A 576716-nucleotide genomic window follows, 5' to 3' on the forward strand; every position below is an offset into this window, starting at 1 on the left:
AATTCATTGCCAGAAGATATGGTTAAGGCAGTTAGTGTAGGTAGGTTTAAAAAGGTTTGGACAAGTTCCTGGAAAAGAAATCCATAAACTACTATTAATCAAGTTGATTTAGGGATTAGCCATTGCTTACCACCAACAAAAGTAGCATGGGATTTATTTAATGTTTGGCTACTTGCCAGGTACTTGTATCTTGGATTGGCCACTGTTGGAAACAGAATGCTGGACTTGATAGACCCTTGGTCTGACCAAGTATGGCAATGTTTATGTTCTTAAGAAGCCCCCAAAGTGTGTACCTCTTGAAGTAATGCCAAGAACTCCCTTCTTCCTCTCCTGCCCTCTTGGAAAAATTGAACAACTTGACCTAAGAAACTTACATTCATATATTTAAAATAAGATTGCATAACAGTACTTAAATATTGTTCAGAAACAAAGGGCACTTAACAGGCCAGGCCGATGCAATACCATGAGCTCAGGCTAGGGCAAAGGTTAATCCATAGTTGGACGAGCGTCCATAACCCCTTATGCAATAAAGGGATTAGCGTGTCCAAAACGAATGTCCAAACTTGAACGTAGCCATTAGCGCTCATCACATGTAAATACCATGTTGATGAGGCTGTTAGCTAGTACCCCCTTATGTAAAAAATAATGTGCGCCTGACGTGCACATTTTTACACTCATAATTTAACACCAGCCCCATCACTGGTGTTAAGTCTTGAGGAGCCCCAAAAGTTACAGAAAATTAGAAAATACTGCTTTTCTGTGATTCCTCTGACTTAATATTGTGGCAATATTAAGTCGAAGGAACCACAGAAAGCAGCATGAAAAAAAGCATTAAAAAATATCTCTTGCCATCAGACAGGATAAGAACATAAGAAATTGCCATGCTGGGTCAGACCAAGGGTCCCATCAAGCCCAGCATCCTGTTTCCAACAGAGGCCAAACCAGGCCACAAGAATCTGGCAATTACCCAAACACTAAAAGATCCCATGTACTGATGCAATTAATAGCAGTGGCTATTCCCTAAGTAAACTTGATTAATAGCAGTTAAAGGACTTCTCCGCAAAGAACTTATCCAAACCTTTTTTGAACCCAGCTACACTAACTGCACTAATCACATTCTCTGGCAAAAAATTCCAGAGCTTAATTGTGCGTTGAGTGAAAAAGAATTTTCTATGATTAGTCTTATATATGCTACTTGCTAACTTCATGGAGTGCCCCCTAGTCCTTCCATTATTCAAAAGTGTAAATAACCAATTCACATCTTCTCGTTCAAGACCTCTCATAACCTTAAAGACCTCTATCACATCCCCCTGTGTGCGCAATTTAGGATTGTCCATGTTCCTAACCCTTAGCTGTTCACTGGTTAGGAAAACGGACACTCGTAAAATTGAGGGCCCATTTTCCTAACCCACGGAAAACCACTTCTCCTGGGCACCCGATTGCATGGATGCACTAGGGCCGCACAATTTAGCCATAGCACATCCTTTTTAGTGCGGCGGCTCATTTGCCTATTGCATCGAGCACCCAGTGGAGGTGATTGTGCGAGCATTAAAAAAAATGCATCCCGTTTGGACACACATTTTTAGTGCGTCTGTATTGCATCAGTCTGCATTAGCTTAGCCCTTTCACATATCTCGGGAGTAGAAGCTCCCAAAAAGGCAGTCAGATTCAACACATCTAATGGAGATTGCACATTCATGTTTTGCTATGCTCTCAAGTATGTACCAGAAAGCAAGAAATGCACCCTATCAAAGGAAGGCATAACATCTCATGACATATGTAAAACCTTCCATTAAATATTTCCTTAAATTCATATGTGGCAATGCCCCCTATCATTCTGGGAAAATTCAAACAATGGACATTTAAATCTCAATCCATTTTCAATAAACTTCAGTCTCCTAGAAAGAAAACCTCACCCCTGAATAATAGCAGTCTTAACAGAATGTGTAGTTTTGACTTCACTATACAAAACTTGAATTCTTCCAGAATATTCATAAGAACATAAGAACATAAGAAATTCCTGCAATTGCACCTCATAATTCCTAGTAAGGGATTCCCGCCTATCAGACACCCTATTACTCCTATTAGAACAGCCTGAGAAAGAAATAAAAAATTTAGCCATTAGCTCCAAAAGAAAATTGAGAATCACTACTGCCGGTTTAACCAATGATGAAAAACTCTCAGCAAAAATGAAATTGGTCCTGGATTGGAGCATCTCAGAGGGTGAAATGCCTGTAGCTTCCAAAACAACTCTCTTATCAGTTTGCCTAGGACTCAGCTGATGCTGACCTGAGAGCTCTGCTCCAAGCCTCAGAAATGCATTTTGCCTGGGGCCACATCCTTCTGCAGCAACCTCTAATGCGACAGCACCAATGACTTCATCAGCCGGTACCACAGCAACACTAGAAAGAAGTTAGCTCCATTCAGCCAGTGGTAGACAGATGTCCAACATCCAGAACAGAGTTTGTGACCTTCCATTCAAGAGTGTGGGTCACAAAGCCCTTGATGGACACCTGGCCATGAAGGTGAGCCTCAGGAGGATAGACCCACACTTTTCTCTTCCTTTTAGGAGGCATAACTATAGAAGAAACCAGGTAAAAAGAATATAGCCCAGCTCCGTGGCCACCTCATACCAACCTGATTCCTCCCCCCTTCATTTTTTTAAAACCTATAAATGTAACTAACAATAATAATGGCTGGTGGCCAAATATTTTAAAGTTGAGATACCAGTTTTGCAATCTTATTAGACATTGAATATTGCACCAGAAAGATAATCGATTCTGCTTGTGTAGCATACAGAAAATCATGTGTTAATAGCAAACCTCTCATGGGGGTAATTTTCAAAAGCATGTACATGCATAAAATGCAGATTTATGTGCATAAATTTGAAACAGTTTTAATGTGTTTCAAATTAAACTATTATGCATCACAGCATAGCACAATCATTAAACAAACCATAGCAATAAAGGAAATAATAAAATGGTCCTGTTCAAAAGTTTACATACCCTTGGAATGTTTGGCCTGATAATATACACTCAAGTTGACCCACACAGGTTGAGATGGCAATGAATGGTAGTATCCACACCTGTGCCTTCATTGTAATTAGTGTCTGTGTATAAATTGTCAACGAGTTTCTTAGCTCTTTAGAAACCCTTGTGCATTTCATCCAGGGCTGCACTGACTTTGGTGGTTACTGAAGCCTGGGGAAAGTAATAGAACTGTCAAAGGATCTGCAAGCAAAAGTAGGAAAAAGATATCCAAAGATTTGAAAATGCCAAGAAGTGGAAAGTTATGGGTTCTGTTATTACCAAGGTAAATCAAGAAAGATTTCAGACAACTGCCAGGAAAATGTGATCAGATGCAAAGAAAAACCCATAAGCAACTTCTACTGAAATACAGGCTTCTCTGAAACAAAGTGGTGTGGGTGTTTCAGCATGCACAATAAGGAGATACTTGAATAAAAATGGGCTGCATGGTAGAGTTGCCAGAAAATAGCCATTGCTGCATCAACACCATGGAACAACCCACTTACAATACACCAAACAGCATCTAGAGAAGACTCAAAACTTCTGAAACAAAATAATTTGGAGTGATGAGACCAAAATTGAACTTTATGGTCACGGCCATAAATGCTGTTTGGAGAAGAGTCAACCCCATCCCTTCCATGAAGCATGGAGGTGGATCTCTGCTGTTTTGGGGATGCATGAGCAACAGCAGCACAGGAAATTTAGTCACAATTGATGGCAGGACGAATACAGTATCTTAATGGAAAATACTGGAGAATTTGCATTCAGCTGCCAGGAAGCTGCACATGGGGCACACTTGGGACTTTCCAACATGACAATGATCCAAAACTCAAGGACAAGTCGACCATTCAGTGGCTGCAGCAAAAAAGTGAAAGTTCTGGAGTCGCCCTTACAGTCTCTTGAACCACTTTAGGGAGAACTCAAACATGCAGTTCATGCTAAACAACCAAAGAATTTACAGAATCTGGATGGAGGCTTTTTGCCAAGAGGAATGAGCAGCTTTACCACATGAGAAAATAAAGGGCCTCATTCACAACTGCCACAAAAAACTGCAAGCTGTCATTGATGCAAAAGGGGGCAATACATGATATTAATAACTAAGGGTATGCAAACTTTTGAACAGGACCATTTATTATTTCTTTTATTGCTATGGTTTAATGATTGTGCTATTCAGTAATGTATAATTTGAAACACATTAAAACTAAACAGATGTGTTTTGTTTGATCACTTGTTTTCTTAAAATACTACGCAACTTACCAATTCTGCTAGAGGTATGTAAACTTATAAGCACAACTGTTAATTACATACTTTTAACTTTAAAAAAGATGTGCAAATTAACTTGCACAAATTACATACTGCAAAAAACAAAGTGTATTCATGTGCATAAGTTGGGTTTCAAAGTTGGCATAACTTACGCATTTTGGCAAGGCCTACGTTACACTGGTTGTTATAAAATTATCCTCCCTAAAGCATGATTGTTTTCTTTTCACATCACTCCCCTAATAGTCTGCCTGCAGTGATGGACAATACAACAAGAAGCGCCAGACAAGAAGAGCCTGAAATCCTCACACCGGAATTCTTCAGAATCCAGTTAGCCATCACATCCTCCTCCTTCTTCTTGGATACGTTGACCAGCCTTCCTCTGCTCTGCACAATCATTAGAAGTGCAGAGCTACGCCATCAGCTCAAATTCATTCTCCTGGTTCACCTCCTTCTCTCTGGTGCTCTTCTGCTCTTTATTATGGTGATGTACTCCTTTGTCCGTGTCTGCTGTTCTAGCAGAGTTGTTAAGGTGATGTGTTTACTATATCTAGCCTTATTGGAAGGTGCAATAATTGTACAAATATTTATAGTGGTAGCTATTGCTGTAGACAGGTGTGTTGCCATCCGATGGCCTCTAAGATATGAGGCAATCTTCAGCTCCAGGGTTAAAAAGACTATTGTGATCATCATCTGGACCTTTGCATGTTTGCTTTCAATGACTGTTTTTTTTGTAGCTGTATTCATTGTAGATGCAGGTATTTCTATTAACAATTGTAATCTACATGTCTTAACCAATATGCAGACTGTCCCCATTGCACTGAGGATCACTGCCTCTCTATTAGAAATTGTCCTAATTCCAGGTAGCTTACTATGCATCATTTGCTGTTTTGTAATTGTTTGCTGGGACATTAGATACTCAAGAACAGTTAGCCTAAGAACCAGTCATGCCAGAGTCACCATACTGCTGCAGGGATTGCATGTGACATTGTATTTTGTACCACTGATGGCTGATGCTTATTTGTACTCCTGTGTGAAATGGAAAGATACCTTTCAGTTGATGAATGTGGCTTTAGCTAGTTTAGGTTTATGCATGGTACCTCTGATTTATGGCTATCGCTCACAGGATCTTCAGCTACGACTTTGGTACCATTTACCTACCTTTCATTGCAAAATATGGCCAAATATTTAGAATACAATCCCACAACCAAACCAGTTAAACAACAATTGAGAGTATATGGCATTACAGATTCCTTAAAAAAACCCACATGACTTTGCCAACAAAAATGTAGACAAAAAAAAAAAACTCTTCCAGTGTGGTTTTATCAATGGGAAAACATCTTCCTTCACATTTGAGCATCCCAAATGGAAACTAGCTCAACCCAGACCACTATCATGTATGAGAGGTCTGAAACTGAGGCACTATGGCCCCTTCATGCGTAGCTATTAACAAATTCTCTTCAATTAGGCTCCAACCACCTTCCTCTCTAATCCATCTATCCCAGCAATCATTCTCAGGAGTGGGCCATAGACCATAATGCCCTTCAGAAACCTGTATACTTTTAACACTGAATACCATATGTAAGTGTTATTGTGTTGTGCAATGGCTGGGATCTCTGCCCCCTGTGACTGTGAACATTATTTCCAATGACACTCCAGCATCTGCCAAGTCAATAGAAATGAATAAGTAGTAATGAGCATAAATCAGCTTTTTTTCTTTTATTAATTGAGTGAATTTTTACTTGAGAAGGTTGTTGGACTGAAAATACTCCATAATCATCAGTTATCTACAACTTAGGTACAGCATGGAGACTAGCACTGCACGTTTCCCTGTTAGTAAAGATCATACCTCTTCAGAAAGCCCACTTTAAAAGGAGGGAGTTGCCTAAGTTTCAAGCTATGGCACATGTGGTTGTGTCTGTTAAGAGCACCAACTAAGGTGCCAAATGCTATAGCAGTTTGTGTAGTGCTGACACTTGTCCACAAATTTTACAATGACTAAACGCGTTCCTAGTGTCCTTGTCACTAATTGGTGGCTATACAGGACAGCTTTTTGAAGGTAATTGCAGTCAGGCAGTTGAAGCCAATTTGCACCAGCAAGAAATTACAGACTCCTATAATAGCAGCATTCTAATGGTAACAATGTGCATAAATAAATATGTACAGAAAATAAGGTACCGTGGACCCTCAAGTTACAACCGGCTTGACATACGAACAACTTGGGTTGCAACCAAAATTTTAGTTTTGAGTTACAACCTGAATGCCGGCAAGGCCATGTGTATCTGCTCGTGTGTGCGGTTGCTTCTAATTGGGCATTTTTTCCTGTCAATCGTGTTTTTTTGGGCTTGGTGGATGGGACTTCTGCTCTGCTGCTGCTGCCGATGAGGCCTGTCTATCGCAGGTGAACCCAGAGCTGCAAATGTTCACAGGAGCACATAGGCAGACCCGGCACGGCATTGCAGCAAGCAACTGCATCACTGGTGACCAAGGAAGCTTCTGTGCAGCAGCAGCAGCAGAAAGGGAGTGAAGCACTCAGCTGCCTAGAGCAAGGTATCAGGAGGGGAGGAATGAGTATGCTGGGGAAATGAGTGTTTGGGGGCCAGAGATGTGCTCTGAGGGGGTGGGGAGGGAGGGAATCCTCCCTTCCTGCAAGCCAAAGATGTCAACTTGAATGGTGAGTATAGCATGAAACTGTTGTTTCTGGTAGGCTAGGCACATTTTATAACTTTTTGGTGAGTACACTAGGAAAATTATAGGTGTTTCTGGTAATTACACACATTATACAACCCTTTTTTTTATTATGGAAATGTTAGGTAAGAGGTGCTTTGGGAGGTTCGGAATGCATTATAGGTATTTCCATTATTTCTTATGGAAAAAATAGTCTTGACTTACTACCAACTTGAGTTACTACCAGCCTTCATGAACCAATTGAGTTCGCAAGTCAAGGATCCACTGTACATCTCATTGAGAAGGATCAAGTCTTGAATAATTACAAATCCCTATCATTCTTCTTTTGGTGTAGTGCCAGTTCTTCCCTGTGTCTGGTTTGCTTACATTGCCCACAACGATATAAGACCATAAAATAAAACTGTTTAAGATTTATGACACTTATAACAACTGTATTATAACAGTTTACAAATTATTCAAATTTAATATGCATCAGCTGGTCAGAATCTGTTATATTGTTTTAACAGGACAATGCTCAATTACAATAACAAGGTTGAAATATCACATTAAGAAAAACAAAACACAGGAACAGTCATGCAACAAAAAACAGTCACCACTTTTCTTCCAGCTGCCAGTGAACCGTTGGAATCACAACACAGCACAACTTGCAAAGCAAACCTTGATGAGCCTCTCGGTCCTCAAAAGGATCAAAGTAGCAGGAGATCTGGAAAAGCATGGGGCCAAGTAGTATCATAAAGAGACAATCCCACCTCAAGATTAGTTTATTCAGAGACAGTCCATGGCACCAACTGGAGAAGCCCAAATACCGGAAGCAGCAATTTTTCCTCTCCAGTCTTCTCCTCTTTCCCTTGCACACAAGGGCTGAACACATCCTTTGTTGAAAACATTGGTTCTGGCATTAGAATTTAAAACAAATAGATTCCCTGCCCATATCACGTAAATTTAAAAACTGAGGTTTAAACCCTATCAGTTAAACAGTTTTAACAAAATTATTTTGTAAGGTTAAAAAAAGGACTATATTTTTTTTTAATCATGGTAGACTGTGTATAAATGTAGCTTGTGTAGTCACCCAGCACAATACAAGCATGGACTATATAGTCACATCCATTTTTTGTTAATTTACTCCAAATAAGCCCAAATATAGTTGCTGACAAATGGCATGTAACTGAAAGGAAAAAAAATCACAAATATACAAAAATCCATTGCACAAAAGATGTCAGCCATACTAGGTTTCACCCTATTTCACTATGTACATATTAAAACATTGAGAAATGCTTCACACTAAGAAAAAGCAGCCAGTAGTACAACTGCACCTTTCACTTTTGCTTTCTCAGGAAATCAAACTTTGACACAGTATACAGGATATGTGCACTTTGCAGCCTAGAAACGAATGATGTGCATTTAGTTCAAATATATGGAAACTTTTTTTTTTTTTTAAACCCACATACATCCCCAATACTGATCTGACTTTAAGAAAATAAGTAACATGTCCTTACCACATAACTTTTAAGCAATTCTGTAAACAAAACAAAGGACTAGATAACAATGCAAGACAGAAGACATACATATACACATCCGGTATACAAATGTTCCTCCTATTAGCTGTCTCCTTGGGAAGGAGGACTGGTTTAATGGTATCACCGCAGGATACCATTTAACCATTCCAGCACTCAGCAGACCATTCCAGCACTCAGCAGACAGGAAAACACTGAGCTCAGACAAAGTGTGTAAGAACACTAATCTAGGGAGTGGTTTAACATTTACTAGCACTTCCTGGAACTTACAGCCATGCAGAAGGACCCTAGCACAACCATTTGGCAGCCAAGGGTGGGAAGTTGGATTCACCTGTCTATCAGGTAAGTAGTAATGTCCCCTTTCTTAGCATACAGACAGGTGAATCCAAAACCAGTGGGAAACTACTCCCAAACAGGGCGTGAGGCTGTCCACGGTCCAGACAAAACCGTACGTGCTTCCTCCTGGGCCTCCACATCCAGGCGATGCTGCCTGGAAAAGGTGTGTAAGGAGGACCGCACTGCAGCTCAGCAAATGTCAACGGGAGAAAAACAATCTAACTTCCGCCCATGACACTGCCTGAGCCCCAGTGGAATGAGCTCTAACCTGACTAAGCAATGGCTGCTCAGTGTCCACATACGTGGCCGTGACTAGTTCCTTAATCCAGCGGGCTTTGTAGCCTACAACGCGAGCTCACCCTGTTTACTCCCACCATGGAGAATAAACAGGCGGTCTGTCTTTCTGAGAGGTTCAGAAAAAACTCGAAATACCTCAAGATTATGCCTTTTGACATCCAAGGGCCGTAACAGGCGATATTCCCCCGCATTTCTTGTCCTGTCCAGAGATGGCAGGGAAATGGATTTTCACTTGAATCAGTCTAAGACCACTTTTAGCAAAAAGGAAGGAACAGTACGCAGCAGTATCACCCTTTGAGTCATTTGAAGAAATGGCTCCTGGCAAGACAAGGCCTGTAGTTCGGATTCTTGACACTCAGAACAAATTGACACAAGAAACACCATTTTTAATGTCGAAAGTTACGCGTTGGTCAAAAGGTAGCGCCCGCTAAAAAATCCAAAACTAGATTAAGACTCCACAAGAGCACCAGTAACCACAAGGGAGGACTAAGATGCTTCACTCCTTTCAAGATAGAGGCCACGTCTGGATAAGCCAACAGGGGTCCATTATTCACCTGAGCTCAGAAACAGGCAAGAGCCACCACCTGTACCTTTTAGGAATTAAGGACCAACCCTTTATTCAATCCATCCTGCAAAACTTCCAAAATGAGCGGAATCTTAACCGAACAAGGAAGAATCCCTCGATCTTCACACCAAGCCTCAAACGCTCACCAAACCCACACAAAGGCTAAGGAAGTGGAGACCTTTCTCGCTTCTAGCAAGGAGGCAATCACTGCAGCATAATATCCTCGCTTCAGCAAACGAGCCCTCTCAAGGGCCATACTGTAAGACAAAATAGATTCGGATCTTCTTGAAGAATAGGCCCCTGCTGTAGCAGATTCCTGTGTGCTGGAAGCGGGAGGGGAGAGTCCACTACAAGCCTTCACAGATCTGCATACCACGGTCTCCTGGGCCATTCTGGTGCCACCAGAAGGCCTATCGAACTGTGACTCTCGACCCTCTGAACCATTCTGTCCAACATGGGCCACAGAGGAAAAGCATACAGCAATTGCCCTCCGGCCAGTCCTGCATGCGAGCATCGATGTCCAAGGACTTTGGGTCTCTCCTGAGACTGAAGAATCGAGGAACCTTCACATTGCAATAAGTTGCTAGCAGGTCCAGGAAAGAAAGGCCCCAGCAATCCACAATTAGCTGAAACGCCTCGTTTGACAACTCCCATTCTCCTGGATCCAGTTTGCTGAGAAAGTCTGCTCCTACATTGTCTTTCCTGCCGTGTGCGAACCTGAGATCTCCTGAAGATGCACTTCTGCCCATTTAATAAGTTGGTCTATTTCCTGCAACACTTGCTGGCTCTTGATTCCTCCCTGCCGATTGATGAAAGCCACTGTCGTTGCATTGTCCGACATTATCTGGACCACTCGACGCTGCAATCAATCAAACCGCAAGCATGCCAACCAGACCGCACGGGCTTCCAGCTTGATGTTCAAGAGAGACTCTTCTGCACTCCAGCGCCCTTACACCGTTAGCTCTTAACAGTGAGCTCCCCAACCCTGGAGGCTCATGTCTATCATAAGCACTTGCCAGACCGGTAATCTTAGGGAAACCCCCTTTCTGAGATGATCCGCTTTTAACCATCACTGTAGTTGAGAACAGACCTCCATTGGTAGGTGTAGCCGAATCGAATAGTCTTGAGACTGTGGGTTCCTACGAGACAGCAGAGTATGCTGAAGTAGACACATACGGGGCCTTGCCCATGGCACCAACTCCAAGGTTACTGTCATCAATCCGAGCACCTGAAGATAGGACCACCCTGTCGGGTGTATCGTGGGAAAGACCATAAGGTATCACCACAGGAGAGGAGGGCAAATTAAATTTCCTTCTTTTCCCCTTCAAAACTTTAAAGCAATCCCCAGTAGGGAGATATATGTCCACCATCTGCTGGAGATGGAGAATACTGGGGCTGATGTCACTACAGGGATATATATACTGTGATGTCAGCTTTGCTCTGTCTCCATCTTCTGGCAGAAGTGCATAACCCACTGGTTTTGGATCCACCTGTCTGTATGCTAAGAAAAATAATGTGTAACCCAGTACTGAATGTATAGAGAAGAAGCAGCATTCCAGGGGGTGGAGCTGCAATTTTCATGCCTACACCTAAGTTACCCTGCACAAGTTGCACCCAGGTTGGAGCAGATATGACTTTGGGTGAGGTAATCCAAGCATGCACCTGGCCAATTATCCCAAGATTTTCAAAACAAACTGATGCATATCAATTTGCTATGAAAATATTCGACAAAGTCTGTGCACAACACGCATGCAGACATTGCTGCCATGCAGGCTGTTAGAATATTACCCTCCCTATGACTATTGAAAGAAACATTCAGACTGTCCAAATAGCACTTCATCGTGTAATAACAGTTTCTTTTAAAGATAAGTATACCCTCAGTAAATGATGTAATATTCCAGAAGTACATAGCTATACCCACCATCAATTAAAAATGGATTGCATTACATATACCGAATACATCTGATCCAATGAATAATGAAATTTTAAAAATATCACATATGTGCCTCATGAACTGTAGTATAGCCAAGTTACATAAAACAGCAGCAAAAATATTGCTTGCTGTACAGAAAAGGAATGAGAGACTGGGATGCAAAAAATCTTATTTATGTTAGCTCTACTAACACAGTCTAATTGGATTACATGGTATTTGACCAACTAGCACTCATGGTGATTTACAAAGGCATACAGAACGAGGCTAAAAAAACAGTCAGTCCCTTGAGAAAGCAAGGATCCTCATGAGTCATGCTGGGAGTATTCTCATAGCAAGCAGTTTTCTATTCTGTTTGATCTTTTGTTGAATAAAATTGTTTGTACTTTTTACCCACTCTTTGCCTTGCACTTTTATGTGGTTATTTCTGAAACCATTCAGAACATGACCACTTTCAGGAACACTGCTGAGAGAAACACCATACAAAGCACAAACTTTGAGTTGATACACAGTAGGTAGTGCTTATAATTCCAGAAGCTAGCCAACTAGTCAAAGGCCAAGACAAAAAGCCTCCCACTCAAATGATGCTATTCTATTATTACAAACCAAGATGGCTGAAAAACTATGAATGGATTATAGAACAACTTCCTTGTCCTTATAAGACAGGCAGCCCTAGCATCCAGGCAGCTAACAATCTGCTCTTGGCTGGCCACTAATTATACATAGAAAGATAAATAATTTGTTAGTAAATCAGCTGGAAAAATTGCTGCTCTCATCCATTTTGTGTCCAGCAGCACAAGGTATCCAAGACATCAGCTCAGTACTCATTCAATAGAAGAGAGCATAAGACCAACATCACTGACCCTGGTGCTCAGAAGTGCAACTTTAGTAGCATACTAATAACCTTTTTAGTATCTAGATTCAAACTTAAAATATATTCTCACTGGTAGGATACTAGGGCTGCCCATTAGAAGGCCATATAAATTATTCTTTACATTTAACTAAAAAAAAATTTAAATTCCAGCTGCTGCCTTTGTATCTTCAAAAACCATCAAAAAAATCAAAGGGCTACGATATACATTTTCTAAATTCTCTGCACATGGAAGAAAATGGTCAAATTCACTGCAACAGAGCTCAAGAAAAGCATTTACCACAGTTTGGTATACTAGGGGTTCTACATCCATTCCCAGAAGCTATCATATGGAATGGGTCCTACTAACAAAGTAGCCTTATTACAATTACTTATGTTACATTTAACGTTGCATCTACTTTAGCAGAAAAATGGTCCCATAATACAACAAATCTTACTTTATATACTAAAGACACAAGTTTCTGATCAAAACTAGGAATTTAGCAATAAGCAAGTCACAATAATGTATCACAAGAGAGGCACTAGTTTAAATAGTCTTCAAAAAAATTCCTTCTAGCTTTACACTACTCAAATAACTTGCAATATGCACATGGTAGTGCATCAGATAAAACATCCCTCTTTTGGGTGCAGTTATATTTACTAACTGCTTAACATGCCTTTTTTTCCCCCCCCCCAAAGTCTATTCCTCACTAACCTTTTGGTCCTTAGCCCCTAAAACATTTGGGGGTAGATATTCAAAATCCATTTAGATGGATAACTGAAATGTTATTCATCTAAATGGCTAATCTGCTATTTTAAAAAGTTTACCCGGCTATATTCTAGCCGGATAAAGAGTTATCCGGCTAAAAATACAACTGGTTAAGTTGGGAGAGTTCCGGGGGGGGGGCAGGCAATAGCATAGTTAAGCAGTTAATCGGCTAACTGGTGTATCCGGCTAACTTAACTAGCCGCTCAGTGGCTGAATATGGACCCCCCTTGGCATCTTCCTTGTGTACCTTATGCTGCTGACTGAGGAATTACAATCCCAAATCCAGAATGAAGGAGTTGGGAATGCTGCTAGTGCCCATGAACAGGAGCTTTCTGAACTCTGGCGCAAAAATTAAATTAAATGAAGCCTTCTGCTGGGCACATGTTATGTCAGGGAATCTACAGTTATTCTAGCAACATTAAACCTGCCGAGATTCTACAAGAACAAATGAGGCCTAAACAGTACTATTCAAAGTTCTGACACAAACTAATCTAGCATACATCAAGCTGCATGGCAAGCCTACGCAAAGAAGTAACACTTTGTCTACATCCAGAACACTTAACAGTCTGAATTATGTACACTACATCAGGAAACATTTACAGATACTCAGTGATGTGTTAGAAGACAAACCCCTATATCCGAACAGCAGCCTGAATAGAATTAGAGGAAAATGTTCCCATTTGTCATTTTTGCTAACAAACAAGGAGGAAGCCTGCTGTTCCTAGCAGAACATAGCAAGTAGATGTCAAAGACATGCAAGAAACCGCTGCTCAGTAAAGGCTGGTCTTCTTCATAATTCGGAGGAATTCCTGCTCACTGACTTCCCCGTCACCATCCCGGTCTGCTTCATCAATCATTTCCTGTAAGAACAGCAGCAATCCAATAAGAGCTAGTTGGACATGATCCAGCGACAAGATCATCGACTGGCTCGCTATTCCTACAAATTACATTCTGAAAGAAGTCAGCCCATACTCTGAAAGCACAGTGAGCTGTCTTGGATTGCTTATACATCTGAGAGACAGCACTAGCTATCACTCTTTACTTTTCAGTTTCCAGTGAAGGGAAGGGAGGAGAAATGGCCTAGTAGTTATAGCAGTGGACTACAATTCAGGAAACGTTTTAGGATATGAGTTAAAGATGTGCTTCTACCACTGAGCCCATCACTAATTTCTTGTTCTTCTGGTACCCAAATGAAAGAAAGGCACTTAACTTTCCCAGCAAACAAATTAGCTTTTCTTTTTTCAGTGCTTATTAAATATAGCAAACAAAGAAACTCCAAAGCCTTCTATTCATCCAGAAAAATGACTGGCAGAGGCAGCAACAGTACAAGCTTCACCGTATCTGTAAACCATGCTCTAGATGGGCACTGTTTGGAATAGAGGTCACCAAATCTGGTCTTTAAGGGCCAAAAAAACCAGTCTGGTTTTCAGGATTTCCACAAAGAACATTTATGAACTTTCATGCAAATCTAACTCATGTATAGTCATTGTGAAAATCCTGAAAACCAGACTGGTTTATGACTATCGAGAACCAGATTTGGGAACCTCCAGTATAGGACATTATAACATTCCAATAAGCAAATCTGTACTTTCAAAATACTGAACCACCCTGAAAGAACACAGGTCCATGATCAACAACGTATAGCGGATAGCTTGTAAGTGATCCAGCTCAATGCTGAATATTTCTGCCACTTATCCGAAAAAATATCAGCAAAATAACCTAGAGGCATTTCAAGGCAGAGTTAGGTTAGCAGATAAGTTATGGAGATAGGGATATACCTACAGTACCTGAATGCAATCCGCTTTGAAAAGCAGAATATAAATAATAATGCAAATAAAAAATCTCTCTCTCAAATCTGGCCAACTTCAATATTCAGAGTTAGCCAAATAACTTATCTAGCTAACTTTGGTTGGGCCCAAAATGTAAAAACACCAACAGCTCCCCGTTAAATATCAAACACAAAAAGAGAGGTGCAAGGAAAATATCTTAACAATAATCATTTAAATATTATATTATAAACTCTATCATTACCAACTCTCTATGGAGAAATATGGTGCAAGGGTTTAATCCACTATCTCTTGCCAACAATGGACTTCAATATAGAAGCACCAATGGAAAATCATTTGCCATAAATGCACCCTTTTTTTGCACTCATAGCAATTGGAGAAATTACTTACCTGATAATTTTGTTTCCCTTAGTGTAGACAGATGGACTCAGGACCAGCTTGTTTATGCTCCCCTGCCAACAGATGGAGACTGAGCAAGATGATGTCACAGTATATATAGCCCTGCAGTGATCCCAGCCTGTCAGTATTCTCTTCAAAAGCAACTGTGGACAGACGATTAATAACAGGCAACCATAACTGTACTCAACCAACAAAAAACACCGAACTCGTGTAAGAACCTAGGTACCCCAATCTAGGGACTGGATGAATACTTACCAGTAATCCCTTGGGACCCAGAGCCCCACAGGAGGACTATCGACACATGCATGCAGCAGCAGAGAGTGGGATGCAGAGTCCATTTATCTACACTAAGGAAAACAAAATTATCAGGTAAGTAATTTCTCCATTTTCTAGCATGTAGACAAATGGACTCAGGACCAGTGGGATGTAGCTTTGGAGGCTGTGCCAGCTGACCAATTTCACAACCAGAGTTGACACCTGGCCGCTATCACTGAAGCCATTCCTCTGGCCGAGGTATAGACCAAATTGCAGCTCGTGTCTGCCAAAAAGGCGGCAGCGGGCTCAATAACCGCTCTGAAATTCCCTCCAGAATCATCAACCTCCTGAGAGAGAAGCAGACAAGATCATGCCACAAGGGTGCAACAGGAAGTGATCTGTAAAGTCATCGCTACTGCCTCAAAGGCTTAAGGATAGCCTCAATCCTCCTATCATATGCATCCTTCAAGGCCGCTCCTCCCTCCACAGGGATAGTTGCCCACTTAGAGACGACACATATCACAGCATCCACTTTGGGAAAACACAAATGCTCTCTCACAGCCGGATCCAGGGGGTACAGGCCTTCCAATGTCAGACTCCCTTTAAAATTTGCCTCTGGGGCATCCCACTCAAGATCAATCAATTCCTGAATGGCATTCAGCACAAGGAAAAAACAAAAGGCTTTACACAAGGAAACTAAAATGGGATTCTTCTTCAGCTCCGACATGGCATCCGAACCAGGAACTCCCAGTTCAAAGTATGGGAAATCAGGGTCGGCAGTTCATCCCTATGAAAAAACCACAAAATGACTCGATACGGTTCCAGTCCTGGAGGAATTTCTCAATCCTACAGGGAATCAGGATCTGCCTAATCATCAATGCAATCTGAATTCCTGTTGGGAATACCCACAGGGAGCCGAGGCGAGCTCTGGTGCTTTAGCATAGGAGTGGAAAAGGGAGGAACTACCAGCTGAGGGTTGAACCTGATAGAATTGGGTGAAGCAGAGGACCGCACCTGTAAGCCTTGAAAAAAAATTCCAGCCAAGAAAAAGCAGCTGGATCCAGACTCAGCCCGGAAGGAACTTTAGCAGGGTCCACAGAACTTCCCTCTCCTACAGAAGAGCCAGTCAAGGGAGAACCAAGATCTGGCATCCCTCCAGCCAAAGCTGTAACCAACCTAGCATCAGAATGGGAGAAGCCAGGCATAGCAAAATCTGAGGAAGACAATTCTCCCTGAGCTTCTGAACAGTACTAACACATTAGAAGACAGGTCAGGCTGAGAAGCCCTAATATAACAGGCCACACAAAGAGAAAGGCGCTTAGGCTTCTTCTTTACCAGTGCCATCAGAGGAGTAAGCGCAGCAAGGCACACGCACAACTTGTGTGCCAAGCTAAAAAGTGTTTAAAAAAGTTCAAAAGTTGTGCACGCAAAGGTGCGCCCAAAAATCAAGTGCACAACGTGTGCACAGAGCCGGTGCACTGCGCACAGCAATGGCCTGTAGAGGGCAGCAAAGTACGCACAAGAACACGAAAAAACACTGCTGCGGCCTAATCACGCAGTGTGCAAGCAAAAAGCCTAGCTGCTCTAGCCCACCAAGGCTGCTCAACCCGCCGTGCTGCCCAGTTCCCCAACCGGAGCAGGAACGAACACTGGGATGGAGCAATGAGCACGGAGGCCAGAGGAAGTCCTAAAAACCCCTCTGTCTCTATTTCTAAAGGTAAAACTTTTCTTTTGTTTTTAAACCTTACCTGATCTCAGCGCTTTCTGACAGAGTACAGAGATGGTCTCCGTCTGCGAGGGGGGTGGGGAAGAGGAAGGAAGTGGGCATCTACTGTCACCACCAAGCTTGGCCTCCTGCACCAGCTGCCTTTCAGCTGAATGAGCAGCTAAGTCCACGCTGGGAAACCCAGCTACCGGATCAAGGCACACCTCTGAGGGACCACAGAAATCACCTCAGGAATTCTCAACCGGGGGAGGGACCATTTAGTATCACCGCAGAAGAGCGAGGCTCTCTTTTCCTTATGTCAAATTTCTCCTTCCAAAAACCCGAAGTACTCCCCACAGGGAGATGCACGTCCACCATCTGCTAGACGCGAAGAATACTGGCAAGCTGCAGGAATATATATATTGTGACGTCAGCTTGCTCAGTCTCCATCTGCTGGCAGGGTAGCACAATTCACTAGTCCCGAGTTCATCTGAATACACGCTAGGAAAGCAAAAATCGCGTGTACTTCCATATACTCCACAGTGGCAGGTTTGCATAAAAAAATCTTTGATAATGGTCATATGTTTGCTTTTCATTGGGGACGTAGCATAAAAGATCAAGGGGTTTATTCTGAATTTCGTGAAAATCATTTCTGAGTTTGGTCACTTCTCTTGTGGTAGTTGTTCTGTTTCTCAGCAACAACTTTGCCCTTTTCTAGGAATGGAAATTTTGTATTGAACCAGTTAACATCTTGTGCTTCAGTTGAGGTGATTTATTGTATATGGTGCCCGTGTCATCTTTTTATATTGGTAAAACCAAGCGATCTTTGAGGTTACGCGTGATCGAGCGCACTGAAGTGCAATTAATCGTGAGCAATTGGAAGCCCCGCCAGTTCAACATTCTAATTCTAGTAAACATACATTTACGGACTTTATTTTTGCAGTGACAGAACCGAAATTTTCTTCCACAGGGGGTGATTTTGATTTATTACAGAAGGAACAGAAATGAATACATTATTTCAATATGACAGAACCCAATGGTTTAAATAAAGAAATTCATTGGTCAGTTTTCCTTTAAACTGACGTCATTGTATTTGAAAACAGTGGTCCTTTGTTTAAAGTCTTGCCCCCAGAACGTTTTTGATTGCTGTGTTTGCTCTTTAAATACGGACCATATGAGGTCCTGACGTGAACATGTCAATAATCTGATTGTTATGCATCTGCTATTTAGATATGGACCAGATAGGTCTTGGTGTAAATACGCTGGTACTATAACACGCAAGTTTAACCGAGGATTGGTGTGTGCATGATTTGTATTTTACTCTTGGTTAAATAACGCAGTCTGAAAGATTTCATTGATGTTTTACATATATAATTTTTTTCTTGTAGATAATAGTTAAAAGAACTCCTGAAGGCGGCATGTCTTGCCAAAACATGGGCCATATCAGGAGTCAAAGCCAAGTATAATTCTTGGCAGCCATGTTGTGCGATTGAGACTAATAGTGGAAGACTGGTTTCTAGATTTCTAATTTTTGAGAAATGTGGAGTTGAATTTTGGATTACAATAATAAAAGAAAAATGTGTTTATTGCTATGAGTGCAAAAATAGGGAGAATTTTTGGTAAATGATTTGTTTCATTGGTGCTTCTATACTGAAAATGCCTGAAGCCCATTGCGGGCAAGAGACAGTGGATTAAACTCTTGTACCTTATTTGTTCTGATACCATATTTATCCGTTCCATGTAAATCGATGTGATGTCCTTACGAACTTCGATATATAAAAGTATTAAATAAATAAATATTTCTCCATAGAGAGCTGATAATGATAGCATTTATAATATTTAAAGGATTATTGCTATTAAGATATTTTCCTTTAACTTTGGTTGTGCCACAGATTAGTCCTAAAGTTAGCCAGATAAAGGTAACCAACTATCTTTAAGACAGTCGGGTATACTCAGTGACAACTTTGCAAGCTGGCCTGTGGCTGAATATTGCTCTCATGAAGTCTGGAAACTGTCTTTCCAGCCCAGTTTTCTAAACCAGTGAATCTCAAGCCCTCTGGCCAGACTGGTTTTTGAGCTATTCACAATGAATATACATGAGACAGAGTTGCATGCACTGCCTCCATTGCATTCAGATCTATGCCATGCATATGGATTAACTTAAAAGCCAGACTGGCTGAAAGGGGTGGGGGAGGGGGTCGTACTGCAGAACCAGCTTGAGATACTGTTCTAAACCATGTTTTGCTGTTAACTGGGCACACAATCCGTACAGGTGAATACAGATAAGATCCCCTCATTTTTACTGAGTCAGACCTTCAACTATAGGTAAAAACTCCATTTGCATAAATGTACAATTCACACGGGCAGAGTAATTTTTCCAAACCTGTAGTTCTTCATCTGTTAGATTTTCACCAAGCTCTTTGGCAACCCGTTTTAGGTTTTTAAATGAGATTTTTCCAGTTTCATCATCATCAAACAGTCTGAAAGCTTTCAGAATTTCCTCTTTGGAATCTTTGTCAGCCTTAACAATAAAAAAAAAAAACAAAAAAAACCCCCATACATTATACTGCACAATCTTTTTGAATTTTTTAGAATATATCCACATAGGAAAGTTAGCCACTCAGGGATAGGAAAATTAGTTCTTACCTGATAATTTTTGTTCCTGTAGTACCACGGATCAGTCCAGACTGTTGGGTTTTGCCTCCTTTCCAGCAGATGGAGTCAGAGAAAAACTTTGAGAGCACCCCCCCTCCCCCTTAACCGGTGTGCCACCTGCAGCTCCTCATTATGAAGAATTGCCAAGCAGAAATATGTAACAATTGAACAGGCATGTCACATGAACTCTGCGTAGGATAAGGAAAACCTGTACCCTCCTTCGGTCTGAAAAATAACCAGAAGAAAAGAATGCGGCGATAGCTTGAATGGACTCTCTCTTAACACTGAACACCCTTACGGGCGGGCATCTGAACTGATCCATGTTACCAAAGGAACAAAAATTATCAGATAAGAACTAATTTTCCTTTCCCTGTACGTACCCTGATCAGTCCAGACTGCTGGGATGTACCCAAGCTCCCCTAACTAGGGTGGGACTTCGAGAGTCCCACTCGGATGACGCTGGCACCGAAGTTGTTGACGTCCGAAGCCTGAACGTCCAAACGGTAATGTCTGGAAAAGATATGCAGTGACTTCTAGGTCACCGCCCTGCAAATTTCCTGTGGCGAAACCAAATGACTTTCCACCCAGGAAGCCGCTTGCAACCTAGTCGAATGCGCTTTCAAACCCTCTGGGACAGGCCGCCCCCGACAAATGTATGTGGAAGCAATGGCCTCTTTCAATCCGCGGGCTATAGATGATTTGGTTGCTTTCTGGCCCTTCTTAAGGCCGCTCCATAAGACAAATAGATGATCTGAGAGACGAAAGGTGTTAACGCCAAAGAACCCTCTTGACATCTAGATGCCACAACTCTCGCACATGAGGCGTCTCCAAGTCGGCATCAGTAAAAGCCGGGAGCTCCACAGACGGATTCAGATGGAAAGCTGAAACAACCTTCGGCAGAAAGGATGGAACTGTTCAGAGAGAGACCCCTGAATCCGAAAAGCGTAGGAAAGGTTCCCGGCAAGAAAGGGCCTGCAAATCCAACACTCGCCTAGAGGAACAGATTGTCACCAAAAACACCCTCTTCAGAGTTAAGTCCTTCAAAGAGGCCTTCTTAAGGGGTTCGAAAGGGGCCTCACACAAACGAGCACCAAATTAAGACTCCATGACGGACATACAGGCCGGACTGGGGGATTTAAATGCTTCACCCCATGGAGAAAAAACGGACCACATCCGGAAGAGCTGCCAGAGTCGCCCCCTGAACTTTGCCTCTAAGGCACCCCAAGGCCGCCACCTGCACCCGGAGGGAATTAAAGGACAATCCCTTTGTGAGACCGTTCTGCAAGAAAGCCAAAATCTGAGCCCACTGAGAACTGATGAGGGAGGACTCCCCGCTCATGACACCAAGTTCAAAAACCCTCCAAACCCTGACGTAAGTTAAAGAAGTAGATGTCTTCCTTGCTTGAAGCAGGGATGTAATGACATCATCAGGATAGCCTTTCTTCCTCAACTGCCACCTTTCAAAAGTCAAGCCGTAAGACAAAAACGATCTGCCCTGTCAAAAAATATAGGGCCTTGATGCAGAACGTTCTGAAGACGATTCAGGTGCAGGGGGCGGTCCACTGCTAGATTGACTAGCTCTGCTAACCAGGGTCTTCATGCCACTCCAGAGCCACCAAGATTACCTTTCCGGGATGAATTTCTACCCTCCGGAGAATCTTGCCTATTAGAGGCCATGGAGGAAACACAGAGCAGTATGTGCGTCGAATCCTTCTGCTCCATGTTCTCTCTTGCGACTGAAGAAGTATGAAGCCTTGGCATTCCCTTGAGTCGCCATCAAGTCCAGATGGGGAGGACCCCATCTACGAGAGATGAGGCTCATTGCTTCATCGGAGAGCTCTCGGATAAGAAAATTATTACTTACCTGCTAATTTTCGTTCCTGTAGTACCATGGATCAGTCCAGACCATGGGTTATGTCCCCAATCCAGCAGATGGAGTCAGCACAAGCTTCGAGGGGGCGTCACCATATATACTACTACCCCCTCTGCAGGAGTTCAGTATCGAGTATATCAAAGCCCGAGTAGAAATAGAACCCCTTTAGTGGATCAAGTTTATAAGAACCGGCAACAATAAACCGTGTAACCGTAACAGAAAACTGGAACCGTCCTACCAACGGGTAGGACGCTGCGTAAACAGCACGCCAACGTGAAGGGGGCTGTGAGAAACAGTGCGACTGAGGAGCCGGGAAAGCCCTATCACACTACAGTCCCGTAGAGAAGAGTCGAGCAGGAAGGAAAAAGACCCAAGTGCGGTGGGCGTCTGGACTGATCCATGGTACTACAGGAACGAAAATTAGCAGGTAAGTAATAATTTTCTTTTCCCTGTACGTACCTGGATCAGTCCAGACCATGGGATGTACCCAAGCTTCCCTAAATCGGGTGGGGTCCTGCGAGGCCTGCTCGGAGAACCTGTTCGCCAAAATGTCCCGTGACTGAGGAGGCGAGGTGCAGACGATAGTGCCTCGAGAACGTGTGTAACGATTTCCAGGTAGCTGCTCTGCAGATTTCCTGAGTAGAGACCGAACGAGCCTCCGCCCAGGAAGCCGCCTGAGAACGAGTAGAATGAGCTACAATGCCGGGCGGGGGAGACCGCCCCGCCCCAATGTATGAAGCAGCAATGCCCGCCTTCAACCACCTCGCAATGGTCGCTTTCGAGGCCTGAGACCCTTTCCTGGGACCAGACCAAAGCACGAAGAGATGATCCGAAGTCCGGAACTCATTGGTAGCCTCCAGATAGAGACGCAGCGTGCGCCTGACATCCAATAGTCGGAGAGCCTTCGGCTCGGAGGAAGAAAAAGACGGCAATTCCACCGTCTGGTTCACATGGAATGCAGACACCACCTTTGGAAGGAAGGAAGGCACTGTGCGAAGCGACACTCCAGAGTCGGAGAAACGCAGGTAAGGCTCTCTACACGACAGAGCCTGCAGCTCCGAGATGCGGCGAGCGGAACAGATGGCCACCAGGAATACCGCTTTGAGGGTGAGATCCTTGATCGTAGCAGTGCTCAGCGGCTCGAACGGTGGTCCCGACAGGGAGCGAAGCACCAGGTTGAGACTCCAGGAGGGACACGGGTCCCGTACTGGAGGCCGCAAATGCTTGACCCCCTTGAGGAAACGCGCAATGTCCGGATGCTGTAGCAGGGAACCGCCATCACGCAACAGCGAACCCAGGGCGGCCACCTGCACCCGCAGAGAATTATAGGCGAGTCCTTTGTCCACCCCCGCCTGTAAAAACTGCAGGATCTGAGGTACCGAAGCCTTCGTAGGTCTCGTGTCCTGACTAGCACACCACAGCTCGAACACCTTCCAGACACGAACATAGGCCACCGACGTCGATGTCTTACGAGCCCGCAGTAGAGTGGACACTACCGCCTCCGGGTATCCCCGGCGCCGAAGGCGGCGCCTCTCAAAAGCCAGGCCGCAAGACAGAAGAGTTCTGCCTGATCGAAAAATACCGGGCCCTGACGTAAGAGACGGGGGAGGTGCCCCAGTCTGACTGGCCCGTCGATCACCAGTTGTATCAGGTCCGCGAACCAAGGCCGCCTGGGCCATTCCGGAGCGACGAAGATTACGGTCCCCTGATGACTTTCTATTCTGCGAAGCATTCTGCCCACCAGGGGCCATGGTGGAAACGCGTATAGAAGAAGATGAGACGGCCACGGAAGGGCCAGCGCATCCACTCCCTCCGCGCCGCGCTCTCTCCGGCGACTGAAGAAGCGAGGAGCCTTGGCGTTGAGAGCGGAGGCCATCAAATCCAAGTGGGGGGCACCCCAACGCCGGACTAGAAGTTGCATCGCTTCCTCGGACAGAGACCACTCTCCGGGGTCCAGCAGCTGACGACTGAGGAAGTCCGCCTGCACGTTGTCCACTCCGGCGATGTGCGAGGCCGCTAGTCGAACGAGATGACGCTCCGCCCATTGCATCAGCAGCGCCGCCTCTAGCGCTACTTGCGGGCTGCGCGTGCCGCCTTGGCGGTTGATGTAGGCCACGGTGGTAGCATTGTCTGATAGGATTCTGACCTCCCGGTTCCGAAGGAGCGGCAGAAAATGTCGCAGAGCTAGCCTGACCGCTCTGGTTTCCAGACGGTTGATGGACCACTTCGCCTCCACCGCGGACCACGTCCCCTGCGTGGCGCTTCGATCGCAGACCGCCCCCCAGCCCAGCAGACTGGCATCGGTGGTTACTATCACCCAATTGGGCAAGTCGAGAGACACTCCGTGGGCTAGACTCGACGGCTCCAGCCACCAGCCCAGGCTGTCCCTGGCCTTTTGTGGAAGTGGGAGAATCATCTGGTAGTCCTGCGAAACCGGTTTCCAACGGGAGAGGAGCGCCCACTGCAAGGGCCTGAGATGCGCAAACGCCCAGGGGACCATGTCGATGGTGGAACCCATCACCCCCAGGAGCTGGAGGTAGTCCCAGGAGGTGGGATCTTGCAAGGCAGAGAACCGCAGTACATGCTCCCGCAACGATTGCGCCTTGTCCTGACGCAGGAAGACTTTGCCCAGCCGGGTGTCGAAGGACGCTCCCAAAAAATCCAAGCGCTGCGAGGGTACGAGGGAGCTCTTGGAGAAGTTCACCACCCAGCCCAGGGACTGTAGAAACTGGACCACCCTGCGCACCGCTGCCTGTCCCTGGTTGAAGGACTTCGCCCGAATGAGCCAATCGTCCAAGTAGGGATGGACCAGCACGCCCTCCTTTCGAAGGGCTGCCGCCACAACGACCATGATCTTGGTAAAGGTACGCGGTGCCGTCGCCAATCCGAACGGGAGCGCTATGAACTGAAAGTGCTGGTCCAGGATCTTGAACCGGAGGAGACTGTGATGGTCCCGGCGGATGGGAATGTGCAGGTAGGCCTCCGTGAGGTCCAGAGAGGCGAGGAACTCCCCCCGATGTACCGCCGCAATCACGGACCGCAGTGTTTCCATGCGAAACCGGACCACTCGGAGGCACTTGTTGATTTCCTTGAGATCCAGGATGGGCCGGAAGGACCCGTCCTTCTTTGGCACGACGAAATAAATGGAATAGTGGCCCGAGCCCACCTCTCCGGAGGGCACGGGGGCGATAGCCCCTATTTCCCGAAGTCTGTCCAACGTCGCCTGCACCGCCCGTCTCTTGAGCACCGACCCGCAGGGGGAGAAAATGAACCTTGCCTGTGGAGGACGGACAAATTCCAATGCGTAGCCGTGCTCTATGGTGTCTAGGACCCACTGGTCCGAGGTGATCTGCGCCCACTCCTGGTAGAAAAACGCCAGCCGTCCCCCAATTCTGGGACTGGCGGAGTGGGCGAGCCTGACATCATTGCGAAGGCTTAGGAGGGGGGTTACCTGCTCCGGGGGTGGTGCGGGCGGGCCTCCGTCCACGAAAGGAACGTGACCAGGTCTGTGGCCTGGAGGCGGCGGGCCTAGAGCCCGATGGCCTGTAGCTCCTGTAGCGCCGTTGCGCCCTGGCCCTGGTCCGGGAAGAGGCATATGCTCGCGAAGGCCGATATCTGTCCTCCGGCAGCCGATGAACCGCGTTGTCCCCCAGAGACTTGATGATCTGATCCAGGTCCTCCCCGAAGAGGAACTTACCTCTGAATGGAAGGGAGCCCAGACTCGACTTGGAGGACGTATCCGCCGCCCAGTTGCGAAGCCACAGGAGGCGCCGTGCCGCCACTACCGACACCATGGCTCTTGCTAGGATCCGAAACAGGTCGTACGAGGCATCCGCCCCATACGCCACCGCCGCTTCTAGCCTGTCCGCCTGGGCGGCCTCCTCCGCGGGCAGTTCCTGCGACGTGAGCAGCTGTTGTACCCAGAGAAGGCTCGCCCTCTGGGCCAGGGAACTGCACATTGCTGCCCGCATACCCAGAGCGGAGACCTCGAAGACCCTCTTCAGGAAAACCTCCAATTTGCGATCTTGCGTATCCCGCAAGGCCGCACCTCCTGTCACCGGTATCGTCGTCCTCTTCGTGACCGCCGACACCGCGGAGTCCACCTTCGGAGCCCTAATGAGGTCCAGGAAATCCTCCGGCAGGGGGTAGAGCTTTTCCATGGCCCGGCTGCCCTTCAGAGCAGCCTCCGGGGTATCCCATTCCCCAGTGAGGAGCTGCAGGAACGATTCGTGAATGGGAAAAGCTCGAGCCCTGGGCCGCCGGGCCGCCAGGACCGGGTCCCCCTTCTTTGAAGAAATGACGACTGCCGGCGCCACTGGAGCAGGCGGGTCCGGCGGTGGGTCCAGATCCAATTCCTGAATTATAAGTGGAATGAGGTCATCCAACTCGTCCCTCTGGAAGAGGCGCCGCGTGCGCGGGTCGTCACCCTCAGGCATGGAGTCTCCTTGTCCGCCATCCGGAGGATCAGACCCCGGATCCGCTGGTCCTGACACCGCTCCCACAGCCGCAGCCGAAAAGCGGGCCCGAGCTGGAGGGTGAACATGAGGGGCCCCCGCGCCCGCCGGGGCGGGGGGGGGGCCTGTGCCGGGGGGGACGTCCGTGGGATCTTGGGAGGGGGAGGCCCCGCAGGAGTCTCCAACCCCTGGAGGTAGGCTGTGTGCATCAGCAAAACAAACTCCGGGGAAAACCCCGGCCTGCCCGAGGGGGCTCCGGGGGGGGAACCCCCGTTGGACCCTGCCCCTGCGGGCCTTGCTCCGGCAATAAGAACGGCGGAGAAACCGCATCGCAATCCCCCTCCTCCAGCGCCTCTGGATCCTCCTCAGGGCGCTGTGCCTGCAAAATGGCCGCCGTTCCCGCCAGGAATGGGGGAGGGGCCGGCCCGCGCCTCCCGGGCATCGAAGAGAGCAACACCAAATCGGCGATGGACCGCGAGGTGCCTTCCCCCCCGGGAAGGCACCGGGCGCAGACGCCCTCGCGGGAGATCCTGGATCCCGGTTCGCCGCAGGCCGAGCAACGCGACGGCCGCGGCATCGGGAGCACCCCGCGAGAGCAACGCCGGCTGAGAGAGAAAAAAAAAAATAAATAAATTGAGGCTCGGGAGGGTGGCCGCGCGAAAAACCGCCGCTGCGGGGGGGCCAGAAAGCCTGCACTGCCCGCTGAAGAAATCGGCGCGGGGGGGCCTTCCTGGCCTCACAACCCGGCAGAAGAAAAACTTTTCTGTGTGTCCCAGCAGCCCACGAGGCTGCCCGAGACACCAGCGCTGAAAGACTGTCACCACCGGCAGCCGCGAGGCCCCGGGGTTGGGGAGAGCTGCAAAGAAAAATGAACAACAAAATATATAATATCACTTACCCCGTCCTAACTACTAGCATTCAGCACCGGGAGGGGAAACAAACACAGGGGGTAAGCCACGCCTCCCCACAGCCTGCCTTTGAATAAGATTTTTTTTTTTTTTTTTTTTTAAAAGAGAAAAACTTGATCCACCAGACAAACTAGGCAGAAGCCCAGAAAAGGAGGAAGCAAAAAGGGAAAAGATTAATTTACAACCACAGGGAGAGAAACCCTGAGTCCCCTACTCGCATCTGCTGGAGTCAGAAGATACTGAACTCCTGCAGAGGGGGTAGTAGTATATATGGTGACGCCCCCTCGAAGCTTGTGCTGACTCCATCTGCTGGATTGGGGACATAACCCATGGTCTGGACTGATCCAGGTACGTACAGGGAACTACCGTATTTTTCGGACTATAAGGCGCATTATCAAAAAGCGCCTGCTAATGCATCCTGGTTCATATATAAGCCGCACCGGATTATAAGGCGCAGCAGTGGCGTAGCGAGGGGTGGGCGGCCGCCAAGAAAAAAATTGCGTTTAAACACGCTGATGCTCCTCCTCCTTCCTGTCTGTGCGTCCCCGGAAGTAAACGTTGCCGGAGCCGCGAGGGAAGGAGGGGAAGCATCAGCGCGTGCAGATGTGGAGCAGCACTTGCGTTTATGGACCGCTGCGAATCTCAAGTCGCAGCGGCCCGAGAAGAAGAGGAGGCCCGGTAGCAGGGCCACTGCAGAGCCCATCCTGCGGCGACCCGCGAAGAGGAGGCCTAGAGGTGAGTGAGAGCCTGTGCTTGAGCAAGACAGCATGTGGGAGTGAGAGACTGAGTGTATGAATGATTGTATGAGACACAGCATGTGACAGTGAGAGCCTGTGTGTGTGTGAGAGAGAGAAATGCCTGTGTGTTTGAGGGAAGAAGATGGAGAGAAAACCAGAAAAAAAGACAATATAAAAGGAGTGGCAGCAGAAAAATTCATATATAAGGCGCACCGGATTATAAGGCGCACTTCCGATTTCTGAGAAAATCGTAGGTTTTTATGTGCGCCTTATAGTCCGAAAAATACGGTAACCTCTGATGGCTCAGAAAATCCGCCTGCACGTTGTCGATCCCTGCTATGTACGAGGCCGCCAGCTGCTCCGCTTCCAAGGCCACTGGATGACTCTTGGTCCCCCCTTGACAATTGATATAGGCCACTGTTATCGCATTGACAGACAGGACGCGACTGCCCGATTAAGCAAGAGCAGAAAAAAAGACTAACAAAAAAATACCTCTGTAACGCTAACCGCACCGCTCTCGTTTCCAGGCGATTGATGGACCATGATGCTTCCTCCTGAGACCATCAACCCTGGACCGACTGTGACTGGCACACTGCCCCCCCCAACCAGAGAGACTGGCATCTGTAGCCACTATTTTTTATTTATTTAATAATTTTTATATATCGAATTTTCATGCGAGCATATTAAATCAGTTTACAGTTGTTAGCAGATATGTATTTAAAAATATTTGCATTTCCAAAGGAAGAAAGGAAGTAGATAGTTTCATAATGTACATAAATAAAATAGTAAATTAAAATAGTAGGCTAAATAATCCTAAAATGTAATCAATTAGATAGCAGTTTGAACTCATTGTGTTAACAGCTCTTGGAAGGCTTGTTTAAAAAGCCAAGTTTTAATGCCCTTTTAAATAGTTTGATATCTGCTTCTAATTGTAATTCCTGTGGAATAGAGTTCCATAGTTGGGGTCCAGCAATAGAGATAGTTCTTTCTCTTACATTATTTAAATTCGCAATTTTAGGGGAAGGAATTGGCAACATCCCTGTTCTGGTTGATCTGGTAGTTCTAGAAGGGATGTGAAAATGAAGTGATGAAGTTAGCCATTCAATGTTTTCATTGTAGAGTGTTTTATGAATTAGGGACAAGATTTTATGCTGGGCCCTGTATTTGACTGGTAGCCAGTGAAGTTCTTTCAATATGGGGTGATATGTTCGGATCTTCTAGTTCCTGTCAATAGTCTAGCTGCTGAATTTTGTAGAAGTTACAATGATCTTGTAATATTTGTGGGTAGGCCTAAAAATAGTAAGTTGCAGTAGTCTAATTTTGACAGGACAAGTGCCTGTAAAACAGTTCTAAAATATTTTGGGAATAGGAGTGGTTTTAATCTTTTGAGGATATTTAATTTAAAGTAACCATCGCTTATGATTTTTTTTAAACGCAAGATTTCATTGAGAATTCGCAATCTATGAGGATCCAGAGATCTCGTACTTCTAGGGGAGATGGGGTAATTTTTTGCTGCTTCTTGAATTTCAAGCTCTTTAATCTTGCTTAATTTGGCTGAGATGTATAGAATTTCAGTTTTATTACTGTTTAGGGAAAGATTCATTTGGGTTAATACCTTTTCAATGGCGGACTGGTATATATCCCAGAGCTTAAGAGTTTGGTCGATAGATTTTTGGATCGGTATTAAAATCTGAACATCGTCAGCATAGACAAAATGTGTTAGACCGAGGCCTGATAGAATTCTGCACAAAGGGAGCATATAAATATTAAAAAGGGTTGAGGATAACGAGGATCCCTGAGGTACTCCATAGTAGAGATCGATTGGTTCTGATTCGTTAAGAAATTTTACTTTGAAGGTTCTATTTTTTAAGTAAGAGTTAAACCATTTCAGTGTGGAGTCTTTAATGCCTATTTCATTTAGTCTATCAAGGAGGATTTTATGATTAACTGTGTCAAAGGCTGCTGAAATATCTAGCATGCCTAGGAAGTAAGTTTGGCTGTTTTCAGCTCCTCTGAAGACAATATCTTGTAGTGAAGTTACAAGGGTCTCAGTACTAAAATATTTTTGGAAACCATGTTGTGCAGGATACAGGGTACTGTGTTTTTCAAAATAATCTCTTTGAGATCCATCCGTGCCTCAGGTGGTCCTGAATAAGCCACCAGCCAAGACTTGACCTGGCAGATTCGGTGAGAGGCAAGGGGACGTGAAACTCCTCTGACATTGGATCCTAACAGGACAGCAACGCTCTCTGCAAGGGCCTCATATGAGCAAAGGCCCACGGAACCAACTCCAGTATGGATGCCATGGAGCCAAGGACCTGCAAATAATCTCAGACTCTGGGCAGCAATGCTACTAGGAGCCGCCGAACTTGTGCCTGCAGCTTGATGGCTCTCTTCCAGCAGGAAGACCTTGCCCACATGTGTATCGAACTGCGCCCCTAAGAAATTCAGGACTTGAGCAGGATGAAGATGACTCTTGGACTAATTGACAACCCAACCGAGGGACTGCAGACGTTGCAAGATTTATCCACCGCTTGCTTGCAGAGGGCCTCTAACTTCGCCCGAAAGAGACAGCTGTCCAGGTATGGGTGGACCAGAATCCCTTCCTTGCGAAGGGCTGCCGCTACCACCACCATCACGTTGGTGAAAGTGCACAGAGCCGTCGCCAAGCCGAAAGAAAGGGTGCATAACTGGAAATGCAAGCCAAGGGCCGTGAACCGAAGAAATCTCTGGTGAGCCCTGTGGATACTTATGTGCAGATATGCTTCCGTCAGATCGAGGGAAGCTAAGAACTCCCCTCTGCGCACAGCTGCAATGACTGAGTAGAGGATCTCCATCCAAAAATGTGAGACTAAGGAACCTGTTTACCTTTTTCAGATCCAGTATTGGACGGAAGGAACCCACCTTTTTCGGCACCACAAAATAAATGGAATAATGTCCCATGCCCGACTCTTCCTGGAGAATGGGAACTATGGCCCCCAGGCATTCCAGCTTGTGGATGGTCTGCTTGATTATTCCCCTCTTTACCGGCGAGCCGCATGGGGAGAATACAAAGAGGTCCCGGAGAGGCCTAGCAAATTCTAAAGCGTAACCGGTTGCAATGATATCTAGAACCCACTGGTCCGATGTTGTCTTGACCCATTCCTCGTAAAAGAGGGACAACCGTCCGCCTGTAACTGGGATGGAGGAATGGGTCAGCCACATCTCATTGAAAGGATTTGGCCACGAGGGATCCCTGGCCGGCTGCATCTCGGCCCGCTCGTCAGCCACAAAAGGACTGAGACCAAGGTTGAGACCTCCCCGGGGTTTGCTTTTGGCCCATACCAGGCAGTCTATTCTGATGGAATCGCCTCTGACCCCGAAACCAAGAGTGGGTCGGCTGAAAAGATCTAGGTCCTTTAGGTTTGTTTTCTGGTTTCTTATGTAACCTGGTTATCTCCCAGAGACTTGATCAGCTGTTCCAAGTCCTAACCAAAGAGGAACTTTCCTTTGAAGGGAAGCGCTGAGCTTGGCCTTGGAGGAAACATCCACAATCCAATTGCGCAACCACAAAAGCCTCCGAGCAGAAATGGCAGACACCATAGTCCTGGAGGAGGTTCGCGGGAGATCATACAGTGTATCCACCCCATAGGCTACTGCTGCCTCCAAGCACTCCGACTGTGTCGCCTCTTGTGAGGGAAGGTCTCTGGAACTCAGAAGCTGTTGCACCCATCACAGACTTGCCTGAAGCATCAAGCTACTGAAGACTGCCGCTCTAATACCAAGCGCCGAGACCTCAAAAATGCGCTTAAGGAGAACCTCGACCTTTCGATCTTGGAGGTCCTTGAGAGCTGCCACCCTGGCCCTACGGAATGGTTGTTCTCTTGGTGAAAGCTGACACAAAAGCATCCACCTTAGGTACCTTTAAGTTCCAAAGTCTCCTCCGCCAACGGGTAGAGCTTGTCCATCGGTCTCCCTACCCGCAGGCCCGCTTCTGGAGTATCCCATTCCCGGACCATCAGTTACTGAACCAAAGCAAGAAAGGGAAAGGTTTTCGCTGGACTTCGCAGCCCCGGCAAAACCTGGTCCACAGTCGAGATCCTCTGGAGGGACGACGATTCTCTGGAGATCCTCTGGAGGGACTGGTCGAGATCCTCTGGAGGGACGACGATTCCCAGCTCCGCCAGGACATGTGGGATAAGAGGATTAAGTTCATCCTGTTGAAAAAAACGAACGACCATAGGATCATCCCCATATCCACCTCATCCAGGTCTGCTCCTGAGGAATGAGGGGGGCAGAGGAAGAATCATCCTCCAAGGCAACCACGTGATCATGCTCTACCAGAGCTTGAACCTCCGGAGGGCCCCTGACTTTCCGTACCCAGATAGACCCCTGTGGCTCCAGCTGCCTGGGGATTTTCCTTGGCGGCCCCTTGGGAAGCTGAGGCCTAAGACAACCCCCGGGCTGGGCCTGGCTGTCCAAAAAGGCCTGGTACATAAAGAGTACAAAATCTGCCAAGAAACCGGTTGGGACCCTGGAATCCACACCTCCCCCCCCCCCCGGGGGACAAGGGCCATCGCCTGGGAGCTCAAAGGGCTCCTGGACCACCCAGGGTCAAATCCGCCAGCGACAGCATGGGAGGAAGATCCCCTCCTCCACGGCAGCTGAAAAGGTATTCAAAATGGCCGCCGTTCCCGTACTCAGCGGGAACGGGTTGGCCTCGCTCTCCCTGCTAGAAATCCTGCGGCTCGCACCCTGGAGCCTGAACACCATCGCTGCCACCGTGACAGAGGAGCCCTCCCCGCCGGGGAGGCACCGCGAGCAGAGGCCCAAGCAGGAGAGCCACAAAGTCGGCTCTCCGCAGGCCTCACAGCACACACCACATGGCATGCCGGCCGCCAGAAAAGCGTGCAAGCAAAAGAAGCTAACCACCCCCAGCAGCCATGGGGCCTGGGAACCTCCTCCAAACTCTGCCCCACCGCCAGAGCTCAAGCCGCGATGCTCAGTGCCCCGAGCCACCCGCAACTGCACCTCCACTGCTTTTTTTTTTTTTAAACAGTACTGGCTACGAGAGCAAGGGTAGTCCCGGATCCTCACTGGGGCAGGGGAGGGAACTGGACCACTGGCTATCACCCTTGGCACTACAAACCTGGAGCAAGCAGGGTCAACAACCCAAGCTCCTGAAGAGCCTACAACCAGGAGGGATGATCCCCCTAGGACCAGCCAACCCCCGGGGAGGACGGAGTGATGTTCCTGTCCTGCTTGACAGCCACTGCTCTTTATGAGAGATTCTCCTTTTCAATATTATTATTAAAAAAAATTTTTATATATATATATATATAGATTTTTTTTTCTTTTTTGAGAACCTAAAAGTGATTCAGGACCACAAGTTTTGCACCACCTCCATCTGCTGGAGACAGAGAAATACTGAGGAGCTGCAGATGGCACACCGGTTAAGAGGGGGTGCCCTCAAAGTTTTTCACTGTCTCCCAGCTGCTGGAAGGGAGGAAAAACCCAGCAGACTGAACTGATCCGGGTATGTTCAGGGAACTGTATCAAGAAAGCTAATGCACAAAAAAGTTAATGAGGGTAAGTTACCTAGATAACTGTAATCAGATATTCAGTGGAACTTAACTTCTGCTAAATATATTCAGCTAAAGTAATCCAGTTAACTTTTCCACACACCAGCTTACTCTATGTTACCAATACGCAAGGAGGCCTGACAGACCCCTATGGGATCACCCTCCTTTCTATCCCAAAACTATGAGAAAATGTGCAGTGCATGGACCTCCTCCCCTTCCGCCCATCCCCTCTAATGTAAAATATGTGTATCCTAGTTTCCCCCCCAAGATATATTTTAATAAAGTCCCCTTCTGCCCTTCACCCCCACCCGCTCAATCCATCCAGAACCCCAAGCCCAAACTGGGAGACAGTTTTAATGCAGTCCCAGCATTCAGTGTTGCAACACTTGACACCACCAGAAACACTAAGCTGGTGTCCTCCCAGCAGCATCCAGCATAGCACTGGCAGAGAAACACTGGACACCCGGAATGTGGTAAAATTCTATCACATCCTGGCTAAGGCTTGAAGGCTCTAAACCCTAATCCTAGAGTCTGCATACACCAGGTACCAACTTAGATTGCAAGAGTGTTCAAGGGCAGGGGTCTACCTACTGTACCTGAACTGTAATTCATTTGAATACAGGTTTGGAAAGGTTAGAAATGTAATCCACATCTACATTACCTTAGACCCATACTCACTTATTTCTCATTCAGCTGGCACTGAAGTATTTAAGAACATAAGAAAATGCCATACTGGGTCAGACCAAGGGTCCATCAAGCCCAGGATCCTGTTTCCAACAGTGGCCAATCCAGGCCATAAGAACCTGGCAAGTACCCAAAAACTAAGTCTATTCCATGTTACCATTGCTAATGGCAGTGGCTATTCTCTAAGTGAACTTAATAGCAGGTAATGGACCCACCTCCTTGTGAACATCAGAAATCTGATGTTCACAAGGAGGTGGGTGAAGGATCAGGCCACTGTACTGGCAAGCACTGCCAGGAGTTGCCAACCCTTGGTATAAGCTTAGTTAGGAAGGGAAGGCAAAGCTGTTCACCATGAAATATCCAGCCCAAAGATATCAGATATCATGAGCTGTCTTAGGGATGATAATATTCATGGACAGGGCCACAGTTCTGTTGCACCTGATTTTTAAGAACAGTCCCGATTTTTACTTATAAATTTTTCTAAGATTCAAATCTTTCTAAGATTCAATTTATAAAAACAATGCATCTAAAATTGTGAAAAATTATTAGAAACTGTTCTTTAAACTAATTACAATTAGTCTTGTAAACTTCGTAAAACATTGTAGCTGATTTTTCAACTTACTGTGCTATAGGTCCATGGAGGAAATATTGAGTTACTCTCAGTCCCCTTTGCTATTGTTTACTATTGGGTTATTTAGTCTGGTTCAGTATTCTAATCTAGAAAAGTCTATAATCTCACCTGGGATAAACCTTGGCAACCCTTGGAGTAACCAACTGGCCACAGAACAAACACAATACTTAATATGCATTTTTAAATCTTATAGATATCCTATAGTTACTTGATGTAGATCTCTCTTCATATATATATATGCGCGTGTGCATGTGTGCGTATATATATTCTATTCTTCCACTTATATATCACCTTATTCACCCACACAGGCAGACTACATACTATTTGCTATCTCAATCTCCTTACCTAGACAACATGGATGAAGTATTCCAAGATTACTCACCAATGCTCTTTGCATGGAGAAGAGAAGTGGCTGCCCTCTTGTGTTGAGCCTGTTCTTGATGAACAGGAGACATGAATATAGATCTCTTAAGCTGCAGCCCACACCATAACTGAATCACAGGGCTCATCCAGTAAATGCAGTTTTAAAAGTATTCCAAATACTTTCACAGTGCTTCACCTACCATTTTCTGTGTCATCACCGACAGGAAATCATTGAAGCTAATCTTCCCAGACCCTTCTTTATCAATTTCTGAAATCATTTTCTTAATCTCTTCCTTCTTGGGTTCAAACCCCAGTGCTCTCATGGCGACCTGTGGATGTTTAGAGAAGACTGGTAATTTTCATGGCTCAACTATGGTTTACACGGACTATAAACAGATGAGAGCTTTCAGGTTTTTTGCCAGAAAGCTAAAAAGGAAAAACAAAAGGATAAAATAGGAATAGAAAAACAAGTGAAGAATATAATACCTGTTTTGAGCAATCAGACACATAAGATCATAGAGAAAAAGGCATCTCAGATAGAGTTTAAACAAGGATTTTGGCTCTTAAAATAGGTCACAAGAAGAAAACTAATCAGGCTACCCTCAAGAATTAAGAACAAATTCAGATTGCATGCCATGAGCTTCCACTCCTTTCCCACTGATCGGCACTCCAACAGAGATGAGATTGTGAAGCAGAGCCTTCAAAGACCCTGCAATAGTTTTAAACCCTTCTTCCCCGAAACAGAACAAAAGGGCAGAGCTGCCACAGTTCTGTCACCTAGTAGGCAGCTGCAATCACAAAGCAAGAATATTACATTTGGTAAGCGCTATTCTCAAGGGTTACTATTAGGGATCAACAAATAAAAATGTATAGTAAATGACAAGACAGAAAAATAGAATCAGAAATATTTACAATATCAAAGCACAGCTTGAAAAACATATCATCATGTGTGAATTCTGAAGCAAAGTTACGACGAGGAGGGTCTGTGATTTTGGCATAGCTCTTAAATGGGGAAATTTTTACTAACCACGGAGTTTTGGTACTGACCAAAGGGAATAAAGAACTCTGGTCCTCCTGGTTCTCAGAATAACCAAAAGTATGTAATCAAAATCAAATTGCTGCAGGCACATAAGTTGTCATGGTCATTTCTAGTGGGTATGCTGAAACCCACTGCCCATTAAACTCTCCTGGTTTAATGCGCAGTGTACCTCTCTTCTAAAGAAAAAAAAATAAAAATAAAGTAGGAAGCAGAACTCCTGCACCCATCCTACAAAAAGCTCTATAATCGTAGAAGTGATACGCTCAGTTCAAGGAAGAATATACATTGCATTACTCTTTAAGACCAATATTTATTTAAAATTAATAAGAGAAAATGTTTTTTTACTCAATGCATAATTAAGCTCTGGAATTTATTGCCAGAGGATGTGGTAAAAGTTAATAGTGTAGCTGTTTTAAAAAAGATTTGAACAAGTTCCTGGAGGAAGAGTCCATTAACCATTATTAAGGTAGAGTTGCAAAAATCCACTACTTATTCTTGGAATAAGCAGCTTGGAATCTACCCCTTGGGATCCTGCCAGGTACTTGTGACCTGGCTTGGCCATTGTTGGAAACAGGATATTGGGTTGATTGACCCTTGCTCTGAGTGAGTATGGCAAGCCTTATGTCCTAATAAAGGGTAGTATGATCTTGAAAGTTCTACCAAGACCGAGACTTAAGTGCTTATGTTTTTCTAAAACTTTCTGTGGCCGAATACACCAGCCTTTAACCAAGCAGAGCTTAGTTCAAGGACAACCACAGCACCTTAATCTACTCTTTGGGCTCTACCAGGTACTTATGACTCAGGCTGCACTGTCAAGACTGATCTGACCCAGCATGGTACACCTTATATTCTAACACACAAATGCACTAAAAGGCATGAAATTATCTGTTTCTGAAAACTGCAAATTGCTTCCTCAAACTAGTTCATTTTGTCTATAGAATTATAAGATTGTGCTTTTAATGATCTGTTATTGACAGCTCTTGTGATTTCCCCTTGCCTTCAGCTCCTTCACATCGATTGTGCCAATGCCATCGGTATCAAACAGATCAAAGGCCTCTCGGATCTCCTGTTTTTGCTCTTCTGTCAGTTCAAGCTTAGGACCAGTTTTCTTTCTCTGGGACGCCGTGCTTGATGATAGTTTCCTATAGCCAGAAGCCTTAAAGTATTAAAAAAATATATATATTAATTCAGAATAGTTCACTAGTGGCTGTTGTAACAAATTAAAAAAAAATGTATGATCACATCTTGCTTGCTCAAATAAGGTACTTGCACTCTTTAAAGCATGGTCTTCATTGTAGCCTCTCTTTTACTTTGCTTTGCCTTCTGTCTCATCATTTTAAGTTTTACTAGACACCATAGTGCCATTACAATCTGAAGAGCTTATACTGTGTTAAAACTGGCTATTAATATACATTTATAGCTTGTTTTAAAGTAGGTATTATCTTCCACAAAACACCATGTTAAATGCCCAATGTACTAATGAGCATTAAATGTGTTTTGTAGGAGAGCATGCTGATGATTTCTGCTGCCGGTTATTTATTTATTTTAAAATACTTATTACCCGCCCTACCTACGTTTAGGGCTGGGTACGAGAAAACGCACATAATAAAATGACATAAAATTGCCTAAGAATCAATCAATGACAAAAATCAAATAAAATCGCAGGCGCTGAAAGATGCAACTATCGCAATGCTCACTCACCCTGGGACACAATTTACCACAGCCTCCTGAGCTGCCCAACCAGAATCCCCCACTTACATTATCGCAACTGTAGATAAGTTGAAGAGAACAAGAGAGCATTTCTGCCTCCTACACTGCCATGCAAAATGGATTCAGTCGATCTCATGTACTGGGGATGGCTTCCCTAACTACTGGGGGAGGAGGGGGTATGAAGTCAGCCAGCCAGGGGGATTATCGAAGTCCACAGTGGGCCTTGCATTAGCCCCTAGAGACTAATGCAAAATCTCATCTAAACCTCGGGGAGCTATAGTTACATTTTTAAATTACCTGCATTTTTCGGTCCATAAGACGCACTTTTTTCCCCCAAAAGTGGTGGGGCGGGGGGATGTCCGTGCGTCTTATGGAGCGAATATTAAAAAAAATATAATTAACCACAGTCCTCCCACCCCAGACTTGCCAAAAGTCCCTGGTGGTCCAGCGGGGGTCCCGGGAGCGTTCTCCCCCTCTCGGACATTCGGCTGCCAGTAATCAAAATGGCGCCGGTGGCCCTTTGCCCTTACCATGTGACAGGGGCTACCGATGCTATTGGTCGATCCCTGTCACATGAAAGGAGCAATGGACGGCCGGCACCATCTTAAAAAATGGCGTGGCCATCCAGTGCTCCTACCATGTGACAGGGGCCGACCAATGGCACCGGAAGCCTCTGTCACATGGTAAGGGCAAAGGGCCACCGGCGCCATTTTGATTACTGGCAGCCGATGGCCCAAGGGCAGGAGATCGTTCCCGGGACCCCCGCTGGACCACCAGGGACTTTTGGTAAGTCTTGGGGGTCAGGAGGGTCGGGGGTTGTAGCTAATTAAATTTGAAGAGTTGTGGGTGTTGTTTTGGGGGGTTTTTTTCACGAAATAGCGCGATAAACGATTTCCGATCCGGGAAAGTGGACCGAAATGGTCCTCCCCAGACCCGAAAACGAAACTGGGATGAAAGAAAATTGTATGAACACCCTAATGCCAGAAACGGACGCTCCATAAGATGCCCAGGAACGGAGCTGGTTTAGCACACCTTTTTTAATTCCCCTTCTCTGATCCCTGGGTACGTCTTATGGAGCGAAAAATATAGTAACTATGGGTTAATGCGATCTGGTTTAGCTTCATTTGATTGTTAAGCTGCTTTGCATGTAATGCAGCTCTAAGTTTTATGAAGAAAGCCCACATTAATGTTATCATGGATCAACACATAAGTATATCAAGGCTAATGCATTTTTGTACATTGTTGTGTGTACACTTTGGGGACAGCTTTACTTATTTGCTTTTACAATTTTTAAAATCCATTTACACACAATGGAGAAGGATCAAAAAAACAAGAAAAAAGAAAAAGAACCAGTGACAAAAAACTAGATACCTCAGAACATTATCGTTGGAGGAAAGAAAAAGCGCAATGAAATAGGTCTGCTGAAAAGCCCTCTTCAATAGTTCTCTGGAAACAGGAGTGGTACTTCATAAAATTGTTAGAGTTGCATCACATTGGAAAACTGGAAAAAAAAAGCAGTCCTGTTGTGGGTGGTAGCAGAGAGAAGGGAAAGTTCAGAAGTGAGTGGAGAGAAAATTTAATGGAAATTCTGCTGAAGGACCGAAAAGGGAACTATTTAAAATTCAATGTTTTGCTGTACTTGAAGTAACATGATTACACCAGAAGAAAGTCCTGGAAAATGAATCTGATTGATTTTTTTGATTGGGTGACCAGAGAATTAGATCAAGAAAGAGCACTTGAAATAATTTATTTGGATTTCAGCAAAGCTTTAGATAACAGTCCCACATAGAAGGCTAATGAATAAAATGAGCAGCTTGGGAGTGGATGCCAAATTGGTTGACAGACAGGAGAACACATGCAATGGTAAATGGAACCTACTCTGAAGAGAATATTAAGTGTTGTGCCTCAAGGATCAGTTTTGGAACCAGTTCTGTTCCATATCTTTGTGAGCCACGTTGCAACGGGTTTAGAGGGAAAACTTTGTCTTTCTGCAGCAGTTACTGTGGACATGCCTGAAGGAGTGGAAAAAAATGAAGAATGATTTAAGAAAGCTTGAAGATAGGGTCATGCATTTGGTGTGCAGTAATCCAAAGGAGCTGTATGCAATGGGGCGTGAAAGACTAATTTGCATGAACCAGGGGAGGAACACTGTCTGGAGATCTGAAAGCAGAGAAGCAATGTGTCAAGGCGGTAGCTAAAGCCAGAGGCGATCTGGCGGCATATAGAGAGGAATAACCAGCCGGAAAAAGGAGGTAATAACGCCCTTGTACCGGTCTTTGATGAGGCCTCACCTGGAATACTGTGTTCAGTTCTGGTGATTGTATCTCAAAAAGGCTAGAGACAGGATGGAAGCATTCTAGAAAAGGTGACCAAAATGGTATGGGGTCTGTATCGGAAGATCTATGAGGAAAGATGAAGGTGCAGGGGAGCTATGAAACAGACCTTTGGTTACCTGCGAAGTATTAATGAGACGCAAACATCAAATTGTTTCTGCTGGAAAGGAAAGTGTACAATTAGGGGTCATGACTCTGCATCAACATCAGAACACATTTCTTCACAGAGAGGTGGTGGTTGTCGCCTGGAATGCCCTCCCAGAAGATGCGGTGAAGACAAGAAGAGTAATAGAGTTCAAGAGGGCATGAGATAATCTCTGCAGATCCCTGGAAGCTAGAGGATGAAAATGAAGAAATGGGGTAATCTTTGTTTAACTTCAGGTGTAACATTTCTGCAAGGGGTAACCTGTATTGAGCAACAGTTACTATCATAAATAACTTGCTGGGCAGATTAAATGGACCACCTGCCGGCATTTACAATGTTAAAAATCTCCAATAGTCTGGACCAGGTGAAAGACAGCTTTCACACCCATCAAAACAACAGCCACCCTAGCAGTCAGGCAGGAGGGAATGCCTCCCTTATCAGGGTGTATCTATTCAGGACATCATCTGCCACTCAAAGAGAAGATAACAGACTGACATCTCCACTCCCTAATTCAGACTGCAACTCTGCATTCCATCTGGAATGCTAAAAATTATGTAAGAGCCTCTTTCTGTCCGTCTGAAGGCAGCATAACTTTTCAAAGGCAAGACAGATCACCACCAAATTAGGCTTGCTGAAAGAAAAAGGAAATATCTTGGATAAGACTGAAAATCAGAAACACTGGGTCAGTATTTTCAGAGAACAAAACATTTCTTTACTCTGACAGGGAGGTAGAAGGTGCAACGTTGGCAGATGACAGGGGGAATCCGAACAAAACTGACAAAGGATGGCAGATTTCAAGCTGCCTCCCTCCATACTTATCAAATCAATATCCCGTGCATACACCCAACACATCGGAGATTTCCCACCCTTCATGCGTAATCGGTGGCATAGCCCAGGTGGGCCTTGGGGTCTGTGCCCCCTCACTTATTGCTCAGGGTCCTAATCCTCCCCCCAACACTTGTGATCAGCTATGTTCCTGCCCACCTCTTAGCCCATCCACCACAGGTTTTCTTTCCGGGCAGTAGTGATCCTCAGTTGCTCCTGCCTCGCTTCTGCTGTTTCCCTTGGGAGGCCGATACTGTTTTGCAGAATGATGCTGTTTCGAGAGAGAGAGAACCATAGGGGCATAGGCAACTGCAGCTCTCTCCTGCTTTGTGAAGCCAATCCATAATGGATAAGGGAAGAGGTGGATGGGGAGCTTGCAACGGTGCTCTCTCCCCAAGAAATTAGGTTCTGGCTATGCCACTGCTCTGGAGGGATGAATAGTTAAAACAGTTCTGAATGGCAACTCGTATGAAAGCAGACAGTTGGGAAGGGGTTTTTTTGGCAATGAAAAAACATTAATCATGGTCTGAAAAAATTTATTTGGAGCACCAGGAAACAATTTTTCCCCAAAACAGCAGTAGAAAAAACTGGTAAAGCTTCCAGCTGAAGCACTTTGTTATGCAGGAAAAAAAAAAAAAAAAAAGAAAAGGAGAGAGAGACTAAATATACTCTATACCTGCAAAAGATTTATAACCATCAATTTTAAATTTTTTAAATTTATTTTAAATATTTACCCATCAAATGACAATATCATAGATCTTATCGATATTATCATTTGATGGGTAAATATTTAAAAGATTTAAAATAATTAAAAAAATTTAAAATTGATGGTTATAAATCTTTTGCAGGTATAGAGTATATTTAGTCTCCTCTCTCCTTTTTCTTTTGTGATTAATTGGAGAGGTAGCTGCTTCATTGTTGTGAAAAAACCAAAACATGATTTGACATACTATTGTGGGAAGATTGACAAAGCTTCGGAATCTCTTTCTTTTGGGCTAGGAAAATGCTGTGTTTGTTGGGATTGCCAGTAGAAAGTGAACAAGTGGGGGGGGGGAAAGAATGCAGACATAGCTTTGGGGGGATGCTTTCCGACATAGCTTTGTAGGAGGCGGTGATGAGGTACGTACATTGATATTAAGTGCAAGCTTTAGTGCAATGCGTTTTTGTTCCCCTTGATACAACCATCGGGGTGAGAGGGAGAGAAGAGCAGAGCAGTTTGGATGGTGCTGGGGGGGGGGGGAGGGGGGGTGTGCCTGCGGCCTCAGGTAGGACGGGGGTTGGTACGGGAGGCAGTTAGATCCCGCAGAATGTTGGCAAGTGCTCCATTCTAAACACCCCCCCCCCCCCCCCCCCCCCCCCCCCGGAAGCTTGGCTCGGAGCAGAACCGCAGTGGTGTTCCAATGTGCGCGGCAGCCACAGAATATTCTACTGTAAATCCAAACTTTGAAAAGCAAGCACGCTCAGCATCACATCAATCATCACTTGTGGGGCCCCTTTCCCTGAAACAGACAGCACCCCACCTCCACCCCTCCCACACCCAGTGTGCTCATGCAACAACCACACACACACACACACATCCAGTGCTCTCACCCCACGTTTATCCCCCTCCCTCCCACCCAAGGCCATGCCCCAGGCTTTCGCCCCACACTGTCCCCACTCCCAGTGACCAGGGTTCTTCCCTTCCCCTCCCCCAAGGACTCGCTCCATACTGCCCCCCCCCCCTACCCACTCTTCTGACTCCCAGCTGCCCAGGGGTCTCTCCCCCCCCCCTCTCTCTCTCTCTCCTTCCTCCCCACACTCCCTTCTACCCGGTTCTATCAATCCACCCTCCTCCCTCTACTAACCAGCACACTCATTCCACGTCGTCGTCCCCCCCCCCCCTTCCCAGGGCTCTCACGCCACATTCCCAGCCACACCACTCCCCACCCACTGCTCTCACCTCACACTCTCCCTCCCTGATGCTTTCATTACTCCCGGGACTCTCACCACTCTCTATCCCATGCCTTTTTCCTTTTCTCCCCAGTGCATTCCTTTCTGTGTTTTCTCCACCCCCCCCCCCCCCCCCAATACAGCGCTTTCCCCTTGCTCCTACCTCCTGCTGGACCTATACCAGTAGTGGGATGAAGCCCTGACCAGCACCAGGCACCTTCTCCAACACCCAACAGCTGATCGGCTTATTCTGTTCAAGAGAATCAATCGGGTGTAAAAGGCTGGGCAGCCACTCAAATGCCTTTCCTCTCCTTTCCACGGGCAAAAAAAAAAAAAAAAAAGCAAACACCAGGGGCGATGGGGGAAGGAGCCCAGCCCTGCCTCTCTTTCTGCCGGGAGCCCCACAGGTCCACGGGCAGTGCTGTCCCCGAGTACTTTCCCTCCCAGTACCTCTTAGACACGAACTCATGAACGGTGATGCCTCTCGTGTGTGAGGGTTTGGGTAGGAGGATTGGGCGAGTGTAGGGTGTTTCTAGGTGCATGCGGTCTTAGGCAGGATTGTGGTACTTATGGGTCGGAGACGCTGCAGGCTGTGGGCAGATGCTCCCTTCCAAAAGACCCCCCACTCCCATCACAGCAACTCTGGCCCGGAGCAAAACTGAAGCAGTATCCCCAATATGCTCAAGTTACAAGACGTTATGGTATTAAATCCAAACATTAAAAACCAAGCACGGAACGACGGGCTATGTAAGCAAGCATGCACAAACAGAATTTGGGTGACTGGAGTCCAGCGATAACCGAGAGCGAAGCGCCTCCTACTGGCCTGACGTATTTATATCCACCCCATATAACAAGGTTGCCTTATTACCGCTTACCATAGCAAACCCTCAGCAGCAGCAGCTTCAAGCAAGAATCAGCGTATCCAATGGGATTTCGTCCCGCTCCCCCGCTAAACTCGAAAGAGTAAATCCTTTAAAGCTGCTCCCAGACTCGCTGACCGCGGCTGCTCTCCGACCTCTTGATACCTGACAGCGGTAAGACAAATCCACTGCTCACGAAGAAACAAGAGTCTAACTTGCCGGGGGTCTCATTCTGAGAGGTTCTCTCTTGTGAACTAGGCAATTGGATTCTTCCTTTCCAAGCTTACAGCCGAACGTCCGCCCTGAGTTGTGTTGTTTTTTCCCCCCCCCTCCCAGTCCGTACAAGAGAGAAATAGCCGTTAGTAGAAGCAGGAAAGAGAAGGCGTTCCAGAACGAGGCTTGCACAACCGTTGCTATTGCCGACGATGGCACACGCACGCGGTCTTTTCCTACAGCACCGATTGGCTGAGGTGATGAGCAGGGGGAGCCAATCGTGTTTGGTCGCGGGGCTCTGACGATTGTCAGGCCAGCAAGGGCCGTGAGCGCGCAGAGGAGGAGCGAGGGTGAGGATCAGACTGGTAAGGTGCGCTTCGTTCTTAGGGAACTTTTGAGGACTCGAGAGGATAAAGTTGTACGCTGACCGGGGTGAGAAGTGCGCTCCTGGTCTGGGCAGAGAGCTGCCTGGGGTTTCAGGTATAAGCAAACATCAGCCGCAACCGGCTGATGTTTGCTTATACCTGGGTCTGCATAGTGAAAGGTGAGGGTCAAACTTACTAAGGCTTTTCTCACATTCTGTGTCTATGGGAAGGAAATAAAATTAAAAGCTTAGTAAATGGGGAATAAGTATAACGCCCCCTTGACCGCTTACCTCCTGGGTCTGGGCCTGTCCTGGCGGGAGCCCCCCAGGGCAGACTCCGTCAGTCCTCATGTTCTTGGCGCCTGGTGCCTCCACCTGGGGAAAAAGGTGTTTGTGGGATTTCTCTCCCTTCACCCCAGGAAAACAAGTGGGACTGTGAACAAGGTTGACAGTATGTACAAATATATACAGGTTTATTAGATTATACAAGCCTATAAATTTCTACATAACTATGTACATGGCTAATAGGATGTCAAGCAGCACACGTATATGCTGTGATTAGTAGTCTCAATCTTCACAACTATATACATTTTTTACAAGGTCCAAAACACGATTCCAAGTGCGTGTAAAGCCGTGCGCTCAGTTGAGCGCACTGTATTGCATCGGCCTGTCTGTGCTAGGGTTGTTGCCGCCATGGCCATTTTGAATGTACACCTCAATGCACTGTGGTCTTTCTGGTTTGCCAATTGCATTTGAAACAAATATCTGGAGGCTGCATGGAATGTAAACCGACATGATGTGTCCTACGAATGCCGGTATAAAAAAAGTGTTAAATAAATAAATAAATAAATATGTTGGAGCCGACCTTGAACATACTGAGTATGATAAAAGTTATAAATCTGACTTTTTTTCTATTCTAGGACTAGTTTAGCCAATGATAATTGTAAAACTATATTGTTTGTCTTCATGCATATGTTTTTTAACTAATTATGTTGTGCTCTGAGATTACGTACTAACTTCAGTAAGTTTTCTTTCCACAGCAGAAACTGATTTGTACCCGTTTCACAAGAAAGAAATGACAACACGACTCAGACCTGTAGGTTTGGATATCACACAGCATTTGCTTTTTCTCAGTAATATTCTGTTTCTCATTTGCTGTAGGGAGGAGCTAAAGATTCTTGGTTAGTCTTTGGCTACTCGAAAGATTTAGTCTTTACATTTTAGTCCTACCGTGATTCATTCTTTTCTTTTCCCTCACAGTCTAGTAAAAAATGCACTGTGATAGGTGGCTCAGGCTTTCTGGGACAGCACATGGTGGAGGGACTGCTGGAGAAAGGATACACTGTTAATGTGTTTGATATCCGAAAGGGTTTTGAAAACGAAAAGGCACAGTTTTACATTGGTGACCTCTGCAATAAACAGGTAATGGAATAACTAGCACCTTCGTGTTTTTTTCACTTGGTGTGGGCATGTTTAAAACTTAAGTCCTGCTCGTCTTGTCGATATCTAATTGTACTGTGAGCTTGTCCACGAGAGACTTTCCCATTCCTAATACATAATGGTTTTCACAGTTAAGCTGATGTATTAGGCATTTTGGGGGCAGATATGTTAAGTGGACTTTCTGGGATTGAAAAGATTGGATGTGTGATTGGATATAATTGTTTACATTTCATATATCTGCTTTTTTTTTTTTTTCACTCCTTTTTCTTTTTTTGCTTGCCCGTCGTCATGTTTGTATGTATTGCATTTTGAAAAGGTAATTTGAAGTACTCTATTCCTATAAGAAAGCTGTATTCGGTTAATACATGGTACACCAGTCCAGACAAGTGGGTTTTGTCCCTGTACCAGCAGGTGGAGGTAGCACACAGGTTTCTTTTTTTGTTTTTTAATTTTTTATTCAACAAAAATGCATATGTACACGCCATATAACAAGAAAAGCAGGAATGAAATTACATGTACTGAGGGCAAGCAACATAAAAAAAAAAAAGCGTAACACATTCCATCCCCAAAGCAAACAGCAAATTTACATCCTATTTTAACACTATCCTCCTCATTTACACCGAGTCCCTCAGAAATCCTACTCCTCCCCCCTCCCAGCCCCATCAGTTACCAAAAAGTGTTGTTACAAACCCCTTCTCATGACAGACATCCCCACATACTCCCAGCAGTCACTCATACCTGCATAGACACCCCTAACAAACCCCTTCTCACGACAGACATCCCCACATACTCACAGCAGTCACTCATACCTGCATAGACACCTCCACAAACCCCTTCTCACGACAGACATCCCCACATACTCCCAGCAGTCACTCATACCTGCATACACACCTCCACAAAGCTCCATTACTTCCAGCCTCCAACCCACATACATGCCTTACAAACATTCCTCTCCGAGGAGAAGGATATCATGTTTTCATATGCATATTACTGTTGCACAGCTACCAAACCCTGCTCAAGAATTGATTTCTGCAACTCATTTAGAAGTTGATATAAAAAATGTGCCCATGCTTGGACGTATGCTTCCAGCATCGTACGATGTGCATATTTAACGTTAATACATTCCAGTACCATAGAAGCAGGCATTCTACGTTGCCATAAAGCTATAGTAGGTGGGCTTTCTTCTGTCCATTTAAGCAGCACACACTTGTATGCCACTATCAGAGCCATAGCAAGAAAGTGATCAACCCCTTTCTTAATATCCCCAGCTTGTGAAAAGTCTCCCAACAGTAACATGGTCCCTGACATGTAAGCAACACCCCAGTACGCTAGTTAACTGCTTTAATAACCTGTTCCCAAAAAGTAGTTATTTTGCTGCAGTATAAAAATCTGTGAACCATGCTGCTGTTTACCTCCTTACATCTTATACAAATCTACAAATGTCATGTGGTATTGTCATAAATCATCTATATAAGCATGATGCAGTATCTTAAATTGAGTTTCTCTCAGCATCACATCGGTTTGTAGTTTGTGCAAGGAGCAAAATCATTCCTTCATCATACTTTGCGGGATGTCGGTAACAAGCTCCTTGGACCAAAACTCTCTCATAGTTAAAATGGTCTATTTTGTTTACGAAGCAAATACCATTGTGAAATAGAATTTTTGGACTTGCCCACTGATTGAAATTCAGCCAGGACCTCCTACTTGGCTTTAATCTCTGCATCACCGCGGTTATTCCAGATAATGGCATGCTTGTAAAGATGCAAAAAAGTAAGACCTAGGCATATCGTACTAGGATTGTAGGGATTGAAATGTCCCACATTTCCATGATTCTTCCTCAAGAAGATGGCCCACTCGTTTGGCAGCCTGCGCCCACCTTGAAAAAATGGCCTCATATTCTGTCCCCAAAAAGTTCCCCAGAAAGGGCAATGAAAGTGAGGTGGTTCTCTTTTTTTAGACCCTCAGCATCGAAACCATCGCCAGGCCAACATCACAGGCCACAGCAATGTTTAGCTATTTTGTAAATCTACCATCTCTAGAGTGCAGTAAAAAATAAAGGTGTCCATGGAGCCACTAATTCCAGCCACCATATTTGGTTCAGAGAAATTGAACTTCCCTGTGAGCCATTCCCCCAAAAAGCACAACTGACATGCCGCGCGTTATAACATTGCAGGTTAGGAACATCCAGTCCCCTGTTTTCTTATTTGCCTAGCAATTTGTGGTATGCCACCCTAGCCCACTTCCCACGCCACAGAAATTTCAAATATAAAGATTTTAAGCAAAGAGAGGTCTTTTTTAGATAACTAATAGGGGAGCATATGCAATCTATACAGTAAATTGGGCAATATCATCGTCTTCAGTAAGGCACATCGGCCCATAAGGGAAATGGGCAGTTCCTGCCAGGTAGCAAATTGGGCTCGTATTATCAGTAATATTAAGCGCATAAAGTTTTTAGTAAGGTTCCAGGAAACTCACACACCCAAATATTTAATCTTATCAGTTGCCCATTTAAAAGGAAAAGATCCCACCCAATTGTGCATAAAATTAGGGTCCACAGCTAGAGCCTCAGATATATCACAATTAAATTTTAGCCCTGCAAAGGAATAAAACTTCAACTCTTCCCTGTATGTACTCAGATCAAATCAGACTCCTGGGTTTTGCCTCCCTTACAGCAGAAAGAGAGAGAGAAAGTTTTGCCGCCATTGCCATATAACCTGGTGCGCCACCTGCAGTCCATCAGTATTTCTCTGTCTCCAGCAGATGGTAGAGGTGCAGAACCTGCAGCCTGGAAACTTAAGTTTTGAAAAAAAGGAATATATAGTTTTCTTTGGCGATGTCTTCCCAGGAGGTCGGCAGCTCCTGGTGGGGCTATCCCTCCTTGTTCTGAGATGGACAAGCAGGGGGTTGGGGACCCTTACATTGCTCAGTCCTTCACTGCCGGGGTAGACATCTGTTGGGGGCCAGTTCCCTCTCCCCAGGAGGACTTGCGGAGCCTACTGCCACTCTTCTTCTGAGAGGGAAGTAGTTTTGTCTATTTCTTTAAAGTTTAAAAAAAAAAAGGAGTTTGCTTTCTTTTTTTCTACCGGTCGGCTCGGAGGGAAGGGAGAGGAGCTGAAACCCGGCAGGGGCTCTGCTGCAGCTGCTCTCATGTCTCAGGTTAGGATCCTCTGGTGGCTGACTGCATTCGTGATCCAGGCAGGCTGAGAGCAGGCTGCGTGACAGTAAGTTCACCACGTGCAGCGATGCATGTGCATGGGCTCTCTCGTGCCAGCTTTTGTTCCCACTGCCTGTCTGGGGGAGAGGGCGGCTTGGGGATGACAGTGGGTGCATCAGGTGTGAAGCAGTGGGCCTCTTCCAGATTAGCATGAGAACAGTGGCCATTTTGTCTTCATTCTCAGCTGCTTCAGAAGCTGGGGGGGGGGGGGGGGGGGAATCTCCCTCCGCCGCTGTCCCTGGCTGATTGGAGCCCAGTCGAGGGCCAGGAAGCCTGGGGAATTGTCTGGTGAGGACAAGGACCTCCTGGGGGAGGACTCTGGTGATTCTGCAACCTTCTCATCGGATTTTGTCCTTTTGTTGCACAAGGCTTATTTGGCCAGGAAAGCCCTGGGGTGGCATTCCAAGCAGGAGGGGTCGGTAGGTTTGCAACCCAGGAAGAGGTCCAGGGTTTCACGGGCTACTGGGCTACAAAGGTTTGGCAAGTCCGTGGTATGCCCACACAGTCAAACACTGCAGATGAACTCTCTGAAGATGCAGAGGCCGGAGATCCATCAGAAGAGGACCCTCTTGAGGTGGATCCTTCTTCAGCGGAGCAGGATCCAAAAGAGGGGCCAGGACAAGCCCCGGTTGTTGAGGGGGATGATCTGAAGATGATTCATCTTTTCCACAGGGAAGAGTTGGGGTCCCTGATCCCTATGTCCTTATGGAGCTAGGGATAAAGGTTCCACAAGAGGAATCTAATCAGGAAGAGGTGGATCTGATCATGGATGGCTTAAGAGGTCCAGTGAAGGCTTTTCCTTTCCGTAAGTCAGTTAAGTTAGTGGACAGGGAGTGAGATACTCCGGAGACCGGCTTGAAGGTCGGTAGAGCAATGGATAAATTATATCCTTTGCTAGAAGACACGCTTGAGTTGTTGAGGGTTCCAAAGGTGAATGCCTCAGTGTCTGCGGTTACTAAGAAGCCAACCATTCCGGTAGCCGGTTCTGCAGTGCTGAAGGATATGCAGGATAGGAAGCTGGAAGTCCATCCCAAAAAGATTTTTGAGGTGCCTGCCTTAGGCATACATGCTGCATTGTGCAGCAGTTTTGTGCTTTGGGCTTGGCTGCAATGGGTGCAGCAGTTGCAGGCGGATAAAGCAATGTCTACATTAAAGATGGAGCGGCTAGAGGCTGTGGTGGCTTATGGAGCCAATGTGATTATATGACCTCATTAGGACTTCTTCTAGAACAATGATGTTAGCGGTCTCGGCCAGACAACGTCTTTGGTTGCAAAACTAGTCAATAGATGTTTCGTCTAAGTCTCAGGAGCGTTATTTCAAAGCAAAGCTGCTTTATGGAGAAGACTTGGAGGAGCTGATAAAACATCTGGGAGAGAATAAAGGACATAAATTGCCTGAGGATAAGCTGAAAGGCAGAAAAGGATCTTTTCCTATGTGTTCTCAATTCAGAGGGAAGAGGCATTTTTGGCAGAATAAGGCTTCAGGAGGAGCCCAAAGGCAGACCATTGGGAGGCAGCAGTCCTTGAGCCAGTCTTTTCGAGGGCGAAAGCCGAACAGAGATGGTTTCAGCCAGAGTGCTAGTGGAGCCAAGACCACCCAATGAAGTGAGGCCAATCCACTCCTCAGTTCCAATTATAGGAGGTCAGTTGGCTCTTTTTTACGAGGAGTGGGCCAAGATCACGTCTGATCAATGGGTGTTAAGCGTGATGAGAAAAGGTTACACTTTAGAATTTGCTCATCCATTAAAGCACTTCTTCATGGTCTTCTCTTGCACTTCTGTGACCAAAATGCGAGTGATACAGGAAACCATCAGCCACCTACAGATGCTGGGGGGCCATTGTGCCGTCCCCCTAGAGGAGCAAGGGACAGGAAGGTATTCCATTTATTTCATGGTTCCAAAAAAAAGGAGGAAATCTTTCACCCAATTTTGGCTTAAAGAAAGTAAACATGGCTCTTAAAGTTCCTCGTTTTTGGATGGAGATTCTGCGCTTGGTCATTGCAGTGGTGCGCAAGGGAGAGTTCTTAGCTTCCCTGGATTTGACTGAGGCTTACATCAGAGGTTCCTGTGGTTCATGATCTTAGGAGCATATTTTAAATTTTGTGCCCTTCCATTCAGATTGGCAATGACTCCGAGGATCTTCACCAAGGTGTGATGGTTGTGGTAGTGGCGGCTCTCAGATAGGAGAGCATCCTAGTTCACCCATATCTGGATGGTTAGCTTATTCGAGCAAAGTCAGAGCACCTTGGCAGGCAGGCAGGCAGGCAGTGGAGTTGGTGGTGCAGCAGTTGAGATCCCTGGGTTGGGTAATAAATCTGTCAGTCATCTTTCCCCTTCTCAGGTATTAGAGTTTCTGGGGGCACGTTTTGATACCAAGGTGGGGAAGGTGCAGAGGCAAGTTCATAATTTGGTAGAGAAAGCTGTGCCCAAGGTCTTGGATTACTTGCAGTTTCTTGGTTCCATGGCTTCTACTTTGCAACTGGTTCCTTGGCCGTTTGCTCATATGAGGCCTCTGCAGTTGCCATTGCTCTCACGATGGAACCCTTTGTCAGAGCAGTTTCATTGTCCACTACCTCTTACAGAGCTAGCCAGGCCCAGTCTCTCATGTTGGGACCAGTTATGTCTCAGAAAGGACATAGAAGTTCTGAAGTGGATAGTAGTTATCACAGATGCCAGTCTCTCCGGATGGGGAGCTGTATGCCAGGCTCAGTTGGCACAGGGCCAATGGTTGGCGGAGGAAGTGTTGTGGTCTATCAATCGCTTAGAGACGAGAGTGGTTTGGTTCGCATTGCATGCCTTTCTACACCTCTTGCACTATCAGCCAGTAAGGATCTTTACAGATAATGTAATGACAGTGGCTTACATCAACCTACAGGGTGGTACCCAAAGTCAAGCAGTGGCTCAGGAAATCCAGGAGTTAATTTGCTGGGCAGAGTTACATCTGGTGTTACTAGCGGCATCTCACATAGTCGGGATAGACAATGTGCAAGCGGATTTTCTCAGTCAACAGTAGCTGGATCCCAGGGAATGGGAGTTGTCGGAGGAAGCAATGCATCTCATATGTTGCAGATGGGGCAGGCTCCACATGGACTTGATGGCATCTCAGCGAAATGCCAAGGCGCCGTCCTTCTTCATCGCAGAAGGGAATATGGAGCAGAAGGGGTCAATGCCTTGGTTCTTCCTTGGCCGCAAGGTATTCTCCTGTATGTGTTTCCGCCATGGCTGCTGGTGGGCAAAATATTGTGGCGAATAGAGATTCATCCGGGAGAGGTTATTTGAGTGGCGCCAGAGTGGCCTCGGCGGCCATGGTTTGCAGATGTGCTCAATCTAGCGGTGGACAGGCTGTTGCGACTTGCTCAACTATCAAAGCTTCGTCACCAAGATCCCATAGTTTCAGATTAGGTGGCTCGCATCTGTCTCGTAACTTGGCTTTGAGAGGAAATGCTTAAGAAGGAAGGGATATTCCATGGACATCATTTCCACTCTGCTGCAAGCTAGAAAGACTTCCACCTCCTTGGCTTATGTAAAGGTCTGGAGAGTTTTTGAGGTTTGGTGCGCAGAGCAAGGGGTTGAACCTACTCAAGCATAGATAGTGCATATTTTGAACTGCTTGCAAAGAGGATTGGTGAAGGATCTAGCCTTTAACTCCCTCAGAGTTCAGGTGGCAACTTTAGGCTATCTTGGAGGCAAGGTGCAGGGAGGGATTCTTGCTGCACATCTAGATGTGGTGTGTTTTCTCCAGGGGGGCGAAGCATTTGTACCCTCCAGTGCGGAAGTTGTGTCCCTCCTGGAGCCTTAACTCGGACCTTAAGGGGATGTGTGCGGCTCCATTTGAGCCTCTTAGAAGGGCAACTTTGAAAGGTTGTGTTTCTGATGGTGAGTTGTTCTTCAAGAAGGAATTTGGAACTTTAGGCTTTTTCCTGTAGGGATCCTTTTTTGAGGATTATGGAGTCTCGTTGCTTGCAGTTCCTTCCTTCCTTCCGAAGGTGGTATCTTTCCATTTAAGTCAATCGGTAGAGCTTCCGGCTTTTCCAAATTCAGATTCTACAGCACCTCATGAGAGGGAGTTTCGACTCTTGGATGTAAAGCGGGCAATTTTGCGGTATCTTAAGGTCACTAATAGTTTCCGGTTGTCGGAGCATCTTTTTGTGCTATGAAGTGCTGCAAGAAAGGGTGATTTAAAGCTTCAAAATCCACCATAATGCGGTGGTTGAAGGAAGCCATAGGTTCGGCGTAAAGTCGTCCTATCCCTGAGGGGTTTAAGGGCTCACTCTGCTCAATCTCAGGTGGCATCCTGGGCCGAATGTGAACATGTATTGCCACAAGTGAATTGTCGGGTGCTACTTGGAAATCATTGCACACTTTCACCAGGCATTATTGTTTGGATGTCCAGGCTCCGGAAGCCATGGGCTTTGGTGAAAGTGTACTTCGAGCAGGACTCTCGCAGTCCCACACTGTTTAGGGAAGCTTGGATATATCCCAGGAGTCTGGACTGATCTCGGTACATACAGGGAAAGGAAAATTGGTTCTTACCTGCTAATTTTCGTTCCTGTAGTGCCACAGATAGTCCAGAGTCCCGCCCAGTGTGGGGAGAATTGGAGAGTCCTCTCGATCTGTTATTGTAATTAGTCTGAAGAATGGCACAGGTTTTGTTTTAGTTTCTCACATTTTTAAGGTTGGAAAGATTTATCCATTATAAGTTTCTGCTTCCTACTGCTCTTTCAGGGGGGGATATGATTACGTTATTTGTGGTTGTGTTCATTAGTTCATTGGCTTGGGTACTTGTCAATACTGAGGGACTGCAGGTGGCACACCAGATTGTGGCAGTGTCAGCAAAACTTTCTCTGTCTCCATCTGCTGGAAGGGAGGCAAAACACTGGACTGATCTGAGATACTACAGGAACGAAAATTAGCAGGTAAGAACCAATTTTCTTTTGACAGATAATGCTTCTCTGCGGTCTGCCCACAATTAACAAAACATCATCCATGAATAATGAAACTTTTACCTCCTCTACGCCTAACTGGATCTCTGTAAACACTTCCTCCTGTTGTAAATTTCAAGGTATTGGTTCAAGTGCTAGCACAAATAATAGAGGAGAAAGGGGGTACCTTGCCAAACACCCCGCCCCAATAAAATACTTTTTGAAATAGAACGATTCCTAGCAGCTGGGTAGATGGACAACAGCTCCCTGAAATCCATATTTTTCTAATACCCAAAATAAATATTCCTGCATACAAACTGAAAATGAGAGCTTGGCTATTATTTTTTTTGCAACAAAGCCATAATTAGCCACAAACGTTCTGAACCCCATGACTTCCCTTAACAAATCCTGTTTGGTCCCTACCTATTAACCGAGATAGCACTTCATTGATACGTGCAGCCAGAATAGATGCAAAAAGCTTTAAACCTACATTAATCAATGATATCAGTCTATATGACGTAATGTCCATAGGGTCCTTACCCTTTTTTGGTAACACTACAACTAAAGTGATTCATTTCTGGAGAAATTGCTCTTGATATCAAAAGTGAATTATAAAATTTCACCAAAGGGGATAAAAGACCAAACTATAATATTTTATAATATTCAGACCCCAAACAATTAAGGCCCGATGCTTTTCCTAACTTTAGCTTCTTTATGGCTGCATATACTTCCACATCTACAATTGATGCGTTAAGAACAGCCGTCTGCTTCTCGGAGAGAAGGGGCCATGCGGCATTCTGAAAACCTCTCCCGAGCTTTCCTATCTTCAAGGTGTGTACCATATAGAGCTATATAAAAAGCTATATCTCTAAGCGAATGCCCTACTTATCCAGCTTCATCCCTAATACATGTGATTACTGAGTTTTGCCCTTTAACTTTAACCAAATTAGCTAAAAGTTTGCTAACTTTATTACCATACTTATAAAGTTTGTTTGAAAAAATTTAAAGACTTTCAAGTCTGTTGATATAGCAAGCTATTAAGTGAGTCCCTAGCCTGATCCCATAAGCACTTATCCATATCATCGAATATAGTAGCATGCCTAGCCTGCGCCTCCTTAACCTTAAACAATCGCAAAATTTCAGCAACTCTCATTTTGTTTGGCTATATAAGCTATCACATGCCCTCTCATTACCGCTTTTCCAGCTTCCCATAATAAAGCTGGAGAAGTGCCTTCTTTATCATTGAAAGAAAGAGATTCTCGCCATTAACCATGCAAATAATCTCGAAAAGAGTGTTCTTGATAAAGTCTCGGACTCATCCTCCAATTCAAAGCCCGCTGGCCCTTGTCTCCAATTTCCAAGCTCAAAGAAATGGGCGAATGATCTGAAACTGAAATAATCCCAATCTCTACTTCCCTTACTTAAGAAAACAAACTCTACGAGATTAGTACATAGTCCAATCTCGAGTAACTGTTAGGATTTGAATAAAAAGTATAATCCCTTTCTCCATGATGAAGTACCCTCCAGATATCCAAAAGGCCCGCCTCAGCTGCAACAAAATTAATTCCCAATGTATCTTGATTTGATTTATTTTCCTGTTGTGGCTGGCAATATGTTCACCATCTGCTAAAATATTAAAATCTCCACCCAGGACCAATTGGTATTAAGGAAAATGAAGTAAAACATCCAAGCCATCCGCAAAAAGCTGATGCGAGTAGGCATTGGGGCATAGAAAGTACACAATGCAAGTTTCTGTCGTTGCAGACTGCCAAATACCATAACATACCTACCCTCCTTATCTGTTACTTGATGTTCCAATTGAAAAGACAATTTTTTATGAATTAGAAAAGCTACCTCCATTGCCTTCTGGAGAAAGAAGAGTAATAACATTGGTCTACCCAATCCTTCTTTAATTTAAGATACTCCAAATCAGAAAGATGAATCTTCTGCAGCATAGCAATGAGTGTATTTTATTTGTGGAACATAGCCAGTAATATTGTGCACGTTATCGGGGCATGTATACCATCAACATTTAGGGTGCAAACCTGTATCTTACCCATGACTTAATGCAAAAATATATATCAACCATACCATTAAGGCAGAATGCACCCAAAAAATGAGTGCAACCCAGACACCACTCAGCCTCAGCATCCAGGCTAATCCACACATGAAAACAGAATGCAGGGTCCTGAAAGTGAATGTTAGAAAACTGTCACCTTCCCTTCTTGAACCCCATTGTTTCTCCTCGAATTGAAGCCCAACCAACCATACATCCTTCCATGCATACCCAAACACATTCACCCTCCCCAGACACACAACACACCATACCACAGAGTCAGCCAAAGACTCCAAACCACACCCTGTATCACCGCCGCCACTCATCCCGGGGTGCAGCCATTCAAGCTCCTCGCAAGAATGTAAGAGAGCAAAATCCTTTTCCCCATATTGCCATACATTATCAAAGGAAAGTAAGATATGACAACAGCAAACAGTGTTAATTAAGCCCATGTAACACATTGTAACAAGGATCAAACTAATAAGCTAACTTATAAACATAGAATATTCCCAGTTAACTCCCCCAAGCACCATTACCATTAGAGTGCAAAGAATCAAAAATATTGTAATGGAAATAGAAAAAAATCCATGAAAAGTCAACATCCAATGCTGAGCGAACTAGGTGATAAGACACCACCCTTCACAAAGAACTGTGCCCACAGGAACAAGCCGCAAACAATACATAAACCCTTTTCACAGTTGTTAAAACTTGCTTGCATTTTTCCAAAAATCAGCTTCACTTCACCACTCCATTCAATTGTTGCAAAAACGCCTTGACCTCTGCTTTCGTTGAAAATGGTTGCATTGATCCATTGTGATAAACTCGCAATTTCACCAAATACAGTAGGGCAAATCGTATTCCTCGCTGATGGAATGTGGAATAAACCATTTCTTTGCACATCATTGCCACATGCATCGAGAAATCATTAGAGTATAATGCTTCTGACCATTGTATTCCAGTGTTTTCACTTTGCAAAACACTTGCATAATCTTGACTTTGTGTGTCCAATTTAAAATACAGGCAATAGCAGGCAGAGGTCTACCTCTAGTATCCCTGCGAGGGCCCACTTGATCAGCACATTCACAAACAATCGGGAAACCGTCAGTGCCTGTGCCCAGCTCACATGGTAACCATGTTCCAACCAAATCTCTACTCGTTCTCTTCACCGAATCCAATAATTCTCAAATTATTTCTTTGGTTCCTGTTTTCTTGGTCATTGAGTTATTCCCTCAATCAAGTGTTAACCTGCAATTCACATATCTTTTTCTCGGCCTGTGTGTCACGAACGTCTTGCTCAGCTATTCTCAGCTCTGCATCATCCATACGTTTAGTATGAGACTCCAGGCCATCCTTAATATCATCCATTGCCATCTGTAGCTTAAGGAGCCGTGCCTCAAAATCATCGGAAGCCATTTTGTGATTATATTGGAGCATTTCTGCAGACATTGCTGCCCTGGGTTTTTCCGCGTTTGTGCTTGTCATGATGGAGGACTCACTTGTTAAGTTTTTCTAGAGTGCGCCTTGCTAGCTTGACGCTCATTCTTCCATCCCACGAGCAGTGAAGCTCTGTCCCTTTGTTTCCAGACTGCCCAAAATTGCAAAATGTAAGCCTTACACTGCTTTGCCAGACCTATTAAAGACTATATAGAGCTCGTGGTTGCTGCTTTGTGAGGAGCTTCTTCCTCGTGCATCCGTCTAGCAAGCAGCCATAACCGGAAGTCAGCATACAGGTTTATATGACAGCATTGTCGTTGGTGCAGGACAAAGAGAACCAATATTCTCTGTCTCCAGCAGATAGTAGGATGTTTGTGTCTGGTGCAGCAAGATCTTTGGCTTCCACTTTTGGTTTATCCGGCCTAGTATAGTATTTTGAGCAGTTTTGGCTCAAACTACAGGCCAGGCTGCTGGTTGTTGCCAGTTTAGCGAGCACAACCATTGAGACTCCTGGTCCCAAAGAGGACTTGGTAGAGTAGAGCATTGGCAGCAGTTATAGCTTGAGCTGTGGGCCAGGCTGCTGGTTTTTACCAGTTTAGTAAGCTCGGGGATTAAGACTCCCGGTCCCAGAAGGGATTTGGTGGAGCAGAGGGAGGGCCCTTGGGCTTGTGTGGATTCGCATATGATCTTCACCTGCCCCCACCCATAATCTGCCTAGTATTTCCTTCTCAGTGAAGCATATTAAAAGTTTTTGGGGGGTTTTTTCTTAAAGAAAGAAATGCAGACGAGTAAAAAGCTTTAAACAATCTCTATCAGGGGATTGCATCCATGTTCTTGGAAAGTTTCAACATTTTGGGGGAAGGTGCTTCAGCCATCTAGGTCCTGATCCCCCCCCCCCCCCCCAAACCAGCCTCAAGACTTGATCTCCCTGTTCTGCTATTCATTTGGGATAGATGATCACACTCGGAATAGCAGGTCTGGTAGGATCCCACATCCATCGTCTCCTACTTCCCCCTCACAGGGCGAGCATTGCCATTTCCAGGAAGTCTGGTTTAGTCATAGAGATCTTCTAGGCCAAGTGCATGTCCTGAAAATTTAATAAAATTAATTAGCATCCTTGATACATACTTTATTGGTGGCGTGGGTCAGGCAGAATTGATGGGGCCCTCTTTTTTCAGCATGGCTTGATGTACCACTCTGACTCTCATTCTCTGAGACTCTTTTTCTTGGTGTGATTAGCTGCCATATTGCGTCCCTACTGTGCATCTTCCTGCCCTCAACTGCTGGCCTGGGAGGGCCCCCATTAGCATTTCCCATGGGAGATACTGTACCTTATCCTCTGTCTTGATTGCAGGCAGTGGTTTTCTTCTCTGGATTTTTTTTGTATATGCTGTCTAGGGGCCCAGTGAGGAATTAGGAGCCGCTTTTTCATGCAGCACAAGATTCACTATTGGGTTCTTCAGCCATACGCCAAGTTTTCTCCTGCAATTCCAAGAAGAAAATAACAGTGCTAAAGCAAAGCTCTAGTATGTCTCATTGCTTTCCTTTTTGATGTCTGTTCCCAGGACCTGTTGCCAGCCTTACAAGGGGTGAGTGTTGTGTTTCACTGTGCATCTCCAGCCCCTTCCAGTGACAACCGAAAGCTCTTCTATGAGGTCAATTATATAGGCACCCGAACTGTCATTGAAGCTTGCAGGGATGCTCACGTGCAGGTATGTGTGTGTGCCAGAGGGAGAGGGAATGTATCCAAGATGTCTGATTAAAGGGATGTGTAGATATATGTGAGAATATCATAGCACATTTCCAATTATATGATGAGAGCAATGCAAACACGCCATGGGCTATATGTACTGAGCAGTTTTCCCATAGAGGCACAAAGAGGGAGGAATCCTATGGCACATCTAGTCCTAGGTCTTGAGCTTCATTAGTAGAGGTGTGTGAGAAATAAAACTTATTGTCCTGGTGCAGCCTAGGTTAAAAAAAAAAAGGCAGCACAGAATTCAGCACTAGGAAGGGAAGCTTCATACAGTAGACATTGCTAGAATTATAAAACATTTTACAAGGGGTCCAACATTTTTTTGCAGTTCATTAAGCACATTATTATGTGTATCCAGTGTTTAGAAAACAGGTTTCTCGTCTTTCCTCAGAAACTGGTCTTGACAAGTAGTGCCAGTGTGGTCTTTGATGGTACAGATATCAAGAATGGAATCGAAGACCTTCCTTATGCCAAGAAACCCATTGACTACTACACAGAGACCAAAATCTTACAAGAGAAGGTACAGTCCATGCTGCAGTTACGTATCGAGTATTTACATAACTGATGCAGATGTTGGACCGCTAGCTCTTGCACCTGTTTTGGCTTGGATGGTGTGTGGTGTTGATTACATAAAGATAGTTTGCAGAATTCAGAGCTATGAGCACTGGGGATCGTGCTACTACTAAACAGTAAAGCCTCTGCAGTTTTGAATCTAAAAGAGCATTACAGAAGTAACAAAACTAAACCACATGGGAAGAGCAAGACCAATAGACCAGGGTTGCTGATGTCTAAACCTTAAACTCAGAAAATGTTGTCAGCTAATTATTATGTGATCTGAAAATTGTGAGGTTTTTAGTTTTACAATGTTTATGATATTAATGGTGGGGGAAAGTGAAGGAAAGTTGTAATTTCGAATAACTTCATTCTAAGGTGAAAGTCCCATGATTCTGCCAGAGGTTTCCTTTGAATAAGGGAGGGCAGAATCTTTGTCCATATTGAAAAAGGATGTTCCCCTATTGTCGGCTTGTGAATAAAATCTCTACTAAAGAATGCTCCCAACGTACTGCAGAGTGCTAGGCAAAGGCAAGGAGAGCAGAACACACACACTGAATTGGTGAGAAACAAGTTTGTATTGTGATTGTGGCTTTCCTTTTGCCATCGTGTTTCCTTCTGTCTTGCAGGAAGTGCTGGGTGCAAATGATCCTGAAAACAATTTCTTAACTACTGCAATTCGTCCCCATGGGATTTTTGGCCCGAGAGATCCTCAGCTTGTCCCTATTCTAGTGGAAACAGCAAAGTGTGGCAAGATGAAATTCATGATTGGGTAAACAAACATTTGCTTCACTGTTCACACAAAGTTTCTTGCCACCATTCCTTGGCCACTGGAGAAAATCCTTTTTTTTTTTGTTTGTTTGTTTGTTTGTTTGTTTAGGGATGGAAAGAATTTAGTGGATTTTACCTATGTGCAAAATGTGGTTCATGGACACATACTTGCTGCAGAACATCTTAGGAAAGACTCTCCTTTATGCGGGAAGGTAAGATCATTTCAGTATTTATATGATACTGCCAGTTGGCATTTATGGTATGAGAGTGCAATATCACGCTCATCTTTAGACTTTTTTTTACCAGGTCAAAGTTGTAGTGAAATAAAGTCCAATATAATTGGCTATATTTTTCTAGTGAGATAATGGAGCCAGATTTTAATTTGCACAAAACTTTTGCTATCAGCATTATGAAGCCAAGCTGACTTTATTCCTAGAAAAGAGCTAGATGAGGAATGCAGCTTTTTTTTTGTGGTAGACTTTTAAAAAAGGGACTTGGGAATAAAGGAGTGTCATTTTTTTCATTATGAGTTTCTTAATTAATTTTCTGAAGAAGCATAGTGGTTGCAAATTTGAAATTTTGCTAGTAATATCTGGGAATACAGCTAATAGATCCTGCTAAAATCCAACATAAACTAATTTTCATCTTTTTGGTTTGCGTTCAAAGCTCAAAGGCCCAGGGGCAGCACAAGACCTTGCTTATGTTTCTATTATATGAATATACAGATTTTTAAATAAGAAATCCATGGTAAAATAGGAATTGTATTATTTGCATCCTAGAAGTTTTTTTTCTTTTTTTTTTTTTTTTCAGGCATATCACATCACCAATGATGAGCCAGTCCCTTTCTGGAAGTTCCTGTCACGCATCCTAGTTAATCTGAACTATGAAGCACCCAAGTACCACATCCCCTACTGGCTGGCTTATTATCTGGCTTTTCTCCTGTCACTTGTGGTGCTGGTGCTAAGTCCGCTTGTCAAGATCAAACCCACCTTTACCCCGATGCGAGTGGCTCTGGCTGGGACATTTCACTATTACAGCTGTGAGCGGGCCAAGAAAGACATGGGATATCGGCCAGTGGTCAGCTTGGATGAGGCAGTGAAACGAACAATCCTAAGCTTTTCCCACTTGAGCAGGTCCAGCGAAGGGACAAAGAAACCTATCTGAGGCTTTGAAGATTTACCTTAAAATGATGAAACTGAACAGGCTTTAACTTATTTCCTCTGCACATCTTCATACAGCGGGAGCCTTGTGTGAATAGCCAGCTTGAAATGGTTAAAGTATGTTATCCTGCAAGTAAGCAAAATGCTCAGTGTTAACTTTTAACTTTCTGTCCTTTGACTCCCACCGGCTAACCTGATATGTCTGGTAGTAAGTGTTATCAGGGACGTATTTCTGAGCATCATGCTACTTGGGAAAACAAGCTTCAGCTGGAATTGGAGGGAGGGACTCATTCCTCAGCTCTTCAGGCTCGTGCAGATCCACATTCTTTGTCCCTGCTTTTGTGTTGTTATTGATCTGCTTTTTCCAAACTGTAACACATTCCGTAACACTAACACATTCCATAACCCATAACAGTTTAGTTAGCATTCAGGGACTGATAGCTGTGAGAAGCAAAAAGCATTGTCGGGCCCTACCGCCCTGCCCTACAGAAGCTGCCTGCTGCAGAGGAAGAAAAGCCGTGGGTTCCAGGAGCCAGTTTTTTGGTTCCTGAGGTGCAACCTGCTTAGTGGTGGTAGCAGCAGTCACCAGAGTTCCTCCATCCTAGACTTCATGTTGGATATGACCCTGATTACAAATACAAAAAAAGATAGGTTCTTTGCATCAATGATTTCTGCCTTTATTTGGTTCTGAATCTAACTTTTTAATACAGTGGAGGGCACAGGTTCTATGGCTCTGAGAGAAACAGAATGCAATAAAGCCCCCCAGGCCCATATAGTCTTCCTGTTGTAATATAACCTTTGCTTGATCTCCGGTTTTATTCTTTCTTCCTTACCCCCAAGGATTCTGTTTACCCCCTGAAACTGTCTCCGGTTGATCTTAATGGTGCTAGACTGCCTCGGCTGCAGTACTGAAATTAAAGAGATGCACTTGTTTCTCCAGTAAAGGCGCTGCAGTACTGGTCTTATGGGACGAAGACTGCATGGATCAGGGCGAGACACAGTGCGTGTGAATAAACGCACATTCGTTCCCATGGGAACCTAAGCCAGGACTTTCACTTTTTATTTATTCATTCCCCCAGCCTGTACATGCCAGTGGAAATGACATTCACTGCTGCCTGAGGCCTAGAAGGAAAGTCTTTTCCAAAGCTTAAACCTTCAACGTTCGTTTGCTGGCAAATATTTCTTCTCCAGCATCTAGCCATCTCCTCTTTTTTTTAATTATTATTTTCAGTACATCATCTCTGCTGTGCTACACTAGAACCCTGGCTGGCCTGGAGCCAAACTCACCTTTCCTTTTGAAAGATCTGATTCATCTTACTGTACGGAATAGGAAGGAAGCCAAAACTGATTCCCTGTCGAAAGATCCAGCCAATCTGAGGAACCGAAACCAAGCACGGGTATATAAATTGGATCCCCTGCACTGAGCCATCTGATGGGCTCAGTTGATTTCTGACATTTGCTAATTTTCTATGGATGTAATAATTCTGGATAAATCAACTACATAAGAACATAAGAAATTGCCATGCTGGGTTAGACCAAGGGTCCATCAAGCCCAGCATCATTGTTTCGAACAGAGGCCAAACCAGGCCACAAGAACCTGACAATTACCCAAACACTAAGAAGATCCCATGCTACTGATGCAATTAATAGCAGTGGCTATTCCCTAAGTATAATTGATTAATAGTCATTAATGGATTTCTCCTCCAAGAACTTATCCAAACCTTTTTTGAACCCAACTACACTAACTGCACTAACCACATCCTCTGGCAACAAATTCCAGAGCTTAATTGTGCATTGAGTGAAAAAGAATTTTCTCTGATTAGTCTTAAATGTGCTACTTGCTAACTTCATGGAATGCCCCCTAGTACTTAGAAAAAAATCTGGTGTTCTTAAGGAATGTTAAAACATAAACATGTTTGTGTTTTGCATAATAAAAATGCTGACTGGAAAGAGATTTTAAAAATTACCAGCTTGTGTTAGATCTTATCAAGATATTGCAGTTGAGACCTGCATTACTAGAATTTCATTATCAATACACTTGTGACATTTTCTACTGTGGAGCCGGATGTAGAAAGGTTTCTATGGGGGAAATGCTAGGCACACCTGATCCTTGGGTTGTAAGAACATCTTTTAAGTGTTAACATTTTTAAGGGCCTATTCTAATTATTTTTTTCCCCCATTTTGTTTTTGTGGGGGGGGGGGTTTAGGGAAAAGCCTGTGGTCACCCAGATACTGGCCATTAGCTCAAAAGCTCTAATGGCCATTGACTCATGAATGTATCTTGTTAGTAAGTTTAGTATTTTAATTTATTGCTGAAACTGAAAGGGGGAGTCAGCCTGAAAAGAAGCAGCAGAGTGGGTTCAGTGATGGCAGCACATCTCCCCAGCACCCACAGTATCTTTGCCACATTTGAGGTGTATTACTGTGCTGGGAGGGTAATGCCTTGTCATTGAGTGCATAGGGAATTAATGTATGGTCTGTTTGTCTAAATATAGTTTTATTCTCATTGTAAACTTGAACTCTACTGTATCATGCTTAATACTTACAAAAAAATCAGCATCGGGTAAGGAGAAAGCAGGAGGAAGAAACTGAAATGTGAATGACATTTCTGTAGCAGGGAGCTGTTGTACCTTGCTTTAATACAAGCTGCCTTTCAAGAAAAAAAAACAAAAAACCAGGGTCTTGGTCCCAAAGGTCATGCACCAGTGTTAGAAACAACAGCCTTTGAGTTAGATCACAGATAATTTAGGAAGTATTTCAGAGCTGATGCTGGCATTCTGTTCAAATAGCTTTGGTATTATATATTTTATTATATGTTAAAAAGAAGATTTTGGAGTGCCTATTTTGACTTAAAATGGGTGTATTTAATCCTTTTTTTTTGTTTTTTACTTTAAATCTGTCTATCTTCTAATGTACCTATTTTTCTTGTCCTTATTCACAGTAGATTTTAAAAAAATAGTTGGTTAAATCTACTGTTGTAAAAGAAGGCTACCATAATTGTTTTTAAGAACGTTATGGTAAATGAGTGCTTATCACCATATGAGTCTGTAATTTTAGGAACCATATTGGTTTAAAAGCAAGAAAGCTAGGAAATCACCGTGTGTGGGTGCGGGTCTGTGCCCCCACCGCCACTACTATTGACATTTGTGTTTTGATTCCTGTCCCCTTTATAATTTTTCTTGCCCGTTTCTGTACTTTTTTTTTTTTTTGGTTCACCTATATCTTTTTAAAGATGGGGTGACCAGCACTGCACATAGTACTCAAGGTTCTAGCTGCTCTAATGCTATTGGGATCATTTATAAACACCCTGTTACACAATACACAAAACGGAGGCCTTACACAATGGAGGTCATTCCCAAAATTACAAATTCCTAGGAAAAGCGATTACAGCGTTCATTTATAGTAACATTCACTCCAAAAACTAGACAGTGGTCCTGCTGGATTAGTTTAGTTTTAATCTGTGCCCAGAGAGTTTCAAATGGATTGAAATGCTATAACATAGAAATATAATATTGACAGCAAAAAAACAAATGGTCCAGCCAGTCTTCCCATCAAGTTACTTATGTTAATAACCTCCACTTGGGCTTTACCCCAAGTCTAATGTTGAGGGTAGTAATATTTACAGTCAGGTCCAAACACTGTCAAACCCAAAACAAAATTGCTGCTGCTAACATTTTTTTTTTTTTTTACAGAGTGAACAGCCTCTTGCTAATTCAGACAATGCTGCTTGAATGTGCTTTGCTTTTGGACTTGACCGCAGAAGCAGTTCTGCGCCTTTTCCCTAATGTCTACATATCAGTACCCCAGACCATAAAATTCAGGGCCCAGTGTTGGCTGTCGTCTGAATCCTATTTCCCCTTTTTTTTCCCCCTGCCATCAAAGCAGAGAGTAATATTGCAGTTGCATCAAAATCATTAAAGCTAATTGGTTAAGGGTGGTAATCCCCTTACCTTCTCTTAGGGAGAAGTAGCTGTTGCTCCTCTATGCAGGTTAATCCTTGCCCCCTTTCCTTCATTTCTGGCTCTAGCATTTTGGGATCCACAGTGTTTATCCCATGCCTTTTTGAATTCATTTACTGTTTTTATCTTCACCACCTCTTCCAGAAGGGTATTCCAGGCATCCAGCACACTCTCTGTGAAGAAATATTTGATGATGTTGGTTCTGAGTTGTTCCCCATTTCGTGACCCCTAGTTCTACTGTTTGTTTTCCAATTTTAAGTCTTGTACATCATGCTATAATTGTGTCACAGGACCCTCAAGCATACCAGGAACTATAGCATGAAACTATTATTAGAATCCTTTACAAATAATACAGTATAGAATATTAAGAAAATTACAGAGAATGATTAACTGGCTCAATTGATAGGGTAAAATAGACTGCATCTTACTGTTTAAATGGGTGAAAGCAGCAAGGGTAGATTTTATTTCTCACATTTAATACTGTCCCTCTAAAAAGCTCAGGGTGTTGTATAACAACCAAAGATCACAATAAAATCATATAAATGCAGACAAATGAACTGCAAGAATAAGAGGCTGAATTTCTAATGTATTTTCCCATAGATGCAGAAAGCACAGTTGCTTACCTGTAACAGGTGTTCTCTTAGAACAGCAGGATGTTAGTCCTCACAGGTGGGTGACATCATCAGATGAAGCCCAGCACGGAAAACCTTTGTCAAAATTTCTAGAAGCTTTGACTGGCACACTGATTATGCCCAGCATGCCACTATCCCCACATCTCGTACTATAGAAAAATATGAGCGATAAAATAAAATCGAAGGAGAAAACCAACTTTGTGGGGTGGAAGGCGGGTTTCCTGGGGACTAACATCCCGCTGTCCTAGGTGAATACCTGTTGCAGGTAAGCAACTGCGCGTTCTTCTAGGACAAGCAGGATGGTAGTCCTCATAGATGAGTGAATACCAAGCTCCAGGCTGTTCCTGGCAACAACTAAGACCAACAGGTACCGAATAAGGTGCCAACAGGCACAATAACAACTGAGGTACTGTTGGACGGTAGGGAAACAGCTTGGTTTCAGCTTCCAGGCATCCTTGATAGGAAGATTTGGGTTTAAGTGTGGAAGAGATTATACAGGACAGATTGGCTGAATCTACCGTCTTGTCGACCATCCTTGTCCAAGCAGTAATGGGCGGTGAATATGTGTAGGGAGCTCCTTGTCGCAGCCCTGCAGATTTCAACTTCAGGGGACTGCCTGTAAGTGGGCTACCTACATCGCCATAGCCCTTTCAGAGTGAGCTTTAGCTCTGCCATCTAGATGAAGATCTGATTGTGCATAGGAGAATGAGATACAGTCTGCTGGCCAGTTGAATAATGTCTGTTTGCCTACCACAACCCTCTTTCTATTCTTGTCAAAAGATATGAACAGTTTGGAGGACTGGCTATGGCCTGATGAGCATTCTAAATAGAAGGCCAGAGCTCTTTTGCAGTCCAATGTATATAGAGTCCGCTCCCCTTTGACGGAAAAGGGGGGGGGGGGGGGCGGCAACTCAATGGACTGATTGATATGAAAATCATTCACAACCTTTGGCAGGAACTTGAAATGTGTTCGCAGGACCCCACAATCATGAAAGAATTTTGTGTAGGGTAGGTATGTGACCAAGGCCTGAAGCTCACTTACCCTATGAGCCAAAGTAACAGCCACCAGGAAAAACACTTTCCGGGTGAGGAATTTATTTATTTATATATACTGACATTTGATCTGAGATACCTACAGTACCTGAATGTAAACCGATGTGATATTTCCCTGTCCCCAGAGGGATTACAATCTAAGTTTGTACCTGAGGCAATGGAGGGTAAAGTGACTTGCCAAAGGTCACAAGGACTGACAGCGGGACTCAAACCCTGGTCTCCTGCTCTAACCACTAGGCTTTTCCTCCTCCCTGAGGAATAGCAAAGGCTCAAACGGAGGACACATGTCAACACAATGTTAAGGTCCCAGGACACAACAGGATGCCACAGAGGGGGCTTTAGCTGAATCAGGCCCCAGCTAAAGCGACCTACTAAGGGCTGAACTGAGACAGGTGCATCAGCTACCCCACTATGGTAAGCACTGACTGCACTCAAATGGACCCTGACCGAGGTGGTTTTGAGTCCAGTCTCGGAAAGGTGCCACAGGTAACCAAGAAATCGTGGCACTGGGCAAGTGAACAGATTCAGGTCCTGTTACCCACAGCAGGCTGAGAACCTCTTCCATTTCAACTTATAAGACTTCCTGTGGAAGGCTTCTTGGAGGCCACCAGCGCCTGGGACTCATCAGACAGGTTCAGGGACTGAAGTACTAGGTGCTCAACATCAAAGCCAACGCTCGAAGGTTTGGATGGCGCAGCATGCCCTGGTCCTGAGTTATCAGGTCAGGCGCAGTTCCCAGGTTGATGGGAGTCCTTTTCGACATATCTTGGAGGAGAGGGAACAGACTTGCCTGGGCCAGTACGGCACCAGTAGAATTATGGTCCTCTGGTCCCGTTGGTGCTTCAGGAGAGTCTTCATGAAAAGCGGAAAAGGAGGATACACGAGGAGGAGACCTGTGCCCCAATGGAGAGCAAAAGCATTGAAGGCTGGCCACCCGTCTGTCCTGAAGAGGGAGCAGAAGTTGCTCACTTTGCAATTGTAATAGGAGGCGAAGAGATCCACATCCGGAGTTCCCCAGAAGCGGAAAATCCGGGCTGCTACTGCCAGATTTAAGGACCTCTCATGTGGCTGGAAAGAATGGCTCAGGTGGTCCACTAGTACACTGAACGCCCCAGCCAGGTATGTCACTCGGAGGGACATACTCTGCAACAGAACCCAAGCCCAGATCTGCACCTCCTGACAGAAGAGGTACGATCCTGTGCCTCCCTGATTATTGATATACCACATTGCTACCTGATTGTCTGTCCAAATCAGGACTGCTTTGTGGAACAGCCAATCCTGAAACGCCCAAAAAGTGTAGTGGATCGCCCGAAGCTGCAGGAAGTTTATCTGATATCGAGCATCCTGAGCTATCCAGATCCCCTGTGTATAGAGGCCATCCACATGCGCCCCCAGCCGTGGGGCGAGGCATCGGTAGTAAAGACTACTTGAGGTAGTGCAGGTTGGAAAGGACCCCCCTGTTCAAGATTGGAGAGATTCTTCCACCAGAACAGGGAAATCCTCAGTGGCTGTGTGATGGAGACATGAGCTCCGAGGTTTTGGGATGCCTGCTGCCACTGCGACCGCAGAGTCCATTGTGCCCTGCGCATGCAGAGGCAGGCCGAGGGGCTGACATGGACAGAAGTTGCCTTGTAGCCTAGCAGTCGAAGCAGTAGACGAACAGTTACCTACTGACTGCTAGCCATCAAGGCTGCTAGCGAGGACAGGGCAAGAGCCCGATCGTGGAGCAAAAATGCCTTCGCCTGAGTCGTGACCAACTTGGCTCCTATGAAGTCCAGCTGGGGCGACGGGTAGATGCTGGACTTCAGGTAGTTGATAACAAACCCCAGAAAGTGCAGCACCAGCATGGTAAGGGTCAAAGCATTCAATGCTCCTTCGTGGGAGTTGCTTTTGACCAACCAGTTGTCTAGGAAGGGGAACACATGTACCTCTCAACATCTGAGGTATGCTGCAACCACTGCCAGGCACTTGGTGAAGATTTGAGGGGCTGATGCCAAGCCAAATGGCAATACACTGTACTGGTAGAGTTTGCCATCCTCCCGAGGCACAGGAAGTACCTCTGCTTCGTGGTGGGGCAATGTGAGCGTAGACATCTTTGAGATCGAGGGAACAGAGCCAGTCTCCTCGCCAGAGGAGCAGTATCAAGAGTGCTCAGAGAGACCATCTTGAACTTTTCCATGTGGAGGAATTTGTTCAAGGCCCTGAGATTGAGAATGGGGTGTCAGCCCCCATTTATTTTGGTATCAGGAAGTACCTCAAATAAAGCCCTCACCCTTACGACAGGGAATGGATTCTACCGCTCCTGCTGCTTGAAGACCAGAGAGTTCTGTTAGAAGTACATCCTGTGGGACGGACAAACCCCACGATGGACATGGGGGAAAGTCTGTCAGGACCTCTTTGAAGTTCGGGTGATACCCCTGATGAATAATGACAAGGACCCACCTGTCCAATGTGATGAGCGGCCAGCGGTAGGTGAAGCCAAGAAGCCTGCCCCCCACTGGGGGATTGTGTGTGTCAGGTGATGCACTGACTCGTGCTCTCTTGCCTCCAGTCAAAACCCCATAGCCAGGGTCTGCTTGGGGGCCGGCTGGGCCCTGGGCGTTTGCTGCTGACAAGAGTAACCTCTGGAACCAGTATGGGATGTGCGAGTCCGGGTGGCTGGAGGATAATACTTCCGCTGCTGATAAAAGGACTTACTGGAACTTGGTTGGGAAGGCGGGTCAGAAGCACTAGTGGATAGCTGCTGAAGGGTTTCCTAGTGATCCTTCAACTGGGCTACTGCATCCCTGACCTTATCCCCGAAGAGATTTTCCCCAGTACAAGGGAGGTCAGCCAACTTCTCTTGGACCTCTGAACAAAAGTTGGAAACATGGAGCCAGGCCATCCTACAGGTGCCGATGCCCATGGTGGTCACCCAGGCTGCTGTTTCAAAAACATTGTAGGTGGATCACACCTCATGTTTTCTGGCTACCAGGCCCTGTTATACAACAGCAGAGAACGACTCCTGTTGCTGCAGCAGCAATTCTGCAAGCTCTTGGACCTAGTTCCACAGGTTCCGGTTGTACTGGGTCATGTATAACAGATAGGAAGCAATACGAGTGATGAACATAGTGCCATGAAAGACCTTCCTACCTAAGGCATCCAGCTCACGATGTTCTTGCCCCGGGGGGAGGAATGGGTACAGGAATGCTTGGCCTTTTTGAGAGCTGACTCCATCACCACAGATTTGTGTGGGAGATGGTGTTTGTCAAACCCTAAGGCCTATTGCACCAGGTAAGTGGCGTCCGCCTTCCTGTTTGTGGGAGAAATTGATATCAGGTGTTCCCACATCCTAAGGAGAAGATCCTTAAAGATGTCGTGGATAGGAACAGTCACTATCTCCTTAAGTGCATCAACAAACTGGAGCACTTCCAGCATCTTAGGTCGTGCATACTCTCATTTGGGAGCTGGAAGGGAATGGCTTTGGCCATGGCCTTGACAAACCCTGCAAAGGAAAGGTTTTCTGGGGGAAACCAAACCTTTCCTCTGGTGGCAAAGGTTCTGAGAGGAGGTCACCAGAGTCTTCAGAAGAAGACTCTGAAGCGTCATCTCCCCATGGATCGTACGGGCCTTCCTCCTGACTTAGGTCACCAAGGGTCCTGCGTGGGTGAGGTCTGGGCACCGAGGGAAAACAGCGCCAGGGAGGGTGCCAATGGCTGTGGTAAACCTGATTGGCCAAGCACATGTTCAGGAAATTGTGTCCTCTGGACCAAGGCACCAGACGGCGCCAGCAGTCAGTGCATGTTTTCCTCCTCGGAAGACCCAATGATGGGAATCACTCCCGAGGAGGGTATCGGTAGCCATTGGGGAACCAACGGTCCCCCGGGCATCGGCTGCGTCTGAAGGGCACCAAGAAGGATGTCCAAATGCTCGAGCAGGGGTGACAATAGAGAAAGTGTGGCTCTGCACCTTCCACCCTGCAGTCCAACCCCTCCTGGAAGTCCAGTGAAAACAGGACTGTTGCAGGGGGATGAGGCATCACCAGTGCCTCCTCTGAGCCCTGAGGAGGTTCAGTGTTGGTGGGGAATGCCTAGAACTCCCGGCTGTGCCCTCCTCACCACGGGGCCTCTTTAGTGGCACCACGGCAGCTGCCAGTGCTGCACCAGACCCGGAACCATGAGCCGATGGTGACTGTTGCTGATGCTTTTTAGGTTTTCCCATTGTGCTTTATCCAGCCCCGGGCACCAAGGAAGTGGAAAAACCCAATGTCCAAGAAAGCAGCGAGTGCCAATCACCGGTTCCCCGATCCTTGGAAGTAGTTGCCGGCGGTGTAGAGAGGGACAGCATATCCAGCAGTTCCCTGCTACGCCCAGGCATCGGCAATACCGAAGCCGGCGTAGATGGAGTGGACTTTTTGGGGCACAAGGGCCGTTGGGCATCATCTGATCACACAGCTGACACCCTTTGATGTCATGCAATGCCCCAAGGCAGAGGATACAAACCTCATGTGGGTCCATGTTGGACATGGTCCGCGGGCACTGGGGCCATCAGTGAAAACTGGATGCCACCATGAAAATGAGCCGGCACACGGTCGATGGTCGGTGGTCACTGAGAATCAAGCTGCTGGGAATCAACTGCGAAAAAGATTGAATGCTAAACTAACCTGCTGCGCCAAGGGGACACCGTCCGGAGGAAGCAAGACCCGATGTGAAACGGGAGAAAAAAATGCTCAAAAGCTGGAAAAAGAGAGAACTAGAGAGCTCCAAGCACCCTGGAAAAAAAAGACTGAAGGGGGACCTCGGGTGGACACGTGGATAGTGGCATGCGCAGGGTCCCAGTCCAAGCTTCTAGCAACTTTGATAAACATTTTCCAGGCCGGGTTCCATCTGATGATGTCACCTATCTGTGAGGACTACCATCCTGCTTGTCCTAGGAGAATAAGAGAAACTTGTCTGAGAAATTAACCACAATATTCTTGCTTTTTTTTACATGCACATATATGTACATTATGAAACAAAGAAATGTGTGAGCATTTCATTGGCAACTTTAAAAACTCTTGGACATTCCAGCATGTGCCACTCACAATGGGATTGCAACTGAACTAGCCTGTCTCCCTTCTATGAAACAAAAAAAAAACCCAAAAAAAACCAAGAACAGAGAGTGGTTCTGAGCCCTGTGGGGGTCGAGCCACATAAAAAGCATATGCCAGGTGTCAATGACTACTCGCTGTAGCAGAAATTTGAATGAAATTGGATGAATGGTTCAAACAATATGGGGTGGGAGATTAGCCGTGGTTTTATAAGACCAGTTTCACAGTAGGAAACAGCTAAAGTATAGGAAAATGCATGTGCTGAATTGAGGCTGAATATTGTATTCACATTTTGTCTTCGGGCATCGCTATCTCTGAGTGCAATTTGGGATGCTGCCTGCAGGTGGCACACTCTTATATAATGTGACCAAATTTCTCCCCCCAGCCCTCAGTCTTGGAAAAATTGAGGATGACAGATTATCTAATTGGTCAGACTTGTGACTTGTGTTTGTATGTAGTGCTGTATATAAATGAGTCTGAGTCTGTGAAAGATGGGATGGAAAGTTTACCCCTCCTTTTAGTGAAGTTACTAATATGGGTGGAGCACCAGTAACAAACCCTTCAATAAAATCATTAAATGCTTAGAAAAAAAAACCTCCCACACTAGGATGAGTGCAGCAACTTGAACCTCGTAAGAAGTCCCTTTACATTATAACTGATTACTGAACACCTTGTGAGTAAAATGAGTTATTTTATTGTTTTGGAAAATGATCAAATACATAACTACTGGTATTGTGGAAAAATAACACTCCTAACATCCTCTTCTATTTTTACTCCACCTTACTACATGCTGTATAACAGCCAAAGTGGCTCACAAGGATACAAGGTAAACAATTCAAAGGCAGGTTTATTTTAGGTAAGAGATGACATCTTAACTTAAAACAGTTGTTCATAGGTGTGAAACTAAACATTTCCCTATCAATTATTGTTTTTTCTTTTGAGTATGCTGTGTTTATTTTATTTTGAAACTTGTATCCAGGATAAAACAATAAGGTGGCATACTAACTGTCATTTTCAAGCAAGCTTTAAACATCAAGAATGAATTAAAGTAGGATTTTGGTTTGCTTAATTTATGAAGCAGAAAATGGAATATCTACAATAAAATACAGACATTTTATCTGTAAGAAAAATAAATGCAATTGCAAGCATAGTTAATCTGCCCCAGTACCATTATCAGTTTAGCAGCATTTTGAATGTTCTCTTATTTCAGCTAACCATAAACAGCTGAACCCCAATGTGTTTTCTTTATCAGCCTTTTCTTTCTGGCAGCGAAAATAGGTCTAACTTTCGAAACTTCTCCTACAGGGCTTGCTGTTGTGCCAGGGTCAATCTAGCCAGGACATTTTATAATTCAAGCACTGCAAGAGGAATGGAATGAGAAGTTGCTTAACCTATGAAAAGAATGTAGGGAATGCTATGAAAGCCACATTTAAGGCCTAGCCATTGTGAAGGTAAAGACACGTAGATGGAAGTAAATAGTGATCTTCATGCTGCCCACTAAAGGTAGGGCACACATTACTAGGTCTGTAGAAAGAGACAGGGGACTGGACATTTGCTCCCTGGAAAATTTCAAGCTAAATTTTCTTACTGTTCACTTCCACTGAAGGCAACCCTTATAACAGTAACACTTTTATGTGTTTTTTTCCAAAAGAAAATGAGCATTTACAATGTATGGCCCAATCAAATATTATGCACATCACCATAAATAAAAACTACTTAATATTCTTAGAATTGGTGGAAAGCATCTACTTAATTTATTCCAAAAATAAATATAATGAGAGGATGGTAGTCTAAGCCTCCACGGAAGTAGATTAACAAAGGAGTGGTTTACCCACGTGGCATACCTCAAATTATTTTTAAAAAATGAAATATTAAGCATGATTTTATATTTTTCTATTGTTTTAGTGGGGGCTGTATAGCAGATCCTTTGACTGGGAACTATATTCATGGCATTTGAGGTCCTACTGGAGGGATCCTACATCTCATGAACTAAAATCCAAGGGCAATGATCAAGTTTAGTGCCTGGCATGCAACTGCTTTTGTTTTAAAGAAGTGAAACATTTACTCTGACTGTGAAAAAAAGTTTTTAGAAGGACATAGTTTTGCAGTTATTGTCTTTCGGTCTGTAATGTCCTGGAAGCAAAAAGGTGGGGACTGGATTCTGAGTCATGGCATAGATGTGTGCTGGAAGTTTCAGGGACCACAATGCAATAGGATTCTGTTTTTTGTTAGTCCTCACTGTATGATTTCTTCCTATTCCTGCCTATGGGGCTATTGGATTTTGTAGTTCACACAATAAATCTAAGCAAAAACTTAATCTTTCTGAACCCAGGTTGTAACTTTTGTTTGAATATCTTGCATAAAGTACAAGATCCATAGGCCTGGGCCTAATGTCTAATTATTCCTATGTTTCTTTGAAAAAACACACTTGAAGAAAGAATTATATTCTTTATTTCTGACTGTGTAAGGAGTAAGGGGATTACAGTAAGAAGTGTGGATTCTGGTCCATCTTTACCTGTACAATATTGGGCCCTGGATTGTAGTGTCTAGAGTCATCTATAAAATATATTAAGCCTGCTTTGTCAAAGATTTTTCCCATAGGTACAAGACATCAGAAACTGATGGTCAGACCCTTTTATTCCCTATAATTGCAAGCAGAAGCTAACAGAAAAAATTTGATTCATTTTGGTGTGCTTTCAAATCTGGTGGAATAAAACTACCTTGCATGTCTTTTTTTTTTTTTTTTCCATAAAATCTTCTTTCATTTCTGTTCTTTGCTTTTCAAAACTGTATGCTGCAGATACTGATTAAAAGCTCATAACTAATAGAAGCCTTTCATAACAGTTCAAATATACCTCAACTGGTGTGGGGAGCTGGACAGCATTCCTCAGGTTCCTCAGCTGCTTATTCTTCCCTCAGCCCTTGCCCACCTCTACTGCTGCAGCCACCAACCTGGCTCCTTGCCACTGAACAACTGTCATTCCTCTGGAAGGGCATTCCAGGCATCCACCACCCTGTCTTGAAAATCCAGAGCCAGTTGGCAATTATATTCTATATGCTGATTTTGCAGAGCATATAGAGTATTGGCAAAATCCCGGTAACTTCCGCCATAATGAATTCTGTTATTCTTTTATTATGGTGGAAGGTTCTGGGATTTTGCAAATATTAAAAACATGCTCTGCAAAATTAACATATATAGAACAGGATTGCCAACTAGGTCTGGATTTTCAAGACAGGTTAATCTAATCCCCATTGCATGTAGGATATCCACAATAAATATGCATGAGATAAATGTCCATGTATTGTCCATTGTATTTCTCATGCATATTCATTATGGATATCCTGAAAACCTGGCCTGTTTGTGGCTCTTGAGGACCAAAGTTAGCCACCCCTGCCCTATAGCATTCCCTATGACAGGGGTACTCAAACTGGTCCTACGGGCCCCCCTCCTAGCCAGTTGAGTTTTCAGGATATCCCTAATAAATATACATGAGAAATATTTTTGCATTTACAGGAGGTAATGCATGCAAATAAAGCTCATGTATATTCATTAGGGATATCCTGAAAACCTGACTGGCGGGGGGGGGGGGGAGGTCCCATAGGACCAGTTTTTGAACCCCTGCCCAATGAAATACAAGACTACAGTGAAGTATGCATGAGAGTGCAATATAACAGGACCAGATCAGCCTGTCTTAAAAATCTGGAGTCAACTGACAACTATAAATAAAAAAAAAGCAGGCAGAAAGTCCCCTCAATTTTTGTTATACAAACCTTTGATAAGAACATAAGAAATTGCCATGCTGGGTCAAACCAAGGGTCCATCAAGCCCAGCATCCTGTTTCCAACAGAGGCCAATCCAGGCCATAAGAGCCTGGCAATTGCCCAAAAACTAAGTCTATTCCATGTTACTGATGCAATTAATAGCAGTGGCTATTTTCTAAGTCAACTTAATTAATAGCAGGTAATGGACTTCTCCTCCAAGAACTTATCCAAACCTTTTTTGAACCCAGCTACACTAACTGCACTAACCACATCCTCTGGCAACAAATTCCAGAGCTTTATTGTGCGTTGAGTGAAAAAGAATTTTCTCCGATTAGTCTTAAATGTGCTACTTGCTAACTTCATGGAATGCCCCCTAGTCCTCCTATTATTCGAAGGTGTAAATAACCGAGTCACATCTACTCGTTCAAGACCTCTCATGATCTTAAAGACCTCTATCACATCCCCCCTCAGACTTCTCTTCTCCAAGCTGAACAGCCCTAACCTCTTCAGCCTTTCCTCATAGGGGAGCTGTTCCAGCCCCTTTATCATTTTGGTTGCCCTTCTCTGTACCTTCTCCATTGCAACTATATCTTTTTTGAGATGCGGTGACCAGATAAGGAAAATAACATGGTGATGAAATGAAATTTTCATTAATTATCTCATCTTTAAAAGTGCCTGGAAGGCAATTAGGTATGATCACTATTTACTGACGACTACAGAAATCCATAGACTTGCTCACAAAGGGCTGCTTGTAGAAAGAAATAAAGTGACAATGCATGAAATGCATAAGGGTTAGACATGTTGGTGCAATTTATACAGTGATGCATCTCTGGGTTGTCAATTCAGTTTTCTAATTACTGGTATTTGTCACTGTTTGGAGCCTATTTGCTGATTTATGCACAAAAACATGGAGGACTTAATCTAGTTCATAGATGACAGTAAGGATATGCTGTCCTTTTAAAATGACATGAAAACCTCAACAGTATTTGTTTTGTCATTCCCATCTGAAACTGCACAAAAAAATTATAAAACATTATTTATGATATTTGTCTTTTTAGTGCACATCGAAGCATTTCAGTGCACTATTTGCAAAATGTAGTAAATATCCCCATTAAAACCAACAGGGAAACCTAGAGCAGTCAGAAAGTGTACACATTGTAAAAATATAATGCATGCCAAAACAAAGCAAATGGCACAAATGAAATAATAACACCATTTTTTTTCCCTATGCACCCCTAGATGACAGATATTCAGAGCATAAATGGAAAACTAGTTGGCAACCTTCATATACCTAGACCACAATTGAAAAGTACTGATTCTAACTTTTCTAACCCCAAGATCGGCCCTTTCCATAGCAGGGGTGTGAGGTACTCACTGCATAGATGTAGGACTTTGGTTTTAGTCCTATCTGTCACCTGTTAGAAACACTGCATTCACAGAAGTGTCCAGACTGCAAACTTAGGGGGTTATTTTCCAGCCCTATCGCACGCGAAAAGGGACTTTTCGCGTGCGATACCTAGGTCGGGGCGGCGTCAGCACCGGAAGAGGAGGAGTCGGGGGCGGCACTGGGGCAGATGTACCGGAAGCATCGCTGGCGGCGAAAAGGTAATCACCCTTATCGCCGCCAGTACCACGCCCAATAGCGCCACCTTTCACGGTGGCGCTATTGGGTGCGAAAGCCGGCAGCGATTACACCGCGGTGGTGCGATCGCTACCGGTTTTCGCAGGCCCCCCCCCCCCCGCTTCACCTCCTGTTACCGCGCGATTCAAAGAGCTCTGCGCCGTAGGAAAATCCAGGTCTTATAGTTTATAGTTTATTAGGTTTTTTATACCGCCGTATTGGCATTAGCCTTCACAGCGGTTTACAATATACATATTGGGGCGGATTTTCAGAGCCCTGCTCACGTAAATCCGCCCAAAACCGGGCGGATTTACGCGAGCAGGGCCCTGCGCGCCGGGAAGCCTATTTTACATAGGCCTCCCGGCGCGCGCAGAGCCCCGGGACTCGCGTAAGTCCCGGGGTTTTCGGAGGGGGCGTGTCGAGGGGCGGGCCCGAACCGCGCGGCGTTTTCGGGGCATGTCGGGAGCGTTCCGGGGGCGTGGCTACGGCCCGGGGCGGCCCGGGGGCGTGGCCGCGCCCTCCGGACCCGCCCCCAGGTCGCGTCCCGGCGCGCAGGAGGCCCGCTGACGCGCGGGGATTTACGCCTCCCTCCGGAGGCGTAAATCCCCCGACAAAGGTAAGGGGGGGGTTTAGACAGGGCCGGGCGGGTGGGTTAGGTAGGGGAAGGGAGGGGAAGGTGAGGGGAGGGCAAAGGAAAGTTCCCTCCGAGGCCGCTCCGATTTCGGAGCGGCCTTGGAGGGAATGGGGGTAGGCTGCGCGGCTCGGCGCGCGCCGGCTATACGAAATCGATAGCCTTGCGCGCGCGCCGATCCAGGATTTTAGCGGATACGCGCGGCTCCGCGCGTATCTACTAAAATCCAGCGTACTTTGTTTGCGCCTGGAGCGCAAACAAAAGTAGGCTATTCGCGCGCCTTTTAAAATCCGCCCCATTAGAAATAATACAATAAATCAGTTCAATAAAAGATGACAGCTAAAATTAATTAAAAGCACGTAAAAGTATTTTAACTGTACAAGTAGAAATAAAGTTATAGATTGCTATTCTTCAGTATGGTATTCAAGGGTAAAGTTAAAACAAATTAAAACAAAATAATACAATCAACATAAATAAAATATCACACTCATAAAACATAGACGTGTGTGTAATGTAGTAGGTGAAGGAAGATTGACTTGGCAAAGTAGTGTCTTTTTACATTTAGCATTAATGCTTTTCAAAATAAATTGCTGCTGTACAGTATGTATTAGGCTTGTACAACATAATGCTGCTTGTTCCTAATGAGGTCATTCAGTGGCATTCTTTTAGACAAGCTTCAAAAATGAGAGACTCTGTCCAAGAAATCATTTGAGTTATGTTCTTGAGTCAGTTTTCCCCTTCACTCTGCGGGTAGTATTTCTTCACAGAAAGAGCAATGAATGCGTGGAGTTAAAAACAGCAGAGAGGAGTAGAGGTAAAGACAATAGAGGAGGTACCTGGTGACGGTAATGATATTAACAGAATTCTAGAAGGCAAAGGGTAAGCACAGAGGATGCTTAAGTGCAAAGAAGTGAAAGGGAAACAAGTGATCACCTGAAGCCTAGGGAATTGCAACAGGTGCCTCAGCTTCCACTGATTGGCTCTGCTTCCTTTTCTCTCACATTCTCAGTTATCAATTGATCCTTTTTTTTTTTTTTTTTTGAATGCTCTGATGTCATGACTATTCCTTTAATTCTACACATTGTAAAAAGAACTGTAAGTCTGCACATGTTTGAGAGCACGGGCAGTCTCATCTGTTCTTCAAGGCTTAGATGCTGCATGCCCTGCAGCCCTCCCAATTTACTCTAATATTAAGACTCCCCTTTATTGTATGTGTCTTAACAAAATGATGTTGCTCATTAACATTTCCATTAAAACTATTCTATATTTTACCTTTATGTTTAGATTTTAAAAAAAACTTAGCACATCGCTTTTATTAGTGAGTCAGCGGATAAGAAAATTTGCACTTGTCTCTTAATGCTCACAAACATAAACTTTATCAGATAAGAAACCCCAGCCAGCAGTATCTCCTTGATTTTAACATGACTTATTTTCTCAATTTTGTTTAGTAAGGGACTTCTACTGAAAACACCAGGATATTTTTCAGTATCAGAATGCTAAATTTGTCATTCTGACACTTGATTGGCTCTCAGAATTTCTGATATCCAATCAAATGAAGCCCATTAACAAGTGCAGCAGGATCATGGAAGAGAAATGTCTGTCCACACACCTAAAGCTGAGGCATTATCACTGGGAGATCCCCTCATCCCACCCTGCCTCAAAATTTAATTCATTCTCCTTGAAATACAAAATTTGAAATTTTACTTGGGAGCTGAGAGAGACTCCTGACACTTTCAGCTTTAATCCTTAGAGGTAGCACAACCAATTTAATGTTAGGGATCAGATCTGGTAATGTCATAGTAAATGGGACCTATACAAGATCTCACTAAATTGAATATCTGTTAAAGGTTAGGGGTATGCATTCTGATTTTTATTTTTTTTCATTTAGCTTGGAGGGTTTCAGTTTTGTTTTAATTTTTATTTTATTTTGTGTTCTGTTTTAGCATTTCCTGTTTGCAAATAGTACACACTAAATACAAACAGCATCCACTGGAAATGAAAATGAACATTTAATTTGCAATTTTTTGTTTTGCTTTGAAATAATATGAAATCAAATAGCCTATTTCACTATATTTTTTGTCATATCAAAATGAATTGACATCCCTATTAAAGACAAGAGACTTGCAGTTGAGCACGTAGATTTTCTTTGTTTACATACTGAGGGACAAGGGACTCAGTGGTTTGTTAGTATGCTAGTAAATTCAGGAGCCCTTTTAATCTTTAAGGACTGAATTTTCAAAGCCCTTTATGTGCACAAAATATGTTTTTATGTGTATAAATGACTGTGAAGTTTATTAAATTTGAATAAATTGCCTTTCATGCAATATGTCAAGGTGATTTACAAATAAAATATAAAACAAAATATATCAATAAAACATAGATAACTTCAATGTCAAAACATATCAATGTTAAAAAACAAATATTAAAAAACATAAAAGCACCATAAATGTTCCTCATATAATGTAAAAACATTGAATAATATGTTCTTTCATCACCCAAGGCTCTGTGTGTAAAGGTATACACATAACCCCAGTTACTTTTACGCAAACTGGGAAGAGGCAGTCAGAAGGCACAGAGTTGGGATTTTTGTGCATACTTTTTGATTTTCAAAATTATGCGAAAGTTAAACTACACAGGTTATGCTTTGAAGAACAGACATACTTTGTATGCGTACGGGATCAATTACCCACACATTTTCAAAATGAACTTATGCGCATAAGTTAATTAAGGTTAAAGTCTGCACATATAAGATACATGCGCACTTTGATAATGCACAGTTATTATTTTACCCTTCCTATTGATCTGCCTCTTCTCTTGTTGACATTTAGAGTTTGTTGTAATGCATGATCCCACACAAGCATAAAGGAAATGCCAATGCAGAGACAAAATATGTAAGGGCTTGCATGATGGCAGAGAACAAGAATAGTCTCATCCCCTTCAACCTCCACCTCCCTATGCAAGGAAAAAATAAACATTCCAGTCTTCCAATGCCATGCCCTACTGCAAGGGGTAATTTACAGGCAGCTGGGGTGTGCCCTTTAGGTGTAGGCTGTGCAGCTGGAAGAGCTGGGTGAACAAGAGAAAGGAGTAAGCTTTATGAGTGATAATAAAATAAAAAAAATAAGATACTCTGACCTCTTACCAGAACAGGTGTTTATAGAAATACAGTATGTAATGTGTATTTATCACATGATGTAAAAACAGTGGAACCACTTGTAAGGAATGCCTGTTGAGAAAATAAAACTGCTACAGGAAGTTATGGATTTCCTTTGTACTCATTAGCACAACACTTGACCACTAGAGAGCTTTGCTGAAAAAAATGCAGCAGTACAATAACATTGTCAAGAAAACCCGTGAACTCTCTGACATGGAGATCAATTCTTGTTTAGTCATAAGAAAAGAATAGCAAGGGAAGGGCTCACAACTGCATGGAACACTTGTATTTGCAAAGCTCTAGCATGTATCATGCTCTTCCACATGGCAACATGTTGAGTTCAATTTTTGTTGTAACTTCAAAAAACACCCAAATCTGATTGCAAGGGAAAGGGTGTATACACTTTAATATCTGAAAGGCGGAAGTGTTGGAATCATGGCGCGTAAGATAAATACAGTGGAGAAATTGTGGCACCTTGAAGGAAAGTTGGTCATTTTTATATTATGAATGATTGTTCAGGAGTTCCAGACTACCACTTGTAACTTTTTCTTTCCCCCTTCACTCTCCGTTATCAGGCTCAAGCTTTCCACAATACTGCCTCTCTGATGAGCATGAATAGCAGCTCCTTTTGGATTCCAGTATAAGCAAACACTTGACTTAAAAGTTGCTGTGTCTGTAGAGCACTGCCAGGTCGAATAGGGCTATGAGAATCAACCCTGTGTCCTTCAATTCAACTGGGTTAGAGTCAGGATGCATACTGGCACCTCCCATATAGCCTTTTTAGCATTTGCATTTCTGAAAGGTTTGTTAATGGCATAATTTACTACATTTGACTGTGCAGCCGCTGTTTGAATAATGCCAACACTTAGAAACTCTTTTTTTTTTGGCCCCAGCAGTTGTCTCCAACTCCTTTTGGGCTGCCACGAAACTTCATTCACAAGAACATGGAGGTTTTCCCCCATTTGTATGCCTCCCCTCCTCCCATCTGGCCCAGCTAGTGCAATGGCAGTCCTCAGGCCAGGCATCCTCCCAGAAGCCATGCGCTGGTACCCTCTCTGGCCTAGAGGTGCCACTCCCCTTCGAGGGCTGCCAAAAGCTGCCTGCATAGCATCTCTCAGCCCTAGTCCACTATCACTGGCTTTATTTGATGTTCTATAGTATATTTATATGGCACACCTTAAGTTCATGTAGCATGCATGTTGCAGAAGGGAATAATGATAATCCTGATAATGTAATATAAAACCAATGTAGACAAAACCAAATATTAGACAAAATAGAGTGTTAACTAATTCTAAAACTATAATGATTTCCCCCCCTGTGGGCCCTGTGCCTTTTCATTGTAAATTCAAAGTTGAACTTAACATACATCAACTAGTGTTTATGAGAATTCCTAGTATAAAGAACTTACAATACAATACAATTTTATTGCTTGAAAAAACATTAACTGTAACCATGCAAAAATACCAAAACATAGCACGTGAGTGTGCCATGCTTCCTCATATCTGTGTTGCATAGAAACTTTTGGCTGATCCTGCAACAGCATGCAGACCAGTAGGTTTCATTCATTCTTGGTATTACCTTCTATTTTATTTTATTTTACAAACACAAGTATTATGTTTTCAGTTGGCACTAACTGCTCTTAGTGACAGTCATCTAGTACTGGTCTTTCTGTAAAATAGAAGAAACAGCTGATTAGTAACACCCTACTTAAATCTCTATTTTATGGAAAATGTGGATCTCGCAATATTGGGACACTACTGCAATTTAAATAGATCCTAGTTATTGTTTGTAACAGTCACTGATCAAAATGAGCTTTACAAATCTTTAATACATAGTGATCTCTCAGTCTGAATTACACACAGCCATAGTGAAGTGATTAGAAACTGAAGACTAGATTTGTGCTTGCCATAGGGAATGAAACTGAGTCTGTGTAAAGTCAGAGAGATGACTTAATTAACCTGTAAGGATATTTGGTACATTGTGCATTTCTTTTCTCTGTTCCCTGATAAAATGAAGCATTCGGTGAGTGTGGTTAAGTACTTCTGATGATGTTTATTTGGTCTACCAGCAAATAATGTGTCAAGCTGAATCTTTTAGTGATCATATGCCACCTGTCAGGTGAAATTACAAGAACCTTCATTTTTATTGCTATCATGATTGCAATACTTTACTTTGATGCCAATTCTTTAAAACTTAGACACACAACTGAACTGTCAACCAACTAAAATATTGATGAGGAAAGACTGCGAGTGAGGAGTAAAGTAATGATCTTCTGTTGAAGATTTCTGAGCTGTCGAGCTTTCATCACTGAATAATCGGGACTCACCAATTTATTTTAGAAATAGAATTCTGTATTCTGGGAATGCTACTTAACACAATTTAGGGGTGATTCTTTGGTGCCTGGAGATGCCAGTTAGAATGCATGGTTGAATATATGAAGCCCACCGCCAGGCTAAATTTTCTATTGGATTCCTTTGACGTTTGTTGTCTAATCGGACTATTATTTACTTATTTGTACCCAGCATTAAGCTACCCAACCTGCTGGATGAGTGGCCCAGGTGATATCAGATGGATAATTAAAGTGATTTGCATGTCCCAATTGTTTTGGGCTCCACCCTTTTAACAGCACCAGGGCAGATTTGTTTTTAGTACTTTCCACATTCTTTCAAGAAGAGACCGAACTGTGATAACAAGGGTGCCTTAAAACTCTTGCCTTCATAAATCAGAAAAATTAAGCGCTTTGGTGCTTATATGTGGATATATCCCTTGACATATTAATTAATTCCCTCCTAGATAGAAGAGGCATGAGACTCCCCAGAACATCAGGGTGAGGTACCTATAATTGGGTGGAACTGGAATTAATTTTACAATGGAAAGGAAGATAGCCTGGTGTTTCATAGCATGCATTTTGCTTGCAGCCCTTCCTTCTTTCTGTAGTTACAGGTTAATATGTATGAGCATTGCCCTGTTTATTCATACCTTTATCACAATTTTCATAGGCAGTTGGTAGTAACTAAATATGTCACATATTAGGGCCTAAAAGTCACACTAAATTCTTTTAAATGTATATGTCGCTAAAATGTAACACACGCGCACACTAAAATGATACTTGGGAGGTAATTTTCAAAGGAGTTGTTGCGGTCCTGGCCACGAGCACCGCGGCCGGGCCCTTACCTCTTGATTCCTGGACCTGCTCCCGCCTCCGGAGTCCTGGCTTGCGGCCTGTTTGGCGGCTTCCCCGCTGGGGCAGCGCCGCCGTAAAAGTGCCGGTGGAGGCCCTGTTCCTAGGCGCGTGTGTGCGCCACTTGGGCACCTTTGTAGCCAGTTTCCACCAGTGCCAACTCCGCCCAATTCCTGACGTTAGACGCCGTGGCCTTGATAAGCCATCCAGCCTTTGCCTTGCAATGGGTTAGCATTCTGGTTTCCTGTTGCGTTGCGCCCCGGAGTGACCTGCTTGGCTATGTTGCTCCTTTCCTGCTACAGTACCTGCTACAGTTCCTGCCTGGTTCCAGTACCCGAGTCCTGCTACAGTTCCTGCCTGGTTCCAGTACCCGAGTCCTGCTACAGTTCCTGCCTGGTTCCAGACCCCGTACCCAGTTACAGTAACTCTACTGTTCTAGTCTGGTTCCAGTTCCCAGTCCTGATCCACAGCCCGCCTAAGTCCCAGCGGTTGGGCTCCTACGGGCTCCTCCCGGGGGAGCACCAGCTTCCAGGGTGAAGAGCATCTACGTCCCGCCTGAATATCTGCCTCCGGGCCCGCTGTTCATCAGAGACATTGTCCATCTCTTCCTAGTCTCCAGCAGGTCGGCCCAAGGGTCCACTAAACTGAGACTCCCACAACATGAGTTATACACAAAAATGTAACTTATTATCATAGCAATTTCAAAAGCCATGTAAAGCATTTATGTACAATCATGGTAATGGCTAAAATGTTAACTCCTTGTCTGAGGCAGGTGTTAAAAATTAGGTGCTAAACACTGCATGGAGGATAGGATACCACAAGACTTATCCTAGTTTGCATATCGCATTCCTTTATTTGCACATCCACATTAAGGTGAGTCTGTACTTGTTAGCATCTTTTCAAACCAGTTTAACATGCACGCTAATAGGTGAATTTTAAAAGTCTTTCACACACCAAAGCCAGGAGATACACGCACAAGTTGGGCCGGCACGTGCCATGCGGATTTTAATAGGTGCCCATGTACACACACATATCTCCCGGAACACGCACAAGTGAGGGAGCTCAAAAAAGGGGAGGGTGTGTGCGGGACAAGGGCATTCTGGGACTTTAACATGAAATATGCAAGTAACTATTTACACGCACTGGCGCGCGCTGGGGTCCCCTGCTGTGTAACTTTACCACTGCATGTAAGTCATAAAACAAAAAAACTAGACTGGTCAGTGGGATTTTAAGAATTGGTGCTAACAGGGGGAAAGGGAGGCTAACAACCTAGGGGGGATTGGAAGTTCTATTCCTTAACTGGCTTAACTGGGAACAAACTGGGGGAATTAATAATGGCATTGGTGCATGTCCCTTATAAAATTCCCCCTTTTATGCGGTTGAGGTGCCATTTACGCGCATATGCGTGCATCCATATAAAATTATGTGCACGTGTACGGTGATCAGCCTATTTTATACCGTGCATGCATATACGCATGTGTGTTATATAAAATGGCTGCATCTTTTGGTGCGAGCCAGCCTGCACAGCTGCTGAAAAGTTACCATCTAAGCTGTCAATGCATAGCATGCTACTTTTAATGTGCACTCAATGGCCTCAGTGTGCATGCTAACTAATAAGTGAATTTTCATTGGAATTATGCACGTAAATGTAACTAATATCATAGCAATTTTCAAAGCCATTTAAGTGCCTAAAGTGCACTTACATGGGTAAATCCTATGGACAATTCAATAGAATGTATTGTAGCAATTTTCAAAAGTCCATTTACTTGGGTAAAAGGCATTTACATGTGTAAAATCCAGTTATTAGCATGTAAATGCTTCTGAAAACCAGGCCCTTAGTATATAGGCCTTTTTGTAAAAACAACACACAAAATTGAGAGAAACAGAATTTCTGTTCTTCCAGCACATGATATAACAAGAACGTGTTTCTAATGATGGCAAGAATGTTTATAGTTTATTATTTTTTATATACCGACATTTCGGGGTTCCATCATATCGGTTAACAATAAATAAACTTAAAAAATAATAAAATCACAATCAAAAAACACAGCTAAGCAATTAATACTAAAATTGGAACAACATCAGTTTCAACAATATGAATAAAATTTAAAATTCAATAAAATACATAGACTAAGATGAAATTACATTAATATACACTAGAATCATAGTAAAATGAACATTTACATTCTAGATAAAACAAAGCATTAAAGCTCTAGCTGCTATCCACGTAAGCACATTGGAAAAGCCAGGTTTTTAACTTTGCTTTAAATTTTTTAATATCGTCCTGGAGTCTCAATTCTACAGTAAGGAGTTCCACAATTTCGGGCCTGTGACTGATACTGCTCGTTCTTAATGATGACATTGCATTGTGAAAACTGAAGGTACAATGCTGGAAGTGAAAGAATTAGATCTGGTTTCTTATCAGAATGATAGTTTGCATCAAATGTTCAACGTAATCCTGTTATTCCTGTTATAATTTGTATAATTTGTTATATTTATTACAATGTTACAATTTATTATTTTTATTACAATGTTATAATGTAAAATAGGGCTGTTACTACCCTATTCTTTGAGTTATCTGGAAACCGATGTGATATCTCGATCGAACGTCGGTATATAAAATAAATAAATAAATAAATAAATCTTTCCCAGTACAGGTGAGAGCCAGGCTTGAGCAGTTTCTGTCATTGGCACAGTTATTACAAGCTACTATAGTTAAGAATGCATTGTGTTCTAGTATTGTCTTTTGCAGTACTCCAGTTAAACATGGTATATGATTACAAAGAGGTTTCATTAAAAAACAGAATTTGCATTACTGTAGTATCACATGGAATTAGGTGTCTAGAAAAAAGAAATACATCACATTACTTAACAGAAAGTCTTACAAAGAGGAAAGTGTCTGACACAGAGGGGGAAAAAAGGGGAAGGGAATGCTGGATGATTTGCTGCATAATGTGATTTTCATTCAACTATTTATTTGGGGGAGAGGAAGATATAGGGCTGGCACATCATATAGACTGGGCTCCAGTAGAGATACTGTGTCACATTTGGACAAGGGCTAATAATAGAGTTTTGAAGAAGAGATGGGACTGACAGGAACACTCTCTCTTTTTTTTTTTTTTTTAATACTTGCTGTGCTTTCACGGAAAGGGAGAGATACACTGCAGTTTACATGTCACTTCCCTTCAAATGAGTTTAATAGGTACTCCATTTGAGCTTCAACTATATTTAATGCTTTTGAAACCTAAATGCATTGCCAATTTATTTGTGGAAAACGTAAGCCAGGGCTGTACTCTATAGTTAAATAGTGGTAACACAAACTGGAACAATGTATTTCCCTCTGGCCCCATACATTTATTCACAATTTTTAACTAGGAAGAGTTATACAAAACCATCTTCTGGGCTGATATTCAATTCATGCCCTAGAACCGTATAGATGCTGCCCTTCTCTCTGATAGAGAGCAGCCAGACACCCACCTGGGGAAGAGAGCGTCTGTCAAAGCACCTGGCTGACTCAGAAACTGAGATCCACACCCAGCAGCATCTTTGATCTGTGAACAACATTCAGCAGGGCTACAGAGCAGCACTGGTTTGATTGTCTCTGATGTCGTTTCATTGTATCAGGCTTTCAGGCAGGTAAGATGTTAAAGTGACCTTATTGATGAAAAAAGTAACTGCAATGGAATGCAAAGCCCAGGATCATCGTTTTAAGGAATGAAAGCAACAGACAATGGAATGTCAGCTCCTGATTTTTGAAGTCCTAATACAGGTTTTATGAAGCAGTGACTGAATGCTTTTCTAAGAGACTTATATCAGAAAACTCTAATGACTGGATTGGATCCAATAAGAGTAGCCAGGACTTGATGTTGTACCCTTATGACCTGGCCTTAAATTGTCCAGTGTTTTGTTAGAACAAAGCACTATGTAGAATTAGGTCCATTAAAACTATGTTAAAAAAAAACCCCATTAAATTGTAATCTCTAATCTTTGTTCCTATGGGGCCTCATCTCTGTCCCCAACAATAAAGCTGCTGGCGGCTGTCCAGCAAGTGCCTTGTGATCACTTGAATCCTATTTTGCCTGTCAACCGAAAGGAGCAGAAAAGAGGCAAACAAGCCTGTGACTCTCCCCCCCCCCCCCAAAAAAAAAAAACGTTTAGAGGGGAAGTCGTGTAAGTGTTCACAGGCTGGCAAACTGCTCCTTGAAAAGGGCTGTAGAATAATTTCGCCAAAAAGCTGGAGAGGATCAATTAAGTTTCCACAACCGTGTGGTGGTCAAGGCTGTAAGTGACGTCTGGCAGGGAATGCGAGGAATGCGTAAAAGCAGAGCCACCTACTGCGAGAGGGAGAATGAAGCAACTGAGAGAGAGGAAGCAAGCAGAGAAACCTGTTTCGTTCCTGAAGGGCACAGCACACCTTACTCAGGAGTCTCCTCCTCGCCAAAACAGGGTGTGATTTGTGGACCGAGCTTCAGCCCAGGCAGGCTAGAGCAGTGGGGGGGAGAGCGCCAGAAGACACCTGCAAAGGGACTGCCAGGGCACTCGGCCTTAAGGGACAGCGCTGGGTTCAGAAAGCGGCTGCAGGTAAGGCTGGGAGGACTAAGGGGATTCCCACCAAATGGGACGTGGTTTCCTTTTTTTCCACCGAGTTCCTATCACCTACGTGAACCCTGCAAGGATTTAAGGCAAAGATTTGTTTTTATTCTTTGCTCCCTGCCTCTCTGTCCTAGCTGTTTATTTAGCCTGCTAGCTTCTGTAGGTTTTCATTGGCTGTCAAATTATTTTTGTCTACTGTCAAGTGTCAACAGCAGATCCTACGTTTAAGTTCACCCTTTATGCCTGTAACTCTTTCCATGTACACATTCAATGCTGGGGCAGGGAACTCACCTAGCTTCATATTCTCGCTCCCTTCTACTTCACCCCATCAAAAAGTTGGCATACTAGGTGGGGCTTATGTGTTAAGCATTCCCCCCCCCCCCCCCCCCCTAGCCACGAACTGGGAGACAACCTTTAGGACACCTGGCGGATTCGAAAACCAAAAAATGAACTATTATAAATGAAAAGAATGGTTGCGCTTAGCAATGAAGCGAGGCTGTTCAGCTGCTACTGCCGTACTTTGTTGGCATAAGTTATTCCTTTTCGTCACTGGTCCGTCCTGATCCAGCCTCACTGACCCCACACAAGCAGAGTCTAATCCCCATGCAGTCTGTGCCCTTGCCATCTCCTTGTCATCCTGTAAAATGAAAGAAACGCTGATTGAAGCTTTAACTTTTCTCCCAGCTAGAGCAGAGGGTTTGCAAGATGTTCCCTCTTCTCTGAATGATGCATAATGGGGTATTACTATGGTTTTACCATTGCCTTTACTTATGGCTGTGATAATGTGTTGAGCTGACATATCCCTGTACTGTGCAGATTCAAGTTTTACTAAGGATTTGTTGAACCATTCTTTGCTATTATTGTTGTTAGAAATGCTACGAATTTGTCTCACCATAGTTTGGAATTATTGTAATGTTCTTGTGGTGATGGAGTTGTCACACTATGGTCAGTAGGTAATGCTATGAATTTAACAAGCCATACTTTTGTTATGCCATGATATCCCTCTAGTAATGCTTTAAAATTACTATAGCACACTGCGTGTGCCACTTTTGCTTGTTTTTGTGGAAATGGGAAGAACTTAACTACAGTCTGGTGGTTTGAAGGAATAAGTTTGGAAATTTTGCAGAAAGCTTGGTGAGAGTTGACCTGCGAGCTTTTCTCATCAGGATGTTGCCACAGTGTGCTAGTGAAGGCTGCCCACCTGTTCCCAGTGACTCCTTCAGAGCAATTCTGCTGTTTTGTTTAGCAACTGCAATTTTCTCAACCTGCTAGTCTAGTCATGCCATTTTACACAAGATAACATCTTTTATTTGTATGAGATGGAGTTCTTCCCGTGCTGCAGATTTAACTTGTAAATACAACACTTTGCTTTGTCCTACCTATTCTTTGACTACGGAAAAATGTCCTCACGTCTAGGATGCAATAAAACTCTGCCCTAATGAATTCAGTTATAGTAATTTTCCTGATACAATAAACATTTTATGGCATTCCATTGTTTCTAATTCATTAACTTGTAATTTTTGGTGCAGTGTTTCAGGTTTTCTACTTCTCAGTGGACTGAGACTCTGCATTATGGTGATTTGGATATCTGAGAGGACCCAATAAGATAGAGAACTGCCACAGAGAGAAGATATTCTATCAACAGCAGAGAAAGTCATAGAGGTACAATAAATTATATCCTAAAGTTATTTATTCTTCTATAAGTAGGTGAACTCGTAATATAGTATCCAGATAATTTCCATTATATTAGCTTGCTTCAAGTTATGGTAAAAAAGAACTGCTTTCTTGCAGGTCAATACAGTAAAGTGCGGCCGCGGTTACCCTGCTCCTAACCCGCTTTCTACCCACTTTTTGGCCGCGTTAGCCCTTCCTGCGATACACAATCCCCTTTAACCTACTCTTACTGCGTCCTTAAATCCCCGGGTGACCCCTTCCGCCCGCGGCATGTAGATTACATGTAAACGATCGAATTAGCTATTCCCTCCCATACAGTAACGCGCGCCCCGACTATAGCTTTTTTACCCTGCCGTTTTCCACGCGTTTAACCTGCTAACTTACCGCCTACCCTTACCCCTGCGTTAGAGGCAGGGGTAAGGGTAGGCGGCAAACGTTCCCCCAGCCCCCGCTCACCTGCCCCGGCCGCGTCCATGGGTGCTGGTTTCTGGAGCAGCCCCAGTCCTCTCCCCTCCTCCCGAAGCAACAAAAGCGGGAAAAAAAAAAAAGCAAAAAAGCAAAAAAAAAAAAGTTGCAAGAGAGAGAGGGGAGAGAGGACGGGCAATCCTACGCTCGGGATTGCCAGTCCTCTCTCCCCTCCTCCCGAAGCAAGGCGCGAAAAGCAGCCTTGCTTTTCGGGAGGAGGGGAGAGAGGACTGGCAGTGAAAAGCAACGAAGCGACTTACTTTTTTTGCAGCCCCCCTCCGGAGATGGACATCGGCGACGAGGACCATGGCTCCCCTCCCCTGCCTCCAGCTGCCCGTGAAGATAGACGCATCGCACGGGCGAAAGCGGCCCCTGTGCGTGCAATTGGGCCACTCAAGGCGTGATGTCACGACGTTTGGTGTCACGGCATGTGACGTCAAGTCTTGAGCGGCCAATTGCATGCACAGGGGCCGCTTTCGCCCGTGCAATGCGTCTATCTTCGCGTGCAGCTGGAGGCAGGGGAGGGGAGCCGTGGTCCCTCATCGTCAATGTCCGTCTCTGGAGAGGGGCTGCAAAAAAAGTAAGTCGCTTCATTGCTTTTCTCTGCCAGTCCTCTCTCCCCTCTCTCTCTCTTGCTACTTTTTTTTTCGCTTTTTTTTTTTTTCCGTTTTTTCCACTTTCGTTGCTTGCTTCGGGAGGAGAGGAGAGAGGACTGGCAATCCTGAGCGTAGGAGAACCGTCCACTTCCTGGTACCTGTCATTTCAAATGTCATTTGAAATGACATTTGAAATGACAGATACCAGCGTGTCCGTGAAGCGTTAGGCCAGCGCACCCAGGATACTGTATAGCGCTCTATACAGTAAAATGGGTTACGCGGGCCTAACACTTCATGGACGCTTCTTAGACGCAGCTTGCATTTGCAAGCTATTTACATACAGTATCGAGCGGTAGGTGAGCTGGACTGTGCGTGCGGCAACCGCGGGTGCGCCCGGCACTAATGCAGCTCTCCCTACCACTCCTTACTGTATTGGTTTGCAAAGCATGTGAGTTCTACTTAGGGAAAATTGCTACTGCTTAATAAACATTTAAAAAAGTAAAAGCTATTGCTGCATTAAACAAATATATTGTATATATTGTAGAAAAAAGACCACCCGCATCAAAGGTCAATGAGATAGTATTAGCATGAAGCATTTTGATCTGAGTAACGTGGATACCTCTCTACAGGATATAATGTAAAGAAATCCTATTTCCATTAGCCGGCTTCCTTTAGCCTCCATTCCAAACCCTGACTGGGAATTTGCTGAACATTAGGCATTGCCCTGGTATCTGGTCATTACACAATAATGACCAGATACCAGTGGGGAAAATTAGATAAAGAGAAATGAATTTGATGCACTTTTTTTTATAGGACTTGTCTTTACTGACTTACTAGTGGTGGGTTTTGTTTTTTTTGTTTGTTTGTTTATGTGCTCATTTGTAATTCATAAAAATAAAACGTTTATTGTGTAACTAATGGGCACTATGGTCCCATTACCAGTAAGCCCTGGGTACTTCATAGGTTAGCTTGTGCATGCCAATTAGTGAATAAGGCGAGGAACCATTCATTTGCAGCTCCTCCCTTTGAGGGAGCTGGAATGGCCATCCCTTTTGAAAGGTTATACCGCATCTCTCTACGAAGGGCTCTGGGGCAGTGTAGCTTGTGTTTTGAAGTTATTGGAGGTGTTAGGCAATTTTTCCTTTATTGGATTTTTTGGCCTCCCCTTAGGACTCCAGCAAACCCTGCTGGGAGTCTGTGAATTGGGTCGAAGATCTGCCCTGCCTATCCACTCCCTGGAGGATAGGGTCAGCGTCTCGGGGAATAGTTTGGTCTTGATTTGGACTTTAATTTGTGGAAACCCTGTGCGTCACCTGGTTTCGGGGCATGGGGAACCTGGTGCTGCCCAGGTTAGGGAAGATCTGCCCCTCCACATCCTCAACGAAGACAGAGAAGGTGGTGACCCAACTCTGAGGTTTATCTCTTTTTTTTTTTTTATTGCAAAAAAAAAGATTTCTGTAAGAAGGTCTGGGAGGAAGTTTGGACTGCCCCTCTTCCTGCCCATCAGAAAGAGCCATTAGACTTGTTTGTTCCAGCCTGGATCCCTCACACGAGGGACTTGTTTAAACCAAGAGAACACTGAAACCCAGGTAACTGAGTCGGAAATCATGCAGAATGCTGGGGACCCCCAGCTGGAGCCTTCACTCTGGGGAGAGAGAGAGGTTTGGACTCTCTGTGCAGAGACTGTGGCTTTCCTTTTACCAGTTAGGGGAAAGGGGATCCTGCCCATCCAAAGGACTCTTTGCCCACTTGGGGACTCTATTTTCTTCCAAGCCCTGGAGGGTAGAAGTCTCCCTTGCCCTGGTTTAGAGATTCCTGTACAAACTGAGGAAAGAGACTGCAACAGACAGAGAAACCTGTGGTGCTGTGGACTGAGTTTAACTCTGCCATTCTCATCTGACCTTTCGCCACAGTGAAGACTTTTAATTTTTGGGCACTAACCGATTGAGTCCAGTGTGGTTATCGGCATGTTCTGCATCCACAGTGAAGCAAAGTGCCCCTCTCCCAGAGACAAGAATGAAGCTACAAAGGGGTCACCCCTAGCACTCTGGGCCAAGAAAGTAACTCTTCCCCCCCCCCCCCCCCCAACAAAAGATCCCGACCCTGGGGGAAAGAGAACAATGCTAAAGCTAGCCAGGAGGGATTCCAGCCCCGAAGAAACGGTTCAATCTTTTATGGCCCCACTGGAGTGTAGTAAGCTCCCCAGGGTGGGATTAGAATTGTATCTCACCTCACAACATATTTTCCCTCATATATGCTGCACTGTATGTATCTGCATGTTCACGGAGGGAATGTGTTTCACTGAATATGCCTTTAAGATTAGGTGACTCTAACACATGATGAGAACCCCCTCGGTATTATGGGATGAATGCAGCATGTCATTGTGCTTAGATCTGTAATTTAATTATGCAGAGAACCAGCTAACCGCTCAGTACAAATCAGCCCAACTCTAGGATTAAAATATTTATAGGCTGTACCAACCACCCAGTGTCCTAGAATTCAAATGCCCTGCATGTTTACCACACATACTGTAAGCCTCTTAATATTTTGCACAAGACATGCATGCTGCAGGTATAAAACATATTTTTATAAGGAATAATTAATTCATTCCATGTGTAGATTATATCAGCTCTGGTCATTGTTGGCATCTGTTTCTGAATTATGCTTTACTTTGTCTGTGGAAGGATACAGTTTTGTTAGCAGTGTTATGGCTTGTTTGTTGCTTACTTAAAATTGTCACTAAACTAAATGTTTGTGAAAGGTGCCAAATGGAGAGCGTTGAAAAGTGAAGACTTCCAGCTATTCACAGAGCAGATGCATGATTCTCACCAATGTGTTTTAGATGTGTAAGTAGTAAGGATTTCCTCTCTCTGATGAGACTGTCAATTAGGGTACAAAATAGATGATTAGTGACAGGTTTTGGAGGAGGATTTTTTTAACACATGTGGGTACCTTTCCATTGTGAACCAGCCAGTAGCAGCCGACTCATTACATAGAGGCAATCCAAGAGCTGTCAGACGATGAGTTATGCTTTGGCAGCAGGATTTGCAAGTAACCCTTCTCCCCCTCAGGCAGATAGAGGGGGAGATCCAGCCACAACATCTAGTGGTCTGGCACTGGTTCTGGAACCATGCTCTGTGACCCCCTTGCAAAGGACTGGATCCGTGGTGACTGGGCTGGGTGAGTGGTGGGTAGGATAAAAATAAATATATATATTTAAAAATAAATTCCAAGTAGCTGCAAAGTAAAGTTCCTGGTAAATCCAGTAAAGACCAGTCTTGATTGATCTGTAAGTCCAAGAAAACAGAAGACCAGTAACATGCCAAAAGAAAATGTGGCTTATGTACCTAACCGATGGGATTCTATATTAAGATACTATCATCACATTATAAATATGGTTATGAGGCCCTAAATTCACATAGCACATTCACATACCAGTTTGAGAACTTAAATTCACATACCACATTTTCATATTCACTGGGAAAGCTGTTATCATTTTTATCCTAATGTTTGAGGCCAGGTGGAGAGAAGCAGTCCAGACGAGGAATACTTGGTAGCTTCGAACATTTGTATGGTAATGAATTGCGGAATACAAATACAGATAAATAAATAAGTAGCTGCCTCTTTGTTTTATACTTTTTATTTATGATAAGGGAGTGGGCAGTGGAGTGCCTCAGGGATCTGTATTGGGACCCGTACGTTTCAATATATTTATAAAAGATCTGGAAAGAAATACAACAAGTGAGGTAATCAAATTTGCAGATGAATCAAAGTTGTTCAGAGTAGTTAAATCACAAGCAGATTGTGATAAATTGCAGGAAGACATTGTGAGACTAGAACACTGGGCATTCAAATGGCAGATGAAATTTAATGTGGATAAGTGTAAGGTGATGCATATAGGGAAAAATAACCCATGCTATAGTTACACAATGTTGGGTTCCAGATTAGGTGCTAAAACCCAAGAAAGAGATCTAGGCGTCATAGTGGATAACACATTGAAATTGTCAGTTCAGTGTGCTGCGGCAGTCAAAAAAGCAAACAGAATGTTGGGAATTATTAGAAAGGGAATGGTGAATAAAACGGAAAATATCATAATGCCATGGTGAGACTGCACCTTGAATACTGTGTACAATTCTGGGCGCCGCATCTCAAAAAAGATATAATTGCGATGGAGAAGGAACAGAGAAGGGCAACCAAAATGGTAAGGGGAATGGATCAGCTCCTCTATGAGGAAAGACTAAAGAGGTACCACCCATGAAAGAGATCTAGGCCTCATAGTGGATAACACATTGAAACATTCGGTTCAGTGTGCTGCGGCAGTCAAAAAAGCAAACAGAATGTTGGGAATTATTAGAAAGAGAATGGTGATTAAAACGGAAAATGTCATAATGCCTCTGTATTGCTCCATGGTGAAGACTGCACCTTGAATACTGTGTACAGTTCTGGTCGCTGCATCTCAAAAAAAATATAGTTGTGATGGAGAAGGTACAGAGAAGGGCGACCAAAATGATAAAGGGAATGGAACAGCTCCCCTATGAGGAAAGACTAAAGAGGTTAGGACTTTTCAGCTTGGAGAAGAGACGGCTGAGGGGGGATATGATAGAGGTGTTTAAAATCATGAGAGGTCTAGAATGGGTTATTGTGAATCAGTTATTTACTCTTTCGGATAATAGAAAGACTAGGGGGCACTCCATGAAATTAGCATGTGGCACATTTAAAACTAATCAGAGAAAGTTCTTTTTCAGTCAACGCACAATTAAACTCTGGAATTTGTTGCCAGAGGATGTGGTTAGTGCAGTTAGTGTAGCTGTGTTTAAAGTTCTTGGAGGACAAGTCCATTACCTGCTATTAATTAAGTTGACTTAGAAAATAGCCACTGCTATTACTAGCAACAGTAGCATAGAATAGACTTAGTTTTTGGGTACTTGCCAGGTTCTTATGGCCTGGATTGGCCACTTTTGGAAACAGGATGCTGGGCTTGATGGACCCTTGGTCTGACCCAGTATGGCATGTTCTTATGTTCTTATGGCAAGCAATGCTGAGCATTAGTCACCATAGGAACAACATCGCATCAAGAATAAGGAGAGGTCTAAACAGGGGAGAATAACTGAACAAATTGCTGTCATCAAGTCTTGTGGAGTACCGTCACCCAGAGACCTCATTATAGAACATCTAGACCAAATCTTGGCAAGGCAACTATTGTTACTGAAGTAGAACAGGAAGGAAAAAGAAACATTCATACTAGCCACACATCACCCAGGATAAAATGGTGCCCTTCCTTATCCTGAGCACTAGGGCTAATGATGGTGGTAGTGATAGTGCAAATCCTTCAGGTGAAGAGAACACTACTAGTGCAGTTCTAGGCCATGGTGAACCTGTTCATGGACCCACTGCAGCAGAAGACAGATCACAGAAGCTAATGAAAAAAATTAACTAAAGTTAGGTCGCTCAGTTTGAAAGCAGAAATTCAATCTAATTTTGATTTCAGGGAAATATTTCACAGCTGGTTTATATTTAAAAATATAAACATTGTGCACACATCAAGGAAACAAACAAGTTGCTTTGGTTGGGACATTTTGTTAGTTGGGGTGGATTAGAAATATTGGTACTGTTTGTCAGCACCGTACTGGGTTTGTTATCATCATAGGGATACCTGGGAACTCTCTGGATTTGACCAAGAGACTCGGGGTTTCTGGGAGAGCACCTGAATCGCTGGGTTCTAGAAATCCCTCTCGCTTCTCAGCTTAAGTCTCTTTCCTCTGTCTGTGTTAAGAAGATGGTAGGTAACAGCAGGAGGAAGCTCTGCTACCAATTTTCTGCCTCTGGCTGCTGATTGGTTCTAGCTATCACAACAATGAGCCAATCAGCAGCGAGAGGCAGGGATGAAGCACTTTCTTGTTGCCAATCCTGCATGGATCAGGATAAAGGAGACGGAGAGGAGATGGCATGTGTGATGTGATATGAGTGAATAAGAGAAATCTGGAGGGGAGAAAAATTGTGTGGGTTGGGGGCTAAAAAGAGGAGAGGTGTGGGTGTGGGTGTATGTGTGTGTGTGTGTGTGTGTGTATGTGATGTGGGGTGTGTGTATGTGTGTGTATGTGTATTGTGTGTGGGGACGACGACAGTGAGGAGAGCACAGGAGTAAGTGCATAAGTTTAGCTTCAGATATATGAATAAAGAGATGAGATGAACAGTCTTTTTCCTTTGGCAAAGCTAAAATGAAATTTCAAATAAAGAAACTGGTGTGGTATTTCCCTCTGGTGCAGTGCTTTATCCCCGACAAAGGCCCTTGTTTCACCAATAGCAGCTTCCTGCTATTGGTGAAACAAGGGCTTATAATAGTCAAGGCACCGCTGACAATTGTACTTTAAAAAAAGCATCTTTTTTTTTCTTTTTTACTTTTTTTCTGTCATGCTTCACAGTACAGACTCAGCGATTAATTCTTATTACATCTCAAACTCTACCTTCCTCTGTCTTGTTTAACCTTTCAAAGAACCAAAATGAGCTACATATGCACAGTATATGTAGCTAGGGCTGTGTACACGTGAATGAAGCTGTATGGTAAATAGGGCTGCATGTGTGTGCGTCTGTGTGTGAGGCTGCATCTGTTCTGTAATAATTAAACAATGTCTCACATCACAGTCTGAGCCTGATTTACTCACCTTTTCTTCCATAGATACAGAATGGGAGAAAAGCTTTAGTAAACAGGCCCCAAAGCTGGTGTTATCAGAGATGCTAATACAACAGCATTTTTCCACCTAATCCTGCAACTGCTACTTGCATTAAAATGGAAAAAAAAACTTTGTAATCGTATTGATGGTGTGTTCTCTAGGAATAAGGGTAATTGGGTGAAAAGAGTATATGAGCCATGACCCAGACTACAGATTTGAAAGAGAAGGGCATGCATCCTTTAGGCAGGCTATGACTCTGCATGAGCCGTAATAGGGTTGCCAACTCCCCTGGACTGTTCTGGAGTCTCTGGAAATTCAGGGTCAACCTGCAGGACAATCTGCCTGAACAAAACTCCTTGGTCATTCTTGAAGAATTATCTAATGGCAAATTAGATCCCTCTCGTTATCAGCTTCTATTTTTTTTTAAATCAGTATTTTAGTGATGCATTTAGACACTTACAGTATACAAAAGCATCTTGCATCATTCAACTTTTATGGTGAGAATACAAACAAATGTAACAAATCGTAGCCATTAAGAATTACCAAGGAGTTTTGTTCAGGCTGATTGTCCTGCAGGTTGACCCTGAATTTCCAGAGACTCCAGAGCAGTCCAGGAGAGCTGGCAACCCTCTTCCGGCTCATGCAGAGGCAGAGCCTGCCTAAAGGATGCATGCACTTCTCTTTCAAATCTATACTAGTTGCCTCTTCTCTGGGTCAAAAAATAAAACAAAACCCCAAACCTCCTCTATTTCTCCTCACCACTAGGCGTGTGTAGCAAAGAATATTTTGTTGCGTTTCACTTTTTTAATGTTGTTATGTTTTGCTTTTTTTTTCCCAAAGAGAGAAGTTTGTTTTGTTTGATGCTTATTTCTGTTCATTTAATTTATCAGAAATAAAATAAAATAAAAAAGAAAAGAGAAAAAATAACAGAAACAAAAGGAAACTAAGGGACCGGGCCCCTCCCTTCCTCCACCAAAACAAAACTCAGTCTAATACCATCCCCCCCCCCCCCCCCCCCCCCCCACTACCTCTTCCTCTATGTCCTCCACATTTCTCTCACCCCAACCAATGGGGTCTCCAACGTTGAAATACGGCAGGAGAGATTCCCGGTGGCTCCTGCCCCACTGGGTCCTGATTTGAAAGTGGCATCAGCTGGCCCTGAGATCAGAGGCATTTTGCCATCTGGCCTTACAATAAAATATGCTGTGCAGCCGTACAAGGAAATGATGACAGCTTCAGGACCCAGTGGGGCAAGAGCAACTGAGAATCACTTCTTCCCTCTTTGGGCATTGGAGCCGCGTGAAAGGGGATGGAAGGGTCCCAGGAGGGTGTTCAGTTTTTCAGTTTCAGGGATGCTGAGGTTTTTTGTGGTAGTGGAGGGGAGACCAGGCTGGGGGCAAATGCCTGCTATTTTTCAAATGGTATGAAAAAAACAAATTTCATTGAGGGCTTTGTTTCATTTCATTTTGAAATAACACAACAAAACAGGTTATTTTTTTTTGCATTTTTCATGTTGTTTCAAAATGAATGCGCATCCCTACTGTCCATGCCCCATCCCACAATCCCCAGCAGTCTGGCCCACTCCCGCGCTCTCCTCACTGCTCCGGTGAATAAATTCTGAATGCCACTGGCTAGGTTGCAGATGAAAATTAGTGAGCTGTAGCATATCTGGGTAAGGTGAGAGGGTTTTCACTGTCCCTAAAATAGCTTCTAAAGTTTCTTCCACAAAGTACGTATAATTATATTTTAGTACAGGAAAGTAAAAGCATCGTTTCTTTTGTGACGCTTCCCTGTAAGTGTACAGTGCTATTAGAAAGCGTTGCACACACTCCAGGAGTAAATATAACCTTTTTTTTTTTAATAGAATATATTATTCTCAGTTATAAGTCCATTACTAGTTCTAAATATTTATAAATCACTTGGGAATTCATATTGAACGTAACCTTGTTACATTTACTGATGAAAGAATAATGGGATACATAGGAAAGGTCATAGACTGATTTGGATAGGTTCGTGTCTAGGGCACCCAAATAGCACCCGAGCTAGCATATGGACCAATGTAAGGTTATGTGCCTTAGCAATGCTGCCAAACCTGCTATAGATATGCTGGAGTGCGAGGAATTTGGTAGTAGGGTAGTAATGTTACAAAAGAATGTTGCACTATCGATGACACAATCGATGACAGTGTTAAGCCACACCAAGTAAGGCATGAAAGGCACTTGGTGGCATAAACATTTGGAGGGGAAAGCACTTCTTTCCCATTCCACTGTAATATGAAGGCTTTATGTGCTCAAGAAATTGTCATTTTGACATTGATATTTCTATTTTCTCATACTTGTTTTAAGACATTATTGTTTTCCTAGTTTCAGTATCTATGCTGTGGCCCTTCCTATATGGACTAGATTTTTTTTTGGTAATAAACAGAGGATGACATGCATCAGTTGTGCTCTTATTCTACAACTGTGTCAGGTCCAAGCAAACCCAAGCATGAATATGGCTTACAGAGCTGGACCCCCAGTTGTTCAAATGATATTCATGCAAAAGATCTGAAAACAAGAAGTTCCACCCTGCACGCACAATCCCAGCAGATCCTAATAGGAAAGTCTATTTTATGTTGCTAAGTCCTTCCTAAAAGTAAAGGTGGAGACATCAAAATATATCTGCCTAATAACTGTTGATAACCTGTCCTTCAGGAACTTGTCCAAACCTTTTTTAAACTCTGCTGTACGATTGTCCTTGACTACGGTTCTCTGGCAGCAGATTCCATAGTTTCATTGTGCATTGTCTGAAAAAAATATTTTCCTAAATTTGTTTTAAATCTGCTACTAGTTAGTTGCATGAAGTCTCCCTTAGTCCTGATATTATTTGAAAGAGTAAATAACCATTCCCTAGTTACTTGTTCTACATTATACAGAATTTTATAAACTTCTTTCACATCCCCTCTGTCACCACTTTTCCAAGCTGAAGAGCAGTAAACCTATGTAGTCTTCCTTTATAAGGGAGCCATTCCATCCTCTTAATCTGCTTTGTTGCGCTTATATCTTTTTTGAGATGGGGCAACCAGAACTGCACACAATACTCAAAGTACAGCTGCACCATGGATCTATACAGAGGCTTTTACTATTTTCCCTGTTTTGTTTTCTGTTTCTTTTCAAATAGTCCCTCACATGTACAGGCTGATACAGTACAGTGCACTCCAGTGGAGCGCACTGTTAACCGGCATTTGGACGCGCGTTTTTGACGCGCTAGCTTTACTCCTTATTCAGTAAGAGGTAATAGCATGTCGAAAATTCATGTCCAACCCCCCCCCCCCCCCCCCCCGAGACTAATAGTGCCCGCAACATGCAAATGCATGTTGATGGCCCTATTAGTCATTCCCGCGTGATACAGTAATGGTGATATTAAGTCGGAGGTCCCAAAAATTAAAAAAAGTAAAAAATAAAAAATTTAAAATCAGCCCGCGGCTCGTGGGTTGAAAACCGGACGCTCACTTTTGCCAACGTCCGGTTTCCGAATCCGTGGTTGTCAGCGGGCTCGAGAACCGATGCCGGCAAAATTGAGCGTTGGCTGTCAAACCCGCTGACAGCCGTCACTCCTGTCCAAAAAGAGGCGCTAGAGATGCGCTAGTGTCCCTAGCGCCTCTTTTTACCGCCAGCCCTAATTTAAATATTTTGGTTTACTGAATCGCACACACAGGACACTGGCCTGTGCGCGCGCCGGGAGAGCAGCGCTCTCCCGTGAACTTTACTGTATCGGCCTGTTTATTTGCTTTTTTTCCTGCTACTGCACACTGAGTTGAAGATTTCATTGTATTATGAATCTAAGATCCACTGGATGAGGGATACCTCCTAATAGGGATGTGAATCGTGTCCTCGATCGTCTTAACGATCGATTTCGGCTGGGAGGGGGAGGGAATCGTATTGTTGCCGTTTGGGGGGGTAAAATATCGTGAAAAATCGTGAAAAATCGTGAAAAATCAAAAAAACGTAAAATCGCAAAACCGGCACATTAAAACCCCCTAAAACCCACCCCCGACCCTTTAAATTAAATCCCCCACCCAAATGACTTAAATAACCTGCGGGTCCAGCGGCGGTCCGGAACGGCAGCGGTCCGGAACGGGCTCCTGCTACTGAATCTTGTTGTCTTCAGCTGGCGCCATTTTCCAAAATGGCGCCGAAAAATGGCGGCGGCCATAGACGAACACGATTGGACGGCAGGAGGTCCTTCCGGACCCCCGCTGGACTTTTTGCAAGTCTTGTGGGGGTCAGGAGGCCCCCCCCCAAGCTGGCCAAAAGTTCCTGGAGGTCCAGCGGGGGTCAGGGAGCGGTTTCCCGCCGCGAATCGTTTTCGTACGGAAAATGGCGCCGGCAGGAGATCGACTGCAGGAGGTCATTCAGCGAGGGCTCCGGCGCCTCGCTGAACGACCTCCTGCAGTCGATCTCCTGCCGGCGCCATTTTCCGTACGAAAACGATTCGCGGCGGGAAATCGCTCCCTGACCCCCGCTGGACCTCCAGGAACTTTTGGCCAGCTTGGGGGGGGCCTCCTGACCCCCACAAGACTTGCCAAAAGTCCAGCGGGGGTCCGGAAGGACCTCCTGCCGTCCAATCGTGTTCGTCTATGGCCGCCGCCATTTTTCGGCGCCATTTTGGAAAATGGCGCCGGCTGAAGACAACAAGATTCAGTAGCAGGAGCCCGTTCCGGACCGCTGCCGTTCCGGACCGCCGCTGGACCCGCAGGTTATTTAAGTCATTGGGGGGGGGGGTTCGGGAGGGTGGGGGATTTAATTTAAAGGGTCGGGGGTGGGTTTTAGGGGGTTTTAGTGTGCCGGCTCACGATTCTAATGATTTATAACGATAAATCGTTAGAATCTCTATTGTATTGTGTTCCATAACGGTTTAAGACGATATTAAAATTATCGGACGATAATTTTAATCGTCCTAAAACGATTCACATCCCTACCTCCTAATACGAATCCCAGCATTGTTTAACTATAGTCAGGGCCCCTAGCTTCCTGTGGTAGCTCTGTGGCAATAGTTAGGAAATTCTGTGGCAAATCCATGGCACATTTGCACAAATTTGAATCATTTTGCATATTCAATAGTATTACTTTATATTTGCATACAAAACAATAAAGTAGTTTTCCAGACTTGCTTTGGGGGTATAACATTTATTTTCATCTCCTAAAAAGACATTTTATGGAATTAGGAGTTTTATGGATGAAAGATCTTGGGTCTGGATTTGGGGGAAGACAGAAAGGAGATCTCAAGGATGAGGGGAGGAGAGCAAGAGATGATTGGGATGGGGAGAAGAGAGGGATAGAAGGAGGAAAAAACAGGTTAGGACAAGGAGGCCAGAGGTTGGGGAATGGGAAGGAGGTGAGAATATTGGGAATAAGGAGCGGGAAAGAGTAGGTAAATGAGGTTATGGAAACTTGCGTGGGAGATTTGGAGAGGGAGTTGTTTTTCTCCAGACTTCAGCCCTTCTCTTCCTCACATCTCTACTCTCCACATCCTCAGTCCTTTATTTCTTCTCCCCATCACAAATGCAAATGTATACACAACCAAAGACCTATTCTCCCCTTAGCCCCTCTTTCACACAAACCATGATTTCACTTACCCCCCCCCCCCCCATTCATTCGGCCCCTCTTTCACACAACTCCCCTGCACCACTTTCATAACCCCCTACCCCAAATCCCTATCCCCAGCTCCTTTCACAGCCCATCCCCTCACCCCAACAAAAACATTATCAAATCATGCTCTTTCACAATGCTCCCCCCCCAAAAAATTTCCCATTCCCCAGCTCCACTTCCACAAGCCCCCCCCTCCAGCTTTTGATCCTAACTCCCCATTCCTCCAAGCTCTAGCACTGATCAGGCAGCAGGAGGAAGAGAGTAGTGGCAGGTTTTCAGGCTTTGTCCTCCTTATTGGTCTCCTGAGCCAAACTGCTGCTTTGAACCGCGTGGCTGTAACGTCACCGCACGTTCAAAGCAGCAATCAGCCCTGGGTGGCAGAGGAGGAGGGCATGGCCTTGATAACTGCCACTGCTCTCCTACTCCTACTGCCCAAATCAGTGCTGGATGGAGGGAAAGAATCAGCCAGGGGAAGGGAGGAGGAAGTGATATACAGCCTCTAACAGCCTCTACCTCACATGGACCTGGCTCAGCCCCAGTCTCTCATGACAATTCCGGGGGAACCAGTCAACTTCACAAAATGAATTATGCCTATAGTCAGGGTTATTTTTCCCCTATGTGCATCACTTTGCATTTGTCCATGTTAAATTCCATCTGCCATTTAGATGCCCAGCTCCCAAATCTTTGAAGGTTCTCCAGCAATTCCTCCCAATAAGTGCAGGTTTTAATGGCTTTGAATAATGTTATGCCATCTGCAAATTTGCTCACCTCAATCATTGTTCCTTTTCCAGGTCATTATTGAATACATGAATTAACATATTCCCTGGAGCATGCCTCTGTTCACCTCTCTCCATTTGTAAAACTAACCATTTAGTGCTATTCTCCGTTTCCTATCTTTTAATCAGTTACAGTATCAAGCCACAACAGGACAATGTCTCCTGTCCCATGACTTTTTAAGTTCTTGAGGAGTCTCTCATGAGGGACTTTATCAAATGCCTTCTGAAAATTAAAATACACTATATTATTTATTTGTTTTATTATGTATTTATTTATAGACACATGCTATTCTGCCTTTTTCCACGCGTGGCCTCAAAGCAGATTACAAAACAAGTTGTAAGTAACTGTTACAGTACATTGGTCAAAGGTCATTTACAATCACAGATGAATCAAATTTACAGTGGATAGCAGCTCACCTTTATTCATATGTTTATACTTTCAGAATATTCTAAAATATCAGTAAGGCATGACTTCAACTTTCCTAAATCTGTCTTGGCTCTTCCCTAAGCAATGTCTATTCATACGTCTAGTAATTCTGTTCATAACATTAGCTTCTACCATTTTGTCTGGCACCAGCATCAGGCTCCGACATCAGGCACTAGTGTTAAGTATTTGAAAAGGTCAACATATGAGTACTATGAAAAAAACAACAAAATCTGAAACTATAACCTGTAGAAAGTAAGATTCTAGATAGTCTTGGCTCAACCCCCTGCATTACTTATGGAAAAATTGCCAACTTTTCCCCCATCCGCTCAAATTACTCACCAACTTTGTAAAGTAGAAAAGTCTGATGGCACTTTGGTGGTGCTAGATCCAGCCATTGCAAAGTTATAAGGCACACACATGCCACAACACAACACACACACCACAACACAACACACACACAGATTTTCAGAGCCATCTGATAAAGTTTCTGATCATATTGAACTGAGGATAATAAAGAGGGAATTTCAGTTGGATTTAAGGCAGATTTATTTTACTATAAGAGTGATCAAATGTGTCTGTTTGGACAAACAGTGATCTGCTGCACAGTATATCCAAACACTGTATCTCAGTTTCAATCTAAGAAGATCATTATCATAGAGCCATAATGGCAAAAACCATAGACGCATCTTGTCTGCCAGTCGTTGCCATTATCTCTGTCCCTTTTCTGAAATCTACATGCATTGCTAGAAATAGCTTTGCAAAGCTCTACTGCAAGATTTCTCTTTCTTAATCTATCTATATGCCTATGGTGGTTGTTTTCATGATTTGTATAGCACGTACCAGATGTATGTTGTGCTATACATAGACACATAATGGACAGTCCCTGTTTTTGGAGCTTGCAATCTAGTCAGGACAGATAGAAAGACAGACAAGTAGGGATGTGCTTATGTTTGCAACGAAATAGGAAATAGAGACGATATTTCCTATTTCGTTGCGTTTCAGGGAGTCGAAGAAATGATAGGAAAACCCACGAAATTTCATGTGGTTTTCTTATTGTTTTCTGGGGGGGGGGGGGGGGGGGGGGAGAAAGGGCACATTAAAAAAAAAACAAAAAAAACCCAAACCCACCCCAACCCTTCAAATTTAATTAATTGCAATACCTCACCCTCCTGACCCCCAGGACTTGCCAAAAGTCCCTAGTGGTCCAGCAGGGTCCCGGCAGCGATCTCCCCCTCTTGGGCCATCGGCTGCCACTAATCAAAATGGCGCCGGTGGCTCTTTGTCCTTACCATGTGACAGAGATTACCGGTGCCATTGGTCGGCCCCTGTCACATGGTAGGAGCAATGGGTGGCCCGTGACATTTTTTAAGATGGTGCCGGCCGTCCATTGCTCCTACCATGTGACAGAAGCTGGCCAATGGCACCGATAGCCCCTGTCACATGGTAAGGGCAAAGGGCCATCGGCACCATTTTGATTACTGGCAGCCGATGGCCCAAGAGGGGGAGACCACCAGGGACTTTCGGCAAGTTTTGGAGGGGTGGGGAAGGTGGGGGTTTGTAATTAATTAAATTTGAAGGGTTCATTTCAAGATAGCCGAACCACAGGAAAATGAAATTTCCCACGGCGGGCCAATAACGAAGGCCGAACCAAAAGGTTCAGCTGAATCACATCTCTACAGACAAGACAAAATTTAAAAAAAACAAAAACAAATAGAAGGCCTTAGGTAAGAAAACAAAGTCATGACTAAGAAAATTTAAGATAAATGGGATTAAATTCTGGAGAGGCAGTTTACAAGCAGTGAAAGTGGAAAATAAAGTTTCCTTTTCATTATCCATCAAGGAAATCTGTACTTAATTGGGGTATATCGCACAAGAGTGCAGAATCCTTCAAAGTCTTGCATATAAATTCAAGTATTGGATCATTACAAAAGCAGTCTGTAGAAGAGGCTAGAGGAAGAAGGAATATGGAGTATTTTGCCTAAGGCCCAGGGAAGACAACTTGCAAAGTCATGTTCACAGGCAAATAGTGATTTATCCAGGTAAACTGGCTGATGGAATATTTCCCTCCCTTGATTTGGCTACAAGTACAACTGATGTCCTTTTAGCCGCCATGGGAGAGGGGTTCCCGGGCGTTGGTGTTTTGGGTGACTGCATGTTATTTTCCACAGAAATTCTACCTGCAGAAAAAGTAGGTGCAAAATTGCACAGATCCTTTATACCTATGTTGGTTTATAAAGGGAAAACACAGACACAGATTGCCTTTGAAATCTGGTGCAACATCTGCAGATAAAAAAATTCTGCAGATTTATCCCCAAAGTGGAATATTTGAAACTTGCCCCTTCTGTGGGTGGATGCAAGGAGCTGCCCCTTTATCAGCCCTGCCAAAGTATGAAAAGGAATTTGCCTGGATAGGAATGGGGAGGGTAATTTTAATCATCAATGCTAGGTAACTAGCATTGATATATTTATGTATTTATTTTTGTATTTTTTATTTTCAGAATTTTTCATAATTACAAGTATAGAAAACAGACATCTAGAATTCAGATATATAAAAGAAGTAATACAATATGTATATAAGAGAAATCAAGAAACAAATAAGAAATGTTATCCGATAAGAACAATATTGGGGACCAATATTATAATAAATCAATACCAGAAAAAGCATATCATTCTAGAAATGGAGTGAATTATGTATTTAATTATATAATGGATTTTTAAATTATATATTGATTTGTATTATGTATTTATGATGGATTCAATCCATTTGAATGTGTGTGTGTGTGCATTTCATTCTGTACTTTTATTGCTATAAACCACCACATTGAGTGATCCTTTGATGAACCAGAATGACTGTTAATAAGGGTTAGGTTAGGTTAGATTTGCATCGTATTCAAATTCTCAGTTTAGAATTTGGAATGGTTTTTGCAGTACCTTGAACAGTTTAGCACTAGTGTCTTTTGCCTGGTTTTTTTTTTTGTTTTTTTTTCCGGAAACAATTTGATTTCACTTCCCCATCCTCTTCAGGACATACAGTTTCTAGGTTTTATTTTCTTAGGAAATGACATCATCAAAAAACAAAGCCACAAATGATTTAATGTTGTTTATCTTAAAGGTAGTATAGTTTGTCTTAATTCTAGCACTATGGGGAGGGAACCAAATTTGTCACAGACATTCAGTGAGAGACTGCACAATTAATTTAATGAATGAGTCAGAATGCTCAGCTAGATCACAGATGACCATTTCAGGCACGGAACATCTTTTTAGCTAACTGTGACATTAGGGGCATCATTCAATAAAGATTTTGTTTAGATAAACACATTATGGGAACATTTCCTTTATGAATGATACCCAAGGTGCCATATTTTTTCAAGGATTTGGTATATTTTTTGTTTTGTTTTTAACCTACTTTCCAAGGTGAAGAAGATTTTCTGAGAACACCATATCTGTGTGTGTGTGTGTGTGCGTACGCGTATGCGTGTCCATGTATCCTAATAATTTTTGTGATTAGTGTACTATCTTCCAGGTGGGCCTGGGTGGGCAGTTGCCCACGCAATTTGGACCCAGGCCCACCCAACCGGAAGAGGCTTGTTAGAGCAATGCCATCATGGGATCCCATCCCTGTGATGGCGAAGAGGAGCGCCAGAGCTGCAAGGGCATCGCGGGATCCCATCCCCACGATGGCAAAGAGGAGCACCAGAGCTGCAAGGCCAGGCCCAGTGTGACTGGGTGTGCATGGCACACCTGGGGAATCAGCAGGCCGGTGGCAGCAGGAGAGGCTGCGGGTCACCGGCGGAGCCTAACCAGCCAACGGTCTACAGCGTTGCCTGCTGCAGTATGGCCCACCGATCTTCCTGCTTCCATGCCCCATGCACAGCTTCTGCTCCCCCTCCCCCCATGCAAGAAGATCAGAGAGCCGAATGGCCCGAAGATAGCAGACCCTCGGGGCCATGGTGAAGCTCATCTCACTATGGCCCGATGGTAACACCTGTGTGGGTGGGTAAGAGGGGAGCTCGAATGTGTGGGTGGGTGGGTGAGAATGGGAGCTTGAATGTGTGTTATGTGTGGGTGAGAATGGGTGCCTTGGTGTGCAAATCTGTGTGCCTAAGAATGAGATTCTGGGGGAGAAGCTTTTGTGTGTGTGTGTGTGTGTGTCTGTATGACAGAGTATGTAGAGTGAGAGCTTGTGTGTGTGTGTAGAGAATGTGAACTTGTAGAGAGAAAGCTTGTGTGTGTGAGGGAGTCTGTGAGAGAAAGTGTGTGTGTGAGTGTGAGGGAGGAAAGGAAGAAGACAGAAGGAGAAGAGAGATACTAAAAAGGAATTAGGAAATAAGCGACAAGAGAAAAATGGGAAAAAGACCAATACCAACTGATTAGAAAAATACAAAGATCAGCAACAAAGATAAACAAAAAAATTATTTTGAGATTTTAGCAATTTGAATAAGCAATCTTTGGGAATATGCATTTCTTATATTTTTGTATTTTGCTCTTCAGTATTCCACTATTCAGAGTCTAGTTTCTCAGGCTTTCTATTTTGGTTTTATCTGCATGTTTCTGTTTTTAATTTGTAGTCTCTTATTTCTATATTATGTAAAGGTTGGTCTCTGTTTTGCCTGTGTGTGTGTGACTGAAGTGCAGTATTTCTGCTTGCATGTAGTTTTTCTGTAGCAGTTCAGTTTGTTTTGTTATTCCTGTAGGTGATTTATTAATGTTCTAGGCCCTGGTGTAGTATTTGCATTGCTGCTTTTTCATAAGGTTGCTGTTATTTGAATCCTGAGAGTCGGTGCTGTGACTGAATGATATGGAAAAGTTCTAGATGTCTCTTTCTCTGCAGGAATTTGTGTTACTTCACAACATAGCAGTGGAGGGATATTTTTTGTTGAGGTGACACCAGAATTTGAATTTTTTTTTCAAGTTAGTTGTAATGTGAATTGTCCTAGCTCTGCTCTGCATCTGTTCTGATGACTAATGATATTTTATTGTAGTTATGATGATTTCTGGCTTTCTGCAAAGAGGATTAATGAAAGAATGCATTCATTTTTGTTTTATTGCATGATTGATTGGATCTGATTGTTTTCTTTGCTTTTTACTTGATATACTTGTACATTTATAAACTACAAGAAATATAAAATAAATTAATACATATTAATAAGGAATTTTTAATGCTGGTATATGCTTGAAATAATTGAGCTAAAATATTTTAAACTTTCATGCATGATGCATAATGGCTGTTGCAAACTACTTAGAAAGCCATTCTAGGGTGCAGTGTATGGCATTATTTATCAATAAGAATACAACTAGTAGGTCTCAGATCTGCATGCCTACAGCCTACCCATGTTAACCTTGTGCCCACCCAAACAATAAATTCTGACTACATCACTGCTATCCTCACCAAATATTTAGGACACATCAGAGGATCCAAAGGGATCTTGAGAGAGGAATTATTTATACACTTGGATGTGTGTGTGAATGCATGCATTCATTCTGTTAGTTCTGCATAGAACTTCTTATTGCTGTGGCAGTTTTCTCCTGCTACTGTGCTTTGGTCCTTCAACGTTCCTGGAGATTTTTCTCCACTTTTAACTCCCTCCCATGTAGACTGATCATTATGGCAACAGTCCTCTGGTTAAGAAGCTTAGACCAGAGCACAAGCAGTGCGCTCTTGAATCAGACTGTAGGTGTCACTGTGGTACGATGGCTATAATACCCTCCCTTTGGAGATTTCAAACACAATCTCTCCCTAACCCCCAGCCAGCCAAAGGAGTTGGAATCCAGTTCAGTAATCAAACCCAGATCTCCTCCACAGAAGGCACGCAGCACTGAACAAAGCTTCTTTATAATTTATTTAATATATCCCTGGAGAAATGAGAGCAGCAGGCACACCACATCTCTCTAAAGGGACACTCGTTATTCAAGAATGTTTCAACAAATGGCATTAGCTCTTGAAAAGTGATGAATGCATATCTGGATCCTGTACAATAATACCTTATAAATTCAGGCACAATTTTAAATATAATGTGATGGTATGACTGGAATCCAATAAGAACTACATGGTGTATGCTTTGAATTTGAAGCAGCATAGCTATGTTTGACAATCCATCGAGGCCTCTAGATCAGTTAGTTCATCCATGTAACCCATTTTAAAAATCTACTTGTAGCTGAATTTATAAATCATGGGCAGTTTGCATTTGCAAAATAATAACTTACAAAGAGCCTCAAAATCACTCCATTTTTGCAAGAGGCAGGTCAACAAGCAGGTCTGTGGGGAGTTGGTGGAGTTGTCTGATTTGAGGTTTACCATCTATCTCCCCCCAAGATAAGCCTGGCCCTTACCCTGGACACTCTCCTGCCCATCATTAGCTGAGCCCTGCCCCTTCTGGTGATGTCATTTTGGGCCATCCAGAAGAAGAAAAGGCCCACTGAGGGGGCAGGTCACCCTTGACTTGGTCACTCATGAAGAGGCAAATCAAAGGGAGTTGCCCCTTTAGAGGTTCCATCAAAAGCAATCAGTGATTTCAGTAATAATTTGCTTGGGTCACATAGGAAATTTATGCTGTTATTAATTTGACGTTTTTTGGGGAGGAGTGTATTGATATATTTATTTTAGGCCCAGTTTTATAAAAATGCTATAAATATAGGGGAAATAATGCCTGTGATAAAAAAGGGGGGCGTGGTTAGGATAATTTCCCTGCCCCTGCATTGCATAGGTAATTTCCACGAGGTGCTATAAATATATTGCACCTGTCCTATTACTCACTTTATGCACTGATCAATGAGGGAGAGAGTGAGAGAGACTCTCTAGAGAGTGATATGTCACTCTACTATTTATACCACTGTAAGAGGGGGCATGTTTAACTCGGAGTGGGTTGAGGTAGGTTTGGGGGCAGTTTTACATACACAGTAGGAGGTACGGACAGCAAAGTTGACATCACTGAAGAATTTCTGCTATTTGAATTGATGAAAGGTACAAGAGGAGTTGATTTGTACAATGTGCTGAGAGCGCATTGTACAAATCAACTCTTCTTGTACCTTTCATCGATTCAGAAATTCTTTAGTGATGACAACTTTGCTGTTCGTACCTCCTACTCTGTATGTAAAACTGCCCCCCAAACCTACCCATTCAGCCCCAAACCCCACTGAGTTAAAAGTGCCCCCTCTTACAGTGACATATTGGTCTCCTCAGAGTCTCTCTCTTTATAGCTGGCATTAGAAAGGCAGGGGCAACAAGAAGGGGGGGAAAGGGAGATGTGGAGGATGAGAATGGTAACAAGCAATATGATGATCTTCAGTGAAGCATCAAACTAAACTAAAATGCAGGCACTTGACTTTAAAAAAACGAATTTGAATTCATATGAAGCCAACATTTCACTTCTATAAGGGAACAAAATGTTAGATTTATAAGAAAAGGATACAATTTTTTCACTTTTAAAGTTTCCACTTCCTTAGCTGGTTATCTCACTGGTCAAAGCCTCAGTAATTGCCTCAGCATTTTTTCTTAAAGAATGCCACAACCTGCTTGTCACGGTTTCATTCATTTATATCTTACAAAAACTGAATGTGGAGAAAGAGCTTCACCAGAAAAAAAGAATACGGTACCTTCTGCCAGCTTTTTGTTCATAAATAATATAGAGTGAATTCCCCTCAAAAGTCTGCTTAGAGCAAAAAGCATCTCCTGGCATCTCAGAGACAAAGGTAGAGAAGAATGATGAACAATTGGCTATTTATTTCTTTATGGTTTATTAGCAGCCTTTTGGAAGAGATTCAACCAAGGTGGTGGTCAGCATTATCAAACTGGACAATCAGCAAATTAAATTGTAATAACATAACAATGATTTAGTACAATGTCAGCCACAGTACACATTGCAACAATATGCAATGAATTAATAGTCAGAGTGGACATATAGAGGTAGAACATATAAATATACAAAGTATAATAAAAGAGTTACAATATTAAATAATATACATTTACAGAAGTAAAACATTAGGAAATATAATGAATAATTTATGTATACAAACGTCAAACTATTTCAGGTTTCTGGCTAGCATCAGAATCAGTCAGGGTGTGTGCGGCTACTATTAGCTAGTCAGTTGCATCACCCATTAAAGGTCTGGTAGGAAAATCAGGCTTTCACCTGATTCCTGAATAAGACTTTGTGTTGCCAAGGATTTTCTTTACTGTTGAATTCTTTTCCCTATTTCTATTATCCAAGAAGGCAGGGGATCACGCTTAGTCCTGGGGATATGTTCTCGCGTGGTCCCAACTGCCCCCAGGGTGTGAATTCTTTGCATGGGGGGAGGATAGACCTCCAGGGCCAAAGGCTGCTGTGGGTGCTGTAGCAAAAGAAGTAAGCAGGATACGTGTGGGTACCATAATAAACAGGCTGGGCATTCTGGATGGGTGCTCCAGTTTAAAACGTTACTGCCGAAAATCTTCAGATGAAATTAAGTGCATCATACACATTTATTCCTTTACATTCAATTCCAGATTCCGATTTCCCAAACTTTTCATCAGCCATGCAAGTGTCCCTCAGTATTTGGGATCCCAGGAATCTCATATCCTCCAGGGCATGGAAATGTAAGAATACCAGGAAGGCAGGGATCTCCTATATATGACCAGAATTCCCTTTTCAAAAATACCTGAGGCACGTTTCTTCTCCAGACAATCCAGTTCTCTCAACTTCTCTTTTCCCAAGGTCAAAACTCCAGTGAGAGTCTCCAGAAAAAAAAAACCCCCAACAGCTCATACTCACAGTTCTCCTTTCTAAATGTTCCGAAACCTTTGGATGAAGAGTCTCTCATAGAAAAGCTGGAAAACCTCCTCACTTCCACACTCTTGGGCTGGAAGTACAGCAGACAATACTTCCTCTCAAATCAAAAGATAGAATTTGCAGCAAAAATACGCAGCCACTCAAACAGAAAAACCACTGTCTATCCACTGAGTGTGAGAGGGAGCAGGCGATCTTCTCTCCAAAACACAGAGTCACCACTTTCGATATGCTGGACGTGAGATGGCATAGCAGGTTTCCTTATCCTGGATAGCCAGGGGTGTAATGTAGCACATGGTTTGCTCCTACACCTATCCAGGTCTGTTATTAGGGTCATCTAGTGAAGAAACCAAAGGATCTCTATAGATATATACATACCAGTGAAAAGTGCCTAATGTTGCATGAGTAGTCTGGTATATAATAGCCTGTGTGCGTGTGGTATGTGCCTGTGTCATTGGATGTGGGAACCTATGCCTGTGTATCTGGGTGTCTGCTTATGTGTGTTTGGGAGAGCCTAATCTGTGTGTGTGTGTATCTGCCTGTGTGCATCTCTATATGTGTCAGTCTGCATATGCATGTGCCTGTCTCTGTGTGAGCCTGTGTGTATAAGGGCCTGTGCCTGTGTTGTGGGGGTGCCTGTGCTTTGTATGTATGTGCATTTGTCTTCCTGGCCTGTATATGTCTGCCTGTGTGTGTAATTGCATTTGCATGTGCGAGCCAGTGTAAGCATGTTTGCAAGCCTGTGTGCATTCATGAGAGCTTGTGCATGCCTGTGCACACCTATATTTGTGTGTGCTTATGCCTTCCTGTCCCTGTGTGAGGGAGCGTGAAAGACAGATCATATTAGCAAATAGTGTCTGGCATTGCTCGGAATTTCTGGTCAATAACAGGCCTGTGTGTGTGTGTGCACCTCTGTCTATATGCGTTGGACGGGCAATGTGTACCAGTATGTGTATGAATACCTGCATGTGTATGAGGAGGGTTCCTCTGAGTGTGGCTTTGCCTGTGTGGCCTGCCTGTAAATATGTTTGCGTGTGTGCGTGTCAGTGCATTGCAGACAGACCATATTGTCTTTGCACAGTGCACCTTCCATTGGTGGCCACAGACAAACATGACTGTGGCCAAGCAACTGACACAAACCTTTCAGATAGATAGTTAGATAGATAGATAGATAGATAGATAAAAAGAGTCTTTTATTTATGCTTCCCTCCTTCAGGCTAACTACAGACCAGTTAGCCTGACTTCAGTGCCAGGAAAAATATTGGAAAGTATTCTAAATATCAAAATCACAGAACATATAGAAAGACATGGTTTAATGGAACAAAGTCAGCATGGCTTTACCCAAGGCAAGTCTTGCCTCACAAATCTGCTTCACTTTCTTGAAGGAGTTAATAAACATGTGGATAAAGGTGAACCGGTAGATGTAGTGTATTTGGATTTTCAGAAGGCATTTCACATAGTTCCTCATGAGAGGCTTCTAGGAAAAGTGAAAAGTCATGGGATAGGTGGCAATGTCCTTTCATGGATTACAAACTGGCTAAAAGACAGTAAACAGAGATTAGGATTAAATAGACAATTTTCTCAGTGGAAGGGTGTGGGCAGTGGAGTGCCTCAGGGATCTGTATTGGGACCCGTACTTTTCAATATATTTATAAATGATCTGGAAAGAAATACGACAAGTGAGGTAATCAAATTTGCAGATGATACAAAATTGTTCAGAGTAGTTAAATCACAAGCAGATTGTGATAAATTGCCGGAAGTCCTTCTGAGATTGGAAAATTGGGCATCCAAATGGCAGATGAAATTTAATGTGGATAAGTGCAAGGTGATGCATATAGGGAAAAATAACCCATGCTATATTTACACAATGTTAGGTTCCATATTAGGAGCTAGCTCCCAAGAAAGAGATCTAGGCATCATAGTGGATAACACATTGAAATCATCAGTTCAGTGTGCTGCGGCAGACAAAAAAGCAAACACAATGTTGGGAATTATTAGAAAGGGAATGGTGAATAAAACGGAAAATGTCATAATGCCTCGCTACATGGTGAGACCACACCATGAATACTGTGTACAATTCTGTTTGCTGCATCTCAAAAAAGATATAGTTGCAACGGAGAAGGTACAGAGAAGGGCGACCAAAATGATAAAGGGAATGGAACAGCTCCCCTATGAGGAAAGACTAAAGAGGTTAGGACTTTTTAGCTTGGAGAAGAGATGGCTGAGGGGGGATATGATAGAAGTGTTTAAAATCATGAGAGGTCTAGAATGGGTTAATGTGAATCAGTTATTTATTCTTTTGGATAATAGAAAGACTATGGGGCATTCCATGAAGTTAGCATGTGGCACATTTAAAACTAATCGGAGAAACCTCTTTTTCAATCAACGCACAATTAAATTCTGGAATTTGTTGCCAGAGGATGTGGTTAGTTTTCTTAGTGTAGCTGTGTTTAAAAAAGGATTGGATAAGTTCTTGGAGAAGTCCATTTCCTGCTATTAATGAAGTTGACTTAGAAAATAGTCACTGCTATTACTAGCAACAGTAGCATAGAATAGACTTAGATTTTGGGTACTTGCCAGGTTCTTATGGCCTGGATTGGCCACTGTTGGAAACAGGATGCTGGGCTTGATGGACCCTTGGTCTGACCCAGTATGGCATGTTCTTACGTTCTTATGGTCCACTTAAGGCTGTAACACCCACATGAGGCAGCTAGGATATTCTTACAATGTATTCAGCTTATAACTCCTTTGATGCTCTATGTAACTTCCCTGCCTTCCTCACAGGGAAGTCCACACTGATGATAAATTTGAACTCCCAAGTTTGTTTTCCACTAATCAAACTTCTCCATGAGATTTCTGCTCTTCCAGCTTTCTCCCAGATATGGCATTCCAGGGAACTCTGGAAAAGCACTCCTTACTCCTCACTGACAGGCCGATTCAGTAAAAGTTGCGGGAGAGCAGGCGAGCGCCCGCTCTCCTGTGCGCACAATTCAGTATTTAAACGACAGCCGATGCTCAATTTTGCTGGCGTCGGTTCTCAAACCCGCTGACAGCCACTAGTTCGGAAACCAGACACCGGCAAAATTGAGCGTCCGGTTTTCAACCCGCGAGCCGCTGGCTGATTTTAAATTTTTTTTTTTTAATTTTAAATTATTTTTTACTTTGGGGCCTCCGACTTAATATCGCCATGATATTAAGTCGGAGGGTGTACAGAAAAGCAGAAAAAGTTGCGTATCCCTTTCCGCCCGCCGCTTGTATATGATATGTTAATGATCGGATTAGCTATTCCCTCCGATACAGTAATGTGTGCCCAAATTATCGCCTTTTTAACCCGCTTATTTACCGCGTCTTTAACCTGCATATTTACCGCCTACCCTGACATTAGTGTGGTGTTCAGTCAGCTTTGTACCGGACAGCGCCATGGACAACATGCATATATTGGCTCTGGCGCTATTTTTTCATTCGGTTGAGAAGCAGAATGAGAGATGGGAGGCTTGCCAGGCCTTCATCCGTCTGCTAGGCGTCCTGAGGTTCCGGGGTCCAGCGGAGGCATGGACGCCTATACGGACCTTGGACATCCATGAACGGTAGCCACGACTTTGGACGTCGGCCTACGATCATGGACGCCAGATACAGGCGGGAAGGTCCATGAATGGAAACCCTGACTTTGGACGTCCATGAACGGCACTCAAGGCAGCGGGGCCTCCGATCATAAGAACATAAGAACATAAGAAAATGCCATACTGGGTCAGACCAAGGGTCCATCAAGCCCAGCATCCTGTTTCCAACAGTGGCCAATCCAGGCCACAAGAACCTGGCAAGTACCCAAAAACTAAGTCTATTCCATGTAACCATTGCTAATGGCAGTGGCTATTCTCTAAGTGAACTTAATAGCAGGTAATGGACTTCTCCTCCAAGAACTTATCCAATCCTTTTTTAAACACAGCTATACTAATTGCACGAACCACATTCTCTGGCAACAAATTCCAGAGTTTAATTGTGCGTTGAGTAAAAAAGAACTTTCTCCGATTAGTTTTAAATGTGCCCCCATGCTAACTTCATGGAGTGTCCCCTAGTCTTTCTACTATCCGAAAGAGTAAATAACCGATTCACATCTACCCGTTCTAGACCTCTCATGATTTTAAACACCTCTATCATATCCCCCCTCAGTCGTCTCTTCTCCAAGCTGAAAAGTCCTAACCTCTTTAGTCTTTCCTCATAGGGGAGTTGTTCCATTCCTTTTATCATTTTGGTAGCCCTTCTCTGTACCTTCTCCATCGCAATTATATCTTTTTTGAGATGCGGCGACCAGAATTGTACACAGTATTCAAGGTGCGGTCTCACCATGGAGCGATACAGAGGCATTATGACATTTTCCGTTTTATTCATCATTCCTTTTCTAATAATTCCCAACATTCTGTTTGCTTTTTTGACTGCCGCAGCACACTGCACCAACGATTTCAATGAGTTATCCACTATGACACCTAGATCTCTTTCTTGGGTTGTAGCACCTAATATGGAACCCAACATTGTGTAATTATTAGGGATGTGAATCGTGTCCTCGATCGTCTTAACGATCGATTTCGGCTGGGAGGGGGAGGGAATCGTATTGTTGCCGTTTGGGGGGGGTAAAATATCGTGAAAAATCGTGAAAAATCGTGAAAAATCTAAAAATCTAAAAATCGCAAAACCGGCACATTAAAACCCCCTAAAACCCACCCCCGACCCTTTAAATTAAATCCCCCACCCTCCCGAACCCCCCCCAAATGAGTTAAATAACCTGTGGGTCCAGCGGCGGTCCGGAACGGGCTCCTGCTCCTGAATCTTGTTGTCTTCAGCCGGCGCCATTTTCCAAAATGGCACCGAAAAATGGCGGCGGCCATAGACGAACACGATTGGACGGCAGGAGGTCCTTCTGGACCCCCGCTGGACTTTTGGCAAGTGTCGTGGGGGTCAGGAGGCCCCCCACAAGCTGGCCAAAAGTTCCTGGAGGTCCAGCGGGGGTCAGGGAGCGATTTCCCGCCGCGAATCGTTTTCGTACGGAAAATGGCGCCGGCAGGAGATCAACTGCAGGAGGTCGTTCAGCGAGGGTTCCGGCGCCTCGCTGAACAACCTCCTGCAGTCGATCTCCTGCCGGCGCCATTTTCCGTACGAAAACGATTCGCGGCGGGAAATCGCTCCCTGACCCCCGCTGGACCTCCAGGAACTTTTGGCCAGCTTGTGGGGGGCCTCCTGACCCCCACGAGACTTGCCAAAAGTCCAGCGGGGGTCCGGAAGGACCTCCTGCCGTCCAATCGTGTTCGTCTATGGCCGCCGCCATTTTTCGGCGCCATTTTGGAAAATGGCGCCGGCTGAAGACAACAAGATTCAGGAGCAGGAGCCCGTTCCGGACCGCTGCCGTTCCGGACCGCCGCTGGACCCGCAGGTTATTTAACTCATTTGGGGGGGGTTCGGGAGGGTGGGGGATTTAATTTAAAGGGTCGGGGGTGGGTTTTAGGGGGTTTTAGTGTGCCGGCTCACGATTCTAACGATTTATAACGATAAATCGTTAGAATCTCTATTGTATTGTGTTCCATAACGGTTTAAGACGATATTAAAATTATCGGACGATAATTTTAATCGTCCTAAAACGATTCACATCCCTAGTAATTATAGCATGGGTTATTTTTCCCTATATGCATCACCTTGCACTTATCCACATCATGTAGAAAAGAACCATCCACCTACCTGGTGGAATGACATTTGAAATGACATTTGAAATGACAGGTACCAGCGCACCCTGGATATTGTATAGGCGCTGTATACCACTCTATAGAGTAAAATGGACTGCGAACGCCTACCGCTTCATTGACCCGCTTTGGACGCTCGTTTACCATCGCTTGGATTTGCGTCTAATTTGAATACTGAATCGAGAGGCTTGTGAACCAAAGTGTGCATGCATCAAACAAGCGGGCGCCCGACACTGCTGCACTTTTTCTTACGTGTCCTTACTGTATCGGCCCGAAAGTAAGAAAAATAAAATAATTACTAATATTGTGACCCTACAGTCATCTGTTATAAGGTGTAGTAATAGCAGGGAAATAGTGTAAGTGCGTTCTTGAAACTTATGGTGGGGGGCTAGTACAATCTGGACCTTCTTTCCTATAGTATAAGAATAGGGAGACTACAGTACAAAATGTGTGAGCCAACCCTGCTGTTTTCATTGGAATCCCATTGTATTCTGGCGCTCAGAGTCCTGTTTTATTACCTTACAGTATTATGACAGCTATCAGAATGCAGCTGTACAGACACAAAACTGGCCTATCTGGTCAGAAAAGACAGTTACTGACTTCATAATAAGATTGGATCAGCACACACATGGTGCTCTGTTAACTGTTTCTAAACATTAAAAGATTCTGTCAACGTGTGCAGTACATAAATTGAAGAAGTACTTTGGTCTATTAACAAAATCCAGAAGCGAATGGATAGGATCTAGATTTCCCACTCAAGCCCAGGGGCATCGGGATGAAAGGGGGTGCCTCCTCTCTATCCCAGGGGTACTTTTCTGATCAGGAGTGCACCATCATTTGCCTTTGTAAAGGCCCAAGGACAGCAGCATTAGGACTGCAAAATACGATTGTAGTTGACCCATACCTGTGCTTTTAAGGAAAGTACAGCCAGAAGGGAGGAGGAGGGCACTGCTTTCGGGGCCTCATGATGCCTCTCTGTCCAGCTCTTGCATGCTCGGGGAGGGGACTCCCCTGCATCCAGGAGCACCTTTAAGGTAAATCTGGCCCTGCAGGCTAGGCATTGCTGCTGATTCACTACCTAATTCCAAACAAATGTCTTCATATGAAACTACAGCACTTCATCTTGCCCTAATGGTCCACCACCCACCCAGCTGCTAGGCAGGCCTGACCCTGCTTACTTTCCAAAATCTTCTGTACCAGTGATGCAGAGGACATGCCTGGTATCTTACTGAATCAAGGAGTTTCAGTTATGTCCCTATCCTCAGGGACCCAGACTATCTTAGTTACCAAAGGAAATGCAAAAGATCCCTTTGACATTCACTTAAAGTATTATAGCAGAGGAGAGGCAAGAAAGAATTGAACATTAGTCATAATGTTAATTTGGTTTTATACAGCATACAAGATCTAAACTGCATGCCTGTGTTCTTTATAACGATCTCAGCTCTCTAGGATCAACAATAGATTCTGAAGAGGAGAGGGGAGAAAGAGCAGTGTTTCTGTATTTATTACCCCATTACGGGTTAGAAAGAGGTAGACAAAAGAGAAATGAATTGCAACTAAAGTTTGCATGGACATAGTGAAGAACCAGGACTAGAAACCAATACTCCAGTGCAGATTTCTTAGCTGTAAGCTTTGCTCATGTGAATAATAATAAAGCAAAGCTCTTTAGCAGGAAAGCATGTAATCCTTGACTTTCCTTGGCCTATGTTCTGAAGTCTGTTTATGGAAAAAGTGCTAAGCTGATGGAGAGACAGATGTGCCCTTACATGGACGGAGCTGTAATTATTTCAATTTGTGTCTGAAAACACCTCCCATATCACTATCAGCATGGCAATCTTTTGGGTTGTGGCCTTGGATCTGACTGGAGATTTGTCAAGAAATGACACACAGAGGAGAGGCTTGTGGTTCCAGAGTTTTCTTTGTTCCAGCTGTGTCTGGAGCGAAAGCATGTCCTGTCCTGCATGGCCTGGCTTGCCTAGCTAAGCTGTTTCACTTGTCACGATGGCAGAATGTAGTTGGGCTGGTTTGGTGAGACCTTACGAAGTGATTGGGTTGACAGCAAACTACTGTTTCTCCACCCTCACTGCTCGGTGCTAGTTTCCGATCAAGAAAGCAGGGCAGGGGAGCCCAGAAGGCCTCTGGAAGGGAGTTGAAAATAAATGAGATAGAAATGTTACAGTAAATATGAAATCTTTTGATCACTCTGCTGCTGAACATTAGAGGAAGTTAATGCTTATTTGTTATGTTTCCCTGTAATGCAGAGTCATGGAATCTTCCCTGAATAAAGCAGAAACACAGATGTGCATTTGCGAGTACAGAGCATGCCTTGGAGTTGCTGTGCTAGCAGTTACTTTAGAAGTGGGCAATAACTTTATACCAGTTGTGTAGCCATTTCACAACTTCTGAAACACAAAGAGAAGTTTGTAGGTCATTTCTAAGAAAGCAAGCAAATAAAAATAATGGGTTAAAGGTGTGACTTCAGGACACCTTCCAAATGTTTACGACCTTTAAATAAGTCTCTGAAGAGTTGAAAACCCTCATAATGTGCACAAAACACGCTCACCTCACTTCCACAAGAGAACGAGCTATTTCCATAGCTGGACCCACTTATTGGAACTCCCTACCCTCTAACCTACGGCTCGAAGCTTGTCCTTCTAAATTCCATGCCAACCTTAAGACCTGGCTATTTAAACAAGCGTACCCCCAATAACTTCTACTCTGACATCCCGATCAAAAGGGACTGGTTGCCCTGGTGTACATCCCCACACACATCTCTGACAGTCAAATCACCTCACTCACCCTCCCATAACCCACCAGGTAAAGGTCCCTCTCATTTATCCCATGTGTATTTGCCAAGATGATGATGGGGCAAGAGATAGTTTGATTCTCTTCTGGCCTGTTGGCTCCAAAATGGCACCAGTTAACTTTACAAGGTCCCACACATGCACACATACATATACGCACTAATATGTTGGAGGACTGGTTAAGCATGCACACCAAGCATTAGTGCACAGCACGGTATTTTTTTGTGCATGTTAACTTGCCTTAGCATGCATACTAAGCTTTAGAGCTTATGGTCCTTATCTACAATAATTATCCTGTGTTTCATCATTAGCATTTCATGATGGATTTGTAACACTGTCACATTGTAAAGCGAAAGTTATTCCTAGTCTTGATGGATTTAGGTCCTGAAAACAGTCAGCTCTTTTGTAAGCATTTCTGCCACTATCAGCCCAGCAAAAGTGAAAAGGTCATATGCCGCAGAAGTTATCTTCATTAGAAGCCTGTTTGCTTCTTTTTCTAACCACAGGTTACTTTGAGTAATAGAGATTCTCACATTTATGATTTGTTTTTATACCATGCAAGGTCGCAGTATGCCTTAGACTATAGGACATAGAGCCATAAATGACCAAAGTAGTAGCAATTGTTACCCACCTAAACTATAGGCGCATGTTTGATATTCAGTGTTAGCTGGATAAGTTTAGGACAGCTTCAGAGCAATCCTAAAGTTATCCGGAAATGTACAGTATACCTGAATAAGTTGAACCTTAACCAGATATATTCAGAATATTGCCAGCTAATTAAGAAAAAAAAATTCCTTCCAGGCCAGCAGGCCCAATTGCCCAACCTGTCCCCCCCCCCCCCCCAAAAAAAAAAATGTAAAAATCATATTGGGACATAGCACCCAATCCCACTCCCCAGCCTCACCAAAAAAAATGTTTTTAAGTTATGGGCCACCGCTGCCTGATGAGCCTCTCCTGTCCAGCCTGATATAAAAATCTCACGCACATTCCAGTCTCTCCCGTTCCCCACCCGCTCTGACACTATCCTGTCCCGCTCCACATGGAGTCCCCAAGGTGACCGGGAACATGGTACATTCCTACTGCTCCCAGCAGCATCAGCATTGCTCTGACTGCAACGCTAGCAGTGCACGCTACCACCATTCCTCTCAGAATATAACCTGACAGCAATGTGGTAGTGTTCACTGCCAGTGTCGCTGTCCGAGCGACGCTAGATACCACCGGGATCGGTACAAATGCACCATGTTCTCAACAGCATAGGAGATATGAGGGGATTCTGAGTGGTATGGGAGGGTGGGATGGAATTTAGGAATCCTTATGGGATCTTCCATATCAGGTGTTGGGGGGGGGGGGGGGGGGAGGGGGGAGAGGCTCTTCAGGCCACTATGGCCTGCAATTGCTTAAAATTCATTTTGGGGAGGTTAGTGGCAGGGGGCTCAGGAGCTATGCTGCAATAGGATTTTTACCTATTTGGGGGTTAGGGAAGAAGGATTGCTGGCCTGAAATGTTTTTCCTTAAAGATACCCGATTATAACCTGAATATAGCAAAGTAGAGTTAAAGTTATGCACATAAACTATCCCTGATCTCTTAAACCTAACTGGTTATATTCAGAATATAGTTAGATAGATTTAAAGTTAATCCAGCTAATTTAATCTGGATAACTGTAGTCAAATATTTTCAGCTGAAGACTTATTCTGTTAAATAAATAAATAAATAAATAAACAAACAAATAAATAAATATTCAGCTGAAGTCATCTAGTTAAATTTATCGCTCGCCAGCCTACTGGATATGTACCTCATTTGTTTTTCTAATACTCTTGCATCAATTTTATTTATATTTATATTATATTCTTTTCTATACCGAAGTATAGCAGAAAGCCTTCACTCCGGTTTACAGTTGAACAACTTCATACATGGAAACGGTTTTGTTTTGTTTTTTTTATAACATATCAACCTAACCATTAAACAATTAAACAGGATTAGCATAAACATTCAACATTAGAATCATAATTGATCTTTCAGTGAGCGCAGATTAGTATAGAGAGGTACATAATTATAGGGAGCATCTTATAAGTTCAGCTTGCTGACAAATAGTGGGAGAATTTAGTTATAGTGGGCACAAGAATCAGATTAGTATTGAAGGGGAGTGTGAGGGCAAAAGATAAAGTAAAGGCTGGGTGGGAGAAAGGAAGAGAAGGTGAGGTAAAGTGGAGAAAAAAGAGGGGTTGGAATTGAAAGGGGGAGTAGTTAAGTGGATTTGAAGGAAGGAGAGAGGCTTAATGTTCATACATGAGGATGAATTCAATGAGCCGAGAGTGTAAATCCAGTTTAGGTAGTGAATGATTGTCTAAAAAGCCAAGTCTTGATTTCTTTTCTGAAGGATTTGTTGTCTCTAATAGAGCTTAAATGTGATGGTAAGGAGTTCCATTCTTTTGGTCCTGCTATAGAGAATGCTCGATTCCTGGTATTGGTAAGTTTTGCATCGGAGAGTTGGGGGTATGATTAGCTGCAATTTGTTGGAGATTCGAGTAGATCTTGGTGGTCTGAAAAGTTTTATCATGTGATCAAGTGAAGCGTTGTTATCATTGTAGATTTCATTATGGAGAATAGATAATGATTTGTGTTTGATTCTTTGAGTGATGGGTAGCCAATGTAGATTCATCAGTGTTGGAGTGATATGATCGAATTTTTATGATTTTCAAATAAGGAAATAAGAAACAAGTTGGAGAAGTGTAGTTTAACACAAGGAAAGCATGTTTCATAGCCTTCTTGTGTTTTATGCTAGTTTTCCTTCCTGCTTCTCCCAGTTCACGGATGGTCCTGGTACTCCGGCACATGGATCAGGAATCCTTCTCCTGGATGGAGTTTTACTAAAATACATCAGGAGTGTTGGCGCCACAGTAAAAGACTTCCCTACCGAATTTCAGCCAAATCCATCGATGGAGAGAGCCCTAGATACATGCATACAGATAGAAAGATGGACGGAGGGACAGGCATGGCAACAGCTACTTCCTGTTTTCATTGAAGCCTCAAATGAAAACTAAAGGAAGCAGAAGTAGATGAAACAAGTATAACAGCTAGCACTGTGCTTTCAGAAAATAGGACAATTTGTTACCGTATACTGCAGTTTCCTTGATTGGAAATACTATGCAGGCACGACAACTGGTAAAAGAAACAGGTTGTTGAGCTCTTTGGAGCAGCAGCTTCATCACAGATGCAGACCATCACCCTTTTTTTAATATAATACTCTCTTTTCCATTCGGAAAGCTGTACTGATAAATTGTTCTTATTCTAGGGTAGTTATCTGCACAACTCAAGAACTATATTTTTCTCTGAATGTTTAGTATATTCAGCTGTTTAGATTTTATTTCATTTCCAATGCTACCTCTTAACAGAAACATTATAGGTTCTCCTTGCCATGATGACCACATCCTTCTTCTGTGTACAAATTCTAAAATGATATAGGACAGTGACACTAAAACCAATCCTCAAAACCCCCCCCCCCTTCCCCAGCCAGTTGAATTTTCAGGATATAAATAATGAATATACATGAGCTATATATGTATACATTGGAGGCAGTGCATGCAAATATATCTCATGCATATTAATTAGGGCTATCCTGAAAACCCAGCTGGCTAGAAGGGCCCAAGGACCAGTATGAGTACCACAGATATAGGATAATGGTACTTCTTCACAATGGGTGTCAGTGCAAGCCACTATAGCAGCCTTGCATTAGCCAATAGCTTGCCTTTTACCAGTCAGCAGTTTATAAAATCCCAGCAAGACACACATAATATTCTGGCATCTAGCAACTTTGTCGTTATTACTGGTGACATAAGAGTGAAAGTTCCTTATATATCATCTCCTCCTCCATCTCCATTTCAGGGGGCTATCATTTTTAGAAAGAATCACAGCTCAGAACAAAAAAACTGGGGAGGTCGTTTAAGGTACAACTTTTTAGTGGCTGCCATTAAGGTGACCATCCAGAAGAATATAAATTAAGGAACATTCCAGGCAAGTAGCAGCATCCACATATACACCTGTATCATCATTAACCTGAAGCCATGTCCCTTTTTTCCAATATGCAAATCCAGTCTAAAAATACAACCCTGCCCCCCTTTCTCAAGGACAGAAATCTGATAGCCCAAACTGACAAATAGTTTTTATTCTCTCTCTTCATTTATATGCAGCTCACTCTCTGTCTTCACAGTAATATTAAACCATATAGAGTGCAATATAAATGAAGCAGACATGCCAGGGCACAGCTGGAATGTCTGATACAAGGATGATAAAAATAAAAAGACTTCAGAACCAAAACTGAGAACCAGCAACATGCCTGCACAAAGTAAGACATTTCCAAAAAACAAAAACCAAGTGTTGGGAATGTTGGGAGGTGCACACAAAATAAATCTTCATTGCAAATGATGAGTAAGTTTATCAGATATATAGAGGTCCATATTCAAAAGCCATTTAGATGGATAACTCAAAAATTATCCTTCTATATGGCTAAACTGGCATATGAAAAGACTTATGCACCTGAATTCTAGCTGGACAATGAGTTACAATTTAGGTGCATAAGTCAAGTGCATTCCAGAGATGGGCAGAGGAGTTTTTTGGGTGGAGTGGAGTTAGCTGCTTAACATATACATCTAAGTCTGGTCCAGCCGCTGACCTGTCCATAAACAAATGCAGCTAACTTTAAGATAGCTGAGTATATTCAGTGACACAACTATACCTCTGAATATATATCCTGCTAGTTAGCTGGATAGGTTTATCCCTCTAGCTAGCCAAGCCACTGAATATTGCCCCCACAGTATACTCTCTTCATAGCACCATTTCCTATAATAATCCCATCTGCTAGGATCCAATGCTTTCCTAAACTACAAGTCAACCAATAAACAGAAATCTGTTTTCTTATAAAGTCACAGGTGCATAGCATCCAAGATAGCAGTATAGTCATGGCAGGTTATTGTACCTCCAAGTGAGTGAATTACACATTTATAAATCAAAGTTTAATGAGATATAAGAAACTATAGGGCACATTGTGGATTGTTAGGATTCCTTTCACTTGACTGGATGCTGTAGGCAGGGGTCCCCAAATCCGGTCCTGGAGGGCTGCAAACCAGTCTGGTTTTCAGGAGTTTGGCAGTGTAAATGCATAAAATGTTTACATACCTTCCCTCTAAATATCCCATGCATATTTATTATGGATATCCTAAAATACAGACTGTTTTATGACCCTCAAGGACTGGATTATCACTGGTGTAGCAGATAAGAATGACCTGAAATTTCCCACTACAGCAGTGTACATGCGCAATCTGTTCTTTGTAAACATTCCAAACTATCAACACAAAAAGAGGTCATTTTTAATACTGACCTTTCTTGAAAGCCATACTGTGTTTCTGAGTAGGCAAGATCCTGTGAAATAATATCATGCACATTAGTTCTTCATGCACATGGTTCTCTATCTTGTTCATAGTTAAAGATTATATATGAGTAGTCAGATCTGAATTTGGCAGACCCTCAGCCAATCCAGTACACAACTAGTAAGCTGATTGAATGAAGCCCAGCCCCCTTCAAGATAATGAATGGGGCATTTGTTTGTAACATAAGAACATAAGAACATGCCATACTGGGTCAGACCAAGGGTCCATCAAGCCCAGCATCCTGTTTCTAACAGTGGCCAATCCAGGCCATAAGAATCTGGCAAGTACCCAAAAACTAAGTCTATTCCATGTTACTTAAGTGGCTATTTTCTAAGTCAACTTAATTAATAACAGGTAATGGACTTCTCCTCCAAGAACTTATCCAATCCTTTTTAAACACAGCTACACTAACTGCACTAACCACATCCTCTGGCAACAAATTCCAGAGTTTAATTGTGCGTTGAGTGAAAAAGAACTTTCTCCGATTAGTTTTAAATGTGCCACATGCTAACTTCATGGAGTGCCCCCTAGTCTTTCTATTATCCGAAAGAGTAAAAAACCGATTCACATCTACCCGTTCTAGACCTCTCATGATTTTAAACCCCTCTATCATATTCCCCCCTCAGCCGTCTCTTCTCCAAGCTGAAAAGTCATAACCTCTTTAGTCTTTCCTCGTAGGGGAGCTGTTCCATTCCCCCCTTATCATTTTGGTCGCCCTTCTCTGTACCTTCTCCATTGCAACTACATCTTTTTTGAGATGTGGCGACCAGAATTGTACACAGTATTCAAGGTGCGGTCTCACCATGGAGGGATACAGAGGCATTATGACATTTTCCATTTTCTTCACCATTCCCTTTCTAATAATTCCCAACATTCTGTTTGCCGCAGCACACTGAACCGACAATTTCAATGTGTTATTCACTATGACACCTAGATCTCTTTCTTGGGTTGTAGCACCTAATATGGAACCTAACATTGTGTAACTATAGCATGGGTTATTTTTCCCTATATGCATTACCTTGCACTTATCCACATTAAATTTCATCTGCCATTTTGATGCCAAATTTTCCAGCCTCACAAGGTCTTCCTGCAATTATCACAATCTGCTTGTGATTTAACTACTCTGAACAATTTTGTATCATCTGCAAATTTGATTACCTCACTCGTTGTATTTCTTTCCAGATCATTTATAAATATATTGAAAATTAAGGGTCCCAGTACAGATCCCTGAGGCACTCCACTGCCCACTCCCTTCCACTGAGAAAATTGTCCATTTAATCCTACTCTCTGTTTCCTGTCTTTTAGCCATTCCCGGTAACTTTTGATTTCTAGTCACCCTGAGATTATTGTGGATTAATGGGGGATGGGGGGTGCACAAATGTTCACCTCACTCTCACACGTACACAATACACACACACACACTTTCACACATAATCTCTCTCTCACTCTCCCATATATCTCACATAAACCCTCTCACAGACAAGCGCACATATTCTCTCTTGTTCTCACACCAAATGTTCCCTCTTTTTCACACATGCACACTTGCTGTCTCACATGCTCACACATTTGCTATCATAAATGATCTCACATATACATGCACTCTCACACATGCATTCACACATGCTCACAAACACACAGTATTGTAAAAGCTCTCACATGCATGCGCTCTCGTACATGTTCTCACAGGCCCATGCATTCACAATATCTCTCGCTCTCTCCCTCCCCTCCCCCAGAAGATGCAGGCAGCAGCAGCAGCAGCCTCCTTCTTTGGCCCCCATGGCATCATGATGCCTTCTCTCTTTCCCTTTTGTGGGGCTGCTCCTCTCTTCAGCCATGCAGGCCCAGCTGCTATTCATGTTCTTTGGCTGCACAGCCCGGTGGCTGCTTCTTCTATTCTTCGGCTCCTTCTCTTCTTTGACTGCCCAGTCCATCCCCGGCTGAGTGCTAATGCTATTCCTACTCTTTGGCCCTTCTCTTCTTTTTTGGCCACATGGCCCAGCGGGTGTTCCTGCTCTTCTTCGGCTCCTGCTCTTCCCTTCCACTGGGAGGGCCTGCCAAAATGACAATGCTGCTTCCTTTCCTCCGAGCCACAAGGGCTCAGCCGATGCTACTCTGCCAGAGCCTCCTATTTTCTTCTGGCCCCGCAGGTCCCACCTCTCCTGCTTCTTCTGGCCATGTGATTGGGTCTCCTTATTCTCTGACCTGTGCAGGTTTATCATCTATTTCCCAGTCCACATGGGTGGAAAGAAGGAAGCCCAATTGCCACGGGCTTGCCACCAGGAACAGTTGGAGTGTTTCTTACACATCTGAGCAGGGCCAGTGAAAGCACTAGAATGCTACCCCCAAATTTATGGCACTCTGGGTGGCTGCCTAGTTTGCCTAGTGCTTCCACGGGCCTTGCTTTCTCCTTCCCTCACTTTTCTTCCCCATTAGTTCCTGCTTGGTAAGCTGTATTTTCTGTGTACTTAAAATCTTAATTGAAGGTTTGTGAATCACTCAAAAGGAAAATATCTCATTTTCACACCAAAATAATCCTCCTTCCCAGTCACCCACTCACCCTTCCTACACATATACATGAGCACCCAATGGGGGCTGATGCAAAACAGTGCGCTAGCCCACAGTTGGACGCACGATTTGGATGCACATCCACAGCCCCTTATGCTCTAAGTGCATCCAAAACGCGCGTCCAACCGTGGCGAAACTAATAGCGTTCATCACATGCAAATAGTTATTCACCTCGATCTAAAAGAAAATGTGCGCCCGACCCACACATTTTTACACTCAGAAATTAACGCCTGCCCAGAGCAGGCGTTAATTTCTGAGCAGCCCAAAACGTTGTATAGAAAAGCATAAAATACTGCTTTCTATACATCCTCCGACTTAATATCATGGTGAAATTAAGTAAGAGGAACCAAAAGTTTAAAAAAAAATATTTTTATTTTTTTTTTTAAAATGTCTGTGGCCAGGTTAGGAAACAGACGCTTAATTAACCAGTGTCTGTTTTCCTGACCTTTGGCTGTACACCAGTTAGGAAACGGACGATTGTAAATTGAGCGTCTGTTTTCCTATCCCGCTGACAGCCGACCTCTCCTGGGCGCCCGCTGCCAAGGAGGCACTTGGGATGCGCAATTGGCAGCGTGACCCCCCTCATTTAAATATTGCATCGCGTGCACAGGAGAGGTGCCTGGGCGCTCGTTAAGAACGCAGGCGCTCAACACTGAGCGTCCGTTTTCCTCACTCATTTATGTCATCGGCCCCAATGTAAATCGTTTATGACTTTTAAAAATCTTAAATTAATATGATTTTGATGGTGAAATTATAGGAATTAATACTGTATGCTACAGAATGGAATTAAAGTAGAAATATCTACCAAAAATCTTTTTTGGCTTATCTAGCTCGCCTTTATCTGTGTCCCCAAATAACTTTTGAACTATCCATCTAATTTCATTCAAACTCCTGTCACAGATTGTAGAGAACCCAGAGACTTTCAGCTCACACTTTTCATGCGCCTTTGATGCCCCTGGCACTTACAATCCCTATTTCTTTTTCTTTCCAGTTGGGAAAGAGGCCGGTTCAGTTCAGCAGATTTCTCAGGGAGGTCAGAGTACCTTGTGATGTTAACAAGCAGATTGAAAGCTGCCCTGCCATTGGTTAATGCCTGTGGTTAAAGAAGGAAACTAGGAATCCTGTTCAAACATCTCCTTGTTTAAAAAAAATTCAGCAGTTAAAATAAATACATTTGATTTTTATTTTGTTCCTGAGGTGAAATAAGTCTTTATAGATCAACAAAGCAATTCACAGACCCTTCAAATTGTTTGACAAACCTAGTTGGAAACCACACATTTCAATTCAGGACTTACTGGCATGAGAACAGTTTTTAAAATGAGTTTTTTAAATGAGTTGTAGTGTTTTACTTACTGAGTAAATAATATTGTAAGAAATAAAAGGTAAATTGAAAAAGTACATATGGTGATCGAGTGAAGAAGAGGTAAATGAGCCACCAGCCTATAATAGATACTGTATATTGTTTGTTGAGCTATACTGCAGCATTCTAGGAGCCATATTGCCCCTGAAAAAAACTGGATTCTTTGCAGGTTGTGATACCGTTAACTGGACCAAGATAATAATCATATAAAGATGTCCTATGTGATATCTTGAGGTTCAATGTGATATCTTGAGGTGATATCTTGCATCAGTTCTGGCTTCCCAAATCACTCCCAGTGACCCTGCAAGCTCTTTGGGTTTTCAAGAGATCACAATGAATATGCATGAGATAATTTTGCATATACTAAGTTTTCCACTGTATGCAAATTTATTTCATGCATATCTTGAAAAACCGAGTGGCGGTGGGGTACACCAGGTTAGGTTTAGGGAAGCCCTGTGCTAAAAGCTTTCACGGTTTGCAAAAAAATTAAATGAATTATGGAAACTATTTCCTTAGCACAGTAACCATGTTTACTATAATAAATATGCTTTCTGATACCTATTTCTCTTGTCTGTGTGTCCTGACTAGATTGTAAACTCCATGGAGCATGGACTATTTATTATGAATATCTGTCAACAGCTGCATATGGCAAGCAGCAATATAGAAATGCCTTTGGTTTGAGATTTCTGAGTTATAAGTTTGATTCCAGAGTTAATTTATAGCTTATGGTTGATTCCTAGGATATCAGTAATAATTGCAGCTTCACCCATCATATCAGCACCTTCAGTAGGGTTCTAATAATAGAAGCCACTGCGCTACTTATGTTCTAAAGCAACCTACTTATTATTAAGCAATAGCTAGAGCACATACTCAATAACAATTTCCTTCAGTTGTAATTATACAGTATAGTAATGATTATAGACTAGCATTCAAAGCCAATGAGCCAAACCCTTCTTACAGTATCTGTTGTCAACCTGAGGGTCCATTATATATTGATATCATACCAGGTTAGTAAATCTAGATATTCTTTTCAACTGGCATCACTATTTACTATTTAACAGGTAGATTTTTATTCAGCCACGCGCATAAATTCCAGCCTTTACACGTATGGCCGAGCCTTGCACGCTCCATGCCAATTTTCAACAATGTCCGGCCACACACGTAAAGGTCAGAATGCGCACAAGTGCCGACCTTCCTGCAAGGGGCGGGCCCGGGTGTGTGTTCTGGATGGGGCAGGCCGGGACAGCGCCATTGTTCGCTCTTACTTACTTCAGGTTGGGCCTTGATATAAGTACTGAAACAAAAAAAAAAAAGGAATAGGTAGGGTTTGGGGGTGGGGAGGAGAGGAGAGGAGAGGAGAGGGGAAGGGAAGGGAAAGAGAGATTAGGTAGGAGGGAAGGCCGGGATGCATCGCCACGCGGAAATTCCATAAGTCCTCCCCCCCATGCATGCACAGATTATAACGTGCGCGCTGGCGCATGCATGTTATAAAATCGGCACATCCATGTGTGTGTGCCGGGAAGCAAGTGCACATGGACATGCGCACTCTTCTTTTAAAATCTACCCCTAAGCTGGTAAGCAGCAAAGTTAGCCAGGTCTAATTATCTGGATAACTTTAATCAAATATTCGGGCGTAACAAGTCTCCTGCTGAATATACTTGGCTAGAATTATCTGGGTAAGGTTATCCAGATAACTCTAACCTGTCCATGTATATGCTGAATATAACCAGATATGTTTAAAAAACTAGTGTGCAAAGCAGATGTCGATATCCCCATCCCCCATTCCTTATCTTAAAAAAGATGTTGACCAAATCCCAAGCCCCACACCCATCCCCACCCTAATCCCCTAAACCCCCAAAAGTAACACCCTGGACTGAATGCTAAAGGTGAAAGCTCCTGGCATAGTAATATTAATTTATTCACTTTACTTCACTCTGGGGGGCCAATATTAAAATATATCCAGCTATGTAAGTTTGCTGAATAAGACTTTTCTGGCTAATTTACACAGGATATTCAGCGGTAGTACAGTGCCACCGAATATACCTGGATAAGAATTAGAGTTAGCAGGAAAGGCTTATCTGGCTAACTTTAGACCCGCTATGAGCCAAGTCTTAATTGTCCACTTAACTTAACCAGATAATGCTCCATATCTCTACTTATCTGGCTAAGTTAACTATATGGTAGCACCGCGCAGTTACGCCCACTGCCTGCCCACTGACTATATGGATAAGTTTCACCAGAGAAATTACTTATCTGGCTATGTAGTATAGCTGAATATTCAGCAGCAGCCACTTAGTCAGATAAGTCCGATTTATCCGACTAAGTAGCATTTGAATATCTACCCCTGGGTGAAAAGCTGTCAGTGAAGGGACCAATCAGAACTGGATAATTTTAGTGAAACTGAACGAGACTATGAAACAAACCAGGTTAGCAAAAGCTCAAGAGGAAGAAAGAATTGACAAGGAGGTAAGGTCTGAAGACAAAAGTTTTTTTCACATAATCACAGAAAGGAGGAAAGCAAGAGGTAGCATTGTAAGATTGAAAGGTACAAGGGATGGAGAAGTTGGCTGACTTACAGACGACAGCGAGGATTGGTAAATGGAGAGAAGTGGGACCGGTTCTGTTCAATATCTTTCTGAGCACTATTGTGGAGGGTTTAGAAGGTAAAATTTGTCTTTATGCAGACAACACCAAGATTTGCCACAAAGTGGACATGCCTGAAGAGGTAGAATGAGAAGCAATCTAAGAAAGCTTGAGGAGTAGTTGAAAGTTTGGCAGCTGGGATTAAATACTAAGATGTGCGGAGTCATGCATATGGGGAGCAGTAATCCCAAGGAACTGCTTATGGTGGTGGGTGAAAGACTGATGTGCATGGACCAGGAAAGAGACCTTGGGGTGATGTTGTCCAGCAATCTGAAGGTGGCAAAATAATGTGACAAGGCAGAGGGATGCTGGGCTGCTTAGAGAGAGGCATAACCAGCAGGAAAAAGGAGGTAATAATGCCTCACCTGGAGTATTCTGTTCCCTTCTGGAGACTGTATCTCAAAAAGGGTAAAAGCAAGACAGAAGCAGTCCAGAGGAAAGGCAACCAGAATGGAATGGGGTCTGCACCAGAAGACATGAGAGGACATAATTAAATATGTATATCCTGGAGGTGAAGAAGGATAGGAGAGAAATGGTACAGACTTTCAAATCACGGAAAGAAATTCAAGATGCACAAAAGTTAAACTTTCTCCGATGGAGAGGAATTTGTAGATCTAGGGGTCATGATATGAAATTCCAAGGGATAGCCTCAGGATTAATGTCAGGAAGTGCTTCTTCACAGAACAGGTAGTGGATGTATGCAATGCCCTCCCACAGGAAGTAGTGAAGACAAGAACAGTAATGGAATTCAAAAGGGCATTGGATAAACACAGAAGTTCCCTTTTGGCTAGAGGATGGAAATCAAGAAATAGGATAATTGTAAACTGTAAGTGTAATATTTCTGCATGTAGGGTTACCTACATGGAGCAACGGATACTACCCTTACAGAAGGCAGAGGGGGCAACTTACAAAGAGCACATGTTACTATCCTAAGCAAATTTCTGGGCTGACTGGATGGACTATCTGTGTCATAACCTGTCATCATTTACTATGTTACCCTGGTAACTTTATCTGCCAAAAGTTGGGCAGATAAATTGATCTGGCTAACTTAGGGATGATAACGTTAACTGCTTAACTTTAGGAAGATAAAGTTACTCAGTTCTGATTGATCCCTTCACTAACAGTGAATGGACAGTCATTGGTCTTTTCACCTGCAGTGAAGTGAATAAATGAATATTAACATGCCGGGAGCTGCCAGCTCTATTTCACTTACTATTCAGCCCAGTTCACCACTTTTGGAGGCTCAGAGTGTGGGGATGGGGTGAGGATTTGGCCAACTCCTTTTGTAAGGTATGGGATCAGGGGGTGAGTGGGAAGGGGGATCAGCACTCTCTCTGCATGCCAGCTTTTTTTGTTTTGTTATCTTTAGGATGTTATTTTTCTGACCACAGTCAGTCAGAATGGAGATGGAAGAAGAAATGAGAAGGAAGGAACTTTGCACTCTTATGACACCTCCCATAACCACAAAGTTGCTAGATACCAGAATACTAACTGCATGTTGTTGGACTTTTATAAACTGCTAACTTGAATTGAAACCTATTGTGATGAAGTACTATTATCCTATTATCAGTGGTACTCATGATTAGAACTGACTTTAGGACGGAGATATGGCCTAGTATGGTAAATGAAATGTGAGGTTTTTCATAGGCCCCCACGCTCACTGACAAACTGCTGTCACCATTTTCTCCTAGCAGATGGGCCCTGAAATGACACCAGCAGCTCCCTGACTGTCCCCACTACCACACACTCATACACAAAAGCACACACACTTTGGGAGAGATCAAGTGTAGAAAAGCAAAAGGCCTATGTGCTTGACTCAACTCCCTCCTATTATCACTAGCCCATGCTACAGGGCCATCTTTAGGCTTGTGTGATGCAAACATCAAAGGGCCTGGTGAGGTTGCATCTTTTGCAGCTGCCTGAAGACAGCACTGGTCTCAACTCTGCTTTGGAGAGACCACCTCTAAGGCTAAGCGAGTAATTCTTATGCAATCTTTTGCTCTTTACTAAGACTACCAGTTAGTAGCAAATTAAAGGGGTGTGAATCGTGTGATCAATCGTCTTAACGATCGATTTTGGCTGGGGGGGGGGAGGGAAATCTGATCGTCGTGGGTTTTTTTGTTTTTTTTTAAATCGTTAAAAATCGTAAATCGGGGGAGGGCGGGAAAACCGGCACACCAAAAAAACCCTAAAACCCACCCCAAACCTTTAAAACAAATTCCCCACCCTCCTGAACCCCCCCAAAATGTTTTAAATTACCTGGGGTCCAGTGGGAGGGTCCCAGCACGATCTCCCTCTCTCTGGCCATGGCTGCATTAAGAGAAATGGCGCCGGTGGCCCTTTGCCCTTATCATGTGACAGGGCAAAGGTAGCGCTGGCGCCATTTTGGTTCCTGGCTCCCGACGTCATGCGTGGAGATCACCCCGGACCCCCGCTGGACCCCCAGGGACTTTTGGCCAGCTTGGGGGGGCCTCCTGACCCCCACAAGACTTGCCAAAAGTCCAGCGGGGGTCCGGGAGCGACCTCCTGCACGCGGGCCGTATTGCCAATCTTCAAAATGGCGCCGGCGCTACCTTTGCCCTGTCACATGATAAGGGCAAAGGGCCACCGGTGCCATTTCTCTTAACGCAGCCGTGGCCAGAGAGCTGGAGATGGCGCCGGGACTCCCCCCCCCCCCCCCCCACTGGACCCCAGGTAATTTAAAACATTTTGGGGGGGTTCGGGAGGGTGGAGGATTTGTTTTAAAGGTTCGGGGTGGGTTTTAGGGTTTTTTTGGTGTGCCGGTTTTCCCGCGCCCTATTTAACGATACAATACAAATGCCCCTGACGATAAATCGGGGGTATTTGTATTGTATCGTGCACTCTAACGATTTTGGACGATTTTAAAATTATCTGACAATAATTTTAATCGTTCAAAAACAATTCACATCCCTAGCAAATTATGATGGTTGATATTTTTAGGGATATAAGCACTTGTTCACTGAAAACTGTATATTACACTATCGACTCATTTCCCATAGGCCACGGAGTGGCAGTTACTACCATTAAAAAATAAATTGCTAGGCAAATTGGATGGAACACTTGTGTCTTTTTCTGCTGATATTTACTGTTTCTAAACAGAGTAGAGTGCTGCAGGGGGCATCTGTTCCCATCTTCCTTGCACACATTTTAGGGATATGCATGGGAAAATATTTGATTTGATTTGTTTTTGGTTCAAACTAAATTGTAACATTATGCAAAATTAAAACTTGATTATTTAAATATTGCAGCAGTTTTTGTTGTTCTCATCTTTACACTTCTTTAGTTTCCCATTGGCTTGATTCTCACGATTGTTATAGCAAACGAGAAAAACAGCATTGAAATTCCTAGGAAAAAAATAAAATGCAAACTGAAATCAAACATTCCTACATTTTTGTTACAAAATATCCATTTGATCTGTTTGTTGTCATAAGTTTATGCATGTAAATTTGTACTTCCGCACAAAGAATCAAATCTTATGCACATGCACAAACCGCTGAATACGATGAGAATGAATGAACATCCCTAATACATATCTGATATATTGCTGGATTTATGGGTATTAAAATCAGTTTCCATCCATGTGATTATTTTCCTTCCTCCTCCACTGCAGCACATAATCTCTAATTCTGTGGTTTTTTTTTCTCTGTGGTTCAGGTGTACCTGTTGCAAGTTTGAATCAAAGCAAGATGTATGCACAGAAAGGTAAGTACCTGGCATGTACAATGGTCACTACACAAGTAAAAGGGGCTGCTCTTCACTGAAATAACCCAGGGGGCACTGCCAGTTTTCAAAATGTTAAAATAGGACTTTCTAGACTTAAGTGGCAATTTTTCAGAAACCCACTGAGTGGGTAAGATTGTTTAGCCAGATGTTCATCCAACATCAACCAGCTAGTATTCAGGCTAGATATTCAGCATAATCTAGCCAGACAAAATTTGTCCTAGTAGATATAGGCCTGCCTCTTGATAAGCCAGGACTGAGCAGTTAAAATTAGACGTCAGTGCTGATAATTTGTGCTAACCAGCTAAATGAAAAAGCCGCCCCTGGAAAGCCCCTGGCCCCGCCCCTTTGTATGCCTCCATTTATGACCTGCTCCATTTGTGTACCAGTCAAAGGGGGGAATTTTAAACAGGATAGATTTATCCAGCCAAGTCCCGAAGTTCACTGCATAAATCTTTTGAAAATCCAAATTCAGTTTATTTGTTGTATGCTTCAACATCTAACAAACATTCAAAGCAAGTTACAAAATTAAAATCAATATATGTATAATTCCATAAAGCCACATATTATAAAATCATAAATGTAAACATTCCTAGTAAACACAAAGAAATAAAACCCAACAGTTCTATCTCAGAAATATTTAAATTAGTATAAAAAAACATCAAGTCAAAATGCTAAAAACAGAAAATGAAACAGTCCTATAGGATAACCCTGCCCCATCAAATGTCCCCATCAATTCCTGCTCTCTCCCCTCTCTCATCCACTCCTTATGGAGCATTAGAAGGCACCTGGGCTTAAAGAATTGACATTACATCTACATTTCTGCTCCAGATGAGCCTGATCCAATTTGGCCTAAATAAAAACAGCAGCTGTAATGTGGCACAAAATTGAAACTGACCTACAGGTAAATCTGTAGAAGGAATATCATGCTTTAGCTGCACCTGTCTTTTCACCAACAAAGCATGCACATTATACTGTGCTGCCAATTTCCATATTTGAGCACCTCCCACCTATTCTATATAGATGTTCCCCACATGTTTGAACTGAGATCAGACCAGAATAAACTTTTATTTTTCTCTTGGAGTCAAACCAGAAAAAATAGTTGATACTGGGTACATCATCTCATATTTTATTTGGTGAGATATGCAGAGCTTTCTGGACAGATTTCTTTAAGATCATGGTGCTTATCATTTTTACAGTGCCTCTAGATTAAATAATAGACAGCACACCTCTATGAATCTTTGGGATATATATTACTTTATATATTACATCCAGAGTATACAGTGTATTTAGTTAGAACAGTAGTATTATCTAAAGAGGAATTGTAGATAATTCAGTTAGGAGACAAAAAAATCCTTAGAATTCTTTTTTTTCTTTATGATTTTCATTTTATTCCTAAGGAGATAATAGTGTTCAAAGTGTTTGAATGCTCTTAGCCACCACCTCTGTTATGAATCGAAGTAAACTGGGGTGCTGCTTATGCAGCCCTTGAGACATCAGACTGATGCAAGTTGTCTGATGTCTCACCACAAACAGCTGAAGAAAGGACATGCTATAAAACAGTGGGCATTACTGTAAAATAAAATTAGGAAATTGTAAGAAGTAACATATTTAGAAAAAAAAAGAAAGAAGACTTCAGTATAAGACCAAAAGAACAAGTAATACAGTCACCACACTAGCAAGCTGATATTTTCAAGAATCCACTTAATACTGGTGCTCTGATGCCACTGCAGCATACAACAGCAATGACTGATCCAAGGGTAAATCTCAATCCATTCCACTTTGCCTTCGCAGGTGGTTCAAAATCCGGAGAAGTGGAAAGGCAAAGCATCCTCCAACAAATGAAAGTGCGAAACACATTAAAGAAGGACAAGAGCTGGATCCATGAGCAGCAGAGCTTAGAAGAGCAGAAGGATGAGAACACTAGTCCAATGTAAGGAGTAAGCAAAAAGAGCATAAGAAGGGTCATGCTGGGTCAGACAAAAGGTCCATCAAGACAATGGCCAGTCCAGATCACTAGGAAGTACCCAACAGATCCCAAAGAGAAGATCCATGCCTTGTTGCTCCCTCTCAGGGATAAGCTGTGGCTTTCTCCCAAGACCACCAGGCTAATCATTGTTTATGGACTTTTCCTCCAGGAACTTGTCCAAACCCCTTTTAAATCTGGCTAGGCCAGATGCTTCGCCAACAAATTCCACAGCTTGGTTGTGCACCCACAGCTTGATTAAGCAGTGAAAAATATACTTTCTCAGGTTTGTTTTAAATCTGCTACAATGGTCTAGTCTCAGTACTATTTGACAGCATAAATAACTGTTCTCTATTTACATATTCCATGCCACACATGATTTTATAAAACTCTATCTTATCCCCTCTCAGTCGCCCCCACCAAATTGAAGAACTTTAACCTGCCTAACCTTTCCTCATAAGGGAGCCGTTCCATCCCCTTTATCATTTTTCTTGCTCTTCTTCGTACCTTTTCCAGTTCTGCTATGTTTTCACTGATGGGGCAACCAGAACAGCACACAATATGCAAGGTGCGATCACACCATAAATTAATACAGAGGACATTATGTTATTCTTCATTTATTCTCCATTGCTTTCTGAATAATTTTGAATATTCTATTTGCTTTTCTAACCACCTTGTCCCACACTGAGCTGAAAATGTCAACGTATTATCCACAATGACTCCAAGATCCTTTTCCTGTACAATTTATTTATTTATTTATTTATTTGACTTTTTTTTATATACCGATGTTCGTTTGCACATCACATCAGTTTACATATCAACAGTTTATTTATTTATTTATTAGTTTTATATACCGTCATTCAGAAAAGCCATCATAACTGTTTACAAAAGTTCAAAATGCAAGAATTTTAACAATTGAACAAAAGCTATAACAGGAAGCATACTAAATAAGAAGAGAGACAATCAATTGCAAAGATATTAACTGGAACTTGCACAACGGATTGCATGAAGGGGTGTGCCCCTTTGTTGCGCCCCTTCAGCGCGCGACGCATGGCACGCGGCACCTGGTGGCAAGGCGCTTTTCAACAGTCAGCGTTGCCCTTGGTGACGTCAGGGGGACGGGGCTCCCGATTGGAACTCTGTCCATCATCATTGTTCACTTTTCTTGATGTTTTTCTCTTGTTTCTTTCTCATGGCGGTGGAGAGGTGCTGCCAGGTGCCCCAAGATGGTGGGGCGGCACTCATTTCGAGGGCACCAGTGGCAAGGCGCCTTTCAATGGTCAGATAACGAAAAGTTGGATAATGAAAGGAAAATACATCGAACAGTTTAAGTAACTATTAGGCCGATACAATAAAGAGCGGCCACGGTTACCCTGTTTCTAACCCGCTTTCTACCCACAATTTGGCCGCGTAAGTCTAACCCGCGATTCACTATCCATTTTTACCAATCTTTACCGCTTCTTTAAATCGACGTGTATCCCTTTCCGCCCACGGCATGTATATGATATGTAAACGATCAGATTAGCTATTCCCTCCTATACAGTAACGTGCGGCCCCGATTATCGCCTTTTTAACCAACTGTTTTGCCGCATCTTTAACCCGCTAATTTACCACCTACCCTGACCTTGGCATTAGAGAGATGTGACAGCAATAGGCAGGCTCCGGTGTAATAAGTGGGTGAGTTGGAGCAAGCGAGTAACATGGTGTGGCCTGGTTCTCCTACGCTCGGGCATCAGGGATTGCCAGTCCTCTCTCCCCCCCCCCTCCCGAAGCAAAGCGCAGGGCGAAAATCGACTCGACATGTTATTAAAGCAAATAGAAATTGTAACAAAAGTAAACTTACTGCATGCTTCCAGCAGCCCCAGTCCTCTCTCCCCTCCTCCCGAGGTGCCCACCGCGGCTCCCCTGCCTCCCGGGGGCAGCCGGCGGCAAAAGCGGCTTCCAGCAGCCCCGCCGGCGAAGGTGTATTAACGCACGTCCAATTTGGGTGTTCAAGCAGCGAAGGCGCATGAGCGCACGTCGTGACCTGAGCGCCCGGATGGACGTCCGAGGTCATGGCGTGCGCTCATGCGCCTTCGCTGCTTGAGCACCCAAATTGGACGTGCGTTCATGCACCTTCACCGACGGGGCTGCTGGAAGCCGCTTTCGCCGCCGGCTGCCCCCTGGAGGCAGAGGAGCCACGGTGGGCGCCTCGGGAGGAGGGGAGATGCATGAATGCACATCCAATTTGGGTGTTCAAGCAGCGAAGGCACATGAGCGCACGCCATGACCTCGGACATCCATCCGGGCGCTCAGGTCACGGCGTGCGCTCATGCGCTTTCGCTGCTTGAGTGCCCAAATTGGACGTGCGTTCATGCACCTTCACCAGCGGGGCTGCTGGAAGCCGCTTTCGCCGCCGGCTGCCCCTGGGAGGTAGGGGAGCCGCGGTGGGCGCCTCAGGAAGAGGGGAGAGAGGACTGGGGCTGCTGGAAGCATGCAGTAAGTTTACTTTTGTTACAATTTCTATTTGCTTTAATAGCATGTCGAGTCGATTTTCGCCCTGCACCTTGCTTCGGGAGTGGGGGAGAGAGGACTGGCAATCCCCGATGCCCGAGCGTAGGAGAACCATCCACTTCCTGGTACCTGTCATTTCAAATGACATTTGAAATGACAGGTAACAGCGCACCCAGGTTACTGTATAAGCGCTGTATAGCGCTTATACAGTAAAATGGATTGCGCTTCATGGACGCTTCATGAATGCGTTTTGGACGCGGCTTGCATTTGCATGCCATTTAAATACTTTATCAAGCGGTATGTGATCCGAACTGTGCGTGGGGCAAACAAGCGGGCGCCCGGCACTGCCGCACTTTTTCTTACGCGCCCTTACTGTATTGGCCTGTATGGGATTAACAATGTGTAACATATATGTAACAAAAAAAGGGGGGGGGAAGAGCATGAAGGAACTAAAGGAGAACAAAGGCTGAGAGGAACAAGTTACGATAATTCTTGAAGTAGTGGGAGCTTGTGTGTTGCGGGGGAACCACATGAGCTGTAACGTGCTCGAGGGGGTGGGGAAGAGGGAGAAGGGCTGTGGGAGGAGAAAAGTGTTATTGGTAGGCTTGCTCAAAGAGCCAAGTTTTAAGTTTCTTTTTGAAATTGTGTGTGCTAGGTTCAAGTCTTAAGTCGATGGGCATTGTGTTTCATATAGTGGGACTGGCCAGGGAGAGAGTTCATTCCCGTGTTGCTGCTAGGTTAGTGAGTTTGGGGGAGATCATAGGTAAGGTGCCGTTGTTGGCAGATCATGTGGGTCTTTGGGGGAGTTGGAAATGGAGGGAGGTGTTGAACCAGTTTATTGATTGATTGTATAGTGTTTTGTGAATTAGCGTGAGACATTTGAAGCGTATTCTGAAGTGTATGGGGAGCCAGTGGATGTTTCTTAGTATAGGGGTGATGTGTTCATTCCTTCTGGTGTTTGTGAGGATTCTGGCAGCTGCATTTTGGAGCATTTGTAGAGGCTTTATGGAGGTGGCAGAGCGTCCTAGGAGTAGGGAATTGCATATTTTGGATTGAATGAGCGCTTGAAGGACTGTTCTGAAGTTGTTTTGATGGAGAAGGGGCCTTAGTTTTTTAACATGTGGAGTTTGTAGAAGCAGTCTTTTGGGGTTGTGTTTCTGAATTTCTTTAGGTTTAATTCATTATCTATGGTGATGCCTAGGTTTCTGAATTCTTTTGATAAAGGTGGTTTTGCTTGGAGGGATGATGTTGGGAGGGGGATTATGTCTTTGTGTTTGAGGTTTAGTATTAATAATTCAGTTTTGTCCGTGTTGAGGGAGAGTCTCATTTGATTCAAAAGTTGTTTGATGGACGTGAGGTGGTTTTCCCAGGTGTGTAGGGATTTAATGATGGATTCGGGGATGGGAATGAGAATTTGAACATCGTTGGCATATATGAAGAAGGTGAGATGAAGGTCGGTTAGGAGTTTGCATAGTGGGAGCGCATATATATGTTGAAGAGCGTGGATGAAAGAGAAGAGCCTTGTGGGACGCCTTGGGATAGTTTGATGGGTTTGGATTAGGTCTTGCCAATTTTAACTTTGTATTGTCTGTTCTCTAGGTATGAGATGAACCATTGCAGGGCAATGCCTGATATTCCAATTTCCATTAGTCAGTCGATGAGGAGTTTTGACTAATGGTATCGAAGGCTGCTGAGATGTCTAGCATAGCTAGAATGAAGGATTGTCTTTGTCTAGGCTTTTGAGTATGGAATCGGTGAAGGAGAATAATAGTGTTTCCGTGCTGAAGAATTTGCGGAAACTGAATTGGGAAGGGTGTAGTATATTGTATTTCTCTAGGTGATCCGTTGGTTGATTGTTTACTACTTTTTCTAGAATTTTTTGCGAGGAAGGGGAGGATGAATATGGGTCTGAAGTTGTTAAGCTCAGAGGTTATTAACTAAATTTTTGTGGAAGAATAAAGCATCTAGGATTGCCTTAAACAAATTGAAAGGTACTAAGCGATATGATAGAGGTGTTTAAAATCATGAGAGGTCTAGAACGGGTAGATGTGACTCGGCTATTTACTCTTTCAGATAATAGAAAGACTAGAGGGCACTCCATGAAGTTAGCATGTGGCACATTTAAAACTAATCAGAGAAAGTTCTTTTTTACTCAACACACAAACTCTAGAATTTGTTGCCAGAGGATGTGGTTAGTGCAGTTAGTATAGCTGTGTTTAAAAAAGGACTGGATAATTTCTTGGAGGAGAAGTCCATTACCTGCTATTAATTAAGTTGACTTAGAAAATAGCCACTGCTATTACTAGCAATGGTAACATGGAATAGACTTAGTTTTTGGGTACTTGCCAGGTTCTTATGGCCTGGATTGACCACTGTTGGAAACAGGATTCTGGGCTTGATGGACCCTTGGTCTGACCCAGTATGGCATGTTCTTATGTTCTTAAGTTCTTAAGGTAGATGGGGGTGTTAATTTTCCTGATTTTTATGCCTTCCATCAGGCTTTTCTATTACAACAAGGCTTTCCTCTTTTTACTTTAGATATCTCCCACATGGAACAACCCCGATGGGCCATTATAGAACGCTCTCTCATTTCTCCTTATCCTATCCATAGCTTCCCTGGCATGACACCTCTCCCCAGCTTAAAATCCAATCAGATATTAAGATCCTTGCATAGAGCTTTGAAGGAATTTGATGCACTCTGTCCTCCAGGTACTCCCCTGTGGAGGAATTCACAAATGACTCCTCTTTGGAACAACCCCTTGATTAAAATTGGTGACCACCCCCTCAACTGGGCTCATAGGCAAAGTAAAGGGATCTGGTTTATTTCTTCTATTAAACCAGCTGGTCACTTATTAGCGTTCAATCGAATGAGAGAGCGTTTCCACCTTTCACCCACTCAGTTTTATGCCTGGCTGCAACTGAAGCAACATACTATGCAAGAACATAAGAACATGCCAAACTGGGTCAGACCAAGGGTCCATTAAGCCCAGCATCCTATTTCCAACAGTGGCCAATCCAGGCCATAAGAACCTGGCAAGTACCCAAAAACTGAGTCTATTCCATGTTACCGTTGCTAGTAATAGCAGTGGCTATTTTCTAAGTCAACTTAATTAATAGCAGGTAATGGACTTCTCCTCCAAGAACTTACCCAATCCTTTTTTAAACACAGCTACACTAACTGCACTAACCACATCCTCTGGCAACAAATTCCAGAGTTTAATTGTGCATTGAGTGAAAGAGAACTTTCTCCGATTAGTTTTAAATGTGCCACATGCTAACTTCATGGAGTTCCCCCTAGTCTTTCTATTATCCGAAAGAGTAAATAACCGATTCACATCTACCCGTTCTAGACCTCTCATGATTTTAAACACCTCTATCATATCCCCCCTCAGCCGTTTCTTCTCCAAGCTGAAAAGTCCTAACCTCTTTAGTCTTTCATCATAGGAGAGCTGTTCTATTCCCCTTATCATTTTGGTAGCCCTTCTCTGCACCTTCTCCATCGCAATTATATCTTTTTTGAGATGCGGCGACCAGAATTGTACACAGTATTCAAGGTGCGGTCTCACCATGGAGTGATACAGAGGCATTATGACATTTTCTGTTTTATTCACCATTCCCTTTCTAATAATTCCCAACATTCTGTTTGCTTTTTTGACTGCCGCAGCACACTGAACTGACGATTTCAATGTGTTATCCACTATGACGCCTAACATTGTGTAACTAGAGCATGGGTTATTTTTCCCTATATGCATCACCTTGCACTTATCCACATTGAATTTCATCTGCCATTTTGATGCCCAATTTTCCAGTCTTACAAGGTCTTCCTGCAATTTATCACAATCTGCTTGTGATTTAACTACTCTGAACAATTTTGTATCATCTGCAAATTTGATTATCTCACTCGTCGTATTTCTTTCCAGATCATTTATAAATATATTGAACAGTAAGGGTCCCAATACAGATCCCTGAGGCACTCCACTGCCCACTCCCTTCCACTGAGAAAATTGTCCATTTAATCCTACTCTGTTTCCTGTCTTTTAGCCAGTTTGCAATCCACGAAAGGACATCACCACCTATCCCATGACTTTTTAATTTTCCTAGAAGCCTCTCATGAGGAACTTTGTCAAACGCCTTCTGAAAATCCAAGTACACTATATCTACTGGTTCACCTTTTATCCACATGTTTATTAACTACTTCAAAAAAGTGAAGCAGATTTGTGAGGCAAGACTTGCCTTGGGTAAAGCCATGCTGACTTTGTTCCATTAAACCATGTCTTTCTATATGTTCTGTGATTTTGATGTTTAGAACACTTTCCACTCTTTTTCCTGGCACTGAAGTCAGGCTAACTGGCCTGTAGTTTCCAGGATCGCCCCTGGAGCCCTTTTTAAATATTGGGGTTACATTAGCTATCCGCCAGTCTTCAGGTACAATGGATGATTTTAATGATAGCTTACAAATTTTTACTAATAGGTCTGAAATTTCATTTTTTAGTTCCTTCAGAACTCTGGGGTGTATACCATCTGGTCCAGGTGATTTACTGCTCTTCAGTTTGTCAATCAGGTCTACCACATCTTCTAGGTTCATCTTCTAGGTTCTTCAGTTTGTCAATCAGGTCTACCACATTTTCTAGGTTCATCTTCTAGGTTCACCGTGATTTGATTATCCTCATTGCTTCTTGATAAATTGCCTTACCTTCTTATGATATATTTAGAACATGGGCCTAAGGACCACCTGGCTTCCAGATTATATAAAATTATAAAGAGCTTCTCGCTGTGTCAGACTATTAAGAAATTATATCCCATCTGGTGCTCCGATATTAACATGACTCCTTCTGACAAGATGTAGGAGTATATATGGGCATCATCTATTCGCACATCGCTTTCAACTAGTATTATGCAAACCTCCTTTTTCATTATCCATAGGGCTATTTGGACCCCTTGGAAACTACATCGGGCCGGACTTCTTCCTACACACAATTGTTGGTCCTGCTCCTAAAGCTACTATAGATCATATGCTCTTTTCTTGACCTTTTGTATATACGTTTTGGCAACACATTTAGACCACGATTTCTTCTATATTGGCCCTTAAAATACCGATCTCCTATTCTATGATAATACTTAAAGGTGCCCATCCAGCCTTACAACTTCCCCTCCCTCATAGACGACTATTGGACTTCTTCCTAATTATTGCATTGCATAATATAATGTCGAATTGGAAAAGCAGTGAGCTGCTCTCTGAACATTTATGGTGGAACGCGGTGTGTTTATATAGTAAATATGAAAAAAACATGGCAATTAAATCCAATAGGCTTGCCCAATGGTTCCAGATGTGGAAAACTCTTGAAAACTATACTGTTTCATAATTCTGGTCTGAGCACATATTCTGGCCTCTGGTTTCTCGGTCTTTGCTTCATTAGGATCCTCTCCTCCTTTTTTCCTTCTCCTGTTTCCTATTCTCCTTTTCTCCTCCCTCTTTTCTTTCTTTTCCTCCTCTCTTCTCTCTCTTTTCTTTCTCTTCTTTTCTCCATCTCTTTTCTCTTCTTTTTTCTGCTCTTCTTTATTGGCACGATGATTACACTATGTGATATGGTTGATATAGATGTACTTTTTTGGTTCTCGCTTGTTTTTCCTGATGCAAAGATGTTTTATTTTTTCTCTGTAACTTTCGTGTTTGTTATATGAAAATTAATTTAAAAAATGTAAACAAAAAAACCCAGTATGATGACTTATTGTTTAAAGGTAGTAACCACCACACCAGCAAGTTACCCCCATGCACTGTTTTCTTCATTTCCATCCTCTAGCCTTTAGAGATCCACAGTGTTTATCTCATGCCCCTTTGAAATATTTCACTGTTTTTGTCTTCACCTCCTCCGAGAGGGCATTCCAGGCATCTACCACCCTCTCCTTGAAGAAATATTGCCTGACATTGGTTCTGAGCCATCTTTCCTGGAGTTTCATTATGTGACCCCTAAGTTCTACTTAGGGGTCACATAATGTTTGTCGATTGTGCATCATTAAAACATTTCAGGTATCTGAAGGTCTGTATCATATCCCCTCTGCAACTCCTCTCCTCCAGGGTATACATATTTAGGACCTTCAACCTCTCCTCATAAATCATTTGATGGAACCCCCCCACCATTTTTGTTGCTCTTCTCTGGACCGCCTCCATCCTGTCTCTGTCCCTTTTGAGATAAGTTCTCTAGAACTGAACACAATACTCCAGGTAAGGCCTCACCAAGGACTTTACAAGGGGATTATCACCTCTTTTTTTTTTTTACTGGTCAGTGGTTATTCCTCTATGCAGCCCAGAATTCTTTTGGCTTTAGCTATCATCTTGTCACATTGCTTCACCGTCTTCAGATCGCTAGACACTATCACCCCAAGGTAGAGATGTGAATCGGAACCAGAATCGGATCCGATTTCAGTTCCGATTCACATCTCTATAGATGTGAATCGGAACCAGAATCGGATCCGATTTCAGTTCCGATTCACATCTCTACCCCAAGGTCCCTCTCTTGCTCTGTGCACAACAGCTCTTTTGGATTACCACACAACAGATGCATGATTCTGCACTTCTTGGCATTGAATCCTAGTTGCCATTTCTTCAATCACTGCGCAAGCTTCCTTAAATCACATTTCATTCTCTCTACTCCTTCTGGCATGTTCACTTTGTTGCAGATCTTAGTATCATCTGCAAATAGACAAACTTTAACTTCTATCCTTTTTGCAATGTCGCTTACAAAGATATTGAACAGAACCATTCCCAACACCGATCCTTGCGGCACTCCACTTAACACTGTTCTCTCTTCAGAGTAGGTTCCATTTACCATCACACACTGTTTTCTTTCCGTCAACCAGTTTGTAATCCATGCCACCACCTTGGCGCCTGTCACCCGTGGATAAGTCATTGTCAATAAGTTAACAATTACCAAGAATGCCGCCGGCGGTCGGAGTCCGATCACAAAGGAGTTAGATATTGCTCTACCCATCTTCACATCAACTTCTGGACCACCAATTTATTCATTTTTAAAAAAAGAAAGGCTTCATCCTGAGAATCAATCACAGGTGTTTACACGCTGATGGTGTCTGCTCGGGTTTCTGCACAGATGTCTACGTAGTTTACTACATAGGGCCATGAGCACGTGTTACTGTGTGCATTATGGTGCATTTGTTTGTTGTGCATGGATTTTATACATGTATCTAATTAGCATACGTGGCCATTATTAAGAACATAAGAACATGCCATACTGGGTCAGACCAAGGGTCCATCAAGCCCAGCATCCTGTCTCCAACAATGGCCAATCCAGGTCATAAGAACCTGTGCTTCCACTAGTTTTTGCTACGCATGCCAAAAAAGCTGCGCAAAAAAAAAAGACATGGGTCTTATTACATCAGCTCATTTGTGCGCACAAAATTTATCTGGCTATGAAAAGATGACATTGGGGGCGTTCCAGGGACAGGGTTGAACATTAGCCTGTGAGCGCACCTATCAAACGCTGTCCAGCTGAATTTATCTGTGGAAGTTTATTCAGAAAAATAGTTGTCCTAAAGCTATGCACGTAACTTTATTCGGGTATATTCCGCAGCACACTTATCCAGGTAAATCCCCCTGAATAGTCAGAGACAGTTACACACATAACTTTTCAAAGATAATGTACCTGCTCATCAGCTCTCTGAATATTGATCTTAGAATTTTAAGTTTTAGCTGTTAAGTGGGTTGTTTGTTTCTCTTGAAGAAGTTCTCATGCTTTAGGGAGCATCTGTTTCATATGACAGAAATAAACTCCTGTAATTCCATTGCTCTACATTGTCTAACTACTTTATCATGTCAATTCAGTTTGCCATCATGTTAAAGTCTGCTGTTGTGCCTTATCTGTGGCACCTAGAAGCTTCTTTATTTGCTTTCTTTTTAATCTAAACTAATCCACTTGATTAAGTTGCTTTCTCTTTCACAGAATTATCACCATTCTGGTTTGTGTCGTTTTCAGCATTTATCCTCTAGTGATTCAATGTTTTATTTCAGGCATCAGGTTAACATTTATCCCTTGTGCTAAACTCTTCTTGGGCTAAAGTCTCTTCAGTGGCATTCCACTAAGAAGAGAGGGCAGTTGTGGAGAACAGTCAGACATCACTATGTGTAGAGATAACTTAGGAAGAATGGATCCTTTTTTAAAATGAGCACACATTTATATAATGACTTAATGAGTCACACTTGCAAGCTTGTTTTGGGTCACCATGAACTGCTATTTTCTTGTAAGTTGTTTTAACCTCTAGATCCACCTTAGAACATTTTTGCCTTTGTAGAATTCTATATGTGCTAATGCATTTCCCATAGCAATAAAAATTAATATTTTCTCTGCTTTCCCTAGGGACTCACCATTGGGATCATCCAAGGCTTACAACATCTCCTCTTCTCCTGGCAATAGGCCCAAAAGTAACAGGTAACATGGCCGCTCAGCACACCTAGTCTCTTAGTTTTGCTCATTTATTTTAATTTTAATAGCAATATTAGCAATTGAAATCCATGTGGCTCTAAACTTTTATTATTAATTGTTAATTAGTTTTATAAAGCATTAAGAGCTTGTAAAGTTCACATACAAAGTATAACAGATCAGTCAATTCAGATCCATGAGGGAAGTTACATAGTTTACAGGTGTATTAGGCAAAAAAGTTGTCATCCCTGAAAATCATGTTGTCTGTGTGATTTGCCTGTGTTAACTAGATTGCAAGCTCCAAAGAATAGAGATTGCCCATTATGGACCTGATATTCAGCGCCTTTTAGCTGACTAACTGCCTCAATTACTTAGGCTTTTCTTCCATTCTATGATTATAGGAAAATGAATCAGGCCCTAAGTTTGGACTTAGCTGGCTAAATGGCACCATTTGAAAACCCAGCTGTAGTCAGAGGCTGATATTTAGCCAGCTAAGGGCCTCATTTTTCCCATAGACACAGAATGGGGAAAAAGCCTTAGTAAATTAAGCCCTTAGCCAAATAAATGCCAGCATTATCTGGCTTAAACCTAAATTTATCATTTTGCAAGAGAGAGAGAGAGAGACTTTATAAGAGTTGCATATAAGTCAACTAATAACTCAAGGTGAGGTTCTGGTGGTGGTCTAGGATTTGGGGAGCAGTTTTACTTGGACAGTCAGACTTACGAACAGCCCAGTACACATCAGTGAAGATTTTATGTGATTTGGAGTGAGATGAGTACACAGAGATGAGATTTGTACAATGTGTTCTCGACCTAACTTGATAGCAGCTAGGCCCTAACGCGATTTGATAAATGACCCTGTTTGCTAGTTGGATAAGTGTAGAGCAGCTATTTAGTTGTCCTAAAGTTAGCCAGATAAACTGGTCCAGCTAACTTTATTCAGTGACGCAACCACGCTGCTGAATATCTTGGAAAAGTTAGCCAGATGAGTTTATCGGGCTAATGTAGGGCCTCATTAACAAAGCATTTTTCCCATAGACATAGGATGGAAGAAAAGCCTTAGTAAATCAAGCCCTTAGGTAGCCATGTAGCATCTTAGTATCAGTCAGTAGCTCTGTACAGAACTGCATACACCTAGTATGCACTATAAAAATGATGATGATAATATTAATAATAATTAATTTCAATCCTGCTTTGCTTTATTGTAACAGAAAGAACCTAAATACATCAGAGTTAGAAAGCCAGTACTAGATGGGAATTTCATGGTGTTATATAGTTGATTTTTCAACACTGTGATAAAATAAATCCTTCCATTTTCCCCTAGAGGCCTTCTCCATATTTACAGGATGTAAGGTAGTAAACATCTTGTTTACAATTAAGTTTACAGATGTGACCCTGGTCGCAAATGGTCAGTTTTTAAACTCTTCCTGTATAATACTTAAACTCTACATCCATTGACCATTGAGTTGTATGTGTCAGCATGCAAAGGTAAACTGAAGGTTGATTCCTTAAGAGCTGATAATGTCAGCTTTGCCCATGTATGAGTATATAAGGCGATGCAGTTAGTGTTGTTGAGATGGCATGTGCACAAGGGATAGACAACAGATCTGAGATTCCAGAACTGTCCAAGAAGATTATGTGAGTACTGCAGGCATGTACTGGGCTTGTGATGCAACTTTTTTCATGGAGGGAGAGATTTTAGTCATATGCTTCTAGGCTTGTGGCCTAGCTTCTTGACTATAGTAGTAAATTGAAATTGCTGTTCGAATGAACAGTACTAGTTTTGTCAGGAGATGAAGGGTTTCCTTTCGTGCCAAGTAGATTTTATTGCTGCTGTTCTTTTTATACCTGTCTGTAATATGAACTGTGGAGCCTGTGATTTGATTTTTGTTAAAGAAACTCTGCTTTTAGTTTTGGCAAGTGGAAACTGCCAATCTGGTTTGGACAGAGCTCTTTTCCAGGGTTTTGGTTCACCTGAGGTAATAATTATCTTTTGTCTGGTGTTCAGAGAAGCCACACTCTTAGGGGGCTATGTTAATCAGCCACAGAGAGATATTTCTCCATGTCCAGTAGAGAAATAATTTAGAAGCTTGATACTTTACATAACGACTCAATAACAACCTTTTCCAAGAACCCAGCAGCCAGAGAATGTGTTTGGACTTTTCCTTCATCAATAACTAGTTCCACTTTTTGGACCGCAAACAATACGGAGACAGCAAAAAATATATGTCCAACCATCAAAAAAGAAATAAGTACCTCAGCAAAATGCGAAGCACCTTGGTATAACCAGGAGCTAAAAAACATAAAATGCCTGTTAAGGCAAGCAGAAAAAACCTGGAGAAAAATCCCTACAAACCAATTATGTGACCGATACAGAACACTGCTCTACATATATACAACAAAGCCAAATGGAATTTCTACACTAAAAGAATTCATGACTACCAATGCAACCCGAGAGTCCTATTTGATTATGTCACTCAACTGACTCGGCCCATCAATAACGCCCCTCAAAAAGATAACACAACAATATCCAGTCAAAAATTTGCCCAATACCTTAAAAACAGAACATCCGAACTAAGTTCAAATAGCCCACCAATCAACCTTGAACCCCCTACACCATCATCCCTTACTACATCAAAATGGTCACAATTTGAGATCATTGCCTCCACCGAGATGGAAACTATTGTCCGGAAGATCAACCCAGTGGCATACCCACTCAGCCCCATTCCAACGAAAACCCTCAAACTAATCCTGAACTGCCTAGCAAGGCCCATCGCGGACATCATCAACCTTTCCCTCAAACAAGGTCTCCTCCCGGATTTCCTTAAAAGTGCCATGGTTAAACCTATTCTAAAGAAACCTCAACTGGATCCGACCATCCTGTCCAACTACTGACTCATCTCTAACCTGCCTTTCCTGGCCAAGGTCATCGAGAAAACAGTTAACCACCAACTTTCAGAATTCCTAGAAAACCAAAATATACTTGTTCCTGTTCAACACGATTTCAAGAAATTTCACAGCACTGAATCACTACTACTCACCCTCACAGATATAATACTTCGAGGGTTTGACAAAGGTATTTCCTTCCTCCTAATACTTCTTGATATTTCTGCTGCATTTGACATTGTCAACCATGAGATCTTAATTCACAGACTAAGAGAAATTGGTCTCAATGGCACCATCCTCCAATGGTTTCAATCATTCTTCTCTAACAGATCCTTTAAGGTAACCTACAATAGTACAACATCAGAACTAATACCCCTCTCACAGGGAGTCCCACAAGGCTCATCCCTATCCCCTGCCCTCTTCAATGTTTATATGCTGCCATATGCAACTATTTGGGCAAAGCAAGCCTGTCCTATTTCCTATATGCTGATGATGTACAGATTCTGCTTCCCATCAGAGATAGCATCAATAATACACTAAGCCGATGGGAAACATACCTTACTGATATGAAATGTATCCTCACCCAAATGGCACTCACGCTCAACCAGAGCAAAACGGCAGTTCTTCACCTTTCCAGCAAAACTTCAACACCCCCCACTAACCCTACAACATCGCTCAAATATAAATCGTTCACAATGGTTAGAGTCCTCGGAGTCACCTTGGACAAGGAATTACATTTTAAATATCATATCAACACACTGATAAAAGAAGGTTTCTACAAACTACAAATCCTTAAGAAACTCCAACCCCTGCTACATCCTCCAGATTACCGGACAGTACTACAATCCCTCCTCTTCGCCAAGTTAGATTACTGCAACACCCTCCTAATAGGCCTGCCTGCTACCACCCTCAAGCCTCTCTAGCTCCTTCAGAATGCAGCCACAAGATCACTAACAAATAGCAAAAAAAACAGATCACATCACGCCCCTACTCAAACAACTCTACTGGCTACCCGTCCCATTCAGATCTCAATATAAGATCCTCATGCTCATCCACAAAGCAATCCACAATGACAAGGCCAGATGGTTACAAGGACCACTGCACCCCTGCAACCCTACAAGGAACCTCCGCTCAACCAACACAGGTTTACTTACAACTCCCTCCATTAAGGAAATTCATCAAGTCTCCACAAGAGAACATGCTGCATCAATAGCAGGCCCCCACATCTGGAACAACCTCCCAGCTCCTCTCAGAACTGACCCCTCTACACCTTCCTTCAGAAAGAATCTCAAAACTTGGCTCTTTTAGAAAGCATTCCCTCCAGAAAATTAATCCCTGGCTCCCTGTCCCCCCTCCCTCCCACCCAGCTCCCCCCCCCCCCCCACACACTTTTTGTTACCCTCCCTTGGCACAGCCAGTTCCCCCCCTCTCTGCCATTGTACATAGTAAGTTAAAGTCAGAACATATTTACAAAAAAAGTTACCAAATACCAACACAACCCGAAGATGCTCTTCAACAAAGCAAAAAGCTTAACAAAATCCTCTCAAGACGATCAAACACTTTCATCATCGAAGATTAAACTGCAATGACTTCGCCAACTTCTTTAATGAAAAAATCAAATTACTCATAAAAAAACAACCTAAACAATGAATCTCAAGACCAGAAATTACTGAACATTCAATCAAAAACCTGGTCCAACTTTGAAACAGCATCTTCCTTAGAAATCCAAATGTGCATTAAAAAAATGAACCCAACTAAACACCCCATTGACGCCATTCCCATCACAACAATAAAAAATCTCGATCCATCAATTACCAAAACACTAACTAAAATTGTAAACCTTTCCCCTCACTGAAGGAAACTACCCAAAATGCCTAAAATCAGCTATCATTAAACCCATTCTAAAAAAGAATAATCTAGATCCAGAAAATCCACTGAACTACAGACCCATATCAAACCTCCCATTCATTGCCAAAATCATTGAGAAAATTGTCCACACTCAACTCACTGACCATCTAGATGATAATAACATCCTCCTACCTTCTCAATTTGGCTTCAGAAAGCAACTTAACACAGAAACACTACTACTTGCTATGAATGATTTCGTACTCAAAGGATTCAAAAAAGGCCAAAGTTACCTTCTAATCCTGCTCAACCTATCGGCAGCATTTGATACTGTAAACCACTCTATACTGATTAATCGTCTATCTGAAATTGGTACTAACAAAACAACCCTTCAATGGTTCTCCTCTTACTTGTCACAAAGATCCTACCAAGTACTACGTAATGATTCCCTATCAAAGAAAATCAACTTAGACACTGGAGTTCCCCAAGAATCCGCCCTTTCAGCAACACTCTTTAACATATATCTTCTCCCACTATGCCACTTCCTTGCAAATCTGAATCTAACCAACTTCATCTATGCTGATGATATTCAAATATTAATTCCAATAAAAAATTGATTGAAGAAACATACAAATTAACTGCCAATTACCTAATCAGCATTAAGGAAATACTAGCCAACATAAAACTCATCCTCAACTGTGACAAAACTGAAATAATATTACTTGACAGAAAGAACAACTCTCTGCAAACACCGCCACTCAATCTCATAGAACAAAATTCAATCTTATCTCCAATAACCATGCCCGCAACCTCGGAGTAATAATCAACAAAGAACTTTCATTCAAAAATCATATATCAGCAAAAATCAAAGACGGTTATCATAAACTACTCACACTTCGTCATCTAAAACCTTTTCTCCCAAATAATGACTTCAGAACAGTCCTACAATTATAATTTTCTCCAATATAGACTACTGCAACTCTCTACTTCTCAACTTACCTCTAAACACCATTCGCCCTCTCCAGATCCTGCAGGATGCAGCTGCAAGAATCCTCACAGGAGCCAAAAAGCATGACCACATCACCCCAACCCTTATTTCACTTCATTGGCTACCAATAAAATACAGGATTGAATATAAGGTCCTTTCTATCCTACATAAAATTATATATGAAGAACAAGAAAATTGGCTAAGCCCCTACATACATCTACATACCCCAAGTAGAAACCTGAGGTCAGCAAATAAAGGACTCCTAAAAACACCACCAATGCACTCAAATCAACTCACCTCTACCCAAAATAGAGCAATCTCCCTTGGTAGCCCAAAACTTTGGAACTCCCTCCCGACTAAGCTAAGAATTCAAGAAAACCTAAAAACCTTTAAAAAAGAGTTAAAAACTTGGATGTTCAACAAAGCATACCAATCTACCCAAAGGATCATCTAAACATCACCACTCTCCAATACAACCTCATGACTAATTGAAATTCATCACATCTATGCTTTTCGTAAATAAGAAAGAACTCATAAACTGAACGTAATCATTACTTATGTTACCTCCTAAGCCTAATAACAGTTTGTACTTTACAACTCTTGTTAACCCCCCATTTCCCTATAACCTATTTTGTAAACTGTTATGATGGCGTTATTTTGACTTTTCCAAATGACGGTATATAAAACGCATTAAATAAATAAATAAATAAATACTGTTAGAAAAGTTATTATGTAAAGCAAGTTTTCTTTATATTTACTTGGTTAATCTGTTATACTGTATCATGTCATCAAAAGGCTTGCCTTTAGACATCCTGTTGTATGTAAACCAGTGTGATATTTCGAATCGAATATCGGTATAGAAAAATAAATACATACCCTAAGCTAACATTACATGCATATTCTCCATTTTCCTCTAGAGAGCCATTCTGGAATACTGAAGACTCTGACAGACTTTCTTTATCACCACCCAGTGCACCCACTCTTCTCAAGGGTAGCAGGTAACACTTAGTTACTCTGGAATTAGATTTTATGGGGGTTTCAGATCAAAAGGGACTGGCAGGCCAAATTGCCACCTTCTCACATTGGCATTGTCGTACCATGAGCAGTCTGTGGCTGGCCATGGAATAGACCCACGCTATACTCTGGCTTGTCTTTCAACTGTATTAATAAACAGCAGAAAAACAGATCTACTTACCGTAGTAGTTCTTTAAAAAAAGAAAAACAACAATGTAGTTTACTCCTGGGGGAATTCTGTGCACAAAAACTTAAAATTCTGCAAAATCCTGCATACATTATATTGGTCAAAATAGCACAATATACATGACAGTCTTTAAGTAATTAATTTAAAATATAATACAGAAGAAAGTTTTTACTTAAGGATGCAGAGTTTGAGCAGAATTTCCCTAGAAGTTCACTGTAAGAGTGTCTCTTCCACCCTCTCTCCCTATTCCCCTGGCCACTCTCTTTTCACTTTGCCCTCTCAGGCCCCAAATCCTCCACCTGCCACTCTCTCTCTCCCCTCCCCTCTAGATTCAATACCTTCCACTATCTCCACTCCCAGAATTGAACCCCTCTCTCTCAGTACTGCCCCTCACACAGGCTCCCTCTCTCTCTCTCTCACTCACTCACACACACACACAGAGGCATGGAATGCATGGCAAAAATTACATAAGAACATAAGGCTTGCCATACTGGGTCATGCCAAGGGTCTATCAGGCCCAGTCCATCAAGTTGCTTATCTTCTTGGAATTTATCTACTACTTGGGGTCCTGCCAGGTACTTGTGACCTGGCTTGGCCACTGTTGGAAACAGGATGCTGGGCATGATGGACCCTTGGTCTGACCCAGCATGGCATGTTCTTATGTTCTTAGATAATTTGTGCCATGCATACCACCAAATTGTTTAGTGTTATTGGAAATGCTCATGCAAATGCTTAATTTGTAATTTAACATGCGTTCATGCATTAACAAAGCATAATATAAAGGTGCCTCTGAAGTGGCATACAGGAGAAAACACCAGAACACCTTAAGGGACTGGCTCCAGAGATCTGGTCCAGTCCACTTTATACCCGATTGAGCAGGGAATCCTGGTCCTGGGCAGTGATCCCCTAGGAAAGAAGTATAAGTAGCCAGGCCCAGGAGAAAAGAGGAGGCCTCTGGGAAGAAAAGGAACTTAATTAAGGCCCAGATTGCAAAGCTGCAAACTACATTGCTGTTTTTCTTGTTTAAAGAACTGCTACGGTAAGTAGAGCTGTTTTTCTGTTGTTAACTAATGAGCTGCGTTGCATGCAAAACCATTCAAAGCAGTTCATTAGTATTAAAATGGCTTAACACTATCCATGATAAGCCTTGAAAACTTACCTACAAGTTCCCATACAGCTAAGCCCAAGGCATTCCCCTCCTCCAACATATATCTCCCCCAACCCCGAAGATTTCCCTCCCTCAAGCAGAAAACTCGCACACTGTCACTAAGCCCCACCCCCTGTCTATAAACCTCAATCCCCCCACCAAGAATTCCTAAAAAGACAACCTCCCCATGCACAAACCCTCCCACCCCTAGAACCCTCTTCTTTCCCAAGCCTCACTCTTTAGGGCAGTCTCAGGTCTCCAGGAGCAGGAACGATACCCATTTGCTCCTATTCCACCCATGCAGTCTATCAACATTGTGTCGGCTGATCCAAGGCTTCCCTTTTTGCCATACATGAAGAGAAAAGGAGAGCCTCGGGTCAGCCAGTGCCATTTTGAATTTTGATGTTGGCATGGCAGGAGGGCATAGCTCCTGCCCCTGAAGACCTGAGACTGTACTGGGAAAAGGGGTGTCGGGAGGTACTTTAAGAGGTATGGGATGGCATTCATAATTTTAGTAGGGGTGGGTTTATGGAAAGTTCTGCTTGTGGGGTGTATAGGGGAATCTCCAGGGTAGGATGTGCTGGATGAGGAGGAATATTCAGGTTCAGCTGCCCCTATCTCCATGGTGGGCTGGGTGCCCACTAATAGGCATTAGTATGACCAATATCACGCCTATATTTCCATGCTGGTAATGTACCTCCATGGAAAGGAACATAAGAACATTACTGCAATCACAGGATTCACAAAGGGCTTAATGCCCTTTAGTAAATTCCACATAACTGGAGAAGCTGAAGTATGTTAAAGTGCATTAACACACTTTAATAAATAGGCCCCATTCTGAGCCCCTTCTGAGCAGGACTACAAATCCCATAATTCAGTGGGATGAAAGTTATACAGCCAGGTCTAGCATAGTATTATCTGGAGTTATCTGGTAACTTTAGTTAACCTGGAATTTTTTTAGGGATGTGTGCATTCACTTTTTTTTTCTAGTTTTATTGTGACTAGTACTTGCTAATTTTTTTAATGCACACAAAATGGAAATTAGTATACACTAAAAAGACACAAAAGGAAAAAGTAATGAAAATAGAAAAAAAAACTAAACTAAAAACCTTTTAGCTGCACATTGACATCCCTATAGTTTTAATATGAATTTCCAAACATTTTGTGGCTGTATAATTATCTTGTTAATAATATCTCACAACTTTTCCTAGGGATTCACTGGCTAAATCTATTGAGAATGATACGGCAACTCCATCACCTCCTGGTCCACAAAACAAGTAACTGGATCTTTATTCCTTTTTGTTTTTCTTACCTTCTTGGCTTTAGGTTGTCTCTTGCGCTTTCACTACCAGATGCACTAACATTTTGCTTAATTTTAAACTGTGTTCACTGTGCAGCATAGGAGTGCTGTTCAGGATGTGGACTTTGGATGTACATATTGGAGACAATTTTCAGCAGCCTGCCTAGGTGCAAAGTCCTTTACCCCTGGACCTGGTAGACAATTTTCAAAAAAAACTGCACATGTGGGTTTTGTTTTGAAAGTTTGCTCAGGCAGCTTCCCAATGACAAATGTATCGCTGGGCTTTGCATCTCCTTTTCCTGTAGGTGAAGGAAAGGGGGAATAAGTGCATGCACAGATTTGGAAATTCCACTCTGGGCCTGCACTTTTACTCACCTGGCCTAAACATATACTCTGGGGAATGTTTCTTTCTAATGCTGCTAAAAGCTTGCACAATGGGCACACATTTTAGCCATTCTGAGGCCAGCAGTTTTCAGACAGTTTAATTTATCCAGGTAAGCGACTATTGACTTGAGTACATGGCTTTGAAAGTTGTCCTACTCATGTATTCCCCATGGGTACACACTAAGGGGCTAATTAAGAGTCCTGCAAAACCGTTTAAACATGAAAATCAAACTGAGGAAAATGCAGCCTGAGGTAAATAATGCACATTTTTCATATTAAAACGATACCACAACTTCGTGAATCATCCCCTCAATGAGGAGTAAAGTTAAATACATGAGTTGGGGTGGAGAAGTTGAATTAAAAACATTGATGTACACTACAACTCAATAATCAAATAACTAATACTTTGTATGATTATGCTTGAGACTGTTTTAATTTGGAGGCTAGGAAAGGCAGATTAAGACACATGACTTATTTTCAACTGGATCCTGGAGACAAAGGGAGTTGAAGTGATTTCACAAATGTCACAGACTGAGACAGTGGCATAATGTTTAACTCATGACCCAGAAATTTTGTTGACTCGTAATACAATGCCATAATCAGTAGTCCATTCCTCCCATTGAAGTTTGGGTTTCGTCTCAAGCTCTGACTCTATCCCTCTGACAAACCAAGACTGAGGAATACCAAGAATGTTTTGATCAGACTTCCCTGTTGGTTTCCCATTACAAATTCATAATTCAGTCTTCTCTATTTATTTCATAGGTCTAGCTCATCTACAGGATACAGGTCAGTACTATATGCCGAATCTAAACTTAATTCTTAAGGAAGATGACTTGTGGTTTGTAAAAGGTCTATGGTGAAAGACAGGGGAGAAACAACTGAAGAGCATTTACCTCACTCTGTTGGCACTTTTATTTATTTTTCAAAAAGTGATGCAGACTGATGCAGGAAGAGAAAACATAATTGAGATCTCATATGCAGTATTCTGGTACATCCTGCACTGTGATCATGAGTATTGACAAGACCATTTAGGACTGTGAACATTTCCTTGGGGTGCTGAATGGAAGAAAAAATTTGTAATTTACAGCTTCATAACATAAGGAGAATAGATAAAATAGCATAGTAGATGACAGCAGGTAAGGACCAAATGGCCTATTCAATCTCTCTGATTCTTGGGTAAATGGGTGTATATAGTCTCATAATTAAATCAACACCAACTCTCTACCCTCTGTGCACCCACTCCCCTCCTTTTCAACCCAGGCCTTTTACCCAACCTCCCAACCTTGTTCCTACCACTGCCTTCTTTATATGTAATGTCTAAAGGGTCAATTTTAAAAGGTGCGAGCGGGTATCCATGTGCTCGTGGTTCCCGGCACGCGCACATGGACGCACCGATTTTATAAGATGTGCTCATGTTATAAAATATGATACCCGCGTGCACATGAGCGCATGATTTTTATAGCGGCGTGCACATGGGCGCACGGGTGCCGACTCGGGCCACAAGGGGGGGATTTTATTTAGAAACACACGGCAACGCAATCGGGCCTTCCCCAGTTCCCTCCAAGTCCATGCCAATAAAAGGGGTGGCCCTCCCCAGCCTGCCCCTTTTTACAAACCCAGCTCTTCCACGAGTACAGGGAGATACGTGCGTGGCTGGGCTGCTTGGAAAATGCGCGCAGTGCATGCACAACCCGGCCTCGCACATATCTCCCAGTATTGGCGCGAGCCAGGTTTTAAAAATTCACCCTTAAGTGTAATAAAGATTGCATAATTTACTTATTTATTTATTTATTTATTTTGCACGTTTATATACCGATATTCAAGTAACAGAGTTACCAATCAAGTCGGTTTACATTCCAACAATAACCTTGACAAGAGAATGTCTTACAATAAACAGGATGTTCGAACTTGGATACATAAAACTGGGTAAAAAGCCAGTGCAATTAACATTACATATTTTCAAACATTCTTGTTGCAATTAACATTACAGATTTTCAAAGGGGTACGCGCGTACCCCCCAAAAACCTGGCCCAAATAATCCCTGCGTGTGCCGAGCCTATGTTGAGTAGGCTTGGTGGCGCGCGCAAGTCCTGGGGCGTTCCGGGGGGCGTGTCTCGGCAGCGTGTCATTTGGGGGCGTGGCTGCGGGGCGTGGTTCCGGCCCGGGGGCATGGCCGAGGCCTCCGAAACGGCTCCGGGCCTGGGAATCACGCGCCGGCAGTTGGCCCGGCGCGCGCAAGTTACGCCTGCTTCAAGCAGGCGTAACTTGTTCAACAAGAGGTAGGGGGGGGGGGGTTTAGATAGGGCCAGGGGGTGGGTTAGGTAGGGGAAGGGAGGGGAAGGTGCGGAGGGGTGGAAAGAAAGTTCCCTCCGAGGCCGCTCCGATTTCGGAGCGGCCTCGGAGGGAACGAAGGCAGGCTGCACGGCTTGGCGCGCGCAGGCTGCCAATTTTGGGCAGCCTTGCGCGCGCCAACCCCGGATTTTAATGGATACGCGCGGCTACACGCATATCTATTGAAATCCCGCGTACTCTTGTTCACGCCTGGTGCGAGAACAAAAGTACGCGTGTGCGCAAGTTTCTAAAATCTACCCCAATGTATTCTCCCCGACCTAACCCTGCCCTGGGAACACCTTCACTACAATGCAGGTAAAAGTGTGCCCCTTGTGGAACTTAGTGCCTTCGTTTACCCGTGCACAGGGTGGGCAATTTTCAGTGAGAATTGGCTTTGAAAATTGCCCTCTTGAACTTTCTTTAAGCTCAGCTGCACATTCTAGTAGTTTCTCAACAAGAATGACTATGACTGTGCTATGTAAATTGATCAAAAATTTCCATATTTGCTGGGAAATATTTGAACAGTAATTAAGAAGATGATTTTCAGCCTTACTTCCATGGGCAAAATAGTGCTTTACCCGCGGTAAGGGCCTGTGATAAAATTGCCCCCGCTGTGTCCAATATGTGCATGCTTACCCAGACTGAGTGGAGGTATTCCTGTGGGAGGGGCTGGAGAGGGACGTACACGTACATGCTTTTTGTGGTTCTCTGCGTGTAAATTTAGTGGGATACTTTTCAATGCATGTAAGTTATTCTTTGAAAAATGGTTTAACTTGCAGGCTGTTACAAAATTACCACTTTAAAATACTCAGGGCTAAACAAATAATAATAATGTTCCAGACAGCACAAAGGCATTGCACGACCCTGCTCTTCAGCATCACAAAAAACATTTACTAAGTGTGATTGATGGGTAACCGAAAATTAGGATCATTATTCATTGCAACCGCATCTGAGACTTTTCTAACTCCTCTCTCTCTCTCTCTCTTTCTTGCAGAGGGATGTACACCATACCTCTAGAGCCCAGCTCAAAAGTCCATCAGCCCCTGCCTGCTAATGGATACCCAACAAAAAGGTGTGTGCGAGACCCGAGCCTTGTAGCTTGGAGATCATAGGAAGAGGGCAGATAAGGACCAGTCTGCCCAGTCCAGCAACTCCCAGCTGATCTCAGGTTTTCCCCTCATTTCTTTGCAAGCGGGGAGCCCCCATATTTATCCCAGCTTTCTTGGATTCCTTTACCATTCTGATTTCCACCACCTCCACGGGAAAGGCTGTTCCGTGCACCTTCCCCTCCCATGAAGAAATATTTTCTGCTGCTGATTTGATTTTAAGCATCGTAGGCCCTGGTTTTAGAACATTACCCACGCAGGTGACTGGCTGCCTTGCTCATTTTTCTCAGTCAGCGGTACAAGCTCTATGAGAACTGCCACAGGTTGCATTAAGTGTGCAAAATGGTTTGCATGTGCACGGGGAAGAGGAGAGGTTTGGAGGTGTTCTGTCTCTGTTAGTTACATCCCAATTGCTGCAAAGTGCATGAAAGCAGAAAACCCAGGGAAGGTGGAACATTTCCTGATTAAGTTCGAAATCAGAAGAAAAAAAAAGGGATGTCAATTACACATGCTAATCAACAGCAAGATGTGATTTAAGTGAAGGAAACTGCAAAATAAGGAAAGGTGTTTTAATAAAAAGTAAAAATAAGTTTTAAAATACCCCAAAGACCAACCTGGGACTGGAAACCATTTATTTTGGTCTTGTACCTGTCATAGGGCCTGATTCACTAAGGCGTTTCTTCCATTCTGTGTCAATGAGAAAATGCCTTGATGAATCAGGCCCGAATAGTCTGAAATTTCTCCAAGGAGCAGTTTGAATTAAGAAGAGTCAGGCTCTGTGTAAGTGCACAGTGTTGTTGGAGACCGGAGGCTCTAAAGGCCTGATTTTCCCCATTTTAAGGGTGACAATACAATGTTTTTACATGTGTTTATCCGTGTAAAACTGCAGTTTGATTATTGCATTTAAGGGTAAGAGTACGTGTGCCATTACCCACAGAAATAAAGGGTCTGGAGTTAGGTTGGAAGAGTGAAAGCATGCGCCGAAATTTCAGTTTGAAGTTGCATACATTTTTACATACATATTTCGAACCTGCTCCCACGCGGGTGCAAAGGTCACGGGTACTCTTGTGCCTACAAGGAATTTCCATTTGAAAAAGAGAAACATTGCCATGAGTGCCCACGGGATAGAGGGGGAATGTGAGGGCTGGGGGGGGGGGAGGGGGCGGTCATTTACCTTCCCTCCTCCCAGAGTTTAATGACTAATTGTTTTTAGAACTATTTCTCTGATTTTGTTTTTATACATCCCTATTTTTCTTTTAATACCCAACAGCCATCCCTCCCCCAACCCTGAAAAAGTTGCTGTGGGCACCCCTGATCATTGTCTTCCCTGTGTCCATGGAAAGAAAGCTTAGTAAATCAGGCCCTCAGGTAGTTATGTGCCTTCAGATTTTCATACACATGCACTACCTGAGTCTTTAAAGGGAAAAAAAAGTGCAATTCCTTCTTAAAAACACAGCTTAGGATATGTATTGCAGGCCTACTAGAAATATTTTTCAGATGAACTTTAATGATATGTAACTCTATTGGATATATAACAAAACATATCTGTCTTTTCTTTTGGCTTTTTAATTATATTTGATAACAGGGGGCTTTGCCATTTATATTTAGGTCTCCTAGCACTTTTGAGGTATAGAAATAGAGGGCGACTTATCCCATGCCCTACTGCCAAAGCTGGACACGTATGGCAGGAGCAAAAAATACAGTCCCATTGTATGACCAAAAGTAATTAGTTGCACCTTTTATTAACCAAGGCAGAACAGAAATTAGAGAGATTAATAAACTACTCAAAAAAGGAGTCGCCAATAAATAACTATTATTTTTCAACATAGTCCCTATCTGGCAAGCAGGGTAAATTCAAGCTAGTTTTTATTAAATGCAAACTAATACACACTAAAATTCAAGCTCCGATGGCTTTCCCCGTTCCCTCCAAGGCCGCTCCAAAATCGGAGCGGCCTTGAAGGGAACTTTTCTTTCACTCCCCCCACCTTCCCCTCCCTTCCCCTGTCTAACCTACCCCCCCAGCCCTACCTAAATCCCCCCCCCCTAACCTTATTTTATTTTTTACGCCTGCCTCTTGCAGGGATATCTTGCGCGCGCTGGCTGGCTGCCGGCGCGCGAACCTCTGGCAAGGCCACTGTGCTGGAGGACTTGGGACCGCCCCCTTCCCGCCCCTTTTTCAAAGCCCCCGGACATACGCGCTTCCTGGGGCTTGCATGCACCACCGAGCCTATGTAAAATAGGCTCGGTGGTGCAGGGGCGGGTTTTCAAGGTTACGCGCGTAACCCTTTGAAAATCTACCCCAATGTGTACAAATGCTGGGCTCTGTTTGCCATACACCAAGAGGAAGCTAAGCTCTGATTTAAAATCCAAAACAATGTTGTTTATACATTTCCAAAAACCTCAAACTAAGGGGCCAATGGACTAACCTGTGGGATTTTCTGCAGATTAGCAGGGCTTTTCTGTGCAATTTTTCTCCAGATGCAAATAAACTCCCCGGAGAAAATTTGCCAACAAAATTATGGTACAGGTTCCAATAAGTGTAAAAATGCTAAAAAAATAATAATTACACCTCCCTCTATTTCTGCTGTTTCTTCACAGCTCTCTCATAGCTTCCTAAAATTGACTAGAGAAGAGACTCAGCCCCTGTACTTTCCATCCTCATTCCTTGTCTTTCTATTTCATTCCCACTTCATTCTGCACCCTTCATTTCTCTCCTGCTCGCAATCTCAGCCTTCTCTCACTGAGGTGTACTTATGTTTTTTGCGAAAACCAGCATGAAAAGATATTTTCGCATACTGGTTTTCATGAAAAACAAAATCATTGAGTTGCTTTGCTTTTTTTTTTTTTTTGCATCGTAGCAGCTCATTAATTTTGAATCGAAATAAACTTTCACGCATTGCAGAGTATGCAAAAATGTTTATTATTTGTGACGTGGCAAACTTGGAAATTTTTCATAAATGGGGTTTCATAAAAAAAAAAAAAAAAGGTACCAAACCCTGAAATGTTGGTGTTTTCATGCATTTATGGGCATTTTTGCATGTTTAGTCATATAGGGGTAGATTTTCAAACAAGGCGCGTTGGCGTACTTTTGTTGGCGCTCCAGGCGCCAACAAAAGTACGCGGGATTTTAGTAGATACGCGCGGAGCCGCACGTATCTGCTAAAAACCTGGATCGGCGCGCGCAAGGCTATTGATTTTGTATAGCCGGCGCGCGCCGAGCCGCGCAGCCTACCCCCGTCCCCTCCAAGGCCGCTCCGAAATCGGAGCGGCCTTGGAGGGAATCCTCTAACGCCCTCCCCTCACCTTCCCCTCCCTTCCTCTACCTAACCCACCCGCCCGGCCCTGTCTACACCCCCCCTTACCTTTCTCCGGGGATTTACGCCTCCCGGAGGGAGAAGTAAATCCCCACGCGCCAGCGGGCCTGTTGCGCGCCGGGACGCGACCTGGGGGCGGGTACGGAGGGCGCGGCCACGCCCCCGGACCGCCCCGGGCCGTAGCCACACCCCCGTACCCGCCCCAAAATGCTGCCGACACGCCCCCTGAACGCAGCGACGACCGGGCCCGCCCCGACACGCCCCCCTCGGAGAACCCCGGGACTTACGCGAGTCCCGGGGCTCTGCGCGCGCCGGTAGGCCTATGTAAAATAGGCTCACCGGCGCGCAGGGCCCTGCTCGCCTAAATCCGCACGGTTTTGGGCGGATTTAGGCGAGCAGGGCTCTGAAAATCCGCCCCATAAAGCTCAGTTGTGAAAAAAAAAAGTAAGTTAGTACATAGGCCTCTAACAGGGATGGAAAAAAAATAACTTCTACAAATTGTTCCTTTATATTTGGGAATGGACCTTTTTTAATATTGGACTTCCAAAAAATATTTTAATGCTTCTGAAGTTGGATAAGGGAATGTTGTTTGATGCCCAAAATTTAAATATTCACAGTCCTGAAAGGAGGTGAAATAATCGAGCCCTTTTACTGTTTCCAGCTTCAAAGGTCAGAAGACCAAAAGTGCTAGTCTACCACGTGTGCCAACAGCCAGCGGATATAAGATGACAACTGAGGATTACAAGAAACTGTGAGTCCTGACAAGAAACCTGCTCTTCCCTTCTCCACAGAATGATCCAGCCCTTTTCTGTTTCCATCATTCCTCAGATCCGTTCTGTTCTCTTTTCCTACTCTATTACTCTCCCTCTTTTATTGCCAGCATTGACCTAGTTGGTTTCTGGAGAGTGGGAGCCTGCTGGTTCCAAGCTAACACCACATATTATTTTCTAGTTTCTTACTTACAGGCCTATGTACTAAACTGAGGAATATTTTTACAAAGGGGGTGTTCATGAAAAAAAAAATGCATAAAACTCCAATCCGTGTACAAAAAAGTCAAAATTTTGGCATCTTGCATGGTTTTTTTTTTGCAAATACTGCTTCTGTAAAAAAAAATGTGCTACTTTATGTTGTGTAGCAGTCGGAATGGCCTCTAAAGGCCTTGCATTCTGATGTGTAGGGAGGCCTCAAAAGGCCTTGCATTCTGTTACACTCTGGTGGTTTAGTGTGCCCTTTGGCCTCAGCCCAGGCCCAGACCTTCAGGGCCGAGCTGAAGGTTGACGGTGGCTCCGCATGGCTGACGGGCTGACCCTCTGCCAGGCCTGCAAGCTCCCAAGGCCAACATCCAAGGATGTTGGAAGTTGAATGGTCATCCGACCATTCCGAGCCCTTTCGGACCTGCTGTGGAACAGCATGGAGCAGCAGGCCTGGCCTGAGGTTGAGGGCAGACGGAGGCCTTGACATGAAGACAGGACTATGGTCGATGCGACGGCATCGCTGACACAACACTTAGTTGATGCGACGGCATCCTTGATGAAGACACTTGGCTGATGCGACGGCATCCTTGACAAAGACAGTTGGCTGATGCAGCGGCATCACTGACGAAGACACTTGGCTGATTCGGCGGCATCACTGACAAAGACACTTGGTACTTGACAACAGCTGGGCGGAAGGACATTTGCACTGTCTCTCAGGGCGCCCTACTCAGGCCACCCGCGGGACTGAGTCGCGGACCACCCTGTCCCACTTCGCACCCTACACAGTCCTTGGGGGCTGGTTACGGACCACGAAGAGAACGGGACAAGCACAGGGAAAGTCCAGGCAAAGAGGAACTCCAATGACGAAGCCGGTGTCATCCGAAACTCCCTCTATGGCTGGCGGGAACGGAGGCTCAACAGCACCAGGGCAATCCCACCTGCAGGCCACCTCATTCCCGGGCACACATCATCCGAGAGAACAGGCCTACAGGATCGAAAGGCTCAGGAGCACCAGATGAAGACGCAGGGAAGAACATCCTGGAAGGCAGGCACATCAGGAGGTAGACGATCATGGCGAGATATCAAACATGGACCAGGACCTCAGGCAAAACACCAAGACATGAAGACATGGTAGAAGGCAGATGAGACGAGGAGCTCCATGAAGAACAGAAGACCTTACAAGACTCTGGTAGGTAGGAGCCTCTAGAGGGATGTCGCTCAGATGCAAGGCGAGGAACAGACTGACGAAGCAGCCCTTTATAGGGCTAAAGCAGGAAGTCCCATTAAAGGTGGGGCCAGCACACTTCCTGTGCCTGGCCCTTTAAATCAGGTAGAGAGGCGCGCGCTGGCGCCTAGGAAGCAAACAGGAGCAGCAGAGAGCTGTGCAGGACCGCGGACAGCGGCCTGCACCGACGTCAACGCGTATAGACGCAAGCAGGGCCTGAGGAGCAGGCCCTGACGTCGGCAGTGGCTCCAGCCGCTGCGGGAACCCCGGGGGTGGCTCCAGCTGCCGGACCAGCCTGGGGATGCAGCCTTAGCGCCACGAAGATGGAATTGACATCAGGGGCAGCCCCGGCCCCGCGGGGAGGGGCAGAAAGGCCGCGGCTCCGACCGCGGTGAAGATGAAGATCTGGGGCAGCCTCTGGGCCGCTTGGGGCAGGCAAGACCGCGGCTCCAGCCGCGTAAAAGGCCCGACGGCGGCATCCTGCCGCGTCGGGTGAAGAAGAGCAGCGAGACGGTGAGTGCCTGCTCACGGGGAAGCCCGCGGGCAGAGCAATTCATAACACTTTAGGCCAGTCTCTGTACCAAACTTTTGCAAAAAGTCTGCTACATGCAAAAGTTTATTTAAATTCATAATTGAGCTGCTGTGATGAAAAAACAGGCAAAGCATCTCCTTATTTATGAATATTCTGAAAACCAGCACACAAAAACACCTTCACAGACTGTTTTTCCAAAAAAGACAGCTACACCTCAGTGAGCTGTAGTTGTTTTTCTTTGGCTCTCCCAGGAGCTCAAGTTTATGTTCAACTTTTCAACCCATCTCATTTGCATGAGTAGAAAATCTGTGCATAAACAAGGCTGCTAACCAACAGGAAATCCCAAGGTATAGTACAATATCTTCTTAATAAGATAACCTCAATAAAATTGATATCTCAACTACCAGTATGATGATAATAATGATGTCTCTTTTCTCCCTCATTCATGTATCCAATAGAGCTCCATTTAATATAAGACCTAGCTCAACAGGTGATATTGAAGAAGATGATGATGAACCTTTTTCACCAGAGGAACATTCAAAGAGGTAACAAAAACTTACTAATATGAGGTGAGGTTAGGTATCATCCCATGAAAGCGTTTCACTCCTTGAACACTAAGGATCTTTCACAGTGGAGGGGATCATTAAGAGTTCAGAGGTATTCTGGAGAGTTTCTATGAATATTATTGGGAACCTTCTAGCACAGGAGGTTCAGAGGGAGTTCATAGGGTCTGTATATGTGTTATGGGAGTGATCGGGTGGTTCTTTCCCCAGATGGGATGGGATAAATTTAGGAAGTATAAAAATGCCTCCCTCAAGGCACCAGAGAATTGCTCAAGATTTAAGTCTGATAAACATCTGTGTAGTGTTGAAGAATAAAGAACTTCAGGGAAGGGAGAACAATAAGGAGAAGTTGTCCTTGCCTGACTTGCCAGCTCTTGGATAGTGTTTTAAAGGAAGATAGCCCACCTCTGGATTGTCCAAAATCTCATCCTAGGAAGTCTGCCACTAGAAGAATGTGGAATCATTTTCATAGGTCCATCTGCTGAAGTGTGAGTTCTGTGTTCAAGATCAAGAGAAACTCTGTAACCTTTGTGGGGCCTGCAGCAGACCTGGGGAAGAAGGAGCAGAGGGTGACCTGGGGCCATTTACTTTTTTTGCTATTGATATTTCTTTGTGCTAGCTGAAATCTGGTTAATTTTTCTAAGTAAATTGCTTTCTGTTTGGAGCACAGTACTGGTGTGGACATTATCTTTTGAGGTAACCTCTACTCAGTTTGGCCTTGCAGGTGAGCTGGTCACCGTTCCATAGGACCCAGAGAACTCTTTCCCCCACCCTGGTTGAGTGAATTCCCAGCTCTCTAGGGCTGGGAAAGTGACCTCAGCCAAGGGGAGGGTACACAAGATTTTAGTACATGCACCACGCACATGAATGCTTTATCCTGAAAAGACAATAAAATACGCCCATTTATATGGTAAGCAGAATGGTTAGCCTGTATTCTGATTACTTTTCTTAAATTAGAATCTGCCATACAGCATAATGGCACTGGCCTCAGACCATTTTGTTAAGCTAGAGGACTTGAGCAGAAGCTACTGGAGATGATGATTCACTTCAGAAGTCTCACAGACATGTAATTTGGGCAGGACTGGGGCTGGGAAAATTCCTAGCAGTACCTGAGGAGTGGAGGGATTTTCACAAAATCAGGTTTGGTGGGCAAGGTACTTTAATTTCCTTGGGTTTTTAAGGAGGGGGTTGGATATTCAGTGGTTCTTTGTTTTCAGTAATGGGAGAGGAGCAGAGTGTGCCGGTGTCAGGTGGGGGAGAGTGTACTGATCCTGGCTTGCGGAGGGGTTCGGAAGTGTGTGCTGGGTTTAAGTTAGGGAGGGAAGTCAGGAATGAGCTGGGTCACACTGGGCAGTGCAAAAGGGAGTGCTGGAACTGAGCTATGGCAGGGAGTCAGGATGTGCTGGGGGGGGGAAGTATGCTGGAGGTGGGGAAAGGGAGTCAGAATATGCTGAGGCAAAGCTGTGGCGGGAAGAGTGTGCTGGCGTTGAGGGGGGGAGGGGGGGAGTGAATCTGCAGGGGTCCAGCTGGGAAGAGGGGGGGGGGAGTGTGCTAGGGTCAAACTGGGGAGGATGGAGGGAGTGTGCTGAGGTCAAGCTGAGAAGGAGTGGCCGATTGTGCAGGGGTTGAGCTGAGGAGGGGGAGCTGAGTGCCTACAATCAAGCTGAAGAGGGAAGGGCCAAATGTGCTGGGTACAGCTGCTAAGAGGGGGGCAGAGTGTCCTGGGTACAGCTGGGCAAGGAGGAGACAGAGCGTGTGGGGGGGATCAGCCGGGGGGGGGCAGAGTATGCTGTGTTCAAGCTGGGGTGGGGGGTAACAGTGTGCTGGGTCTAGTGGGATATGCTGGGCAAATGAGTGCTGGGAGCGGGCAGGCGCAGGATGTGCTGGGGTCAGGCTTGAGAAGGGAGTAAAGGTGTGTGCTGGGGTCAGGTTATGGAGTGGAGCGTTAGAGCGTGCTGGGTCGGGTCTGGGCAGGGAAACGGACGTGAACGTTGTTGTGCTGGAGGTCGGGTTATGGAGGGTGATTGGGAGAGTGTTGGTCCCAGGTTGGGCAGGGGACATGAGAGTGCTGGGATCAAGAGGGGACAGGTAATTAGGGTGCACTGGGGAGAGCTGGAGAGGAGGGGATCAGTGTTTTGGGGGTGGGCTGACGTCAAGCTAAGAAGGAAAGGAAGTGCTGGGGGTAGGACTGGGGAGCAGAACAGTAAACAGGAGCCTCCAGGAAATGTCAGCTACAAATGTTTTCAATCTGATCTATTCAATTAACAATCTTATAATCTGACAAAAGATTTCTATAACTGCAGAAAAGTTCTATAGAAATAATAATAGAAATCTTGCAGATGATGTGCAGGATTATTAGAAGTTTACAGCTGACTTCTACTCTTGAGAACACTCAAGAATATTATTTATTTTTTTTATTTGGAGTTTCTTATATACCGATAGCCGTTTGCACATCGTATCGGTTTACATACAACTGAGAACTTGTGGGCGTAGCCCTTACAACGAACAGTAAAAAGAATGTGGAAAACAAATATACAAGAGATATATGTGTAAGTAATAGATCTATGCAACAATATACAAGGGATATATATGTATATAATAACAGGGAGTATAAAAGAGGGTTTCTTAGACAACTATAATAATAAATATATCTTAAGGAGAACAATTTTGATGTAGGGGTCATGATACTAGCAAAACCATAACCTTAAACTATACAAGGTTGTCATGAGAAAGTGTAAAAACAGCGGTGTTGAGCTGAGTAAGTCAGAGATTCAAAGGGTAAAGGTATTAAAGGTGTAGTGCAGGAATGCTGCAGAAAATGGCAATATAGACTTCTTTTGGATATCCAAGGAGATGTCAGAATTTGTTAGCTGAATATTATGCCTGACATGGTTTTTGTTATCTTTTGCCTTCAGTTGGGGTCAAGCTGGGGTAATATAATAGCAAGCAGGCTAAGGTCAATATGGGGTTCCTCCTACTAACTCAACTAGGAGAGTTTCTCCATTTCCTTAAGCGCAGAGTTCTGGGACTGTAACTTTCAAAGGGGTGCACAGGTGCGCTGAGATGCATGTGTGTCAGTGCACTCCCCCAGTTACCCCAGGCCCTTTAAACCCTTCAGGAATGGCTTTTTTGTTTTTGGTTTTTACCCTTACATCTCCATAGCAGAGGTAAAGTTAAGCGGCACTAGACCTGGGTACACGCCCAAACGCATAAGTATTTGCACATACATCTCTTGGCCCCGCCCTGGAACACCCAGGCCCCGCCCACACCATTCCCCTTTTTGATTCTGAGTGAGATGTGTGCACAGCAGGAGATATGTGTACATATAGGTAGCTTTAAAAATACGGCAGGCACGTGTAAGCCCTACATGTGCATGCATCTCCTGATTTTGGCGCACGCCTGGCTTTTAAAATTCACCCTTATTTTTGTAGCCAATAGGTTGCAAGTCCAACTCTTGAGATCCCCAGATGGTGTAACAGAATACTGCACCACAGTATGCTGCAGTGAATATAGCACCTTCACATAGGATTATTTAATTCAATACAACAGCAACATGCCAACATATCAACTGATTTCACAAACATACTACATGCTTCTCTACCATCTTCCACATTTTCTTTTTCCTGTAGGTCAGAGGCAGCCAGTAGTATCCTGAAGGGCACAGCTTCCAAACAGCGGTCCTATGTCTTGTCAGCTGCAAAGAGGAGCAACGGGTAAGTCTGAAAGCAATACAACAAGAGCAAAACATTTGAAGCAGGAAAAATGTAATGATCAAAGCCAAAACAATATCATTTTTCATAAAGCTATGTGACAGAGATTTTGCAGGATTCTTCAGCTACCAAAAAATCTATTTCATTAAGATCTGTATACACAGAATTTCCCTGTATGCGCCACAAATGATGTTGTTCATTGGCCTTTGTGTCTTACAGCAGTCCAACGCAAGATATACCTACACCCTTCCTGGCTAAGAGGTAAGAGTGGTATTTCAGGAATTAGATTGAATGGAGGTGATTTCCAAACCAAGCTTCATTTCATTGATTAAATCTAAATCCTTGACATAACCTGAAGCATTCAGCATTCAAAGCCATGACTAGTGTGGAATAATTCTGTCTGAAAGGTAACCCTTTTCCCTCCTGGAAAAAGGTGAATTGATGGAGGAAAGGTGAGTGCAGGGTAGAGAAGACAAAATTGGTTCATTCCAAATGGTCATTTTATTTCTTGTCCCATCTCTAGAAGAATGATTCCTTTCTCAAAGGCCAGTTGAGAATTATGTAGAAGTAAATTGAAGGGCGTCTTGTACAAAAAGACTGTGGACTTTCAAAAGAAACCTTAAAGATTACACATAATCTAAGGGCCAGAGCACATGCTAAAGCCATACGATACAGCAGCCTTTATTAACTCCACAAACATGTACTGCTGCCTCTGGCTCATTTTTGTAGTGGAAGGCAGGAGGATATCCACTCTGATTATGCACACTTAACCAACCAACTAACCATTAAAAGCTTAAGAATATGAAATAAATCATTTCATCATTTCATTTAATATCACCTAAAAACTGACAAACTTTCTTATCAAGAAACTCAAGAAAGAAAAGTATCATTTCCTTCTTTACATTACCTTGTTTACAAATTTTATTAGCCTGACACTTGGGGGCAAGAAACATTTAAGATCATTTATGTGGGTCTCCTTAGGGCTATCCTTCAGTGGGACAAAGATAGGTATTGTGCTATATGAAAGGACATTTTGTTTCATTTATTGAAGCTGATTTGTCCATTTTGCCATTACCTCCCCCCCCCCCCAAAAGTGATTTACAATAAAATATATATTTAAAAAAACCCAGTATCAACAGCATCAAGCATAAAACAACAGTGCCCCCATTTAACAACATCAAAACTCCCCCAGTCCTATCCACCAGGAATCCCCCAATAATAAAATCATAAATCATCAGCAATAGAAATTGAAACAAAAATAGAAGATTCTAGCACCTCCACCCAACCCAATATAAAATACTTCTCAGCAGCAAAAAGACCAATCTATAACATACCTACTACCTAACTGGTGCTAGCCCATATAATAGTATTTATAGCCAAGTTTTTCATTTATCTGGAATGACAATAAGTTCTGAACAAATTCCAAGAAGCAACATGTTCCATAATATTGAACTAAAGCATGAAAAAGCTTGTTTCATTGTGTCAGAGAATTTCACCACAGGAAATGTAGGAATTCCCAACAGTGACTGCTATGAGGATTGCAAAGTCTTCAGAGAGACATATTGGTTTAGTAACTTTGTCAGGTACTGGAGGATGCCTTGATGAAGGCATTTAATATTAAACATTTATTTTTATATATATCTAACATACTTAGAAGGAAGTGCTATCTGTCTACAACAGAGAATTGAAGGGATCATTTGCATACTTTTCCCAGCAGTCTCAGAAGAGGACTCCAGAGGCCACTGTGAGCCATCTAGATTTCTGCTATCACAGCCTCTTTACTGTTTCCAGCAGCAAAGAACCTGATGACTCATTTGCATATTTCCCCCAGCAGTGACACTAGAGGACACCATGTCCTATCTAGGCATAAGCATACACAGTGCCTACAATCTGTCTAGCAGCAGAGGTCCTGAATACTCATTTGTGTAGTTTTCCTAGCAGCCCTAGTAGAAGTAGATGCTAGAGAACTTTATGAGACAGCTGGATTTGAGCTTTCATAGTTTCTCCACTGTTTCTTGTAGCAGAGACCCTGAAGGCTCAAGTGTATATTTCTCCTAACAGCTCTAGTAGAAAACTCTAGAGGACCCTACATGCTGCCTAGGTTTCAACTTCCACAACTCCCAAACTATTTCCAGTAGAATTAAACTAGAAGACTCATTTGCCTGCTTTTCCAGTAGCCCCAGCAGAGGACTCTCTGAGGTATCTGGGTTTGAGCTTTTACAGCTTCTCCACTGTTTCCTGCAGCAAAAAACCTGAAGGATCATTTGCATAATTTTCCCAGCAGCCTCCAGTAAAGGATTCCAGGAGATATTGTGTGCTGCCTAGGTTTCAGCTTTCACAGCTTTTCCACTGTTTTCTGCTACTTGTCCTAGCAAAGGATATCAAAAGCTGTCTAGGCTTCAATTTTATAGCTTCCACATTGTTTCCAGCAGCAAAGAACTATAAGACTCATTTGCAAACTTTTCCCAGCAGCCCCAGCAGATGATTCCAGAGAACACAGTGTGCATTCTAGACTTCAGCTCCCACAGTTCAGCTTCTACATCCCCCCCTACTTTTGCAGTAGATGATCAGAAGACATTTGCCAAAATACTACATCCTATACAATTTCAACAACAGATGTATTTATTTGATACAATAACAGGGAATTAATTCAAAACAATCATCAATAAGGTGTGTAACCAGGTAGTTATAAGTAGATCTGGAGGATGACTCACAAGCAAATATAAAATAAATCAATTGATTAAAAGTAATTTAGAATAGTTTGAACATCTCTGCTCCCTTAGACATTTTAAATTGCTAACAACTAAATAAAATCAAGATGCAGACAGTAGTCTAGCAGTGAGAGGGGAGCTAGCCAGTCGTTTGCATTGAGTGACACATGTATGATTATTATCTACCAGTTGGTGAGCGGTTGTAGGTGTGCACTTGGTGGAAAGAGCTTCTAACCCTCAGAGGATGAATCCAATATCTAGAAGCTAGAGCTGGGGCTCGGGCTGGTGAGGGCACACTGCACTGCAGCTGGGGGGAGGTGCTCAGCTTGGAGAGGCAGGTTGTGCTGGGGGTGGGAGGAGCTTGGCCTATGGGGGCTGGCTGAGCTTGTGCTGGGAGAGTTCAGACTAGCCTTGGGGGAGGTGATGACAGGCTATGCTTGGGCTGGGGCTGTGGGGGCAGGCTGGGCTGGAGGGGGAAGGGCAGGCTGCTGGGGCTGGAGAGGGGGAAGACATTAAATAAGACCCACTGGGGAATTTCCATGGGTGGCTAAGCTGCAGCTGGAGCTAGGAGGGATAACCTGAGCTGTGCTTCTCCTGGAACTGTCAGGGGAAGGGCAGGCTGGGGATCTGAGTGGGAGGGCAGGCTGTGCTGGGGCTGGGAGGAAAGCAATTAATAGAGGCCTCCTGGGAATTTCCATGGGTGTCAGCTAATTTAAAATTATCTTAGCTCCTTAAATAAAATGGGAAGCCATGTAACCCACAGTTAGTGGGTATAAGTCCTACTTGACTAAAGTCAGAGAAGGCAATTTTCAAAAGTTATTTACCCATATAAATGGCTATTTGCCAATGTAAATTGCCTGTCTGAAAATTTCTCACCCATTTTCCCAGGTAGAAATTATGTGCTGGGATCAGCAACGCATGTACATTTACCCGTGAGAAAAGTAAGCAGGATTGGAGGCATGGATAGACTGGGGGAGGCAACAACACACTTAGTTTTACATATTCAGACCTACACAGATTGTTTCACAGGGAAAAAGTACCGAGAGAAAAAGTACAGGTCTCTGTGGTTACTTCGTCCCTACGCAGTTTTCAGAAAGAAAGCACATGCATACTTTTCTTTTCAGAGCTGGTGCAAAGTCTGTGGATAAAAGCGTCTGTGGACTTTGCAACTGCACGCTGATATTTTGAAAATTGCCCCTTCATGTACAATTAAGACCCCCCATGTTTGCAACAAACTCATACATATCAGAAGGGCCTGCTATTCAAATGTTGTGTGACCACATTAGTGTTCATTGAGCGCTCCCAGAAACTGCAGGTCAAGATCTGTCTGGAGTGAATAATCAAACTTCCATTTGTTTCTGTTTTCCTTGAAGAGTCGAGATTCAAGAGGACTACAATGGAGATAATAAGAACCACACTCTGCCTGCTAAAATGTCCCCGCAATTCAGTACTGGACTTAACAGGTGATGCTTTCTACACAATTAACATATGTAGATCTCTGTGTGCTCCTACAGACATAACAACCACACAGGCCGATTCAGAAAAACGCGCGGGAGAGCTGGCGAGCGCCCGTTCTCCCAGCGCGCGCAGAGGTCACTCTCCTGGGTGCGCGATTCAGGAGGGTGGCCTATGCAAATTAGGGCGCATCCCTAGTGCCTCCTTTTTGACAGGAGCAGCGGCTGTCAGTGGGTTTGACAGCCGACGCTCAATTTTGCTGGCATCGGTTCTCGGACCCGCTGACAGCCATGGGTTCGGAAACCGGACGCCGGCATAATTGAGCGTCCGGTTTTCAAGCCACGGGCCGATTTTTAATTTTTTTTTTAATTTTTGCTTTTTTTTTACTTTTGGGGCCTCTGACTTAATATCGCTATGATATTAAGTAGAAAGGTGTACAGAAAAGCAGTTTTTTCTGCTTTTCTGTACACTTCCCCGGCACCGGCAGAAATTAACACCAGCCTTTGTAAAATGTGCGGCTTGGCTGCACATTTTACTTTCTGTATCGCGCAGGAATAACTAATAGGGCCATCAACATGCATTTGCATGTTGCGGGCGCTATTAGTTTCGGGGGGGTTGGACACACGTTTTCAAAGCGCTATTACCCCTTACTGTATAAGGGGTAAAGCTTCCAAACCTGGGCTAGCAGTGCGCTCCGCTGGAGTGCACTGTACTGTATCGGCCTGACAATGCATTACATGTAAATAACATTTCTCATTGATAGACATGTAGGAGGAAATTGTCAGCAGGTCAGGTAAGTGGAAGGTCCACGCGTGGACCTTCAAGCAGTTTCTCCTTGAAAATTGCAAGCACCATGGACTCTGAACTTGCTTTAAATGCAGGCAGACTGTGCAGGAAAGTCCATGTGGGGATCTGAAAATGAAATCCTTGTGCTTATTCTCTCTCCCCCAACCTTCCCAGGAATGCCCCTTTTTCCCTACAACTAAATCTAGCCACCTTATGAAACTCAGCAACTAGATTTAACCACTGGGGAAGGAGACAATTTTCAGCCCCAGGGATTTACCCAGGTAACTCACTGGTTATCTAAGTAAATTCCTTTGAAATGTGCCCTTGTAATGTAATAAGGCGTGGGTCTGTAGGAGCCCAAAGAGTAAGGTGGAAAACCAGAGTTTTTGTGTAAGGCCAAACCTCTGATAAATCTTCCCTATCCTCATAGCACCTACTCTGTGAAAGACAACTCCATTACTTTAGGCATGGGCACAGAATCGGAGAAATCATTTGGTAGACCAGACCCTTAAATATTGATTAGTGATTAATTCCTGGCGCATGCTAGCAGAACAGCATTAGGGATTTATTGTTTCAAATCCCGACCTTTCACTAACTCCATATGACTTCATTGTATTCTCCAGATCCTTTACCTTAGTTTACATAAGCATGGAAATAAGTTATTGATGTTGTGACTGCTCAATTTATAAAGTGTCCCCTTTCTGTGTCCTACTTCCATTCAATGTAATGAATGAATGAATCCTAAATTATAATGAATTAATTCAAACTGTTGGAGACCATTGTGATTTAATTTTTGTTTCTATTCAGTAATGAAGAAAGCAAAAAGATCCCTGATAAATCACCTACAATGGAAACTACGACAAGAACAACTTTTACCAGTAAAGAAAGGTAATCTATCAGCCTTTTCCCGCACTATAATCCATTTAAAGACAATAGAATTGTGTGCCAAAGATCCATTATAAAACGTACACCAGTGCAATGCAACCAAACATACTGTTAGCTTCTCCAGTTGCTTTATTAAATTGATTGAGTGGGCAGCAGCAGAGCAACATGGGCAATTCCTAAACAAATGAAATGTTTTGGATAGATGTCAGTCTGGTTTTCGCAATAGTAGTAGGAACACTGAGACCTCACATCTAACCCTGACTGATGATTTACACAGGAGTTTGGATAAAGGCTCAGATGCATTGGTGGTCTCCATAGATCAGTCCACCACATTTGACTCAGTGGACCATGACATTCTTAATGATAGATTCAGGATCCTGATGTTGAGGGTGCCGTGGTTCAGTGGTTTACCTCTGAACCACAGATCACAATGGGTTAAAACTTAGCAGGATCTTTCAGAATCTTGGGATTTAAAATGGCAGATACCCCAAAGTTCCATACTCTCTCTGTTGTTAAGACATATGGGGCAGATTTTCAAAGGTACGCGCGCGGCCTACATTTGTGCACGCTACCCGGCACACTAGTGCACCTTGCGAATGCCGAGCCCTCGGGGAGACCAGCTGGCTTTCCCCATTCCCCCCCCTCCACCTTCCCCTCCCTTCCCCTACCTGTCCCACCCCCAGCCCGAAACTCCCCCCGTACCTTTATTACACAAGTTATGCCTGCCAGCCAACTGCTGGCACACAATCCCCTAGCCCAGCGGCCATGGAGAGGCCTCTGGCCACGCCCCATCCTGCCCCTGGACTGCCCCGCCCCACCCATGCCCCCGGACCGCCCATTTTTCAAGCCCCGGGACTTACACGCGTCTCGGGGCTTTACGCGAGCCGCCGGGCCTTTTGAAAATAGGCCTGGCATGTATAACCTCCCTACACATGTAAAGCCTCCTGGATTTACACACGTAGAGCTTTGAAAATCTGCTCCTATTTGTCAAGCCTTAGGGGAGTCTAATTAGAAATATAGGGTTCCAATTCCAACCCTATGACAATGGCTTCCAAATTTACATCAAGCGGGGTATAGACCATGATAAGAAGTTAGATCTTTCCAGTTGCCTAGACGAAATATCTGTATGGATGCTTAATCCTAAAAAATCAGAGGTACTTTGGATTAAGAGGTCTATTATGAAATTTCAACCACCTCAAATTGGAAGGAAAAATCCTTGAGATTATCATAAATAGAGCTTCTCAATCCAGTCCTTGGGGCACACCTAACCAGTCAGATTTTTAGGATATTCACAATGAATATGCATGAGATAGATTTGTATACAACTGAAGCAATGCATGCAAAACTATCTCATGCATATCCTGATTGGTTAAGTGTGCCCCGAGGACTGGGTTGAGAAGTACTGCCATAGATGCTGATCTCAGCTTGCAACAATATATTAACAACATGGTTAGAAGCTGTTTTGCACAAATGTGAATCATTTGTAATCTGTACCCTTAATCTTTCTAGAGAAAACAGCATGACAGTGATCCACACTCTGGTTAGAGGACAACTAGACTACTATAGTTCTCTTCATATGTTTCTGAATAAGAAACAGCTTCACAGATTGCAATTTGTACAGAATATAATAGCATATATTTTATTAGGAGTTAAAACTTTACAACCATGTTACTCCAGCATTATATCAGTCGCATTGTCTACCTGTAGTGGCAAGGATTGATTTTAATGTCCTTGTATTCATTTTTAAGGTCATGTCCAAATCAGTCCCATAATATGTGTGAGATTAGCTCTTAATGATGATCCACTAATTAATAACACTAGTATATCCTGGTTAGTATCAATTTTACAAATCTGAGTTCATTACATAAAAGTTTTCTGGAAATTCCTACAATACGCCACACACACCTGGGAGAAACCAGAGACCATGCGATCTCAGTAGCCAGACAATGCCTGAACATCAAAGAATGATGTCAGAAACTGGTAGTTTTAAAAAGGGATTGAAAACATGGATGTTTCAGCAGAGTTTTGTTTAAAACTAACCAGTTGGCCTATTAGGTTATTCAATATATATACTGTATTTCTTAAGAAATTACAAAATTGCATTATTAATTACATATAATTGTATATATGATAATCATCACAGCAAAAGAGGCATAATCTCATTCATTTCATGTTTTATATTGTTCTTTTATTATGTCTGTTTTATTTTGTAAGCTACAGACCCAATATGGCAAACAAGCAATCTGGCTATAATAGTAACCACCACCCCAAAGAAATATAATATAACATAAAACAAGGGGTAAGTCCATCAACATAATCAACTATTTAATATTGCATATCAAAGACATTTGGTATAAAGCTTAGAAAAATAATTTTAATATTTTATTATAATTAAATACATAATGAAAATATTCTTGTTCACAGAAGCTACCAAAAAAATCACAACTGCTTCAGGGGAACATCCATTCTCATATCATAAAAACAACCTTCCTATTTATCACAGCACTGCTGTGGAAAGTTTGGCGTTAGAACGGTGAGTGTGTGTTTTGATTATATATGACAAAAGGTTTCTGATTTTAGTGAAACATTCTGATGGCCCTTGCGGTGCTGTGATAAATAGGAAGGTTGTTTTTAGGATACAAGAACGGATGTTCCCCTGAAGCAGCCCCTTGTATGAAGCGAAACATGGGCCCCTGTTGGGATACAAGGATATCTTTTTAAATTTAGAAGCCCTTCTTGAAGAGGGATATCAGGACACCATTTTGAATTTAGAAGCATGTTTGAAGATTAGGAATAATATGTGAATTTGGAAGACTCTGAACATCACTCAGTGTCGGCATTTCTGTAAACTGGAGCTTTAGAAGTTGTTAGAATATTGTCTGAAGTGGTTCAAGGATGGGATAGGGTTATTTTTCCATCTCTGAAGCTCTGAAATACTAGTTTTTTTCAATGAATATTGTTTTTTTCGATTATAGTAGGTTAAATATGTGTGACATATGAATGGGATGGCTTGAGCCTTCATATGAGTATGAGTATGTCTGGCAGAATGTTGATTTCACTGTTTTTATGATGGGATTGTTAATTTGCAGTGACCTTTGTGTGAATGCTGTATTTTTTGGTAGCTTTTGCAAACAAGGATATTTCTGTTATGTATTTGATTGTAATAAAATATTAAAATGATTTTTCTAAGCTGAATACCAAATGTCTTTGATATGCAATATCAAATAGTTGATTATATTGATACTTACCTCTTGTTTTAGGTTATATTATTTTGTAAGCTGCCACATCATTGGCGTGTGCAGTATAGAAATAAGTTTAAATAAATAAATAAATGAATCGCTCCATTTTTTAATTTCCATCCTGTAGTCACTAGAGATCCTATGGCCCTCTTAGGTCTACAGTCCTGGGGTATGTTTTGCCCACAGGCTTTAGCACTTAAGCCTGAATTTTCAAAGCAGATTTATGCACATAAATCTAAATTGAAAGTTTGTGGGTGTGTGTGGAACTTGGCCCAGCAGCACACACACACACAGTTCCACCTTTGCAAAAACAGGTGAATTTACCTGCATATGTTCGAAAATCTAAAGTATGCATGGAAATCCTTCCCACACTCTGGAAAGGATGCATGAAATTGTGTTCTCAGGAAACAAAATGGAAGCCGATCCAAAGTGGCACAGTAGCAATCAGGAAACAAAGATCAGTAGAAACAAAGATTCCTTTATTGATCTAGTAGAAATTGTGTTCTCTGCACATACTTTTATGTGCATAGACCCCCAAGTTTGGTTTTCAAACAGCAATTTGCATGCAAAAACTGGGGTTTCTGTACATAAATCCTTTTGAAACTCTGACTCTGTATGCCATCAATGGTGCTCTGTAAATCAGAAGAAAGCTAATCAATATGAATCTTTCTTGAATCTGGAAAAACAATGTAATTTATTTGTGCAGTTTGCTAAAACAAAAAAAAAAAAACCTTACATAATGCAGAGCATGTATGGCTTACAAAAAGTATGCTCTATGGGGTAGATTTTAAAAAGTATGCCCGCGCGTACTTTTTTTGCGCGACTGGCGCAAACAAAAGTATGCCGGATTTTAATAGATATGCACGTAGCCGCGCATATCTTTTAAAATCCGGAGTCGGTGCGCACAAGGCTGCACAAAATCAGCAGCCTACGTGCGCCGAGCCGCACAGCCGGCCTCGGAGGGAACTTTCCTTCCACCCCCCTCCCCCGCACCTTCCCCTCCCTAACCCACCCCCCAACCCTATCTAAACCCCCCCTACCTTTGTTGGAAAAGTTACACCTGCCTGAGGCAGGCGTAACTTGCATGCGCCGGGCCAGCTGCCGGCGCGCCATGTTCCGGTCTGGGGGCTGGTCTGGAGGCCACGGCCCCACCCCCGGGCCAGAACCATGCCCGCGGCCCCGCCCCCGAAATGCCCCTGATGACGCGCCGGCCGCGACATGCCCCCTGACACTCCCCCCCAGGAAAGCCCCGGGACTTACCAATGTCCTGGGTCTTTGTGCGCACCGGTAGCCTATGCAACATAGGCTCGGCGTGCGCAGGGGGAGCTTGGGGCAGGTTTTCGAGGGGTACGCACGTATCTTTGAAAATCTGCCCCATGTGTTTCTCTTTCCCATACCAGCAAACAGTTGAAGCAAGACTCTGACTGAGGATTTTTGTTAACAAAGATGGTCCATAATGATGGAAGTTATCATGCCCTACTGCAGCCATGTTAATATGAGATATAGTGGCCAATTTGGCAACCTCTAAAATTACTAAGAAGGAAGACATCAGGGGTTAATTTTGTAATATTATCCTTGAAAGAAATCAGCAAATATTTACACCAAGTTATGTGCATAAGTCTGCTTTGGAAGTTATCCCAACAATCTACCCATACAATTTACAGCTGCTAAAACTTCAACGCAAATTGTTTCAGCAAATTAATGTGCATGCAAATCTAAGCTCTTAAACATCTTCACCCCCAGGATAAACTTACACATGAACTTGACATATGCACATAGATTTAGCCATATATTAGGAAGATAACTTTGTAAAAGGCCATTTCTGCACAGAAGTCCCTTCGAAAATTACTCTCCTTATGACTAACAAAGAAAATAGAGTTCTCATAGCCCATAAAGCTGGAAAGCTCATGCCTCAATAAATTGGTTAGTCTTGGGATGTGAATCGTTTTTCTAACGGATGAAAATATTGTACGATATTTTCTCATCCATCAGGTATCGGGGAGTCCCCGAAAGCGATAGCAAAACCCCACGAAATTTTCTTATTGTTTTTTTTGGGGGGGGAAGAAAGGGCACACAGAAAAAAGAAAAAACCAAACCCACCCCGACCCTTTAAATTGAATTATTTAGCATCCCCCACTCTCCCGACCCCCCAAAAAACTTTCCTAAAGTACCTGGTGGTTCAGCGGGGGTCCCAGGAGTGATCTCCCGCTCTCGGGCTGTCGGCTGCCACTAATCAAAATTGGAGTCTAATCTCTATTATAACAATAAATTATCTTTATTGAAAAATCATACAAAAATTTTTTAGAAATTCTTCATCTATTACAAACCCTCCTAATACTGAAGAATACCATCAAGCTAAAACACATTCATCCATCATACATTATTACTAATTAAAAAACTATAATCACTTACTAGCACAAACCAACTTGCTAATTTAAATTATGTAGACAAAAATATCCAGCACAAGTGCTTCAAAATTCCAATTAGAAATAATTTCACATTCCAACACAAATGAACTTGCTATCATAGAATTCACTAACTCCATTATAATATATGAAATAATTTCTCCTTAACCATGAATTCCCTATTTTTTAATTGTTACAATGATTCCTTGAAAAATAATAATCCTTAGATTGACTTCCTGGATTCTGATCTCTGCTTTGGCCTTTGACCTTCCTTGCTTGCTGCCTGGACCTGATGTTCTGTCTTGGAACCATCTCTGCAGTCTGCTCTGACCTTTGGCCTGTTTTCGGTTACTCCTACCTGCTGCCAGCTCTCACCTTAGTCTGTCTCTGAACTTGCATCTGCCTGATCGCTCTAGGGACCCACCCAAGTCCTGACGGCCTCCAGAACCCAAGGGCTCAGCCTGCAGGGGAGACGGCTATTATAAGCGAAGCTCCAGCCTGTCCCGCCGCAGGTTGCATCTGCCAACTGTCGGTGTGGGCCCAGTGGGCTTGTCCACTAAGTGGTACCAACCACCCACAACTCTAAGGGGGCCACCAATACCGAGCTTGTTACAAAATGCCAATTCCTTTCATTTATAAACTAAGCTTACTGTCATCAAGCAAATCAAAGAGAATGAGCAGCCCTCATTTATATACGAGTCACCATCTTTAGTAGCTCAGCTGCTATGCAGAATTAGAAAGGTTACCAGAAAGATTATGAATGAATACACGTGATATTATTGGGTTGCTAAATTAGCCTGGACAAAAATACCCTTTCATAGTTTAAGAATATTTATCATCTGAATCAAGGGTTTATCTGTGTCCATTTTGCTTGCAGCAGTAATACATACACAAAGGATCCTGAATGGAAGTCCAAGCTGAACCCTTTCAGTTCTGCAGAGATGAGGTAACAGTGGGAAAGGATGGAGGGAATGCAGTAGTGTGACCCTCTTTGTTTCAGCTTTAAAAGTACTTCACAACCTGAGTGATCGCTGCATGTAAGGGTCAGGGCTGGTGCTGGTTCCATGTCAGTCCAAGGGTCTCAATGTTGTACATGAAAAAGTTGATTCTATATGAGCTTTCTGTCTACTGCCTATGGGCTTCCTATTGTTATGTCTCTGCTATTGTATTGAACTGTATTATGGCTTCATTAGGTGAAATTTAACTAGCAGAAATCCTTACTTATACAGTGGCTGACATCACATGCATAATTTAGGTACATGACGTTTTAGACTGGAATATAGTTTCTAGCCTTAGAATATTGCCATTTAGGACAGGTGTAGCCAACTCCTCAAGAGCTACAAACAGGCCTGGTTTTGAAGAGAATCCTAATGAATATGCATAAAATATATTTGCATAGCATGAAGGAAATTAGTACAAATCTATCTAATCCATATTCATTGTGGATATCCTGAAATCAGATCTGTTTGTGTCACTTGAGGAGTGAACGTGACCACCCGTGATTTAGGATCTGAACACTCTGTATAGGTTTCAAAAAAGGAGTAAGAAAATAGACTTAGATTTACACTGGAATCCTAAGAATTAAAAGAACAAGTATTTATATTATTGAATTCCATCTCTGGCACTGTGTCCATTTTGCTTGCAGCAGTAATACATACACAAAGGATCCTGAATGGAAGTCCAAGCCCTATCACACGGCTTTACGCTAATGAAATAGGTGTAGTTAAAATTCACATTAAAGCCATGTGATACAACTTCGCAGAACTGTGAGCCCAGCCCACTTGGCCAAAATTCCCACCCCAATATCCTCCCCTTTTTCTCATTTGCACTGCACCAAACGTTATGGTGCTTTCGCATGTGTTAATGGTGTTTTCGCATGCGTTAAAGGCATTTTTTGCATGTGAAAACGCCATGTAGCACTTTGATAAATGACCCCCTTAGTTTCCAAGATTAGCTGAGCAATAGTTGTTACCTCAATTGCTTAGAGGAGCCACTTCTGATAATTCTCTTTCTTTCTTTTTGATGTTGTCATAATGTTGCTGTTATCTATGATGTCAGTTTGTAAAATTGGATTATTAATCTATTTTTATGTTAGTCTTGTCAATTGCATTGTCAGTTCACCTTTGTTTTTACTTGTACTTGTCTCTATGTTGTGTTTAAGATTGTGTACGTATTTTTTTATCCAACAAGAGTAGTGGATTGAAGGAATACCAATAATTTTAAATAAATTAATTAATTTCCAAATAAGTCATGAAACATAGTGCATGCTACTTTACACAGAGTAGCTATAGTTGGTAAAGGAGACATGAAGAGTTCTTGAAATGACATTATTCATCAGTATCATCTTTTATTTTTGTGTGTTTATCAGCATGGAAACAACTAAGAAGCCCTTTGAACCACTCGTCCAGAATGAAACCAAACCAAAAGTCATCAGCTCATCTGAGAAAAGGTAAACTGCAACACAATCCAGTCTCCAAGACCTAGAAATATCTCAGAAACAGGAAGTATATTAGTCTTCCCATTTTAGTGGTATTTACTTTTCTGAATTAATGTTCTTGGTCTTGATTTTAAAAATTATATAAAATGAGAAACCTCAATGCAAATGTTACAAAAACTGAAGTTTTGAAACACCAACAGCCCCCAAAATAAACTCCTGTATAACCTGAATTCTTAAAGCAAATATTAGATAACTTTGAGCCAATAAAGAATATCCTACAACATGGAGTTCTAATTGTTCATCAGGACTATGAGACAGGGATGTAGACATTGTGAGGAAGTGGCTTAGGTTTAGGAAATGAATCAACAAATGGCTGATGTTAAAGTAGCACTTCTAGCAATTTAGTCAATATCTCTTCATTCGTTAGAATGGGGGTCACCAGTTTTTATGTCAAAATGTCTAACAGTCTGTAACAAACATCCCTAAAACAAACAGGGGTGGATTTATGATTTTGCCACCTATAGGCACATTTGGTGCTTTCAACCCTCACCTACTGTTAAGTGTCTGTTACAGGGTACTAGAGGGCTGTTCTCTGCTGAATCTTATTCAGCAGAGCTAGAAGGCAGCAAATCATAGCCAGGCTGCTGCCCCTAAATATTTGCAGCCCTAGGCACAGGCATAATGGGTACCTATTGACAAATCCAGGGCTGGCAACAAAATCAACTTTTCTTTACAAAGTCAGCCTCAATCACCAGTGAAAATCAGTGGTGGAGGGTAAGATCATCCCTCCTGATGAAATCCACCCAACAAAACCATACCTCATCCTGGCTACCACCAACAAAATTATGGTATACTAGATAGAGAGATTGTCTATGTTATGTTTGGTACTAGTGAACCCCTGGGCCAAGGTGAGAGGTGTCTCTGCCCACAGGGAGGAGCCCTGTGAGCTTCACCGCCAGCAGGCATGGTCTCAGCGACGTCAGACACAGCTGTAGAATAGAGTCTTTATTGATAGCAGAAAGAGACACAACCCGGGGAGCGGGAAGTGCAGAAAGTAAAGTTCAGAGCAGGGGGTATACCCAACAATGATGTCTCAGTAGTGGCCCGCGGAGCGGGGTATGCCAGGAAGTCTTGCAGTTGTGGAGAACACTCGGAGGTGCAGATCCAGTAGTGGCCCACGAAGCGGGGTACACCAGGGATGAATCTCAGAGATGAAATAAGAAAGCTATCCGAGGTGCAGCAATAACCTGTAGGCAGGGTATACCGGAGTAGCGGTAGTGGCCCGAAGCACAGTAGTGGCCCGAAGCACAGGGTACACTGCAGGGAATCCCAGAATGAGGCTTAGACAGTAGAAGTCCGTGGAATTAGGTACTCACAGAAAGTAGTTCCAGGAGAGGTTCCGGGGAAACCGATAGCAGTTCAAGGCAGAGGGTCCTCTGAAAAGTGGATAACTAGAGATGATATAGGGCCCCTAAGGAGCGGGTACCCAGATTGTGTCACGCCAATGTAGAAACTGGAACCGGAAGTCCAAGGAGCGGAATTCTGCAAGAGGTAACTCCTTGCTAACTCGTAGAAGTGAAAGGCCAACTAGCTTAAGTACCGAAGATGGGAGATGTCATCCAGGAGGGATACCTCCGAGCTTCCCGCCATGACGTGTACAAGAGTGGCCCATGTGCGTGTGCACCTAAGTGATTCCTGGACCAAGATGGTGGTCGGCAGCACCCACGCCATCCCGGGAACACCAGGCTGGTCTGTGGTGGTTGGCGGAGGCTGCCATTCATCCAAAGGATAACGATGTAGTAGCAAAAGAGGTGAGCATTAGTGGTCACAGCCATCTGCAACCATCAGGCATAACAGTCTACAACCAGATACAGCTGAAAAGTCATCATCCCCCAAATGGAAATAGAATACAGTTCAGCATCTTATATCCAAAGTCCTATTATCTGAAAACTCTATCCACAAAAAAAAACAAACCCATGACCTTCAGTCTGTTTTCTGTTAACCAGAAAAACCTGATTGGCTTCATGCTTTCCATTTTCTGGCAGAATTCCTATAATCTGATCAGAAAATTCCCATGCTAGTATGGAATGTGTATTATCCAGAAAAGTTATATATATCGAACAATACTGGTCCCAGCCATTCCAAATAAAAGGTATTCTATTGTATATGTAACTAAATGCCAGATCTTTTCATTTATAAATTAAATTTACTGTCATCAAGGATTAATTACTGCAAATCAGAGACTGAGCAGCCTGCATTTAATACCTGAGATCCCATCTTTAATATCTCATCTGCTATGCAGAATTTGAAAAGTTACCAGAACGATTATAAATGAATATACGTGATATTATTGGGTTGCTAAATTAACCTGGATAAAAATACCCTTTCATAGTTTAAGAATATTTATCATCTGAATCAAGGCTTTATCTGTGTCCATTTTGCTTGCAGCAGTAATACATATACAAAGGATCCTGAATGGAAGTCCAAGCTGAACCCTTTCAGTTCTGCAGAGATGAGGTAACAGTGGGAAAGGATGGAGGGAATGCAGCAGTTATTGACTTGGGTGTGACCCTCTTTGTTTCAGCTTTAAAAGTATTTTCCATCCTGATTCAGAGTGATCACTGCATGTAAGGGTCAGGGCTGGTGCTGGCTCCATGTCAGTCCAAGGCTCTCAATGTTGTACGTGAAAAAGTTGATTCTATATGAGCTTTCTGTCTACTGCCTATGGGCTTCCTATTATTGTGTCTCTGCTATTTTCTTACATGATTGCATAAATTGTGTTGTCATGAACTGTATTATGGATTCATTCGCTCAAATATAACTAACAGGAATCTCTGCTTATACAGTGCTTGACATGACATGCATAATTTGTGCAGATAACTTCTTAGACAAGAATGAAGTTTCTAGCATTAGAATATGGTCATTTAAGGCAGAAGCAGCCAACTCATAATACCTCTGTATCGCTCAATGGTGAGACTGCACCTTGAATACTGTGTACAATTCTGGTCGCCGCACCTCAAAAAAGATATCATTGCGATGGAGAAAGTACAGAGAAGGGCGACCAAAATGATAAGGGGACTGGAACAGCTCCCCTATGAGGAAAGGCTAAAGAGGTTAGGACTTTTCAGATTGGAGAAAAGACAGCTGAGGGGGGATATGATAGAGGTGTTTAAAATCATGAGAGGTCTAGAATGGGTAAATGTGATTCAGTTATTTACTCTTTCAGATAACAGAAAGACTAGGAGGCACTCCATGAAGTTAGCATGTGGCACATTTAAAACCAATCGGAGAAAGTTCTTTTTCACTCAACGCACAATTAAACTCTGGAATTTGTTGCCAGAGGATGTGGTTAGTGTTACGGCTGTGGCTGCTGTGCAACCGCCTCACCACCAGGGGTCCCTCTAGAGCTGGCTTTCCTGACAGGCCCAGTCCATCTCCTCTGTCCACTCTATGCTCTGGGTGTGCCCTTATAACCCTGCCTGACAGTTGCCTCGGTGCTTCGGCATCGAGCTCACCTGGGCTCCCTGCTCTAGCCTGCCTTGCGTGGCCTTCGGGCCTTCTACCTTGTCTTGCCTTGCCCTGCCTTCGGGCCTTTCCTTTCCTTGCCTTGCGTGGCCTTCGGGCCTTTCCTTTCCTTGCCTTGCGTGGCCTTCGGGCCTTTCCTTGCCTTGCCTTGCGCGGCCTTCGGGCCTTCTGTCTTGCCTTGCCTTGCACGGCCTTCGGGCCTTCTGTCTTGCCTTGCCTTGCGCGGCCTTCGGGCCTTCTGTCTTGCCTTGCCTTGCGCGGCCTTCGGGCCTTCTGTCTTGTCTTGCCTTGCCTTGCGCGGCCTCCAGGCCTTTTACCTTGCCTTGCCTTGCGCGGCCTTCGGGCCTTCTACCTTGTCTTGTCTAGCCTAGTCTTGGTGGCCTTCGGGCCTTCGGTCTTGCCTTGCCTTGCGCGGCCTTCGGGCCTTCTACCTTGTCTTGTCTTGCCTTGCCCTGCGCGGCCTTCGGGCCTTCTACCTTGTGCTGTGTATGGTCTTCGGACCTTCTGCCCTGCCCTGCCTTGCTTACTGTGCATGCGGTCCTACGGGCCCTCTGCTCTATTGTCTGTGTGTGTGTGTGGCCTACGGGCCTACTGACCTGCCTTGCCCCGCTTACGGTGTGTGGCCTACGGGCCTTCTGTGTGTGTGTGTGGCCTACGGGCCTTCTGACCTGCCTTGCCCCGCTTACAGGTGTGTGGCCTACGGGCCTTCTGTGTGGGTGTGGCCTACGGGCCTTCTGGCCTGCCTTGCCCCGCTCACGGTGTGTGGCCTACGGGCCTTCTGACCTGCCTTGCCCCGCTTACGGTGTCTGGCCTACGGGCCGTCTGTGTGTGTGTGGCCTACGGGCCTTCTGACCTGCCTTGCTCTGCCGCCTGCCCTGACCCAGCCTAGACCCAGACACTGCTTCTTGCTGTCTGCCCTGACCCAGCCACGGTTTCCAGCCATCCCTGTCTCTCTCCACCTGGAGCCACCCCTTTGGGTGGTGTTCACTACCCCTGAACTCAGCCCAAGCGTAACAGTTAGTGCAGTTAGTGTAGCTGTGTTTAAAAAAGGATTGGATAAGTTCTTGGACGAGAAGTCCATTACCTGCTATTAATTAAGTTGACTTAGATAATAACCACTGCTATTACTAGCAACAGTAACATGAAATAGACTTAGTTTTTGGGTACTTGCCAGGTTCTTATGGCCTGGATTGGCCACTGTTGGAAACAGGATGCTGGGCTTGATGGACTCTTGGTCTGACCCAGTATGGCATGTTCTTACGTTCTTATGTTCTTCTTCCTCAAGAGCAACAAAAAGGCATATGCAGAATGAATATTCATTAAATATATTTGCATAGAGTGAAGGCGGTGCTTACAAATCTATTTCATGCATATTCGATATGAATAACCTGAATTCAGATCTATTTGTAGCTCTTGAGGACTAAACTTGATCTCTGATTTAGGATCTGAACACTCTGTATGGGTTTCAAAAAAGGAGTAAGAACTATTGGAATCACAAGAATTAAAAGAACTAATATTTATATTATAGAATCCTATTTCTGTATGAGTCCTTGGAAAGCTCCTGGATGTCCCGGTACTGATATCACCCTGGCATTCCTCTTCCCATCATTCCAGTTCTCCGGATGTATGACAGCATCCTGGTGCACAAGTCACTGTAGCTTTATTCACACCCCTGAAATGGCAGTACCTGAGCCCTTTTAGGAGCTTCAAAAACACAAAGATGCTCTTTGAATCTCAGTTCCTTTCCAAATAAGTTATGAAACATAGTCCATGCTACTTTACATAGAGTAACTATAGTTGGTAAATTCATGAGACATGAAGGGTTCTTGCAATGGAATTATTCATCAGAATTATCTTTTATTTTTGTGTGTTTATCAGCATGGAAACAACTAAGAAGCCCCTTCAACCACTTGTCGAGAATGAAACCAAGCCAAAAGTCATCGGCTCATCTGAGAAAAGGTAAACCGCAACACAATCCAGTCTCCAAGACCTAGAAATATTAGTGCTCCTACTTTTGTGATATTTACTTTCCTGCATGAAAGTCCTGTGATCTTGATTTTAAACATTAAAACCTGTAATTAAGACATCTCAATGATAATATTACAAAAACTGAAGCTTTGAAACACAAACAGCCCCCAAAATAAACCCAGGCCTGCTTAGTGGATCACTTATCTGATTCTGTTACAATGAATATCCGGGGAACATTACCCAAGCAATTGTCCTGCTCATCGTCCCACTGAAAATCAACCTCAAAGCCTCTAAAAGACTTACACCAGCAACTCCTGAATTACTTGGCAGGATCCTTCCTAAAAACTTTATCCCAGAGAAAAGCTCGTAAATGTTTGGGATCAAACAAAACATATTAATTACCTATAAACTTGGCAATCCACCTTTATGAACATGTTCCTTTTGCATTGAATAGTAACATTACATCATACTTTACACAGTTACTAGTGGTTTCTTGTTAAATCCACCTTTATGGACATTTGAAAAAAGATTCTGCTCCAAGGTCCAGCAGCTGTTGCCAAAATCCTATATTGTGAATTTTCATTTTATTTTGTTTGTATTCCATTTAAACAAACCATCCAAAGAAATTATACTAGTTACCAGAGCAATATTTAAAAAATCCAAGACTTATCTCAAAACAAAGAAAACATAACATTCCAGAATATCCTCAAACAAAACTTAGGGATTTCTTGTATCAAGCCCCCAATCAGTAAGGGGAAGGAATATATACTGTAAAAGGAAATATAAATCAGAAAAAAAAAGAGAGAAGCAATATCTGAGCAGATAATCCCTAGATTGCCCTAATAGATTCTCAGACACTCCCCAGAACAGATTCCCCATCTTCCAGCTTCACAAGAGAGGGTCTCACATGTACCCACAAGAGATTTACCCAACTGAAAAGACTTTAATTGACCTGGATCAGCAAAAATACAAACTGTTACCTGCATATTTACCCAGTTAGAAGGGAATTTCCTACATTGTGAACTTTGAAAACAGTTGTGGTGCTCACCTTCAGGAAAGAGGAGAGGGTCAAGAAGAAGGGCAGAGCCATACGTGCCAGGGATTGCTGTTATTGCTCATCATCTGTAGCTCGTTCCTCTTGCCAGAGGAGCAGAGATGAAGACAGCTTATTGCACAGGTCCTGGACCCCTCATGAATTCACATTTTCCTTAAAGTGTAATTTTTAAAGTTCATATTTACCGGCTTCAAATTGAAATTAAGCTTTGCCCTTGACAGCTTAGTCTTCAGCCTCTAATATTATAAATTTCCATAGCAAAAAGGTTACGTTGTTACAAGCAAACTAGATTATAAATGAAGATAAGGGATTCCTACAAGAGAAGGATTCTGATATCATGCATAATGATAGTAATTACACAATGAAAATGAAAAATTGTATAAAAAATATGAAATGTGAGAAAAATTATGTCCAGAGATTCGGTCGAAGCTATTCTATCGAGGCATTTTTATGGGGAGGAAGGGGAAGAGTTAGACTCAGCAATTCCTCCTACTCTGATTCCGCTTCTAGGTCAATCAAAAATGGCCTTCTTCTGGCTATGGCACCATGACCCTTTATTCTCAACTACAAGGGAATTTTTTTCCCTCTTTTATATTCCTTCCCAACTCACTTAGCTCAGTCATTGCAATAACAGTCCTTGACCAGGAGCTACACACCAGAGATCCTTCGGGAACTCTATAATAGATCCTAAATCCATCCACTAGGTGTTGCTGTTACACGATAACTGGAAATCCCTCTCTCCATGGACTGTGAATGTTGTCTCCACAGCATCTCCAGTCCTGGCTGACACGTTATTTGTGCTCTATCGGCCCGATTTTAAAAGGCCCGTGATATAAAAAATGGGGGTTATGTGTGTGGCCAGGCCCTGCGCGCATTGCGCACATTTTACAAAAGACCCAATCACACACGTAACCCCCATTACATGCCAAAGTGCTGGGCCCAAAGAGTTGGGCGGGGGGCTGGGCCAGGACAGAGCCATTACCTGCTGCCCAGGGAAATGCGTGCCGGCCGGCTACTACTGCTCAGAAGGAGCAGTAAGGTAAAAAATAAAAAGAATTCTAATAGGTAGGGGGTAGGGGTCGGGGAGGAGAGGAGAGGGGAAAAGGTAGGAAGGTTAGATGGGGTATAGGGAATTAAGGAAGCCCTACTCGCGTTGCTTTGTAAAATTAACCCCCTGTGTGCGTGATTCGTGGGCCGCCCGCCCGCCCATGTGTGTGCAGATTTTAAAATCTTTGATATATTATCTACAACCAGCAGTAGCTAAAATGTCATCACCAAAATGGAAAGATAATACAACAGAGCAAGGCTTCCCAAACCTTTCCTCAGGTTCCCAAACCCAGACAGATTTTCAGGATATTCACAATGAATATGCATGAGATAAATCTGCATATATTGAATCTCCAGTATATGTAAATTTATCTCGTGCTTACTGAGTCTCTAGTATATGCAAATTTAAGAACATAAGAACATGCCATATTGGGTCAGACCAAGGGTCCATCAAGCCCAGCATCCTGTTTCCAACAGTGACCAATCCAGGTCATAAGAACCTGGCAAGTACCCAAAAACTAGAGATGTGAATCGTGTGCCAGATCGTCTTAACGATCAGGTTCGGCTGGGGGGGGGGGGGAAAATCTGATCGTTAAGATATGTGAATTGGAATTGTTTCTGATTCCAATTCACCGCTAATTTTTTTTTAGGGAGGCCTGTGCCGCTAAAAAAAACCCCACCTGACCCTTTAAATCGACCCCCCACCCTCCCGACCCCCCCAAAACCTTTTAAAATTCCCTGGTGGTCCAGGGGGGCCTCGGGGAGCAATTTCCCATTCCCGTTCCCAGGCATCAGCTGCGCTAAAAAAAATGGCGCCGATGCCCCTTTGCCCTTACCATGTGACAGGGTATCCGTGCCATTGGCCGGCCCCTGTCACATGGTAGGAGCACTGGATGGCCGGTGCCTGGGAACAGGAAATCACTCCCCGAGGCCCCCCTGGACCACCAGGTAATTTTAAAAGGTTTTGGGGGGGGGTCGGGAGGGTGGGGGAGGCTAAGGGGGGTCGATTTAAAGGGTCGGGTGGGTTTGTTTTTTTTTATCGGGCCATCGGCGACATTTTAATTAGTGGCAGCCAAAATGGCACCGATGGCCCGAGAGCGGGAGATCGTGCCGGGCCCCCCCCCCCCCCCCCCCACTGGACCACCAGGTAATTTAACATTTTGGGGGGGTTTAGGAGGGTGGGGGAGGGTAAGGAATTGGTTTTAAAGGGTCGGGTAGGTTTAGGGGTTGTTTTGGTGTGCCGGTTTTCCCGCCCTCCCCCAAATAATTTTCGTGCCCTATTTAACCATTTAGGACGATTTATGACGATAAATCGGGGGCAGTTGTTTTGTATCTTGCACTCTAACGATTTAGGACAATTTTAAAATTATCTGACGATAATTTTAATCGTTCAAAAACGATTCACATCCCTACCAAAAACTAAGTCTATTCCATGTTACCATTGCTAGTAATAGCGGTGACTATTTTCTAAGTCAACTTAATAGTAGGTAATGGACCTCTCCTCCAAGAACATATCCAATCCTTTTTTAAACACAGCTATACTAACTGCATTAACCACATCCTCTGGCAACAAATTCCAGAGTTTAATTGTGCGTTGCGTGAAGAAGAACTTTCTCTGATTAGTTTTAAATGTGCCACATGCTAACTTCATGGAGTGCCCCCTAGTCTTCCTATTATCTGAAAGACTAAATAACCGATTCACGTCTACCCGTTCTAGACCTCTCATACCTTTAAACACCTCTATCATATCCCCCCTCAGCCGATTCTTCTTCAAGCTGAAAAGTCCTAACCTCTTTAGTCTTTCCTCATAGGGGAGCTGTTCCATTCCCCTTATCGTTTTGGTAGCCCTCCTCTGTATCTTCTCCATCACAATTATATCTTTTTTTAGATGCAGCGACCAGAAGTGTACACAGTATTCAAGGTGCGGTCTCACCATGGAGTGATACAGAGGCATTATGATATTTTCCGTTTTATTCACCATTCCTTTCCTAATAATTCCCAACATTCTGTTTGCTTTTTTGACTGCCGCAGCACCCTGAACCGACGATTTCAATGTGTTATCCACTATGACACTTAGATCTCTTTCTTGGGTGGTAGCACCTAATATGGAACCTAACATTGTGTAACTATAGCATGGGTTATTTTTCCTTATATGCAGCACCTTGCACTTATCCATAATAAATTTCATCTGCCATTTCGATGCCCAATTTTCCAGTCTCACAAGGTCTTCCTGCAATTTATCACAATCTGCTTGTGATTTAACTAATCTGAACAATTTTGTATCATCTGCAAATTTGATTACCTCACTCGTCATATTTCTTTCCAGATCGTTTAAAAATATATTGAAAAGTAAAGGTCCCAATACAGATCCCTGAGGCATCCATTGCCCACTCCCTTCCACTGAGAAAATTGTCCATTTAATCCTACTCTCTGTTTCCTGTCTTTTAGCCAGTTTGTAATCCACGAAAGGACATCGCCACCTATACCATGACTTTTTACTTTTCCTAGAAGCCTCTCATGAGGAACTTTATCAAACGCCTTCTGAAAATCCAAGTACACAACATCTACCAGTTCACCTTTATCCACGTTTATTAACTCCTTCAAAAAAGTGAAACAGATTTGTAAGGCAAGACTTGCCTTGGGTAAAGCCATGCTGACTTTGTTCCATTAAACTATGTCTTTCTATATGTTCTGTGATTTTGATGTTTAGAACACTTTCCACTATTTTTCCTGGCACTGAAGTCAGGCTAACCTGTCTGTAGTTTCCTGGATCGCCCCTGGAGCCCTTTTTAAATATTGGGGTTACATTAGCTATCCTCCATGCATATTCATTGTGGATATCCTGAAAACCTAACTGGCTGTGGAGTCCCTAGGGCAGGTTTGGGAAGCCCTAAAATAAAGCATCTTATATTCAAAATCCTATTAACTAAAAACTCTCATTATCTGTGTTCCATTAGCCAGAAAAACTTGGTTAGCTTCATACATTCCATTTTCTAGAAAAATTCCTATAATCTGAATTTTTTAGATCAGAAAATTCCCATACTAGAATGGAATGTCCGTTATCCATAAAAATTATGTTCATGGAAGATGGTGTCTTGCTGAGAGGTTTGGTTTGGAACTTCCTCAGTTTAATTTTCCTTTTACTTATACCTCATATGAAACGAAAAGGTCGAGTTCGGGGGAGTTCTCCAGTTTCCTCCCCCAGTGACCTGCTACATCCAAGAATTGATGGGTTTCTTACCCCCACATCTGAACTTTCGGGTACCGGTTCCTTGATGGCTAATGTCAGGGAGTGAACCGCATTGCTGCCGGACTTTCAAACAACTCTCAGCCCCGGAGAACCTACTACTCTCCTCCTCCATCCTGTTTAATTTTAGTGGAAGAAGACTTGCATATTCCTTGCCCTGTTATCCAATCGAGCTCTGATGCATCTGGAGTCACTTCCTCCACTGCTACCATGAGATCTGTGATTCAGGAGACCACACAGAGCGATCTGCTGTCATCGAACGAGGCGACTGCATCTTTGGGTGAAGTAGTCTTGTCAGAATCCAGCTTCAGGCTTCAACTCTGGTGAACTTTAGGGAGGTGGTTGCAACTGAAGCCGCCACAGGAGAGCTGTCATTGAGTGCCCCTGTTAAAGTTATTCACAGAATTATCTTGGACAAACCACAAGTAATAACCTTAGAAACTGTTTGGACTGCAATTAAGTCTTTGGAGAAGTCTATATCTTCCTTAGTGGATGTTTCTTCAGATATGCTCCGATGCATTCAGGACTTAGAAGTTGTAGTTGCCTCAGATGTTAAGAAATTTGAGGTTAAGGATAATCAGATTGCTTTGATTCAATGTTCAATCCAATTTAGTTCAAGGTGGTCCAAGCCAAGACATTTGAAAATGTGGAAAATGCCTTAAGATACTTAAAATTTAGGGGATCATTTTGTAAAGCTTATCATGTGCGATAATCCGCTATCGCATGCGAAAAGTCCCTTTCCACGTGCGATAGCTTGCTAGGAGTGGAGTCGGGGCGGCGAGGGAGGAGTCGGGCGGACTCCACGGTCTTCACTGGCAGCGATAAGGTAAACCATGTTATCGTCGCCAGTAGCGCGCCCAATAGCACCACCTTTCACGGTGGTGCTATTGGGTGCGAAAGCCGGCAGCGATAACACCGTGATGGTGCGATGGCTGCCAGCTTTCACAGGCCTGCCCCCCACCCCCCGTTTTTGCTGGATTCACCATTCTGCGATAGAATGGTGAATCCAGGCCTTAGACTGGTGAATTTTCCTATTCTTTCACCTTTTGATGTGTTTAAAAGATATGCTTCTGAGATTTAAAAAATTTACCCTGAAGCTATGCCAATGTTAGCCAAGCTTATTTTCTTCCAACCGAATCTCGTGCTTAAGATATGGCCAAGGAGAACCTCTCGATCTGACTAATTTCCACAAAATTTCTTCTGATACTCATGTCACATCTAGAGGGACATTTTGGTTTCTTTTGTCTTCTCCGAAGACCGTGATTATATATTAAGATTGTTTTTTCATGATCGAGTTACTCTCTTTTTTGGTCAAAAAGTTTGGATTTATCCAGACATAACTCATGTGACTCAAGAACGCAGGAAAAAGTTTCTTGCCATGCACCAAGAAGTTTTGGCTTCTGGTGCTTCATTATTCATGTAAATGTGCGGTGAAATATTCATCTAGGAAGTATTTATATTTTGAACCATCTCAATTTTGATTTTTTTGGACTCTCATGCAGATAGTGGCTAATTTTGTTGATCTATGTTTAAATTGTATAAAATGTGCATACCTCTCAGTTTAATACTTTTTACCAATTCCTGTGTTTCGCTCCTAACTTCCTCCACTTCCCCTATTTTTCTTGTATATTTGAGGGTTATTTCTTTGTTATTTTTGGAATTTATACCTTAATGTTATGTTGTATCTCTCAAGTTACTGTACAAGATTTTCTTGTGTTATTTAAATAGCATAAATAAAAAATAAAAAAAAAATGATGTACATGGAACCATCCTGGTCTCAACCATTCTAAATAAAAGGTACTCTGCTATAACTAAATGCCAGTTCCTTTCATTTATAAACATTTACTGTCATCAAGGATTAATAGCAGGAAATTAAAGAGACTGAGCAGAATCACAAAAGTTACCAGAATGATTATGAATTGATTATGATTATGTGATATTGAGTTGCTAAATTAGTCTGGACAAAAATACTCTTTCATAGTTTATTTATATCTATCAAGTAATTCTAGGCTTTATCAGCACCTGGACATACAACAGCTTTCCAAGTTCTCATGCAGTGTGTAGTGCCAGAGACAGAATTCAATAATGTAAATATTAGTAATTTTAATTCTTAGGATTCCAGTGTAAATCTTACTCTAATTTCTTACTGCTTTTTTGAAACCCATATAGAGTGTTCTGATCCTAAATCAGGGATGGTCAACTCCAGTCCTCAAGGGCCACAAACAGGTCTGGTTTTCAGAATATCCAGAATGAATATGCATCAGATAGTTTTGCATGCGCTGTCTTCACTCTCTGTGAATATATTTCATGCAGCTTCAGTTTGTGGTTCATGAGGAGTTGGGCCACCCCTGTCCTAAATGACCATATTCTAATGCTAGAACTATGAGGTCCATATTCAAAAGCATTTAGCCAGCTAACTCAGAGGTTATCCAGCTATATGAACATTTGGGCACTTATCCAGCTAAATTCTAGCTGGCTAAGAAGAAAGCCGGATGGAATGTAGCCAGCCAAAGGCATGACAAGAATCTCTGGTGCCTGGGGGCCAATGCATTTGTGTTGTCTCCCCTGCAACTCCCACCTTCTCCACCACCATTACCTGCCAGCGCATCACCACATGACACCACTGCGCGGGGGTCTCTTTTCACTGGGGAGGGTAATGCCAATTTCTTTCCAAATAAATCATGAAATATAGTCCATGCTGTTCTATACAGAGTAGCTCTAGTTGGTAAAGGCATAAGACATGACGAGTTCTTGCAATGATATCATTCTTCAGAATCATCTTTTATTTTTGTGTGTTTTATCAGTGTGGACACAGCTAGGAAGCCCCTTGAACCACTCGTCCAGAATGAAACCAAATCAAAAGTCATCAGCTCGTCTGAGAAAAGGTAAACTGCAACACAGTCCAGCCTCCAAGACCTAGAAATATCTCGGAAACAGAAGCATATTTGTGCAGCCACTTTAGTGAGATTTTCTTTTCTGCATCAAAGTTCTGTGATCTTTGTTTTAAGCACTGTATAAGTGAGACCCCCTCCGTGCAAATGTTTCAAAAACTAGAAATCAGACGTGGCCAAGTTCAATCCTCAAGAACCCCCAAATTAAGCTGCTATAAAAACATGGATTCTTAAAGCAAATACTACACAATAACTGTTCATACTTTAAACATATTCATAGTAAAATAGTAAATGGCTACAGATAAAGTCCAAATGGTCCAGCCAATTATTCACATAATAAAATTTAAATATACAGCTTCATAAAAATATGCAATTTAAATGGACCAAAAAATTATTTAGCACTCACATACTCTTAATATGTTCACTTTTTTAAAATCTTCAGCATTCTTTTAACATTTGTTTTAGCTAGAATTTTAATGAAAAATACTCTCCAGCTGGGCGATAAAGGCACAATCGCTTCATGATGAAATGGGTTAGATATTAAACTCAAAGATGAACTCCACTTGATCATTGGGGCACCAATCAAACCACACTCATATAACTGAGCTGAAACTGGTCACAGTGGTGTGCTCTTAAGCAAACCAATTGCATTGTTAGACACATTACAACTAAAATCCATTTGAAAAGAAAGCTCCCATTCCCATAATATCTAAATTATGTGTTTTAGAGCCCTTCTATATATAAATAAAGTTTGGAAGTATTCACCCAAATTACTGTAGTGTTACTTTATAATTTTAAAGAGCGTTTTTAAATTTGTATTTTGTGGATATTAAATGGCTAACAGTATGTTTTCCTGATATTCTAATGTAAGATTATTAAACTGTGGGGGTAATTTTGTAACATTGCGCATAAGTTAGCCAGAAAATGTGTAAGTTTCACCAATGTTCAAAGCTGTCCTGTGCACACAAGTCTGCGTTGAAAATTATCCCGGAAAACCTGCAAGCACACACTCACACACACACACTCACACACACACACACACACACACACTCCCCTGCTTTTTGGTGCAAGTAGCTTTGCTGAGAGAATATACAAGCAAACTTTTTAAAATCAAAAAGTGTGCATATAAGTCCCAGCCCTGCCAAGACTCCACCCCCTGAAACCTCTGTCCTCTAAGCACATCAAAGTATGAGGGTGCAGTGTGTTTGTGCATAATTTTATGCTTGTATTGGTTGCCCAATTTTCTAAAGGTCCATTGTTCAAAATGATGTAAATTAAAATCATACCGATACATAAGATAGAGACATTTAAATGCATGTAAGGTATCAATGCACAGGAGGTGAGCCTCGTTCAAAGGAAAGGAGACACTAGAATGAAGGGTCATGGGATGAGGATGAAGTGGGTAAACTCATGAGTAAGCTAAAGAAATATTTCATTACAGAGAGGATAGTGATTGCATACTACAGCCTCCACATGGAGGTGATAAAGATAAGGACAGTAGCTGAATTCAAGAAAGCATGGAATAAATAGAGGATCTCCGAGGGAGTGGTAGGGATTGTAAAGTTGGATAGCTGGTGTGGCTGGTAAACTATATAGGCCGTAATGGCCTTTTTCTGCCGTCATGTGTCTATGTCTATTCCTTACTGTATTTAGGTTAATGAGACATAGTAGCCAATATGGCCGTCTCCAGAACTTCTACAAATGCAAAATTGTGAACGTAATTTTAAAATCCATTTTCTTGGATAGAACAGTGCTTTACCTGTGGAAATGGGCTTTAAGAAAACTGCCCACCCTATATGCAGATAAAATTACATGCATAGGGCTTCTGTACTTTTACCTGTAGTAGGAAGAGGTGATCCTTGGGGTGGAGCTTGAAACCATGCATATAATTTTGCATTTTCAAATGTATACATGCACATCGTTTTTGCTGTGAAAAGTACCCGATAAATTAGCAATTAGCAGGGCTCCTACTTCATGCCCCCCACTCACATCTCCATGGACACTCACCATTCTGCTTAGTCCTTCCAGCAGCCTGCAGGTATTCCCTGGTCTCCTTCATGCTCTGGCCATCTGGGGGATACTTCTCAGTCCTTCTCCTAACTTTTAGCCATTTCCCCAGCGGAAGGAATCACCTCTTCTCCTACCTCTCATCCACAGACCTCCTTCCTTGAGGGAAGGCTTCCTGAAGGGCCTCACACCATACTTGCGGGGGGGGGGGGGGGTGTCTCAGGTCCACCAGTCCACGGGACGGCCATTCCAGACTCCCTCCATCTCTTCCTCAACTCCATACTCAGAAAGGGCAATTCCCACCAATTTGAGCAAGAATTTATACTTTCCTAGGCTACTCCCTAACCAGTCATCTCCTTTCCTCTCTCTCTTAAGGGGACACCTCTCTAAACTCTTTAGCACACCAACAGGTTACCATAACTGAAAACAAAAACAAAAAAATCAGTTGCATGTTCACTATCACGCCAAAGGCCATCCAGTGGCCACCTAATGGTACTACAGATAAAAAACAACAGCATTTATTTCCCAAATGCTTCACAACCAGGACAATCTCTGGGGCTCCCCCACCCAAAATGTCTTCTTCTACTAAACAGGAATGGGAACATAATTGGGAACACAACCTTCTCTATCCACCCCCTCCCCCAACACACTCACCCACACACAGTTTAGGAAGGATTTTGTCAACTTGCAGTTTTCAGACAGCTTTGTCCATTTTTACATCAATCTGACCTTAGATCAGCGATCCTCTCTTGATTATTCCAATGCAGCGTATTCAGGGCTTCCCACGTGATTACTCGCCTGATTGGAACCGGTACAAAATTCTGCCGCCAAGATCATGACTGGACAAAAAAGATAGGAAAGGGCCCACCAATTAAACTATGTGTGGATGCTAAAATTCTCACTATTACTTTCAGATTACCGAAGGTATGTGCGCCAAACTAGCTAGCTGAATTGCTCAGAACGTTCAGTGTTCCAGCTCTGTGCTCCAGCTAAGACTGCCATGTGGATGGTTATACCCTCTGTTCAAAAACTCAGACTTGCCAGCTCAGTTCTTGAAAGATCAATCACTGGCAAGGCTCCACAGTAGTGGAATTTGCTGCCAGTGGGCTTGAGACTTGAGACAAATTCTCTCTCAGTCCTGAGCAGAGTTTGGCCCTTCAGCTGACAGTGAAGGAGTGAAGGATATAAAGTAATATATCAGTGCTGGGAACTGGTAGCGTGCATGGCAGTCATGTATTAAGCAAGTGAGAGGAGGTCCAAGACCCTACTCCTTCCACTTTAGACTGGGGAACCTTTTAGGGATTCTGGAGTGGAAACGGAAAGGTGAGAATTTTCTCTGATATTGTAAGTTAGGTGGGGAGGGGGGGTGGGTGATCAGCCCTGCTCGGACTCCACTTTTCTGAAGAGATTGGGCAGAGCAGGAGGGGGTTTCCGCTATATATTTTTTTTTTTTTAAACATCAGAGAACCAGGAGGGGATGTGGGGCTCCATCGCTCCACCAATTTTTTTTAACTACTATTCAGTAAACCAGTAAGCAACAAAGTTACCCAAGTAACTTTATCTGGCTAACTTTAGCCAAGTATAATCAGCGAAAAATTGAGCCAAAATTATCTGGGTAAATTTCCCATTTACCGTCTTACTGAATGTTGACCTGTAAAAGTGTTAATAATTATATTAACCAGGCCAGATTTAGACATAAGGCAACATGGGAATGGGCCTAGGGTGTCAAATTGTGAAGGCTCTTTGATTTCCTGGGAGCAAATCCCCCCCCTGCCTCTAGTCATTGGCCTATGGGTGCCATAATCTTAAATCTGGCCCTGTTTATTAATGAATCCCATCTGGCACTGACAAACTGGAAAGTTCCTGCACGTTCAGGTGCTGATAGTCCTCCTTTTATTCTTCATTCCATCATTGCTATTCTCCAGTGCACAAACCTTTGAAATGGTGCCGCCTGAGTATCCCTTTCTCTGTCTCTTAGGAGCTTTTAAAGTAGAAAGATGCACTGTGAATCCTCAATTCTCTTCCAAATAAGTCATGAATTACAGTCCATGCTACTTTACATAGAGTTAATTTAGTTGGTAAAGGCATGAGACATGAAGAGTTCTTGCAGTGGCGTTATTCATTAGAACTATCTTTTATTTTTGTATATTTTATCAGCATGGAAACCGTTAAGAAGCCCCTTGAACCATTCGTCCAGAATGAAACCAAACCAAAAGTCATCAGCTCGTCTGAGAAAAGGTAATCGTCTCTCCAAGATCTAGAAATATCTCAGAAACAGAAGCATGTTAGTGCTCCTACTTTTGTGAGATTTACTTTTCTGCATGAAAGTCCTGTGGTCTTCATTTTAGACATTATATTTTAAGTATATAATGTAAATATAATGTGAATGAGAATCCTCCCTGTTAATGTTACAAAAACTCAAGATCTGAATTACCAAGAGCCCCCAAAATAGATTACTATAAAAATCTGGATGCTTAAAGCAAATACTAGATCATTTATACTTTAAAAATAGTCACACATTAAATGATAAATATACAGCCTCACAAAATATGTAATTTTAAATGGCTAAAATATAACTCAGGACTTACAAACACTTAACATGTACACTTTCTAAATCTTCAGTGTTCTTTTAACATTTGTTTTAATTAGCTTTTCAATAAAAACTGTTCTCCAACTGGAATCCAAAAGCACAATTGCTACATGGTTAATAGAATTAGAAGGAAGATTGGTTAGTAGGGTGGATGTACCACTGGTGGAGGGATGATTATTAGTTGATGGTCTGCCTGCCTGCCTGCTTTATCGATGTATTTATCAATGTACATTCATTCTGGATTTATTTCTGGATGTATTTCCTTAATTTATGGCTATTTTATTACCTACATAATCCCCCTTTATTTAAGGACTTGAATTTCTGACTGGCTATTTTTTGTTTGCATTTTTCTGTTTTCTTTATTATATTGTTTGCTTGTAGTCATGAAGATTAATTTCCTGTCAGAAGAAGATATTTTTCCGTTTAAGTTGTAAAATTTTATAAATAAATTTTTTAAAGGGTTAGATTTTTAACGCAAAGATGAAACCCACATGATCATTGGGGCAGCAGTCAAACTAAACTCATATAACTGAGTTGAAACTAGTCAGGGTGGCAGTAGTTTTATGCAAGTAAATTGTGTTGTTACACACACTACAAATATAATCCAATTGAAAAGAAAGTTCCATGTAAATTATGTATTATACAGCCTTTTTATATAAAAATAAAGCCTGGAAGTATTCACCCAAATGTTTTAACCATTTCTATCTTATTACTTTATAATTTTAAATCTTTTTTGGGGGGGTTGTTACATTTGTTGATATTAAAGTGACTATTAACGTCAGTTTTTTTAATATTCTAAAATACCATTATTGCACTGTGGGTGTAATTTTGTAGTTTCACGCATAAGTTAGCCAAAAAATATATGAAAAATTTACATCCATGTGCAAAGCAAACATATCCACATAAGCCCGCTTTGAAAATGATCCAAGCAAAAGTACACGCACACAATCACACTTGCGGTTTGGTGCGCGTAGGTTTGCCAAGGGAATCTACGTGTACTTTATACACTCAAAAAGTAGGGAAGTAAGTCACAATCCTGCTAAGGCTCCCCCCCTTGGAGCACCTCTCCCCTCTGCATGGAAAAATACATGTGTACAGTGAATGTGTGCATAATTTTACGTTTGTCACACAATTTTCTGAAAGGGCCATTTCTGCAGGTAAAGCACCAGTTTACCCTCAGAAATACTTTGGAAAATTACCCTTCCTACGTCCTGATATATTAAGCATGATAGCATGCCATTGATTTTGCCCGGATAAATTGGTTGAAAGCCGATCAACATGAATCTTTCTTGAGTCCGAAATAAATATGGAAATTGTTTCCTCAGTTTACTAACCAAAGCTCAGACAATGCACAATACTTACAGCTAACACCAATGAAAAGAGGATGCAAGACTCTGATTGTGGATTCTTTATTAATGAAGGGTGCCCAGATTGATGCATACTAACTTCATGCCCTACTGCAATCAAGTTAATGTGAGACATGCTGGCCAATATGGCAGCCTCCAGAGCTGCTAAGAATGCAAACATTGGGGTAGATTTTGATACCTACGTGCGCACATCCATGTGCGCATGCTACCCGGCGCACACACATGGATGTGCGATTTTATAACATGTTTGCTTGGGCAGTCCACCAGGGAGCGGAAAGACCCCCTCTTGATCAATCTTCAGGGCTGGAGAAAAGACCATCACTTTGCAGTATCTCCTAACCCTCTGACTCTGAGCATGCTCAAGAGGCAATTTATACCCCAGAGCCACAGCCCAAAAAAAGCAAGGGAAGGACCCCAAAAATGCAAAATCCCCTAAATGCTGAAACAGGGCAAAATTATTAGTGACAGACGACACCAGGTCACACTTACAACATGACAAAGATTCCAAAAAGGGGGGTAGTTGTTACAGTTTAGCAGAATCCAAGAATTGCCAGTACCTCCAATGATATTCATTTTGTCTCATGCAATCTGATCATCCACATCAGGCAAGCTACTCAAATTACTGAGATTTCACTAAACAGTGGACTAATGCAATCCCTTGGACTCACGAAAAGATGGTTTGCCCCATGCCTCAGCAAGAGGAAGCCAGTTAAATCAGTTGGCATTTCCATCCCTGAAGTTTACAAATACTCCAGCTCTCCCAAGAGTGACTCATCTAAAGTTAGAGCATGCTCAGATAAAGCAACATGAAATAATAACAATTCTACAAGGGGTGCTAGAGCCCTTGGGTTACAGTCACACCACACCAGCTACCGATTAAACTGCATGTGCTCTTTAAAAGTCTCGCTACTGCTTTCAAAGTACCGAAGATATGCACCCAAAACTATTTAGCTAGTCGAGCTGCTCAGTATTCGCCACGATGGACTTTATGTTCCAGGTAAGACTGACAATTGATTATACCTTCTGTTCAAAAATATTGAGACTTAGCTCCTTGGAAAACTCATGCAGTGGAAAGGCTCCACAGGTGTGGAATTTGCTGCCGGTAGTCTTAAAACTTGAGACAAACTCTCTCTCAGTTCTGAACAGACTTCTAAATGGAGATTGGGCCCTTCAGCTATCAGTAAAGGGCCAATTAGTGAAGGAGTGAAGGATATACTTGAGTGAAGGATAGTGAAGGATATTGAAGGATAGTGAAGGATTGAGTGAAGTGATAGTGAAGGAGTGAAGGATATACTTGAGCCACCCCTCCTTTTCTCCCCCGCTCCTTTCCGCCCCGTTCTCCCTGTCCCCCCCCCCACCCTCCCCCCGCCCCCAGGTCCCTTCTTAAACCCCTCTCTTAACTCCCCTCATTGTATTACTATTGTACATAAGCTATATTTGCATTTAATTATGTTTTTGCCTTGAATTTACGTGTTCAGCATATCCTTGGTTTCCCTTATCCCTCTACCCCCCCCTTCCCAGTTCTCCTAATATTTTCATTGTAAAGCCCTTACCCCCTCCCCCTCTCCCCCCACCCTCTCTAGTTACTTTATTCAGTTTCTATGTAAAGCCCTGTTGGCTATTTTTTTGTTATATGGAAACCGATGTGATGTTCTCTAAACGAATGTCGGTATACAAAAATTTTAAATAATAAATAAAATAAAATAAATATAAATGTATAAGTGCCAAGAACAGTCAGAGAGCATGGCAGTTATGTATTAAGCAAATGAGAGGAGGTCAAAGACTCTTTATCCATGGTGTACATTGGGGAAACTCTCGGGGGTTCTGGAGTGGGGTGAAGAGGTGGGCTCTTTCTCAAATATTATAAGTTAGAGGAAAGGGTAGGATCAGCTCTTCTTGGGCTTCTATTATTTTCAAGAAATTGGAGGAGATGGGGAGGCTTCACCAATTTTTGTATCCAATATTCAGTAAAACCGCTGAGCAGCAAAGTTACACAGATCACTTTATCTGGGTAATTGAGCCCGGTATAATCAGTGGTATATTTGGCTAAGGTTATCTGGGAAACCTTTTGCCTGGATAACTGTGTTGCTTGCCGGCTTACTGAATATCGACCTGTAAAAGAGAAACTACTATTAATATTATTGAATCCCATCTGGCACTGACACACTGTGTGAGACCTTGGAAAGCTCTTGCAACTCCAGGTGCTGATATTCTTCTTCTCATCCCTCTTTCCATTATTCCTGGTCTCCAAATATACAGCAGCGTCACACTGTACAAACCTCTGCGGCATCATCTGCAACCCTGAAATGGCAGCACCGGAGCTTTGAAAGATGCTCCATGAATCTCAGTTCCTTTCCAAATAAGTCATGAAACATAGTCCACACTACTTTACACAGAGTAACTATTTTTGGTAAAAGCATGAGACATGAAGGGTTCTTACAATGATGTTGTTCATCAAACTCATATTTTATATTTCTGTATTTTAGCAGCATGGAAACAGCTAGGAAGCCCCTTGAACCCTTGGTCCAGAATGAAACCAAGCTGAAAGTCATCAGCTTGTCTGAGAAAAGGTAAACTGCAAAAAGACCTAGAACAATCTCAGATACAGAAACACATTAGGGTACCCATTTTAGTGATATTTGCTTTTCTGCATTAAAGTTCTGTGGGTTTTATTTTAAACATTATTATGTGACTTTTCAATAGGTTTACACATGTAAAATTGCAAATTACTCATGTAAGTAGCAAGTACACAAGCGACGTATTTTGCAAAAGTCTGAAGTCTGCACATACTAGCACTGTCGCATGGCGGTAGTTTAGGGGTGTTGCAGGGTGGGATTCAGAAAGTTTTTCACAAGTTGCTATTTTATTTATTTATTTGATTTATATTCCCGCTTTTCAGACACTTCAAAGCGGATTACATTCAGGTACTGCAGGTATTATAAGTGCTATACGCACATATATTACTGAACTTGTCCGTACAACTTTACGACCTTCCAGTTGGCTTGTGCAATTGAAATCACACTTGCCTTTTGTCTGTAGATTTTGGGTGGGAGGACTGGGTGAATTGGTGGGAGTTCAGGGTGAAGTGCAGGAGGGTCTGGTTGAACTGGTGAAGGTCTGGGTGAACTGGGGGAGGTATCGGCAAATACGCATCCAAGTAAATATTTTCATAAACAGAATGCTTCTGCATATAAGTAACGCTTATTACATGAATACCTTGTCAAATATAATGCATATAAATTATATGCATGTAATTCTATAAATTGGTAGAGAAAATATGTTTCCCTGCATTACAAATATGTATGCACATGTATTTTCAGGATAGAGATATGCGCTATATTATAAACTTTATGGCTGCTGCTGCACAGTTTGTAAAATAATGCTGTAAATGTATAGGCACCAACTTATGTGTATATATGTTGATAATTGGAATCTCTGAGGGTAATTTAATAACAGCCCACATAGGACTGAAGTCTGCGTGTAGAAAGTACACATGGACTTTAGTTCTAATTTTCTAAGCATATTTACTCATGTAAGTCCACTTTGAAACTAACTAGGGTTGCCAACTGGCTCCAGATTTTTCAACCTGTCCTGAAAATCTGGAGCCAGTTGGCAACCCTAAAACTGGCGGGTGTATTAGAATCCTGCGCAGCACAGGTTCACACATTTACACTTGTGCCTGCATACATTTATGCGTGTACTTTTGAAAATCAAAAGTATATGTATCCCTCCTTGGTCCAGACTATGAATTACCCCTATGCTTGGGATAAGGAGTACTGCATGAGAAATTATATTTACTATTATAATTTATCTTCAGGTTCATAGCCTGAGTGAGAGATAAGACAGGGTCCCAATCATCCCAATACCACAATTCTGTGCCCTTCCTGAACAACTTCTCTCTTGTGGCACGGCAGACCAGATAAAGTCATCACACCAGAATAAAACAGTAATTAACCCTTTTACTAGTATTGTGTAAGTAGACAGTAAATCCAACCAGAACATTAAATGGGAACAGTACAGAGTGAAGTATAATATAAACTTGCAGTTTTCTTATTTTAAATCAAGCAATGCAAAAATAACACTGGGTATGGCCTGTTAGCCAGGGCAACCATCATACTCATAAGGATAGTACAAAACAGTTTTTCGTTTTATGTAAACCGGAGTGATTTGTAGTCTCTACAAGAATTTCGGTATATAAAAATTAAAAATAAATAAATAAATAAATAAGGAAGGCTAATAGAGAGAAGTTGGGGGAGAAAGGCAGTGAAGTACACAACTTTCAAAAATTGTCTTTACCTTGAGTACTCAAAAAGGGGGGGAACAGATCCACCCCAATGTCACCAGTTTGCAAAGGGTGCACCCTGTCCAAAACACAAAAATGTATGGAAAAAAATACAATCAAGAAAATGAAGAAGTCTCTCTTGATGGTGGAGCTGGCTAGGTGACAAATCAAATAGATGAGCACTGCAGTGTAGAGATGTGTATCGTGTGATCGATCGTCTTAACGATCGATTTCGGCTGGGGGGGGAGGGAATAGGATCGTCGCGGTTTTGTTTTTCTAAATATCGTGTAAATCGTGAATCAGGGGAGGGCGGGAAAACCGGCACATTAAAACATCCCTAAAACCCACCCTGACCCTTTAAAATAAATCCCCCACCCTCCAGAACCCCCCCCCAAAATGTCTTAAATTACCTGGGGTCCAGTGGGGGGGTCCCGTTGTGATCTTCCACTCTCGGGCGTCGGGCACGTTGATAGAAAATGGCGCCGGCGCTACCTTTGCCCTGTCATATGACAGGGCAAAGGTAGCACCGGCGCCATTTTGGTTCGTGTTCCCCGACGTCACGAGCGTAGAAGATCGCTCCCGGACCCCCGCTGGACCCCCAGGGACTTTTGGCCAGCTTGGGGGGGCCTCCTGACCCCCACAAGACTTGCCAAAAGTCCAGCGGGGGTCTGGGAACGACCTCCTGCGCTCGAATCGTGTTGCCGTACGGCCGGCACCATTTTGCTTTGCCGTACAGCAAAATGGCGCTGGCCGTACGGCAACACGATTCGAGCGCAGGAGGTCGTTCCCGGACCCCCGCTGGACCCCCAGGGACTTTTGGCCAGCTTGGGGGGGCCTCCTGACCCCCAGAAGACTTGCCAAAAGTCCAGCGGGGGTCCGGGAACGACCTCCTGCGCTCAAATCGTGTTGCCGTACGGCCGGCGCCATTTTGCTGTACGGCAAAGCAAAATGTGAGTAAAAAGCGGCTTAGGAGCAGGGTAAACGCGGCCGCACTTTACAGGATACACCCGACAGTCTCCATCGTTTACCCCCACTCATAGCAAAGGTTCGAGGCACAGTACAAAAGTAAAGCATTCATATTAAAACCATAAACAAAGACACAAAATATGTTAAACAAATTGACAAAAAAATCAATGTCTGCAATTTGATACTGGCATTGCTTCTTCCCATGGATGAGTGAAGAAGCAGGTATATCTTTACCATCTTTTTAAAAGATTTTAATCAAGGCTAGCGTTCTCAGAGTCTCTGGTAGGGAAGTCCAAAAACTGGTCCTGCTACTGAGGAGACAGAACACAATTTATGTGCATAAATACTTTTGAAAATTATCCCCTAAATAAGTGAAATTCCTCAAAGCTCGTGTTATGAAAACTGAACCTCTGAAACAAGAAGAGCTACAAAAATAAACTATTAAATCAAATACTGAATATCTCTGAGCCAATAAAGAATATCATCAAACCAGAGTCCTAAATGTTCTTCAGGGCTGTGAGACAGGGATGTAGATGGCATGAGGAAATGGATGAAGTTCAGGACAAGAAATAGCAATTGGATAATCTTAAAGCAGTAGTTCTAGTAAAGTAGTCAAGATCTGGCCATAAGCTAGAACGGGGCTTGCCAACATTTTTTTGTCAAAATGTCTCAATGCCAGTAACATAAGAACATAAGAAAATGCCATACTGGGTCAGACCAAGGGTCCATCAAGCCCAGCATCCTGTTTCCAACAGTGGCCAATCCAGGCCATAAGAACCTGGCAAGTACCCAAAAACTAAGTCTATTCCATGTAACCATTGCTAATGGCAGTGGCTATTCTCTAAGTGAACTTAATAGCAGGTAATGGACTTCTCCTCCAAGAACTTATCCAATCCTTTTTTAAACACAGCTATACTAACTGCACGAACCACATTCTCTGGCAACAAATTCCAGTGTTTAATTGTGCGTTGAGTAAAAAAGAACTTTCTCCGATTAGTTTTAAATGTGCCCCATGCTAACTTCATGGAGTGTCCCCTAGTCTTTCTACTATCCGAAAGAGTAAATAACCGATTCACATCTACCCGTTCTAGACCTCTCATGATTTTAAACACCTCTATCATATCCCCCCTCAGTCGTCTCTTCTCCAAGCTGAAAAGTCCTAACCTCTTTAGTCTTTCCTCATAGGGGAGTTGTTCCATTCCCCTTATCATTTTGGTAGCCCTTCTCTGTACCTTGGTAGCCCTTCTCTGTACCTTCTCCATCACAATTAACAAACACCCTCGCTGCAAAATCATACCTTCTCCGCAATGTCTGCGCCAACCACCTGTGAAAATCAGTAGGAGGCTGGGGGTTGGGGAGGAAGGGAGGGAGAAGGCTACCTGATGAGATCTGCCCAACAAAATCACATTTCCTCCTGAATGACCCGCCAAAAAGCTGCCATACCAATGCACAATTGCCCTCCTATAAGGCACACTGCTCCTTCCTGTAGCTTTGCAAAACTCATGGGCTGGCTGTGATCCATTGCTAATGGCAGTGGCTATTCTCTAAGTGAACTTAATAGCAGGTAATGGACTTCTCCTCCAAGAACTTATCCAATCCTTTTTTAAACACAGCTATACTAACTGCACGAACCACATTCTCTGGCAACAAATTCCAGAGTTTAATTGTGCGTTGAGTAAAAAAGAACTTTCTCCGATTAGTTTTAAATGTGCCCCATGCTAACTTCATGGAGTGTCCCCTAGTCTTTCTACTATCCGAAAGAGTAAATAACCGATTCACATCTACCCGTTCTAGACCTCTCATGATTTTAAACACCTCTATCATATCCCCCCTCAGTCTTCTCTTCTCCAAGCTGAAAAGTCCTAACCTCTTTAGTCTTTCCTCATAGGGGAGTTGTTCCATTCCCCTTATCATTTTGGTAGCCCTTCTCTGTACCTTGGTAGCCCTTCTCTGTACCTTCTCCATCGCAATTAACAAACACCCTCGCAGCAAAATCATACCTTCTCCGCAATGTCTGCGCCAACCACCTGTGAAAATCAGTAGGAGGCTGGGGGTTGGGGAGGAAGGGAGGGAGAAGGCTACCTGATGAGATCTGCCCAACAAAATCACATTTCCTCCTGAATGACCCGCCAAGAAGCTGCCATACCAATGCACAATTGCCCTCCTATAAGGCACACTGCTCCTTCCTGTAGCTTTGCAAAACTCATGGGCTGGCTGTGATCCTCTCAATGGATTGTAGATTGTGAAAATTATTGCAGTGCTGGCCTATAGGAAGGAGCAGTGTGCCAGGAGGATGAGCAGTGCCATGCAGGCCAGGAGTTCCTGTAATCTTCTGTAGTTCATTCCTCTTACCACCAGAGGGGGCTGATTGCAAACGTCTAGGATTCCTCATGAATTCACATTTTCCCCAGACTATAACTCTTACTTTCCAGATTTAGGGGATCCTTATTTCATTGAACCTTTGTCCTTAACATCCTAATCCTCTGCTATAATATCATAATTTCCAGAGGAAGAGGTTATGATGTTTCAAGCAAAGTGAGATGTCTTCAAATGAAAATGATTGGCAGAACGAGATGACTCCTTAAAGAGAAGGGTTCTGATATCATGCAAAATGGATTAGCAATAACTAATTAGAAAATGAAACATTGCATAAAAATATGAAGTGCAAAATAAATTGTACCCAGGCACCCTGATGAAGCAACTTTCTTTTGAGGCATCGTATTTGCCACTTCCAGCTCCATCAGACATGGCCTCCTTTCAGCTAGGGCTCCTTGAGTCTCATTCACAAACACCAGGGGATTTTTCTCCCTATTTTATATTCCCTCCAACTCATTTAGCTCATTCATTGCAACAACAGACATAGAACACAAGGGATCCTTCTGGAACCCTGCAATCATGGGTCCTAAATCCGATGACTAGGTTTTGCCATTTTACAATCACTGGCACTCCCTCTCTCTAAGGACTATAAATACTACCTGCACAGCGTCCCCAGCATCATTTGGGTGTTCTGAGGGTGCAACACGTGTATGTGTGCAATATTTCATACATGCAACTAGTTTCATATCCTACAAAGCCAGCTGAAACTTTTTAGTTAGCGCTCTGGGAAGCTCTGAGGTAGCCATAGTCAGTTTGCATGTAAGCCCATGGTGTTGTTTGGGAGTGCCCACAGATCTGCAACTTCACCATAGCTTGAGCAATACCACTGAATCAGCATTGTTTGCCATTTCCAATGAATTTCAAATTCCGTCAAGGAAAAATTACACCAGGACTAGGCTGTTTTGTTTTTGTAACATAAACTGTGCTAAAGCCATGCATATAGGCCCCCTTTGCTTATAGAAGTGAGTAAGGAGATGAACTGTCCTTTTCTGAGACCCATGGAGTGCCAACAAATGATCGGTTTGTGCCCTGGAAAAACAAAAGCTCTGGAGACTTTTCAAACAGAAAGTTGTTTCTTGGTGATCAGTTGTCCATGTCTGGGAGTTCTCTGCACGCTCCATAACAGGTCTGCGTGCCCAATTTCATTTTAGCAGTGCTAACTAAACTTGCCATTTCTTTCTGCAAACTTTGTAAGTGCTTTATTATAAAATAATGTCACTACTGCTAGTGTTTCTTTCTGATTTAAAGGAGACAAGAAAAATGTATCATCCCAGGAATATTTCTGCATTCACTGAAAGGCAAAAGAGCTCTAACTTAACAGTGAGAGATTGCACACAACCTTGATAGCAAAAGACAATTTGTGTACGAGGAGAAAATGTATTTACTAAATTCTACTAACCTACTGACTATCTTTAGCCAGATGCTTGGAGCTCCCATGGCGATTTCTGTTCCTAATCTTCAATGCACTTTATGTGCATAAAACCCTGTTTTACTTTTCCATGCATCAACCTGGGGGTTTGTGCATGTGAAAGCCAATTTTGCATGTACATTAAACCTCACCACGAGTAGGCATTCCCGGGGGCAGTGCTGCTGGGGAGTCCAGCCGGGGAAATAATTTATCTGCATGCTTTTCATTTTCAAAAGTATGCACGTAAACCTACACGCCGAACGTTATACCTGCTCGGAGCAGGATGTAGCTTTCTGTGTGTAAGTGCATGTGCGGAACAGCCAAACCCTCAAACTATCAAAGTGGTTTTATGCACAGGTGGGCAAAGTACCTGCAGACTTTGGCTTCATGCAAGCTGTTTGAAAAATGTCTTCTAAATGTTGATCAGGAGAGATACAGGAAATGTCTTCTAAATGTTGATCAGGAGAGATACAGGAAATGTCTTCTAAATGTTGACTCAAGGAGAGAGAGACACCCTAGATTAAAATTCATCTCTATTCCCATTTAAAATCACAATTCTTCCGATTAAATTGAAACCATCACTAATTATTAGTTTAGCTTGCCAGAACCATCTGCCTTGCTCCTATCATCCCACAGTCAAAAAGACACTAAGAGGTCGGTATTCAAAAGGAGTTATATGCACAAAAGCAGACTTTCCACTATTTTCCCCTGCCAAATGCTTACCTTTTGTGTGTGCAAATTTTATCTGGACATAAAGGGGCACCAGTGGAGGCTTTCCCAAAATGAGTCTTAACATTATCCATGTTAATTCATATTCAGCACTATCTGGGTAAACTTGTGTGTGTATATCTGCTGGGAAATATAGCATGCCCAACTTTATCCACGCATTTTCACAGGGAGACTTGTACATGGCAAGTCCTGCTGAACATCCGGCACAAGTTGCATGCATAGCTTTCCCTGGATACATTTGCTATTCGCTGTATTATTGACTATTGACTTCTTAGAATTTAGAGTCATATTTATATTTGAATCCTAAAAATTGAAAGTAGCTTTTTATATTATAGAATCCCATCTCTGTATGAGACCTTGGAAAGCTCCTGCTTGTCCAGGTGCTGATGCTGTTATTCTTCCTCCCATTCCTCTTCCCCTTCCTCCTGGTCACCAGACGTATGACAGCGTCCCAGTGCACAAATCACTGCAGCTTCATTCACACCCCTGAAATGGCAGCACCTGAGTCCTGTTAGGAGCTTCAGTAGCACTAGGGAATCTCAGTTTCATTCCAAAGAAAACAGAAAACATAGTCCATGCTACTTTACACAGAGTAACTGTAATTGGTAAAGTCATGAGACATGAAGGGTTCTTGCAATGGAATTATTCATCAGAATCATCTTTTATTTTTGTGGGTTTATCAGCATGGAAACAACTAAGAAGCCCCTTCAACCACTCGTCCAGAATGAAACCAAACCAAAAGTCGTCAGCTCATCTGAGAAAAGGTAAACTGCAACACAATCAAGTCTCCAAGACCTAGAAATATCTCAGAAACAGAAGCATATTAGTGCTCCTACTTTTGTGAGATTTACTTTTCTGTGTCAAAGTTCTGTGGTCTTTATTTTAAATATTATATAAGTAAGAGTGCTACTGTTACAAACATTGGAGCTCTGAAAAACCCAAAGCCACAAAAATAAACTTCTGTAAAAACTTGGATTCTTAACACAAATCCTAGATAACTTTGAACCAACATCCCAAAGCTGAGTCTTAATTTTTCATCAAGGCAGCAGCACAAGAGAAATGTAGGCGGTGTGAAGACATGGCTTACGCTAAGGACAAGAACCATGAGTTGGTTGATCTTAATCCAGGGGCAGCAGAGTGTCATTTTGGTTGGGGAGAGGGGGGAGGGCATGCAAATTGCCTGCAATGTTAATGTCCCGGAGAGCGATGAAGGTACTGGGGGTTATGAAGAAAGGAAGGGGCTGAGGATCAGCAGCCCCAACAATATTAACCTCCCCCACACTGAAAAACAAGCACAAGGCCTTGCTTTTCTTTCCTTAGTCCCCTCCTCTTTCTTCCTGTCCCCTGTCCCCTCCTCTCTCCCCTTCTGCACCTCACCTCTGTCTCCCATTCCCACCCCCACTGGCTGTCACCCCTCCCCCATCCTCTCCTCTGAGCCCTCCATGTCGCCTTCACTTCTCCCATTCCCTCTCCTCTCTTCTTCTCTCCCCTCACCCAATCCCCCCTTCTGTCCCTTCAGCCTCCCTCCTTTTTTTCCCCTTCTTCCACCCTCTCTTCATGCTCCTTCTCTTTCCTGTTGCTCTTCTCCAGCCTCTGTCCCCTGCTCCCTAGATCTCCAGCTCTCCCAATCTTCCCCATTCTCCACTTTACCTTGCAACACCCCTGCTCCCACCCCGGGTCTCGTGGAAGCAGTGAAGAAAATGCAGGTCCCATGTCTACTGATGGGCCAGTCCAGGCAGCCATGGTGGTGCTCCTGCTTGTTCAGGTGCTGATGCTGTTATTCTTCCTCCCATTCCTCTTCCCCTTCCTCCTGGTCACCAGACGTATGACAGCGTTCCGGTGCACAAATCACTGCAGCTTCATTCACACCCTTGATATGGCAGCACCTGAGTCCTGTTAGGAGCTTCAATAGCACTAGGGAATCTCAGTTTCATTCCAAAGAAAACAGAAAACATAGTCCATGCTACTTTACACAGAGTAACTATAATTGGTAAAGTCATGAGACATGAAGGGTTCTTGCAATTGAATTATTCATCAGAATCATCTTTTATTTTTGTGTGTTTATCAGCATGGAAACAACTAAGAAGCCCCTTCAACCACTCGTCCAGAATGAAACCAAACCAAAAGTCATCAGCTCATCTGAGAAAAGGTAAACTGCAACACAATCAAGTCTCCAAGACCTAGAAATATCTTGGAAACAGAAGCATATTAGTGTACCTATTTTAGGGAGATTTACCTTTCTGTATCAAAGATCTATGGTCTTTATTTTAAGTACTGTGTAAGTGAGAGTCCTTAGTGCTCCTGTCACAAAAATTGGAGTTCTGGAACTCCAAAAGCCACAAAAGTAAACTACAATAAAACCTAGAGGTCCATATTCAGTCATTGTCTGGATAGCAAAGTTAATCAGATAAACTTATCCAGCTAACTTTAGAGGTACATTGAATAGTGCAGCCTCAATATAGAATATAGCTGGCTAAATTTAACCGCCCTAACTTTAGACTGTCTGCCCCGCCCCCGTCCTGGTCCCGAGATATTTTGCCTGTAGTTTAAAAAGAAACATTTTTTTCTAGTCCATTGTATAGTTCAACTCAATGTATGGAATCCATTTGATTCAGATTTTAAATGATTTTCGTTTTTTTCTATATTATAATTGCAGTGATGACATCAGCAGAAGGTCTCCCACTAGTTCCTCTTCCACAGTGACCAGGACAACAACCACCATCACTAAAAATGAAAGGTAATAATACAAGAATAATAATTTCCAGCAAGTGAAGGGTAGGATCCATATTGAAAATTCTATTCATATCCTCTATTCTGGCAAATGTAAGCCAGTTTACAACAGCCAAAATGCTTTCAAAACAGAGTTCCAAATATCAAACAGCCACAGGGTTGCTCCTGAGTGGTCCAGGTAGCAACAGTGAGATCTCTTGCTAGTCTGCCTACCCAATCCTAGCTCAGTCATGGATTTACCCACTGATTTTTTATTTTTTTTGAAGAATTAGATGACTAAATGCATAAGTAACTGGAATGTACTATAGGGGTATATTTTTAAACATACACGCACACGTCCATGTGTTCGCGCTACCCAGCGTGCGCATATGGATCTGTGATTTTATAACATGCGCGCGCGTAAAAAGGGGGTGGAATACTGCAAAATTTGTGCAGCGCTGTATCGCGGCCTTCCCCAGTTTCCTGTCCCCCTGTCCATGCTCCTTCCCTCTTCCCCTGTCCTCCTCGACCCCTGAAAACTGCCTGCCTTTTTTATTTTCCTTTGTTTCAGAACTTACACCAGCTCCTGAGCTGGCGTGAGTTGCACGTGCCGGCAGCCTGCCGGCGTGCGATCCCCCGGCACAGCAGTAAATGGCCTTTGTACCGGCGCCTCAAGCCCCGCTCCTCCCCACCCCCGGACCGCCCCATTTCTTCAGCCCGGCTCTTGTGCACGTAACAAGGGTTATGCGTGCGGCTGGGCCCCTTCTAAAATGAGCGCGGCACGCACAAGACCAGGCCACGCGCATAATCCCCGTATTTTTCACGCGCAGGCAATTTAAAATTCGCCCGTAAGCCTCCTATCCACATTTTCTGATCTCTCCTAATTATAATGCATTTATTAATGTGCAATTCCTAAGTGAATTATAACAGAAATAATGAGTGATTATAAGAGCAGTGTAATGAATGACTTCAGTTTTTATGATGCCAATTTGTTCTGAGGTTGACAGACATATATAATTGCTCAGCAACATGAGACTCTTACCCAACTGGAGTCTTGTGTCTCTTATTTTGAGTTTTCTGTTCCTCCTCTAATTCTATATTCTTCTTCTGTTTATGTGTATACTCACAATTTACCCATATTCATCAGTTTGGTCTGTGGCATATTTACTACTCCCTAACTCAACTTGTTTGTCCTCCCGAATCTTGAATTATTGTATTGTGATCCTGAGATACAATAAATCCAGTCTATGTGTATAGGATAGAGTAATATATCTGTTAAATCTAAAATAAAAAGACCTGCTCTGATTAATGAACAAACATGCATGGCAAGGAGTTATATTTCTCCTAAAATCCATTGTCTGCTGAAATTCCACCCTTACTCACACTACTCCTTGGTCAAAACTCCTTGTTCCTGAACTGGATATTATAAATATTACTGGAAGGCAAATCTTCTGGTACCCATTTCTGGAAAAGTTCTGGAATAATCCATGTAAACCGGCCAGTGAAAACCCAAGTTGTTATGGGGTATGGCTCCCTATTAGAATGTAGCATTAACAGAACTCTTTGAGGTCAATATTTAAAGCTGGCCGTTTAAGTAACTTACCATTTTTAATGCGGATCGCATGCGATAGCTAAATCAGGGTGGAGTCGGGGTGGCGTCAGAACCGGAAGGGGAGAAGTTGGAGTGGCACCGGGGCGGACGCGGCAGAGATATCGCTGGCGGCGAAAAGGTAAGAACCCTTATCGCAGCCAGTAACGCACCCAATAGCACCACCTTTCACGGTGGCGCTATTGGTTTGCGGAAGCCAGCAGTGATAACACCGCAGTGGTGCGATTGCTGTCGGCTTTCGCAGGCCTGCCCCCCCGCTTCGCCACCTCGCCCCCGGTACCATGCGATTCAGAAAGGCCTGCGAACTTAGAAAATCCAGGCCTAAGTTTGACCTAGCTGGTTAACTTATGTGGCTTTAGATCAACTATCGCTATTTAGGCGCATAAGTTATGTGGCTAAGTCGCTCTGCTCCAGTCTGCCCACTACAAGCCCACAACTTATGCAGCTACCTTTATATTCGTATAAGGGACAGATTCATTAAGGCCTTTCTCCCATTTTGTGTCTATGGGAAAACCCTTAGTGAATCCGGTCCTAAATGACTTTTGCAGCTAAGTGACAGCCGCTGAACATTGTATATTCGCACTTTCATGTTATTATTTGTGTGATAAATTTGTCTTTGTTTCCTACATTCCCATTAAAGTCAATAATCATATGCAGTGTAATATTTAATTCACTTACCTTTACTATTTTAAATGCAATTGCATTAATAAGGAGGTCTTTTAGGGTACAAATATATCTTTCATTACCCACATAAAAGGATACTCTGGAATGGGAGATATTTGTGTAATTTACGCTATGAGGTAGAAATGATCATGAATTTTGATGAATAAAAGGCAATATTTTGCTTCCATATACTGTTAGAAAATTTGATGTGATCTGTTTTCTTATGTGCATGGCCCCTCAATTGTTCATAGAAGCAAAAAATATGTATACGATTTTAATCCAGTTTTTCATGTGGAGTCCAATCTTTTTTTTTTTTTTTTTGTGTAGTGGAGAGGACGGCAAAATGATTTCATCTGTAACAGAATCCAGAACCATTGTCACCAATAAGGAAAGGTAAAAATAAATGAAGGAAAACGAAAGCAATGTTATCTGGAAAGTGCTGTGATTGCATTCTGCGATCTATGGCACCCCCCATCCTCTTCCTGCAGGGGGGAAAGGAGCCTGCACAGACCCAGAGGAATCCCTCCCCCTTCTCAGCAGGAGAGAGAGAGGTGCACACAGGTCCTAGGGGAAATCCATTTTCTCACCTGGAGAGTGGCTTGTGCGCACCTGTAGGGGAATCCCTCCGCCTTCACATTATGAGAGAAGCATGTGCATGAGCCACCGGGAATCCTTCCCCCATATCCCCAGAAAATAGGAGGGCATGTGCACGTAGGAAGAGATTCCCTTGAAGTCCATAGAAAGAGCATACAATAGGCTTGGGAAGGCTAAACTTCCCTAAAGCAGCTTTCCAGAAGGGGGCAGGGCCCATCATGGCTTTACAGGACTTGTAGTTGAGAAGAGAAGGTTCCTTCCTGACTCGCTCTATCTGCACCAGCAGTCATCAGCTCAATACCCATTTGCTACCTATTTATAACTGAGGAGAAGAGGGAGGTCTGAACTTGGGAGGTCCTGGACCATAATTTGCAATCACTAGAGCAAGCTGGCCAACTCTGTTCTCCAAAACCACACACACACACACACACACACACACACACCTGGCTTTCCGGATATCCACAACGAATATGCATGCGATAGATTTATATACAAGAGGCAGTGCACAAGTGTGGTTGTAGCTCTTGAGGACCGGAGTCGGCCATGCCCTCTACTTGAGGGTTTTCCCCAGTTAGGTTCTACCCTCAATAACCCAACCATTACGGCAACAATCCTCTGCTGGTCAGGTGAGCGGAAGTCAGGTGCAAGAAATAAATCCCAGTCTCCCGCATGGCAACACCCAGCACTGCCACTGGGCTGACTCCACTAAGTTACAGCTTTAGAGGGCAATTAGCAAAGTGATTTATGCGTGGAAGTGAGGTCTTTGAACATTTCCTACCCTGTGCATGTAGTGCCAGTAGATGCCTACTTTGATGCCCAGAGAGAAGAAGCATTCCAGAACATGGAGTCTGGGCGAGGTTAGCATATATGTGCGCTCTCATACATGCCTAATTTTGCAGGAAATGGGGCACGTATGGGAGGTGCAGGTCTGTGTGCACTCGATTTTCAAAGGGAACATTTTATCTTTGGAAACTGACATTAAGAGTCTGCAGGTTTAAAGTAGCCGCTGGCTTTACACTACTGCATATAGTTTGAAAGTTGCCCTCATGGGGGCAGTTTTGTAACATCATGCATACCTTAGCTGGAAAATATGCGCATTGGTTACACCAATTTTCAAAAGCAGGCTTATGCATATAAGTGTGCTAGGAAACTTATCCCAGCAAAACTACACATACACACAATGACACCTGCTATTTGATGCACATGGTTTTGCAGAGGGAATTTACATACATAATTTTTAAAATGGAAAAGTATGTGCGTAAGTCCCACCCCACCCAGACTCAACCCTCTGGAACACCTCTCCCTATGCATGTGATATTATGCACATAATTGTATGCGTGTATTGGTTGCATGGTTTTCTAAAGGTCTACTTCTGTGAGTAAAGATATACTTCACCTGCAAGTCCCTTTGAAAATGGCCCTCTTTATGCATATAAGTCTACATTCCTGACCAGTTTTTATTCATCAGTGATGAAAAAAGAAAACCGCCGGAGAGTTCACCCATAACAGAAGCACGGACAAGGACCACCATTACCAGCAAAGAAAGGTAATAACTGAGCATAGGTTCATGAATGAAACAGTTTTTTTTTTAGGGTGGGAAGGCACATCCTACAGAGAAAGAGGGAAAAGATGCTGGAAATAAAGATTCAGGCCTTTCTATAGTCTGAGAAATCCAAATAAGTCCCCGCCAATAAATAAGGACATCATGCTTATGTGTGATGCCAAGAAATAAATCACAGTTTTTGATGTGATGTCACATATATTTACAAGTGTTCAAACTCTAAACAGTTTATTATTTATTTATTAAAATTGTCTTTTAGGTGCTAAGTGGATTATAATATATAGTAAGATACAATGTCATGTAAAATTACATAAAAAATCTAACCATGCTGAACATGGATATCAAAGTTAACCATAAACCTCTCGAAATGCTTATAACTGTTTTCAAAAGAGGATTATGTCATCAAGCTCCCGCACTGAATCTGGAAGAGTGTTTCAAAGCGCCAGGCCCACTGAAAAAAAAGGCACGACATTTGGCTCCTAATAGGCAGCCACTTTTATGGAGGGAGATCACTAGCAAAAGTTTCCCTGAAAACCTCAGCTCCTATGATGGAACTTAATAGTCTAGAAGACTCCTAAAATAACATGGACCACTTTGTTTTAGAATTTTAAAACTCAAAGTTAAGATATCAAATTTAATACGCTTTCTTATAGGGAGCCAGTGTAACTCCATCAGGACTGGGGAGATTTGCTCCCTTCTTGGTATAAAGCCCCCTTGACCGCTTACCTCATGGGCATTCCTGGGCTTGGCACCAACCTGGGGGGAGCCTCCCTAGGGCAGACTCAGTCAGTCCTCACATTCTTAGTGCCTCCACCTGGGAAAGAAGCTGTTAGTGGGTGGGATTTCCCTCCCTTCACCCAAGAAAAACATGATAGGAAGGTTTTCCTTAGCTTGCTCTGAATCTCCACAGCTTTCAATAATCTTAGCTCTGCTAAACTCATGACCAGTCATGTGCTGTAACCCAGCCTGGATAAGTCATCTTTTTTCAGCCTGGTTTTTGAGTTATCTGTTGTCTGACCCTGTATGGGTAACATCTTCTTAGCCAAAACCCAGACCCAGACCCAGACCCACCATGGAGAGAGAACATGTATACACTTCTCCATCCTGCCTGGTTAACCCCTGCTATTGTCTGGGAACTCGGTACCCTCATGTCTGAATACCCTTGTTAGTCAGGGTGAAAATCTGTTTGCTTCCTAGGACAGATTTCCAGTACATTTCTCTCATAATTCCCTTTCCCAGTCATGGTTCTGTAATTTAAGAGTTTGAAGCCTCTGATTTTTAGTGATATTTCCTACAAAATTTCCAGCAGAAGTCCAGGGGGCTGTTACATGCAAATTCCCTACCTTAATTTCAGCCTCACCTATTCAGTGGTCTTTTAAGTACCTTCACAGTTAGGAGTCTCATGATCTTTTCAATTTCCTGGGCTGACGGCTCAAGTTACATAGCTGCATTGTCTTCTCTTTTTTTTTCTGCTACAGTTCACCTAAATAATATGATCAAACCAAACCTCCATCTCTTGTGAGGGGGGAGGGGGGGGTTCATTGGCTTTTCCAATGTTCAAGCAGACTGCAAAATTCTGCAATACCTGCAGTGCTTTTAAATAGCTGACAGGCAATCTGATATACAAGGAGTTACGGTAATCCGTAGTTGTTAATAATACATAAGACTGTACAAGTGTCCTGAAATTCCCTTGATCTAAATTGTATTTCAAGTGCCCAAGTCATCACAGCTTATAAAAGCCTGATCATAAGGCTTGCTGAAGTTGGGGGCTTAAATTATTATTGACATTTATTATAGTGCTACCGGGTGTCTGCAGATGTTTACAGGGATACACAAGGGACAATTTGGAAAGGTATCCATTTGTAAAATGTCATTCCCATTAACACCATACTTCTGAGTACAGGCACAGAGGACACCAATCTGCTCAGTGCCAAGCAACAGGTCTTGATTTCAAGAATATCCAAATTATATAAATGAACCATTTATTAAAGCCACTCTATATGCATAGAGCAGTTGAATAATCACTGTGTATATTATATAAATTAGGCTTGTTGGCCACACCCAAGTAGGTGAACTTGCCATCCTTTGCTTCATGTAAGATAACTATGGCAAAAAAAAAATGTGTTTTTTCAAACAAAATGCCACTACATTCAACACATGCTGCACCCCAAAAAGCCACAATTCCCAGGAGACAAACTTTTTACTAGCTTTAAGCAGGAAGGATTAGGACAATGGAACAAAAGCATTAAGATTCCTCTTTCTTCGTGATTTAATTTGTATCAGAAAATAAGTGTTCAGCTGACACAAAGGCAAAAAATGTGCTTCCAAAACTCAGAAAATAAAAGTATTTGAGCTCCAAAAATTGTTTTCTTTCTTTAAAATGTTATGTCTAGAAATATGATTCCTTCAGAATTTGGTTGCATGCATGAAATTTGTTTTTGGCTTCCAAAATGTAAAATTTAAGTGAAGAGTTCAGAAGTTCCCCTGATCAGCCACTCCTATGATTTTGTGGCTGCAGGAAATCAAAGTGCTGCTGTATAGATTATTATCAGAAAACTGTGCTAGAGTGACTGGTAGAGGTGTCATGGTATGTGTGGAATATGAATAGGGGAATAAACAGCTCAGCCAAGGTTGCTGAGCTATAACATTTGTATAATACAATGGTATTCACTCCCAGCCACCAATAGACCAGGTTTTCAGGATATCCCTAATGAATATGCTTGAGATTGATTTGCATGCAAACTGCCTCCATTGTGTGCAAATCTAGCTCATGCATATTCATTAAGGAAATCCTGAAAACTCAAACTGTTGGCAGTCTTTCAGGGCTGGAAGTGAATACCACTGGTGTAACAGATGGAGATGACCATAAAATAAGTAGCAAGGTGTTTGTTTTCCTCCCTAGAATTAACTTACCATTGGGCTCCATTTCTTTAAAACAACTTATCATGTCCTAGTTTTATCTCATTACATGAATAGACTTAAAATGCTGATGTCCCTAAAAAAAAAAACAAAAATCTAAATGAAAAGTAAGACCACAAGTCCATGTATGCAGCAGTGTAAAACCAGGACTGGATTTGCCTGTGCTAAAGAAATGGAGGACGATGCTGGTGCATTAACTCTAGGGAGGAAATCAAATAGGTCTGGTTTTCAGGATATGCCCCAATGAATGTGCATGAGGTATATTTGCATGCACTGCCTTCACTGTATGAAATATATTTCATGTATATTTATTGTGGATGCCCTGTGAAAACCAGACCTGTTTGTGGCAGTCCAGAACTGGAGTTGCCTACTCTTGTTCTAGAGCTATAAAGTTTTCAGAAATATAATACTATGTGCAAAAAATGAGGAGACCTAGGATTAAGATCAGTAAAGGAATGAGTCAATAGCATGACAAGTTGGTATGTAGGCCAGTGTCTTCCAGCCCTGTCCTGGAGGCACACTTATCTGATCGGATTTTCAGCATTGCCACAATAAATATGCATTGATAGATTTGCATACACTGGGTCGCCAGTGTCTGCAAATCATTCTCATGCATATTTATTAAGGATATCTTAAAAACCCAACTAAGTAAGTATGTCTCCAGGAGACAGTTGGGAAACACTTATGTAGCCTATATTACTGATATATTAGATGTGAATGTATACAGTACTACTGCATGTAATTTTCCTGTCACCAGATGTCTCTCTGTCAGTTCTGCAATACAATATTTTATACATTATATATTTATATCAAGGTTTCCCAAACTTGGTAACTCCACATTCAGTCAGGTTTTCAGGATATCTGCTATGAAATTCATCTCATGCATATTCTTTGTGGATATCTTGAAACCCAGTTGGCAGTGGGGTCACCAGGACAGATTTGGGAAGCCCTGATTTATATATTCTCTAATCCTAATTATGTTTCATTCTGTCTTTATCAGTATAGAGTCAGATAAAAGGATTCCAGAGCCTATACCTAGGAATGATATAAAACCAAAAGCTGGAAACCTGCCAGAGAAAAGGTAGGATCCAAATAGAGTTGTCCCTCATACAGGTTAACACAAACAGGCTGATCCAGTGCTTTTTGTGTCCCATTGCATGCATTGACGTGGTTCACTGAAATAAAAATTCTTAAAGCCAGTAGCTATGGAGAAAACAAACTTCTTTTATTAAAATGCGATAAAATAATATAAGCTATACTTTGGAGAGAGAGGCAGCATGCTATAAAAAGCATCAGTATAACTCTCATATGATTTTACTGATAGCAAGACTATATAAAGGATTTCTGCATTTGTTTCAGCCACCCCTAAATTAAGTTACATAATTGTCAAAATTTCTATGATTGGTTTTCTATTATAAAGAAATAATCTGAATGCACATATGGTAATTTGGTCTCAGCCTTCATGCTAATTATCTTCACCTCATATGTAAATGAGGTTATCTATGGTTTGTAATTAGATGGAATGTCAACTGGCCATGTCTCTGTTCAAAATGTTCTATAAATTTAGATGGAATGTCACCTGGCCTTGCATCTGTTCAAAAATATTCTATAACCTTGTAGCTTATCATCTTTATCTAACTTACAGCATCTGTTTTTCTAGGAAAGCAAGTACAAGGCTGAATGTTGTTAATAAAAACTGTATATGATCAAAAATAAAAAATTTAGGAGAACAAGAATAATGACTTCAAAAAGTCAAAAAATGTTTCACTGCCTCTTCACTGCTGTCCTTTATAAGTTATGTCTGAAATGGGGCTGTAAGCACCTCAACAATCCCCCCTTTTTGTCATTTTCATGACAACATATCATAATATGCTCCAACCACTGGTCTCCCATCCGTGGCTTGGGGTGGAATCAGAGCATGTCTATCCTAGTAACTATAGATAGACTGGACCTTACCAGTCATAGGACAGAGGAGACAGCATATATCTTGAGGCCTATTAATTAGGGATGTGAATCGTTTTTGAATGATTAAAATTATCATCAGATAATTTTAAAATCGTCCAAAATCGTTAGAGTGCACGATACAATACAAATGCCCCCGATTTATCATCAGGGGCATTTGTATTGTATCGTTAAATAGGGCACAGGAATTATTTGGGGGAGGGCGGGAAAACCGGCACACCAAAACAACCCCTAAACCCACCCCGACCCTTTAAAACCAATTCCTTACCCTCCCGAACCCCCCCAAAATGTTACCTGGTGGTCCAGTGGGAGGGGTCCCGGTGCGATCTCCCGCTCTCAGGCCATCGGCGCCATTTTGGCTGCCACTAATTAAAATGGCACCGATGGCCCGATAATAAAAAACCCACCCGACCCTTTAAATCAACCCCCCACCCTCCCGACCCTCCCGATCCAATTCACATCGCTAGGGAGGCCCGCGCTGCTAAAAAAACAAAACACCCGACCCTTTAAATCGACCCCCCCCAAAACCTTTTAAACTTACCTGGTGGTCCAGGGGGGCCTCGGGGAGAGGAGAGATCCAGGGGGGCCTCGGGGAGAGATTTCGCGGCATCAGCTGTTCTAAAAAAAAAAAAAAAAATGGCGCCGATGCCCCTTTGCCCTTACCATGTGACAGGGTATCCGTGCCATTGGCCGGCCCCTGTCACATGGTAGGAGCACTGGATGGCCGGCGCCATCTTATGGCGCCGGCCATCCAGTGCTCCTACCATGTGACAGGGGCCGGCCAATGGCTATTGCAACCCAAATCAGAAGGAAGGCATTCCTGGCTTACCGTCAGGAAGTCCTTTCACTTGGATATAACTTTGTATTAAAGTTCCCTTGTAAATGTTTGATAAAGAAACAAGATGAATTATACCTATTTGTAGATCCAGATCAGTTAAAAGTATTTCTTGAACAAACTAGAATGCCGACATCTTCCCCTGTGTCCATTTAAAAGAAAAAGATATGGTTTGGGTAGTTGGAGAGAATTCTTATATCATTTATTCTTAAAATGACTCCCAATTGATAAATGTATCACCCTCCTGTTGGCAGTTAAAGTAATGATGAGAGATATGTAAAGTCTATTGTTGTCTTATACAATGTTTTACTTAGTATTTCTAGTTATACTCTATCTCTCTCATGTTGTTTTCTTATAAATAATATTTGTGGAATGATATTATTTTGAAAATTGAAAATAAAGAATTAAAAAAATATATATATTTTCTCTTACTAGTTTTAAATGTATTACCCAGTAACTTCATTGTATGTCCCCTGGTCTTTCTTCTTTTTGAAAGAGTAAGCAACTGATTAACATTTACTTGTTCCATTCCAGTCATTATTTTATAGACCTCTATCATATCTTCCCTCAGTTGTCTCTCTTCCAAGCTGAAGAGTCCTAACCTCTTTAGCCTTTCTTCATAGGGGAATTGTTCCATCCCATTTATCATCTTGGTCACCCTTCTCTGTACCTTTTCTAATTCTGCTATATCTTTCTTGAGATTGGTGACCAGAACTGAACACAATACTCAAGATGAGGTCACACCATGGAGCAATACAGAGGCATTATGATATTCTCTGTTTTATTTTCACTTCCTTTCCTAATAATCCTTTAGGATTCGTGGGTTTCATGGACCCTTGGCGTGAGGTAGAGGTTGATACTACCTGAGGGGTGGAGCCCCACAGGTCCTCACCATCGGGAGGTGAGGTCAGCTGCAGCAGGGGACACGACTGAAGTTCAGTAGAGTGAGAATGTCCTGCGTCACTGCTACGTGATCGCAGGTACCTGCACTGAGATTTACTGTGAGGCGTCTCAAGGAGCGGAGCGAAGAGGCACAGTTCAGAGGAGTCACAGTACTCAGGCAGGACTGAAGATACAAGTGCCAGAGTAGGAACCTCCAAGGCAGAGGAGTGCTAGGCAGGGCCCTTAGAAGTAGGGAGCGCGAAGACAGGATCTTCTGGAGGAGTGATGCAGAGACTGTCCCAAGGGGTGGGACAGCATAGCAACAGAGTCTCTGGTGTGATGACGTAGGGGCTGTCCCGAGGGTCGGGGAAGCGCAGAGTCAAGTCTCTGATGTAATGACATAGGCTGCCCCAAGGAGCAGGGAAGCATAGAGTAATGCCACTGGTGTAAAGGCATAGAGACTGCCCCGAGGAGCGGGGAAGTTTAGAATCAAGTTCTCAGATAAAATGACGTAGAAGCTACCCCGAGGAGCGAGGAAGCATAGAGTCAAAGTCTCCGGTATGGTAAGGTAGAGACTGCCCCGAGGAGCAGGGAAGTATAGAGATGGAATCTCTGATAGGCAGTGCTTGAGGCAACCCCGAGGAGTGGAGAAGCAAGCAGTCAGGACCTCTGGTAAGGAGCACAGGGGTTATACTGAGGAGCGGGGAAGCCTGGAGACCAGGTCTCCTGAAAGAAGCGCAAGCAGGCCCCTGAGGAGCTGGTATCTGAGCCAGAGACCAGATTGCAGGTTGAGATCCAAGGCAGGAACAAGTACCAGAGAGATGAAGGAACTCATTGCCAAGTCGGTTAACATAGGCCAAGGGAGGTGCTTATAAGTCCCAAGTTTCTGATGTCATCCATTGGGGATGCCTCTGAGGTTCCCGCCATTGGGCCTTTAAAGGGAGGCCTGGTGGCACGCACGCACACCTAGGAAGGCCCGGAGTTGGCGTGTAGGGCAGCGGCATCCCAGCCGCCATGAGAAGCCTCGAGAGCCAGGAGGTATGCGTTGGTAGCAGATAGCCACAGCCATGAGTTCACCCGGAGAGCAGGGCAACACATGACGTGAGTTGGGTTGGTCGCAGCCACCCGCAGCCGACGGTCATAACAAATCCCTTGCATTCTATTTGCTTTCTTGGCTGCTGCTGCACACTGAGCAGAAGATTTCAACATATTTTCAACAATGACACCAAGATCCTTTTCCTGAGTGGTGACTCCTAATGTGGAACCTTGCATTTTGTAGCTATAATTTGGATTACTCTTCCCTAAGTACATCACTTTGCACTTTTCTGCATTAAATTTCATTTGCTATTTGCATGCCCAGTGTCCCAGTTTTGCAATGTCCTCTTGCAATTTCTCACAATCTTCTTGTGATTTGACAACTTTGAATAATTAAATCAGTTTTACGTCCTTTTGTTCAGTGAATTATAAATATAGAGAACAATACTAAATAGACAATAGCATTATTAAACAGTTAGCAATGTCAGATCTTGTATATAGATTGTTACTGTTGAAGTGTACTGTAAGCTAACAGTTTATTGTTTCTAAGTTCAGGAGGACATCTTTATCTATGGTCTTGTTTCTTGTACACTTTGGTTGGTAATACTGTCAGAGGGTTGCAGCAAGAAATAATTCACTGGATCTTATGTTTTTATGAGGTCTGTTTACAATAAATCATTTTCTTCTTTGGAGGGCAGTCAAATTCCATAAACAAATGTCTGTAGAAGAAAGGTCGACTGTCGGGTAGTATAGTTATAGCTACAGGATTAGTCAGCTTGGAAGTGAATTTACAGCAAATTTACATGCATTGACAAATGAGGCATAATACAATACAAGATCATCTTTCCCAACTTCCAAGCCAGGCCCCTATACCTAGAAAATCCCAATCCCAAGAATTAAGCAGGAGTATGTGAGCTTGGTGGAAAAGATCTCAAAGGACAGAGGAGACTTTTTTTTTTATTATTTCCCCAGATTTATCAATAAAGTTATAACAAGAGGAGTTAATGAACTGGCAGACTCCGTCTCAGCTAACAACATCCCAAGGGCCCATGAGTTTTGTGAGACTACTCCAGCTAAAGATTTTATTTCATTTTACAGATTTTCTATTCTATGATAATTTAATTAGCTAGTGATTCTACTATAGCTGCAATATTGTGAATGGTATGTTTTAATTCTGCAACTCGAAATTGAGGAAATAAAGCTCTGACAAACCTGTGAAATCCAGTGGATTTTACAACTAAGGGGTTGGTTTGACGGTGCGAACGTGTGGGATGAGAAGGATAGATTAGGTTAAAACGAGGCCAATTATATGCAGGAAAATAGACAAATTGAGGTGTTATGAAACCTATATTGACTGTCCCAGAAAGTAAACTCCTGGGGAGGTAATCAATAAATTTGCTACAGGATTGTTATCAATAGTTTCTAACTACCCCTCATTGAAAAACATAGGGTTCAGATTTCTTTTCTACCAGAAGTAGGAGAGTAGGAGAGGAAATATTTGATAAATGGAAAAATGTGTTTGATTAATAAAACATATATGTATAGGTGTAGTACCATTATGAAAACTGTCTGAGCAATTCTAGGCCTTTGGCATGGTCCTGGTACCATTGGAAAATATCTTAATAGTTTTATTACATTTAAGATCAATGGAAGATACTTTTGTTTGCAGCTTGATTCATTGAACACATAAACTTGCAGTAGAGTCATGAAGCTGCAGTGAGAAATATTGACACCGGGTAGCATTAGTATTAGAGATGGTAGTCTTATTAAATGAATCTAAGAGTGGAACAAAATGACCCACAGCTTTCTGTCCAGAAATCCAACAGTTAGTTACGATAAAGGAATTGGCCCAATTCAAAGTTAAAGCAGTGTAAGTGTAAGGTGTGGGCAGGCCCATGGTATGCTACCCAACAGAAAACAGATATATAGAAATGCCATGAAGAGATCTTGAAAAGCAATAGGCAAAGGATGAGGGATCATTATGCCCACCCTCTTTGCTTTAAAAATGTGTCTGCTTTTATACCTGGTCTGTACTTTGGTCTGTGTGGTCATCTGCTTCCCATCCTGCTCTGTTACCGTCTGCTTATATTCCTGGTGCTGGCTTGCAAGCTTTGATGTGGGAGTCGTGGATCCAGGCTTTTTGTCCCTTTGACCTTTACAGCTGTGGATGTGGTGAGAAGAACTTGATAGGGTCCTTCCCAGCAAGGTTCAAGAGTTGTTCCTCATAGGAAGTTTTTAATAAGAATGATATTCCATGAACAATATCCACTCTGGGTTTTGGCAGGGCCTCTCTGACCTGGTGAGATGTATTTTGCAATATGAGATCATTGAATCAGTTGAGATAAATCACATTCAATTAGATTCATTCCTGTGCAGGGGTACTAGCATAGGGCATCTAGTAACTACTTCAAATGGACTTAACTTCATGGTTTCAGCTGTTGTACTCCTAATACTAAGTAAGACTGCTGGTATTACCTTTGGCCAGTGTAACCCAGTTTCATCTACAGCTTTAGCCAGTCCAGTTTTAATAGTTTGGTTCATCCAGTCCACTTGTCCGGATGACCGTGGATGGTAAGGACAGTGTAGTCTATGTTTCATATCCATTGCAGCAGTTGCTTATTCAATTACCTTATTATAAAATTCTGTTCCTTGGTCACTGTCAATACATTCAGATATTCCCTACCTTGGGATATATTCTTTTAATAAAATCTTGGCCACTGTGGCAGCTGTACTGGCGCGTATGGGATAGGCCTCAATCCATTTGCTAAAGCGGTCTTCAATTACCAAACAATATTGATAACCTTGAGCTTTTGGCATATGTATAAAATCCATTTGTAACTGCACAAATAGGTAGGGATGTGAATCGTGTCCTCGATCGTCTTAACGATCGATTTCGGCTGGGAGGGGGAGGGAATCGTATTGTTGCCGTTTGGGGGGGGTAAAATATCGTGAAAAATCGTGAAAATCGTTAAAAAATCGAAAAATCGAAAAATCGAAAAACCGGCACATTAAAACCCCCTAAAACCCACCCCAGACCCTTTAAATTAAATCCCCCACCCCCAAATAACTTAAATAACCTGCGGGTCCAGCGGCGGTCCGGAACGGCAGCGGTCCGGAACGGGCTCCTGCTCCTGCATCTTGTTGTCTTCGGCCGGCGCCATTTTCCAAAATGGCGCCGAAAAATGGCGGCGGCCATAGACGAAAAAGATTGGACGGCAGGAGGTCCTTCCGGACCCCCGCTGGACTTTTGGCAAGTCTCGTGGGGGTCAGGAGGCCCCCCACAAGCTGGCCAAAAGTTCCTGGAGGTCCAGCGGGGGTCAGGGAGCGATTTCCCGCCGCGAATCGTTTTCGTACGGAAAATGGCGCCGGCAGGAGATCGACTGCAGGAGGTCGTTCAGCGAGGGTTCCGGCGCCTCGCTGAACGACCTCCTGCAGTCGATCTCCTGCCGGCGCCATTTTCCGTACGGAAACGATTCGCGGCGGGAAATCGCTCCCTGACCCCCGCTGGACCTCCAGGAACTTTTGGCCAGCTTGTGGGGGGCCTCCTGACCCCCACGAGACTTGCCAAAAGTCCAGCGGGGGTCCAGAAGGACCTCCTGCCGTCCAATCTTTTTCGTCTATGGCCGCCGCCATTTTTCGGCGCCATTTTGGAAAATGGCGCCGGCCGAAGACGACAAGATGCAGGAGCAGGAGCCCGTTCCGGACCGCTGCCGTTCCGGACCGCCGCTGGACCCGCAGGTTATTTAAGTTATTTGGGGGGGGTTCGGGAGGGTGGGGGATTTAATTTAAAGGGTCGGGGGTGGGTTTTAGGGGGTTTTAGTGTGCCGGCTCACGATTCTAACGATTTATAACGATAAATCGTTAGAATCTGTATTGTATTGTGTTCCATAACGGTTTAAGACGATATTAAAATTATCGGACGATAATTTTAATCGTCCTAAAACGATTCACATCCCTACAAATAGGTATGAAACATAGACTACACTGTCCTTACCATCCACAGTTATCCAGACAGGTAGAACATAAGAACCAAACTATTAAAACTACAGTGACTAAAACTGTAGATGAGTAGTGTCCTATTGCATGCATGGAAAACAGAACTACATTTCCATGCATGCAATAGGGCACAACCAGGACTGGATATTCCTGGTCAAGTTGTCCTGAGTAAGGTGATAGCCCTAAGCCTGTCATTTTCCATTTGTCACATGCTCTGAGTTTATATGGATGAGCACCAGGCTTTTGTGACTGTGTGAGGCTTCTCCCTGTTGGTTCCACTGTCATGAAGAAACAGAAATCACAGCTTGAAGTAAGAAGCAGCTTCATTTCTTCTAATCTATTTCCAAAAGCAGTACCAGATGTCTAACCTCTTGTCATCACAAGATAGTACTTGTGTTGGTTTTTAACCTCATCGTCTCCCCTCCTCCATTCCAATTTTTCCCATCTTTTGTTCTCCTCCGGTATATCTGCATATCATTATCCCAGACCATAGAAGTCAAAATCCTTGGTTGTTGTCTGAATCCAGTTCCTCTTTTCCCCCCTGCCGTCTAAGCAGGGAGCAATATTGCAGTTGCATTAAAAGCATTAAGGCATATTAGTTAAGGCTAGTAATCGCCAGCTGCAGAGCAGACTCAGGGCAGGAGACTTTTAAGAACAAGTGGTGTGACCACAATTAAAAATTGCTCACATTATATTCCAAAAAAAAGTGTAAAATATGCAAGATATACATTATTTTTTTTTTTAATTTTTTATTTATGCCAAAATATTTTACAAACAAACAGCAATAACAGTTTGCCAAATATACAGGTGCAAGCAAATTCTCACAAACCTAAATAATCATATTTAAGGAATCAACCCCTGTTATCTACCTTATAAATGGCCTGTGACCGACGGCCCGCAAATGCGCAGTAAAGCGCAGTAGCGCGCGGTGCCGCTACTTCTCCTCCCCATATCTGCCGGCAGATCTCGGGGGGGGGGTCACTGCCGCGCGCGCGGGAGTGACCCCCCCCCCCGAGATCTGCCGGCAGGAGCGGGAGGAGTTAATGGAGCCGGGTGAGGGTTGCGGGAAGTCGCGCTTACGGCGCCGGGAGGAAATGGAGGTGGGTGTGGGCTGCGAGGAGTCGCGAGTACGGCGTCTGAAGGAAATGGAGGCGGGTGAAGGGAGGGACTGAGTGGGAGGGAGGGAGAGGGGGGACTGAGTGAGTGGGAGGGAGGGAGAGGGGGGACTGAGTGAGTGGGAGGGAGGGAGAGGGGGGACTGAGTGGGAGGGAGTGAGGGAGAGGAGGGAGTGAGGGAGAGGGGGGGAGAAAGGGAGGGAGGGACTGAGTGAGAGGAGAGGGAGGGTGGAGAGGAGTGGGTGGGGGAGAGTGAGGGGAGAGAGAATGAGGGGGAGGTGAGAGACAGAGGGATGTAGCCCGTTTTAACGGGCTTAACGGCTTGTAAAGTAATAAAAGAGCCAAGATAACATAGATTTGAGCATTTTGAAAAAAGAAAAAATTTTAACTAAGAAATTTGTGGTACAACACTTTCATTACCGATGCTAGGAATCTGTGTAGGCAATTTGGCATCAAGAAATTTCCTTAACTCAATTGGGTCCAAAAACACATACCTTTGCTGTTGATGTTTCACCACACATTTACATGGATAATAAATTGTACTCTGAGCACCTATAGTTCTTAACTCTTGATTCATCTGAAGGAAATTCCTTCTACGAATTTGGGTGGTCTTTGTTATATCTGGGAAGGTCCATACCTTCTGACCCAAGAAAAGTTTGTCTCTATTCTTTAGAGACAATTTCAATATCTTATCTCTATCTGAATTTTTCATAAATTTTACACATAGAGTTCCCCTAAATTCCACCTGTTCTGACAGAAAATTTAATGCTTGACATAACTGAGATTCCTCCTATTGAAAAAATCTTTTTTATTTCATTGGGAAAAAGGAATAATGAAATGCAGGAAGCAACTCAGCAAAATATAACATCACAAAATGGAATTAATAATTTAACTGCATTCTTAGAATAAAATATTTTAAGGTAAAACAAAAGAAAGGAAAGCTAGGAATAAGACCAGCAGAAAAGGCAATAGAACTAAGAAAGAGGTGAGTTGACATTTAGAACATACTACTATAGATATAGTGCTACTGCTTTAAATGTCCCAGAGCTCTGTGGTCTTCCTACTTTGGGGCCAGCCCATGGTTCAGTGATAGTGCTGTGCACTGCCATGAGGAAGAGCTGGGTTTGATACCTGGATCAGATCTTTTGCTTCCTGGGCCAGCTGGAGCCTGGGATGCTGTAGCAACAACACTTAGAGCTCTTGGAGAGGAGAACCTCCCAGTCATCATGCAATAGCAACACCTAGTGATCAGATTTAGGGCCCATGATTTCAGGGTTTCCAAAGGAGTCCTGTTGCATGGCCCCCAGTCAAGGACCGTCGCTGCAGAGGCTAGGCTAAGTGTGTTGGAAGAGGAAATAAAACTGGGGAAAAATTCAGAGGTAGTTACAAATAGACTCAAAGCACCAAATCCTATCCCCGATTCCAGTTGAACTGGAAACTCAATGTAGTAGTAGGAGGAACCTGACAGGCCCAAAAATGAAAAAAATAAAATAAAATGCTCTCTGCCATAGTTATTCAATTTGCATTAGAGATAACTGAATCTGTAATGCTGAAATAAGACATCTACCAAAGGGAATAAACCATTTGTATCAGTTTCATGTCTGTATAGAGGAGGCATGGAATTCTTTTTCAGAGCTTGGTTGCTGTTAATGCTTTATACAATGTAATGTTGCTATTATTTTAGGAATGAGGCTATTATTGAAGAGGCAGAGCTAATCTCGTGGACTGACCCGGCTCCCTCCAAGCCCAGCATTTCTACAGAGAAGAGGTACAGTATGAAATGGACTTGGTTGACCTCTAGTGGAATCAAATGAGCTCCCATGTCATGTTTGCAGCGATGTTGAACGGAAGCAGCTTTCTATCTTAGTATAACTTTCAGTTCTTATGCTAGTCAGGGCTTAATTTGGGGGGTGGGAGGGGAACACACTTTTGCTACTTCTTTTTAGACTTAAGAGAAGCAGGGTTGTTCTGCTCCAGCCCCTCCACTTCAAGTGGCCTGTGGGGAAAGAGGAGAAGAGGGGGGTGAGTCTGGAGTAGGTAGAACAGAGATCAGCTTCTTTACTCCCTAATCCAGCCTCTTCCCTGCTGTTGTTCCCCCCTCCCCTCCTCTTCTACAGGAAACAGGAGGAGAAGAGGTGATACTGAAGCAGATGCTGCAGAGCAAATAGCAGACACACACAAAGGGGGATGGATTATGAGCAATAGTGCCAGGATCAAGGTTTCAACCCTGGCCTTGATAACCACCAGAGCTCACAAGTTTCAAGCTTGGGCTAATTCAGGGGTCAGGAACCTTTTTGGCTGAGAGAGCCATAAACGCCACATATTTTAAAATGTAATTCCATGAGAGCCATACAATATGTTTAAAACTAAATACAAGTAAATGTGTGCATTTTAAAGTACAATAAGTCTCTGAAAATATTACACCAGGCCTAAAGACACCAATACATCTCCTATTAGGAAAACGGACCAAGTCAGGCTGCTATAGAGTCCTACACAGAAACTACACGCCAGCAGAAAACCTCACCTGAATCACGTGCTGTCCCTCACCTAACATAGAATAAAGAGACCAAAACGCATAACAAGAAGCATGCAGACAAAAACTGAATTGGAAACTGCAACAAGCCAGAGTCTCTGTATGCAGTGTAACAAAGGAAAAAAGAAACATCACACATCCTTATAAAACAAATCAAGAAATATAAAATCATCAGCAGTAAAACTGTACTAACAAAAAGAACATATTTCGAAACAGCTGATGAGTGGAATATCCAATAATTAAAAACTCATATAAAACATTTCCAGATACCAACAAAATATTTCAAAATAGCAGACACAAAGATCCAGTAATGAAAAATAATAAGGATACAAAATTTTTTTGCTCTGCATACCTGGGAACGTTTGATATCCAGGTGTCCTGAGATTGTTCTGAATTAGCAGGAGGTGGGGTGGTTTGCTTGGAACTTTCTCCTCTCTCAGTCACATACCAGCGCTCTCTCTCACACTGGCTCTCAATGACACACCTATACACACATGCTCTCAGTCACTCACATATACAAATGTTTTTTCTCTCTCACTTATATAGGCTCTTAATTACACATTTACACACATGCTGTCTATCTTTTCACGCTTACACACACACAGGCTTTCAATCACATAAATACATGCTGTCTTTTTCTCTCACACACAGACTCTCATTCACATGCTTACAAACATGTCCTCTCTTTCTCTCATTTACACACAGGCTCTCAATCACATACTCACATGCTCCCTCACCTAAATCAGCTCTCAATCACACAGACACACATGGTCTCTCTCTCTCATTTAAACACAGGCTCTCAATCACATACTCACATGCTCCATCACCTAAACCAGCTGTCAATCAGACACAGACACACATGATCTCTCTCTTACTTATACACACAGGCTCTTAATCATACATACACATGATCTCTCTCACACACAAAGGATCTCAATCATACACACATACTCTTTCAAACAAACAGGTTTTCAATTACAAACTTACACATACAGGTTCCCAATGGTAAACTTACATTCATGCTCTCTCTCTCACAGGCAGGATCTCAATCACAGACATACTCTCTTTCACATATACAGGCTCTCAATCATTCACATACATGCAATCTCTCACTCACACACACAGGATCTCAAACACACATGCTTGCTCGCTCATTCACTCTCTCTCTCCCCCCCCCCCCCCCCCCGGGAACTCGCGGCAGCAGCAGCCACCTCCCAACGCTAACCTCCTTCATTTTCAGCCCTCGCGGAGGCGAAGGCGGAGTCCCATCGGCCGCGGTTGAAGATTTTCATTTTCCTCCGAGCCGCGCTGCAGTCTTCTTCCCGTCGGACACTAGCGTGCCTGCGCGGGTCTTCCCGCGCAGGCACCCGATGCTCTCCACTTCCTCTTCCGGGCCACGGGAAGAAGAGAGCACGCCGGTGCTCTCTCCTTCCCGCGGCCCGGAAGAGGAAGTGGAGAGCATCGGGTGCCTGCGCGGGAAGACCCGCGCAGGCACCCGATGACTCCAGCGTTGGCACCCGGCTGACACCCGATGACTCCCGCGCAGGCACCCGGATGACTCCAGTCGGCGTGCTCTCTTCTCCTCCCCCCCGCGGCCCGGAAGAGGAAGTGGTGAGCATCGGGTGCCTGCGCGGAAGAAGAGACCACGCTAGTGTGGTCTCTTCTTCCCGCGCAGGCACCCGATGCTCTCCACTTCCTCTTCCGGGCCGCGGGGGGGGGGGGAGGAGAAGAGAGCACGCCGGTGCCGCTGACTCCAGCTGTCCTGCCGCGTTCCGCCCGGGCTGACAGCATTTTAAGCCCGGGCGGCGGAGGACCGGGGAGCAGCTGGGTCAGCGGGGAACCGCGAAGTATGGCGACACTTGTCTGCGAGCCAGATGCAGCCCTCAAAAGAGCCATATCTGGCTCGCGAGCCATGGGTTCCCGACCCCTGGGCTAATTGAACCCTTTTTTGTATCCGTTACCCAGGGCTTAATTTCTGGGGGAACAACCCAGAATGGTGTTCTGCCACCTGTTTTCCAGGACCTAAGGAGACGGAGTAGAGCCAGCAGTGTAAATCAGTTCAATGTAAACCAGTTTCAGTTCCCTGCAGAAGGCGGTGGCAGGATCATTTCTGCCCCCCCTCCCCCAAGCCCCAGAGAAAGCAGAGCAGGTAGCTGATTACCCTGAGATGAGAGCAGCCACATGGCCTTGATTTTTGTGCAATTTCTTGGTTAAATTGAAAGGACATGAGAGAGGATGGGAAAGGAGGAAGAGACATGAGATGAATGCCTGTCAGCCCCATTGTTATGCTGCTACTGGGTGTATTCACACTTGTATATTTGTGTGTGTGTAGAAGAGAGTTCACACCCGGCCCCCTCCCCTTTCCCCTCACACAAGTCATACCTGACCCTGACCCCACTCCACCTCCCTTCTCCCACCCTCCAGCTCCACAATTCATCTTCCTTTTTGTCTACAAATTAAGTTCTTATGGTAGTGCTGTATAATCTGGAGATCTATGTGGAACAAAACAGTGATTCTCAAAATCTTTTACAGTCAGAACTCATATAAGAAGTTAAACAGAATTGTACGAACCACATCAAAATATAATCGCTTCAGAATATGCTTTTTAAACAGTCCTAGTGTTCTAAATCTCAATTTACTTTTAATTTGCTGACTGTGAATCAAATTAAGACAAATGCCTTGTTTATGTGTCCTGGAGGCACAGGGAGATAAATGAACTTGCTCGAGGTCACACAGAGGGTCAGTGGCAGATGTGAGTCCACAGAAACCTAGACTATGACAAAAGATAACGACCACAAGACCCATGAGGGCTGCCTACTTTTCCATTCATGTTGCAATGCTGCAGAGCCCACCTGATCTATGGCTTTACCCTCGCATCCTAAGAACTATGGATCCTTTGTGGTTATCACATGCTTTCCCGAGTTCTCTTGCTCCTTTGCTTCTACTACTTTCATTAAGAGGTTGTTCCATGTATATATCCCCCTTTCTGTGAAGAAATATTTCCTTGGTACTTCTCAGTCTACCCACTTTGTACCTTATTTATTTATTTATTTATTTTATTTATCGAGTTTTATATACCGTCATTCAGTTTCGCCATCATAACGGTTTACAATTTTTGATGGAATAGAGTAAGTTAATAAGTTAGCATATACATTGTGATCAGAAATACAGTTATAGCAATGTTAATGTTAGTTGTACATTTACAAGGTTAGTTATACAATTTCTTATGGTTGCGAGAGTCGGTAAAGATAAGGTTTACATGGTAAAGATAAGGCTCACATGGTTCATCTGGATGAGAAAGGTAAGTATCTAGGTTCACATGGATGAGAGGAATGGACATAGAGAGGGCCAGTATCATGGTATATAGTGAGGGGGGTGTCTGGTTGTCAGTGGATGTTTTGATAGGCTTTAGTGAATAGTCAGGTTTTCAGCTCCTTCTTGAAGGTTTTTAGATTAGGTTGTGTTCTTATTTCGATTAGAAGAGTGTTCCAAAGTTTGGGGCTTCCGATGGTTATGGCTGTTTCATGAGTTGAAGTTAGTTGTGTGGTTCGAGTGGGTGGAATTTTCAGGAGACCTTTGTTGGTTGAGTGGAAGTTTCGTTGCAGTGTGTGGAGTTCTATTATTTTACCTAACCAGTCAGTTTGATGTCCAAGTATTAGTTTGTGTAATATGGTTAGTATTTTGTAGTCTATTCGATATTTTATTGGGAGACAATGTAGAGATAAGAGAGTTGGAGTAATATGTTCGTGTTTTTTTGATCCTGTTAGGATTTTGGCAGCTGTGTTCTGTAGGATTTGGAGCAGATGGATGGTGGCGAGTGGTAAGCCAAATAATAAGGAGTTGCAGTAGTCAAGGTTGGAGAAAATAAGTAGTTGTAAGACTGTTCTGAAGTCATCCGGAGAAAGGAAAGGTTTAAGTCGTCTAAGTGTTAGTAATTTGTTAGATCCTTCCTTGATTTTGTTAGTGATATGGATCCTGAAGGATAGTTCACTGTCGATGATGACTCCTAGGTTGCGAGCATGCATGACTGGGGAGATTGTTGCCTTTTGGTTCTCAATTTTGAGCAGTGGCAGGGGTGAAGTGCTGTTTTTTCTGTCTAGGATGATTATTTCTGTTTTGTCGGTTTATTATGAGTTTCAAGTGGGTTAGTAGCTGTTTAATTTCAGCGAGATACATGGCTGTTTTTTTGTAAGTTTCTTCCAATGTATTATGTATTGGGATTAATATTTGTATATCATCTGCAGATAGGAAGTGAGTCAGACCAAGACTAGCTAGCAAGTGACATATTGGGAGGAGGTAAATGTTGTTGCGGATAGTGCTGATCCTTGGGGAACTCCTGTGTTAAGGTTTATTTTCTTCGAGAGGGTATTGTTGAATATTACCTGGTAGCTTCTGTGTGATAGGTAAGATGAAAACCATTTAGAGTTATACCAGTTGCTCCTATTTCAATCAGCCGGTCAAGAAGGATTGTGTGGTTTACTGTATCAAATGCTGCTGATAAATCCATGAGAATCAGCAAGTAGCTTTGGCCGCTGTCAAATCCTCTGAGTACAGTGTCATTTAATGATAGGAGTAGTGTTTCAGTGCTTAGGTGTTTCCTGAAACCGAATTGCGTGGGGTATAGGATGTTGTTCCTTTCTAGGTGGTCGATGAGCTGGGAGTGGACAATCTTTCCAATGATTTTGGCAATGAATGGTAGATTGGATATGGGTCAGTAGTGGGTTTTCCGGGTCTAAGTTGTTCTTTTTTATTATGGGTTTAATTATTGCTGAATAAACATTCAAGGTAGTTTCCTTCAGTGAGGGATAGGTTTACAATGTCTGTTATTGTTTTGGTTATTGAGGTTTCAATCGTTTTGATTGTTGATATGGGAATGCTGTCGATGGGGTGATTTGCTGGATTCATTTTTTTGATGATTGTTTGGACTTCCAGTGAGGAAGCCGGGTCAAAGTTTGACCAGCTTGTTGTTAGTTTAGGTTGCAATTTTATGTTTTGAGTGTTTACCCTGAGATTGTTATTTATTAGGTTCTTGATTTTCTCCCTAAAGAAGTCTGCAAAGTCGTTGCTTTTGTTTTTGGTGGGTGGTGTTTTCTGCTCATTTGAGGATTTGGTGAGGTTTTGCACAACGGAAAATAGCATTCTGGGGTTATGTTGGAATTTATTTATTTTGCTCGAGTAGAATTCTTTCTTTGCATTGTAGATAAGTTTTTTGTAGTAGGCTTGGTGTGTTTGATAGGCGGTGAGAAGCGGGGTTGTTTTGTTCTTACGCCAGGCTCTCTCTTTGTTTCTGAGTTCACGTTTGGCTGCTCTTATATTGTCATTGTACCATTGATTTTGATGTTTAGGGTTTTTTTATTGTCTTTTTGATGGTGGGGTTTATGTTGTCTGAGATAGATTTAGTAATATTGAGCCAGGAGCTTGTGGCCGTCTCAGAGTTGGTTAGATCTATGTCTGTTAGTTCTAGGTGTAGTTTTTGTTGAATTGTTTCGATATCAAAAGGAGGATGGTAAGTGATTGTCGTTGGGCTGTTTGTTTCCATTGTAAGTTTAGAGTTATCTCATGGCCTCTTGTTCAAGAACTTTCTTTCCACGGAAAAATGCATTTCATAGGGCTGATCATACAGATTTTCACCATGTTGAAAAATAGCTGCCTCAGTACTCTAGCCACTGGTCTAGTCTTCCTCCCTGCTCCAAGATTTAATCATGTATACTCTTTCTAGGCTTGTTATCCCTTTCATTTTCCAAGAGTTTGGCATCCCCATCTGTGTGACATCTTGCAATCCAAGTACAGCATAAATGTAATGGGTCTTCCATCCATCAGTCAGTTTTAGTCTTCTCTTTAGCTGTCCTGACTTCTCACCTCCGATGCCCAACCCTCCGTAGCTGAACCACCTATATGGGAGGGATACAAAGCAGAGATGAGCAGAAATATCATGATGTTTAGATAGTGATCATAAATCCCACTCATTGTCTAGGTATTACAGAACAGACAAGATTTCTATGACCATGATCTCAAATTGCAAAAATACTTTGTATGTTTCCTAGCAATTTTCCTGGATTGTATTCTTGCTGCTGTTTGAGATAATGATTGTGTAAACCCTGCTTGTTCAGTGATAATGGAGTAGTGAGAAGGATTTATAATAGCAAGTTCAACTTTTTTTTAATGTTTCCATCCCATCTCTAATCCATAGCACAGAGCAGAGCTGTTTCTGTACATAAAGCAATAAGGAACAGGTTTTTCCAGAAATAATGACAATATAGCAAAAGTATGTATATGAGTTACTAAGGGTTCGAATCACCCAAATTAGACACTTTAAAAAGCTATTCATCAACCTCATTGAATAAAAAATGTGCATCTTATGTGTATCCTCCCTCTTCACTATAGAGAGGGAGGAGCACCATGGAGTTTCTGTGACTTGATGCACCGCACTAGTGCAGCTCATCAGGTTCATTCTGACAGGGAGAAAGCTTAGCTTAAGAGCCCTTGGGCACTAGAACTCTCTCACAGTCTTAAATATTCATTCTCAGGGCCAATTCTATCATTATGCAGAGTGAGGCAGTAGATGGCAAAACTTTGAGACAACAGCAAGTGCTTCCCAGAGCCCAGGGCTGCCGGCAGAGCCCAATCAACAGCCGAAGAAAGAGGGAAAGGCCCAGCAGGGTTTCCCAACAGAGTCCAACCCACTGGCAGCTAAATGACAAACAAATAGTCCTAGCGGGGCCGCCAGTGGAATCCAACCTGCCAGTAGCCAAAGACAAAGAAAGAGGCCCAGCAGGGCTGCTGATGGAGCACAATCCTACCGGCAGATGAAGACAGAGGGGGAGAGGCCTGGCATGTGTGAGTGAGGGAGAGGCACGGTATGTGACTGTGTATGAGAGACAGTGTGAATAAAAGTGATAGAGTAAGAGGGGGTGTGAGAGTGAGAGAATGAGCATGTATATGTAAGAGAGAGTGGGCAATCATGTGTGTGTGTGTGACTATGTGAATCTACTTGCATGTGTGAGTGAGAAAAAGTGCAAGAGTAAGCATCTATATGTGTGTGAGTGAGAGAGTATAAGAGTAAGAGAATGAGCAGGTATGTGTAAGAGAGAGTATGTGGGTAAGAGGAGCAAGAGTGTGTGTGTGTGTGTGTGTGTGAGAGAGAGTGAGAGTAAGAATGACAGTGACCATGTGTGTGTGAATGAGTGTGTAAGACTGAAAATATGTGAATGTGAGAGAATGAACATATATGTTATAGCGTGTGTGTAAATTAGAGAGAGAGGAGAGCATCTACACGCTACCCCCACCCCTACTAATTCACAACAATCTCACAGTGACTGGAAATCAAAGAGTCCCAGGTATGGAAAGCAGGAGGTTTTTTTTATCCTTATTAGTTTTAATTATTGAGAATTATTTGATGTGCTGTTGTTTCAAAACATTTCATTGGTTTCTGAGAAATGTTTTAAAATTTCGGGGCTTTATTTTTAAAAGCATTTACACGCTTATAATTGCATTTTACACTTGTAAACGCACTTTACTCATGTAAGTGGCTTTTGAAAATTGCTCCAATGTATGCCATTGAATTGTTCATAGGATATGCATACAGAATCTGGCTTGTTACGGTTTCCAGTTCTTTGCACATTTCTGTTTATACTTTATGGTCTCTTTATTTTTTATTTGGTGAGGGTCTGTCTGTGTTCTGCATGTGTGATTGAGGTTAAGTATTCTAGCTAGTAGTTCCTGTGTAGGGATCTGTAGCAGCTTGGCTTGTTCTGTTTTCATAATAGAAGATGTACGGCTGTTTTAGGGCCTGTTGTAATATTTGTAGTGTTGCCTTTTCATAGGTAGGGTTGTTACTATTTGAGTGCTGACAGAGCTGTTTTGGTTTGGGAGGTTTGCTATATTATAATTGTAATTCAGTTTACTCGTGGCTTTCAGCGGGCCAAGCCCACACCTAACAGGCCTTACAATAGGCCTAATACCACATGCGTACCAAGGGTCTTTTTGGCTTATCTTGCAGGATTTTCTAGTTGGCACCACAGCAGTGCATGTAAATATAATATATACCATATGTTGATCTAAGTGATATTTTTACCTCAGATAATCATACTTTGTCGTTTTTCATGTAAAATCTGTTATTATAAATACATAATTTTAATTGTGTATGGCAAAGGCTGTGAGCAGAGAGCACACTAAGGGCCACAAGACTGTAAGCTTCACCTAGGGCACCTAATACCCTTGCACCAGCCCTGAGAGAGAGCACAAGAGAGTAAAGGGATTGTGTGTGAGGGGTGAGAATGTGCCACATACACACATCCCCACCATTCAACCATTTCCCACTTCCCAGGGGGGCAGGTGGTAGGGTCCCCAGAAGTGTGACAAAGTTTCCCGCTTCCTAAGAATTTTAGAACCGACACCCTGTCTGCCACGTCTCTGGCAACCTGGACCTCAGCCTCCGCATCTGCCCCAGCATTGCAAGTCGCTGAAAGGGCCAGACTGCAAAAGATTTCTGCTCAGCAAAACTCCAAAGGAGACCCTCCACCCCCTGACTTGGCCCTCTCAGTGATTCGACCTGCGCTGTGCCACACCGTGGCATGGGAGAGCGCCATCTCATCCCTCGCCTCAGACAGCAGATTGCCTTGAGCCGTCCATGATCACTCTCCATGCAGGGACTGAAGTTCCAACAAAAGTAGAGTTTACTGAAACAAAACTCCTTCAGTAGTGACAGTCTGATACAGTACCTACTTTCTGAGAGCTCAATCCATATAGGAGGATGAATCCTTAAACTTTACACTGTTATGAATGGATTTGGGGGCTCTCTTACTCTCCGTGGCAAACCGTGGTACATGAAATTCAATGCTTTGATGATGCTTTATCTTCCCACTGACTCCCGGCTGTGCCTGAGGGACTCTCCTGGATAGGAAGCAGATAGGCCATCTGCCCTTCTTTCTCATTCGTTAGACCTGGAAGGGTACTCCACACATTCTCCTCTGTCCTCTCCAAAGTGATCGGCACTGGGTTGGCACCAAGTACGCTGACTAGAGTATTTATCCTAAACAGTGGCGGATTCCCGATGAAGACCGGCCCAAGGATTCGCCGCCCAGGCCAGCCCAGGAGATACCTCGTGGTCTGCCGAGCGAGGCTCTGTCACAGCCGTGCTCGGCAGACCACGTGACTAGCGCGACCGGCCCACCGGGGGATGCCCGATCCCCCGATAGGCCAATCCGCCCCTGATCCTAAAACACCTTCTCTCTTAAAAAGTCAGCAAAGGCCATGGTGAGGTTTACAGATCCCTTGCTGGCAAACCACCACTGACCAAAAACAGGCAAAAAGGAAAGAAAATAGGAATGGAAAGTTTCAGACATTTCCCTCTTCTTCCTTTCCAAAAATCGGGAAGAAAGCTTCTACCCTGATACCCAACTGCTCCTGTGCTGTCAGTGTGCCCTTCTCCTTTATGACTCTCTCTTGTTCTTCTGCCTCTAGAGCTCTGTCGGGATCACTAGATTATACTACTGAAATGATCCTTTCATGGGCGGTGCCTTAGAGAAATGATTCAGTCCTCTGTTACCTAATCTGTTCAACCACAATATGACCACACTGTCAGAAACACGTTTACCCAGATACCATGCTTAATAAAATGTATCTCAGAGATCTGGCTTGTCTCACAAATATTGAATAAAACCCTTCCGTTAAGGTTTTTAGCCCATCTCCTGCTCAAAGTCACATAACAAGTTCAATACATTATGCATGATTCTCATGATACAGTGCCCAGCTGAGCGGAGGAAGGAGAATGAGCAGAAAACATGCGTGCCCAGACTTCAGTCACTATACACCCTCATCCGGATGGCTTCCTTTACACTTACTTACATGTACCAACTCCATAAGAATCAATGGGATAAACTGATAATTAAACAAAAAATAGAAATAAATTCTGCTTGCTTGAGAAAACACTTTTATATCTATACTGAAGTTACAGAAGCTGTACCTCAAATGTTTAGGAGGGCTGACATAACTGTATTAGTAAAATAAAAGAGAGAGAAATTCATTCCTACTGCATACTTTTCATCATCAACCAATTTTATAGTCAAGAATGTCTGCTTAGTTAATATAGAGGTGATAATGTATAAGTGTTGCTAGCATTAAAGGTTTTACCCCATATTGAGAAATTGATCCCAGAATGTTTGTCGTCCAATTGTTCACTGCAGTGTTTTTCCCCAATCTTTTCACGTTCAAGGAACACCTACATTATTAACAAAAATGTGGTGTGGCCCACCAGTCTCCATAGAGCAGGCAGGGCGGACATGGAGAGGCCTGATCTGGCAAAAAGAAGAGCTAGGAAAACACTGAAAGTCCCACCAGCCTCTCTTGCAAGTTTCAAAATAAAGGAAGAGAGGGAGCAAAGACGCATATGAATCCATCACAAGGGAGGAAATCAGTGTAGTGCAGGCAGCCAGCTCAATTTGTTACCTTGGCTGCCGCCCGTGGCTCCCAGAGACTCTTTCACTGCTTCTGCTCCCAGCACTCAGAGTCCGTCACATGCAGTGCTCAGTTCACCCTCTCCCCGGCTCGCTCAGCCTGGAGATAAGACAGAGGCTGGAAGGACCCAAAAACGGAGACAATGAGGTGGGGCTTTGTGCACACCATAAAGCGGATCCCAGCTCTCCGTGCCCTGCTTACTTGCCCATTAATTGCCACGCTCCAGGGCTCCTGCTGTAGCTAGGGAGAGGATCTCAGAAAGGAGCTTCCTCCTATTTAAGAGCCACTGCCGGTGTCTCTCTGTGCTGCGAATGCTGAAAGCAGAGACCCAGTGCCGCATGGATCTGAGTATCAGGCCTTGGTGACTTTCCTGTGGCACCCCTGACCAGATCAAGGCACACTGGTTGGGAAGCACCGGATTATTGTTGTGCAATAGGGAAGAGGTGGCTGACTGACGTCAGGCACTTTTGTAAAGATTCTGAATCTTGTCTGCTGTGACACCCTGAAGAGAGAATAATATGTGACGGAAAGGTTCATCCCTGTAGGCAAGGCTGCTCCAAAATCAACAGCCAACAGAGGGATACGCCTAGCTCTCACCTATCTCTGTATCAAAGGTTCCTCTTATCTTGGCTACAGAACAAAAAGTGATTAACAATAAAACAGCCAATGCACCAATAACTGGGGGAAACAATGCACTCTAGAAAATAAACAAATGTAATGAGGTGAGCTATAATAAAGCAACCATTGTACAATAATGTTTACAATAATTCTGTAAACCGCAGTGAAACTGTAGGTTTTGTTAGCCTCAGTTTTTGGAAGCACAGAATTGGAATTCCAGGTTTTGCATTTTGTAAGGCCAGGGAGACGAGTGTTACCTCACTAAAGAAAAAACCACCAGAACTTTGTTCTTGGATTTTTTTTATTTTATCTAGGACATATGTTTCCCAGCCAGTAGGCCATGGCACATTGGTGTGCCTTCAGCTCTGATCTGGCATGCCGTGGAAAAGTCATCATTGCCTGATGATTCTCAGATCCAGGCCAGCACCTGGGCTTTGCTCTCTCTTGCAGCAACGGTGGCTCTTCTACTTGTAGGAACTCCTTTGATGCATGCCTCTCCTTCCTAGCCACAGCATGAGCCCGGAGGGTGATAATTAATGGGCAGCATGCAGGGCACAGATAACTGGGAGCCAGTTTGTGCAGCACACACATCTTCATTGTCCTTGTTTTTGAGTCCTTTCCAGCTTCGGTCTTATCTCCAGGCTGAGTGAGATGGGGAAAGAACATAAGAACATAAAATATGCCAAACTGGGTCAGACCAAGGTTCCATCAAGCCCAGCATCCTGTGGCCAACAGTGGCCAATCCAGGCTGCAAGTACCTGGCAAGTACCCAAACATTAAATGAATAGATCCCAAGTTACTAATCTTTATTGATTAATAGCAGTTTATAGACTTCTACTGTTGGAATCTATCCAAACCTTTTTTAAACCCAGTTACACTAACTGCTGTAACCACATCCTCTGGCAGTGAATTCCAGAGTTTAATTATGTGTTGAATGAAAAAGAATTTTCTCTGATTTGTTTTAAATAAGCTACTTGCTAAACTTCATTGAGTGCCCCCTTGTCCTTGTATTATCCAAAAGAGTAAATAACTGATTCACATTTACCCGTTCAAGTTCTTTCATGAGTTTGTAGACCTCTATCCTCAGTTTTCTCTTTTCCAAGCTGAACAGCCCTAATCACTTCAGCCTTTCCTCATAGGGGAGCCATTCCATCCCCCTTTACCATTTTTGTCACCCTTCTTTGTACTTTCCAGTGCAACTATATCCTTTTTGAGATGCGGCGCCCAGAACTGCACCTGGTATTCAAGGTGCAGTCTCTCCATAGAGCGATACAGCGTGAATTGAGCACAGGATGCGACTCACTTCGAGCAGCAGTGAAGGAGTTTTGGCAGCCACGATAACTAATTCAGCTGCTTGCCCACACCACACTGACTTCTTCCTCCTGCTGCATTTGTATATAGAGGGAGCTGATCCATTGTGATGGGCTCTTATGCATCTTCCTCCCCCTTTCTTGCTTTATTTTGAAACTTTGAAGACAGACTAGTGAGGCTTTCAGCATTTTCCTAGCTCTTTTTTTGTGGCCACATGAGGCCTCTCCATGTCAGAATTGCCTGCCTTGTGGAGACTGATGTGCCACACATTTTTAATGATAGTCATGTCTTACGTGTGAAAACATTGGGAAATATTGATCTAAGATTCAAACCCAGAGTAGCGAAACTTCCACTCTAGGAGGCTGATGCACTAACCCATGGTATTTACTCTGGGTTAGCATTCATTTTGCAAAGTTTTGCTGTGAATGTAAATGTTCTCATTTGCATCCATGACAAAACTTTGCACAAAATGTTCCATATGGAACATTTACCTAGTAGGCGGCCTTATCTGGGACTATGTAGCCCATATTAAAGGTCCCCAAAGTGAAAGACTTCCTGATAGGCTAGTGACCCTCCTCCAAACTGAAAGACTGTCCTTGATGGGACAGTGGAGAGTGAATAGGGTCAGGAGGTCAGCCGGAGTCCTTTTGAAATTGGTCACTGGTGGAGAAGGAATAAATGGGCATCAGTCCTGCCCCAGAAAGACCCTCCCTCCATCTCAGCTATTAATTAAGTTTGGGGGGAAGGGACCAGATTTGGGAATTACATATTTTTAAAGGACTACAAGGTGCTGCTGCTTGGGGGCTGGACTTCTAGCAGCCTCATCATTCCTGCACTTTTTTGTCCTCCAGGGAAAGCCTTTCACTTTGGGGAAAGGCTGCATGGCCCCTTTAAGGTTGCACACTGCTTCGTGCAAAGCCCCGTGAAAACAGGCCTGTGAAACCAATTTTTGCAAAATGGCCCATAAATGAGCTGTTGTGCATGTTTCGGCTTCACAGCTGCTCATTAATGTATTATTTGAAAAAACTTTGTTTGCACATTGTTGATTACACGGAAAAGTTTATTACGGCAAAGCAGAGAGCTGCAAAATCTTGAATTTTTTTAAATATGTTTGTATTTTGTGAAATTTTTCTGCAAAAACCTTTTCAGGAAAACATTATGCAGCTCAGTCCATCACTTTTATGCTGGTCTGATAAGGTGATTCACCAACAAAGTCACCTCTTTCAAGTAGAGCTTTTACATTCCCTGCATACCTCTGTCCCCTCTCTTCTCAAGACTGCAACTCCATTTTGTTGCTCATAAGGATCAATACAAAAGAATGTGGAAAGAAATTTAGGTCTCCTCCCCCTTCAAAGACTTTTTTTTTTCTATATCAAAATACCACCTGAACAGGTTTTGTAAAGTTTGTAGTAGAAAAGGGAGTAGAGCGTGAACTTGGATTTGCTCCAGGTCAGTCACACTATTTCTGCTCCTGAGTAATAGGATTTTTTGAGTTTGGAGGGAGGGGGGTTCATACACATACCTTACATTCTGGAGTGCGCCACAGCGAACAGACTGTAGAAACCGTGGACTTGTTCTGCAGGAGGAGCTTCTGCTTGTGAGGGGGGCCAGGGCGGCAGAGTGACTGGGAGTTCAGGTTAAGCAAGCTGGGTGTAACCATCAGCACAGAGCAGGAGCGCTTAGACTATGAAGGGCTTCCACGTCCACCGCATCGCTGTCCGCTGGCAACGTTCGTGCGGTGCTCTTTAAGCAATCAGATCCGGCTGGGTAGGTGGTCGGGGGGACATTAATAAGCAAAGCAAGAGGCGATTCAGCAAAACTCAGGTAAGACAGGATTCTACAGGAAGAGTCTGGATCAGTGAGGATAGTATCAAGATCATTTGAAACAATTAACTGTTCAATGATAGAGGTAGACAGGCATCATCATTTTGATTAAATAAAATGAACTGCGTTTGAGAAACGATTCTTGAGCAGATTATTCTTCAAGGAGGCTCAGAACAGCATATGCTGCCCCCCTCACCAAAATCCAGCAAATTTGGGGTCTGATGTACAAAGGCATTTCTCCCATTCTGTGTCTATGGGGAAAATGCTTAGTAAACATCCCCTTTTATTTAATCTTGAGAAGGCAGAAGCTGAATTGTTACAGATAATGTAGTATTAGTCGCTGTGCAAGCTCAGGTTGTTTTGTTGGTTATCCTGTTATAGTGAGAGCGTTCTATCTAGGTTTACGGAAGAGACAAATTGAATTAGAGCAGGAAAATCAAATGGGGAAAAATCAGGGAATTCCATCAGAGTCTATAGACATTTCAGATCTGTTGCAAAGATCACAAGAGTTAGATATAAAGAACAGGGGTACATTGATGCTACAATTTGCTTTTATTACAGACAAAGACAATGTATTAAAGTTATTTTTTCGTAACAGAACAAAAAATTTCTATGGACAAAAGATCTGAATATTTCCTGATCTTGTAAGGGCTACCCAGCTCCGTAGAAAGAGTTTTCTTAGATTAAGACAGGAAGTATTGGACAAAGGAGGATTCTTTTTACTGAAATATCCCTGCAGATGTATTATTAAGAGCAAGGGAAAAATTATTCATTTTTTGACCCAGAGCACCTCAGAAATTTACTTGGGGGAGAAAACAACCAGTTAATAATAGAGATAGAGGGAAACCCCACAATATTTCAGTTAACTTGTGTTCATTGTTTCAGATCTAAGTAAATGTCGCTCATGGTTTTCACAGAGGCTACTCTTTAATTTTCCTATAGTTAGTTTGAACGAGAAAGAATTTGCCTTTATTTATGTTATGCCAAGGATGGAATAAATTCATTATATTTTGCTTGTTCATAATTTCGAATTACATAATTTGTGATTGTTTAAATTGCTGCCCCTCACCAAAATCCAGCAAATTTGGGGTCTGATGTACAAAGGCATTTCTCCCATTCTGTGTCTATGGGAAAAATGCTTAGTAAACATCCCCTTTTATTTAATCTTGAGAAGGCAGAAGCTGAATTGTTACAGATAATGTAGTGCTTGCTTTTCTCCCTCTCTCTCTCTCTCTCTTTTTTTCTAAAGTGTAATTCCTGTTGCATATCTGATTTATAACAGATGCAAAATGATGAAGCCCCATATAAACTAGACATTGTGCAAGCTCAGGTTGTTTTGTTGGTTATTGGGAGAGTGTTCTGGGAGTGAAGTGTGCACAGGGGGGTACACTCGGTGAAGCGATGCAATGCTGGACTGAGCAGTAAAACTCTGAACCAAGACAGTTCCTGACTTGGTTCAGAGTTTTACAAGGAATGAGGGAACCGATTCAAAGCAATTGTAAATCCTAATCTAATCTTAAATGGGAGAAAGGCAGGTCCAGATAATCAGGTTCAAATCTGGACATTCTATGGATGACGCTGATAATTCTAAGCTATAAATAAGATGCTCGGTTTAAATCTCCTGTTTTCCTAGTTTTTATTTGAGTTGCTGAGCTAATTTGAATGTGGATATTCACAGATTTGCACTTACATCTGAAATATACAAACATATTCATTGAATTATGAATATGTTTATTTGCGCATTTAGCTTTGATTGCATGTAGTGTCACTCCCCGATGTGTGATTTGCTATAAATAACGTTGCAATAATGGAATCTCATGTAGAACAATTTTCCCATGAATATGGAAGCGGTATATAGTATTCACAGATGCTGTATTTAAGAGAAAGCAGTTGACGGATAATACCAAAGAGAAGAGGATAGGGAGTGAAGAGTTAAAATTACCATATTCCATAGTTTTTACTCACCAGGGGAGGTGCAGTGCTGGAGTTAAAATGACTTAGAGAATCTGAAAAGAACAGCAAATCAATCAGGAAGGCCTGGAGGAAAGACAGAGAACGATGTAGTGACATAAGTTAGCTTGGAGGCGGTAGTAGTTTGTGAAAAGCGAGTAGAATGCTTAGCAGATGTGTTGAAGCCTCTGCTGGGAAGGACCTGTCAGTAAAGGACACCTGACAATGAAAACCACTTGCTGGGTGCCGCACGTTACGTACTAGGATACACATTTATGCATTTGAAACTGATTCAAAAAGACCAGAAAACCCTAGCACCTTACTGGTCTTGGTCGGCAAGTTTTATTGTAGTCAGATCTGTAATAAGTAACCAACAAAACATTAGAGGTATGCACAGACGTTGTTTTTGTGTTTGTTTGGAGGGGTTGGGGGGAGGGGGTTTGCTGGGGGTTTTTCTTTTTTAATTTCTTATGTTTTTTTTTATTTAAAATGAAATAAAAAAAAACTGAAGGAAAGAAACAAAAGGAAAAGCAAACCAAAAAAAAAAAAACCCTTTCCAGGTCGCCCCTCAAACCCTCTTGCTACATATTTCTTTCCTCATGATCATGCTGTGCCACCAGGAGCGACCGGGGAGCGCTCCTGCCCTGTGAAGATTTTTCAGTAGGGTAAGAGCAGCTGAGGGAGTTGGAGTGGGGGGTTTTTTCCTGCAGACTGGTGGTCCTTTTTTTTTTTTTTTTAACAAATGAAAATGAAGATTTTTGTCCTTTTTTTTTTTTTGTTTGTTTGTTTTAAAAATGAACTGAAAGGAAATGGGCAATTTTGTTAAAACTTCTCATTTTGTTTCAAATGCACGCCCCTATCAAGCATCATCGATCTTGCACTAGTGAGCAGAGTGCATACTGCACCTGAATACATGAACAGCAGTCATTTTTCTTTATGTTAGAATTAATGATATTGGAAAAAGATGATTAAAAGCAATGTTAAGCAACTAAAGTGATAAAATTAAAAACTTTACATGCTGGGCTACGTTTGGCTTCTAAAAGGCATCAGTAGTATGGTTGCCATATTAATCAACTTTGATATATAGAAATAAACAAACAAATACATGTGATGCTGGCTAGATCCCGAATTGTCAAAGGGAAACTTTGAAAATTTTCTTGCTTGCAAACTACACACAGGCTTGCAAGCAACACAGAGATTTTAAAAATTGTCCACTTAGTCCAGGAGAAATGCCTGACTTTACAACTTATTTGTTGACTTTTATTTCTAGAAGATGTTGGGAAAGGGACTAATTTGTTAGAATAATTACATCCATACAGAAATGCATCTGTGCAATATACATTTAAAAACATTTTCTACAAATTTTTGCTCAGCTCTTAGAGCTTTTTTTTCCTTCAGATCATAGCAGGTCACTGTTCTGACCTCAGCTGCCCCAAGATTGTGTAAAAAGCCCAGAATAGTTGAGACTGGGTTCTGCAGATTGAGCCCGACTGAGCTCAGTGGATCACTGCCATGACAGTAATCAAAACATGATTATGAGCTTCAAAAAATGTCTGTGGTACCCCCGGACTGGGGTCCTTTCTAGGAGTCCACGGACACCCCCACTCTCTGACCTGGGCTTGGTATCCTTCACAAATTACTCAGCCCTGGCTTTACAGGATTCTACGGGGGGGAAGGTAGGGAAAGGGCCCTTGGTCTTATTTTGCTGCTTTCTTAATAGCTAACAATAACCAAATTTGATGCAAAGGTGGTGTTCCAACAGAACTTTGCTGATAAATGAGTCTAAACATGAAATATGACACTCTGTACAAGTCCATTTGGTAAATCTGTGATCCCTTTAACCAACCTTCGGGATCCTTTCCTTATTCTGGATTAGAGACGAGAAGCCTCCCGGTGTTACTTTTGAATACTTTTTATTTCACAAAGTGAACAATTATACAATGTTCATTTCCACTTGGCTCTTATTGAACAGTAAAAGATAAACCACATGCGCATTAGCACCAAAATTAACATAAAACTTTCCATTTATATATATAAAATTACATATCACCTCTGTTCCATATATATCCTCCACATCCTTCCCTGATTTGCAACATCTTCATTCATAAAACATCTCCCCATAACATAGCTAATCCATTTCTCACACCTTCCTAAAATCCCTTCCCAACCCCTTATCAGACCCTCGACCATACTCCATACACACACCACACTATATTATCTCATCATACCGCCCTTCTCCTGGGTCGCTGAAAAGCCCATATATGTTTCTTTTATCAGTATAGCAATAATAATAATATTTGTCAGAGCCCCAACCACCTAACCAAACACTAAAAGCCATATTAATTGGTTAACTTTCAGCTCATTATGTTGTTGTCCAGAATGATCCTGTCCATGGAGTGTCAGGTTCAGATTTGTCCAGTCAGTAGAATATCCAAAGTCCAGCAAGTTTTTTTTGTTGAGTTATCAGCAGTGATTCAAAAAGGAACCGCTGTGCCTGAATATACATTGAGGGCAGTGCCATTGGAAGGGTGTCCAGCCATCCTAGGCGGTGATGTCAACACGAGATATCTCTCTCTCTCTCTCTAAAATCGCACACAACAAACGATCCCAGCTCCTCAAAGAAATATATACCCCAAAATGGAAAACACCCTCCAGTTCTGTGCCTCATCCCTGCTACTTCTCATCTGTCCTTTCAAAACTGCTGCCCTTATTGGCTACTCTGCGGCACCACCCACTTCCAGCGCCCTAGCCCACCACCTACCCCGGCTAATGATTCTGCTGGCCCTGGTTGAGGGCCATTTTCTTTTATTGACCTTTGCATCCATCCATCCACTCTGTTTGTATATATTCTACCAACATGTTGGATCACATGTGTAGGACCGGTACAGAAGATTCAATCCAAAGATGCATGTGACATTTACATGCCACTATCAGAGCAAGACAGAGGAATCTGTCTATTCCATCCAAACTGTCTTTTGTTTCAATAAAGCTCCATAAAAACACTGTCTCTCCAGTCAGCAATAGCTGCTTTCCCATGCACTTCTGCAACATTAGCATTATTTCTGCCCAAAATTGTTGGACCAAGATACAGTGTAGTAACTTGTGCAGTATTGTTCCATTTTCCTTGTGACACCGACCATATAGCAGGGATTCAACCATCTTCATGTGATATCTTTTAACATCATCTATGTATGAATGGTGTAGGAGTTGGTGAAGCCCCTATGAAGAGCCTCATAACACCTTTGTACAACAGGAATTGATATGACAGTGCATAACACTGTGCTCCAGAAACTGCATAGAGAAGTGAGACCAGAGATAGGTAATTTTTGGCCCATGTCAAACATTACTCTAGCCAGCACCCATTCCTTTAGAACAGTGGTTCCCAACCCTGACCCGGGGACCCCCCAGCCAGTCAGGTTTTCAGGATATCCACAATGAATATGCATGAAAGAAAATTTGCATGTTGTGGAGGCATCCTTCCAAAAATATTTTTATAAAGTATTTTTGGAAGGATTATTATTTTCAACAGAGCACAACGGCCCATAAAGAATAATGGGAGATCTTTCCAAGTATTTAACTGTGTTCGTACATTTTTAAGCATTTCACCAACATTAAGGTTGTGCATTTTATTCATTTCTTTTGGGATCTAGACCCCTAGATATTTTCTTTTCTCTGTTGCCCACTTGAACAGAAAGATGCCCTCTCCCCGTTACTATAAATGGTGGGGTTGTCTTCCCAGTTTAGCTCCCAATTCAAATACCATGGATCCAATGACTTGAAACCAAATTCTCCTCGTTTCCTTTCCTCTTATTCTCTTGCAGTGGATGGGTGCCTCCCAGAATCTCCTTTGAATACTGGATAGGTACGAGTGATGGCTAAAGACTGGATGGGTGTCACTGACTCTCCTTTCTTCTGCTTCCTGTACTAGGGGTGTGCATTCGCTTTTGACGAATTGGCAATCCGCAACATATATGTCCCTATTTGTTGTATTCGTGGGGTCACGAAACATATGGCGAACCCCCACAAATACAATGTATCTAACGAATAAACCCCCCACCCTCCTGACCCCCCCCCCCCCAAGACTTACCAAAAGTCCCTGGTGGTCCAGCGGGGGTCCTGGCACAATCTCCTGCACTTGGGCCGTTGGCTGCCAGTATTCAAAATGGCGCCGATAGCCTTTGCCCTTACTATGTCACAGGGGCTACCGGTGCCATTGGTCGGCCCCTGTTACATGGTAGGAGCACAAGATGGCACCGGCCATCCATTGCTCCTACCATGTGACAGGTGCCGACCAATGGCACCGGTAGCCCCTGTGAAACAGTGAGGGCAAAGGCTATCGGCGCCATTTTGAATACCGGCAGCCGACAGCCCCAGTGCAGGAGATCGTGCCAGGACCCCCGCTGGACCACCAGGGACTTTTGGTAAATCTTGGGGGGGTCAGGAGGGTGGGGGGTTGTAGTTAATTAAATTTAAAGGGTTGGGATGGGGGTTTTTTGGGAAACGAATACATACGTAACTAATGAACAGATCAGGGTCCCCCGAGAACGGATGCAACGAATTTGGCTCCCCACGAATACGAATTCCGAATGGAATGAATCCATCCCTGCTGCACATCCCTATCCTGTACTTCCAAAAATTCTGCCATGTGAGCACTGACTGTTTCGGGCTGAGAGGACCAAATGAGAAAACAAAATAAGCTCCCAAATGAAAGAGAAAGGAAGGGTGGAGAAATATACTTTCAACTGAAATTCCAAAATGAAGATTCTTCTCTAACCTCAACAGGCAAAATTAATCACAGAGGGGTACATTTTTAAAGTTATGCGCGGGCGTAGATTTGTTCGCGCAACCCAGCACGAACAAATCTACGCCTGATTTTATAATATGCGTGCGCTGCCACGCGCATGTTAAAAAATCCAGGGTCAGCGCACGCAGGGGGTGCACAATTGTGCAACCTGCACGCGCCAAGCCGAGCAGCTCGGAGGGAACTTTTTTCCCAGCCCCCCCCCCCCCCCACACCTTCCTCTCCCTTCCCCTACCTAACCCACCCCCCAGCCCTAACTAAATCCTCCCCCACCTATGTTCAGAAAGTTACGCGTGCCGACCAGCTGCTGGCGCGCCATTCCTCGGCCTGGGGGCTGGTTCGCAGGCCTCGGCCATGCCCACGGAACGCCCCTGAATGCCGAGCTGCCCCCGACACGCCCCCCAAGCAAAGCCCCAGGACTTACGCGCATCCTGGGGCTTTGCGCTCACTGGCAGCCTATGCAACATAGGCGCGCCAGCGCGCAAGTCCCCTGTGCGCGTAAATCCGGCTGGATTTACGCACACAGGGCTTTTAAAATCTGCCCCAAAGTCTCATACATCTCCACATGCTCTTGTCCCACTGAATTGGACCTTTCTCCAAGACAAAAAAAAGGAACTCAAAATAACACTCCTCTCCCTCAGACTTTCAACACAAAAATCCACAGTTCCTCTAGGGGTTTCTGTCTTGTATAGATGCAGGAAAGAACCGTTACGGCAGTCTGATATGAAGATGCTGTGGCAGAGATGGTATTTTCCTCTCTCCTGCTCATAAGGATCCCACTGGGGCCCCACACCTCCATCGCTGGTTAAAAAAAAAAAAAAAGATCTTTACAGTAGAATTCCTAAAATAGAACCTCCAAGTTGTAGTATTCCATGCAGCTAGGAGTTAATAATTACCGCTGCAGTTTAAGAGACATTAAAGGCACTTGTATCATATGATCTAAGACAGAAAATAGTGTTAGTTTTCACCTGAAGATGCATTAGTCACCTGCCTCCTTTTGAAACTGCTTGGTTGCCTTTTCATCTCCTGCACTTGTGTGGCCATCAGCCTTTTTTTTACATTTTTTTCTGTATTCATTTTTGGAAATGAGCATTTTTACTGTAGTGTCCCAAGCAGATTTATTTACAAGAGGGAGTATAAGAGTTGGAAAGAGGAAAGAAGCAAGGTACAGAAAGTCATATCATGTCCTATCTATTTTTCTCAACAGTGAGAAGAAAGAAGTCCCAAAACCAGCACCTCGCACCGAAATCAAGAATCGTGTTTCTTCCAACGACAGGTAAACATGAAAATTGGCACAAGCCTCACTTGACTAGATTTTAAAATATTGACATTTCTTTGAGAAAAAAAATTCTGATACTACCAGAAAAGACTTTTTTTTTTTAAGCATAGAATAAAATAAACAAGTTGGAGCGTGAATGCTAGCAGCATACAGAAAGGGACGTTTTTATACATACCAGTGAGGGAAAGTCATGCTGGGCCAACGCACATTGAAGACCAGCGGTTTCCCGGTGGAAGAGGGTCCAGCGATGACAGTGGCTCCTGCTCTGAGATCTGCTAGAAAGGCAAGGGAGCTGGCATGTGTCGCTATAGCAAGGCTACATATTGTCAGGAGGTTTACATGCATACGGAGGGAAGGATAGACAGACAGATGTACCTTCGGCAATAGGCACTCTTGCTGTAGTGAAACATGCCTAAAAAATGAAATACTTGCAAAATTCCCTCCGGAAATATGGACCACTGAGGGAAGAGCATTAGCGCTGAAAGTATAAATATACAGTTTATAAAATGTCACCCTTCAGGGAAGGTAACAACCATATTTCTACCTTCAGGGAAGAACGCTGCTGATTCAGAGCCCTCTGGTGCAGTGTAGCGTGCCCAGATCTCCTATAGGACAGCACAGAATCTGTGTTTCAGTTTTTATATTTCACTGGGCCCCTGCTCCCCCTCCCTGCAGTACAGCAGTAAGAATTCTCTCACACAGCAACCTCAGAAAACCTTCACTTTTACTCCCATTCAAACTGTGTTGGCATTCACAGATTTCAACATTAAGCAAACAAAAATATAAGTAAAATGAAATGAGCAATAGAAGATAAACAGAGAAAATTATAATATCCAATATTAGAGAAACAAAAGTATTTTCAATGAAAAATAAATACCAAACATCCACAAAAATCCTTACTGTGTGCACACTGAAAATTCAGTGGACTGTGCTGCTTTCTGGGATGAATATATTTGTTGCAATAGAGAATTGTCCTTGTGTCGGCCTGTCTCCCCCACTGCACAAAAGACTGTGAAATTTGGTCATTTGTCTATACAGTCAAATAAGCACAGGGAGAGACTAAGAGGGTCCAGTTGGAATTTTTCCTTGTTTTAACATTAGAGGTGAGTATGGGATTGTTTACTAGAGATGTACTTTGGGTAAACATTTTGTGTCTGGCTTCATTTCGGGGCCCCCCACGGGAATTTTGTTTTTCCCGTGGTTTGAGGGTTTTTTTGGGGGGGGCCCTGATTTTCTGGTTAGTGCGCACTATCGGGAGTTAGTGCGTGCTAACGCCTGTTAGTGCACGCTAACTCCCAATAGTGCACACTAACTCTGCCAGGTTAGTATAGGCTGTGCCAGTGGAGAATGTGCCGGTGGAGGCTGTGCCAGTGGATGCTGTGGAGAAACAGATCAGAAATTCAAGTGCCTGGCTGCTTGCAATGAATAGCTGCCAGTAAACAATAGGGATGTGCAATCGTTTTTCCTGAATTAGGCAATGTAAATGAAATTGCCTAATTCGGAATGGTTTCGGGAGAACCAAAAAACGATTTAATTTTTTCCAAAATGTAGTTAGTGCACGCTAACTCCCGTTAGTGCGCACTAACTCTGCCAGGTTAGTGCGCACTATTGGGAGTTAGTGCTCATTAACGGGAGTTAGCACGCACTAACTAAAAAATTAATTTTTCCTGAAATTTTGGAAAAAATTATATCGTTTTTTGGTTCTCCTGAACCATTCCAAATTAAGCAATTTTGTTTACATTGCCTAATTCGTGAAAAATATTGAGCATCGCTATTGTTTACTAGCAGCTATTCATTGCAAGCAGCCAGGCACTTGAATTTCTGATCTTTTTCTCCACAGCCTCCACCGGCACAGACTCTTGATCAGCATGCCCTTCCAACCATGGTCTTCCCTCTCTCTTCCTTCCTTCCTGAGGCTGAACTAGGAGTGATCTCCTCTTCTGGCTCCATTGGGAGCCAGGGCATCTCCCTTCTTTGCCTCTGCCATCCGGTGCTATAAAGCAGCCCCTGATTCAGGGCCAAGTCCCCTGTCACTCCAGTGTTGCCTACTCTTACATGAAGAAAGTCCCCAGATTCACTGAGAGAAGTCTCCAGATACAGTGGTGCCAGCATAGCTGAGACCTTTTGAGTTCTGGTTACCCCATGTTTGGGGAAGATTGAGTGGGTGTGAGACACTCACTGGCATTTAACTCACTCTTGCTCTCTGTCTTTCTCTCATTTGCACAAACACAAACTCCCTGTTTCAGGCACATAAGCACAATTTCTCAGACACACGCACTCACTCTCACGTAACGTAGGCACTGCAGGTTCCCCCCAGATTCCCTACCTCCCGCCCTTTCTTTATAATCATAGAAAAAGAGAAACATAATGGAAGAAAAAGACCTGATGGCCTATCTAGTCTGCCCATCAACCAAGTACTTTAGCTTTACAATTCCCATCACATCCTCAGAGATGCCCTGTATTTATTCCATGTTTTCTTTAATTCAGATATCATTTGTATCTCCACCTCCTCCCACTGGGAGGTTGTTCCATGCATTCACTATCCTCTCCATAAAGAAATATTTCCTAGGATTACTTTTGAGTCAACCTCCTTTCATCCCCCTCTTATGACCCCTCATTCTAGAGCCTCCTTTCCATTGAAAGAGGCTTGCCTGCTGTGCATGGAAACCTTGGAGATAGATTGTTCTATCATATCTCCCCTATCTCACTTTTCCTCTAGGATATAATATGCTTTGGAACAAAGACAACTGACCATTTTAGTAGCCACTCTCTGAACCGATTCCAACCAGTTTAGATGATTTTCAAGGTGTGGTCTCCAGGATTGTACATAGTATTCCAAATGATGTTTCACCAGGGACCTATAGAGGGACAATATCTCCTATTTTTCTGCTGACCATTCCTCGTACTATGCATCTTTCTGACTTTTACTGTCGTTTTATCCACCTGTTTTTATCCACCTTAAGATCATCAGATACAATCACCCCAGATCCCGCTCTTCGTTTGTGCTTAGAAGTATTTCACCTCCAATACTGTACCTCTCCCTTGGCGTTTTGCACCCTAAATGCATTATGCTGCATTTTATGGCATTAAATAAGAACATAAGAACATAAGAAAATGCCATACTGGGTCAAACCAAGGGTCCATCAAGCCCATCATCCTGTTTCCAACAGTAGCCAATCCAGGCCATAAGAACCTGGCAAGTACCCAAAAACTAAGTCTATTCCATGTAACCATTGCTAATGGCAGTGGCTATTCTCTAAGTGAACTTAATAGCAGGTAATGGACTTCTCCTCCAAGAACTTATCCAATCCTTTTTTAAACACAGCTATACTAACTGCACGAACCACATTCTCTGGCAACAAATTCCAGAGTTTAATTGTGCGTTGAGTAAAAAATCTTAGCTGCCAGACTCTAGACCATTCTTCAAGCTTCTCTAGATCTCCCCTCATGTTTTCTACCTCTTTCTGGCTATCTACTCTGTTGCAAAACACAATATATATCTTATGCATCCTAATTTTCCAAGGTTCAGCTTATACAAACAATATAAAAGACTGCATCATAGGATGTCTTTCCTAATTCAGCATTTTCAGCTGGCCCACCTGCCTTGTTGTTATTGGGCAGCCAGACAGACTCTGTCAACACAAGAAATGCATATCCTGCCAGACCAACCCAGCTATGCTTGCATATATTGTCACTGATGTTTTTAAAGTCATGTGCGCACGCCGCACAGCCTATCAGACAGACCTGGCTGCTTTTCTGTTTGAATCTTACTATGCAAACAGCCTACCAGATAGAACTAGCTTTAACTACAAAACACTTTTTTATAGCTTGTCCCAAATGTTAGGCCTTAAAGTTCTACATTGTCATTTTCTTCCATCTGAGTCCTGCTACCATCATGCTGAATATGGAACTTGTGAATGAATTTCCCCCGCCAAGAGGTAGGACAGCACCTCTACTTGTCCTAGCTCCTGTCGCTGCTGTGGCTTAGTTCCTTGTATGTAAGGCTCCCTGTATTGCATCCTATTGGTGCTTAACAGTATCTCCATTCTAATATCAGAGAGGTGCACTCCATCTGGTCTCTAGAACCCCGGACAATCTGTCAAAATCAAATCATCTCTCACAGCCAGACCTCCTAAAAGGGAAACAAACCCAGAAATTTCCTAGTTCGCCCTCTTTCTTCTCATTTTGATGTCCTTCAATTCCATGTCCATTTGCCACACTCTTCTCAGGATGATAGTGGACTATATAATTTGTGACCTAGGGGAACAATGTTGCTATCTATGTTAGATCCTTCTTGACCCTCAAACTCATCTAAACACCTTTCAGACCGGCTAGTCATTGTCCCCTAGGTGTATATCAGGATAACCCTTGGTGCCAGCTTTATTCTAGCTGCACTGACTATTACATATCGTAGAAAGCATGGAATAAGCACAGAGGATCTCTGAGGAAGTGATAAGAATTATAAAGTTGAATAGTTAGTGTGGATAGGCAGACTAGATGGGCTGTAATGGTCTTTTTCTTTCATCATGTTTCTATGTTTCCATATTCTTCCTGAGGCCTCTCTTTTGCCCTTTTCTTTAAGAACATAAGAAATTGCCATCCTGGGTCAGACCAAGGGTCCATCAAGCCCAGCATCCTGTTTCCAACAGTGGCCAATCCAGGCCACAAGAACCTGGCAATTACCCAAACACCAAGAAGATCCCATGCTACTGATGCAATTAATAGCAGTGGCTATTCCCTAAGTAAACTTGATTAATAGCAGTTAATGGACTTCTCCTGCAAGAACTTATCCAAACCTTTTTTGAACCCAACTATACTAACTGCACTAAGCACATCCTCTGCCACATGCTCTGGCAATATCCTTTGCTCAGAAGGCATACAAATGGCCGCACATTCACACATATCTCCGCTGGCCTTCAACACAAACCAACAGATTTGATCAACTACAGTTCTTTTCTTACCCTTTTTAAAAAATATATTCAAAACCTTTCCTTGTTTTTCCCCTTTTATCCTTTTGCCACCCCCACCCTAGCCGATCAATATCTTGTGCAGTCTTATATAACTCCTAAGTCTACTGACTTTCACCTCCCTATCTTTTTCAGCTTCTGGCAAGAGGCTCCTTCTAGCCTGCAGAAGCACCTGGTTCACTCTCGGACACACAAATATGCCTAATCTCTCTCTCTCTCTCTCTGAGAAGCACACACTGTTTCTGACATAGACACACTCTGTCACATACACTTACTTTCTCCTATACACATACTCTCTTTCTCTGACACACACGCATACACTCTCTCTCTCTCTCTCTGACATATACACATTCTTCTGCTGTTGTGCTGTTGATCATGTATTCAATCAACCATCCCCCAGCAGGCAGTGCAGCTTCTGGCTTCAGTCACTGTTTTCTGCAACACTTTTCTCACTTAATTACAGTCATCTCATCAAAACGTGTGTATTAGTATTTGATGTTTTAAGGCTCCATTCCAGAGGGGGGAAAAAACCAGAATGAAACAGGGAAGCATCTGTAAGCTGAGGCTTCAGCCTCCTAATTGGTGTTCAGGAACATTTTGTTGCCGGAGAAAGAAACAAGCAAACTTGACTTCCTGGTAGCTGAATACAGGAAGGAACATTTTTGACAAGGAGGAGTTTAATAGAGCAGTGAGATTCCAACACAACAGAAATCTCCCTGAAGCAAACCTGTCTCCAGTCTCACCAAAACTCTTATCACTGAGTGGTAATGACCATGACAAACAGGGACCGCAGAGATGCCTTCCAGGCATCTCCTGCCAGACTCATCCTTGGTCCACTGCTTTGCATTGGAAGTGTGAGCAGGGCAAGCAAAGCAGTGAAATAGCTGGAGCAGAAAAGTGTTGCTTTTATTTTTCAGCTTGATACAGGAAAAAATGATGTAAAAAGAGAAGATTAGAAACAGCTGATGCAGAAGAGCAAGCAGCACATCTGCTTAAGGATGAGCAAGGAGAGGTGGCCTTGACATTTAGTACCAGCTTGAATCACTCTGCTGCTGCCTGGTTTGGTTTTACTTCTAGGTTCCCTTTCTTTAATTCTTGTATTTGTTCCTTTTCTTTACACCTTGTCTGTGAACATCTTTTTCTCCGACTTCAAGCTTAAATATTCATACTAAGCTCATTCTTTACGTGCCTCTGCCCAGTCTTGGCATAAGAGCCTGCTGAGGCTCAGCCCAGCAGCACACCTCTGTTTACTTACATTCCCATAATGGTGATCATGACCGGATAAGAGACATGTTTGAAAGCCAGACACCTCTGCAGGAATGAAAAATAAAACGGAACTGAAAGAATGATTCCTTTTCATTGTCAAATTGGTTTACGTGCATCCTTTTGCCGGCAGCTCTGAGTGGAACCTTCTTGTGTCAGTGAATAAATTGAATGCATTCAATAGGGCAATGACCAGAAGATGTCACCAATACACAAGAAATGAAATTTCAACATGAGAGGGATAGCTTTCCTTCACAAGACAAACTCATTTTATTTTTATTAACACTAAATCATTTCCTCAGCCATGTTTCTGCCTCCTAGTCAAACCAGCAGCTCGGTGTTTTAGACAGTAGTTTACACAGGGGGAATTAATTTGTTTAGCGCAGATACTAATGTTTGCTGGGCTGAGGCTATCGAGCGCTTTTGCTTCCGTTATGAAGACATTTAGAGGCCGATATTGAATTTAGCAGGATAAGTACTGCTTCTCAGGCTAAGTGGCACTGCTGAATAACCAGCTACAGTCAACTGGATGTTTTTAGCCAGATAACTCAGGGGCAGGGAATGGGCGGATAAGTTAACCGGCTAACTTGATATTAGCCAGCCAGCTCTGGTCAGGCCATAAGGCTGTCCTACAGTTAGCCGGTTTAACTTATACGGCTAGCATTAAGATAGCCGGCTATATTCAGCGCCAGATAAGTTTATCCAGCTAACTAGCACAGCTGCACGGAGGCTGAATATGGACCTCATAGAGTATCCTTCAGGTGACCTCCAGGTCAGAAGGAAAATTTAGATTTTACCAGCCTCCAATCTGCTGTACTAATCTGCAGCACTTTTAGCATTATTTTCGACCTGGAGAAGACAATTAACAAGTGTGTGCAGCACGAGATGAAAACAGTGACTTAATTAGGTACACCCAAGGCCTTTTCTAACCTGCAAAGGTCTAGCAAAGGGCCTATTCAGCAGTGACTCATTAAATTCATCATGGGATGAATTTAATGAGTCAGCTGGGATGGTTCAAACTGTGATGCAGCTGGACTCTTACAATATTCCCTGCAGATGATCCAAAGTGGTGTACTGTATGCTATTTAGAATCTGACAATTATTTTCACAACTTTCCTATACTGACACTGTGGGTTCAGGGCTCAGAGATCACAAATATTTTTCCAAGTTGTTTATGCCTTCATTCATGTACATCATTTCTCATTTTTCTAAAATGCATATGTTTAATAAAGAAACAAACAAGAAAAAAAAGTCCTTTCTTAAATATACTATATCTAGAGTTCTAACATGTTGGCATGGACCCTCTGCAAAAACTTTCAACATCTCCATATATGACTGTATTAATATGCTTAATATGTTAAATTATGGCCATTTGTATTTCAGCAGTAAAACAAAAAATGTAAAATGTGAATCACTGTTCACCAGTTCAGATGCACATATATTTTACAAACACAGGGCACCTTTACCCTCTGGATTTCTGTATATACCTATGATAGTATGCACCAAAATGCAAGGCATATTTTTTTTTATTTCAAAAGTTTGAAATCGTAGTTATCTAAATCCAAAATAAGAGAGGGTGATTGCTTAGTATATTATAGTATAAGAGTACAATAGTATGGAATAAGAAGATATGGTTAGTCTGGATCTTGTTCCTTTGTTTAATTGACTTGTATAGAAAAGACCTTTCCGCTGACAAAGAGGAAAAGAACTGAATGGAGAAGTGCAGGAAACCAATAATTCATGTGATATTTTGTTGCACCCAACAGTGAGACAACGCAACCAAAAAGTAAAAGAATGGAAGCACCGCTAATTGTCATCTCCCCAGAGCTGGCCTGGACCAGGTGAGGAATTGCTTTGTTTAGTCTGCGTCTTTCATTGAAACTTCCAGTCTCAGTGCACGAGGGAGCAGGTGAAAACTCCACGCCCTGAGGAATAGCAATTAAATTCCAGTAGCTGTATGAGCTCTAAAGAAAACTGGAGTCTTAGTAGGGCTGTGGTACCTTCTAAAGGACCAACAAAAAAGACATTGGTACTGCTTGAGCTTTTGACATCTCACAGCTCTCTCTCTTCTTCACATCTAAACAGAAGCCCGTGTGAGCTCAAAAACTCAGATACTATGACATCTTTTTTGTTGGGCCTTTAAAAGATATCACAACCTACTAAGATGTGAATGATAGTAATCACATTTTACATTAGCAAATTTCTTTCACTATCATTACTACTACTATCTCTGTCTACAATTACCTCTGTTTGCCACCCACCCCAGCTTCGTGAGGACTCCAGCGCAGAGTGCCTTGGTTGTGTACTGTCATTGCTGCCTCATAAGCCACAGGGGTCTCCAGAGCTGCATGGGATTGTCCTCTCACCCCACCCCCAAATTCAGTTGTATCATTTTCATCATATACCCAGACACATCAGGGTCATGAACACAGGTCTTCTACATAGCAGAATGTAGCATGTAGTCTTATGGCTGATGTTATGTTTGCCGCTTGCAGACAGCTTGCAAGCGGCTGCATTCACCCCGGGACCAGCGGGCCTCACTGTGGTAGGACACCGCCAGGACCATTGCCTCAAGACCTCCCCCTAGGCATGTGCCTGAAGTTAGGTTTTTTTTTAACGGGCCCACGGCAGGAAAAGCCCATGGTGCCCTTGGATGACATCATAATTCCACACGCTATAAAAGGGTTTTCTTGACCTTCCTTCTTCACCTCAGCAAACAGGTTGCCTTGCTTCAGCCTTGCTCCAGTCTTCAGCCTCAGCTGTAGTCTTCAATCTGCCTTCGTCTTCAGCCAAGCCTGCCCTTCGGCCCTGTCCATAATTACAGACTTCTGGGCCTTCTCTTAGTCTGGCCCATGCAAAAGTTCATTCTCCGGCTGTTGGAACAGACCTTAGGGCTCTGCCCCTGAGGTCTGCGTCAATTGCACCATGGCAAGAGGTGCTCATCCTTACATCGCTCACAACAGCTGAGTTACGCAATCAGCTCTGTAGGATAGAGTATAAATAGGAAATTATTTAAGTTTTATTTTTAAACATTTTAAGCAGCTCATCTATATTGCAGCAGTGAAGGCAAGAATGTCATTCCTACCATCAAAATCCAGAGAGGAATTTTTCAGGGAGATCCCCTATTATCACTCTTGTTTTGTCTGGCACTAAATACATTGGGGCGGATTTTAAAAGGAGCGCGAATAGCCTACTTTTGTTTGCGCTCCAGGCGCAAACAAAAGTACGCTGGATTTTAGCAGATACGCGCGGAGCCGCGCGTATCTGCTAAAAACCTGGATCGGCGCGCGCAAGGCTATGGATTTTGTATAGCCGGCGCGCGCCGAGCCGCGCAGCCTACCCCCGTTCCCTCCAAGGCCGCTCCGAAATCGGAGCGGCCTTGGAGGGAATCCTCTAACGCCCTCCCCTCACCTTCCCCTCCCTTCCTCTACCTAACCCACCCGCCCGGCCCTGTCTACACCTCCCCCTTACCTTTCTCCGGGGATTTACGCCTCCCGGAGGGAGGAGTAAATCCCCGCGCGCGAGCGGGCCTCCTGCGCGCCGGGCAGCGACCTGGGGGCGGGTACGGAGGGCGCGGCCACGCCCCCGGACCGCCCCGGGCCGTAGCCACGCCCCCGTACCCGCCCCCAAAACGCTGCCGACACGCCCCCGAAACGCCGCGACGACCGGGCCCGCCCCCCGACACGCCCCCCTCGGAGAACCCCGGGACTTACGCGAGTCCCGGGGCTCTGCGCGCGCCGGTAGGCCTATGTAAAATAGGCTTCCCGGCGAGCAGGGCTCTTAAAATCCGCCCCATTGAGTAGTAGTACTGTCATTAAAAACTTGGGCTATAGATTTATCCTTAATCCTAGGGATGCTAATGATCCACAGGTAACATCTCACCTACTACTTGTAGTCGACTTGAAGCTTTATGGCTCCTTTGATGATCATTTAACAGAACAGCTTCTCAGATGACATCAGAATGACATTAGGCCTGGACAAATGTGCTAAGGCAGCGTTTCCCAACCCTTCCATGGATTAATGAATTTGTGATCACCTGGGAGATTCTCATTCCCACAGATAAAAGGCTTGATGCTAGAAAACCGGACATGGTGGTAAAGGAAAAAATACATGAATGGCATTACTAATAGAAATGTCAGTACCAATAATTATTCTATCAAACGTACAGTGTGAAAGAAGATCCTCAAGCATTTAGAGATGCAATCAGAGATCAAGAAAACATGGTACCACTGATGATTAAAAAGAACTTCCAAGTGCCCCTTAATATGTGTCTGTACCTTATGAATTCCAGGAGTTGTATTTTGTCACAAAATGCAAATACTAAGAAGATCACTGGCAGTAAATTTGAGAGGTTAAGATGATATCCAACATGCCCTGATTTATGAGCGAGATTCATTCCTGTCATGATAGACATAAAACTAATCAATCTGGAGATACTTTCTCCTAGAGGCATGGCTTAAATGTTACAGTAAGTTGGTAGCCTTAGCAAACAGATAAATGTACAGGTGAGGAGAAACTCCCATATTAAGGAGACAGAGTAGAAGGAACAGCACACTCCTTAAAAAAAAAAAAAAAAAAAGCTGCAACTCACCCTGAGAATCTTCAATCAGGCTCAGACATGAGAAGATTAAAAATACAGCTTTATACTGCAGAAAAGTTCATTTAAAAACAAACAAGGCTCATAATTAAACTCACTGGAGCCCATCCGGCTTCTATGTAATGCTCCTGGTATCTTCCTTCCTCAGGGTGGTTGAGGGAGAGAGAGAGAGAGAGAGAATAACACTCTATATATCTCCCACTGTAAGAGGGGCACTTTCAATGCAGGGTGGGGTGTTTTGTTTTTTTTTGGGGGGGGGGGGTGCGGTGTTACATTGGTCTGCCTAGGGCACAAGGGTCTATAGACCCAAAAAGAAAACCATCCTGAGTTGAAAGTGCCCCTCTTACAGTGGGAGATATATAGAGTATCAGATTGGCCCTTTAAAAGAGTCTCTCTCTCTCTCTCCCCCTCCCCCCCCTCCTCCTCCTCCTATGGTCATTTGTATGCATCTAAGGCTATGCACAGTAGGGATATTTTAAATGGCACACATGATGTAAAATTAAGTTTATTTTTGCACTCATGCTCACTAATTTTAAAATTTACATATCTGCACCTAAGATGGGTGAAGTGACTTGCCTAAGGCCACAAGTAAGAACAGTGGAACTTGAACCTTGTGGTTCCTGCTTTGAATCCTGCTGCTCTACCCACTAGGTTACTCCTCCATGCTGCCGTTGACTTGCCAGCCTCTGCTGGAGAGTATGACCTGGTCTGAAGGCATAAATTAGGAAATATGTGAAAGAGATATCTTGAAATCTTTCTAGTTTTGAATGGAGTAATTATCTAAGTTGTATCGAGGAATTCTTAAATGGAGTTCCAAGAATGTACTGCAAGGTATGCAGACCTGGACTTTAATGTTTTTGATTTACATTCCACCTTTTGTGACTGGTCAGCCACTTCCGAGCAGATTACATGCAGGTGCTTGTAGGTATTTCCCAGTCTACAATCTAAGGGGCCTACTTACTAAAGGTTTTCTCTCATTCTTTGTCTATGGGAGAAATGCTTAGTAAACTGGGCCCTAAATTTGTACCTGAGGCCTCAGAGGATGAAGTGACTTTCCCACCAGTGGAATTTGAATCCTGGCTTCCCAGGTTCCCAGCCTGCTACTGTAACCTCCAACTGAACTAGCCAAATTCTACTGTACTAGAGCTATTCTTATATAGAAAAAAAAATCAATGTTTGTCTTGGACTCAGTTCTGCAAAATTTCTTCTCTTATTATATTTGGACATATTTTCTCTGCACCATATTTTGTTATAAAGCTGCAAAAAAAGAAATTCAGACTAACTTGGGGAATATTTGGCGGTGTCCCATGGGAGATTTATTCCTATGTGGCCCCATTTTGCAGAACAGTGGCTTCTGAGGATGACCAGGTGTATGGTACTAAATGTGAATCTTCCATAAGTCAGGGGCAATTCTTCCCTCACACATCTTACAGAAGATAATTTGTAAAGCCACTTCCCTGGGCCAGTATGTATTCCCTTGTGTAGACTGGCCTAACTGAAATCTGTCTCACAGCATGTCTGCTTTTAGCCAGAGTAAAAATAAATACAATTCCTCGGGAGAAGTTTAGGTTAGGGTAGAAAAATAGCCCATGTCCCTGGGATCTTTCACATGCACACACATTATTTTTCCCCTGATCGTCCACCCGTACGAGTAGCAGGTGCAAATTAACATGGGCTGCTTTAGCACATCTACTCATCAGGAAATGACCTGCTTAGGCTTCTTTAGAACATTGTCTACTATATGGGCATGTGGAACTAGCGTGCACGGATTTGCAATATTATCAGGGACTTTTCAAACTTGCCCCCACAATGAGAATGCTCCTGGAGCAATAGTAACTGACATATAGTGATGTTACTATTTGTGTTAGACACTGCAGTGACCATACTATTACAACCTGGACTGTATCATTTCTGGCTATGCTTTTTATTTTTCCATTTTAGCTGTTATGAAGATGATGGGGAGAGGGGACTCATAACAACTGGTGTACAGTCAAGCCACAGGAGGTAAGAATGCATGCTTCTGAATTTCCTTGCATTTTGTTTTTCTGTTCACTGCAAGCGGTAGCTGTGTAGACAGATGTTTATGGCTTATGGCGAGTATGTTAAGGGCTGCTTGCCTTCATTGTGAGGTATAGGGTCCTCATATTCTGAGGAAAGAGAATATACCCATGAATAAGACTAAAAATGTAAACAAAAATACTTTGCACTGAAGCGAATGGGATATTTTTCAAAGAGCAAACAAGGCAGTTTCAGAGGACAATGCAATAACCTTCAAAATCGCTTCTAAGCGAGCAGTTCTTTCTATAAGATACTATGAGATTTTAGAAATGTTTCAGTGCTGATACCGACATAAATAATAACACCAAGAGGTCAATATTTGGTGGTGATAGAGTGGAGAAAATTAATCGGTTAACCTGAACTGGTTAACAATGCCTGGATATTCAGCTGTACTTAACCAAAACATGAGCGGTTAGATTTAGGGGAGTCATGTGTGCAGATGGAGTTGTGCTGAATGTCAGCCTTATCAGCTAAATTTAAAAAGCCCGCCCTGGGCAGGCCCTGACCCAGATCCTTTTTTTGTCCATCTAAAATTGAGCTGGCTAGCAGGAAAAACATTTAACTGGTTAGAATTCTGCAGTTAAAAGACCATTTTAATTGCATTGATCTTTTGAATATCAATATCTGCTAAATGAGTAAGATAAGCAGCTCAATTTACCTGGTTATGTTGATATTCTGCTTTTTGGCACTTCAAAGTGGATTACGTGCAGGTGCTGTAGGTATTTCTCTGTCCCCCAAGGGCTCACAATCTAAGGTCCTGATTCATCAAGGCGTTTTGCCACAGACACAGAATGGGAGAAAAGCCTTGGTGAATCAGGAAATTTGTACCTGAGGTAATGGAGGGTGAAGGTAAGGAGCACCATAGAGCAATAAATAGGTATTATGATATTCTTGGTTTTATTCTCCATTCCTTTCCTAAAAATTCCTAATATTATGTTTGCTTTTATGACTGCTGCTGCACACAGAACTGAGGATGTCAAAGTATTGTCCATGATGACACATAGATTCTTTTCCTGGGTGGTAACACCTAAAATTGAACCTAATATCATATAACTACAGTGTGGGTTACTTTTCCCCTTGTGCATCACTTTGCACTTATACACATTAAATTTCAAATTTCATCTGCCTTTTGGATGCCCAGTCTTTCAGTCTTGCAAGGTCCTCCTGCAAATTCTTACTATCCACTTGTGATTTAACAACTCGGAATAATTTTGTGCCATTTGTAATTTGATCATCTCCTTCATCATACCGTTTTCCAGATCATTTATAGATATTTTAAAAAGCACCAGTCCTAGTACAGATCCTTGAGGCACTCAACTGTTTACCTTTTTCCACTAAGAAAACTGACCATTTAATCCTATTCTGTTTCCTGTCTTTTGACCGGTTTGCAATTCACAGTAGTACATTGCTTCCTATCCCATGACTTTTTATTTTGATTGAGTCTCTCATGAGGAACTCTGTCAAATGCTTTTTGAAAATCCAAATACACTCTATCCACTGGCTCACCTTTATCCACATGTTTATTAACCCCTTCAAAAAAATGTACCTTGCCCAACCATTGCCATGCCAATCCTCTGGCCTGTAGCCGCAGACCGCAGCTCTCTCCAGAAATCATAAGAACATGCCATACTGGGTCAGACCAAGGGTCCATCAAGCCCAGCATCCTGTTTCCAACAGTGGCCAATTCATTAAGGGTCAGTGTTGCATAATGACTGGTGCTCCCAATCCTGCCTTCGCAGCATTTCTTGCCCTAAGTGGGTTGAGAAGTAGAAATTGGGCAAATAAAAGTTTTTTTTTAAAATGTGAGATACACAACATTAAGCTGTGCTGTTTTTAAAGTCCATGATGCAGCGGAAGACTATTTCCACTGTGCAGTGTTCTAGGATGCTGAGCGGACTGTCCTGAATCTTTTCCTCTGTAAAATTTCAGTATTTCCACTCAACAGTGTAAGAGCAAAGATTGCCAAGTAATATTGTCTTTTCTCCTCTGGTAGTTCTAGCCAACGGTCTGGAGGAGGCTCTGCCATAACATCACGGTACACAGTGCCCGAATGCCTAGAGGATGACCCAGAAGAATACACAGTCAGCACGAAATGGTATGAAAGGGGAGTCAAGATGCTTAAAGTTTTATGTGCTAAACGTAGTGTTGTACAGTTCCGTAGATTTTAGCCTGAAAACATGCATGTATACAGGATATTCAGCTTTTCTGACAATTGCTCAAACGTTTTAATTACGTTTCAGTTACTTGTGACATCACATAAGAGAAGTGCATGAAATACAATCAAACACATCCAGTATTAGAAGACTACAAGGCATCCAATTTTAGAACCTTAAGAATTGTTCCTAGGAAGTGGAAATACCACTTTAATATATGAGGAGGGGTAGGGGATGAGCTCGTTTCTTCTGGGCTGTAGTTCCATATACCTTCATTCTCAACTACCTGGAAATGTACCCCATTTTTAACCCTCTCCCTTTCCCATCTACCCCAGTCACAGCACAACAGGTGCTACAGAACATGCCTTCCTCTGAAACCCGGTACATGTATAATTTCCTAGACTGAGGTTCCTTAGAGGAATCCATGGAACAGATGCTCGATACCATAGCTATGTGTTCTTCATAAATTACTCAGTCTATTTCAGTCCTAGATATACAGGATTCTCTGTAAGGGGTAGGAAAACCTCCTGGGTCCTGGGTGGTGCTTAGCTGTTTTTGTAGTACCGTAAGTGCCAAAAACCAAATTACACATAAAGCTGGGGTTCCAATAACTCTTTACTGATAAAGTGGTTTCAGTATGTAATATGGCACATAGTAAAAGTATAAGAACATAAGAAATTGCCATGCTGGGTCAGACCAAGGGTCCATCAAGCCCAGCATCCTGTTTCCAACAGAGGCCAAAACCAGGCCACAAGAACCTAGCAATTACCCAAACACTAAGAAGAACCCATGCTACTGATGCAATTAATAGCAGTGGCTATTCCCTAAGTATAATTGATTAATAGCCATTAATGGACTTCTCCTCCAAGAACTTATCCAAACCTTTTTTGAACCCAGCTACACTAACTGCACTAACTACCTTCTCTGGCAACAAATTCCAGAGCTTTATTGTGCATTGAGTGAAAAATAATTTTCTCCGATTAGTCTTAAATGTGCTACTTGCTAACTTCATGGAATGCCCCCTAGTCCTTCTATTATTCGAAAGTGTAAATAACCGAGTCACATCTACTCGTTCAAGACCTCTCATGATCTTAAAGACATCTATCATATCCCCCCTCAGCCGTCTCTTCTCCAAGCTGAACATCTCCATAAAGCAAGTCAAAATAGTAATAGTAAATCTGTGAATCTATGATTCTGATCCAGTCCATACCTTATTCTTGACTAAAATGTGAAGTTTCCCTGGGTTACTATAAATTATGGATTTCTATTCCAGTTGAATTCCCAATTCAAATATTTTGGATACAAATGCTTGATCTTGAATTCCTCCACTTCACCTCTTCTCTCTTACTCTGTTGGACCAGTTGGGTACCTCCTTTAATCTCCTCGAAATACTGGATGGGTATGGGTTCGGGTTGTAGTTAAATACCAGGTAGGTATCACTAGCTTCCCTCTCCTTTTGGGTAGATACTGGATAGGTATCCCTTCTTCTTCTTCTTCTTCTTCTTCTTCTTCTTCTTCTTCTCAGTTGCCAGATCAGCAAAGAAATCCCTTGTACTGAGGGATGCCAAGATCTCTCTCTCTTCTCCTGATGGACAGGAAGGGTGGATATAACTTACTCCCAAGCAAAAATATCACAGGAAACTTAACCGAAGAAAAAAATCACTATAGATACTTCTGAGTTTAAAGTTTTTTTCTTTATTTTGCCAAGGCTTTAGGCCTTCACTCTGACAAATTAACAGAAGTGAAAAAAAACCACCACTCCTCTCTCAAAAGGCAAACTAAAAATCTACCCAGACAGGAGGGTTCACATGCTTTTATGCAAGCAGGAAAAACCAGCGTAGCATCCTCTAGGGAGGGTCCTGTGACATAGTTGGTACATTCTTCTACTGTACATTGCCCTGACCTAACTACTAGGCCATGCTCCTTTAGTAGCGATCCCAAAGGGGCCCTATACACCTGCACCCTGAATCTGGTGACTAGTTGTCATTTTTACATGGTGACTGGGCCTGCTTCTCATGCAGCAAATTATTTTTCACTCAATGCACAATAAAGCTCTGGAATTTGTTGCCAGAGAAGGTAGTTAGTGCAGTTAGTGTAGCTGGGTTCAAAAAAGGTTTGGATAAGTTCTTGGAGGAGAAGTCCATTAATGGCTATTAATCAATTATACTTAGGGAATAGCCACTGCTATTAATTGCATCAGTAGCATGGGTTCTTCTTAGTGTTTGGGTAATTGCTAGGTTCTTGTGGCCTGGTTTTGGCCTCTGTTGGAAACAGGATGCTGGGCTTGATGGACCCTTGGTCTGACCCAGCATGGCAATTTCTTATGTTCTTATACTTTTACTCCCCAGTCCCAGGGTTTGTAAATGCTGCCTCTCTGCAACATCCCCAGCTCTGGACAGCCAAAAAGAGTAGAAGCTGGGATCAGGAATCAAACCTCAGATTTAATAAATGATAATGCATAGACCTGCCACTGAGTCTGAAATGCCACTTTTTGACAAAAAACACCATTTTGATGTCATGTCATTTTCAAACAAAAGGAGATGTTATGCTCTCACATAGACAAGAATTGAAAATAAATCATATTTAATGACATAAACTAATATGATGCATAATGATTAATTACATTACTGAGTAACTGGGTATGTTCCTTTGTTACATCACAGAGGAATAGGAAGAGTAATTTTCAAAGGCATTTCCATAGCTAAAACAATGTTTTACCCATAATATTTACCCCAGTATTGACTGGGAAAGTGTAACATCAGGCCATGCTAGAGAGATAAAGTTCCTGGATGTAATAAATGACTGTTTTATGGAGCAATTGGTTCAGGAACCGACAAGAAAGGGAGCAATTTTAGATCTAATTCTCAGTGGAGCACAGAATTTGGTGAGAGAGGTAACAGTGCTGTGGCCACTTAGCAATAGTGATCATAACATGATAAAATTTGAATTAATGATTGGAAGGGGGACAGTAAGTAAATCCACAGCTCTAGCACTACACTTTCAAAGGGGAAACTTTGATAAAATGAGGAAAAATAATTTTTAAAAAACTGAAAGATGCAGTTACAAGATGTATTCCACACATTAAGAAAGGTGGAAGGAAGGTCAAACGATTGCTGGCATGGCTAAAAAGTGAGGTGAAAGAGGATATTTTAGTCAAAAGATCTTCATTCAAAATTTGTAAGAAGGAACAATCAGAAGAAAATAGGATAAAGCATATGCATTGGCAAATTAAATGTAAGACATTGATAGAGAATTTGAAAAGAAGTTGGCCATAGAGGCAAAACCTCATAATAAAAACTGTTTTAAATATATTTATTTATTTATTTATTTTTGGTTTTTATATACCGGAAGTTCCTGTATAATATACATATCACTCCGGTTTACAGGTAACAGAGATAACTATCGCCTGAATGGCGGTTTACATGGAACATATTGAACAATTAAGACTATTATAAAGCAGATTACAACATAAATCAACTTAAAAAAGCCTGCAAGGGAGTCGGTTGGACAGTTAGATGATCAAGGGGTTAAAAGGGCACTTAGGGAAGATAAGGCCATCATGGAAAGACTAAATGAATTCTTTGCTTCAGTGATTACTGAAGAGGATGTTGGAGAGATACCCATTCTGGAGACGGTTTTCAAGGGTGCCGATTCAGATGAACTGAACCAAATCACATTGAATCTGAAAGATGTGGTAGGCCAGATTGACAAACTGAAGAGTAGTAAATCACCTGGACCAGATGGTATACACCCCAGGGTTCTGAAAGAATTAAAAAATGAAATTTCAAACCTATTACATTTAATTTGTAACCTATCATGAAAATCATCCATTGTGCCTGAAAATTGGAAATTGGCCAAAAGTATTTAACAAGGGCTCCAGGGGGTGATCCGGGAAACTAGGGCCCAATGAGCCTGATTTCAGTGCCAGGAAAAATCATGGAAACTGTTATAAAGAGTAAAATTACAAAACATTTAGATAGACATGGTTTAATGGGACACAGCCAGCATGGATTTACCCAAGGAAAGTCTTTCCTCCCAAATCTCCTACATGTTTTTGAAGGAGTGAACAAACATGTGGACAAAGTAGATGTGGTATATTTGGATTTTCAGAAGGCGTTCGACAAAGTCCCTCATGAGAGGTTTCTAAAAAATCCTAAAATGTCTTGGGATAGGAGGTGATGTCCTTTTGTGGATTTCAAACTGGTTAAAAAACAGGAAATAGAAAGTAAGATTAAATGGTCTGTTTCACCGTGGAAAAAGGTAAACAGTGGAGCGCCTCAGGGATCTGTACTTGGACCAATGCTTTTTAATATATCTATAAATGATCTGGAAAGGGGGTACAACAAGTGAGGTGATCAAATTTGCAGATGACACAAAATTATGCAGAGTATTTAAATCTTAAGTGGATTGTGATAAATTGCAGGAGGACCTTGTGAGACCGGAAGATAGGGCTTCCAAATGACAGATGAAATTTAATGTGGATAAGTACAAGGTGATGCATATAGGGAAAAATAACCCATGCTGTAGTTACACAATATTTGAATCAAACAGTTACCAACAAGAGCCTGAACTTGGTGGTTGGTGAAACAGATAATATGGGAAAATAAGTGTGGGAGCTTGCTGGGCAAACTGGATGGACCGATTGGTCTTTTTCTACCGTCATTTCTATGTTTCTATATTAGGTTCTATCTTAGGAGCTACAACACAGGAAAGAGATCATAGTGGATAATACATTGAAATTGTCAGCTCAATGTGTGTGGCGGTCAAAAAAGCAAACAGAATATTAGGAATTATTAGGAAGGGAATGGCAAATAAATCGGTGGATGTAATAATGCCTCTGTATCACTCCATGGTGAGACTGTACCTTGAATTTTGAGTGCAATTCTGGTCACCGCATCTCAAAAAAGATATAGTTGCACTGGAGAAAGTGCAGAGAAGGGCGACCAAAATAAGGGGCATGGAATGGTTCCCCTATGAGGAAAGGCTAAGGAAGTTAGGGCTGTTCAGTTTGGAGAAGAGGCGACTAAGGGGGGATATGATAGAGGTCTACAAAATCATGAAAGGAATTGAACAAGTTAATGTAAATCGGTTATTTACTCTCTCAGTTAATAGGACTAGGGGGCCCTCTATGAAGTTAGCAAGTAGCTCGTTTAAAACAAATCAAAGAAAAATCTTTTTCACTCAGCATTTAGTTAAGCTCTGGAATTCATTGCCAGATGATGTGGTAATGGCAGTTAGTGTAACTGGGTTTAAAATAAGTTTGGATAAATTCCTAGTGGAAAAATCCATAAACCTATTAAGCAGTAAGGAATAGTAGCTTGACATCTATTTAATGTTTGGGTTCTTGCCAGGTACTTGTAACTTGGCTTGGCCACTATTAGAAGCAGGATGTTGGGCTTGATGGACCCTTGGTCTGACCCAGTAGGGCATATCTTATGTTCTTTTTTCCACAGAAATAGCCATAATAGCAGGTATAATTGTATGTGGGTAGTTTTGGTGGGATAACTTTCAAAATGACCTTACACACTTAAGTGTGCTTTGAAAATTGGACGTGTGTGTATTTGCTGTTGAATGTATTCAGGCTGTTAAAAAAATGATCCCCAAAATGCATAATTACTTGTAAGCACTCAACAATGCACAAAAGGTTCTAGAAGGTGAGGTAAGATTGTTGCACTTGGACTTGGACCCTTGTCCTGGAGCAGAGGAGAACGGATCCCTGGTAGGGACCAGGAAGCACCTGCCCCCAGGGGGTGGAGCATAGGAGGAGACAGAGGTTAGGATGAGCTTCACCACTGAAAGCCTGCGGTCCCCCCGGGTGGAGCCCGTAGGGACCCGGGCCGCTTGGACTTAGGTGGGCCTCGCAGGGTCTCCCAGAGAGGTAGTAGAGAGGCGTGCCCATGAACAGCAAGGGAGCACGGTTGGACACTAGGCTGTAGGTCTGGAGGAGCAAGGAAGGCCAGTACAGTGCAGGCAATGACAAGGCAAGGGACAAAGCCAGAATCAGGAGACGTGGTTAATGGCAGCCGGGGTCAGAATCCGAGGAGTAGTCAACGAATCAGGAGTCAGGTTCCAGAGGTCAGACGAGGTCACAAGTCAGGCAGAGGTCAGGATCCAGGCAGCAAACAGAATGGTCAAGGAGCAGGCCGAGGTTAGTACCAGAGAGACAGTCCGAGAGTACTACCTGGGAAGACAGGACAGACAGACGCTGGAACAGAAGGATGCTGGACAAGGCTGGAACAGTAGGACGCTGGAACAGTAGGATGCTGGAACAAGGCTGGGACAAGACTGGAACAAGGCCGGAACAAGACTGTGAATGCGGAGGCAAACTAGTATACTTACAGTGCCGACCCGATTGCCAAGGCAAAGAACTGCAGGCAGGGACCTCCTTATACTGTATGTTCAATCAGGGCACGCCGCAGAGCTAGGACCTGCCCTACAAGAGGCCGGGCGGTCCGCATGCACATGCGTAGGGGCGTGGCCAATGCCACTGGGGACGCCGAACTCCAGCTTGAGGCCTGGTGCACAGTAGAAGGCCCGGCAACCGCTGACGCAGGACACCGAGGCCTGGAGGAACTCGCGGCTGCCACTGAAGAGGCCGACCCATGACCTGCAGAGGAGTTAGTGAGGTGAGCAGGCCCGTGCGCGGGCCGGGTGCGGACGGGGCGCGCAACAAAGATGACAGCTGGTTGGATGGGTGGGCAGAAGGGAAGAAATGAATAGAGAGAGATTTGGGATCCTTTATATAAAGGAACACTACAATAAAAAGCATACCAGCTTCTATTTGGGTTCCTCGCTGAGATTTAATGATTTTATAAATAAAATAAATATCCTAATATTTAACGCTTGTTGCTTCACAATCTGGCACCTGATTGTTACCAATTTTGTGAGGGAAATTAGCTGTAAGGATGCTAACAATGCCAAAATATGCCATCAAACTTGCAAATGAAACCAAGTAATTCTTGGAGACCATAAAGTCACTCAAATAAAACAACATTTTATTATATGGTCTATAAAGACTACAAATTATAGCACTAATCAGATTATAGCATACGATTATACAGAAATGCAGATATTTTGCATTCACTTGGAATCTTTAGAGATAGGATACGTAAACAGAAGGCAAGGCTCTGCTACTTATTATTCTTGCAGGCAATACTTACTGGCAGTTGGCCAAACTGCTTGTTGTAGATCAGATGGGCAGATGGGTTGTGCAATCCCACAAGCCCACTCTCTTGGAGTCACCTTTGTCTCTCTTTTTTTGCCACACATTCATCTGATGGCTCAAGTGTGTAACCTCTTCTTCCATACTGACATTTGGGCCTGCCTGTCATTCTCCCGGTGAAACCCTCACCCAGACCACCGTCATTCCCCATCTTAACCACTGTAACCTTCTTCTCTGACGGGTCTCCTTCTCCCATGGCTTCTCTCTTGCATTCAGCCCAGGATGCTGCTACAAGAGTTCTCGATGTTCTATCCTGCTTCTCTTCTTTACTCCCTCCACTGACTCCCAATCTGAAATTCCCTCCCAAATATTTTCATAGAGATCAAGGCTTGCTCCCTTACTTCTCCTTTGCACTCCCTTTATCCGTCAAGCTTTCTGCTTATGTTCCGACAGCTCTGGTATGCCTATCTGAACTTTTCATTGAATGTCATGTATAAATCTTGTTTCATATTTATTTAACATGGCTTTCTCTACAGTCCCACGTGTACAGTGTAGTGTACATGGATGGCGCTTTGTAAATAAAATGATAGCCAAGCGAGACTGCAATGCCTCTTTACATTTTCTAGGTAATCATTTTTTCAAATAAAAGATGTTTAAGGCTTCTCCATGCACAAATCACACTCGTGGCAGAATAATAACTTTGTGCACAGGATAACGTTACTCACAAGTCAAGTGCACACTTTAGCAGTAGATTAAAATCTTGATAATTCTGTTTCTGTTTGCAAACATTAGTTTCTGTTTAACACCACTGACTGTTCTGCGCTAGCATGCCAAGCCTAACAACTCCACTCTAAGCCAGCTACAGCCAAGCTGTTAGCCTTGGCACACAACCAGAGATAACTCAGTTGCTGTTAATGCCTGATGAATACTCATCAGTTGCCTATTAAATCTTCCTAGTGCAATACATTCATCCAACTGGCCCCCGATTTAGCAACACTCTCAAGACTGAGTCAGGGAATGTGGATGATAAATTCTGGAAGTTAATATTGATTTCTTGGTTGTTACCACAAAATATTTACAAACAAAAGTGCACTGTACCAGGTTTATTGCGTTTGTTAATACTTTTTTCCCATGGTGGAATATTCTCATGTGAATCCGTTACTTCATCATATAGTTCTGCTCTCCCAATTTTTCAGCACAATGCAAGCTATACTATTACATAACTCATACCAGTTTATCCTGATATCATTCAGAGAACTGAATTCATTTTTATACTTTTGCTTGTATGGCTTATTTAATTGTCTGCCATTTTATTATGAGTGCTTGTAACAGTGTAAGATGCCTCAGGCCAAAATTGTAGAGTGTGGGTTAGAAATTTTACAAAATAAAATAAATAAACTTCCTCTTCTGTCAGGTCCACCCCACATCCCAAGGAAAATGCCATCTCCACCACGACAAGATCCTCCTATACAATCCCAGAGTATTTAAGTGACCAGGAGTTGGAATCAGACCCAAAAAGGTAAGAGAAATAGGATCTATGACAAAAGAAAGGTGCAGCAAGTGGGGAAGTGCATTCATCTGAAATGAAATAGGAAATAGTCAATAACCTTTCCTATTTCATTTCCTTTTATTTTTAAAATGGAGTAGAAGAAAAACCAACTAAATTTTATTCGTTTACTTTTTGTTTCATTTTGGGAAAGAAAACATGTTCTGAAAAAAAACAAACATCTGTTGGGTCTTGCTAGGACTTTCCCAGGGCTTTCTAGAGACCACCCTAGGGATGCCACAAAAAAAGTGGCTGGCCAAGCCCTCCCCCAGAACAAAGTGGCCCAGGACCCTCCAACCCCTGCCCCCTCCCCCCAGGACTGGGAACCACCTTGGCCCCCACTTACCCAGTTTGTGTGTATGTGTGTGTGGGGGGGGGGGTCCAGGTCAGTAAAAGGAGCAGGAGGGATGCCCATGCCTCTTGCCCCTTGGTTGTCCCTTTAATATGGTGCCATTCAGTCCTGAGATCGGCGCCATAGTGCCTGTAAAATGGCACCGGTTTCAAGACCAGCCAGTACCATTTTTCTGTCTGGCTGTAGAAACATATGGCCATATAATAAAATGGCACCAGCCAGCCCTGAGGTGCACAATGATGACATCACGATGGTGCTGGTCTCAGGGCCCCTCCTGCCCCTTTTATTGACCTGGAATCCCTCGGATGGGGTAAGTGGGGGCTGACACCTTTTACAGGGTAGGGGTGGGGGTCCAAAGGCTTGGGAGGCTCCCCCTGTTTTGTTTTCTTTTGTTTTTGGAAAGGGGGGGAGGGGCTTATGTTTATTTTGGTTCAGAAAAATAACTGATCCAGAGAAAGGTATCATAAAATAGTGGGACAGAAATAACAGCATCATCCCAAGTGCATATAGCCTTTCAGAACAACAAAACATCCAGGATACCAAAGAATAGAAAGGCATTGGATAAGAAACATGTACATACCGTAGTTCTTACTTTTGCTAACTTAGCAGGTGTGCATAGTAATTTGACTGGAACTGCTGACTTTTAGTAATTGTTTCCAAAACCACACCATATTCTTGTAAGCATTTACTGAAAGAAAGTGACTAAATGTTTGAAGACATGAACTAGAAGGCCTCTTGACTTGAGATTGATGATAAATTCTATGGTAGACAGGCAGGAAGGTGAGGAAAATATGCAGAGGGATTTAGTGAAGCTCAAGGAATGGTCTAGGGTGTGGCAGCTAAGATTCAATGCTAAAAAATGCAGGGTTATGCGTTTAGGGTGCAAAGGTCCAAGGGAGAGGTACAGTATAAAAGGTGGAATTCTTCTAAATGTGAAAGAAGAGTGGGATGATGTTAAGGAGGTCAAGTAGATTTATAAAGCAACAACAAAAGCCAGAAAGATGCTTGGCTGCATAAGGAGAGGAATGGTCAGCAGAAAAAGGGGAGTGATCCCTGCTAAGACCTCATTTGGAATAATGTGTACAGTTTTAGAGACCACCCCTTCAAAACGCTATAAAACGACAGGAGCTGGATCAGAGGGTGACTACTAAAATCAGGGGTGGCCAAAACCGGTCCTCATGAGCACAAACAGGCCTGGTTTTCAGGATATCCGCAATGAATATGCATGAGATGGATTTGTATGTATCAAATCCATTAAATGCAGTTTCTGTCTCATGTATATTCATTATGGATATCTTGAAAACCACATCTGTTTGTGTTTCTCGAGGACCGGAGTTGGTCACCCCTGACTAAAATGGTCAATGGCCTTCGACCTGAAGCATACGGGGACAAATTTAAAGACCTGATATGACAGAGACATTTAAATACCTCCAAGGTTTCCATGAGCAGGAGGCGGGCCGTTTTCAATGGAAAGGAGGCTCTAGATTGAGGGTGAAAGGGGGTAAACTCAGTAATAATCTAAGGAAATATTCCTTTACAGAGAGGGTAGTGGATGCAAGGAGCCTCCCCATGGAGGTGATGGAGAGAAGAGAAGACTTGTAAAGCTTTTCTTCATAGGGGAAATGTTCCATCCCCTTTATCATCTTGGTAGCCCTTCTCTGTACCTTTTCTAATTCTGCTATATTTTTCTTCAGATAAAGTGACCAGAACTGCATACAATATTCAAGATGAGGTCACACTATGGAGCAATTCAGAGGCATTATGATATTCTCTGGTTTTTTTTCTCCATTCCTTTCTTAATAATCCCTAGCATTCTATTTGCTTTCTTGGCTACTATTGCTATTGAGTAGAAAGTTTCAAAGTAATTTCAGTGATGACACCTAAATCCTTTTCCTGAATGGTGACTCCTAATGTGGAATCTTGCATTTTGTAGCCATAATGTGGGTTACTCTTTCCTAAGTGCATCACTTTGCACTTGCCACATTAAATTTCATTTGCCATTTGCATGTCCAGTCTCCCAGTTTTGCAATGTTCTCTTGCATTTTCTCACAATCCTCTTATGATTTAGCAACTTTGAATAATTTTTTGTCATCAACAAATTTTACCTCCTCACTTTTTATTCCCATTTCTAGGTCATTTATAAATATATTAAAAAGCAGTGTTCCCAGAACAGATCCCTGGGGCACTCCACCATTCATCTTTCTCTATTGGGAAAATTTACCACTTAAACCTACTCTCTGTTTTCTATCTTCTAACCGGTTGGCAGTCCACAATAGGATAATTCCCCCATCCCATGACTTTTTTATTTCCTAAGAAGTCTCTCATGAGGGACTTTGTCAAATGCTTTCTGGAAATCCAGATATACTATAACAACTGGCTCACATTTATCCACATGTTTATTTATGCCTTCAAAAAAATATAGCAAATTTATGAGGCAAGACATCCCTTGGCTAAATCCATGTTAGCTTTGTCCTATTAAACTCTGTCTTTCTATATGTTAAACAATTTTCTTCATGATAGTTTCTACCATTTTGCCCGGCACCAACAATAGACTCACTGGTCTATAGTTTCCTGAGTCACCCCTTGATCCCTTTTTAAAAATTGGTGTTACATTGGCAACCCTCCAGTCTTTGGGTATCATAGACAATGTTACTGATAGTTTACAAATTTCCAATAGTAGGTCCGCAATATCATTTCTCAGTTCTTTCAGTATACCATCTGGTCCAGGTGATTTACTACTCTTTAGTTTGTCAGTTTGCCCTAGTAATCTTCCAGGTTCACTGAGATTTGTTTCACTTCCTCTGAATATCATTCTGGCATCTTCCTCAGTGAATACCAAAGCAAAGGATTCATTTAATCTCTCTGCTATGACTTTGTCATCCCTAAGTGCCCCTTTTTACCCCTTGATCATCTAACGGTCCAACCGACTCCCTCACAGGCTTTTTACTTTGAATCTAACTGAAAACATTTTTATTATGAGTTTTTGCTTCCATGGCAAGCTTCTTTTCAAATTCTCTGCCTTCCTTATCATATTAATCAATCAAGAGCAAACTTGAATAACGTGGTCTTAAGAAATGCTTTGAAAGATTTAACACACTCCATGCAGTGAAGAAACTGGGGCAATGAGTTGCAGATTGTAGGTGCAGCTACAGAAAAGACACATTCTCTAGTGTCAGACGAATTACAGTAGTGTGTTCTAGTGTTCTAAAATGCTTCTGATTAGAAAATAATTTCCCCATGCTTGTGAAAAAACACAGAGCATATCGATGAGATTTATATATTTTTTTAAGATTTAGCACATTTTTTTTTTTTATTGGTAGCTTAAGGAGAGCTAGTATTCCCCTGCCCCCAGACAGCTTATAATGTCAGTCTGAGGCAATGGGCAGTAAAGTAGCATGCCCAAGTGACATCAGCAGGAATTGAGCATGGTTTCCCCAGTTCTCAGGCTGTTACTCTAACCGCTAGGCTTCTCCTCTACTTCCATGTTCTTGTTAGCCATGCTCTGCAGGTCTAAGTCCAAGCCTTGAATCTTCCACATTTACTATTTAACAATATTTTTTACCTCTGTGCTTGACTCAAAAAACGTGTGCATCATTGTTTTCCATACTAAATTTATTTTTTTCCAGAACATATTAAAACATAAGAAGGCAAAATATACTTCTTTCTAGATGTCTTTACTATGTACGTCTGCATTCAGTAGATCTAGATCATATGTTTTCATGTAATAAAATGGAATGTAACCCTGTCCTGCTTTATTGAGGCAATAAGGCATCAAAATATGGTTTGTCACTTCCCTGTATTCAAACTAAGCATGTCTGAACCAATCTACTTGTACCTGTGAATTTAATTTCCTGTTCCCTAAACTGTGTGCAGCACTCTTTCAGGAGGGAGTATGTCTGATATCTGAATGCACTAAATGAGCACTGCCAGGTGGCTGAAACAAATAACCGGAGGGCACACCCATGAGTGCACAACTTTATCTTTGTTCTGCAAACAGCAGATGAAATGGACAGAATGACTGAAAGCAAAACAAAAAATAGGATTCTTGATGCTTATTGATTCCAAGTATAACTTCCACCAGTCGGTTAACAAAGTTCATCCTGGGCTCTCCTCTTTCTTTGGTAGATCCAGCTCACGTTCTGTTGTCACCACTACGACCTCCACTACTGAGCCCTGGAGCATGGTCTCCGACTATCATGATGACAAAGGACCAGCCTCCACAAGGTAAGCAGGTTAGGACTGCAATGAGATTCTGCTCAGAGACGACTAGAGAGCAGAATCAATCTAGAAGGTTAGAGTGCTAGCTACATCATCACAAATCCTTATGAGCACAGTAACATCACCCAGGCTGATGCAATATGGGTGTTCAAAAAAAACGGGCGCTCATGATTGAGCGTCCTCTTTCCTAACACGCCGCCCATCCACCTCTCCCGGGGGCACGATGCAGTATGGTAATGAGTTGCTGCATTAAAAAGGAGGCGCTAGGGGAAATTGTGCATCCCTAGTGCCTCCTCAGCATTGGGCACCCAGGAAAAGTGGCTGTGCACGGGTTAGGAAAACGGATGCTCATAAGATTGGGCATTTGTTTTCCGAACATGACTGCTGTCAAGACTTTTTTTTTTGTCCATGTTGCTGCTTTCTGTGGATCCTCTGACTTAATATCAGAAAAGCAGTATTTTCTGTTTTTCTGCTCGACGTTTGGGGCTCTTCAAGACATAATGCCAGCTCTGGGGCTGGCGTTAATTTTTGAGGGTTTGAGGGTTAAAATGTGCACATCGGGGGGTAATAGCTAATAGCCTCATCAACATGGCATTTACATGTGATAAGTGCTGTTAGCTACGCACTGATTTGGACTAGGGATGTGCATTCATTTTGTGACGAAATAGGAAATAGAGACGATATTTCCTATTTCGTCGCGTTTCGGGGAGGCGACGAAACGATAAGAAAACCCACGAAATTTCATGTGGTTTTCTTATCGTTTTTGGGGAGGGGAGAAAGGGCACATTAAAAAAAAAACCCCCAAACCCAACCCTTCAAATTTAATTAATTGCAACCCCCCACTCTCCCGACCCCCCAAGACTTGCCAAAAGTCCCTGGTGGTCCAGCAGGGTCCTGGGAGTGATCTCCCCCTTTAAGGGCCATCAGCTGCCACTAATCGAAATGGCGCCGATGGCCCTTTGCCCTAACTGAGTGACAGGGGCTTTCGGTGCCATTGGTCGGCCCCTGTCACATGGTAGGAGCAATGGATGGTCCGCGCCATTTTTTAAGATGGCGTCGGCCATCCATTGCTCCTACCATGTGACAGAGGCCAGCCAATGGCACTGATAGCCCTGTCACACAGTAAAGGCAAAGGACCATTGGCGCCATTTTGATTAGTGGCAGCCGACAGCCCGAGAGGGGGAGATCGCTCCCGGGACCCCGCTGGACCACCAGGGACTTTCGGTAAGTCTTGGGGTAGGGGGTCGGGCAAGTCTTGGGGGGGTCAGGAAGGTGGGGGGTTGCAATTAATTAAATTTGAAGGGTTGGGGTGGGTTTGGGGGGGGTTGCTTTTTTAAATCTGCAGGGTTGGGGCGGGTTTCGGGCATCGGTTCCGGGGGGCAGTTGAAATAAAATCGGCCCGAACCGCGGGAAAACGAAATTTCCTGCAGCTGGCCGATAAAGGCTAAACCAAAAGGTTTGGCCAAATCACATCTCTAATTTGGACACACGTTTTAGATGCACTTATCCCCTTATTGCATCAGGGGTTATGGATGTGCATCCAACCACAGCTTAACTTGTGTGCTAGCCTGAGCGAATGATAATGCATCAGCCTGGGAGTGTGCTAACCAGATGTCCCACAATACAATGCACTGTACTGACCTCAGACAAAATCCATTCTTGGTAACTGGAATCCCCTTGAGCATTGAAATCTGAGCTTTTTTTTGATTAATAAGAATATAATGATCTGTGATGTCTAGTATAATTCTTGTCCCAAACAACCATATGTAATTAGGATGCTGTCCTCTATCTTTTCACATGCATACCTTAAATTTAATACCTGAGATGACAAGGAACGATAGGTGTATAAATAAGTAGGACTTAAATAGACACTCTGTTTAGACCGATCCACAGAAATCATGATGGAAACAATCAGGGAAAGAGAATGACAAACATTAAAGTAAGTTGATGTGAAACCTACCTTGAGGCTTGCAGATGCCTCTTTAGCAGTAGTAAGCAGTGACATAGTCTGTTTGTAAGAGCATCTCTTTGGGTGGATGCCAAAAAAGTACTGTACCAGTGAGGAGATGTAGAACAGCCAAACAGTTTCTGGAAGAGTCACTGATTTAATGGATCAGAAAGAATGGAGTCTTTCTCTATCTGTGGCAGTTTTCTTAGGGTGCCACATAGAGAGTTGGGAGCTGTTGGGTACTGAAAAGTAGCTGCAGGGATATGTAGGCTCTCTCCCTCTCCCACTAGTTTACAGAGGGGAAAGTAAGCCTAAAGCTTACCATTCCTGTTAATCTCAAGGTACTAAGGACCAGGACCAAGGAGGAATGACAGGTTTCCCAGCATAGTGGAAGGTAGCTCTGAGATTGAGTTTAAGAAAATTCCAGTTCTGGGTTGCAAGAAACCAATCTGGAACCCTTGCAGAAATTCCACTGTGAATCACTAGGGAGAAGGACTTTCACATTGATTTTTCTAGACAGAGTAATTCGTGCCCAAATGGCACATTATCGAGAAAAGGAGTCAGCACTAACAAGGTGCATCAGGAGAAAAGAAAGAAGGAAAGGGGGTTGTTCTGGAAAGGATCAATGTAGATACTGGATTTCAGGTGGCAAGGGATGTCCTAAAAGGTATAGCAACTCCCAAAGCCTGCTCATTAGGACAGTGATTCTCACCCCAGACCCCGGGACACATCCAGACAGTCTGGTCTTCAGGACCTCCACAATGAATATGCATGAGATAGATTTTCATGCACTGCCTCCATTCTGTGCAAATCTATCTCATGCATATTCATTGGGGAGATCCTTAGAATCAGACTGGTTGGGTGTGTCCCAAAGATTGGGTGAAGAACCATTGCATTACATCCTACAACAGAGAAGCAAGAGGGGTGGGGCGAGGAAGGGGAACTGGATACAGACAACAACTAACAGGAGCCTTGACATTTACAGTCTGGGCTACTGACATGCAGACATAAAGGGAAAAGTAAAGGATGGTTTCTACGGCCAAGTCCAAAGCAAAGAACGTCAAGCAGCATTGTCTGAATTATCAAGAAGGCTCCTCACCCAGTAGAAATGTTGCTAGCAGTAATTTGTTATGGGTTTGACAGTTGCTTGTTTTGATTGTAAATATTACAACCACAATACTTCTCTTATCATAAGGCCTGAGAGTAACAGCACGGAGCAACAATTACTACCCTTGAGAGAAATATGGGGGTATCCTGCATGGAGTGACAGATACTATCATAAGATTCTTGCTGAGCAGACTAGATAAGCCATCTGTTCCTTTTCTGCCATCATTACTATGTTATAGACTGTATCGTGATTGCGTAAATGGAAGAAGCAGCTTCATCTCCAAGTAAATGGACTGTTAATCAGATCAGAGGTCCCCCAACTGATATGCTGTGGCACACTACAGTGCTACGGGGGGAGCCCTGGGTGAGCTGTGAATTACTGCCCCCTGCAGAGACAAGAATGGGCTGGGTAACAGCTGCCACCACAGGCAGCAAAGTCTTAATCTTTCTCTTCTCCCCATCCAGGGTGTGATAGCCTCTAGCCAACAAAAGGAGTCAGTGAACAATGCCTTAACCTGCTTCTGACTTCTCTTCTGCCACCTTGTCTCTGAAGTCAGAACTGCATGGGACGGTGAATCTCACGAGACTATGGCACCTCATGCCATTCTGGTTTCAGAGGCAAGCCAGCAGAGGAGGAGGAGGAGGCAGCAGCAGTTAGGAAGCACAGCTCGCCTGATCCCTCATGCCAGATGGAGGCAATCCAAAGTGGGGAAGGAAAGATGGTACCAAGGGATTGGGGAGAGGGAGAGGAGGCAACGTGGTGATTCCAGGGTTGGGGAGGGGAGGGAAGGGAAGGGAAGGGAAGGAAAAGGAAGTGATGATGCCAAAAGGGATGGGCATGGAGAGGGGGGAGAAGGGAATATGGTGATGCCTAGGGGTGGGAGGGAAGGAAAGGCGATGATGCCAAGAGGATGGGGGAGGGAAAGGGCTGGCGTTAATTTCTGAGTGTAAAAATGGTCGTGTGATGAGCGCTATTAGGGGGTTGGACATGCGTTTTGGATGCGCTAATTCCCTTATAGCATAAGGGGTTGTGTATGCACGTCCACATCGCTAGTCCAACCATGGGTTAAACAGTGCGCTCGGCTGCATCAGCCCCTTTGTGTGATCTTTGCCAAGGGCTCTGATAAAGATCAGCACAGCTGCAACCTGGTTTGCCTGAAGTCATAAAGCTGGGGATGACTATGCTGGAGAAACATTAAAATATTTCAGACACTCATATCTCCTCAGGAACAAAACTGAACTTAAGATTGATGAAGGTGAATTTTAATGGGTTGGTCTTAACTGACAACTGAATATTTTTGCTAGTCTTCCTGCTTTGAGAAAGTTGCAAGAGGACCAGAAGACTGACAGAACTGCAACTCAGCCATCAATGCACAGACTTCTAAGTGCCTTTCTTCCTCCTTTTCAGGTTTACCACAAGTTCCAGAGAAAGAACCACCACTACCACTACCACTACCATGAGAGAGACCCGTTATGAGAGCCCATCAGCCACACAGTACAACAAACCTGACCCAAATGCCAAGTAAGAAGCCACCTCAATATCCGACCCATTGAATAACTCCTAAATAATCCACTCTCATTTTCTCCTTCTCCATAGTTCATGTTCATAAGAATCAGCAAGAAAGAAAAGTGCAGACTAAGGGATCTTTGTACTAACTTGTGTTAAAACCAATGAATAACACCCATTATCTGCCAATGTTAATACAGGCATTAAAGAAGGCTTTAAGTCGCAGTGTAGTAAGGTAATGAGCTGCACAACACAAAAATGCCGCATTGGGAAGTCCAGTTTTCCCTGTCTTTACTGTAGAAGGTGAAAGGTCTGGTAAGCATGAGGGGAACACCCCCATACCCCAAAGATATGATGGGCCTCCAGGTGCTCCCTATACTTCTACCCTCCTGAAGATGGGGCTCTGGACCCTATTCTGTCAGCCCCCAAGACAAAGATGGACTCCAGGCCCTTCTCCTATGCCCCTGAACACACCAAAATGTTTCTAGGACGGAGCCCTACCCTCCATAAACACACTGTAGGGTCTCTGGGCCTGAACCCACCCAACCCCCACCTAGTCACCCCCAAACCCCCTCTTACCATGTCGCCCTCTCTTGAAAGCATATGAGAGTCAGGGTGTCAGTGGAACCATTTTCAGTTTGGTGCCTGACTGGAGGCAAACCAGCTTCTCCCTGCAGGTGAAGGTCTTTAAGAGATCTTGGAGGATAGCAGTGGCTGCCTTAGAGAGTGACAAACCAGGAGACCCCCACACTTTTGTGGACCTCAAAAGTTTGCAATAAATTATTTTGAGGGTGAAGGTTTTGCAGTGAAGTGGCTCTATTTGCATTTTAACACTTGTCTATATCTAATTCTGCCAAAGAATATTAAATAATTCAGAATTTTCATTGCAGTTTCTTGAATAGGGCACACTGAAATTGGAAATATCTGACTCATGTATAAGTCATCAAAATTAAATCTTTACAGAGCTTCAGCTGGCTTTCTTGCCCACAGGCCCAAAAACCCATAAGCCAGACCTGGGGTGAGTGTGGGTTGGTGGACTTCTGGGCCCAGAGGAGTTCTGGTGTGTTCAGAGGGGGAGGGAAGGGGTGGGGGACAGGTCCCAGGGGCCCTGGGAGAGGAGGGAGACGCAGCAAGAGCCCCAGACCCTGTGTTAATGGCTGCAGTTCATGGATGTTAGCTAACTCTTGCATAAACATGCATTTAACAGAGGCGTTAAGGCTAATGCCTGTTCATACATTGGCTTGACTACACACATTTCTTATTAAAAACAGCTATCAGAGGTTAGATTTTTGAACCGATAGATTCCTTCTATTCCTTGGGCTTCCAGCCCAATAGGAACCAGCGTATAGTGGGCAATGACATCATGAGTTGTCAATCACAGTCACTCCGGGTTTTTTACCTTTATATTTTATCCCTCTTCCAACTCACGTTAGCCCATTCATGGTAATGATAATCCTCAGCCAAGGACCATGCACCAGGGCTCCCTCTGGACTCCTGTAATTGTGAGTTTCAAGTTCAGGCAATAGTTGTTGCCATTGTGCAATGACTGGGACTCCTGCCTCCCCATGGTCTCTGAATGATGCCTTTATAGTATCCCCAGCTGGCCCAGAAAGCAGAATCCTGGCCTGGGAATGAAACCTGGTCTTCTGCACGGTATCAGAGATTTTTTTTGTTTTTAAGAATATTCTAAAAATCAGTCCTTTTTTATATTTTTTATTTCAAGCTTTCGGTAGTGGGAACATGGCCCATTTCCCCATTTTTTTCCCCTGTTTAAATCCCCCATCCCAGATGGTATTCCTAGGCCAGCACACAGGAACCCTCAGCAACCCCAAAGGCCGGAGGAAAGTCTTCTCTGACTCTTATGCAGCGCACTGCATGATGGCCAGAAGGGTTTGCCTCAGCATCGACATCCATCTTCCTTCTCAAGTTTGTTGCCTCCATGGCATGCCTGAGCCCAACTGGCTCCATCGAACAGCAGGCTCATAGCCTGCTGCACTATGCTTGAACAATGCCACGATTGCAATCCCACATTAAACTTTTATTTTTAAAAAGTTAGAATCAGTTTTAAAACAGACACTGTTTCTCAGTTGCCGCCTGCTATAGTAAGTGACTATAGTGTTTATGGGCTGTAATATTTGTTAATAAAATATCTGCAGTAAGGGTTGGCCCAGCGGCTCAATGGCACTGCTATGGATTGATTGATTGATTTATTTATTTATTTATTTATTTATTTCACTTTATATACCGACTTTCAAGTTCATTTCAAGGCGGTTTACAATAAATTGAGTTGCAGTAGCAACACTCAAATACGTATAAAACAATCCGTACACATTTTACATCACACAAAATTAAAACTAAAACATTTTAAATATCACTTTAAATATGGCCATACAATAGAACCCCACCCCTTCTTCCTGTGGAGAACCTGGATTTGATTTTGGGATCAAGTCTTCCATTTCCCAGGCTGACCAGTGCTAAGGATGCTGCAGAGGCAGCGTTCACAGTGCCTGGGGGGCAGGGAGGCCCAGGCATCATGGAACAGTATCAGCTAGGGGCCAGATTTAGCAAGACTCTGAAAGAACTATAAGCAACTTGGAAGATGAATGAGTCACTTAATGAAACTCATAGAGGAGCTAGGATGTGCCAAATATTATTTGGTTTTAAAGCTTGGTTCTGCATCACCTTTTGTACACCAGAGCATTACTGACACATCTGGTGTTTAAAAATAAGTCTTTAGGCAAGTGTGAAAAACGGCCGTAATGCAAAGTCAAAATCCTTTGATCTTGTTTTAGAACAGCATTACTATTCTAGCCCCTTCATGTACTGCTTCATCAATACATTCCTGATGGGGAAAGCTGCAGGGCCTGGGGGTTGGATGCCCTCACTTGTTTCTGTGCCACCAAGTCACTAGCCGTCACCATGTGCCACTTGAGCTTTTCAAGCAGAAACCACTTTGCTCCTCAACCCCTTTCAGTCACGCTGCTGCTTCTGCACATAAGACAAATAGAAGACTGCTGGAAAAAAATGATACACCGTATTTTTCGCTCCATAAGACGCACCTAGGATTCAGAGGGGGAAAATTTAAAAAAAAAAAAAAAATTGTGCTAAACCGGCTCTGCGTCTGGGCGTCTTATGGAGCAAATTAGGGGAGTGCATAGCTTTTTTTTTTCTCCCCATTTTGTTTTCGGGTCTGGGGAGGGCCATTTCGGTCCACTCCCCAGATCAGAAAACTTTTTTCTCTGGGAACCCCTCCCCCCCCCCTAAAAAAAAACCCCATCCCACACTTTAAATTAACAACCCCCCACCCTCCTGACTCCCCCAAGACCTGCCGACTTAATTTACCACAACCCCCCAAGACCTGCCGACTTAATTTACCGCAACCCCCCACCCTCCTGACTCCCCCCCAAGACCTGCCGACTTAATTTACCGCAACCCCCCACCCTCCTGACCCCCCCAAGACCTGCCAAACGTCCCTGGTGGTCCAGCGGGGGTCCAGGAGCGGTCCGGGAACGATCTCCTGGGCGTGGGCCGTCGGCTGCCAGTAATCAAAATGGCGCCGACGGCCCTTTGCCCTTACTATGTCACTGAGACCGACCAATAGCGGTCGCTCAGTGGACCACCAGGGACGTTTGGCAGGTCTTGGGGGGGTCAGGAGGGTGGGGGGTTGCGGTAAATTAAGTCGGCAGGTCTTGGGGGAGTCAGGAGCGGGGGGGGGTTTGTTAGAAGTTTTGTTTTTTTTTTATATTCGCTCCATAAGACGCACATACATTTTCCCCCCACTTTTGGGGGAAAAAAAGTGCGTCTTATGGAGCGAAAAATACGGTATATACATATATATAAAATCTTAATGCTTGCTGATTTCTTTGAGGTCGGTATTCGAAGAAACGTTGCAGGCTAGATCAAAACCTTTGCAAACTGGCCAGGCTAATCATCTAAATTTAGGTACCTTAAGTTTCACTAGGGAGCTAAATTTGGCAGGTCAAATTCTGAGATGACTCAGGGGTGGGGTTAGGGCAGGGGAGAAAATTAGATGTCTAGCACTGATTTTCAGCACCAGCTTCCTAACTTGCTGACCAAATGGAGCTGCAAAAGAAGCCCTAAATATGTCTGGCCATCCTTCCTCCAACATCAATCCAAAAAAACCCCCCAAAACCTGCTGATTCCCGATCCTCTCCTTTCTGATCCCCTCTTGGCCCATGACAGTGCCCCAGTCCCTTCCCTCCTGATTCCCAGTCCTAACGAGGATTGGCTCCTTTTGAAAGTGAAGGGAACTCATTAATATTAAGTGCCAGTCGGCCGTCAGCTGTACTGGCACTTAGTATTAAGCCAAGATGGAGGTAAATCTGTGTCCTCCTCCCGCCTTGTGGAGGAGGCCTTTCCAGGGCTGTGGGAGCACTGGGGTGAGATGGGGGTCAGGAGGATAAAGGTGGGAAATAGCCATTTGGGGACGTCCTTTTAGCAATTTGGAAGTGGGAGCAGAAGCGATCAAGGCACCGTGGAGAACATGTTTTTATTTTTTAAAAGGGGATCAGGAGAGAGGGAATCAGGCCTGTGCTTGGGCCAGTGATATTAAAACAAGAATTGAAAAGTGGCTCATGAGAGAGGGATCTGGTTGGATGAGGGGATGACTTTTTTAAAAACATTTAAAGAGTGGTAAGCCTGGATCTGTATTTGGTTTTTGTTTTTTTTTTAAAGAAGACATAGTCGGTTAGTGCCTAATTTTCAGCACTAACTGGCAAAGTTTAGCCAAGGAACCTAGCCGCAGTGAATCTAACCGGTCAAAATCTGACCTGCTCGATTTAGGGGACTTTTCAATTGAAAACCTAAGCGGTTATTGAATGTCTTATGGTTTACTGTATCCAAGATCTCAAATGACAGGATCGCAAGACGGGTTCCAGCTTCCTGCACCTTCCAAGTACATCACATGCAAACATGCAAAACACGACAAACGCTTCGAGAGATTTTCTTGTCCCCCACTAACAGAAACCTGCCCCTCCCCCCCCCCCCCGCACGCCCTTTCAGGTTCTCTCTCTCTAGGCTTGTAGTTCCGATAGGAATGTTTCTATTGCTTATTTCTGGTTCTCAGTTCCAGAGGAGTCTTTGTGAAGGAATATGTGGACAGCAGTGAGCTTTCTTCCCGAAATCCTTCCTCTCCAGTCTACAACAGGTGAGAAAGATTCTTGACTTTATTGTCTGGCGGAACTGTCACGTGCGAGCAGTCAGAGGCAAGCGGGACAGGAAATCTTTGCATGTCTCTCTGTAAGATGCCAAGAAAATAAATGCATTCTAAAGGGAGATGCTCGGTCAGTAATATCAGCATCCAAACACCGGCTAAAAGAACAAAACGCACACGAGCACGTTTTGTATGCATTATCTAGAGTAGGCAGACTATGGCAATCTTTCGAAGTAACACCAAGACACATTTTACACACACACCACTCTTCACTACCAGCTAGGTACAATTAGGGGTAGATTTTAAAAGGTGCGCACAGGTTTACATGCGCGCACGCTACCCGGCGCGCGCAAGGGGGTGCACAGTTGTGCACTTTGCGCGCGCCGAGCCCGCTCCGAGCCGCGCCGCCTTCCCCTACCCCCCACCCCACCTTCCCTTCCCTTCCCCCATACCTCCCCCGCCCTTTCCCCCCTACCTTTTTCGTCTTCTTTTTTTTTTTTGTTACAAAACTTATTTCAGCCCTGGGGCTGAAGTAAGTCGCGCTCGCCGGCCAATTGCCGGCGCGCGATCCCCGGCACAGCGGCCGTGCGGAAGCCTCTGACCATGCCCCCAGACCACCCCTCCCCGCCCCTTTTTGCAAACCCCAGGACTTACACGCGTCCCGGGGCTTTACGCGCGTCGCCGAGCCTTTTGAAAATATGCTCGGCGCGCGTATGCCCGGTTACACGCGTAAATCCTCTGAAAATCTGGCCCTTAAAGTTGAGGCACCCTGAGGATACTAGAGAAATTAAAAAACAAACTTTTTTTTATACTTCAAGGCTCTGAATCTTAGCAGTCTCCAGCCCTGGATTTGTCGATAGGCACCCATGATGTTTGTGCCTAGGGCGGCAAACATTTAGGGGCAGCAGGATGGCTAAGATTTGCTGCCTTCCCTTGTTGAATCTCATTCAGCAGAGAACAGCCCCTTACTGAAGGTGGGAGAGAGCAAAATCCTAAATCCATCCCTGGCAGTCCCTTCATTTTCCCCAGCTCCTTTTATATTGATGGTGGCAAACATTTAAAAAATGTATGAGTCTGTAATAAAAACTCGGACTTGTAACCTGACCATTAAGTGCTCAAACCTATGTCCGCTGATCCAGAAAACATCAAAAAAATGGTAGGCATTTGGTTTAAAAGTCAATGGAGTTTAAATCAGGAATCTGGTTTGTTATTATAAATTGTATTGCCTATACAAAGATGTGTGTTAGAAATGTACACTGAGACTAGCTTCCAACCAAGGTTTGCCCAGATAATTTACCTGGACTAGCTGTCTCCCAATGTGGATTTACAAATGTATCCAATAAAATAGATTTTTATAATAGCTTCTTAAGTCACAGGAAATTTTTTTCTCAATTCATTTTCCTTTGTCAGCATTTAATGATCATTTCCCTTTCCTCTCTGTTAGTAGCAGCGGAGGCAATTTCTCTGATGACATAGAAAGAGTATCCTACAATAGTAACTTTAGCTCTCTGTACAGCAGCGCACCGAGGAGGTAAGGCTACATCCCAGCAGCAGTATTACCTTTATACAACTATGAACTGGATGATGACCTTCCTGTTTATTTTTCATTACAATCATGCTGGGGCTTGTTACCCTCTTTTCTTCATTAGAAAGGGCAAGATGATACATTGTGCTAGGGCAGAAAAATCCCCCTTTTAAGGAAAGATTTCCAGAACTTGTACATGATTCTGATGTCCCTTGCTAAAGAAAGAGGAGACTGCATTATTTCATTACACCTGTTACAAGACAACAGTACCTTTTTACCAGTAACTTTGAAAGTAAAAGTCCATTGCCTGCTGCAAAATTAAAAACCTAACAAAACATAGCATTGTGAACCTCACCTTCATGCAACAAGATTACTCCCTGCCTGGCTTTCCAATACCTTTATGCTCGCTTTCCTTTCCTGTTCCTCTCTGCAGGTCGGATGAAGGTCCCTGCACATATTGTGGTCGTGAAATTAGAGACTGTGCTAAGATCATCCTGGAGCATCTTAATATTTACTGCCATGAATACTGCTTCAAGGTAAAGAGCTTTATTTCCGCAAAATCAGTACCTTACTTAGGAGACATTGTGCCCTGCTGTGCACTGGAGGGTCATTTTCTAACAGCTTGCACAGATTTTTAAGGCAATTACCTGCACACTTTCCATCAGTTTGCAAAGGGAAAATATGCACGTACTTTCCCTTGGAAAATTATCCCCACTTAAACGACCTACACACATTTACACCTGCTAATGTGTGCACATAGTTGTATGGGGGAAAATTTAAGGGCATGCTTTTGAAAATGCAAAAGTATATGCACAAGCCAAAGCCCTCCCCATTTCCAGCCCTGGGAACACCTCTGCTAACTATGGCTAAATGTATGTGCAAATAAGCCATATGCGCATACGTTTGCCCACTTATCGGGCAAGCAATTTAATAAAAAGCTATTTCCACAGATAAAGCACTGTTTTACTTTCAGAAATGGCATTGAAAATTACCCTTCCATACAGGACGATTTTTAAAGCATTGCTCGCGCAAAAAATATCCACATTTGCGTGTATGCGGGCCACGCGTGAGCAATGCAAATTTTAAAAGGCCGCAAAATACGCGCATATGTATCCGTGTGTGCTTGAGGAATAAGGGGCGGAGCATGGATGTTCTAGGATGGGACCAAGACATACATACATAACTCCAAATTTTATAAACAAAACCCACAGTGCATATACACTAGATATCCCCATAACGTTATTGCTGCTCCTGATGAGGAACAAGTCTGTAGATCTCGAGTTGTACTGCTTAGAGGACAGGGTGAGGGATCCGAGCCAACTGGGGGGCATGCAGGATGAAGAACCAGAGGGCTCTGAAAGACCTCGCTATTAACAAACTGGCGGACATTGGAAAACTGGGAATGTGCCTTGCACGAGCCTGTTTTAAAATTTGCTGACATATGCTGATGAAAGCTGACATGGTCCTATTGAAGACACCCACGCGCTAGCTGTGCTCGAGTAGCCTCTAAAAATTAGGAGCATACTTGCGTGCTGTTGGTGCAGTTTAAAACAAATGTGTGTAAGTGCATGCATGATTAAAAATTCTAGCGTATCCTTGCCCACATGCCGATATACGCGGGTATGCGTGCACACTACGTAGCCAGATAAGACTGAAAAGCGCTACTTGTCTATCTAAATAGTGCTTTTCTGACTTATCTGGATGTCTGAACTTGCGCAGGAGGAGGAGGAGAAGTCCATTTCCTGCTATTAATTAAATTGACTTAGATAATAACCACCGCTGTTACTAGCAACGGTATACATGGAATAGACTTACTTTTTGGGTACTTGCCAGGTTCTTATGGCCTGGATTGGCCACTGTTGGAAACAGGATGCTGGGCTTGATGGACTCTTCGTCTGACCCAGTGTGGCATATTCTTATGTTCTTATGCACGGCTCACATGAGCATTTGTTTACGCATCTGTACTTGTATTTTGTAACCTGCGCATATGATTTCCATGCAGGTTATAAAATACAGTAGCAACTTTGCATGCATCCATATACACAGGTAAATGGGCGCACACAAGCAGTTCTGAAAGTTATCCTCTCTGGGTGCTGTACAGTATAATGTTCGGTAGTTCAGCATGTGTTATGTTCATTTAAAAGCTGTGTCAATAAAGTTGTTAGCAAAGGTCATAGGGCACCAGAGGGTGCTCTAGGAAATAGTAAAGATGTTCACGACTCCTGTCCAGACTATCTGGGCGAGTCTTTCAGGGATGGGGCCTAGTTACATGTAAATAACCACCACAGAGCTGTCTGTAACGTGACCCTTTTTGTTACCATGAAACACTAGCAGGTGTGTTTCTATGACAAGTTTGCATGTGATGTGGAGGCAATCCAGCTGATGATAGAAGGCTGCCCCGAGGCAGGGAACAGTGAGCAAACAGAGAGCAGTCTATAGCAGCATTGTACTTTGTGGAAGCATATGTTTGTATTATGATACTGCTCTAAAAAATAATTTCAGAATGGAAAGTTTGACAAGCTATTCAGCTTATACCGGAAAGCTATAGCTGAGGGCTTCTTAGCAGTTCGGGTGTGACTGAAATCATAGCAAAAGCTGGAATGGGAGTATTAAAATACTGCAGATAATAATAATAATAATGGAACTTTCTAATTATGCTTAGAGCACTTCCTGACAACATATTCGTGAAAAGGATGCGGACTAGCTGGCAAAATGAATCACAATTGATCAGAACTTAGACAAAAGTATATTTGGAGTTGTATAACCCAAACCGCATTCCCAGAAGAGAATGCACGTTCTTTCCTTCTAGCCAAAAGGGGGAAATGTAGCAATGGTGGAGCTTGGTTTGTTAGGCTTTGTTCCCATAGACTGAGAATAGGAGTAAAGCCTTAGTAAATCGAAACCGTAGCAGTAGAGAGGAAGGTTTTGGGGGGAGCAGCTGGAAAGGAGGTGTGTTTGGAATGAAAGCGTGGGCCTCTGTTAGTAAATAGCCTTTTAAAATATAGAGTAAGTTAAGCTGACCATAGAGCATAGCTCTGGATTCCTGATCACTAACCTACAAGCCCAAGAACTGGCATTCATTATAGATTCGGTCTCTTAAAAATGTACAGTATACAAAGGGAAAATTTAGGCTGCATCATTAATCTGGTATTTTCTTGTCTGTGTAGTGTGGAATATGCCACAAGCCCATGGGAGATCTGATTGACAGCATATTCATTCATCGGGATGTGGTCCACTGTCAGAGCTGCTATGAAAAACTCTTCTAGGTTGGTACGAAAACTCTGGGCTTAACATATTAGCTGAAGGGATCAATTTTATAGCGCAGCAGTAGTGCTGGAGACCCCGTTTCTCAACCCTAAGATGAGCTCCCACTTCTTAAACAAGGTGGCACTGAAAACACTGTGGAACCTGTATTGCTTGCTCTCGGAGAGAGGTAGCCTTGATCAGTCGCACTGGCTGGTTCAGCGGCTTGTTTACAGGAAGTTGCGGTGAGGGAGCCACACTCCACACCTAGGAGCGATGGGAAGAGGGTAAATAATGAACATGTATAATGGTCCATTTCTCATCACCTTCAGCTTTCCCTCACCCCCATCAAAATGAAAACAAGATTCTAGTTGGAATGAATGTACAGGAAGTGAAGGAACTTAATTTTCCCTTACCCTTAAAATAATAATAATAATTGTTGATGAACTGTCGCTAATAAAATATAGCTTGGTTGTTGCTTTATTTATTTATTTCAAAGTTTTTATATACCTTCCATGCAGATACAAACCTGATCAGAAAGGTGAACAATCTTAAAACATAATTTAACAAAATTCAATTCATACAGAAAACAGTTCAAACAATAGGGATGAAATGCAGTGGAAGATTTAGGATAAAATTCATTACATTCTTTTCCCATAGACACAGTGGGGGAAATGTCATTTTTGATTTGGCTTTATCCTAGAAGTCAATGATCTTCAAAGGAGAAATGAATTTTATCTCATTACTTTAGTCTTCGCCAATAAATACATAGGTACTAACTTCTTATGTCCTTATATAGTGACAGTGCATGTCTGTAAATAGAAAGCAACTAAATATTATGGAATTTGCTCACAGTATCACAGCTGCTTTCTGATATTGCGATGATATTGAGTCAGAGGAACCACAGAAAAGCAGTATATTCTGCTTTTCTGTTCAACTTTTGAAGCTCCTTAAGACATAATGCCAGCTCAGGGGCTGGCGTTAATTTTTGGGTGTCAAAATATGCGCATCGGGCGCGCGGTTATTTTTTACATTGGGGGATAATAGCAAATAGCCTCATCAACATGGCATTTACATGTGATGAGCGCTATTAGCTACATGCTGGTTTGGATACACGTTTTGGATGCGCTGATCTCCTTATTGCATCAGGGGTTATGGATGTGCGTCCTGCCGTGGGCTAACCTTTGCACTAGCCTGAGTGCACGATATTGCATCAGCCTGTGTATGGGGGGGGAAAAAAGCTTTGTGAATCAGACCCCCACAGTGTGCTGATTCTACTACCTGTACTTTTCCAGACCTAGTTAAATCATAAATGTAGCAAAATGGCCTTCAAATGTCATAATGTGTAATATTACATTACAAATATTACTGACAGTGATAATGAAAATAAGCAAATGAGGAACAGAAATCAAGTAGTTCAGGGCTAGATTTTGGTGCAGTACTGATTAGGGTTTCCAATGACTCAGTGTCATAAGAAACAGGCTAAGCCTTTATGGACTTAATAGGGTTCTGTTAATTTTTGTTTTGAACTGGCAGAACATTGATTGAACAACATTGTATTGTTTTATGTTTTTATGTGTCATAGGTATTTTAATGTTACATATTATTATGAATGTTTTACTGTAATCCATTATGATTTATGCAGATGGAATATTATGGATTATTTTAAGTGATTTTATGATTTGTTATTTATATCTTGAATACTTTTTTACTTATGAATGAATTTATTGTAATCTGCCATGATCAATAAGTCAAATAATAATGCTTAGGCGAGATCTATGCATATAAAATAAGGAGTTACATGGGGAGATTTGCTGACTCCACAGTAGTGGATTTTCAGTCTCCTGAGAATGTGCATACTTTTAACCACATTAAAAAAGGGTGTTCTGCTGGTATGCCAGTAATATGCAGACCTTATGCCATAGCTCAACACTGCTTATGTATATATTTAGTTACAAAGCAATCTAATATTCCATCACAGTCCAGAGAATTACCTGGTGCATAGAAATCAGCTGGATTGGTGCAGTTGAAAATTTTAAACTTACTTTTGCAGTTAGGCACCCCATTTCTCCTGGTTTATTTATGCAATTCAGTGAATACAGCTGGGGAAGGAGGAGTTTAAAAGCAGGAGTCGCATGGGCTGACCCTTAATCTGATATGGAATTACCTGGTATCCTGTGTCTTGAGCAACATGGGGTTTTATGTTTGCATACTCAATGTGTGTATTTGCCTTTTCCTGTTTGCTTTCAGGTTCTACAGAGCTTGAGAATGTCAGCCAGCCATGAATCTTCATCAGCTGCAAGAACATCAGACTATGTTCAACAGTTCTGAGCATGTTATTAAATCTTAAAATAATATTATCTCCACTTCCTATACATCAGCAGATTACTGTGTAATATTGCATATATCTTGATGCTTACAAATTGCATGCTAACATTAGTAAGACATAGCTAACTTTTACAAAAAAACAAAAAAGAAACATAGCTTAAGAGTTTCTGGGTCTTTCTAAAAAAAATGTTATATATAAATATTTGTTTCAAGGTGCACTATCAACTTCTAAGAACTGATGATTGATAACATTGTACCCACTTCGCAGGGAAGTTCACACAGTTCCAAATCATTATGACAGACTAATTAATTCCTTATTTATTTTGTGTTCCCACACCCAGATCTTGCTTAGTTTTGTAATCCTGCATCCTGCTTAAAGAGACAATTATAAATCACAAACAGGTGGGGCAGGCTCACCTTTGTGGTTTGAAGCATCATTATCAGAAACTGATGACAGGGCAGGTACCCATAACCACTGGGCTGGCCAATCGAAATCCATGGACTTCTGTCACTGACAGTCAAAAATCTGACTTCAGTATTACCACCTTCTATCCAAACTGAAAACACCTTCTCTTTACTCCTGTACTGCTTTCTGTTATACTGCTTTGATTGTCCCTTCCTGTTTCTTCTTTCATACCTGATAATATTAATTTTGCTCTCAAAGTGCACACTGATTTTTAGTGTGCATTTTGTTTCTTGGAATGCTCAATGCCCAAATGAGATATGTTAATAAGTTTGAAATACATGCCCAGTGATCTCTCCCACCCACCAAACTCTGCCCTTTCTCATATTACATCCTCCCACATCATATATGTTTATCTAGCTTCCTCTTCAAATACGGCTTCTAAGGGAATGGATGCATTGCTATTCTGTCTCCTCCACTGAATCATGTTGTAATTGGTGAAAAAGATGGTAGGGGATTATAATTAGTGAAACTTTAAAGCTAGCAAGTACTCAGATCAGTCTGCAGTCAGCTTTTTCCAAATTGCTCAAGTGCATATGCACATTAGCATTTTGTAAGCAATGGGCTTAACAATGTAAATTCACTATAATTACTCTACAGTTTTTAATGTCATTAGCTATGCTCCCTTTGGTTTTCTTCACCCCATCAAAGGCATGCTTCAAGAGGTTCTATCTGCCAGTGCAGAAATTAGGCTGGTCTAGGCATTGCATATGGGATTTTTATCTCCATCATTAGGCGGATTTCCACTCTAGTATCCATTACACCATACTGAATATATGCAGCAATATAGTGTTGCATCTAGAAGCTCAGAAAGATGGTGGCTTACTGCTAGACTTCAGCATCACTAAAGCTAATGTGGTAGAGTGTCCAGTACTCAAGAAAGTTGAAAGCGTTTCCTTCTACCTATCTCTAGCCCGAAGTGTCAGCCTTGATCTATAAGTATGTCAGGAAAACTTAAATCTAGGAAGCTCAGGAACTAGACCCTAGCACTACATGCATGTGTGCTCTACTGTGCTGTCCATTGTTGCGTGGTTCACTTAATTTTCCTGCCAATCCCAAAAATGGGAGTTAATAAGCATATGAATCTGAAGCAGTGGAGGATAAAGAGGATGCAAATGTTATTTAAGTGTAATCAAAGCCATAGAATTTCTCTGAATCATATAATTAAGCAAACATTACAGGAAGGAGCATTTTTATTTTGTTTCACTGCATGTTTCTTGGGGTGGGTCTTTCCATTTCAGCCATAAACTGGAATTGTGTAATCTCCGGAAACATGTATGATAATAAATATTAAAGTATTATATATAACCTCAATCTAAATTGTATCCTGTAAGATGTAAACATTTCTATACATAAGCAGTGGTAATTTGCCTGGATGAGCTATGATTTTCATGCAGACTTGGGGCTTCTACAGTATGTCAAGCAATCAAACTGGAATGAAATTTGAACAAATTAGGTGGGTCTTGCGGTCCTCAGCTAGCATCATATGTATTTATTTGCATTTTGCCTTTCAAGTTCCTGCCCAAAAGAGGTACAACAAAAATATCTACAGTACCTGAAGGTAACTTACCTTGAGCTACCATGAAAAGACGTGAGATAAATACACTAAATACCAAATTTTCGATGGCCTGCGCACGCTAAAACTGGGGGGTGCGCATGTGGCTGGGTCATACATGCACCGAGCGCATTTTAGAAATGGCCGGGCCAGTATTGTAAAATTCTCTTCTCTGTGCACGTGCGTCCCAACCCACCCACATGCACATGCAGATATGAAAATCACATGTGCATGTGTGTGCAGGAACCGTATTTTATACCATGCACGCATATCACTGGGCAAGAAGTTTTCACAAAAGTCATGTTACGGAAATGAAATTAGTCAATTCTTATACATTTCCATGTGCTAAACATGAATGTGACTGTGAAAATGCAAAATTGGCTCTAGTTTTTTTGTAATATGCAATAATATAATTACATCTTGAATTGTATGCCAATAGTAGGAGACCTACGGTTAATACCGTTTGAAAAATGAAGTCATAGACTATGTCTTAGATTTCTTTGCTTGTCTCTTGTACACCTGTTCGGGATCATCTCTGCGGAGTATCCAGCATGAATATTTCAAATGCTCACCCTTTCTGACTGGGCTTCATATAGTACACTGCTGACGTCAGCTTACTCAGCATGGCAGTGGAACTGCATTGCATCAGAAAATGATGTAATAAACTCTGGATGATGTGTGCATGATGGTATTATGCAATATGATGCAATATTACATTATTCTAGGCTTATTTACAGTCCTACTGGATAAATTTACATGACTAAACATAGAAAGTGAACTATATTAAATATCTTCAAAACAAGAGCCAATAAAAACTTTTCATGGTCATATTTGTGTTCAGCACATCAAGATACTACAGAGTAGGACCTTTTTAGGTCAGTAATACTTTCATTGTTGCCCAGTGTTTTATAAAATCACCGCATCTATGTGTGCACACCGGGAACCGCACGCACATGGACGCATGCATGCTTGTTTTAAAATCGACCCCTAAGTAAATAAATAAAAGAAAACAATAAATATAACATAATAAAATACACCAGCACAATCAAATACAATAAATATAACATATAACTAAGACATATAAACTCACCACATCACATTCTAGGAGACAACAACAAAACATATAACAACATCATTCCCATCGCTCCACAGTACATCATCTTAAAACAAAAATTATAATCCCTATATTTGTGCAGGCAGCCAAGAGGGAGTAAAATAGCATACATATATTTGAAAATTCCATATATATGCAGAGCTGGATGTAACTTTGGTGCCCCTAGGTATGGAGGGGAAGGGGAGATAGGTTAAAGAAGGTGGGGGAATTCCCCACCAAGACACAAATGAAACCACCATGCTGAAGGGGGCACCTTCTCCTCCACAGAGTGGCCTCTTTATCAAGTGACAATAATCAGATCATCTCATCAGACCTGCCCCTACCCCTTTCAAGCCAGCAGGAATGGGCTGGCATCTATTCAACAATGCTTTGAATGCTGCTCCTGCACTTTCAAGGCGGCGGGTCTGTTGGGACTCTGCTGCTTAGCCTGAGCGGCAGTTTAGAAGAAAGTGCCACCAGGATGGGGGAGAAAACACCCCTTTCAACTCCTACATTGCCTAGTGAGAAATCCAGACCCATGTACACACTCCCAAGAATGCATCTTTTTTAACTTGGCTAAATGTGTGCTTGCTATGGAAGCAGGCACATGCTTTTAGCTTGGTTGAGGAGGACAATATTCAGTCAAGGCATTTTTAACTTCATAAATCACTATTTACCAAGGTAAATGGCTTTGAAAATGTTCTCTGCATATTGCAAGACACCGTATTTATTTTAGAATATTTATATATCACTAAAACAAGGATACTTTACCAAGCGGTTTACAAACCAACATAAACCATCATGTACACTTAAATCTCAAACTATTCATAACAATATAACAGGAAGGCCTACTCACGTCGCCGTGCATTGGTTTTTAAAATTCCACCCTCTGTGCGCGTGCGTCCCAACCCGCCCACATGCGCATGTGGATATTAAAATCCCACGCACATATGCGCGCAGGAACCGTATTTTATAACATGCACACATATTATAAAATCGCCTAAAATATAGTTAGGGTCCTTCAATTTCAGTTTAAACTGATTTTCACTCATAATTTCCTGGATTTTTTCAAAATTGATAATCGGTTTAAACCAGATTTGTCCCTAATTTGCTTCTGATTAAAGAGCAGGACCAAAGCTGCAGATGCAGGGACTCAAGGCCCCCAGCAACTGCTGGAAGCCAGTGAGGCCTAAAGCACCTGCAGTATTTCAAGTCCCCACCACCAGCAGCAGCAAAAGTGCTCGCTCTTCACTGTCTCTGATGTGGCACTGAAGAGCGAGCGCCTGCCACACCTACTCCTAAGAAGCAAAAGTACCTACTGTTTGGTGCCACCAATGCAGCATTTGAAGTGGGCCCTGCCTACCAGAAGCACTACCTAACAGGCTCCCTGGCTCTGCACAGAAGAAGTGCAGTGCTGCGGAGCACAGGAACCTCGGTAAGCATGCTTCCAAAGGAGAGAGGAGCAGCCTGAGCCATCACTAGTATGAGATGCACTCTCTACCTAGCTGCTGTCAAGCTAAGTTGAGAGTATAGGGGTAGATTTTAAGAAAGTGTGCCTTCGCGTACTTTTGTTGGCGCACCAGGCGCAAACAAAAGTACGCTTGATTTTAGTAGATACGCGCGTAGCAGCTAAAATCCAGGATCGGCGCGCGCAAGGCTGCCGATGTCGTGTAGCCGGCGCGCGCCGAGCTGCACAGCCTGCCGTCGTTCCCTCCGAGGCCGCTCCGAAATCGGAGCGACCTCAGAGGGAACTCGCTTTCGCCCTCCCCTCACCTTCCCCTCCCTTCCTCTATCTAACCCACCCCCCCGGCCCTATCTAGACCCCCCCCCTACCTTTGTCGGGGGATTTACGCCTCCCGGAGGGAGAAGTAAATCCCCGCGTGCCAGCGGGCCGCTAGCGCGCCGAGACGCAACCTGGGGGCGGTTCCGGAGGGCGTGGCCACGCCCCCGGACCGCCCCGGGCCGAAACCACGTCCCCGGGCCCGCCCCCGAAACGCTGCGTCCCGCCCCCAAAACGCCGCGCCGATCCGACACGCCCCCGACACGCCCCCCCTCGAAAAACCCCGGGACTTACGCGAGTCCCGGGGCTCTGCGTGCGCCGTTAGGCCTATGGAACATAGGCGCACCGGCGCGCAAGGCCCTGCTCGCGTAAATCCGGGCGGATTTACGCGAGCAGGGCTTTTAAAATCCGCCCCATATTGTACAAATCTCATCTTTGTGTACATTTCCTCACTCCAAATCACATCAAACCTTCACTGATGTGTACTGTACTGTTCGTACCTCTGACTGTGCACGTAAAAGTGCCCCCTAAACCCTACACTACCACCAGAACCTCACCTTGGGTTACTAGTTGACCCTCCTACAGTGGTATAAAGAGTTGACTAATATGTGACTCCTTAGAGGCTGCCTTTCTCTCCCTCTCTCTCTTCTCCACTCCACTCTACTTCTCTCCCCTCTCCCTCTTCTCCTCCTCTCTCCCCAAAATGGAATTTGCAATTTTTGGCACAAATCTCATTTCGGGTATATTGCACAACATAACTCCAGGAAAAAAGGTGTAGTTATTTCCGGCATTATAACGTGCATTACGCTATTGCAAACAACGTTAAACACCCCTCATTTTCATAAACTCTACCCAAACGCCTCCCTTTTGACTACATTTTTTTAAATTTGCATACACATCTCGCGATGCATTATTTATCGCAGGTGTTATGGCCCTAACGCGATTTGATGAATGACCCTGGAAGTTTTGAAAATCAGTGCTAAGCTCCAAAGTTTGTTTCTCTGCCCTAACTCCATTCCTTTAGCCACCCACTGATTAGGACCCTCAGTTAGAAAGTTAGTCAAACTAGAACCCTAAATTTAGGCATTCAGCCCTAGTAAATTTTCAAAATGGCCCATTTAGGATCCTAACTCCAACGGTTGGTAGCCTAAACCCTTTGAAAATTGGCCCCTAAATGTGTTAGTACATGCTAAAATGATTTTGGTAAGCATTAAAACTATTTAGCGTGCAGTAAAAGTTGTAACCTGCATTAAATGAAATAAACCAAAAGACCGCATACCCCTATTGTGTAGTGTTATGAAAGGGTGGAGTAATAAAAAGATGGATTTCAGCAGCTTGGCAAAAGTACATATGGTTTTCATACTAGTTTAAAGGTGGATTTTAAAAGCTGAAGCCTACATTAGGGAATGCACAAATATTTCGGACCGGCGCATGCCGAGCAGATTTTGAAAGGCACCGGGATGTGCGCAAACCTGCCGCTGAACGCACAAATAAAAAGCTTCCAAAAGGGGCGGAGCATGGGCATTCCGGGATTTTACCATTAAATTTGCGCACCGGAGTCCCCCTGCTGCGTAACGTTACTTTTGCTATTTATGACATGTAAGTTGTAAAACCAAAAATACTAGGCAGATCAATGGGGTTTTATAGATCGTAGCTAACAGGGGAGAGGGGAGACTATTAAACTTGGAGAGTTTGGAAGTCCTATCCCTTAACTGAGTGATATGGGAATTAACTGGGATAAAGGCCAATGGCATCAGTGCACGTGGCTTTTATCATCCCCCAACTCATGCGGTAGAAACGACATTTGTGCGCGCAGGCACGCATTCACTTAAAATAGTGCTCACATGTGCACATGGTTAGGCTATTTTATAATATGCATGCATATATGTGCATATGTTATAAAATGACCATGTCCCTTGGTGCGGGCCGGCAAATGCATGCCAGTTTAAAAGTTGCCGTCTTAATTAAGGAAGCTGCTTCTTTAGCTCTTTTGGTACCAGAAAGTTGCTTGTTCAAATCCTATGATTCCCAGTTGAAAGAAGAAGAAACTGTAGCATGACCCTAGTGACTCTATGGCTAATATGACTGTGATCATAAGTGCCATCCACTAGGAGATGCCATGCTCTCTCCCAATGCTGCTACAGAAAAAGCTACCTCTCTTTCTGCTGCTGCCAGGTCTGAAGAAGAGCAGTTGCTCTTGCACCCTACCCATTTCCCAAGATGGCCTGCAGGACCAAAAATGTTCTACCTCCGCTTCCTCATGGTCCGCAGTGTCAAAAAGAAGTTGGATAGTCCTGTTGGACCCTCCTCAGTCAGTTATTGCGCCTCTCCTCTCTCCCACAACCCAAATAGCAGATTCGCCCTCTCCCACATGGCTCAAAATCTGATCTACATAGGAAATGGAGAGAGAATTGGCACCATAAGGAGGTTAGAGGTGCAAGGCACTGACTCCACTCTCCTATCTGTCCAGTGCAGGGTAGTGAAATTGGAAAGTTAGGGAATGTAAGAGAGAGAGGACAAGAATGATGCAAAGTGAGAGGGGGTTGAAAGCTAAGGGAGAAGATGGGAAAAATGGTGAGGAACAGAGGCTGTGTGAGGAAGTGAGAGATTTGAAAAGAGAGGGAGATGAGGAGCGTTGAAAAAAGAGGAAGAGAAGAGGCAAGGATGGATGATGAGGGGAAAAGTAAGGCGAGGGCGAGAAGGTTGTGGATGGAATGTGAGTGGTTGAAAACAAGATGGAAGTGAGAGGCAATGGGAAAAGAGGGAGAGGAGGGGAAATAATGGATGGTGAGGGGTTTGAATTGTGAGGGGAGAGGAGAAAAAGGATGGAAGGTGAGAAGGGGTTGAAAGGAGACAGAGAGGAGGGGAAGAATGGAAGGTGAGGGGCTGGACAGTGAAGAAGAGGAGGTAGAAGATGGAAGGCGATAGGAGGGAAACAATGGAAAGGGAAAGAGTTGGAAACTGAAGGAGATGAGAAGTGAATGGAAATGAGAGGGTTTTGAAAAGAGTAAATTGAGGAGGATTAGAAGGAGAGGAGAAGAGGGGCATGGATGGAAGATGAGGAGCTGTTGAAAATTGAGGGAGAGGAAAGGAAAGATTGAAGGTGAGGAGTTGGAAAGAGTGAGAGGGAAGGATAGAAAGTGAAGGGGTTGAAAGGTGAGGAGGGGCAAGAGGGAAGGGAAGGGAGTTGAAAGGAAATTAGTCGATTTTAAAAGCTCTACACACTCCAAAGCCGGGCGATACATGCGTGACTTGACCTGGCAAGCGCCGCACAGATTTTAAAACCAGCGTGGGTACGCATGTTTCTCCCGGTATGCACATAAAATATTTTCTTACCAGAAAGCGAGGGGCATGGGCTGGGTAGAGCATGGGTGGGACGTGGGTGGGCTGGGTCTGTAGCATGAATCCAATGGGTAAATATTTATGCACACAAGTGTGCACCGAGGTCCCCTGTTGCACAACTTTACTTCTGCTACGGATGGCGTGTAAGTCACATAACAAAAACAAATATGCTATTTAGCGGGCTATGAAGTGCCAGGGGTAATAGGGTGAAAGGGAGGCGTTAGCTAGGGGGTTTAGGAAGTCCTCTCCTTTATTGGGGATAACTGGGAGTGAACTGGGGAAAAGGCCTATTGCATCGCCTCACATACCTACTACAATTCCCCCCACTTACGCACTTGAGACGGCATTCGCACGCACCTGTGCACGTCAGTATAAAATTGTGCATGCATGTATGCACAGTTAGCCAATTTTATAACATGAATGCCTATATGCTCGTATGTTATAAAATCGGCGCGGGTCTTAAATTGTACTAAGGGAGAGAGATAGGAAGACAGAAGGGAAGGGGACTGGAAGGTGAAGCCAGAACTGGTGCAATAGTATTGGGTACCATTAACTTTCAGGACATCAGCCTCCTCTTAAGATTTTGATAATTAAGCTCGGCAATCATGATTACCCCAATACTATCCTCTCCCAGAATGATCCTCTAAAAACACATTATTGGACATCAGACTTTTAAATATTTAATATAAATATGTTTCAGAAATCATGAAACAGTGTCTGAGGAATACATCATCCTTGTTTTTTGGGAGGAAGAGTAGAATGAAAATAAAATCAAGAGATACATACATTTTTAAATTAAAAGAAATCCATAAACTGGGTAAAGATAACTCTGAAATGATTGACTTGGCTGAACTAGGATGTTTCCCCTTACTACTCAAAAAAGAATCCAATGGTAGAAATGCACATATATTGAACCATTAACATTGGCAGTCAGCAGTTCATGTTGGAACGTGGGTTAAAAAAAGAAAGATAGCTTCCAGCCGGATGCCCCTGAAGCAGCAATTAGCGAAGGCTCATAGATATTTTGCTCGTTTGAAAGCTGCACAACATCTGATGAAGATATAGAGGGAAGTGTAACCTTTTTTCACTTTTAAATGCAGAAAAATCCTTTAAAAAAATTATTTAAAAACAGTTTAGGGCAAGACACATGATTAAATGTGACCTATAATATCTACAAAAAAAAAAACAGAAAGTGTTCCTTAAAAGATATATGGGTGTTATGAATTGTCTTGCCGAAACTAACTTTTATATAGTTCTGGAGTAAGCTTAAGTAAGATTCCATGCAAGTAATAGTGCTGTAAAGAAACACAAGAAAAATCAAGGTGAATGCTTTTATGTGTGTTCCCCTTACTACTCACCATACAAAACAAAAAGTCACATTCTGATGTCACCTCAGAAACTGTGACATAAACTCCCTCCATTACTAGACACCTTGTGAAGTAAAACAAAAATCCAACAAAAAAGGCACTCAGAACATATACAGCAAACCTGCCATTCCAAAACAGTTCTATTGTTTTGCTATAACTGCAACTGCTCTTTGGTGCCCCCCAGAAGCTGCCATCCTAGGCACCTGCCTAGTCTGCCGAACTGTTAATTCCATCCTGGCTGAGAGAGAGGAGGAGGGGAGGGTGGAAGGTGGGAAAGAGGTGGGAGAGAAGGGAGGAAGAGAAAAAGATGAAAGTGAGAGGAGAGAGGGTGTAAGTTGAGGGAAGGGAGGGGAAGTGGAGAATGGAAGGTGTGGGAGCTGGGGAAAGGGAGGGGGAATTTAGAAGATGAGAGACAGGATGATGAAAAGTAAAGAAAGGGAGGAAGAGACAGATTTGAGAGAAGAGAAGTGTTTACAGAGGAAAATTTGAGGTAGGATGTTGAGGGAAAGGTCAAAGGAGTCAGATTGATGGAAATGGTAAAGAGAACAATCCAATTGAGGGGGGGAGATGGAGGACTGGAAAAAAGTAGGATTGGAACTGGAAGAACTGGAAGGGGGAGAAGGAGGGATGAAATCTTGCTACGAGATTGTAGGGCGGCAAAGAGAGAGAGAGATGGAGAAAATGAAATTACAGGGAAAGATCAATGTTAGCAAGAGATGTAGGAGAGGAAATGAAGAAGACAGGAGAGAGAAGAAATGGAAAATGGACAGAAAACCCTGAAAAAAATGTTAGACTAAAAAGAGGAAAGTCAAAAAAAAGAGATGAGGACCAAAGTAATTAGAAAAATGTCCAGACACCAAAGGTAGAAAAAAACATTTTATTTTCCATTTAGTAAATGGAATATGTCAGCCCTGGGACATACAATGGCATGGAATGTCAATATTAGGCCTTGTCCTATCTTTGTATTTTGCACAGTATACAAGGAATTGCATTGCTGTTTCTTCTGGTGTTGCACAGCTTGTAGAGTCTATCTTCACAGGGGGCGGATTTTAAAAGAGTTACGTGCGTATATTACGTGTGTAACCCCCAAAACCCGCTCCTGCGTGCGCTGAGCCTATTTTGCATAGGCCCGGCGATGAGCGCAAGCCCCGGGACGCATCTAAGTCCCGGGGCTTGAAAAAATGGGCGGGGCGTGGGCAGGGTGGTCCAGGGCGTGGCCGGAGCCTCCAGATTTGCCGCTGTGCCTGGGATCGAGGGCTGGCGCGTGCAACCTACACCTGCCCAGAGGAAGGCGCAACTAATAAAATAAAGGTGGGGGGGATTTAGGTAGGGATGGGGGCTGGTTAGATAGGGGAAGGGAGGGGAAGGTGGGGGGGGGTCGGAGGGAATGTGGAAAGTCATCAGGGCTCCCCTAGGGCTCGGCGCGCGCAAGGTGCACAAGTGTGCACCCCCTTGCGCATGCCGACCCCGGATTTTATAACATACACGCGGCTGCGCGTGCATGTTATAAAATCGGGCATAGATTTGTGCGCGCTGGGTTGCGTGCACAAATCTACGCCCGCGCGAAACTTTCAATATCTGCCCCAGAGTTTTCAGTATAGTTTCCCCTTTTTTATGGTTCTGTTTCTAATTTGTGGACACTTGTCTGTATTTTTGGAGTGTTCATCTGTGGATGACATCATAATGGCTTTAAAGCACACACTCCTTTGTCAGCCCCTACTGCTTAACAAGGTAGAGATTACTAATCAGCTGAGTAGAGATTAAGGCTCAGTTCTGGTACACATTAAGATTCACTTCCATATGAGATAGTATAAGGTTTGAAAGTTTGGCTTTTTGCCCAGCTAATGTTATGGTTTCAACGTGTTCAATGTATTTCTGTGCCCAATTACAGATGTTGTTGACATCTGGTCAGTGACTGCATTTCAAAAAAGAGATGATGACGTCATCATGGTTTAATAAGTCTAGTAATGTATTACATAATTCTGATTGGGACTAGTCTGAAAACCATGAATTTAGAAGGTTGTCATAGATTTTGAACACACTGGCAGATGTGCCTCAGCCTTTTAACAGCAAATCTGATTATATTTATTCACCAAGGGTGGAAAACTGTTTTATGTAAGAAAATTTGACTGCATCCCATATTTGGGTGAATTAAGGCTGCTGTGATGTTTCATTATCTACTTCCTGGAAGTCTCTTCTTGACAGCTGTAAAGTGAACAACCTAATTTTCTGACAGGTCTTGTTTTTCTGCAAATGTACAAAACTGGGTGATCCCTGCCAAGAACCCAAAGGGTATTAAGATGCAAACTGGCTGCCTCTGGATCATTCTCATTCTTTAAACACACACCTATTCAGAAGACACTGAATGGTATTCAGAGACAACTGGCATCTGCATCACAGGAATGCAATCATTAAAAACCTGAGCACATCTAGATACCTTGTAGGAAAGCTGAAAAGGCACTGGACATTCTTTATTTTGTTCCTTTATTCTGATTCGGTGGAGGTTAAAGTAACAGGTCTTAATATTTTTGTTAAAACTATGGGTTTTAAACTCACAAAACCCTGGGCATGTCTTTTTCCTTGACTATCCATCCTTTTTTCAAGCTTCTTCCTCGATCTCCTATTTTCGTGATGCTATCATTTTTTCAATTTTTTTTATATTGAAATATGCAGAAATAAAAAGCAAATAAGTTATACCTTTTCACTACAGCAACTTAATACATTTTTAATTAACTTTTGAGAGCTATGCCCCCTTCATCAAGACAATGCATACTTTGAAATAAAAAGTGCATTGTGACCAATTCAATGCTTTTTAAAATCTTCTTCACATAGTTTATTTCTCAGCTATATCTGCAGTATTTACAAGTGTTATACAAGTACTGGTGCAATGCCTGTATGTATTTTTGTCCCTAGATCATTTCATTGGCATATATATACTAGTATATATTCACCCATACAATTGCACACACATATTCCAGGGATGAACTCCAAATTAACTTGCTGGATCAACTATATGCAAATAGTTCTCATAAATATTCAATGTGGAAATCCTGAAAAAAAGACCTGTTTGCAGCACTCAAGAACCAGAGTTTGCCATCCCTGCCAGATTCTGTTACAAGATCCTTAAGTCTTCTGCGCCAGCCACAATGTGTATTACTTGCAGTGATACCATTTCCAACATCTTTGACTTTATATTGTGATGAGGTCCCTCTCTAGCCTCTAAAATCCTCTTCTTCTGATCTCTGGAGGCAGTAGAGGCAACCAAGGAGTATCCAACAGCCAGAAATCTGGTGCATAATTGTCCGTGCCAGTTTATTTTAGAGTTGTTTACTATTATAATTCCTGATCCTTTAAGCAAGGAAAAAGCAAGCAACATGAACTATACAGTAGCAGACATTGTCCTGCCAACTCATTCTGAAGCCTCTAACACAGCACCAAGTTGCTTGTATGAGAAAACACGTGGCAAAAGCAGGACTGATATGCTAAGCCCTGCTCACTAGTCCCTAGGTACTCTTATTTTCTGCACGGATCTGTCCATTCATGACTCAACTGAAACGTCCTCATTCTTCAACCTTATTAACCCCAAAACAATTTGCAGTCCTGCACAGGGATGTGTATCATGCTTTCTCTGCTTGGATGGAAGCTGTTACAATAGAGCTCCCTCCTCCTTCCTCCAGCTGGTTTAAAAACACTGTTTCCCCATCACCACCATCACCCCCCCCCCCCCACACACACACACACACACCCATGCATCATTCAGTTCAATGATTTACAGCAATGATTTTCAGCAGAAATTCCATAATATGGGTAGCCAGGACAAACTCTTCTCCCAGCACCCAACCTCTCACAGTCAATAGCAATGAAAAAAGACAGTAATTGGGGATCAAACAGGCCGCAGCTTTATTGCCCAATAATCAGGTGGCCGAGCTCAAGTAAGTAATATAGGCCGCACATTCGCAATTGACATTCGCAATAGTTGCACCCACAACCCCCACCACCACCCAGCAAGGAGTCGTAAAACTGAGCCCTGCCACCAACCACCAAAGAGATACACGCAGGACAACTGCACCCAATTGTCCCACCCAAATTCAGACCTGACACCTGTCGGGTCATCACACCATTCAGCACTGCACTGAATCTCAATCAGCTCGGGCAACCCGCCCCCGGCTGTGACAACATCGCCCCGAAATAACCAATCAACATACAATAAATATGTGGGTGGATGGGCGAGAAGCAGCTATTCAGAGCAATAGCAGGCAAGTGCTGCTGGCCATTGCTCTGAAGGTAACCCCACTCTAACTCCTCCCCGATGACATCCCAGACCCCAGTTCCCCCCGATGATGTCCCAGGCCCCAGTTCCCAGCTCTCCCCAGGGGTTTGGGATTCAAATCCCACGGCACAATCAGCCAATGGGCTGCCACACCGGGCATGAGGGCCCCCTTCACACCCGACGTCCGATCTGCCCCCCTTTGCGGGTGCCGGCGCAAATCAAGCCTGGCACCCACATTACTCCGGGCACCTCAATATTTCATCGGGTGCCCTTCTCTAATATGGGTAGCCAGGACCAACTCTTCTCCCAGCACCCAACCTCTCACAATCGATAGCAATGAAAACAGTAATTGGGGATCAAACAGGCTACAGCTTTATTGCCCATCAATCAGTGCCTGAACTCAAGTAAGTAACATAGGCCGCAATATGCACCCGCCACCCGCCAGCAAGATGCACAGATCCAGGCTAGCCAACCTCATGTCATTGATATTCGCAATGGTCACACCCACAACCCCTGCCACCACCCAGCAAGGAGTCATGAAACTGAGCCCTCCGCCACCAACCAGCAAGGAGCCATACACAGGACAACTTCACCCAATGGTCCCACCCATAATTTAGACCTGACACCTGTTGGGTCATCACACCATTCAGCACCGCGCTGAATCTCGATCGGCTCAGGCAACCCACCACAGGCACAGGATGATCCCATCCTGTGACCCCCCCAAAGATGCATCCTAGATCTCTAACACAACAAGTCTCCAAGGCCTCCGGAAAGGTTTTTAAAAACAAATCCAATCCTATAAAAGATAAGTGCACCTCATCAATGCAAAAAAAGTCCCTGCTCGCAGTCCCAAGCCTTCTCATGCCGAATATGGCACCCTCCCAAACAAAGACAACCAAGAGTCAATTTGCCTATTGTCTTTAGCCCAGCATCACTGCCAAAGTTTTCTATCCATTTCAGCAGGCCTCAGAATGATATTGGATATCAAGTCCTTCCTAACCATGCTTATGAATTTGTGTCCAGACACCGCACCCCAGTCATTGTCTCCCAAGTGAATGATCAGTACATGAGTATGACCAAAGCGTGAAACACCACGCTGAAGGCAGGGAATCAATTCGTCCCATCGCATACCCCTGCACCCCAACCAATGAATAGTCACATTACACTGCGAAAAGTCCAAATGAGCTCTGTATAGATGCTCATGTGCATGTTTGAAAGCCCACACAATGTAGGAGTGTCCCACGATCCAAACTTGTCTCCCATGACTTGCAGGACCTGCAAAGAGAACATCGTTAATATCTGGCATTGGTCATTGGTGACCCGGGCTTAGCATTCTTGATGTAACACAAATTATTGAAATCGGACACCGGGCCCCGCACCAGCCCCACTTTGCAAGAAAGGACACCACCTTTTCAGCCCCTTTCACATAAGCCGACCACATGGAAGGGGTTTGCAATGCTCGGCGTAGCCTCCATGCTTTTGGGAACTGAATTGCCATAGGAAAGCAGGTACTGGACCTCCCTGCAGATCTGCCTCCGGCACAAGCTTCCTGAACAAGTCCCACTTCAAACGAGAGAGAGAATTGGCCAAAGAATTAGAAACTCCCGGGACATGACGTGCCCACACAGTCACATTCAATTCCATGCAGTGCAGTATGAACTCCCGTAACAACTCAGAGACTAACAGACATTTTGCTGCCCTCTTGTTAATCACCTCAACAACACCCTGGTTATCACACCAGAAGATCATTTTTTTTATTCTGAAGATGCTTGCTCCAGAGAACAACTGCTACTATTATAGGGAATAACTCAAGGAATGAGATACTCTTGGTGAGATTAGATTGCTTCCACTCCTCAGGCCAGGGCACAGCACACCAAGCCCCCTGATAATATGCACCAAAGCCAATAGAACCAGCCGTTTCAGTAAACAATTCTAAATCATAACTGGATACAGCCCCTGTCCGCCACAGTAAAGTGCCATTAAAATTGGACAAAAACTTATCCCAAAGGAGGAGGTCATCATGGATTCCACGCAACAGCCTAATGTGATAGAAGCTCTTCTTGACTCTGGACATCGCCGATGACAACTGTCTCAGAAACACTCTACTCATAGGAATAACCCTACATGCGAAGTTCAGACTGCCTACCAGAGACTGCACCTGCTGCAAAGTCAACTTCTTTACTCCCACAGCCTGGTGCACCAATCTCTTGAGTTCGCCCACTTTCTCCGCCAGTAACCATGACATCATGGTTGAAGAATCAAGTTCAAACAGGATGTAACAGGCCCAACCGTTTTGCCTTCAGTGATAGGAATGCCAAAATTGTCTGCTACATTAAAGAAACAGTGCAGAAGATCCGCACAAGCATTCAAACCTGAGTGACCCACAAACCACATTAACCAAGACTGTTTCTTGCTCGATCACCAAGTGAACAAATGAACTAAATGCTTCAAAAAAGATGCATGCAATCAAGCAGCCCATCGGTAGACATTTATCCATGAAGTAACCGCCCTGGAAGCCTGAATGCCGATTCGATGTCCACTTTGGCCATTAAGGCCCTGGGCCACAAATCTGAACTAAATGCACGGCCGAGCTAAATGACGCATAATGAACCGCACAAAGCTCGTGAAGGATGAAATTATTTACTGATCTACCTTCTGGGAAAGACAGAATGTGCATAAGCCTGAACCTTCCTGGCTCTTTTTTAGGTATGACTGCTATGGGCAACAAAACTAAGTCAGCAAAAGGGGGCTCTTGAAAAGGACCCGCAATATGACCCAAGCCAATTTCAGACACTAACTTATCCATGACCACCTTGGACATGCTGCGAACTGAGAAACAATTGTCATCACCCCCCAACCCCAATAGGCCCCATAAAAGGAATCACAAAACCTTCTGAAAATCCCCACAACAAAAACAAAGACACCTCTAAATTAGGGTACCTTAACAACCAAGGCCTCAGCACCTCAACTCGCACCGGAGTAGGAGCCAAACCAAGATCATCATTTCTGCACTCCTTTTGGTGCCCCTCTGACAACGGACCCACCGCCCGAACTCACCTCTCCAGCCTGCTTGCCACATTTGGATGCCGGGTGTTCTGCTCCACAATTGGAACAGGTGTGAAATTTGCAGTCGGGAAATTGCATACGGAACAGTTGAACCACCAGCAAATATCCGACAATCCTGCTCCTGCTCAATTCGCTCCTTCTGATCCGGTGACAGCATGAAAGGAACACCCTCCTGACCCTACAGCTAACCCAAATGTACTGCCAGATGAAGAGAAAGGAATCTTAGCATTCATCTGTGTTAGCCATAATATAACGACCTGCGTTGCCCAGAATATAAATTTATTCTCCTCCATGCGATCCCGGAAACGCTCATCATAGTTTAACCATGACTAACCTTCGTACTCCTTGCTAGCCACCAAGATTGCATCCGCATAAGCCAGCATCGGGCCATACTGGGCACTATCGTGATGCCCAATTACACTAGCAAGCCTTAAAAATGACCAGATCCAATTCAACACGTTCCACATGACCTTTTTCTGAGTGCCTGAGAAACGCTCAATCCCTTTCTTCTTCAATTCCTTTATGCAACCTCTCCTACCCTCTAGCAACTGAAATATATCGATATATTTCCGCTGCCAGATTTTCTTATGAAAGGCCCTAGGCACATCCTCCCAAAGCTCGGAAAATGTAACTAGCGCGGCGCACCCCTATCCTGGCCCTTGTCACCCTTCTCTGTCCCACCACCAGAAGACAACAAATCAGAGCTCGAAGAAGAAGAAGAGGAAGAGGTTGAGGAATCTGAAGAACTAGATTTACTGCGCTTGCTCTTCACCGTGTCCTGACTCTTAGCCTTCCCTTCCCTTCCTGACCTGACCGCTGAGGCAACTGACTCAGGCCCTCTACTATCCCCTGAGAACCTTCGCCCTCTGGTGCCACTAAACCTGAATTGACATTAGCATCCCCAGTCCCTTCCCCATGCTCACCCGGATATGCGGCACAAATTTCTCTGGCACCCGATGTCGTAGCCAATGGTCTGGTGCCCCTAGCAGCGGCTCTGTGTGGATCATTGTGCCAGTCTTCCGCGTGTGATGGACCTGGACTTTCCGCAGAAGCCTGGAATCCTGGAGAAAAAGAGACGGCCGAAGCAGCAGGACCCAGCACACTTGCATTGCCAGTGTTACCCGATACAGAGCGAGCCACGTCTGTTACGGCACCCCAGCCTAACGCATGACTCGGAGATCGCCACATCCCAGGGATGGAACACCTGAAAGGGAAAACTCCTTCCAATCTGGAAGGCCAATAACTCGCTGGACCACCCGAGCTACCACCCATAGGGGATGGCAACCGGCACCAGCCTACACCCCTGCCCCAAGCCATGGCCCAGGTTGACCCTCACCTGGGAAACCTGAACCCCAGTCACCGAAATTTCTGCCCATAAATTTCCCCCTCCACGCCCCACTCGCCAGCAAACCCTGAGCAAGGAAAGCTGGACCTGCCCTCCAAATGTCTCCCCTGACCTTCCCCCGCCAGGTTGGGCCCCAAAGAGTTGCCTGACACAGCCACTGACCTGCGCTCCTCCCCTACTGACCCGGGCACAGGCACCCGCGTGACATTACCGACCTGCAAAGTAGCAGCCAGTCCCGCAGCAGCATCAGCAGCAGAGCAAACCCCCCGCAGCCGTAGGTAGAGCCCCCTGAGGGCCCGGTCGCCCAATGCTCGGGTCGAGAAACAGGCCCAGGGGAGGGGTGTCAGCTCTCCCTGCTAGTGCAGCAGCCGCAACGGACTCGCCTCACCCCGGCAGCAAAGGCATAGCAGCAGCCCGCGGCAGCCCTCACTCCGGCACTGGAGCAAAACTGGAGGGGCCCGCTACAGAGCGTGCGTCGGAAGGGGGAGGCCCCCTGGCAACCAACATCCCCCCAAACCCCAGCTACGCATGCGCCGGTGTGCACTCTTAGGGCAGGCAGGGCCCTCCCCGCCAGGCGCGGTGACCTGCGCAGCCCCCCTTTCAGCCTCAGGGCGAACAGGCCCGAAGACTCCTCCCCAAGTTAAATCCCCTTCCACTGCCAGTTCCCGAGTGCCACACTCCTCACCCAGTGCCTGGATGTTGAAGGCATCGCCTGCCTCTTCTAGCCTGAATTCAGCCACCGCCGCCTCTTCTGACTCCATTAGCACAGAGCTGCTCTAGAGAAGAGAGAGAGGGAAGCGGCTATTCAGAGCAACGGCAGGCAAGTGCTGCTGGCCGTTGCTCTGATGCTAACCACACTCTAACTCCTCCCCCGATGATGTCCCAGGCCCTGGGGAACCAATCAGTTCTCGGCTCTCCCCAGGGGTTTGGGATTCAAACCCTGCCGGCGCGATCAGCCAATGGGCTGCCTCGCCAGGCGCGCGGGCCCCCTTCTGCGCCCAACATCCGATCCGCCCCCTTTGCTGGTGCCGGCGCAAATCGAGCCTGGCACCCACATTATTCCGGGCACCTCGATATTTCATTGGGTGCCCTTCTCAAATTCCAGTTCACACACTCTTCCACAGTATTGAACACAGACTAACTGTGAGTAGAGCTAGTGTAGTATTTAACACATGCATGGGGTTTTGACAACAGTCGGTAATACTGATACTTTTCATTTTTATAGCACTACTGGACATATTCAGCACTGTACAATGGTAATAAAAGGTTTGGGTACAATAAGTCTTTTCTCCATGGAGATTACAATCTAGGTAGGTACCAGTGGGCAGTGTGGTTGTTCAGCTCCCATCACAAGATAAGTTTTTTAAAGAAAAATATAAAACTATCAAAACTTTTCCGTGAAGTGATTAATAAAATTGGATGCTATTGGAAGGTATTTTAGACAAGTGATTACAATATCTGAAGCATATTTCAAAACCATATATGCTGGATGCTGGGTTTTTTTTCTTCCATTAATACTTGTGTTCAGCAATGAATGTGTTCTAAAAATTGACAAAAAAAATGTGATTTGATGATAGCTCATTATTTGATTTTGCAAATTTTACAAAGTCCAGAGGATACACAAGGGGGCTCTATTCTGGCCTCTGAAGAGGATGTGCCATCAATGCCTGGCCAGAGGATACATTAGCCCACAGAACAAGTTGCAGAGTTGGTGAAGACATTCTTTACCTCTCTGTCAGTTAAAGACAAGGTGGACACTCTTAATCCTCTCCTTTCCAGAATATCAGATTGATTCTTATAAGAAGGAGTCCCAATTATTCCGGTCCCGATAGATGTTCTGTCAGAACCCCATGTGGTGGATCTAGCCCTCGGCTCTTCCTTGTAGCACAGTCCAACCAATTGGAGGATGCTCTCCAAGAATACATTCCTCCAAGGAAACCATTGACCCCCTCCTCAGTCACCCGCTTCATCACTGTAGTCCTGGATCAGTGTCAACTCTCCTCTAGGAACTGAGGAAGGTTTGACAAAAATCCCCTCTGACCCCTTAGCTGAGCCTCTGGAACACTCATCTCCAGATTCTAGAAACTCCAGTGGAGCCATCAGACATTCCAATCCATGCTATCCTGCAAGAATTACAAACAAGAATGTGGGAGAATCTGATTTCCTGTGCCCCAATCGCTAGGAAATTAGACCTAAAGTATAAAGACCAGAAGACTCCAGGTTTTGCAGTAGTGCAGCTGCCTCATCAATCAGTTGTGGAGTCGGCACTAAAAAGGGAAAAGAAAACAAGAATATTCTAAAATACTCCAACAGGAAAAAAAAACCAAGCTCCTGGACAATTTTGGTAAAAAGGTGTTCCAGAGCTCCATTAATGCATGCATTTCTGTTCAGCAGATTTACATACATGATGCAATTCTTACATGACTGTATTCAAGAAATGAAGATGTTCCTTCCTCGAGTGGACAGCAGCTCTGTATACCCACAGCCACTCCCTGATGCAAAAGAGTTTATACACCATCTTCGATTAGTTTACAAGGCGTTTGATAGAACAGACTGCTTCTCTTCTGCCACTGTTGGAGCACATTGAATGGCTTGGTTAAGAGCAACAATGTCCATGATAAGTTAGCAGATGATCCCTGCCTGGCAGATCATCTCTTCATACACAAATTAGGAGAAACACTTGTTCAAATCAAGGATCAATATATGGCAATCCAATCACTTTCATCTAACTCAAAACAACAGTAAATATCAAGGCGGCCCGACTATGCTTTTAAGCAGTCATACTTTCAGATGCCCCTTCCAGCAATTCCAGTGGTACTGCCTTTGCTTCCAAATCAACAAAAGCTTCCAGCTCGAAGTTGACAGAGTGAAAGGCACAGCCCATACCTGGACCAAATTTTAGATCAATCTCTAAACCCAGCACTCATCTCTGGTAGGGGGGAGAATTTGCTTTTACCTGGAAGAATGATGCAAGATCACCAAAGATTGCTTGGTTCTCAAGATTATGGAATCTGGTTACCACCTGTGTTTCTCCTAGCTTCCTCATCATCCAGCCTTCAATCCAGATACATCTCACTCAGTGCAGCTGCGCCTAGAGGTGGGGTCGCTCCTCAAACAGCGGGTTGTAAAACAGGTCCCGCCTGATCAACATGCCAGAAACTGAGTCTTCTGGGGGACTTTAAGCTACTTTTACACCCTAGTAATTTCTGGTCAGTGGTACAAGCCTTTTTGATGTCAACATTAGGTTATTGCAACTAGGGGTGTACAGTGTTTATTTTTCTCATGTCATTTCATGTTTATTTTTTTCATGTTGTTTTTTGCTTTATTTAATTTTTTAAATGGTTCATTGGGATTTTTAAAATTTTTCCTAATTTTGTAGTTAGCGTGCACTAAATTCTGTTAGCGCGCACTGACTGAACATAGTGGGGTAGATTTCAAAGGGGTACGCGCGTAAGATACGGGGGCGTGTCACGAGTGATGCGGCGTTTCGGGGGCGGCGCCACGGGCGTAGTTTTGGTCCAGGGGCGTTCCGGGGGCATGGCCGCGGCCTCCGGACCAGCCCCCGGACCGGAACATGGAACGCGGCAGCCGGCCCGGCGCGCACAAAGATAAGGGGGGGGTTTAGTAGGGCCGGGGGGGGGGTTAGGTAGGGGAACGGAGGCAGGCTGCGCGGCTCAGCGTGCGCAGGCTGCCGATTTTGGGCAGCCTTGCGCGCGCCGACCCTGGATTTTAATGGATACGTGTGGCTACGCGCGTATCTATTAAAATCCCGCGTACTCTTGTTCGCGCCTGGTGCGCGAACAAAAGTACGCGTGTGCACAGATTTATAAAATCTGCCCCAGTGCGCATTAACAGGTCAATTTTAAAAGCGTTGCTCGCGCAAAAATGCCCACAAACACGTGTATGGGGTCTGTGTAACAGCAATATGGATTTTTTAAAAAAAGCAAAATATGCGCGTATGTACCCGTGCAAGTGTGAAGAATAAGGAGGAGGAAAAGGGGCTGGGTATGGACATTCTAGGGCGGGGCCAAGACTTATGCACATAACTCAGAATTTTCAAAACGAAACCTACAGGGCATGTACACTAGATATCCATGTAACCTTACTGCTGCTCCTGATGTGTCTGTAGATCTCAAGTTTTAGGGCATATAGGACAGGATGAGGGTCAACTGGACAGCATACAGGATGAAGAATCAGAGGGGTTTGAAAGACCTTGTTATTAACGAGACAAACTGGTAGACTAACTGAATGTGCCTCGCAAGAGCATGTTTTAAAGTTCGCTGACATACGAGTGTAAAAGCAGACATGGTTCTATTTTAGACACACACGCACTAGCTGTGCTCGAGTAACCTCTTAAAATTAGGAGCATACTTACGGATGGGTTGGTGCATTTTAAAACATATGCGTATAAGTGCGTGCACGATTAAAAATTCTAGTGTATCCTCACTCGAGTGCTGATATGCCCGTGTATGGGTGCATGTGCGCTCATTTTAAAATTGACCTTTAAGTCCAGTTAATGCACATTAATAGAACTTAGTTCACATTACCATGGCTCTCAAAAAATAATGAGATTTTGGTGTTTTTTTCTTTCATGGTTCTAATGAAATTAATCAAAATAGACAATGGTCATAGCAAAAGTGACCACATTTCTCCAGCACTCATAGATCTCTACTGGCTTCTGGTCCAACCTTAAGTATAAGGATACCATATTAACACAGAAATTGATGTCTCTTACTTCATTGCCATGGATAACCGCCATGTTATGGGTGTATAAGCCTACCAGATTGCTTTGCTCCTCTCAAAGGGCGTTATTAGATGTTCCCTCTATGCGACAGGCTGGGCTATGCAAAACAAAGAGAGTGCATATTCTCTATTGTGGCACCTATGTTCTGGAACATTCTTCTGCAAGAACTTAGGACGATGGAGCTTTAAAAATATCTTTAAAACATACTTATTCATTCATTCTGATAATTTAGAGCTAAAGGAGCTATGCGGTATGATTATTGTATTTTATTTGTGAAGTTCAGTGTTTTTAATTTGTTTTTTATTAAGTATTGTAAGCTGCTATGGGCCTCGGTATTAACAGCATATAAATATAAATAAAATAAATAAATAAATTACCAAGGGTTCTACTCTCATTATTTTCCTCTCCCAAAGAAGTCTAAGGGATTGAGACCCATCCTGCATTTAAGAAGTCTGAATAAGAATCTACTTTGGGAGAAGTCCAAGATGAACTCCCTTCCCACAATTCTACCCTTCATCCAGGCGAGGGAGTGGATATGTGTCCTAGATCTGAAGGAAACATATGCCCACATACCCATCCATCCCACCCACTGGTGCTATCTATGTTTTGTAGTGGAATCCTCTCACTACCAGAACTGAGTGTTCTCTTTTGGTCTCTCAGAAGCACCGAGGATCTTTAACAATGCCTAGCAGTAGTAGCAGTGCATCTCTGTCATCAAGGCATCTATGTCTTCACTGGCTAGTGACTGCAACTTCCCAGGGAGTGCAGCATACCTCCCTTCTGAAGTCAGTTCATCTCCTACGATCACTAGGATTACTAGTAAATTTCAAAAAGTTGACCCTCATCCCATCTCAGAAAATTAAGTTCAGCAGAGCATGGATATACTCAGCCAAGAAAGTGCTAGTTGTTCTGAGCCACATGGTGGTGGTGGTAGCTCATATGGTATCACTAACTCACCTGCTCCTGCAATGCAGCCTCCGCTCCCAAAGGGGATCAGTTAACTAAGTTCTTGATGACCTCGGTGAATGACTCACAGGAAATGAAGCAAGAACTTTACTAGTAACTCTACTTCTACATCCTTCAAGAGGGGGCACCATTCCATCTATGTCCTCATCAGGTGACATTAGTGACAGATTCTTCTATCAAGAGATGGGGAGCCCACATGGATCCCTTCTGAACCCAAGGGACTTGGTTGTTAGCAGAAAGGCAGTTTCAGATCAACCTTCTAGAACTGTGAGTGATCAGACATGCCTTAACAACTTTCTCCCATCTGCTCAAGGGAAAGAGCATTCTCATTTAAACCAGTAATCAAGTGGGCATGTTCTATGTCAACAAACAAAGAGGCACATACATGGTCATAGACTGTCTGCCAAGAGGTGATAAGAATATGGAAATGGGCGATTCAACTTCTTCAAGCTGTCTACCTCATGGGGGTCACTAAAACATTAGCGGACCACTTCAGCATGATATTTCATCTGCACATATGGTTCCTGCATCAGTCAACAGCTGACAGACTTTTGAGTCTTTTGGATCATTCATCAATCAGTCTCTTCACCCCAGAAGAAAATAGATAAGTGGAAAATTTTATTCCATTCTTCCCAGTGATCTTATAATTGCTCAGGACACTTTTCTCCTCATCTGTGGACAAGTGCAAGGTGTTGCATATAGGGAAAAATAACCCTTGCTGTAGTTACACGATGTTAGGTTCCATATTAGGAGCTACCACCCAGGAAAAAGATCTAGGCATCCTAGTGGATAATACTTTAAAATCGTCGGCTCAGTGTGCTGCAGCAGTCAAAAAAGCAAATAGAATGTTAGGAATTATTAGGAAGGGAATGGTTAATAGAACGGAAAATGTCATAATGCCTCTGTATCGCTCCATGGTGAGACCGCACCTTGAATACTGTGTACAATTCTGGTCGCCGCATCTCAAAAAAGATATAGTTGCGATGGAGAAGGTACAGAGAAGGGCAACCAAAATGATAAAGGGGATGGAACAGCTCCCCTATGAGGAAAGGCTAAAGAGGTTAGGGCTGTTCAGCTTGGAGAAGAGACGGCTGAGGGGGGATATGATAGAGGTCTTTAAGATCCGGAGAGGTCTTGAACGAGTAGATGTGACTCGGTTATTTACACTTTCAAATAACAGAAGGACTAGGGGGCATTCCATGAAGTTAGCAAGTAACACATTTAAGACTAATTGGAGAAAATTCTTTTTCACTCAACGCACAATAAAGCTCTGGAATTTGATGCGAGAGGAGGTGGTTAGTGCAGTTAGTGTAGCTGGGTTCAAAAAAGGTTTGGATAAGTTCTTGGAGGAGAAGTCCATTAATGGCTATTAATCAATTATACTTAAGGAATAGCCACTGCTATTAATTGCATCAGTAGCATGGGTTCTTCTTAGTGTTTGGGTAATTGCCAGGTTCTGTGGCCTGGTTTTGGCCTCTGTTGGAAACAGGATGCTGGGCTTGATGGACCCTTGGTCTGACCCAGCATGGCAATTTCTTATGTTCTTATGTTGGGGATAGGATGTATAGATGGAACAAACACAGATTTAATGCATTTTACTTCCAGGTTATAAGACAACAAAAGATGAACAATTTGGAAGGGAGCATAGACTTTCAGTAGCCCAGTGGCACATGGTGATATTTATAATTGGGGATTCAGTCTCGCTCTCTCAGCCCCCTTTCCACTTCCAACTCCCCCACCCCTCAACTCCCGAGTCACAAACAATCTTGCTCCCTCCGTTCCATCTACCCTCCTAAATCCCCCTCCCCAACCCTTCAGCAGTCTTGGCCTTCTGTCCTCTTTCCCCAACATACAAAAGACAGTTGGAACCTATATGGCATTAGGCTTTTTGTAATATGCATTGGGTGTGGGCTTGGCCCTCAGAAAACCATGAATAAACAATTACAATATACTAAACCTCCCATACCAAAATAGCACTAACTGCCAATACTGAAACAGTAAATACCTTACATATAAAAAGGCAACAATGCAAATATTACATCAGGCCATAAAACACCAATACATCACCTATTAGATAAACAGAACAAGCCAGGCTGCCTAAAAATACCTGCAAAATAAATACCTTTACCTAAAAGTATTGTACAAGAGCTTTTGAAACTACATAGGTCCCTTATTCAGATTTCAGATCAGAGATATACACATCTAAAGATGAGTCATATATTATTTCAATAGCTCACCTAGATAATTTTGGGATAATACTTACATAGCTCCAATAAAAGCTATCACAGCCTGCCAAGAATGCAGTTTACCCCAAGAGACAAATCTGCCATATCAAAATCACACTAACTCCCAGGACTCAAACAGCAACAACCCTACCTACTAGGAAAGACCAACACTGCAAATACTACATCAATAAAACATTTAAAAATAGCAGACATATCAAACAATATCGAACAATTCAACAATTAAAACTAATAGGACAAAAAAAAAATCATCTGCACTCCATAATGGGAACTTTTGATTTTCAGTTGCCTTAAGATTGTCCTGGATTAGTTGGGGGAAGGTGTATAAACTTTATCGTCTTTCTCTCCTCCATGCACACACTCTTAACTCACACACACATACTCAATCCTTTTTTTTCTTCACACACACACACACAGGCACTCTCTCATGCTCAGTGGATTTTCTCCCCCTCACACAGACAAAGGCACCTTCTCACACTCAATGTCTCTCTGTCCTTGACACATACAAAGGCACTCTATCACACTCAGTGGTTCTCTCTTTTTCAAACACACACACAAAGGCACACTCACACTCAGTGGCTCTCTCTTCTTCAAACACACACACAAAGGCACACTCACACTCAGTGGCTCTCTCTCTCTCCCCTTCTTATACACCTAAACAGGCAATCTCACACTCAGTGGCTCTCTCTCCAGATACACACAGACATCTCACACTCGGTGTCCCTCTCTCCCTTACACACAGACACTCACATTCTGGTACTTACACCCTTACACACATAGGCACTCTCACACTCAATGGCTCTCTCTCCCTCCCACATACCCACCCAGGCACTCTCTGACAATCAGTGGCTCATCCTCCCCCCCCCCCCCCCCCCGGCACTCTCTCACACTCAGTGGCTCTCTCTTCCTCACAAACATACACATATAGACAAGGGCACTCTCTCACACTCAGGGGCCGATGCAATACAATGCGCTCAGCTGAGCGCACTGTATAACCCGCAGTTGGACGCGGGTTGAATAGACGCTAATCAATCCCCTAATGCAATAAGGGGATTAGTGCATATTCAACGCATGTCCAACGCGGAGTGAACCTAATAGCGCTCATCACATGCAAATGCATGTGATGAGCGCTATTAGGCATTCACTCCGATGCAAAAAAAAAAAAATGTGCATCTCGGACGCACGTTTAGAGATCAGCTATTAACGCCTGCCTGGAGCAGGCGTTAATAGTTGAGCGCATTAAAAACAAGTACAGAAAAGCAGAAAAAACTGCTTTTCTGTACTTCCTCCTACTTAATATCATTGTAATATTAAGTATGAGGAAAAACTTAAAGAAACGTTTAAAAAAAACCAAAAACCTAACCGGCGGACGGCTGAGTTAGTAAAAGCGATCGGGTTCTCATTAGCAAGGAGGCACTAGGGGTGCGCAAGCAACCCTAGCGCCTCCTTGCTAATGCGACCTCCTAATTTAAATATTGCATGCGCATTAAGAAAGTGGGCGCTGATTGTTAAGCGCCCGCTTTCTATGCGCATTTATTGCATTGGCCCCTCAGTGATTCTCTCTCCCTCTCTTCCTCACACTTACACATACATACATACTCAGGCACTCTCTTACATTCAGCGGCTCTCGCCACATAAACACACACATACTTAGGCACATTCTCACATTCATTGGCCCTCTCCTTCACACACATGCATATTCAGGCATTCTCTCACATTCAGTGGCTTTCTGCACACACACACACACACACACACACACTCTCTCACACTTAGGGCTAGATTTAAAAAAAATACGCTCATGCGTCCATGTTTGCGCGCTACCCGGTGCATGCACATGGATGTGCGATTTTATAACATGCGTGCACTGGTGCGCGCATGTTATAAAATCCCAGGCAGCACGCACAAGGGGGAGTCGAATAAAGCAAAGTCATGTGGCGATGATATCGGGGCCTTCCCCAGTTCCCTCCCAGTCCGCTCCAGTGGACTGGGAGGGAACTTTCCTATCCCCTACCCTAACCTCCCTTCCCCTCTCCTCCCCACCCTCTAAAACTCTTTTATTTTTTTACCTTTTATTTTGCAAGTTACTTCAGGGCCTGACCTGAAGTAACTTGCGTGTGCCGGCAGCCAGGACAGCGAGGAATGGCACTCTATCACATGCGCGTAAACCCCAGCACTTATTTGCGTCCTGGGGTTTACGCGCGTGGCCAGGCCTGTTTGAAAATTGGCCCAGCACGAGTAAGGCCTGGCCACGCGCGTAAACCCCGGGATTTATGCGCGCTGGGGTTTTAAAATCTGGCTGTTAGTGTCCCTCTCCCCCTCACACACAAAAAGGACCTCTTACACTCTGGCTTTTACACACACTCTCACATGCAAAAAAGGCACTCTCACACTCGGTGGCTCTTTCTCCCTCATACTGACATATATATATGTACTCAGGCATTCTCTCATTTATTGGCTCTCTACACACACACAGAGGCAATCCCTCACATTCAGTGGCTCTCTGCACACACACACACACAGGCACTGGCACTCTCTCACATTCAGTAGCTCTCTGCACTCCCACACACACATTCTCACATTCAGTGGGGCTTGCTCGCTCAAGCACACACTTTCTCTCACTCACTCACTTTCTCACACAGATTCAAGGCCTCCCCCTCTCTTCACCATGCTGCCGGATCGCAGGTCCTCTCTTATTCAGCCCCCCCGCCCACAGTGGCCTGCCTGGACTCATTTTCAACCGCAAAGGGATGGGCTCCACTGGTGGCCACCAGGTTACGGGGTCTTCCGTCTTCTTCATCTGCCACAGGATGGGCTCTGCGACTACAGCCTGCCAGATCACAGGTTCTTCGTTGGCGGCATGGACCGCGGCAGTCATGTTGAGGCAATGTGAACTCCTGGTGCCTCGGGGCTGATCTCGTGATAAGCTGCGAGATCGGCCCCCACAGCAGCAGGAGATGATGTTCACATAAGCAACTCCTGCTGCTGGCTGTGGGGGTAAGAAAGTGGCGGCTGAGTGTGGCATTGGCTTGGGCAGGAGTTTGTTTTATCCCTGCCCGTTTTGAAAAAAAAAAAAAACCGCAAACAAAAAAAAGAACCAAACTAAATAAAGGAAATCGTCAGGTCTGGGGATTCACTGAATCCCTTAAAGGCCCTGGTCACTTGCCACTGCAGTAGCCACTGAATGTTCATTGTACACTTATCATATTATAAACGACCTTGGGCTGGTTTCTGAGGAAGGCAACATACAACAATAAAATAGAATAAATAAACATTATACTTGAAACTTTGGTTGTTTTTTTTTTGTTTGTTTGTTTTTTAACCTGGCCATTTCGTCCTGCTCCTTTGGACTTCCAAATCAATTGAAAGGGCAGGGATCTGGAGCCATGAGCCTTGATCCACAACTATCTGTAGCTTGTTTTCCTTCTGCTTTATATGCTCTCCCAACTTACTTTAACCCAGTCACTGCAGCAACAGTCCTTGGCTGGCGGCCATCAGACTGACTTCCTTCCTTAGAGCCAATCATGGGCCCTAAGTCTGGCCACGAGGAGTCACCATTGTGCAATGCCTGAGACCCCCGTCCCCCCTTTTTCCCAACCCCCACCCAGGGACTGTGAATGCTGGCTTTTGCAGCATCTCCAGGGAGCAGAAGGTTTGAGCCAGGAACATATGTTCCCCCACGTGGCAGTGTGTGACACTGAGCTACCTTGTTGCATGTTTTTGCTGTTTGCTGACCCAACCTGTTTAGAAAATCAGGGCCAATTTGCACCTGCAAAGAACTGTTGTGAAAAAATAGTTTGCAATCCACGAATGCCTTTCTGAGAAAAATGTACTATTGGGTGTGTTGTAGGAGTGATTCACTGTATGATGGATGTGCTTTGAACTAAACAGAGAGTATCCTAGTAGCCTGTAACATCTATTGGATTTTGTCCCATTACATGTTCTAGTCACTGCTGGTAAGAATGGTACTCCATGCACAAAGCCGCACTCACATATACGGGCGGATTTTAAATGCCCTGCTCGCGTAAATCCGCCCGGATTTACGCGAGCAGGGCCCTCGCGCGCCGGCGCGCCTATTTTGCATAGGCCGCCGGCGCGCGCAGAGCCCCGGGACGCGCGTAAGTCCCGGGGTTTTTTTAAGGGGGCGTGTCGGGGGCGTGTCGGGGGTGGGGCCGAATGACGCGGCGTTTCGGGGGCGGGATGCGGCGTTTCGGGGGCGGGACCAGGGGCGTGGTGCCGGCCCAGGGGCGTGGTCGAGGCCTCCGGACCAGCCCCCGGGTCGGATGACGGCGCGCCAGCAGTCCACTGGCGCACGTAGATTTACGTCTGCTTCTAGCAGGCGTAAATCATGGGACAAAGGTAAGGGAGGGGTTTAGATAGGGCCGGGGGGGGTGGGTTAGGTAGGGGAAGGGAGGGAACTGAGGGAACGGAGGCAGGCTGCGCGGCTCTGTGCGCGCAGGCTGCCCAAAATCGGCAGCCTTGCACGCGCCGATCCAGGGGGCGGATTTTAAGAGCCCTGCTCGCGTAAATCCGCCCGGATTTACGCGAGCAGGGCCCTGCGCGCCGGTAAGCCTATTTTACATAGGCCTCCCGGCGCGCGCAGACCCCGGGACTCGCGTACGTCCCGGGGTTTTCGGAGGGGGGCGTGTCGGGGGGCGGGCCCGGTCGTCGCGGCGTTTCGGGGGCGTGTTGGGAGCGTTTTGGGGGCGGGTACGGAGGCGTGGCTACGGCCCGGGGCGGTCCGGGGGCGTGGCCGCGCCCTCCGTACCCGCCCCCAGGTCGCGGCCCGGCGCGCAGGAGGCCCGCTGGCGCGCGGGGATTTACGTCTCCCTCCGGGAGGCGTAAATCCCCCGACAAAGGTAAGGGGGGGGTTTAGACAGGGCCGGGCGGGTGGGTTAGGTAGGGGAAGGGAGGGGAAGGTGAGGGGAGGGCAAAGGAAAGTTCCCTCCGAGGCCGCTCCGATTTCGGAGCGGCCTTGGAGGGAACGGGTTAGGCAGCGCGGCTCGGCGCGCGCCGGCTATACAAAATCAATAGCCTTGCGCGCGCCGATCCAGGGATTTTAGTGGATACGCGCAGCTCCACGCGTATCTACTAAAATCCAGCGTACTTTTGCTTGAATCTGATGCGCAAGCAAAAGTAGGCTGATCGCGCTTCTTTTAAAATCTACCCCCAGGATTTTATAAGATACGCGCGGCTATGCGCGTATCTTATAAAATCCAGCGTACTTTTGTTTGCGCCTGCTGCGCGAACAAAAGTACGCGATCGCGCTCTTTTTTAAAATCTACCCCATACTGTTTTCTCTACAGTGGAAAGTAGAGATGGGATACGTCACAGATAATGCACAGAAGCCATGCCATATCCACCTCCTACTGATCTTGCCATTCAAAGAATGTCTTTTTCTATTATTTAAGAAATATAACAAGATAGCACCATACACATATGGGAACATAATTACATTCCACAAGGGAAGACAAGCTACTGACATTTCTCATAATATAAAGTTCTAAACCAACCTTCTATTATTATGAGCTAGTAAAAATAAGGAAGTTTAAAAATGTGATCATGTGTGTACTTAGCATTATTTATTGAAGGTTTCTGTAAATATTCTTGCCTCAAAAGTAAATATAGTTACATTAAGATGTTGGTAAATATTTGCCAAGCTCAGCTGAGGACCTTGCATTTACCAAAATTATTTGACAAAATCACTTTATGCATGCCTATAACAAATGCATGTGCAATGCTAGCAATGCAATCTTTTTAGTGGGGGCTTAATTCCCTTAAATTTGGGACTTGCAGGAGACATTTATCAGCTTTAGCAAATGACCCTCCTTATCATAAGATTTCCAAAAGAGCACAGGTAAATATGAAGTTACCAATGACAAATTCAAAAATAGAAAACCCTCACATATATATATATATATATATACATAAATCATTAATTCTCAATTTGTAGTTAAGGATGTTTAAATAAGGAGGAAAAGACCTCAGAACCTCTGTACCCATTCTGACAAGAACTATATGGTATTTATGAGGTTATTCCAATCATAGGTCTTAAAAAACCTCCAACCCCCTATTTTAAATTTATTTTTCAAAAAGACTTTAATTACTAAAGTACTAAATTTTGCAGCAGGGTTCCGCTGGAGAAAAACGTATAGATGTTTGAAATCTTCACTGACTTTGAGCCTTGACACAGTCAGATGGCGAAACGTTAGCTGACATTGGCTGTATGTTTAGTAAGCTTTCTATGGCTTCAACGTGAACAATCCATTCAGCAAATCTCTCGTCCTGCCCTAATTATCGCCAAGGAAAGGAACGTGGGAAAAGGACTACAGTCTATGTATGAAGGAGATGGTTGTGCACAACATTAAGAATCAAGGTAAGTGAATCTTTACAGCCTTAGGGGGTCATTTATCAAAATACTATAAGGTGTCTTTGCATGCGCATGCAAAAAGCACCGTTAATGCATGCGAAAACGCCTTTAATGCATGCAATAGCTATGGTGCGATGCAAATCCGAAAAAGAGGAGGAGGTAGGGAGTGGACTGGGTTTACGGCTTTAGCGTTAAGCCATGTGATAGCTTGCAATGTGTTCAGGCCAGAGAGAGAGGCTTAATCGCATTTTGTGATGTGTTCAGGCCAGAGAGACTAGCCATAATGCCCCACCACTTAGATAGGTATTTATATCTCTATGGGAGGCCCACCTCGAGATGAGGTTTAGGTATTAGTGTAGGGGTTAGGGGCCACTTTGACATTCAAAGTGAGACATATGAACAGAACAGAGCTCTCGTGAAGATTTGATGACACTCGGAGTGAGGAAATTCACTCAAAGATGATATTTGTGCAATGTTATCTCTACCTAGCTTGATGGACTGTCTACCTGGGTAACATCAAGCTAGGTTGAGAGAACATACATTTCTGAACAGTTTCCAAGAGCTATATTCCCTTGCTCAGGTCAGTTGAAAATGAGCTAAGGCTTGTGATATCTGAATAAATATACAAATTATAGGCTGAATTACATCATTGTTTGAGCTGTAAAGAGCTGTAAGTAAATGGATGAAGGGCGGAGGTGGAAAGTAATGTTCTTGGGTGTCCCCCAGTCATTATATTTGTTAAATCTACTTGTTTAGATATTCAATGAATTTAGAGAGGGGTAAGAAAGATGAACAGATGATAAAAGACAAACAGAAGAGTCTGAATTGTTAAAATACCATGAACCTCATTCAACAAAATATTTTTGCATAGGCACAGAACAAGGAAAAGGGTTTTTTTTTTGTTTTTTTTAATAAGGCCCTATATCTAGAGGCCCAGGTTCCCTGTAGCAGCTCAGGGGGTAGATTCTGCAGCAAGGGCTGGAAAATTCTGCAGCTATTCTGTGGTACATTTACATAGAATTGATATTAAATCACTAACTGGCAGATTTTTAAAGCCCTACGCATGCCAAAGCCGGGAGATATGCATGTGACTCGGCCCGGCACACATAACACGGATTTTACATTGTAAAGTTCAATGCACAATAAAGCTCTGGAATTTGTTGCCAGAGGATGTGGGTAGTGCAGTTAGTGTAGCTGGGTTCAAAAAAGGTTTGGATAAGTTCTTGGAGGAGAAGTCCATTAATGGCTATTAATCAAATTTACTTGGGGAATAGCCACTGCTATTAATTGCATCAGTAGCATGGGATCTTCTTAGTGTTTGGGTAATTGCCAGGTTCTTGAGGCCTGGTTTTGGCCTCTGTTGGAAAAAGGATGCTGGGCTTGATGGACCCTTGGTCAGACCCAGCATGGCAATTTCTTATGTTCTTATGTTCTTAACTGGGTGGAGCATAGGTGGGGAATGGGCAGGCTGAGTTTGTAACATGAAGTCTGCGCGTAAGTCTTTACGTGCACACGTGCGTGCTGGAGTCCCCTACCATGCAACTTTACTTCTGCTATGGACAGCTTGTAAGTCATAAAATAACAAAAACTAGGCTAGTCAGCAGGGTTTTAAGGGTCAGGGCTAACAGGGTAAAAGGGAGGCAAGTTAGCTAGGGTGTTTAGGAAGTCCTCTCCTTTACTGGGACAAACTGGGAATGAAATAGGGAAACAGGTAATTGCGTCGGCACGCGTATCTACTAAAATTCTCACCACTTATGCGATCTAGGCAGCATTTGCACGTACATGCCTGCGTCAATATAAAGTCGTGCGCACACATACGCACGTATAGCTGATTTTATAACAGGTGCACGTACATGTGCATATATACACAGATGTAATAAAATCACCACATCCATGTGCAACATACGGCAAACGCGCATGCGTGTGCACAGGTCTTAAAATTCACCTCAAAGCCATTTCTATTTGAGACTTTTCAACTGTTTTCATTTGAAAATAAAGAAGGCACAGTCCAGATGTATTCCACACATTAAAAAAGGTGGAAAGAAGACAAAACGATTACCGGCATGGTTAAAAGGGGAGGTGACACTATTTGAATTCATTACCTCCAGCTTTTCAACACCAACGGGTGTTTCAGAGGTTGGCGGAAACCATGCAGTTAACACAGACTAATGCACCTTCGATTTCGTATTACTACAAACTTTTGAACAAAGGCAGCTGTGCCGACCTCTTTGACATTATAGCGGCTCGCTGGAATACAGATGGGGAGTTTCTCATGACGGCCCAGATTTTGCGCCTTTGCTATGGGGCGGTGTCCCGGATTTCGCAAAATAGCTCCTATGGGGAGCTGCAATATAAATCTTTGTGCAGAGCCTTTATTTCGCCTCAGAGAGCCTTTCAGCAGCGCATTGCGGTATCTGACCATTGTCACCGCTGTCCGAGAAGGACTGGAACCTTGACCCATGTTTTTTGGTCTTGTCCAGTCGTTTTGCGCTTCTGGACCCGAATAGCTAAATACTTAGCGGAGGTCCTGAGGCTTTCTATCCCAATAACTCCTATTTGGCTGCTGTTTGGTTACATTCCAGCAATACGGATTCGTGACCAAGGCACCCGTTTGTTTCTCCAAAAGGCGGGCGCAGTGGGTAAGAAGGTGGTGTTTCTGCAGTGGCGTGAGGCGGATCCACCTTCCTTTTGGGTGTGGAGAAACCTCCTCTATAATATGATGTATATGGAATCTTTCTCTCTCAGAGGTTCGCCCCATCTGCGCCAGAATTTTTTGGACGTCTGGGACCCGTATCTTCACTCTCTTCCTCATCGGGCTCGCAGTCGAGTTCTCAACGCAGGTCCCTGAATTGCTTGCTGCCTGCATTGCGTTCCATGGACACTATTGGCTGTTGGTACCACATGACGCACGGACATCAGGATAGACTGGACACTCACTGTTGACTAGTTCTGAGGGTTGAGGGGGGCGGGGCCTTTTGTTCACAAGCTGTATTGTTACTGTTGTCAGTCTTGCTGGCGGTGAGGACAGGAACAACCTTCCCCCGGCTGTTTGTATGAACGTTCTCAGCTAAATCTTAATAAAAGTGTTTAAACATAAAAGGGGAGGTGAAAGATAATGCAAAAGCGTTGGCAAGCGTTGGCAAGCGTAAGACATTGATAAGACAGGTGTTGCGTCCATCGCTGCTCGACGCCCTCACTCCACCCTCTTTACCTCTGTGGCGACTCCCTCCGGGTTTGATGGACGGCTGGTTGCCACGGCGTCTCCATGCCGTCTCCCTCCGGCATCCCCGGACCAGCTCAACATTCCAGATCCGCCATGTTGCCTGAAGACCTAGGGCGCGCGCGCGTGCTCTGTTTGAAGTACCAGCAACAGCGCGAACCTCAGGGGCGTCCCCCTGAGATGACGTCATCCGCTTCCAATATATAAAAGTCTCTATTTTGCTAACAAACTGAGTTAGCAAGGACTCGCTTCGGCTGTCCAAAGCTACTCTTCCTCCTCGGAATTACCAGAGGTACCCGCTCCTCAGGGGCCTCGCTCTTTTTCTTTCTTTCAGATTACAGATAGGAACCGGTACTCGCTCCTTGAGGGCCCATGTTCCTGGACACTCTGAAGATTTGCTACTGCATGGAAGCTATCGCTGCTACAAACAATTGTGAGTTACCATCGCTCTCTCAGAGCTTTCCCTGGAACCAGGTACTCGCTCCTCAAGGGCCTAAACCTTTCCAGTTCCTGAGCTTCCTTGGGACCTTATGTGAGTTTTGTCATCTAGTTCTGTTCATGAACTCTGCCTTCTCTGCTTACTCACTTTCTACAGTTTCTCAACAGCTCAGCCATTCTGGATCGCTGTTCCAGTACCTGAGGGACTACAGCCTTGCTGGGCATACCTGTTCACTACTGCCACCTCTGATGGTTTTCAAAATCTGTTTAATAAAAGAACTAGTGGGCCGGATTTTAAAAGCCCTGCGCACATAAATTCGGCCGGATTTACGCGCACAGGGCACTCGCGCGCTGGCGCACCTATTTTGCATAGGCCACCGGCACGCGCACAGCCCCGGGACGCACATAAGTCCCGGGGCTTCGTAAAAGGGGCGGGGGAGGGAGCGTGTCCGGGGGCGTGTCCGGGGTCAGGGGGTGGTTCGGGGCGGGGCCGGGGGCATGGCACCGGCCCAGGGGCGTGGTCGAGGCCTCCGGACCAGCCCCCGGGTCGGGTGATGGCGCGCCAGCAGCCCGCTGGCAATCACAGATTTACGCCTGCTCTCAGCAGGCGTAAATCTGCCAACAAAGGTGGGGGGGGTTAGATAGGGCCGGGGGGTTAGGTAGGGGAAAGGAGGGGAAGGTGCGGGGGGTGGAAAGAAAGTTCCCTCCGAGGCCGCTCCGATTTCAGAGCGGCCTCGGAGGGAACAGGCAGCGCGCGCCGGGCTCGGCGCACACAAGTTGCACAAATGTGCACCCCCTTGCGCGTGCCGACCCCGGATTTTATAAGATACACACAGCTCCATGCGTATCTTATAAAATGCAGCGTACTTTTATAAAATCTACCCGAATGTGTGTCTGTCTCCATACTCAAGCCTAGCCAGTGGTCCCTTTCGGGATATCCTCCCGGGGGCGTGGTCATCTGCCACCGGCCCAAGGATTCACCTACAACTATATCAGATTCATTACAGATAGTTACTCCTTAGCAAGACGATATCTGAGACACTACAAGATTGCTGACTCCTCCTCCTTTAGGAGCCATTACATCATATTGCTACCTCACAGCTCCATCACAGAGCTTTCCTAACAGATTGCTCCTCCTATCTGATTGCTCCTCCCATCAGATAGCAGATCTATAACAGATTGTTAACTCCTCCCTCTTTCAGGAGCCCGCAACACAGATTCCTAACAGATTGCTAACTCCAGTGGATCCGGCTTAACTTGGGATGTTGTTAACTCCAGTGGATCTGGCTTATACTTTGGGACGTTGTTAACTCCATGAATCCGGCACATCTTTCTGCCTTGCAGGCTATAGCGGGCATGGCCAACACATCTCAGAGCTGCAAGAAACTTTGGAGAAACTGACTGCAGCATTTCATCAGCTACACACACAGAAGACATAAGGCACAGTTTCTAACCAAGAAGGTCAGTTCCAGGAGGTAACCTTAAAGTCTGCTGTACCACTGGCGGCTCCTATACGCTTTTCCGGAGAAATCCAGAAGACCCGGGGCTTTCTGAACCACTGCTGCATGCCCTTCACCTTACAGCCAACTTTATTTCCCATGGCTCTTTCGAAGACCACCTACACCCTGTCATACTTGGATGGAAGAGCCCTGTCGTGGGCATCTACCTTGTGGGAACGCAAGGACCCTATTTTGCAGGACATAGAAGGATTTATGGACTTGTTTAAATTTATTTTTGATGACCCTGCTTGTATTTCTGTTGCCGGTTTTGCTTTGGTGGACTTGAAGCAAGGCAAGAGATCACTGGATGAATTCGCCATAGAATTCAAGACTCTTGCAGCGGAACTAGTGTCTCAAGACTCTCTTCTGCAGAGGCCTGGATACCTGCTTGAAGGACGAGCTGGCCACTCGCCAGACACCTGACTCGCTGGACAAATTAATAGCCTTGGCCACTCGGATTGATCACCGGCTCCGAGACAAGGTGAAGGAATTCTGGCCTAAGGTGTTACCTGGGTTGAAACAGGCTAGTACTATCACTGCACCTCGGATAGTTCCAGTAACTTCTGCTGCTGATAAAGATGAACCATTGCAACTTGGTCATGGACACTTGACCTCCAAGGAGAGAAGATTTCGGAAGAAACGCGGCCTGTGCATGTATTGTGGTCAGCCCAGCCATGATGTCTCTACATACCCCATTTTCTCCGGGAAACGGGCGGACTTAGGTCCTGCTGGAGGACTATTCTTGGGCCATACGGCGTTTTCTCCTCCATTCTCTCTTCCAGTCTCCGTGATCTGTGAACCAGCTATGGTTCAGACTCCTGCCCTGATGGACTCAGGGGCAGGAGGCAACCTTATTCTCAGACGTCTAGTGGAAGACCTGAGGAGTCCCTTTATCAAATTAGATCCATTATTGCATCACAACTTGAAGTGGGCTTTGGATGTTCCTTTACATCGCCACTTCTCCTGAAGATCTCAGTGACGTCCACGGCAGTTCAACACTTGGCTGCTGATATTTATAGCGCCTTCTATGTTCACCTTGGCTCAAAGGCGTTCAACATCTATCTGCATTCCCGGATTATAAACTTAGAGATAACTGTCATGTTCCAGCCATTTGGTGGATGTGTCTGATGAGCCACAGCACATATTAGATCCGAAGAAGATATCTCTGGCAACCAGCTAGTCTGTTTCCGCTGGTAATGCCACCATATCTAGAAGTGGATTTTGGATGTACCCCAACATCTCCACTTCCGCTGAAGCCTCAGTGACGTCCATAGCAGCTACTTGTTACTGCTGAATTCTACTTCATCCCTCATTCAGCAAATTCTACTGGAGAGTCATCTTTAAGAAGTGGGTTTTGGACGTACCCTAACATCTCCACTTCTGCTGAAGCCTTCAGTGACATCCACAGCAGCTCAATCCATTGCTGCTGATATCATCAATAACACTCTGCAAGATTCTTCCAAATCTCAAGATCCATCTGTCATCAATGCAGAAGACGACTTAGAAATTAAGATCAAAGAGACTCTGGATGTTTGTAACAGAGTCAAGACTTTTGAATACCTTCTGATTTGGGAAGGCATCAGCCCCGATTGAATGTCTTGGGAGCCTCAGACCAATATCTTGGACAAAGAGATGCTTCATCAGTTCCACCTCACGCATCCTTCTAAACCTAAGCCTGGTACCCAAAGACGAGATCACCCTTTGAAGGAGGGTACTGTTGTGTCCGTCACTGCTCGACACCCTCACGCCGCCCTCTTTACCTCTGTGGCGACTCCCTCCGGGTCTGATGGACGGCTGGCTGCTGCGGCGTCTCCATGCCGTCTCCCTCCAGCGTCCCTGGACCGGCTCGACATTGCAGATCCGCCATGTTGCCTGAAGACCTAGAGCGCGCACTCTGTTTGAAGTACCAGCAAGAGCGTGAACCTCAGGTGTTTACTGAAGAGGATGTTGGGGAGATACTCGTTCTGGAGAAGGTTTTCATGAGTAATGATTCAGATGGACTGAATCAAATCACGGTGAACCTAGAAGATGTAGTAGGCCTGATTGACAAACTGAAGAGTAGTAAATCACCTGGACCGGATGATATACACCCCAGAGTTCTAAAGGAACTCAAAAATGAAATGTCAGACCTATTAGTAAAAATTTGTAACCTATCATTAAAATCATCCATTGTACCTGAAGACTGGAGGATAGCTAATGTAACCCCAATATTTAAAAAGGGCTCCAGGGACAATCCAGGAAACTACAGACTGGTTAGCCTGACTTCAGTGCCAGGAAAAATAGTGGAAAGTGTTCTAAACATCAAAATCACAGAACATATAGAAAGACATGGTTTAATGGAACAAAGTCAGCATGGCTTTACCCAAGGCAAGTCTTGCCTCACAAATCTGCTTCACTTTTTTTGAAGGAGTTAATAAACATGTGGATAAAGGTGAACCTGTAGATGTAGTGTACTTGAATTTTCAGAAGGCATTTGACAAAGTTCCTCATGAGAGGCTTCTAGGAAAAGTAAAAAGTCAATGGCGAAGTCCTTTAGTGGATTACAAACTGGCTAAAAGACAGGAAACAGAGAGTAGGATTAAATTGACAATATTCTCAGTGGAAGGGAGTGGGCAGTGGAGTGCCTCAGGGATCTGTATTGGGACCCTTACTTTTCAATATATTTATAAATGATCTGGAAAGAAATACGACGAATGAGTTAATCAAATTTGCAGATGATACAAAATTCTTCAGAGTAGTTAAATCACAGGCAGATTGTGATAAATTGCAGGAAGACCTTGTGAGACTGGAAAATTGGGCATCGAAATGATAGATGAAATTTAATGTGGATAAGTGCAAGGTGATGCATATAGGGAAAAATAACCCATGCTCTAGTTACACAATGTTAGGTTCCATATTAGGTGCTACCACCCAAGAAAGAGATCTAGGCGTCATAGTGGATAACACATCAAAATTGTCGGTTCAGTGTGCTGCGGCAGTCAAAAAAGCAAACAGAATGTTGGGAATTATTAGAAAGGGAATGGTGAATAAAACGGAAAATGTCATAATGCCTCTGTATTGCTCCATGAATACTGTATACAATTCTGGTTGCCGCATCTCAAAAAAGATATAATTGTGATGGAGAAGGTACAGAGAAGGGTGACCAAAACGATAAAGGGAATGGAACAGCTCCCCTATGAGGAAAGACTAAAGAGGTTAGGACTTTTTCAGCTTGGAGAAGAGACGGCTGAGGGGGGATATGATAGAGGTGTTTAAAATCATGAGAGGTCTAGAATGGGTAGATGTGAATCGGTTATTTACTCTTTCAGATAATACAAGGACTAGGGGGCACTCCACGAAGTTAGCATGGGGCACTTTTAAAACTAATCGGAGAAAGTTCTTATTCACTTAACGCACAATTAAACTCTGGAATTTGTTGCCAGAGGATGTGGTTAGTGCAGTTAGTGTAGCTGTGTTTAAAAAAGGATTGGATAAGTTCTTGGAGGAGAAGTCCATTACCTGCTATTAATTGAGTTGACAGAAAATAGCCACTGCTATTACTAGCAATGGTAACGTGGAATAGACTTAGTTTTTGGGTACTTGCCAGGTTCTTATGGCCTGGATTGGTCACTGTTAGAAATAGGATCCTGGGCTTGATGGACCCTTGGTCTGACCCAGTATGGTATGTTCTTAAGGCAATTTTCCCACCGCCCCAGCCAGTGCTTGCACGCCCGAGAGTAATTTGTAGCCATTGGCCTACATGCTGATTTCAAAAGGAAACTCCCAAGGAATTTCCCCTTGAACTGTGGCCAGCAGGTTACACAAGTACTTATTTGTAACCCCATTCCATTTTTTAATACCGATATACTTTGTCCATCTTTTTTATTGAGTTAATTTACTGAACAGTTTTTTTGCCACTTTTAAATGTGGTATGTTCAGCCTTTTTTGATAGTGATTATTTATCTATAATTGGTATTATGGCTTTAACAACCTGGGAGGATACCTTTAGTTATTTGCAAGATTATTTTAATAATATTCTTAACAATAATTCTCTGTTTGAAAATGCAATATCTTCCATACCTATACAATGGTTTGATATTTCTCAGACTTACAAAAGACATATTTGTATAGTTGCATGGTGCAACTCTGGTGAAATATGATAACAATAAGTACCGTATATATTGTTGTGTGCGTCGGTCTCAGACGGCTTCGACCTCTGTGCCTCACCTTTCTTCCTTCTCTCTCTTCAAGCCTTGGGAAGATGGCTGCTGCCGCGTCTTCATGCCGCTCTCTCTGGTGTCCCCGGATCAGCAACGGCGACGATGTTCGCCATGATTTTCCTGAGGGCCTCCTAGGGTGCATGTGTGCACGCCACCCACGTCTTTATCCACGTCATGGCGGGAACCTTGGGGGCGTCCCCTCCTAGTGACATCATCACATCCTGGTATTTAGCCTGCCTTTCGTTTGCTAACAAACTCAGCAAGGATTGGATTGCATCCGGTCTAAGCTGCTCTGCCACTTCCCAGCTGCCACAGGAAGCTCTCTCTGCCCTTCGGGGTAATTCTTCACTAACCTGGGTACCTGCTCCTCGGGGGCCCTTCTGTTCTATTTCAAGTACTTATCTTGGGATACCGGGTACTCGCTCCTCGAGTGCCTGCTCTCCCTAATCTGGTGCCTGCCACTGAACAACTTCTGCCTGCCAGGACCTTCAACTATACAGCTTTCTGCTTCAGTGAGTACTAACCCTTTCAGTCTGTCTCACCTTCAGCTTCAGTGCTCTATGTCTTCATCCGGGACCTGTCCCTGCTATGCTGCGCTGCCTATCACCTACTCGAGTGTGAGACTGGTCTCCTCTGCTGAGGACCCCTGGACTACTTCTCTTGGTTACCTTCACTGCTGCCCACTCCCCGGGCAGTACCATCGAGCTGTACAATAAATACAACTTATCTGTGTCTGTGTATATAGAGTCTGCGTATATAGAGTACTGCGGTTCCTCATGGGGCTCCTCCCCTTGGGAGTGGCCATCACCGCAGTACCCAAGAATCCACTCCAACACCTCATAACCACAACATATATCATGAGCCTTAGAATTTTAAAAGAGCCAAAATCTTGTACAGAAAATCAAGAGTGTATTTCAAATGGAGGAATAGCCTAGCGGGCTCTGTACCAGGGAAACCAGAAATCAAATCCTACTGCTGCTCCTTATGACCTTGAGCAAGTCACTTCACTTTCCATGGTCTCAGGTACAAACTTAAAGGATCATACACTAGGCTGCAGTATTTATCCCAAAGGAAAAATACCATGGGATTCAACAAGCCACAGTGACATTCATCTACTTTTTCCATTTACAGCTGGCATTTCTGACACCTGTGAGGCAATGCATCACACCCTGGGAACTATTCGAAAGTGGATGGGCAATAACAGCTTTCTATTGAACTTAGGGAAAACAGAAGTAGTCTTGATCTCACTTGTAGGTACTGAGCCCCTGGACCTGCAGTAATCCATGAAAGGCATCCCCCATACCCCTATCAAACTCTGTGCAAAACCTGGAATTCTAATTTCATGATTCCTTTAAATTTCAAATCCAACTACAACATGTGGTAAAAATAGGATTCTTTAAGTTAAGAAAACTACATTATCTTAAATATATGTTAGAGCGTTATAACTTCAGATGCGCGATCCAAACCTTAATTTTTTCCGTACTTGATTACTATTATACTCTCTACCTGGGCTTACCTAAATGTCAGTTAGGTGCTCTGCAGTTGTTACAGAATGCCGCAGCTCATTTGGTATTAGGCTGTTCAATGAGCAAGAAGAAATTACTACTTACCTGATAATTTTGTTTTCCTTAGTGTAGACAGATGGACAGGACCAGTGGGTTAAGTTCCCCTGCCAGCAGATGGAGAAGGAGCAAGCTGATGTCACAGTATATTTGCTCCTGCAGTAACACCAGCCTGCCAGTATTCTCTTCAAAAGCTACTGTGGACAGACTAGCAGAAAACTTGATTAAAAACAGTCAACCATTAATGTACTTAACCAACAAGAAACACTGAACACAAGCAAGGAACGTATGTGCCCCAATCTAGGGACTAGATGAACATTTACCAGAAGAACCATTGACACAACCATGCAGCAGCTGAGGACGGGAAGCTAAGTCCATTTGTCTACACTAAGGAAAACGAAATTATCAGGTGAGAAGTAATTTCTCCTTTCCTAGCGTGTAGAAAGATGGACTCAGGACCAGTGGGATGTATCAAAGCTACTTCCAAACAGGGTGGGAGTCTGCCCGTGGTCCAATCAACACCATATGTGCAAACGTTGCATCCTCCTGGGCCTACACATCCAGACAATAAAACCTGGAAAAAGTATGTAAGGAGGACTACGTCGCAGCTCGGCAAATGTCGATGGGAAACAATAAGCTAACCTCCGCCCATGACACTGCCTGAGCCCTGGTGGAATGACCTTAACCTGAGTAGGCCACGGCTTTTCAGCATCCATATATGCAGCTGTGACTACTTCCTTAATCCAGCGAGCTATTGAAGCCGCAAAGCTGGTTTGCCCTGCTTCCTTCCACCATGAAGGACAAACAGGCAATCCGTCTTTCGGAAAGGCTCAGAAACCTCCAGATATCTCACAACAAGTCTCTTGACATCCAAGGGATGCAGAAGGCGATACGCCTCCATGTCCCTGACCTTATCCAGGGACAGCAAGGAAATGGACTGATTTAAATGAAATTCCAAGACTACCTTAAGTAAGAAGGATGGAACCGTACGCAGCTGTAACGCCCGTGGAGTCACTCAAAAGAGCGGCTCCTGGCAAGACAAGGCCTGCAGCTCAGAAATTCAACACGCAGAACATATAGCCATCAGGAACACCGTCTTCAAGGTTAATAACCACAAGGAAAGGCTACTCAGCGGTCAGAACAGAGGGCTCTCTAAGAATTCCAGTGCAAATTAAGACTCCACGATGGAACCAGTAATCTCAAAGGAGGCTGAAGATGCTTCACTCCCTTCACAAAATGGGCCACATCAGGATGAGACAATAAGGAATCACCATTCATTGGGCCTCTGAAACAGGCAAGAGCCACAACCTGTACCTTCAAGGAATTAAGGGCCAATCCTTTATTTAACCCATCCTACAAAAAATCCAGAATGAGCAGGATCTTAACCAAACAAGGAGGAACACTTCAATCCTCTCATCAGGCCTCAAATACTCTCCAAACCTGCACATAGGCCAAGGAAGTGGAGAACTTCTGAGTGCAGAGCAAGGAAGCAATCACCACAGAAGAATATCTATGCTTCAACAAGCTAATCCTCTCAAGGGTCAAACCATAAGACAAAACCGAGTCTGATCTTCATGAAGGATAGGTCCCTGCTGCAACATACTCTTGTGTGGTGGAAGATGAAGAGGGGGGCTTCACCAGGAGTCTTCACAGATCTGCATACCAGTCATCTGAGCTAATCCAGTACCACCAAGAGTACCAGCACCATGTGGCCTTCGATCCTGCGAACTGTCCTGCCCAACAAGGGCCACAGAGGAAAGGCATAAAGCAACTTGTATTCCGGCCAGACCTGTATGAGAGCATCTATGCCCAGGGACAACGGCCGCTCCTGCGACTGAAGAATCGAGGAATCTTCGCATTGCGAGAAGTTGCCAGCAGGTCCAAAAATGGAAGGCCCCAGCAATCTACTATCAGCTAAAATACCTTGTCCAACAACACCCATTTTCCTGGGTCCAAATTCTCCCTGCTGAGAGTCTGCTCTGATGTCTTTTCCTGCAATGTGAGAGGCCAAGATCATCTGTAGATATCCTTCCATCCATTTTATAAGATGGTTTATTTCCTGCAACCCTTGCTGGCTCTTGGTTCCTCCCTGTCGATTGATGTAGGCCACCATCGTTGCATTGTCTGACATCACTCAGACTGCTTGACTCTGCAGTCTGTGGCTGAACTATATACCCAGTCAAAAAACCCCACCACATTGTTCCTCAGTATAGTTTTATTACGTTAACTCAGCTGTATTTTATCAACTATTTTTGTAGGACCTTCATGAGAACAACTTTAAACCCACTGATAAGTTGTATAACCTTTTGGTCCACTTTTATTTGAATCTATTATTTTTATCTTTTTTTCATGTCCATAACTTATGGACTTTTCATATTTTGCTTAAAACACATTCCCAACCCGTGAAGATCCTTAGAATAAGTCACATCTCCTACATCCTAGGGACAGTTCACATTTCAAAACATATTTTGAAAGTCTTTAATGAGAACTGTTTTTACTTAGCTTAGTTTTTGGAGGCTAACATTGCTCCCACCCCCGACATGGCCATGTTTTGGTGTATGATGTGCTTCAGGGGGTTTCACAACTCCTTTCAAAAAAATGCTCTCTATTTCCTTCCAGTGTATGTCCCAAATGCTTGCAGCTTCATAGTGATTAGTGAAAAACCTTTAAACATGACTCCCAAACACTCTCTCTTTATACGTCAAAAAACGAGTTAAAGTCATTGATTACGTCAGGGAATACCAGTTTACTATTTCATTAAGTCCATCTGGGTGAACCGATCTTAATTTAAAAATCCAAAATTGTTCTCGTCTGTTAAGAACATATTGAATAACACCACCCCGAGATGATACCTGTAGCATTTCAAGGATAGTCCATCGAAAATCTGTGAACTGATGTCCTTTATCAATACTGTGGTTGACCAATGAAGCTGTCAACTTTGCATTCTTAATACAGCTCTTATGCTCTAAAAGGCGTGTCCGAATTTTTCTTTTAGTATGCCCCACATAAATTAGATTACACGGACATTGAAGAACATACATCACATGTGTAGAATTACAATTCGTCGGTTTTTTCAAAAAAATTGTAAAACTTGAACCCAGGTGCTGCCACTCTGCTCTGACCAAAGCCAACCCGCACATTTCACATTTGCCACAGGGGAACTTCCCTTGCTCATGTCCATCAGACTGATCTTCTGTCTTAGGTTTCAAACAAGCCCTCACACTCTTATCTCGAAGATTGTGGCTCCTAGAAAAGGCAAAACGGGGAAACGTATCCAAACCTCGGTGGAGGGATAGCATATTCCAATGTTTTTTAAGGATTTCAACAATGTCCTTTACTCGATTGCTGTACTGTGACACACATGTCAATCCGTCATTCTCACGACTCACTCCTACAAAAATAGTTGATAAAATACAGCTTAGTTAACGTAATAAAACTATTAGGGATGTGAATCGTTTTTTGACGATTTAAAATATCGTCCGATATATTTTAAATCGTCAAAAATCGTTAGGGCCACGATACAATACCAATTCCCCCGATTTATCGTCAAAAAATCGTAAATCGGGGGAAGGGGGAGGGCAGGAAAACCGGCACACTAAAACCCCCTAAAACCCACCCCCGACCCTTTAAATTAAATCCCCCACCCTCCCGAACCCCCCCCCCCAAATGCATTAAATTACCTGGGAGTCCTCCGTAGCGGCGGTCCGTGGCTAAATCGGGGGAAGGGGGAGAGCATGAAAACCGGCACACTAGATCGTGAGGTCTTCAGCCGGCGCCATTTTTCAAAATGGCCGCCGCAAAATGGCGGCGGCCATAGACGAAAATGATTCGACGCAAGAGGTCGTTCCGGACCCCCGCTGGACTTTTGGCAAGTCTTGTGGGGGTCAGGAGGCCCCCCCAAGCTGGCCAAAAGTTCCTGGGGGTCCAGCGGGGGTCAAGGAGCGATTTCCTGCCGCGAATCGTTTTCCGTACGGAAAATGGCACCGGCCATACGCGTATGGCCGGCGCCATTGTCCGTACGGAAAATGGCGCCGGCAGATCGACTGCAGGAGGTCGTTCAGCGAGGTCCGGAAGTCTCGCGAGAGTTCCGGACCTCACTGAACGACCTCCTGCAGTCGATCTCCTGCCGGCGCCATTTTCCGTACGGAAAACGATTCGCGGCAGGAAATCGCTCCTTGACCCCCGCTGGACCCCCAGGAACTTTTGGCCAGCTTGGGGGGGCCTCCTGACCCCCACAAGACTTGCCAAAAGTCCAGTGGGGGTCCGGAACTACCTCTTGCGTCGAATCGTTTTCGTCTATGGCCGCCGCCATTTCGCGGCGGCCATTTTGAAAAATGGTGCCGGCTGAAGACCTCACGATCTAGTGTGCCGGTTTTCGTGCTCTCCCCCTTCCCCCGATTTAGCCACGGACCGTCGCTACAGAGGACTCCCAGGTAATTTAATGCATTTGGGGGGGGGGGGGTTCGGGAGGGTGGGGGATTTAATTTAAAGGGTCGGGGGTGGGTTTTAGGGGGTTTTAGTGTGCCGCTGGACCACCAGGTAATTTAAGGCATTTGGGGGGGGGATTTAATTTAAAGGGTCGGGGGTGGGTTTTAGGGGGTTTTAGTGTGCCAGCTCACGATTTTAACGATTATGACGATACTTTACACACACAAACGGCAACAATACGATTCCCTCCCCCTCCCAGCCGAAATCGATCGTTAAGACGATCGAGGACACGATTCACATCTCTAAAAACTATACTGAGGAACAGTGTGGTGGGGTTTTTTGACTGTGTTATTGTTACCTCAGATTTCTGAGTTTTTGGGGGCTGGTTTGTTTTTTTGATTTTTTTGAATCGGATACGTTGTAAAGCCCTCATGGCATCTCTAGGAGGAGAGTGGAAAAATGTGCTGAGTTTTTCTGAAGAACAGATCGCAGCAGCATTTAAACAAGTATCCCTGTTTCTTGTTAAACTGCACTTGATGTTCTAAAAATTATACATCTTAGAACTAATTTCATAAATGTAGCAATTATAGGGTCAATCGGCCCGGGGGGAACCCATCTTGATTTGGGTACAATAACAGATCGATCTCTTCCTTACTGATCGCCAAAAAATACCTTAATTTGAAGGGATTGAAAAAAACGATGTAAATCAATTCTCATTTGAAACAAATTATAAGAGCTCTCTGGAACAAACAACAACCCTTTTTCCAAGGCTTGTACCGTAACTTCACTAATGTCAGAGAGATTTAATATCGCTGTTGATTCCGATACTGGGACCGTGTTGTTGGTCCATCCCAGTCTGTTGAACGGTTCCTGGGTCCGTCCCAGTCGTTGACCCGTATTCAAGATGTGTATTTGCCTGCTCGATTCTTGTTGTATCCTAAAAAAGGATTATTGCTATTAGAGGCTTTAGAAGAGCCACCTATTGGAGGTTGTTCCGGACCATCATTTTTCTCATCTTCACTTGTTGATGAATCACCTACAGAATCCTGAAAGGTAACATGAGGGCGCTGTTTCCCACCTTTCTTCGATTTCCAAAAATAGACTCGCTCAGTTTTATAATCAGATTCGTCCCAACGAAATTTTTGGATCTTAAACTGTTTTAACTGTGATCTAAATTGGGACATAGAATTTTAAATCTGTTTATATGAGGCATCATATAAATCAGCACTTGTGGAAGCTTGTAGTTGGGTTCTTATCTCTACAATTTCCTCCTTCAAATTTTCAATCGATGCTGTGGTTCTTTCTACAATCAATAACATCAAGTCTAGAGAACATTTATTGAGTACTGCTATCCATTTTTCCACAAATTCAGGATCCTCCTGAAAAACTCTCGGTTCTTTCTGCATCCGCAGACCATGAGGGATCATTTGCTGCTTAATGTACTCAATTATGGTGGCTTGATGTAATTCGGCTCTAGTAAGACTCTTTGTAGCTGCTCACAAGTCTGTCCAAGTTGAACTGGTATCCTTTCCCTCCCCTGTTTCAAACAGGGATACTTGTTTAATAGCTGCTGCGATCTGTTCTTCAGGAAAACTCAGCACATTTTTCCACTCTCCTCCTAGAGACGCCATGAGGGCTTTACAACGTATCCGATTCAAAAAATCAAAAAAACAAACCAGCCCCAAAAAACTCAGAAATCTGGGGTAACAATAACACAGTCAAAAAACCCCACCACACTGTTCCTCAGTATAGTTTTATTAAGTTAACTCAGCTGTATTTTATCAACTATTTTTGTAGGAGTGAGTCGTAAGAATGACGGATTGACATGTGTGTCACAGTACAGCAATCGAGTAAAGGACATTGTTGAAATCCTTAAAAAACATTGGAATATGCTATTGCTCCACCGAGATTTGGATACGTTTCCCCGTTTTGACTTTTCTAGGAGCCACAATCTTCAAGTTAAGATTGTGAGGGCTTGTTTGAAACCTAAGACTGAAGATCAGTCTGATGGACATGAGCAAGGGAATTTCCCCTGTGGCAAATGTGAAATGTGCGGGTTGGCTTTGGTCGGAGCAGAGTGGCAGCACCCACGTTCAAGTTTTACAATTTTTTTGAAAAAAACAACTAATTGTAATTCTACACATGTGGTGTATGTTTGTTGCATTCGTGCCTATTCTCGCCCTCGTATAATCCTCCACCACCAATATATGGCCTTCCACGGTTTCCCACCTCGCCCAATATCCGATAAAGAGTTTTTGAGATCTGAAATTTGCTCCAATATTACCTATAGCTTACCTGCTAGGGCTGCGGTGACTTCTGTTGTTAATTCCTGAACCACCATTTCATCCAACCATACAGCGTGCCTTTATCTTTTCCGGCGGCCAACTTTCCCTCAACACACTTGTTTTTTCCTTCTCTTTTTTTCCCTAGCTTCACTGGTATACCACTAGACGATTTATGCAGGTATCTAGCTATAGACATATGGTCCTGCCACAGATGTTATTGTACAAATGGAAGGTCACTGATGATTGCGATATTTATGGATTGCCGGGGGCCAGCACCTGGAGCCCAGTCAGAAGCTTCAGGCCGGGATCACCGCATCACGTGACCTCCTTGTGCAGATTTTAATAAATTCAATCATTTGCCAATTCAATTGTACTTCATAAAAATAAATCTGTCTTTAAGAGAGAATACATTGTTGCAAACAAATCTTCAAAGGATACTTCTGATCCAGCAACAATCAGACCCAATTATCACCACTTTCAGCATTTGGTACTTCTCTAAAGACAAAATCTTGAAAAATGTTAAACACCCCTCCCCCCTCACACTTTTAAAAATGCATAAAAAAGGTTAATATCATTGCAAGAGACAGAAATAATAAAACATTCAGAGGGATAGACGTATTAGTCTATAAGGTGCCACCCGATTTCTCTCATTTTTTAAATAATAAAACCTGGCGACAACGATGCACCGATTTCTGACCTTCCTCGGTCAGCCCGTGACCCCGCACTCATGGGTACTACCCGGACTTTTTTTTTCTTTTTTTGGCTGTGGGATTTTGGGCTATTTTTTGGGTATATGCAGTTTTTTGGGCTTCTTTCCAGAAGGGTGCTGTGGTAGCTGGAAGGCATATTTCTACTGGTGCTTTGTTGTCTCTGCTTGACAAACTGATGCCAGTTTGCAGTTTGAGGGTGAAATGGAGGGAGCCGTGCCTGGGGGGAGGGGAAGGGGAAGGAAGTATCAGAGAGCTTACGTTTGCATTGCTCATTTTAGAGAATCAGAGCGATGGATATTACAAGTGGACATTTCTCAATCCGTCTTACTTCTCCCGTCAAAAGATAATAAAGACTAAATATAGTCTATGGCTTATTCTAGGTAGATGGACAGATTGCTGTTGACAAAGGATCATCAATATGTGCAATGGCAGGTGGCTGTCTCTTGCAGTTCAGGCTTCCCTTTCTCATGCAGCAGTAATGGGCTGGCTGTGAACTCTCTGACAGGTTCCCAGGTATCCCTGAGTGAGAACTACTGCCATCTGCAATGCCATGTCATACGGTAAAATAGTGCTATTACTTTCACTCAAAAGTACAGCACTGTTTTCAGTGCTAAAGGGAATAGAGCTGCCTTATAATACACTATCAGTGTTAGAACTCGTGGGTTAGTGGACCCTTGGCCCGCGGTGAAAGATGGTACCGCCCACGGGGAGGAGCCCCACAGGGCCTCAGTGTCGGGAGGCGAGGTCAGCAGCAACAGGTGACACAGCTCAGAGAGTGCAGAGAGAGGGATGTAGATACAAGTACCAGAACAGGTCCCCTAGTGGTGAGGAGCCGGGCAGGAGACGCTCTCTCTCTCTGCACTCCTCCATACTCACCCAGGGGGCGGAGCCACAGAGAGCGTCAGTGCAGAAGATATTATGTAGGCTTACCCAAGGAGCGGGGAAGCCCAGGGGTCTCTGGCAGTGATAGAGAGAGAGAAAGCGCTACCCCAAGGAGCGGGGAAGCGCGGCACAGTCACAATTACACCTCGCGCTGCCCCGAGGAGGGGGGGGGGGGGGGGGGGGGGGCGGGCGCGACACAGTCACAAAGGGAAGGCAATGGCCCGTGGAGCGGGGTACACCTCCGGTGGTCTCCACAAGCAGAGTAGTGAGGGAATGGCCCGCAAGATGGGGTACACCTCCAATGGTCTCCACAAAGCTGAGTAGGAAGGCAATGGCCCGCAGAGCGGGGGACACCTCCGTAGATCCCACGAAGCAGAGTAGGAAGGCAGTGGCCCACAGGGCAGGGTACACTTATGTAGAGTCTTCACAAGGCAGAGTGGTTCCAGGGCAGTCCCGAGGAGCGGGGAAGCTAGAAGGTAGAGTCCAAGGCGCAGGGCCCTCCGAGGAGTGGGTACCAGGAGACAGGAACAGGGCCCCCGAGGAGCTGGTACCCGAGAGTGTCTCACGCCAGGAAGAACTGGAACCAGGAACTGACCTCCGTAGAGAGATCCGTAGGATTCAGCAAGGAAGGAACTCGTTGCCAAGTTGATTAGGGCCAGGCCCCGATGGAGCTTAAGAGTCCAGGGTTAGTGATGTCATCACGGGGAGACGCCCCTGAGGGTCCCGCCCTGGCATCCCTATCAGGGGCCATGTAGCACGTGTGCCTAGGGAGGCCCAGAGGAGACATGGCGGTCGGCGGCGTCCTCGTCGCTCTGGGGAGTCCCTGACTGGAGCAATGAGCTACGGAAGTGGCTGGCCACAGCCGCGAGTTTCCCCAAGGGAGAGAGAGAGGCAGAACATGCAGTGAGTAATAGCAGTCACAGCCGTCTGCGACCAAGAGTCGTAACAGTCAGTGCTAATGGTAACACCTTATAAATGAGCCCCAGACTATTCTATACAAGAGCAATCAACAATGCCAGTATAGAGCTATAGCAATCAATATAACTGCATTAGGTGCCAGCAATACTGGGATCCCGAGTGGGCCCACTGTGAATTGCAGTAAGATATAGCTCCGAAGGCAACTTGCATCACTGTTGTGTTGCTTTCGCTCTGCCAGGGACTTAAAAAGAAATGCTTTCTTTGCACTGCCACCTCATCTTGCAAAAAGATAGCTGCTTGTTTTACCACCCATAAGCAGGAAAGAATAGCAGTATTTAATGCCCTGGGGGGGGGGGGGGGGGTGTCTGGTTCCCAACCTATGCTTGATTCTAATACATCTTGAATGGTGCAGCTCTGCACAGCTTTCAGATGAATCTTATGTTATGAAAACATTGAACATGACAACCTTGATTTTTAGACTTTTCTAGTAAGTTTTTTTTTTACTTTTTTATATACATTGTTAATTTTGTAAATTTGCATGCAATGCAGGAATTTGTGTAAAATCATGCATAATAAAAATTGTTTTTGCAGCTTTTGAATTTTGGGCTATTTTGGGGATACATTTGGTGATTGATTGGGCTCTAAAAAGTATTGGCATCTAGCAACCTTTACTAAGCGATTGTTTACATTTTGTTATTATTAAGTCAGCCCAATAAAAAAAGTTACTATCTTCGGCAATTTATTTGCTAAACTTTATGTATTTAAAAATTGCTACTGAGGGCAAGTGGCAAGGTATTTTTGATAAGCTAAATGTGCTATCCCTTATAAGGCACTGGCAGCAAGCGCCTACAATAGGGGTACAGAAAATTTCTCCCACACAATATAGCAACAGCATCAGCAGCTCTCTAACAACAGCACACCTAGCGCGCGAACAGCTCCCGCCGCCTAAGTGGGTCGTCTCACGTCACGTGACTACTCGCCTCAACTGCCCCACCCCCTGCCACCCATTCTGCACACGCGCACTGGACCATGTTTCTTATTTTTATTTTAGTTCTTTTTCGTGCTCGCGCGTGAGGTGAGCCGAGAGGTAAAGAATGAAGCATCGTAAAGAGTGCGAGCCGTTTTTCAGAGAGCTAGCATACGACTAGCTAACAAGTCGAGTGCGTGAGCCAGGGGACCGGGCGGTTGGAGAAGGAGCTCGCGCCTGACTGCACGGAGAGAGAACGAGCTTGGGAACCTGCGAGCCAGGTCCGGGATTTTGGGGGGGGGGGGTGGTTAGTGGGAGGTAAGGCTCCGTTGCTATCTTATTTTTTTTTTTAACTCGCTTACTGAAATATAACCGATGTGTGCGAAACCAAAAGAAAGAAAGAAAGAAAAGCCGAACCTGACGTGGCACCCTTTTATTTGCGTTGTTAAGTCCCTCTGTCCCGGCCCGCGGCTATAGCTTTCCTGCTGCTGCTGCGCCGTTAGCTTTTGTTTTGAATTGTGTGGTTCCGGTGTATTGCTGATGGCTGATCTCTCCCTGTGTGTGTGTGTGTATGCGGCCGGGCTCAGCGCTGTGCTTGCGCGTGTTTTCCTTTGAAGCGCGGCTTTTCCTTTGTTGAACCGGGCAGTGAGTAGCGGCTCTGTTTCTATCTGTGTTCTCTCTGCCCTGTGACGGGAAAATTAGATTCTCCCCACTTGTAATCTAGTGTGAGCCGCCGAATACACCCCCACCCGAGAGCACCGTCCATATATAGACCCCTGCACGCCCAAGGAGACAATGGTCCCAACTGGGTGGGTTGTTCTTTAAATAAGGTCTATATCGAAAGAAATCGTACCGTTGCCCTCTCCATCCTCTTGAGTGGAGTCTTTTCCTTGCAATAAACACCTTTCGTTCTTAAATGCTGCACTGGAGGACGTTCCTGATGACCTCTTGTATTGCTTGTTGACTTTGTGTTACTGTGCTAAAGTTGTCTCAACAAATAACTAACCTTTTATTTTATCCTGGTAACAAGATAAATGAGTTTAGTTGCCTGTAGTTATTTTCCCATAAGCACCTGCCCCCACATTACCAACATCTAACAATTCAGAAGGGCAAAATTATCCAGAAATTAGTGGTTCATTAGCAGAGTTGTGTGGTGAAAGCTTATAAAATATTGTATGTACCCACATTAGTCCACAAACTTTCAAGAGGTCTAATAGGTGAACTTTTCATTTTTATTATAACACCCTATTTATGAAAGATATTTGACATATAATAGGGCCAAAGCTCTGGAACTCTGCCTAAGGCAGGGGTCGGGAACCTTTTTGGTTGAGAGAGCCATGAATGCCACATATTTTAAAATGTAATTCCGTGAGAGCCATACAAAACCTACCAAATTAATTTACTACAACCCCCCACCCTCCTGCCCCCCCCTGCCAAAAGTCCCTGGTGGTCCAGCGGGGGTCCAGGGCTCGCAGACAAATCTTTATTAAAAAAGTAAAAATCTAACAAAACCCCCCACCCTCCTAACCAGTTCTCGTATAAAATTGTATTTTATACGAGAACTGTGCACACATGGACGCACGCGTGGACTTTTCAAAGCTGACCCCTGAGGGTTTTACTAAAATGGAAAATGTAAAGAAGTTTGATACAACTTTCTCAAACTGTGTGGACAAGCATATCATCAATTTGTTGAGTTAAATATTTTAACTCACTCTATTGCCTCTCTGCAAAGTAAGATTTATCATATCCTTTCAGCCTTTTATTGCAATATACATTAAATCCCTTTAAGCAAAATGTTATATTTTATTTATTTAGCTATTTTATATATCCTCCATGTATAGATGACAATGGTTTACAAAGTGACATTCATAGTTATAACTCAAACAATTGGTTATTGGCAGGCATTATCAAGTGAAATTTTCTAGTATTTTAATTGATCTAGTGCATAAGACTAAGGGTACAGGTAACTGACATGAAATAATTTTCATATGTTAGTGATCTGTTTTCAGTCTTGCATTCTCTCATTTGATTTATTCTTCATAATTTGATCATCTTTTTGATTACTGGCAGCCGACGGCCCTTTGCCCTTACTATGTCACAGGGGCTACCGCCGCCATTGGTCGACCCCAGTGACATAGTGAGGGTAAAGGGCCGTCGGCGCCATTTTGACTTCTGGCAGCCGACAGCCCAAGTCCAGGAGATCGCTCCCGGACTGCTCCTGGACCCCCGCTGGACTTCCAGGGACTTTTTGGCAGGTCAGGAGGGTGGGGGTTTTTGTTAAGATTTTTACTTTTTTATTAAAGATTTGTCTGTGAGCCAGATGCAGCCATCAAAAGGGCCACATCTGGCTCGCGAGCCATAGGTTCCCGACCCCTGGCCTAAGGCATTACATATTTTACCAGACAGAAATGTAAAGGTGAATTAAAAACATGGCTATTCAAAAATGCTTACAATTTAATATAAAACATCAGAACTACAAAAACAAGAATGACAAAAGATGATCAAATTATGAAGAATAAATCAAATGAGAGAATGCAAGACTGAAAACAGATCACTAACATATGAAAATTATCATTTCATGTCAGTTACCTGTACCCTTAGTCTTATGCACTAGATCAATTAAAATACTAGAAAATTGGGGGAACCACGTGACCGATGAGCGAGTAACACGTCCTCTTACCTCGCTCCCGGGGCCCGCTCCAAAACTCGGCAAACCGGACTCTTGAATCGCATCGGACAGCCTCACCAAACCCACCCGTGGCTTCCCAAAACCTTATTGTGGACTTTTTCGAAAGCGGCGGGGACACCATGGCCAGTAAAACCCTGCGAGAAAAGAAAGTGTGCGGCAAGCCGACTGACTCCAAGATGGCGGACGGCCCGCCGAGCCCGAGACCGGCGGCAGAGAACCAGACCGCGCTGGTAGAGGAGGTCTCCCGGGCAGTCGCGGCGGCGCTTGAAGGTAAATTTGTGGAGCTCTCACAGCAGATTGCCGCTGGGAATGAAACTTTAGCGGCTATCAAACAACAGGTGGAAGATACGCAACACCGGGTGGCGGCAGTTGAAGGGGAAACCCAGGCTCTGAACCAGCAACAGGAGCATTTAGCGAAACACGTGGATACGTTAGAAGCTAAAATCGACGATTTGGAAAACAGGGCGCGGAGAAGTAACCTTCGGTTTGTCGGTTTCCCCGAGAATGTCAGTGACGTGGAGCTCATGCGCCTTTTGGAAAATTGGTTTCCCAAGGAACTGGGCCTAATGCACCTGGTGGGGCAATGTGCGGTGGAGAGGGCCCATCGCCTGGGGGCCAGAGTACCCAATACCCCCAGACCGAGGGTGGCAATAGCTAAATTCCTTAATTTTGCTCACAAGGCCGCTGTGCTTCAGGCTTACAGGAAGACTGCCTCGCTATCCTATGAGGGGCAACGCATTCTGATTTTCCAGGATTACTCTACGCAGGTGTCACTAAAGAGGAAGGAGTACTCCCCTATTTGTGCGGAGCTTCACAAGCGTCAAGTTCGCTTTAATTTGCAATACCCGGCCAAACTGAGAGTGGAACATCAGGGATCCTGGAGGGTTTTGGACTCAGTATCTGCAGCGCAAGATTTCCTGAATAACCTGCAAAATCTGTGAATCGGGCATATGACAGCTTTGGACTGAGTTCTGGATCATGCAAAGACGAGTTTAAGTATTAAGTCTTTGAGTTAAGGTTATGCAATATCAGCTTTTCTTTTTCAGGAGTGTGGTTTAAATCTATTGATTGCATTGTTTACAGGGAGCGGAGCCCCGGACCGGCTCACAATGTGGTTCTTCATCCTCCTTTTTTTACAGGAGGTAGAAAGATGTGGAGTCATACAATCTGGCAAGGAACACTGGATTGGTGACGGGGGAAGGGGGGGGGAGGGAGATGGGGAGCAGATCCAATATTCCTGTAGGGGGGGGAGGGATGGGTGGATTAAGGTTGTGGGCGCAGATTGTTTGCTATGCATGGTATTGTCTTGGGGGTCATGGGAACCTGGGGCTGGGATCCCTAGGCTGGGGGGGATTCTGGCGCACTCACAGTTTTAATATGCTGTTCAATCGAAGCTTCTGGATAAAATATGGCTGAGTTGACCAGGATTATTTCCTGGAATGTTGCAGAGCTGAGTTCCCCTATAAAGAGGGCAAAGGTACTCGCATCATTGAGACGCCATAAAGCTAAAATCACATGTTTACAGGAGACTCATTTAAGCAGGAAAGAACATGAAAAGTTAGCCAGAGAATGGGTAGACAAAGTATTTCACTCTCCGGCAGTGGGACGTAAGAGGGGGGTTGCAATTCTGATTGGCAAGGGAGTGGCCTATGACCACATTTCTACTTACACTGACTCTGATGGCCGCTTTGTTCTTATCACAGGCAAGCTCTATGGTGAATTGGTTACTATAGCTAGTGTTTATGCTCCCAATGTTTATTCCCACAGTTTCTTTGAAACACTGATGCATGAAATCACTCATCGGGCGTTGGGTGTCTTATACCTAGCAGGGGATTTAAACTGTGTAGCTGATCCCACTATAGACAGAAACTCTCAAACTGTGATACACCCCACAGGGAGAAAGAAGGGGGTCTCCTACCTATGCACTCATTTACGGCTCATCGACGCCTGGAGAGTCTTACACCCAGAAGACAGATCTTATACACATATTGCCAGGGCGCACGATTCTATGTCGCGCATTGACTATTTACTGACCAGTAGTAACAATCTCGTAAACATTAGTGGGGCAGAGATCGGCCCGGAAGAGTGTTCAGATCACGCGATGATCTGGTTGGAGGTCAAGAGACACGTCACTTCTAGTGTCTCCCAAAGGTGGAGATTTCCGGGGCACTTAACAGGGGACATTGAATTTCAAACTTATCTTAAGGAGAAATGGCGGGAGTATACGGAGCATAACCACATGGCCAAGGACACACCGCTGCTTTATTGGGAAGCCGGAAAGGCGGTTTTGAGGGGGGAAATAATCGCTTTCCAAATTAGGAGGAACAAACTTCTTAATCGAAAGATCCTCGATTTAGAGCGGACATTTAGACGGGTCAAGGCAGGCTACATAGCACACCCCAATAAGGTCACCCGACAAGCTTACAGGGAAGCTTTAGCGGCTCTCAACTGTCACCTACACCAAAGAACGACGAGGGCTTTACTCACTACTGCCCATAGGCTCTATAGGTATGGGAATCGGACGGGCAAACTCTTGGCCAATTTGGTGAGGGTTAAACGGGGTCACAACTATATTGAAGCCTTGACTGATAGCGCAGGTAACAAAAGGACATCGTCGGCAGAGATTTGCAAAATTCTGCGGTCTTTTTATGTCCAACTGTATTCCGAAGAAAGGGAATCCGGGGCGCCGGAAGCGGAGGAGTCCTTCTTCCACTCCCTAACGTTGCCCAAGGTAGCACCAGACCAATTGGCCAAGTTGAATAGTCCGATAACCGTCTCTGAAATTTTGGAGGGTATTCGGTCAAGTGCCTTACACAAGGCACCGGGGCCAGATGGCTATAACGCAAATTTTTATAAAATCTTGAAGATAGAACTGTCCGGCCCTCTCCTAGATTACTACCAGATGGCCCAACGGGAGGGTGCATTTCCTCAACATGCTAAACGAGCCTTTATCACTTTCCTGCCGAAGGGCGGCAAGGATCCCACCTCCCCGGCTTCTTACCGTCCAATTTCATTGTTAAACTATGATATCAAGCTATACGCCAAGATCCGGGCCAATCGGATGAATACCATTTTACCTAGCCTTGTCTCGCAGACTCAAGTGGGCTTTGTCCTAGGGCGCGCGGCCAGTAGACATTTAACCAAATTATGGACAGCCTTGGCCTATTGTAAACATACTCAGACGCAGGCCGTGGTGGTGGGATTCGATGCTGAGAAAGCATTCAATAGGGTTTCCTGGCCCTATTTGTTTTCTGTCCTACAACGATATGGTTTTGATGATACTTTTATTCACAGTATAGCGCTGCTATATCAACACCCTTGTTCAGCCATACTTGCCAATGGGGGAGTCTCGGAGGACTTTGAATTACAACGTGGCACGAGACAGGGCTGCCCTTTGTCCCCACTGTTATATATCCTTTCTATTGACCCCTTATTACGGAAAATTGATGAATCTAGAGATATCCATGGTTTTACCAGGGGCGGGGAGACCTTTAAGGTAGCTGCTTTTGCGGACGACGTCTTAGTATTTTTATTGCATCCGGTGCGCTCTCTCCAGGGGGTAATGGCCTTACAAGCTCAATTTGGTTTATTCTCCGGCCTCAAGATCAATAAGGATAAATCAGAGGCTTTGGATGTTATTGGATCTTTGAAGGGGAGCTGGCCCGGTGTTTTTCCTCTGAAATGGGTGGCGAAAGAAATGCGATACTTGGGAGTCCTTATTCCAGTGGACTGTGCCTCCTTATATGACAGTAATGTCTTGCCATTATTACATAAAACAAAACAGAGGTTGAAGGAGTGGACCTCCTTGCCTCTATCGCTTAATGGCAGAATTCAGTTGTTCAAAATGGTGGAATTTCCACGATGGCTCTATGTATTACAAATGTTGCCTCTTCAGCTCCGCAAGGGCCATCTGGTTGATTTGGAAAAAGCCTTGAGTCGATATCTCTGGCGAGACAAGAGGGCGCGTATATCCCTGGCCAAATTACAGCTCCCCTGGGGAAAGGGGGGAATGGGGTGTCCTGATCTGGGACTTTATAATAGAGCTTGCCTTCTTAGGCATGTCCATGAGTGGCTTACATCTAAGGAACAATTCTCTCCTGTACGTTTTTTGGGTGGCTGGTGCGCTCCTTTTAGGTTGGGAAATTTACTACATGTCTCGCCCACTATGCTGCCAGGTTACATTCACGCTAACCCCATAGTGTCTGCATGTCGGTCTGCCTGGAAATGGCTGTGCCGTCGCCTTAGTATAGTTTGGACCGCTTCCCCATATTTGTCCATAGTGGGCCACCCCCGGTTCACACCTGGGGTGGAGAATGCAGCTTTTCTTACCTGGGCCTCACTTGGCCTATGTTGCTTCGGACAATTGGTACATTTAGTAGGGGAGATACGACAGATTAAGTCCTTTGAGACTCTCCGAGATGACTTTCATCTCCCTTGCCAATCCTTTTTTGCGTATCTGCAAGTTAGACATTTTATCGAACAGGAGGTCCTCCCTTACTGGGATTCGCTTATATCCGACGGGGTTCACAAATTTTTTGTTCCTCCACCAGGGAAAGCACTCTCGTGTGCGGTGATTGCCCGAGGGCTTATAGAGGGCAGGAGACTTTCAGTATTACCTACTCTAGGAGACCAATGGACTAGGGAATTGGGAGTCCCTATCTCCCCAAAAATTTTAGCACAGTGCTTTCAGGGGTGTATGGGCGTGTCGGAACATATGTTGCATAAGGAGTCTTTATTTAAATTCTACCACAGGCTATATAAACCCACCACGTGGGCATTTAAGCTAAAATTGTTACCTTCTGACAAATGTACTAAGTGTAATAAGTCTGGAACGTTATCACACCTGTTTTGGGATTGCGTACAGATATCCTCCTTTTGGGGTGAAATATGCGGTATTGCATCTAGATGGCTGCACGCTGCGATTCCATTGGATCCTTTACTTTGCTTGTTTGCGCAGAGAGACAATATACCCCTAAACCTATCTAACTATTATTACAAAAGATGTTTTTGATAGTTATCAAATCTATTCTGGAACATTGGACAGTACCTGAGGTCCCAACTGCCATGTATTGGAAACTCCGTCTTCACCGTATGGCGACTTTTGAACTCTTAACTGCCCGTCGGACCTCTTCTAAGGCACATGCCCATGGCATGTCGGTTTGGAGACCATACCTGATGTCACTTAGTACTACTGCCAGGAACAATCTGTTGGCTCTGCGATGATTCTCCAATGGCGTTGCTTACCTTTCTGCTGGGGACCTATGGCTCACTGTGTCTGTGCTTTCCTATAACCTTGATCTGAGGGGAGGGAAAGGGGGGTGGGGGATTATCCCTTTGTTTAATTCTTGTGTTTACTGATAGTATTGTATTTGCACCACTGCCAATGTTAGGTGTTTACTGTTGTGCTTTTGGTTGTGTGCGTTTTTTCGCTGTACACAAGTTAAAATGCAAAAATAAGGATTTTAAAAAAAAAAAAAATACTAGAAAATTTCACTTGATAATGCCTGCCAATAACCAATTGTTTGTTTGAGTTATAACTATGAATGTCACTTTGTAAACCATTGTCATCTATACATGGAGGATATATAAAATAGCTAAATAAATAAAATATAACATTTTGCTTAAAGGGATTTAATTTATATTGCAATACAAGGCTGAAATGATATGATAAATCTTACTTTGCAGAGAGGCAATAGAGTGAGTTAAAATAAATATTTAACTCAACAAATTGATATGCTTGTCCACACAGTTTGAGAAAGTTGTATCAAACTTCTTTACATTTTCCATTTTAGTAAAACCCTCAGGGGTCGGCTTTGAAAAGTCCGCGCGTGAGTCCATGTGTGCACAGTTCTTGTATAAAATACAATTCCTGTGCACACATACGTGCCAGAATTTAATGTCCGCGTGCAAATGTGCGGGCGGGTGTCTTCTTAGAAAGGCAATGGGGGGAGGGGATTTTAAAAAAAATGCATGGTAACGGGAGTAGGGTTTTCCCGGTTTCATATCCACTTTACCCTTCCTACCTTTCCCCTACCCTACCCTACCCTCTCCTCCCCAACCCCTATCTAACTATTAGAATTTTTTTTTTGTTTGTTTGTTTTACTTCTGCTCCAAAGGAGCACTATTAACTTCAGCCTGCTGCCGGTGCATGCTTCCCCATGGACAGGGCCTAATGGCCGCTGTCCCGGTTGGCCCCCACCCTGGCCTTGCACTTTGCAAGGGGGGTTACACGCATGGCAGGCTGTTCCTAAAATGCACTCTGCATGTGCATGGCCCAGCTACGCACGTAAACCCCCCCCCCTGGATTTTACACGTGTGGGCCTTTTAAAATTTGGGCTTTAGTGCATTTACCATCTCCAAAGACCCTACATAAATGTTAAAGTAATCTCTGCCCTTATCGATCTGCTTCACAAAATCCCAAAACAAAAGTAAGATCTCTTGACCATTGAGTTTTCATAATGTTTTTACTTGGTTTACTGCATGTCTTACTCTATAGCAAAATGCTGTTTTGCAGTGACCTGATTGGTACTAGCAAACTTAATTTTTTTAAGAGGTAGTTGAACAGGAAGGTAATGTTAGACTTATGTGATTATTATTACATTTTCACCCAGCCTGAGGATTAGATACAGGTTCTCCCACTGGAAGACTTGCATTACAGGATACTAAGAATAGAACAAAATTGAATTGTGCCAGAATTTGTGCTTTAGGGTTAAAAGTATCTTGTGAACATGGTTGTTTCTTTGTCCACAAACAGGGCTGAATTAGCCGTGGTGTGTCGGTGATGTTATCTCACAGCTCATGGTTTCTGCATGCATGTTGCTAAATGAGACCCTCAGTCTGATTTTGTTAGTTTCTTTAGGAACATGTGCCCCATCGCTTTTATTTTTTTACATTGCTTTTTTGCCTGATTCTTTGAAGCTAGAAGTTTTTGGTCTTGCTTTGCTGCAATGGCTGCCCCTCAAATACAATTTTAGTGCTATCAGAAAAAAAGTTTTAAGTGTATTCGTAATGGTTTAAGCAAGACCTAAGAAGAAGCCAGTCATCGGTAGCTTCAGGACCTGCATTTTTGAATGCCGGATATCTATCAAGGATGCCCATGAGGTTTGTTACATGAGAGGTCAAGCTGGAGGATCCAGGTGTTTGCGATCCTATAGAGGAATGACCTTTCAGAGGACTCTGTCCTTTGGTAGGTCTTAGTCCTTCATCCCTGACAATCTAGATGAGGTGCAGGCTTGGGTGGTGAATCCTCCCGTATCTCCCAATGAAGGTTTGCTGACCCACCCCCAGGAACAGAAGATGGGGATTCATTCTCTCTGTCTCTCTCATCAGAGGTGGGTCGAAATCACTTCGGATCAGTGGATCCTGGAGGAAATACAAGAAGGATATGCGATGGAGTTTCGCAATATACCTCGGGATGTGTTCATGGCATCTTCTGCAGAAAAAGCAGGCAGTGGAAGTTACATTGGCAAGGCTTCTCGTCTGAGGGCTGTGGTCCCAGTGCCCCCATTTCAAGACCATATGGAGCGATATTCCATTTATTTCGTTGTGCCAAAGAAGGGCTTGTTTCCTCTCCCATCCTAGCTCTCAAAGGTGTCAACTGTCATATGCGAGTGAAGCATTTTCACATGGAAACTTTGCGCTCAGAGGTAATGGCCATGCAGTCAGGGGAGTTTCTGACCTCTCTGGATCTGTCCAACGTGTGTATCCACATTCCCATCAGACTAGAGCATCACTGCTTTCTGCCATTCGAGGTTCTGGGATGCCTCTTTCAGTTTTGGGCCCTGCCATTTGGTATGGCCACCACTCCCAGTACCTTTTTCTATAGTAATGGTGGTAGTTGTGGCAGTGTTGAGGAGGGCATCCTAGTACTCCTATGTTTGGATGACTGCTTCGTGCCATGTCACTGGAAGAGAGCCACCTGGTGACTCGTACGGTGGATTCCCTGTTGAGGGAGCTCGGCTGGGTGACGAACCTAGCCTAGAGCAGCCTTCAGCTTACTCAGCTGCTGGAATCCCTAGGAGTTCGGTTCAACACGAAGTAGGGCAAGGGGTTCCTGCCAGAAGTTTGAATTCAGAAGTTGCTAGCTCAACTCGGTCTATTGTTTGAACATTTTGCCCCTCCGACCGCGGGTCCTTGATCTAATGGCAGTGACCCTGGCAGGGGTACTGTGGGCAAGGGCGCATATGCGTTCTCTGCAATGCGCCTTGCTTTCTCTGTGGAATCCGCAGTCTCAAGATTATTTAATTCAGCTCCACCAGCCAACGGAGGTCTCCTCCCAACAGCAGTGGTGGCTGCAAGTGGATCATCTCCGGAAGGGTGTCTCCCTAACTCCACTGGACTGGCTAGTACTGACAACAGATGTGAGTCTCCTTGATGGGGAACTCTCTGTCAGGAGTTGATGGCGTAAGGGTGCTGGAGTGCAGAAGAGTCTCTCTGGCACATCAATCAGCTGGAAGCCAAGGCAGTTCAGTAGGCATGTCTACATTTTGGCAACAGGCTGTAGGGCCAATCTGTCCTAATGTCTGACAATGCAACAACTGTGGCTTACATCACTCGGCAGGGAGGAACCAAGAGCCACCAAGTGTCGTAGGAAATGGATCAATTTCTGGTATGGACAGATATGCATCTCCAGATGATCTCAGCCTCAATCTTTGCAGGCAAGGCAACAGAAAAGAAGACTTCTTCGCAAGAAGAGTTTGGACTTAGGAGAGTGGGCATTGTCAGATGAGGCGTTTCAGCTGATTTGGGATCGCTGGGGGCCTCCTGGGCCTGGATCTGTTGGCGACTTTGCAAAATGCCACAGTTGCGTGATTTTTCATCCGCAGAAGAGATCCTCAGTCATTGGGGATTGATGCCCTAGTGCAGGTGTGGCCGGAAGATAAGATGCTGTGTGCCTTTCCTCCATGGTCCATGTTGGGCAGACTGATTCAAGGAATCAAATGCCACAGACGGATGGTGCTCTTGGTCGTTCCAGATTGGCCCAGGAGACCGTGCTATGCAGAACTACGGAGGCTCTTGATGGATTCACCTCTTCGACTTCCAGCACACAGGAACCTGTTACAGCAGGGACCTGTTTTTCACAAAGATCCGACTTGATTTTGTCTAATGGTATGACCCTTGAAAGGACTTGCTTGTTGAAATGTGAATACTCTGTGACAATGATTTCCACCTTGCTAAGAGCTAGAAAGTTCTCCACTTCCTTGGCTTATATATGGGGTTAGAGAGTTTTTGAGGTCTAGTGTGAGATTAGAGGTACTCTTCCTTCCTTGGTCAAAATTCCGCTCATGTTGGAATTTTTGCAGGATGACTTCAATATCAGCTTGACTGTCTATTCCTTGAAAGTACAGGTAGCGGCTCTTGCCTGTTTCAGGGGTCAGGTAAATGGTGGATCCTTGCCGGCTCATCCTGAGGTGACCCATTTTCTGAAAGGAGTGAACCATCTTCATCGTCCTTGCAATTTCCGGTTCCCCTATGGAATCTTAGTTTGGTCTTGGATTTTTTGGCAGGCTCTACGTTTAGACCGCTATGTACTGTGTCCTTGAGGTTGCTGACCTTGAAAACAGTGTTTTTTGTGGTAGTTTGTTCAGTGTGTAGGTTTTACAAACTGCAGGTCTTGACTTGCCAGGAGCCATTTCACCAGGTGTTTTCAGGGGGCGGTTCAGCTGAGTACTGTTCTCTCCTTTTTCACCAAAGGTGGTCAGTGAGTTGCCTTTGAATCAGTTCTTCTCCCTGCCGTCTCTGGACAGAAATGCAGAAGTGTATCATTTGTTGCCACCCTTGGATGTCAAGCTATTTTCAGGTATCTGGAGGTTACTGAGCCTTAACGGACGTCGGATCGCCTGTTTGTCCTTCACAATGATACAGGACAGGGAGAGCCAACCTTGCGGGCTTACTTGCTGGGTTAAGGAGGCATAAGCGGATGCTGGGAAGCCATTACCTAGTCAGGTAAGGGCCCATTCCACTCAGGCTCGGGTAGTGTCATGGGCAGAAGTTAGGTTCTTGTCTCCCGTTGACATTAGCTGAGCTGCAACGTGGTCCTCCTTTCACACCTTTTCTGGGTATTATCTCCTGGATGTTCAGGCCAGGGAGGATACGGATCTAGCATGTGTGGTTTTTGTCTGTACAGTGGGCAGCCTCCCACCGTATTAGGGAGTAGCTTGGGTACATCCCACTGGTTCTGGATTCATTTGACTGGATGCTAAGAAATGAGAAATTACTACTTACCTGATGGTTTCCTTTTCTTTAGGACAGTCGGATTAATCCAGCTTCCCTCCCTTGGCTGCCTAATGATTGCATAATGATCCTCCTGTGTTACAGGGATTACTGGTAAATGTTACACCTGGTCCTAGACTAGTGTTGTTGCATTATTGTCTGCTTACAATGTTGTCTGTTGGCTGAGTATTGCAACGGTTATCTGTTCTAAATCATATTTTTTGCTAGCCTGTCCACAGTTGCTTTTGAAGAGAATACTGACAGGCTGATGTCACTGCAGGAGTGTGTGTGTGTGTGTATGTATATATATATATATATCAGGTAAGTAGTAATTTCTCATTTTGATTCTGAGGAAGTAGTTCAGAAATACATCACTCAGTTCATGCCAAAATAAATATTTGTTGGACTATATATTTACATTATCACCTTATCAGTTGAACTACATAATTTGTTTACTAAGTCAAACTTTTATATAATGAAAATCAAGTTTGAGTGAGCCTGTAATCCTTCACCAAGTTTTGTGGCACAATTATGATCAGTCACCAGGGTGGAGTGCAAAAGAAAAAAGGAATGTTTGGGGTACTAGCATAGCTGCTTTTCTAGTTAACCATTTCTTTTCTACATTGCAGTGAAACACTTTAGGGTGTTGAAATGAAGATGGTAGTCCCAGGGAGTGCCCCTGTTATTCAGCAGGACCATGTTGTGGAGCCTGTAGGAAGAGGGTCAATAGAAGACTCTGCAATGGGATCTAATGCAGAACCAGAAGCTGCTCAGGTTGGCACAGACCTTGCTGAGGTCAGAAAGTTGCAGGAACTTGTGAGCAAACTTCAGTCCCAGAAACAACAATTGAATACCGTAACCAAGAAGAGTCAACTAGGAGAAAATGCATCACACCACATAAATGCTGGTCTAGATAATTATATCGCCACATTGAATGGAATGGAGATTAACGACGACAGCAATACAATAACTGAAAAGCAAGAACTGAAAATAATGGCTGACCTTTGTAACAAACTAAGCAAAATAACGGATAAAGAGAACAGAGATTGTTTAAGGACACACATGGCTGCACAAATGCAGTATGAGAACATATCTTCTGACTCCAAGCATGACAATAATGCAGATGTGCAGAGTGACAGCGTTGATAGCTGCTTTTTTAATCTGGATGCTATTAATTGCACAGAATTGTTGGCAAATTTCAGCTCTGGAGACATTAAGCCATCTGCTAAACTGAGTGACCTAAATTCAAGTGAAAAGGGTGGCAATCCCTTGGCTGAAATTTCCCTGGATGAAGTAGAAGTGCTAGAACTTGGAATTTGCAGTGAAGATGAAGAAGATAGTTGGTATGTATTCCTCAAAAAAGTTTTTGTGTTTCATGCAAGTCTGAATTGTAGAATAGGGCATGACATTTATTTATTTATAACTTTTCTATACCGAAGTTCAGGTAACAGAGTTACTTATCACTCCGGTTTACATTGCAACAGGTAATAAACAATGACAACATATGTCTTACAATGAACAGGGGATGTGAACAACTTGGATAACATAACTATGAACAAGGACAGAAGAACTATTAGAGCGAAACAAGCCTATAGGGAGGGAGATTAGCTAATGGGGGTAGGGGAAAATTAATTACTGATGAGTAAAAAAAACAAACAAAAACATGAACCTAGGTTCTGGGTGTCGACACGCTGAGAACAGTCTGTGGGAGCTGTGGAAGACTTAGTGAGTTATGGGAACGCTTTTCAGGGCTGACTGCACTAGCCAAGTTTTATTTTATCCTTGCCTGATTTGTTTAGGATTAACTTGAGTGTGGGAGGGGTGTGCAAGAAGAGGAAGTATTGGATTGGGCAAGGAAAGTTCAGTCACTGTTTTCTGATACATATGATAGTGCCACAAATCATTGTATAGACATGCATCTTTCATGAAGCTAAATGCCACCAACTAGGTAAGATAAAAGGAAAATGAAGAAAGCTGCTTTTTTGGCACCTATCTGCATTTAAGTTTTCCCGTCAATAGCAGGGCTGAATTAGCCATGCTGTCATGGGAACTGTCAATCAGGCCCAGGAGGCAGAGCTTCAAAAGTGATGTCAGAGCTTTGCTCTGAGGCTGCGTGTGAGTTCCCACGCTGGAATCAACTCTCCTCAGTCTGTTTTTCCGCGCGCGGAGCTTCAGACCTCCTCGGCTCTAAAGAGAAAAATTTCAAAAAAATCGACGAAATCGCTGGGTCCATGAAGGAACACAGTAGGAAGGAAGGAGGACGGCCATCGGGGTTCAAACCATGCCCCTGTGGCAAAGTCATGTCCATCACCGAAGACATGACCGCTGCTATTGGTGTCTGGGCCCAGACCACCCAATGCAGACATGTCCTATGTGCGGCAGAATGTCCCCCAGGGCGCGCTGTCAGCGCCAGGAGAAGATGGCAGCGCTGACAGACTGTAGACAGGGCTCATACGCTCCACCCTCGGAGGCCTGATCTTCTCCGGGACCCGATGCCCCCACAAATGTGTTGTGCGTCGTCCTTAGAGCTGACCAGATCAACCTCGGAGCATGGAAAAAAGCCCAAGCACGATAAGCCTCGGGGCCGTGAGCGCAAACGCGCCGACTGCTATGATCGGGGTGCTTCGACTGCGTCGGGGAGCTGGATGGCTAAAAGAAATGCGACGCAAGCCGAGGTGTCGGTCAGACCACATGGTGCGCCAGAGCCACGAGACGCCTCGTCGACGCATCGAAGATGACACGAGACAACGCTGACGCATAAGCAACCGGTAAAGACGACGCATGCAGAGAAAGTGCAAGAGAAAATGAAGCACGCGTCGCCGGCGCAAGGTGAGAGTGCTTCGACACAACCACGGCGCATATCGACGCGTGAACGAGGGAAGAAACGCGGGATCTCTCCCATAAGCTTACTCCTGGCGCCATCGACGCATCGATGCCGGGACTGAAAGCTGCTTACAGAATGACGCAGCCTACTAAGACGCCACAGAGAACCCCGACTACAGCACACCTTAGCTCGGGATCCTCGTCCCCGGACGAGAGCGGGCCGCAACCGCAGGGGGGTATCTGTCTCCTCGATCTTCCTCGTCATCCCTCCAAGTCTTCTCTGACAACTCCTCTACATCGCACCATAGATCCACAGGGGACGGACTGCAGGAGCCGCACACAAAAAAACCCAAAAGTTATAAAAGACGGCCCGGGTGACCCGTAATCTTCCACCACAGCCGGACCGGGACATCCTCAAGGCGGTGGTACCATTGGAACGCCCCACGGGGCTGCCCCGCCCTCCAATGCCTCCCCAAACAAAGGAGGCCTTCGTCAATTTGTCCCTGGCCCTTTCGGGCTGCTACGAGGTCATGCAAGTTTCCTTCAATATGCCAGGCTCCTCGCTGAGCAGAGATGGGCAATCTCCACGCCCCTCCCCTCACAAATCACCTTCAAGATCTAGGTCACCATCTCCACTAGAAAAAACCCCGCCATCACCAGGGGTGCCACCCGCACCAGAACCTCTGGTTAGACCGGTCTCTCCAGTGGCCCCCACTACATCTCCAGATTGCTCTACAGGTTATCCCTCCAATCCGGGAGACGGCCCTGTGGAACCGTACTCCCCACCGGAGGACTTAACATACCCAAAATTTTTGGACAAAATGGGTAAGACACTGAATATACTAGTCCAAATGATACCAGACCCGAGAGCGGCCACCCTTGGTCTTTTAAAAATTTTTGACCTACCATCTGAACCCATTGCGTTACCCGCTCATGGGGTACTCAGTTCAGTCCTAGAGAAATCCTGGGAGACACCCTTCACTCTCCCTGCCGTGTCTCGGAAGACGGACATAAAATACAAGATGCAACCATCTCCGTATTATGCGGCCTCTCAATTGCCGCATGCTTCTATCGTCATGGAGTCCACCATGGCAAAAGCAAAAAAGTCCAAACTTCACTCTGCAGCACCACCGGGAAGGGATCTGAAATCGTTGGATGAATTTGCGAAACGAGCCTTCCAATCTTCCATGCTGGCAGCTAGGATCAACCAGCACCAATTTTACATTGTCCAATACATCTATGAGTTGATCCAACGAGTGAAGGACATATGTCCAAATTCGGACCCCACTTCGGAGAGTCCGGCCCTTCTCCGAGACATGGAGGAAGCCACCAGGCATCTCTTGCGGACTGTGTATGAGGGGTTTGAGACCTCATCACGGACCTCGGCAGCATTGATTGCAGCACGACGTATAGCCTGGCTCCATGCCAGTTCCATCTGAGACGACGTACATGACAAACTGCCTAATTTGCCCTGTAAAGGGGACAATTTGTTTGGTACCAGATTCCAGGAGACAGTAGCCCAACTTAAAGAACAGTCAGTGGCAGTCCAATCGCTCACCACTCCGCAGGTGTATTCCTTTTCATGTAGATTTTACACCCCCGCTAGGAGACAGCCTTTCCAACGGAGAGCATACCGCCTGTATGTGTCATATAGACCTGTTCCTTACCAGCTTCAAGTTCGACCGCAGAACCAGACTGCGCAAATTTGAAGAGGTCTCCCCCGTCCAAAACGCCAACAGGCACAGCAACCAAGAACCTCCACTAAGCCGGCTCAGTCTTTAACTGTACCCTCGCCACCATCACAGAAAGTGCTAGCTGGGGGCATACAGAAACACATCCTACAGTGGCAGGCCATAACAACGGATCAGTGGGTTCTCAACATCGTTCGTCTGGGATACAGAATTCCCTTTCCCTCTTCCCCTCCGCTCCCGCATTTGTCATTTCGAGGGACCAACACCAATCTTACCCTCTTAGAGAAAGAGGTTTCCACTCTGTTACAACAAAAGGCGATTCAACGCATTCCGCCATCTCAACAGAACACAGGATTTTATTCCCCTTACTTCCTCATACCCAAGAAATCGGGGATCTCAGTCCCATCCTGGATCTGCGGGACCTCAACAAATACATTGCCAAGGAAAAGTTCAGGTTGATATCATTAAAGGCCATATTACCATTGATACAACCCAATTCATGGATGTGTTTGGATAGACATCAAGGATGCATACACTCATATTCCAATGCATCCTTCCTGGCGATACCTATTTTTCCAGGTCAACAGCCAATACAAGGTGCTTCCCTTCGGTCTCTCCACAGCACCACGAGTATTCACCAAGTGCATGGCAGTGGTGGTGGCGTTTCTCCGACAGCAGGGTATAATAATATTCCCATATCTCGACGATTGGCTAATTGTGGCTTCCACCCAAAGCACACTTCAACGACACCATACAGTGCCTCACCCGGTTAGGCCTAGTGGTTAACTACAAGAAATCCCACATGCAACCGTCTCAGCGGCTTCAGTTCATAGGGGCCTGTCTGGACACAGTAAAATACAGAGTGTTCCTACCACGGGACAGACGGTCCACCATGCGCCGCCTGTTTTGCCGCCTCAAGTTAACCCCAGTTCCATCAGCCCGTCAAGTATTAACCGTCCTAGGACACATGGTGGCATCGATTCACGCAGTATCCAATACACGCCTCCATATGCAACAGCTCCAGTGGGATCTCAAGAGGCAATGGAAGCAGCATTCACAGTCGTTGACATACAAACTACGCTTGACGAGTGGCATGGTCCGGGACCTAGACTGGTGGCTGCAATGCACACCACTATCCAAAGGTGCCCCATTTCTCCTCCTTCCGCACAATGCCATACTCACTACAGATGCCTCCCACAAGGGATGGAGAGCGCATCTCAACCATATACAAATGCAAGGCCAATGGACTAGACAGGAGCAGTCTTACCAAATCAATTTCCTGGAACTACGAGCGATACAAAGGTTTTGAGGGCGTAGCGTGTCTCACCTCCGTGGTCATCGGGTAATGGTGTACACAGACAATCAAGTAGCCATGTTCTACATCAACAAACAAGGAGGATCGGGCTGTTTGGATACTATGCAAAGAAGCCCTCACCATCTTCAACTGGGCCAACAATCACTCCATTCAGTTACAGGCAACTTATCTACCCGGCATTGCCAACACTCAAGCGGACAAATTGAGTCGAGTGTTCCACCCACATGAATGGTCCCTCCATCATGAAGTGACGGAAACCCTCTTCCACCGATGGGGAACACCCTCGATAGACCTCTTTGCCACCAAAATCAAACAGAAAGTGACCCGTTTTTTGCTCAGTGTGGCCCAGTCCCTGCAGGACCGCCCAGGAAGCCTTTCTCATACCATGGACAGAACCTTTGATGTGTGCGTTTCCACCGATTCCGCTCATAACACGCACTCTACAGAAGTGCATGCAGGACGAAGCTCAACTGATATTAATCACACAGGCATGACCCCGACAGCCATGGTACACACATCTGCTGCAACTATCAGCAGACACGCCACTACACCTGCTGCAACACGAAGACCTCCTGTCACAAGAGCAGGGAACCCTGCTCTACCCGCTCCACTCGTCCCTGCATCTAACAGCTTGTAGGTTGAACAGGTCTTTTTCGCGGAACAAGGGTTCTCCATCACTGTCCAGGACATAATGTTAGAATCCCATAAACCATCCGCTAGACGTAGTTATCAGTTCAAGTGGCAGAGATATGAGACATGGTGTGGCTCCAAGGAGTTGGACCCAATCACTTGTTCTCCAGACAAATTATTAGACTATTTACACACCTTGTACTCCGCAGGCTTCGCCACCGCTTCAGTAAGGGTCCACCTGAGTGCCATTGCCGCCTACCATAGACTCTTAGACAGTCAACCAATTTCATTACACCCGTCTGTTTCTAGATTCATGCGGGGTCTTCTTCATCTTCAACTGCCAGTCTCTAAACCTCCAGTACCCTGGAACCTCAACTAGGTTCTGGAACAATTAATGTTACCACCATTTGAGCCGATGGACTCTGCGCATATTAAATACCTCACTTGGAAAGTAGTATTCTTGACAGCGGATACGTCGGCTTGACGAGTAAGCGAGTTGCAGGCATTAGTACATTATAGCCCATACCTTCAATTTTACCACCATAAGGTCCTGTTATGAACTCACCCAACTTTCTTACCGAAAGTTACCTCTCAATTCCACCTCAACCAGTCCATAGAGCTTCCAACGTTTTGCCTGAAGCCTCATCGCAATGATCGAGAGAAATAATTGCACACCTTGGACTGTAAGAGAACATTGGCGTACTACAAACAACGGACCATCTCGCAGAACAGACCTTCACAGCTCTTTGTCTCCTTTAATCCCAATGCTCCGAGTCTTCCAGTAGCTAAACATACAATCTCTAGCTGGATAACCCAGTGTATACAATTCTGTTACGAAAAACGACAATGCAAGCTGTTTTCTAAACCCACAGCTCATCAGACATGAGCAGTGTCAAAGTCACTGGCTCACCTTTGACATGTAGCGCCCCTGGACATATGCAAGGCGGTCATCTCTTTGTACTTTCACTTCCCACTACTGTCTTGATCAACAAACCACGGACGATGCTAAACTGGGAAGAATTCTTCTATAAACTATCTACACAGTAATTGAGTCGACTGTCACTCAGATTCATCACACTTTTTCGGATAATAGGACTAGGGCACTCCATGAAGTTAGCAAGTAGCACATTTAAAACTAATCGGAGAAAATTTATTTTTCACTCAACGCACAATTAAACCCTAGAATTTATTGCCAGTGGATGTGCTTAGTGCAGTTCTTGTAGGTAGGTTTAAAAAAGGTTTGGATAAGTTCATGGAGGAGAACTCCATTAACTGCTAATAATCAAGCTGTCTTAAAGAATAGCCACTGCTATTAGTGGTAACCAGTAACATTGGATCCTACTTGGTGTTTGGGTACTTGTCAGGTACTTGTAGCCTGGATTGGCCACTGTTGGAAATAGGATGCTGGGCTTGATGGACCCTTGGTCTGACCCAGTATGGCAATTTCTTATGTTCTCTGTGAAGAAATATTTTCTCGATATACAAATCACAACACAGAAGCCAACTCCTCCCCAATATATAAACCCAAAAACAAAGAGAGGGAAAAATATATTCCCAATCAAAATGTTATGAAGAAAATTTTTTTCAAATTTTATATAAGGAGAACGGTATCATAGAATCAAAGTGCCTATCAGTTTCAATCCACTGTCTCCCGCCCACATTGGGCCCCAGACAGTATCAGCATTTTCACGTCGATAGCAGGACTGAATTATCATAATAAAAGTTCTTCTTCCTCCTCCAGACACGTTTATCACCGCTCCTCAGATTGCACTGGAGACAAACCACCAGCTTCATAGAAACATAGAAATGACGGCAGAAGAAGACCAAACGGCCCATCCAGTCTGCCCAGCCAACTTCACACGTTTTTTTCTCATACTTATCTTTGGTTCTCTTTCCCTTCCACCCCCGCCATTAATGTAGAGAGCAGTGATGGAGCTGCATCCGAGTGAAATATCAAGCTTGATTAGTTAGGGGTAGTAACCGCCGCAATAAGCAAGCTACACCCATGCTTATTTGTTTTACCCAGACTGTTATTCAGCCCTTATTGGTTGTTTTTCTTCTCGCCTGCCGTTGAAGCAGAGAGCTATGCTGGATATGCATTGAAAGTGAAGTTATCAGGCTTATTTGGTTTGGGGTAGTAACCGCCGTAACAAGCCAGCTACTCCCCGCTTTGTGAGTGCAAATCCTTTTTTCCACATTTCCTCTTGCTGTTGAAGCTTAGAGCGATGTTGGAGTCACAGTAACCATGTGTATGTTTATTGAATAAGGGTATTATCTCCAGGCAGTAGCCGTCATTCTGGCGAGCCACCCACTCTTCATTGACAGCCTCTTGACTTTATGGATCCACAGTGTTTATCCCACGCCCCTTTGAAGTCCTTCACAGTTCTGGTCTTCACTACTTCCTCTGGAAGGGCATTCCAGGCATCTACCACCCTCTCCGTGAAGAAATACTTCCTGACATTGGTTCTGAATCTTCCTCCCTGGAGCTTTAAATCGTGACCCCTGGTTCTGCTGATTTTTTTCCTACGGAAAATGTTTGTCGTTGTCTTTGGATCATTAAAACCTTTCAAGTATCTGAAAGTCTGTATCATATCACCTCTGCTCCTCCTTTCCTCCAGGGTGTACATATTTAGATTCTTCAATCTCTCCTCATAAGTCATTTGATGAAGACCTTCCACCTTTTTGGTCGCCCTTCTCTGGACCGCCTCCATCTTGTCTCTGTCTCTTCGGAGATATGGTCTCCAGAACTGAACACAATACTCCAGGTGAGGTCTCACCAAGGACCTGTACAAGGGGATTATCACTTCCCTTTTCTTACTCTCTATTCCTCTCTCTATGCAGCCCAGCATTCTTCTGGCTTTAGCTATCGCCTTGTCACATTGTTTCGCCGACTTCAGATCATTAGACACCATCACCCCAAGGTCTCTCTCCTGCTCCGTGCACATCAGCCTTTCTCCCCCCATCGAATACAGTTCATTCGGATTTCCACTCCCCATATGCATGACTCTGCACTTCTTGGCATTGAATCTCAGCTGCCATATCTTCGACCACTCTTCCAGCTTCCTTAAATCCCGTCTCATTCTCTCCACTCCTTCCGGCGTGTCCACTCTGTTGCAGATCTTAGTGTCATCCGCAAAAAGACATACCTTACCTTCTATCCCTTCCGCAATGTCGCTCACAAAGATATTGAAAAGGACCGGTCCCAACACCGATCCCTGCGGTACACCGCTTAAAACCGCTCTCTCTTCAGAGAGAGTTCCATTTACTATCACACATTGTCTTCTGTCCGTCAACCAGTTTGCAATCCAGGCCACCACCTCGGCACTCACTCCTAAGCTTCTCATTTTATTCACCAGTCTCCTGTGCGGGACAGTGTCAAAAGCTTTGCTGAAATCCAAGTAGATGACATAGAGTGCTCTTCCTTGATCCAATTCCTTGGTTACCCAGTCAAAAAAGTCAATCAGATTTGTCTGACAGGATCTTCCCCTGGTGAATCCATGCTGCCTCTGGTCCATCAATTCTCCCAACTGTAGATAGTTCACTATTCTCTCTTTCAACAGTGACTCCATTACTTTTCCCATCACCGAAGTGAGGCTAACCGGTCTGTAGTTACCAGCCTCTTCTCTGTTCCCATTCTTGTGAAGCGGGACCACCACCGCTCTTCTCCAATCACTCGGCACCACGCCCGTTTCTAGGGATCTATTGAACAGGTCACACAGTGGGACCCGCCAGCACATCTCTGAGCTCCCTCAGTATCCTGGGATGAACCTCATCAGGCCCCATGGCTTTGTCCACTTTCAGTTTCTCCAGCTCTTCCCATACATTTTCTACTGTAAATGGAGTTACATCTACTCCACTCCCCTCCAGTTTCTTTTTAACTAGGGACGGTCCTTCTCCAGGGAAGTATTCATTTAATATTTCTGCCATTTCTTCATCTCTCTCCACACATTGATCCTTTCCACCTTTCAATTTCACTATACCACTTTGAACTTTTCTCTTTTCACTGATGTATCTGAAAAATGTTTTGTCACCTCTCTTTACCTCCTTGGCAATCCTCTCTTCCGCTTGACTTTTTGCCATCTTGATTAATTTCTTAGTCTCCCTCAGTTCTACCAGATATTCTTCTTTGTGCTCCTCCCTTTGGGATCTTTTATATTTCTTGAACGCTGTTCTTTTAGCCTTTATTTTGTCAGCCACCTCCTTTGAGAACCAGATAGGTTTCTTTTGTCTTTTGTTTTCTTTACTTTTCTAACATATAGATTAGTTGCCTTGGTAATTGCTCCTTTTAGATTGGTCCACTGTTGATCCACATCTCTCTCGTTCTCCCAGCCTTTTAGTTCTTCCTCCAGGTACTTCCCCATTTCATCAAAGTCCATGTTTTTGAACTGCAAAACTCGGGTCTTTGTGCTTCTTTGCCGTATCCTTTTTGTAATATTAAACCATACTGTTTGATCACTGGTGCTGAGGTGGGCACCCACCTGGACATCAGAGACAACATCTCCATTAGTGAGCACTAAGTCGAGTATAGCTCCTTCTCTAGTGGGTTCCATAACCATTTGTTTGAACAAAGCTACTTGCAGGGCATCCACTATTTCTCTACTATTATTAGATTCTGCAGATGGGATTCTCCAGTCTACATCTGGCATATTAAAGTCTCCAACGATCACCACTTCTCCCTTCTTTCCCATCTTTTGGATGTCTTCAATCAGATCTCTGTCCAGCTCTTGTTTTTGGTTTGGAGGCCTGTAAACCACTCCAGTAAAAATGGATGTCCCATCCTTTTTTAGGTTGGCCCATAGTGCTTCTTCGTTGCCCCAACTTCCTTGCAGTTCAGATGCTTGGATATTGTTTCTAACATAAAGAGCCACACCTCCCCCTTTCCTATCCTCTCTGTCTTTCCTTAAGTTATAGCCTGGTATTGCCGTATCCCAGTCATGAGATTCCGTAAACCACGTTTCCGTGACAGCAACAACGTCCAAGTCCGCTTCCACCATTAGGGCTTGCAGATCTGGGATTTTATTGCCCAAACTACGAGCATTTGTGCTCATAGCTTTCCAGCTTTCTTTGTTCAGGTTACTGCTGTTCCTGGACTCCTTTTGTGACCTCTTTAGTTGAGTTTTGTTATCCACTTTTCCCTTTTCATTTGTGCAAGGGAAAGGATTAGTGCCTCTGATGGCAGAGTCATCCATCACAGTGAGCTTTTTTCTTTGGTTTCTGATCTGGAATTTCTGTATGCATTGGGTTTCTTCTCTATTTTCAGATAACATTTCAATCTTTTTCTCAAGAACTTCTTCAGTATTTAATACAGAGAAGGCATTTTGTACTTGTTGCACTTGATACAGTGTGTGTCTCCGGAACACAGGTCTAATTCTACCAGAGCCCACTGTAATACTTTTTAAGTTCCTCAATGCCCTATGTGAGTGGGGGGGTAGAGTTGTGTGCTGCACAGCTGTCGATAATGGGTGTCTGTGGGTCACAGGTCTTATCCTACCTGACCCCACAGTAAATCTTTTTCCTTGACATTTGGTTATTCAGCGGTAATGGGAATTTAATTCCTGAAGAATGTACAGTGGCTGAGACTTTTCTTGAAGCTAATTCAGCTTTACCTTCAGCCAGCTCCTTTTCCAAGGTATAGAGTTCTGAACAAATGGGGCAAGCCTTAAGTTTCCATATGATTACCCTCAATATAAAGGCTCCACAACAGTTGCATTGGATAGCCCTCATTTTGGTAATTTATCTGATGGATAGCAATTAGGGAAAAACTAATTTACCTTGTTGCCATTTATGACTTAAGGTAGACTATATTAGAACAACAAACCTAGGGGCGGGTGGGTAGAGGGGTAGGGTGGGAGGGAAGTAGACAGAATAGCAAAATTAAAAGCTTTTGAAAGGCTTAATTTCAAAGAAATCTTAGCTTTGCCAAGTAAGTTGACTGAAGTCTCTCCTTCCTTTTTCAAAGCAGACTGACTAGAAGCTGTCCTGATCTCTAAGTCACTTGCTAAGTATCTGTTAGAAACTGCCCCCTTTTTTTTTTTTTTTGGTATTTTTTGTAATTTCTTTGGAATGGACTACCACACAACAATTTTTTGTAATTTCTTTGGAACAGACTACCACACAACAATTTCCTCCAATCAAACAGGAAGAGGCGAACAATACCAATTTCATCTTCTAATTCATCTCGTTCCCTCTCAAAGTCTACGGACAGGGAATCCTCTGGACGACAATCGGGGAATCAAACTAAACCATTAGTAGAAGATTCTACTTCGAGACCTCCCACCCCCAGTCTGTCCAGCCACCGCAGGGCCCGCCACCATTGGGCACGTCTCATGGACGCCCTCCGATGCCAGCCCAAACCAAAAAAGCATTCTGGGATCTCTCACAATCCCTTGCAGGATTCTTCGAAACGCTGCAGTCTTCATTTACTTTGCCACCAGAAGACATATCTAACCGACAAAACAGCCGGTAGAACCAACACCTGTCCCAATACAACCACAGCCTTTGTCTCCAGCTCGCTCTCACTCCTCTCAAGGGGAATCAGTAGCGTGTCAATCTTCGCCTTCCTCATCCACAGGCTACCCTTCAGATCCGCCAGAGCAGCCATCTGAACCGTATTCTCCCCGGAGGATCTTTCTTACCCAAAGTTTGTAGAAAAGATGGGAGCCATTTTAAAATTGGAAGTGCAGAAATTACCAGAGCCCAGGGCGGAAACGTTGGGCCTCTTAAAGATCTTAGATACACCAGGGGAGCCTACATCGCTGCCACTGCACAATGTCTTACATAGTGTTCTTCAGAAATCATGGGAGACACCGTTCACAGTCTCAGCGGTATCTCGAAAAACGGACTTGAAGTTTAAGTTACAAAAACCTTCTACATATTCCACTCCACAGCTACCGCATGACTCTATCGTTCTAGAATCAGTGTTACAAAGATCCAAAAAGTCAAAAACACATGCCTCCAACCCCCCCCTGGCAAGGATAATAAATGCTTAGATGATTTTGCGAAGCGGATCTACCAAAACGCTATGCTAACAGCTCGCATTCATCATCATCAATTCTACATGGTCCAGTACATGTATGAATGTATTCAGGCAACCAAGGGAATGTTTACCTCGACTGGGGATAACATTCCTTCTCCTATTTTAGACATGGAAGAATTTTCATGTCATCTGCTTAGGGCAGCCTATGAAGGATTTGAAAATTCCTCTTGAGCATCAGCCACAGCAATAGCAGCACACAGACTGGCTTGGTTAAAAGCCAGGGCTATCCGAGATGACTTACATGAGAAGTTAGCTAATCTTCCTTGTATGGGAGATAAATTGTTCGGTGAGCGTTTTCATGATACAGTCAGCAAGTTAAAGGATCAAGTTCTCGCAGTACAATCCTTAACACCAACATCTTCCAAAAGATACTATCAAACGGCTCGTAGACAACCCTTCTCTAGACGACCGTATAGAAATTTTCAATCCTTTAGAATGCTGACTAATCCTACATATCAAAGACAGCAGACTCATCCTCCTCCACAACACCAGCAGAGGAGGGGAAAACCACAATCGCAAAGACAACAACCGCAACAAGCAACAGTCCCAGTAAAGTCCTCACAGTCTTTTTAAGGACCAGGCCACCACCACCCTCAACAGAAGCACCTCCCAGAAGAATCACAGCTCGCTTCTCTGCCTGTGGGAGTCCATAGCATCGGATCAGTGGGTACTAGAAATAGTGAAGAATGGATATCAACTTCAGTTTATCACCAACCCCCGACTTCCACATTTAACACCTCGGGGCTCAAACTCTGCACCCCCAGCTCGCCCAAGAGATAACCCTACTGCACCATCAGGGGGCTATCCGGTATGTTCCTCGAGTGGACCGGAACAAGGGCTTTTATTTCCGCTTACTTCCTAATTCCAAAGAAATCCAGGGGAAACCGACCTATCCTGGACCTAAGGGACTTGAACAAATGGATAGTTTGGGAAAAATTCAAGATGGTTTCTCTGAAGTCCATCCTTCCATTATTACAACCCAAGGACTGGATGTGTTCAATAGATCTGAAGGATGCTTAACACACATTCCAATCCTCCGATCCTCTTGGCAATACCTTTGTTTTCAATATGACAATCAACATTACCAATACAAGGTTCTTCCCTTTGGTCTATCGGCAGCGCCCAGGGTATTCACCAAATGTATGGTGGTGGTGGCCCACCTTCGACAACAAGGTCTGACAGTTTTTTCCATATGTGGACGATTGGTTGATAGTAGCGTCTGACCCGATTCTATTAAGGAATCATCTCACCATAGCAATCAGTTGCCTCCAGAGATTGGGGTTGCTCATCAACTACCCAAAATCCACATTACAACCTACACAAGTTCTACACTTCATAGGAGCTCGCCTGGACACCATTTGCACAAGAGCATTCCTTCCGGAGGACAGGAAGATAACAATACGTTCTCTCCTGTGGTCACTAAAGAATACGCAACACCCAACGGCTCGAAACATTCTGACAGCCTTGGGTCACATGGCGGCAGCAAATTTCACGGTGCCGAACACGAAACTTCACATGAGACTCTTGCAGTGGGGTCTCAAACGACAGTGGAAACAGCATGTGCAACCATTGCAAAAACTTGTAATGCTGACGTTTCAAATGAAGAAGGACATCGAGTGATGGCTCCTAGAACACACCTTAGACAAAGGAGCCCTATTCAGTCCTCCGCCGCACAATGCAGTCCTCATGACAGATGCATCCCGGAAAGGTTGGGGAGCACATCTAGACCTCTGGGAAACGCAGGGTCTATGGACACCGACCAAACAGAATCTGCAGATCAATCTCCTGGAACTAAGAGTGATACGCAATGCCCTAACAACCTTTCAGAAACACCTGCAAGGTCAGCGCGTCATGATTTATACCGACAATCAAGTGGCAATGTTTTATATAAACAAGCAAGGCGGGTCCGGTTCATGGTCCCTCTGCAGGGAAGCTCTGCAAATCTTTCACCATGCACAAAGGCACTCCATCCATCTTCAAGCGACCTACCTGCCGGGACTAGCAAACACCAGAGCGGACAGGTTAAGTCTCATTTTCCACCCGCACGAATGGTCACTCAACCCAGAAGTGACTCAGCAAATCTTCGATCGTTGGGGAACCCCCAACGATAGATCTATTTGCAACGGAAGCGAACACGCAACTTCCACAATTTTGCTTGATTCAACCGAGCTCATCACGATTCGCCCAGGATGCCTTCCTAATACCATGGTCGACAGATCTTCTATATGCCTTTCCACCGATTCCACTAATCACCAGGACACTTCAAAAATGCATATTGGATAACAGCCAAATGATCCTCATTGCCCCAGCCTGGCCCAGACAAAAGTGGTACAGTTATCTCTTACGTCTGTTGATCGACAACCCAATTCGACTTCCAGCCCGACCAGATCTTCTACTTCAGGACGGCGGAGTGCTCATCCATTCACTCCATTCCTCCCTCCATCTGACTGCATGGAGATTGAACGGGCACTACTAACGGCACAAGGAGTTTCTACAGTAGCACAAGCGATACTTCTAGAATCAAGGAAACCATCTACTAGACGCAGTTATACATTCAAATGGAAACGTTATTCTAACTGGTGTACGGAAAATGGTCTTCCACCCATTGACTGTTCATCAACCCTCTTATTAGATTATCTCCATTCACTATATCAGGCTGGATTGGCAACATCATCTATAAGAGTTCATCTCAGCACGATTGCCGCATATCACCGACCGATTAATAATCACTCTATTGCTGAGCACCCATTATTATCCAGGTTTATCAAGGGGTTACTGCATCTTCGACCGCCTATAGCTAAACCACCGGTTCCGTGGAACCTCAGTGTACTTCTAGAACAACTAATGCTACCACCATTTGAACCCATGGAGTCAGCACATCTCAAATATCTCACCTGGAAAGTAGTAGTTTTAGTAGCAGTAACATCTGCACGTAGAGTGAGTGAATTGCAGGCATTAGTACATTATGAACCATACCTAGAATTCCATCACAATAAGGTCATCCTGAGTCCTCATCCAGCCTTCCTTCCAAAGGTGATTTCAGCCTTCCATCTCAATCAATTGTTACCCATTTTTTTTCCCAAGACCTCAGTCAAACGACAGAGAACGTTTGTTGCACACCTTGGACTGTAAACGAGCATTGGCTTATTACAAAATAACTCACTCTACGAACCGAGTATCTCAATTATTCGTTTCTTTCAACCCGAATGCCCCGGGATTGCCGGTTGTTACACTGTACTATCCAGCTTGAGATTGTTCGTTTATCCAGTTTTGCTACAACAAGGGAAATTTACCACTTCCCTCGCTTCCACGAGCTCATCAAGTTCGCGCCATGGTCACATCCATGGCACATCTCAGGAATGTACAACCAGTGGACATCTGCAAGGTGGCCACATGGTCCTCCCTCCATACCTTCACTTCTCATTACTGCATAGAGAAGCAGTCAGCAGCAGATGCAAAGCTGGGACAGGCGATTCTTTACACATTGCCTACTTAAATCAAGCGACTACCACACTTACCCATCACGCGCTAGGTAATTGATAAAGCGTGATAGGGAGCTTGGGACTCCCATGACAGCATGGCTAATTCAGCCCTGCTATCGACGGAAAAAAGCAAGTTTGCTTACCGTAAACGGTGTTTCCGTAGATAGCAGGATGAATTAGCCATTCTGACCACCCACCTCCCTGGTAGTCATATTTTCATCAGCTACGCTCAAGCTTAACTACAGGCTGAGGAGAATGTTACTTTCCTGCGCGGGAACACACGCGCAGCCGCAGAGTCTCAAAAAGTCTACACTCTGCTACTTAAGCTCCGCCTCCCGGGCCCTGATTGGCAGTTCCCATGACAGCATGGCTAATTCATCCTGCTATCTACGGAAACACATAAAACTTGCTTTTATGGCACCATAAATTTTAATTACGTACCATCTCCCTTATATGATTTAATTTAATTTTTATTTAATTTTCTGTTTTTCTGCTTTATTAACTATTAAATACCTAAAATGCATTAATGTTTTCATTTAATTGTAACCTCTAATTGCTTAAAATTCAACAGATACTTAGCTCATATATCCGGCATATGAATGCGCCATTTTGACACTGTATCAATCCAATCAATCCAATTATTCATAAATTGTTCCCAACACGGACCATGTTTCGGCTAAATTAGCCTTCATCAGGGGATATTTTTAATCAAACATTGTCATTACGCCAAAACCTTTTCGTATCACCATAACCTAAGACGTACAATAAAATTTCAAAAATTACAAAAAATTACAAGAAGCCACAAGAAAATTCCACAATAGTCAGCTTACCGCAGCAAGTTCATACCACCAAAAATATCTATTTAACGCAACCACTTCTTACCTTCTGTGGAACCAAATAGTTCTCAAAACACCTAAGGGGTTGAACAAAGAAATGGACTGGTCTGTGTTTTGATTGGATATAGGTGATGTTTGACAGCTTTTATGACGTCCAATTTCCGGGGACGATAGGGTCTGGGCTTTAAATAGGAAATGAAAGGTTGGGCAATATTGAGCGCTAAGGCGCCATTGTTAAAGTCACGTTTACAAGGGTGCTCTGTTTTGAGAACTATTTGGTTCCGCAGAAGGTAAGAAGTGGTTGTGTTAAATAGATTTTTTTGGTGGTATCAACTTGCTGCGGTAAGCTATTTCTAGTGGCTTCTTGTAATTTTTGAAATTTTATTGTATGTCTTAGGTTATGGTGATACAAAGAGGTTTTGGCGTAATGACAATGTTCGATTAAAAATATCCCCTGATGAAGGCTAATTTAGCCGAAACATGGTCCGTGTTGGGAACAATTTATGAATAATTGGATTGATACAGTGTCAAAATAGCGCATTCATATGCCGGATATATGAGCTAAGTATCTGTTGAATTTTAAGCAATTAGAGGTTACAATTAAAATAAAACATTAATACATTTTAGGCCACATTAGTAACATGATTCACTGGGCCCAGATGTCCATACCTCAGGCCCAAGCCAGCCATGGCATCAGAATCTTAAACTGGGCTTGACTAGCTAAAGATTCTTTTCCTGAACCAGTTGGTGCTGACCCCAAGATGACACCAGCAATGCATGTGGAAATATTTAGGTATCCATGCAAACTGGTGCTCAAGATTTTTTTTTTTTTCCCTGCCCTGGCCATAAGCCTTCATAATTGAATCACCCCCTTAAAGTACAAAAAAATCTATTACAACTAAATTCATTATTCAGTCATTTCAGAGCTGGATAAATAAGAAATGAATGTTATAGGCTGATTTTTTTTTTTTTTTAAAGTTCTTTTAAGTAATTATGAAAAATGAGCTGCACAGTAGCTTGGATTGGCATTACTGTTCATACGTTTCAAACGTGTATTCAACTCTTGTGTATGCTACCATGTGTCCAATATATGCATGCATATATTGGACACACATGAAATTTTTAGCTTTACCTTTATTTGTTTGGGTTTAATAAGTTTAGGATATCTGTTTGGCACAAAATAGACTCTATTGGAAAAACCCAGTTTTGTAATTTAGTATTTTTTTCTTTATCTTTTTGATATATTGTACTAACATTAAGTATTTTCCTTATTTTTTTTTCTTCTAGGCTATATGTTTCTCCAAAAAAGAAGCCTATTGCAAAACAGAAATTTGAATCGCCATTAAAATGGTGCCGGCAGGTATTAGACCATCCTAGTCCAGAGACTGAAGCAGTTTGCCGTACTTTAATTAGTAGGCTTGATCAAGGTATTTAAACAAATTCTAACAGCTTTAGCAGTTTTATTAAAATATCCTAGTTTTTGTTCTTAATAGTTCATACTTTTAGAGTGTCTGGGAATTTCAAGATGACATTTTAACATGAATGAAAATGTAGCAGATTGCCACACTTTGAAAACATACATAAATTGTACGGTTATCTATCGGGTGATGTCATCGGACGACGCCAATGCGGAAAAAAGCGCTCTCTTAGATGAAAGACTGAGAAGCCTTTCTGAGCAAACACAAGAGTTCCTGCATTGCTGCCCTCCGCATAAGCCCAGGGCTGGTGCTAGCTTTTTTGCTGCCTTGTGTGAACAATTACTGTGCTGCCCCTCCACCCCCCATTCATTCATTCTGTCCCAGGCGCACACCAAAAGAAATCCCAGCTCCCTCTCTGATGCAAACTTTAAAACTAACAACCCCCTCCCGAACCCATGGCTGGTGCAAGGGCTTTAGGTGCCCTGGATGAGCCTTATAACCTTGCACAATGCCCCCATGCCCCATTCCACACACACAGTTAAGAGTTATGCATTTTCCTAGCATGTAGACAGATTGACTCAGGACCCAGTGGATTATGCACCTCTACCAGCAGATGGAGACAGAGCAAACTGACGTCACAGTATATATACTCCTGCCATGGCAGCCTGCCAGTATTCTCTGTCTCTAGCAGATGGTAGACATGCATTTCTATATTGGGAATTGCGTTGGATTTTAGAAGGAGAATTATAAAGTAAAGAAAAATGCCCCACTCTCCTGCGGTGATACCAAATGGGTCCCTCCCCCAATTGAGAATTCCTGAGGTGATTTCTGTGGTCCCTCAGATGTATACCTTGGTCTGCTAGCTGGTTTTTCAGCCAGCATGGACTTAGCTGATTGATAAGCTTAAATGCAGCGGGTGCAGGAAGCCGAGTGAGGTGGTGACTGCAGATGCCCTCTACCTCTGCAGCCAGAGACTCTGTAGTTAGCTCAAGTTTAAAAAAAAAAAAAAAAAAAGTCAGACAGAGTAGAGGGGCTGTGTAGGACTTCATCCGGTCTCTGTGCTTGGCATGCCGTTTCGACGTTTGTTCCCGCTCCCATTGGGGTTAAGGGAACTGGGCAGCCTGGCTGGTTGAACAGCCCCACTGTTTGGCTGCTTCCTGTGTGCTGTGTGGTAGGCTGTGGTGGCATTTTTGCACGCTTTTTTCTGCATGTTCGGCTGCCCTCTACAGGACCGTCTGTGTGCACAGTGTGTCCAGCTGTGCGTCCGAATTGTGCGCCCAAGGTTGGCGCAGTGACAGCACGCATAGTTTTGCAGCACAGACACTTGGGGTGCCTAACTTTTGTGTGCATAAATTTTGTGCGTTTACATTTTTTCAGCTGGACGCACATCTTCAGTCGCCTGTTAAGCCTACTGATGAACTAATGCTGCCAGTAACCAAGAAACCTAAGCACCTTTCTCTCTGTATTGCCTGTCATATTCAGGCATCTCAGCCTGGTGTACCCTCTAGCATGTGCCAGCACTGCTTAGAGGCTCAGGGAGAATTATCTTCCTCTGATTTTACTAAGCCTGGTTCTTCCCAGCTTGATGATGGCCTGGTTAAGGACTTGTCTGGAGGAGCACATGACCTTGGAACTCCCTTGACTGATTCTTCCACAGGGGTTGGCAGCTCAGTGGGCCCTGCACAAGTGCCTTCTGGTTTTTACATGGATCCTTCTGACTTTTCTTGAGTATAATTTTTTCAAGGATTGCAATCCTTTCTTCAGGCACTGTCCTCAGCCCCACCCAATCCTGTCAGGTCAGATCCTCATGCGGTGGCCCCTCCCTTTTCCCTTACTATGTTTAAGCACCAAAGTACACCTCGGTTAGCTGTGGGTATTCCCGACAGGAATCAGGATGGCACTGATGATGAGGCAGATCCTGACTTTCTGGAAGATGGGGAAATTTCTACAGGACTGGAACAGTATATAGGACTATGTTGTGGTTCTTTCATAGAGATGAACTGCTAGCCCTGATTTCCCAGACTTGGAATCTTCCTCAGGTACTCCCAGCATTTTCAATGTCTGAGCCAAAGAAAAATCCCATATTTGTTTCCTTGCATAAAGCCTCTTATGTTTTCCCTGTTTGGAAGCCATTCAAGAATTGATTGATCTTGAATGGGATGCCCCGGAGGCAAATTTCAAAGGGGGTCGGACGTTGGAAGGGCTGTACCCCCTGAATCCAGTGATGAGAGCATCTGCGTTTTCTGAAAGTGGATGCGTTTGTCTGTGCCATCTCTAAGTGGACTACTATCCCTATGGAGGGAGGAGCATCCTTGAAGGATGTGCATGATAGGAGTATTGAGACCATCCTTAACATTTGAAGAAGTGGCAATGACATTGCAGAGAGCGTTCTGTTGTGCCCTGGTGGCTTGCTCTTGTCTGCTTCTCCCTGGAATTTCGCAGTGTTCCTTGGGATGTGTTCATGGTGACTCCTTGCCACTCTCCACAGAAGAAGCAGGCAGTGGAATCTACGCTGTCAAGGCTCCTCAGTCTGAGGGCTGTGGTTCCAATGCCTATGTCTCAAAAAAAAAAAGTATGGGGCGATATTACATTAATTTTGTTGTGCCCAAAAAGGAGAGCTCCTTTTGTCCCATCCTGGATCTCAAAGAATTGAACTGCCATCTGTGGGTGACACACTTTTGCATGAAAACCTTGCACTCAGTGATAATGGCCGTGCAGTTGGGGGAATTTCTGACCTCCCTGGATCTGTCTGAGTCCTACTTCCATATTCACATCCAATTGGAGCACCAACGTTTTCTGCGTTTTGTGGTGTTCAGGCGCCATTATCAGTTTCGGACGTTGCCTTTTGGTCTAGCCATCGCTCACAGAACTTTTTCCAAATTTGTGATTGCGGTGGCGGCAGAGTTGAGAAAGGCTAGAATCCTAGTACACCCGTATTTGGATGACTGGCTGATTCAAGCCAAGTCTCTGGAAGAGAGCTGCCTGGTGGGTAATCTGCAAGGTTAGGTGGTGAACCTAGCTAAGAGCAGTCTCTAGCCATCTCAGTTGGAGTATCTGGGTATTCTGTTCAACATGAGACAGCACAACATTTTTTTCCTGCCAGAAGTTAGGATTCAGAAGTTGATGTTGCAGGTATGTCTTTTGATGAAAACTCCCCGTCCCTTCACACACACACATTCATCCAGGCAGCCTCCTACATACATACTCACTCACTCACTCACTCACTCATCCCAGGTAGCCTCCCAAACTCACATGTGGTCATCCCAGGCAGCCAGCCTATGAAAAGTTTTGTGTTTATAAGGAGGAAAATATCTCAGAATTTTCAACATGCCTACTTGCTCAAGCAGCTTGGTATATGTTTGAACAATCATCTGTTTAAAAATCCTCCTATATATACACACTTTTTTAAATTTTATTCTAGGTCTTTCTTTTTACTTCAATTCTTAAATAAACGTAAAATCTCATGGCATTTCTATGTTCATATTCATTCATTACTTGTGAAAGAGTAGAAGTAAACTTGTCTGTAGGGGGAAAAAACCCCCAGAATCTGCTTTTAAGTGGATCTGAGCAAAGCTGTAGAGCTGATGTTGACCAGTATTTCTCTGAGAAATACTTTAAGGTTCTTCCTATGAAAAAAACAAATACTGATTAAAATCATGCTTCCAATAATGTATTTATATAACAAAAATCATTTCTTCATAGCATTTAGAAATTTATAAGATGTCCCACTCTTCAAACTGAGCAAAACCATACTCTCCCATGACTTAAAGTAAGGAAAAAAACTTTGCGGACTAGCACAGCATATTTTTTTTATTTAATATAAAAGTTAAACCAAATAGTTTGACAAGAGGACCAGGCGGCAGAATGTGTTGTACTCTTAAAAGGTATTGAGTACCATGTGACTATGACGGGAGTTAAACCTTTCACTTTCAAAGTTCAGGAAAATAGTTTTCAGATGTTGTAACAGTCCCTGAAGCAGCTTGGAGCGAAACGTACGTCGGACTGCACAAGTGCCTTTTGGACCCGAAGTCCATTTCCACGGATTAACAACTCCTGAACAACTTGATCTACAAAGCGCGGTAGCGCTACAGACAAGCAAGGAAGCGCGGCGGCGCTCCTGGCAAGTAAGGAAAGTACCGTCTCTTACAAGTAAGGAAAGTACCGTCGCTTTCAGTGTTAATTGGTTTACCCCGAGATCATTGTAAACCGGTACGATAAGACATGGCTCTTGAGCATCGGTATATCAAAAGAATTTAAATAATTTTACAAAATAAAAAAGAAGAAAAACATTTTTTGTTCAACAATAAAATAGGATTCTAAGGACTTTAATGGACCGATGATTAAATGTGACCCGTTGCGGTTTAGACCTTGGCTTACTGCCAAACAAACCATGGGTGTTATGATGGTCCCACAGCTTTAAATAAATAAATGCACAAAAATAGAAAAAATTTGTAGCTTGCAACGTATTGGTTTTGAGATAAGTGTAGCTCGTTGCACTTTATCAATTAACTGTTCCTTTATAGTAGATTTCAATTACCCCAATATTGACTGGGTAAATGTAACATCAGGACTTGCTAGACATAAAATTCCTGGATGTAATAAATGATTGCTTCATGAAGCAATTGGTTCAGGAACCAACAAGAGAGGGAGCTATTTTAGATTTAATTCTTAGTGGAATGCAAGATTTGTTGAGAGAAGTAACGGTGGTGGGGCCACTTGGCAACAGTGATCATAACATGATCAAATTTAAACTAATAACTGGAAGGGGGACAATAAGTAAATCTGCAGCTCTAACACTAAATTTTAAAAAGGGAAACTTTGATAAAATGAGAAAAATAGTTAGAAAAAAACTGAAAGGTGCAGCTGCAAAGGTTAAAAGTGTTCAACAGGCATGGACATTGTTTAAAAATACAATCCTAGAGGCGCAGTCCATATGTATTCCGCGCATTAAGAAAGGTGGAAGGAAGGAAAAACGATTACCGTCATGGTTAAAAGGTGAGGTGAAAGAGGCTATTTTAGCCAAAAAAACATCCTTCAAAAACGAAGAAGGATCCATCTGAAGAAAATAGGATAAAACATAAGCATTGTCAAGCTAAGTGTAAAACATTGATAAGACAGGCGAAGAGAGAATTTGAAATGAAATTGGCCATAGAGGCAAAAACTCATAATAAAAACTTTTTAAAATATATCCAAAGCAAGAAACCTGTGAGGGAGTCGGTTGGACCATTAGATGACAGAGGGGTTAAAGGGGCTCTTAGGGAAGATAAGGCCATTGCAGAAAGACTAAATGAATTCTTTGCCTCCATGTTTACAAATGAGGATGTTGGGGAGATACCAGTTCCGGAGATGGTTTTCAGGGGTGATGAGTCAGACTAACTGAACGAAATCACTGTGAACCTGGAAGATGTAGTAGGCCAGATTGACAAACTAAAAAGTAGCAAATCACCTGGACCAGATGGTATGCATCCTAGGGTCCTGAAGGAACTCAAAAATGAAATTTCTGATCTATTAGTTAAAATTTGTAACCTATCATTGAAATCATCCATTGTACCTGAAGACTGGAGGGTGGCCACTGTAACCCCAATATTTAAAAAAGGCTCCAGGGGTGATCCAGGTAACTATAGACCAGTGAGCCTGACTTCAGTGCTGGGAAAAATAGTGGAAACTATTCTCAAGAACAAAATTGTAAAGCATATAGAAAGACATGATTTAATGGAACATAGTCAACATGGATTTACCCAAGGGAAGTCTTGCCTAACAAATCTGCTTCATTTTTTTGAAGGGGTTAATAAACATGTGGATAAAGGTGAACCGGTAGATGTAGTGTATTTGGATTTTCAGAAGGCGTTTGACAAAGTCCCTCATGAGAGGCTTCTACGAAAACTAGAAAGTCATGGGATAGGAGGTGATGTCCTTTCGTGGATTACAAGCTGGTTAAAAGACAGGAAACAGAGAGTAGGATTAAATGGTCAATTTTCTCAGTAGAAAAGGGTAAACAGTGGAGTGCCTCAGGGATCTTGGACCAGTGCTTTTCAATATATATATAAATGATCTGGAAAGGAATACGACGAGTGAGGTTATCAAATTTGCAGATACAAAATTATTCAGAGTAGTTAAATCACAAGCAGACTGTGATACATTGCAGGAGGACCTTGCAAGACTTGAAGATTGGGCATCCAAATGGCAGATGAAATTTAATGTGGACAAGTGCAAGGTGTTGCATATAGGGAAAAATAACCGTTGCTGTAGTTACACGATGTTAGGTTCCATATTAGGAGCTACCACCCAGGAAAAAGATCTAGGCATCATAGTGGATAATACTTTAAAATCATCCGCTCAGTGTGCTGCAGCAGTCAAAAAAGCAAATAGAATGTTAGGAATTATTAGGAAGGGAATGGTTAATGGAACGGAAAATGTCATGATGCCTCTATATCGCTCCATGGTGAGACCACACCTTGAATACTGTGTACAATTCTGGTCGCCGCATCTCAAAAAAGATATAGTTGCGATGGAGAAGGTACAGAGAAGGGCAACCAAAATGATAAAGGGGATGGAACAGCTTCCCTATGAGGAAAGGCTGAAGAGATTAGGGCTGTTCAGCTTGGAGAAGAGACGGCTGAGGGGGGATATGAGAGGTCTTGAACTAGTAGATGTGACTCGGTTATTTTCACTTTCGAATAATAGAAGGACTAGGGGGCATTCCATGAAGTTAGCAAGTAGCACATTTAAGACTAATTGGAGAAAATTATTTTTCACTCAACGCACAATAAAGCTCTGGAATTTGTTGCCAGAGGATGTGGTTAGTGCAGTTAGTGTAGCTGGGTTCAAAAAAGGTTTGGATAAGTTCTTGGAGGAGAAGTCCATTAATGGCTATTAATCAATTTTACTTAGGGAATAGCCACTGCTATTAATTGCATCAGTAGCATGGGATCTTCTTAGTGTTTGGGTAATTGCCAGGTTCTTGTGGCCTGGTTTTGGCCTCTGTTGGAAACAGGATGCTGGGCTTGATGGGCCCTTGGTCTGACCCAGCATGGCAATTTCTTATGTTCTTATGTTCTTATCCTTAATCTTGTCGCAGTTTTTGACAGCAGTTGCGGATCAGGGAGGACGCAGGCCAGAAGCATCACAGGAGGCTCCAATGTCACCTCCAGGAAGCCCCAGTCCTGGACCAGTCCCGGTATCACCTTCTCCTCTGGCTGACCATTCACCTTTATTATCCTCACCTGGCTCTTCAACAAGGTACCCATCAGATCCTCCAGAGGATCAACCAGAACCAGTTTCCCCCTCCCGAAGACCTCACTATTCCAAATTCCTTGAGAAAGTGGGTCACTCTGAATATTGAAACTAGGAAGTTGCCAGATCCAAGAGTGGATGTTCTTGAATTACTAAATGTGTTTGAAACTCCAGCAGAACCAGTTGCACTCCCATCTCATGAAGTGCTGGATGCAGTAATGAGAAGAACCTGGGAAACACCGCTTTCCGGCCCCTCAACTTCAAGGAAATCGGAATTAAAATATTGGATGTCAGTCTTCCTATTATTGCCATGTTCAATTGCCTCATGCCTCAGTGGTTGTAGAGTCAGCGATGCAAAGGGCCCGTAAATCCAGGTTTCACGCCAATGCGCCTCCAGGTCATGACTACAAATTACATGGATGATTTTGGTAAGCGAGCATACCAATCAGGTATGCTTTAACACAAAATCCAACAGCATCAGTTTTCAATCATGCCGTACTTATTCGAGTGCTTACAAGCCTTGAAACCCAAGCTTCAGGAGGGATCTCCTGATCAACACCTGCCTGACGAGTTTCATCACATGGAGGAAGGTTTGAGACATCTCATCCGGACAGTGTGTGAAGGATTTGAGACATCTGCAAAATCCACAGCAAATGCCGTCTCAGCACGGAGACTTGCGTGGCTGAGGGCAAGCGCCATCAGGGAAGATGTCCAGGAGAAGTTAGCAAACCTCCCATGTTTACCTGGCAATTTATTCGGCAACCAGTTCCGGGAAACAGTAGCACAGTTGAAGGAGCAGAAATTAGCAGTGCAGTCGCTAACTACTGCCTCAGATTTTTCAGCCTCCAGAAGGTGGTATTCAACTTACCGAAAACCACAATATCAGCGTCGACCCTTTAGGCCTTATCCACCTCCACGGCCTACGTATTACTCTTCTTCTCGCCCTCAGACTTTGCAACCACAGGTACCTAGACAGCGTCAGAGAACTCCAAAACAACCTAGGACTCCTCAAGACCAAAATCCACCAAAACCATCACAAGGTTTTTAGGGAATCCCAGACCATTGCTACCAATTCCAGTCGGAGGCAGGTTAATCCACTTCTTACTTGCATGGGACGCCATCACAACCGACCTCTGGGTATTAAAGATAATAAAGGAAGGTTACTCCCTCAACTTCCAATCTTTTCCCCCTATGCCACACTTGGTATGCACCAAGAAACAAGGCATACATTCCCAGCAAATGCACCTGGAGATCACCAACCTCCTACAACAGCCGTGCATACATGAACTACCTGTATCACACCATCACACAGGTTTTTATTCCCAATACTTCCTCATTCCAAAGAAATCAGTATTCCATCCTATCATAGATCTCAGAGCGCTCAACAAGCACTTGATGATGGAAAAGTTCAAGATGACATCACTCAAATCCATCCTACCTTTTATTCAACCCAGAGACTGGATGCATTCCATTGATCTCAAGGATGCTTATTCCCACATACCGATGCACAAGGCCTCCTGGCGGTACCTTTGCTTCACAGTGATGGGACGCCAATTTCAACACAAGGTACTTCATTTGGCCTCTCCTCGGCGCCCAGAGTTTTCACGAAGTGCCTAGCGATAGCGGTGGCTCACCTACGACGACAGGGCATACAAATATTCCCTATCTGGACGATTGACTTCTAGTAACACCCAGCCCATCACTTCTACAAACTAATCTCCTCACAACCATTCAATGCTTGGATGGATTGGGATTATTGATCAATTACGAGAAATCAAATCTGCATCCCACGCAAGCATTGCAATTCATTGGAGCCCATATCGACACTTTAAAAGACAAAGCCTTCCTTCCCAAAACGCGAGCAATAAAGCTGAGAACTCTTGCTCAAACCCTAAGACACTCGACCACTGCTCCTGCTCGACAAATATTAACACTTCTCGGGCATATGGCGATATTTATCTATGTGGTTCCCCACACACATCTCCACATGCGGTGTCTTCAGTGGGGCTTGAAGAATCAATGGAATCTATTCTCCGACCACCTCTCTGCTCCTGTCTCCATCACGCCCAGCATGAAACAGGACTTAGAGCTGTTGGTGTCAGCCACCAGTCCAACAGTGGGAGCCCCACTGCGACCTCCAGTTCATCATATCATATCATATATACTCGCCACAGATGCATCAACAAAAGGATGGGTTGCTCATCTAACCCATCTTCAAACTCAAGGCCTCTGGTCCACCTGAGAGAGTACACAGCAAATAAATCTGCTAGAACTACGGGCAATACAGAACGCTCTGAAAACCTTCCAATTCACATTACAAGGAAAAACAGTCATGATCCACACGGACAATCAGATGGCCATGTTCTATATAAACAAAGGAGGGTCTGGTTCCTGGACCCTATGCAAGGAAACAGTGACTATCTTGGAATGGGCAACCAACAACTCCTTTGCCCTACAAGCCACCTACCTACCTGGCATAAACAATGCCAGAGCAGACAAGCTAAGCAGAATTTTTCATCCCCACGAATGGGAGCTTCATCAGAATGTAGCACTAAGGCTCTTCCACACCTGGGGCTGACCACGCATCGACCTCTTTGCCACGGAACGCAACTGCAAAGTTCCGACCTTCTGCTCGATATATTCAAGCGCCCGGAGGCTAACGCAGGATGCATTTCTCATAGACTGGTCAGAGGGCCTACTGTATGCCTTTCCACCGATACCGTTGATTTCTCGCACGGTGCAGAAATGCATCACGGACAATACAGATCTCATTCTGATAGCTCCAGCATGGCTCAGACAACCATGGTACGCATACCTAGTTTGTCTATCAGTGGACACTCCATTTCCGCTGGGAAGCAGCCCTCGTTTACTAACCCAGGAAGGGGGATCCCTTCTGCATCCACTTCACTCCTCTCTGAACCTCACAATGTGGAGATTGAAAGGCTGTTATTTCAAAATCTAAACCTTTCACCTCACTTGGAAGATATACTAATCTCCTCCAGGAAGCCTTCCAGCAGATTAAATTACAGAAGAAAATGGTTACGGTATGTCTCTTGTTATTCGGACAGAAACATGAACCCATTCACCTGCCCTCCAAATGAACTACTCGCTTATCTTCATCTCCTGTACCAGAAAGGACTAGCTACTGCCTCACTCAGAGTCCACCTGAGTGCAATAGCAGCGTACCCTTCTCTACACAAGGACTCACCAATCTCTACTCACCCTCTCATTTCCAGATTTATGAAGGGAATCTTACATCTATGTCCACTGATATGTAAACCCCCCGTTCCGTGGGACTTAAACATTGTTCTGGAGCAACTTATGCTACCACCCTTTGAACCTCTAGATACCTGCCACTCCAGATATCTGGCTTGGAAAGTACTGTTTCTGTAGCGCTTACAATTGGCAAGACGTGTTAGCGAACTTCAAGCACTAGTTCACTACTCTCCGTATCTAGTGTTCTATCACGCTAAAGTCACATTGTGACCGCATCCTAACTTCCTACCCAACGTGGTTTTCTCGTTCCACTTTAATCAGTCCATAACTTTTCCAGCCTATTACCCAAAGCCTCATACCAATGAAGCTGAGTGTAGACTATACACGCTAGATTGCAAACGAGCACTGGCTTACTATAAGCAATGCACTGCTTCAGATACTAGAGCGTTTCAACTATTCCTCTTTTTAATCCAGGCTTACCGGTCTCAAAAAGAACGGTCATCTTGGATCACAAACTGTATTCAGTTTTGCTAACAAAGACGTCCAGAATCATTGACTTTTCTCCTAAAACCCACCAGGTGCAAGCTGTGGCGGCTTCCATAGCCCACCTGCGAAGCGTACCCATGTTGGACATTTGCAAAGCTGCAACCTGGTCCTCACTTCATACCTTCACTACTCATTACTGTTTGGACAAACATGCAGCAGCGGATGCCTCCATGGGCAGACAAATCCTGAAAGCGGGCACCTCCTAAATCATTTATTCCTCCAAGGACTGTCCGCAGTGTTCTTCCGCATCTTGCGCGCACGAAACATCGCAAATTTAACCAAGAAGTATTGCTCAAGTTGCTAGCTGGGGACTCCTAGACAGCATGGCTAATTCATCCTGCTTATCTACGTAAAAAGAGCAAGTTTGCTTGCCATAAACAGTGTTTTCCGTAGATAGCAGATGAATTAGCCATGCTGACCCTCCCCGTACAGTCTTGCTATTACCTACTGTGCTTTATCACGGACTGAGGAGACTCTGCAGGGGGGAGGGGGAGGTGCCAAGCAGGCACACACTACAGCAAGACTTAGAACTTTACTTTGAGAGCTCCGTCACCTGCAGGACCGGAGGACGTCCCAGACAGCATGGCTAATTCATCTGCTATCTACGGAAAACACCGTTTACGGTAGGCAAACTTGCTCTTACATGAAAAAGGGCAAAATACTGTCTTTTGAGGTAAAATTATCATTTATAACATGTATATTATATTTACGTGCATTGCTGTGGTGCCAACCAGAAAACCCTGCAAAAAAAGACAACGTGAGCCCATGCGATTTTAGCCCTATTGTAACTAGCTGCATGTGGTTTTGGCCCTCAGAAAGCTATGAGTAAACTGAATTACAATTACAGTATAGCAAACCTCCTTTATCCCAGGACAAGCAGGATGCTAGTCCTCACATATGGGTGACATCAGTAATGGAGCCCTATGTACGGAAAACTTCTGTAAAAGTTTCTATGAAACTTTTGACTGGCACCAGAGTGCCTACTGAGCATGCCATGATATTCCCTACCACAAGGGTCTCCCTTCAGTCTTCTTTTTTCCGCGAAGCAGTTAGCCTCGCGGTCACTAGGAGTCCGGTGGAATTCTCCACAACTTAACTTTGAAAAAAGTTTTCGAAAACTTCAGCTGCAAGGGTCTCCCCTTAGTTAACACCGATCGCGGTAAGTTTTCTGATTTTCGCGGTCCCGTTCCGTTTTATGGAAAATATTTTGTCCTTAGTCATTGGCCGTCGACGGGTGTCCGGCCCCAAAATGGCTACAGGTTTTAAAAAGTGTCCAAAATGCAACCGGAACATGTCCATTATGGACCCTCACCAGGACTGTGTCCTCTGTTTGGGGGAATCCCATGTTGTTAAAACATGTCCCTTATGTGCCACGATGACAACAAAGGGCCGTCGTCTTCGACAAGAAAAAATGGAGCAGTTGTTTAAAATACAACTGGTATCAGCTCCATCCACCTCAACTCAATCGTCTCCGGCTGGGTCGATTCGGAAAGTCGTCTTTCAAAAGCGTCATTCAGGTGAGTCGGGAGATGCTCCCTTTTCCTCCCCATCACCATCGTCCAGGGCATCGACATCGGGCAGTGAAAAAGCCCGCGAAAAAGACAAGCATCGCCATCGGCATCGTAGGCCGCATGCGGCATCCGCTACCTCGATACCCGGCGAGCCATCGACAGAGGGCGGTACACCGATTAAGAAACCTCGGCTCCAGGATCAGGCTTCGGAGCCATCGACAGGGCGATCCCCGCCGACACCGGCGCAGGGAACCGTGCCTCCTCAGGGCCCTGAGGAGGTACCGGCATCGCCGATACCGCCTCCCCCCATGGGTGCTCTGTTTTCACCATCCATGCGGGCGGAACTTGATGTCTATATACGTCAAGCGGTCAGAGATGCTTTCATAGAGTCGATGCCACGACCTCAGCCGTCTACGCCAGCGATGCCCTCGACACCGGTTCCAAGAACATCACCGGTTCCAATATCGGTACCCTCGATGCCGATTCCAGCAATATCACCGCAACCGTCTGCCGATGCCGCAAATTCTGGCGTATATACCGCCGATGCCATCGATTCCAATTCGGCCACCGGCACCGATGCCACCATCGATGCCACATCAAGAATCCTCCCATTTTCCAACCTTTAATGGATAAATTGGATTCCTTAATTAAAGTTATTTCGATTCTGATCCACATCAGGAGCCACTGCCTGGTCCATCGGGTGTTATTCCACCTATCAGGCCACATACACCAATATCTGAAGTTCCCTTCAAGCCTCTTCAACCATCAGGGCATCCTCTGGATACTGGTACGGACTCAGAGAATGATCTATCATCTGAAGAAGATATCCTGTCTGAACCTTCACCACCAGAGGACAGAAGGAAATCACCGCCAGAAGATCTTTCCTTCTCTAATTTTATAAAGGAGATGTCGGACACTATCCCATTCTCTCTCTTCTCAGAAATAGACACCAGACAAAAGACCTTGGAGGTCCTTCAGTTCGTGGATCCTCCTAAGGAGATGCTAGCTATACCAGTACACGAAGTCCTGCAAGAGCTAATGTACCGGATGTGGGAGCACCCTGGTTCTGTGGCAGCAGTTAATAAACGTGCTGATGCCACATATCTTGTTCAACCCATTCCAGGGTTTCAAAAAGCTCAATTACCACATCAATCTGTAGTGGTCGAATCAGCCCAGAAAAAGGCTAAGAGGCTGAAACAGCATGCTTCCACACCTCCGGGTAAAGACAGTCGATTCCTGGACAATTTAGGAAGGAAAATCTTCCAAGGAGCAATGCTGGTTTCACGAATAAACTCATACCAACTATTCATGAACCAGTATCAGCGTGACCTGTGGAAACAGGTTGAAACACTTTCCCAACAGTTACCAGACCAATTTCAGGACGGTTTCCTTCGCCTCGTGCATAAGGGCCTAGAAGCAGGCAAGCACGAGGTGAGAGCCACTTACGATTCCTTTGAAACAGCCTCCCGGTTATCGGCATCAGGAATCACAGCTAGAAGATGGGCCTGGTTAAAATCATCTGAACTTAGACCAGAGGTACAAGAAAGGTTGGCAGACCTACCTTGTCTAGGGGAAAACCTTTTTGGTGACAGTCAAAGAGGCAGTAGCAACCATAAAGGACCACACGGAAACCCTGAAACAGTTGTCTCAACTTCCGCAAGAGACACACCAACCTTCTAGGAGGCCTCCTAGAAGAGAAGTCAGGAAACCATACTATCGCCCTCGACGATACTATCCTCCTGCTACCAGGGCCAGACAGCAACGCCCAGTTCAGCGTTCCCAGCCTCGACAGAGGCCTGCTAGGCTCCAGCAGCCTGCGCCTACTGCATCCACATCAGGCTTTTGAAAACCAGCCAGAGTGCAGAAGCCCCTCTCAAAATCCTCTTCCACACTTACCAGTCGGAGTTCGAATATCTTATTACCATCAAACTTGGGCCTCCATCACAACAGACCAATGGGTACTCTCAATTACAGCTCAAGGGTACCGCTTGGATTTCCTCACTGTACCAAACGAAAATCCTCCTCTTTCATCTTGGACAGTGTCTCATCACTCCACAATTCTACAAGCAGAATTATCCACCCTTCTGAATGCCAGGGCCATAGAAAAAGTTCCCAGGCCTCAGTGGGGCAGAGGATTCTACTCCCGATATTTCCTCATTCCAAAGAAAACCGGGGGCCTACGTCCTATCCTGGACCTCAGAAATCTCAACAAATTTCTAAAGAAAGAGAAATTCAGGATGGTTTCGTTGGGCACCATGCTACCTCTACTTCAAAAAGGGGATTGGCTCTGCTCTCTGGATCTTCAAGACGCTTATGCTCACATTCCCATCTTTCCTCCTCATCGACAGTACCTGCGATTTCTGGTGGAAGGACAACACTTCCAATATCGAGTACTACCATTCGGCCTAGCGTCAGCACCTCGAGTATTCACAAAGTGTCTTGCAGTAGCAGTGGCACATCTTCACAAACAAAGAGTGCATGTGTTTCCTTACTTGGACGACTGGCTCATCAGGAGTCAAACACAAAGCGGAGCTCTCACTTCTCTCCAGCTCACAATAAAGTTGCTTCACTCCTTGGGTTTTCTCATCAACTACGAGAAATCCCATCTCACACCATCTCACCAGTTGCAGTTCATAGGTGCAGATCTCAACACCATCACAGCAAAAGCTTTTCTTCCAAGAGACCGTGCTCAAGCGCTCGTTCTCCTAGCGCACTCTATTCGCAATCAGTCTCGAGTTACAACTCATCAGGGCCTCAACAGTTCATGTCACTCCCATGGCCAGACTGACCATGCGACTAATGCAATGGACACTCAAATCTCAATGGATTCAAGCCATTCAACCATTGTCCACTCCCATTCAGATAACACAAGATCTGAGATCTTCCCTTCTCTGGTGGACATCAACGATCAACTTGCTAAAAGGCCTACCTTGCCAGCAACCAGTTCCACAAGTGACTTTAACTACAGATGCGTCCACCTTGGGGTGGGGAGCGCACATTGCTCATCTAAAGACGCAAGGCACGTGGACAAAGCAAGAAGCCTCCTTTCAAATAAACTTTCTGGAGCTTCGAGCTATACGCTATGCTCTACATGCGTTCAAGGACTGCCTTTCACACAAGACTGTTCTGATCCAAACGGACAACACAGTAGCCATGTAGTACATCAACAAGCAAGGGGGAACAGGTTCCTACCTCCTTTGTCAAGAAGCAGCTCAAATTTGGGACTGGGCCCTAGCACACTCAATTCTACTACGGGCCACCTACCTAGCAGGCATCCACAACACAATAGCGGATCACCTCAGTCGTCACTTCCAACCACACGAGTGGTCTCTAGACCCAACGCTAGCAACCAAGATATTTCAACGCTGGGGTCAACCAACAATAGATCTCTTTGCATCCCATCTGAACTACAAAGTGAACAATTACTGCTCTCTCCTCTGGCAGCAGAACAGCCTACCAAAGGACGCCTTTGCTCGCCATTGGAACTCAGGCCTGTTATATGCGTATCCACCAATACCGCTTATAACCAAAACTCTAGTGAAACTTCAACAGGACAAGGGGACCATGATACTCATAGCCCCATATTGGCCTCGACAAGTATGGTTCCCCACACTGCTAGATCTCTCAGTCAGGGATCCAATTCGCCTGGGAGTAGCTCCCAATCTCATAACTCAGGAACAGGGTCAGCTGCGCCATCCCAACCTTCAATCCCTATCCCTGACAGCATGGATGTTGAAAGCTTGATCTTACAACCACTCAACCTTCCAACCAATATATCTCAAGTGCTGATAGCTGTACGTAAACCTTCCACTAGAAAGAATTATTCCTACAAATGGAAACGGTTTACATTGTGGTGCACTCAGAAAGCACTAGATCCTTTCACTTGCTCCAATACCTCACTACTAAATTCATAATATTCATCTATAATCTCCTTTATCTCGACCTTGAAATTCCATTAAAACTCCATACTTCTAACAGGCCAATGAGAGAAATATCCAAAGGAACGCTACAAGCCCCTCCAACCAAAGCCACACGACTCATCGCATCCAGGGACCGAGCATTTTCGACAGCAGGCCCAGCCATCTGGAACAACCTCCCTGCAGAACTTAGGCTGGAACCTTGCCTGCTAACTTTTAAGAAAAAACTCAAAACGTGGCTGTTCCGCCAAGCCTTCCCAGAACCCTGGGATACACATTAGGCGTTATCTACCCATGATTAATGGATCCTCCCCTCCTCTGAATACCTTGACAGCATGGATACCGACTCTAACATGTGGACTATCTCTAGTCTGGACTACCTCTAGTCCGGAATTTGTTTCTCTCCCTTTAACTTAACTTTATATTTCTCTTCTAGCTTCCTAAGCTTCCAAGTTCACAGTCCTCGTTGTAATGTAACTTTGTTTTTTCTTCCTTTATCTAGTTATTTTACCCCTGTTCGATGTAAACCGTCCTGATATGGTTTTTTAACCATGAAGGTCGGTATAGAAAAAATGTTAAATAAATAAATAAACTACTAGATTACCTTTACCATCTCTCAGACTCTGGTCTTAAGACATCATCTGTAAGGGTTCACTTAAGTGCAATCTCAGCTTACCATAACAAGCTGGGAGATGCATCTATCTCCACACAGCCTCTCGTCAGTAAATTCATGAGAGGCCTAACTCACATTAAACCTCCAGTTCATTCCCCAAGCATTCAATGGGACCTGAACGTAGTATTAACTAGGCTTATGCGTTCTCCATTTGAACCCATAAATACCTGTGACCTTAAATACCTTACTTGGAAAACGGTATTTCTCATAGCTATTACATTAGCTAGGAGGGGCAGCGAACTTCAAGCGCTAGTCACATACGAACCTTTTACAAAGTTCCTACATGACAGAGTAGTCCTCAGTACACATCCAAAATTCCTTCCTAAGGTTGTCACGGAATTTCACTTGAACCAATCCATAGTTTTACCAACATTCTTTCCTAGGCCTCATTCCCATCAGGGTGAAAGAGCCTTACACACTGTAAGACTGTAAGACTGTAAGCGTGCGTTATCCTTCTATTTAAACCGCACAACAGCCCAAAGGAAATCCAGTCAGCTGTTTGTATCCTATGATCCAAACAAACCAGGTAAAGCAGTGGGTAAGCATACTCTGTCAAACTGGCTAGCAGATTGCATACAATTTTGTTATGAAAAAGCAGGCCTTACTCTTCAAGGGCGAGTAAAAGCACACTCAGTCAGAGCAATGTCAACTTCAGTAGCACACCTTCGCTCTGTACCTATTCTGGACATTTGTAAAGCAGCAACATGGAGTTCTCTTCACACTTTTACAGCTCACTACTGTTTAGACAAAGAAGGAAGACAAGATTCAGCCTATGGACAATCCGTCTTAAAGAACTTGTTTCCAGTTTAATCCCAACTCCTTCTACATCCAACCTGCTGTGATCTTCGGCTGATTCATTTCATCAACAATACTTCACTGTTGCTTCACTACAAAATGACTCAGCCTCTAGCTTGCTAATCACCCATATGTGAGGACTAGCATCCTGCTTGTCCTGGGATAAAGCAAAATTGCTTACCTTGTAATAGGTGTTATCCCAGGACAGCAGGATGTAGTCCTCACGAAACCCACCCGCCACCCTGCGGAGTTGGGTCCGTTACGTTTATTATTTTATTTTTGGCTAACGCTAATTGCTACAAAACCAGACTGAAGGGAGACACTTGTGGTAGGGAATATCATGGCATGCTGGGCATGCTCAGTAGGCACTCTGGTGCCAGTCAAAAGTTTCATAGAAACTTTTACAGAAGTTTTCCGTACATAGGGCTCCATTACTGATGTCACCCATATGTGAGGACTACATCCTGCTGTCCTGGGATAACACCTATTACAAGGTAAGCAATTTTGCTATACCAAAACAGCACTAACTGCCAGCACTCAGTAACCACCCCTACCTATAAAAGTCAATACTGCAAATATTACACTGGGCTCTAAAACCCCAATACTCCTCCTATTAGGAAAACAGAACAAGCCAAGCTGCTATAGATTCCTATATAAAAACTACATGCTAGCAGAATATATCACCTCTATCACCCATGCAGCCAAATACAGAATAGAGAGACCATAATGTATAAATAGAAAACTACATATAAAACTGAACTGAAGCCAGAGCAATAGAAAAACAAACATCACCATTGTCATAAAACAAACAAAATCAAGAAATATAAATCATCAATAGTAAAATGTAATAAAAAAATATATATTTCAAAATATCTGATGAATAAAATAGTATAGTGTATTTTGCTCTCTAGAATGACCAAAGGGATATTACTGGTCTTGATGCACAGGATATCTTTGATTTGATGCCAGAGTGAGCTGGAAAGATTACAACAAATAATGGTGCACATGTGTTTTGATGATAAAATTACACAAGATGAAAGGAGAGCTTTAGACAATTTGCTGCTTTCTGTGATAAGTAGAGGAATTTTTTCTGGTATATGTTAGGGATACACCTGACTGGACAAGCAGCCGGTTGCTTTCAGGAGTTATCCTTTTTAGACAGTATATGCCCAGCGAACCCTAAAAAATTATGGCATCAAGGTTGGTGGTGCTGTGATAGGCAGCATTGTTCTCCCTGAATGGGGTTAACTCTTTGAGCAAACAAGTTGGAGGAGAACATAGAAATGGCGGCAGAAGAAGACCAAATGGCCCATCCAGTCTGCCCAGCAAGCTTCCCTCATTTTTTCTCTCATACTTATCTGTTTCTCTTAGCTCTTGGTTCTATTTCCCTTCCACCCCCACCATTAATGTAGAGAGCGGTGATGGAGCTGCATCCAAGTGAAATATCTAGCTTGATTAGTTAGAGGTAGTAGGGGTAGTAACCGCCGCAATAAGCAAGCTACACCCATGCTTATTTGTTTTTTACCCAGATTATGTTATACAGCCCTTATTGGTTGTTTATCTTCTCCCCTGCCGTTGAAGCAGGGAGCTATGCTGGATATGCGTGAGGTATCAGTTTTTTTCTTCTCCCCTGCCGTTGAAGCAGAGAGCTATGCTGGATATGCATCGAAAGTGAAGTATCAGGCACATTTGGTTTGGGGTAGTAACCGCCGTAACAAGCCAGCTACTCCCCGCTTTGTGAGTGTGAATCCTTTTTTCTTCTCCCCTGCCGTTGAAGTTATGCTGGATATGCGTGAAGTATCAGTTTTTCTTTTCCCCTGCTGTTGAAGCAGAGAGCTATGCTGGAAATTCGTGATGTATCAGTCTTTCTCCCATGCCGTTGAAGCAGAGAGCCATGCTGGATATGCGTCGAGAGTGAAGTATCAGGTACATTTGGTTTGGGGTAGTAACCGCCGTAACAAGCCAGCTACTCCCCGCTTTGTGAGTGCGAACCCTTTTTTCTTCTCCCCTGCCGTTGAAGCAGAGAGCTCTGCTGGATGTGTGAAGTAACAGTTTTTCTTCTCCCCTGCTGTTGAAGCAGAGAACTATGCTGGATATGCATAAACAGGCAACCATATTGTACAAAAACTTGTTCGGCCCTGGAACAAATCAGGAAAGGATATTGTGGGTGATAACATTTTTCTGCTAGGTATAAGCTGGTGAAAAGGTTAAGTTAAAATCTGACCTACCTGAGCACCATCAGAAGAATCGAGGCTGACATTCTAAATGTTGCCAGAGGAAAAATTCTCATCCATTTTTGCTTTTTATAAGGATTTCACAATAGTTTTTAATATGTGCTCAGGAAGTCTAGATCACCAATGTTGCTGTCAGTAAAAGCACTGGATATAACAGTAGTTATAGAAAAAAGAAAATGACTTATTATGGACTGTAATAAAAGGAAAGGTTGAGTGGACAAACTGGATCAATTAGTATGCATAGCTATTTGCAAATGCAAAACAGGTGGCAGTGATACTTTTTTTCAATTTGATTCATGATGTTCAGTTGCCAATTTAGTTGGTTGGATGAGTTCATTCTGCTTGGAACAACAGATTACCTCAAAAAAGAGGTTGCCTGTTACTCAGCTGGGAGAGCAGTAGATTGATGGATTTACCAAATGAAGCCTAGAATATTGATAATCTGACCAAATCAATCAAAACTACATTGATTTAATTGACCTTCAGAATTCCTGTATCCATCCACCTCCTGAGGGGGGGGGAAAAAAGCACATGCTGCATGTCTTAGAATAGCAGATTGCAAATCACAAAGACGTGAAGACTTCAAAAGGTTTGTGTGTGAAGAGTACATAACTACCATAAAGATGTGATCTGTTTGTGTTAAGTGGAAAAAAAAAACCTCATTATGTGCATTTATTTTATTTATTTATTTAAAAGTCTTTTATACCGATGTTAGTCGAAACATCACCTCGGTTTACATGGAACAAAAGCAACGGAAATTACAAGTAACAGGGGAAGGGTAAGGGGTACAAAAAACCATAAGGAGAGCAGAGAAGCATAGGAACAAACAACAAGTGAACTATAATGTCATAAGAACAAGGTCATAGTCAAATTCAGGTCATGATCCATCACAATTCAATATTCATCAAGGGTGTTGGGGAAAGGCTTATTTGAATAGCCAGGTTTTGAGCTGGGCTCTGAATTTGGTGATGCAAGGTTCAAGTCTGAGGTGGGTTGGGAGTGAGTTCCAGTGCATAGGTCCAGCAATGGAGAGCGCCCGATCCCTTGTAGCTGTGAGGTGCGCTTTCTTTAGGGATGGCACATGGAGGGACCCTTTGTTAGTGGTCCTTGTCGGCCGATTCGAGCAGGCAAATTGGAGGGGATCTGCCAGCCAGTTGGAGTGATGGGAATATAAGGCTTTATGTATAATGGTCAGGGATTTAAAGAGGATGCGGGAGGGAATAGGGAGCCAGTGTAGGTCCTTCAGTATGGGGGAAATGTGGTCGTATTTGTGAGCGTTGGAGAGGGTTCTGGCTACAGTGTTCTGTAGCATTTGGAGGGGCTTTAAGGAGGAGTAGGGTAGGCCAAGAAAGAGGGAGTTACAGTAATCCATCTTGGATGCCAGTGTAGCCTGGACGACAGTGCGGAAGTCACTAGCGGGGTATATCGGGGCATTGTAATAAATTCTCTCTGAATCACTGAAAAATGTTTATTTCTGAGGATTTGTTCCTATATTTAAAAAAAAAAAAAAAAAGAAATAAAATGTTTTCATGGGAATTAAGTTTGGTTTTTGGTTTGTTTTTTTTAACTAACTAAAAAGTGTAATTAATGTTAACACATCTTGGTTTTTGAGCATTACTTTATACTGCTTATTCAGTATTTAGGTTGGGATCCAAAAGGATCCTTGTACCAATGTTAGTTTATGGGGTCCAAATATTCCCCAAATGGTACTAATGGTTTTCTTTTCATGATATTCGGTGAGTGTTAATTTCCTAATCATTTAACACTAGACAGACTAGTGGTAAAATTTCTGACTTTCTCATATTCAAATGTATGCCCTTGTTAGAAGTGCTTTGAAAACTAGAACAAAATCACAAAAAGCGATATACCTCGCAGTACAAATTCAAAAAGCAAAAAGAGGAATACAATAATGTTTGCTTATGCAATTAAAATTACATTAAACTTACACATTAATCTTGTAAAACAGAAGTGGTATCAAATTCCTTTGGATGCTGAAATTAAAATCTGCTGTCTTTAAATCATAAACCAGCATTTATCTCAAATCATTTATCAATCTGCTCTTCTAGAAAGTATTTTTTTTTTAGATGATCAGTGAAAGACTCCAAATGTGTGTCTTCTCTATAACAATCTGTGTAAAACACCAACTACTTGACACTGTAGTATTTCAAAATATCGCTGCTTGCTTCAGGTTAATAGCTACAAAAGAACAAAGCTCAATATTACCAACATAGTCAATATCCAAAACATTTTCCTTAATACAAACACATCACTATAACTTAACTTACAATATTTCAACCAGACGCCTCATCTCAAAAACATTTAAACATAGCACCAGTGGTTTGAACTGTCGTAGCCTGCAGCTAAAACACACGCATTCCAAATGCTGTGCATCAGTGCTGGCCCCCTCAACTTGACCATTCTCTGTGTCAATATGCATTGATACGTATGCGGTGCAGCTTGAATCTGAGCAATCACAGGACTCCATAAAACTTTGAACATCGATGCATGGTGCATCGTCACTCTTGACCCATGATGCTTCAAAGCACTTGACACAAGCTGTATTGAAGTATTCAGCACCAGCCAGATGTTTGTCGCACCTCACTTTGGAGCATACTGTTTTGGCGCACTATGTGCAGTGCACTGATGGTTAAGCATTGCACTGTCAATTCGTTCTAAGACTTCGGCACTTCAGCTCATCGATCACCAAGAACCTTCCTTTTGGATCCCAAGACAGGAATATATGGCACAGCGTTCATGCAGTTGGTGTTCTCTTCAGTGCCCCATAGGCACCCTACATATTCCTTGATGTAGTTGGAACATCATCCATTGAAGCAAAGAAAGTCCATGTCATTTGAAGTTATTAAACATTCTACTCCAAGTCTTAAAACTGCTCTGTCAACACAGCTGTATGTGGCCCATCTTAGGTCAGCTGGGAAAGGGGTGAAGCTATTCCTAAACCCCCTACCCCCAATTACTTAGAGCACTATCTCCACTTTACTTAATGGTAGAAGATTTTCAGCTGGAGACACCAGGACCCATATGTTCCATAGTGCCACTAGCCTCCTCTAGACCACAGCCCCAGTTACCAGAACCAATCCTAGTATTGGAAAAGCATATATCACTGCCTACTGTAGGGCAGAGGATATCAGTCTCTGGATCAGATCATATCTTTGAAAGTTTTCTTTGCTTCACTGTTTTTGGGTACTTGCCAGGTTCTTATGGCCTGGATTGGCCACTGTTGGAAACAGGATGCTGGGCTTGATGGACCCTTGGTCTGACCCAGTATGGCATTTTCTTAAGGAGTCTGAGGACTTTTCAACTATACTCAAATATTCTTATGTTCTTATCTAACGATGACGATCCCATCTAGCAGGGTCCCAGTTTCACAAGATTTGATAACTTCTGCAGTCAACATAACACTTAGTAAAGCGATCTTGCCGTGTAAAAGAATCATCTTCATATATGTGTATGTGTGTGTATATATAGTAATTGATTATTCAATTAGTTAATGCAAAGGACCTTAATGACTGTGATTTGAGTTAACTCATGGGTTAATGCAAAAACATAACTATACTTCAGGAGGTGTAATGCATATAGTTAATTCAATGGTTCCCAAAATTTGTTTCATGGTATACTTGGTACAGAGGTCATTTCATTGTGGAACACCATCCACTTCCACATCATCACCATCTTTTATCTTCTTCTCTTGCCTTCCTTCTCACCTGTGGTGTCACCATTATCATCTTCCCTCTCCTCCACTCCCTGGCATCATCACCACATCTTCCCCACTCCCTGGCATCATCTCCTTCCCTCTGCCTCCATGCCTTTCCTTCACCCCTTGACATCATCACCTTCCCTCTCTGCCATCTCCAGGCATCATCACTTTTCACCACCTCTTCCCCACCCCCTTGCATCATCATCATCACTGTTCGTCTCCCTTCACCATTACCTTCCCTCTGCCTTTCTCCCTCACCCCTTGGCATCATCATCCCCTTCCCTTTGCCTCCACTACTCTTCCTCCATCCCCTAGCATCTCCTTCCTTCTTTCTCCACCCCTCTCCATCCACTGGCATCATCGCTTTCTCTTCCTTCTCCCCATGCCAATCACCTTCTGTTCCCTTTCTCTTCAACCCTGGCATTAGTTGCCCTCTCCCTCAATTCCTGGCATCATAATCATCTAACCTTTTCCTCACCCTCTGACATCACCATCCCTCTCTTTCCACTCCTCTCCCCCACTGATATCATTATCAGTCTTTCTTTCCGCCACACCCTGGCATCACCTTCCCTCAACCTCATTCCTTGGCATCATCACCTTTCCTCCCCACCCCTTTGAATCATCATCTTCCCTCAGTCCCCACACACTGTGTCACATTCATCTGTCCCTTTATCCCAGGACAAGCAGGATGCTAGTCTTCACATATGAGTGATGTCACTGACTGAGCCCTATCACGGGAAACTTTTGACTCGCACACTGAGCCCACTCAGCATGCCCAGCATGTCATGATCCCTTGAGCCACAGGGGTCTCCCTTCAATCTTGATTTTTCTGCGCTGCAGTTAGCGTCGCGGTGAAGGAGCCCTGTGTGAATTTCTTCACACAAACTTGAGAATAAAAATTTAAAATATCTCACTTCATCCCCTATATAGGGGTCTCCCTCCGACCACCGGCCGGTGAGTAAAATTTTTTCCCGTTCTATCCGGGTGAACTTAATTTTTTGGTCAGTAGGCCATCGACGGCTGTCCAGCCTTCGTTATGACCACGGGCTTCAAAAAATGCCCGAACTGCACTTGCACAATGTCGATCACAGACCTGCACGTCAAGTGTGTGTTGTGCCTAGGGCAGTCGCATGATGTTTCTTCCTGCCCTCAATGTGCGGAGATGACCACCAAGGGCAGAAGGCCCGACGGGAAAAAATGGAACATCTTTTCCATATACAGCTTATGCCGTCGACTCAATCATCTCCAGCTGGAGCATCAAAAAGAATAATAATTCGCAAGTGTCGCACTGATGACTCCGGAGACAGACTATCCCCGACTCTGTCTGCGGCATCGGTAAAATCGACATCCGGGCTTGAAAAAGCAATGGAGCATAAACAAAAGCGACATCGACATACTTTGACGCCAGAGGCCTTACTATTACCAAGAGAACCATCGCCAAAGAGGTCTCGTCTACAAGGACTATCAAGGCTTACTACTCCAAGGCGTTCCCCCACCTTCAAAGGTGCTGGGCATCGAGCCACCACAGGACCCTGTGGAAGAGCCGATGACTCCTTCTCTGCCACCACCTATAGCTGCTCTGACTTCATCAGCTATAAGGGAGGAACTGGACGGATTTATCCGCCAGGCAGTGAGAGAAGCTCTGAGATCTTTGTCCATCGACACCAGTGGAGCCGATGCCCGTATCTGTGCCTTCACCGGTGCAGATACCAGATTTGTCAATATTCCAGCCACTGATGTGGAAGCTCAATGCCCTGATTGGAGCTCTTCCAGTGCAGCCTGTCACTCCTATTCCAGTCTGTGGTGATGATGCTTCTGGTACTTCTCTACCATCTGAACCTCAGCCGGGGCCCTCCGGACTCTCTCGACCGAGAATTCCAGTCTCTCCATGGATACCATTCTTTTCACCACAAAAACCATCGATGCCATTGAGGCCTCCTCATGTTTCTCCTCCAAAGCATACTCCATCGGACTCTTGGGAAGATAGACACCGACACATCTTCAGAGGACTTCATGTCTGAACCGTCCCCACCTGAAGACAGAAAAAAGTCACCCCCAGAGGACCTATCTTTTACAACTTTTGTAAAAGAGATGGCTGACACTATTCCCTTTAAACTAGTGTTGGAAGAAGACAGCAGACCTTAGAGGTTCTACAGTTTGTAAACCCTCCTAAGGAGGTACTAGCAATTCCAGTACATGAGGTCCTAGTAGAACTGCAGCACAGATTATGGGAACACACCCATGCTCAGTTCCACCAGTAAATAAAAGGATGGATACCACCTATCTGGTGCAGCACATCCCCGGTTATCAGAGAGCCCCACATCAATCTGTGATGGTGGAATCTGCTCAGAAAAAATCAGAGAGTACGCCCTCATTCATTGATTCCACCAGGAAAAGAACAAAAGTTCTTGGACAATCTGGGCAGGAAAGTCTTTTAAGAGTCGATGCTTACTTCCAGAATAGTGTCATCAACTTTATATGATGCAACCTCTGGAAACAGATGCAACAACTAGCTGAGATTTTGCCTCAACAGTATCAGGACTCAGTTAATGACATTATCCACAAAGGTTTAGAAGCAGGCAAACTTGAGGTCCATGCTGCCTATGACAGTTTTGAGACCTCTTCACGAGTAGTGGCAACTGGTATCAGTTCACGTCGTTGGGCCTGGCTCAAAGCTGCTGACCTCAGGCCTGAAGTTCAAGAGAAGCTGGTAGATTTACCGTGTGGGTGATAACCTTTTTGGAACAAGAGTTCAAGACACAGTAGCCCAACTTAAAGAACACTCTGAAACTCTGCGTCAACTATCTGCTGTCCCACAAGATACTTCATCTGCCGCACGGCATGAAAGGATACCAGAAAACCCTACTATAGACCACATAGGTACTATCCACCAGCACCCCGTGGTAGAGCATCCAGACCACAGCAAAGATCCCAGCCTAGACAACCGAGGGCTTCTAGTCCTCACCCTCCCCCCCCAAACAGGCCCAGCATCAGGCTTTTGAAAACCAGCCAGAGGACAGCAGTCACTCCATCAACCCCAAACCCACCATACCAGTGGGAGATAGAGTCTCTCTCTTTCACACCCATTGGTCAAATATCACAACAGATCAATGGGTACTATCAATTATAACACAAGGTTACCAACTGAATTTTCTCACAGTACCAAAAGACTCTCCACCAAAGTCTCTTGGATACCCAAGGATCATATCACTCTTCTGCAAGCAGAATTATCCACCCTTCTGAGAACCAGGGCTGTGGAACCAGTTCCCCGACCTCAGCAGGGCAGAGGATTCTACTCCCGTTATTTCCTTAGGCCTCCTGTTTTCTTTGGAATATGTACCATCCTAAACCTCCGAAATCCCAACAGATTTCTACGGAAAGAGAAGTTCAGAATGGTCTCCTTAAGCACCATGCTTCCTCTCCTTCAAACAGGAGACTGGCTCTGTTCTCTGGATCTACAGGATGCTTACGCTCACATTCCAATATTCCCTCCTCATCGCAAGTTTCTGCATTTCATGGTGTGTCATCAGCATTACCAATACCGGGTCCTGCCATTCGGACTTGCCTCAGCACCCAGAGTGTTCACAAAGTGCCTAGCTGTAGCAGCAGCTCATTTGCACAAGGAAAGTGTACATTTTCCTAGCGTGTAGCAGATGGACTCAGAACAAATGGGTATAGTGTGCTCGTGCTAGCAGTTGGAGACGGATTTGACGTCAGCACGTGATACATATACCCCTGCAGGAAGTGCAGCAGCTCAGTAATTTCGGTCTCCAAAGCAGTTTGGAGCTACCTCATGCTCGCTGAGCATTTTTCCAAATTCTAACGACTAAATTCATAGAAGAATCCTACCTGAAGACGAGCCCCGTACTCCTGCGTGATACCCTCGGGTCCCTCCCCCAGTTGAGTTTCCCGAGGTGATTTCCGTGGTCCCTCAGAGGTACGAGCCTCGGTCCAGACTCGCAGCAGGGACCTAGCCCCCGAGTGAGAAGGGCTCGGGCGCGGCATAGAGGCAGCCTCGGTCCGGGTGAGGACTTGGCCCACGAGCGAGACGAGGTCGGGCGTGGCCTAGAGGCAGTGGGTGCACTTCCTCGAGCGCGGCGGTGATGGTAATCACCCTTTCCCCCTGCAGCCGGAGACCGCCCGGGTCGCAGCTGGGAAGCGCCGAAGACCAGGTAAGGCATACATCTTTACTTTTGCTGGTCTCCGAGGAAGCGAGGATTAGCGGGATCTGCCTACGAGGCAGCCCGCCAAGGAGGTTGCCATTTTGCCTGCCTGCTCGCCGTCGCCATCTGCCCTGGTTCGCCGCCTCGCTCTAGCAATCAGCCCAGACTAGGCGCACAGGCGACGGGCGCATGTGTTAGGTGCCCGAAAATAATTGGGCGCACATTTGATAGAGGCGCACCTTGATACACATTGATTAGGCGCACGTTGCTAGGCGCACGTTGCTAGGCACACATCTTTTGCGCATATTACAAGGCGCATACTTCGGCTGGGAGCGCACCGGCGCATAGAGATAACAGACGCGATGGAGCGTATGAGAGCCCATGCGTCCGCAGAGCCGGCACCTCCGGAATCAGGCATAAAAGCTCTAGGCCTCTGTTCAGCATGCCACCTCAGAGCCACACAGAGTGAGGAAGCAGACTCCCTATGTTCCCAATGTGAGGAGGCCCTGGGAGTTCCAGGCCAGGGCCGGTCCCAGCCCAGCGTACTTGCCAGTTCCTCAGGGAACACCCCGGACCTAGCAGGCCGCGATGAGCAGCCAGGGAACCCTAGAGACCTGGTGCCCCTAAGGCTAGAACCTGCTTCGCTCTCCTGGGTGGAATTATTCAAGGGGATTCACGCCTTTGTCAAGATGCAGTCTGATCCCTGAACGGACCCGTACGTACCGGATGACCCTGCCCCTGGACCATCAAGACCTAGGCATGGCCACTCGCCACCCGGAAGCCCCACTTATGGGGATTCAGATTGCTCTGAGGTAGAAGGCGAGCCCCCCCGAGGAGGGAGAACTTCCCTCGGGGATAGAACCGAATCGAACCATGAGACGCTTCTTCCTTAAGGAGGATCTCCCAGACCTGGTCTCTCAATGCCTGTTGGAGCTGGCTATCCCGGGCCACGGCACCCCAGGGGAACCTATAATGAACCCCCTGCTGGAAGGCCTTTGTCAAACGGCCCACCACTTCCCCCTCCTACAAGCAGCACAGCAGCTAATTGATCTCGAGTGGAATGCGCCGGAGGCCTCATTCAAAGGGGGTTGGGCCTTGTCTGGCATGTACCCCCTGGACCCGGCAACCAAGTTGCTGCTGGCGTGCCCCAAGGTAGACGCCATAGTCTGCGCAATTGTGAAGCGCACCACCATTCCGGTGGAGGGAGGGGCGGCCCTCAAGGATGCACATGACCGGCGCATGGACGCCATTCTGAAACAAGCCTTTGAGGTGGCAGCCATGTCCCTACGAATCGCGACCTGCTGCACCTTGGTGACGCGTTCCTGTTTATCACAAGCCAGGAAGAACGCCCCGGGAGAAGAAATGGAATCAGCCCTCTCGTTCCTCACTGACGCTGCCTCCGACCTAGTCCGTACGGCAGCCAAGGGAGTGTCCTCCTCAGTGGCAGCCAGGAGACAGCTCTGGCTACGAAATTGGTCAGCCGACTCCTCCTCCAAGACGCGCCTTACAAGAATGCCCTTTAAGGGATCCCTCCAGTTCGGCAGCGACCTCGATAACCTGGCTGACAAATGGGGCGCCTCTCCATTGCCCCATCTACCAGAAGACAAGTCAAGGAGGAACCAGCGCCCTTTTCCTAGGCCATCCAGAGGTAGAAGCTCTCAACGCTTCAACCCTTACAGGGCTCGCTACCAAGCACTTTGTTCTCAGACCAGGAACCAATCCTTTCGGGCCAGGCACAACAAGAGGAGAACCGGCTCGGGTTCGGGTCCTGACCGCACCCCACACTGAGAATCAGCTGACCCATCTGGGGGAGGAAGCCATAGGGGGCAGGCTAACCCTATTCTACCGCAGGTGGGTCGAGATTACTTCGGACCAGTGGGTCCTCGCCATTGTTCGGGAAGGGTGTATTACCTGGACTTCCTTCACCTCCCTCCGGACAAGTTTGTGGAATCTCCTTGTCCGCCCCTCAAGAGGGCGGTGCTGGAAGCTACCTTGGGAAGGCTCCTGTCCCTAAAAGCCATAATCCCAGTGCCTGCATGGGAGATAAATTCTGGCCATTACGCCATTTATTTCATCGTGCCCAAGAAGGGGGGCACCTTCAGACCCGTCCTGGACCTCAAGTCTGTCAACCGACACTTAAGGGTCCCAGGATTTCGCATGGAAACTCTGTGGTCAGTCCGAAGTGCCATACAGCCAGGGGAGTATCTCACATCCCTGGATCTGTCAGAAGCTTACTTGTATATCCCAATCCATCGGGATCATCAGCGCTACTTACGCTTCAATGTCCTGGGACAACACTTTCAGTTCCGGGCTCTACCCTTCGGGTTAGCCACCGCACCACGGACCTTTACCAAGGTAATAGTAGTGGTGGCAGCGTCACTCAGGAAGGAAGGAATTCTCATCCATCCCTACCTAGACGATTGGCTGATCAGGGCAAGAGTCACCAGGCAACCAACAGAGTTATATCTCTTCTGGAAAGCCTAGGATGGGTAGTCAACACAAACAAGAGTTCCCTACAGCCTTCGCAGTCGCTGGAATACCTCTGAGTCCGATTCGACACCTAGGGAGACAGTCAGCCTGACCTCCAAGAGGAAATCAAAACTCCGGAATCGTTTGCTGAGCGCCACCCGGCCCACAGCTTGGGATTACCTACAGGTCCTCTGCCTAATGGCCTCCACTCTGGAAGTGGTACCATGGGAGAGGGCTCATATGAGACCATTACAACGCGCCCTTCTATCTCGGTGGAGCCCACGATTACAGAACTACACCGTGCATCTACCTCTACCGGCCAGAGTATGGCATCAGTTACAGTGGTGGCTGCAGCCTGGCCACATGAGCCGGGGGTCAAAAATGTCCTCTCCAACCTGGACCCTGCTCACTACAGATGCCAGCCTGAGCGGCTGGGGAGCACACTGCGAAGAACTAACCGCCCAAGGGCGGTGGAACAGAGAAGAGTCGGGGTGGAACATCAACCGACTAGAGGCACGGGCAGTCAGGTTGGCATGCCTGCGATTTGCCCACAGACTTCGCAACAGAGCAGTCAGAGTGATGTCTGACAATGCCACCACGGCATATATCAACCGACAGGGCGGAACCAGAAGTCGACAGGTATCCTTAGAAATAGCCCCCCTGATGGCTTGGGCGGAAGCGAATCTCCAGGACATCTCCGCCATCCACATCGCTGGGAAGGACAACGCCACGGCAGACTTCCTCAGCAGAGAAAGCCTAAACCCGGGGGAATGGCAGCTGTCGTCCACGGCCTTCCAGATGATCACGGATCAGTGGGGTACGCCGGGCATGGACCTACTAGCGGACAGGTCCAACGCTCAAGTACCCAGATATTTTAGCCGCAGGCGAGATCCTCTATCCCAGGGGATCGATGCCCTGGTACAGCCATGGCCGCAGGGGATCCTGCTATATGCCTTTCCCCCATGGCCCCTGCTGGGTGCCATTATACACAAGATTCAGCGGCACAGAGGCCTAGTTCTTCTGGTGGCCCCGGACTGGCCAAGAAGACCCTGGTACGCAGACATGAGAAGACTACTGGCGGGGGATCCTCTAACCCTGCCTCCTCACAGGGACCTGTTGCGACAAGGTCCCATCCTCCACGAGGATCCAGCTCAATTCTCTCTTACGGTCTGGCCATTGAGAGGGCTAGACTGAAGAAAAGGGGATACTCGGGGCCGGTAATAGATACACTCCTCTGTGCACACAAGTTCTCCACATCACTAATTTATATAAGGATCTGGAGAGTATTTGAAGCCTGGTGCGAAACTCGCAGCACCAATCCACATGCCGCTAAAATCCCCATCATTTTGGATTTCCTGCAAGATGGGCTCCAGAAGGGTCTGTCCCTCAATTCAATCAAGGTTCAGGTGGCAGCACTATCCTGCTACGGCCCCAGGAGTGACGGCAACAGCATTGCCACACACCCAGACGTTTCACGTTTCCTGTAAGGAGTCAAGCACATTCGCCCGCCACTGAAGTGGCCAGTGCCCCTGTGGAACCTCAACCTAGTTTTGGAATTCCTAGCGGGACCTGCCTTCAGACCTCTCCGAGGTCTGAAGGCAGGTCCCACTAGGGACACATTGAAGATGGTGTTCTTGCTGGCCGTGTGTTCAGCACGCCGCATCTCAGAGCTACAAGCACTGTCCTGCTGCGATCCGTTTCTCAGGATCACCCCAGGGGCTATCCATCTTCGCACGGTTCCTTCCTTCTTACCCAAAGTAGTCTCGCACTTCCACCTTAACCAAACCATTTCCTTGCCAACCACGGAAGGTTTGAAGAAGTCGGAAGAAGGTCGAATACTGCGCCATCTCGACATCGGCAGGCTGCTGTCCAGATACCTGGAAATGTCGGAAGCAGTACGAAAGACGGACCACCTGTTCGTCCTTCACAGCGGGGAGAAGCAAGGGGAAGCGGCCTCACGGGCAACCATTGCCCGCTGGATCAAAGAAGTTATCAAGGCGGCCTACGTAGAAGCGGGAAAACCACCACCTCTACGGTTCAAGGCTCACTCTACCAGAGCGCAAGCGGCCTCCTGGGCAGAAACTAGGATGCTGTCGCCTGCAGAGATATGCAGAGCGTCAGCGTGGTCCTCCCTCCATACCTTCTCCAGATTCTACCGTCTGGACGTCTAGCCAGGGAGGATACAGCATTTGCAAGGGCAATCCTAAACGGACCTCGGGCAGCCTCCCACACAGTCAGGGAGTAGCTTTTGTACATCCCATTTGTTCTGAGTCCATCTGCTACACGCTAGGAAATGGAGCGATTACTTACCTGATGATCTCGTTTTCCTTAGTGTAGGCAGATGGACTCAGCATCCCGCCCGGCTGCCGATATACATATGGGGATTCACCGATTCAAGGTAAGCCATGTTTTCTTACATAGGGCATCCACCCTGCCGGGTGTTGACGCCTTGCGGTTGAGAACACTGGCGGTCTCCAGCTACTGTCAATCGGTCAGGTTAATCATGTTCAGTTAGTCAATTGGTCAGTCACACATATATCCATAAAGCTTTTGCAAGGAAGATTACTGAGTTGCTGCACTTCCTGCAGGGGTATATGTACCACGTGCTGACGTCAGATCCGTCTCCAACTGCTAGCACGACCACACTATACCCATTTGTTCTGAGTCAATCTGCCTACACTAAGGAAAACGAGATTATCAGGTAAGTAATCTCTCCATTTTCCTTACCTGGACGACTGGCTCATCAGAAGCCAATCACAGCAAGGAGCTCTCACCTCTCTCAAGCTCACAATCAATCTGCTCCATTCGCTGGGATTTCTAATCAACTACCAAAAATCCCACCTCATTCCATCTCGCTTACTGCAATTCATCGGAGCAGAGTTGAATACCATCATATCAAGAGCCTTCCTCCCAAAAGACCGGGCAGGGACACCTCATTAGCACACTCTCTGCGCTTAAAGAAACAAGCGACACCATATCAGTTTCTAACTCTACTCAGCCACATGGCCTCCACAGTTCATGTCACTCCTATCGCCAGATGAGCCATGAGAATAACCCAATGGACATTAAGTTCACAGTGGATACAAGCCATTCAACCGTTGTCGTCCCCAGTTCAAATAACCCACCAGCTACGTTCAACTCTCCTATGGTGGGTGAACAAGGACAACTTGCGCAAGGGCCTACCCTTCCAACAGCCAATTTTGCAAGTAACTTTAACTACAGATGCATCCACCGTAGGTTGGGGAGCTCACATAGACAATCTCCAAACCCAAGGTACTTGGACAAAACTCGAAGCAACATTTCAAATCAATTTCCTGGAACTTTGAGCTGTATGTTATGCTCTACATGCATTCAAGGACTGCCTTTCACACAAGACTGTACTAATACAAACGGACAACACAGTTGCCATGTGGTACCTGAATAAACAGGGCGGTACGGGCTCGTATCTTCTTTGTCAAGAAGCCTCACAGATTTGGGACTGGGCCCTGACACATTCTATGTTTCTCTGGGCCACTTATCTGGCAGGCATTCACAATGTAGTAGCGGACTGTCTCAGTCATCAATTCCAACCTCACAAGTGGTCCCTGGATCCCTTAGTAGCGACCAAGATATTTCAACGTTGGGATCAACCAACGATGGACCTCTTTGTATCCCAACTGAATCACAAAGTAGACAGCTTTTGTTCCCTGCACAAACAGGGAACTCAATTATCCAGGGACGCCTTTGCTCGCCCCTGGAACTCAGGCCTTCTATACGCGTATCCCCCGATACCGCTAATAACCAAAACCCTAGTGAAGCTACAACTGTACAAGGGGTCCATGATACTCATAGCCCCTTATTGGCTTAACAAATGTGGCTCCTCATACTACTCGACTTCTCGATCAGGGAACCAATTTGCCTGGGTACAATTCCCACTCTCATAACTCAGGATCAGGGCAGGTTGCACCATCCCAACATTCAATCCCTATCTCTAACAGCCTGGATGTTGAAAGCTTGATCTTGCAACCATTCAGTCTTTCAACTAATGTCTCTCAAGTGCTTGTAGCTTCACGTAAGCCTTCCATGCCAAAAAACTATACTTCGAAGTGGAAACGATTCACCATGTGGTGTGCACAAAAAAGTATTGACCCTTTTTCCTGCCGCACATCATCTTTACTAGACTATGGCACCTTTCAGACTCTGGTCTCCAGACCTTGTCAGTAAGGGTACACTTAAGTGCAATCTCAGCTTACCACCATACAATAGGGGATGCACCAGTATCCGTGCGACCTCTTGTCAGTAGATTTATGAGAGGTTTAACTCACCTTAAACCCCAGATATGGCCACCAGTCACAGAATGGGACCTTAATGTGGTATTAACAAGATTCATGCGTTCTCCTTTTAAACCCATGAATTCCTGCAATGTTAAATTTCTCACATGGAAGACTATCTTCTTAATAGCCATTACATCTGCTAGAAGGGTTAGTGAGTTACAAGCACTTGTCACATACTCACCTATACAAAATTCCTACATGACCAAAATTCCTTCCCAAGGTAGTTACGGAATTCCATTTGAATCAGTCCATAGTCTTGCCCACATTCTTCCCAAGACCTCACTTTCACCAAGGTGAGAGAGGTATTTGCACACCTTGGACTGTAAACGTGCACTTGCATATTGCTTAGACCACACTGCAGTCCATAGGAAATCCACTCAACTCTGTTTCTTTTGATCCAAACAAACCAGGTAAAGCAGTGGGCAAACACACTCTCTCCAACTGGCTTGCAGATTGTATAGAGTTCTGCTATGAAAAAGCAGGCCTTCCTCTCCAAGGGCGAGTAAAGGCGCATTCAGTAAGAGCAATGTCAACCTCAGTAGCACACTATCGTTCAGTGCCAATAGCTGACATATGTAAAGCTGCAACATGGAGTTCTCTTCACACCTTTGCAGCTCATTACTGTTTGGACAAAGAAGGACGACAAGATTCAGCCTACGGACAATCTGTCTTAAATAGTTTATTTCCAGTATAATCCCAACTCCTTCTAGATCCAACCTGCTGTGATTTCAAGCTGCCCCAATTTTTCCAATAGTACACCCATTGTGCCTTTTGCACAAGTTGTATGCTGTTGGTCCACTACAAATATGACTCAGCCTGTAGCTTGCTAATCACCCATATGTGAGGACTAGCATCCTGTTTGTCCTGGGATAAAACAAAATTGCTTACCTTGTAATAGGTGTTATCCCAGGACAGCAGGATGTAGTCCTCACGGAACCCACCCGCCACCCCGCGGAGTTGGGTCCGATCTGTTTTATTATTTTATTTTTGCTAAAGCTTATTGCTACATACGAGACTAAAGGGAGACCCCTGTGGCTCAAGGGATCATGGCATGCTGGGCATGCTCAGTGTGCCAGTCAGAAGTTTCTAGAAACTTTGACAGAAAGCTTTCTATGATAGGGCTCCGTCAGTGATGTCACCCATATGTGAGGACTACATCCTGCTGTCCTGGGATAACACCTATTACAAGGTAAGCCATTTTGCTTTCCCCATTCCACCTCCAATCCCTGAACAGCAAAAGTCTGGGAGGAGGCTTACCAAGTGCTGCTTCTTCCTCCTTTGCCAGACTCCCTTTGCAGTTTGAACTGCATGGGGCCAGCAGGTCTCACAAGCCTACAGAGCCCCATGCAGTTTGTTGCACAGGAGAGCCAGCAGAGGAGAAAGCAGGAGCAGTTGCTAAACACTGCTCTCTCCCCTCTGCTGGCAGGAGGACACCCTGCAGACCAGGAAGGAAACAGCACAACGGTTTGGAAACGCTGAGTTAATTTATTGCATTAGCTCTCTATATCTAATGCAAGATCCTATGTGGACTGCAATCTCCAGTCCCTCTCTCCACCACCATGATCACCTTTCCCAGCCAACTTGCATCAAATTGGATCAATCAGTGATGTGACGTGAATAATATTAAATGCCTACACAGCTGAGAGCTGTACCAACACCCAGAGGGAGGAGGTAAAGTCCTCCCTTTCCCCCTACTGAGTTCCCCACAACTTATGGACGTACAGAGGTGTGGGGTAGGTGATGTTTGAGGATTAGGTTGGCCACATTTTTACTCTGGAGATGTGAGGGGTAGAGGGATTGGTCAGCTGCTGCTTTTTTTTTTTTTTTTTTTTAACTTGGGTGGTAGAGAAGGAGATTGCATTCCTGGTTAGGTATATGTTTTTAACTGGGATGGAGAAGGATCCTTTCTTGGCCTTGGCTAATAAATATATATATATATATTTTTTTTTTTTTTCTAAACTAAATAGCTGGTGAAGTGGGTGGGAGATCTATCACAACTGGGTCCTACGTTGGCTTCCATTTTAGTGTGGACTTTTTTATTTTTTTTTACTTCTGATGTAATAAGAAATGGGAAGCACAGAACACAGTTTTTACTATTGTGTGCTATGCATCTCATTTCCTTATTATATCCCAAGTAAAAATTAACCACGGTATTTAAAAAAAAAAAAATCAGTGCAAAATATTTAGCGCTTATTTTTATTTTTTATAAATGCAATCTTACTATTTTGGCTCCAAAGTGTGGCTCTTTGAACTTGTAGAATCTGAAACTGCCATGTAGATGGCTTAAAATATTCCATGTTCATATCTCTTTTCCTTTCTTGGAGTGATTTTTCCTCTGTTTTTGTTTTAAGAAGAATTCTCAGTATATTTGATATGGTCTGAAAGTCAGAGAACAGATACACATTGCAATTCCAATGGCCTGTTATGTACATGTAATGACTTTTATAGCATGGGAAGATTTTATATTTTTACCCATCACACTTGATAAAGTTAATTACTGTATGTTTGTCCCAAATGTCTTTTATTAAATTCTAATACTTAATTCATTTTTTATCTTTTTACTTTTTTTTTTTTTTTTAATTCTAGCCAGTAGGTGGAAAACTTTGTATTGCAGTCCATTGGCATCACCAAGTGCACATAATCCGAACACAGAAACAAGCTCTTGTAGCAATGCACTAAACTCTCCTGGGTACCTCAAATCAACTAACAAACAGCTACTAACTTGTGGCAGCTCAGGTAAAGCATGTTAAATAATGTGGAGAGAAAAATGAGTAGCGTGAGTAATATTGATAGGGAGATGTAGGAAACCCTTTTTTTTTTTTAATTACTCTTGTTTTTCATTAAAGAAAAAACCCAAACAAACAAAACTCCTTGGAATAAATAAAATCTCACTATACAAAATCCTCCTCTGGCAGGTAGAATTGCATGGTTATGTACTCCGGATTGTACTAAATCATACTTTGCTGTACAGGAACTTCAGATGTCTTTATTATGCTAAGCATGCAATCATATAATAAATAATAAACTGAAATGTGTTTAATGCTAATTTGGTAACCCTTTTCTGCTTCTGTTAGAAAAATGTATTTTATTTAACAAATTTTATAAAATATAAGATTAAATGACAGCATGTATATATAATTGCATGGCCTGCATGGGTACTAAGCTTTGAAAGTAAAGCCAAGTATTTCAACCATTCCTGTGCCTCTGGAAGTAGCACATTTAGCCAGTAGGCATTGATATTGCACAGTGACTAGAAGTTTACTTTCTGGGGCTGCAAGTATTACATTTGCAGTATCCCTAGTCTTAGCTAACCTGGAAAATTTTTATCCAGGTCTCCTGAATGCTGATATGTGATAACCCTGCTGAGTCATGAGACTAGCCCTATATTTAAAAAAAAAAAAAAAAAAAAAAAGTGATGCACTGCTCTTCCTTAAGAGCCACAAACTAGATCTGATTTTCAGAATAACAAACTCTGCAAATGAATCTGGTTCTTAGAACACATAGGGTGACATTATCAGACAATGCCAAATGGACACTTCTCTCCTAGCTTATAGAATCGGTTATTTACTCTTTCAGATAATAAAGACTAGGGGGCACTCCATGAAGATAGCATGTGGCACATTTAAAACTAATCGGAGAAAGTTATTTTTCATTCAACCCACAATTAAACTCTGGAATTTGTTGCCAGAGGATGTGGTTAGTGCAGTTAGTATAGCTGTGTTTAAAAAAGGATTGGATAAGTTCTTGGAGGAGAAGTCCATCACCTGCTATTAATTAAGTTGACTTAGAAAATAGCCACTGCTATTACTAGCGACAGTAACATGGAATAGACTTTAGTTTTTGGATACTTGCCAGGTTCTTATGGCCTGGATTGGCCACTGCTGGAAACAGGATGCTGGGCTTGATGGACCCTTGGTCTGACCCACTATGGCATGTTCTTATGTTAACTTTTCCTCTACTGAGCATGCACAGGAGTTTCTGTATACACTCTGCCTCGTGAACCTCTCAGCCTTGTTTTTTGTTTGAGCTTCTGAATGGATGTGTACCTTCTCTCTAAGTTGTTTGGTATTTCATAGTTTCTTTTTTGATTTTGACTCACTCTGAGTTGCCTCGCTGCCTCAGTAGCCCCTCAATAGCAATTTCAGTAGTACTAAAAAAAAAAAAAAAAAGTACAAAAGGAAAAGTATATTATGTCCAGCTCTAAGAAGCCTGCACCCATCAGCATCAAGAACTGTGTATATGTGGCCGGAACATGTCTTACCGATGTCCATGACATTTGTTATAAATATCTGAGGTCAAACCATGACGCAGCTAAATACTATGACTATGGCTGTCATGATATCCAGGTCTTAGAAACAGGGCGTGGAAGATGGAAGAACTTTGCAGATCAGTGAAAAACTGGAGGAGTTCCTCCTCTCAGAATGGGATCTTATCGGGCTGCCTTTGTGCCAAATTGCTCCGATCCCCTAACAACCCATATGTGGATATAACAAACAGACATCTTCGGCTTTTTATTTTGTTATAAGCTCTTATATCTACATATGGGTTGTTAGGTGATTGGAGCAGTCCAGTATTTTTTTTTTTTATTTATATTTATATAGTATCACCTGGAGTGGTGGATTTAGTATAGAGGTTTGTGCCAAATTGAGAAGGAACTCCTCATGCAAAGTTCCACCTTCTGTGTCACCGGTTTCCAGATCTGCTGCTCCACCAGGATCAAGTAAAATGTGGAAGCACAGTGAACCAAGGGTCTATAAATCCTTTGCAACCCTTGCATGGTTCATCAATGCATAAAAGGAAGAAGTGCCATATGTCTGAGTTGGCAGTGCAATTGATGCCACCTAAGTAAAGTTCAGGATCAGTCCCATTAGCGCACCAAGGCCCGATATCCATGACACGCTTGGCGCCATTGGCACAGTGGGCCTTGGGCCTCATGTCCATATAGATGCATCACACTTCGATTCAGCAGATGCTCCTGTTTGCTTCATCAATGTATTCAGCATCAGATCCATTGATACTCTTTGCTCCGGCGCAATTAGACCAACTGTTCTTGGCCCCTTCAGTGCACTCAGTGCATTTGAGGCAGGAACTATCAGAGGACCGGAGGATGATTCACTGCACTTACCTTCCTCCAACTCAACATCCTTATCTCCATTTCATCTCCTTGAACATGGACTTTGCTTGGAGACACCAGATCCAATTTTTTCTGTGATGCCTCTGGTCTTCATGTATCTGCCAGTTGGCTCAGAAGGGAGCTCCCTCCTGGTCTATTGGGAGTTTCTCAAGAGGACAAACCTATACTGGTCTCAGAAGAGGGTATCTCTTCCCCTAACTCCTGGTCAAATGATACACCAGCCCATAGACCAGGTAGCGGAATTGGTGAAGAATTTTTTTTTGCCTGGCTGGCAGCTAGTGACAAGGAAGACACCCTTTAACCTCTCCTGTCTAGAATATCTGATTTGTTCCCTGAAGGGGGAGACCATCTTGCCTACATTCCTTAGGACTCCCATCAGAAGTTTCAGTAGTGGGATCTAGCCCTCAACCATCCCTCTCTGGGATGAATCTAGTCTGAGGAGGGAACATGGGAGCATCTAGATAATTCCTCCAGAGTATTTCCTTCCGAGATGACAGGAGACCCCTCCCCCATCATCATTGGGGTTATGGGTTAGTGTCCCTTTTTTCTCTTGATTCTGAAGAAGGGTCTGTGGGGATTGCATTCAACCCCCTACCTAATCTGCTGGTGTATTCTTCACCACTCAGTTTTGGACAAACCGAGTAACATATCGGGAGTCAACATCCACAAGGACCCCTGCCAGAAGTCTTCAAACTTATCCAGATTCTGAAAACTGTCAGAGTCCGCAGCAATCCTGGTTCACTCAGTCTAATAGGATTTATGAACAAAAATGTGGGAGAATCCAGTATCCTGTCCCCCACAAGCCAGGAAACTGGATTTCAAATATTGAATTTAGCAAACCCCAGTGTTTGGGTTGGTCTAGCTACCACACTAGTTGGTGGTAGTGGAGTCAGCACTGAAATGGGCTAGGAAGACCAGGGTATTCTCCAACACCCTACCATACTATTGGATAATTTTAGGAAGAAGTTCTTTCAGAGCTTAATGTCTTTATTGTGGCTCGCCAATTCTACATAGTGCAGTGCTTACACGATTGTGTCAACAAGCTGAATTACCTGATAATCTCTGGGCAGAAAACATGCAGGTTATTGGCGAGCTCTTCTGGATGTGGAGGATTGTGAACATCTTCGCTGCTCAGTGTATGAATCATTTGAAACTGCAGCATGATCTTCGGCAGCAACCATTGGAAACACGCTGGACAGCTTGGTGAGAATGTGCATGACAAGTTGGCTGATGTGCCCTGTTCTGCAGACAAGGTCAGAGAAACAGTCACCCAAATTAAGAAGCAGCATGCTGCCTAGCAGTCTCTCAATCAGAATAGCCATCTTCTAGGCGTCCTTGGTTAGCTTTTAAACACTCCTTCTAGAGACTCTCTTCCGCCAGTTTCAGTGGTATCATGCATTGCCTGCGGTTCCACAACAACAGCTTTTGGCTTGCAAACATCAGCATGAGAGGTGTCAGCTGAAGATGCTGCAGCGAGCTTAGCCTGAGCCTAGTTTTTGACAGGACTTAACCCTCATGCCTCGACCCTTCCAGTAGGCATGGAAGAGTTGCAGATGATCACCAAGAATGTTGGATCCTCAAAACTGAATCTGGTTACTATTTTGTACTTCTGCCCTCCAGTTCTGCACCATGGTTATGTCTTTAGTCTGGATCTGCTCAGCATATTGCTTTTGATAGTAACTGATGCTCCATGCAAGATACCTCTGTCTTCTGTTAAAGGTAGTTACTGCCTCTGTGTACAGGTTACCTTCATGCGGAAGTGATGCACGTAAAGTTAACATTGGTTACCTCATTTTCATCATTTTGCCTGCAGTGCCCTTTTGAATTCCATTACCATTCTGATCTTCACCACCTCTTCTGGAAGGGCATTTTATGCAACCACCACACTCTGTGAAGAAATATTTTCTAATGGTGATTCTGAGCACCCCCCCCCCCCCCCCCCAATAGTTTCATATCATGACCCCTTGTTCTACAGATTCTTTTCCAGCAGAAGAGGTTTGATGTTTGTGTATCATTAATGTCTTTTAGGTATTTGAAGGTCTACATCATATCTCCCTTGCACTTTCTCTCCTCCAGGTTATACATATTCAGGTCCTTCAGTCTCAACTCATATGGCTTTTGATGCATACCCCACACTATTTTGGTTGCCTTTGTCTAAACCGCTTTCATTCTGTCCTTATCCTTTTTGAGATATGGTCTCCAGAACTGAGCACAGTACTCTAGGTAAGGCCTCACGAAAGACAAGGGCATTATCACCTCCTTTTTCCTGCTGGTTTTTCCTCTTTCTATGCAGTCCAGCATCCCTCCTGGCTTTTGCCACCACCTTGTCACATTGTTTAGTTGCCTGTAGATCATCAGACCTAACATCCCTCTCCCAGTCTGTGCACATTAGTCCTGTTCTTTTGGGTTACTGCACCTCAAATACATGAATCCTAGCTGTCAAAGCTTTGACCACTCTTTAAGTTTCCTTATATCACTTTTGATTCTCCTGTTCATTCAGGCATGTCCACTCATTTGCAGATCATAGTGTCATCCAAAAAAAGACACATTTTTCCTTCTATCCCCTCTGCAGTGTCGCTCACAAAGATATTGGTCCTAAAACTGATCCTTGAGGCACATCACTTAACACTGTTCTCTCTTTAGAATAAGTTCCATTTACCATTACACACTGTTTCCAGTCAGTTAACCAATTTGTAATCCATTCCATTAATTTGGCTCCCACTGTCAGGCTTCTCATTTTATTATTGTGCCTCCTGTACAGTACCGTATCAATAGCTTTGCTGAAATCCAAGTACATAACATCGCGCACTCTTCCTTGCTTTAATTCTCTAGACATATGATCCAAAAAATAATCAGATTTATTTGACAGGATCTTCCTCTGGTGAAAACATGTTGACTAAAGTCCAGCAACCCATCAGACTGTAGATAGTAAACTATCCCTTCCTTCAGCAGAGTCTCTATTAATTTCCCAAGCACCAAGGTAAGGCTAACTGGTCTGTAGTTTCCAGCCTCTTCTCTGTTGCCACCTTTGTGAAATAGGACCACTACTGCTGATCTCCAGTCTTGCAGTACCACTCCGGTTTCTAGAGATCTATTGAACAGGTCTTTCAGCTGGTACATCTGAGTTCCCTTAGTATCCTGGAATGTACCTTATCCACTTTAGTTTTCCTAATTGTTCCCATATATTCTCTTCTGTAAATGAGGTTGCATCTACATTCCCCATCCATGCTCTTGTCAACCAGCATTGGTCTTATTCCAGGGTTGTTTTTAGTGAACAACAAACTGATGTATTTATTTAATATTTCTGCTTTTTCCTCTTCTTTCTCCACACACTGTTCCTTCTCTCCCTACAAAGCTCCGTTGGTCTTCCTCTTTTCTGATATATCTGAAAAATATTTTTGTCACCTTGCTTTGACCTCTTTGGTGATCCTTTCTTCTTGACTATTTTTTTCCTGATTTTGTTGTTTATCTCCTTCAGCTTCACTAGATATTCTTCCCAGTATTCCTCTTTTTGAGAACCTTTATACTACTTGTACACTGTTCCTTTTGCCTTTATTTTTTTAGCCATCTCCTTTGAGAACCAGATTGGCTTCTTTTTTTTTCTTACTTTAGTTTACTTTTCTTACATAAAGGTTTGCTGCCTTTATTATAACCATTTTTAATTTGGCTCACTGTTCTTCCCCTCACCCATTTTCCCTCAGTCTTTTAGCTGTTCAAGGTATGTCTCCATTTTATCGTAGTCCATATTTTTGAACCATACTTTCTCACAGGACAAGCAGGATGGTTGTCCTCACAAATGGGTGACATCGAGGATGGAGCCCACCACGGAAAACTTCTGTCAAAGTTTAAACAGAACTTTGACTGGCCCCTACTGGGCATGCCCAGCAAGGCACTGACCCTGCAGCCAGCAGGGGTCTCCCTTCAGTCTTCTTTTTTCCGCGCAGCAGTTGCCACGCGGTGAAAGGAGCTCTCTACCACGTTCCTGACAGGAATTTGGAAATTAATTTCCTAAGAAAATTTGCCCCTCAGGGGTCTCCCTTCGACAAATTTTTTAGTCATCTTACGGAACCCGGTAAGTTTTTTGCCTTCTTCCATCGACTGCCGTCGAATTTGGCCCTCGAGGCCTGTGGGCACTTACCAATCCCCAGCCTAAATTTTGGCTTCCAGCCATGGCAACGGGGTTCCGTCGTTGTCCGGATTGTACCCGGACTATGTCCATCACAGACCCCCACAGGGTTTGTGTAATGTGTTTGGGTAGTGGGCATGATGTCCTGACTTGCACCAAATGTGCCTTAATGACACCCAAGGGTCGCAAAGCCAGGATGGAGATGATGGGGCTCCTCTTCCATGCACCAACCCCAACACCATCGATAGCATCGACGTCATCGGAACCGGCACCGTCGAAGTTGTACCATCATCGTCAACCCTCCGGTGACCGTCCGCCATCGATCGCTTCTCGGCCGTCGACTCCCGTCCCTTCCCCGGATGGGCAAGGGGATCGGAAAGAAAAGCACCGCCATCGACGGCACAAGTCTCGGCCTGTCGAGGATCCACAGCCATCGACCTCTGCTCAAGCCGAGCCACCGACAAAGAAGCCGCGAACAGACCGGACGCCCTCCACGTCTCGTTCGCCGGCATCGAGGAAACCCTCACCCTCTCGGGGTGTGGGGGCCGTGATCCCACCGGTTACGGTGGTACCTCCGGCCCTGCCTCAGCCTCCCTCTCCCGTCGAGCTGGGTATGGTTACCCCTGGTCTCCGGGCAGAACTGGACCGGCTGGTCCAGGAGGCCATCGAGAAAGCGATGAAGAAATTACAACCTCCATTGGCACCGTCTCCGGCACCGGTTCCAGTGCCGCCCCCGGCACCGACGCCGGCACCGGCTTCGCCACCGAGGAGGGAACCGACCACCGAGCCGTTGATACAAGCGCTAGCACCGCTACTGAGCCGCATGGAGGCACTCATGACGGCCCTTCCATCGGTGATTCCAGTGCCATCGACAACACCACCGTCTCCGACTGGTTTCTCATCGGCAGGAGAAACACCGTTTCGAATTCCCCCTTCCGGGGTAGTTCCATCGGTACCTTCTGGTATATCTCCACCGATTTATCCTTCGGCTCCATCGATTCCGCGCCAGGCACCGATTCCATCGGCAGCACCGAAGCCATCGATGCCATTTCTGGTTCCACCTACCGCACCGATTCCACCTCGGTTTCCATCGATGCCTTCAGAGCCTCAGCCAGGTCCATCAGGGCTACAAGCCACACATGATCCCTACGATACCTGGGGTGATGATGATGATACCTCTTCTGACACAGATCTGCCTTCGCCACCATCTCCTACAGAGAGTAGAAAAAGATCTCCTCCTGAGGATCTATCTTTCATTAATTTTGTGAAAGAGATGTCAGAAGTTGTACCTTTTCAACTACAATCTGAAGCTGATGACAGACACCAGATGATGGAACTACTTCAATTTCTGGATGCTCCAAAAATCATCGCTTCCATCCCTATACACCAGGTGTTTTTGGATCTGCTCAAGAAAAACTGGGAATCTCCTTCATCGGTGTCACCAGTTAACAAGAAAGCTGACTCCACATACCTTGTCCAGTCAGCACCAGGTTTCCAAAAACCTCAACTGGATCATCGCTCTGTTGTGGTTGAGTCCGCGCAGAAGAAGGCCAAGCGTCTTAAGCCGCATTCTTCTACCCCACCTACCAGGGACAACAAGTTCCTGGATAGTGTAGGACGGAAAGTGTATCATGGAGCTATGTTGATTTCACGCATAGCTTCATATCAACTTTACATGACTCAATACAACAGAGCCATTTTTAAGCAGATGCAAGACTATGCTGACACGTTGCCGGACCAATACCAACCACAGCTTCAAGCCCTTCTTCACAAGGGATTTGAGGCAGGGAAGCACGAGATTAGGACTGCCTATGACATATTCGATGCTTCCACAAAGGTTTCAGCCACAGCCATCTCAGCCAGACGTTGGGCTTGGTTAAAGTCATCCAACCTTCGCCCAGAAGTCCAAGATCGTCTTGCTGATTTGCCCTGCTTAGGCGACAATTTGTTTGGAGAGCAAATTCAACAGATTGTGGCGGAGTTAAAAGACCACCATGAGACGTTGAAACAACTCTCATCTGTCCCACCTGAGGTGACCTCCAAGCAACCGCAAAAGAAGGACTCTAAGAAGTCATTCTTTCGACCACGTCGCTACTACCCTCCGTCAACTAGGGCTCGTCCTGCACGGTCCCCTAACAGGCCTCAGCCTCGTCAGCCGAGAAAGCAAAGACCTACTGTAGCCCCACCTCCTGGGCCTACGGCGGGCCTTTGACTTCCCTGTATTGAGCACATGCCATCTCCCTCTTCCACACATCCCTGTGGGGGGTCGACTGTTCCACTTCTTCCACCGTTGAAAACAGATCACCTCAGATCAGTGGGTGCTAGCAATTATCGCACAGGGTTACCACCTCAATTTCATAACACTTCCGCCAGACTCCCCGCCCCTTCAGGCATGGAGTCTAACCAACCATTTTACTCAATTACATCAAGAAGTATCCCTTCTTCTACAATCAAATGCTATAGAACCCGTCCCTCCTTGTTAACAAGGGAAAGGATTCTATTCCAGATACTTCCTAATACCAAAGAAATCAGGGGGGCTACGTCCAATTCTGGACCTTCGAGCCCTCAACAAGTATCTGCAAAAAGAAAAATTCAAGATGGTAACCCTGGGCGCCTTGCTCCCTCTGTTGCAAAAGGGGGATTGGCTGTGCTCTCTCGACCTCAAGGACGCTTATACCCACATTGCGATCACACAATCCCATCGCAAATATCTGCGGTTTCTTGTAGGCCACATCCATTATCAATACCGTGTCCTACCTTTCGGTCTCGCTTCTGCCCCACGAGTCTTTACCAAATGTCTCGTAGTGGTAGCAGCATTCCTAAGGAAGGAAGGTGTCCACGTCTACCCCTACCTGGACGATTGGCTAATCAGGGCCTCCTCCCAACACATAGCTCAATCCTCCCTAAAATTGACAATTCAAACACTCCTTTCCTTAGGGTTTCTTGTCAATTACGAGAAATCTTGCTTAGTCCCGTCTCAAACCTTATCCTTCATTGGAGCAGACTTGGACACCTTGCAGGCAAAGGCTTACCTTCCTCTTCAGAGGGTCCACACCCTAATATCCCTGGCTCGCCAGCTCCAGTCTCAAAACACTGCCACGGCTCGCCAGTTCCTCATTCTCCTAGGACACATGGCATCCTCGGTTCAAGTCACTCCCATGACCCGACTAGCCATGAGAGTAACACAATGGACTCTACGACACCAATGGATTCAAGCTTTTCAGCCTCTGTCCTCCATAGTCACAGTCACACAAGCCCTGCGCCTATCCTTAACCTGGTGGACAACTCAGGTCAACCTCCTTCAGGGCTTACCTTTTCTTCCACCGGATCCGCAAGTAATCCTAACCACCGGCGCTTCTCACATCGGTTGGGGAGCCCATGTGGATGAATTACAAACCCAAGGGTTATGGTCCAAAGAGGAAGCCGAACACCAGATAAATTTTCTGGAACTTCGCGCAATCCGCTATGCACTCCGAACTTTCAAAGATCATCTATTCCATCAGATAATCTTAATCCAGATGGACAACCAAGTGGCCATGTGGTACATAAACAAGCAGGGAGGCACAGGCTCCTTCCTTCTATGTCAGGAAGCTGCGCAGATCTGGGCGGACGCCCTCTCCCACTCTATGTACCTCAGGGCCACTTACCTGCCGGGAGTAGACAATGTATTGGCAGACCAGCTGAGCCGTGTCTTCAAGCCACACGAGTGGTCACTCGATCCTCTGGTAGTGACCTCTCTGTTTCACAAGTGGGGTTTTCCCCGCATAGACCTCTTTGTGTCCCCTCAGAACCACAAAGTGGATGATTACTGCTCTCTCATTCGGAGCCAACACTTTCAGCCGAGGGATGCCTTCTCCCTCAAGTGGACGACAGGTCTGCTTTATGCATTCCCTCCACTTCCTCTTCTGTCAAGGACTCTCGTGAAGCTACGCCAGGACGGAGGAACCATGATCCTGATAGCACCCCACTGGCCACGCCAAGTGTGGTTTCCCATACTCCAGGATCTCTCCATCCGCAGGCACATTCCTCTGGGAACGGATCCGCATCTGCTCACTCAAAACGACGGATGCCTCCTCCATCCCAACCTCCAAGCCTTGTCCTTGACGGCATGGATGTTGAAAGGTTAGTCCTTCAGCCTTTTAACCTTTCGGATTCGGTTTCTCGTGTCCTGATAGCTTCACGAAAGCCCTCTACCAGAAGATCCTATTCATATAAATGGAAAAGGTACACATCATGGTGCACTTCTCAGTCCCTTGATCCCCTTTCCTGTCCAATCTCTAAGTTCTTGGACTATTTATGGCACCTATCAGAATCCGGTCTAAAGACCTCTTCCATTAGGATGCATGTCAGTGCGGTAGCCGCCTTCCATAAAGGTGTACAGGGTGTCCCTATTTCAGTACAACCCCTGGTAACACGTTTTCTTAAAGGCTTGCTCCATCTGAAGCCACCCTTACGTCCTCCGGCCCCATCTTGGGACCTTAACCTGGTTCTTGGTCGTCTAATGAAACCTCCTTTCGAACCTTTGCACTCCTGTGAATTAAAGTATCTCACATGGAAAGTGTTATTCCTTTTGGCTATCACTTCAGCTCGCAGGGTTAGTGAATTGCAGGCCTTAGTCACCTTATCCGCCTTACACTAAGCTCCTGCAGGACCGGGCGGTGCTCCGCACTCACCCTAAATTTTTACCTAAGGTAGTTTCGGAGTTTCATATCAATCAATCCATCATACTACCTATCTTTTTTCCCAGGCCCCACTCCAACTCCGGGGAACAGACTCTGCATACCCTAGACTGTAAACGGGCTCTAGCTTTTTATCTAGACCGTACAGTTTCTCACAGGAAGAGCACTCAATTATTCGTCTCTTTCCATCCTAACAAGTTAGGACAACCTGTGGGTAAGCAGGCTCTTTCCTCCTGGTTGGCGGACTGCATTTCTTTTTGCTATCAGCAAGCTGGCATTCCTTTTCAAGACCGTGTGAAGGCACACTCTGTGAGGGCCATGGCGACTTCGGTGGCACACCTTCGATCGGTGCCGCTTCCTGACATCTGCAAAGCTGCAACCTGGAGTTCTCTCCATACTTTTGCAGCCCACTATTGTTTGGACAAAGCTGGAAGACAGGACTCCATCTTCGGCCAATCTGTCTTGCGTAACCTTTTTCCAACATGATGTACCAACACCCTTCCACCTGCCCGGTAGGGTGCGGATGCCCTTTCCCAAATTCCACCCCAGTTGTTGTGCCTGTTGCACGCCGTTGGGTGCATTTGGTGCACGTCAGGACATCCTCAGCTCGGTACTCACCCATTTGTGAGGACAACCATCCTGCTTGTCCTGTGAGAAAGCAAATGTTGCTTACCTGATGTAACAGGTGTTCTTACAGGACAGCAGGATGTTAGTCCTCACGAAACCCGCCCGCCACCCCGTGGTGTTGGGTTCGTTTTACTTTTTACTTTTTTAGGCACTGCCTGTAGCTTTGAAAATCAGACTGAAGGGAGACCCCTGCTGGCTGCAGGGTCAGTGCCTTGCTGGGCATGCCCAGTAGGGGCCAGTCAAAGTTCTGTTTAAACTTTGACAGAAGTTTTCCGTGGTGGGCTCCATCCTCGATGTCACCCATTTGTGAGGACTAACATCCTGCTGTCCTGTGAGAACACCTGTTACATCAGGTAAGCAACATTTGCTATCTGATGATCACAGGTGCTCAAGTGAGCACCTATTCAGACCTTAGAGACATTGTACCCATTTGAGAGAGGTTAAATATCATTCCCTCTCTTGTGGGTTCCATCATAAGAACATAAGAAATTGCCATGCTGGATCAGACCAAGGGTCCATCAAGCCCAGCATCCTGTTTCCAACAGAGGCCAAACCAGGCCACAAGAACCTGGCAATTACCCAAACACTAAGAAGATCCCATGCTACTGATGCAATTAATAGCAGTGGCCGTTAATGGACTTCTCCTCCAAGAACTTATCCAAACCTTATCCAAACCTTTTTTGAACCCAGCTACACTAACTGCACTAACCACATCCTCTGGCAACAAATTCCAGAGCTTTATTGTGCGTTGAGTGAAAAAGAATTTTCTCTGATTAGTCTTAAATGTGCTACTTGCTAACTTCATGGAATGCCCCCTAGTCCTTCTACTATTTGAAAGTATAAATAACCGATTCACATCTACTCGTTCAAGACCTCTCATGATCTTAAAGACCTCTATCATATCCCCCCTCAGCGGTCTCTTCTCCTCGAATACTCAGTCTGAATCCACACGGGCTACCAGGCACGAGGAATCCAGTGATGCCTGACCCTCAGCCAAGGTATGAGGGATACTTCTTGCAGATTCTGCAGTAGGGATACTCCAGCCCATATCTGGCTACTAAAATCTCTAACAAGCAGCACTTCTTTCTTTCCTGTCTTTTGGAGTCTTCGACCAGATCTCTGTCCAGTTCTTTTGTTTGAGTTGAAGGCCTGTAGACCATTTCAGTATAAATGAAAGCACCATCATCACTTTTTAAGATAGCCTATAGCACGCGTCTTCCATATCCCAAGTTCCTTGCATTCTGTTGCTTGGATACTTTTTTGACATAAAGAGCTACCCCTCCCCCTTTTCTTTCCACTCTGTCCTTCCTTAACAGGTTATAGCCTGGTTTGGCGGTATCCCAATCAGACTCACTGAAATGTCTCTGTAACAGCAAGAATGCCCAAGTCCGCCTCCACCATAGGGGCTTGCAGATCTGGGATTTTATTGTCCAGACTTCAAGCATTTATGGCTATAACTTTCCAGTCTTTTTTTTTTTTTTTTTTTTTTTTTTAAAGCTTCAGCTTGCTGCTCTTCATAGTCACCTTTTCTGATCTTTTGCTTAGGTGTGAAATTTTGAGCTGATTGAATTTATTTACTCCTTCCACTTCCTATATTGCTTGGGGGTAGTATGCTAATTTCATTGGCCACTTCTTGCCACCCCTGTCTTCTAATTTAAATGCCTGATAATGTATGACCTGAATTTCTTGCTTATGATCATCTTTCCTGCCAGGGATAAATGTAGACCATCCTTACCGTATAGCCTTTTACTTATCCGTGCATAGCCCCAGCCTCCAATATATCCAAAACTAGTTTATTTACATCATGTTTTGGGCCATGTATTCAAACTATCTATATGGCTTAGCCTTTCCTTTCCCTTTTCCAGGAACAGGTAATTCTTCAGAAACGGTAAACATTTTTGCCATCTGTTAATCTTCATCTTTAGATTTTGGAAGTCTTTCTGTACGGCTTGATACCATTTCTAACAAAGTGATTGGTCCCCAAATAAATAACATAGATATCGGAGTCCCTACTTTTTTTTCTATAACTACATTTAGTACCTGGCTTTCATTTCTTCTAGCTCAGAATCCTGGAAAGCATTTAACTGTTGTCCCCCATAAAAATGAGTTTCCAAATTACTTCATCCGATGACAAGCTCCCAACAGAAGGAATTTTCTTTTATGATATTTGATAATGTTAAAGGGTTTTTGGGTGCATTAGGTGACCTTTTTCCCTTTCAGACATCACTTCATTCTGTTGCTGGAGCTTCATTTGCCAGTTTTGAAAATGCATTATATAAAGGTGTCATCAGGAAGAGTGGGTGTCTTTTTATCACAGGTCTTATTCTACCAGAGTCCATCATAATCCATTTATTCCTGGATGTCAGATTCCTCTATGGGAATGGGGCAAATATCCTGGATGCTGCACAGCTGGGCAAATTGGATGTTTCAGTCACAGTTCTTGTTCTACCAGAGCCCACTGTAAACCATTTATTCCAGAGATTCTGAATCCTCTGTGGGAGTTGAGGGAGCTATTTGTAATGCTGGAAGATAGGGAAGGTTTTTTTGAAACCTAGACAATTCCTCTTTCAGATCAGTTGGCTACTTTTTCATTGCAGATAGCTGAAGGCAAATTGGATAAACCTTAATTTTCCAAATGATAGGCCTTGGGCCATATGCCCCACAATTCTTATACTGAATAAAAGACTAATTAGTCTTTTATTAGTTATTAATTAGTTATTAATTAGTGACTAATATACAAGTTGTAGTCCTGGGGAAATTCTGCACTACTGCGGAGTGCGGAATTTGTGCAGAATTGCCATTTTCTGTGCAGGAAATAGCAAAGGAGACTCTGGCTTGCTGCGAACGGAGTGAACGAAGACAAAGGCCTGCGGGATGCGCTCCGTTCACGGCGAAGATCTAGGCCCCGGCACGCCGTTTGCAACAAAGTTGGAAGGCCCCCGTGTGCCACGGAAAGAGTGTGCTCCGCTCGCGGCGAAGATAAAGGCCCCAGTGAGAGAGAATGGGTGTGGGGGAGGGGAGGGTGAGAGAGAGAGCATGGAAGGTAAGAGAGGGGTGGGGTGGGGGATGCTTGATAGAGGGAGCCTCTATGAGGAGATTGTGAAGGAGTGTGTATGTGTGTGAGAGATTGGGAGCTCATGTGTATGAAAAAGGGATCGTGTATATGTGAGAGTGCTAGCCTGTGTGAAGGGATTGTGTATGTGTGAGACACAGCCTGTGTTGAAGGGGTGCATTAGAGAGAGACCTAGGAAGCCTATGTGAGGATGTATATGTGAGAGAGAGAAAGGAGCTTGTGTGGGTGTGTATGCAAGAGAGAGGGTCCTGTATGAGTGTGTGTGTGTGTGTGTGTGTGAGAGAGAGAGAGAGAGAGCAAGGGAGCCCATATGAGGGTGTGTATGTGTATTAGGGAGAGGGAGCATGTGTGTGAGAGAGGGAGGGACAGAAGGAGTCTGTTAGGGGCAGTACTGAGAATGGGGTCAAACTCTGGGACTGGCAATAGAGTGGAAGGGGTTGAGCCTAGAGGTGGAGGGGAGAGATACTGGCAGTTGGAGGATTTGGGGGCCTGAGAGGGCAAAGTAGTCAGGGGAGTAGGGAGAGTGAGTGGAAGGGACACTCTTACAGTGAATTTCTAGGGAAATTCTGCTGAAAATATTTAAAATTCTTCATCTTTAAGTAATAACTTTTTTCTATATTAATTTAAAATGTAATTACTTAGACGTCATGTAAATTGTGTTATTTTGACCAATATAAAGTTTCCAGAATTTTGCAGAATTTTAAGTTTTTGTGCGCAGAATTCCCCCAGGAGAATAATATAAGACCCAAATACCAAAATCCTTGGAAGAACCATTTTTAAGAGGAAAATACCCTAAGGGTTGGTAGGGGAGCAGCAGGGTGGTAGGGAAATACACAAGAATTTAAGATTTCCTAGCGTGTAGACAGATGGACTCAGGACAGTAGGTTTATGCTGCCCTGCCAGCAGATGGAGATGGAGCAAGCTGAGGTCACAGTATATATAGACCTGCAGTGACCCCAGCCTGCCAGTATTCTCTGCCTCCAGCAGATGGTGGACGTGCATGCCCCTATGGGGATTGCTTCGAGCTTTTTGGAAGGAGAAATTTGAAATTCTAAATTAAGGAAAAGAACGCCCTACTCTCCTGCGGTGATACCTAAACGTCCCTCCACCAGTTGAGAATTCCTGAGGTAATTTCTGTGGGCCCTCATAGGTGTGCCTTGATCCAGTAGCTGGATTTCCTGGCATGGACAGCTTCTAGTTCAGTTGAAAAGGCAGCAGGTGCAGGGGCCGAGCTCCTCTGTATCAGCAGATGTCCTCTCCCCCCAGAGCTGGAGACCCTCTCTGTACTCAGCTGGTAAGCGCTGAGCTCAGGTAAGGTTTAAAAAAAAATCAAAAGGAGAACGTTTTAACCTGAATCAGAGACCGTTAGAGGGGTTTCAGTACTTCCTCCTGTCTCCGTTCTCGGCGCGCCATACCAGTGTTCGTTCCCGCTTCAGTTGGGGTTGGGGAACTGGGCAGCTGGGCGGGTTGAGTGATACCGGTGGGCTAGGCCCCGCACTTAAGCTTTGTTCTTGTAGGCTGCGGCGTCTTTTTCCGCAAGCTCGTGTGCTGCTGCCCTCTATAGTCCGTCAGTTTGCACAGTGCGTCGGCTCTGTGCACGTGTTTTGCGCTCAGTTTTTGAGTGTGCCTTTTATGCGCACAAACTTTTTGTAAGCGTGTAACTTGGCGCACGGGTTGTGCTTGCGCCTTGCCATGCTTAATTTTTGGGCACATTTCATTTTTGAGCATGAGCCCTTTCGACACGTTTACTGCCGTGATGGCGCCGGTAAGCAAGTAGCCTAAGTGTCTTCCTATTTGTGTTGCCTTTCATATTAGAGCTGCTCAGCCTGACCTGGCTTCTAACCTGTGTCAGCACTGCTCAGTCGCTCAGGGAGAGTTGTCTCACTTGGATTTTGCTAAGCCAGGCTCTTCCCATTCTGTTGATGGGTTGGTCACAGCTTTGACTGGGGGAACGCCAGATCTTGGTTCTCCCTTGACTGGCTCCCCTGCTGGCGAGGGCAGTTCTGTGGGACTAGCTCCAGTTCCTTCTGGGCTTCGTTCGGACCTGGCTGCTTTTTCTTGGGTGGAATTGTTTCAGAGCTTACAAGCCTTTCTTCAGGTGCAGTCCTCTGCTTCCCCCATTTCTATCCGGTTGGACCCTCAGCTGGTGGCTCCTCCCTCTTCCAGTCCTATGCTTAACCGCCAGGGCTTGCCTCGGCTCCCTGCTGATGAGGTTGATCTTGATGATGAGGTTGATCTTGATTCCCTGGAAGATAGGGAAATTCCTCCAGGGCTGGAACCGTATCGAACCATGTTGAGTTTCTTTCATAGAGATCAACTGCCAGCCCTGATTTCCCAGACCTTGAAACAGCTGGGTGTCCCTGGTTTGGATTCTGTGTTGGAGCTGTGGAAGAATCCGATTTTGGTTTCCTTACGTAAAGCCTCTTATTTTTTTCCTGTAATGGTTGCCATTCAGGAATTGATCTGGAATGGGACACCCCAGAGGCAAATTTTAAAGGGAGTTGGACGTTGGAAGGACTATGACATTGGAAGGACTATACCCCCTGGATCTGGCTGTGAGAGAGGGTTTGCGTTTTCCCAAAGTGGATGCTCTGGTTTGTGCCATTTCTATCCCCCATAGAGGGAGGAGCGGGCTTGTAGAATGTACATGATGAGAAGGAATGAGGCTATTATCCCAGGACAAGCAGGATGCTAGTCCTCACATATGGGTGACATCACTGATGGAGCCCTATTGCGGGAAAACTTTGTCAAAGTTTCTAGAAACTTTTGACTGTCCCTGTGAGGCCACTGAGCATGCCCAGCATGCCATGATATTCTCTGCCACAGGGGTCTCTCTTCAGTCTTCGTTTTTCCGTGCTGCTGTAAGCATCGCGTATTAGGAGCCTTTGTGAGTTCCCTCACAAATTTGTGTGACTAAAAAGTCATATTTTTTCTCAGAATATTCTCCCATACGGGATCTCTCTCTGTTTTCCACCGGCTGGTGAGTAAAATCTGTGTCTCGTTTACTCTCTGAGTAAAACTAATTTTTTCTCTCAAGTTTTCTCTTTTGTCATCGACGGCTGTCGATACAAAATGGCTACAGGGTTTAAAAAATGTCTCATTTGTAACCGTACGATGTCAATTACGGACCCACACCTCGAGTGTGTGATGGGTTTGGGGGAGAAACACGACGTCTATTCCTGTCCTAAGTGTGCAGAGATGACGGTGAAAGGGAGAAAGGCCCGCCAGGAGAAGATGGAGCATCTATTCCATCTGCAACTTATGCCATCTCCCTCGACTTCGACGAAATCGTCTCCGGCCGGAGTCTCCAAGTGTGTACTTTTCAAAAAACACCGTCCAGCAGGATCGGGGGACCATTGGTCGCCGACGTCGTCGATAGCATCGGTGAAATCAGTCGGCGAACACAGATCAAAGCATTATCATCGACACAGACATCCATCGGCATCGGAATCACCTCTTTCCCCAGGAGAATCGAGCGCAAAGTGGCCATGGACCCAGGAAACACCCGTTCCTTCAATGCCTGGGCCTGTTCAACAAGAGACGCAGATTGCTGAACCTCCACAGAGCTCTGTGGAGGATATACCAGCACAGCCTCCGCCACCGCGTACAACTGCTCTGCCCTCACCAGTTGTATCGCCGGAATTGTCTGATTTTATCAGACAAGCAGTTCTTCAGGCACTTCAGGGAACAACAGTTTACTCCGGCGCCTTCGCCGATGCCGGTGACATCACCGATGCCGGTGCCCGCATCGAAGCCAATCCCTGCATCGACACCGATCTTCGCACAGATACAGATGGTTCCATTGACGCCGATACCGTCAAAATTTTTGAAACCTCCACTGGGGCACCCATCGATACCAACCCCTATGCCGTCGATGCCGATGACGCCCGGGGACCCGGAACGACCGGAAATGGCACTTTTCCAACTTCTCATGAAGAAATTGGAGAAAGTAGTCGATGCCCTTCCACCAAAACAGAGGACACTTCTGCAGAGATACCCTCTAATCCACAACCAGGACCTTCGGGGCTCCATCATCCACCAAGATCCTCCCCACTATCTCCATATCGGGGTGATCCAAATGACACTTGATACCCACACAGATACATCATCTGAAGATTTTATGTTGGAGCCCTCACCTGCAGATCAAAGAAAAAAAGTCTCCACCAGAGGATTTATCCTTTACCAACTTCATCCAGGATATGGCAGATACCATACCCTTCACATTGGTTGCGGAAGAGGATACCAGACAGCAGACATTGGAGGTACTCCAATTTGTTGACCCTCCAAAGCAGGTATTGGCCATACCTATTAATCAGGTCCTCCTAGATCTACAACATCGACTCTGGGAGCACCCACGCTCTGTACCTGCTGTGAATAAATGAATGGACACTATGTATCTAGTACAGTCTGTTCCTGGATATCAAAAATCCCAGTTTCCTCATCACTCAGTAGTGGTGGAATCTGCTCAAAAGAAATCAAAGAGAATACGTCCACATTCTTTGAACCCCCCCCCCCCCAGGGAAAGAACATAGATTTTTAGACTCCCTGGGTAAGAAAATATATCAAGGAGCTATCCTGAATACCAGAATTTCCTCCTACCAACTCTACATGACTCAGTATCAGAAGAATCTGTGGAAACAGATGCAAGACTTCACTACATCTTTACCACAGCAATATCAGGAAGCAGCCCAGGCGATCATTCATAAAGGACTTGAAGCTGGGAAGCATGAAGTCAGAGCTGCTTATGAAAGCTTCGAAACAGCTTCCAGGACAGCAGCTTCTGGGATTTCTGCTAGGCGTTTGGCATGGCTTAAGGCCTCTGACCTTAGACCTGAAGTCCAAGATAAACTGGTTGATTTGCCATGTGTTGGAGGCAAGCTATTCGGTTCAAAGGTCCAAGACGCTGTGGCACAACTGAAAGAGCATTCAGAAACCCTGCACCAACTTTCCCTAGTTCCACAGGAACCTGCTACACAGCCATCTCGCCGTCCTACACGACGTGAACCCAGACCTCCATTCTACTGACAGAGACGTTCCTACCCTCCAGCATCGAGGGGTAGGTCTCGTAGGCCGCAACAACGTTCTCAGTCCAGGCAAGCAACGACTGCTCGGCCTCAGCCCCCGCCTCAGACTGGACCAACTGCGGGGTTTTGAGGCCACAACCAGGGAACAAATCCATCTCCTCAACCCTCGAGGCGATCTACCAGTAGGAGGCCGAATATCCTACTTTTACAACCATTGGACAAACATAACAGACCAATGGGTACTTTCCATAGTCTCTCGAGGTTACAAACTCAATTTCCTCTCAATTCCAACAGATTCTCCTCAGAGACCCCTCTCTCTCAGCGACAATCACATAATTCAATTGCAAGTAGAATTATCCACCCTTTTGAGTGCCAGGGCTGTAGAGCCAGTACCCCGGGCTCAGCAGGGCAGAGGATTCTATTCCCGTTATTTCCTCATTCCAAAGAAAACCGGAGGCCTACGTCTCATCCTATACCTCAGAAATCTCAACAAATTTCTGAAAAAAAGTTCAGGATGGTTTCTCTAGGCACCATGCTTCCACTTCTTCAAACAGGAGATTGGCTTTGTTCTCTGGATCTTCAAGACGCTTATGCTTACATTCCAATATTCCCTCCTCATCACAAGTATCTGCGCTTCATGATGGGTCATCAACATTTCCAATACAGAGTACTACCATTCGGACTTGCCTCTGCTCCCAGAGTATTCACCAAATGTCTGGCAGTAATAGCAGCACACTTGCATAAGGAAAGTGTCCATGTCTTTTCCTACTTAGACGACTGGCTCATCAGAAGTCAATCTCAACAAGGAGCTCTGGCTTCTCTCAGTCGAACAATTACTCTACTTTACTCCTTCGGCTTTCTCGTCATTTATCAAAAGTCCCTTCTTACTCCATCTCACCTGCTTCAATTCATAGAAACAGAATTGAACACCATCCTCTCAAAGGCCTTTCTACCCGAGGATCGAGCAGAAACACTTTCCCTACTGGTAAACTCTATTCACTCACAGAAACAAGCAACAGCTCATCAATTTCTAACCTTACTAGGCCACATGGCCTCCACAGTTCGTCACTCCTATGGCACGGCTCGCCATGAGGGTAACCCAATGGACTTTAAGATCACAATGGATCCAAGCCATTCAACCACTTTTCAAGTAACCCACCAACTACGTTCTTCTCTACTTTGGTGGGTGAACAAGGACAATTTGCGCAAGGGCCTACCCTTCCAGCAACCAATCCCACAGATAACTTTAACTACAGATGCATCCACCTTGGGTTGGGGAGCCCACATAAACAGTCTCCAAACCCAAGGACAAAGCTCGAAGCAACATTTCAAATCAATTTCCTGGAACTTCGAGCTATACGTTATGCGCTGCATGCGTTCAAAGACTGTTCTCATCCAAACGGACAACACAGTTGCCATGTGGTACATCAACAGACAGGGAGGTACGAGCTCGTATCTCCTTTGTCAAGAAAGCTGCACAGATTTGGGACTGGACCCTGAACCACTCAATGTTCCTTCGGGCCACTTATTTATTTTTATTTTATTTATTTAATTCTTTTATATACCAGCCTTCATGACAGGTCATATCAGGTCGGTTTACATTGAACCTGGGAGTTAACATTCTTTAATGACCAATTAACAAAAGGTCATTTATGGAAGCAAAAGTTACCGTATTTTTCGCTCCATAAGACGCACCTGACCATAAGACGCACCTAGGATTCAGAGGGGGAAAATTAAAAAAAAAAAAAAATTGTGCTAAACCGGCTCTGCGTCTGGGCGTCTTATGGAGCAAATTAGGGGAGTGCATAGTTTTTTTTTTTCTCCCCATTTTGTTTTCGGGTCTGGGGAGGGCCATTTCGGTCCACTCCCCAGATCAGAAAACGTTTCTTTCTGTGGGAACCCCCAAACCCCCCCCCCCATCCCAACCCTTTAAATTAACAACCTCCACCCCCCTGACCCCCCCCAAGACCTGCCGAATTAATTTCCTGCAACCCCCCACCCTCCTGACCCCCCCAAGACCTGCCAAACGTCCCTGGTGGTCCAGCGGGGGTCCAGGAGCGGTCCGGGAACGATCTCCTGGGCGTGAGCCGTCGGCTGCCAGTAAACAAAATGGCGCCGACGGCCCTATGCCCTCACTATGTCACTGAGACCGACCGCTGCTATTGGTCGGTCTCAGTGACATAGTGAGGGCATAGGGCCGTCGGCGCCATTTTGTTTACTGGCAGCCAACGGCCCTATGCCCTCACTATGTCACTGAGACCGACCAATAGCAGCGATCGGTCTCAGTGACATAGTGAGGGCATAGGGCCGTCGGCTGCCAGTAAACAAAATGGCGCCGACGGCCCTATGCCCTCACTATGTCACTGAGACCGACCAATAGCAGCGGTCGGTCTCAGTGACATAGTGAGGGCATAGGGCCGTCGGCGCCATTTTGTTTACTGGCAGCCGACGGCCCACGCCCAGGAGATCATTCCCGGACCCCCGCTGGACCACCAGGGACGTTTGGCAGGTCTTGGGGGGGGTCAGGAGGGTGGGGGGTTGCAGGAAATTAATTTGTCAGGTCTTGGGGGGGGGTCAGGAGGGGGGGTTGTAGGAAATTAAGTCGGCAGGTCTTGGGGGAGTCGGGGGGGGGGGTGTTTGTTAGATTGTTTGGTTTTTTTTTTATATTCGCTCCATAAGACGCACATACATTTTCCCCCCACCTTTGGGGGAAAAAAAGTGCGTCTTATGGAGCGAAAAATACGGTACATTAAACCAGGAGTATCAACATGGGAACTGAAGAAAGAAAGAAGATAGAGATAACCAAGTTAAAGAGGGTTCATATCTACTTATATAACGAGGCGGACTTCAATTGTCCAGATTTATGATTCGGACCAATTCCTGGTTCGGACCGAATTATGGGAACGCTTGGCAGAATAGCCAGGTTTTGAGTTTTTTTCTGAAACGTTTGTAGGCAAGGTTCCAGTCTGAGGTCCGGTGGGATGCTATTCCAAATAGTAGGTCCTGCTATCGAGAATGCTTGTTCTTTGGTGGCGGTGTGGCGTGAGGCTTTTGTTGATAGGGAGTGTAGGGAACCTTTGTATATTTCTCTGATGGGTCTGAATGACGTGTGGAGTCTGAGAGGATCCGGAGGTCGAGCGAGAGTTGATTGTGGATGGTTTTGTGGATTATAGTGAGGGATTTGTGTATCTGGCAGGCATTCACAATGTAGTGGCGGATTGCCTCAGTCGTCAGTTCCAACCATATAAGTGGTCCCTGGATCCCTCAGTAGTGACCAGGATCTTTCAACATTGGGGGCAACCAACAATAGACCTCTTTCCATCACATATGAATCACAAAATGGATAAATTCGGTTCTCTACACAATCAAAAGAACCAGCCAGCCAAAGATGCCTTTGCTCGCCCTTGGAATTCAGGCCTTCTAAATGTGTATCCTCGGATACCACTCATAACCAAAACTCTATTGAAGCTACAACAGGACAGGGGGACCATGATTCTCATAGCCCCTTATTGGCCTCGACATGTATGGTTTCCCACACTTCTAGACCTCTGTCAGGGATCCAATTCGTCTGGGAGTAGCTCCCAATCTCATAACTCAGGATCAGGGTCGGTTGCGCCATCCCAACCTTCAATCCCTATCCCTGACAGCATGGATGTTGAAAGCTTGATCTTACAACCACTCAATCTTTCATCCAATGTATCTCAAGTGCTAATAGCTTCACGTAAACCTTCAACACGAAAGAATTATTCTTTGAAATGGAAAAGGTTTACTTTGTGGTGCAGGCAAAAGAGTATTGATCCTTTCTCCTGCCCCACAACTTCTCTACTAGACTACTTATGTCATCTTTCAGACTCTGGTCTACAGACTTCATCTGTTAGAGTATATTATAACAAGATGGGAGATGCACCAATATCCATACATCCTCTTGTCAGTAGATTTATGAGAGGTTTAACTCAACTTAAACCACCAATTCGGTCACCAGTCACAGAATGGGACCTGAATTTGGTCTTAACAAGACTCATGCGTTCTCCATTCGTACCCATGAATTCCTGTGATTTTAAATTTCTCACATGGAAGACTATCTTCCTCATAGCCATTACATCAGCTAGAAGGGTTAGTGAGTTACAAGCACTTGTCACATACTCACCCTACACAAAATTCCTACATGACAGAGTGGTTCTCCATACACATCCAAAATTCCTCCCCAAGGTAGTTACGGAATTCCACTTGAACCAATCCATAGTTTTACCCACATTCTTTCCAAGATCTCATTCTCACGAAGGGGAACGGGCTTTACATACCTTGGACTGTAAACGTGCACTAGCTTTTTACTTAGACCGCACTGCAGTCCAGAGAAAATTCACTCAGCTCTTTGTATCTTATGATCCAAACAAACCGGGTAAAGCAGTGGGTAAACATACTCTATCCAACTGGTTAGCAGATTGCATGCAGTTTTGCTATGAAAAAGCAGGCCTTCCTCTCCAAGGGCGAGTAAACGCACATTCAGTAAGAGCAATGTCAACCTCAGTAGCACACTATTGTTCAGTGCCAATTCTTGACATATGTAAAGCAGCCACACCAAATAAGCCCAAACGATATTCCAGAAACCTCCAAACTGTAAACACACATCAAATTCAACGGTAACTGGTACAATTTTATATACAATACAAATCGTGAACCTTATGAACAATCTCCAAAGCTTTTTTTGTAGGACCTCTAAACTCAATGAGTTTGTCAATCGCTCAAACTCATACTAGGGTGAAATGGTCCAGTTACTTTATTACTCAAATATCAATTTTTAGTTTCTTCATTTTTCAGACCCAACAGAGGTCATTATTAATAAAATGCTACAGCAATGCATCCATGGACTGAGGGAAGCCGAAGTGTAATAATACAAATACTTTTTTTAAGAGCTTAAAAAAGAAATTGAAGAGAACCATGATAGAGCTGGTTACCACAGTCGAATTGAAGTTTTGTGCTGATGGGAATGAAGAATTCATTTTGATGAGCCGTTTGCCCCTGAAGCAGTACCTGGTGTGGTCCGAAACACGATCGTGTCGGGACATTTTTTGTAATGGAATTTACTGCTGAACAATTCAGATGAGGGGACATTTTTAGCAATGGAATTTGCTGCTGAATAATTCAGTTGAGCATTTCTCCATATTATTTTCATTTTTGAGGGGTTCATGAGTCTCTAAGAACAGAGTTGATGAGTTTCTAAAAACAGAGTATTTGTATTATTACACTTCGGCTTCCCTCAAATTATGGAGCCAATATATGTAGATGTAATTTCGGGAGCCAATAATTTATCTATGAAAAACATATCTGTTCTGGAGTATGAATCGTGGTTTGGAGTAGAAGGTGTAATTCCTCTCAGAAGTATGTAAAAATCTCCAAATGTCAACTACCCCAACTTTACCCTTAAAGTTTTCAGACCTGAGCGGTGATATACTAGAGTGACACTTTTCTCTGCTGAGGTATCAATATATGGGTTCAACATTATATTAGAGTCCCCTCTAGTAATGAAATAGTCCCCTGTGATAGACTCCAATTTATATTGGCGTTCTTGAAAAAAAGTAAAATGACAGACATTGGGACCATAAACATTAACAAAAATATATTTCCCATTAGCAGTAGGCATTTGCAAAATTAAATACCTCCCATCCATATCTTGTTGAAGAATTTGAAATTCAGCACATCTTATTAGTAACCAAAATTTCTACATCCCCCATATTTATTCCTTATAGAATTAGCTTAGAAAAACCTCTGTATAATGTTTATTATGTTTTAATAAACCTTTGTCCCTCTTTCATAAATGTTTCCTGAACAAATAGTATATCAGCTTTAACATGCTCTTTTTATAAGGAGAATTTAATCCCTTAACATTAAGGGAAACTAGCCTAACATGTGCCATGGAAAAACACACGGAAAATCCACAATATACATAAAATAATAATATAACAAAAGTTAAGATCAGCATATGCAGATAAGACTCCAGGAACCCAGAGCAAACACAAACAGAAAAGCATATCACAAAAAATATAGGATTTCAGCATATTAATTACCAAATCATCCTTGGTTAAGTTCCCCCAAAAGTCCTCTTCCCCCCCTAGCCCTGACTAGCTCCATCAGTAAAGGAATGATGTCACCCTCATCCACTCCACACCATAACAAAAAAATCTAAAAACAGTGACCTCTATTGCGATATAAATCCTGTATGATGACTATCTAAATGATAAACCGACAAAGAAATATTACTAGAGCATATTCACAACATCTATAAGTATTATATATAACATAAACAAAAAAAAATGCAGATGAGACCAACAGTAACCTTACAAGACTGGAATCATAGACTGAGTTATCAGCAATCAAATATGAAAAATGTAACCATCATGGATTAGGTGACTAAAGTCTCAGATGGTGCTTCCGAAGACGACACCTGCAATTAGTGGCTTTTTGCCATTTTGGAAACTCCTTAGGAAGTTCAGTAGTGTTCCACTACTAAATCAGTAGATATTCCTGAAGATCATAAAATCTTCGCTGCCTCAGCTGAGGTTTTAATGCGAGAAGTGACCTCGCCAATGGTAAAGGCCAAGGCCAAAGGGGGAACAGCCATCTGATTCTAATATTCTTCTTTCATAGAATTTCAGTGATTACATGTAAACTCTTCCTTTTTTGCAAGGTGAGTGGGGGAAACTCAGAGTAAATTGACACTTTTTGATCACGTCATGCAGTGGGGCCCTCCTGTTTCACAGCTCTGAGGATTTTTTTTTCTTTTACCTGGTAGCTCTGGAAGCAAGCGATTATATCTCTGGGTAAATTGCCTCTTTTTGGACCCAGAGTCCCATGAGCCCTTTCTTAAGAACAGAAGAAATTGCCATACTGTGTCAGACCAAGGGTCCATCAAGCCCAGCATCCTGTTTCCACCAGTGACCAATCCAAGTCAAAAGTACCTGGCAAGAACCCAAACACTAAGTAGATCCCATGCTACTGAAGCCAGTAATAGCAGTGGCTATTCTCTAAGGGGTCAAATTTAAAAAGAGCGCATGGCCGGCCATGTGCGCACGGTTCCTGGTACACATACATGTGTGTCGGATTTTAAAATCAACTCTGATGTCACTTAGGTCTTCCTCTTCACTCACTCTCTCTCTCTCGAATGAATCTGCTCAGCAGCTGCACCATTGTGACTGCATCATTAAGAACATAAGAAATTGCCATATTGGGTCAGACCAAGGGTCCATCAAGCCCAGCATCCTATTTCCAACTGTGCCTAATCCAGGCTGCAAGTACCTGGCAAATATCCAAAAAACTAAGTATATCCCATGCTACTGATGCTAGTAATAGCAGTGGTTATTTTCTAAATCAACTTGATAAATAGCAGGTAATGGACTTCTCCAAGAACTTATCCAAACCTTTTTTAAATCCAGCTACACTAACTGCACTAACCACATCTCCTGGCAACAAATTCCAGAGTTTAATTGTGCGTTCAGTGAAAAAAAATGTTCTCAGATTTAGTTTTAAATGTGCTACATGCTAACTTCATGGAGTGCTCCCTCCATTATCTTCTATTATCCAAAAGAGTAAATAACAGATTCACATTTACCCGTTCTAGACTTCTCATAATTTTCAAGACCTCTATCATATCCCCCCCTCAGCCATCTCTTCTCCAAGCTGAACAGCCCTAACCTCTTTGGTCTTTCCTCATAGGAGAGCTGTTCCATCCCCTTTATCATTTTGATTGCCCTTCTCTATACCTTCTCCATTGCAACTATATCTTTTTTGAGATGCAGCGACCAGAATTGTACACAGTATTCAAGGTGTGGTCTCACCATGGAGCGATACAAAGGCATTAGGACATTTTCCGTTTTATTCGCCATTCCCTTCCTAATAATTCCTAACATTATTTTCTTTTTTGACTACTGCAGCACACTGAACCGACTATTTCAATGTATTATCCACTATGACACCTAGATCTTTCATGGGTGATAGCTCGTAATATGGAACCTAGCATGGGTTATTATTCTTTATATGCATCACCTTGCACTTATCCACATTAAATTTCATCTGCCATTTGGATGCCCAATTTTCCAGTCTCACAAGGTCCTCCTGCAATTTCACAATCTGCTTGTGATTTAACTACTCTGAATAATTTTGTATGATCTGCAAATTTTATTACTTCACTCGTCGTATTCCTTTCCAGATCATTTATAAATATATTGAAAAGCACGGATCCCAGTACAGATCCCTGAGGCACTCCACTGCCCACCCCCCTCCACTGAGAAAATTGTCCATTTTATTCTACTCTGTTTCCTGTCTTTTAACCAGTTTGTAATCCATGAAAGGACATCACTACCTGTTCCATAACATTTTACTTTTCCTAGAAACCTCTCATGTAGAACTTTGTCAAATGCCTTCTGAAAATCCAAATACACTGTATCTACCAGTTCACCTTTTCTCTACATGTTTATTAACCCCTTCAAAAAAAGTGAAATAGTTTTGTGAGGCATGCCTTGGATAAATAGGCAATCTATCAAATACAAAACCTGTGTATATATAGTATGTTATCAATTTTTATTTTAACAATATCAAAAGAGAAATTAATTAAAATCTGTTAGTATAATGTCATACAAAATACAACAGTACCCACAAATCATTCACTCACCATTCATACTCATTATAAAGACATTACAAAAACCAAATTTCACATTTTACAAATAGCAAACCAATTAAAACACAATCTCTAATTATCCACTTCTTTTTTTTTTACGGTGGTGTAATCCTTTCAATTCACTATCTTCAACTGTATCTATTTCATTTATTTAATTAGATTTTCCTTCCCATTGAATCTAATTAAATAAATGTCTTTATGAGGAGTATGAATGGCCTTTATGATGAGTATGAATGGTGAGTGAATGATTTGTGGGTATTGTTGTATTTTGTATGACATTATACTAACAGATTTTAATGAATTGTCTCTTTTGATATTGTTAAAATTAAAAATTGATACAAAACCTGTGTATATATAGTATTTTATTTGATATATTGCCTATTGCTAGAATTTCCTGTGTTAAAACCCTTGTGTATGTATTATGCCTTGGATAAAGCCATGCTGACTTTGTTCCATTAAACCATGCCTTTCTATATGTTCTGTGATTTTGATCTTTAGAACACATTCCACTATTTTTCCTGGCACTGAAGTCAGGCTATAACTGGTCTATAGTTTCCCGGTTCGCCCTTGGAACCCTTTTTAAATATTGGGGTTACATTAGCCACCCTCCAATCTTTAGGTACAATGGATGATTTTAATGATAGGTTACAAATGTTTACTAACAGATATGAAATTTCATTTTTGAGTTCCTTCAGAACCCTGGGGTGTATACCATCCGGTCAAAATGATTTACTACTCTTCAGTTTGTCAATCAGGCCTACCACATCTTCTAGGTTCACCTTGATTTGGTTCAGTCCATCTGAATCATTACCCATGAAAACCTTCTCTGGAACAGTGTCTCCCCAACATCCTCTTCAGTAAACACCAAAGCAAAGAAATCATGTAATCATTCCGCGATGGCCTTATCTTCTCTAAGTGCCCCTTTAACCCTTCAATCATCTAACGGTCCAACTGACTCCCTTGCAGGCCTTCTGCTTCGGATATATTTTAAAAAGTTTTTACTGTGAGCTTTTGCCTCTAAGGCCACCTTCTTTTCAAATTCTCTTTTAGCCTGTCTTATCAATGTCTTACATTTAACTTGCCAACGCTTAAGCTTTATCCTATTTTCTTCTGTTGGATCCTTCCAATTTTTGAATGAAGATCTTTTGGCTAAAATAGCCTCTTTCACCTCCCCTTTTAACCATGCCGGTAATTGTTGCCATCCTTCTACCTTTCAGTTTTTTTCTATTTTTCTCATTTTATCAAAGTTTCCCTTTTGAAAGTTTAGTACTAGAACCGTGGATTTGTTTACTGTCCCCCTTCCAGTCATTAATTCAGATTTGATCATATTATGATCATTATTGCCAAGCTGCCCCACCACCATTATCTCTCTCACCAAATCCTGTGCTCCACTGACAATTAGATCTAAAATTGCTTCCTCTCTCGTCTGTTCCTGAACTAGTTTCTCGATAAAATTTTCAGTATTCCATCCAGGAACATTCTCTCTCTAGCATGTCCTGATGTTACATTTACCCAGTCAATATTGGGATAATTGAAATCTCTCATTATTACTGCACTACCAGTTTGGTTAGCTTCCCTAATTTCTCTTAACATTTCACAGTCAGTCTCGCCATCTTGGCCAGGTGGACAGTTGTATACTCCTATCATTATACTCTTCCCCAACACACAAGGGATTTCTACCCATAAAGATTCAATTGTGCATTTAGTGTCATGCAGGATCTTTATCCTGTTGGACTCTATGCCATCCCAGACATAAAGCACCACCCCGCCTCCCAGATGCTCCTCTGTCATTGCGTTCCCAGTACGTACCAGGATTTATTTATTTTATTTATTTATTTAGGCTTTTATATACCGACTTTCTTGATACAAATCAAATCAATTCGGTTTACAATGAACTAAGCAGAATATACAACAAGAGATGCGGAGCATACAGTTACATTATAACAAGGAAGCCTTAACTTGGAGTAGGAAAATAAAGAAGGGGTGAACGGAGCAATAAATATATAAATAAAGTGAAATAAAATAGAATAAATACTATATACAGAAGAGGGGGCAAGGGGCCAACCTCTCTTTAATGGATATTATGCATGAAAAATTTGGAGAGTTTTGTTTACAGAGATGTGTGGTGTACAATTCTAGATCAGGCAATGGAGTTTGTAGTGGGGAAGGCTTGGCTGAACAGCCATGTCTTTAGTTTCTTTTTAAAAGCTGTTAGACAAGTCTCCAGTCTGAGGTCCGGAGGCATGGCGTTCCACATGTAAGGGCCTGCGGTAGAAAAAGACCGGTCTCTGAGGTTTGCGTGGTGCACTAATTTGATTGTAGGAACGTGTAAAGATCCCTTGTAAGCATCCCTTAAAGGCCTGGCTGTCGAGTGCAGTCTGAGAGGATGAGACAGGTCAAGCGGGGTTTGATGGTGGATATTTTTATGAATGATTGTGAGAGATTTATGGAGGATCTGGAAATTTACTGGGAGCCAGTGGAGATCTTTTAGAATAGGAGAAATATGCTCTCTCCGATTGGTATTTGTCAAAATCCTTGCCGCTGCATTTTGTAGCAGCTGGAGCGGTTTAATGGTAGAGGCTGGAAGACCATGCAGAATGGAGTTACAATCAGGAGGATCAGTCCAGACAGGATCAGGAGGATCAGTCCAGACAGCTGGGTTATGCCTCCCCTCCAGCAGATGGAGTCAGAGAGAAAACTGAAAGCACCCCCTAGATATACTGGTGTGCCTCCTGCGGTCCTTCAGTATATTCTCTGACTCCAGCAGATTGAGAGGCATAACCTGCGGTTCTGGTCTGGTCAGTTTCTCGGTACTGAGAAATATTAAAAAAAAAAAAAAAAAAAAAAGGGAGACAGGGGACAAGATCAATTGGTTCGTCTTTTCTGTCCTCTGTCTGCCTGTTTGTCTCTGTTAGTTTGTCTTGCGCTGCGAGTTTGTAGCTCAGGTGGGGCAGGCTCGGAGGGTAATACCCTCCTTTTATTCCCGGGATAGAGTGTCTGTGTGGCTGGGGGAGAGCTTACCGGTGGGCCGGTCACCCTCCCCCCCCCAATCCCAGGGATTTGACCCTGAAGGGGGTTTAAAAAAAAAAAAAAGTTAAACTGAAGTTTGGTTTTTTGTTGTAGAGCCATTTAAGACCTGTTGGGGACAGGCAGTGAGCTCACCCTGCTTAACCCCGGCCTGCCCGTGCCTTTCGGACCCCGGAGGGGATGGCTAGTTCACCCGGCGCGCGTTAGCGTTCAGGATTTCTCCTCACCAGATTTTTGGCGCCTTTTTCGCCGACAGTTCAGGGCTCCCTCTCATGATGCCGCGATCCACGGCTTGCCTGACATGTGGGGAGGCGGGGACGCGACTCTCCCGAGAGGGTCTCTGCCCCCGATGTATTCCCGGGGGTGAGGGACCCTCGGGGGGGGCCGAGCGCTGCCCGCAGCCGCTCTCCTCGCCCCTCTGCGTCGTGGCACAGCAGCGCCTCCGGCAGCCGGTCTTCAGCCCCTCCATCGGGGAGGAGGGCGGTGGCCATCTTGGCCACGTGGCAGGATGATTTTTCAGTATCGGAGGAGGAAAACTCCCCTCCTCCCTCGCTGGACGCACGCAGCCCGCGCTCCCAGCCCGATTTGGGGTCTCCTCGAGGCCCCCCCTCATCGGATGCCCCGAAGAAAAGCTTAAAAAGGTCAGTGCCGTTTTTGTTGGATTTTGTGCTTTTAATGCACAAGGCTTTTTTACAGGCAGAATCCAGCTGGGAGCCGGAGGTGCCCCCTCCCCCGAAGGTTCCCAAAACAACTTCCTTGCCCCGGGGGAGTCCGCCGGGGATGGGGTCCGCCGGGGCTACGGCTCCCCGCCCGCGGGGGGGGGAGCTGAGGACCTGAGAGATACAGGAGCCGCTCCAGAGTCCCCGGGGGCTCCGGATTTGCTGACGACGGACAAGCAGGGGTCCGTAGAGGGGGATGACCCTCAGGTGCTCCGTTTGTTTGGTAAGGACGAGTTAAGTTCCCTTATTCTCCACGTGCTGCAGGAGCTGGAATTAACGATACCGCCTCAGGAGGCGGACTCGTCCACGGGGGATATCGCGATGGCAGGGCTTCGGGCCCCCCCTCAGACTTTTCCTTTCCACCACAAGGTCTTGCAGATTGTCTCGAAGGAATGGGAACTGCCAGAGGCTTCCCTGCGTGTGAATCGAGCCATGGAAAAGTTATATCCCTTACCTAAGGATTCATTGGAGCTGTTGAAGACACCCGCGGTAGATTCGGCTGTCACGGCTGTGGTCAAGCATACGACTATCCCCGTGACGGGGGGTATAGCGTTGAAGGACCTCCAAGACCGCAAGCTTGAGGTTTTATTAAAATGCATTTTTGATGTGGCGGCACTGGGGGTCTGAGCGGCGGCTTGCAGCAGCCTTGTGCAGAGGGCCAACCTCCGCTGGGTTCAGCAGCTGCTGACCATGCAGGAGCTCCCTCCGGGCGAGGCTGAGCAGGCAAATTGTGTTGAAGCGGCGGTCGCTTATACAGCGGATGCCTTGTATGACTTGTTGCGCACATCGGCTCGCATTATGTCCTCGGTGGTCTCAGCCAGGAGGTTGCTGTGGCTCCGTCGTTGGTCGGCGGATGCCACCTCCAAGGCGAGGTTAGGTTCCTTCCCCTTTAAGGGCAAGTTGCTGTTTGGCGAGGAGCTGGATCAGCTCATTAAGGACCTGGGTGACAACAAAGTTTACAAGCTGCCTGAGGATAAGCCTCGGCAACCTCGGTCGTTTGGTAACGCCAGGGCTCGCTTTCGGGGGCAAAGGCGTTTCCGTGGGGGAAGAGGGGGTTCCTTTTCCCAGCGGCAGCAGGCGACAAGATCCCAGGCCCGGTCGTCTTCTTCCTTTCGCGGCAGGAGGCCTCTACGCGGAGGCTCTTCCCAAGGTTTTGCTGCCGTCAAGCCCGCACAATGAAGGTGCGCGGGCCCACTCCTCCGTTCCCGTTATCGGAGGTCGGCTGTCTCGGTTCTGGGAGGAGTGGGTCAAAATTACTTCGGATCAATGGGTCCTCGACGTGGTTCGGTACGGCTACGAGTTGGATTTTGTACGTCCCCCCCGGGATCTCTTTATGGTATCGCCGTGCGGCCCGGTAGAAAAACAAGTAGCTATAGCCCAAACGGTCGCTCATCTACAGGCTCTGGGGGCGGTGGTTCCGGTTCCGCGGGACCAGCTCCGGATGGGTCGGTATTCCATATACTTCCTGGTTCCCAAGAAGGAGGGCACCTTCCGACCCATTCTGGATCTCAAAGGAGTAAACAAGGTGTTGCGTGTGCCCCGCTTCCGAATGGAGACCCTCCGGTCTGTTATTGCGGCCGTCCACAAGGGAGAATTCTTGGCTTCTTTGGACCTGACAGAGGCCTATCTACACATCGGAATAAGAGAACGGCATCAAAGGTATTTGAGGTTCATGGTGATGGGGGACCACTACCAGTTTTGCGCCCTCCCCTTCGGGTTGGCCACCGCGCCGAGGGTGTTCACCAAAGTTCTCGTGGTGGTAACGGCTTCCCTCCGCCGACAAGGCGTCCTTGTGCATCCCTATCTCGACGATTGGCTCATTCGAGCAAAGTCGCATGCGGCCTGCACCCGGACGGTCTCCTTAGTGGTTCACCAGCTGCAGGAGTTGGGTTAGGTAGTCAACTTCGCGAAGAGCAGACTCGAACCGACCCAACAGCTGGAGTTCCTGGGAGCTCGGTTCGACACCTTGGTGGGCAAGGTTTTTCTTCCGCAGCAACGCATGCTCAATCTCATGACTCAGGTACGGCGCCTGTTGGAGCTCGAGATTCCCACGGTCTGGGATTATTTACAAGTCATTGGTCATATGGTGTCTACTATGGAAATGGTACAATGGGCTTTTGCGCATATGCGTCCGTTACAAAGAGCACTTCTGTCTCGGTGGGATCCCCGCTCGGAGGAGTACGGGATAGAATTGCCTTTGCTGGAGCCGGCTCGCTCCAGTCTCTCTTGGTGGTTGACTCCAGACAATCTCCTACAGGGGGTGGACCTCGAACCCCCGTCTTGGTTGGTGGTGACAACGGATGCCAGCCTGTCGGGCTGGGGAGCGGTCTGCCAGTCCCGTGCAGTCCAGGGCACCTGGTCAGCACTCCAAGCGACTTGGTCCATCAACCGATTGGCGACCAGAGCGGTCCGCCTGGCCTTGCGTTGCCTCCTTCCACTGGTGCGCGGACGAGCAGTAAGAGTTCTGTCGGACAATGCGACCACAGTGGCGTACATAAATCGACAAGGAGGCACGAAAAGCCGAGCAGTAGCGACAGAGGCGGCGCTGTTGATGTCCTGGGCGGAAAGGCACATAGAGCGTCTCGCGGCCACCCACATCGCCGGCGTGGACAACGTTCAGGCGGATTACCTCAGCCGGCAGCACCTAGATCCAGGAGAATGGGAGATCTCGTCGGAGGCGATGGCTCTCATCACGCGGCGTTGGGGGACTCCGCGCTTGGACCTCATGGCGACCCGTCTAAATGCAAAGGCGGTGCGCTTCTTCAGTCGGAGGAGAGAGCACGCGTCAGAAGGGGTGGACGCGCTAGTCCTTCCGTGGCCTCGTCACATTCTTCTTTATGTGTTTCCTCCGTGGCCTCTGGTAGGGAAAGTGCTAAGACGCATAGAGTCCCATCACGGTCCGGTGATTCTCGTGGCTCCGGAATGGCCGCGGCGTCCGTGGTTCGCGGATCTGGTCAACTTGGCAGTCGACGGACCACTGTGTCTCGGGCATCTTCCCAATCTTCTTCGTCAGGGTCCAGTATTTTTCGATCTGGCGGATCATTTTTGTCTGGCGGCTTGGCTTATGAAAGGAAGCAGTTGAAGAAGAGAGGTTATTCGGATGCGGTGGTGTCTACTCTCCTTCGGGCGCGTCGGTCTTCCACTACGCTCGCCTACGCGAGGGTTTGGAAGGTTTTCCATGATTGGTGTGACACGGCGGGTGTCTCGGCCAGACGTTCGTCCGTGGCGGATATCCTTATGTTTTTACAGGATGGCCTGAAGAAGGGGTTGGCGTATAATTCGCTGCGAGTTCAGGTGGCGGCTTTGGGCTGCTTGAGGGGTAAGGTCGAAGGCTCTTCCCTTGCGAGTCATTCAGATGTGGCACGTTTTTTGCGAGGGGTTAGAAACTTGCGTCCTCCCGTCAGGCTTCCCTGTCCGTCTTGGAACTTGAACTTGGTACTCCGTGGTTTGTGTGCGGCTCCGTTTGAACCTATCAAGGCGGCTTCCTTAAAGCATCTGACTCTCAAGACGATTTTTCTTGTGGCCATTTCCTCGGCTCGCCGGGTTTCGGAGCTTCAGGCTCTCTTGTAGGGAACCATTTTTGCGCATCTCGGCGTCTGGAGTTTCTCTACGAACTGTTCCTTCTTGCCTAAGGTGGTCTCCACGTTTCATGTCAACCAGACGGTGGAATTGCCTTCCTTTTCGGACGAGGACCTCCAGTCTTCTCAAGGTAGGGATTTCAGACGTCTCGATGTTCGACAGATTCTTTTGCGCTATTTGGAGGTTACCAATGATTTTCGAAAGTCGGATCACCTTTTCGTGTTGTGGAACGGTCCCAGGAGGGGGCTTCCAGCTTCCAAGGCTACGATTGCAAGCTGGTTAAAGGGTGCTATTGCGTCTACGTATGTTGCCTGTGGTAAGCCGGTTCCCGCTGGACTAAAGGCTCATTCTCTGCGTTCTCAGGCAACTTCGTGGGCGGAGAATCACTTGGTCTCTTGTCAAGAGATTTGCAGGGCGGCCACGTGGAAATCCTGGCATACTTTTTCCAGGCATTATCGACTTGATATCCGTGGCCCTCTTACAGAGTCCTTTGGGAGCAGTGTGATTTGAGCGGGACTCTCAGGGTCCCACCCCAGTTAAGGCGGCTCGGGTACATCCCAGCTGTCTGGACTGATCCTGGTACGTACTGGGAAAGGAAAATTAGGTTCTTACCTTTGCTAATTTTCGTTCCAGTAGTACCATGGATCAGTCCAGACGCCCGCCTTTGGTGCTTCTGGGAGTCTGCTCGTATTCTATCTTTTCCATTGCAGTTTTTTCTTGTGCCGGTCGCCACAGTGTCATGGGGCCGGTTGCCATTTTATAGTGTTCTTATTGTACACTTGTGGTGTCCTGTTTGTTGTTTCTGGTTTTTACCTGTTTTCAAGGATGTTGCTACTTGATCTGGTCACTGTTTTAAAAAAAATAAATAAAAATAAAAATTTTTGGGGGGGACTTTGTGTGTAGTGCTTAAGTCATTCCTTCTGCTTTGATATCACATATACTGAAGGACCGCAGGAGGCACACCAGTATATCTAGGGGGTGCTTTCAGTTTTCTCTCTGACTCCATCTGCTGGAGGGGAGGCATAACTCAGCTGTCTGGACTGATCCATGGTAGTACTGGAACGAAAATTAGCAAGGGTAAGAACCTAATTTTCCTATATAATTTGTACCCCGGTATAGCACTGTCCCATTGGTTATCCTCCTTCCACCATGTCTCTGAGATGCCAGTTAAATCTGTCATCATTCATCTCTATACATTCTAATTCTCCCATCTTACTTCTTAGACTTCTGGCATTAGCATACAAACATTTCAAAGTGTGGTTTTTTTTGTTCATATTTTCATTCTGTTTTTTAATTGATAGGGATAAATTGGAATCGTTTAGCTCAGGTGAGTTTTTAATTACAGGCACTTGGACTGCTTTTCTTATTATTGGAACCTCACTGTTGGGATGCCCTAATTCTAATCTTTGAAATCTACATGCTCTGGGATTCCTCAAAAGCGGAGATTATATTTCCGAGACTTGTTCTCCGGGTCTTCAATTTCTCCTGTATTGCAGAGTGCTTGGAATCAAAATCTGGTAGCTTTTTATGCAGATTGGCATGTTGTTAAGCATGTTCCTTGACCTGGGGTTCCAGCTCTTCCACTCTTCTCCCAATGTCCTCTATATCACTTTTCAGCTCTGCAACCATTTGTAAAATCTCTGCTTTCATGCCCTGAATATTGGCATTCGGCTCAGTGAACCACGATGTGAAATCAGCAGGGGACAACCCCGCCAGCTGAGAAGTGCAGAGATCGCCTGAAGCGCATATCGCCGATAGCTCAATTGGCACGAGCCCGTGCTCGTCAGCTATCTTATCCCTCTTCTTGTTCTCCTGGGCTGTCATTCCAAAACAATACTGCGTCAAATCCACTGGTTTCTTTTTGGCCGTCAGTGCTTGTTCCGGGATTGAATTAAAGCATAAGTCATCGTGGGAGGTCCAATAAGTAAAACATTTGCGAGGTGTGTCAGGGAGCGATCGATTCAGGTTCCATCAGTGTTGATGTCACTTCCTCCCAATAAATATTTTTTAAGGAGTTTTTGAGGGAATAACAGCCTAAATCTTGAGAAAATTAAGAAGGTGCAGATTCTTGACCTTAGTTGTATTCTCTAAAGATTCAAATTTGGAATGTAAAGCCAAGCTATTTATTTGTTTTATTTAGTATATTTAGCCCATGCCTTTTTCACTGTAGCTACCCTTTATAATGGACCAAACTAACACTTTTTGCAAGGACAGGTATCCATACTGCCAAGCTTGCTATCATGGTCTGCCAACTTGGTGTAATTGTGGCTTTGGTAAAGAAACATAACTGAGAAACAGAATTAATCAGAATATTCTCAGTGCTGGTGACTACTTGTCAGATCAACCATGGAGATATTTTTCATAAAACTCTGCTCACTGCTGCTTCAACTCCCTCAACATTCTGCATTGATGGTAGGGGAAGTAATCAAATGCTAAGGCAGCAAGGGGGAGGGGGGAATTAGTACATCCAAACTTAGAGACTCTATAAGCCAGGGAGCACTCTTCCCCTCAATTTGCACATTACTTATGGCACCATCCTTTGGACACCTACTCTGGTTCAGATGTTTGTCCGTTAGACTCCAGACTGTAGCATCAGGGTGAGTTTGAAATGTGTGCTTGCCCTTATGCTTCTCCATAATGTGAAAAGCCACAGAAATATTTTTAAAAACAGAGCTGGTAGAGCTCTCCTCAGCTTCCAATCACGGCTGCCATCTTGTTCTACCCTTCATATTTTATGAGAGTATGAAGAGGCTAGTGCTTTGTACCAGATATGTTTAGGAGTGATGTATTATATGTCTTACTTGTAAAAAGTGTAATAAGTGATTTTTCATGATTGTAAAAATATATACAATTTCTGATTTTTAGTTGGATCTTTAGAGGCCCACAGTTGATTTTTATGGTGTCTATATTTTTTGTGAGTCTTATGGTTCTATCCAGAACTTAAAGGAACCTATTTTCCAGGATGCACTTCACGCACAGTCTGTGAATATTCATGGATCACTCCAAAAATAAGTTGTTGGTGGAACTTGCACTGACACTCTCTCTCATGCTCTTTCTCATATCCATCACATAAGCTTTTTCTTCCCTTTCAGCAAGTAGGTTAAAAACTACATTCATAGAATGGGTAATCAAGGTTGCCACCTATAAAGACTAGCAACCTTTTCAGCTTACCTTGCAGTACTCTTTACTTATTCATATACCATGGCATATTTAACAATGGGGATGTGCATTGTTATAGAAGTTCTGAAATATTTTCTTTTTATTGCTCACCATCCAAAACAAGCTGACCTTTAGCATAGACTTTTTTCACCATAGTAGAATTAATCACTAAAGATTTTTTTCTTTATAAAACAAGAGATCTCCATGTCTTAACAAAACTTATAGTTGGCTGTGTTAATCTTAAGCTGTTGATTTATTTTAGTTTAATCAATTTGTATCATATGTGTATATATACTGTACTATTGTATATAATTAACCTCCTCTTTCTCTTTCTATTTTCCCCCTCCCAGTTATCAGCCCCTGTTAATTGTAACTGCATCTCTTCTTCACGTTTATTTATGTTCTTGGTTGTTTCTTCACACCCCTGTTTCATGTAAACCGGCATGATGTGAATGCTTTCATGAATGCCGGTATAGAAAAACCTTAAATAACCAAATTTATTTATTTATTTTATTTATTTATCTCATAAGTGAATCTCACTGATTTGCATTGAAATTTTACATTCCTTAGTAGTGATGGACAGATAATAAATCATAATTTACATGCACCATGATACATTTGGTTTTATATGCATTTTTAAAGGGGTTTTTTTTTATGATTTAAGGTTGTAATATTTTCCCTTTTTATTTTTATAGGCTATCTGAGCATATACTCTGCATTGAGCTCTCAATCCTCTGTAGATAGTGAGCTGAGTACCTCTGATGACTCCATCTCCATGGGATACAAATTACAGGACTTGACTGATGTCCAGGTTATGGCTCGCCTACAAGAAGAAAGTATGTGGGAAGGAATTCCTTACCCTTTTTTTTTTTTGTTAGAATTTTAAAGTTGTCACAAGACCAAAGAGATTTGTACAGTGCCTACTTAACTGTTTCTGTATATTTTTTTTTACATTTTCTTATTTTAATGTTTCTAGTAAATTTTTATGTTCCATGTATGTTAATGGATTTGTGTCATAGTAGTTAGAACACAATTCTTTCAAACCTAAGTAAGTCTCATGTGTTTCCATTGGTGAATCCCAGTCCTACTTTCTTATCATGAGACTGAGTGGATAATGTCATCTTTGTTATTTCCTTTGTGTTTCAAAAGTGTACACATTAAGTTGGAAAACACAGTTTCCCAATTGAAATGTTTGTGGGTTTTTAAAATATTTTTAGCTGCTACCTGTGACTCCATAAATTCCTTGGAGCAACTCTGGAATACAAAGTGCAAACAGTGCTAAAATGTCTGCTTATCATGATGCCATCAAACAAATCCAAATATCCAGACAAAGATAGCAGTCACATCATAAAATTAATATAAAAATCTGTAATAGCCAAAGTTGAATGGGCATTTTGTTTCTTTCTGCTGCATGATCTTTGACGCCCCTTTGCCAGTTTTGACCTTTTTTTTTTTATACAAATTTTGAATAATTTTCTATTGCTTTGTTTGGATGGTCAAAGCAGTGTTACAAATTGTGAAAGGATACCATATATTCTGTGATGGCACTTGAGACAGCTAATATAGATAAATCACATTTAAGTTGTGACCCTTGCTAAATGGGGTTTTAACAGAATTGCAAGGGAGCAGTGTAAAGAATTTTTATAGTGATTTAATAACAATAGATATGATTTACTGCTTATCCATATATACTGTGAAGAATTGCATAGGCTGTAGAGGTCTAGATTCATGTTTTAATCAGAAGATGTTCAAAAAGTGTACAAGTCAGTAATCTTGCACAATTTTTAACATTGTTTTCAAGAAAAACGGTAATCTATGGAAAAGTATATCACCTGTGTCACATATAAAATATTAAGATGAAAGCTGGCCTGGTGGCTCAGGGGCTGGGCTGTACATTGCAATGTAGAAGACCTGAGTTCAATTCCTGGGTCAAGACTTCCTCTTCCCAGTCTGGTGAAGCTGGGGATGCTGCAGAATCATTCACAGCCTCTTAAGGAAGAGGGAATCCCAATTATTGCACAGTGAGAGATGCTTAGTGACCAGATTTAGGGACCATATTTGCAGTGTTCTAGAATTTTTGTGATGCATGATTCCCAGCCAAGGATCATGACTGTAATGACTAGACCAAGTAAGTTGGGGACAGAGATAAAATAAGGGAAAAATTAATCTTGGGGTAACTGCAAATGAAGGCTCATAGTACCGTACCTAGCAGAGGCCTGTTCCATTTGGGTGGAGGCACAAAAGAGCAGGAGGAAACTGCCAAACTACAGCAAAAAAAAATTATAGATACACAGTATATACAGATAAATGCAGAGCAAAGTTCATATACCTTATGTATATCTTCTTGCCCCATATGCCAAAACACAGAAAACAGGAAGCAGTGTTATGAGACAGCTGACTACAAATATACCTGGGATTTTTCTCAACACAGTCATGATCTGAGCATCAATCTGTATCTAATAATAAACTGCGATAAGACTACACATCTTTAGGAAAAATAACCCATGCTGTAGTACAAGATGTTAGCTTCCAAATTTTAAGTTATCACCCAGGAAAAAGATCTAGGCATCATTGCAGATAATACATTGAAATTGTCTACTTATTGTGCTATGGCAGTCAGAAAACAAACAATGTTGGGAATTATTAGGAAGGGAATAGCAAATAAAATAGAGAATATCATAATACCTCTGTATTGCTCCATGGTAAAACCACAGCTTGAATACTGTGTGCAATTCCATTCGCCACAACTCAAAGATATAGTTGCACTGGAGAAGGTACAGAGAAAAGTAGCCAAAATAGTAAAGGGCATGGAACAGCTTACCTAAGAAGAAAGTTTAGAGGTTAGTGCTATTTAGCTTGGAGTCGAGACAGTTGGGGTGTGGGGGGGGGGGGGGGGGATATAATAGGTCTATAAAATCATGAAAGGACTTGAATGGGGTTATTTCTCCTAGGACAAGCAGGATGGTAGTTCTCACACAAGGGTGTCATCATCATAGGTGCCAGCATGGAAAACATTTGTCAGAGTTTCTAGAAACTTTGACTGGCACACTGAGCGTGCCCAGCATGCCACTATCCACGTATCCATACAGAGCCCCTCTTCAGTCTCTCGGTGGTGGAGCTCGTGCTCTATTTTTTTTGTGGAAAGCTTTTCCTGGTCACTTCTGCGACGGCTTTCCTGCACCAGGTCCCTCTTCTTTCCCGCGACTTAGTTAGTGAGCAGCACAGTAAGTTTCTTTGTTCTATGCAGTCAATTCCCAGCTTGTTTTCGTTCGGGGTCCACCTGTCATCGACCACTCGCTGGGTGGTTTTTTCCTATGGTGTCGGGTTTTTGTCAGTGCCCCCAGTGCCTTCGGACTATGTCCCTGAAGGGTCCGCACGACGTGTGTATCCTTTGCCTGGGGGTCACAGTGAACCTGTGGACACCGAGCCTTCATTGTCCACTTTTCCACCAGGGCCTTCGGTGGAACAGGATACTGGTGATCGGCCTTCATCAGTCTCATCACTCTCGGTCTGGATTGTCTCCTTCCGCCTAGGCGCTGGGGAAAGACCAGGCCAAGCATTGTGGGAAATCCAGGAAGCATTGCCAGCGGTCACAGTCTTCGCAAGGTGCCAGGCTCGGGTTGGCGCCGGCTTCTGCTGTGATGCCCCCAAAGTAACCCCATGGTGAGGAGATACTGCCCTCCATTGAATCTGGGAGCCTTAGGAGTTCCTCACCGATTCCAGTGCCAAGCACCTATCTCCCTCAGGGATCCAAGGGAGGTCCGATTACTCCTTCCTCTTCTCCGTCCATCCTGTCGTCTGCATTCCAGGAGGAGCTGGAGTGCAGGGTGCAATTGACGGTTGTCCAAGCTCTGCAGGGCATCGAGCCGCCAGCCCCAATGGTGCCTCCACCAGTGCTGGATCCCCTGTCCTCTATGTTGGCACCACTGCTGGAGCACATCTATGTCCTCTGCATTCTCCCCATGCAGCCACTGCTAGTGCCCAAGGTGCCTTCAATGGCCCTGCGGCCACTATTGCCTCCTCTTCCCAGAGCTATTCCTGTGCTGGGTTCCTCTGCGGAGGAAGGACCTTTGCGGCCCGCAGCACCATCAAGGCCCTTGGTCCCCCAGCTGGCATTGCCTGGTCTTGTGCCAGTTCCTTCGGGGCCCTCGATGCCCTCAGTGCCCAAGCTGAGGGACCAGGGAAGGGACCCTCAACTGGTGTCTCAGGACAATCTGAGGCCTAGATTCATCATTTCACTATAAATATAGCAGAATGATGAGTCGTGAAAAAAAAGTGGCACGAGGGCGATAGTGTGCAGCTGCATCATGGTGGTGCAGTTTTGCCTGCCGTGGTTGAGGCCACGCCGCATACTATCACCCCCATAACACCACTGAAAAAGGTGGTGTGATTTCCGGCATTACTGCTGGCGATAATATCTAAAACATAATTGCCCGCAGGCATACCAGAAAGAAAATTTTTCTAACCTTGCCCTAACACCTCCCCTTTCTTTCATTTAAATGCTAACACACGCGATAAAGCCACATTGCATTTTAAAGAATGACCCCCTTAATGAGGAAGACGCCCCGTATGACCTGTGTGGGGATGATACCTCTGAGTCTTCGACTCATGACTCGGGGGATCTTCCCTTATACCCATCTTCTCCAGAGGAGCAACACCAGTCCCCGCCTGAGGACCTGACCTTTGCAGGGTTCGTCCGGGCCATGGCAGAAACCATTCAGTTTCAGCTTCTGACAGAAGAAGATGCCAGACATAAGATGCTGGAGTTTCTCCAGTTTGCCGATGCCCCGAAGGAGGTGGTGGCTGTTAACGTCCATGAGATTTTCAAGGAGTTACTCCTTAGGATTTGGGAACATCCCATCTCCCTGTCTCCGGTGAATCGGAAGGCTGATGCTGTTTATTTGGTACAACATGCCTTGGGGTTTGAGAGGCATCAGCTCCCATATCAGTCAGTCATGGTAGAGTCTGCTCTCAAAAAGGCCAAGCATTCCCACACTCATGCATCCGCCCCTCCTGATCGGGAGCACAGAGCCCTAGATGCATTGGGTAGAAAGGTGTTTCAGGTGTAGAGGTGTTTAAAATCATGAGAGGTCTAGAATGGGTAAATGTTAATCAGTTATTTACTCTTTCGGATAATAGACTAGGGGGCACTCCATGAAGTTAGCATGTGGCACATTTAAAACTAATCGGAGAAAGCTCTTTTTCACTCAACGCACAATTAAACTCTGGAATTTGTTGCCAGAGGATATGGTTAGTGCAGTTAATGTAGCTGTGTTTAAAATAGGATTGGATAAGTTCTTGGAGGAGAAGTAAATTACCTGCTATTAATTAAGTTGACTTAGAAAATAGCCACTGCTATTACTAGCAACAGTAACGTGGAACAGACTTAGTTTTTGGGAACTTGCCAGGTTCTTATGGCCTGGATTGGCCACTGTTGGAAACAGAATGCTGGGCTTGATGGACCCTTGGTCTGACCCAGTATGGCATGTTCTTAGTACATCGGACCCACTGCCCTCTGCCAGGAAATCCTCACGACAGGGCCTGAGGAGGTCCTTTTATCACCAGAAGAAGTATTATCCTCCTGCCTCTCATGCCCGTTATCAGCATGAGGGCTCTCGGGGCTGCTCCAGGCAGCAGCGGATCCCCAGGCCTCGGCTGGCGCCCCAGCCGAGTCCTGCTAAGGAGTTTTGACTGGTTGTGAGGGAGTATAAGCCAATTGGCCGTACCCTTGATGCCGGGCTCTCCGGTCGGAGGCCGGCTGCAGTTCTTAATGGACCACTGGCCCAGTGTCACCTCGGACTGGTGGATTCAGTCCATTGTTCATCAAAGGTATGTTAAACTTCTTGAGTGTCCCCTTACTCTCCCCCATGCCCCTCTCTGGGTCTGTCCTGTCATCAGGAAGTACTCTTGATGGAGCTCTCTGCCCTTGTAATGGCCCGAACAGTCAAACCCATTCCGCTGCGGCAGCAAGGGTAGGGGTTCTACTCTCGCTATTTCCTGATTCCAAAGAGAACAGTGGGACTCCACCTTATTTTGGACCTTAGAGCTTTGAACAAGCTTCTAAGAGAAAAGTTCTCTCGGGCACCTTGATTCCCCTCCTGCATTGGTACTGAAGGGCCCAGGAGCCACACCATTCTCCAGGGACAAGCAGGATGGCAGTCCTCACACATGGGTGACGTTGGATGGAGGCTGGCACAGAAAACCTATGTCAAAGTTTCTAGAACTTTGACTGAGCCTCATTGAGCATACTCATGCATGCAAATACCATTAGTCCACATGGGGGTCCTTGCAGTCTCTTCTTTTCTGTGGAGCCTTGCGTTAAGTGGGTGAGCCTCACTTTTTTCATGAGTTTTAAGTGCTTTCTTTCAAGTGCTCTTGCGAGTTTCCTTGCGCAGTTGACATGAAGTCCTCCTGGTTTCTTGGCATTTTAAAGTAAGTTTATTTTTGTTGATTCCCTGGGGTGGCAGTGCCTGTCAGCCATCAATGGCTGCCGCTATTGATTTCGATTTAGTATCCCTTTTGTTTCGCAATGACATGCCCCAGGTGTACGAGGACCATGACTCAGATCCCCAGGATAGATGTGTCCTCTGCCGTGGGGCATTGCATGACGTCCAGAATTGCAGCAAGTACACCTAGATGACCCTGAAGAGATGTAAGATCTGGCTCAACAAGATGGAGCACCTCTTTGGACCGGAGAAGACAATGCATTGAAGGCATCTGCATAGAGGGACCTCGGAGTCTCACCAATGGACACCATGCCATTGACAACCGCTGAAGGTTCGATCAAGAGAGTCTGATGACAGGAACGCTGGAGACCAGCCATCATGGGCTCCCGCAGATTGAGAATGTCAGGTTCATCATCTTCCACCTCTGCCCCAGGGAAGGACTAATCTGAACATTGAGAGAATCTGGAGAAGCATTGGCATCTGAACCCATCAGTGCACCAGCAAGGAGAGCTAGTCCTCCATCAATGCCAGGGGTATGCCATGGTCTCCACCAGTACGGATACCTGCCACCAATCCTCCTCTTGGTTCCAAAGAGGATCTGGTTATACCTTCTGGGTGGTGATAGTGGAGATGAGGGCACCTATGACCTTTGAGGGGATGATTCCTCCATGGGTCCGATGACACTTCAGATGGTCTCCACTCAGAGCCATCTCTTCCAGACAACAAAGGAAGTCATTGCTGGAGCACCTCTCCTTCGCAGGTTTTGTTGGGGTGATGGTAGAGACCATCCCATTTCAGTTGATGAGTGAAGAGGATACTAGGCATAAAATGCTAGATATTCTCCAGTTCATAAAGCCTCCCAAGGAGACTGTGGCAGTCCCAGTACATGTGATCCTTGTGGAGATACTGTTGAGGATCTGGGAACACCCCCCTCACAGTGCCTCCCGTTAACAGGAAGGCGGACACAATTTATGTAGTCCAAAAGGCTCTCTGATTTGACAGGCATCAGCTACTCTACCAATCTGTGGCTGTCGAATCCACTCTCAATAAGGCCAAGCACTCTTAGACCCATTCTTCAGCGCGCTCAGAGAAAGATCAGAGAGCTATGGATGCTCTTGGGAGGAAAGTATTCCAGGGCACTATGCTTATTGCCCACATAGCGGCCTACCAGCTCTACATAAGCCAGAACATGAGCGACATCCTAAAGCAACTGCCTCAGCAGTAGCTCGACAGTCTCCAGTCGCTAGTGCATAAGGGTCTGGAGTGCAGAAAACATGGGGGTCTGTTTGACATACAATGTTTTCAAAATAGTATTGCGGGAATCAACGCCCACAGGCTTGCATGGCTGTGGGCCTCGGACCTCAGATCTGAGGAGCAGGAGTGTCTCACTAATGTGCCATGTATAGAAGAAAATCTCTTCCGGGATACAGTGAAGGATGTGGTGGCTCAGATCTGGGACCATCCTGCAACACTCCAGCAGCTCTCCACTGGCGCTCAGGAGCCATCCTCAGCTAGGAGGCTGTCTAGGTTTGGGCCCAGGAAGTCGTCCTTCCACACGAAAAAGGTAATACCTTCCGCCACCTTGCTCCCATTAGCAACACCAGGCCCTTCATAGTCGTCCCAGGCAACGGAGGGCCCCAGAGCCCCAGCTGTGGTGCCTCAGTCAATTCCAGTGATGGGGTTTGGACTGGATTGCAGGGAGCATAGCCCAGTCACCCGTACCCGAAGTAATGGACTTGGGCAGGAGAAGGCTGTGCTTCTTTATGAATCGGTGGCCCAGTGGATTCTGTCAATTGTTCGCAAAGGGTACAGATTAAACGTATTGGGTACCCCGCCAGATTGCCCCTGAGCCATTCTGGGTCTTGGTAGCACAGCTCTCCTCCCTCTTAATGGCCAATGTGATCAAGACCATCTCAACAGGGCAAAGAGGGTGGAGATTTTACTCCCAGTACTTCCTGATATCAAAGAAAACAGGGGAACCCCATCCCATCCTAGACCTAGGGGCCTTGAACAAATTCATTAAAAGAGAAAGGTTCAAGATGGTTTTCCTGGGCACCTTGATCCCCTTCTTGCAAAAGGGGACTGGCTATGCTCCCTGGATCTAAAAGAAAGATGCCTACACTCATATCGAGATCTTCCCAGGCCACTGGCAGGACCTCAGATTCATGGTGGGAAAGCAGCTCTTCCAGTATCACACTCTGCAATTTGGGCTCACATCAGCCCAAAGTGTCTTCACAAAATGCCAAGTCATCGTGGTGGCACCTTCCATAGTTTCCTGTATCTGGATGATTGGCTAGTCCAGAGTACCTTTTAGGTGGGGGGTCGACCAGTCCATGCGCTTGACCATCCTGGTGCTGGAGACACTAGGGTTCATTGTCAACAATGCAAACAGTTTTCATCCTAGACAATTAAAAAAAAACCATTACAATTTCACAGTTTCTACGGTTGAGAAGACTGTGTTCGACAGTTGAGGAGTATAAAATACAAGCTGAGGATATGAAGATGAGGTTCCTAGAGAGAGGATATTCAATACAGGTAGGCCATAAGGCATATAAAAGGGCACTATATGCAAATCGGGATAATCTATTGATCACAGGTAAAAAAAAAACCAAACTGATTTAGATAGAGTGGTATATGCCATACCCTTTTCCAATAATGTAGCAAAGATTAAGAAGATTATTCAACAACATTGGCACATTTTGGAAGGGGATCCATTGTTTAAAGAATCAATATTTGCTATTCAGAAAAATAGATCACTGTGGAATTTTGTTGATTAGATTTGATGATACTATACGGACAAGAGGACCTTAAGGGACAGAAACCATGTGGGCAGTGTTCAATTTGCCCGTTTGCATTTAAGGGATCAGAATTTGTATGGCCAGGTACAAGTAAAGTCTTTGGATTGAGGGGCAAATATAATTTTAAGAGTGCGCAGGTGGTTTACACTTTAATATGCCCTTGTGAGTTGGTTTATATAGGGTATACTAAATGGATGGTGAGTGTTCGAATTCGAGAACATTTGAGTTCTATAAGAACTGGCAAATTACAAGCACCATTGGTAGAACATTGGCTCCATTTGTAACATACAAAGAATGATTTAAGATTTGTCATTTTGCATCAGGAGTTTAATAAAGAGGGGGTGATGTTACAAAAAAAAAAAACTGATACTGAAGGACAGAGACTCATTTTTGAATGGCAAACCCTTGTTCCCAAAGGTTTGAATAGGGAAATCGAATAGCAGGCATTATTATAGGGGGAGACAGTTTATATAACTTGTGCATGAGTTTGTATACTGGTGTATGGATTGTAGGGCATGTATAGCACGAACTGAAGTACATATGAATAGGGGAGATAATGGGTGTAGCATTTTTGGTGTTCTGTATGGTTGAATATGGTTCGACGTATGACATCATGAGAATTGACATACGATGAGAATAGAAGGACATAAAAGGCAGCGGGGAAGTAGGAGTACACAGGCGCGGCGTCTTTCAGAAAGGGAGCGGAGTCCCAAGTCGAACGGTTGAATAAGGTATAGAAGATTTTCTGAAATGTTTATAGCTTTCATATTGTGCAGTTAAGTAAGAAAGGGATTAGTGGAAATAGTATACTTTTATTTTTTCAGGTATATGGATACTTGAAGTAAAAGTGGAGTTGGACGCTTATAAAAAGACACATGAGTAACAAAGGACGATTGTGTAGGTGATTGTTTTAGTTTTAAAATTTTTTGTTGAATTGTTTGTTAGAAATAATTTAAAGGATAAAAGAATTGGTTGAAAAGAAGGAATTTGTTAAATATTTTATTTTGAGACAGAAAACATATCGGGTACAATACCCTGGGAAATAAGAGGAGTGGAAATAACAGCAAAGAAGTGTACTGTTGGCGAAACAGAAACAGGTGGTGGTAAAACACAGAGGTAAAGGAGTATGGGAAGTGATAAATTATTTTGGAACATTTTTGAATGTTTTGAATATATAAACATCTATGGTATTTGTTATATACAGTGTCTATAGAGATCAATATAAAAAAGAATAAAAGGGGAAAGAATAGCGAACCTGTTGAGAAGGCAGTGGAAGAAAAGTTAGAAGGTGGAGTGAAGAAAAACTAAGAAGAATGGGCATGGACATAAAAAATGGAGAATGTGTTTAGGAGAAATATGTAAAGGGGTTTTCTGATGTATAAATAATTGTTGGTATATTCCCTGAGGAAGCCTGATTCAGGCAAAACAAGTAGGATCCTAATTTGTTGGAAGTTGAATGAATGGTGTGAATGTATATGTGTATAAGAAATAATGGGGGGATGTTTTTAAAATGTATTGTCTATATATTTGAAACAAAACATTTTTTGTATTAATAAACAGAATATTTTGCACATAGTAAATTGTTTCCTCATGTGGTGGTTCTAATAATTGATTAAGGAAACAAGATTTTACCTTCTGTGATGTTATCATTGTTAATTATGCCAAGTCCCATCTCAACCCGTCACCACAATTGCACTTCATTGGAACCCTGGTAGAGACAGCTCAGGTGAAGGCTTTCCTGCCTCGGCACCGGCCATCAACCTGATGACCATTGCGGCAGGAATTCAACAGAGGCAACAGACATCAGTGTGACACGTTAAAAGCTGTTGGGCCATATGGCCGTTACAGTACACATCACTCCTTTGACATGTTTGGCCCATTGGACCCTGAGGTTGCAGTGGCGACAAGCCACATAGGACTTCCAGGATCACAACCGAGATGCACTGTCCCTCGGGGACTGTTTGTCCTGATGGTGGAAAATTTCAAATCTGGAAAGGGAGACATCTTTCCAAAGTCCTCTCACCCAAATTGTCCTAACCACAGATGTGTCCACTCTGGGTTGGGGAACTCATATAGATGGACTTGGCACCCAGGATCTGTGGTCTGCCCAGGAACGTCTCTGCCAAATTAATTTTCCTAGCGTGTAGCAGATGGACTCAGGACCAATGAGTATAGTGTGCTCCTGATAGCAGTTGGAGACTGAGTCAGATTTCAATCTGATGTCGGCACCAATACATATACCCGTGCAGGAAGCTCTGCTCTTGAGTATTTTCCGTCTCCATAACAGTTCGGGACTCTATACACGCTTGCACAGCGTTAGAGTATTCAAACCAAAGAAAGAAAATTCCAAACATAGAAGAAATCTTACCTCTCCAGACGAGCCCCGCTCTCCTGCGGTGATACCTAAGGGTCTCTCCCCCAATTGAGAATTCCTGAGGTGATTTCTGAGATCCCTCAGAGGTAGGCCTCTGTCCGGTAGCCGGTTCCCGGCATGGACTTAGCCCCCGGCAATGGGAGCGGCTGAGAGGCAGCCGGAGACTGCCTGGAACAAGACCGGGAAACGCTGAGACAAGGTAAGGTAGAAAACATTTTCTAAGTCTCCGGTCTCCAAGGCTCGGATAGCCGCACAGATCGCCAGCCGGCGTCTGTACCATCGGGTTGATCAGCCCAGTCCAGCCTAGACCCCGATCGGATAAGAGGGCCCTCCCACGTGGAGACCCTCCGGGGTGGTCGCCATCTTGCTCGCGTGGTCGCAGACGCCATTTCCCCTTGATCGCTGCTCTGTCTGCCTAACTGTACCGTGAACACAGAGACGAGCTGGGCGCACAAATTACTTGTGCGCACAGTGGCGCGCGCATAGGGTGCTGTACGTACAGCTACGCGCACAACTGTGCCGGGCGCACAAGTTAAGGCTGTGCGCATCTCAGTGAGCACGCATCCCGGCCTACACGCACATCTTTGGCGCACCCGGAGCGCATAACTAAGCCTCCTGGCGCGTACATTAAACGCACAGACCAAGGTTTCAATGACTTACGTGCACAAAGCCATGGCACCACCGGCCAAGAAAATCAAGGCACAAGCCTCCCTCTGCCCAGCCTGCCACATAAGAGCTGCGCAGCACGAGAAGGCCACGGCCCTGTGTCTACAGTGTGAGGAGGCCCTGGGAGAACCTGGACAAGGCCCTCCCCAGCCAGTACAGGAATCTGGATCCACTGATAGTACCCCAGACCTCTCTATGCCCAGCACGACCCTCCCTCATACGGGGTCCCTGGGGAACGCATCTGTTTTCAATCTAGACCTAGGATCCTTCTCCTGGGTAGAATTCTTTAAGGGTCTACACACCTTTGTCCACATGCAACCGCCACCAATGACAGACACATCCTCCACCAGAGGACCCTAGCCTCCCAGGGGCCCTCTAGGCCTCCCAGAGAAGTTGCACCCCCCCCCCCCGCCCCGGCCAAAAAGCCTCACCATAGGGGACCACGGATACCTCGGACGAGGATCAAGATTCCCTGGAGGAAGGGGAAATTCCTCCAGGAACAGAACCTTACCGAACCATGAGGCTCTTCTTCTCCAAAGATGAGCTACCTGATCTCGTTCTCTCAGCTTGAAGGAGCTCGCCATCCCTGGCACAAGTGCCACAGGGGAACCAAAGACGAACTCTCTCCTAGAAGGGCTCAGTCAGGCCTCCCGCCATTTCCCTTTGCCGCAAGCCATACAACAGCTGATCGACTTGGAATGGGACGCTCCGGAGGCCAGTTTCAAAGGGGGGGGCGGGGCGGGGCGGGCCCTGGAAGCCCTATATCTACTGTAACCTTTAGCCAAAGATTTCCTGGTGTTCCCCAAAGTGGATGCCATGGTCTGCACGGACACAAAGTGCACTACCATTCCAGTCGAGGGAGGGGCGGCACTCAAGGATGCCCAGGACAGATGTCAGGAATCCATCCTTAAACAGTCATTCGACGTATCAGCCATGTCACTGCAGATTGCGGCCTGCTGTGCCATTGTGACACGCGCCTGCTTGCCAATTACCAGGAACGCTACCACGCTCGTCGAAGCACTAGAACCAGCAATATCCATCCTCACAGGCGCGACATCCGACCTGGTGCGCACCTCAGCCAAGGGTGTCTCATCCATAGTGGCAGCCAGAAGGCAATTCTGGCTCCGAAGGTGGTCAGCCGACGTAACTTCCAAAACGAAACTCACGAGAATGTCCTTTAAAGGAGCCTTCCTGTTCAGAAGCGAGCTGGAGAAGTTAGCTGACAAATGGGGCGAATCTCCAGTACCTTGGCTACTGTAGGACCAGAACAAAAGAAGCCAACGCCCCTCTCCCTGATTACCTAAGGGCAGAGGATCACAGCGTTTTAGACCTTACAAGAGTACATATCAAGCACTTCGCCCCGCAGGCAGAGGCCAGTCCTTTCGGCACAAACACAACAAGAGGGGAGCCGGCTCTGGCCCGGGCCCCAGCCGCACCCCACAATGAGAATCAGCCGACCCATCCACAGGAAGAAGCCATAGGGGGCAGGCTTGCCCTATTCTACCAAAGATGGGTCGAGATAACGGACAAGTGGGTCCTAACCATCATTCGAGAGGGATACTATCTGGACTTCCACAACATCCCTCTGGACAAGTTCATGAAATCTCCTTGCCACGCACCCTCCAAGAGGATGGCAGTGGAAACCACACTGGCCAAATTGTTCGCCCTAAAGGCCATAACACTGCTGCACATGCAACAACAAAATACTGGGCACTATTCCATCTATTTTATCATCCCCCAAGAAAGAGGGAACATTCCGGCCCATACTAGACCTCAAGTTGGTCATCCGCTGCCTGAAGGTTCCACACTTCCGCATGGAAACCCTGCGCTCGGTCATAAGGGTGATGCAGCCGGGAGAATTCCTTACATCCCTGGACCTGTCAGAAGCCTACCTGCACATCCCGGTCCATCATGAACAATTGGAAAACAAGGAACAGTTACAAACCGCAAACAGCTAACGCAGGATTAATATAAAATAAAAATAAAATAAAATGAGAATAAAATAAATATAGAAGCTTTAATACTGGATAAATTAAAACAAGTAGGAAGGTTAGGTAGCTTGGGAGAGGGGGGCGAGAAGGAGGGAAAGGATGTCAAAAAGGTGTGGGAGGGAGGGAGGGAGCTGTCTGGAGGGTTCGGTGCCCCATTAACTGTTGGCCTTAGGCCTTAGACCATGTTCTTAGGCCATAGTTCTTGTTATCAAACAAACACTTCATCAGAGGATTTCATGTCAGATCCTTCACCTCCAGACCCAAGAAAGAAATCTCCACCAGAGGATTTGTCCTTCACCAACTTCATCCAAGACATGGCGTACACCATACCTTTCACCTTGGTGACAGAAGATGACTCACGGCAACAAACATTGGAGGTACTCAAATTTGTAGACCCTCCAAAACAAGTGGTAGCCATACCGGTCCATGATGTCCTTCTGAACCTACAACATCGGCTTTGGGAGCATCCATGCTCAGTGCCAGCTGTAAATAAGAGAATGGAACCAACATATTTGGTGCAGTCTGTTCCTGGCTACCAAAAGTCACAACTTCCTCACCAATCAGTAGTGGTGTAATCTGCACAAAAGAAGTCAAAAAGAATAAGGCCGCATTCCTCCACTCCCCCAGGAAAAGATCATAGATTCTTAGATTCCCTGGGAAGAAAGGTCTATCAAGGAGCCATGTTAAACACCAGAATATCATCTTATCAGTTATACATGACTCAATACCAAAGAAATCTGTGGAAGCAGATACAGGATTTCATACCATCATTGCCACAACAACATCAGGAAGCAGCCCAGGCAATTATCCACAAAGGGCTGGAGGCGGGCAATCACGAGGTCCCTGCTGCCTATGATGGCTTCGAGACAGCATCTAGAGTGGCTGCATCAGGTATAAGTGCAAGACGTTGGGCATGGCTCAAAGCCTCTGACCTCAGGCCTGAAGTCCAGGACAAATTAGTCTAACTCCCATGTCTTGGAGATAACCTTTTTGGGTCCAAAGTACAGGATACAGTTGCTCTATTGAAAGAACACACGGAAACCCTGCGACAGCTTTCATAGATTCCGCAGGATCCACCTTCACAGCCATCTCGTAGGCCTCAAAGGAAAGACCCTAGAAAACCCTTCTATCGGCAGAGGCGGTATTACTCTCCAACAGCTAGGAGAAGATCTTCTAGGCCGCAACAAAGAACTCAACCTAGACAACCTAGGGCGACTAGGCCTCAACCTCCGCCACAGATGGGACCGGCTGCTGGCTTTTGAGGCCTTTCCCAGAGATCGAAGCCATCTCTCCAATCCTCATCCAGAGCTTCCGGTAGGAGGTAGAGTATCCTCCTTTTACAACCATTGGGTTCAAATAACAGACCAATGGGTACTTGCAATAATATCTCGAGGTTACTAACTCAATTTCCTCTCAATTCCAACGGATTCTCCTCAGAGACCTCTCTTTCTCAGCGAAAATCACATAATCCAATTGCAAGTAGAATTATCCACCCTTCTGAGAGCCAGGGCTGTAGAGCCAGTGCCCCAGACTCAGCAGGGCAGAGGATTATATTCCTGTTATTTCCTCATTCCAAAGAAAACCGGAGGCCTACGTCCCATCCTAGACCTCAGAAATCTCAACAAATTTCTGAAAAAAGAAAAGTTCAGGATGGCTTCTCTAGGCACCATGCTTCCACTTCTTCAAACAGGAGATTGGCTTTGTTCTCTGGATCAAGTGGAGGAGGAATAGCCTAGTGGTTAGAGCAGTGGACTATGAACCAGGAGACCAAGGTTCAAGTCCCACTATCACTCCTTGTGACCTTGGGCAAGTCACTTTAACCTACATTGCCTCAGGTACAAAAACTTAGATTGTAAGCCCTCTGGGGATAGAGAAATACCTACAGTACTGAATGTAAACCGGTGTGATATCTCAATTGAGATGAATGTTGGTATATAAAAATAATAAATAAATAAAATAAATAAAAATCTTCAGGACGCTTACGCTCACATTCCAATATTCCCTCCTCATCGCAAGTATCCGCACTTCATGGTGGGTCATCAACATTTCCAATACAGAGTACTGCCATTCGGTCTTGCCTCTGCTCCCAGAGTATTCACCAAATGTCTGGCAGTAATAGCAGCAAGGAAAGTGTCCATGTCTTCCCATATCTAGACGACTGGCTTATCAGAAGTCAATCTCAACAAGGAGCTCTAGCTTCTCTCAGTCGAACAATTACTATACTTCACTCCATGGGCTTTCTCATCAGTTATCAAAAGTCCCATCTTACTCCGTCTCACCTGCTTCAATTCATCGGAGCAGAATTGAACAGCATCCTCTCAAAGGCTTTTCTACCCGAGGATCGAGCAGAAACACTTTCCCAACTAGCAAACTCGATTCACTCAAAGAAACAAGCAACAGCTCATCAGTTTCTAACCTTACTAGGCCACATGGCCTCCACAGTTCATGTTACTCCTATGGCAAGGCTTGCCATGAGGATAACCCAATGGACATTAAGATCGCAATGGATCCAAACCATTCAACCACTGAATTCTCCAATTCAAGTAACCCACCAGCTACGTTCCTCTCTACTTTGGTGGGCAAAAAGGGACAATTTGCGCAAGGGCCTACCCTTTCAACAACTAGTCCCACAGATAATGTTAACTACAGATGCATCCACCTTGGGTTGGGGAGCTCACATAAATAATCTCCAAACCCAAGGTACTTGGACAAAACTCAAAGCAACATTTCAAATCAATTTCCCTGAACTTCGAGCTATACATTATGCGCTGCGTGCGTTCAAGGACTGCCTTTCACACAAGACTATTCTGATCCAAACGGACAACACAGCAGCCATGTGGTACATCAACAAACAGGGAGGTATGGGCTCATATCTCCTTTGCCAAGAAGCTGCACAGATTTGGGACTGGGCCCTGACACACTCAATGTTTCTCCGGGCCACTTATCTGGCAGGCATTCACAATGTAGTGGCGGATCGACTCAGTTGTCAGTTACAACCACATGAGTGGTCCCTAGATCCCTCTGTAGCGACCAGGATATTTCACCGTTGGGGGACAACCAACAATAGACCTCTTTGCGTCACACCTGAATCACAGAGTGGACAAATTCTGCACTCTACACAGGCAGAATCACCAACTAGTCAAGGAGCCTTTGCTCGCCCTTGGAACTCAGGCCTTCTATACGTGTATCCTCCGATACCGCTCATAACCAAAATTCTAGTGAAGCTACAACAGGACAACGGGTCCATGATACTCATAGCCCCATATTGGCCTCGACAAGTATGGTTTCCCACACTTCTAAACCTCTCAATCTGGGATCCAATTCGCCTGGGTGTAGCTCCCACTCTCATAATTCAGAATCAGGGTCAGTTGTGCCATCCCAACCTTCAATCCCTTTCCCTGACAGCATGGATGATGAAAGCTTGATTTTACAACCACTCATTCTTTCAACCAATGTATCTCAAGTGCTTATAGCTTCACATAAACCTTCAACACGAAAGAACTATTCTTCAAAATGGAAAAGTTTTACTTTTTGGTGCAACCAAAAGAGTATAGATCCTTTCACCTGCCCCACAACTTCTCTTCTAGACGACTTATGTCATCTTTCAGACTCTGGTCTCCAGACTTCATCTGTATGAGTCCATTTAAGTGCAATCTCAGCTTACCATAACAAGATGGGAGATGCAGTAATATCCATACAACCTCTTGTCAGCAGGTTTATGAGAGGTTTAACTCAGCTTAAACCACCAATTCGGCCACCAGTCACAGAATGGGACCTGAATCTGATCTTAACAAGACTCGTGCGTTCTCCTTTCGAACCCATGAATTCCTGTGATTTTAAATTTCTCACATGGAAGACTATCGTCCTCATAGCCATTTCATCGGCTAGAAGGGTTAGTGAGTTACAAGCACTTGTTACGTACTCACCCTATACAAAATTCCTACATGACAGAGTGGTTCTCCGTACACATCCAAAATTCCTTCCCAAAGTAGTTACGGAATTCCACTTGAACTAATCCATAAGTTTTACCCACATTCTTTCCAAGGCCTCATTCTCACCAAGGAGAACGGGTCTTACATTCCTTAGACTGTAAGCGTGTGCTAGCAATTTACTTAGACCGTACTGCAGTCCACAGGAAATCCACTCAACTCTTTGTATCTTATGATCCAAACAAACCGGGTAAAGCAGTGGGTAAACATACTCTATCCAACTGGTTAACAGATTGCATACAGTTTTGCTATGAAAATGCAGGCCTTCCTCTCCAAGGGCGAGTAAAGGCGCATTCAGTAAGAGCGATGTCAACCTCAGTAGCACACTATCGTTCAGTGCCAATCCTTGACATATGTAAAGCAGCAACATGGAGTTCTCTTCACACCTTTGCAGCTCATTACTGTTTGGATAAACAGGGACGACAAGATTCAGCATCTGGACAATCTGTCTTAAAGAACTTGTTTCCAGTTTGATCCCAACTCCTTCTACATCCAACCTGCTGTGATCTTCGGCTGCCTCATTTTAACCAACAATACTTCAGTGTTGCTTCACTACAAAATGACTCAGCCTCTAGCTTGCTAATCACCCATATGTGAGGACTAGCATCCTGCTTGTCCTGGGATAAAGCAAAATTGCTTACCTTGTAATAGGTTTTATCCCAGGACAGCAGGATGTAGTCCTCACGAAACCCACCCGCCACCCCGCAGAGTTGGGTCTAATATGTTTTATTTATTTTTTGCTAAAGCTTATTGCTACACGAGACTGAAGAGAGACCCCTGTGGCAGAGAATATCATGGCATGCTCAGTGGCCTCACAGGACCAGTCAAAAGTTTCTAGAAACTTTGACAGCAAGTTTTCCCGCAATAGGGCTCAGTCAGTGACGTCACCTATATGTGAAAACTACATCCTGCTGTCCTGGGATCACACCTATTACAAGGTAAGCAATTTTGCTTTCTCGTACATCCATATCTGGACGATTGGCTAATCAAGCAAAATCTCCAGTCAACCACCGGAGTCGAGACTCTACTGGAGAACCTCGCGGGGGGGGGGTCGTCAATACAAATGAGAGCTGTCTGCAGCCCTTCCAATCTCTAGAATACCTGGGAGTCCGGTTCGACACCAAACAAGACAAGGTCGTCCTTCTTCCTACAAGGAGAAGAAAACTGATGAACCAATTACGAAATCTGCTAGGAAGTCTCCGTCCCAAAGTATGGGACTACCTCCAAGTACTCGGCCTCATGACATCAACCCTGGAAGTGTTCCCATGGGCAAGAGCTCACATGCGACTGCCACAGCACTCCCTACTATCACGATGGAACCTGATGTCCCAGGACTACTTCGTTCACCTCCAGCTCCTGGAGGAAGTGCGGAACCAGCTCCAATGGTGGCTTCAAGAAGACCGTCTAAGCAAGGGAGTAAGGCTATCCCCACCGACCTGGATTTTTCTCACCACAGATGCAAGCCTGTGAGGGTGGGGAGCCCACTGCCAGGAACTGACGGCCCAGGGGCAATGGGACAAGGAAGAGTCGGGGTGGAACATCAACCGACTGGAAGCCCAGGCAGTCAGACTAGCCTGCCTACGGTTCAGTCACAGACTCCGGGGCAAATCTGTCAGTCTTGTCGGACAACGCCACAACAGTTTCCTACATCAACCACCAGGGAGGAACCAGAAGCCAACAGGTGTCCCTGGAAATAGATCCCCTAATGGCGTGGGTGGAAGCAAACCTACAAGGGATCTCAGCTGCCCACATCGCGGGAAAAGACAACGTCACTGCAGACTACCTCAGCAGAGAAAGTCTAGACCCAGGGGAATGGATGCTGTCTACCACAGCCTTCCAGTTGATAGTAAAATCTCGTGGCAACCCAGTCCAACGCCAGAGTTCCCAACTTCTTCAATCGCAGATCCCAAAGGATCGATGCTCTCATCCAGACTTGGCCACAGAAAGACCTGCTATACGCCTTTCCCCCGTAGCCACTACTGGGTGGGATCATCTACAAGATAGAACACCACAGGGGGCTAGTACTTCTAGTGGCCCCGGACTGGCCAAGAAGGCCGTGGTACGCAGACATGCGAAGACTCTTGACGGGGAGCCCTCTCCCCCTACCTCCACACAGAGATCTGCTTTAGCAAGGCCCGATCCTCCACGACGACCCAACTCGACACTTTCGGTCTGGCCATTGAGAGGACATGCCTGAAGAAGAGCAGATACTCGAGGGCAGTGATTGACACCTTGCTCAGAGCATGCAAGTTCTCCACATCGCTAACCTACATACGAATATGGACAATATTCGAAGCCTGGTGCAAAGATCACGACATCCTTCCGCGGACAGCCAAAATTCCCACGATCCTAGAATTCCTGCAGGACGGCTTACAGAAGGGGTTGTCCCTCAACTCCATCAAGGTTCAGGTGGCCGCGTTGCCCTGCTTCGGAACCAAAGTGGAAGGCATTAGCCTAGCATCTCATCTGGATGTCTTCCGCTTACTGAGAGGGGTCAAGCAGATCCGACCACCTTAAAGTGACCGGTACCCCTATGGAACCTCAATCTAGTACTAGACTTCCTAGTGGGAGCTTCTTTCAGACCTATCCGCGGTGAGTCCCTACAACTCCTAACTTTGAAGACTGCATTTCTAGTGGCAATATGTTCGGCCCATTGCATCTCCGAACTTCAAGCACTATCCTGTTGGGAACCTTTTCTCAGATTCACACCGGGATCCATTCAGCTACGCACTGTCCCCTCCTTCCTTCCAAAGGTGGTTTCTCACTTCCATCTAAACCAAACCATCTCGCTGCTATTTCCAGACGAGCATAAGGGCTCAGAAAAATCTTGCCGTCTTCGCCACCTTAACGTCGGCAGACTCCTAGTCCGCTACCTGGATAGGTCAGAATCCATACAAAAGATGGACCACCTATTTGTCCTTCACAGCAGAAAGAAAGAAGGGGAAGCGGCCTCGCAGGCAACCATAGCCCGTTGGATCAAAGAAAGTAGTAAGGCAGCCTACGTAGAGGCAAGCAAGCCTCCACCGCTACAAGTCAAGGCCCATTCCACTAGAGCCCAGGCAGTGTCCTGGGTGGAAACCAAGATGTTGTCACCCATGGAGATCTGTCGGGCAGCGACATGGTCCTCCATTCACACCTTCTCCAGGTTCTACCGCCTGGATGTTCAAGCTCTGGAGGACACAGCATTCGCAAGGGCAGTACTAAGTGGGCCACGGGCAGCCTCCCACCCGGTTCGGGAGTAGCTTTTGTACATCCCATTGGTCCTAAGTCCATCTGCTACACGCTAAGAAATTACCTGATAATTTTGTTTTCGTTAGTGTAGACAGATGGACTCAGTATCCCGCCCTCGGCTGCTGCAATACACGAAATCCTCAGGGAAAATTCCTGAGAGCAAGACAAGCATGGATAAGCCATGCTTCCCTTCAGCTAGGACACAGATAGTTACCGGGTGTCGGCGTTTCTCGGTTGAGGGCACTGGCGGTCTCCAGCTAAAGTCCAAGTCAACCAGTTCAAGTTAATCACGTTTATCAAGTTGTTCAAGTTAAACAAAGTTAATCAAGTGATCCAGAAACACATTTATCCACAATTGCTTTTCAAGGAGAATACTGAAGAGCAGAGCTTCCTGCACGGGTATATGTACTGGTGCCGACGTCAGATTGAAATCTGACTCCGTCTCCAACTGCTATCAGGAGCACACTATACCCATTGGTCCTGAGTTCATCTGTCTACACTAAGGAAAACGAAATTACCAGGTAAGTAATTTCTCCATTACCGGAGCCTTGGGCAATCATGTACTCACTATGGGATTTCAGCGATTGGCTTTCCAACAAAATTGTTTTGATACAGATAAGACAACCAGGTGGCAATGTGGAATGTCAACAAACAACAATGTATGGTGGTATACTTCCTGTGTCAGGAATCAGATCTGTCTTGGGCCCTGTCCCACAAGATGGTGTTCAGAGCCATGTACCTGACCAGAATGGAGAATGTAATAACGGACAGCAAATTACATCTTCCACCTCTGGGGAAGTCCGGATGTGGATCTCTTTGCAACATCTTAGAACCTCCGCAGGCCGTCAATGGCTGTCTGGCCTTTCACAATCACAACCGGCTTCAAAAAATGCCTAATTGACCCCGTACAATGTCTATCATCGATCTTCACATCGAGTGTGTCTTGTGTCTCGGCCATGAACACAATGTTTTATCATGTCCCCAATGTGCCGAGATGACTTCCAAAGGTAGACGGACCGTCTAGATAAAATAGAGCATCTTTTCAATATTCAGCTCATTCCATCGTCATAGACGCAGTTGTCACCAGCAGGAGTTGCAAAAAAGGTAATTTTGAAAACCTGCCGGGTGCATTGGGGACCCACTATCCCCAACTCCATCAAAGACATCGACGAAATCAACATTGGTGCTCGAAAAAAGGGAGCACCGTGAGAAACAGTCATTGGCATCGACAGGAACAGCCCAGTGCCAATTCCGATCCAGGGGTGAGTTCGATACTTATCAACCCACCCGCTAAAAAGCCCAGGATTGAAGATATTTTGACGCCATCAATGCCAGAACTGAGGCAATCCCCACCAACATCGGTGCCGGTTACTGAGCTCCCAGAGGGACCTGTGGTGCAGCCAGTTTTGCCTCCTCTGCAACCCACTATAGCTGCTCTGTCTGCATCAGCTATCAGGGAGGAACTGGACGTTTTTTATCCGCCAGGCAGTAGTCTATGCCCTCCGTGAACTCCATCCACCTGTGCCGGTTCCTGTACCTCCACCGACTCCGGAGGCATCGATGCTTCAACCCTTTCTATCCCATCTCGATTCCATGATTGGTGCCCTGCCAACTCAACTGGTGCCATCGAGGCTGAAGACACCATTCAAGCACCCGAGTCAACCGGTTCCGATTCCAGACTCTTCAGATGCTGACTCCACCGACTCCGACCGTCAACCATCGCCTCCTCAACCGAGGCCAGGACCATCAGGTCTTTCAGGATCGAGCCGTCCGATTCCGATGCCCATTCCATGTCCATCGATGCCAGGGAAAAAGAAACAGACATCATTGATGGATCCATCGAAGATGAAATCTCCATCAGTGCCATTCTCCATTCCTCCATCTAGTTCATGTCCACACACTTTGTCTGACACTTGGGAGGATGTGGACTCTGATTCTTCCAATAAAGACATCCTATCAGACCTGTCACCAAAGGAGGAAATCACCTCCTGAGGATCTTTCCTTCTCTAATTTTGTTAAGGAAATGTCTGAAATAATTCCTTTCCAGCTGCTCACAGAGGAGGACACTAGACATCAAACTTTATAAGTCCTACAGTTTGTGGAAACTCCTAAAGAGATTGTTGCCATTCCAGAGCATGAGGTTCTAGTTGATCTCCAAAGATGCCTTTGGGAGCATCCATGCACGGTGCCACCTGTAAATAAAAGAACAGATTCCATATATTTAGTGCAGCACATTCCTGGATTTCAGAAGCCTCTATTCCCACATCAGTCTCTTGTGATAGTGTCTGTGCAGAAGAGATCAAAAAGGATTAAACCACACTCTTCCAATCTCCTGGAAAGGAACAGAAGTTTTTATACATCTTAGTTTGTAAAATGTTCCAAGGTTCCCTATTGCTATCCCGGATTGCCTCATATCAGCTATATATGACACAATACCAGCGAAATTTATGGAAACAAATGCAGAACTTTTTAGGAACTCTTCCACAACAGTATCAAGACTCTTTTAACTCCATCATTAATAAGGGTCTAGAAGCTGGAAAACATGAGGTCTGGGCAGCCTATGATTCATTTGAAACATCATCCAGAATGGCAGCAACTGGAATCCGTGCACGAAGATGGGCATGGCTCAAAGCATCCAACCTCAGGCCTGAGGTCCAGGAAAAATTGGCTGATCTGCCCTGCACAGGTGAAAACATATTTGGTGATAAACTGCAAGCGACAGTTGCACAGCTGAAAGATCACAACGAAACTTTGCGCCAACTCTCCATGATACCATCTTCTGCAAGTCGGCCTTCCAGAAAGGATATGAGAGAACCTTTCTACAGACCACGCAGGTACTATCCACCAGCTACTCATGGTAGAACATCAAGACATCACAAAGAAGTCAGCCAAGACCAGCAAAAGCATCCAGACCTCAGCCTCCACCTCAGACAGGCCAGGCATCTGGGTTTTTGAAGAGATCCCAGGGAACAGCAGCCTCTCCAGAAACCCGAATCCAAACTTGCCAGTCGGAGGTCGGGTTTCCTACTTTCTACCCAACTGGTCAACCATCACCACAGATCAATGGGTTCTATCCATTATGACCCAAGGTTACCATCTGAATTTTCTCACAGTGCCCAGAGACTCTCCACCAAAGTCTCTTTGGGTACAAAAAGATCATACCACTCTTCTACAAACAGAATTATCCACCCTCCTGAGAGCCAGGGCTGTGGAACCAGTTCCCCGACCTCAGCAGGGCAGAGGATTCTGCTCCCGGTATTTTCTCATTCCAAAGAAAACAGGAGGACTACGTCCTACCTTAGACCTCCGAAATCTCAACAAAAAAGATCTTCAAAACACTTACACTCACATTCCAATATTCCCTCCTCATCACAAGTTCCTATGCTTCCTAGTGGGTCATCAACATTTTCAATACCGGGTCCTGCCATTCGGACTTGCCTCGGCACCCCGAGTATTCACAAAGTGCCTAGCGGTGGCAGCGGCACACTTACGCAAGGAAAGCATACAAGTGTTTCCTTATCTGGATGACTGGCTCATAAAGAGTCAATCAAGACAAGGAGCTCTCACTTCTCTCAAGCTCACAATCCATCTGCTTCACTCGTTGAGGTTTCTTATCAATTACCAAAAATCCCACCTCATATCTCAACTTCTGCAGTTCATCGGAGCAGAATTGAACACCACCGTATCAAAAGCTTTCCTACCAAAAGATCGCGCAGACACACTTTCCAGATTAGCAGTTTGTTTTGTGCGCAGAAATTTCGCTACAGCCCATCAATTCCTCACTCTATCAGGCCACATGGCCTCCACAGTGCACGTCACTCCTATGGCCAGATTAGCCATGAGAATAACACAATGGACTTTGAAATCACAGTGGCTCCAAGCCATTCAACCACTGTCATCGCCAATTCACATAACCCACCAGCTGTGTTCATCTCTCCTCTGGTGGACGAACACAAACAATTTGCTCACCGGCCTACCTTTTCAACAGCTAGTTCCGCAAGTAACCTTGATTACAGAAACATCCACATTAGGTTGGGGAGTGCATATCAACAATCTTCAAACTCAAGGTACTTGGACAAGCCTCGAAGCAACATTTCAAATCAACTTCCTGGAGCTTCGAGCTATACGTTATGCTCTCTATGCATTCAAGGACTGCCTTTCACACAAGACTGTTCTAATACAAACAGACAACACAGTTGCCATGTGGTACCTAAACAAACAAGGAGGTACGGGCTCTTATCTCCTTTGCCAAGAAGCTGCACAAATTTGGGACTGGGCCCTGACACATTCCATGTTTCTCCAGGCCAGTTATCTGGCAGGCATGTACAACATATTTGCAGACCGCCTCAGTCGTCCGTTCCAACCCCACGAGTAGTCCCTGGATCCTTTAGTAGCGACCCAGATATTCCAACGTTGGGGTCAGCCAACAATGGACCTTTTTGCATCTGAGCTGAATCACAAAGTGGACAGATTCTGCTCCCTGCACAAACAGAGATGCCAGTTAGCCAAGGACGCCTTTGCTCTCCCCTGGAACTCAGGTATTCTATACATGTATCCCCCGATACCACTAATAAACAAAACTCTAGTGAAGCTACAACAGGACAAAGGATCAATGATACTCATAGCCCCATATTGGCCTCGACAAGTATGGTTTCCCATACTCCTAGACTTCTCGATCAGGGAACCAATTCGCCTGAGCACAGCACCCACTCTCATAACTCAGGATCAGGGCAGGTTGTGCCATCCCAACCTTCAGACCCTATCCCTCACAGTCTGGATTTTGAAAGCTTGATCCTGCAACCACTCAATCTTTCAACTAATGTCTCTCAAGTGCTTGTGCTTCATGAAAACCTTCCACACGAAAATCCTATCTTTGTAAGTTGTGCACACAGAAAAGTCTTGACCCTTTTTCCTGTCCCACATCTTTATTAGACTATCTCTGGCACCTTTCAGACTCTGGTCTCCAGACTTCCTCAGTAAGGGTACACCTGAGTGCAATCTCAACTTACCAATCTCAGCGCAACCCCTTGTCAGTAGGTTTATCAGAGGTTTAATTCAACTTAAACCCCCTTTACGGCCACCAATCACAGAATGGGATCTTAATGTTTAAATTTCTGTTTACATTGTTTACTGAGTTCCATTTTTCGTTACACATGTTTTTTATCATGTATTATGACTGGTCAATATTCACCATAGCGTCTATCTCACAATTTTCAGTACTTTTGGTATTCTATATTATTATATACTATATACACATCGTTTGGCACTTTTTCGGCCCTCTCGGCCTCCTTTGTCTGCTCTCTCCCCTCCTGTTTATTGTAATTTCCACTTGCTCTCAGTTATTATGTAAACCGGCATGATGTTCCCCACTAATGTCTGTATATAAACCTTTAAATAAATAAATAATGTAGTCCTAACAAGGCTCATGCGTTCTCCTTTTGAGCCCATAGATTCCTGTGATGTTAAATTTCTTACATGGAAAGTTGTCTTCCTAGTAGCTATGACATCTGCTAGAAGAGTTAGTGAGTTACAAGCACTTGTAAAATACTCACCCTATACCAGTTTCCTACATGACAGAGTGGTCCTCCGTACTCACCCTAAATTCCTTCCCAAGGTGGTTACAGATTTCCACTTGAATCAGTCTATAAACTTGCCTACATTCTTTCCAAGACCTCACTCTCACCAGGGCGAAAGGATTTTACACACCTTGGACTGTAAATGCGCACTAGCATATTATATAGACCGCACTAGAGTCCATAGAAAATCCACCCAGGTCTTTGTTTCTTTTGACAAAAACAAACCGGGTATAGCAGTGGGCAAACAAACTCTCTCCAACTGGTAGCAGATTGTATAGACTTCTGCTATGAAAAGCAGGACTTTCTCTCCAGGGACGAGTAAAAGCGCACTCAGTTAGAGCAATGGCAACCTCAGTAGCACACTATCGTTCAGTACCAATTGCTGACATCTGCAAAGCTGCAGCATGGTGCTCTCGTCACACATTTGCAGCTCATTACTGCCTGGACAAAGAAAGACAAGATTCAGCCTTTGGACAATCTGTCTTAAAGAACTTATTTCCAGTATAATCCCAACTCCTTCCACATCCAACCTGCTGTGATTTCAGGCTGCCTCATTTTTTCCAACAGTACACCAGTTGTTGTGCCTGTTGCACAAGTTGTACGCTGTTGGTCTAAAACAAAGATGACTCAGCCTGTATCTTGCTAATCACGCATATGTGAGGACTATCATCCTGCTTGTCCTGGGATAAAGCAAAATTTGCTTACCTGTAATAGGTGTTATCCCAGGATAGCAGGATGTAGTCCTCATGAAACCCACCCGCCACCCCATGGCGTTGGGTCCGACACATTTTATTTTATTTTTTGCTAACGCTTATTGCTATAAAGGAGACTAAAGGGAGACCCCTGTGGCTCAAGGGATAATGGCATGCTGGGCATGCTCAGTGTGCCAGTCAAATGTTTCTAGAAACTTTGACAGTTTTCCGTGATAGGTCTCCGTCCAGTGACGTCACCCATATGTGAAGACTACATCCTGCTGTCCTGGGATAACACCTATTACAGGTAAGCAATTTTGCTTTCTTCAAGGACAAGCAGAATGGTAGTCCTCACAAATGGGTGAAACTTTGACAAGGCACACTGACCATACCCAGCACGCCCCATACCACGCGTCCATATGGGATCCCTCTTGAGTTTTTTTTTTCTGCGGAGCTGTGAACCTCTCAATTTTAGCTCTAAAATCTTGACTTTTTGCCTTGTGGAAAACTTTGCTTTTTCCACTGTTTTTCTTCGATCCATCGCTAGGTCACTGTGCCTCCCCTTGGTGCCCTTAATCAGGGTTTTCGGCATTCGATTAAGTTACTTTTCGAGGTCAGTTCCCTCCACGTTGGCAGTACCTCAGTGCTTGTCGGCCATTGACTCCCGCTGCCATCATTTCTTCCTTCTCCCTTTTGTTTTGCTTTGTCGTGGCCGTGTCTGTTTTCTGCAGATACCCCAGTGCCTGAGAACCATGTCGATCACCAATCCTCATGGTGTTTGCTTCCTCTGCCTGGGGGCATCACATGACATCTGGGATTGTTAATTGTGCACCCAGATGACCCCGAAGGGATGTCTGCTTCGATATGACAAGATGGATCACGTCTTCGGGGAGAAGAAGTCAGAGTTCTCTGCCTTGAAGGACCTCAAAGCCGCACCGATGGGCACCCTAGACATCGGCGGGACAGTCTTTTCCATCGATGTTGCCGGTGGTTAGGTGCACAGGAGACCAACCATTGTCTATCTCCTCCGGGCCGAGGATGCTGGATTCATCATCCTTGACCTTGGCACTGGAGAAGGACCGGGCCGAGAATCATGGTAAGAACAAGAAGCATCGGCACCAGTTCCTGTCGATGCATGGTGCCAGGCATGGGGAACACCCTGATTTTTGCTGCAGTGTTCCTAAAGCAACCTCATGGCAAGGTGCACTCGTCCTCCATAGATGCCTAGGGCCCGCGACAGACTCCATCAGTCCTGGTGCTAGTCACGATTCCCCGTTGCGGGTCCGAGGAAGGATCTGGCCATCCTTCCTTCCTTCCTTCCAGTCGGTGTTGGTATTGGCAATGTTTGAAGAGGAGCTGGAGTGTCTAGTCCAGGTGGTGGTGGTGAAGCAGGCACTGCAGGGCTTCAATCCTGTGGCACCATGGCTGGTGCTGCCCATCCTCATACTGCTTCTGGAGAAGCTCAATGTGCTCATCGGTGTGTGACTGACCCAGCTAGTGCCTGTTCCTGGGGTGAAACCGGTGCCTGGTGGGGCACCAAGTCCTCCCCCTACCGATATGGTGGCAGTCACTGGTTCTTCCGAGGAGGAGCTCCTCCGAGGCCAGTGGAGATGCCAAGGCCTGTAGTGTCCCGTTCCCCCCCCCCCCCCCCGTCCGTCCATTTCCATCGGTGCCTGTATCTCTGGACATAGATCGAGCACCTAAGGCCCCATTCCCTGTGGCATACAATAAAGTCCCTATGACAACCGGGGGGATAATAAGACTGAATCCTCCTCCGAGGATTTGAATGGTCTCCCGTCAGACCCTTCTCCTCCAGAGGAGCGAAGGAAGTCTCCACCTGAGGATTTAACCTTTGCAGATTTTGTAAGGGTGATGGCAGATGCCTTCCCATTCCAGCTTTTGACTGAAGAAGATGCCAGGCACAAAATGCTTGAGATTCTTCAGTTTGTGGAGCCTCCTAAGGAGATCATGGTGGTCTCGAGACATGAGATCTTTAAAGAGTTGTTGCTGAAGATTTGGTAACATCCTTTCACAGTGCCTCCCATGAATAAGAAGGCGGATGGGGTTTACCTCATCCAGAGGGCTGCCAGATTCGATAAGCGCCAGCTGCCCCACCTGTCTGTGGTGGTCTAATCTGCCCTCAAGAGGGTCAAGTACTCTTGGACCCACTCCTTGGCACCTTCGGGAAAGGACCACAGAACGATGAATGCTTTTGGGAGGAAGGTGTTCCAAGATGCCATGCATATTGCCCGCATTGCAGCCTACCAGCTCTACATGAGCCGTTACTCATGGGACATCTAGAAGCAGGTGCAGGAGGTGGCTGAGCAGCTGCCTCAATAACAGCAAGACAGCCTCATGTTACTGATGTCCGTGTGACCCTACAATGTTTTTGAAATGGCATCGATGTTCTCTGTAGCGGGAATTGGTGCCTGCAGAATGGCAAGGCTGCGGGCCTCTGATCTCCGACCAGATGTACAGGAATGACTCTCTGACATGCCATGTATTGGTGAGAATCTCTTTGGAGATAGGGTGAGGGATGCTCTGGCCCAGTTCCAGGACCCATCCTCCTCATCCAGGAGGTCATTGAGGGCCGGGGCTAAGGAAGCCTTTCTTTAGTCAAAGGAAGTACTATCCTCAGACTCCTCAATCCCGTCAACACCATCTGAGCTCCCACAGCCGTCCCAGGCAGCAGAAAGCTCCCAAGCCCCAGTCAGCTCTGAAGTCAACTCCTGGGATGGGGTTTTGACTGAGTCAAAGGGAGCATAGGCCAGTTGTCCCTCCAGTCGGGAGAAGGCTGCGGTTCTTTGTGAACCAGTGGCCCAGTATAACTTCAGACCACTGGGTTCTGTCCTTCGGGGGTACCAATTAAATCTATTGAGTGTCCTGCTAAATTGCCTTCCATGCTCATATTGGGGGCTGGTAGCACATCAGGAGGTACTACTTAAAAGCCAGAGAGATCGAGCCCAGACCACCAGAGCAAAGTGGGTGGGGATTCTACAACAGGTACTTCCTGTTGTAGAAGAAACCAGGAGGACTCTGTCCCATCCTAGACCTGAGGGTCTAGAACAGGTTTCTATGAAAACAAAAGTTCAAGATGGTTTCCCTGGGCACCTTGATCCTCCTTTTGCAAGAAGGGGACTGGCTATGCTCCCTTGACCTAAAGGACCCATACATGCATATCTAGATCTTCCCCTGTCATAGGAGGTATCTTAGATTTGTGATGGGAAAACAGCACTTCCAGTATCAGGTGTTGCCATATGGGCTCACGTCTGCCCCACAGTTCTTTACAAAATACCTAGCCATGGTGGCGGCACATCTTCGCAGACTTGGGAGTGCATGTCTTTCCATAACTGGACGATTGACTGGTCAAGAGCGCATCTCAGGCAGGTACTTCACCATTCGGGTGTTGGAGTCACTAGGGTTTGTTCTCAACTACCCAAAGTCCCATCTCAGTCAGTCACCTCAATTGGACTTCATCGGAGCCGTGCTAGACACTGCTCAGTCCAGGGCCTTTTTGCTGCACCAGAGGGCTGTCACTTTGACCATTGCAGCAGAAGTGCAGCAGAAGTGCAGCAGAGCCAGCAGGTGTCAGCCTGGCACATGTTGAGGCCGTTGGGCCACATGGCCGCACCGTCCATGTCACTCCCTTGGCATGCATGCACAGAGCCCAGTGGACCCTGAGGTCACAGTGGCACCAAGCCAGTCAGAGCCTCCAGGAGTGCTTCCGAGTCGCCCTGTCTCTCAGGGACTCCGTATCTTGGTGGTGGATACTTTCCAGTCTGGAAGGGGGGATTTCCTTTCAGAGTCTCCCTACTTAAATTGTGCTAACTACGAATGCATCCACCCTGGGGTGGGGAGCTCATGTAGATGGGGTTGACACCCAGGGACTTCGTTACGCTCAAGAACGTTCTTGTCAGATCAACTTCATGGTGCTTTGTGTGATCAGGTACACACTATGGATTTTCAGAGATTGACTGTGGATCCATAAAGTCAAGAGGCCGCCAATGAAGAGTAGGTGACTCGCCAGAATGATGGCTACTGCCTGGAGACAATACCCTTATTCAATAAACATACACATGGTTACTGTGACTCCAACATCACTCTAAGCTTCAACAGCAAGAGGAAATGTGGAAAAAAGGATTTGCACTCACAAAGACGGGAGTAGCTGGCTTGTTACGGCGGTTACTACCCCTAACCAAATTACTACCTCCACCTTCCTCTATTCCTGATGCCTTTCAACTAGCTTGATCACTCCATTCTTATACTTCACTTTCAATGCATATCCAGCATAGTTCTCTGCTTCAACGGCAGGGGAGAAGAAAAAAGGGTTCGCACTCACAAAGCGGGGAGTAGCTGGCTTGTTACAGCGGTTACTACCCCAAACCAAATGTACCTGATACTTCACTCTCGACGCATATCCAGCATGGCTCTCTGCTTCAACGGCATGGGAGAAAGACTGATACATCACGAATTTCCAGCATAGCTCTCTACTTCAACGGCAGGGGAAAAGAAAAACTGATACTTCACGCATATCCAGCATAACTTCAACGGCAGGGGAGAAGAAAAAAGGATTCACACTCACAAAGCGGGGAGTAGCTGGCTTGTTACGGCGGTTACTACCCCAAACCAAATGTGCCTGATACTTCACTTTCGATGCATATCCAGCATAGCTCTCTGCTTCAACGGCAGGGGAGAAGAAAAAAACTGATACTTCACGCATATCCAGCATAGCTCCCTGCTTCAACGGCAGGGGAGAAGATAAACAACCAATAAGGGCTGTATAACATAATCTGGGTAAAAACAAATAAGCATGGGTGTAGCTTGCTTATTGCGGCGGTTACTACCCCTACTACCTCTAACTAATCAAGCTAGATATTTCACTTGGATGCAGCTCCATCACCGCTCTCTACATTAATGGTGGGGGTGGAAGGGAAATAGAACCAAGAGCTAAGAGAAACAGATAAGTATGAGAGAAAAAATGAGTGAAGCTTGCTGGGCAGACTGGATGGGCCATTTGGTCGTCTTCTGCCATCATTTCTATGTTTCTATGTTTCTATGGCTGTCCAACAAAGTTGTCTTGATCCAAACAGACAACCAAATAGCTTTGTGGTATATCAAGCAGGGAGGAACGGGATTGTACCTCCTTTGTCTGGAAGTGCTCCAGATCTGGTCTTGGGCCCTGTCCCACGGAATGGTGCTCAGGGCCATGTATCTGGCCAGAACGGAGAACATAGTAGCGGACAGGCTGTGTCAAGTCTTCAGACCCCATAAGTGGTCCCTGAACTAGGGGGTAGCAAATTGGTTATTCTGCCTCTGGGGGAGCCCGGACATTAATCTGTTCGTGTCCCCCTGCAGCAGGCAGGTGCCTTGGTTCTGCTTCCTGTACAGGTCAGATGGCAAACCAGCCTTGGACACCCTTGACTGTCAATAGGGCAAGGGTCTTATGTATGTGTATACTCAGATTCCTCTAGTAGTGAAGCTTCGTGAAGACAGAGGAATATGATCCTCATAGCTACTTATTGGCCGAGACAAGTCTGGTTTCCACTCCTGTGGGAATTGTCCATCCGGAAACCAATCAGTCTGAGGCCTTCTCCAGATCTCATCACGCAAGGTCGAGGCAGGCTGCGGCATTCCAACCTTCAGGCCTTGTCGCTTACAGCCTGGATGTTGATCTGTTAATATTGCAACCGCTTAATCTTTTGGAGGATGTCTCGTCCTGGTAACTTCCAGAAAGCCTTCCACTAGAAAGTCCTATTTACTGAAGTGGAGGAGGTTTTCCAAGTGGTGTGGGCAGAAGGCCCTAGATCCGTTCTCCTGCCCCACACAAACTGCTTAAAAATCCAATTCCATTAGAATTCATCTTAGTGCAAATGGTGCATACCACTACAGTTTAGATGGTACTCCCATCTCTGTATGTTTCATGCGGGGCCTGCTTCAACTGAAGCCTCCCCTAAGTTCTCCCGCTGTGACTTGGGACCTCAATGTGGTGTTAACTCAGCTGATGAAAGCTCCTTTTGAGCTGCTGTGCACCTGTGATCTGAAGTACCTGACCTGGAAGGTCGCGTTTTTAGTGGCAGTCATTTCAGTGTGCGGGGCAGTGAGCTCTAGGCCTTAGTGACTTATCCATCTTATACTAAGTTCTATCATGTCAGGGTGGCAAAATATTGGCAAAACTATTAACTACCTTAGGCAGGAACTGATTTAAGTTCCTGCCTAAGGTAGTTAATCGTTTTGCCAATATCCTTTCCCAGGCCCCATTCTCACCAAGGCTAACGAGCAGTGCACAGTTTGGACTGCAAGTGAGCCTTAGCCTTCTACCTGGAGCGGACAGAAGCCCATAGATAGTCTGCCCAACCTTTTGTTTCTTTTGATAAGAATAGGTTGGGCATGCTGTTGCCAAACAGACAATATCCAGTTGACTAGCAGATTGCATCTCCTTCTGTTATGCCCAGGTGGGACTGCATCTTGGGGGTCATATCAAGGCTCATTCTGTCAGAGCCATGGAAGCATCAGTGGCCCACTAGCGAGCATTTCCTGTGGAGGAGATCTGCAAGGCTGCGATGTGGAGTTCTCACCCACAGTCATATCCCATTACTGTCTGGATAGGGATGGCTGACGCCAATGTAGGTTCAGCCAGTCTGTCCTCCGGAACCTGTTTGAGGTGTAGAATCCAACTCTCCCAACCCAGGGCCCATTGTTCGGGTTCAGTCTGTCAATAGATTCTTCCATGCTAGGCTTGGGAGTTCACATTCAGAGACTTCACACTCTGGACCCCTGGTTCAAGCTCATCCAAATTTATTTATCTTCATCTTTTCCATCAAGCTGATAGCAAATGATGATATAAAAGAATACAGAAGCCAAATATAAAATATTTAAAACAAAAGATAATAAAATGCAAATCAAGATATGGAAAGTGGCTAAAAATAAATAAAGAACATCACGTAAAGTAAAACAAGGAAAAAACCCCCCATTGAATCCAGTATTATAAAAGTAGGCAGATCTGAGGATAAAAAAAATATTGTAACCAGTAATAACATGAAATAACATGACCTCTGCAAGCAGTAACATAAAACCAGAGAGGGACCGGTATATACTAAAATCTTGCTCAAATATCCAGAATTTTGCATTTTTCCTTAAACATAGGTAATTACTACTAAAATGTACAGCTTTGGCAGGCTATTCCACAGGACTGTGTTATGCTGACCAGCCTAACTTTGTGCACTTAAGAAGTGACCAACAAACCTCCTGGGGTTCTAAGCACACAAATCAAAACAGGGGGGCGAGCCTAGCTTTCAGATAGTCCGGGACCAAGCTGGTTAAGGCTTTATGTATTAATGCAAGAACCTTAAATTTTATCTGGTACTCAATAGGCAGCAGGTAAAGAAACTGAAGAACCAGGGAAATATTATCTTGTTAAATCTGGCAACTGTATTGTAAATTGTCTGTTTTACAAATTTCAGAAAGCCGAATCAACAAAGGCCTATGGGTACAAAGTACCTCCAGGATTTGTATTTAGCAAGAGTGTTTGCATAGTCTGCCAGACAGACTTGTTTATGTGAGAGCCTGTGTTTCCACTAGTACTTCTAGTTATTACTGTAGTTGCAACCTGCCAGACAGACCAAGCTATTAGTTAATTCTTTCATTATAGCCTAATATAATTAACTACCTGTACTAGTGTAACTTTTTTGTCTAAACATCCAGCCTCCCAGGTCCCCTTCACTAGCCTTCTGGACAGACCCAGCTATGTGAGCGCCTGCTTTTTCACTAGGACTTCTATCTATTATTGTACTTGTCTGCCAGAACTGATATGTCTTAAGCGTTCAGATACACATGGTTTTCATTTATTCTTTATAAGGTTGTTAAATCTGTGGTATGGTACTTCATATTATTAGGTCTTCGTCAGGATTATGCCTCTAGCTCTGCCTCCGTGTCACGACGCAGTTCCAGTGCTTCTTTGCATTCCCTGAGAAGAGGCACATACAGTGATCAAGAATTTGATGCGTACAGCCTGGAAGATGATGACGATAATGACTGTTCCTTGTCTTATCGGAGTACACACAGGTACTCGCCGTCGCCACTCAGCTCACCAAGGTGTCAGTCTCCCTCTGCTGTTGGAGATCACGGCAAAGGAACAGGATCTCGTATTCGACCGCCCAGGAGACCAGTAAAAAATCCTGCGCAGGACCGGATGAAGTATACAAGCAATGAAGGTATATTGGTTGTGAAATAGACACTGTAGTCTCTGTTCTATACAAACAGATGTTTATTAGATGATACTGAGTGTTTCTGTGTATGTGTCCCTCCTTTATAAGTTTGAAATGACTGGATCTAGCGCCAACAAACTTTGTGTGGAAGAAGGTTTTGGGGGGGTGGTGAGAGGACATAGAATTTTAAATTTTTCAAAGTTGGTGAATGAGTTTGGTGGAGGGAATATAGGAGGGAAGCAAAATTGCAGTGTCCCTTAAGAAATATGAGGGTATACATTCTACTTTTTTTGTTGTGTTTTTAATTTTGCTTTTCAAAGTATTCTTACACCAACTTATTTGAAAGAAATAGGGGAGCATAATCAAGTTTCATATAAAGAAATATAATTCCAAATACACATCCAATAAACAGGATAAATGCATGTCCTTAATTAGTGCACAGATAAGGGGAGATCCAAAGAAAAAGAGAGAAGCACCAATTATAAAATAATACACAAAATGAAAATTAATGTAGAACACAGAGCATATCTTTTATAATGCAATAAGTATCAGCCCCACCATTACAGCTTAGGATGCTGGTGTGCCCTATCTTTTGGAGGGTGATTTTTCAGCAGCTTACATAGGTCTAAAGTTTGCATGTACAAGGTACATACAGACTTCAAGCTGAATTTTCAAAGCAGACTTGCGCGTACAAGCCCGCTTCGAAAATTTGCTAGTGTGCACACAACTAGTGCCAACTTTTGAAAATCAAAAATACTTGCATAAATGATTTACCTGCCTCAGCTCTGCCCCCTGGGATGCCTCTTTGTAATGCGTGTGAAGATTTATGACTTTTGTACTTTTACACACACACTGAGTCTTGATTTTCAAAACACCTGTTTCATGCATAAAAAAGGGTTATTTTGCACATAAGTCGTCTTGAAAATCAGGCTCTTAATGTTCAAGAAAAGGTTGGAAACAAATGCTAACTTTGGCACATAAAACCATAGCTTCTTGCGCATCGTAAGAAGTTTTTTCCTCCATGGACAAGCAGTATGAACAGTCCCGCATATAGATGATATCGCATGGTATCATAGAAGGAGAGCATCAGGGGCTAGGGGGCTTTGCACATGTGTGGTAGGCACTACACCAAGCAGCCCTCGGCAAAGCTTTTTTTTTCATCCACAGAATGGATAGCATTGTTCAGCAGCAGCTCCTCACTTTATAGGAAAGCCCCTCAGGTTTTCTTATTTTTTTTTTGTTTGTTCAGAAATTTCTCCATAATTTTCTTCTGCGTCCTTTAACTTGAGAGAGTGTTTTGTTCTCCATTTGTGAGTAGGGCTGAATTACCCATGATATGGAAGTGACATCAACCATTGGCACCGAATGGATTCATCTCTCAAAGCTTAGCAAATTTTTACTGAGCATATGTGGTGGTGCCTCCTGAACCCCTCAGTTTGATTTTAGCTAAGCTATTGCATGGACATGTGATCCTCTATTTTTTCTCACAGGACAAGCAGGATGGTAGTCCTCACATATGGGTGACATCAGTGGACGGAGCCCTGTTAAGGAAAACTTTTCTGTTAAAGTTTCTATAAAGCTTTGACTGACACTGGCACACTGAGTGCACTGAGCATGCTCAGCCTGCAATTATCCCTGTGACCACAGGTGTCTCCCCTCAGTCTTCTTTTTTACAGCTCTGCAGTAAGCATAGCGGTTAGGAGCTCTGTGAGAAATTCTCAATTTTTCCCCACGGAAACACTTAAAACATTTACTTCACAAACGCTTTTTCCCTGCACGGGTCTCCCTTCACGTACATTTAATCGACGCTCTGTGAGTACTATGCCCTGTTTTTCGGTCGGTTCCTGTCACCTCACTACGGTTTACCCGACCTACCAACCAAATTGCGGCCTTCCCTCTCCCTATGTTTTCACAGTTAGCCCCACATTCGCTGCGAGTGTCCTCCTGTGACCCTCTGCCTGGTTATTAGTGCTAGTGGGATAGGAACTTACACGGTTACCGTTGCTGCCAGGGCCTCTGTCGAATTCATACCTCGGTACCTTCGTGCAGTCGATGCCCCCATCGCTACCGTCTGTACCCCCATCCAGGCCGTCTTGACTTTTTCCGATGCCATCGACACCCCTTCCCCCACGGTCCGTCGATGCCATCGATCCCCGCATCTATTCTTTCAGTGCCATCAATGTTTTCATCCATGGCGATGATTTTTCCATCGATGCCCAGGTCAGTTCAATCATTGCCATCGTCTATTCTATTGATGCCATCAACGCCCGGGTCGGTGCCGTCGGCGCCCGTCTCCATCCATCGATGCTATTGACGCCCACATCGTTTCCATCTGTGTCCTCGTCGTTCCTATCAATGCAGCCATCGATTCCGTCGATGCCGTATCAATTTCCTGATGCCATCGATGTCTATTTGATTCTTCGATGCCACTCGTTTCCATTGATACCTACGCCGTTGCTGTCGGTTCCTCCGTCACTGTTATCGTTGCTCTGCCCGGGCCATCGACATTTTTTCATCTATATTTTTGACGATACCCTCGAGGCCACTTCTATGCCACCATCGATACCGTTAATACTGACATAGCACCTACACGCAATGCCCTCGCCTAAACACAGTGCTCCATGCTTTGGCTTCTTAACTAAAGCCCCGTATCAGTCTACGACACATAGTGCCAGGAGCAGTGCAGGCATGCTGACAATCCATCATCATTTGCCATCCAAGACAGCGAGGGCATCCACCTTGGCGCTGGGGAAAAACCGGGCCGAGCACCATGGCACTCATTGTCACCGGTACGGTGACCGCCACAGACGCCATCCAAGACATCAGTGCTATCCTATTCTGTGCTGGAGAATGCCCGAACTGAGCAACATCGCTACTGCCACGCCACTGTTCCACACAGTGCTGGCAGTCCTTGGTGCTCCAGAATGACCGGACCGAGTTCCGAGGAATTCTGCACTGGCGTCACGATACATCGAGCTGCTGCAAAGAGGGCTGGGTTCATGAGTCATAATGGCTCCCCTGTACCCGAGGTGTTCACCACAGACACCGGTGCGGGGTTCTGACCCTCCACAAATTACTGTGGTAGCGCCAGTCACACTCAGCCTGTCTACTCTGTACCAGGTTACAGAGTTGAGTCTGATGTTTACGTCCTCCAGGCTGTCCCTCGATGCCTCCTGAAATGGTAAGTACTCTAATCCCGTTTCAGCGACAGTCCCATTGAGACCTGTTTTCTAAATCGGGCCATATGGTTCGAAAGGTTCTGGGTTGTCTTGTCTTCCAAGAACTGTATTAGTGTCACATATCACTATGCCAGCTATGTCGGACACAATACCAAGAGAACCTCTCTATCAATCATTTGGGATTGCATCAGGACATCCTCCCATTGTCAGCACCTGGACTCTGTACTGATTAATACTCTGGCTTCTGGTTCCTAATTAAGGACCGAAATCCCAGATGCATTCGCTGATCTGCTAAACACAAGATCCAGCAAACACTGCCTCAATTGCAAATCCACCTTGAGGCCTGGCGACAGGTCTCGACGTTTTCTTGTACAGCACACACAAATGCGGGTAAGACTTTTACCGCTCACGCTCCCGTGGGAGGTTACATGATATCCAGATTACATCAGCCACGCCAGTTGGACACCTCCTGGTCTCTCAACTTGCCGGATATCAGAGCGGCCACCCCACTTGGTACCAAGGTTCAGGGTACAGTCCCCCGGACAGTACAAAGCGGGGGGGGGGGGGGGGGGGGGGGGGGGGAGGAGTTTTAATCTCACTATTCTTTCTTTCAACAGAAAGTAGTTACTCTCCGTCCATCCTGGACTTCAGAAATATCAACTTTCTTCAGAAGGGACAGGTAAAATGGTGTCTCTCTTCACCATTCTTCCATACCACAATAAGTAGATTGCCTCTCTCCTCTAATCTTTCTATGTGCTTCATGGTGAGTCAACAATATTACAATCCCAAGCTCTGCCGGTTGCTCCAGCTTCGGCAACTTGGGTATTTCATTAAATCACTAGCAGTGACTGCTGTTTCTCTATGGAGTAAAACATCATTCACGCTTTTCCTTGCATGGACAGCTGCATTATCCCAGGACAAGAAGGATGCTAGTCCTCACATATGGGTGACGTCACTGAAGGAGCCCTATCACGGAAAACTTTCTGTCAAAGTTTCTAGAAACTTTTGACTGGCACACTGAGCCCACTGAGCATGCTCAGCATGCCATGATATTCTCAGCCACAGGGGTCTCCCTTCAGTTTTCATTTTTCCGCGCTGCTTTTGGCATCGAGGAGCAGGAGCCTGTGTGAAATCTTTCACACAATTCTGACTAAAAATCAGATCAAAATTATTTTCTTTTTCTCTCCCACAATCGGGGTTTCCCTCATTACCACCGGCCAGTGAGTAGATAAATTCCTTTCCGACTCATTTGAGTTTAAGAATTTTTTCGTCAGATATTCATCGATGGCTGTCGAGGTTATCATGGCCACGGGATTTAAAAAATGTCCCAAATGTAATCGGACCATGTCTATTACGGATCCACACCTCGAGTGTGTACTTTGTTTGGACCAATCTCATGATGTCTCATCCTGCCCGAAATGTGCAGAAATGACCGCTAAAGGTCGGAAAGCACGACAAGAGAAGATGGAACATTTGTTCCATCTTCAACTCTTACTTTCCCCATCGACGTCCACTCAGTCGTCTCCGGCTGGAGCTTCAAAAAGGATAATCCTTAAAAAAAAACAAAAAAAAAACGTCTGGAAGGTTCAGGGGACCGTTTATCACAGACCCCATCCGCGGCATCGACTAAATCAGCATCGGAGCATCGGTCAAAACATCGACATCCTTCGATTCCGGAATCTCTACTATCCCCGGAGAAGATGACAGCCAAGCGGCCTCATCTTCAGGAAACACAGAGGCCTTCGACACCGAGGCATTCACCTTCTTTCGAGGTGCCAGACATCGAACCTCCACAGGGCCCTTTGGTAGGACCGATAACGCCCCCATCGCCACCACATATTGCTGCTCTGCCTGCACCAGCTATTACGGAGGAATTGAGCGGATTTATCCACCAAGCCGTGCTAGAAGCGCTCCAGGAGCATCGACCATCGATGCCCTCGCCGAAGCAGACACCATTGTCGATGCCAGTGCCTCTGCCGATGCAGACACCCGCGCCGGTGCCATCTCCGAACATAGGACCAGCACTGATGCCATTACTAGGGGCTCCAGGACAACCGGAATTAGCACTATTCCAAATGCTGATGAATAGATTTGATGCCCTCGTCGGTACCATCCCACCGCAGCCTACCCTTGCTAAACCTGCAGGACTAGGGGATGGTTACATGGAATAGACTTAGTTTTTGGGTACTTGCCAGGTTCTTATGGCCTGGATTGGCCTGATTTGGCCACTGTTGGAAACAGGATGCTGGGCTTGATGGACCCTTGGTCTGACCCAGTATGGCATTTTCTTATGTTCTTATGTTCTTATGATCCTCAACCAGGGCCTTCAGGACTCTTTAGACCACTGATTCCATCACTTCCACCGAGGTCTACTCCTACTTCTCCTTCCAGACTCATGGGAGGAGAAAAATACTGATTTTTCATCAGAAAGCTTCTTGTCTGACGCCCTAAGATGGCCGCCTGAGAAGGTATGCTTCAAAGGAGCTCCTGCTATTACCCAAAAATTTCTTACCTCCATGCCGCACACGAAGCGTAAGGCGAGGGTACGGGGAGGTGAAGGCACCTCGACCCCGTTAGAAGCCACTCAACCCCGCATTGGGAGGTTTTTTTGCAGCAGCCTCACCGTTAGTGCTGAGCGGGCAGGTCGCTGAAGGGACGGCGGTGGAGCACGAACTGCCCCTTCTGACCGTCGATACATCGCTGAGCCCCGGCTCTCCTATCAGACCGGCTGACCAGGTTTCGACGAGGGACGGAGTTTGAAAGCCATAGTCCCGGCAGGTTTGACCCGAGGAGGGATAGAAGTGGAGCTGCAGAGTTCAACAACTAGAGGATTTAATATCGTGGAGGAATCGACACCAACACAGCCCCTCACAAGGGAGAGAGGTGAGGGGTTGAAAGGTGGTGAAATGCTGGGATCGTCAGAACTGGATAATGGAGCCGGTGCAGCAGGGGGAGGGGAGGGAGAGATTCAGAAAACTCCGATGCTCGAAAAGTTAATTCTACCAACTACAGAAATAACTTTATCTACAATTTGGTTGGCATTGCAATCTATTGAAAAATCCATACATACATTAACTAAGGAAGTAATGGACACTAAAAACCAAGTCCTCTTGAATGCTAATGGTTTAGCCCAACAAAAGTTAAAAACTGAAACCATGGAGGGACGGCTTCAAGAAGTTGAAAAGATACAATCCAATTTAATATTAAAAGAAACAGAAGTGGATAGAAGATTTGAAAAAATTGAGAACAGTTTAAGATCACATAATTTAAGATTTGTGAATTTTCCAGTTTTGAAAAATATTTCCCCGGTTGAGTTTTTTTTAGTTGTATTGTGCACAGATCCTGAAAATTCCAGAAGAGGTAAAACCTGTGATTACTAAAGCCTTTTACCTTCCGTATGCTGAAGTTGAACGGGGTAATTTGGGGGAACAAATGCCTCTGGATTTAACTACAATTCTTGAATCTTCACAAGAAATGATGGTAACATCAAGAAGACCACTATTGGTTTCATTTGCATTTCTCATGGACAGAAACAATATATTTAAACATTTCTTTAGAAATGCTCAAGCTAATTTTTTTGGACAAAAAATTTGGTGTTACCCTGACTTGATCAAGGCGACACAATCAAGAAGGAAGTTGTTTCTTAACATGAGGGGGGAAGTGATTCGAAGAGGTGCAAGGTTTAAATTACAATTTCCTTGCAAATGCAATATAATTTTTCAAGAGCAAAATTATATCTTTTTCAATCCACAGCAATTGAGGGTTTTCTTAGATTCTCATCCACCCTCATAAAACCCATAGCTGGATAGATTTAAAAGTAAAGCGGAAGGACTTCTCATGTTTGGCCTTGTTTTCTTGATGTTTAATATTACCTTGTAAATATGCTCCTTTAAAGGTGTCTCCCGTATTTCCTTTATTTTGTTAAAGTACAGTTAATTATTGGATGTGAATTGACATTTTCTGTATGTTATTTAGGTTTTCTTTCTGTACTTTAAAAATTTCCATACAAGTGGATGCTTGTTTATAATTGATTAAAAATGCATAAATAAAAAAAAAAAAAAGAAAGCTTCATGTCTGACCCGTCTCCTCCTGAAGGCAGGAAGAAGTCTCCACCAGAAGACTTGTCCTTCACCAATTTCATAAAAGACATGGTAGACACAATCCGCTTCAACTTCGTGTTTGAGGAGGATACATGATAGCAGACTTTAGAAGTCTTACAATTTGTTGACCCTCCAAAAGAAGTCCTGGCCATTCCTGTCCACGAAGTACTTTTGGAGTTACAACATAGGCTTTGGGAACATCCATGCTCCGTTCCACCTATTAATAAAAGAGTGGACTCTACATATCTTGTTCAACATGTGCCTGGTTATCAAAAGTCACAGTTACCGCATCAATCGGTAGTAGTTGAGTCAGCTCAAAAGAAGTCCAAAAGAATACGACCTCATTCCTCCACTCCACCTGGGAAGGATCATAGATTCCTAGACTCTTTAGGGAGAAAGGTATTCCAAGGAGCTATGCTCAACTCCAGGATAGCATCCTATCAACTTTATATGACGCAATACCAAAGGAATTTATGGAAGCAGATGCAGGAACTTTCTAACTCCCTACCTTAACAGTACCAGGATGCAGTTCAGGCCATTATACATAAAGGACTTGAAGCTGGAAAGCATGAAGTCCGGGCTGCCTATGATAACTTCGAAACATCTTCAAGGGTGGCAGCCTCAGGAATCGGTGCACATCACTGGGCCTGGCTAAAAGCTTCTGACCTCAGGCCTGAGGTACAAGAGAAGCTGGTGGATTTGCCCTGCGTAGGTGGCAACCTTTTTGGGTCAAAAGTCCAGGACACAGTGGCCCAACTAAAAGAACACACAGACATTGCGCCAACTGTCGTCAGTTCCGCAAGACTCTTCCTTATCAATGTCTCGCCGTCCACCAAGGAAAGAAATCAGAAAACCTTTCTACAGGTAGAGACGATATTATCCACCGGCATCCAGGGGTAGATCTTCTCGTCCACAACAAAGATCTCAGCCCAGGCAGCCTAGAGCCACTAGGCCTCAACCGCCACCGCAGACAGGACCGGCTGCAGGTTTTTGAGGCCACCACCAGAGAGCAAAACCATCTCCACAATCCCAAACCGAACCTGCCAGTAGGAGGCCGAGTTTCCTCCTTCTACAACCATTGGTTGCAGATAACAGATCAATGGGTACTTTCAATAATATCACAAGGTTACCAACTAAATTTCCTCTCAACTCCAAGAGACTCTCCTCCAAAACCTCTTTTGTTAAACGAAAATCACATAATTCATCTACAAGCAGAATTATCCACCCTTCTGAGAGCCAGAGCTGTAGAACCAGTGCCCCGGACTCAGCAGGGTAGAGGATTCTACTCTAGTTATTTCCTCATTCCAAAGAAAACCGGAGGCCTACGTCCCATCCTAGACCTCAGAAATCTCAACAAATTTCTAAAGAAAGAAAAGTTCAGGATGGTTTCTCTAGGCACCATGCTTCCCCTTCTTCAAACTGGCTTTGTTCTCTGGATCTTCAGGATGCTTACGCTCACATTCCAATATCCCCTCCTCATCGGAAGTATCTGCGTTTCCTGGTGGGTCATCAACATTTCCAGTACAGAGTACTACCATTCGGACTTGCCTCAGCTCCCAGAGTATTCACGAAATGCCTGGCAGTAGTAGCAGCACACTTACGCAAGGAAAGTGTCCACGTTTTCCCCTATCTAGATAGGGGAAAACGTGGACACTTTCCTTGCGTAAGTGTGCTGCTACTACTGCCAGGCATTTCTAGATAGGGGAAAACGTGGACACTTTCCTTGCGTAAGTGTGCTGCTACTACTGCCAGGCATTCTCTCATCCGAACAATTACTCTACTTCACTCAATGGGGTTTCTCATCAATTATCAAAAGTCCCTTCTCATTCCGTCTCACCTGCTTCAATTCATCGGAGCAGAATTGAATACCATCCTTTCAAGAGCTTTTCTACCCGAGGATTGGGCAGACACACTCTCCCTATTTGCAAACTCGCTACACTCACAGAAACAAGCAACAGCTCATCAGTTTCTAACTTTACTGGGCCACATGGCCTCCACAGTTCATGTCACTCCTATGGCAAGATTAGCCATGAGAATAACCCAATGGACATTAAGGTCACAATGGATCCAAGCCATTCAACCATTGTCTTCTCCAATTCAAGTAACCCACCAACTACGTTCATCTCTCCTATGGTGGATCAACAGAGACAACTTGCGCAAGGGCCTACCCCTCCAACAACCAGTCCCACAGATAACTTTATCTACAGATGCATCCACCTTAGGTTGGGGAGCTCATATACACAATCTCCAAACCCAGGGTACTTGGACAAAACTCAAAGCAACATTTCAAATCAATTTCCTGGAACTTCGAGCTATACTTTATGCTCTGCATGCGTTCAGGGACTGCCTTTCACACAAGACTGTTCTGATTCAAACGGACAATACAGTAGCCATGTGGTACCTGAACAAACAGGGAGGTATGGGCTCGTATCTCCTTTCTCAAGAAGCTGCACAAATTTGGGACTGGACCCTGACACATTCCATATTTCTCCGGGCCACTTATCTAGCCTCAGTCGTCAGTTCCAACCTCACAAGTGGTCCCTGGATCCCTTAATAGCGACCAGGATATTCCAACGTTGGGGAAACCCAACAATAGACCTCTTTGCATCACACCTGAATCACAAAGTGGACAGGTTCTGTGCTCTGCCAGGCAGAAACACAGCCAGCCAAGGACGCCTTTGCTTGCCCTTGGAACTCAGGCCTTCTATACGCGTATCCTCCGATACCGCTAATAACCAAAACTCTAGTGAAGCTACAACAGGACAAGGGCTCCATGATACTCATAGCCCCGTATTGGCCTCAACAAGTATGGTTTCCCATACTCCTAGACCTCTTGATCAGAGAACCAGTTCACCTGGGTGTAGCTCCTAATCTCATAACTCAGGATCAGGGCAGGTTGCGCCATCCCAACCTTCAATCCCTATCTCTGACAGCATGGATGTTGAAAGCTAGGTCTTTCAATCACTCAATCTTTCAACTAATGTCTCTCAAGTGCTTATAGCTTCACATAAACCTTCCACACGAAAGAACTATTCTTCGAAATGGAAAAGATTTACTTTGTGGTGCACACAAAAGGGCATTGACCCTTTCTCCTGCCCCACACTTTATCTGCTAGACTACTTATGCCTTCTTTCAGACTCGGGTCTCCAGACCTCATCTGTAAGAGTACACTTAAGTGCAATCTCGGCTTACCATAACAAAATGGGCGATGCACCAATATCCATACAACCTCTTGTTAGTAGGGTAATGAGAGGTTTAACTCACCTTAAACAACCAATTCGGCCACCTGTCATAGAATGGGACCTGAATCTGGTCTTAACAAGGCTGTCTTAACAAGGCTCATGCGTTCTCCCTTTGAACCCATGAATTCCTGTGATCTTAAATTTCTCACATGGAAGACTCTTCCTCATAGCCATTACATCGGCTAGAAGTGTTAGTGAGTTACAAGCACTTGTCACGTACTCACCCTGTACAAAATTCCTACATGACTGAGTGGTTCTCCGGACACATCCAAAATTCCTCCACAAGGTAGTTATGGAATTCCACTTGAACCAAGCCATAGTTTTGCCCACATTCTTCCCAAGATCTCATTTTCTCCAAGGTGAAAGGGCCTTACATACCTTGGACTGTAAACGTGCACTAGCATATTACTTAGACCGCACTGCAGTCCATAGGAAATCCACTCAATTCTTTGTATCTTTTGATCCAAACAAACCGGGTAATCCAGTGGGCAAACACACTCTCTCCAACTGGCTAGCAGATTGCATAGAATTCTGTTATGAAAAAGCAGGCCTTCCTCTCCAAGGGCGAGTAAAGGCACATTCAGTAAGGGCAATGTCAACCTCAGTAGCACGCTATCGTTCAGTGCCAATCCTTGACATATGCAAAGCGGCAACATGGAGTTCTCTTCACACCTTTGCAGCTCATTACTGTTTGGACAAAGAACGACAACAAGATTCAGCCTACGGACAATCTGTCTTAAAGAATTTGTTTCCAGTATAATCCCAACTCCTTCTACATCCAACTTGCTGTGATTTTTGGCTGCCTCATTTCTACCAACAATACTTCAATGTTGCTTCTCTACAAAATGACTCAGCCTATAGCTTGCTAATCCACCCATATGTGAGGACTAGCACCCTGCTTGTCCTGGGATAAAGCAAAATTGCTTCACTTGTAATGGGTGTTATCCCAGGACAGTAGGATCTAGTCCTCACGAAACCCACCCACCACCCCGCGGAGTTGGGTCCGATACGTTTTATTATTTTATTTTTTGCTAAAGCTTATTGCTACATACGAGACTGAAGGGAGACCCCTGTGGCTGAGAATATCATGGCATGCTGGGCATGCTCAGTGTGCCAGTCAAAAATTTCTAGAAACTTTGACAGAAAGTTTTCCGTGATAGGGCTCCGTTAGTGACTTCACCCATATGTGAGGACTACATCCTGCTGTCCTGGGATAACACCTATTACAAGGTAAACAATTTTGCTTAACAGTCAGTCCAAGCAAGGAGCTCTATCTTCTTTACAACTCACTATAAATCTACTACCTGGGATTGCTAAGTACCATTAATCCCATATAGAACACTTCTGGACACCACAGTCACAACGAACTTCCTGTCCAACAGCTGCGCAGACGCTCTGACAAATTCCTATATGTCTCTGCGCGCATACAACATAACCTCAGCCCCTCAATTCTTTCATTGCTGGGCCATGGGATTTTTTCACCATGCACTTTACTCATAGGTCCAGATTTGCTATGAGTAAGATTCAGTGAAATTTCAATTATCAGTGGATCGAAGCTGTTCAACTGCTTTCGTCCCTGATCCATATTGCAGATCTAGAACCAAAACCTAGGCTGGTCCTGCTCATGCTCACATTTACTCAGGGTTGCAGAGTTCGAACTAACATCTTCTCAACCCAATATGCGTCTATTCCGCTCCATGCAGAGTTTCACATCAACTTCCTGGAGCTTCGTGCCATGAGTTATGCCTTTATGCCTTACAATACTGCCTCTGCAACAAACCTTTGTGCATACAGACAGACAGCATAGTGACAATGTGGTATTTCCAACACACAAGCACGCACAACCTCTTAGCTGCTCTGCTAGGAAGCTGTGCAGCTCTACCCTTGGCCCTTGCTCACTCCATGCATCCCCGGGCCACTTATCTAACAGACTTACTGAATGCCCTAGCAGACCTTCTCCATATAGGTTTCCATCCTCTCGGATGGTCTCTGACTACATGTAGCGAGAAAAATCTTCTAGCGCTGAGGTCAACTGACCTTGCCCTCTGTGTCTGAATCGAACCATACGGTGGACAGATTCTACTCCCTACACATGTCTTGAATGCGTTCCCATGGACGCCTTTGCTGCAAAAAAGGCCTCTTTTATATGTGTCTCTTTCGATGCCTCTCATAGCCAGCACTCTTATTATGCTGCACCAGGACGGGGTTCACTGTTTCTCAGACCCATGTCCTGGCCAAGACCAGTATGCTTTCCCATACTTCTCAATCTATCACACCAGTAACCAATTCGCCTTCTCAAAGGTCAGTCTCATATCATGGACTCACTGATGTTCTCAGGTACTGGTAGCATCACAAAAACCTTCCACACATAAATCAAAATGGCATGATTTACCACATGGTGCATACAAAAGGGTATTACCCCCTTTTTATCTACACCACTCTTTTCTCTTACTCCCTCGGATTCTGCTCCCCAGACATCCTCCACATGGGTACACCTCTGTTCCAATTGGCGTACCTCTTGGGAGTGGGGATACCCGATTAACGGTTCAGCCCCTTCTGAGTCAGCTTACCATGGGTTATCCACTGATTAAGCCGCCTCTATTTTTACTGGTTACGGAATGGGGCCTATATTTAGTGCTTACAAGACTCGTACGTTCCCCGTTCGAGCCTTTCCATTCCTCTCACTTAACAGTCTGGCATGGGAAATTCTTTCCCTCGTAATCATCACTTCTGCCAACAGGGTCAGTGAGTTCCACGCCTTGCTACATACTCACCCGACCCTGCATTCCTCCGTGACCGAGTAGTCTTCCGTATTCAACTTCATATCCTTCTTAAGGTAGACACAGCATCTCACCTTACTCAGAATATACTCTGCCCACTTTTTCCCAACACCTATCTCTCACCAGGGCAAGAGGGTTTTTCACTCCTTGGACTGTAAAAATGCCTTGCATTCTATCTAGCCCGCACTACACTCCATAGGAATGACACCTAACTCTTTCCTTTTGTGGCAAAAGCCAAGCAGCGAGTTCCAGTGGGCAAACAGACCTTTTCCTCCTAATTGACATTTCACTACAACACTGTGTGTAACCACATTCTGTTAGGGCCGTACCAGCCTCAATAGCTCACCTTCGGCTGGTGCCGCTTGTACATATTTGTAAGGCTGCGACCTGGAGCTCTCTCCATACCTTTGCAGCCCATTATTGCTTAGATAAGACTGGCCTGCATGCTTCCATGTTTGGCCAGTCCGTCTACTCATCTTTTCGGTTTAACTACCCAACATCCTTCCACCAACCCTTTAAGGGTTTCAGGATGCCCTCCTTACCAAATTCCACCCCCATCGTTGCGCCTTTTGCACATCTTTGGGTGCATTTGGTGCACTCTCGGGCATCCTCAGCTCAGTACTCACCCATATGTGAGGACTACCATCCTGCTTGTCCTGTGAGAAAGCAAATGTTGCTTACCTGTAACAGGTGTTCTCACAGGACAGCAGGATGGTAATCCTCACGAAACCCACCCACCACCCCGCGGAGTTGGGTCTACATACGTTTTATTATTTTAGTTTCACTTGCGCTTTTTACTATAAGACGAGACTGAGGGGAGACCCCTGTGGTCACAGGGATAATTGCAGGCTGAGCATGCTCAGTGCACTCAGTGTGCCAATGTCAGTCAAAGCTTTATAGAAACTTTGACACAAAAGTTTTCCGTAACAGGGCTCCGTCCATTGATGTCATCCATATGTGAGGACTAACATCCTGCTGTCCTGTGAGAACACCTGTTACAGGTAAGCAACATTTGCTTTTTAAATTTTACATTGTACTCTTTGTCTGCCTTGTTACAGTTCAGAATTTTTACACTGTCAACAGCACTTTTAAGTGTTACTATTATAGAAAACAAAGAAGAAAATTCCGCTATTGTGGTTTCAGGGCTTACTTCTGTGTCCCATGAGGTTTGCTATAGATGCCTGGATATGGTTTACTGTTGTGTGATTTCATGTCCCTCAGGATTCAGCAGTCCTGGGCCTGGAAAAGTGTGAACTCCAGAGAGCACTTAAGGTTAAGCACTGGCACTGGAACAGTTTTTTGTCCAAGTGGAATATCCTTGGGCTCTTGCTGCACAGAGTTGGAGCTTCCCTTGTCCCCACTCCTTGGTTATGATTCCTTCTCCGTATAGCACTCGTTCCCAGATCCACTTCAGGCACAGGGTTGAGTAAAGTACAGAAATGCTCAGCACCAGAAGAAAGTGCCTAAGCGGGGCCTATCCCCGAGGTGGTGCGCTAAAGAATATGAAATTATATGAAACTGCATGGGCCTACAACCACAAGACTGTCGTCAGCAGTGAAGACAGGGACCATGTTGGTGAAAATATCATTCATGGCGTGGAAAGCCCTAAGGTGCTGACCCATTGGTTTTCCCTAGACCCTAGTCTCTTCAGGACTCCATTGATGGTGTCAGATGAGCCTATCACTCTTAAGGTGCTGTCAGAGTGGAGATTTGTAACAATGGCACCAATTTTGTCTAAGCCTACAGCAGCCATGATGCTGGGAAGAAAAGTGCTGGTTCAAATCACTTCAGCATAGGACACCACAACAGAGGTCCTGGTGCAAAGCCCTGTTCGGTCAGTACAGAGCATCTCTGTACTTGGAGCCAAGTATATCGATTCTTTTTCAGCAAAGCGGGAAAGAACCCATATGGATTTCTGAATGGGATATCTCTTCTCCAGTTCTGGCTCAGAGAGCACAAGAGCCAGTGGTCTATTTCACTGAGTTGGGTACTGAAAAAAAAGCCGTGGAACCTCTCCTGTCTAAAATGTGATAGAAATTCTTGCAGACTGGTGTTCCAGCTAGTTCCATGCTTGTGTGCAGCCCAACACAAGAGTCACTGAATATAGGAATTACCTCTCAACAGTTGGGAAAGCCCTTTCCTGTGATTGGGGAGTCCTGTCCAGAGTTGAAGGATGAGATAGGAGCCTCAGCTAGGTTGGCTTTCCTCCTGGGCATCTCTCCTCCAGAATGACAGAGGTCTCAGCCTCTGTCACTGTCTTCATCATCTGAGTCATGGATTGGTGTCATCCCCCGTCCCCCCCCCTCCCCACACACACATGTCCGTATAGGGGTTAGAGGAAGGTTCAACTAGGATTCTGTCCAGTTGCTTGCCTGACTTACCAAAGCACTTCCTCCCCACAGAGGACCTCTGCTATTCAGATTTCTGGACAAGTTATTCTGTACATGTTAGGAAAGGGGAGGATCTGAGGATGGAGGTTTTCGACCTTCTTCAGCTCCTGCAAACTCCAGTGGACTCCATGGTGATTCTGATTCATAAGTTACTCCAAGATCCCCAGTTCAGGATGTGCAGAATTCCCCCTACTTGCCTGTCAGTAGTCAGGAAACTCGACTTAAATGTACAGGGTAAAACCAGCCTCTGGATTTGGGGTGATCCAGGTTCCTCACCATTCTGTTGTTGTGGAGTTGGTTCTCAGGTGGGCCAAGTTAAACAAGGAGATCCTCGGTACTTCTCTGGCAAAAAACCCAAAGGTCCTGTAGGAAGAAAGCCTTCCAGAGTTCCATGCTGAGGAGTATGAGAAACATCTAATTCATTTGGTCATCAGGATGTACAGGCTGGTTTGGTTATAAGTCTGTGGTATGTAGATGTTCCTAACTTTTTCTGACACAAGGTCAAGGAAGCTAGCTTGGATCAATGAGAATGAAGCTAATATGCAACCTCTCTTAGCATTTCTGTTATAGATGAACATTCTTTCAGAGAAGCCCTTCCGTTCATACCACTGTCATCTGACTGCCCCTGTTCTGCAAGAGCTTCCTGCAAGGGGTCAACCTAAAGCCCCCCTCAACAACCACAGGTGAAACATGGACCTAGTTTTTGATGCACTTAAAATCTGACTCCGTATCACCTCCAGTGGGGGGGGGAAGGTCCAGTCCTTTCTCTAGTGGGAAGAGATCACCAAGGACTGATGGGACCTGAAAATTGTGAGGTCACTGCTTACGTTTTTCTTGCCTTCTCATAGCCCAGCAAGTTTCATTCTTCAATTCAAAGCTGTCTGACTGCCCAGGTTCATCAAGAGATGAAGTTGCTCCTTCAGGAACATTGCCAGGATTTTACTCCTGATACTTCCTCCATCTAAACTGGAGAGCTGAGATCTATCTTGGATTTACAAAGGCTGAACAAATTGCTGGCTTGGTATGATCCTCTTATTCAGTCATTGATCGCAAGGATGCATATGCTCCTATCCCTATTCATCCATCTTGATGAAAATACCTCGTTTTTGGTAGAGGGAACTTATTATCAGTACAAAGTTGTCCTCTTTGGCCTCTCTGTGGTTCCAAGGATATTCACCAAGTGCCTGGCAGCGGGAGCACACCTTTGCTGGCTGGGAGTCTTGAGTATTGCCCAATCTGGACAATTGGTTGATGGGCCTCACACAGCAGGGGTTCTAGAGTTCCTTGAGAAGACTATTCAACTCCTTCAGTCTCTGGGATTCCTGGTCAACTTTGCCAAATCAAACCTCATTCCTTTCCTTCATAGGAGCATGGATAGATTCAGTATGAGAGCAAACGTTTCTCCTGGATGAAAGAGCTGTAGTGCTGAGCCTTAGTAAAAACCCTCCTGCAACAGGATCGGACTCCAGTAAATCAGTCTTGGTTGTCCTTGGTCACATAGCAGTGGCAATGCATGTTGTTCCTTGACATGGTTAAATACGAGGGGTTTTCTGTGGGGCCTTCAGTGTCAGTGAGTCCAGCTTTGGTAAACATTATTCATAAATAATCACTCAAAAAAAATGTCCAGCAATAATGCATACGAAACAATAGTGAAAAAAGAAAATTGTTTGCAAATGAGTCTTTATATTTCAAAACTAATTTAATATTTGAAAAGGAGGATCATCATATCACCCTGTGGTATTTGAACTTTTGTTATGTTCAGTGCTTGTACCGACAAGAGTCATTTTATAATCCTTTCCTAGGATGAGGAGAATTTTTTTTTTTTTAATTTTTTAAATGCTTATAAGAAAACATATACTCCCCTTCAACAAGTCCAAGGGCTCGTTTGCGAGCATTATTCCATCACATCTTGATGGTTGGAAGAAAAGTGGCTATATAATAGTGGTTAAAACAGTCCTGCAAATTGGCCTCCATCTGTGGGCTGTGCTTCATCAATTGACCCTTTCTACCAGTGCCACCTCCAGAGATAGGACTCATACCAGACCAGCTCAGTCTCAAGGGACATGGTCCTTAGTGCATCAACCTCCTAGAGCTGCATGTCATTCGCTATATACTATATACTGTATACTGTATACTATATACTGTAATGTGTATATAGTATATACTATATACTATATACTGTAATGTAATATAGTATTGTAATATAGTTGCTTTCTTTCTTTCTTTCTTTCTCTTAACGTTAACTCTATCCCTCACTAAACTCTGCTTCTCTTCTTCGACATCCCGTTCCTTTTGAATTTCCCTTGTTAGATGTAACTATTATTTTCCTCCTACTGATGTTAATTGTTACCCCTGTTATTATGTAAACCGATGTGATATCCATTTGAACGTCGGTATATAAAAGTTTTAAATAAATAAATAAATAAATACTAAGAGTTTTCACTTAGGAAAGAGAATCTTGATCCAAAAAGACAAGGAGCTTTGTTCTTCATAAACAAGGAAGAAGGCACAGGCTCCTTTATCATCTGCCTGGAGTCTTTCAGGATGTGGTCATTGGCTCTTAGTCATGGAGCTCATCTGAAGGTAATCTACTTTCCAGGAGCTTTAAACTCATTGCTGGGCTTCTACTGTGCAAATGGTCCTTAGACTAGTAAGTGGCAAACAGTTTATCTGACCTCTAGAATTGACTGCCAATCAATTTGTTTGCTTTGGAGAGCAATGAAAAAGTTGAGAGGGGTTTTCAAGCAAGTTTTGTTCAGCTCCAGACACTTTGCTGCTGCACTAGGATGTTATAAAACAGTCAGATTCAGAATAATACAACTCTCAACACGTTCACTGCCAGTACCTCTTGTATAGATCATGTAAATACAGTTCACCAAATCTTCTCCCCTTCTTCTCATTCATGTAGCCCATTCCACATCATCAGTCTTATCTGCTCTTCTCCTTGTACTCCCAGTATGGCCCCCATATCTTTTCATATATACTAGTCCTCTTCTATGGAGCAGATGTATGCTTTTCCAGCACAGCTATAGCATGCACTTGCTTATCCCATTGGGCAGTTGAAGGTGTCAACTTTCAGTATGTTGCGATTGTGTAACGTGCTGCATGGATTAGATGGCCACACAGTTGGTCTTTTTATGCATATCCATCGATTGCAAGGACAATTCAGAAGCTGCTTCGGGATCATGCAAAAATGACACTCATTGCTCCAGAAAAGCCAAGGCAGACGTGGTTCCACCTACCTCATCAGCCTGTCTGAGCAGCCTCTGATATCGCAAGAGACTTCTCTGTCCTTGTCATACAGGAAAGAGGCAAACTCTGCCATCTTAATCTGTCTTCTTTGGCCCTCATGGCATGGATGTTGAACAGTGTCCTTTCTGCTTCTGCCAAGAGAAGTGGAATATGTCTGGAGCTTAGCAAGGAAGCCTTTAACCAGAAGGCCCTATATTTTCATATGGAAAAGGTTTTCATCTTGGTGTCAGCCTAGCTCTCTGAATCCTTTTGTCTGTAGTTAAAAGGACTTGCTCTAGTACTTGTTTTCCATTTCTTCTTTGGGACTTAGTACATTATTGGTGAAGGGACACCTCAGTACCATTGCAACATTGTATCAGCAAGTGGAAGAAGCACCGGTCTCCATTCATCCTTTGGTATCTAAATTAATGAAAGAATTGTGGCATTCAAAAAACCTCCTTGCAATTAGCCTTCAGTACCTTGGAATCTTTGTTGTCATATCTCAGCTATGAAGCCTTCATTTGAATCTCTTGAGTCAGCTACTTTGAAGTTCCTCACATGGAAAGTGCTGTTTTTGGTAGACATTATCTCTGAGCAAAGGGTCAATGAACTGCAAGCACTGGTCTCTTTTTCACTGTGGGGCGGATTTAAAAACCCCTGCACGCGTAAATCCTTCTGGATTTACGCGCGCAGGGCCCTCGCGCACTGGCGCGCCTATTTTGCATAGGCCGCCGGCGCACGCAGAGCCCCGGGACGCGCGTAAGTCCCGGGGCTTCATGGCGGGGGCATGGCGGGATGACGCGGCGTTTAGGGGGCAGCGACGTGGGCGTGGTTTCGGCCCAGGGGCGTTCCGGGGGCGTGGCCGCGGCCTCCGGAACAGCCCCCGGGACCGGACCACAGAGCGGGGCAGCCGGCCGACGCACGCAAAGTTACGCCTGCTGAAAGCAGGCGTAACTTTGCCGACAAAGGTAAGGGGGGGGTTTAGATAGGGCCGGGGGGTGGGTTAGGTAGGGGAAGGTGGGGGGAGGGTGAAGGAAAGTTCCCTCCGAGGCTGCTCCGAAATCGGAGCGGCCTCTGAGGGAACAGGCAATGCGCGCTGGGCTCGGCGCGCGCAGGTTGCACAAATGTGCACCCCCTTGCGCGCGCCGACCCCGGATTTTATAAGATACGCGCGGCTACGCGCGTATCTTATAAAATCCAGCGTACTTTTGTTCGTGCCTGCTGCGCGAACAAAAGTACGCGCTCACGCAAGTATTTAAAATCTGCCCCTGTATCTCCAATTCTTCCACAACAGTGTACTCACCCTAAGTTTCTTCCGAACGTAGCATTAGCGTTTCACATCAGTCAAGTCATTGTTCTTCTTACCCTTCTCCCCCTCCCCCCCCCCAAGGATTCATGTGCATAAAGATGAAAAGCTCTTTGCTTTAGCCCTTGCATACTATTTGAAGTCTCTGCCTCATCAGGCTTCCTTTTTTTTTTTCTTTTTTTTAAGTTTATTATAATTTTCAATTTTAAACCAAGCAATTGCTCAGCTAGGCCAAAAATAAATGCGATATATATAAATACAGAATATAATTATACAAAGGAAAAAACATTAATTATATTACATGTTGCATGATTATTCCACCATAAGGGTTGGGGGAAGAGGAGAAAAAAATACATTAATTACAAGGAAAAATAGAGGTGACATCACAGTTTAACTAGCTCCAACATGCAGTTTAGGCTGTATACCTGAAGCTGGCTAAGATCTTTCTTCTAGAAAATTCTGCAATGGAACTAGCTCATAAAAAAAGAAAACAAACCCCCGGTGTTCATATCTACATAGTTTCTGATCCTGGGGGTTTATAAATTTGAAATTTTGGTATTTCTCCTAGGACAAGCAGGATGGTCATCCTCACATGTGGGTGACATCATCCGATGGAGTCCAGCACGGAAAACTTTCTAGAAAGTTTGACTGGCAGACTGAGCATGCCCAGCCTGCTGCTATCCGGCATTCAGGCGAGGTCCCCCTCCAGTCTCTTCTTTTCCACGGTGCAATGGCCTCGTGGGGTGGAGTTCCAACTCCTGAAATTGTTTTAATTTTCTCTGGGTTTTCTGCGTCTTGTCCCCCTTCACATTTGGTTCCTCTGTTCGGTAGGTACCCTTTTTCTGCCTTTCTTTTGTTCATCGTGGTCGATTCCCGACTTCTGCACCATGGATGCCGATGCCCAAGGACTGTGGGGAACCATCTCCATCTCTTCCCCTGGCGGTCCTACTATCCAGTACCCATAAGGGATCGGGGAGAGGGAGATTGATCCTCAATCTCTCCCCTCCTGCTAACCTCTGTGCCGGGGAAAGACCGGGCCGAGCACCAGAAATCCAGGAAGCATAGACACCGGTCACAGTCTCATCACGGTTCCGGAGCAGCATTGGTGGCTGCTGAGCCGCCATCGAAGTGGCACCAGCCACTGGAGGCTCCATCTTCCGATGCCCCTAGTAGCCCGAGGCATTCCCCACCAGCTACGGTGCAGGATGCTGTGCCACCTCGTGAACCTTCCCGAGGATGTATTTGCAATGCCTCATCCCCCTCCATCAGTCCTAACCACCCAGGACTTTCAGAAGGTGCCGGTGCCACTACCCCCCATACCAGTGCACAAGCCTCTGTCATCTATGCTCACATCCTTGCTGGAGCATCTGGATGTCCTTGGTGCCCTACCGATACAGCCGGTGCCAGAGAGGCCTTAGATGCCTCCTTGGCCACAGACGCCCTCCACCGGAGTGATCCTGGGTCCTCCGAAGAAGATGAGGCCTCGGGGACCGGGCACCCTTGCCCGTGGTTCCCTGAGCAGTGGGCTCCAGCCACCCAGCAAGCCCCTTCTACAGGCTTTTGACTGGCAGCGAGGGGCATGAGCCAAACGCCGGTTCCCCTGGCGGTCGATCTCCCAGTTGGTGGCAGGCTCCTTTGCTTTGCCCGCCATTGGGAAGCGATCACTTCGGACTGATGGGTCCTCTCCATTGTCCGCAAGGGTTATCACCTGAACTTCAGCAGGCTCCCCCATGTCCATCATGGGGTTTGCCCGCCCATCAGGTCGTCCTTCAATTGGAACTTTCCGCCCTTCTAGCAGCGGACGCAGTAGAACTGGTCCCCCCCCATGAGCAGTGGGGGCCACAGCTTCTACTCGAGGTACTTCTTTATTTCGAATAGGAATGGAGGTTTGCACCCCATTCTTGATCTCAGGGCGTTAAACAGGTTTCTCGTAAGAAAAAAATTCAAAATGGTCTCTCTGGGCATACTGATCCCGCTCCTCTGAAGGAGGAGACTGGCTTTGCTCCCTCATCTTAAAGGAGGTTTACGTCCATGTTGCAATTGTCCCCAACCATAGGAAGTACCTCCATCCCCACCAGGAAGCAGAACATTTTCAGTACAAAATGCTGCCCTTTGGGCTGGCATCAGCCCCACACGTCTTCATCAAATACTTGGTGGCTGCCTACCTCAGCTCGTTCCATATCTTTACATACCTGGACGATTGGCTAATCTGGATAGACTCCCACTCCAGGGCCTTGAATGCACTGGCCCTAACGGTTCAGAACTTGCAGACATTGATTTGTCATCAGCTTCCCCAAGTCGCATCTCTATCCGTCTCCATGGCTAGACTTTATAGGCGCCAGGTTGGACATGGCACAAGCAAAGGCTTTCCTGCCCAAGGACTGGGCAGTCACCCTCTCCTCCTTGGCTGCCTTCTTTCACAACAGCAAGAGGGTTCTGGCCTGTCTACTTCTCTGCCTGCTGGGCTACATGCCGGCCTCCATCCATGTGACCCCATTGGCTCGCTTCCGCATGAGGAACCCTCAGTAGGCCTTGTGGTCCCAGAGGCGGCAGGCATCACAGGATCTGGAGGCTTTGGTTATGATCACGGACCCTCTCCGCCTCTCCCTGACTTGGTGGGAAGCCTTCCCCAATTTGGAAACTGGGCTCCTGTTTCAGCCTGCGCCGCCCCAGATGAACCTCCCCACCGATACCTCACCTCAGGGATGAGGGGCTCTTACGGACGGCCTGCATACTCAGGGCCTCTGGACTGTGGCCGAAGCTTGCTGCCAGATAAACTTCCTGGAGCTACGGGCAATCCAGTACACCTTGTGGACCTTCCAGGACAGGCTGTCCTCCAAGGTCTTCCTTATCAGAATGGACAACCAGGTGGCAATGTGGTACATCAACAAGCAGGGTGGCATGGGCTTGTTCCTCCTCTGCCAGGAAGCAATGCAGGTCTGGGATTTGGACCCTTCCCAGAGGGACATATCTGTGGGCCATCTACCTGCCGGGTCACCTAAACACACTGGCGGACCGCCTCAACCGGTCCTTCCTGCCACACGAGTGGTCCCTGAACCCTGCGGTGGCAGCCGACTTGTTTCATTGCCGGGGCATGCCGAACATGGACTTGTTCGCTCCCCCCCAGTAACAAGGTGAGCAGATTCTACTCCCTGATTACAGGGATGGTCCATTCGGCCTGCGACGCCTTCTCTCTTCACTGGAAGGGCATCCAAATGGCAGATGAAATTTAATGTGGATAACTGCAAGGTGATGCATATAGGGAAAAATAACCAGTGCTATAGTTACACAATGTAGGGAATTATTAGAAAGGGAATGGTGAATAAATCGGAAACTGTCATAATGCCTCTGTATTGCTCCATGGTGAGACCGCACCTTGAATATTGTATACAATTCTGGTCTCCGTATCTTAAAAAAGATAGAGTTGCGATGGAGAATGTACAGAGAAGGGCAACCAAAATGATAAGGGGAATGGAACAGCTTCCCTATGAGGAAAGACTAAAGAGGTTAGGACTTTTCAGCTTGGAGAAGAGACGGCTGAGGGGGGATATGTTAGAGGTGTTTAAAATCATGAGAGGTCTAGGACTGGTAAATGTGAATCGGTTATTTACTCTTTCGGATAATAGAAAGACTAGGGGGGCACTCCTTGAAGTTAGCATGTGGCACATTTAAAACTAATCGGAGAAAGCTCTTTTTCACTCAACGCACAATTAAACTCTGGAATTTGTTGCCAGAGGATGTGGCTAGTGCAGTTAGTGTAGCTGTGTTTAAAAAAGGATTGGATAGGTTCTTGGAGGAGGTCCATTACCTGCTATTAATTAATCTACTATGAGTTATCCTTGCTCACTTTCAGGCCGATTCAGTAAAGTCCGCGGGAGAGCGGATGAACGCCCGCTCTCCCGGCGCACGCGATTCAGTATTCAAATTAGGTGATGCGGTAGAAACGGGGAAAAGGAGGCACTAGGGACACTAGCGCGTCCATAGCGACTCCTTTTAGCCCGGAGCGGCGGCTGTCAGTGGGTTTGACAGCCGACGCTCAATTTTGCCGGCGTCGGTTTTTGAGCCCGCTGACGGCCACGGGCTCGGAAACTGGACGCCGGCAAAATTGAGCATCCGGTTTTCGGCCCGACAGCCGCGGGACGAATTCAAATTTTTTTTTAACTTTTTTTACTCTTCAGGACCTCCGACTTAATATCGCCCTGATATTAAGTCGGGGGGTGCACAGAAAAGCAGTTTTTACTGCTTTTCTGTGCACTTTCCCGGTGCCGGAAGAAATTAGCGCCTACCTTTGGGTAAGGGAAAACGCGCGTCCAAGAGCAGGCTAACGGTGCGCTCCGTTGGAGTGCACTGTACTATATCGGCCTGTTTGGGAGTGATTTTCAGTAGTCTACTTAGGTGTAAAATATGCAGGTGTTTACCTATCGTCCTTGTAGGCAGTTTTCAAAGAGAAACTTCCTACATACTTTTTCTTTGAAAATTCACTCCTGCAGGTATTGGACACGGCAGTCCATGCATACTTTCTTCAGGTGGAACAATGGGGGAAAAGTACACATGCAGGCATCATTTCCTTTGTTACTATGAAAATTTCAATTCCACTCATGTACATTATTCTCTTGATTTAAATACGACTTCAGGAATATCTTTCTTTTATCCCAGGATAAGCAGGATGATAGTCCTCACATATGGGTGACATCATCAGATGGAGCCCTGATATGGAAAACTTCTGTCAAAAGTTTCTAGAAACTTGTGGCTGGCACACTGAGCTTACTGAGCATGCCCAGCATGCCATGATATTCTCAGCCACAGGGGTCTCCTTCAGTCTCTTTTTTTTTTTTCCACCTTGCTGTAAGCAATGCAGATTAGGAGCTCCGGGAATTTTTCCCACACTTTTTTCCTCAGGGAAGAAAATATTTTCAGTCACAAAATAGTTATCGGGTCTCCCTTCGACATAGTATCGGTGAGTACATTTTTTTAAATCATTTTTCGGTCGATTCCGGTCACCCTCACTAACAGTACCCGCCGGTCATCGACCGTTTTCTCGGCCTAACTTTATCATGGCCTCCGGATTCAAGAAATGTCCGGATTGTAACCAGACTGTCGATTACTGACCCCCACAATGTTTGTGTTTTGTGCCTGGGATCAGGCCACGATGTCCGGGCTTGTTCAACTTGTGCCCAGATGACACCAAAGGGCAGGCGTGCCTGATTGGACAAGATGGAGGAGTTGTTTAAGAAAACCCCATCGCCATCGTCAACATCATCTCCAAGGATAACATCTCCCTCGGTCGCAAAACATCGAGGAGAAAAGAGGACCGGTGACCGTCCGTCACCGACTCCATCGGTGTCCTCCATAGCGTCTTCCTCGGCATCTAAGGAACATCAAGAAAAAAAGACGCCATCGACATCGTTCCACCGACCCATTGGATGGAAAGACACAGCCATCGACATCAAAGGACATCGAGCCGATGCCCAAGCGAGTCCAGGTACTGGAACCAACGCGCCCTACCATATCCGAGGAACCGAGGCACTCTCCACTGGGCTCGGTGTTAGAGACTGTGCCACCACGCTTAGTCGTGGAAGTCTTACCTTCCCCAGTGACAGTGGACCCAGTCCCAGTTTCCAGGGAAAAGGTGACTACTGTGGTCCAGCAGGCCATTGTCGAGGCTTTTCGAAACTTCCAGCCTCCTTCCGTACCACTGGTGCCAACACCGGCATCGACATCGGATCTGTCGAGATTTCAGCCTTTGCTGATCGGTGTACTTCCTCCACAGACACCGACGTCGATCCCTCCAGTGCAACCATTGACTCCATCGATGCCGGCGCATCCACCGGTGACTCCTTCCGTTCCGATCCCAGGTTCATCGGAGGAAGATGATAGGGACTCTGATTCCGTCCCAGGGCCATCGGGCCTTTACCGTCATCGAATACCGGCAAAACCATCGATGCCAGTATAAGATCCCTCGATGCCAATGTGTCCCGGTCCATCGGGTGATACCCGAAATCTGTTCCCATCGATGCCATCAAGACCCATCGATGCCTTCATTACCTCCTATGCTGCCAAAGCAGATTCCATCAAAATCGGCTTTTAAGACAAAACATCATCTACAACCAGATGATCCTGAATCACCTAATCATCCTCAGTATACTCCCTGAATGGATGTGGATACTGATACTGAGTCAGAAGAATTACAGTCTGAGCCTTCTCCACCAGAAGAGAGAAGAAAGTCCCCTCCTGAAGACTTGTCCTTTACAAACTTCATTAAAGAAATGGCGGACACAATTCCTTTTGAATTACTGACGGAGGAGGACACACGACACAAGGCCCTAGAAGTCCTTCAATTCGTTGATGCACCAAAGGAGGTAATGGCAGTACAATCCATGAAGTCCTGTTAGAACTCCAGCAAAGGATGTGGGAACATCCATGTTCAGTACAAGCTGCAAATAGAAGAACAGATGCCACACACCTGGTGCAACATGCACCAGGTTTCCAAAAGCCCCAACTGCCTCATCACTCTGTAGTCGTTGAATCGGCTCAGAAAAAAGCCAGGAAACAAGCCACACTCTTCTGTCCCACCAGGAAAAGAACAAAAGATCTTAGATATCTTGGGAAGAAAGGTTTTTCAGGGATTCATGCTGGTATCTCGTATTGCGGCGTACCAGCTTTATATGACACAATACCAAAGAAACTTGTGGAAGCAAGTTCAAGGTATTGCTGATGATCTCCCTCAGCAACAACAACTGGCTTTGAACACACTAATTGCAAAGGGGCTTGAATCTGGCAAACACGAGGTATGGGCAGTTTATGATGCTTTTGAGACATCTACTCGCCTATCAGCATCAGCAGTTAATGCAAGGAGGTGGGCTTGGCTTAAGGCCTCTGACCTCAGACAAGAAGTCCAGGAAAGACTGGCAGATCTCCCTTGTACTGGAGATAATCTCTTCGGAGAAAAGATTCAGGCTACCGTCTCTCAGTTAAAAGATCACCACAAGACACTCCGCCAACTCTCCAAACTACCATCTGATCAGCCATCCTCCCTAAGAAAATCAACTAGAAGGGACACCAGGAGCCCCTTCTATAGACCTAGATGATATTACCCACCTGCTTCTTCAGCGCATTCATACCGTCCACCACAAAGGGGACATGCACGCCAACCAAAGCAGCAAAAAACCCAACCACCACCACAAACTGGTCCAGCAGCGGGTTTTTGAAGTTAATCAAGAGAACAGAGGTCTTTCCATCAACCCTATGCCCTACATACCAGTAGGAGGTCGACTCCATCATTTCAAACACCAGTGGAGTCTTATTACAAAGGACTAGTGGGTATTAGCCATACTAAATCGGGGATACCGTCTAAAGTTCAAAACAATACCTCCGCATTCTCCACCCATTCCACTTTGGACAAACATGGTCATCACACCTCAACTCCAAGTAGAACACTCTACTTTGCTGACTGCCAGGGCTATTGAACCAGTTCCCCAGTCTCAACAAGGAAAAGGGTTCTATTCCTGCTATTTCCTAATTCCAAAGAAAACAGGCAGCCTTCGCCGTATCTTAGACCTCTACAATCTCAACAAATTTCTTCACAAAGAAAAATTTCGGATGGTATCTCTGGGAACCATCCTTCCATTGCTTCAACAGGGAGATTGGCTCTGTTCTCTAGATCTTCAAGACGCTTATGCACACAACATCGCAAGTATTTACGATTCGTAGTGGAAAGAAATCATTACCAGTATCAAGTCCTACCATTCGGACTTGCCTCTGCTTCTCGAGTATTCACAAAATGTCTAGCAGTGGTTGCTGCACATCTAAGAAAACACAGTATTCATATTTTTCCATACCTAGACAATTGGCTAATCAGAAGTCCATCCAGGCAGGGAGCTCTGTCTGCCCTAAAAAGCACGATAATACTATTACACTCCCTGGAATTTCTCATCAACTATCAAAAATCCCACATCGACCCATCTCAACTCCTCACATTCATCGGAGCAGACCTTGACACTACAGTGGCGAAAGCTTTTCTTCCAAATGACCATGCCAACAATCTAGCACGTTTAGCGAACTCTATAACCCAATACCAGTTCGCATCTGCTCATCAGCTTCTAGTGCTATTAGGACACATGGCCTCGACAGTACATGTTACCCCTATGGCGAAATTAGCCATGAGAAGAACTCAGTGGACTTTGAAATCTCAATGGCTCCAAGCTTTCCAACCACTGTCGTACACAATTCAAATTACCCACCAGTTATGCCTATCACTCCACTGGTGGACAAATCAAACAGCATTGAAAGCGGGTCTCCCATTCCAACAGTCAACTCCACAAGTCATCCTGACCACAGATGTTTCCAACTTGGGATGGGGAGCTCATGTCAACAACCTTCAAACACAAGGGACATGGGCTACGCTCAAAATGAAGTGTCAGATAAACTTCTTAAAACTTTGAGTGATGCGATATGCCCTTTATGCCTTCAAAGACTGCCTCTCAAACAAGACTGTGCAGATACAAACGGACAACACAGTAGCAATGTGGTACATAAACAAACATGGAGGCACAAGCTCTTATCTGCTCTGCCAAGAAGCGGTGCAGATTTGGGCTTGGGCTCTAGAGCACTCCATGCATCTCCGAGCAACTTATCTGACGGGCATACAAAATGTCCTAGTGGACGATATCAGTCGACATTTCCATCCCCACGAATGGTCTCTGGATCCACGTGTAACGAGCAAAATCTTTCAACGCTGGGGTCGCCCAACCATAGACCTCTTTGCGTCGAAACTGAACCACAAAGTGGAAAGGTTCTGCTCCCTCCACGGCTGTTGACAAGCATTCCCCAGGGATGCCTTTGCTCGCCCCTGGAACACAGGACTTCTATATGCATATCATCCAATCCCGCTCTTAGCCAAAACTCTCGTGAAGCTACAACAGGACAGAGGAACTATAATCCTCATAGCCCCGTACTGGCCTCAACAAGTATGGTTTCCCATACTCCTCGACCTCTCTATCAGAGAGCCAATTCGCCTGGGCACAGCACCCACTCTTGTAACTCAGAATCAAGGCAAGTTGCGACATCCCAACCTGACAACTCTTGCCCTGATAGCTTGGATGTTGAAAGCTTAATTCTGCAACCACTTAATCTTTCAACACAAGTCTCTAAAGTTCTTGTAGCTTCACGAAAGCCTTCCACACATAAATCTTACCACTTTAAGTGGACTAGATTTACCAAGTGGTGCACACAAAAAGGTTTTGACCCTTTCTCTTGCCCCATTCCTTCTTTACTAGATTGCCTATGCCACCTTTTGGATTCTGGTCTCTAGACATCCTCTGTAAGGGGACACCTAAGTGCCATAGCGGCATACCACAAGGGAATAGGGGATGCACCAATAACAGCGCAACCCCTAGTAAGTTGGTTTATGAGAGGCTTACTTCACCTTAAGCCTCCCATTCGACCACCGGTCACTGAATGGGACCTAAATATAGTACTGACGAGACTCATGCGGTCACCGTTCGAGCCTCTACATTCCTGTGATGAAAAATTTCTTACATGGAAAGTATTTTTCTTAGTAGCCATTACATCGGCTAGGAGAGTCAGTGAGTTGCAAGCTCTTGTCACATACTCACCCTACACAAGGTTCCTGCATGACAGAGTAGTCGTTCACACTCACCCCAAATTCCTACCAAAAGTAGTAACGGATTTTCACATCAATCAGTCAGTAGTCTTGCCTACTTTCTTTCCAAGATCTCACTCTCATCAGGGAGAGAGAGTCTTACACACCTTAGACTGTAAACGTGCGCTAGCTTTTACCTGAACCGCACGGCGGTCTATAGGAAATCCACCCAACTGTTTCTTTTGACAAAAATAAACCAGGAGTTGCGGTTGGAAAACACTCTCTCCAACTGGCAAGCAGACTGTATCGAATTCTGTTATGAAAAAGCAAAAATTCCTCTCCAGGGGCGAGTAAAAGCACATTCAGTAAGGGCTATGTCTACATCAGTAGCACACTATCGTTCAGTGCCCATTCTTGACATATGTAAAGCTGCAACATGGAGTTCCCTTCACGCTTTTGCAGCTCATTATTGTTTGGACAAAAAAGGACGACAAGATTCAGCCTGTCTTAAAGACAATCTGTCTTAAAGAACTTATTTCCAGTATAACACCAACTCCTTCTTCATCCATCCTTCTGTGATTTCAGGCTGCTTCATTTTTTCCAGCAGTACACCAGTTGTTGTGCTTGTTGCACAAGTTGATTGCTGTTGGTATAATGTAAGAATGACTCAGCCTGTAGCTTGCTAATCACCCATATGTGAGGACTATCATCCTGTTTGTCCTGTGATAAAGCAAAATTGCTTACCTTGTAATAAGTGTTATCCCAGGACAGCAGGATGATGTCCTCACAGAACCCACCCGCCACCCCACGGAGTTGGGTCCGATACGTTTTATTTTATTTCTTTAGCTCATGCATACTGCTACAAACGAGACTGAAGGGAGACCCCTGTGGCTGAGAATATCATGGCATGCTGGGCATGCTCAGTAGGCTCAGTGTGCCAGCCAAAAGTTTCTAGAAACATTTGACAGAAGTTTTCCGTATCAGGGCTCCATCTGATGATGTCACCCATATATGAGGACTACATCCTGCTGTCCTGGGATAACACCTATTACAAGGTAAGCAATTTTGCTTAACCCAGCTATGAAAGTATATGTACTTTTCTTCCACTTATATGCATTATCTGTTTTCAGTTCAATATTTTCCCTTGTAAGTCAGTTCAGAGTATTAGCTGTGTTCTTCAGGCATGTATACCAAATCATCACATTGTTCTATTCCAGATTCATGAATTGGTTTCCACATTCTCATTTTCGTACTATAAACAGTCCCTAATTATCAAGGGGGCAATTTTAAGACTTGGGAAAACATGGCTGTGGATAGTTTTTACCCGCAGGTTACGCATCTGTTTTCAAAGAATAAAGTTCCCTTTGAATATCGAATCTGTTCATGACAGGGCATTATCTCTCGCTGGCCCAAGAATATGGAACAAACTCCCAGGTGAATTAAGGCTGGAATCTCATCCATATACTTTAAAAAAAAAAAAAAAAAAAAAAAAAACAAACCCCAAAAAACTCAAGACATGGCTTTTTGAACAGGCATTTTTAAACTGAAGTCATTCCCCTTTCCTCCCGCTTCCCTCTTTTCCTTGTTTTAATTGTGAATGTAAATTTTAGTTAGTTAGAATTTTGTCAATTTTTAACTGATTGTATCTTTTAAAGTTTGTATTTTAGAATCAATTTTATTTTACACAATGTTTTATATTTTGATTTGAATATTTAATATGTAAACCGATATGAAGGTTTTTACGAATACTGGTATAAAAAAGTGTATTAAATAAATAAAAATACCTGAACAGACTTGTACCTGTTATTTCCAGCTGTTTGAATATGCATGCTTTTGCCAAGTAAACAATCCATGCGCGTAAATCCTGATCCCCAGCATGCCTCTCCTGGTGTGTGTGTTTATGCACATAATTTTTAATGTGTTTACATTTACATGCACACAGGGCAGGAAATTTTCAGTCCAGCCAATCATTGTTTTACCCACATAAATGACTATAAAAGTTGCTCTCCCCAGGATTTAATATTTCTGTATCAACATTTTTATATATATATATCATTAAAAAAACCTATTTTTAAAATGTTTTATTAAAGGATAAATAAACTGACTTGAATGCACTGGACTACATTATATTTACTATAATCCAAATAATAGTAAAACACTTTATGTACAAGCATCTAGTGTAGATGTATAATGAAATTTGACTGCTGTCTTTTAATTTCAGAGGATATCCGCCACAGTATGCCCAATTTGGCAAGGACAAATCTACGATCTCTTGAATCTGTGAGAAATAGTCGAAGTTTGGAATCTGATCTGCAGGTACCAAACAGTCGATTAACTAGGATTCAGCAGCCAGCAACAGGTAAGCTCAAGTAAAATGAATTTGATTTAAGTTAATGGGACTTGATTAAGGAAGTTTTGTATCAGCTTTGTAATAGTGCAGCAATGTTGAGGGATTCAGGAGGGAACAACTGCTTATAGCCACTCAAGTATCTAGGTATTTGGTCTTGCTGGAAAAAGGGAAGGGGGCCTTAGTTCTGCGGTACTAATTGTAGCTTGCTCTTGGATACGTGATTAGGGTCTTCTGGTTCCTAAAACTTGTTTCTGTGCTCAGTAGTAAGTAGGATACAATGCTTCCTATTCACTTAGGAAACTGATGCTTTGTTTTTGGAAGAGTTCCACTTTCTTCACAGTATAACTATGGTTGCTCTTCCTTCCCCAGTGTGTATGTTGGTTTGCTCATTTGTGTTTGACTATTTCACAGATGACCAATTGAGGCCAAGCTCTGATTTTATAGTCAAGTACATGGACATCTTCAGGGCAGTTAGAAAAGGGGCATTCTGCTATAATATGGTCTGGAGGTTGTAAAGACTCTCCACATGCACAATCAGGTATGTTAGACAAGCCCATCTGAAATCTATTTGCTGGAAAATATCCATGGCCTGTTCAGAGGCAGTTAAAGTAGAACCAAGGTAATCTATCAAGTTCACAGCCAGGTAGCTTCAAAGAAGGCTGTGGGATGAATTCTCTGTCTATATTTTGTGTCCCATCATACTTGCCATTGGTGCATACTTCAGCTATCAAGGAAAGAATCTTTTAGATACAGAGCTCAGAAGATACAGATGCTTTTCCAGAGGGCATCAAGCATTTAGGCACTGTTTTAGAGTCTCAGAATAGGTCATCTGATGTTGATGGTGATCAGGCTTCAGCACATTACATTTGGGAAAGATGATGCTGATCATAAAGATCATCTGGAAGAACAACTCCACTAATAATGGGATGCTTTTACATAGTTGTCAATCATATTTATCATGAAATCAACCACATACTATCGTTGGCTCTATCGACTTTGCGTGTGACTTCTCCTGCACTACATGGAAGCACAGTACTCTGCCAGGGAGTCCACCAACACCAGAACAGATGTGCAAACTACGGTAAAGCTCTCATCTCATCTAAGGCCAACAAAGCTTTGAAGAAAATTATATGCCTGGACTGTATTCGGCAATCATTCAAGATGCATCTTGAAGGGCAGGAAATAATATAACACTTGAAGAGAACAACACTGCCCCACAGTTGATTTCTAATTTGACATAAGCATAGTGGCTAGTTAGATGGAAAGTACTTTTGACACTATTTGCCACATTCAACTTTAGTCTACAGCTATAGAAATATCTTCTCAGAAGATTGTGATTATAAATTCTGTTTCATCCTGCTATACCAGTCCAGTTGATAAAAGTGGATTATGTCCCCCCTACTAGCAGAGGAAAAAAATGTTTTCTCCTAGGACAAGCAGGATGGCAGTCCTCACACGTGGGTGACATCATCAGATGGAGCCTGGCACAGAAAACTTCTGTCAAAGTTTCTAGAACTTTGACTGGCACACTGAGCATGCCCAGCATGCCACTATCTGCGTAGCCATGTGGGATCCCACTTTAGTCTTTCTTTCCGCAATGCAATTGCCTCGTGGTAGTGGAGCTCTGCTCTGTTCTCGGAGTTCTTTGTTGTTTTCTTGCAGATTTTTTTGTTTTTTTTTTCCATTCTTGCAGTCTGTTGGGGAGGTTTTAGCATCGGTGTCCTCCTGGCACCATCCGTTTTTCTAGCTTGAGGCATGGCCGCCTCCGGGTTTCATCGATGCCCCCAGTGCCTGTGGACCATGTATTCTTTGCCTGGGGGCATTGCATGATGTCCGGGGGTTGCTGGTTTTGCAACTAGATCACCCCAAAAGGTCATCAGGTGCAGTTAGATAAAATAGAAAAGCTTTTTGGTTCCAAGAAGTTGGGACCCTTCACGCCGGCGTCAGGCATGTCCACGCCATGGGGTCAAGGGGAACCTATGAACACCGAACCATCGGTGTCCTTCACCACTCAGGCTCCCCCTCCGGAGAGGGGCGCTGGAGATCAACCGCTGTCTGTGTCCTCATGCTCCAGGACATTGGATTCCTCACCCTCCTCGCCACCGGGGAAAGACCGGGCCGAGCACCAGGGGAGATCGAGGAAGCAACATCACCGGTTGTTGTCGATGGAAGGCACCGGCATCAGCAGTGTTGCCCCTGAAGTGGCCCCTGCAGAGACCAGGCCTCATCCTTGGTCGCACCTGGGAGTCCGAGGCACTCCCCACCGATGCCCATGTCTGTGCAGGGCACCAATCACCCCTTGTTTCGAGGGCGATCCAGTGGCAACTTCTCCTCCACCCACGGTGTCCTTCGAGGAGGAGTTGGATCCGGAGGGTTCAATTGGTGGTGCTCCGAGCCCTCAGGAATATCGAACCGCAGGCCCCATTGATGCCTTCACCGATGCTGGAGCCCACTCTCTCTAGATCCTAGCACCGGCTGCTGGAGCACCTTGATGTGCTTCTGGGTATCCTACCTACGCAGCCGGCCATCGTTGCCTCCCCACTTGGGGGCTGTACCTATTTCCAGTTCCTCCAAAGAGGGAGGCTTGGCGCTTCCAGGGCCATCGGGGCCTCTGGCGTCTAGGCTACCTGCTCTGGCACCAGGCCATTCGGGGGCTTCAGTGCCATCGATGCTCTCTGTGTCCCCAGTGCTTCCGGGGCCCAGGACACAGGCATTCAGCAGAGGTCCCCCACTGACCTCTCGGGGATTTCGGTGAGGAGGAAGCCCCATATCACCTGTGGTGGGACGATATTTCTGAGTCCTCCTCAGATATCTCTGAAGATGTCCTCTTGGTACCGTTCTCCCCCCCCCCCCCCCCCCCCCAACCGGAGGAATGGTGCCGGTCTCCTGCAGAGGATTTGACCTTTGCTGGTTTTGTCCGTACCTTGGTGGAGTCTATCCCTTTCCAGCTCCTGATGGAAGAGGATGCTAGACACCACATGCTGGAAGTGCTCCAGTTTGTGGATGCACTGAAAGAGGTGGTAGCTGTTCCCCGTGCATGAGATCTTCAAGGAGTTGCTTCTGCGCATTTGGGAACATCATATGTCCATGTCTCCATTTAACAGGAAGACTGATGCTGTCTACCTCATTGAGAAGTCCCTCAGGTTTGAGCAGTGCCAGATCCCCCACCAATCGGTGGTAGTGGAATCCGTCCTCAAAAAGGTAAAGTGGTCCCAGACCCATGCTTCCACGCCTCCAGGTTGGGAACATAGGGAATGGGGGATGCACTGAGTAAGAAGGTGTTCCAGGGGGCAATGTTGATAGCCCATATTGCCTCCTACCAGTTATATATGACCCAGCATTCCCGAATCCTGTGGAAGAAGGTTCAAGAAGTGGTGGAACACCTCCCTCAGCAGCAGGATGCTTTCCTGGCGCTGGTCCAGCAGAGCTTTGAGTGCGGTAAGCATGAGGTGCATTTCACGTACAATGTCTTTGAGACCTCAGCTCGCACAGCTGCATCGGAGCCTGCAGGATGGCCTAGCTCAGAGCTTCAGATCTCCAGCTGGAGGTCCAGGAGAAACTGGCAGACCTCCCCTGTACAGGGGATAACCTTTTTGGGGATGTTCCGGGATACTGTGGCTCAGCTCAAGGATCATCATGAGACCCTCCAGCATCTTTCAGCTAATACCTTGGACAACCCCCCCCCCCCCCCCCTTCCCTCGGCCGTTTCATGCAGGGTCTCCTTCAACTGAAGCCCCCCCCCTTTGGCCTCCAGTTGCAATCTGGGACATCAAAGTGGTCCTAGCACGGCTCATGCGACCTCTGAGCCGCTGCAGTCTAGCTACCTGAAGTTTCTCACCTGGAAAGTCATATTCCTGGTGGCAATTACTTTGGCTCGTAGGGTCAGTGAGCTTCAGGCACTAGTTACATACGGCCCCATACATGAAGTTCTTTCACAATCGTGTGGTTTTTGCATATGCATCTGAAGTTCCTGCCCAAGGTCGTAGCTGATTTTTATATAAATCAGTCCATTTTACCAACCTTCTTTCTGAGGCCTCATTCCCACCCAGGGGAACGGGCTCTTCATACCTTGGACTGTAAAAGGGTCTTGGCTTTCTATCTGAATCGCACTGCCAGCCACAGACAGTACACCCAGCTTTTTGTGTCCTTCGACGCCACCAGGCTGGGAGTGGCAGTGCGTAAACAGATCTTGTCGAACTGGTTTACGGATTGCATTGCCTTTTGCTATGCACAGGCGGGCCTTCAGCTAGCTGGCAGAATAAAGGCTCACTCTGTGCGGGCTGTGGCGATATCGGTGGCTCATTTATGTGCAGTCTCCGTCGTCAAAATCTGCCAGGCCGCAACCTGGAGTTCTTTTCACACACTTGCAGCTCATTATTGCTTGGACAAGGACGAGCGTCAGGGCGGTGCCTTCGGTCAATCCATCCTACGCAAGCTGTTCCAGGCTTGACCCCAACTCCTTGTGCTTCTTTGGGAACCAGACAGTCCCCTCCCAACCTACAGCGCTGCAGTTGTGTTGTGCCCATTGGCACCTTATTTGGTCACTTGGTATCTCCAGCCTCTCGGACAGTCTGGAGCTTGGTACTCACACACATGTGAGGACTGCCATTCTGCTTGTCCTAGGAGAAAGCGCAGTTGCTTACCTGTAACAGGTGTTCTCCTGGGACAGCAGGATGGTAGTCCTTAGGAATCATGCCCGCCTCCCACGATGATGGGTTCACCTTTGGTTTGTGGTTTTATTTTTTCACTCATATTTTTGCTACGTTATGAGACTGAAGGGGGGACCTCGCGAGGCTGGGCATGTTAAGTCTGCTGGTCAAAGCTTCTAGAAACTTTGACAAACATTTTCCATGCCGGGCTCCATCGGATGAAGTCGCCCATCTGTGAGGACTAATATCCTGCTGTCCTGTTACAGGTAAGCAACTGTGCTATCTGCAAGGGTCTCGGGCATGCCACACTCTGGATAGCACAGCAGCCTCGAGCGATTGGACTTCACAGTATATATACCCTTCCTCTTGTTGACCATTTATGGCTTATACTAATTCTATTACAGTATAAGTCAAGTTAAACTGTCACAGAGACACTTGGCCTCATTGTTCTAATTACTAAAAAATTACATATATGTCAGGTTACATGGTCAGAAGAATTTACCTATAAAGAAATCTTTGATCTTTACATCATATGTGCTTCATCAAGACACCTGGGTGCTTTGATCTTGCTATCTTCAAACTATTTAATTGACAGAAGAGCACCTGAGTACAGATTTCTAAGTTTAATACATAAGTAATGTCAAAATAACATAGGCATCGAGCATCTAAAACTGCTAGTGACTAAATATGTGAAATATTACTTGATAGGCATGTCTATACTAATTGTAAAGGTCAAAAGACAACATTTATCTAGAGTTTGGTGCTAATTAAGACACAAACTCTGGGAACTTTGCCAAGCTACAGTACATCAATAATGTAGGTAATTCTCTGTTTCTTATCTTAACAAAGCACTGGCTAGCTTCCCAGTTCAGACAGCTGCAGGTATTCCTTAGAAAGAGAGGAAAAAAATTACAAATGGCAACACCGCACTAATCGTTTTAAAAGTTCAGAATTGTTCAGAGGTTACTGATTTTCATACGTCTGTGTTTTTGAGGTACAGGCGACCTACACACTCAGGAAGCCCCTGAGAGTTGTCTTCGGGGAATGTAGATTTTTAATAGGCTTTATCCTCTTCCTCAGGAGACTATTTGCCACTTATTTTCCATTGCCTCAGGTGGATGCTCTTGTCCCAGCTGTGTCTATATAAACCATAATCCCTGTGGAAGGTAGTGCTTCCCGGAAAGATGCTCAGGACAGAAAGTTTGAGATACTGCTGAAACATGGTTTCTCTTCAGCAGGGTAGTAGCACAGGCTCTCTTGCGCTGGATTCAGCAGCTTCCAGAGAGTACGGTCTGTTTCTTGGCTAATGATCTGTACAGTTTGCTCCATATTTTCCTCTTTAGTCATTGGCTTTAACTGTAGAGGCTGGGAGGCTCTCTCCGGTTCTGTATTTGGGCAGCAGATTGGTATAGTCTAATTTAGGCAAGCTTCTCTTTAAAGGGGCGTTTCTTAAGAACATCAGAACTTGCCATACTGGGTCAGACCAAAAACTAAGTCTATCCCATGCTACCAATGCTAGTAATAGCAATGATTATTTTCCAAGTCAACTTGATTACTAGCAGGTAATGGACTTCTCCAAGAACTTATCCAAACCTTTTTTAAACCCAGCTACACTAACTGCACTAACCACATCCCCTGGCAAAAAATTCCAGAGTTTAATTGTGGGTTGAGTGAAAAAGAACTTTCTCCGATTAGTTTTAAATGTGCTGCATGCTAACTTCATGGAGTGTCCCCTAGTCCTTCTATTATCCGAAAGAGTAAATAACGGATTCACATTTACCCATTCTAGACCTCTCATAATTTTAAACACCTCTATCATATCCCCCCCTCAGCCGTCTCGTCTCCAAGCTGAACAGTCCTAACCACTTCAGTGTTTCCTCATAGGGGAGCTGTTCCATCCCCTTTATCATTTTGATCGTCCTTCTCTGTACCTTCTCTATTGCAACTATATCTTTTTTGAGATGCGGCGACCAGAATTGTACACAGTATTCAAGGTGCGGTATCACCATGGAGCAATACAGAGGCATTATGACATTTTCCGTTTTATTCACCATTGCCTTCCTAATAATTCCGAACATTGTTTGCTTTTTTGACTGCCGCAGCACATTGAGCCAACTATTTCAATAATTATCCACTACGACACCTAGATCTCTTTCCTATTTGGTAGCTCCTAATATGGAACCTAACATCATGTAACTATAGCATGCGTTATTTTTTGCTTTATGCTTCACCTTGCACTTATCCAAATTAAACATCATCTGCCAATTGGATGCCCAATTTTCCAGTTTCACAAGGTTCTCCTGCAATTTATCATAATCTGCTTGTGATTTAACTACTCTGAATAATTTTGTACCATCTGCAGATTTGATTACCTCACTCATCCTATTCCTTTCCAGATCATTTCTAAATATATTGAAAAGCACGGGTCCCAGTACAGATCCCTGAGACACTCCACAACCCACCCCCCTCCACTGAAAAAATTGTCCATTTAATCCTATTCTCTGTTTCCTGTCTTTTAACCAGTTTGTAATCCACAAAAGGACATCGCCACCTATCCCATGACTTTTTACTTTTCCTAGAAGCCTCTCATGAGGAACTTTGTTAAATGCCTTCTGAAAATCCAAATACACTATATCTACCGGTTCACCTTTATCTACATGTTTATTAACCCCTTCAAAAAAAAAAGTGAAGCAGATTTGTGAGGCAAGACTTGCCTTGGGTAAAGCCATGCTGACTTTGTTCCATTAAAACATGCCTTTCTATTTGTTCTGTGATTTTGATCTTAATAACACTTTCCACTATTTTTCCAGGCACTGAAGTCAGGCTATCTGGTCTGTAGTTTCCCGGATCGCCCCTGGAGCCCTTTTTAAATATTGGGGTTACATTAGCTACCCTCCAGTCTTCAGGTACAATGGATGATTTTAATGATAGGTTACAAATTTTTACTAATAGATATGAAATTTCATTTTTTAATTCCTTCAGAACCCTGGGGTGTATACCATCCGGTCCAGGCGATCTACTACTCTTCAGTTTGTCAATCAGGCCTACCACATTTTCTAGGTATCACATGATTTGGTTTAGTCCATCTGAATCTTTACCCATGAAAACCTTCTCTGGAACGGGTATCTCCTCAACATTCTCTTCAGTAAACACCGAAGCAAGGAAATTGTTTAATCTTTCCGCGATGGCCTTATCTTCTCTAAGTGCCTCTTTAACACTTCGATCATCTAACGGTCCAACTGACTCCCTCACAGGCTTTCTGTTTTGGATATATTTAAAAAAGATTTTACTGCGAGTTTTTGCCTCTACGGCCAACTTCTTTTCAAATTCTCTCTTAGCCTGTCTTATCAATGTCTTACATTTAACTTGCCAACGCTTATGCATTATCCTATTTTCTTCTGTTGGATCTTTCTTCCAATTTTTGAATGAAGATCTTTTGGCTAAAATAGCTTCTTTCACCTTCCCTTTTAACCATAACATCAGAAAAAATTAAAATGTCAAAAATCAAAATGTTTTCAATAATTAAATATGTTAAACAGAAATTACTATTTATCAGGACCACTTGGGAAACCTCCACTTTGAAACCAGACCAACAGGCATTTTGTGAATCCTTGTGTTTTGTATATTCAAAAATCTTAAATATGTGTCAGTTGAAGTAGAAAATTGTAACTAGAATATGTGAAACTATAAATACTGTAAAATCATTTGTAATTTGAAATCTTTACATTTAAAACTGTCCAGGAAACATTTCTTTAGGATTAACTGTAACTACAAACACTTAGAAAAACAGGGGTGTGATACATCTGGTATCATTAGGATATGACATAATTTTAATTAATAAACTACCTTAGCTTTGAATATATATATATTTTTACAACTGTTTAATTAAATAGCTAGTCTTTTTTTCTTATGCATTACCATGCCACAATTCACTCCGTTAGACTAACTTTCACCTTCAAATAACTTACAGTAGTAACCCTTTGTTTAAACAAACAAAACTTCCCAAAAATACAGCTCATTCAGTTCTTCTTTGAAGAGGGAAAAAAACCCAATCATAACACTGTCCTTCAAAAATACATCAAAAGTTAATTGTAAAGCTCTTAAAGCTCATATGAATCTATTAAGATGTCTGAAAAATAATTTATGAAGTTAATCAAAACAAATAATTTCAAATGGATGCATATTAACTTTATTAATTTGAAGTACTTGCCAGAATAAAACACTTATCCAGGTTTTTCGGTTTTGTTTTGGTTTTGTTTTTTTTTTTTTTTTTTTAACAATGAGTGAATTCCTGAGAGTAGAGCTACTTTAGGTTCGGTTTAGTCTTATATAAACCAAAAGCATATTTTTACACGATCAAAAAGAAAACTTTTTTTTCTTTCAGAAGTAATAGGATTATTCATAAAGGTGGTGTTCCCAAGTACATGAATACATTAACTAGCAGAGCAATGAAAAGTCACAGCCCCTCAATGATTTTTAAACATTCACAAAGCACAAATATTGCAATGATAATACCGCACAGACAGCATTGCACCATAAATAATTCCTTTTAATTTAGAAACAAAGAACAATATAAGAACAATATATTATTTTCTGATATTCTGATGAAAGCAAGGTAATAAATTAAAAATATTTTATTTTACACTTAGTCGTTAGTTTGTTGGCACAACACTTTCCTAATTGGTTCCAATTATTTTTATTTCATTATATGTAAAGGGATGTTACTGAGATAGGGCTAGCAGCAGTTCCTGGATATTCAGACTTCACAGAGCTGGAAGTATAGTCGCTGTAGTGTGGGCAGAAGGAAGATCTATAGGACCCTCGGCTTGAGGTATAAAATAACTTAGTGTGCGGGGTCATTAAGATATCCTGCACCATAATAGATACCTTTTCCCTATATGCAGGAGTGTAACCAATGTGGAGATTGTATGGAAACCTTCTAACAGTAAAAACTGTCTTAACTGTCCAAGCTTTTCTAAAGCAAAAATACCTTCAGCTAAAAATCTTCCTTTAGTGGCATGATCCCAGCCACATATACTGTACTGTTTCTAGCTCATAATTCTTCAACATGTAGTGAGCAGGGGTTCTGTAATTTCTTTACTGGATAGGTCCTCCATACTTAGCAGCACACACTCTTTCATATCACAGACACATACAGTACATCCGGAACGTACCAGGCAGGAATCCTTATTTTCTACCTCACACAAGCAGGGAGTCACCTCCCAGACTTGTCTATTTACCTAAATTGTCCCAGGCTATTTACCTAGAATGTATACCTAGGTATTTCACCTCCCTGTTATTCTCACCGGGGTTTACCTCCCTGACATTGTCACTGGGATTTGCATCTCTGAAAACACCTATTTACCAGGCAGTATCAGGCCTTAAACTTTTATACTAAATAACTCTTAATTTAAAAGAACATACCAATCTCCATTTATAGTGCAAAAATAATAAATAACATTTCCCTTGAAGGTCTCCATGCCAGCGCAATACAAGTGGTACAGCACAAAAAGACAGCTAAAAACAGACCAGATACCTTCAGGGGACCTGTGTTTCGTCCGGATCGAGAGATGGGGTGCTCGGCCAGCAGAGCTGTAATAGTCCAGGTCAGCTGGCATGGTCCCTCCTTCAATTCCCAGGGCAATGTACCATCTGTTACAAACACCACAACCAGCAAGAGACTGGAAGCTCTTGTACTGTTAACCCTTTATTGATTCAAGTGTGCATGGGGAGCCTGCATGCAATACTGACTGACTCCGAATTAACATGGTATATGCAAGATTTAAATACTTTATCAAGATAAAATGTTAAGATAAGCACTTTTGATTGAAGATGAAAGGGTGAAGACTGCACAATCCTAACTCCTTTCTGGAAAAACTAAACTAACCTTGAAAACATTTATAGGGAGGTTAGGCTCACAGCCTTCCTTAATCACACAGAGGAAATGAAACATTTGTTCTTATCTTTGTACCAGATAGCTCATGCACTTCTGAGGCCACATAGTGTAGGAGATTAAACCAACAATATATTTCATTTTGAAATTCTTTATTGAAAAGGAACTAAACCATTATAACTATTTCAAGGGATATTCATATATTAGGTATGTGAATTTGTTACATCTGTTTCGGTGGGTACATGCGTACTTTGCCGACTTTCTAGCATACATGGGAAAATGGATAGTATGCATGTATCTCGTTATTAAAAATACATGCATACTCTGTTTCCTGTGTGTACTAAAAAGTCGGCGAGGTTAGAGTGTAACCGCCAAAACAGATGTAACAAATGGATATTTCTATTGTATATAGGGATTCATTGACCCAAGGTGGCCATGATAAAATCAGGAGATGGCAAAACTAATTGATTGATAATGTAAAGTGACCAAAGTCAGGTTTGGAGGGAAGGGGGCCTCAGATTCCCTGTACATACCAGGATCATTCCAGACGGTGGGTTATGTTCCATGTCCAGCAGATGGAGTCAGAACACAAAATTCCCAGGGGAGGACCCATATAACCATGCCTCCCCTGTAACAGCTCTCAGTAACGTTCTGACTCCAGCAGATGTGAGCAGGGGACTGTGGTCCCCAGCTTGTTAGCTTAGGGCTACCTCCTCAGGGGGATCAAGTTTTTAAAAAAAAAAAAAAAGGAAGTTTTAAATTTACAGTTTAGGTCACTTTGCTAAGGCTCCTCTTACAGCAGGGGGCGAGCTCTCCGCTGGTGCTGGCTCATCGCTCTCTAGCCTGGTGACTTGCTGACAGGCTATTGCCTGTTTTCTTTCTTTTCTCATTTTCCTCACTGAGGGCTCAGTTGGGGTAAGTGTATTTTTGTTTCATCTTCTTTTTCAGCAGAAGACTGCAATTTTTTGGACTCCGTTCGGCTCTCTGAGGTGAAAGTCGGTAGCGCCGGCCTCTCCCTCCTGACCCAGGTTTTCCCCCCTCCCTTTTGGGGAGCGACAGACGTCCCGACCTGCGGCCCCTCGAAGCACCATTCCCCGGGGCCGCCAGCTGTCGGGAGGGTAATTCCCCGTCAGTTCTTCTTCAGGTCGGTGGGGGACCGCGGCAAGCGTCCGTTGCCGGGTCGGCGCTCATTTTAGGCGCGAGCCACTTGCCTTGTGAGGGCTCCGACAGGGCCGGATTATTTTCTGAAGAGGGTCTGTGCTCAGGCTGTTTCCCCGAGGGGGAATGTGCGCCAGCTACTAACAAGGACGTTCGAGCTGCAGACCGCATGGGAAGGAAGCGCCAGGCCCCGTTCCCTCTCAACGCGGGAACGGCGGCCATTTTGTTGCAAGATTCTGATGCCGCGCTTTCTGAGGAGGACACGGATAATCCGTTCCCCACTTCTAGGCCCGTTTTGGACCCTTACTCCAAGTCTAATCCTGATAGGTAGAGGGGGGATCCCCCGGGGGGTGACCCCTCAGGATGCCAGGCCTTTTCCCCTGAATTCATAGTACTGATGCACAGGGCTTTTCTTCAGAGCAGAGACACGACCTTCGGGACCTGGGGACCCTCTCCCCCCAAGATACCATGTCCTACCCCCCTCCTGGGTGGGACCCTCCCTCAGGCTCGCCCCCCTTTAGTAGGCAGGGGAGCGGGGACATCTCGTGGCCCTACCGGGACACCATCGATATTACAGACTTCGTCGGGGGGAAGGACAATCCCAGGACCCTGACGTGGACGACCCCACCTTGGCGGCCCAGGTGGAGGGCGACGACCCTAGGGTCCTCCACATCTTCCAAGCGGCGGAGTTAGATGACCTCATTCCCTACATCCTCCAGGAAATGGATATTGATCCCCCTCCGGAACCGGTGGGGCCTGACCCGGCTCTCAAGAAGGGGGACCCCCTCCTAGCAGGACTGCGGCCTCTAGCCAAGTCTTTTCCCACTCATCACAAGATCTTGCAGTTGATCACTCGGGAATGGGATTTCCCGGAGGCCAACCTTAGGGTCGGTAGAGCCATGGAAAAAATTGTATCCCCTGCCGGCCGATTTTTTGGAAATTCTCAAAGTTCCCGCCGTAGATTCTGCGGTATCAGCGGTCACAAAGCATACCACTATTCCGGTCACTGGAGGGACGGCGTTTAAGGATATGCAGGATCGGAAGCTGGAGGTTTACCTGAAGCGTATCTTTGAGGTCTCGGCCTTAGGGATGCGGGCGGCTATCTGCAGTTCCCTCGCACAGCGAGCGGGTCTTCGGTGGGTGCAGCAGCTTCTCACCTCCCAGTCCTTACCAGACGCTGAGGCTCACCAGGCGGACAGACTGGAAGCCGAGGTTGCCTATGGAGCGGATGCTTTATATGATCTTTTAAGGGTCCTAGCCCCGAACCACGGTGGCGGCGGTCTCAGCGCGTCGGCTCCTTTGGCTTCGCAATTGGTCGGCTGATGCCTCTTCCAAGACACGTTTGGGGTCCCTTCCTTTTAAGGGTAGGTATCTTTTTGGTGAAGACTTGGATCAGATCATCAAGTCCCTTAATGAGAACGCGGTGCACAAGTTGCCCGAAGATCGACCCCGTTCGTCAAGGTCATATAATTACTCCAGAAACCGTTATTGTAACCAGCGGAGAGCGCGTCCCCAGAGGCAACAGCCACCTTGGGCTCCCTCTTCTCGTTCGCACTCCTGGAACCAGCCCTTTCGTGGGCGCCGCCAGGGTAAGGAAGCGCAGGGTGCTGGTACATCCGCTAAATCTACCCAATGATGCCAGACGGACCCACGAGGTGGTCCCTCGACTGGGGGGTCGCCTTGCTCTCTTCTATGAAGAGTGGGTCCAAATCACATCGGATCAATGGGTTCTGGATATTCTAAGACGTGGTTACGCTTTGGATTTTGTTTGCGCTCCTCTGGACCGGTTCCTGTTTTCCCCTTGCGGGTCCTTAATCAAACAGGGAGCCGTGCGGCAGACCCTCGATCGTCTCCTTCAATTGGGGGCCATAGTGCCGGTGCCAGCCGCCGAACTGGGCCGGGGGCATTATTCAATCTACTTTGTGGTTCCCAAGAAGGAAGGTACTTTTCCTCCTATCCTGGACCTCAAGCAGGTCAACCGGTCCCTCAGAGTCCCTCGTTTCCGCATGGAGACACTCCGTTCAGTGTTAGCGGCAGTTCATCTGGGAGAATTCTTGGCTTCGTTGGATCTCACGGAGGCGTATCTCCACATACCAATTTGTCAAGCTCATCAGCGTTACCTGCGCTTCAAAATTTTGGGTCAACACTTCCAATTTCGCGCTCTTCCCTTTGGCCTGGCCACAGCTCCACGGGTTTTCACGAAGATCATGGTGGTAGTGGCGGCAACCTTGCGCAAGGAAGGCATCCTTGTGCATCCTTACCTAGACAATTGGCTCATCCATGCAAAGTCACAAGCGTAGTGTATCCTCGCAGTCGACAGAGTGGTACAACTTCTCCAATCTCTGGGATGGATTGTCAACTTCACCAAGAGCAGCCTGGTCCCGTCCCAATCGTTGGATTTTCTGGCAGCTCACTTAGACACCAAGAATGCCAGGGTTTTTTCTGCATCCGGACAGAGCTCATTCTCTGCGTCAGCAGATTCAAGGATTTATGGCGCTCGAGACGCCCACTGCCTGGGACTACCTGCAGGTACTGGGGACCATGGCCTCGACAATAGATTTGGTTCCTTGGGCATTCGCGCATCTGAGGCCTCTGCAGAGATCCCTACTCTCCCGGTGGCAGCCGGTGTCGAGATTTCCAGGCAATCCTTCCGATTCCGAGAGGAACCTTCATCAGTCTCCATTGGTGGCTGGAACCGGGGCACCTAGCTCAGGGGGTGTCGCTGGAGGACCCGGATTGGGTGATTATCACCACGGATGCCAGCCTCACAGGCTGGGTAGCGGTCTGTCGGGACAGCTCAATCCAGGGTCGATGGACGGAGGAACAGTCTAAGTGGCCCATCAACCGTTTGGAGACCAGGGCGGTCCATCTGGCGTTACAGGGTTTCTTCCCCATAGTACGCCATCAAGCAGTCGGGGTGCTATTGGACAATGTGACTACAGTGGCGTACATCAATCGCCAGGGAGGCACGAGAAGTCTGTTGGTCTCTCTGGAAACCGACAAATTGATGGAGTGGGCAGAGCTTCACCTCCAACGACTAGCGGCCTCGCATATAGCGGGAGTGGACAACATACAGGCGGACTTTCTCAGCCGACAAAACTTGGATCCCGGAGAGTGGGAGCTCTCGCAGCAGGCGATGCGGATAATAGTACGGCGATGGGGGACACCGCACGTAGACCTAATGGCAACCGCCGGAAATGCAAAGGCCGCCCGCTTCTTCAGCCGCAGGCGGGAGCGCGGCGACGAGGGCGTGGACGCGCTGGTCCTGCCCTGGCCGTGCCACTGTCTCCTATATGTTTTCCCACCGTGGCCCCTCGTGGGCAAGGTCATCCGCAGGATAGAGGCACACCAAGGGCCGGTGATCCTTGTGGCGCCAGAGTGGCCCCGACGACCGTGGTTCGCGGATCTGCGCAATTTGACGGTGGAGGGTCCCCTTCGTCTTGGTCAGCTGCCACGTCTTCTACGCCAGGGACCAATATTTTTCAAGGAGGCAGATCGCTTCCTTCTTGTGGCCTGGCTTTTGAGAGGCGTCAGTTCAGGAGGCACGGTTATCCGGAGCTGGTTATTTCAACGCTACTGAAAGCACGTAAGATGTCCACCTCTGTTACCTATGTTCGAGTCTGGAAGGTCTTTGAGGATTGGTGTGGAGCGAATGACATTCTTCCCATGCAGGCCTCAGTGCCACAAGTCCTTTCCTTCTTGCAGGCAGGTTTGGATTTGGGTCTTGCTTACAATTCTCTTCGGGTCCAGGTGGCGGCCTTGGGGGCTTTTCTTCGCAGTGGAAATAAGGAGTTTCTGTCCTCGCATCCGGACGTCTCACGTTTCCTTAAAGGAGTGAAACACTTGAAGCCTCCGATTCGCCCACCTTGTCCGTCGTGGAATCTGAATCTGGTGCGCCGAGTCCTCTGTGGTTTGCCGTTCAAACCTCTAAGCTCGGCTACCATCAAGGACATCACTCTCAAGACCATTTTTCTCGTGGCAATCAGTTCAGCAAGACGTATTTCCGAGCTGCAGGCCCTTTCCTGTCGTGAACCATACCTTCGTTTCACGCCTGAAGGGGTTTCGCTGAGGACGGTTCCTTCTTTTCTCCCTAAAGTGGTTTCGGCATTCCAACTCAACCAGTCGGTGGAATTACCATCTTTTGCCTCTTCTGAGTCTCTGATACGCTATCTGGAGGTGACTAATGATTTTCGGCTCTCCGATCATCTGTTTATCCTCTGGTCCGGACCCCGGAAGGGTTGCATGGCCTCCAAACAATCTATAGCGCGGTGGTTGAAGGGAGCGATCATAGCGGCATACCTTGGCATAGGTAAGTCCCCTCCGCTGGTTGTCAAGGCTCATTCTCTTCGAGCCCAGGCGACATCTTGGGCGGAGAGCTACTCAGTCTCCACTCAGTAGATTTGTAGGGCAGCCACCTGGAAGTCTATCCATACTTTTGCGAGACATTATCGCCTGGACGTCTGTGCTCCGTCGGGCGGTCAGCTTGGAGACAAGGTAATACGAGCAGGGCTGTCTGCGGCCCACCCGTGATGGGAAAGCTTTGGTACATCCCACCGTCTGGAATGATCCTGGTATGTACAGGGAAAAGAAAATTATTCCTTACCTGCTAATTTTCATTCCTGTAATACCATGGATCATTCCAGACACCCTCTCTTGGTTTGGGGGTTTGCTTGTGGGACATCCCTGCCTACCTGTCTTAATCTTTTACTCTGTATTTCGAATACTGCGCGTCTTTTTTGTTCACGCACTGCTGTTCGCAAGTTCACTGTTCAGAATTTAGTTGCTGTTTATTTGGACAGCAGTTATTTCAATTCCTTCTTTGATTACTTGATCCCTCTGTTTTTAGTCTCTCTCTTTTGGGCTTTGTTAGTCTAGTTACTGAGAGCTGTTACAGGGGAGGCGTGGTTATATGGGTCCTCCCCTGGAAATTTTGTGTTCTGACTCCATCTGCTGGACATGGAACATAACCCACCGTCTGGAATGATCCATGGTATTACAGGAACGAAAATTAGCAGGTAAGGAATAATTTTCTTTTATTGGCTTCAAAAGTAATTGACAAACGGGGAAAGGGGTTCAAGCAGGGGAACCTATGCCAGAAACTATTTATCTACCAGAAGGGTTAGTTAAAAATTTGTGGACTTTTGGGAGAATGTAGAAAACAGGTGTTAGGGGATGTTTCAGTCAGAAGTGAAGCTTCTTGGGTAGTAATAACATTTGCATCTAATGCTTGTTGAACAACTTCTGCAATATGAGTTTGAAGTGCTGGTGTGGGTTCTACTGCTAGAGATGTATGATCAGAAAGTTGCTGCTCATTTTCAGTAACATAAGCATTTATGATCCATAAGAACAATCCCACCCCCTTTATCAGCCGGTTTTATAATGATGGAATAAATGTGGTTAAAGATTTCAGGGGCCAGCGATCTTGGATAGACATGTTTTTGAAAAAATAGTGATCTCGTGTTCCAAAATTATGTAGGTCATAAAGGACAAGACGTTCAAAGGACATGAACTGAAAAGCATGCCCATGGTTAAACTATTTAGCTTTACTCTACTGAAAGTTCCATTTGATGTGACATTCAATTTTGTACTGTGAAGTATTTAAGTATTGGTAAGTTTTTTGCCGTTTAAGTACAATTTTGCTACACTGGTTGGAGTAACTTCTTACAATAGATGATGTGAAAAAATGAAGCTTTTTTTTTTTTTTTTACTGCACTTAACATTAACAGCACCTTAGCAAAATGCTTTTTTGTTCTTCGCCGTTTCAGGATTGACTCCCACAAAGCTTCGGTATTCTCCTGCTGCAATGCAGTCTCCTTTGACAATCAGACAACCAGTGAAAGCGGTGACAAGCACAAGTACTCTGTTAAGCACTAGACAGCCAGTGAAATCCTCTGGCTATGGAAGTCCTTCTAGTGAGATTCGAAAGATGCAGTCTGGTACCTGCATAAATTCCAGTAGTATCTCCTCCACAACCAGAACCACCATAGCCACTGCAGCTAAAAGCTCACCTGTAAAATCCAGAACATCAAGTGGAGGCGCAGCAGCTCATAAAAGCAAGATGAGTCAACCATCTAGAAGGTAAGTTTGAGTGCTTTATAATCTTAAATTTTTCTAAAGACAAGCAGTTTACCTAGTCACATGAAATGGGTGACGTCCTCCAACACCAACATGCAGAGCTTCCATGTTGGAAGGACCTTCTGAACATGTGCAGCAACCCCTTCATTTCTGTGGCTGTACAATGTACGTAGGTTCTTCTTTTTCCCTAAGCATTATCACAGCCCATGCACTTGTTTTTGGCAGGTTTTTCTTTTTTTCCAGCTTCATCTAACATTAGTGCAGGCTCTTGCTCTTATTTTAGTCTTTATTTTTCTGACGTACGTTAATTCTGGTATGTAACAAGGTTTTTAACTTATAAAAAACATGCACTAAAACTATAAAAACAAGCAGTAAGACTAGTGTGGGTACATGCAAATCCCATATAAAAAATAAACATTAACTATTCCTCAGCCATGCAGGGCAGTGCGTTAAAGGGCAGATAACTTAAAGTACATTTTCTTAATGCTGAAAATTTAACTCCTGGATCAGAGCAGGAGTAAAACTTAACTCACATTTCTGGTTACCGTATTATATTATTGCTATGCCCAATGTGATACTGTCTGGCTGTGTCTACCACACTTTGCACAGCAATAGAATAACTGAGCACCAGAAATGTTTTTGGTACCCCGCCCTGAGCACTGGAAGGGCGGGTAATAAATATTTTAAATAAAATAAATGTGAATGTGCTCCACCTCAGACACAGGAGTTTAATTTCCAATGCTCTCTGGGAGGGCACCTACAATTGAACAGTAAACCTGCACTATGCATCCAACTTTGGTATACTATTTAACCATGGATGCCCACCCTAGGGAGCTTAAGAACATAAGAACATGCCATACTGGGTCAGACCAAGGGTCCATCAATCCCAGCATCCTGTCTCCAACAGTGGCCAATCCAGGCCATAAGAACCTGGCAAGTACCCAAACAAGTCTATACCATGTTACTGTTGCTAGTAATAGCAGTGGCTATTTTCTAAGTCAGCTTAATTAATAGCAGGTAATGGACTTCTCCTCCAAGGAATTATGCAATCCTTTTTTAAACACAGCTACATTAACTGCACTAGCCACATCCCCTGGCGGCAAATTCCAGAGTTTAATTGTGCGTTGAGTGAAAAAGAATTTTCTCCGATTAGTCTTAAATGTGCTACTTGCTAACTTCATGGAATGCCCCCGAGTCCTTCTATTATCTGAAAGAGTAAACATTCAATTCACATTTACCCATTCTAGACCTCTCATGACTTTAAACACCTCTATCATATCCCTCCTCAGCTGTCTCTTCTCCAAGCTGAAAAGTCCTAACCTCTTTAGTCTTTCCTCATAGGGGAGCTGTTCCATCCCCTTTATCATTTTGGTCGCCCTTTTCTGTACCTTCTCCATCGCAACTATATATTTTTTTTTTAAGATGCGGCGACCAGAATTGTACACAGTATTCAAGGTGCGGTCTCACCATGGAGCGATACAGAGGCATATGACATTTTCCGTTTTATTCACCATTCCCTTTCTAATAATTCCCAACATTGCTTTTTTGACTGCCGCAGCACACTGAACCGATGATTTCAATGTGTTATCCACTATGATGCCTAGATCTTTCTTGGGTGGTAGCTCCTAATATGGAACCTAACATTGTGTAACTACAGCAAGGGTTATTTTTCCCTATATGCATCCACATTAAATTTCATCTGCCATTTTGATGCCCAATTTTCCAGTCTTACAAGGTCTTCCTGCAATTTATCACACTCCGCTTGTGAATTAACTACTCTGAACAATTTTGTATCATCTGTAAATTTGATTATCCCAGGACAAGCAGGATGCTAGTCCTCACATATGGGTGACGTCACTGACGGAGCTCTTGTGCGGGAAAACTTTCTGTCAAAGTTTCTAGAAACTTTTGACTGGCACTCTGAGCCCACTGAGCATGCCCAGCATGCCATGATATTCTCTGCCACAGGGGTCTTTCTTCAGTCTTCGTTTTTCCGCGCTTCTGTAGGCATTGCAGAGCAGGAGCCGTTGCAAGTCTCTCACAACAATTTCTGACTAACTCCCATCGGGATCTCTCGGGGTTCTCTACTGGCTGGTGAGTACCTCTGTCTCATATTTTACTCTTAGAGTAAAATTATTTTATCCCAGGATAGCAGGATGTAGTCCTCACATATGGGTGACGTCACCGACGGAGCCCAGCGCGAGAAATCTTTGTCAAAGTTTCTAGAAATTTTGACCGGCCGTGTGAAGCCACTGAGCATGCCCAGCATGCTATGATATTCTCTGCCACAGGTGTCTCTCTTCAGTCCGCTTTTCCGCGCTGCCGTTCGCATCGTGGGACTGGAGCCGTTATTTTATTTATTTATTTTAAATTTTTTATATACCGACGTTCATCCGGGATATCACATCTGTTTACAGTGTAACTGAAACAGGCGCCTGGGATGGCGTTTTACATCGAACAGATATAACGAATTAACATATGAACAAATGAGGAGGGGAGATAAAGGCGGGAAATAATCAAACAAAACGTTATGAGCAAAATTTACAAATATATATAGAGTATCAATATATACAAAGTATTCATAAAAATAGCAATACCCTAGAAAGACAATTGTATAGAGTTAGAAGAGAGAGGAGGGGGGACGGGGAGGGGGTGGGGGAGGGGAGGAGGGGTGGAGAGGGGGTTAAAGGAGTAAGTGAGCTGAGAACCGTTGCGTTCTCCGCAATTCTTGTGACTGAAAAAGTCGATATTTTTCTATATTTTGATATTCTCTTTCATAGGAGTCTCTCAAGCTCGCCGGCTGGTGAATACCATTCACTTGATTTTCATATTTTCAAGAAATCCCTTTCCTCACATTCGCATCCATAGACGGCAGTCGATTCCAAAATGGCGACGGGGTTCAAAATGTGCCCTATTTGTAATAGAAATATGTCGATAACCGACCCGCATTTGGAGTGTGTACTGTGCCTCGGAGAAAAACACGATGTCAGTACATGCCCCAAATGTGTGGAAATGACAGTAAAAGGACGGAAAGCCAGACAAGAGAAGATGGAAAATTTGTTTCAACTTCAGTTAATTCCTTCTCCCTCGAAATCATCAAGGTCGTCTCCGGCCAGAGCGACCAAGAGAGCTTTACTTAAAAAACCGCGTCCGGATGGATCCGGTGATCGCCCGTCCTCACCATCGTCGGTGCTATCGATTAAATCGGCAGAACACCTAAAATCCAAGCATCGACATCGATGTCCGTCATCTTCCACGTCGATGTCCCAGGACGAATCGATGCCGAAGCGGCCCCGAGAACAGGAAACACCGGCACTTTTGATATCTGGGCCTTCGTCTTCGCCGATTTCAAGTACAACCCACACTTCGTCAATGGAGGCCTCCGTACCGCCACCACGTACAACATCGGTGAGTTCACCACTTGTACAGCCGGAATTGTCTTTCTTAATAAGACAAGCGGTCCTACAAGCTCTTCAAGAGCAAATTGTTCTGAAGGTTCCGTCTATGCCGATGACTTCAGCATCGATGCCGGTAGTAGTACCGATGCCGGTGGGACCACCGATGATGGCGCCTTTTTTGCCGCCGAGGACTTCGACAGGTTTCATAACCACTACACCAAGGCTCTGGACACAATCAGCATCATTCTTTGCTCATATTCCATCGAGCCCTTTGATGTCAAGACCTATTCCATCGACGTCGATGACTTCGATGCCGCTTCCACCGACGACAACATGGAGAACATCCCCGATACCATCGGGGCAACCTGCATTAGAACCTCCAGAGGTTCAAGATGAGGCTTTTTATCAACGCCTTTTACAAAGGTATCAGGATGTAATCGATAACTTACCATCTACTAGGCCACATACTACTTCTGCAAGATTTTCCATCGATGATCCACAGCCAGGCCCTTCAGGCCTCCATGTCCCATCTAAATCAGTGCCAAAATCTCCATATAGAGAAGATTCTGATGATTCCTGGGATGATGAACACTCTCATTTTTCTTCAGAGGAATTTGTCTAACCCTTCTTCTCCAGATCAAAGAAAGAAGTCACCCGCAGAGGATCTTTCGTTCTCCTCATTCATACAAAGCATGGCTGACTCGATTCCATTTAAGCTTACAGCAGAGGAAGACACCAGAGCACAAACCCTTGAGGTTCTACAGTTTGTGGACCCACCCAAACAAGTACTAGCAGTACCAGTACATGAGGTTTTACTAGATCTCCAAAAACGAATCTGGGAACATCCAGCTTCTACTCCTGCAGTAAATAAATGTGTAGACACTACTTACATAGTCCAACCAGCTCCAGGCTACCACAAGCAGCAATTACCACACCAGTCTGTAGTAGTGGAGTCTGCACAGAAAAAATCTAAACGTGTGCGCCCACACTCATCCATTCCACCTGGTAGAGACCACAGATTCCTAGACACACTAGGGAAAAAGGTCTATCAGAGTTCCATGTTGAGCACCAAGATTTCTGCTTATCAACTCTATATCACTCAATACCAGAGGAACCTCTGGAAGCAGATGGAAGAGTTTGTAACCTCCTTACCCACTCAGTTCCAGGAGCCTGCACAAGCTGTAATAACCAAGGGGCTAGAGGCAGGCAAACATGAGGTGAGAGCAGTCTATGATGATTTTGAGACTGCTTCCAGGACAGCAGCAGCAGGAATCACTGCTCGCAGATGGGCCTGGCTCAAAGCATCTGACCTCAGGGTTGAGGTACAAGAAAAACTTGTGGACCTGCCCTGTCTTGGTGACAATCTGTTTGGGGACAAAATTCAAGAAGCTGTACAACAGCTTAAGGACCACACTGAGACTCTACATCAACTGTCTCAAACTCCACAAGAGCCTGCTACTCATCGTCTTCCACGAAGAGATATGCGATGTTCCTATTACAGGCCACGTAGATATTACCCCCACACTTCTAGGGGTAGGTCCACCAGACCTACACAACGCTCCCAGGCCAGACAATCCAGGCCTGCTCGTCCACAACCTCCTGCACAGACGGGCCCTGCAAAAGGCTTTTGAAACAAAGACCAGAGAACAGACCCAACCTTTCAATCCCAAGCCAAATCTACCAGTGGGCGGAAGAATATCTCACTTTCACACAAATTGGCAAAACATAACATCAGATCAATGGGTACTTTCCATAGTCTCTCGAGGCTACAAACTAAATTTCACCTCAATTCCTCCAGAATTTCCACCAACTTCCTGCCCACGACAAAATTCTCAACCGCAACAATTACAGGCAGAATTATCCACCCTTCTGAGAGCCAGGGCCATACAACTAGTGCCCCGGACACAGCAGGGCAGAGGATTCTACTCCCGATACTTCCTCATTCCAAAGAAAACCGGAGTCCTATGTCCCATCCTAGATTTCAGAAATCTCAACAAATTTCTGAAGAAAGAAAAATTCAGGATGGTGTCTTTAGGCACCATGCTTCCACTTCTTCAAGCAAGAGATTGGCTTTGTTCTCTGGATCTTCAAGATGCTTATGCTCACATTCCAATATACCCTCCTCATCGCAAGTACCTGCGCTTCATGGTAGACAATCAACATTACCAATACAGAGTTCTACCCTTTGGACTTGCATCTGCTCCCAGAGTCTTCACCAAATGTCTAGCGGTAATAGCAGGACACTTACACAAAGAAGGTGTCCATGTTTTCCCATATCTAGACAACTGGCTCATAAGGAGTCAATCTCAACAAGGAGCTCTCACTTCTCTCACTCGAACGATTGCTCTACTTCACTCCATGGGATTTCTCATCAATTATCAAAAATCCCATCTCACTCCAACTCATCTGCTTCAATTCATAGGAGCAGAGTTGAACACAGATGTAGCAAAGGCCATTCTACCTATAGATCGTGCAGATGCCCTCATTCTACTAGCAAACTCCATTTTCTTACGGACACAAACCACAGCACATCAGTTTCTGATACTACTAGGTCATATGGCCTCCATGGTTCATGTTACACCCATGGCAAGGCTTGCCATGCGAGTTGCCCAATGGACTTTACGATCACAATGGATTCAAGCCATTCAACCACTACATTATTCAATTCAAGTGACCCACCAACTAAGATCATCTCTACTTTTGTGGACGAACAGACAACCTGTGCAAAGGCCTACCCTTTCAACAACCAGTCCCAGAGATAACTTTAACTACAGATGCATCCACCTTGGGATGGGGAGCTCATGTAGACAATCTTCACACTCAAGGGATTTGGACAAATATCAAATCAGTTTTCTGGAACTTCGAGCTATACGTTATGCGCTGCATGCGTTCAAGGACTGCCTTTCATACAAGATTGTTCTAATTCAAACAGACAACACAGTAGCCATGTGGTACATCAACAAACAGGGAGGTATGGGCTCTTTTCTCCTTTGTCAAGAAGCTGCACAAATTTGGGGCTGGGCCCTGAACCACTCAATGTTCCTTCGAGCCACTTATCTCGCAGGCATTCACAATGTGGTAGCGGATCGACTCAGTCGTCAATTCCAACCACACGAATGGTCCCTGGATCCTGCAGTAGCGACCAGCATATTTCAGCATTGGGGACAACCAAATTAGACCTCTTTGCATCACATCTGAATCAAAAGGTGGACAAATTCTGTTCTCTCCACAAACAGAAGAATCAGCCGGCCAAGGACGCCTTCGCTCGACCTTGGAGCTCAGGCCTACTATACGCGTATCCTCCAATACCACTCATAACCAAAACTCTAGTGAAGCTACAACAGTACAAAGGGTCCATGATACTCATAGCCCCATACTGGCCTCGACAAGTATGGTTCCCCACACTGCTAGACCTCTCAGTCAGGGATCCAGTTCGTCTGGGAGTAGCCCCCACTCTCATAACTCAGGATCAGTGTCTGTTGCGCCATCCCAACCTTCAATCCCTATCCCTGACGGCATGGATGTTGAAAGCTTGATCTTGCAACCACTCAATCTTTCATCCAATATATCTCAAGTGCTTATAGCTTCACGTAAACCTTCCACACGAAAGAACTATTCTTCTAAATGGAAGAGGTTTACTTTGTGGTGCTCCGAAAAGAACATAAATCCTTTCACCTGCCCCACAACTTCTCTACTAGATTACTTATACCATCTTTCTGAATCTGGTCTCCAGACTTCATCGGTAAGAATATATTTAAGTGCAATCTCTGCATACCATAACAAGATAGGAGATGCACCTATTTCCACACAACCTCTCGTAAGCAGATTTATGAGAGGTTTAACTCACCTTAAACCACCAATTCGACCACCTGTCACAGAATGGGATCTGAATTTGGTACTAACAAGACTTATGCGTTCTCCTTTCGAACCCATGGATTCTTGTGATCTTAAATTTCTCACATGGAAAACCATCTTTGTCTCTTGTTGATTGGTTAGTTACTGTTACTGCTTAGTTCGATGTAAACAGAGTTGATTTGATTTGTATCAAGAAAGTTGGTATATAAAAGCCTTTAATAAATAAATTTCCATGCAACCTCTCGTCAGTAGATTTATGAGAGGTTTAACTCACCTTAAACCACCAATTCGTTCACCCGTAATGGAATGGGACCTGAATTTGATTTTAACAAGACTCATGCGTTCTCCTTTTGAACCCATGAATTCCTGTGATCTTAAATTTCTCACATGGAAAACAATCTTCCTCATAGCCATTACATCAGCTAGAAGGGTTAGTGAGTTACAAGCACTTGTCACATACTCACCCTATACAAAATTCCTACATGACAGAGTGGTTCTCCGTACACATCCAAAATTCCTTCCCAAGGTAGATACGGAATTCCACTTGAACCAATCCATAGTTTTACCCACATTCTTTCCAAGGCCTCATTCCCATCAAGGAGAAAGAAATTTACACACCTTGGACTGTAAATGTGCGCTGGCATTTTACTTAAACCTCACTGCAGTCCACAGGAAATCCACTCAGCTCTTTGTATCTTATGATCCAAACAAACCGGGTAACGCAGTGGGTAAACATACTCTATCCAACTGGTTAGCAGATTGCATACAGTTTTGCTATGAAAAAGCAGGCCTTCCTCTCCAAGGGCGAGTAAAGGCACATTCAGTAAGAGCAATGTCAACCTCAGTAGCACACTATCATTCAGTGCCAATCCTTGACATATGTAAAGCAGCAACATGGAGTTCTCTTCACACCTTTGCAGCTCATTACTGTTTGGACAAAGAAGGGCGACAAGATTCAGCTTATGGACAATCTGTCTTAAAGAACTTGTTTCCAGTTTAATCCCAACTCCTTCTACATCCAACCTGCTGTGATCTTCGGCTGACTTATTTTCACCAACAATACTTCACTGTTGCTTCAATACACGATGACTTGGCCTATAGCTTGCTATTCACCCATATGTGAGGTCTAGCATCCTGCTTGTCCTGGGATAAAGCAAAATTGCTTACTTTGTAATAGGTGTTAACCCAGGACAGCAGGATGTAGTCCTCACAAAACCCACCCGCCACCCCGCGGAGTTGGGTATGTTACCTTTTTATTATTTTATTTTTGCTAAAGCTTATTGCTACATAGGAGACTAGAGTGAGACCCCTGTGGCAGAGAATATCATGGCATGCTCAGTGGCCTCACAGTGCCAGTCAAAAGTTTCTAGAAACTTTGACAGAAAATTTTTCCCGACTAGGGCTCCATCAGTGACGTCACCCATATGTGAGGACTATATCCTGCTGTCCTGGGATAACACCTATTACAAGGTAAGCAATTTTGCTTTACCTCATAAGTGCCCACTCCATAAAGCAAATTCTTGTATCCAAGGCATTTTGGCAAGGAATGGCAAATAAAATCAAAGCATAAGGTCTCTGAGGCAGGCACCTTAGAGCTAGCTTAGCAAAGTATAAACTCTCTATGGAGGAGGGCGAGTACATGCAGCTGAACAGGATGCCAAAGCTAGATGCTGCTTTTGCAGCCTTTTGTGATAGTTGTGAATGAGGCTCTTTATTTTCTAATGTAGGTAAAGCTGCCCATTCCTCTTAGCAAAAAGCCTCCAGATCCTGTAAACTCTTTGGTTGTCTAGCATGAACTGTATGTTTGAGTTCTCCCTAAAGTTACTTCAGTGATATTGATGTCAGGAAACTGATGGCCACTCCAGAACCTACACATTTCCTAGCGTGTAGCCAGATGGACTCAGAACGAATGGGTATAGTATGCTCGTGCTAGCAGTTGGAGACGGATCTGACGTCAGCATGGGTATATACATACCCCCACAGGAAGCGTAGCAACTCAGTAATTTCCGTCTCCAAAGCAGTTTGGAGAGCCTGCACGCTCGCTGAGTGTGTTTCCAATCTACTTTCTATTTTCTTCTTTCTATATTCTTCTTACTAAATTTCTTCAGGAACATCGAGCCCCGCACTCCTGCGGTGATACCCTTGGGGTCCCTCCCCCAGTTGAGTTTCCCGGGGTGATTTCCGCGATCCCCCGGAGGTTTAAGACCTCGGTCCGGTGGCCGAATCGCGGCAGGGACGTAGCCCCCGGGCGAGAAGGGCTCGGGCATGGCGAAAGAGGCACCTCGGTCCCGGCGTGGACGAGGCAGCGGGTGCATTTCCTCTAGCGTGGCGGTGAAGGTATTTCCCCTCTCCCCCCGCAGCCGGAGACCGCCCAGGTTCCAACCGGGAAGCGCCGAGGATCAGGTAAGGCGTACATCTCTTACTTTTTGGTCTCCGAGGAACGGGGATCTGCGGCGTTGTCTGCATGTGGCACGCCGTGGAGGTCGCCATTTTGTCTGCCTTGTTCAGGTATTGAGCGCCCATGTAAGGCGCCTGTTGATGAGCGCATATTGCTGATCGCATATTAAGGAGCACATATTGTATATCATTGTGCGTATATTGCTGACTGCAGACTAATGAGCGCATATTGGATATCATTGAGTGTATGTTGTTAACCGCATACTAATGAGCGCATATTGAATATCATTGAGTGTATATTGCTAATCGCATACTCTTGAGCGCATACTGGATATCATTGAGCGTATATTACTGCCGCATTTTATTGAGCGCTTGTTGTATTAAGCGCCTGTTGTATTAAGCGTATATTGCTGCCGCATATTATTGAGCGCCTGTTGTATTAAGCGTATATTGCTGCCGCATATTATTAAGCGCCTGTTGTATTAAGCGCCTATTGTATTAAGCGCATATTGCTGCCGCATATTATTGAGCACCTGTTGTAGTAAGCGTGTAATGCTGCCGTGTATTATTAAGCGCATATTCTTCAATGGAACAGAACGCCTCAGCGTCTTCAGCGGCGGCGCCTCCTGATTCTGGCATTAAAGCCCTCGGCCTCTGCTCAGCATGCCAGCTTAGGGCCACGCATAGCAAGGAGCCAGACTCCCTTTGTGCCCAATGTGAGGAGGCAGTGGGAGCCTCGGGCCAGGACCAGTCTCAACCGAGGTTTGCTGACAGTTCCTCAGGGGCCACCCCGGATCTAGCGGGCAGTCTCGAACAACCAGGAATCCCGGGGGACCTGGTACCCCGACGACTAGAGACCGCTTCCATTTCCTGGGTGGATCTCTTTAAGGGGATTCATGCCTTTGTACAGATGCAGTCAGCTTCCCGTCCAGGCCCTGCTGCTGCTGCGGCCGCTGCTGTTGTTACTCCAGCTGATCCTGCCCCTGGACCTTCGTGCCCTTCTCATGGGCACCCGCCTCCGAGCAGTCCGGTTCAGGCGGACTCCAATGTCTCGGAGGATGAGTCCGAACCCCCGGAGGAGGGGGAACTTCCCTCAGGGATTGAGCCATATCGAACCATGAGGAGGTTCTTTCCCAAGGAAGATCTCTCCGACCTGGTATCTCAGTGCCTGGCGGAGTTGGATATTACAGGTCCCAGCACTATGGCGCCCTCTACGCAGAATCCTCTGCTGGAAGGTCTTCGTCCTCCAGCCCGCCATTTTTCCTTCTTACAAGCAGCACAGCAACTGATAGATTTAGAATGGGCTGCACCAGCAGCCTCATTCAAAGGGGGTCGGGCCCTGACGGGCATGTACCCTCTGGAACCGGCAATCAAGGAGATGCTGGCGTGCCCTCAGGTGGACGCCTTGGTCAGCGCTGTGGTTAAGCGCACTACCATTCCAGTTGAGGGGGGAGGGGCGGCCCTCAAGGAGGCTCATGACAGACGCCTGGACGCCATCCTGAAACAGACCTTTGAGGTGGCAGCTCTATCTTTGCGGATCGCAACCTGCTGCACAGTGGTGACGCGTTCCTGTTTGTCACAGGTCAGAAACAATGCTCCGGCAACAGACATGGAGTCAGCTCTCTCGTTCCTCACGGATGCTGCATCAGACCTAGTCCATACAACAGCCAAGGGGGTCTCATCCTCCGTAGCCGCCAGGAGGCAGCTCTGGATACGGAATTGGTCAGCCGATGCGCCTTCAAAGACACGCCTCACCAGAATGCCCTTTAGGGGTTCTTTCCTGTTTGGCAGCGACCTTGATAAACTGGCCAGCACATGGGGCGCCTCTCCAGTACCTCGATTGCCGGAAGATCGGTTCAGAGGAACCAGCGCGCCTTTCCAAGGCCCTCCAGAGGTAGAAGCTCCCAACGCTTCCCTCCCTATAGGAGTCGCTACCAGGCGCCTCGTCCTCAGGCCAGGAACCAGTCCTTTCGGACCAAGCAGCGCAAGAGGGGAGCCGGCTCGGGTTCAGGTCCTGGCCGCGCCTCCCAATGAGAATCAGCCGATCCATCCGGGGGACGGAGCCATAGGGGGCAGGTTAACCCTCTTCTACCCCAGATGGTTCGAGATTACGTCGGACCAGTGGGTCCTCGCCATCATCCGAGAGGGGTATTATCTGGACTTTCATCATCTCCCTCCGGACAGGTTTGTGGAATCTTCGTGTCCCATACACAAGAAGGCAGCATTGGAAGCTACCCTGGCGAGGCTCCTGTCCTTGAAAGCCATCACCCCAGTACCTGCATGGGAAATGAATTCTGGACACTATTCCATTTATTTCATGGTACCCAAGAAAGAGGGCACGTTCCGGCCCGTATTGGACCTCAAGTCAGTCAATCGATACTTAAGGGTCCCGAGGTTTCGCATGGAAACTCTGCGCTCAGTCAAGACCGCAGTACAGCCAGGAGAATTCCTCACGGCCTTAGACTTGTCAGAAGCCTACCTGCATATCCCGATCCATCCGGATCATCAGCGCTACCTACGCCTCAAGGTTCTGGGACGCCACTTCCAATTCCGGGCTCTGCCCTTCGGGTTAGCCACGTCACCGCGGACCTTCACCAAGGTGGTTGTAGTGGTAGCAGCGGCGCTCAGACGGGAAGGAATCCTAGTCCATCCCTACCTGGACGATTGGCTGATCAGGGCGAAATCACAGGAGGAGAGCCATCGGGCAACTGACAGAGTGATCGCCCTTCTGGAGAGCCTGGGATGGGTAGTCAACCTCAACAACAGTTGCCTACAGCCTTCCCAATCACTGGAATACCTGGGAGTACAGTTCGACACCCAGGCAGACAAAGTCAGTCTCACTACCAAGAGAAGGTTAAAACTTCAGACGCGTCTCCGGTCCTTGATGGGAGCCAACCGGCCCACGGCTTGGGATTATCTGCAGGTTCTCGGCCTCAATGCCTCCACCCTGGAAGTGGTCCCCTGGGCAAGGGCCCATATGAGACCTCTACAACACTCCCTGCTCTCTCGCTGGAGCCCCCGCTTCCGGAATTATTCCGTGCATCTACCTCTGCCAGCCAGAGTGCGGACCCAGTTACGGTGGTGGTTGCAGTCCAACCACACGGGCAGGGGGTCGAAGATGTCCTCCCCCACGTGGACTCTGCTCACCACAGATGCCAGCCTGAGCGGCTGGGGAGCACACTGCGAAGAACTCACCGCACAAGGGCAGTGGAACAGAGAAGAGTCAGGGTGGAACATCAACCGTCTAGAGGCACGAGCAGTCCAGTTAGCCTGCCTACAGTTTGCTCACAGACTGCGGAACCGAGCAGAGTGATGTCCGACAACGCCACCACGGTGGCATACATCAACCGTCAGGGCGGAACCAGAAGCCGACAGGTATCTCTAGAGATAGCCCTGCTGATGGCTTGGGCAGAGGCGAATCTTCAGGACATCTCCGCCGTCCACGTTGCCGGGAAGGACAACACCACGGCAGACTTTCTCAGCAGAGAGAGCCTAAATCCGGGGGAATGGCAGCTGTCACCCACAGCCTTCCAGATGATTGTGGATCACTGGGGGATTCCGGACATGGACTTACTAGCAGACAGGTCCAATGCGCAAGTACCCAGATACTTCAGCCGCAAGCGAGATCTGTTCTCACAAGGGATCGACGCCCTGGTTCAGCCGTGGCCTCCAGGGACTCTGCTATACGCCTTTCCTCCGTGGCCTCTGCTGGGCGCCATCATCCACAAGATTCAGAAGCACCGGGGCCTAGTTCTTCTAGTGGCACCAGACTGGCCAAGAAGACCCTGGTATGCGGACATGAGAAGACTACTGGCAGGGGAGCCCCTTCCCCTGCCTCCTCTCAGGGACCTGCTTCATCAAGGTCCCATCCTCCACGAGGATCTGGCTCAATTCTCTCTTACGGTCTGGCCATTGAGAGGGCTAGACTGAAGAAAAGAGGTTACTCTGAGCCGGTGATAGATATACTCCTCCCGAGCCCGCAAGTTTTCCATATCCCTCACCTATATAAGGATCTGGAGAATATTTGAAGACTGGTGCGATACTCACGACACCAATCCACATGTGACCACAATTCCTATTGTTCTGGATTTTCTACAGGATGGGCTTCAGAAGGGTCTCTCCCTAAGCTCCATCAAGGTTCAGGTGGCTGCGCTGTCTTGCTACGGTCCCAGGAAGGATGGCAAGACCATTGCCACGCATCCAGATGTTTCTCGCTTCCTGAAAGGAGTCAAGCACATTCGTCCGCCACTGAAGTGGCCTGTGCCCCTGTGGAACCTTAACCTAGTTTTGGATTTCCTCGCGGGATCCACCTTCAGACCCCTTCGGGGCCTGTCTCTCCGTTCTCTCACTTTAAAGATGGTGTTTCTGCTGGCAGTGTGTTCAGCACGCCGTATCTCGGAGCTACAAGCACTGTCCTGCCGTGATCCCTTTCTCAGAATCACTCCGGAGGCTATCCATCTTCGCACGGTTCCCTCCTTTCTACCTAAAGTGGTCTCACAATTTCACCTCAACCAAACCATATCCTTGCCTACTATGGCGGGTTTGAAGAAATCAGAAGAATGGCGTTTACTACGCCATCTCGACATGATTGCTGCCCAGATATCTGGAATTGACACAAGAAGTACGAAAGACGGACCATCTGTTCGTCCTACACAGCGGAAAGAAACAAGGTAAAGCGGCCTCTCGGCCCACCATCGCCCGCTGGATTAAAGAAGTTATCAGAGCAGCTTACGTAGAGGCCGGGAAGTCACCGCCTCTACAAGTCAAGGCTCGTTCTACCAGAGCACAAGCAGCATCTTGGGCAGAATCCAGGATGCTGTCGCCTGCAGAAATATGTTAAGCGGCGACATGGTCCTCTCTCCATACCTTCTCCAGGTTCTACCATCTGGATGTCCATGCCAGGGAGGACACAGCATTTGCGAGGGCAGTCCTACGCGGTCTTCAGGCAGCCTTCCATCCGGGCTGGGAGTAAAGCTTTTGTACATCCCATTCGTTCTGAGTCCATCTGGCTACACGCTAGGAAATGTTGAGATTACTTACCTGATAATCTCCTTTTCCTTAGTGTAGACAGATGGACTCAGCATCCCGCCCAGGCTGCCGGTATACATGGGTTCCACTGATTCAAGGTAGGCCATGTCATTTTCTTACATAAGAGCGTCCACTTTGCCAGGTGTCAACGCCTTCCGGTTGTGAATGCTGGTGGTCTCCAGCTCCTATCAATCGGTCAGGGGAATCCTGTTTCACTAATTTCATTGATCGTCAGTACATCCATAACAGCTTTTGCAAGGAAGTTACTGAGTTGCTACGCTTCCTGTGGGGGTATATATACCCGTGCTGACGTCAGATCCGTCTCCAACTGCTAGCACGAGCATACTATACCCATTCGTTCTGAGTCCATCTGTCTACACTAAGGAAAAGGAGATTATCAGGTAAGTAATCTCAACATTTCTGCTGTAGTCACTGAAAGGTTGACTTGACCTTATGTTTCATATCATTGTCATGTTGGAAAGTCCCAGTGTGCTCCATGCACAGCTTCCTGGCTGACTAATACAAACTGTCCTTCAATATTTTCTGATGATAAGCTATATTCATCCTGCCATCAATTTTGACTAAATTCCCTGTGGCACTGTAGCTCAACAACCTCCTCCCCCCCCCCCCCCCCCACACACACACACCCAAACAGCAGCGATCCACCTCCATGCTTCACAGTAGGGATGGTGTTCTTCTCTTCATAAGAACATAAGAAATTGCCATGCTGGGACAGACCAAGGGTCCATCAAGCCCAGCATCCTGTTTCTAACAGAGGCCAAAAACCAGGCCACAAGAACCTGGCAATTACCCAAACACTAAGAAGAACCCATGCTACTGATGCAATTAATAGCAGTGGCTATTCCCTAAGTATAATTGATTAATAGCCATTAATGGACTTCTCCAAGAACTTATCCAAACCTTTTTTGAACCCAACTACACTAACTGCACTAACTACCTTCTCTGGCAACAAATTCCAGAGCTTTATTGTGCGTTGAGTGAAAAAGAATTTTCTCCGATTAGTCTTAAATGTGTTACTTGCTAACTTCATGGAATGCCCCCTAGTCCTTCTATTATTCGAAAGTGTAAATAACCGAGTCACATCTACTCGTTCAAGACCTCTCATGATCTTAAAGACCTCTATCATATCCCCCCTCAGCCGTCTCTTCTCCAAGCTGAACAGCCCTAACCTCTTCAGCCTTTCCTCATAAGGGAGCTGTTCCATCCCCTTTATCATTTTGGTTGCCCTTCTCTGTACCTTCTCCATCGCAACTATATCTTTTTTGAGATGTGGCGACCAGAATTGTACACAGTATTCAAGGTGCGGTCTCACCATGGAGTGATACAGAGGCATTATGACATTTTCCGTTCTATTAACCATTCCCTTCCTAATAATTCCTAACATTCTATTTGCTTTTTTGACTGCTGCAGCACACTGAGCCGACGATTTTAAAGTATTATCCACTATGATGCCTAGATCTTTTTCCTGGGTGATAGCTCCTAACATGGAACCTAACATCGTGTAACTACAGCAAGGGTTATTTTTCCCTATGTGCATCACCTTGCACTTGTCCACATTAAATTTCATCTGCCATTTGGATGCCCAATCTTCCAGTCTTGCAAGGTCCTCCTGTAATGTATCACAGTCTGCCTGTGATTTAACTACTCTGAATAATTTTGTATCATCCGCAAATTTGATAACCTCACTCGTCGTATTCCTTTCCAGATCATTTATATATATATTGAAAAGCACCGGTCCCAATACAGATCCCTGAGGTACTCCACTGTTTACCCTTTTCCACTGAGAATATTGACCATTTAATCCTACTCTCTGTTTCCTGTCTTTTAACCAGTTTGTAATCCACGAAAGGACATCGCCTCCTATCCCATGACTTTTTAGTTTTCGTAGAAGCCTCTCATGAGGGACTTTGTCAAACGCCTTCTGAAAATCCAAGTATACTACATCTCCCGGTTCACATTTATCTACATGTTTATTAACCCCTTCAAACAAAATGAAGCAGATTTGTTAGGCAAGACTTCCCTTCTTGGGTAAATCCATGTTGAGGGTGTCCTATTAAATCATGTCTTTCTATATGCTCTACAATTTTGATTTTGAGAATATTTTCCACTATTTTTCCCAGCACTGAAGTCAGGCTCACTGGTCTATAATTACCCGGATCGCCCCTGGAGCCTTTTTTAGATATTGGGGTTACATTGGCCACCCTCCAGTCTTCAGGTACAATGGATGATTTTAATGATAGGTTACAAATTTTAACTAATAGATCAGAAATTTCATTTTTTAGTTCCTTCAGAACCCTAGTATGCATACCATCCGGTCCAGGTGATTTGCTACTCTTTAGTTTGTCAATCTGGCCTACTACATCTTCCAGGTTCACAGTGATTTCGTTCAGTTCGTCTGAGTCATCACCCCTGAAAACCATCTCCGGAACTGGTATCTCCCCAACATCCTCATTAGTAAACACGGAGGCAAAGAATTCATTTAGTCTTTCTGCAATGGCCTTATCTTCCCTAAGAGCCCCTTTAACCCCTCTGTCATCTAATGGTCCAACCGACTCCCTCACAGGTTTCTTGCTTTGGATATATTTAAAAAAGTTTTTATTATGAGTTTTTGCCTCTATGGCCAACTTCATTTCAAATTCTCTCTTCGCCTGTCTTATCAATGTTTTACACTTACCTTGACAATGCTTATGTTTTATCCTATTTTCTTCAGATGGATCCTTCTTCCAATTTTTGAAGGATTTTTTTTGGCTAAAATAGCCTCTTTCACTTCACCTTTTAACCATTCATAGTGTTTATGGTTATGATTTTGGTCTCATCTCTCCAAATTATTTTGTTTCAGAAGTTTTGAGGCTTCTCTGGTGCTGTTTGGTGTATTGTAAGTGGGTTGATGCAGAATGGCTTTTTTTCAAGCAATTCTAGCATCTCCTTATTGTGCATGCTGAAACACCCATTCCACTTTGTTTCAGAGAAGCCTTTGTTTCAGTTGCTTGTGGATTTTTCTTTGCAACCCAACAGATTTTCCTCGCAGTTGTCTGAAATCTTTCTTGGTCTACCTTGGTATTAACAGAACCCTTAATTTTCCACTTCTTGATCAGAGTTTGAATAGTTCTGATTTGCATTTTCAAGTATTTGGATATCTGTTTTATATCCTTTTTCTGATTTATAAAGTTGAACTACTTTTGCTTGCAGATCCTTTGGCAGTTCTTTTGCTTTCCCTATGCTTCAGTAACCACCAAAGTCAGTGCAGCCCTAGATAAAATGCACAAGGGTTTCTCGTGTTAAACTCATTGACTATTTATACACAGACGCTAATTACAATCAAACAAGGCACAGGTGTGGATACTACATTCATTGCCATCTCAACCTGTGTGTGTCAACTTGAGTGTATATTATCAGCCCAAACATTCAAAGGGGGTCATTTATCAAAATGGGCTAAGGCATTTTCACATGTGTTAAGGGCTTATTGCATGCGAAAAGCCCCGTTAATGCATGCGATAGGCCCTTACCGCATGTGAAAACGTGTTTAACACATGCGATAGCACCATATCGTATGGTGCAATGCAAATTTGGAAAATAGGAGTTAGGGGCGGGGAGTGGGCTGGGTTTGCCTGTCTGTGATTAACTCCAATTTTAACTACACCTTTTTGAATAGTGTTAAGCTGTGCGATAGCTGCTGTGACCAGGCGGTAAGGTTTTATCGCCTTTCGCGATGAATTGAAGCTCCCGGAGCATCAGCCTAGCCCTCTGGGGAGAGTGAGTGAGTGTGAGACTGTCCATAATGTCATCTCCCTAGATAGGTATTTGTATCCCTATGGTAGGCCCACCTAGTAAATCAAGGTGAGGTTTAGGTATTAGTGTAGGGGGTTAGGGGCCACTTTGACATTCAAAGTGAGACGTATGAACAGAACAGTGGTCTCTTGTGAAGATTTGATGACGGAAGAGAAAATTGGCAGACCTGCCTTGTACAGGGGAAAATCTCTTTGGAGACCAGGTACAAGCTGCCGTGGCACAGTTAAAAGAACACTCTGAGACTCAACGACAGCTCTCTGCTGTTCCAGCAGACACACCTTTTTCTGCACGACGAACAGCCATGAAAGACACTAGGAAACCCTATTGCAGACAAGGAAGATACTATCCTCTAGCACCTCGTGGTAGGGTATCAAGACCACCCCAGAGAGGTCAATCTAGACAACCAAGGGCACCTAGGCCGCAACCACCTCCTCAGACAGGCCCTGCGACAGGATTTTGAAAACCTGCCAGAGGACAGCAGCCTCTGCACCAATCCTGCCCCAAATCTACCAGTAAGAGATCGGATCTCCTTTTTCCTTCCCAATTGGTCAAACATCACAACAGATCAATGGGTACTAACCATTATACATCAAGGTTACCTTCTGGATTTTCTCACAATACCCAAAGATTCTCCACCAAGCTCACTTTGGGTACACAAGGATCATTCCACACTTCTGCAAACAGAATTATCCACCCTGCTGAGAGCCAGGGCCGAGGAACTAGTTCCCTGACCTCAACAGGGCAGAGGATTCTACTCCTGATATTTTCTCATTCCAAAGAAAACAGGAGGCTTACGTCCCATCTTAGACCTCCGAAATCTCAACAAATTTCTAGGGAAGGAAAAATTCAGAATGGTCTCCTTAGGAGCCTTGCTTCCCCTTCTTCAATCAGGAGATTGGCTCTGTTCTCTGGACCTTCAAGATGCTTACACTCACATACCAATATTTCCCCCTCATTGCAAGTACCTGCGCTTCCTGGTAGGTCATCAACACTTTCATTACCGGGTTCTGCCATTCGGACTTGCCTCAGCACCCAGAGTATTCACAAAGTGCCTGGCGGTGACAGCGGCCCATTTACGCAAGATGGGAATACATGTCTTTCCATATCTAGACGACTGGCTTATCAAAAGCCATTCAAGACAGGAAGTATCCCAATCTCTCATAAGAAAAACATAAGAAAATGCCATACTGGGTCAGACCAAGGGTCCATCAAGCCCAGCATCCTGTTTCCAACAGTGGCCAATCCAGGCCATAAAAACCTGGCAAGTACCCAAAACTAAGTCTATTCCATGTAACCATTGCTAATGGCAGTGGCTATTCTCTAAGTGAACTTAATAGCTGGTAATGGACTTCTCCTCCAAGAACTTATCCAATCCTTTTTTAAACACAGCTATACTAACTGCACG

General features: G+C 44.5%; 4 protein-coding genes across 19 annotated transcripts in view; 3 read left to right on the forward strand and 1 right to left on the reverse strand.

Moving 5' to 3' along the window:
* Nucleotides 1–7993: 7993 nt before the first annotated feature.
* On the reverse strand, nucleotides 7994–38339 carry LOC115094012 (centrin-2). Its single transcript, XM_029606611.1, has 5 exons — nucleotides 37988–38339; nucleotides 37284–37442; nucleotides 35448–35576; nucleotides 19765–19902; nucleotides 7994–14095 (listed from the first exon to the last, which is right to left on the reverse strand). The coding sequence occupies exons 1-5, from the start codon at nucleotides 38084–38086 to the stop codon at nucleotides 14006–14008; spliced, it is 615 nt and encodes a 204-aa protein (XP_029462471.1). The 5' UTR covers nucleotides 38087–38339; the 3' UTR covers nucleotides 7994–14005.
* A 389-nt stretch (nucleotides 38340–38728) lies between these two features.
* Nucleotides 38729–63589, forward strand: NSDHL (NAD(P) dependent steroid dehydrogenase-like). Of its 2 annotated transcripts, none has more exons than XM_029606609.1 (8): nucleotides 38729–38782; nucleotides 45706–45761; nucleotides 45926–46087; nucleotides 59295–59441; nucleotides 59877–60005; nucleotides 60667–60809; nucleotides 60918–61020; nucleotides 61619–63589. In XM_029606609.1, exons 2-8 carry the CDS (start codon nucleotides 45741–45743, stop codon nucleotides 61970–61972), a joined length of 1059 nt encoding a protein of 352 aa, XP_029462469.1. In that variant the 5' UTR covers nucleotides 38729–38782; nucleotides 45706–45740; the 3' UTR covers nucleotides 61973–63589. The 2 variants fall into 2 exon arrangements, with proteins under 2 accessions (XP_029462469.1, XP_029462470.1); XM_029606610.1 differs by having other exon boundaries at nucleotides 45709–45761.
* A 25788-nt stretch (nucleotides 63590–89377) lies between these two features.
* ZNF185 (zinc finger protein 185 with LIM domain) lies at nucleotides 89378–310235 on the forward strand. 13 transcript variants are annotated; one of them, XM_029606612.1, is made up of 41 exons: nucleotides 89378–89610; nucleotides 91152–91284; nucleotides 138824–138871; nucleotides 140684–140822; nucleotides 151718–151789; nucleotides 158417–158497; nucleotides 161059–161124; nucleotides 162294–162317; nucleotides 164857–164934; nucleotides 168944–169033; nucleotides 171472–171558; nucleotides 175206–175289; nucleotides 175506–175547; nucleotides 179371–179460; nucleotides 181046–181126; nucleotides 187645–187713; nucleotides 189136–189216; nucleotides 191653–191721; nucleotides 194608–194688; nucleotides 202850–202930; nucleotides 207101–207181; nucleotides 211387–211470; nucleotides 219345–219425; nucleotides 220730–220810; nucleotides 221318–221398; nucleotides 223970–224035; nucleotides 225704–225781; nucleotides 229716–229796; nucleotides 240225–240308; nucleotides 263240–263308; nucleotides 271308–271382; nucleotides 276080–276142; nucleotides 278190–278291; nucleotides 286926–287030; nucleotides 291535–291633; nucleotides 296091–296204; nucleotides 301276–301356; nucleotides 302807–302893; nucleotides 303321–303423; nucleotides 306055–306153; nucleotides 308381–310235. In XM_029606612.1, exons 3-40 carry the CDS (start codon nucleotides 138856–138858, stop codon nucleotides 306151–306153), a joined length of 3045 nt encoding a protein of 1014 aa, XP_029462472.1. In that variant the 5' UTR covers nucleotides 89378–89610; nucleotides 91152–91284; nucleotides 138824–138855; the 3' UTR covers nucleotides 308381–310235. The 13 variants fall into 13 exon arrangements, with proteins under 13 accessions (XP_029462472.1, XP_029462474.1, XP_029462477.1 ...); XM_029606614.1 differs by having other exon boundaries at nucleotides 302810–302893; XM_029606617.1 differs by having other exon boundaries at nucleotides 211390–211470.
* Nucleotides 310236–362211: 51976 nt separating this feature from the next.
* LOC115094014 (SLAIN motif-containing protein-like) overlaps nucleotides 362212–576716 on the forward strand; it is a 232534-nt gene continuing 18029 nt past the window's right edge. Inside the window, exons 1-8 of one of the 3 annotated variants that reach the window (XM_029606627.1) lie at nucleotides 362213–362448; nucleotides 375698–376411; nucleotides 394169–394308; nucleotides 431671–431820; nucleotides 471598–471738; nucleotides 506558–506875; nucleotides 538920–539057; nucleotides 556514–556826. In XM_029606627.1, coding sequence (XP_029462487.1) covers nucleotides 375720–376411; nucleotides 394169–394308; nucleotides 431671–431820; nucleotides 471598–471738; nucleotides 506558–506875; nucleotides 538920–539057; nucleotides 556514–556826 — 1892 coding nt within the window. In that variant the 5' untranslated portion in view covers nucleotides 362213–362448; nucleotides 375698–375719. Of the gene's footprint in view, nucleotides 362449–375697; nucleotides 376412–394168; nucleotides 394309–431670; nucleotides 431821–471597; nucleotides 471739–506557; nucleotides 506876–538919; nucleotides 539058–556513; nucleotides 556827–576716 lie in introns of all 3 variants that reach the window. The other 2 variants (XM_029606628.1, XM_029606629.1) reach the window with 2 other exon arrangements.

The sequence above is a fragment of the Rhinatrema bivittatum genome, chromosome 6 (assembly GCF_901001135.1).
Source record: "Rhinatrema bivittatum chromosome 6, aRhiBiv1.1, whole genome shotgun sequence".
Lineage (NCBI taxonomy): Eukaryota > Metazoa > Chordata > Amphibia > Gymnophiona > Rhinatrematidae > Rhinatrema > Rhinatrema bivittatum.

Excerpts from the sequence above, each read along its gene's own strand:
- ZNF185 (XM_029606612.1), top strand. Across the intron at positions 151,790-158,416 it reads AATAGGCCCAAAAGTAACAG|AGAGCCATTCTGGAATACTG; the intron begins GTAACATGGCCG and ends ATTTTCCTCTAG. Across the intron at positions 229,797-240,224 it reads GGAAACCTGCCAGAGAAAAG|GAATGAGGCTATTATTGAAG; the intron begins GTAGGATCCAAA and ends CTATTATTTTAG.
- NSDHL (XM_029606609.1), top strand. The coding sequence starts at position 45,741 with ATGACAACACGACTCAGACCT. Across the intron at positions 45,762-45,925 it reads TGACAACACGACTCAGACCT|TCTAGTAAAAAATGCACTGT; the intron begins GTAGGTTTGGAT and ends TTTCCCTCACAG. Across the intron at positions 60,006-60,666 it reads CCAAAATCTTACAAGAGAAG|GAAGTGCTGGGTGCAAATGA; the intron begins GTACAGTCCATG and ends TCTGTCTTGCAG.
- LOC115094012 (XM_029606611.1), bottom strand. The coding sequence starts at position 38,086 with ATGCTCTCTTGTTCTCTTCAACTTATCTACAGTTGCGATAATGTAAGT. Across the intron at positions 35,577-37,283 it reads TCGATGTGAAGGAGCTGAAG|GTCGCCATGAGAGCACTGGG; the intron begins GCAAGGGGAAAT and ends AAACATCCACAG. Across the intron at positions 14,096-19,764 it reads TAACAGATGAAGAACTACAG|GAAATGATTGATGAAGCAGA; the intron begins GTTTGGAAAAAT and ends CTGTTCTTACAG.